Source organism: Uloborus diversus, chromosome 2, assembly GCF_026930045.1.
Source record: "Uloborus diversus isolate 005 chromosome 2, Udiv.v.3.1, whole genome shotgun sequence".
NCBI lineage: Eukaryota > Metazoa > Arthropoda > Arachnida > Araneae > Uloboridae > Uloborus > Uloborus diversus.
The window spans coordinates 58,372,848-58,845,026 of NC_072732.1; the positions used below are offsets into that span (position 1 = coordinate 58,372,848).

Genomic DNA, 472,179 nt, shown 5'->3' on the forward strand with positions numbered 1-472,179 from the left:
TAAATTAGCATAAGGTAATTTTATATTCTTAAAAAAATAAATGAACACCCATGTAACAAATGGCACGTATTACAGAATTTGTCTTTTGCGCAGAAATAAGTTCAATCCTAAAAGCGGGGCTTTTAAACTGCGAAATGAGCATGCAATCGCTGATTTAAAACGAGTCTAATTGATGAGCATAACTAAGTGCCTTGCCTCCATTATTTTTTATATCGATAGATGGCAGCACCATCACCGGATCGAACAGTTATTGCGAATTTAGAACTAGACCAGGAGCTAATAGCTACCTGGTGCTAGCACCCCCAGAGGTATCGTTTCACTTGGAGGACACTGGTGCTAGCCAGTGAGCTGTATAGTAACCCTGGAGTGCGGATGGGATCGAATCGTATTGGGGTAGAGTGTAACCTTCGAATCTCGCCAATGTTCCCCTCGTTAGGCTTAGGAAATGGTCTTAGCATTGGAGTCTACGAGGACGCTCGCAAACTTTAAAAAATATTTAAAAATAACCCATTTGCTTTTTGTTATCAAATGACCGGTTTTTAACTAAATCACTTTGCCGGTCTGCTGAATATATACATCATTAAACAGAACAATTCTTTACTTTTATTTAGTATTAGAATAAAAATTTGGCTCCTTTTCGGCAACCATTATTGCCAAGACACGGGGGGACATGAGATGACGTAGAAGGAGAGGGAGGAAATTTCCATCGCTCGAAGCGCTCGGAGATATGTTTTTCTTTCCCTTCGTTTCTTGTTTGTTTCGTTTAATAAGAGTAAGAATGAACAGATAATTTGTTGATTAAAATTTTAATTGTATAATTAAAAATGTTAGTATTTATTTCAATTTATTAACCATTTACCTACTGTAAAAGCACTTACACGAGTCGTAATTTTTGCGAAAATAAACGTATCGGTGACTTTGCGAGATAAAAAATTTAGTGAAATGTATGTGAATAGAACAGAAAGTTTAAATATTTCGTGTGTCTTAAATTTTCGCGATAATGATGAGCTCCCGAAAATTAAACATTTTATTGTTTTATTGCTATTCTGAGGGCTAATTTACTATTGTGATGGAATAAAGCAGCTCGCTGGTGACGAAAGTTTAAAAATATTTGCGTGAAATTATTTTTAACAGAAACTAACCTAAAAGTTATTACTATTATTATTATTAGAATTATTATTATTCAAATTTGGAAATGGAAAACACAAGAACGTGAACATATTGTTTGTTTGCTTAGATATAATTTCTGATTATTTTTTTTCTAACAGCGCGGTTATCCGCGCTGTTGTGTATCCGTGTGGGAACCACTGTATCCACTGTATCCGTGTGGGAATTTCGATACATTAGAATTGCGTAAAATAGATCAAAAAGTAAACTATTGACATTTTACTTTTGTTAGCCTGCTAAACTCTAGCCTGAAAAGCATTTAAACTTCTAAAAATATGTGTAAATTATGAAACATAACGAGGGCATTTCTGTGAGAATGACCCAAAAATAGGATGTTTATGTGCCCATTGTCAAGGTTATTTAATTAGATTACATTTACATTTTAAATACCTTTACTGTTTAGATTAGACCAATTCTAAAATTTAAAACAATCTGGCAACTAGTATTTTTTGATCCCTGAATATATGTATTGTTGAAACTAGTGGATTAAATTAACTATTTTTTTCAATAGTTATTTACAGCTTGCTTGAATTCATTGTTTTATACTTATTTTGTATTCCTGGTTTTATAATTATTTATACTGTCACCAATAATGCTTTGCAATGTTTATTGGAGTAGTTTACTGTTCCAAAGAAAATATATACATTTTCAAAATCATTGACACTGTTACTAGAGCCGAAACCATTGATAAATTAATTACTAATTTTTTTAAAGTTTCAGCCTTTAATTTTTTGGCTTAATTTTAAATATTTTCTATTTTGGAAGGGGGCAGCTGCCCTCCCTTACCTACTCTATAGATACGCCCATGTATGTATTTATACATCTATCTTGTATTAAATGGCTACATAACCTCACATATTTATGCAATGATCACCGCGAGTCTTGTAGCTCCAAAACAGGGGTGTTCAATTTTTTCCCCTTCTTTTCAAATGTGCACCTTAATAACATTCCTTTTACATCTTTAGAGTGCAAAATTGAACATTTCATACGCAATCAATCGCTTGTCCCCTCCAACTGGAAAAATTTGAAATGCCGGGCCTGATAATCGTTATTTAAAAATTTTTTTAAACGTCCTTTTTTAGAAAGAAAGCATGCTAATATCATTTATGTGAGTCAAAACATTATCTAAAAGTGCCTTTGAAACCATTTTTTTTTAAATGGTAAAAGGTGACTTATTATTGCACGAAAATATACCACATTGATCAATCTAACAGTTTTTGAAAACCATGAAAATGTAGTGCATGGTGTAACATAAGATAAATAGATATCTTTGTGCTGAAAAGTTATGTAAGAAGTAACAACGTCAGAAAGCACAAATTGCAGATTACTGCAGACACGTGTTTCGGCGTTACAAGGAACGCCTTCATCAATGCAAAAGAAATGAGCTTATGGATGAAAAGACATCCGACAAAAGGTTTTGTCGGATGTCTTTTCATCCATAAGCCTTATCATCCATTTCAATCCTAAGCTTTTATTCATGCATGCGATTGGTGACGAGGGAAAGATCACTGATTTAAAAAAAATTTCGGTTGCCAGTTTCTGTTAAATAAACAAAATACTTCTTGTTTATTTCAGCAAAAAAGGCTTTGAAAAAGATTTAAAATTTTTCCTTGATCCTACTTTCGGGGGTAGCAACACTTGGAAGTTTAGTTATGTTTCCTTTTCCGTGCTGTCCTTGTTATTCAGGGGAAAAAAAATCATTTGAATTTTGACATTTTGAGTTTTCCGCAAACACGAATTGCGATAGGACCCTACTCGTTAAAGTTCATATTTCTACGCATGAAATGGAATGGAAATGGCAAAGAAATCTGCACCCGTCCTATTGTGACTTGTGATTTTCCAGAATAGATAATACGAGGCATATCCATGAAAAATAAAATAGTGATAAGGATGCAGTAATCAAGATTATGATTTTATGGCCAATATCCACCAGTGCATTTATCATAAACATTATTTACAACGTATTACGTTGTGTATTTTTATTTCTTATCACTGTTAACTGATGAGAATGAGTAATCGGGAAATTTTGAATTTAGATAAAGTTTTACTGTTTAAATTCATCCATACAGGTGTTTTCGTCTGAAAAAACCTAATTTTACCCAAAAAACCTTCTTTTTTAAATTTAAAGTCTGCTAGGGTTAGGCAATGAAAAAAAAAAGAATAAAACCAATCCGCTTACGATTCATAACTATGATGACGAAAATTTCGCTCTCTAAATAAATACTAAAAACAACCATCGTCGTGGTAATCTGTAAAAGGAGAGTAACATCCTTTTTGGTGAAGTGAGGATAGTATACAATTCGTGATTGCTCAAAAAAAAAAAAAAAAAAAAAAAAAAAGCTCTTAAAAAATATAAATAAAATCAAACCGCACATGATTTGTAACTATGAAGGCGAAAATTTCGCTCCTAAATAAGTATTAAATCCAACCATTGTCATGAAAATCTGAAAAATCGGAGCAACATCAAACTTGAGAAAGTGAGGATAGTACGCAATTCGTGAATGCTCAAAAAAAAAAAAAAAAAAAAAAAAAAAAAAAAAAAAAATAATTATAATGATTTTATTTTATATGTGTTCGGACTGACTCGTTGATAGCAATCGAAAGAACACATTTTTCCTGCTTACGAAAGGATTCGTTTGGGACTTTTGATTCATATTGAACTGAAGTTATAAATAACCTTTCTCAAATAAGTTTCAAGAACAATTCTAAACCTTTATTTGCGCGATTGGTAACGATTTCATTATTGGCATACAATAGTAGAAAGCTTAATCATTTAAAATTCTTATCTACTGTCAATTCCTATGAGTTAACAAACAAAATACTTGTAATTGATTTTAGTAAAGGATTTTCAATTTTCTCTCATGATTCGGCTTTTACGACTGGCAAAACTCAGTAGTTGTGATTATCTTTCTTTTTGCGTGTTTTCTCATTTCTTGTAAAAAATATTTAAATTTAATGCGCACTTTTTCCCGCATTCATCTTAAAATGAGCTGAGACAATCGAGGTCACGATTATTTTAATTTTTTAATTTAATATAAGTGCTTGTACTACTAACTACTGTAACATATTTCACATAAAATATAAGTGTTCAAGTCTACCCTTTATGGTTTTACAACAGGATACGATACACAACACAACAATACTTCATTTCAGTTTCAATTGCATCAGTTATTTCCTTTCAAGAAAAAAACAAAACTGCCAGTCCCCCCAAAAAGCGCAGCTATTGCATCACTGGTTGCATCCAATGAGATCAGCGATCGCATCCTCGTTAACACGCCCCCCAGTGCGACAGCAAAAATCGTAACGCCAGCGAAAGAGCGATAATCTTACAAATCTGCCTGAGCTTCGTTCTTCTTCGTGTGATGTCTTTTTCTTTCCTTTTCCTTTTTATTTGCTTATGTTATATGTGTTTCCATTGAATTTGTCCATCCAGCAAGATAACCTTTTTAATATGTAAAGTATGATATAAGTATCACAATATCTGGACCAAATATACGTATTGGAGAGTAGGGACTCTGTCATCCAGGCTCTCATCTAAGTATTGCGCTTAGGCGTCGAAAGAAAGAAAAATCTAATATCAAATCAAATTTAGAATATCACTAAGTTTAATTATTTGCGGCTGAAAATTTTGGCTAATAAATGTGATGGATAACATAAGCGATGTAAAAATAATTGACTGTGGGCATTCTCTGTACTTTCAACCTCGTCGTATGTTTTATAAGCAGGTCAGTGTGATTATATTTTTTTCATTTTCCTAGAGGTGGTATATGTTAAGAATCCATCTCTTTTCATAGTGCCATTCTTGTATTCAGAATGATTACCTTTATTCAAAATTTAGCCATTATCTTGTTGCATATTTCCATTTTATTATTAATTCTACTTTGATTCAAGTTTCTAATTTTCTTGTAAAGAATTAATTACGAGATACTCGTGATCAATTTTGTGTTGATGTTTGTAATTTTGTGTCCCAGGGATAAAACGTTTTCGGGACTACATCGGAATTGACAGAAAGTAGTAAAAAAACACTTTGTTTGCATGATCTTAAAAAGTAAAAACAAACTCTACAATCTGTCAACGAGGGTTTTAACAGTGCATTATTTTTGTTTGATGTAGTAATTAAAGTGGTTTCAAGTTTTCTGTTGTCACGTTTCTCAGTAATCATAGAACACCGATAAAAGTTGGCGATTGCTCTGACACCTACTCAGAACTTTTGAGTTTTGATTTGCCATTAAAAACTGCTTGCTTGTTCAGAAACAAAACTACCATTGTACTCAATTTTGTGGTTAAAACTATAATTGCTTCATTTGTTGTCAGGGGCGTGCGTAGAGTTTTAACGGCCCTGTGCGAAATTCGTTTTAATAGTCGATAAATAATCATTTTTTAATTTATTCTCTCCTTAAACATAATCCCCTGTAGTGTGTCACCCAGCTGTATAAGTTAGTTTGAGATTTTTATAAGTATTTACAAAATAAATACACATAATATGGTGGCAAAGAACATTTTTTGAATCTACAAGAGACAGGGTTGGCAAAAAAACAGGTTTTTTTTAAAAAAAAAAGCCCATGGACCCAGGGTTTTTTGGGTTTTTTTTTAAAAATAAAACCCAAAACAAGATACTATAAACTAAAGCTGGGTTTTTAAAAAAAGAAATGTGTTTTTTTCTGTTGTCTTTTTTCAGGGAAAATGTGGGGTACTTGTAGCATATTGTAGCGTAAGTATCCTAGACAAAGCACAAAAGTTGTCTTTGGGTAAAAAAAGCTGGAAAATTCAGCGTTTTCTGAAAAAAAGGATAAAAGACTACGAAACCCAAGAATGGTGAAGTTTCAGATTTTTTAGTTTTCATGATTACCAACAGTTAAGACAAAGTTATTTCTCGAGTGATAAAATCTATTGTTCGTTTTTAATTACTACTTTTTCTTTTTTTTTTTTTGCATTTTACTTAATTCTATTTCATTTTGTTATGCAAAATTACTGTAGAACCTCAAACAGTTTAATCCCTTTTTACTGAATTCCTGCTTAATCAAGACATTTCTTTGAGTTTTATGTTGTCTGTTTTTCTATTTCTGTCTACAGAGTAGGAAATATTAAATTTTTTCGTAAGATAATGAAAATACTGTACATCCTATTCTGTTTTCTGTTCAATCGTTTGTAAAACCTGTTAATTTCTAAAAAATATACCTTGTTTATTTGAGATTTGTGACGTGTTGGTTTGCAGAAAATAATTCACATGAAAGCCTTTTAGCTAGAGTAGTTTCCTCTGCAATCTACAAACATTGGGAAATTCAGACGTGACAGGATAATTTCAGTTATTTATTGACCAGCTAAAGATAAAAGTTAAATATGTTTATTTAAAATCTTTGAAGTGGTTTTTTAATGCCGTTAAGAGTTAAGAAATACTATTTAAGTTAAAAATTAATTTTTATGTCCATTGTCTGTGATGAATAACAAATAAAAAACAAGTTTAAATTGTGAATCAAGTATTTAAATTAATTAATTTTTTAAAAAACTTCTCGGAAAATTTAAAGAAAAACCCAAAACTGTGCTAAATAATGTGTTTTTTCAAAAAAACCCATTGGATCCAATCCAGCCAACCCTGGAAAGAGATGTAATTGATGAAATAAAGAACTCCTATCTAAATTCCGTTGTTTTCAGCCCGGGGGGGGGGGGGTGGAGTATGAAATACAAAATTGAAATCTAACTTCAGAACAACATTCGGAAAGAGAATGAAAAATGTTGACCCTTTTCTGCCTTTTCACTTATTTTTACTACTAGCAAATAAAGAAAAGTCATGCCATGTCAAGTCCCCGCTCGACCATCTCCGATTTGGAGGAAATTTTATAGAGGCGTAGAGATGTGCCTTTGAAACTAACCTATGCAAATGTTTAGCTTCCTGGATCCAAATCCTGAGGATGTAGGATCTCCCGAAAAATGTGATCAAAAATGGCGGATCAGTTTTTTTGTGCCAAATTGCCAAGTTTAGACTAAGTTTACGGAAAATTTTATCACACTGAAAGCTTGAAATTTTAGGCGCTTAAATAACAATATAATTGGCTGTTAATACATTCAAGTATTTTTAGAAATTTGAGCTGATTAGATTTTTTATAGCACGCATGCTAACTCGTGAAAAAGTGCGGCGGGGAAATTTTTTTCTGAATTTAAGGTTGTCATAAAATCTGAATTTTTATTCTCTTTTAATATTTTAGCAGACTCTTAACTTCAAAATAATTTAGCCGCCCTGTGCAGCCGTACAATTTGCCAGCCCCTAAGCGAGGCCCTGTTTGTTGTTTTTAAATGTTTTTTTTTTTTAATTGGGAATAAAGCAGGGTTGTTTGGTTTAAACCACGTTGGTTTAAACCATGGTTTAAACCAATTGCTTTTTTAAAAAAACCATGCGGTTTTTTTAAAAAATTAAAAAAAAAAAAAAAAAAAAAAAATCCATTTTACAGGTTTACATTGATTTTCCCACACATATTGAAAACTAAAATGCCATTTATGCTAAGTTCCTAGCTAAGTTTCAGAGATAAGTACTAAAATTGCGAAGTTGCTTCTTCAAAATGTATTACAAGCTTTAATCGAAAAAAAATATTAATATATTTTTTATTTCATATATGTGCCATAAAGCAGATTTCAGTCAACTTCCATCATTATGCTTAATTTGCATGATTAGTTAAGATTTACTAAGGATTGAATCTTTTATTGTAGATGCAATCCATTATATTGCTCACTACTGTTGCAGGGGTGTGACATTTTTGCCCATTTATTTGCACTTTCCTGGAATTTTAACTTTGACTTGTAAGGTAATCAACAGTCTAACTTAATTGTTTGTACCTAAAAATTAAGATTTGTTCTGCAGGTGAACACAAATAATATTTTTTGAATCAAATTTAAAAAAAAAAGTTTATACTTCATGTATATAACGTTTTTGGCAAAAAAAATTTCTTGAAATAGAATTTGCTACACATTTATTTGTTCTAAAGAGTTTGCATTTAATATTTTTTAAACTTCAATGCTGGATGCAACATGTATGCCAGTAAATAAGCTGTAATTTAAGCCATGTTACACCAATTTTTGTATTTTTGATTTGGTTCTTTGTTTTAGCGATAGACGATATCTTTTCCAAGTCTTTCCAAAATAAGAACGGAGTCGAATATAGAGCAGCACTTTTTTTTAAAACTTTGTCAGTACAACAGCAATCAATTTTTTGACTGTTCAATCATGTACTGTTCAGTGGCGGATCACTGCATAGGCGCATGAGGCGTTAGCTTGGGTCTCCAGAAAAGCAGGGGACCTCGGAGCTGCGAACTGGCCTATCCTCAAAACCAAAATTTTTGTTTTGAGAACTTGTCGTGGAAAGCTATAATTTTGAGTGGAAAATGTTCAAATCTCATGAAAATTGATATTTAATCATGAATTTTAGGCGCAGGCTGATTGCTTCCAATAGGGGACCCTGAGTCTTAGGGGGCCCTTGGCTTCAGGTGCCTTTGTTTGGATTTTCCCTACAGTTTGGATTTTCCTTTTTCTTCCCACAATTTCAGCATAAAATTGTCTTTGTAAAATACTCGACAAAATTATTCTGATAAAATGTACAGTTAGTCTTGCCAGCAGGCCCTGCGTACCCACAACCACGCAGTGCGGGGGGGGGGGGGGACACGACCTGAAAGGGCCCAATGTCCCAAGAAATTGAAAAAATAATAATAATAATAATAATAAAAAAAACTAGCACTAAGTTCTTATTAATGGTACGAATGTACACACTGCTGGCCTCTGGGGAGTGGCCCTACAGAGTTTTTGCAGGGGGCCTCAAAATTTATATATCCGCGCCTGCTTGCCAGAAGAACTTTTCCCATTCCATTGAGTTCTTTGACCACTTACAAGTCGCCTTCGTCTGAGTAAGGAGTATGCATCTTAAAGCAAGCATGCTTTGCTTTATTCACGTTGTTTTTTCACTTTAATCATATTGTAGCACAAAGCTTATATGATAATTTTTCATATGAGTATGCATCTTGTTTTAAAAAAGTACTATTGATATACACATGAAGATACTTGCTTTAATTGGAATAGCCATATAGCTAGGAATTGTCGAGAGGGGGTAGAGTGGGGTGAGACCCCCCCCTCTTCTCAAAGAAATGATTACCAGTCGTCATTTTTGTGTCAGTATTATATCAGTCCTCAAAATATACCAATCGTCATTTGTGCGATTATGCCCGAATCGGTGTTTTTCTAAATAAGGGGAGCAGGCAGCAGGATTTACAACATGGGTTGTAAAACTCGACCTCTTGGAATGGTCACTCTTCTTGACTAACAATTATATTCCCTTTCCTTATCTAGAATGCTGAAGGGAGAAGAGACAGATCTGTGGAGGGTCCAGATCAAAGTCGTTTTCACACGCTGGGCACAGGGGGGCACAGCTGTGTTTTCCTGTGTTTTCTTTCTTTACTTTTTGCTAAATTTCCCACTTTCTCATCAGTAACCAACCCGTAACAAGATAGTTTTATGATGTATTTAACTAAATAAGCAGTTTGGAAAAGGCGGGAATTTTTTCTGTTTTTTTTTTTTTTTTTGGAGGAAGAACGAAGAAGTTACGTCATTTGCTGTTTTGATTCACTCGTGATCGTGCTTTTGCTCTGTGTCTTCAATCAACGACAAGACCATCATTCCTTTTGAGATAAGTTAAATATGTTTTAATAACCATTTTATTTTTAGAATTATGCTGCAATCTTGGTGTTAAATGATAAATTTTGAAATATAATAGGCTACAATTAAAGTTGTACAAAGGTATTGCTTTTGAAAAAAAGAATATACTGTTAATTCTTCTTTAAATTATATTTCCATTACAGAGAAAAGAACCATTTGTCAATTCATTACAAATACGCTTTATAAAATTACTATAAAAATTTTAAATGCCTCTGCTGCGAAAGTAGTTGATTTTGAGTGTTCTCCTTCTTTCACTGGTGCCATTTGTTGTAATATATTTTAAAATTTCAACTTCATTAAGATTGATTTACTTATTAAAGACAAACGTTTTATATAAAAACTGTAGTTGCGGCAAACCTAACCTGACAGCGGCGTAATGCTATTATTAAGATCTGCTTAGCTTTCTTAATGCTGCCAGGTTAGTTTCTCCCCAACTATTGAAGTGTTTCAGTTTTATTTTCAGGAGTGTACATCAACATTTGCCATGTACTAAAAAGCATGTTTTACTGCTTCAAAAAAAAAAAAAAAATGATGGTAATGATTATATAAAAAAAACATAGGCTTTAAGATTTGCTTGAAAACTTCTGAAGAATCAGAATTTTTTAATATTAAAGGAAATTAAATTACGAATTTTAAATTTCAGAAGTATATAAATAATTTCAGGAAAAGTAAAATATGAGAGTAAGAATTTCACTTGGATTTGTTCATAGTTGCGCGCGCGCGAACTCATTATACTTTTCTCCTCATCACCCCACTTCTTGGCGTACGCCTTAGGATTACCACCCAGGGACTCCGAAAGCCGATGAACTCTTTGAATTTCGGAAAATACTCGAAATTTTTTAAACTACACTTAGAAAAAATTAAAATGGTATAGCCCCTGAATATAAAATGTTGCTGAAGTTTTTAGGACCATAATTTTGAAAAAAAAATTTCATGGAAGAGCCCCGTAAAAATTGTTTATCATGTAAATTTTGTCTGAAATAGTGTTTTTGGAAGTTCAATTTCGAAATTGGGAAGGGGGAGGGCAGAGAATTGATTTCGATCTATTTTTTAAAAAAAAATATTGGGGGCACTCCCTGGGCTCCATCCCTTACCCTAACGTTAATAAAATGGTCTATAATCGCGTTTTTAAGGTTTCAATTTCTACCACTTTCCGCCAAGACAACTTCACCTTTTTGTCCATAAACATCAGCAAAGAAAGTCTAAAATGGCGTTTTTAAATCTCCCAAGTTTCAAAAATTTCCCGGGGGAGAACTACCGAACCCCCCTTTCTTTATCAGATTACAAGTTTTCTCTCTCTTCTTTTTGCTAAGTGCATCGCCCTCCTTGGACTTTTTTCTGATTGCACAACTGAATTATACTTGCATTGGTAAACTGAGGAAAGCTGTGATTTTGCTAAATGCCCAGGGTTAGGAATTGTCCTAAAATTCCTAAAATTCCTGTAATGTTCACACTATATTCCCTACTTGTGCAGAAAAATGAAACTTTTTTCATGCTGATATGCCTGTATTTTAAGACAAGATAAACTTCGTAGACCTTAAGAAATTTTTTTTAAGAAAGAGAAAAACCTATGCTGCTGCTACTTTTTTTTCTAGAGAAGGGGGGGGGGGGGATGCAGTTAACAAAAACAAATGCTCAATTATAAAACTGTTTCATCTATACTTTCTAAATCTTGCAGTCATTCCTCTTCTACAAAAAAGCTATACAACAAAATAAGAAGCCAAATGTAAGCACTTGGTTCAAAAAGCTTATTTAGGACAAAAATTAAATGGTTTGTCCCCAGGTGGATGTAATATTTATTTTTATAATGCTTATCTTGCTTTGTAGTTTGAGCATTAGCTTGTTCTTCCAATACAAAGACTCAGTTTGCTTTTATTTGTGTTTCTGTTCAGTGAAGTTGGATTATTTCTTGCACATATAATTTTTAAATTTAGTCACTAACTTTTTGTTTTAAAAATGTGAATAACAGTTTGTTTTATTTAAATGCCATGGGAAACGAAATTCTCCTCCCTTTGGTTGAAAAGGCAGAGAGAAATAGATGCAAAATTAGCACATGGTGCCATGCAGACAGGGATGAATTTAAAGCATTTTATTTTCACAGGTATTGTCTCATGCTGATGCGGCGAGACATAAGAGGTTGACAAGTAGCTTGAAAAATCAAGCCGTATTTAAAATTCCATGTTCTTCGTCTTTTACTGAAAACATATTGGTTATAATGAAGCAATCCAAAGCTTTTGTTTCAATTTCACTCCAAGATAAAATTTTGTAAGCGGTGGTTTTCTTATAGTTTTAGTTGCCATAAAAAACAATTATTCATTTGCGTCTTTAAATGATTTATCTGGAATTTACAGGGGTATTTTTGATGATTTTGAGGTACCAAAAAGTATCAGATTATCTGATAAAAAGAAAAATGCAATAAATTTTGGACTTGCACCTTGCACTCTGCTTTTAAACCCTCCTTATTAAGGACATTTTTTCAACAACAAAGCAAGTAAAGAAGCAATTGGACATATGTACATTAATTTTTATTTCATACTGGCCACTGTGTTAAAGAATAAAAGATTAAATGCATTGTATTGTAATTTTCAAGATTGAATTTGAAACGTTTTATCATCCACTGCGAAAATCAAGCTTATACATTACGTTTAAGTTTAAAAAAAAACTTGATATCTGTTGTCCTAAAATTTTATCAAAATTGTATCCTAAAATTTTTGAAATCACCACTCGGACCCCTGTAAATGCCAGAAAGCGGAGCTCGAAGGATCTCTCCCCCTGTACTGACTAAATTACGTACAAATATAGGAGGCAAAATTTTTCACTGTGTTTTTTTTTTGGTGGGGGGGGGGGGGCAGAAATGTCGTTTTTTCCCTTTTTAATAAGAATGTAACTGTCCCCCCCTCCCCCAAAGCTTGTTCGTTTATTCAAAAAATAAAAAAAGTTATGATTTCCAGCATTGTTAATATTAGTAAGACTCTATCGTTTTTGTTGTGAGGGCCTCAGGATCAGGCTGCGCCTGAGGCCTCACAATCACATGATCCGCCACTGGTACTGTTGTACATTTTGCTTTACTTCAATATTTGCGACATTGTGTATATAAAAATCAGCATTACATGTAAGATCAGAAAGAAAAAATATGAAAATTGTTCTTTTGAAAAGATTATGCTTAAAAATATAACTTTTACCTTTATTCAATAATTATTCATATTATGTTGGTTTTATAAAGTTTTTTTTCTTGGATCTTCATTATATTTTATCTTAACCCGCATCACAACCACCTCTTGAAGTATTTCGTATCATAAAGGGTCTATATATACTTGCATACTAATATGTTAATCAAGTCAAACATTTCAATCAATATTTCCCTGCAGAAAGCTATTTTAATTATTTAATTTAGTTACAAGATTTTGTTCTTATCTCTTTAATTAATCAAGAAATTAGGTATAATGTGACTATTGAATGACTCTTAATTACATGGAACCTTAATTACCTTCCAAAAATTGTTTTTCTCGCAAATAGTATTTAAACCAAAAAAACCGGTTTAAACCAAAAAAACCTGGTTTAAACCAAAAAACGGGTTTTTTTACCAACTCTGGAATAAAGTAAAAGTTAATTGTATTTTGTTTGTTAACAGGATGGTAAAGAGAAATCATGGGACTTGATGCGTGTTCATGATAGGTAAGACTTTCAAGTAAAAATAAGAAAACATTTGAACATGTTAAAACAATTGTTTCACTTAAAGTTTTTGTTAGACTAATAATATTCCTTTTCTTTTTCTTCCGTAGAGCTTACTGCAAAAATCAGCATTTTTGTGTAAGATTTTCAGATAGTAACTTGACATCTTCTTGGAAAGAAGTGCAAAGTTTAGATTTTTTAAAATTTCAGTGAAGATATTTTGGTGCACATGTTTCACAACAGGGTGCCTGATAGAGTGCAAGAATCTCACTCTTTTGAAATAAATTTCATTCAAAAACTATTTTAATGTGGATCTTTCTAATGATTTTGTGTGGCATCTGTTAAATTGAAAAAAGAGATTTAAAAAAAAAATCCCTCTCAATTTTTTTTAAATTTCACTCATTTCACTTTTATTTTCAATATAATAAGACTTAAAAAAAAATCCTTTTCAAAACTAAATTTTGAGCTATTTAGATACCAAATGAAAAATGAGTACTTATACGGTTTAAATAATTATTTGTGTCATTTCTCATTGTTTACCAAATTTTGTCTGCCCACTTTTTTAGTTTGTTTGTATCCCCTTACACAAGTGTTGTTGTCTTTGTAAGATGTTAAATTTGATTTTTGATTTAATTACTATTGTTATATGAAAGTGATGAATTTCTGACTCAGCGACAAAAATGAGCATGCATGTTATAATTTTAAACACATCAAATAAAATGTTTCAATATAGAAATAATATTTTCTTGAATGTTTATCTTATATTTTTTGTTACAGTGTTGCCATTCTTATTTTCAATGTTACAAGACAAGCATTGATATTTGTGAAGCAGTTTAGACCAGGTGAGTTATGATGTTACTTCAGCGAGAAAAAAACATTTTTTTTGTTTTACCTAATCATTTATTTCACTGAATCATTTTAAATATGACAAATCAAATGTTTTCTAGTGTACGTTGGCAGATTCAGCATAGTTTGCAAAACATTTTCAATAAAAATCTATGCTTCTTGTGGCTTGGACAAGAGGGAGCTGTGCTCTTCCTGTCCTTTGATTACTGGCCTTTATGGCTCTTTTGTTATTGAAATGGCACCCTTCTTTCCTTTTTGTTTATAAACCAGGGTCCTGTGTTTTTTAAACAAAGACAACCATTCAAACCTTTAGACATTTTTATTTTCAGAAAATGATCATATTGTTTTAAAAATTAAGAAGTGAAAAAAATTGTTCACTAGTTCCACCTTTACCCTACTTGTTTCAATGAAGATTGATTGTTTGTCACAAAAGAATTTTTTCTTATATCTTTAGCATTTTATGGCTCCTTCACGTTTGAAACATATAGTTTTTCCGTTAGTATAATCAGCTTGAATTGTACTATATGGGCAGTTCTCAAAAGGTGGGAGCAAATACAGACCTCAACTTTGAAGCTTCAACACCAAATAACTTTCATTTTAATTAACTCAAAAATTTTTGAGTTAAATTATAATACTGTATAGAGACAAGAATTGACATAAATTATGGAAAAAATGCTCTTGAAATGCCCTTAAAAAATATTTTCTTTGCTAACAGGCACAATTTTGGACATACCAAAACGTTAACTGAGCAAATGTACCATTAAAAAATTTTTTTAACATTATTTTCATACGTTTCAAAAAAAAAAAAAAAATAAAGGTATGAATCTTAAACTGAATAATGTTTTGTTAATATTTTACACAAATAACAAAAGTAAAGACAGATTATTTACTTTGTAAACAATTTAAAAATTAACATTTAAAAAAAAAATTAAAGGTATGAATCTTAAACTGAATAATTTTTTGTTAATATTTTACACAAATAACAAAAGGAAAGACAGATTATTTACTTTGTAAACGATTTTAGAAAAAAGTAAGTTCAAAATTTGATGCATGTCCAAAAGTTACGATCTTTACAATGCTATTATTTGAGAACTAAATATATGATGTTTTCGTTTTAAAGGTATTTATCGATCCTCAGAATCAATTTTTAATTGTTTAAAAGTGTTTTCATAAGCTTTTATGCAGTATCTTAGAAGAAAAATAATTTTTCTTAAACATACATGTGAGATGTCCAAATGGCGTTACGATCTTGAAGCCGATAATTCTGTCCATTTATTCATAATTTTCATTTTTGATGATCCACTGTCTTCTAACCTCAATAAAAAAGGTTATTATAATGTTATCTTCTTTAATCCATTGGTATTTTGCATAATTATTACGTTACACATTGAACAATACATAAATTACAGTAGAAATATGGCTGGTTATGATCGTAATGAAAGCCATTTTGCGCTAAAATCGCCAAGCAAACCTCTGTTGGCGACAACACAGTATACGATAAACTAAAGGTTTTACCAGATAGGAATTTCAGTTTGTCAAATGTAGTTTATCGTTAGCAGCACCAGTTTTGGCGACTTTATCACCTGCGCATTTTTTTCCCCCCGCTTTTATTACTTTAGAATTTTTTTTTCTCTTCTTTCTTTTGGAAACATAATTTATAACGATCTCCAAACAGAAATACGAACTCCTTTTTTCAATAATTTTTTTAGACATTGTTTTAATTCTTATGACATTAGAGAAAATATTCATTATTAAAACTGATGTCATTTTTTACATTTGTATTATTTTTAATTTGAAGCTTTTTTTACCTTTCATCAACTTCTTCAAAATCATTCCAAAAGTTTATTATATGTAAAGAGCACTATGTATGGCCATTCAAGTACTTCATTAATATCCTCTTTATTATTAAATTGCAAAATTCAAAAAGTAGTAAATAAAATTTTCATTACAAAAGTTAAAAATCAGATTAACAATTGCCAAAAATGGTGAAACTTACATTATGATGATGTCCAAAATACGTTACCTACAGGACAACAATGTCCAAAATCTGTTACCTACAGACTGCTGATTTAATTTGCTAACAATTTTTACAAACACCTGCTGTCTTTTCATGTTCATATATTGTGTTCTAGGTATGCATACTATAGAATAAAAGCAAAATTGATGTCAAATTTGAAATTTTTTGAAATTGCTCAAAGTTAACTTTTTTGTTCCCACCTTTTGAGAACTGCCTATATATGAATAAACAAATAAGAAGTAAAAAATTTACCTTTAGCAGAACCGATAAATAAGAAAATCAGTGTATAAGCATACTACTGGCAGTTAAATTGTAGTCAAATTTCAAAATTGATAAGGAACAGTATCAGCAAATCCTAATTCAAAAAGATTTAGTGGTGTAAAAGATATCTTACACTTGAAGTTTGCAATTTGTTATTCATAATGGGGTTTCTTATTAATTTAAAACATGTGTCTGTATTTGTATGCTATTTGTTTGTCAATCATGTTGGTTTTCTTATTTGTAGGGGTGAGTGTAAGAAGCTGGCATTTGTAAAAATTTGGAGAAGGCAGGAATGCCCATGAGAGGGAAGGGGGTAGGGCTGTGGCATGGACTGTAGCATTTAAATCTTTGGCCTCATTTTGGAAGGGAGAGGGTGAGCTCACGGGCGCCAACTTGCCAAAATTATTGGGGGGCTAGATATCTTCAAAGGTCTAAGGGGTTATGTAATCCTATAGCCCCCCCCTCCAAAAAAAATCTTTTTTTCTGTACCTTGAAAAAGCCAGTTTACATCTTTTCTGGTGCATAATTTTTCAAACCAGCAATATGTAACCTGGTGTTTACAAGGTAACTAATTTAAAAAATGACCTTTTGAAAATGGCAATTTAGAGCACTTTTTTACAGCAAGATCTTCAATTAGCAACATGATTGCAGAGGTAAAGTAACATCGCACATGGACAGGGGCACGGAGGTTCTACCTCAAAAAATTATTAAAATTGTAGCTCAAAAAACACACAGGCGATCTTTAGTAATGTTGGTGGAGGGGAGATTCAGATGCTCTTCCTGGTCAATTTTTGGAATTTAAAGTCAGGTCAAGTACAAGGTTGAAGAATATTCAATAAGTCACCGCCCTATTGCCAGGGCTAAGGCAGAAATACATGAAATACATTTCATGTATTTCTGCCTTAGTCCTGGCTATAGGTTGGTGACTTATTGAATATACCTGCCTTGCCTTCAAAATTCGAGTTGAACCGAACCATTGTTTCGGTCACTCCTCTGGTCAGTGCTAATTCTGTATTAGCTACCAGTTTGTTTGGCACTCTAGGCTCCCTTACGAGGTTTTTCACCTCCAGCTCAGTCACTCCTATGCTGGGCTGATGAGTGCTAATAAGCACGAAACTGCAGTCCTCGGCTGGAATTGGAGCTGGCGGTTGTATTTCATGTAAGGTTGAAGAATGTATTTGGTAAGGTTAGAAGAAACATTGGAATTAAAGGAATTCATCCCAGAAGTTTTCGAAATTGAAGGTTCAAACATGCAGTTTAATACCATGTTTGATGCTGTTAAGCTAAGAGAGCTCTCCCCTGACAAATGTTGGAAAGTGATGTTCTTAAAAACGCAACTGTGTTCTATCTGTGTTGATATGAGTGGAAGGGATAAGATTCAGAACTCCCCTTTGGAATTTTCGAAATAGAAGCTCCAAAATACAATTCCAGGTAGTTTTTGATGATGTTATGGAGAGGTAGGTTTTCCTATGGAAACATCTCAAAACATTTGTGTTAAAAATAGCACTTAGAGGCCATCTTTGGTAACAATGGGGTTCAGAGACATTTCCCCAGTAAATTTTTGAAACTGAATTTCCGACAAAGTAATTTTAGACAATCATCAAAGATGTTAGGTAAAAGAGGGTTAGGGTGTTCTCCCCAAGAAAATTTTAAATCTCACTCTTAAGAACTCAGTTGCCCATCTTTGATAACCTTTGGCAAAAAAATGGAATTTGGAGCATTTCCCCGAAATTTTTAGAAATTGAAGTTCTAAAAATGCAACTCACTTTAGACCGCCTTTTAGCAATGTTAGAAAGGCGAAGTTCAAAGGCTTTCCCCTGAAATTTTTTGGAAATTAAAGTCCTAGTATAGGCTATATTTCATAATACTTGAGGAAGAAGTGTACTTTGGAGCACTATCAAAGAAGTTATTTGAAATTGGAAGTCCTAAAAATGCAATTTCGGTACTCTCCTCCCGAAATTTTTAGAGATTGAAGTTCTTAAAACGCATCTTCAGAGTATCTTTGTTGATGTTATAGGAAGGGAGCTTTAAGGACTCCCCTGCACTGGAATTTGAACTTTTTTTAAGTTAAATTTTATAGGTAGAAGAGCATTGGTCACAAAAGGTAGGGCATTGCTCTCTAATGCCGTCCCCAGGCTACTGCCCTGGAGCCCTACAGTGAACATATATTGATTGGGATTGTAAATTCAAAATCATCGTTTGAAATGCACCAAATTCCCCCCTCATATTTGACTTACAGATTCATAAAGGGTTCAAATTTCTCAAAATGTAACAACTCCCATTGCTACTCATTGAAACAAAAAGAAACTTGTCTTCACCTAAAAAACTCTTCTAGCAAAAGCACTCGCCACTCCCTCTAAAAGATGACACACACACAAACCCAAATTATTGGGGGGGGGGGGGGTGACCTTGCGGGAATGGGTAACCCTAGAGGTTGCTCTTTTATAGAAATGTAATATTAAATGTTACACTTCCATAAAATAGCACTATCAGCCTCATCTTTTCGAAATGTAAAACAAATGTCTTATAACCCCATCTTCCAATCACCTCTGCATTTGCAATCAGCAAATAGTTTGAGTGTTCATACCAGGCTTGGAGTTAATTACAAAAGAATGTAATCAATTAGGATTGCGATTACAAGCTTGACAAATAGGAGATTACGATTACGATTACAAGCTTGACAAATAGGAGATTACGATTACGATTATAATCCTCTGCCAAAATGTAATTACGATTACAGCAATGATTAGATTATTTTAAAAATGTAATCGATTACAATTATGATGTGCCGATTATGATTTTGATTAAGATTACAGACTCATGGGAGAAAAATGTATGCACATGTATATATATATATATATATATATATATACAGGGTGTTCCATTTTAACCTGTAAGACCTTTATTTTCGCAACGGTAAGACCTATATGTATACTTCCAATTGCTAATATGTTCGAAATCAGATGCAGAGTTAAGATATTGAAAATTTGAAGTCAAAATAAAAATAGTTCAAAAAATACAAAATGTAACATTTTATACGGGCCCCAGGACTCCTAACTTATATTTAGGGAAATTTTCTCCATTGAAAAATCATTCCAACAGAAAAAGTTTTACATTAGTACGACCAATATTCACCGAATTATGAAATGCAGCTTTTGTGACTTCTACCACTTTACACTCGCCGTCAATAACACCTTTTGGGGGAAAATATAGTAGTTAACAAGAATTTAAAATTATATGTGTGCATATAGTGTGATTTTTCAAATTGCTCGAGGTTTTGTAGTAGTTTTGCTTTTGCGTATCATGGCATAACACATGCATTTATTTTGGAATAGCATTGAAAAATAAATACTTATTTTATTTATTTTGACAACCTGACATTCCTCTGAAACGGCGATAAGTTCTAATTCATCTTTTGTACGGTCCCTTAAAGCTTTAGACTCTAATATCTCCATGAGTTTTTGTCGCACAAATGTCAAGTTTTTTGTGTCAGTAATAGTTTTCAATGGGGATTATTTCTCTGAATATTAGTTAGGGCACCTGGGTCCCGTATAAAAAGTTATATTTGTATTTTCTGACTCATTTTCGTTTTTACTTCTAACTTTCAATAATTAAACTCTGCATCTGATTTTGAACATTTTTGCAATTTTAAGTATATACCTAGGACTAACGGTTGCAAAAATAAAGGTCTTGCAGGTTAAAACGGAACACCCTGTATATATATATATATATATACACACACTAGAGGACTCAACAGACGTTGTTCCGTTCAAACTTTGTAAATTGAAAAGTAAAAAAAATTCAATTAAACTATCAAGTGTTTGAACCGTTTTGTTGAAAAGAATAAGTAAAAAGAAAATGTTTTAAGCTGCTTGGTGTCAGAATGCGTATATTTATTACAACTTGATTTATCTTATAACCACTGAGCAGTTGTTTTATTAACTATTTTTTCTCCCACCCTTGATGGTTTGTTCCTTCAGCCATACTCAAAGGATAAAAGCCTCCTCAGATATTAAGTGTAAAAAACTAACTACCCATCTAGAACGAACGGGAAATCTCGCTACAAATCCCTTATATGAAAAAGAATAAAGCAATCTCAAGGATATCGTTTTAAAAAATGATAAAGGGTAAAAACTGTTCTCTGAATAAGCGAAAATCACTCATCCCCCCCCCACCTCCCGATGTAAAATAAATTCTTCAAATAAAATGACTAAACACTCTTCAAAAACGAAAAACAATTCTTTGCAATTTGAAATATTTTACGAAAAAAACAAAAAATACAATAAATTACAGTAACAGTAGCTTTAAAATGTAAACAAATAATCACGCAACTCTATTTTTTATAGCCAAAGTCGCCAAGCCATCACGTTACTGTAATCCAACCGATCAGTGAGCGAAGCCAACTCCGACCGATTAGAGTTCCAAACTTTTGAACGAAAACTTTTTAAACTTCATGTATTGCCTAATTTGTTCTTTCCACCAAAGATAAAGAACATCCACTGCACTGATCTTTTGTGTACAGATCTACCCTGTTGTAATTTATCTGGACGAAAATAAAATTTGTTTCGTCTCTAAATTCCATCATCTTTTCCTCTAATAATGTACTGATTAGTTAGATAATTCTTAAAGTATTCTTGACATTGGTGCCAAAACTCAGATGGATTTGAGCCGAGAAACATGTTGCTAGGTACAGTACTTTCACGGGGCCTAAAATCTCTGCTTTCAAGAAATGAAGGCTTCACTCTTTCTTTATACGTTTTATCTATTCTCAATTGACATATCACAGTAGGAAATTTCATTACAAAAAGCAGAGCTGGCTTTCTTATCTTCCTTTGGCAACTGGTTAAATATTTAATTCAGTTCTCGCTCAACAATAGGTTAAAATAAATATTAATCATTTGGGAGATATAACCTACCAATGTTTAAATTATTTAGTTTATTAACAAAAACGTTTCGATCCATCGCGCTTCGAAACCATACTTGCCACAACTTAATTACACACAAAAAAATTGATCAAAATCGGTCCAGCCCTTTTAAAAGCCTTATGGTGACAAACGTCCGCACAGAAGATTTTTATATATTAAGATATATATATATATATATATATATATATATATATATATATATAATTCTCATTTGCTGGTTTGCGGTAATGTCATAGTTGAAAAATAATGATTTTTGATTGTGCATTTAAATACTTCCCGACTATTTTGACAATAAGTAAATTAATATTAAGTAAATAAATATCCCATATCCGAATGGCTCGCCCCATCATATTGTACATTATTTAAATATTTATTGTTATTTTGCATACAACCAAAATTTTAGAAGTTACAGTTCCTAAAATTTATGTGCTATATTTCTACATTCTATTCTCTAGAGTTTAATATAATATTATTTAATTCAGCCCAATTATTAAGAAAAAAAGTTTTTTTATGCAGGATTTGTAAAACATGCATAGTACTATTAAAATACTTTCAAAGAGTATGAATAAATTATATGAAAGTAAATGTTGAAAAAAATTTAGGCGCGTTTTGCGGACTAAAAGAAGGACAGGGCGCATTCTGACAGTATGAAAAAGGGCAGGGCGCTGCGCCCTTCAAAAACGGCCTAGCGGGAACACTACTTTAATGCTGAAATAAGAAGTTTCTTCAATTCATAGCTTTTTATTAAAGCATAGTTTATTTCAAATAGCTGTTTATTATGCTGACCTGAAGTTTGAAGATAGTGATGGAAATGTTGATGTCGACAAGTGCCCAGCAAGTTTGGGCATGACAATTGAATTGTGTGCTGGCATTGTGGATAAAGAGCAGAGCCTTGTTGAGACTGCTAGAGATGAAGTTCTAGAAGAGTGTGGTTACACTGTTCCTCTTTCAAATTTTCATAAAGTTACTTCATACAGGTAGGCATTTCAAGTTGGTAAATTAATTATTGCACACTTTTATTAAAATGTAATTAATTTGAAACTTGATTTGCATCTCATGTTTTTGCAATCCATTTTGTTTATCATCGGTTGTTCAGATTTCTGTTGTTCACTGAGTTGACTTTCTGCCGGCAAAAACTGTTTTTTTTTCCCTGCCAGTGGCAGAACCTGGTTATAACCGGGAAAAAACGAGCTGAAACTGGCGAAAACTAAGAAGAGTCTTTAATAATGCAAGTAATTACTAAATGATATTTGTTTTAGTTTACTAAGAATACTTAATTCAAATTTATCATTAAAAGAAGTGGCATACAGATTTTAACAGGTTGTTACTAATTGTCATTTATTAGCTTATCGGCTTCATCTAAAATGCTTGTGATTGAAATTATCATGTGCTCATGAAAAAAATGCTAGAATTTTACTTGCCTATATTAACCTAGATTTTGTACCTAACATCACAGCTTTGCAAAACAAATTGACCCCATTTCTTAAAACTTATTTTTCCAGTCAAGTTTAGATATATATCCCAAATACTACGTGATGGTCCAGTTTAAAAAAAATATACAGTGGATGAAAGTTTAGTGAATCTTGCTTGTTCCTCGATAGATTGCCATTTATTTTCTGTTGCAAGAGTATTCTAAAATGTCTCCTCTATGCATATTAAATTAAGAAAACTTTTATATTTTCTATCCATCTTTGCTTAGACAGCTGCAGAATGCAAACAATGTAGTATTTGATTTTGAATGATGTTATAATATGTAATTAAATTGTTAATAAAATTGTGCTTTGGTTAACATTTTCCCATGCTATTTTTCTGTTGCGTGTCAATGATTACTTTTGTGTTATTTTCCGAGTTTTTGCAGCAAATGTGGCAGAAAGGGGTTTTTGCCATGCCTGTTTTAACCGGTTTCTACCAGTAGTTTTTCCACTTCGGCACAAACTAGCCAACCCTGGTTATTCAGCATTATTTCTGCCAAATAATGTATTTTCCATTTGAAAAAGCTTTTAATAATTTTGTATTTTTAAATTAGAGATGGTTACATTGATGATTACATTATGCTATGTGGATATGCCATATTATATTTATTCATGATTTTTGATTGGTATTATTCTATAAGTAAAGACAAAAAGAGAGTAATATCTATTCTGTGTAAAAATGAAAATCATCTCATCATAATATAGAACCATTTAATAAAAGTTATAGTAACCGATCATGAACAATGACTTAAAAAGCAGTTTGCCTTCTTACAAAAGATTGATAACTCAATTGAATTGTTTGTTTCAAAAACCCATCAACTGGCAGTTTTTTCAAAAGTGACATTATTGTAGATTATGAATGGGCAAATTTAGGCACACTACCTCATACAAAAATATGTAAAATGTCAAGCCTTTTGGAGGTTTTAATGGGATTTATTTCTCCTTGCAATCTCTGTTTATTGCAGAAACCCATCAAGGGAAATCACATGACAGCTTTCTCAGGGTTCGCACGCACACTCCTTCAAAACTCCTCCAATACTCCTTCATTTAAGAAATTTTTTGAAGGGCCCTTCATACTCCTTCATTTTGGTTTTAAGTCCTTCTTTTTTAGTTCAAGACTACATAACCTTCCTCTATGACGGTAACTTTAATCCTCTCAACAGCAAAAGTCAGGTTTTCTAATTATTACTTAAATATTTAAAAACACATAAATAAATGTACTATATTAAGTGATTGTGTCAAGTGATGTCATACCTTGAGGGGGAGATGGGTTCATGAAATTGACAAGGGAAAGATAGAGGGTGACAAAGTAACAGTTATTGTAACAATATTTTTATGAAAAATATGACATGTGACAGGAGGAGTTAGGTGAAGTGTGACACTTTTTGACAAAAGGGTAAGGTGGTCAAATATGTTGAAAAAAAGTGCAACATCATGAAATGACAGCCCATTAGTACTCCTTCAAAATCTCAATTAACTCCTTCAAAACTCCTTCATTTTATTTCTGAAATTAAGTACGAACCCTGTTTCTGCAGCAAATTTTGTGTTTGTCTTACTTCGTTTTTATATCGATCAGGACCGGATTTAAGGGAGGGCAGGTGGGGCTACTGCCCCGCAGGGTTGTTTGGTTTAAACCACGTTGGTGTAAACCATGGTTTAAACAAATTGGTTTAAAAAAAAACCATGCGTTTTTTTTTAAAATGGTTTTTTAAACCCCCCCCCCCCCAAAAAAATCCATTTTACAGGTTTACATTGATTTCCCCACACATATTGAATAAGAAACAAATTAGGATTGGAAAAAGCTTCAAAGCTAGTCTTTTTGTTCAAGGCTTTCAACTAAATGAATTTTTTCTAAAGACTGTTGGAGAAAACAACGGTTTTTTTGGTTTAAAGCAAAATATTTTTAATCTGTTACAAACAAAAACTGTAGATTTATAAATAAATATACAGGGTGTCCGAAAAGTCCTTGACACATTTAACCTAAAATACTATAGTTATGTGTCGAGGACTTTTCGGACACCCTGTATATGTAATGTATTCAACTCATTTCAGAAATATGTGTATAAATCTTTTTACAATTACATAAAATAAACTTTACACCACAATAACATGTGCATAAATACATAGCAACTTTTACGTTATAAATTAATATTATTTTTATGTTATTTAGTACTTTCAACAAAAAGCAAGTTTTGATACTTTTCCAGAGCCTAATCAATTTTTGATTTATGAATGATATCTAAATGACGAAAATATATGCACTGCACTTTTCTAAAGCTGGTTTTAGTAATGTTGAAGACTTCTAAAGACGGTTGCATTGCATTTTTCAAATTCTTTTTCCTGGCTTTTCCACCACTCAGTCACTGTTGCAGAAGATATAACTTTTTTGGCAAAAAAAAATTCTTGAAATAGAATTTGCTACACATTTATTTGTTCTAAAGAGTTTGCATTTAATATTTTTTAAACTTCAATGCTGGGTGCAACATGTATGCCAGTAAATAAGCTGTAATTTAAGCCATGTTACACCAATTTTTGTATTTTTGATTTGGTTCTTTGTTTTAGCGATAGTCGATATCTTTTCCAAGTCTTTCCAAAATAAGAATGGAGTCGAATATAGAGCAGCACTTTTTTTTAAAACTTTGTCAGTACAACAGCAATCAATTTTTTGACTGTTCAATCATGTACTGTTGTACATTTTGCTTTACTTCAATATTTGCGACATAGTGTATATAAAAATCAGCGTTATGTAAGATCAGAAAGAAAAAATATGAAAATTGTTCTTTTGAAAAGATTATGCTTAAAAATATAACTTTTACCTTTATTCGATAATTATTCATATTATGTTGGTTTTATAAAGTTTTTTTCTTGGATCTTCATTATATTTTATCTTAACCCGCATCACAACCACCTCTTGAAGTATTTCGTATCATAAAAGGTCTATATATATATATGCATACTAATATGTTAATCAAGTCAAACATTTCAATCAATATTTCCACGCAGAAAGCTATTTTAATTATTTAATTTAGTTACAAGATTTTGTTCTTATCTCTTTAATTAATCAAGAAATTACACCTAATTTTTATTGTGACTATTGAATAACTGTTAATTACATGGAACCTTAATTACCTTCCGAAAATTAATTGTTTTTCTGGCAAATAGTATTTAAACCAAAAAAAACCCCGGTTTAAACCAAAAAAAACCCGGTTTAAACCAAAAAAAACTGTTTCTTTTTGTTTTTTTTTTGAAAAAAACCGGTTTTTTTACCATCCCTGCTGCCCCGGGGCCTCCACAAAAGGGGCCCCCACAGTAAATTTTTACAAAATATCTTAACTTTCACGGGTCGAAAATATCGCATACATGCAATATATAAAAATATTGGATATTTTCGAAAATATGATCTTTTCGTACCCTGATTAGAATCTTCCACTCCTTCGTTGCCCCGGGGCCTCCACACTTCCAAATCCGGCTCTGATAACGATGAAACTTCTGGGAGGGGAATTCAAAAGGAAAATAGGATTCCTTTTAAAGTATCTGCTTGTAAAGAGTTTTATTACAACAACACTGATCAAGGAATAGTGGTTACTAAGCGATTTATTGATGGTTTAACCTCCTCAACATTCACACTCAAAAAATATTCTACTGCTCTGTAGCTTCCAAAAATGATTGCATGTCGATTTGGAAAAATAGAGATCAACACACAAAGTAAATAAAAAATCAATTATCTGAAGAAGTCGGTAAAATGTACTACAGGATATGAATATATTTTTGATGAAATCCCAAGGCCTGATTAACTACAAGTAAGTCCCTAGGCCCACAATAATTTGGAGACCCCCTGAAACCTTTATAATGGAATGCAGTGGTTGATTTACAGTTTGGGGCTCGTTGGAATGCAGTTTTGGGGATCTTTTGACCATCACAGAATTATATAAATGAATTACATGCATTTATGATAAATATGATGCCCTTTTGGGGTGCTACTGGCAGAATGAATGACAGTTCTCCTTTAAGAAAGTTTTTTTTTTTTGAATTTACAAGTCATTATTTTTATTATTATTTAAAAATTACTACATGTATTTTTCTTATGGTGATAATGCTGTGTGAAGAACTTTAAGTAATATGAGGCCCCAGGCCTCATGTTACTTACTAGTTGTCCTGTGAAATCCTCCAGTGGCTTAGGAACCAAGCTGCTTGCAATATCAACAAAGTGTATGGTTGGTTGGTTTTATATAAGGTATTTTTTGGCTCAAGAGCCTTGATAGGCTGTGCTGCACCAAAGTAGTGTATGAAGATGATATGAATGAAAACTCTAACATTAGGCTTGACCTGTATGCATAGACGATATGTTTTACGATGTCTCGTTTGCCTTTGATTACTTCTTTATTTTGCGTTTCTCATTTAACTGATATCTCAACTTTTTCTTTGATGTTCAATAAAATTAAACATAAAGATAAAATGTTTTTTATTAACAACATACAACACCTTTTCAAAATCAATATTTTAGTCAAAAAAAGTTTTATTTTATTGCAGAAACTTGTCAAGTACAAAAATGAAAAAAAAAAAAAAAAAAAAAATTGTGGAAAAAAAAAAAAAAAGAAAAAAAGTGAGACTTCAAGCATTATGTTTTTGCAATACAGTAAGAAGCACTTCAAATTTTTTGTATGCTAAAACCTGTAGTTATTTTAAAATTAGGAAGTTTTTTATAGTGTTCTGAGAATTTAAAAAAGTGCACTTGACGGGTTTCAGAAATGAACAATCCCATTATGTCCCTAGCGCATTAATAAGAACCTGCACCTGCATGCTATGGATATCCACAAAATGGGTTTTATTTTCACGAGAATTCTAACTCTCAAAATTCGACTCTGCTATAAAAAAAGTTGACTGACATTTTAAAAATTATAACTGAAAATTAGTTTAAAACAGAGCCATATTCACTTGAGTGTTAAACTAAATGCAGCTTGCTTAGGAAGTCACAGTTCTGTTTCTGGGTTACAGAAGGAAGGAAGGCGTTCGTAACGAAGGAGATAGAGGTTGCGTTTGCACACCTCGACCGGTAGCTACCGGTCGGTTGACAGCTAATGACGTCAGCAGTTACTAACCGGTTGTTCACCAACCAATGCTTCATCGAATGCTTTTCGTTGATCTCAAGCATTGAGGATTAGAGCCAGTTGAGTGGATAAACAAATATATTTCATGTTTATGCTAACTCTTTCCACTCAATTTTCTATTACTCTACTAATTCTTTTCTTGAACTCAGCCATTGAACTTTTATTTATCATATTGCTTATGGATAGGTGTTGAAACTTCAATATGAGTAGTATGGCTGGGACGCTTTATTATACTAGTTAAAGTTTGTCTAGCTGTGCTGGACATGCTTGCTTGTTGTGATATTTACATTGTCAGGACTGCCCTGTTGGTTTATTGCTAATGCTTAAGCAGGGGTCGAAGTAGTCCTATATTTCCTATATTTTCAAAAAAAGCATCAAAATCATCCTATATTTCCTATATTTTTCAAAAATGTCGTATATTTCCTATATTCCCGTTTTTTCAGGGTTGGCAAGTTTCTGCCGAGGTGGTTAAAACCACTGGTAGAAACCGGTTAAAACCGGCATGGCAAAAACCCCTTTCTGCCACATTTGTGGCAGAAACTGGCAAAAACTCAAAAAATGACATAAAAGAAATCTTTGATACACAATACGAATTTAGCACAGGAAAATAATGAAATGTTAGCCAAAGCACAATTTAATTACAATATCATTAAAAATCAAACATTATGTTTTTTGCACTTTGCAGCTGTCTCTAAGAAAAGGTGAATTGAAAGTATAAATGATTTCTTAATTTAATATGAATAGAGGAGATAACAGAATACTCTCGCAACAGAAGAACTAAATGGAAATGTCATCAAGGATCAAGCAAAGATTCATGAAACTTTTATCAATTGTTATATTTTTTAAACTGGTTCACTATTTAGTAACTGGGGTGGTTTTAAAACTTGACTGGAAAAATAAGTTTTGGGAAATAGGGTCAATTTGTTTTGTAAAGCTGTGATGTTAGGTATAAAATCGAGGTTACTATCGGCAAGTAAAATTCTGGCATTTTCTTCTTGAGCACATGATAATTTTAATCCTCAGCATTTTAGATGACGCATATAAGCTAGCAAATGACAACCAGTAACTGCCTGTTTAAATCTGTAACTTCTTTTTCTTAAGTGTCCTTAAGATTCTCGTTCTTCAGATTAATCCAAATGTTACGAGCATCTGCAGTTAAACAGTTCTCTTTCTGATCAAACGAAATCAAGGGCAATGAGTTTTATTTTTTACAATGATGAAATGGAATTACATTTTTTAGTTTACTTAAACAAATATCATTTTGTAATTACTTGAATTAATAAAGTAGCTTTTTAATTTTTGCCAGTTTCTGCCGGTTTTTACCGGTTATAACCAGTTTCTGCCACTGGCAGGGCAGAAAGCCAACCCTGCGTTTTTTACCCAATATATCTTTTAAAAGGAACAGTAAATAAACTTTCTGACATCGGATTTTTCGTTGAAAATATGTGCCCAAACGAATTTCAAATTAAAAAACTCAACTGACTAAATCCTATGACAGGCATCTACACTCATTCGCTACAGCAATGTGGACGTCACTCACTCTATAGTGGGTGGAGTTTCGAGAACTAAATCTGAGTTTTAGAATTTTGCGTTTGGGCGGGGGGGGGGGGGGGGCAACAGCCATTTGTTTTGTTTTTCATCATGGTTTTCGTTGATATATTGATATATTTTGTGTTCAGTGCATTTTCTGATCGGAATGTTCTAATCTTCTTTTTGCAATCTTTTTCTTTTTTTTTTGTGCAATTTTGGGATCGTGGAATGTTAGTTCCTTATTATGTTAAAACGTAGTTTGTGGTAATAAGTGGAATTATAATGGCAAAATTGCATCGCTCAACAAAATTTCGTGTGAAGTAGTTGAATCAGGAGGACATTAATTGTACAAATTTTGGTGCATGGTGCACTAAAGAAAAAGATTATTTTACCGCTTTTTGGCATTTTTGCAACTGTTCAGTGCCCATAAGCAATAGTGGAATTTTGCAATTGAGGCTGCATGCTAAAACATTTAAGCATAATGAAAACTGAAAAACATCAGAAGGATCCTTCTCAAGCTCTGTTTGCTCTTAATACAAGTGGTAAAGGGTTCAGTTTAGATATAAAATCAAAGAGCAGTGGAATTAGTACTTGGGTTGGGTCATAAGTGGGATAGAAAAAAATAAAAATTTATCTTTGTTCAAATTTTGTTTAGTTATTTAGTCTGTAAGGTACACTTTTTTTTTTTCAAAAATATTTCTTTCAACTACAAGAAAGTCATTTCAGATGTAAGTTATAATTTTGTTTGAAATTTTTTTAAAACGAAATCATTGATAAGAATAACTAAATAATATATGATATGTATTTCTTTTTTTGTAGCAAAATTATTCATATAATGTGTCCTATATTTGTCCTATATTTTTCAGGGAAAATGTCCTACATGTGACAAGTCGGTCATTTCTACCCCTTCTTAAGTACATTTTCAAGTATAGTGTCACAGTCAGAGTTACTGTAAAATTAAAATCTGACTGATTGGATTGAGTTGTGTCCATAGATTAAACTAATTAATCAAGTTGCTATTAGATACTATCTCGGAATGAAAATATTGATGTGAAGTGAATAAATGCTTTGTTTCTGTGTTTTATATTGGCAGTAGTTCACTTTTTTAAATGTTAATGTGTTGTTTTAAAATGATTCTTAAACTTATGTTGTGATCAAACATTGTAATAGTAATTTCTCTCTTTCTCTCTTTTTTTTAACTATAGATCAGGGGTTGGTATTTCAGGTTCTATTCAAACACTGTATTATGTAGAAGTCACAGATTCAATGAAAGTTTCACAAGGAGGGGGAAATGAACATGAAGGGGAATATATTGAAGTAATTGAAATGGATTTGGCCAAAGCACAGTCCCTTGTGTATGATGAATCAGTACCACGACCAGCATCCATCATTCTAGCTTTGATATGGTTTTTCCAGAACAAAGTACCACCAAATTTACAGCAAAAACTTTAATAGTTTTAGTGAATCTTTTTTTTTTTTTTTTTTTTGTGAATTGAATACTGCAAGTTTTTTACTGCAAACATGTTTTGTCTTAACTCTGATTTGTTGAAGTCATTAAAATGATTTTTTGTTACTCGTTTCATACGTTATTTATTTGCAATGAAAGGAATATTAGCTTAATGATAATCATAGCTTACGTTCGACGAGCTCGACCGGTAGCGCCCGGTTAGTTAATCACTTGACAGCTAATGATCACGTGCTCCAATCCACCAATCAACAGCTTAAAATGGTAACCGATAGATTATAGAATGCTGCGGTTTTTGAAAGTTTTTCATCTTTCCATTTTATTTCAAAGCTTTTAAATTGAAAATTAGTACTCATAGTAAACAGAAAATACCAGATGGCTCTTGAAAATGCAGCTGTTATACAAACCATGAAGCTAGCAGAAGTGCCGAGAGAAGATTTTGATTGTAAAACATATTTATTTGTGAATAACTAATTGTAATATTAGTGCTTTAATACTCATTGCAGGTAAAACTCATTCTGAAGTGCTAATACATATATACTGAGTATTAGTTTCAAAATTTATGAAATGATCTATATAACGCAAAAACCTGTATAACGCAAAAGCTCTGGTCCCAAGGTGTGCATTATTACGATCTTCTGCTGTAGTAAAAGTTATTTAATCCTGCTGAGTCAGTTCTGTATGACGTTAAAATCTAATTATTCATAGAAGTTAATAAAGTCCCTTAAAATGTGTTTGCTTAATGTGCTATAAGTCAGAGTCTCTTGAAATTTTTCCCCACAGTAAAAGCATTTGTGTAGCACTGTTATTCATATTTTCTATTTTGTTTTAAACATTTACAAGATTTAGTTTTTGAAAGAATGGTATCAGGCCCATTAAGTTGAATTTTTTCAGGTGTTGGAGGGTAAAGGGTACCCTTAATGTAAATTGTACCCACAAAGAGCAAAACATACCCACTGGCATGTAAATACATTGATCTCCCAAGCTAGAAGAGAAGTTGGCCCTTGTAACCCCCCCTATATAATGGGCCTGAATAGCTTGTGACTTTATCTGGCTTTTATATAGGGTCTGTATAGGTCTGACACCGGTCATTTAGGAGGGTCAACTGACTCTTCACTAGTTTTGAAAATTTAATGATTTTACAGAAAGTTGTCATAGGTTTAGTTGTTTTCCGATAAAATTTTAATTTAATGTACACTTTTTGCTTCTTCTGTGAAAAATTCAAAACAGCTAGCCTGGGAGGAATTTAACAGGTTTGCTGCCAATAAATTTCCCCTTTGCCAATAATCTCTCACACCAATGCTGATTGAAGAGAAGATGGTGTTTGGCATCATGTGATAGCGCAAAATCGGCAGTGGAAAGTGTTAATGTTAATTCTGAAAGATAGTGCAAAATTTGCACCCAAGTTAGACTTGAAATAAAAATATTAATAAAACAATGCAGCAAAGAAGCTTTAGTTTGTAACTTTGTAATCATAATGCTTCTTTGAAAGGATCCTGTATGATGGGGGGGGGGGGGGGGAGGGAAGAAAAGAAAAAAACAATGTGGTGAGGCAGGCAGTTGGAAATAAAAACCATATTCAACTGCTTGGAGCTTTCTTCTGTACTGTTAGAAGATGCATCTATGAAAAAAATGACAAAACAAATTTATCAAGTACATTAAAAATGACACTTTAATAATGCATCAAAAATGAAGAGGAAGGTGATTAGGCAGTGCTAAGATGAGTACTATTTTTTTTTTGTTCTATGTTTTGTTTATGGGATAAAAACTGCATAGTTGAATATAATGCGGTTCTGGTAAATTGAGCTATGACCTTGACAATAATTACCTATTTTTGGGGAGTTCAGTGAAAAGGAGACGTGTTGTTAGTAGAGTTGAATTGGAATATTTCTGGAAAATTACTTTGGAAGTAACCCTCGGCTGCAATTACTCGTACCTATTACTCGAGAAAAAGGTAAACATTGTCAAGGTCATAGCTCAATTCAGCAGAGCCACACTATACACAGGGTTTTTAACTATGTTTTATGTAGGTTTTTGTTTTTTGTTGTTAAGATTTCTTGAACTAGCTTTTGAGTCACTGAGTCTGTTACCTCAGCTGTATACTTTTTAGATCCTTTTTCCTCTGTTACCTTTCTTTCAAGGTCTGAAGAAATTTCAATACTAGCTTTTTGATTTGATATTTTGTTTTCAGACGAACTGAGTTTAGCAGATTCGTTTTGCTGGTTACTGTTTGATGATTGTTTATGTATGTGTAATGTTCATCTCGTTTGCTTTATTGACTTTGTAAATTTTGTATCGCTTTCTTCAAATCCAAATTCTCCTGATAAACTCTTCAGAAAATTACCCGAGAGGTAATTGCAAGTGCTACAGGAATTTGGAAGAGTTCCTGCAAAAATTAGCACTACACACGGAACATTCTTCAAACGCATTACCCTTTTCTCTACAACCAAAACCCAATTTTTCCAATCAACACTTTAGTTATTTGAAAGTTTTTTTCTTTTTTGGATATGTTATCTGTTATGTTTTGCTGCATATCCTTGTGACAAATATTGGATTCCTTGTAGCTCTGAAACACATGTATGCATTTTTCTTCCTTACTGCATACATGATCTTACAATTGGCCTTACCAACCAAGATTATATTGCTTGTTTATTGTAACTGATGTCATTTTTGGTTTCATGGGCATTCTTTAGTTTGTCTTTCTCGTTTTGACTATGTTTTATGTCGGGTAAGCAAATGATGTGACTTCTGTTCAAGTATAAAAATAATTTTAAATACATTTTAATTTATTATTATTACAAATGAATAAACAAACTTTGAGCTTTCTCACTCAAAACGATTTTTGTTACAAAAGGACTCTTTCAATCTACATACAGTCTTCTCTGAATCTCTATATTTTATTTAAGTTTTCTTCTGTTGTAGCTCTGTTACATGTTCAAGTCAAAAGTAGATAACTGTATTCTTGGAGCGGAAATTTGTATAATTGGCACTGTTGGTGAATTAAGTAGTTGTGGCTGTTGTATCTAATAAAAGTCTAAAAGACGGCAACAGAGCAGGCTTGTGCAGCAGACTTCTTCATCAGATCTGTGTAGAGATCTGTCTCCTCTTCTGCAGGATCTATTATTGGTCAGTGGTTGTTGATTTATGGTAGTTGGAGCGGAAGGACCTAAAGGTGATGGTGGGCTTCTGGCTGGAGCTGATAAGCTTCTTTTGCTGGAACCTATTAGGCAGATTAAAGGTAAAAACAATTAATTTTGTAAAGATGTATCATATACAAATCATTAAGTTCAGGATATTTTATTGCTGTAATTGTTATTACACTTGTAAAAAATAATTACATACAAGCATATAACAAGCTTTAAAAAATATCACCAATGAAAAATAAAGAAATACCCTGGTGCAGAAAAAAGAATAACAATTTTAAAATTATCAAATTTGCAGAGAAATGCATACACATAATTTGAGGTTACAAGGAACCCCCTTTTTCAATGCAAAAAAAGTGATCTTACAAAAACCTATCCGACAAAAGATCGGTTGAAAAGATTTTGTCAGATGTCTTTTCATTCACTAGCTCAATTTGTTCGAATAGAAAAACAGGTTCTTGGTAACCTCAAAATACATATATGCAGTTCTCTGCAAATATGTGAATTTTAAAGTTGTTACATTTACTTTAAATGCTGTCAATGTTTGATGACATGCATAGTAGGGTGGTTCAAAAAACTTTTTTACAGCTAGAGTCCTTGAGAGGCATTAAAGTGATTCTTATCAACACACACGTTCTTCCTTTCTGCACTTTTAATGATCCTGTTGAGAGTACACTACTTTTTGTTGATTATTATTATTTTTTTATTTTTATTGTCTGTGTAGTTCAAAATGAGACAGTAAAAGGAGCAAAGGGATATCAGTGGACTTCTTTAAGGGTTGATTAAAACAAGTTTAAAGTTCAAACTATAGGTAGGCTTTTATTGAAAACTTCAATCTTGAAAACTCCTATCATGGCTACTATACCATCTTTTGCTTTGAAACAAATGCGTTTCTTCTGCATGTTATACTAGTTATCTGTGCATTTAATATTCTACTTATAGGTGCTTGAAATGTAAAATGTTTATGGTTGCATGTTTTGAAATGTGTTTGTAATTTTCTGTGTAACTCGATTGCTTCTTCAAAACTATAACCAGTTTAAAAGAGCAGCAAGTAACAATGAATACGTTATTTATTTATTTCAAATTGTGAAACAAGCTAGAAACGTTTTATTTCCAAAGTATGGAAAACAACAAATCTCAGAATATTGGCACTGTAAAAGATAGGAACAATAAAAAAAAAAAAAATGTAATTTATCAAATATATATTTTTGTTTTAGAAAATAAAACGTTTTTTAAACCTTCAAATATTCAGCATCTTTTTCTTGAATATAGCTTCCTTCCAAAATAAGTCAAAACTTTCTACATCCTAAAATTTTTTTCTTATGAGGGTTTTTATTATTGAGATATCTATCATTATGCTTTTTATTTCATAGAAATTTTATTTCAAAAAAAGGATTCTATTATGAATTTTGAGTGTAATTTTTTAAAGATTTATTTATTTTTTACTACTGTTGATGATTTGTTGAAACATCTGCATGCTTCTTATCCAAACTCAAATAATATAATTTTTGAACCCGTTATTTTAACTGCCAAAATACTGATCCAAAATTTCTTCAAACCAAAGAATAAATTGTCTTAAAAATTAAACATAATATCTAATTGCATGGTTGTTTTTGATGGTGCTTGGTTTAGAGGAATTTATCTTTAGTTCTTACTTTTAACAGGTTTATTGAGAAAAAGTAAGGAAACAGTAGTTGAAAAACAATTTCAAATTAAAAAAAAACTGTAAAAACTCATCATTAAATTTTATATGCAGGTCGAAGATGCCACTTTTGTTGATTGCATTACTTTTAGCACTATTTAATTCTTTTACTGTAGAATAAATGCAATTTTTCGAATGTGTTACAATGTTTGATGTTCACAATGTTTATTTGCAATATCTAATTTATGACTGAATTTCATGCAAAATTACTTTTTTTTTCTTTTTCAAACATCAGCATACCTTGATCTTTCAATGTTGACTTCAAGTGCAAAACATCAAAATTTGTTGTTTGTATTTTGTAATGTAATGTTATTAATTTGTGATTTTTTTAGTAATTTAATCAGTTTTTTTTAATGTTATGTAACTAGATTTTGTCCTCTGCTTTTCTGAAGGGGGAAAAACGAATTTTTTGTTAAAACAAAACTCAAAGTTTTCTTCAATACATTAACTAAAGTTGTATATTTTTTTTCTTTTAGATTTAAAACTAATTATACTATGCAAAAAATATTCACTTTTGTTTTCCCCTTTTAAATGACAAAAAATATGTGTTTAATATAAAGCCTTTTCATGGTATTATTACTTTTAGCACTTTTTAATTATTTTATTGTAGAATAATAAACAATTTTTGGAAAAATGTTGCATTTTCATCGCATTCTTAAAAGTTAGCTTATGCTCATGCTGTTTTTGTAGAAATAGCATTAATTTATTCTCCCCCCTCCCTTTTTTTTCAATTTTAGTTTTGCACTCTAATACAAAACTTTACCAGAACTAATTAGTATATTAAGAGACTTGCATTATGTTCCTGTTTGATTTCTGTAAATTACTTTTTAACATGCAATAAATATTTTCTTAGAAAATATTTTGTCTAGCATTTTTTTATCAGAAGGTGAGCTCCTATAGAAGAATTGTGCAGCAATCTGCATGAGCCCTCTAGTATATTCTGGCCTCAAAGCAAAAGTAAATCTTACTGTTAAGGCTGGGCTAAGACTGTTGCTCTGAGGCTACAATGTAATCATAATATAGAACAGGAAGAATTTAAATTGCTATTTTGAACTTGAAATTTGATTTTTCATTTATAAAACTAACAACTAAAATGTAACCGTGTGCACAAAATTATGCTAATGTGCTTTAGTCAAACTTTTTCCTATAAATTGCTGCAAGTATCCAGGGCCGGATTTGGAAGTGTGGAGGCCCCTAATCAGGGTTCGAAAAGATCATATTTTCGAAAATATCCGATACTTTGATATATATCCGAATATTTTGACATATATATGTATATATCCGATATTTTCGACCCGTGAAAGTTAGGATATTTTGTAAAACTTTTATTGTAGTGGCCCCTTTGTTGTGGAGGCTCCGGGGCAGTAGCCCCACTGCTCTCCCTTAAATTGTACCCTGCAAGTATCCTTCAGATAAAATTATTCACCTCTTATCTTATGAGTATTTAATGCAGCATTATGTCTTTAATTTTATGCTATCGTCAAAAAAATTCAGTTCGATGACTATTTCTGCAGCATAATGCTCTTTATTTCTCTGAATCGATAATGTGTCGTGTATTTGGAAACGTCACTGAAAGAACATAGAGCATTACCTACTGTACTGAGGACAAATGTTTTTGTATGTTGTTTCAAACTTTGTTCGTTTAAAAACGTGGTTTTAAAGAAACCTTTTCATATTCTGTTGATGCATATAATTTACACTTAAAATACTTTTTTTTACATCAGTAACAACTACACGTTTTGTTTGCATATCTTGACTAGTGATGTGCCGGATCGTTAAAAAAGTAGATCCGCGGATACGGACCCGGATCATTAGTGTCAAGATCCACGGATATGGATCTCAAAATTTTTTTACCTAAATTAACTACCCAAGTGTAAAATTTGCTACGGAAAGTATTCCCGTTAGGGTAATGGCACTGTTTCTTCAAAAAATCATCTACGGCGAAAATATAAACAAGACTCAATTATTTACTATTTAAATCTCTGTTAAAATTGAGGTAGAATTGGAAGGAATGGGTCAGCTCTACAGATGCTTTGATAGAATATGAAAAATTATTTCTAGATAGACTGGTAGATGTAGGATACAGGAGCGAGAGTGTAAAGCTGCTTCTGGACAGGCTAGAAATAATTTTTCGTATTTTATTTCAATGTAAATTCAGCGCTGACCCATTCCACCCAACTTACCCAAAACGAGAAAATAACAGAGCTGGGAACACCTTTACAACTAGTAAATAGATAATTTAGTCTCACTTTTTTTGAAGGATGCAGAGAAAAACCAAAATGAAGAATTACACAAACTCCAGGTGAATAACACAGGGCTCCCAAATGGTCCGCTTTTCCCGCCAAAGTCCGTTTTTTAAGGTGAAGTCCGCTTTAGACCGCTTTTTAACATTTTGGTCCGATTAGTCCGCTTTTATATAGTGTTTACTTCAAAATCAGATTTTAAAAATTTTCCATTACGTTAAAAGATACCTACAACCGCTGCAGCATGGAAATCCATAAAAAAGAGGTTTGGGGGAGGAGTTATGACGTCGAATCGCGGAGCAGGGTGCTACCGATATTTCTCAGAATTTCAGCCTCGCCCTTCTAATAACGAATGAACTTTCTGATCTCGATAACTCGAATATTCCTTTATCTCAAAGTTTTCATTGGATCCCAAGCTCTTGAGACTGTTGTGGAAACTTCCCATTCCTCGGAACGTTTTAGCCGGTCTCTTGGGACTTAGAGTTGTCGCGCGTTGACTGTATAACGCTGCTATGAATCACCCCTTTTGCAAATGAATTCGGTAGTAATTTCGTCGCGCATGCGCCATTTTTTTTACAGGCGCATATGTTCGTAAATTTTACGCCCTTGAAAAACCTTGAAAAGTTCCTGAAAAAAAAAAGAGTTTATTTTCCAAGTGCTTGAAAGCCTTAAAAAAGTATGAAAATTTGATTGCTTGAATTCTTTCAAAAATCATGACAAGCAATCTAAAGCATATTTTTGATTGCTTGTAATTCTTTTAAAAATATTTCATTAGTGCGATTTTCTGAACATAGGTTCGATATACAGTATCGCGAAAAATTGCTTTCGTGTTTGAGGTTTCAATCCTTTTGCATCTTGTATATTTTGATGTTTTTTACAATCGGAAGTTATTTTGTGCTACCTTAGATTAGCTTATTTTTCGTTTAATTTCAATAATAAACGAAGGAATTAGTTTGGAAACCATGACATCATTGAACTTAATCGGACTTCGCGGAAAATTGCTTCCCGCGTTTGAAATTTCAATCCTTTTGCATCTTGTAAATCTTTTGATGTTTTTGACAGTAGTTAGTTATTTTGACATATACTACTTTAGATTAGCTTATTTTTCATTTAATTTCAATAATTAACGAAGTAATTATTTTGGAAACTATGGCAACATTGAACTTACTCGGACTTCGCGGAAAACCGCTTCTCGCGTTTGAAATTTCAATCCTTTTGCATCTTGTAAATATTTTGATGTTTTTTACAGTAGGAAGTTATTTTGACATATACTACTTTAGATTAGCTTATTTTTCGTTTAACTTCAATAATTAACGAAGTAATTATTTTGGAAACCATGGCAACATTGAACTTACTCGGACTTCGCGGAAAATAAGTTTTAGTGTTCGAAATTTCAATCTTTTTGCATCATGAAAATATTAAAATATTTTGCCCAATCGAATGTTATTTTCCCAAATGCTACCTCAGATTAGCATGTTTTATGTTTAATTTAGTAGAAAATAAATAAGTTTATTTTATGGGAAATATGCCAAAATTGAACTTGGTTTGTGAAAATTTGCTTATTTGAGCTTTCAACCGTTTTGCATCTAATAAATATTTTTATATTTTTGGCAATTTAAAGTTACTTTGACATGTTACATTAGATCAGTGTTTTTCAACCTGTGGGTCGCGACCCCCCAGGGGGTCGCGAAGCCTTTGTAGGGGGGTCGCGAGAACTCAGTAAAAAATCAATAAATTTTAAAAAGGTAGATATATTAAGAAAAAAGTCGCGAGAACTCAGTAAAAAATCAATAAATTTTAAAAAGGTAGATATATTAAGAAAAAAGTTTACAAAATGATACTCGTTATGTTATTTATACACATTACACATTAACATACTACACATATCACACATTACCAAAAAATAAAATCTTCGAGTACTCGTTCATTTTAATGTGAAGGTTGCGCTTGATTTTGTTCAATCAATTTCTCCCATCGTGGATCCGTTTTTGCAACATTAAGTATTAAATCGTTTTCCAAATTTAAGCGATTCCTTAGTTTACTTTTTATTTGGGCCATTGATGAAAATGTCAACTCGCACAAGTACGAGGTAGCAAATGGAATCAAACACTTCAAAGCCTCGTTTGTTAATTCTGGGTATTCTGTTTTTCTTTTTAACCAAAAGGTATCCAAATTTTCAGACTTGAATTCCAATTGTAACATCCCATCGGCAGATAATTCTAGCAGATTCTCTTTGAGCTTAGTTGCTAAATTCGCCTCATTTATAGCTGCATTTAAAAACGGATTTAAGATCCATCTTTGCCCAGTGCTATCCGATATCTCTTGCACTGAGAAGTAATGACATAATTCTTTCTTCAAATTATCTAACACCATTTTCATACCAGATATATATGAATTGATGTTTATCTCGCTTCCGACTTCTTCAATGAAAGACTGTGTCGACGAAAATGAATCAAAGTTGTTTTGATTTATAGATGATGACCAGAATTCAATTTTTTTGATAAAGGCATGGAGTTTGTCTTTTGCTGTAATGACATTTTCATCCCGCCCTTGAAGACTTTTATTCAAGTTATTTAAATGCTCAAATAAGTCCGAAAGAAAAGCCAGTTTCAAAAGGAATTCCGGGTCAGAAATGAATTCAGAGTAATGTGACTTGGCTTGCTGTAAATATACTAATAGTTCAGCGCGAAGTTCCATAACTCTGGTCAGTACTTTGCCTTTCGATAACCACCAAACCTCTGTATGGTAAAGCAAATTTCGGTGGAGAGCCCCCATATCATCACAAATGAGTCGAAACAATCGAGTCTGCAACGCTTTTCCTTTAATAGAATTTACAATACTAATAATAATATGTAGAACTTGACTGTATTCTTGTGGCAAGGTTTTGGCTGCAAGAGCTTGGCGATGGAGAAAGCAGTGCATCCAACAAGCGTTTGGCATCTGTTCTTTCAGTCTAGCAATAAATCCACTCTTCGCACCAGTCATGGCTTTTGCTCCGTCACTACAAATAGCAATGCATTTTTGTGCCCAATCGATATTCATATCTTGCGTAGCTTCAATGAATATGTCATGCAAGCATTGACCTGTAGTATTTGTGGGAAGTGTCTTGCAAAATAGTATTTCTTCAATTAATTTTTCATTGGATTCAAAACGCACAAAAGCTACAAACTGCGCACAACCCGCAATATCCGTTGATTCATCAAATTGCAAGGACACAAAAGAACTTTTCTTTATTTTTTCTATGACTTGATCACGAACATCAGTCGCCATATTGCTTATCCGGCGTTGAATAGTATTGTCAGAGAGAGGTATACTTTTGAGCTTTTCGATCTCTTGCTTGCCAAACATAATCTCTGCTATATCTAAAGCCGCTGGTAAAATCAAATTTTCGGCGATAGTGTGAGGTTTTCCTGCTTTAGCCACACGAAAAGCTACTCGATAACTAGCAAGCAACGCTTTCTCATTTAGGTTGGACATTTGTCCTATAGCAGTTTTTTGATGTTCAAGAGCTTTTAATTTTCGCTCAAAAAATTCCACGGGTTTATTTTTTTCATTAGGATGTTTTGTGTTTAGGTGGCGTACCAACTTCGATGGCTTCATGCTTTCTCTTGACAAAATTTCAAAGCAAATTACGCACTGCGGTTTATTGTCAATCACAGTAAACCCAAATTTCAAATAATTCTCGTCATAAAGACGTTTTTTCTTTATTCCACTACTCCCGCTAGACGTTGATAGTTCTGATGATCTTTTCAGAAATTTATCCATTTTCAATGAAAACAAACAACACAAATAAATACGTAAAACAAGTGTTTGATATCTTACACACAGTCCGTATAACACCGTAGTTTCACTTCCGAATCGTTTTCACGTATCGCGGTCTTGCTTCCGATTTCACTTGCTTTGCGCTCATGCACTCAACTGCAACTGCCGTAGCCGACCGCCCCTTTTATAGGCCTGCGCATTCTAGCGAGAATCATCTCGAAGCGTAACGAAACGTCTCGAAACCTGTGGACCTTTCGCGCGGGGGACTACCAGTGCCATCTGTCGGTAGCACTCGGAACCTGTACTGTTTTACGTACTTAATTATATATTTATATTCGAATCCTAATAACGCAAACGCCTAAAACTTTTGTATGGATTAAATATTTTTAACATACATAAAATAAAAAAGGTCGGGGGGGGGGGGGGGGTCGCGAAATATTTTTTGATACTAGGGGGGTCGTGTCATGAAAAAGGTTGAAAAACACTGCATTAGATTAACTCGTTTTAATTTTTTATTTAAATAACTATAAAATTAATAATTTTTTTTAAAGTTCAAATTTCTAGTTTTGTAAACTTAATTATCATTAGCTTATTCTCGGTTATTGCTGATTTTACGAGGGGGGGGGGATATTAAATGTAAACAATTGAGTGCATAACATTTTAACTTAGTGTTTGCATTTAAAACAAAGTTGAATTATAAAATTTTATAAAGTTGAATTTACGTACATCATTTCATTGTCATGATGCCTGCTAAAGAGGGGAATTAGTCCCCCCCCCCATAAAAGTTCAAAGCAATCATGGCCTTGCAATCATGGAAGGTTTTTTTTTTTTTTTAATCTAAGTTTTATGATTTTTGAAAATATACTTTCAATATGAAAATTGCAAAACTAAACCTCATGTGATCTGCTTCTCTTTGTGATTAAGCATTTCAGACATTTTTAAGAAAACTTTCAATACAGTAAATCTTTTATCAAAGTGTCTCTTGTAGAAAAAGTAGTTTATTTTCCTATACTTTTTATATTACTTTCTGTTATTTATATGTTAGCATTAAATGAAATGTGCATGTAATATTTATAGTACGAATTTAGGGTAGTACCTTGAAAAATATTTTTTTACTCTTGAAAAGTGCTTAAATTTTTTTCTTCCTAAATGGTATGAACCCTGTGATAAGAGATTAAATTTAGAATTCAAATATAAAATAATTTTATTATAAACTCAGTTGTAGCTTTGTTTAAAATCAAAACAATATTTTTTAGGTTTCAGTGTGAGTCATGAGGAACTGCAAATTTCTCTTCAAATAGTTAGATGGGAATAAAATTAGAGACTGAGGAAAACAACAAGAGAATAACGTTTTTTCGTTTGGTGTATGATAACGCTATTAAGAAGCATTACAAGACAGAAAAACATAAAAGTAATTTTAAGCTAAATAAAGATGAAGCACAGCTTCATCTATCCTTCAGTGAGACTACCAGCATCCCTGGTTCAAGTCAAAACGTATCATTAAGGCTATTTAGTTCTAAAGAGGCTGCCTTAAGTGCTGAACTAAGTGCCCCACCCCTCCCCCAATCCAAATATTTGTATAAATAATATTATTCAATGGATAAGAAGATCAGTTTCACAGGTGATAAAACAATTGTATCTCTCATTATTATAGTTAATTAACGAATTATCTTCACGAATTTAGCAGCTGGCAACTAATTTGCCTTTAGGTGCTTTCCCTTTGTTTAACTATGAGTGGTCCTCCCAAGGTCCTCTTTTTAATTCTAACTGGTCCTCTTTGGTCCACTTTTTGATTGAAAATGGTCCTCTTTTACCCTTTTCTGGAGCTATAATGTGTTGGGAGCCCTGATAACAAAAACCAATATTAAATTAAAAACTAAAAAAAAAAAGTTCCCCAGAGAGCCAACCTCATATTAAGATGAATTTCGCGGGTCAGAATACATATTGTTTGCAAATATTAACCGACAGGAGATAGAAATTTTAAATCGTCGAGCTTTTTCTCTTTATCTTCCGACTATGAAATCGCCACCAAGCCACAAATAGACACTCAGATGTAAACTTTTAAAACTAATTACCCCTTCCTTTTTGCGACGGGGGGTAAATTGGCAATGGAAATTACAACTGATGATTTAGACAGGGAATAAAACCTAATTAAAACGGAAATTAATAGTGTTTAATTCAAATATTTAAGAATTTTTAGAATAGAAAAGATCTGTTTAAGATCCGCCAGAAAATGTTACGGATATGGATTCAGATCCTTATTTTCCCTTGGATATACGGATATCCGGAATATTGCGGATACGGATATCCGGAACATCACTAGTCTTGACTGCCAACTCTCCTGTTTTTCTTCCTGTTCTCCCGGTTTTACGTTACAAGTATCAACATCTCCCGTTTTCATTCAGTCTTTAGTTTAGTTTTTTTACTTCAAAATTTATCAATATTTTCGACTGCAAAAAAATTAAATTTCTTAAGCTATGCCTTTAATAGTCATAGCTTAGCTTTTAGATATTTTTCCAAAACTCACAATATCACAATCCCTTCCCTCTCAAAGCGTGACATGATTTGTGGACGGCCCCAAACGTTAATATTAATTAATTCCATAGCTTTTAAATAAAAAGTAGCATTTGCATTAGGGATGTGTCGTTCATGAACGAACGGGTCAAAAAGAACTAATCCTTAAAATGAACGGATGCGTTCGTTCACTTAAAAAATGAACAACCGTTCTTTTGAACTGTGAGCAGTTTGGAACATTGTATTGATGCACTCGTGATAAAATCTCATTTAAAAAAAAAAAAAATTACATTAATCTTCAAATTTTTCACTCTTAATCAATCTCAAATTTCCTTTTTCTCAGTGCAGTACAATATATTCATTTGAATCTCTTTACTTTCTGTTTTATTCATCATTTTTCTTTAATCGTTGCAGTTCATTTGTAATTTTCCAATTTATCCATTAGTAACACCTTGTGTAACTTGTATGGGCTGCAAACAAAGTGTTAGGACATTCCACGCCCCTGCTAAAATTCATCTCACTCTTTTTGTTGCCAAAATTATTTCTAAAAGTATCTTTTATCACTTTTCTGGCGATCCTTTTGTCATCTATAACATCAACACCCCTATCAACTACTATCTATATTGATTTGGCTTTGTTTTGAACTTGCTTGGTGACTTCTAATTCGCTTATTTTATGTTCAATATTCAGAGATTTTTAATAAGGATTATTACTGTCTTATTTTTTCCCCATTTAAAAAGGATTGCAGTTTTTTCTGTTTTCAGTACTATGGAATAATTTTGAGCTCCTTAATATTTTTAAGTGAGTCTTTTTTTAAATTAAGTTATCCTTTATTTCTGCTGAGCTACCGATATATTTGTTACTTTTTTCATTATACAGCCAGACGTCTCGGTTTGACTGGGACATACAAAATCCCTGTGTCCCGACTGGTTTACTCCATGTCCGGGTAAAAGATAAATTTGATTACAGGTGACCAAAAAAGTAAAAATAATTAATTGTGAAAGATTAATTAGGATAATTACTTTGTCATTTGAAACATTGACTTGAAAAATGGATATCGGGTTAGCTTACGAGGATTTTTACTAAAAGAAAAAAACCAAAACATTGTTAAAATTTTTATTCCTCATTCAAACTACTACTATTTCTTACTAAAGTAGCTCATAAATATTAATATGTAAGAAATAAAATGCTTAAATTTATCTGCTTGTGTCATATTTTTAGGGGTGATTGTGTTCCGGTATTTTACCGAATTTCCGGTATTTTCGGAACTGCTCCCGGTATTTTTATGTCCGAAAATACCGGTATTTCCGGTATTTTTATGTCCGAAAATACCGGAATTATGTTTTTTTTTGTTTTTATGCTTTTATCTTCCTACCTCCGCAATTTTTTTAAGTTATATAATACTCATCAAATATACCTGCAGGAGCCTTAAGATGGACACCTAATCCCTTAAGATGGACAAATGTCAAGATAATTTGAATAACACCAGCTCAAAAGTAACTTTGTAACCCATTAAAAATTGAATCAAATGTACACACAATATTTTGACTCAGAACTATTTAATACTATGGCAAAGGTGCACTTAAATAATAGGGGCCAAGATCCCCCCCCCCCCCAGTTCTCGCTTTGAAACTTTCAGGTATTTTTTGATGAACTCACTATCACCCCTGTATTTTATTTATTACCCCTAATTTAGGCTTATAGTTAGTAACCATTTATTCATAACAATGAGAATGAACTACCCTCTAAAAACCAACTAGAGATATGTACCCTTTTGTTCCTCATGACGCTAGGGTGGGCAGGGGGGGGGGCATTCCGGTATCCCGGTTGAACATTTCAGAAATCTGTCAAGTCTAGTTATACATGGTACATGGTCTATTGGTAATATTGTATACACAGTGCTATAGCCAGAAAAATGTAATAACTTAATTTTTTGACATGCTGAAATGGAACCTGTGATTTTTGGAATGAAAAACATATCTTACCATTCAGCAGCTGAGAAATATCTTACAAAATGAACTATAATTGCTTTCTATATCTAAACCTGAATAAAGTTTTTTCGATCCATTTTTCATTGGCATATTTTTACTTTCAGATCATTTTAGATATTTTCCCTTCAAAGAATATTACTGATCTAATGCAGGAGCGGATCTAGAGGAGGGCCATGACCCCTCCCAAAACTTTGGGATTGTAGGAATTTTTTTTTTAAGAAGTAAAAAAGAAAATATTAGGAGAAGATAACAAAATTTAAAACGTGTTTTACTTTAAAGAAATTTAGGTCTTAATTGGGAGAAATTATATCCCTCTCTTCAAAACAGAGCTATTATTTCGAAAATTTTGCTCCATCGTTTACATCATTTGTCAATTCCAACTTTAGACACTTGGACGATCTCTAAATGCTGCTGTCTTCAGAGTACACCTATTGCTCACGAGACTAAAGAGAGCCTAAATTTGTGTTTTTATGTCTTTAATTACGATGCTCTTCTTGGAGAGAACCGCCTTTTCCCACGTTTATCCACAAATACAGCAAAAGGTAACAAAAAACTGCCTTTTAGGATTTCAATTTGGAAAATTTTTCAACGGAGGTTAGCTTACGCAGCCCTTAACTTGCCTACTAGCGACTAAAACTGCCGTTTTTGGGGCTTCAATTACAAGCGATTTCAAATATTATCCCCCTCCCCCCCCCCGGTTAGTATCATGATGATAGATTTAAAATGAGGTTTTTGGAGGGAAAGCTTACGAATCTTCCATCCCTTTCTCTAAGATGTACAAAAATGGCTAAAAATTGGATTTTTACAACTTTAATGGCGCAATATTTCCAGGAAAGGGAGGTTCCAAGCACCCTTAATCTCTCTTTAATGCCAGCGAACATTGCCTGAAGGTGCATTTTTAGGCTCAACAACAGAAAAGCTAGAAGAGCACCCACCCCATTTTCCCAATTTCTCAACATATAATGGCAATATATTTCGGTTTCTTAGCTGTATTTTCAAAAAGTATTTTTAGGTCAGCACCTGAACCCTGACCTTTTTTCTTACGTCATCAAAAATAGCCTAAAATGCGTTTTTAGGACCCTAATTTTCGGAAATTACTCAGAAACTTCAATTTCGAAGCATTTTCAAGAGAGATTCTTAAATCCATTCCCCTTACGGCCTCTCGTAACGTCTATACTGCCGTGCTAAGCACAGATGTGGTATCTGCACATTTTATCAAAATTGAGTTATTGTCACCAGGTGGTCGTTAGTAATTTAATTTACCTAAATGTCAAGTTTTTTGGCGATTTGTGAACGCGAAATATTAAAAAAAGCTTTAAGAAAAAAGTCGTAATTGCACAGTTAGCGGAGTTTGCTAAGGCAATTTGAACGTAAGTAACAAATACTAAGCCTTTAAAGTGGTATCTGCGCAGTTACCACTTTTTTCCTTAGTATTTTTTGTAGATACGACTTTTATACCTTAGTAAAGCAGCATATTTAATAAAGTAGCAGTTTATTGTAACACAGAATATTAAAATTAGTTTACCGTTGAATAGTTAATACAGGTTGATAATAAAAACTAATACAACTTTGCATAATTGTTAAAGTAAATATTTAGTTTTTTCTATTTAAATATTTATTTAAAATGCAAATTCAAAAAAGGAAATGCATGTAAAATATTCATATCTAATTCTTTCATGCAAAAAAAAAAAAAAAAAAAAAAAAAACGCATTTCATTCTACGGTCAGTAATATTTTTATTTAAGTATCGTCTGCTGTCAAAATTATCTTCATGCTCGGTAAAAATGAATCTAGAAAATAAAACATAAAAAAACACATTCTTTGAATGCAAAAAAACGGAAAATTGTTATGGATTACAGTTTTAACTGTCCGGAGTTTTGAAAATGGCATCTTTCAGAAGGTAGATTCTGTTAGATTTATATTAACAAAATAAAGCGAAACAGCTAAGTCTAAAGAAAGCAGATGTTTTCAGTATTATTTAATGATACTTTGAGCACGTTTTACTGAGCTATTTTTGTCGTATCTGTGCAGATACCCCTAAAAATGCCTAGTAATTGTCACTTACGGTGAAAATAGTTTAGTATATGAAAAGGTTTTGAAAAGAAAATTTGTCGTAACTACATTTATTAATTTTAAATTAAGATTTTTACAAAACTTTCTCTTACGGTTTTTAGATAAGTTATTTACGAAACAACTACCGCAAGTTGAGCATTTAATTATGTCATAAATAAAAAAAAATGAGTTGTAAAACTTTAATCGTCAATTTCTCATTTTGAGCTCTACTGCAGATACCACATCTGTGCTTAGCACGGCAGTATAAACATAGCCTAAAATTGAGTTTAAAAACTTCATTTAAGTAAAATTTCTGTTGTTTTATGAAAAATTTCGACTGGCCCCTCCCAAAATGATCGGCTAGATCCGCCACTGATCCAATGAAACATTTCAAATAAACGTTTTAGTAGGGGAGATAGCGACCGAAATTTTACGACAATATATATAAAGCCAGATTTTTAAAAAATATTACATTAATTTACTTAAAAGAAGAAAACGCGAGTCTACCGAAAAGTTATCGTTGCAATAATTAATAAAAAAAATTAGCTATATGTTGCAAAAAGTTGTAAAATTGTCTTATCTATATATATAAAAATGGAGTTTGGTAAATTTGTTCCCTAAGATCTCAGAAACTACCCGGCAGATTTGGCTGAAACTTTCACCGTTTGTTCAGTTTGGTACTGGGAAGGTTTATAGATCAGTTCGAAAAAAATCCGATTGATAGTTCCCTTTTTATTCCAGTTTTAGTCCCAATTTTCGCATAAATGCCCCAATATGGGGGTGGAAAAAAACGTGCACATATTAACATTATGTGTCCATCGAAAGCGCTAATTTTTCTGCTAAAGATAGCATCTGTTCGAAGTTTCTAAGTTGCATAAAAAACGAGTTATGAGCTTTTCTGTTCCCTGTTCGAAGGCTTTCATCAGACCAAGTCATTATTTAGTGTGTCATCTCAACTCCCAAGAATTGTTGTATTGTTGAATATTTTTGCGTTTCGTCTGACTTTTTGAGGCTTTTCTCAAGTCAAATCTTTAAATAACATTTTCCCACAAGATTGGCTAAAAATAAATGGATTTGGCTGATCATTTTACTTTTAAACGGAACTTTTGTAATTAATGGTTTATTATTATTATTTATGCTGATTGGACACTTGCTCACTATATCCAACCAACCAACTGAAATATCGCTAGATTTTTTTCAGAAAGATTTCAGTAGCTGATGCATTTGGCAGTTTTTTCCACTGTCGCTGTTTTTGAGCACAAAGACTACGTAATAATGTTTCTCAGCTTTCACCATATAAAAAAAATATCGCCAATCAAAGATACTTAAAAAAAAAAATACTGTGTAAAATAATTCAACAACTAAATTAGGCAAATCCATAAACCGCACAAAAATGGAGAAAACAAGGGCAAGTAACGATTGTTTCTCATAATTATTACTGACCCAGGCAACGCCGGGTATTTTTACTAGTAATGTATAAAATATAAAAACAAAAGTCTACCAGTTTTATGTTGCAAAGGCCTGGTAGACGCCACGGAATATCGAGGGCGTAACTCGATGTACTGTTGATCAGGCCGCTAGCGCTCGCTAAAAAAAATTTGCTTATTGTCGCGAAATTTAAATAAATAAAGCTGATTTTTTTTATAAATAGTTTAAATCCTGCTTTTATTAAAATTTTCAGTCTACCGTGGCTAAGAGGTTGCTTAGTCTTTGGTAGACGTTGCTTAAATTATAAGGCAATTGGGAAAAGTATGATTATTTTATCTTTTTTTTTTATAAATGTAAACAATTCAATTATAATAATTTTTTTTATAACTACAATTTTCTATCATATTTAAATTGATAATCATACTTTTGTCATATTATTCATAATTTTTTTTTACTTCAAAAATGTTTTGAACTACTACCTTTTCAAGTATATTGACTTTCAAGTATACTAGTACAGTAAAAATAGGGGTCGGACCCAAACATCCAAAAAAAAAAAAAAAAAAAAGCTAAACCTGGTGCAAATTGTTTATTACCCTCCCAATAAGAACAGGTAAAAAGTCCCACCCCATTGTGCGCCGGGTTTTGGAATGGGGGGCATCTAAAATTTGCTGTTTTGGGTATTTTTCCAGAATTTTTAGAGTAAATTTAAAGTGAGAATATTATGTTTTACTAAATTTAAAAGCATGAAATTAAAGGTGTTTGACCCCCAAGAGGGATGACGTAACCCACCGATGTTACAGAGCCCCCTTATCCCCGTAAAACGAAGCAGTACCCCCGAACCCCTCTCCATACATTTCATATGGAAACATTATTTTATGCTAAGTTCAAGTTAGAAATCGAGTGTGTCCATTTTCCAAGATCGAGGATGCACCTCCTCTCAAAGCTACAGCACCCCCCCTCCACCAAATAAAATAAATCCTCACCCCCCCCTTTCCCTTTTATTTCAAGTAGAAGTATTATTTCATGCAAATCAAAAATGCATTAAATCAGGACTGTCCATCCCATAAGAACAGTAGCTCACCTCCCAAAACGAAATTATATACTAAAATATTATCCTTCCCCCCACCCCCTCTAATGGTGCACATTTGATTAAATGGCCAGAAAAATTACGCTGAACTGTTTTATTGCTTTCAAATGATTTCTCCTAATTTTCTAACAAAAAGGTTTCGTTATCAAGATGTTTTTTGGAATCTAGATCCTCAGCAAACTCGTTATTGTTGCAGCTATGTCTAACACAGTTTGTGCATATAATTGAGCACTTCAGTCCACTTTCAGACTTCTCAAACATTCACTATATCCAATGAACTCCTCAGAGCAAGCACAAGATTTGAGACGCAGAAAGTCTTCTAGAGCAAAAGGCTTGACAGTTGTAACAGGACGCAGATTATATTTCTGTGGTGCTTTCTTTGCACCCATCAAAAATGACACTAGCTTTCCCATACTTACAAATTACCTATACACTGCATTGCTGGCATATTTCCTTGAAGTTTACAGATCATTACCAAAAATATGATCAAGCAGGTATCTTCCATCTATTACATATGAGGCAGTGAGAAGCAAAGGGATGCAAGTGGAAAAATTAAAAATTTGGAGATAACCAGTACAAATGGTTGGTGAACCTCTCCTCTATCTTGAGGCAAGAGATGGTACTAGTAGACCTGGTAGTTGCTTCTATACAGCATAATTTAGAAAAGAAAATCAATGAAAGCCTACCTAGGATCTTCAAACGCGTTTTATTCAAAACTTGAAAGTGTCCACTTACATCCCTTTGCTTCTCACTGCCTCATATATGACACCAGCTGTTCGTTCTCTGATGGTGGATGAACCTTTTGCTTCAGATAATAGCACTTTAACTTTACAAGATTTCTTTCCTTCTGAAACCAGATTCATCGAATACTGATGGAGGATCAGCGCATAACTCGTACCAGAAGTTTTTAACAATTTGTTATTCCATCTTTACTGTTCATATACCATTTGGTGTAAAAGATGGTTTGGGCTTACACATCTTTACCAATAGTAACTCTCCTAACTACCCTATTCTCCTAACAGAAGCTAAGATATAACTGTTTACCTCCTTTGCAAAGAAATGCCACAAAATTGTTTGCCTTTCAATATCCTTTGATGTTACTACCTGAACGTTAAAGGTCTCATCGCAACTCACCTTATCATCAGCGAGCAATACCACTACCAACATGAGAGGGAAGAAACTTCTGGGGGCTTTAGAAACGGATTGTGATTTCCAAACTGGGAGACAAAAAGGTGTAAATATTTAGCATTCTATTGTTGTATTGCTCATTGCTCTCATCAAGACTTGTTCTATCGTTGAATCACTACAGGTTCTAGACCACCTGAATTTGTCACTGAGTTAGATCGTTGTATAGCTGATGTTTGATGTGATCAAATTTTTTTTTAACGCATAATGTACTCAAAAGCTTGAGATAGTGTTGAAAGTATATGTCTGCATATTTAGCATAATTCACATAACCAGCTGCGTAAAAGAGAGGTAGCTCGGCGTCTGCAAATGAGAACCCCCACCGACTTAGAGGGTGCAGAATTTCAGCATTGCCCATCTCACTATTGGCAATTTCGGTTTGTCCCCCCTTACGGTGATGGCAAAAGATTGTAAAATAGTTGAAGTTTGTTAATCAAGAAGAAGTAGGGAAACTTTGGTCAATTTGGACTTTTTTTATGCAGCACAGGAATTTTGTTTTCCAGTGCTCTAAACAGTTTAATAACTCCAGTCACAAATAATTTGGTTACTGAGCTCGCTTAGATCTTTTAGAATTATCATTCTGACATTACTATATCATTGTGTGGCATTTTGTACTTCGGAAAAGTTTAAATCAGGGAAATTTTTTCGTGAACTTCACTGCAATAGTTGATTTTAGAATGTAAATTCAGGGTCCCCCCCCCAAAAAAAAAGCGATGGTGCACCCCTTAAGTGTGACGGAGTATCCATCCAGAATAAAAGCCCTCAAAAAAGAAAGAAATACCCCTTGAAAAAACTGCCTTAAAAATTCCAATGACGCAAAGCTGCTCCATGACCCCCCCCATTCCCCCCCGCCTGTGCACCCCTGTTAATTAGAATTTTTTTCTGTGAGAGTTTATTATTTTACTATTATAGAGTGGTTTCTGCGAGGTTTGAGATTTTTTTTAAGTAATAGAAATTATTTTTATTTAAATAGAGGATTATTTTGTCCCCCCCTTCCCCCCAAAACCCGACGCGCAAAGTGCTGGGACTTTTTACCCCTTCTTGCTGGAAGGGTAAGAAGTAATTTGCAACAGGTTTCACTTTTTTTTTTTTTTGGATGTTTGGGTTTGGCCATTTTTTGGCCTAATTTTACTGTACTATACGGCTGATATTACATTTTTTTAGCATGTGTTAAATTGAGTCAAATGGGTGGTTGTTCGGCTGTTAATTGTGCAAACAGCTCCAAAAAATGGTTTCAGCTCTTCAGATTTCCAGCAGACGTAGAAGAAAAAAGGAAAAGGATAATTAATAGCCCGAAAAGTGACTGGCAGCCTGGAAGCGACGCCAACTGTTTCTAAAATTTCGCCAATATTTACCTTTGCTCTCTGACTCTCTCGTTCCCTGTTTGGCGAATGATTCCCAATAAAGGCTTGCACCCTAAACTTCATAATTCATTGCCAAATTCACCAAGCGACTTTCTAATTAAAAAGAAAATCAATTAACATCCGCACAATGAATTTAAAATAAAGTAATAGCATTAAAACATTCATAAGCAACAAAGGCAACTTCTTCCAAAATACTTAAGAAGAAAGTAATTTGAAAAATTTTCTGGAAAAAGAACCTATTGTAATGACTTTCGGGCCCGGGGTACGTTCGAATTTTTGTGCCAAGTTTCAGGACTTTAGGTACTATGGGGTCTTCTAGCCATCGGGTACAAACAAAGAAACACCGTCACCTTTATATATTTAGATAAGGTAAAAATGTTTTTCTTTTGCCTTTCGAAATGTTTAACACCATTTAAATGTTCTTAAACATTTTGGAAGAAGTTGCCTTTGTTGCTTATGAATGTTTTAATGCTATTACTTTATTTTAAATTCATTGTGCGGATGTTAATTGATTTTCTTTTCAATTAGAAAGTCGCTTGGCGAATTTGGCGATGAGTTATGGAGTTTTTTACATTTGTAAGCTACTACAAATGTAATTTTCATGTAATTTGTTTTTCTTTAGTTCAACGGATTTTCTTTATATTTTTAGCACAGGCATCGCCGTGCGGGTACTGCTAGTAAAACCATAAAAGTTAAACCCCTAAATTTTCCCAAAAAATTTTATCCCCTTAAAAAAATCCCATTCTAAAATTTCCCCCCTAAATTAGAAAATCCCCAAGTTGGTGACCCTGAGACGCAACTGCTCTTAGGGTGCAAGCGTACGACAGGGAAAGCTACCTTTATTGAGAATCATTCGCCAAACAGGGAACGAGAGAGTCAAAGAGCAAAGGTAAACATTGGCGAAATTTTAGAAACAGTTGGCGTCGCTTCCAGGCTGCAGTCACTTTTCGGGCTATTAATTATCCCTTTCCTTTTTCCTTCTGCGTCTGCTGGAAATCTGAAGATCTGAAACCCTTTTTTGGAGCTGTTTGCACAATTAACAGCCGAACAACCACCCATTTGACTCAATTTAACACATGCTAAAGAAATGTAAACATCAGCCGTATACTTGAAAGTCAATATACTTGAAAAGGTAGTAATTCAAAATATTTTTGAAGTTAAAAAAAAAATTATAAATAATCTGACAAAAGTATGATTATCAATTTAAATATGATAGAAAATTGTAGTTATAAAAAAATTATTATAATTAAATCGTTTACATTTATTTAAAAAAAAAAGATAAAATAATCATATTTTTCCCAACTACCTTATAATTTAAGCAACATCTACCAAAGACTAAACAACCTCTTAGCCACGGTAGACTAAAAATTTTAATAAAAGTAGGATTTAAACTATTTATAAAAAAATGAGCTTTATTTATTTAAATTTCGCAACGATAAGCAAATTTTTTTAGCGAGCGCTAACGGCCCGATAAACAGTACATCGAGTTACGCCGTCGATATTCCGTGTCGTCTACCAGGCCTTTGCACCATAAAACAACTGGTAGACTTTTGTTTTTATATTTTATACATTATAAACAATTATTTAAAAAAAATTTAGGCTTATATATTTAAGTTAAAATTGACTGATTTTTTCGCACCTTGCGTGGGTGGTAGATACGGCACGGCAACGCTTCAGACGCAGTAGACATACAGTGGCTCCCAAAAGTGTTCGTACACCTACGATTTTCAATGAAATAGGCCCTTATCCATTGGTTAGAATTAATATTTCGGAATAGGTATTTTATTATAAGATCTATGATCTATATTTAACAAAACTGCATGAAAATTTTTAATAAAACATTAAAACATAATTTTTAAAAAATCAAAAACCAAAAAGTGCCGGAAATTCTATCTCACAAAAGTCTTCGTACATTTCGAAAAAATGTCAAAAAATTAGTAAATAATTTAACTTTTTACAAAGTTATTATTTAGTAGAACATCATGCAGTATCAACAAGAGCTTTTAAACGTCTGGGAATAGATTTCATTGTTTTTTCTTTCTTTTTTTGCGTAATTTCTGAGTAAGTGTTCAACCCCAGTTTGAGTCTTACTGTTTCTAGCTCTATTTTCGTTTCAAAGCTGTATTTTCGTAATATAGCCCCCAGATATCTCTAAATATGTTACATTAAGTTCAAATCTGGAGATTGAGGGGGTATTTCTAAGCTTAAGGACAATTTTTGAGGCACCAAACGCAAACTTGTGCTTCTTATCGTTATCGCGATAAAAAAACAAAGTTGTTTCCGATTACCAAATTTTGGGTTAATAGTTTAAAATTGCTTTTTAAAATATTTAAATGAACAGCATGATTCATTATTTAATCGAAAAATTCCAAATTTCCAAGTCCTGATGCTGTAATGCACCTTCACACTAAAACACTTTCACCGTCCTGATTAACTGATCCAACTAAGTTCTTCAGATTAAATTCCTCATTTTTTCTTTTATTTACAATTATACAACAATTTAACCCAAAATGTTAAATTTATTTTCATCTATAAGTAAGACGTTGTTCCAAAACGTTTTGAGCTTATTTATCATTGATTTTGCGACGGAAAGCGTAAGCTTACTGTTATTCGCACGAACAAGAAAATTTCTGCAGGAAGAGGTCCCATTTAATCCAGTTAATCAGACAACTTGGCGAAAAATTTTAGGTGAAAATTAAACGTAAAATGTTTCATTCAATTCTGCAGAAATTTTTTCAGCACTCAAATGTGTATTTTTCATAATTTTTTTAACTGTAAACCTCCGATCACGCATTGTTAACTTTGCCAGCTGACCTTTTCTTACCGTGTTTTCGACCCTATTCTTGTCTTTAAAGCATTTTATCAAGCACTTCACAATAGAACGGTATAAATTACCTAATTTAGAGACATTTCAAACCAATTTACCGCTACTGTGAGTAAACAATTCAAATTTCGAATGGTGTTTGTGGTGTTTTTCAAATACCAGTCATTTTAAAGTAATAAGCACAATATTAAGGAATAAATAAACAAAAAATTAAAGCCAAATGACTTTTAAGGGTCAACACAATGCAAAAATAATAAAAAAATGACATATGAAAGTTTTAATCATGAATTTATTCGAAAAAATTTCGAGTGTACGACGACTTTTGTGGCGTATTATTTCTCCGTCACTTCATTTTTCGACAAATTTAAAAAATAAAATCTGGCAATATTTTGAAAAAAACTACTGAGTTTTATTCAGAATGGCATAAGAATGGTGTGAAAAAAAATTGGACTTCATATTCAAATTCAGTTTTGCGTTATTTTGGTTTTACTACAAAATTTCAAGGTGTACGAACACTTTTGGGAGCCACTGTATATTTTTCGTTATGTTTATACGTAATCAAAAAAATTACCGAGTTTCAGCCTTATATATATAAGACAATTTTACAACTTTTTGCAACATATTGCTAAATTTTTTATTAATTATTGCAACGATAACTTTTTGGTAGACTCGCGTTTTCTTCTTTAAAGTAAACTAATGTAATATTTAAAAAAAATCTGACTTTATATAAATAATGTATTAAAAACTGTCGCTATCTCCCCTACTATTATGTCGTGCAGAGAGATCATTAGCAGCTTTTTTAAATGAACGAAGTCGTTCAGATGAACGAGCTAAATGAACGGATCAAAAGAATGAACGATCCTCTGATGAACGGATCATTAAAAAGAACGACATTGCCCATCTCTAGTTTGCATGTAAAGCAATTAAATTTTTATATGAAAAAAAGGTTTAACAGTTACTTCAAAGTTTGAATCATACTTCTTTGCCGTTTACACTGTCTCTCTCTCGATACACTCTTCAATTAGTCAGTAGTTGATTTCTCAACTATTGTGTGATTTAAGAATGATAGTGCGAAGAAACAGTAAAAATTATTTATTTTTAAATTAAAAGCTTTAAAAGGACTTAACTATTTTAGTAACTAAAAAAAAACATTTTATCTTAAACTATCAGTTAACTACAAGCTAGCCAATAGTATCCAGTTACTGTAGTTTCATGCTTATTGGCAATCGTCGGTCTGGAATAGCCATAAACGAGCTGGCGGCAGATGTCCTTCGGTTCAAATTCAGATTGCCATCATACTGGTAGCTAAAATTAGTTTAGCGCATTAGCGAGAGTCCACAGACCTGTTCCGGATCTTCTCCTAAATTTCTCGGGGTGCTAACTTTTAGCCTATCATCAGTTAAATGCATTTTCTTTTAAAATTCAAAATAATAATGAATAAAAAATTATGAAACTTCCAAGAAAGAATATCAAATGTAATACCCGTGAATTGATTCGTTTAGAACTAGCAACTTAGAGAAACTTCCGATTTCTTTGTTTTAACTTGAACTGGGCTGCATATGTGTTGCTGAGTCTTAAGAAAAAACACATCGTATTCTACAACAAGCGTTTGGCAGTTTTGTTCTACTCGGTGATTCTTAATTGTTTTTGCAAATTAAGTGTGGGGGTGGGGTGATAGTATTTATTCAGATAACAAATAGTTGCACAGGAACATTAAAGTCGCATTCCACGCTATAAACCGAAAGGGGAAATTACGTGAATTCCAACCTGAACTTACAGGGAAACCGAATGAACGATACCAAAAGTTGTTAATTTATTATTTAGCTCGCAGAAAGTGTCAAAATACCGATCACACGAGTTGTTGCACAGGTGATACCGGTGAAGAACGACTGGTCATCTTCTGGAATAATCCTGGTGTCTTGATAATATACTAAGAACAACTAATGCTGCTTTATCCCTTCTGAGTTTTCTCATTTGACTACAGATTTTCTGAATTCGCATCTTTAATAGCTGGATGGCGTTCCGTCGGCGATTTCTTCCTTTTTTGTGTGATTTTGGCCTTTTTTGTATTTTATCTCCTCCGTTACCGTACAGCTCCATCTTTTGACGCAAAGTAAAACTTTAAAGTATAGAGGCTAGGCGCATAAGTACGTATACGCAGCCCTCTTTCAATGAGCTGAATGGCTCGTCGGATAGAAGATAGGAGATAGAACTAATACTACTTCTTCTCAGTGGAAATTTGCATGCGGCAAATTCTCGACAGTTTTAGGAAACATGCTGCGTGGCAGAGGTGATTTCTTGTATTGATTCATATCGCAGGATTTCTACTTTCCTCTTTTCTGCCTCTCAGAATGGAATGCGACCCTATGTGCCTATGTAATTATTAGCGTTTGAATAGATACTGTCACCCCTCTTAATTTGTAAAAAAACATTTTGGAAGCACGTTGCATACTTAAGCTGCAAGCGTCGATTAAAACAAATTTTGCCTGAACGAAAATTCCTTTAATTTATGACGTAGCTTAAAGCTGACATTTTAAAATCAGTTACTTATCAACTTTCTCCGCCTTTGCCCACTTCTTTTTAGGACGTGGCTTTTGGAATGTTTGGTACTGATTGCATACTGAATAAAGCTCTGAGTCTTTAAAGCTTCGAGATTGAACGATACTAAATAAAAGAACGAGTAATCTGTACAGTGTTAAGTTCTTACCTTGAGATTTTCTTCTCCCTTTGCGACCTCTTTCTCCTTTTCCCATATTATCTTCATTGCCTGATTCTTGGCTAGAAGATAAAGGTGTTCCTTCACTGTCTCTGAGCATGCTTTCATAACCGCTGCTAGTTCCTGAGAACTGTTGTGTTTTTGTCCCTTTCAAAAGTAGTTCCTTCGCTTCTCTAGGTTCTATGCTGTTTACACTGCTCTCGCTACCATGCCCACTGCTCGTCCTTTGGTGGTGGTGATGATGGTGATGGCTCACATGCACTTGTGGTATCTTATGATAGGGTGACGCGAGGGCTCCCGATACACTCGCGTGGCGGGCGACATTATAATGTTCACTGTCAGTGAAATCTGTAAAGACAGTATCCCCACTATCGACGCAAGTACTTGGAGAACTCGTGCTTCTACAGATACTTTTGCTTCGTTGTGATTTTCTACTTTCCTGTGACGATTGTTTTTGCTTTGAATGACTGGACACAGTTTTATTTTTTGAAGATATTTGTTTCTCTTTTTGCTTTACCGTCGAACAGCACATTGTTGTCACTCCAGACGTACTACTGCTAGTTGGACTTGATCTGGCTGGTAGCTTACAAGCACTGTTGCTAATTGTCCTTGAGGTTTTGCCATTTATCCCTGAAACATTTCCATTATTTATGAGACACTTGTTGGATGGGCCTCGACCGTTGCTGTTAGTGTGTGCAACAGTACGATGGCCCATTTTCGAAGCAGAAGAAGATGATGAATCCTTACTCCATAACGAAGATGATGACGATTGCGTTATTGAGTGTTGAGAATGCACTGTTTGAATATCGCCGATTTTTGCTTTATTTCTATGCATTCTGGATTTAGAGGAACTACTTGGTGAATGGCCAACTGTTAATTGACTGACGTCTACATTTTTGTTAAGATTTCTTGAACTAGTTTTTGAGTCACTGCGCTTCACCGAGTCTGTTACCTCAGCTGTATAGTTTTTAGATTCTTTTTTCTCTGATACCTTTCTTTCAAGATCTGAGGAAATTTCAATACTAGCTTTTTGATTTGATATTGTATTTTCGGATGAACTGAATTTAGCAGATTCCATTTGCAAGTTACTGTTTGATGATTGTTTATGTATGTGCGATGTTGAGCTCGTTTGCTTTATTGACCCTGTAAGTTTTACATCGCTTTCTTCAAATCCAAATTCTTCTGATAAATTTTTCTGAAGGTTACCTGAGAACTGTTTGCAATTGCTACGGGAATGTGGAAGAGTTCCTGCTCTTTGAGTTTCCGTTCGGTTTAACAAATATGAATTTTCTTGTTCATAAGATAAAGGAGGCACGACTTGAGTTGGTTTTAAAACCGAGTATTGCTCTAAAAATGGTGGGACCTTTTGTATTTTCTTATAGAAAGCCTCTAGTTTTAAACCATTCATCGGCTTTATATTTAGTTTATAATCATATTTATCGGCATCAAGATCTGCTGGCTCGCTCTGAGTGCTATTTACTTCTGCAGCAGACAAGTCTTCCATACTTGAATCTCGACTCCCGCACAGCATTTCCGACATCGTATATCGTGAACCAGCTGATGGAAGTCGACTTATAGGACAAGTCTTAAATATAGATTCTACCTGGGTTTGATTTCTGTGCCTTGTGAGGGGTTGTATAAGCTCACGTAATTTAGCAATTCGTTCAAGTTTTTCATTTATTTCACTATTAGCCGCAGAATTTATATCTTCTGTCGTTCGCCTTTGCTTTTGCTGTTCTTTAATTCTTTGGAACATATTACCGTACAGAAGGCGCCAAGTAATAGCTCCTTTTCCTCTAGCACTTTCACGACACATATCTGGAACACTAATACTATCGAGATCTACGCTGACAGAACGAGAATCAGTAAATGAAGAAGGAAGATTTAAATCTTCTTCACTTAGTATCCTTAAAGGATGTTCCTTACTGTCACAGCTACTTTGATCGACTTCCGGTAAGGGATTTTCTGACGATCTGCGCCTATTCTGCAACCAGTATTCTGCAATTATGTCTTCCTCTGTTACCTGGAGACACGAGTCGACCATTGGTACTGGTTCATCTGGTTCAGTGACTTCAATTGTTTCAATATAATCATTGCTGTAATTCTGTTTATTTGTTGCGAACGAGGTTTGGAGGCCTTGGCAGTGAAGTTCATTCTGCCTAATTTGAAAAATATGAAAATCGGAATCATATCCACTTGCCTCTGCATTTTCTTCGTTGTCTGTTTCATCGACGTCGGCTGAATTGCTAGCGCTATCAGCTTCATCATCGATTTCTTCAGACTCTTGCAGAAATGTAGGACAGTCGGTTGAAGGAGGATCATGTTTCAAATCTTCATTTTTCGTAGAGCTTCCAAAATTAGTTTGCTTTTTATCTTTAGCTGAAAGTTTTTCCTCTTTGCTCTCTGTGACGTTACATTGCTCTGCTGTTAGAACTTCACTTGAGGAATTGCCTCTTTCGTTACTTCCTTTTGGATAATCTATCCAAATTTCATTATTTTTCTTTTTTCCTGTACCATGCACTTGCTTTGAATGTTCTTCTATCCACCGCTGTATCATATCTTGTTTGTGATGATCCATGAAACCATATATGTTTGGTGGGCCATCGACCCATTGTTCTTTCTGTAACTGATGTAAAGTTTTAGAATCAAATTTAGGCTTAGTGAATCTTGGACCATCAATCCAAGTCTCATCACTCTGTTTCTTTAGCGTTTTTGACGATTTGTCTTTACTTGCTGAAGGCTCAGCATCTGTTCCTTGATCTTGCTTTGCTTGTGATGTCCTGTGTTTAGTCTTTTTCTGAGTATGCATTGGACTGTTTTGAGCAGATTTATTTACATGACCAGTATTGTCTGTGCCCAATGTTTGAGTACTCGCAGGCTGATGTCGCTGCATCAACGGTGAACCTTTGGATCCCAACTGCATTTTATCTGATTTGCTAGTTTTGGCTGGACTTGATTGATGTGTTCCTGCATCTGTTGCTGAGATATGGGAATGGATGGATGATTTTTCTTCAGTCCTGCGTTGGTCGTCATTACAAGACTGCGTTTTGCTGATAGAATTATGTCTTTTTCTTTCTAACGACGGCGTAGTGTCCACACCGTGCGAAGTTTTATTTTGTGACTGGGACTGTTTTGTCTTAGGAACTATAGGCAAAGATGCTGGTGGTCCTTCATTGTCTGTGAAATCCCTCTCGTTGTGTGTAAGATGTCCCACATAAATTACTGTATCACATGACTGTTCACTACTGGATGTATAATCGGGATCACTGCTCCCGGATTTTACATTGTCCTCTGCATGCATGCGGACGTAGGGACGGACACAAACTCCTTTCTCATCGGTACCATCTGCAGACACATTCGGATACTGTAAAAGAAACAAAAAATACTTAAATAAAGTGGTTTGATGTTTTTTAATTACTGCTGGTAAATAAATTTCCATGCAATAACATTTCATCGAAGCTGTTTTGTTCCAGCGATACGTTCAAACTTCCCAAATGATTTCCCATAATTCCACAAAAATGAATGGGCTAAGGGAGGGGGTCCTCAACCTTTTTTTTTTCTTGTGAGGGTCACTATGTAAGATTTTGGAGGCAAACAATTCACTAATGTTTCAGATCAGATGGTTTAGCTAGCGCTTGCCCGCCTCCCCCACATGTTTGCTTTTGAATAAGAACTCAGAGGTGGGTTTTGAGATTTTAAGAACTTCGTTTTATTTAAACATAACTAAAAGGAAATATTCTGTTAAATTCCTTTTACAATAAAGTTCAAGGGATCGCAACTTTTGCTCGTTGTAACGGGAATTTCATTGTAATGGAATTCAAGCAAAAGAGCAATCAAAACGGGACTAAACATTTGTTTCGTTGAAATCGATATTTCAGTGTATTGGGGTTCGCTGTAGTGAGATTTTGCTATATTATCCAATTCAAAAAACATTTTTCTCATTTTGTAAGCTTCCTGCGGGAGGACAATGCCGTATGTTGGAGACCTCTGAGCTAAAGCAATGGCGTTCTTAACAGGGGTCTCAGCCGGAGAAATAATTTGTGGTGTCATCCCCGTCCTGAACCACATTTACCCTAACTGACCCCAATATTTATATTATTGTGTATTACACAGATATTGCAGTTTTTATGTATGTCTAATTCTCCTGTTCGTTAATTGTAGCAAATATTGTGACACCAAATTGTACTGGATCTTTGCGTTACATTTAATTGCACTTAATGAGAATGACGTTACATTTTATTGCACTTTAAATAGATATACGAATTGCTATTTATTCACTCTCGCTGCCAAAATAATTCAGATCAATATTTTGTTTTCGTAATCGGAATAGGTCTAAAACAGCTAATTAGTTATTTTTAGACCTATAGCTATCCTCTAGGTCCCTAGTAAGTTCCTCTAGCTTTGTTGTTCTTTTACGGCGGCAATAAAGATAGAACGGCAGTTTAGGCTTCCTTCTTCATATACAGAAACCGTATCATGCGACAGTAATGGATTTTGATGGGTACTCCAGCTCAAAAACATAAGCAAAAATACTTGGAAAAGTTCATTTATTTATTTCGCAATTCAAAAACTTCTGTTTTCACGAAACATGATTCATTGCTTTTTCTGACTACATTAAGTGTCCTCCTAAACTTTGCCAACGACCCTAATTGTCACCCATTTCTATTTCTCGGTCATTTACTAATCACATAAGTGGAAGTTTTCATAGTTCTTGTATTCGATGCTGGTTTTACTACTAGTATTTTTGTTCATTGGAACGTTCACAAAAATGATATAACCTGGTTTGTGAGCATGGCAGGTTCCAGAAGGTTGCTCGGTTACCATTAAATTTCTGCGTGTTTCGGAAACGATTCCCTTCCGAAATGGGCAAATTCCCCTCTGAAAAATCAGCAACTTAAACAAAATATATTACTGGGAACTTGACTTTAAAATATGATTTTCAGTACAAAAGTGTCATCCCCCTATCTGTGGTCATTACTATTTCCCTAAAGCCGGATCTGCGGCTGCATTAACATTTATTACCTTCGATATCATAACGAATCGTAGGTTCCTAGGTTTACCACTAATGGAAATGATAACGTATTCCCTCACTCCGATTAGGAAGATGGCAGCTTTCCCCTGAATAAATTACGCCACGCAGTCATTTCCTTGAAGCCGCGGCGTTAATTAAATAGAGTCAAATATTGCTTTCTGATGATCTATGGGCGATGAGCGGCGCAGATAAACGAACTATATTTTATGCATGGTATGAAGATACACCGTTTGTTTTAATCAGCGACACAACGTCGTGGTAGGAACAGATTCGGACGCGATGTCTTGATACATCATCATTACGATCAATAGAATTGAAGGGAGAACTCGTGCCATTAAATCGGGAGTAAATATGGAAGATGGATGGATCTGGGGGTGACCCGGGATGAAAATGAATGCGCCACTTTCAAGAAGGAAAGAAGATAGGTTGGACAAGTTATGGAATTTGTAAGTTCGGAAGGCAACGGTTAAGAGGTTCTTCCGACATCGAGTATTCTTCTTTGGAAGGAGCATATTTCAAACCGCGAAGAGTGGTAAAAAGCAACGCCTTCTTTGAGAAGCTTTTAAATTTTTAAATAGCTGATATTAAATTTATAGTAAAATGGGAACATAAAATAAAGGAATACAGGAAAGCAGGATCTAATTCGAATAAAAATAATTCTCAGAAAATAGTTGGAGATATGGAAGCAAAAAACATAGCTCTCTGCCCTCACACCACCAAAAATCTCCTTGCCTTTATAAAATCTAAAAGGCAAAAATTTCAAAGACGGGTGATCGCTTACTCGAATAATCTATTGCGTTTGTTTTGGTCTTGAGCCAGTCCGAAAATTCTTCTATTTTCTCCACAAGAAGGAATGGAACTCTCTCTTAAGATCAAACGTCTTGCTATCAGAGCCATGTGATACATTATTCAGAAGCTGATAAGGTTTTTTGTTGCCTCCTGAGAATGTCAACTTTTTAACGAAATTTCATGACTTCTGATAAATAGCGGGTGTCATAGGATGTTGTTATTATGTTCCTTGTAATTTCGCTTACTTTTAACCAAAAAGTACAAATGATGGAAAACCTTCTCGCAAGACCATGGTTTTATTAATGATTATCATCGGAGCAACTTTATTATCATCTTCTTTATCTTTACTAATAATAAAGCTGAAAGTCTCTCTGTCTGGATATCTGTCCGGATCTCTGTGACGCGCATAGCGCCTAGACCGTTCGGCCGATTTTCATGAAATTTGGCATAGAATTAGTTTTAGCATGGGGGTGTGCTCCTCGAAGCGATATTTCGAAAATTCGATTTTGTTCTTTTTCTACTCCAATTTGAAGAACATTTTCCTGAGCAAAATTATCACAAGATGGACGAGTAAATTACCAAGTTATCATAACGTTGAACCGTAACATGGGCTAGCCAATTGGCAAGAAATTCATCATACATTATTTCTAAATATACAGGCGAACCAAAAGACCTTTTAATTTTTTTACTACGGGCAAAGCCGTGCGGGTGCCACTAGTTGCAGAATAAAATGGAAGAGGTGACTTTGGACGCAATTGTAAAGAAAAGTAAAACTTACAATCAGATCTACCAAATAAAAAGTGAAATTTATCAGTTATAGCCATGGCTTTTCAAATCGGAGTGATTGTATTTTGTATAGATATTACACATCAACAAAATCCAATTTTTTTTTGATGCGAAGGTTCTATGAAAGTTGCGTACACGTTTAGCGCAGTTCGTAAATGTTATTTTTCTCTTATAGCTGTATTGTCTTTCATTAAGAAACGGGGCTCTGTTGCGCCGAAACACTAATTAAGTAATTTTTATTGTAACTAAAAGCTTAACTACGCTATTTTTTTAACGTGCAAAGAGTTTTAATTATTACATAAGCTATAATATTTTTAAAAATACCCACATATTTAAATTATTTAAAATTTTCTATATTATTAATTTCACGCGGTTAAGAAAATATTTAATTTTTAAGGCAGGAGGGGGGGGGGGGAGGAGGACGATGGTGGCTATGTCAAGTTGCTATCGTGGAAAATTTTTAAGTAAAATGTTTATCGGATGCAGGAGGTGACTATCGCACAGACCCTGGGTCTTAGTCTTTAAATTTAAAAGTGCTCTAAAATTGCTACCACTAAAATTAACAAAAAGTTTTAGTTTTTAAATTTATTTTTAAATACCCCCCCCCTAAAAAGTATTGTTAAACGTTTATTCAAGTAGTGAGTACTTCAACATTTCAACTAAAAACGTAAGTAAATAAATAAAAAAATATTGTGAATCAATCAAAAGCCGAAGTGACTAACTCGGTTAAGGGAACCTATAGACATCGGTTAGTTGAACCTGAACGCAGTTTAAGGTTCAAGCCCTAGACCAAAGCTCATTTTAGCCTGGCACTGATCGGAAGGGGTAAAGAGAATGTTGAATACGAATTTTTAACGTTAAGAAACAATTATTTAAACTTAAAAGAAGAAAAAAAAATAAATAAAAAATAACTTAATAAGTTCGTAAATAAATAAGTTAATAAACAAAACAAAAGTAAACAAAATAAATATAATGATCTCTGATATGTTGAAGCCTGACCTTGATAATGTTTGAGCTAATGGTGATTGACTCTGAGTTGAGTTGCGTTACTTCCTTAGTAATTTTGCAAAGGAATTCCAACTCAAATCCGCGTCGATAACGCTTCCGTTTTTCACCAAACTCCTCGAAAAGAAGTTAACATTGGCAAGGTCAAGCTTCAACTTATCAGAATCATACTATAAATAAACGAAAAAAAAATATGATTAATTGTGTAAGAGTTAGACATCGCCCAGTTCGTCAAACATCAAGAACGAGCAGAAATCAGAAATGTCGTGAAAAGATCCTTACTTTTATTTTCTTTCTCCGCATTCTGTGGACCCGTGAAGCGAGCTGGATGGTTCCCAATATCTCGGAGTAGTGGCTGGCCTGGGATGAGATATGAGCTATCATGGCCACTCGACATGTCAGACTGCTCATTGCTTCTTTTAGCAACTGCGTCAGCTTACTTTCTCTGTCAAAACACACATTTGGAAGCGTTTAGTCCCACGTTTCAAGTTCATACTTTGTAAACATGTTCCGGTAATTTATTTAACAACACATTTAATAAAAAGCAGTTGGAAAATTTTAAGCATAATCTTTCTTCTGCATGAAAAAGATGCGCATAGAAGATTGTGCGAGCATTAAGGGATAGCGCATCTTGATTTGTGACATACATCCTAGGGTGGAGCGCAAAACACGAAGCTCAAAGTTGGGTGCTTAATAATTGTGTACACTGTAGAGATGTGTCGTTCATGAACGAACGGGGCCAAAGGAACGAATTCTTACAATGAACGGATCCGTTCGTTCACTTAAAAAATGAACGACCGTTCTTTTGAACGGGGAACAATTTGGAACATTGTATTGATGCACTTGTGATAAAATCGCAGTTTTTAAAAAAAGCAATTACATTTATCTTTAAATTTTTAACTCCAACATTCAATTTTCCAGATATTTTTAATAATGATTATTACTGTCTAATTTTTCCCCATTTAAAAAAAATGTTCCTTTTTTTTCTCTGTTCTCATCAGTACTATGAAATAATTACGAAACTTTCTAATGTTTAAGGTGAATCTTTTTTTAAGTTAATTTATCCGGTACTCCGGCTACCAAGGCCGTAGCCAGGATATATTTTCGGAGAGGTACATGGTTGTTGGCAAAGGTGGTTCCAGACTTGTAATCAAGGGAAAAAATAGCGTTTAAAAATTATGTTTATTATGTTGTGTACAAAAATCTTATAAAATTGCAATTAAAAAAACAAAAAATCAAATAATTGTTTTTACTAATTAATTAGTTCATTAATATTTAATACTTAGTTTATATCACACCAGAATTATTCATTAGGGAGTAATCATACTTTTTTATGCGATCTACATCACTATCTAATGATTACCGGACTCAACATAATAAGACGGCTGCGTACACTTATACGGTCTATAATACATCATACAGTGTTTATTACATGTTTACAACTACAAATGCATGCGACGGGGGCTTTTAGAATAACTTTCGGGCAAATAAGTAAAAAAAGTCGCAATTGAAAAATAATCTAAAATGCCCACCGCAAAAAATAAATTAATGTTCTTAAAGTCTACAAATGCATTAATCTACATTAATTTGTTAAAATCTACCAAAATAAGCATTTAATCAAAAGTATGATCGGATTGAAAATAGTAGTTTTGAACACATGAATTTCTTACAGTCTCTTGTTGAAATGTATATCAAGGAATGTTTTTAAAATATTATTCGTAATAAGAGTCATTAACATTCCGTGATGGACCAAGATGTAAAAAAAATACGACTTTTTGAAATTTTTTTAAAAAATATTTATGTGGGTGTGTAGGGGTGAGGAGGAGAAGGGGTCTGAATCTGTCTGAAGGAAGATTTGTATAACAAGGTCAAGTGAAGCAGTAGTAATGGAAAGAGTTTTAATTAGATAGTCTTCGTTTCTTTATTTTTTGGAGAAAGGTTAAAATTTCGGGGGAGGAATTGTCCCGACGGGCTCCACCCTGTCTACGGCCCTCGGCTGAGCTACCGATACATTTGTTGTTACTTTTTTCGTTGTACATGGTCTATTGGTATCTCTACATCTCTACATAGTATAAAATGAAGTCTCCAAAAAGCGTCTGTGTGTTTGAACTCGCAAAACTGGAGAACTACTCGGCCGATTTCGCTGAATTTTTCACAATTTGTTCCTTTAAGTCCTGAAAAGGTTTGCAGACAGATTCGAAAGAAAATCGATAGATAGTTCTTTTTTTATTCCGATTTAGGCCCAATTTTCACAAAAATTCCCGAATATGGGGTGAAAAATTACTTGCACATATTCATATTATGTATCAATGGAAAGAGTAGAGCTTCCCGCGTTCTACGCAATTTGTTTCAATGCTCTAACTTACTTACGGCGGGGGTTATTTGTTTTCTTAGCCCAAATTTGTTTAGGCTTAGCCGACATTTCGGTACTACTTTCTTCATTGAATCTATCAATAAAAAGTAAAGGAATTGTACCACAGTTTTCTTTTTGACACCATTATAAAAAGCGACATTTTTTACTCCAGATCTATCTCGACCTACGGTCGAAAACTAAGCTTCTATCTCGAAAGGAAAAAAAGTTACAAGCCTTTTTAAATTAATTTCAAAAAATCTCATTTGCATTCAAATTGTTAACCATTTTCTTTCGCATTTTAATTCCTTAAAATCATCTTATTTTGTGTTGTTCCCATGGTTACGCTTTTTAAATCCATCTTTCTCGATTTAATTTCTTTAAAATATTTTAATATCTGTCGTCATTGTTTGAGAGGGAAACTTTGCATGATGTTTTTTATTTATTTATTTAAGCCTGATTGTTGAATATACGTCACTTGATACAATTTTTATTTTCAAGGTAGACCGGGCAAAGCAGCTAGTATATAATATACAGTACTATATGTATGTACTGTGCTGTAGCAGGAAAAATTTAATAATTTAATTGTTTACATGCTGAAATGGAACCTGCGATTTTTGAAATGGAAGACATATCCTACCATTCGGCAACTGAGAAATATCTTACAAAATGAAGTATATAATTGCTTTATTCATCTGAACCTGAATCAAGTTTTTTTGATTTATTTTCAAAGGCATATTTTCTTACTTTTAGATCATTTTAGTTGTTTTACTTCAAAGAATATTACTGGTCTAATGAGACATTTCGAATGTACGTGAGTATGTCGTGCAGAGAGATCACCTGCAACTTTTTTAAAAAGAACGAAGTCGTTCAAATGAACGAGTTAAATGAACAGTCAAAAGAATGAACGATCCTCTGATGAACGGATCATTAAAAAGAACGACATTGCCCACCTCTAGTACACTGTTGTAAAAAAGTTCTGAAATTTTACGGTACAAGTTACTGGCATTCATGTTGCCATTAACTTTTACCGTAAAATAGTATTTTACTGTAAAATTTTACGATAGAATAAACGAGAGTTAAAAAACGCAAAATGCGCGCAGTAAGATCGAACTCGGGATCTTCATATTGGCAGACGGCTGTGCTGACCACCACACAAGTTTGGATACAGTGAGTGTGCTTTGCATTGTAAATCACTTGCTGTATCAATTGGCTCTGTAATCGTTTATTTTTTTCGGTACGAGTTACTGTAATTTTTTATTGATAATATCTTTTGCCTCCGATAATTGGATGAAAGTTCAAGATTGGTGGGGAGGGAGGGGGGGGGGGGGGAAACATTTTTTTTACTATTCCCGAAACACATGAACTCCATGAACCAAAATGGTTGAATGCAGAAAGATTATTCAACTGCCCCCCACCTGAAAAGATGCGCAAGTTCAGACGAATTAGAGAATACCTTTTGTTTCGGACAATTGGTTGAAAATTGAACATTTTTCTGAAAAATTGTATTTTTGTTTATCATATATGTTATTTCTCAAATGCTTTCTTTCTTTTTTTCAAGGGAACGCTATAACTTTCTCAATACTTTATCAAACTTTGTGAGTGGAGCATCATTTTAAAGATTTGTTCCACACCTTTCGTCGAGAAATAAAGACAATTCATATTTTTCGTTGAAAAAAACCCGATTTTATTTTCGTTTTTTATTACGCATTGCCTTAGTGTATAGCATTCGGAATCGGATGCATGTTAGCTCATTTGGTAAGAGTGGGAGGCTAATTATGTGATGGGGTCGGATTTCAATTCACGGATTTCAAGCAGTATTACCTTTCAGCACCCAGCTGTTTTTTGTTAATTAAATTTTTTTTCTCAAGAACAATAAGCAAAAAGTAATCCCCCCCCCCCCAAATTTCGAATTGTGGTCTAGCCGTTGTAGACCAAAGATATTTTCTGATTTTGATAAAATTGCAGTGTTTTCTTAGTAGTATGGGTGCATAACGTTTCCGCACCCAGCTGTTCCTTTTCTTCGAACTTCGTGTTTTTTCGCTCCACCCCAATGCATACGGCAGGCCAAGGTACGGGTTTTAGTAGTGTAGGCCATGTACATACTGGCCAAAAGTATTAAAAGCCTGAGAAACCTAATATTTTATAAAGATTAAAAAATAAAACGATATTTTTCTATTCGACTAAAAATTTTAAAAGTCAATATGTTACTTTAGTTGAAAAATAAGATATGATTTTGTTAATAAACAAAAATAATCATTTAGTTTCATAGAAAATAGTCAACCCCCCTTTTAAGTTTACTTTATCACAAATTGGATGTTATTAGTTAGAATTTAGTTATTGAGAGTGCGCTTCAATTGGTAACTCAATATGAATCCTAAACATTGTTATACAAATTTAATGAAAACTAATGCTATGAATATTTTTTAAACAATTCCTTTAAACATTTCTATAGCAAGCTATTTCTAAAAGCAAGCTCCTACCACTCGATAAGTGAGTTCTCCTATACTAGTTGTAATTTGAGGAGCTTTCTTATCTGGATTATATGAAGCAAAATTTGATTATAACTCATAAAATAAACGAGAAAGCAATGAATAGATTATGAATGAATATATTACATTTATTTTATGAGATTTTAAAATCATAGTATAAAATATGAATGTATTTTATACATACATGTATTTTATACATTTTAGTTGAATGTGCGGAGGAATTAGCAGATGTAATCGTAAATATTTTCAATGCTTCTTATAACTCGGGGACAGTGCCAGAGGACTGGAAGCTGGCTAACATTACACCGCTCTTCAAGAAAGGGTCTAAAGCGAGTGTGGGAAATTATAGACCTGTGAGTCTAACTTCGGTGGTTTGCAAAATTTTTGAAACATTGATAAAAATTAAGATAGTAAATTTTCTAGAGACTAATAATCTATTGACTAGTTTTCAGTACGGTTTCAGGAAAGACAAATCTTGTGCAACTAATTTATTACATTTCTATGACAAAGTTACCATGGCTTTGGACAATAAGAAGCCTGTAGATGTTGTTTACATTGATTTTCAAAAAGCTTTCGATAAGGTACCGCATGTTGCTCTACTTAGCAAATTAGCTGATATAGGAATAGGAGGGAAAACTTTCATTTGGGTAAAAAACTGGCTGACCGGAAGGAAACAAAGGGTAGTTGTAAGGGGAAATTACTCTAATTGGAGTGAGGTTTTAAGCGGGGTTCCTCAAGGATCAGTGTTAGGGCCTGTTTTGTTCATTGTTTTTATGAACGATATTCACAAAAATATTTCTGGGAACATGAATTGTTTTGCTGATGATGTCAAAGTTATGGGGACTATAGATAATGAAGAACAAGCAAAACAGCTGCAAGAGGATCTAGATCATATTACGGAATGGGCTGATAAATGGGGTATGGCTGTTAATGTTGGGAAATGTCAAGTGCTACATTTAGGGCATGGCAATAAGTGTACAAGTTATTATTTGCAAGGTTCAGTCATTAGTCAGTCAGACAAAGTTACTGATCTGGGGGTATTAATAAGTCAGGATTTAAAGTTTAGCCAACAGTGCAGCATTGCTAGTAACAAGGCCAATAAGATGCTTGGGTTTAATAATAGATCTATTTCAAACAAATCTAAAGAAGTTCTTCTGCCCTTATATAGAAGTTTGGTAAGACCTCATTTGGAGTATGCTGTTCAGTTTTGGTCTCCTTATCTTAAGAAAGACATTAATGTATTGGAAAGGGTTCAAAGGCGAGCTACAAGGCTAATAAATGGACTTTCTCACTTAGACTATGATTCCAGGCTTAGAAGGTTAAAAATGTAGTCTTAAGCAAAGAAGAGACCGAGGGGACATGATTCAGTTGTTTAAATTTATTAAAATGAAAGATGTTACGGGGCTGAAGTTAAGCCCTGAAAACAGGACAAAGGGTCATTGTTTTAAGCTATTTAAATCTCAGGCTAACATGGATATTAGGAAAAATTATTATTATAACAGGGTAGTGGAACCTTGGAACAGTTTACCGGAAGAGGTGGTAATGAGCAAGGGAGTAGATAGTTTTAAGAGGGCCATTGATCTTCACTGGGGATTGTGAATTGACTAGGACCAGTCTAGCTGGGCCCAGAGCCTGTTGCTGGTCGTCACTTTTGTATTTGTATTACTAAGGATTTTTTATAAATACAGTAAAACCCCTCCTAACGGACACCCCTCAAATGCGGAAACCCCTCCTATGCGGACAATATTTAATTCCCCGATTCTAAGGCAAATGAAATTATTAAATTCCTGTCTTGCGGACACCCCTCTATTTTCCGTTTCGTACATCTACTTTCCAACAAGTTCAATTCATTAACGAATGCATTTTTATAAGAAAGCTATATCATGCGTGTCATTGTCGCGAGGCAAGGTATATTCAATAAATTACTGAATATACCTTGCCTCGCGTTCAATCTTCGAGTTGAACCGAACCATTGCTTCGGTCACTCGTCTGGTCTGCTAATTCTATATTAGCTACCAGTTTGTTTCGCACTCTTGGCTTCCTTAAGAGGTTCTTCCATCTCCAGCTCTGTCACTTTCCTATGCCGGGCTGATGAGTGCTAATAAGCACGAAACTGCAGTCCTCGGCTGGAAATGACTGAGCTGGCGGTGTATTTCACATAATTAGAAGTTTTCTAGTTTTTACATTCCTCAAAGTGGAGCAAATGTTTGTCAATAAAACTTCTAAACTGGGACTTGTTTAATGACTGCATTTGTATACATCACGATACGATTCTTCCTCTCGGATGTGATTCCTTTTATCTCTGTGGAGGGCTTTTACGTATAATCATATTAAGTACCCCTTAATATACTGCCTCTTAACCAGTCCTGCAATGCGAAACGTCACATTAACAAACTCCTTAATTCTTCCTTGCATTTGCCTCGGCGTCCATTTTTCTTCGCTAACTGGTCCCATTGGTTATTCCTTCTTAATGCTGTTGCCGAGTTTCATTCTTCCTATTTGGGAGAGAATTTCCCGTAAGTGCTCGGAGAATAATGTCGGTGATTCTGGCAAATTGTTTTTTGCATTCGTTTCCAATGCGTAATGGAATTCGGTACTAAGCTAAAGAAGATTGCTTTGGCTAACAAAAGGATGAGAGACGCCATTGTCTATGTGGAATTCTTTTCAAAATTAAAAAAAGAAAGAGTGATGCATTTTCAAATTTTGAATATGCTTTCCTCTTGCGATTTTTTTTTTTTGTTTTGTTCATTTAACTGAATGTCAAAATGTAGTTATTACATTCTAGATTCTTGAAGTTCTTAAAGTCTTTGAATATCTTTTAGATGGAAGTTAATTTTTTTAAAAATAAAATGGTGTAAAAGTCCATCGTTTTGGCCTGATACTCATTACTTTTCTGGAGCAGAGTAGCGGGTTTTAGGGGAGGGGGACTCACAGCATATTAGAATAAAATCACTTTTGTTTCCGATAAGAGTCAAAAGTCATTGGAGTCAAAAGTCAGTGAAAGAATACATTAACTGGCTTAGGATTCAAAGGTACATAAACTTGCGATTCGTCCAATAATTCCTCTTTGATAGAATCAGGAACTAATAGAAAGTGCGGCAAAAAAATACCTTAAAAATGCTTCTGACATAATTCTTTATGATTCTTATGTAAAATGACCCCCTGAATCCAAATATGACCACCCTTTTCCCCTACACGTCCCACTTTTGGCGCCCCCAAATTTTTTCCAGTTTTCGACACTTTAATAGCTATTATTTTTATTTGGAGGGGAAGGGAGCATAAAATTAAAAATTAGCCATTAACAATCTTCTGATGGGCTAGAGAGGTACCCAATGAGAGGTGCAAAGTTCAAAAGCATGAACTTTTGGAGCAAGTTGGGAGGCTCATGTCTTTTTTTCCTAATTGTTTAAACATAGAGCCGGTGCATCCCCAGAAAAAAATATATGCATTAAATGCTACTTTATAAGCTTATTATTATTGTTAATTTTTAACAATAATTTTGTATGGGAATGTTAAGTTGAATAAGACGGGAATGTTTTTTACTGAAGATCTGCGATGCGACTCTGACAATGCATTCATGTTTTTTTAAAAAAAATTTGCAACTTGAAAATTTTTTCGGACGTGGGGGCTCACAGAAGTGAGTTCTATACTCTGGTTTTATGCCGAAAAATAAGTGAACAAATTGTAGTTGCATTTGTTGTTATTTATCAAAATAGTTGAAATTTCCTTTGTTTAAAAGAATATAATTTGTTTCTAGCATTTCTATCAGAAACACATTTTGACACTGTGCATTTAATCCGTAACGTACCATAATGTATCCAAAAAAATAAAAAAAATTTTTTTTCACAGCACTTGAATTAAAATTGGCACTGTTGTCTAAGGTAATCAATCCGTCGCCAACAAATGTGGACAGATTTTTAATAAAAATATTAGCTTCATAGGACATTATAAAAAGCCTTTCAGGATAAAAGAATTTCGCAGAAAAACGTGAGGGGACAAAAAAGAATTATGTGATTAATAAATAATAAATCAATAAAGCAATAAATAATTGACTCCAAAATATTAACTATTTTTTATTGATTAATTTCATAAAAATACGTCTTAATATAAACCTGCAGCACTATGTTTTAGTCCAACCACGGATTGCATGGAATTTTCAAACGTCCAAATAAGACGAATCTATGTGAATAAGGGGGAAAAGTAAAAATTTGATGCGCGTATGCCACTTACTATTTGAATGAGACTCTGCTGCGCAAAAGCTGACATCGGTAAAAAATAATAGATTCGCCCATTTCTGGCTGTAAAACGGATGTTTGTCTTTCCATACAATCCGTGGTCAGACAGTACTGAAACCACTATTAATTAATAGCCTTTAAAAACATTACTTCGACTTGTGGGCTTCGATGTTTATTTAATTGCACACACGTTATTAACTTGAAAATATTTTAATTAAAAACGGATCGAATTTTTTTTCCCCAAGAAAGAATTCTAGTTAATTTACGTTAAAAGTACGGCCGAATCCGATGCATTCTTTCCGAAATATTTGTCAATTTTGAAAGCTAACCACAGCTGAATTTAATTAAAGCTCTTCTTTACTCTGCCGGAGCAACTCATTCCCCTCAGCAGCACGAGTTAATTAATGCTTCATGGACGACTAGCACCGGCTAAAAAGAGCCACAGTGCAAAAATCTCTCCTCTTTTCGACAAGCATAACTGACGAATACTTCCAGATGAGAACACAGGGTAATTAGTTTGTTATAGGTCCTGGGGACTGCAGATAGTGCTGGCAATCAATTTCCAAGTAAAAAGCCCTTTTCTTGAGGACATGAATCATTCACTCTTGGTTTGCGACTGTGTTTCGGGTTGCGGTGGAGATAACGTCAGGAATTCGAAGACTTTCGGGTGTCTTTAACTGCAATTCGGTCTTTGTTTATGTGCAAGGGAAAATAATTGTAAATACTAGACTAAAAGGCAATGAAACACAGGAAGCAGCAAATTAACCTTATGTTTTTTTGAATGTAGTACATTACAGGTAACCCCTGAAGAATATGATAAACTGATTCCATGTTCTTTGCAACCGTGTTCGAGACAGCAAAAAACAGGATTCCTTTTGAACTATGAAAATAAATAAAGAAACGCTACAATTTTGCCTTTGACTGTATCTCTAAATTTTACCAAGCATATTGCATACTTGGAAATAATTTTACATCAAATATGTGTCTTCTTTTATATGTATTTTATTCCTCTTCAATTGAGTTACTCGAGAATCGTATAGTTTGAAATAGTGTAAATTGGGGGAAGGTCTTATTTAGTTTTTCAGCAACAGGATATTACAGTATTAAAACTTACTTATAAGGCACATGTTTCTGTCCATTGAAGAGGGCCAAGATGACATTTCCTAGCGCAGACAACGACAGGCAACCACCATCTCGCGGCTTTGTGGAAATTTTGTCACAGCTTCCCAAGTCGAAAAGGTGCAGTCGACTTCTACCACCAGCGACTGTAATTGAGATTTTTTTAAAATTGAAACTTTGAATGAAAAGGCATTTTAATTTTTAATGGAAAGTAAATCTTGACTCAAATACGTATACTTATCAGGCGTTACGAGCTCAATGAATTTATATTCTGCTGTACGAAGTGTTTTGGGTCTAAGAAATGGTACAAAAGCAGGTGACTACATTCATTTTGGTACCTAGTGCTCAACCGATTTACCTGCTTTCCCAAAATGAATCGTTTCGGCATCCCTTATTTCTGAAAATAGTCCCGAAGATGATGTTCTAGTTCATATATCAAATAATAAATTTTAGTTTTCTAAAAAACATTAAATGCTCTTTAAGGGATTAAGGATTAAGGATTGTTTTAAAACTTCACGAAAGACAAAAAAAACTTTTTTTCAGTTTTTTCTCTCGCAGAAGTCCCAGCTGTATATCTTTTGTTCCATTCCTGTACATTTAGAACATATCCAAAATTCGTATTTGTGACATTGAATCCACTCTTCCCTCTAACATCATAGAAAATCCATGCTTCATTGTCATCATCAGGTTTTTCACCCAGTGGAGTCACCATTTTGTATGGTAACCCGTTTTTAGACACCAAACTACTTCAAGATGCTGATATCGAGAACCATTGCAAAAGGGACAAATTTATAAAAACAGCTAACCTATGCATTAAACTCAAGTCATCGATTTCCGGATGAGAAGGAAGTCATTAATTTTTTGGATTAGATTATGAAGACAAAGTTCACATACCTTGAGAATTGCCTGGGGATATTCTATTGAAATATGGAATTTCCCCTTATTTATAACAAACTTTTCAAAGAAATTTAAACACGAATTTTCGACAAATAATAACAATAATTATAAAATCCCGTTTTAAATTGTTTTAGCAAAAAAATAAATACGTATCATTTTCATCGTACATATTTGTTTCGTTCTTTATTCTAATAATCCTTGGCGTCATCTACATGTAATCACAAACTTTTCGAAGACAGCTTTGCTAGTTCATTTTCATGTTTGTTGTTCAAACACTTAAGAATAATAAAGAGTGGACAATCTTCGCGATTTCATATTCTCAAATGCTATATGGAATAAATGTATTAGGCTTACCTCCGCCTTTTCCACCCCTTTCCACCCTGTACTGGTACAAGTGAAGAGTGAAGAGAAAGTGGGAGTTCCGTCCTTCTTCCTCGCCATCTGAAAAGAATTAGATTTGCAGTTCTTCCAGGGACGCAGGTGTGCTAAGTATTATCAAAACAGACGGTAACAAATGCATTTTTTCAAAACCTCCTTTACTGCTTTTCAAAAGATCTACTTCGTAATTGACCGAATTAGCGCTCATAATATTTTCCCAGCTTGTGATTTTTCTCTCAATAACGAGAAAGTTTATTTAAGAACAGAAGCAAGGGCAAAATAAAAATCAATTTGTAAAAATTAGTGAATCATTAATGATTCAGAACCTATTTCATTACAGTTGCTTGTTGGAGGGAAAAGAACACATGTAACTTTGTTTATAAGATGATCGGGACGCACATTGATTGGAATTTCGTGTACGGGCGTATGAAGTTTGTTTTACTTCTAACGGTTTAAAATACTTTTTTTAACTTCCTTTTACATAGTAAAGGAAGTATTCTATTCGCGAATTTTTTTTTCACTCAAATAAAGGCCAAAATTTCCATTTTGCTCACCCTCGAAGGAATGTTGAATTGTTTTTTCGACCTGACCGAGCGTGCATATGAACCTAAAAACTATGCACGCCCGAAATATTTATTTTGAGGATTCCTGAGTAAATTACCTCGAGTTTTCTCGTGACGTCTGTATGTGCGTATGTATCTCACATAACTCAAAAACAGTATGCCGCAAAAAGTTGAGATTTGGTATGTAGACTCCTAGTTACGGACCTCCTCCCCTCTATGCTTTTGGTTGCATTTGGATGTTCCAAAATGGGCCTTTTACACTTTTTTTTTTGGGGAAAATCTGGTTATTTCAATATTAACTCAAGTGATGTTATAATTTGGCGAACATTGGGTGTTGTATCGCCAAGCTTTTAGTCGCCAAGTTTGAACTGGTTTACAACAAACTATTTAATATTTGAAATGTTTTTAGATTCCTTAATGTGAGTGACGCGCCCGAATCAGGTAAGATTATGATGTTGTTGTTTTTCGGAAAGTGTTGATTAAAAATCCATAAATTGACGTAAAAGAAAGTCATGTGGTGCACACATCAGCTCAAGTTTAAAGAACCTCGGGTGTCACCTATTTCATGATACAAAATAGGGGAAGCTGCTGTACCCACGGACAAAATTTACTTTTCAATTTTTGCTATTATCTGAGAATGGATAATCGATCGGAAAAATTTTCTGACAGAATCTACAACTTATCATCTAATTTGGCAATTTTTGTCAGGTAAAGATCAATCTGCTTTCAACCTCAAAAAAAAATTCTTAAAAGCCATTTTTTTTTTGTCTGTGGGTACAACACCCTGTTCACCCCGCGGACAGGTGCCTTTGTACCCATGGACATACAAAGAAATAATATATAAATAGGTCTGAGTAACTAAATTACACTCAATACATTTTCATAAGCCATTTTATATTGAAATGCTTCAAACATGGATTCTAACAGGAATTAAACTTTGAAAATTAATCGAAGGTTTTTTTTTCCCTTTAAAAAAAAAAAAAAAAAAAAAAAAAAAAAAAAAACCTTAATTTTTAACACCGGTGAACTCTTTAAAAAAGTTATTACTCTTAAGAGAGTTAATGATGTTATGAATAATTAATATGTTTTTAAACAAAAGAATAACTATATTCATGATATTATGGCTCTCTATGTACTTACATAATAACCTCAATTTATATGCAAAATGAAACCTTTAACCAAAATTAACCCATTACAAAAAAACTCAATTTAGATTAAACCAACAAAAATCTAGAAAAGTCAACTTCAAATGAAAACGGTGGGATTGACGGTCTGTAGATCCTACAACAGGTGGGGGCTACTTCATCACTTATATCTTCAAGCCCTACTTCAAATTCATCATCATTGTTTACAGCAAATTTCGGACGTTGATGACAAGGCACCATTTTGAGGTACTTTGCATTGTAAGAACGTGCATTGCATGTGTGACCCAAGGAGACTAAAAATTGCCGTCCGTGGGTACATATGGTTATGTGTCCTTAAGTACAAAGGTACGCCATTTTGGTTTTGCAGGCCAGTCACATCGACAGGACCACAGTTTTACAACATTAAAAATTATAAACAAAGCCTTCAAAGTATAGAGAATCATGATACCTACAACAAAAATGAGTAATACAATCCACGACGGACGAAAAAAAAAGAAAATTGCTCATGTTTTTTTTTTTTTAAATTAGATCCTACTAAAACGGGAAAAATTTGATAGAATCTTAAATGATCGTTTGACGGTGTTGAAACTTCCTGGGGTACTGGAGAGGGCTGTGGCACACACGTTGAACTCCAATTAGGATATCTCTCGACGATACCCAGAATTTACGGACCAACGTCCGTAGGTACAACCGTCCTAGAGTACAGCAGCTTCCCCTACCATGTTGCAGACTCTCGCTGGTGAGATAAATTTACTTTATCTCTAAAATTTACTCTCAAGTGCAATGCGATGAGATTATTCACTATTCCAGACTGATGAGTCCATAAAAAGGTGGAAGCTGTAGTCTCTGGATGTAATAACTTTGCTGTCGGTATATTTTATGCCATCAAGCATGTTGCTTCAACCGAGTGCGAGAAATATACTGAGAAATCGTCACCGAATGCCGTCTTCATCTTTCGAATGGTTTTTAATTCGCTTTCGCCAAGTTTCTTGCAAAATTTGTTGCAGTAGCGCTGCTCCAGTCGTTCCGTCATTTTTCTTGAAAATCCGACGAGAGCCGTACGCACTAACTTGTCAAACTCTGTTGAACAGCGATTGGCGCTATTGACAAACCGGGAAAAAATCACTCACGCTCAGAGAGATTCGCTCTTGATTCATATCCATCAGGTGAAAAAAAAAAAAAGAAAAAAAGGTTGGATACCTTTATAACAACCCTGGTATTAATAATGAATAAATACCTTTGTGCTGAAAATTAGAACAGTTAGTAATCCAACGTTGTGAAGCACAAAAATTGCAAAATTATTGCAGACACGTGTTTCGGTGTTACAAGGAACACCTTTTTCAATGCATAAGAAGTGTGAGCTTCTGGATGAAAAGTCATCCGAGAAAAGCAACATGGTGGAACAGGAGATAGTATAAATATCAAAAAATAGAAATTAAACAAAAACAAAAAAAGATAAAATGACACCTGGAGGCATAATTTATTATATGATTCCATCAGGAAAAAACCGTTAAGTAATAAATTTTCCAAGAAAACCCATAAACAATGCAAAAAGTCCAAAAATGAAACCACTCTGCATAAATTAGCAATAAATTTATCAGCGGGAAGAACTATGTATGGAAGCAATGTATCAAATGGAGAAATGAAGGAAAAAACAAAGTGAAGGATAAACATATTGGAATTAGTTAATCACAAAACGAAATAAAAAAGCAAAAAAAAAAAAAAAAAAGTAAGAAATGTACGACGTATACATAAAAATAATAGAGAAACTAAACCAATTTTAACAAAGGAGTCCACACAGAAGAAAAATAGGGAATTGCAGTAAGATCGTTAACTAAATTAGAACGGTTCTTCAGGATGTGGAAAGATTCTCAAAAATTAAGATCCAACGAATTGGGGCATTTTTGCATAATTTGATAAGAGTTAAAATCAAAAGAGTGATTCGATTCCCAACAGTGTTGAGCAATACTGGATTTATTCAACTGTTGTTTTCTGACATATCTTTGATGTTCTTTTAACCGAAATTTCAAAGAACGGCGGGTCTGTCCGATGTATCCGAGTCCGCAATTGCAAACAATTTTATAGATCCCACAACAATTAAGAGGATGAGTAGAATCTTTAAGAGAAGAGAAAGAAAGTTTATTTATTAATAGGAGAAAATACCACTTGGAATTGGAATCGCTTCAGAATCTTAGCAATCTGGAAACTAATACCAGGGAAGAAAGGCAGAACAACTAAATTCTTAGTGTTAAAAGTTCTATTAAGAACAATATTTTGAGATTTTTTGCAAAGTTTTTTATAAATGGAATCAACTAAGGTGGGCGGATAGTCTCTATCAACAGCCACAGCTCTTAAATAGTTAAGTTCCACATTAAGAAGCTCAGGTGAAGAACAAATATTCATTGCACGATAAACAAATGTGTTGAAAGCTGAATATTTTTGATTAGGAGGGTGAGACGATAATCTATGTGGGGGTAATGAAACAGCAAAAGGTTTGCGATAAACCGTAGTTTCAAAACCAGACTCAGTTCGAGAAACGAGAACATCCAGAAATGGAAGGCAATTATTCTGTTCTTTTTCACAAGAGAATTGAATATGAGGATCAATGGAATTTAAAATAGATAAAGCATCATCAATGCTTAGTTGATCGTGATTCATAAGAACAGACACTTGCTAGATTCTACACTGCTACAGTTACTAGACAAGCTCGAAATATTTTTTTCATATTTTATTTCGGCATTAATGCATCTGTCCCGCACCTCTCGTTGTTAGTCTTCCCTACTCTTCCCAATAGGTTATATTCTCTAAATCAACAACAATTAGTATGGTGTACTAGAGCACTTAGAATTTACCCTCTGAGAGGGGTATGGGAGTGGTTATAACAGTGGGATTATTCCGCTCTCTCTGCCCGTAAAATTTTAGATTTTTCAACGTATTGTTCTTTTACTAGTTTTAGATCAAAAATAGTTTTAACTCAAGTTCGTTTATTTATATAAATATTAAGCCTAAAAAGAATGAGAAGAAATGTTGTCCTAGACCAGCGTTTCTTAAATTGTGTTCCGCGGAACCCCAGGGTTTCACGAAGCTCTCTCAGGGGTTCCATGAGACTTACACGTTTTCATTCCACATCTTTCAAATTTGACACTTAAAAAATCGATAAAAACGCTTTCCCAAAATTAAAAAAAATTTTACTTTTACTTTCGTATACAAATCTGAACTTTATTACCCATCAATGTCAGCCACTATAGGAATAATTTTATTTGTCACCTGAAATTGTGCCTTTCAGACGCAACTTCGAAATTTTTCTAAGATCAGTCATAAAGCACCTTTTTTTCCCTCTTAAACACTTCAATTTCGAAAAAAATCCGGAAAAACTACTGACTAGTTTAAAAGTGACTTCAATGTTGAAAAACTTACGGAAGGACATCCCAAATTCCCTTTTCTGCATCCTTACCAACTATTGGCTAAAATTACGATTTTTGACGTGAATTTCAAATATTCTACTATTAATACTAGCCACTCTCCCAGTATCTATGGCAGCAGTTGAAAGCACAATTTTTACATTTAACGAATGAGGACTAATTTAAATCAACAGCATACAGTAACATCATAGTCTCTGATTTATAAATAACTTTAAAAATTGTGATAAAATAAGAAATATTTTAGTTTTTAAGTTTCAAAAACTTTTTCTTTGCAAATTTTAGTAAATTATTAACACTATTGTAGGTAACACACATTAGTATTTCATTTTCTTACTAAGAAAATATTTTAATTATATAACTCATGCATAACTTCTGAGATTATTATTAGGTGGCTATTGCCCTCTCACTTTCAACGGTAAAGGGACTTGGTCCCTCCACTTTTGTAAGTGCAAAACTAATAAGGGTCGAATGAAAAATGATAGCGATGGTCTATTCACGTGATTAAAGAAAGAACTGAATTAATAATTGCTTGTTTTATGCTTTTTTCTGGTTATCATTACGTAAAAATTAAAATGGAACTTTGATTTTGTAGGAGGGAATCTTCTGTGGCCATCTGGTTCCGCTTTTTGATTCCGTTTCTCCAATTTTTGGAAGAAGGTCAATTCATTAATGATGACATAAAAATTCAGTTGCCCAACTTTTGAAGAAAAAATTTAGCTGTAAGGGTGTGTCGCCCACCAAACCTGCCCCCCTCGCACATCCTTTGACCCCCCACTTTTTTGGGGCACCAGCCGCCTATGCAAATAGGAGTGTTTTGGTGTTTTATAATAACAAATAATGATTAGTAGTTAGAAATAATTACCATGGTTTATAATGAAGTCTATTTAATTATCAATTTAACGACAAATAGTTAATGTGATAGTCTTTTTGAGGTAAGAACCTGGGCTCCCTCTCAAACAGAAACATAGCTACGCCACTACAAACTATTGACAAAAAAACTAATGGTTGCACGAAAAAAGTGAGCATTTAAAAGGGTTTCACGGATCAAAGAAATTAAGAAACGCTGTCCTAGACAACAAACTTATAATTTTTCCTAAATTTTCAGGCATCATTCAAGATTTTCTTCTTCAATTTTCAATATAAGGCTATGCAAAAACTGAACATGTTGCATTTTAAGCGTTTTTTACGCATAATTTATGCAATTGTTCTTCAAAACAGGTTTAAGTTTTAAATCACATTTGAAAAACTTTAATTGCCTGGTGGAGTCTCCGCTCTCTAGCTTTGGTAATTAACAACACTTTTTGTGTCATTCTGTGATTTTATTTGTAAAGTTAACTCCTATGAGTGAAAATTAGAGGTTTGATTTCACTATTAATTATTTTCCAATGCATTTAAAATTTTTTAAAAAGATACAGCGAAATCCCGTTACAACGAACTTTAAGAGACCGTAAATTTTATTCGCTTTAGCGGAGATTTTGTTGTAATGGAATTCAAGCAATGCAATGGAAATTAAAATATGAACTGAACATTCATTTTGCTGAACTGGATATTTCGTTGTACTGGCATTCATTGTAACGGGATTCCACTGTATTTGATTTTAAAGACCTGTTCTTCTCTGAAAAATTAAAATAAAAGTTCTGAACACAGAATTAGGGAAAACGAAGGGGAGACTGGGGATACTTGATCCCCACTTTAATTTTCAATTTGTTTCTCTGCTGCGAACTATCAGTTTAAAAAATAAAAAAAAAGTACGTGAACAAAGGTAATTTTTTCTTCTATCTGACAGTATTTTTTTTAGTTGAAATTAAACAGTTTTGGTAACATAATTTTTTTCAACACTTTCATAAAGGGATCATGTATTCCCACATTAAGGGATACATGATCCCTTCATGCGGGATACTTGATCCCACTTAGAAAATACATAGACTTTTCATTAGATCGGCAATTTATTTATGGATTTTAGTTTTCTACATAATGTTTCTAAAAAATAACACCAATTCTAATTTTCTTCATTAGATTATAATAATGTGAACACAAAATAACATAGTTTCAAAGTTTACTAGACGTTTGTAAAAAAAATGTACACAACTTTCATGAACTTATGATGCTTTTGATCAGTTACTTATTATCCAATACAGTTGTGAACAAAAAAAAATATGTTTTTATAAATAAAATTAACATTTTTTTGTAAAGTAGTAGCGTAATGAAGCTAAAATTACAACAAATAAAAAAAAATAGGATGACAAGCACGAAAATCCTCTTATTTGCAAACATCTTGTCTTGCAATAATAAAATCAAGAGATTTTTCAATTGAATTAATTTTTAAAAAGAGGGTAAAAATGTAACTATCAGTGTACTTATATATATATAAAAAAAAAAGAAAGCTTATCTCATATGTTTTCAAAACCTAAAAAGTCAAATGCAACCAATTCATTTGTTGTAGTTCTTAAAGTTCAGCTCAACCCACTGGAGGCATGCAACTTAACACATTCATTCTCATTTACTACACTGTCAATTTTTCAGGAAAAATAGATTGATTAAGCATGTTACCTCTTCGCTTTAGAAAACTTATTTCAAACTCTAGAAATCCAACTTGGCATTCTAACCGTTAATGGGTCAACATAATAGGCAACTTACTTTTTTTGTTGCAAATCTAACTATAGCAAAATCAATTTTTTTTTCTTTAAAACAAAGATTTGACACCTATTTCAACTTGTTCAAGCTCATTTGGCTGATCAGAACATAATTTATCAGTAGAGTTAATTTGTATTTAGATGTTTGAGGTGTTCTGTATGTTACACAAATGCGAACTAATTATTTAATTGTTTAGCATATTTACTGCAGTGATTGATTAAGTCTATCACTCACTATGATAAATTTTATTATGTTAACATGGTTTTGAATGTTTAAAGTTAATGTCAACTAAGTAAACAAAATTTATATTGTTTTCATTGTGTTTATATTGTCATATGGATACTTGATCCTTGGGATCATGTATCCCTCTAAGCGAAGGTATTAAATATCCCTAATATGTGATTTTTACAAACATACTTGTTCTATTATTAACAATCAGTGGCAATTTACTAAAAATATGTCTCAATTATTTAAGACTGTTTATACTTTAACATTACACTTCAGAATTTTTTTTAAAGTTGTATTTAACGGGTAATGTAAACTTCGGAATGCTTTCCTAAAAAAAAAGGTTTCCCTTGACACATTCAGCCAATCATTTCTTAAGCTAAAACAAAATGGCTGAAAAAAACAAAATGTTGCCAGTTTTTATATACAAGTATAACTTTAATATAATTGTCAAGTTTCAAATCTCTACTTAATGATTTTGGTACATTTTTGTCTTTGGGATCATGTATCCCTAGGGATCAAGTATCCCCAGTCTATCCTATCACTTCAACCGACTTCTTCTCCGAAAACTGGCTAGTTTTTTAGTACAAAGCTGACAGGGTTGCTTCAGCACCAACAACATCGAAAATAGCGTCTAAAACTAAGTAATTAAAACTGTGGGGACTTTAGCCTTTTGCTCGTTTTAATGTTTATGTAGTTTTAGCACCAATAAATGTTATTTTGAAGGATAAGCATCACTGGTCCTTAAAACGTTCAAAACTTTTCAATACAAGTAAGTATTATTTATATACTTCAAAATAATTACGCAAATAAACATAAAATACCACGCTCTAATAAAATAAATGTAAAAAGAAACAATAAATATGTAGTTAACCCCTGACACTCCTTTGTTAACTCCAAATGTAAATATCCAGAATTTTATTTGAAAATGTTTCCCGCTGCATGACACCTGCTCTTGCTTTCGCTAATTAGCTTTACTGCTTTTGCAGAATTGTTTTTCTTCGAGTTATTCGCTGCTCCAATTCCCTAGTGAATGCACTTAAAAAGTTGTGTAAAGGGATCTGATCTCTTTTGTAAATTCAGTGAAATAAATATTCAGGATCTCTCTGAAGAGAAGGAAAACAGATGTTTCTTGAAATTTTGTATATTTAAAAATGTTTACCTTTTTCTTGAATATTCAGAGCATTTTTTTTTCATTGGACAATTGCTGTGAGTTTTGAGAAAGAATTCAAGAAGTTTGTTCCAAGCATGTTGTGACGAGGTGTACAAATGGTCGTTACAGCGGCCGTATACGCTTTTGCAAAGCTCCCATTTCAGTGGGAAAATGTGAAGGAAATGTTAAACCGGTATGTTTGACAAAATTGCAGTCTTAGCTAATTTAGGGAGCATTGATTAGATACAAGAAAATCGGTGTTAGTATAGGAAAGTAGACTCGTTTAGTTCAGGACGAAACTTCTTGTTTAAAACAAAATATGAGCTGTTTTTTCACTGCATTCACCGGTCAGACAACCGAATATAAAAAAAACAAATTAAAAATCAAAATTTTGTATGATTTTTTATTGCATAGAAAACAATATCACACTGCTTAATTCTTTTAAAAAGATATACCTCTTAAATTATACTTCATTTAAAATATTCTTTGACGATTGTTAAATAGTGAGACTTGTTTCAATATTATAGTTTCTTGTCTTTCAGCTTGAATACTGAGACTTGTCTCAATATTATAGTTTCTAAAATGATTGTTCTTTTTTCAAATGGAAAATATTTTTTCTGTTACATTATTATTATTTATTTTAAAGTTAAAAAAATGTTGACATTTATTTTTGAAACTAATATTGATACAGCTATCGCCATTTAACGATCATTGCAGGTGTCCTGCCTTTGATAGTTAAAGCGTCTTATTCATTTCAAAATGTGTAGATGGAACTAAAAGCTAAATATTTAAGCTATTGTTATTTCATGAACAGAAATACTGGTTCAGCGAAATTCATCTTCATAACTTTTCATAAGACATAAAACTTGGAATTCTACTTTAAAAAACCCTATATCGTCTACATTTATACAAATACCTATGAATAATGGTTTCAGCTTGAACTCACACTTAATGTTATTCCGTTGTAGCTTCTTAACTTTAAAGAAACTATTTTCACTAATATTTTTTAAAGTCATAGATGAACAAGCTCACGTGAAAGAAGTTTAAAGCTGCAGTTTCCGTTACAGTTTAAACGTTCATTTAATAAAGGAACAGGAAAAAGTTCTCTGCGGAAGTACTTTGTCACCCTTTTAAATGATGCCATTACTATTCCGGATATTTCCGATTTAAAAAGACTGATGGAGCCGAGTGCTGACCAGACGATCATAAATTGCATCGGACTTAATACCTCATTGAATGGGTCCTCCAACCCCTTCTAAAATACGTAAATAACCATGCAGGAGAATGTGTGCGTGTGTGATGTACACTTAAGCTTGACACTTTTCAGAAGGCGCTTAAAAAGTGAACGAAAACGGTCCTGGAAAAAAAAAAAACTCCCTCTATTTTCTCGCAGATCTTCGCCGAATATTCATGAGTGGCTGGAGGGAAAAAATGAAAAAACGCGGTGATGGGGGGATCAGTACAAAGCCCCTTTCTTTCCAATGCTTCTTCATATATCTTCTTAAGCTGCTGTAATGGAAGTTAAAAGCAGAAGGCTACGTGACTGGAAAGATCACAAGGTTGGAGTCTTTTTTTTTTCTTCTCTCGTGTTTACTCATTTTGCAACATTCCTTAAAATGTTAAAAATTGCACAAAGCAAGATGGAAAATGCTAATGTAAAAGTATAAGAAGTAATAATAGCAATAAAAAAATATCATCATAATGTAATAATTTTTCCCGCGCAGCCTTCTCTCAGGAATATTGAGTTGCATTTTACAAATGTGGTAACTGATACTCGATGGGGATTAGGGCCTCGAGTGTTTACGGTAACAATCTTTTATCGATCTATTGTTTAAACAATTTAAGGAAAGAGTTTTTCTCCAGAATTACACCTGATCATGAGGAGCATTTTATTGGGGCAATAATGGGCTTAGACTTGGTGGAGTTTTTTTTTCAATCTTCCCACGGAATCTTCATTGGTCTCATGAAAACTAATCTTGTTAATTCCGTGTAGAAGGTAGAGATAATGAGATCAACCTTTTTACTATTGTTTCGGAGTAAAAGAATAGTTCTGTATTATTTTAAGGTGGTTCCTATTTTATGGTTCCTTATGGCCGTGATTTTAGAAATATTTATCAAGTCTTTAAATTTAATTTTTTTAAACATTCAGGGCGAAAACAGATGGGAGTCTTTTTTTTTATTAAAAGTGGTAAAAGGGTGTGGTTTAGTAAGAAATTTAAGATGAAAAATTTCTCCTCGACCGATCAATTTTGTGAGTCTAGTTGAGTTGAAAATATAGATAAAGTTTTCTTTTTTCAATGTAGTGTTTTTTTTTTTTTTTTCAAGTTACATATAAATAAATGAGCTGCTTCCTTTGAAAGTGGTAAAAGTAAAATTTTTGCTGTTGAGGGACATTTAAGGGTTTGCGTTTCAGTATTCAGTTGTATAAATCTCCCAAATATTAGGATTCTGATGCTTTTTGACCAAATTGTTTTAAAATAAAAATGCCTTACTAAATTTTATCTATAGTTACCATTATCTTCATTTTTTTTCCCAAAAATGAACTAATCATAGCATTATAATTAGCCCATCCAGAACTGATGGAGCCCCTATCCCCGTATGTCTAAATAGATTTTCTAACAGCAGTTATATCTCTTTCTTGACTGTCTTTTTATACCGTTTCAAGAGTAAAAACTTTTGAAAACAATATATGGATAAAATGTGAAATGGAATCAAGAAAGTTAATAAGGTGAGTTGGGGGAAGTGCAGCCCTTAAACTGTACAGTTCGACTTTATTAAGGCCTAGATAGTATACGACTTGATACAATTTTTTAAATTTTTATTTCGTATGTTACCTGTTTTAGTGTGTTTCCCAAGACATGAGCCTGTTAAAATCATTGCAGGTAAAAAAGTTAAAAAGTTTTTTTTTAAACTATTGTACTCTAGGGCCACACTTTCTCAATAAAAAGTGGGGCAAGAGCATCACCTATCTGAATTTTTTCTTTTAAAAACGTTTGAGAAAATAAGGGGTAAGTGCAATCAATAGAGTATTTTTTTCTGATTAAAAACGATTTTTTTATTTTTATTTTCACCTATTCATTGGGAAGTTATTACATTTTTCCTAGCGAAACCTGTCAATGAGAAATGAAGAACGTTCAAGGAACAATGGATTATCAAACAAAATTATGAAGTTTTTATTTTAAATTAAATAAAGAACATGAAAGGTAACTTTTATTATGCTAATAAGCTTTAAAAAAAAACAAAACTTGCATATCGAGGAATAATCTTTAAAACTTGAATATCAACGAACTTATAAAATATTAATTTAATAATACAAAAGGTAACTATACAACTGACAAAAGGTAACATGTCTTTCACGAACTTGAACACTTTTTGTATAAGTACACTTAGTATAGTAATTAACAATTTAATTTATATTATGGAGCAGTATATATAAGCAGTTATATTGGAGCAATATAGACTAGTGACACTTATTGTTAGTTAGACAAAGATGCAGGGATTAAAAATTAATTACATTGCTTCATTAAATCCTTGCAAGCAAATTATATCTGTCATAAATGAACATTGCCAGATTAATGGGAACGTGCAGCCCCAAGAAATGCGAGACTGCACTTGCCCCTTTTTTTCGGGCCGCACTTTCCCAGTCGTATAATTTTCTGGGGCAAGTGCAGCCCTAAAATTAATTGATTTTAAAGTAAAAAAAAATAAATCTCAGCTTTAAAAATACGAAAAGTAGACATGAAATAGTTGTGCTTACGTTTTGGAAGCACGAAAAAGTGAGAACAACAACAGAAGAAACGATGATTTCTCGAACCTTAACAGCATGGCACTGTAGTGAAAATGAGAAAAGTTAGGAAACAAGGGAGAAAGTAGAGTTACCATTCAATTAGCGCGATCTAACGCACGCAGTGCGAAGTAATAACGTTTACCAAGCTACCCAGATGGCAAGCAGCTTTGCAGATATTCCCAGTTTCTGATTATTAACCTAAGCCGCACTTGCCCCAAGACCGCACTTACCCCAACTGACCTTATAAAAATGTCTATTTCATTCTCTCGAACCGTTAAGAATCATATTTCAATAAATTCCTGCAGAGCGATACTCGATTACTCGATCAGCGATTTCGCTAGCATATACGTATATGTGTGGATAGGAATAATTTTATGTTTAAGATTTTTTCACAGTATCGAAATGGACAGCAATAGGAGAAACATATTAGACAAATGAATCAGACTAAAATTCCTTCAAAGCAAAAACGCCTACTCTGAGTAAGTAAAAAAAAAAAAAAAAAAGGCTTCAATTGCATAAGAATAATTCCTGTAGTACTTTACAAAATACTTTACAAAGGAACTTCATTTCAATTTGATTCTGCCATAAATGTTTTTTTCCCCATGAAGATTTATTTTAATTTTAAATGTTGCCAAAAAAAAAAACCGTAAACATTTTGCATCAAAAGAATTTTTACTTTCATTTTTTTTGTCATTGCCAAAAACAACGATGAATAATTCGCAACTCCAACGAACTATAGGGGGCACTGAAGTCACTGTCTAATGGCGGAATTGAAAACTAAAACAAACGCACATGGTAACGAAGAAAATGCTAAAAGTGTTGTGATTTTTGTTCGTACGTATGATTGTTTCGCTTTATTCTTTTTAAATTAATTTTCAAAGTCTTGTTGATATTCTGACCCACGTAGAAAGAAATGAGAATTCAAGAAGCATTACTAAACGTCAAACATTAATGCAAAGTACGTAGTTCGTAGTTCTAAGCAGCCATTTTCACGATGTTGAATTCGATATTTATCAATTCTTGATAAAACTAAATAATAATTGTGGCCTGACAAGAATAACAATTAATGCTAGAAAATTTAATATGACATTACAAATTGTTACCAAAAGAAGATGATACTTCTTTGCTTTGCTTTGGCTAGCGCTTGTTTTCCATTTGTAGCTGAGTTATTTCTCTTGAATTCCCGAATCGGTTAATTTAAAAATTTTCTGTTTCGATTTTTCTAATTTCTGAGTTACGATTTAATTGTGTCATGTTATGCAAATCATCAACAAAATTCTCACGGATATATGGTGGTAGTTTTCTTTTCAGTTGATTGACAATTATTTCTTTTTACTTATCGAATTCTGTAATCTTACTACCATTTTGTTCCACTCATGATAAAAATTGAAAATGGTTTAACTAAAAACGCGAAATCTCGCCAAGGCTACTTTGCTCGCACAATGCCAAAATTATAACCCTAAACAAATTTGGCGATACCTTTCAGCTGAGAATAAAAGGAATAAAGTAAATTCTTTCTCGGTTATTCATTTTGTTCTACGATAATATATTCAAGAAAATATTTTGCATACTGTCCATTCCAACTAAATGCTGCTGTAAAATATGGTAAGTTTAATTAATTTAAGATTAAAAAAACTCCCATATTCTTACAAATTCATACAAAACAATAAAATTTTTTACCTTGTAGAACGTTATCCAAGTTTGTTAATCCAGAATTTTCGCTTTCACCTATTATTAAGGAAATAATGAAAACTAACATTATTTTGAGGAGCTCGAGAATACTACTAAGGGACGAATTAATTTCTGTAGCTGAAAGCAAACTAAGACACATCGATTGCGTTAATAAATACTCAGAACAAACTGCCTGTGTTTACGTCAACAGACACACATGGAACGCAACGTGGCAAAGTTTTAGTTGCATTCGCAGTTTTATAAATCACCGCAAGGTAGCGTATTCGAGCGCTGGAGTTCCGAATAGCAAGTATAAAGTTTGCAGAGAAGATTTAGATTTTATATATATTATAAATAACTATTCCTATTAAATATAAATTCGCTTGCAATTTTGTTTCTCGCTCTTTGAATTCGCTTCACTTTGATTCAAAATCAACTTCTTCGCAAATGTTGTCTACATTTGCAAACTGCATTTCAATCATTAATATAATTGTTTTTTTCATAAAACAGAAAACTAATATCATATTCGGAATGTCTACTATTTTCTCAAAACTCACTTTGCACTCTTTGGAAGTTAAAAAAAAGTAGTGCTGCTAGTAATTGTTTGGTGAAAAGTTTTGAATTCTCATTGTAGGCGATTATGTTAAAAAAATAATAATGACAATAAGTTTTGGGCCATTTATTAATTACTTTTTTAAAAAAATCAATAAACATATGTTTAAAATTTGACCAATTGTTTCAAAAAAATTAAAACAAATACCGTAGTTTGCAAATTAAAGATGGAGGGGAAAAATAGTGCATGCTGTGGTTCGAGCATATAAAATCTCACGCTGAGAAAACAAAATGCGATGTTCGCACTACATAACTTCCTTGTACGCTTATGAAACAATCATCTCTCTTAAAATCTGTACGTGTAAATTGTAGAAGCGGTACGTCTAAAAAGCATTTTTTAGATACTTTCCTTTACCAATAACGTATATTAAAAGAAAAGAATGCCAAATTCAAAAAAAAAAAAAAAAAAAAAGATGTTTCTGTTGCTCCTGCTGTTTGAAATTGCAACGACAAAAGCTTGAACCATTGCCTTCACTCATTGAATGGAAAATGTACAATTAACGAAAATAGAGTGCCTGGGGGGAGGGGGGAAAACTTATTTCCTGCAAAATAATTGAGAAAAGACTCTTTTACAGAAATTCATATTAATTGATTCATATCATTGATTATTTTAACATGGCGGCTCGGGAATCTCGCTGAACATCGACAAACTGACACCCGATTTGGCACTTTATTTTGGTAGCTAAATTTGTCACCAACTTGGTGATGCAACGCCAAGTTGAGTCCGACGTTAGTTACTCCATTACCACTGGGTCATTGAAATAAGTGAAAAAAAAGTTTAGGGTCAATTAAAAAGATATATGCACTGATTTTTATTTCTTTTTGATGGAAAAAAAGAAAGAAATGTTTGTTAGAAAAATATTCGTTATTTCATCTTTATGTTTGCTTAATGAAAGAGTATTTCTCACACAAACTTTAAAGAAAAATAGGAAAACGATGCACAAAATCGTTACTTGATTGATTGTGATTAGTTTTGAGAAATATTTTCATGATTCCACTGATCTGTTTTGTTAAAAAAAAGAAGAAAGAGAAATAACTAACTAGAAGAAATTTGATTAAAAAAACATATGCGAATGGATTGAAAATAAAAGAAAAAAAATACATAAAATTTTTAATATCATGTTCTGCATATTAATGCTTAAAGAAATACATAAAATGCTGATGAGTGATAAATAATATTTTCTAAAATTAAGCTGAAATGAACAACAATTCCGTGGAATTGATATTTACGGATTTAAAACATTTATTTTTTGAATAGTTTTAACTCCGAGAGGCATTTATTGTTATAATAATGAGTTTTAACAAAATTGCGTGTTCCTAAGTTCAGCAATTTAGCAGACGATCTTTCAAAAATAATCTCGTTAATACTTTATAGGCGGAAGGAAAAAAAAAAAAACTAATTTTACCATCTTCACATCGTTTCACATTTTTTTTGCAGATATAAACAATGTTTATTTTTACTTGTTTTTCCGTGCCATTTTCTATCTTTTTAAAGCTTATTATCTTCATAATGTTTGCACGAGTTTTATAGCTGTTTTGAAATAAGATTAACGAACTAAAGTACGCTTACGTGAAGTGTAGAACGAGACGAAGGAAATCGCGTTACATTCTTTTCCATCAGAAAAAATGGAATGGGAGGGGGGGGGGGAGGTGGTAACCAAGCATTTGCAACAAATTCATCATTTTCTTCCTTTCTTTTCTCGTTTTTTAAGGAGAGAAAGGAAGTTGCATATAATTGATTTTAAAATTGTAGTAAAAGTCTTTGATTTTGAATTGGAATGAAATAAATGTTCTGACATTTGTTATAAATTATTCTTATTACTCTACTATGAATTATACGATTAAGATGGGTAAGAAAAATATTTGAACAGTATACTGCCGTGGTAAGCGCAAAAGCCGTATCTGCAGCAGAGTAAAAAATGAGAAATTTCTGTTTTAAGTTTTGTTTCTCCATGCAACTTTTCCTGAATTTTTTAACAAATATTTCTGTTTGACAAATGACTATAAAATGTTATATTTAGGTGAAATATGTGACAAAGAACCGCCTGGTGACTATAACCCAGTTTTGATAAAAAAAATGCAGATGCGACATTTGTGCTTAGCACGGCATTATAGTTCATCCAAAATGTTCAAATATTTTGAAGAACAAATAATGCATTGTTCTTGGAGCAGAGCAAAATTATTTTTTGCAAATATTTTTCTATATTTTAATTTAACTTACAATTTTCTATGACTCTATTCTTGTGCTATATCTCATTAGCCTTGAATGTTATCGTTGAACACAAAACATAAATAGTAATCAACTTCTATAAGAATGAACACCCCTAGAAGTCAAGTGATAACAAAATACTCTGATATGGAAATAGTGAAAACTAAACGAAGTGATTGCTGAAAAGGGGTAAATAAATTGGAAAATAAATCGTTTTAATTTTATAGCTGTGATTGATACGGGTACCAAGTGATAAGATTGAAATTATCAATAAATCATGACTTAAGTTCGAAAGAAAAGGATAAGCAGTATTATTTAAAATGTATAAACATTGAATAAATTACCACGACTTCTTGCGGCCAATGCTGCATCTAATAAGTAAGCAGCTTTCTCTGCTGTTGGGGCTCTTAATTCACTTTGGTTGATAAGTTGAGCACCGAATATAGGATCGTCTCGAAGGTAAACGCCTGGTGATGTTCCACTACCTTCAGTTCCTGTGTAGAAAACACAAAACATTTAGTTATTAAAATGCAACAATGGGGTCGTTTCCAAAATTTTAAAAGTATTTTTTTCTGAAACAGCATGCTTAAAAATATAGGATCTGACCATTTTTAAAATAATTTGTTCAAGATTAATATTTAAAAAAACATAAAGCGGTGCGCTTTTATTGTTTACGTTTCTGTCGTGTGACATCACAAATGATGAAATGCCATTCACGGAGAAAAATATTTAATTCGCATCTTTACTCACGTGCATTGGCAACGATATGATTGATAGCAAGCGTAGAGAGCAATTTTAATTCGCTACTTGATTATCATAACGTGGAAACGTGGTAGAAAGATGCGCCAAATTGCATCATTTGTGACGTCATCAAGACCACGCCTTGCACTGTCAAAAATGAAACGCTCAATTTTGACGATTCGGCAATCCTCGAGCACTATTTCGTTATTTTCTACGATCCTTTCGTCACCGAATCACGTGATATTTGACGAAACCAGAAATCTCAAATTTTTCACGAAATAATTTCGTCCCGATTTCGTCACATTGCAGTGCATTCTGGGAGTTTTCGTTTCAGTCTTGTACTTGCTCGTTAAATTATTTTACAGCAGTTATTCTAAAGGATTCATAAAGAAGGTTAGTATTTATTAAAATTTGTATGTGCAATGTGCCTTCTTTTATGTATTGTTACATTTTTGTTTAGTGTTGTGTTTATTGTTGTATTTAAAACACATTAAAATTGAAAGCGACCTGTTCGATTTGGTTTGGAATTCTGTATAAACTAACTTTGAGTCACCTCCACGTTAGGCTTAACTAGCGTTATTTTTTATTTGCAAATGAAAATGTGTGCTTGCTGACCTTTGTTTCCGAAAACGTACTTCCTTTATTTCGTCAGACAATTGACAAAGATGACCAAAGCATTTTTACGAATTTAAACTTACATAAAAAATTCCACCGTAGCTACAGCAACGCAGATAATAAATACAGTGCCTTGAAAATAGCATAGAACTTTGAAGCTTTTAATTTCAATGTTGAATATGTTACATGGTTATGTGTTTTCATTCTTCTTCATGAATTTTACTAATATAATTCTGGTGAACGAAGTGTTTTTGCTTAATAATTCAAAATTTCTTTTACTCTGCATTTTTATTTTCTTAAAAAAATATTCCCCCCCCCACCCCCTCTCTAAGTATTGGTATTTTTTTCTTCTTCTACTCTACATGTAATATTTTATTCAATACGATAATAATTTATACAGTAGCTCTCTCCCAAAAGTGTACGTAACACTTATCATTTTCAATGAAATATTGCTCTACCCATTAGGTAAGATTAATATTTTGAAATGGGTAAACAATAGATCTTCTATAGTTAATTCTTAACAAAACTACATGAAATATTTTAATAGCAAAATGAAATATGATTTTGAAGAAATTAATAATCAAAAAGTATTAAGAACTTTATCTCACAAAAGTGTTCATAAAAATATTTTTTAATAATTGCTTAGCAACCTTTTAAACAAGCCCACAAAAATCGAGGAAAAAAAGCGTTTAATGCAATTAAAAATAAATGCAAACTGGCTATCAGCTTATGGTTCGGAAATGATACCCCCCCCCTTTTTTTTGTTAGGCTCGTTGACCGGACTTATTAAAGTCGCACCCCATATTGTTTATGTAATGTCATCCCCTTCTGCAGCTGTCTCTTGTTTATGTTGTATCAATACTTCACTATTTGTTGAGTCTGTTTCTTACTTTTTTCTTTTGAATGGTTTTACTTGCAGAATAAAACATGAAGCAAAGTAAGTATTAATTTAAAACAAAGCATTTTAAGTTGCAAAGAAAATATTAATTTCCATAAAGAACTATATCTTTGTGCTTTGCAGCTAAATATTTTCAATATTTTTTCAATTTTTCCCAAATTTAAAATAAGTTATTGAAGGTAACCTTGATTTAAAAAAAAAAAAGGTAAGTTAGCAGCATGTTTGAAAATAATAACAATTATAAAGCGTTCTTTGTTGTTTATTTTCACATTTAGTACGCTAAATTCTATGTTAATTTGTGTTACCTGATTTATGATAATTATGAATTTTTCCATTATACATAGTTTCTACAGCTGAAATAAATGCAGCATTAATTTTATTGCCATATTTGCTGCCTCATCAAAATAAAGGGAATTCCCTTCAGAAGCATTTCATAGATGAACTACTACAGTGAAACCTCCCTTAACGGACACTCCCGAATAACGGACACCTCTAATTAACGGACATTTTTGCAAGTCCCAGTCCCTCAATATAGGCCACTCCATGTAATTCACTCTGAATAACGGACACTCCGAATAACGGACAGTTATTTCACAAAAAATTTTCCTTGCGATCGTAGCGCTTCCGTTTTTTTTCTTTTCACTGAATATCTTTGTAACTGCTTGCCTTACAAAGCTTTTCATCCTCCACAACTGATATTCCACCCCCACCCCCGTCATTTCCTTATTACTGTTTCTTGGAATTAAAAGGGTGGTAAGGGGCAAAGGCAGCGATTGGGGCTTAAAAGTTGGGGGCAGAAAAAAATAGAACTAAAAGACATGGTACTTTTTGCGGGCAGCAAAAAATGAAAAATAAAAAAAAGTCATAATTTTGTAACGGCTAGTTTTGAGAGTATTGAAGCAGATAAGTGAAAACTGATATCAGCCTAACAATTAACGTACGTTTTTCTTAAGATTTTAATGAATTTTGTACACAATAACTATTCAAAAGTTAAGATAAAAAGAAGAAACTGGGCGCTTTTTCTAAGTGGGGCTCTCGGGAGATGCAATTGAGCAGACCGGCGCCGGTAGTAGTCGGCTTTATGGTGCCGTGGTTTCGTTGGGTTGTTTAATTTTTAGATATGAAAAAGATTTGCCCATATTCAAGGTCATATTGCCAACTGTCAATCATGCAATAGTGATACTCGAGATGAAATAAATAAATTATCCATAAAAAGTGTGTGTGGGGGAGGGGGGTTGCTTCGCCGAATCGCCGCCGTTGGTAATGCAAAAAAGAGATGTCAAACTGTTTTAACCGATTACTTTAATTGATTAAATGCTTTTTAAGACAAGTGTGTGCTGTCAGTATACCTTTATTAAGAAAAAACAGATTAATTACACTTGACGTAAAATGTAGTAAACCTTTCGCAATTATTTCGATTGTGTTCTACAAAGAGAACAACAGCCCATTTTGAAAAAGTAAATTAAGTAGTTCCTCCTAATAGCGGACACCTCCCAATAACGGACAAAACTTCTAGTCCCTTGACTGTCCGCTATTCGGAGGTTTCACTGTAGTAAGTCCAAATTTAAGTTAGAGTAATGGTTTTTGCTGCAGACAAAGTAAAATGTCTAATGTAAAATTTCAATTGAAAAATTGAAAGGAAAATAAAAAGTATATGATAAAAACTAGCAAACTTTTCTCGATACGCTAGTCACTATTTTCATTGCATACCTTTGAATCTCTTACTTGGAATTCTGTCTTAGCGTTGGCCATGGTTGCATTAATGCTTATGGAGCTATCTTAGTAAATCAGTAAAGTTCTAATCAATTATGTTATATAAAGGTACCTAATTTCCCTTGAAGTTCCAGACAGGTAAGTATGAAGTATGTACCAAAGTACTCCAAAGTATAAAGTATGTACTGCATGCAATAATACACTTCTTGTATTAAACATAAATTTTGCCAAACAAGCATTCTACATAGAAGCAAAATTAATAAGACAAATAATCGATTAAAAAAAGGAAAAGGTAAGCTTTTTCTCAAGATTATCTAATTTCATTTTCTATATCTAATTTTCGAACAAAGATATACAAACTTAAAGCTGTACATTTTATTGCACTATTTCTTTAAAATTTATGGTATTAGTTTTTAAAAAATCTTTTTTTTTTTTGTTGGAATTTTTTAATTTTTTATGCGATGCAATGAAGAAGTAAATCCCCAGCAATTTTCTCTTGAGCAAATATTGATGTAACTCTGCATAAAAGTAACCTATGTCTTATTCTTCCAGAACTCAATGTCTGCTGAGGAAGTAGCACTTCTATATTCCCAGTAGGGCTGGACGATGTAGGAATTTTTACATCGTGATGCATCGCCAAACCTACATCGCGAGTAGTTGAAGCAGTTTGAATTATTCTTCCCGCTATAGGCGGCAAACCCCCGATTAGGGGAGTTTTCCTTGCAAAAATCGAAGCTTGTGTCAGAATTTTCCCAAATTTGGCACGAGAACTACCCTATGGGAATTCACAAACATCAAAGGACAAATGTACCAAACTTGTAATAGATCCGACAAAAACCCACGCGGGGGATTCCCCATGCATAGCGAGACTAAAACGAGGGAATTCTCGAGCATCAAAGGAATTCTGTGGAAAATTGTTAAAAAATCTTATAAAAACGGGTTTTTGAAAAAAAAAAAAAATAGACCCCAATAGCTGGACGAAAACTCCCCAATGAGAATTCCTGAGCATCAAAGAAGTACTGCGCCAAGTTCAGAAAAGATCCCACAAAAACTTGCTTTTATAAGGAGAACCTCAATGGGGTTTGCCCCCCCCCCCATAGAGGAAGGAAAACTACCCTGCTTGAATTCCCGAGCATTAAACGACCTCTGTGCCAAATTTAGAAGAAATCCGACAGAAATTGGTTTTTATAAGAATAACCTCAATGAGGGGTTGCCCCCCCCCCTAACATAGAAGAACGAAAATTATCCTGCTTGAATTCCGGAGCATTAAAAGACCTCTGTGTAAAATTTGGAAAAGATTCGACAAAAACGTGGTTTTTATAAGAAGCACCCCCCCAATGGGGTTCCCTCTCCCCCCCCTACGATAGAGGGACGATAACTACTTTTTGAATTCCCGAGCATCAAACGACCTCTGTGCCAAATTTAGAAGAAATCCGACAGAACTTGGTTTTTGTAAGGAGAAACCCCATGGGCATTGCCCCCCCCCCATGGAGGGATTAAAACCATTGTGTGTGCATTTCCGAGCATCAAAGAACCTCTGTGCCAAATTTGGAAAAATCAGACAAAAACTTTGCTTTTATAAGGAGATCCCCCATGAGGGTTGTTCCCCCCCCCCATAGCGGGACGAAAACTGCTCAATGAGTATTCCTGAGCATCAAGAATGAACCTCTGTGCCAAATATGGAAAAGATCCGGCAAAAAATAGATTTTTTTCAGGAAAACCCTCCCCTTATGGGGGTTTAGTTAGATACCATGGGGAGTTTATGGGGCCGGACTAACATGTGAGTTTCCGTTCTTTTTTTTTTTTTTGCTTGGATAAAAAAAAGCTTGGATGTAAGCAAACTTGTGGAGCACACCGATCTATCGGTTTAGAGGTTTTTATTCTAAACAGGTGTAATGATGTAGGGTGTACTCTACATCGGTATTTTACAATGTATCGATGCATCGTAAAGCCCTAATTCCCAGATATCATTTCACATTGTTCTTCAACTTGAATTTGCAATAATTATTTTTACATTTTAAAGAAATTGTCTGCTTGTATTTTTACATTAATAAAATTGTTTTTAACATCTTTTATGTGTCTCTTTTTTCAACAAATACTTGCCTTTTGCTTTAGGTGGAGGGGGGGAGTGCAGGCCAGTCATTTCGATTTTTTTTCCAATTGTGAAAAAAGGTGCACACTCTTCAAAATTTTTATAGAGAACCAACTAAAACCACGGCCTTTCGTACGTAAAGAATAAATGTTCAAAAATCCAGGGGGGGGGGGTGGAATGTCAACCCCCATGAATGACCCTCCCCCCGTAAATGACGGGCCTGTGAGTGTGACTATGCGCATCAAAGTGGGAAATTATGGTGCTAAGATTCTGAAGTAAAGATTTGACTAAATCTTACAAGATACAGTCGAACCTCGTTAAAACGAACTTTAATGGATCATTAAAATCGATTATTCTTAACAGAATTCGTCTTATCCGAAAAACAATAAGCAATGGGACAGGGATTACAAAAAAGTCCGTTTTAGAAGTAATTCTTTTTAAGCGTGTTCGAATTAACGAGGTTCGTCAGTATTGTCAAAAAAAAAAAAAAAAAAAAAAAAAAACTAATTAGCTCAAAAAAGAAAAAAGAAAAATAAAAGAAATAAATAAACTCAAAAAATTACGAAATTAACATGCTCAAATGTGACGAAATTAATTTGACGAAACTAATACTCTCAAAACTACGAAAATGATTGTCGATTTGACGAAACTAGAATGAAGAAATATTTCGTTACATTTGACGAAATTCGCATCTTCAAACCAGAGACGAAAGCAGTTTCCTCAATTTGACGAAATGTTCGCTCGGAGCATATCCCTGGAAGCGATTTCGTCAAAAACGAAGAAAGTTTCGTCGAATTTGAAAGTCCATTTCTGAGAGTGTGTTTGAAAAATCGAACACCTTTAAAAAAATAATTAAGAAATAACTGTTGGGAAAATGAAAGTATTTTCTGGGTCCATGTTATTTTTTTTACTCATTCTATCAATTTCAGTGACTAAAAGTAGTACTTTTGACTGAAGGAAACAACCCCATTGTATTAGGTTGATAAGTTGTTTAGTTGCTCTTCGCAAAAATGTCTTGTAACTAAAACCGAATTTCTTCTTTATGACGAAAATTTCATTGTTCTTCATTTAGAACATATCCACAAGAATCGGAGGTTTATTTCTAAAAATTTTATTCAAATATCGCTTATTGCAATAAACAAACTGACGAATAAAAGCCATTTGAAATGGAAAAAATCAATAAACAAAGTTTTGGTTGAAGAGTGGACAAAGGTTGGAGTTTGTTGAATATTTGCAGTAGTAAATGGTGGCATCTGGAAAAACAATTAAGAGAACACGTTCATCCTATGGTCAAAAATAAATGCATTGAGGTGTCATTACCCAATTTAGATTTGATATTTCAAGCACCTGACAGGGAAAAAACAACTGTTATTTTTTAAATCTTAACTTGTACAGAATTTTAAGTGCAATAAAAATTCTTTTGGGAAAATAATTCAGGAAAACTTATGCAATTATCTTCATTACCAAATTTATATTTAATATTTCGAGCACCTGATTGGGAAAAAACAACTGTTATTTTTTAAATCTTAACTTGTACAGAATTTTAAGTGCAATAAAAATTCTTTTGGAAAAATAATTCAGGAAAACTTAAGCAATTACCTTCATTTCGATGCCTATTAACAAAGGTTTATATGAAGAACTGAGATCTACATCATAATATCATAATTTGTATTTAAACCTTGAGTCATAACACTTATTTAGTACATTTTGGTCTGATTTACTTCCAGACTTAAAGATCTTTCATGTAGAACAACCTTATCTAAGGAAATCTGCAGTACTTACAGCAAAAACCCTTGTAAAAGCAGTCCTTTGGGGAACTGCTTTGTTTCATGACCAGTGGTCAACGAACCGTTAAGAACAAAGGTTTCCTCCGTCTGGGATTCGAGAATGTTCCCCAGACCAAATCTCAAGAGGGTTCTTGGTGAGCTTACATTAGGTCCCGTTGTTTCAGGTAGAGGCTCCTCCATGCATTTCTTTTCTCCTCAGTAATTGGATGTACAAACCAGGAGCAGGCCCTGTAGCGCAAACGCTAACACAGTTTGCAGCGAAGATGGGAAAGTCAGGGTTTCGATTCCCGATCAGGATATTCTAACCTTTCCCCGATATAGAAGGGTGGCCTTGATGAAATTAGAGCCGTGCTAGCATGCCGCATTACTGGAGACGTTGCCTAAGTAGTAGCTGAATCAATTGTTTTCGGCAGTATGCAAACAGGTTAGGGAAGTAAAAGGTGGGCAAAGCAATCTTTACAATATCGAGAAGATGGGGCCACATTTTGATAATGCCGTGATTAGATTGCTGAAAAGAGTTTGAATTTTCCGTGAGAGCAATGTTTGTTTACAAATGAGAAATTTTTTGTCTTCCCTTTCATTCCTGAAACAACTTGTTTTTATAGCAACACTTAATTAGAAAATTTTGAAAAGCACTGAATTAATGATAAAGCTTCACAAAGTTTACGCTTGAATTTGAACAAATACAGTGAAACCCCGATTTTACGTCCCCTGAATCTACGTTTTCCCCGCGTTTAACGTTTTTTCATTGGGTCCCATCATGAATTTTGCTGCTATGTATTTACGTTTATTTTTTTACGTTTTCTTATATTTAATTTTTTTCCCTGTACCTTGAGAAAAGTAAAATTGAGGTTTCACTGTTTTATGCTTCTCTTGCCGTCCTAAATATTTTATTAAAAATAACTTAAAAAGTGAGTGTCCTCATAGCCCACAGTTATTTTCCTTTCGCTTAACAGATATCATATATATGGCACAAGACAACAACAACAATAATATGTCATATATATATACTAATGCACCAATACACAAGTCATCTATATCATTTTTAGTCGATTGAACGCTGAAGTATAAATGAGACCTGCACCAAAAATCACAAATCTATACTTATGATACAAATGCGCAGCTACAATAAAAATTTTTTGAGAAAAAAAAAAGAACTGACTTTAAAATTGCTCTAAGAAGTGAAAAATAATTTTATTCTTTAAACACCATCGATTATTCTTTTAAACATAATTTTTGAAGTTGGCGCAAAAACAAAAAGTAAAATGTAGTGTAACCAAGGGCGCCCATATAGGGGGGCTCGAGCCCCCCCTTTGAAATTAGAACTTCCTTGCTTTTAGTACTTTTTTCTTTGCAAAAATGTAAAAACATTTCTTCTCCAGCCATTAATGAATAAGTTATCAAAAATGTCAAATTTTAATGACTCTAATCTGTCCTGAAATCAGTTTCCACGGGGGAAATATCCAGCTAAACCACGGAGAAAATATTTGAGCCCCCCCTTGCAACATTGCATATGGGCGCCCTTGAGTGTAACCATGCTTCGTTTATATTTTGTTCAGAAAATCATCCAAAGTTAGGAAAGAAACAATTAACTCGTTACTCAAATATGCGGTTATCAATGCATAATGTATGTGGTAGTGAGGAAACTGGGCCTGGTTAAATTTATAGTTGTAGTTGAGTTATGGCTGTGAATGACTTTATCTATCGTTTTTGCGCCAACTTCAAAAATTATGTATAAAAGAATGATCGATGGTGTTTAAAGAATAAAATTATTTTTCACTTTTTAGATCAATTTTAAAGTCGGTTCTATTTTTTTTTCAAAAATTTTTTATTTCATTCTTTTTAGTGTAAATGTATTTCTGAAATAGTAAGAAGTTATCATCACGAAACTTCACTTTAATTTTTTCATAAAAATGCCTCATACTAAAAAAACAAACAAACAAACTATAAATACCCCTTAAACTTTAAGCGATTGGCGCTAAAAATTTATCTTTGTTCATCTCTGGAATTCATTTGTATGTAAGTTTAATTATAACCATTTAAATATTACGTTTTCCCTAACTAATTTACATTTTACAGTATACAAGCTGTGATGAAATCCTGTATCTCCTTACCTAGCCCAGTTAATCTATCATTGCATAGATGATAACGATAAAAATACTACTATAGTTGAGGCAAACCTAACCTGGTAGCATTGTGAAGGCCTAAGCAGATCTTAATTACTGCTGTATCTCGCTTCCAGGTTAAGTTTTCCTCCACTATAGAGTAATGACACTGAAAAAAACTTGATGCTTGCTTCAAAGAAGACTTCATCCAAAATTATCACTGGAATTACCATTAATACAGTATTGTGGCAATTAATTAGGTAATGCATTTTTCTTAAAAAAAAAAAAAAAAAGAAAACAGTTCTATTCAAGTTTTCAATGAATACATTTGAAACTAATAGTTAATATGACCTCCCCGAGACTTAATAACATCACAGACACGTTTTCGCATGGAATGTACTAGACTGGCATATGTAGTTTTAATTTAAACGTCTTAATACAATATGTCAATAACAGACGAAATTAGCTTTTCCATCGTAGTGCTGTCAAATTTATAAACACATTTTTTAACGATAACCCACACATTTTCAATCGGATTTAAGTCCGGTGAGTTTCCGGGTCAATCCAGTACAGTAAGTTTGTTTTTAGAGCCGAAATTGACAATTTGCTTCGATGTGTGACATCGCGCGTCGTCTTCTTGAAAAATTCCATCTTCGTTCGGCCAACGTTTTGACATGGTTGGAAGCACATTTAGGGTCAATATTGATTCGTAGCGGGCACTGTTCATCATTCCTTCAACGGGAACAAGAGATTCTGTTCCTGAAACGCAGAAACAACCCCAAAACGTCTTTTTGGGCGGATATTTGGGTGCTTAATTAATGCGGGTTGGACGAAGAGGTACTCCTTTGCTCCTTCTCACGAACCTGGATCTAAATTCCTGAACCACAAAATGTTCTTCGTCAGAAAATAAATCCTTTTCCCAGTCTTTTTTGGTCCATATTTTATATTTCCGTGCCCATTCTAACCTTCTTTTCTTTATGCGAGGCGTGAGAAGCAGCTTGTGCTGTCAACGTAGTTTTCGCCCACGTTTTAAAAGCTTGTATCTCACTGTTGAAGGTGCGATGTTAACACCCGCTGCCACCTTGGACTTGGACAGACCAAAAGTATTTAATCGAAGATTCATAACACTTATTCGACGTAAACTTTTGTCCTCATGAGCAGAAGTTGATCTTTTTCGGCCTCATTTTCCAATGTGATTGGTTCCAGCATTTCCTGTTGTCTTAAGCCGCTGCCATATCCTCCTGACACTTGATTTACTCGCTCCACCTATTTTGCCGATTTCTTCTAACGTTTTAGAAGTGTGTTCTCTAAGTTTAAAAGTGTGTTCTCACTTTAGCACGTGTTTCAGGACTGACATCCATGACTCTAATTACTCCCACAACAAGCGCGCAACTAACACTGTCAATGATTCACTTGGCGGAAGAATTTTTATAACTGCTTCCTACCTGATGCGTACAAACAGCTACTAGTTTGACAATAACTGCCATTTGAACTCTGAGCTGAATTTGAGTGCTTATTCATTCGCCTACGTGTGTTAAAGTGAAAAAAATAACAATTAATTGCCACAATACTGTTTTACAGTTGTATGGCACCAAATTTTGTAACAATGGGTTTAGGTTTTATATTTGATCATTTAATAGGGAAATTGCATGAAATTTCCTGTTTTTTTGTTCATAACTTTTCTTCTAAAGAACAAATATGGTCAAACAAAGTAATGGGACCTAAGTTGAGCCATCCCTTGTCTATTAAAAAAATAATAATCAAAATCGGTTCTCTAGGTGAGACGTTGTAAGTGAACAAAAAACATACATACAGTATGAACTTATAACCGCCTCCTTTTTGAAGTCGGTTAAAAAGAATGATATGTCTAAAAAATAAAGTGATTTACAATATAAAAACAAAACATATTTTTTTAATTTTTATAATGTTGGCATTTTCCATAGCAATTAACAGTCACTTTTTAAATACGCACATTGAAATCACATACCAAAGAAGTATAAAACCATGTTAGTGTGAAATAAAAGAGAAAAAAATTAAGCGATATTTTGCAATTGAGGAAAAAAATAATGTAAAAATATTTTACGATACATGTGAACATTTTTCTAGACAATGAATAACAAGTAGTTAAAAGCCCTCTAACATTTAAAACAAAATGCATAAAACCGATATCATTGATTCTTCCTAGGTTAAGGGATAGAAATTATTGTAGGCTTCCACTAAGGAAACATAGACAAGGACTAACATTATTTGCCCTTAGAATTTTCATTGCTAGTTTTTTTCTCTAAAGGATGAACGCAGAATGTTGTTAAACATGAGCTGAAACTGGATGAGTTAAGTTTCAGGCATTGCGAAATTTTATTACCTAAAACGCATTTGAAGTTTTGAATGAACGTCAAGGTTTGCCTTTATATTTTTTATTAAACACGAACCTTCTTTTTCTCTATGGAAGATAATCAAGTACGGGTTTTTCAACTTTCTGAAAAACGCTCTTCCATTCTATTTTTTCGAAGCAGCAAAAGTAATTCTGTCTTGCAGAGTAATACGTAAACTTTCCTTAGCAACACCTTGATAATCTTGTAATTCTACAAGGAGGAACGCTCGTAAAAGCATAAAAGACTTATATCCCAAAAACCCAAGCGAAAGAAAAAATAAAGAAAAAGACTCCCTTGAAATTCAAAACTCCTTACTCGGTTGCCTTGAAGGGTTTTTACACGTCCCCAGGAAATTCCCATTCTTTGAATATTCCCCCTGGTGAAGTATACAAAAAGCTAAAAAATGCCAGTCAGCGTTGCATTTCTAGTTTATTAAAGCTACCCTCTTGTTTGCCCCAGATTAAAAAGAGGGACGCCTTTAAAAACATATGTGTAAGAAGATACTAAAAAGGTAAGGATCCAATGGAGTAATTATTTCTCTCGCAGAAAAGTTGTTAATTTTAACAGCTTTGTAAAAGTAATATAATAGGAAAAAGGGAATTACTTAGGGGAAAAAACATAAGTGAATGTTCTTTTTATGGTGCTTTTTCTTGACGATGTCCTTTGTTATCGACACGCTGAGAACAACGAATGTTTAAAAGATAACAATTAGCTTTATTTAATTGAAGTTAAATTCGGTGGAAAGCAAGTTGTTCTTTCTTTTTCATTTTTTCTCCTCCTTTTTAAATGAGCTTTCGGCTCATCAGCATCGCTTTGGATTTCCTAGGAGTATTGTTATAATTGTTTTCGAGATTTCCTAAAAGGAACGTGATCAGTTTACAAATGAGGTGGATGAGATAAAAATCTGCCTCGTGCTATAATTGAAATGCACATGCCGATAAGTTTAAAAAAAGGAAAAATGCCAAAACTATTATTTAATTTTCAAATTTCTTTCCTTACATTGCATAGATATATATAAGTAAATTAGACTTCACATAGTTTTGCAAAATTGCGTTTATTAAGCACTGCTGAAAACTACTGCAATACTTTTTGAGTAATCACAAGCTGCTAATTGTTCTCACTTGACCGCTTTAGGCGTCTGTCCTTTGACTTCATTTTTGCCTGCATTGTTGGATTTTCGGAGGCGGGATCGTCCCCGCCCGATGCTGCTCCACCAGCGAGCACCGTCTCCTGGTTGCGTCCATATCCTACTCACAAACAGATGTCTACACACACATGCCTACATACACACACACGCTCTTGCACACACAACACACACCCGCCGACATACACACACACAACACACCCCGCCTACATACACACACACACGCCTGCACAAACACACACTCGTGATTGCAAAAAGCATAATTTGAATTTAAAATGTAAAAAAAAAAACACATTTTTTTTGTTTGTTTGTATATTTTAGTTAAAATTGTATACATGATGTTAAGTTTTTATTGTAAAAGAAACTATGCATAATGTTTACAGATATCACGTTTAATTTTCTGGGGCTTAATATATTAGGAATTTTTGATTCTAGTACTCAATCTAAGAGACCATATTTTTGAGACAATACTACCATTTTGAACTTTTATTTTTTATGTCTGCAAGCAATAGCTATCATTGATGATAATTGACCAACGGACAATTTCTTGAGAAAAATTAGTTCCAACATGGCTTCCCTCCAATTTCCCAAAGAGCTCCACGCTTCCTTGATGAAGAACTATGGCACTTTTTGTATTTTTTGTTGCTTTATCAATTTTAAAGATTAACAGTATGAAAACATATAATTGAGTTTAAAAATAGGATTTCGATAAAGAAATATACAATACAAATCAAGCTGACGTTTAATTTCCTCATTCATTTGAATGTGTGAGTTTAATTGTTTAGTTGTATTGCATTTTCTCTACGATGAAAGATCAGTGCATTACCTGCAGCGTACTCGGAGAGAAGGTCTCTCAGTACCTCGTTCCTTCCCGAAAGCTCCAGGGCCGAGGCTCTCACCGAAAAACGTGCTCCAGTTTTCTGTCTTTGTTCGTAGATTAAACGGAAGAGCCAAGAAATGGCGCACGGCATGACGCCCAGCTCCTGAACGGAGTCGCTGCTGCCTACCATCGTATGCGTTTTTCCTGAAAATACAAAGATTTTATTTATGAATAAGTTTCTATAGACTGTGTAACGAGAATTAGCGTGTAAAGGCCAAATAACTTCCCCACTTTCTATCCTTTTCCCTTCTGGTTTTATGGTTGCGGCTCTATGAACTTTTTCTGTATATTTCTTCTGCAATAGCTATGTTTTTCAGAAGCAACGAGGGGAAAAAGTTCATAGTGCCATAATTATGTCAACTAAAAGAGGAAAAGGGTGGAGAGTGGGAAGGGTATTTGGTCTTGACATGCTGATTCGTGATACATAGACTAGAATGTAAATTACGACACAGCAAAAATTGAATAAGAAAGAGTTGTATAATTTTTACAGATGTTTCAGATACAGCAAAAATTTAAGCAAAAGAAAAAAAAAATCTCCAATGAAAGTTTCTATAGTTAAAATGTACAGAGTGATTTGGAAGTGGGTGCACGTAAACTTTATTTCCAAAATTATATTAGTTACGGTTGAACGTTTGTTAAATACCGTAACTTTAAACTGTTAAGAGTTATAAAAATCGGTAGAACATCATTCATGTTGTAACACATAAAATCTGAGCCATCTTTTCGCAGATGTTTTGCGGCAAAACCTATCTGAATCCCAGAAACTCCGCAAAACATATGCGTAAACATGGTGCAAAATGGGGCAGTTTCCAAACTTTTAAAAGTATTTTTTTCTGAAAGAGCATGCTTAAAAACGTGGGATCTGACCATTTTTTAAATAATTTGTTTAAGTTTAATATTTTTAAAAAAATATTTAAATCGGTATGCTTTTATTGTTTATACTTCTGCCGATGACATCAAAAATGAAGAAATGCCATTCAGTGTTGCCATTCACAGAACAAAATATTTAATTCGCATCTTTACTCACGTGTATTGCCAACGATATGGTTGATAGCAAGCGTAGAGCGCAATTTTAATTCGCCTCTTGACTATCATAACGTGGAAACGCGATAGAATGCAGCATCATTTGTGACGTCATCAAGACCAAGCCTTGTTTGAAAAATCGGACATTTAAAAAAAATAATTAAAAAATAACTGTTGGGAAAATGAAAGTATTTTCTGGGTCCATGTTATTATTATTTTATTTTTTTTTGCTTATTCTATCAATTTAAGTGACAAAAAGTACTACTTTTGACTGAATGAAACAACCCCATTCAGCTGTGCTACAGCATGGATGGTGTTCTACCGATTTTTATGACTCTTAACACTTCCGTATAACACTTCACTAAGTAACAGTCCATAACAAACATGCAATCATGACTAACGTAACGTTGAAAAGGAAGTGGGAGTGTTCCCATGACCACTTACGGATCACTCTGTATTTTAAATATTCTTTCGCCAAAATAATTCATACACTGCCACTTTTTAGTAAGAACCCTTTTCCAGAAAAAATCGGTAGCATTCTGATTGGGATTGACGTCTTCCAGCAGTTTGTGGAATTTCTATGGGAACGGTTTGAATAAAAATTCATGACGTCAATCCAAAGCGAAATGGTTCTGTGCGACTGTTGAAATAAAGCTTCTAAGACAATAAAATAACATTTTAAATGAGGATCCGGTAAAACTTAGATTTCCACTTCTGTCGATACAAAAAATTTGACAGCAAATCAAAAAAAAAGTAAAATGTTATTTAAAAGAAGCACTCAAAACTAATTAAAATAATTTTGTGTCTTCCGAAAAATCGATCTACGAACGGCATCTCAAACAATGTAAACGTATTGAGAACGGATAAGTTCAGTCATCTTAGACTATGGAAGAAACAAATATTTCATAATAATAAATATTATGTAATGTAAACAATGATATCTTAATGCCGAGAAGAAATATTCAAAGCAAAGTTAATCTTCGAGATTAGTTTTTTTTTCTGAGGCATAAAAACTTAAAAGGGAATAAAAATTGGCACGATAAAATCTCAAGGGATTGATTGCTCTTTGGGTTTAATAGTAATTTTCTCTGGAATTGCATTGAAATTCGAAGGAGCAAATCTTTTTCAGTTTCCAATAAATCCCTTGCTAAACCGTTTACTACAATCATTAGAAAAGTTCCTTGAGATACTGCCTATAGAGAAAAATATAAAAACGCAAAGAATTTTTTCAACCGTACAAAAATCCTAGATAGCACAAAAAATACTTATTTATTGTTGCGTTTGAATAAGTAAAATGTCAATCAACAACGATTAGAGTCTTGTTTTTAACAATTCATATAAAATTCGAAGGAAGGGCTGTGTTCAGGGCTTAATATGCATGGGAGCTCACGGGAGCTCAACTCCTGCGCTTCTTTTGTGAACGAATTTTCAGAAATGTGGCAGTGGGCAGCGGGAGTAATTAATATTGGGCTCCGGAGCCCATTAGGAAATCAATGTTCTGAAACTGATGGACAGTCATTTTCTTTCCACATAGTACTTCCTGTTCTTTCCTTGCTAAAAAGCTCATCATACACGTGACATAACTTGCCACACAACTGTCAGCTACTTTCTGTAGTCACACAATCAATATTCTCTATCAGGTAGAACCAGGGCTAGGAGTCGGAGAGAAAACAACCAACTCCGACTGTGGGAATTTTAAATCCTCCGAGTCCCCCAGCACCGAATTCTTTCCCCCAAAATCAGTCCGACTTCCTCTTCAACTCTGACTTTGCAGCGCTGGCAGAGTTACAGACTCTGAGGGAAAATAACCGGCTCCGACTCTTGGAATTTTAAATCTTCGTCTCCAACACCAACTCCTTTACCGCAAAATCAGTCCGAATTCAACTCCAACTCTGACTTTGCAGCACTGGCAGAGTTGCAGACTCTGAGAGAAAATGACCGATTCCGATTTCAGGAATTTAAAATCTTTGACTACTTTATCCCTAAATCAGTCCGACTCCGCAGCCATGGTTAGAACACAGCGACGACTGCCGCCACTATTAACCATAACTGCCGTTATTTCTTGTACAGTACCAGGATCTATTAAAAAAAAAAAAATTCTCCCGCAAATTGTTTCACATTAACTTTTGACTAATTTTTCATTTTACCGTCAATCATTCATTTGTTTATAATTTCTTTATTTTCCTCTTGTCCAACAAATGTTATTATAATTTAATGACATTTTTCAAAATATATCCACCTTCTTACTGAACTGCAGTCTGTTAAGAAGATCAAAATCAAACGTTATAATATTAAAAAGTTCACGAGAGCTCCCTTGGATACGGAGTTTAGTTGCTATCTGATACAGCTTCTTTCCCCCTACTTTTTTTTGTGTGTGTCTGAATATGTGTTCTGTAGAATATTCATTAAAATTAAAATTAATTTGTATGCCACAAAAATAGTTACAAACATTAAAACTTAAATCCAGTTTTTAAAGTGGTTCTGCTTAAACTTTTTAATAACGAACAATTAGTTACAAGTAATTTTATCTATCTAAAAATCTTTATATGTAATTACTTATGTAATATCCTTTTTCCTTGGAGTAAAAGCAAAACTAAATCGATTAGCAGGCAATTATTAATAATAAGTCAGCGAAATATTTTTAATGATTTTTTTCTTTTGTAAATCTAGAAGTGAAAAAATATTTCTTTTGTTGAAGAAAATGAATGTCTTCCATCAAAAGGTGCGGGTCTTAAGAGAGTTCGTCTCCAGCAAAATTATGTAGATAACTATGCAAAAAAAAAAAAAAAAAAAAAAAAAAAAAAAAAAAAAAAAACTACTCTTAACACAAAACATGGTAGCTTTTTAAGCTGAATCTGCATCATATTCAGGAAATTAGTTTGCAGTTCAGAATGTCTCTACAGCAATAAGGTTAGTAAGGTCTACGAAAACCCAATATTTCTGTCAAATTTGTACAACTCATAGTGCGTTTGCATTCAAGCTCATGTTGTTCAGCATTTGTTGAGATTCTCTAGTTTTGGATTGGTCCATTTTTTTTAAAACTTAGAAACAAGCTTGGTATACAAAAGGCTACAAAACTGGTATTTTTCTACAGCATGCTAAAAAGGGAAAAATACTTTGAATGAGACAAAATAAAATAAGTGAGTGTTAAATAAAGATGTCTATTTTATTAGGTCGGTTAATTAGAAAGTGTACTAGATAAATGAGCAATCTTCTTACAACGCTGGAAAAATAAACGAATTAATAGTCATTAAGTTTAATTTTAGCTATTTATAATTACTCTTCATTCTATAATTATAATACCTCTTTCATTTATTTCTCTTTTTTCCTACAGACGAGCAGCCTGTTGAATCAAAATTATGCTTGAGATTGTTTACTGAACATCATTTTCGAATTCTGAAACTCCAAAAACTTATTCTAGTGTCTAAAATCAAAAACTATAAAACTGAGATGAATTTTTTAATGTATTTTTGTAATCAATATCAAACTTAGGCAGGTTTTGAACAGAAATGAAAGATTTTGACAATTTTGTCAAAAACTATGTCAAAAAGGTGTTTTTGACGTGACGGTAAAAACCGCGGTTAAAACCATATAAAACTTCCTACTGTCAAAAAATTGCCAACCCTGATTTATTTGTCTATTTACCTGTCTCTTATCTATCTATCTATCTATCTATCTATCCATCCATCCATCCATCCATCTATCCATCTATCTATCAATCTATCTGTCTGTCTCTCTACCTGTCTACCATCTGTCTATGTCTCTATCTATCTATCTATCTGTCTCTCTACCTGTCTGCCATATACCTATCTATCTATATCTATCTATCTATCCATCTATCTATCTATCGATCTATCTGTCTCTCTACCTGTCTACCATCTGTCTCTATCTATCTATCTATCTATCCACCTATATGTGTACGTGTGTGTACACACAAACATAGATTTTATGTCTCATTACATCGAAAGTTCAGTTTTTCTTTTAAAAATTATTATTTTTTACCTTCAATGTAAACGTGGGTAGTGTATCGTTACATTCACTCATCTTAAATATTGGAAATTTTTGGGAGCCACAAAAATATTCTCTTTTGAAACGTAAAATGGCATTTCTTGAAAGAAAAGGGTGCTTCTCAGAAAAATGGAACTGTATTTTCTCTCAGAATTTCGTGAGTGTGGATTTACCACAAAGTAACCACATAACTCGATTTTTTTCCTCATCCAGAAGTCCTTTACCGGGACATCATCTACCGGTGACGTCATAATTCCAGGCAGTCAAGATTTCTGCTGAGTCTTCTTTCGGAATATTTTCCGCCTGGAAAACCCCTAATCCGATAGACATTTCAAACGGAATATATTTATACAAAGGGAAGCATAAAAAAGAATTTTTTCTATTTCTTCTGAAACTTTTCCCGCTTTCTCTTCTTTTTTTCTGTCAGATTCGCTAGGGCAGATGACAATAAGAGTTTTATGGGGCAGAATCAAAATCTCAGTTCTTTTCTTCCAAGAAAAAAAATCTATGCAATAAAATATGCACGTTTATCAGGTTATTCATACTATGATATTCATTTTGAAAATATCGTAATTAAATGTTTGTTTGTGAGCAAAGTTGTAAGCGGATTAAAAACGTTGGACATAGTGAAGTGCCATGCTTGATATTAGATGCTAGACACGTTTTTTCATCAATTTGATTCGGACTTAAATCACAAGTAGAAAACAATGCTTGGTTACCATAAAATGATCGCATGGTGAGATTGGCTGTGAATAAAGTAGAGTTTCCGAATATTTAAATGATTTTAAATTCATGTTTGCTCCTGAGAAGCCTTGATTCAAAATTTTCATTATGATTACTATTAATATTGCTGTTGTAATGCAACGAATTTTTGTAACAATGAGTTTTATATTTAATCATTTACTGTTTGACCACGGATTGTATGGAATTGGCAAACATCCAGTTAAGGCGATTCCATCTGAATGAGGGGAAAAATAAAAATATTATGCGCGTATTCCGCGCATTTGAATGAGACTCTGCTTAATTTAGAGGCTAACATACATCTGCAAAATCTGACATCCCTGAAAACAAATAGATGCTTCAATTTCCGCTTGTAAACCGGATGTTTGCCTTTCCATACAATTCGTGGTTAGACAGTAATGGGAAAATTTCATGCAATTTACTGTTTTCCATCATAGCTTTTTTAAACTAAGTTTTTTAGGAATAAATTATAGCCTAAGTTGCTTCCTGATAATGTAGCTATCTATGGTGAAAAATGTTTAAAATTCGTCCAGTGGTTTTGAAGATTACCCCGGACATGCTTACGTACAGAAGTACCAATTTATGTATATAGATGATATGTTTCACATAAACATATGTTATGTGTTTGACATTGTTAATATTTATAGACTTTGTTACTCCGAAAAAAATCCTACTCCACAACTCTCATCTCACATGCCTATTCCAGGAACACAATTGCCTATCGTGAAACATTTGATTAAAGCTATGGGATGTAACAAACCAGCTTTCACGTTTTGCGTGAAAATTTTCTCAGACTGAATGAAGTAAAACTTAACCTTACATCAGGCATGCCAACGTGAAAGGTCGTGCGTATTTCTTAGATTTCTTTACTACTCCATACGTATACATTTTTGGCATATCTCGCAGCTGAACCTCGTGAGTCTAGTGCGCTTGCCATTTTGGATTACGATATTAGTTAATTTTTATGTTCCATTGAGTTTAGTGTTATAACAGAAGCATTGTATCTGAAAGATAAGCGCGATTGTTTAAGTGAGTTTTTGTTATATTTGATTTTCTATGCTTCAGAAAGAAGTTTTTAATGCAGTGGAGCACCGTTTAAACATATATCTAGAGGTTGTTCCCAGAAAAAATCTTTAAGCAGTATATATATATATATATATATATATATATATATATATATATATATATATATATATATATATATATATATATATATATATATATATATATACATATAATAAAATAAGATGTTTGTGTGTGTGTGTGTGTGGCGCGCTTTCCAGGAAAACGGTAAGGCCTAGAAAGATGAAATTTGGCATACAGGTACAGTTTCTGCCGAAGAAGTGCACCTCGGGCTTCGATTTTTGATATTTTAATTAGAAGAAAAGTTATTTAATGTTTTATGTGTTTTTTTGCACTTTTTAGTACTTTTTACCTCACAGACCCCGAACCAATCGCACCACACAAATATTTTTGTACTATAGTGTTGGAAATTTAATTTTAAATATGATGAATGAAAAAATTTTGAAAATAGAGCAATTTTTGTATTTTTTATGAATTTTTGAAAAAACCTTCAATTTGCATTTTTTTCTGGGTTTTACATTTTTCTAATATCATCCTGCGAGAAGTATCAAAGCCTCATTTCTAAAATTTAAGTTGGTAATAGTAAAAACATTTCGCCCTCTTCAAAAGAAAAAAGTTCTTAAAAATACGCAATAGTTTTTTTTTTTTACAATTTTTTTAATGCTGGACGCATATCTTTCTACGCATCAGTCGAAAAAAGCATTCTTCAATCTTCTATGCCTCTGACGTCACTACTTGGATTTCGATTCGATATTTACGACGGAATCTTAATCGCAAACAATATTAATCTTTTTTTTTACTATATAGCTTACTTTTACATTTTATGACGTGATGACCACGTGTTTTTTCGGCAGCGCTTGCTTTTTTTTCTTTCCCTTTTTTTTTGTTTAATTTAGGGAATGCATTTATTTCATTTTCCATCTCCCCTCCCCCCCCTCAAGCTGGACGTTTTCCTGTTTCGATATTACGTCTATGCATATCTTCTTCTATCTTCTATCTTCTATCTTCTATACATATAATAAAATAAGATGTTTGTGTGTGTGTGTGTGTGTGTGTGTGTTTGTGGCGCGCATCCCGGGAAAACGGTAAGGCCTAGAAAGATGAAATTTGGTATACAGGTGTAGTTTTTGCTGAAGTTGTGCACCTCGGGCTTCGATTTTTGATATTTTAATTAGAAAAAAAATTATTTAATGTTTTATGTTATTTTTAGCACTTTTTAGTACTTTTGACCTCACAGATCCCGAACCAATCGCACCAGACGGATATTTTTTACACTATTGAGTAGGAAATTTAATTTTAAATATGATGAATGAAAAAATTTTGAAGATAGAGCAATTTTTGTATTTTTTATAGATTTTTGAAAAAACCTTTATTTTACATTTTTTTCTGGGTTTAGTTTTTTTCGAAACCCATCCTGCGACAAGTATTGAACCCTCAATTCTAAAATTTTAGTTGGTAATAGTAAAAACATTCCGCCCCCTTCAGAAGAAAAAAGTTTTGAAAAATACGCAATAGTTTTTTTTTTTACAATTTTTTTAATGGCAGAACACAACGCGAGCTGTTCGCTTGCCGGCTGAGTTCCGAGTTTACCTCATCACGTGATCCAACTGAAATCGTTTGCCTTCTCTTCACCTTTTTTTTTTTTTTTTTTTGCAAGCGCTACTTTTTGAACACTACGGGGAATATAGAGCCTTTATTTTTGAGGGCTATTTTGATTAAATAAAGCCCGCGATTTTTTGCATGATCTTCGTTTCTGTTGCGAATTGGCGGTTAGGTTAGGTAGATACAAAGACAGATAGAGGTTGAGTGGACAAAAAATGTTTTTGTTTTCGAATTAATACTTATATAAATAAAAAAAGATTGTGCTGTCAGGAGGTAGATATGCACAGATCGTATAGCTTAATAGATAGACAAATGTAGAGGTCGATATAGTAGATGGACAGCAAGAAAGAGGCATGCCCGTCATTTAAGGAATTTCAACGGAGTGTTAGTGCCCCCCCCACACACACCATGACTTTGAAAAAACAATGCTTTCACATAAAAGTGGAAGTGCTTTTTGTTATTTTTCGCCAAAATTTGCATGAAGAGTACGTCGTTTGTGTCCCCCCTCCTTTAAAAATATTCCAAACGACAGAACTGGAGATAGATCTAGAAAAATTTTTATTCAAACTACTAATGATATAGATAGATATAGATTGATTGATACCGCCACGAAATTTGTTTAAGCAGCCGCCGAAGGCGGCAACTTCGGTGTAAAAAGGCAAATGATAATATTGAGAAAAAAGCGAAAAACATTGATTAATACCGTCGCTAAATTTTCTAAGTAGCCGCCGAAGGCGGCAACTCTGGCGGAAAAAGGCGAATGGCGTAAAAAGGCGGACCAGCTGGTCGCCGCAGGCGGCTAGTATATATATTGCCGCGCAAACGTTAATCAGTGTGGCTCAGTTGGCAGCGCGCGGGGCTTCGAGCAGGTAGGAGCCAGGATCTGGTCCCAGCTGTGACAATCCAGTGTTTGGACTTTTAAATTGCTTTTATTTACACTGTGTTCAAAATGTTCTGTAAGTTTCTTTCACCTTCTAACGGAATGTTCTAGAATGTTCTACGTTCATATAAAAGCGGGAACCTCACGAGTTGTGGGCGGTTCTCTAGTTCTTCCATGCTGCGAGTTGCGGCAAGCTAATAAAATATCTACTTTAGTTAAACGTCCTCTGTGATTATTTGAATCATCGTGACAATATATATATATATATATATATATATATAATCTTTTAGTTAACAGTTAAATTTTTTGGTCTTTTGACCATATTTATTGAATCCTCCATGGCTGATGAGCTCTGGATTCATACTTTGTTCTTTCTTATTTCCTGCTGCTTGCAATTTTCCTTTTTTTCATCATTATTCTTTGTATAAATTGTTTAATATTTGGTATTTGGCTTGCATATTGTTATATATATATATATATATATATATAAAGAGAGAGAGAGGAGCGAGAATAGAAGGTGAAAAAAAAAAAAAACTTAAACAATCGTACTTATCTCACAGGTTCAAGCTGCATGTGTGGAGACGCAAAAAAATTTTTGGTGATGACTAAAGGCAACTCATGGGGTGGGGAGAAGATTAACTATGGTCAGACTTTCATAGAGCTATCTGTTGTAAAGTTATAAAACAAAATTACTTGTTTTATAATATCTCTTAAATACGCGCCCGCTGGAAGTTTAAAGAAGAATAATTGCGAGACACTCGCAATGTTTTAGGAAGTTTTGAAATTTAAAACTTGTTGTAAAATAGAAAAAAAGTTCGAGAGGCCGCCGTGGGTTAAAATTGAGTAAACTTCCAAGGTAGCGTCATGTCCGAATATTACAAAGATCATGTTGCTGATTGTATTTCAGAGTTTTGAATGTGGAACATTCTTAAAGTAAGAATTTCTAAAATTCCTTACGAGTTTTCTTCGTTGCTAATTGCAGCAAATTCATTGACGAGAATAATGAAATGTTGAATCCCAAACTGAAGTGAATATTAATTTCGTGTCCATTACACAGCAAACTACTACCTTTTTTCTCGTTAGGCACCAAATTTTCGCATAGATTTGCATCTGTGATGAAACCTATAGGAGAGGGTGGTTCAAAGCGGGTAGGTCTTCGTATGCCCCCTTCCCCATGGTGTGTTAGCGGCGATGAATACGTATGTCGTGTTTATCCGAACACCCTCGAGTTATTATCAGTCCCAGCGAAGCAGCAGTGAAACGACGTGGTGCAACCAGGCTTTAAAAAAAAAAAAAAAATAATGATACATTAAAAAAAATGAAGTTTTTTAACTTGTGATTAGACGAAGACTAGTTTTTTTTTTAAATAAAGTATTTTTAAAAAAAATAAGCTAGTTATTGTTATTATTTTTTAAATTAGCATTGTTATTATTTTTTAAATAATAACAATAAAAGAACGTGCCTTCGGGCAAAGCGGGTCGGGCGAAGCGGGTATAGGATTTAATCATATATTTATTTCAAATTTCTTGACTCGTGTGCTGACTTAAATTTTCTCTTTCAATAGGATAAGCATAACTTTAAAAAGTTATTTTTTAGGATGGCAATTAATTAGTCTATTAATTAACTCAGTTATTTTGTTTTATACACAAACGTACTGACTTTAAATTGGATAAGTACAACTGTTTTATGTTTTTTTATATAATGGCAGGTAGCTAGTCAACTATTTTAATCATTTATAGCTTCATACTTGATTGGCAAATGTGCCAAACCACAATTAGTTAAGCTTACCCGCTTTGAGCTCAGTGGTAGGTATAAGCGGGTTTTTCACATGTTTGTTAAGTTTGATAATAAATAAATATTGGGTTTGAATTAATACAAAATTCACTTTTTATTTTGAAATTCAAGAACCCTGCTAGGAAATAAAACCGAAATTGTTGCGATTAAAATCCAAAAGCTACAATTTTTGAGCGTTCTTCGAAAACCTACCCGCTTTGGGCCACCCTCCCCTATTTAAAGCAATCTGATGTGGACACCCACACCACACTACTTCATTGTAAGCCTATTGAATAATCGATGTTCTTTAGTAAATCGAATAAATGGGTGCGTGGACTCATTGTACGCAAGTTAGAAATAAATTTTTTTAAATATTTTACTTCTTACACTTTCTGATCCAGTAGGGTAAACGTAGAAGATGGTCTTTTGAGATGTTAAGAAATGTGAGGAATTTGTTAGCGTCTGAGATCTGAAATTGCACTGACAAAAACTATATGGAGCGTGTAAAAGCAACAAAACTACGATATAATAGTGCAATAAAGTGAATTAAAAAAAAAAAAAAATACACTCATATTTTGCTGTAAAGTGATACAAAAAAAAAGACTTTTACAAATTCATTTTACAAATAGTCGGCCCCACTTAATCGAATATCGTCGGTTCCAAGAAATATTATTCGATTAAGCGGGGAAATATTCCTTGCCTTTATAAATTGATAACATTTGTCTTAAAACGTAATAATAATAATAAATCTATTCTATATAAAGGAATGAAAACAACTCAGGAGCGTTACGTGTGTGATATCTTTCAAAAAGTCTCGTTAAAAATTTTCTGCCGAAAGTTTGAAGATGAAATTCTACCCCACACAAAGTCTATATAAGAAATTTCAACCTTTTACCGTGTTCTGTTTTTGAGATACATGCGTGCATACTCACGTTTACACAGATATCAGAAGAAAACTCGTGTTAATGAGCTCGAGGATACTCAAAATGCTCAAATGGATTGCGGTAGTCCATACTTTCGTAAGGAGAACATACGCACGGGCGGGCCAAAAAAAGAAAAAAAAAAAAAAAGAATAAATAAACTGCTCAACGTTGAGTTGGGAGTGAGTCAAACGGAAATTTGGCCAAAATTTGATTGAAGTTTTGTTTCGCAAATTTTTACTTTCTGTACTGCGTATAAGGAAGTAAAAAGGAGGAAAAAAAAGATGGCTTTTTAAAGGCTGGATCAAAACTGAATTTCGTTTAAAAGCAGTTCAAAACACATATGAGTTGAACTTAACAGAGAATATATTTATGCATATATTTCTCTTCATATTTCCCTTATTGATAATAAAACTTTTAAAATGTAGCATAAGCTATTTCAGAAGATTACCTCATGAAGTTTTACGATTATGTATCTACTTTTAAACTGTGATAACTTTCTACTTCAAATATATTTTTGAGGTAAGGCTAATATAAATTTTTTTCTGCCTTTTGTTATTTCGATGAGTGGGGCGGAAGAAATGAAATTCCGCAACTTCAGTCGTAAAATTGGCGCCGTAAAATTTTTATGCTCCTTCTTTTCTGCATATACTCTTACTTAATTCTTTTCTTTAGTTTTAGCGGGGAAAAATATTGTGCTGTATCACGTTAGGGTCAGATATACCTTTAAAAAAAGGCAATTTTGTAATTGTTGGTGAAAGTGATAAATTTAAAAATCAGAAGTCAGTTTTAGCAATGGTCAATCGTAAATATTTGTCGAAGCTGTGCTGAAATAAAGTTAGAGAAAAAAGTATTGGTCATAGAATGCAAATTACGCTTGATCATTTGTTACAAAAACATTTAAAAATGCAGCATTTGTGTATCACGTCCAGTGGCATTTTGTACGCCACATCGATTTGAAGTTTCAGCTGTAACGATCTGTACTTAAAGCATTGCCTCATTTATAAGTTATTTCTTAGATTTGAATGAAATGTGAAATTTTGATGTCAAACTTTTTTTTTCGCTTCCAAATTAATTAATTCTTTTGAATGTTTATACCATGAGTTAGAGATTCAATTTTCATATCAGAGGCATGTGTTCTACGTTACTATCCGATATCTCAGCTACATAAGGGCCGTTAGCAAAAGGAGAAGGGGGAATGTTCAGAAAAATTTATTTGCATCTCTTGATGGAAGTGAAGAGATGTTTCTCGCAGTACGTAAAACACCAAATATTGTAAAAATCTACTTTTTTCGCGGAATTTCATTTTATTTACTGAGCGACTCTCCAAAAATTGATGCAATTTAGGGACTAAGTCTGTAGACCTTTGCTGCCATGGGCCGTGTTTTGAATGCGGGTCAAATTGGAAATAAATTTTGACAGTATTATTTCTAATGTGAAATTTGCTCAAAGAAACCTTTTTGTTTCTAAATAGATGTGTAAAATAGCAGTTTTTGTTTTCCCACTCGCTGAAAAACTGATAAAACCTCCAATTGGTGCTACTGGGATTTCTTCAACGCTCACTGTAGAAATTGCGAAAGTGCAAGTAAGATATTAATAGTAATAATAATAAACCCTACGTAAAAAACTGATAATTGTTCTCTTTAGTTTCTGGCGAATTCCAGGAAAAAGGGCACATGACACTTGAATTTTAAAAACTAATATTCTGTCACTAGCCATACACCATTCTCTTCAGAAATAAATGAATTTCTTGACTCTTAACCTGTTTTTCCCAAATAGTTTGATGACTTTCAGAAAATCAAGTTTTCTCTTTATGTTTTTACGGAGCAAAAACTCTATTTTGTCACACACTGTAATTTGAATAAACTTATTATCTGCAAATGGTATTTAGGTTAACTTTTATCTTTTGAATGTCTAGTTAAACTTTTCGGTAAGTAATTTTCAATTTCTTTTATTTCAACCATGAATTAAGTCCATTACTGAGGTGACAATTTGATGTCCTTCCGTTACCAAAATACTATATCTCAATAAGTTCACCAAGAAACTATGGGGTATAGAAACTATTGTTTTTTTATGCAAAGCAGAATTTTGTTCCTTGTCAAGAAGACATAGTTAAGATTTTAACAAATGTTTAATTTATATGATTTGTAATGGTAACGGAAGGACATTTATCTATGAGGTGATACTGGGTAATATTTAAGAAGGCTAGTAGAAAACAAACTATTGTTTAAAGTTAGTAGTCACATTTAAAACCAAAAAATAAGTAATATTTGAACAAAAATTATAATTTTTTTTATTTAAAAAATAAACTTTTATTAAATTAAAAAAAATGTTTTGTGATTCTTTTTCTTCTATTGTATCTAATGAAAATCATGAAAACTAAACTTGAAAATTCCTAAGCATGTGAAAATCATTTTGGTATGACATGGTTGTAGTATGACAAGAGAATTGAAGCAGAAACATATGCTTACAAACTTAAAATTTATATTGGAACAATTCAATATTGAAACTGCTTTCAGATTTGTCGCTACAAGTCACAGGAAAGGACTGTTGAGAGTACTGGTTTAACTGTTAAACGAACTATGAAGAGATCAGTAAATTCAAAGATCAACTTTCACAAAGATGGAGTAATATCCATTCTCATCCTGACACACAAAATATGCACTATTTGAACCCCGTAACAAGTTACATTATTGAATATAAATATATATTCAATAATTGAATATTAATTCTTCAGCAAATCTACTTCAACAAATCGAAGGAGATTTCACTTCAAAGTCAAAGTAAAACTGAAGACAGTTATAAATAATGTTAAAAATGAGGACACAGCTGAACCAAAAACACCAAATCATAAAGAATATGCCAAATGATTCATTAACGTTTGGACAAGTTTTGCTAGTTGGATTGAAGGGAAAAAAATGAACAAAAAGCAATATTGCACTGGTACTTTATATAGAAGATAAAGGAATAGAAATAGCTTGTTTGAGAATGCATAATAATGTGGGAATGATCTTTGTATTTCCTGAGAAAGAAGAAAAATATTCTATGGATTCTGATAAATTATTGAGAATTTAAAGAATTCAGAATTGTAACAGATGGCTCAGGCATTAGATATCATTGTTTCAGACTGCTGTATTAGCTGAATAAATGTGTTTTAGTTGAAATTTACCACGTTTATTTGCTTTGGACTTCTTGTCCTTCCGCTACTGTCGTTCCGTTATCCTTAACAAATGCATAATTTTTGTGCTTAAAATAATTATTTTTTTTAAACTAGAGGTGAAATTGTAATGATTGAACACTCCCGTATGTGCTCTAATTTTTGTACAATTTTTCCTTTTATAGTTTAGCTGAACTTTTGGGGATAACATGATAGCGTGAAAATCATGTTGCAAAAATGTCCTTCCACTACCGTTTTTTAAATTTAATTTTTAAAAAAAGTTACCAACGAAAAAATCTTGGCTTTGGCTTTTTTAGCAACTTACTATGATGTGTATAAAAGTCTTGCATCAGTTTTTGAAAAAATATGCATTTTGATTTGCTCGTAGACAGAAATCCACCGATTTTTTTGGTAAAAACCGTCCTTCCGTTAACGCTGGAATTCACCTTCTCTATTTTATGAATTAATTTTCTTTCTAAGTATATCCGATGAGTAATATATACAAAATCCTAAATATTGTTCAAAATTTTTACCTTCTGCTGTAAGAAAAAAATAAAGTCGTATGAGTAGTGCATAAAAAACAGCAGAATTTCAGTATGACACTTACAAAGTGAGATTCTCTTAAAATGAAATTACATATTATTAATCAAAATGTTCATCAGTTAAATATAAATTTTTTTTCCCAATGTTAGATGTGTAGTTAGTAGAAGTTAAAAAAATTGTACACCTATTAAAGAGGTTGCGTTCTCTCACGACTTTGTGTTGTGTGTTGAGCATTTTTGCTCTGATGAAGAGGCTCCATTGTAGCCTTAAAATAGCTATAAGCTGTATTTTCTTAATAATTCGTGCTTGTTTTACGTTATTTTTTTCATTTCTATCACTTAAAAACATTAGAATTTTCTTATGAATGTTATTGGAAAGCTCATATAAAAACTTACTCTGACTAGTTTGAATTAATTTTTGTTGGGCACTACTTTTTCTTACACTTCTATTTAAAATGCCTAAACTTTATATTTCTCGCAAATGAAAGGGAAATCAAACGTAACATCGAAAATAATAATTGTGGTGCAAAGAACTACTTGTTACCTCAAGTTTTGGTCAGCAACGAATATATTTTTTATTGAAATTTGCAATGCGTTAGAATTTTTAGGTAGTTTTCCTAATTTAGCACATCGATAAAATACAAAGTATTGCGATCTCATAAAACGGTGATTCTTGAATTAGATTAAAAAAAAGTTAATTATTATCCAAAAGATGAAATGATGTAATTATATTTCATCTAAACGAATTTAAATTCATAAATACATTTTAAATGTGGATAGAAAAATTATTTCAAAGATGGCGTACGGAAAAGTTTGGGTTTTTCCATTGCTCTTTGAGGGCAAAAGTCTACAGTTTTCACCTCTGAAGAACATTATACAATAGATAAAAAAAGACTCCACGAAATCGGAAACACATGCAAAGAAGCAATTTCGAAAGATTCGAAAGAATGAAAAAAGGAAATTCATGTTTGCCTTCACATGAAATGTATATACACATAAGTAGCAAGAGAAAAGGAATACCAAAGGTCTAAAAAAGAAAACTTTTTACTTCTTGGTGGTAAAAAGAAAAGAACAGAAGAATCAGACTGAAAGGAAGTGAAATTGGAATCTAAAAGGAGATGCGCCATTTTCAGAAGACGAAAAACCTTCCCTTCTATATATGTCTGTAAAAGGGGGAAAATCGGTTTTACATATACATTTTTTATTTAAATGATTCTTTTGCTTTAACGCATCTCTGACACGCGAACAAATGAAGGGAAAAATAAGGTTGAATCCTATTTCCTTCCGAATAATGTTAGGAAGAATAAGGCATGGAATACGAAGAATCAAGAATTTTAATATGATCGAATCAGAGCTATATAGTTTTAAAAGAATTACATGTCGAGAAAGGGGAACTATGTAGTCAAATCTGTGTTACATTAGGCATTGGATTTCAAAATGCAAGCAGGAGGACGGAAAAGGAATTAAATTCCAAGCTCGGTGCAGTCAAATTTCCGCCTGAATGGTGTTTGCATGATTTGAACGAATATTTTTGAATATTCATTAGCTGTTTTTGAAATATTTGTTATGAGCAGTTGCTACATTATAACTGCGATTGACTGTAGCACAGAAGTGTTTTAAATAATTGCAAAATTTATAAGCAGGTCCTCTGAAGTTTTGCATTAGTTTGCTTTGATGAAACTTAAGTTAATATTTCAACTTTAATTTCTGGTTTTAAGCATTACGGTACTATGTTTTGAAATTCAGTGCAAAAAAGGCAAGCAATATATGCATGGTCGTAAATTTATTGGAAACAAGACCTATATATTTCTTTGGCAATAGTAGGAAACATTTCAATATTTAGAGACTTCGGTGCAGCAATATACTATAAAAAACTATGAATTTTTACATTGTTAATTTCTATTTCTTGTTTTCATGAAATTTAAAATGCATTATTTTTACTTCCTTTTACAAAAAAGGAAGTATAGTATTCGCGAAAAAATTTTCACTCAAAAATCGGACTTAATTTCCATTTTGCTCACCCCCTAATGAATGTTGAATTTATTTTTCAACCCGACCACACTGGATATATGCCTAAGAACGTACAGACACCCGAACTATCCATTTTGACGATCCCCGAGTTAATTATAACGAGTTTTCTCGTGACGTCTGTATGTACGTATGTATGTGCGTATGTATGTCGCATAACTCAAGAACGAAATGTCCTACAAAGTTGAAATTCGGTACTGAGACTCCTAGTGGGGTCTAGTTGTGCACCTCTGTTTTGGTTGCATTCGAATGCCCTGAAGAGGATCTTTTGCCCCTTTTTGGGGGGAAGTCATTGTTAATTTCGATGTAAACTCAAGTGGTGTTATAATTTGGCGGACACTTGGCGATATATCGCCAGTATTTTAGTCGCCAAGTTTTGTCGCCAACTTGGCGACAAATTTGGCGATTTTTTTATTTTTAAATCCGGTTTCAATTTGGCCACTGTTGATGATATTTAGAGAGTAAACTATTGAATCCCATTAAAAATGCCAATAATGAGAAAATGACATTAAATTTGAGTAAAAGGAAGTCATGTGATGCACACATCAGTTCGTTTTAAATCATCGTTTAATGCTCTTAATTTCATTAAGATTACGTTTCAAGTAAGATATTAATCTAAAAATCGACTTTTGGGAAAATTTGTTATATTCCTCGTAAATCGAAGAAAATGAGTTGTAAATTTGGTGAAAGAAATTAGCTGTGTTACGTTAAAAATTTTGGGAGTAAGGAATACAATTTTGTGGTTGAATGTTCGGCGCGTTAGAATTTTTACTTTTTATTTAACAACTATTAGAAAGAAAAAAAATCAGTTGTAATCTTATAGTTTTGTGTAACTCGATTATTAGCAAGATGAAGTTTACTTATAGAATGTTGAACTATGCATTCTTAAGATAAATAAATAACTTTGTGCAGAACAGTAAAGTAAGAAAAAACAACGTCAAAAAAGCACAAATTGCAGATTACTGCTTTGTGATTTGCATGTAGTTTGTGAAACTTCGCTTAGTGATAATACAGTTCAATCTGCTCAGTATTTGTTGTGAAGCACTTTTGTTTTTAAAAATCTAATCCAACCTCACATTAAAAGATCAGAAATGGTGAACAAGTCAAAGTTTTTTGTTGATTTCAAATGAGGCATTGAGAAGCAAAGGGATGCAAGTGGACTAGTTTAAGTTTCGAGTAAAACGCGTTTAATGACCAGATCCTAGGTAGGTTTTCATTGAATTCTTTTTCTAAATCATGCGTTACAGCAACACCTACCAGGGCTACTAGTACCATCTCTTGTCCCAAGACAGAAGAGAGGTTCACTTTCCATTTGTACTGGTTATCAACGAATGTTTAATTTTGCCACTTGCATCCCTTTGCTTCTCGCTACCTCAAATGTTATGTTTAAAAATAGTATTAAACATGTCTTAAGAGTGATTTATTATTTTTCTTTTTGAGCGCAGTTTAAAATTAGCGCAGCTTAGCATTATACCATTTATAAGAATTGAATAAATATATAAGAATTAAATAAATACCTTTGTACATGAAAAGTAAAACAAAAATAAAATAACGTAAAGACACAAGTTTCTGCAAAAAATTGTGCCATTAAGTTGCTTTATTTTTCTTTGATGATACAAATATTAGTAAAATAAGATATAACAACGTTTTATTGCACAAAATTTGCAGATTTTTTCAAAACTTGCAAACTCTTGTATCTTTGTAACTAGCAAACTATATCTTACTTTACTTCCCAAGCAAAAAGTTATTTATTAAAGTCTTGTTCAAATAATCGCGTCATTTTTCCCCTCATTCTTATTTTAAGTGCATATTTCTTTAAAGCATTTTTTACTGTGGTTTATTTTAATATCTTGATTGATTTAACGATGTTTCCTACGAACCTAGTTAACAAACAAACGTTAGACTAACAAAAAAAAAAAAAAAGAGCTGCCCACTTTATTTCAACGATGTAAAAATGCTACGTTGACCAATATTTGAAAATCAATTACGAAAAATCATTCAACATTAATAAAGAAAATAACTTTACTTTTCAAAGTTTGCCCTTGATAGGCATTTAACTTAACATATGTTTCGAAGGAAAACACACTTGCAAAGATACAAATATGTAGGGTTTTACACATTTTATAATGGACGGTAAAAGGTGATTTGAATCCAATACCTGACAGAGCATTTACCAATTATGAGCTAAGCATAATTTTCCTACAACGGAGATGTTTACACACATCAAAACTAGATCGTCGATAATATCTCACAAGCATACGTCACAACATTGTTATGTGTTTGCAAGTTTGTTATTTTTAAGGTCTTAACCAGTAACAAAACAATATGTAATCTTGGAAACAAATGTGACTATCAGCAACAGGCACTGGTCCCAGCTAGGCTTGTCTTAGTCAATTTAGTCTCCAATGAAGATGACCCTCTTATCTACCTCCTTCCTCTTCCAATGATCTCTCCCAAGTGTCCACACCCCAACTAAAGTAGTAATGTTCCTAATTTAAAGGTTGACCTGAGATTTGAATAGCTTAAAACAATGACCCTTGTCTAGTTTTCCGTGCAAAAAATAACCGTGAAATGAGCAAGGTCATAATTATGTTACTTTAAGTTTCATTAAAATAACTTAATTCAAACTTTTTTCTACTTTATTAGGATGGTCCTAGTCAATTAATTATTCCTCAATGAAAAACAATTGCCTTCGTAATGCTATCTACCATACCCCATTCCTAATTGCAGCCTCTTTCGGTAAGCTCTTCCAAGTGCCCACAACCCTACTAAAAAATAGTACTTTTCCCTAACTTCCAGGTTAGCCTGATATTTTAGTTGCTGAAAACAGTGACCCTTCGTCCTTCTTTCAGTGCAAAAATTTAACCGTGAAGTGCCTGAGGTCAATGTTATATTACTTTAAAGTTCATTAAAGAAACTTCATTGAAACCATTTTTGATTTCATTTAAAAAAACTTGTCTTGAACAACTTCAACACTCTATTCCGCAACATCTATACATTTTGAAGAAAAAAATATCATTTCATTTTCTCAAGTTAACTTTTGATTTGTGAGTGGGTCACATTATATAACTCTATTGGGAAACAAAAATGAATTCAATGTTATGATTGGGCGAATATTAACAATAATCTTGTCACTACTCTTTCACATTGACAAGAATTCAGTTGAAATATAAAATGATTTTCCAGTGCTCTCTTGTATTTCATGTGACTTAATAATCAATGTCTATTTCAGAACTTTGGCATACAATTATCAGAAGCTTGGAATCGATGTGATTTATCGCTGCTTAAAATCAACCATCTTTCATCGGAACCATTTATCGTATGATATTTCATAAAGCTTTTAGCTCTTTGGCATCATAAACTATTACTTTCGTAACCATAAATAAATCTCACCGGTAATTTGTTAAATAAAAGGAATAAATTCCATTTACATTTCGTAAAGCTATTCCCTCGAAACCTAGCGAAAAACAATGATCGAATAAAACCGAACGGGGAAAAAAATCTAGAGTTTTCATTTTCACATTCATGGTATACTATTTATGAATGTCTCTTCCGCTTTTCTCTCCCTATGTATTAAGTCACGGAAACAGGAGTGGAAAAGCCCGTTTATAAAAAAATTATATAAATAAAACTCTCGAGTTTTTTTCCTGAATACATCATCGATCTCAGTCCCGCCAGTTTTCAATTTTTTCCTTCGGAATAGATAAAAAAAAAAAAAAAAAGAGGTTGCAAGAAAACTGGAGAACTTCTGTATTCACTTATTTTTTTCTTCAGCATTCTTCGATAATCATTGCTGCTTTGCTAGAGGGGTACATTTTTATCAGCTTTAAGGGAAAATTTAGAAGAAAAAGGGAAAAAAATCAGAAATGTGAGCAAGCGATCATCGAGCGAGAGGAACAGGGGTATGGTTGCAGTTGGCAAACATGTCCTCCTGAAAATCTAGTTTCATGCAAAATGAGGAGATTGAAGTTTAAACACTTGAAAATTACAAACTATTCATTTTATTGAGTAAAATAATTTTTGACAATGACACATTTGCTGCATTTTAACAGAGTGAATAATAGATACAGCTAAACTCTCTTAATACGATCAGGGTTAATTTGAAACCTAGTCTAAAACGAACATTTTGTTTGAAAAGTTTAATTTGATTACACAACAAATTTCACCCAATATATGCATTAAAATGCAAGTTCCGGCTAAGACAAACAAAAATTTCTCAGTTTGTCACAAAAACTCTTCATGATTGTAAAAACTTTTCTTTCTTCCAGAAGTTATTTAGCATTTTAGATGGTTGTAGAAAGCCCAATAGATGCGGCTAGAAAATGTCAATATACGAATGACGCTAGGCGTTTTTCGCCGAGATCATGAGGATGGTAAAATTTCATAGACCTAAAAATAACTAAAGTATCAAGATTTCTTTTTCGCATAAATGTTAAATTTTAAGATGTAAGTAAAATTTTTCTCAAAGTATTTAGGCTTCAAGATGTGTATCAGCAATAATAAAATACTGGGAGTTTTTTAAAAATATAGATACGCATTTCTTCATTTTTTTTCACAACTTCACTTATTCACGGTTGTTACTAATAACGTCTAACACGAACAAAGTAGTGAATTTTCGGTATTTTGTTTCAACCGAATTCAAAGGTATTTTGATTTCGTCATAGGAACATACATTCTAAGTATTTTCCACGGAAGTCAAGGTACGATATGCAAAATATCTAATTGTAATGATATGCCTCCTTGTATGAATTAAGCTACCTGAATAGTACAACATCCAGTGTGGTGTTGAAATTCCAAGAGGGTAGAAATTAGCAGATTACATTTTAAAAATTGATTGCTGGTCATATTAGATAAATTAAATTGCTTCGCCACTGGAAGAATCTCCCTCAATTTTATGGCAACCCTTTCCCCATTGAGACACATTTTTAGGGCAGAATAAATCAATTTTTCATTAGAACTTTTGAAAGAAATCGATTTTTTTGAAGATGACTTATGATGATGATGAGTGTTTTATTTGGTCATGAGAAACTAACAACAACAGCAATCTGATTTTCATTTACGTTCGAAACAATATTATTCTTTCATAGGAGTTAACGAACTGAAGTTAAATATTAAGACACTGATAGGATGACATTCGTTATTCGCAAGGCTGGAAAATTTTTAGAAAACCCTCCAGCCAAAAGTTTTTTTTTTTCGCCAGCAAAAATTATACAATGCATGTATGTATTAAAATTAAACTGATTGACCAAATGAGAAAACCACTTGCCAGTGGAGAATAAATCATACAATTCCGCTCACCCGTTTGTTCACATCTAAGAATAAAAATCGACTTTCTTCTGTTTACATTGTGGTAGTGTCTAATTTCAAAGGGTCATTAGAAGTTAAATTAAAAGCTTTCCTCCTCCAAAAAATATAACTCAATCTTTAAAAAACAAGAACTTTTCTTCTATTATTTAAATTCAGGCACTTCTCAAGTTTTAAGTTAAAAAGAAATAGTATTTCAGATCATTCTATTTTTCCACGCAACTTTTAGTAGTAAATAAAAGCTACTATTTAAAATACTGTTACGGATTTATGGCAATTTGAGAACAGTAACAGTGAATCTTTAAAAAAATGTAAGAGATCATTATTCATGGACTATTTTATCCTATCGATATTAGAGATTGTACTATGTTTGAAGGAGATCAGAGGGTACTATTTAAGGACTTTCTTTTCCCGTTACATTTAGGGTACTTCTAGGTATTAAGAAACTAAGATGAGTTTAAGTAGTAATTCTATCTTTTTGTGTAATTAAAGCAAAATCAAATGTCATTATTTAATTTTCTGTCTCCACCATCATTGACGTAGTGCCTCATATTTAAACGCAACTTTATGTTACTATTTTTGAAATATTGCTCTTAATATCAGGACATTGAGCAGTGTTTTAGAACAATTGGTGGTTACCATTTTAAGAAGTTTTCTTCCTATAGCCATGCAATAAACTATTCATAACTTACGAAAATCTAATGTTGCTACTTAAAGTCTTTAACTCCATAACAAATTGAAGAACGGATGAGTTTTTTGAACTTTCATTAAAAGATTTCTTGATTACGGAGGAGCTTTTTTTTTTTTTTCAAGTTAAGTTAGAGGAATGAGCTATGAAAACATTAGTTTAATATCCGCTCTTTCAGCTAATATGGTCAGAGAGATATTCCGTTTTGCATTAGAGATATAATTTAGGAATTTTCCCCTACAGTTATCAGTTAACAACTTTTAAATTTTTAAGAACTTCGAGTGATCATATTTTTCAACCTGTCATCATCCTCCAAAAATAGAGCTATTTTGCTTAAAAAAAAATTTAATTGTGGAAGGCTATGACTACTGAGTTTGGCAAATGCTTTTTCTGAAAAACGATTTTGAACAGATAGACTTTATTGAACGCATAAAGTTATATAATGTAATTAATTTAGTGAATTAATTCGTGAAAGGGCTATAATTCAAAACATAATTTTTATTACATTTTTAATTGTAGCCCTTTCCCGAACTATACGGCATTACAAATTATTTAATTAGTCCTTTTTAAGTGTTATATCAAGACTAACCTATTCCATTAATAAAAAAGAAATCATTTATTAGGGGAGGTAAGTTAGTTAAAACTTTAATGAAGAACATGTTATTTGTTCAAGATCTTTGCAAAAAAACTTAATTTAATGCCATTTAATCTGATGAAAACAAAATTTAAGAATGAAAAACAGTAAAAAAAAAAAAAAAAAAGGGGGAAAACCGTTATAAAGTTAAAAAAAAAAAAAATGCTGTAAAAGTAAGACAAAATGACTTTTTCTATTTGTGAAAGTTAAGCTTCTTGAGTGATGTTGAAAGAGATGAAACTAACATGGCATAAACAGAAAATAAAGCTAAAATTCAAAAATCTTCTTCACGAAATGGCAAATGACTTTGAACTTTATAGCTTGTATTTCAATATGAGGAAGGAAAACCTGCTGTAAAAAAGCCATTCATGCATAAGAATTGGCATAGCTCCATTGTTTGTATTTCAGATGTCAGACTTAAACCGCTGTCCCTCGGAGGAAAGCATTCTCAGACAAGGAAGAGCATGCAAAAGCGCATCACGTGCTTGCTCGAGGAACAGTTAAGGAACAACGAATAGGGTCTGCTCCTTATTCCGTTCTGCGGGTCTCCTTTTCTACCTCCAGGGCATAAATACTGGATGTCTTGAGTGATAATGTCCGCATGTTGTGCCTATGGGAGGGGGATGTCGTATCTTGTAGCTTTTCGAAATGGTTCTTTTGGGGAGTCGTCACTTTTCAATATAACGGCTTCCTAGAATATTTATTCAGTTATTTCGCTGAAAAAAATCCATTTATTTTGAATTTTACGGGGAAAAATAAACAACTCTCATGTTTTTTTTTGTGAACGCAGCACAATCTTTGTGTACCACAAAAAGTATCGGAAAAGGATTGCAGTTAAAATAGAGGAACTACGTGTATTATGGAACACGAATCTATTTAGGAGCTAGCTGCGTCGCCCAGCTTTGCACGGTCTATCTCGAAAATAAAAGTTATGTCAAGTGACGCGTGTTCAATAATCAAGCTTAAAAAAAAAGAAATAAAAATCAGTAAAATTTCCTGGCAGATTGCGAGAAAATAACCAAGGAAACATTTCAAATCCCCCGATTATAGGAAAAGATTCAACCCAGAATTTTATTTGTTCATATTCGAGAACAAAAATGGCAACACATCTTTCTTCTCAACGATTTTCTTCACGTTACAAATTTTAATAAAAGCATTGTTATGGAAAGTTGAGATGAAGCACTGAATAATTATTTGAATGGAAGAAAATAGGGATAGGGGGCCTTTGAAAAATAGGGATGTTATGTCGAAATCTAAGTATGGTACTTGATAGTTTTTAATTGATATCTCCGCTAATTATTATCGGAGAGTTATGTTAAATAGCCAAACATAAAAACAGGAAAATTACGAATCTATCGACACCTGGTTCGATGGTCAATTCACTGGCGTTCTGGAGAAGTAATTCCGACATAGATAGATAGATTCGCCCAGGTACATTCGCTCAGTTTTTTATTATGTAAGATTTATACTTAACGTATAAGTGATATCGAAATTCAAGTTTGAAATTGAAGCAAACCTTAACCCGCTATGTCTTACCAAGTTTTGTAAAAATAAGTTTCGTTTTAACTAAAAAAGTCATGCTAGCAGTCATGCTCGATGAGGCAAAAGCCCGATTTCACTACCCCCTCGGAGTAATTAGTGTCAAAAAATAATCAGCGCTAGTCCTCATTGGTGCACTTATGAGCACCAATTATTACGCGAATCCTTGCACTTTTTTTTTGAGATATCACATATTATACTTAATGAGGAAAATGTAGTGTCACGCTTTTGGAGTGATTTACCCCGAAAACGAATCAGCACCTGTTCCATTTTACGATTCAGCTTTATACCAGTTTATGAATCTTTGCATTACTTCTTGAGTTTTAGGAGTGACGTTGGAAGAGATAATACGTATTATTCCTTCATTCCTATGTGAGATTTTTTTAAAAACTAATCAGCGCCGTTTACATTTGGCAGCATATGTGTACCAAATATTGCTCGATTCTTTGCATTACTTTTCGAGCTAGAGCGCTCATAAAAAGTGTTCACTACATACCATGTTTTTATACACTGGATATGGAAAAAAGTAAAAATGGCACAATTAGAAGTTCAAATGAACGTGATAGTTCTTTGATAAAGAAAACATAATATGTAGAATAGCGAAGTAAAGAATGCGTCATTTACATGCAATGTACCAGACAGCCCGATTATCACATCCAGAGGCTGCAGTTTCATTCTGTTTAGAACTCATCTGCCTGGAATAGTGGATAACTGCAGTATCTGGATGATAACCGTGATGTCTGGTATGTTGCATATAGTTCTGCCTTAGCCCTGGCTTAGAGGCGGTAACTTACTGCCAAATTTCATCATTTGTTGAATTGCGCAAATCCAATTATTACCAAAGACTTGTGCTACCTTTTGCTCTAAATAAATCCCACTCGCTACCATTCAACTCAACCATAAACTTCAGGAAACTCACTCAAAATTACGACCCACTTTCCATCTTATTTGTAAATTAAATATTGAACTTAAACGAATTACCTTTGCTTAAGAAATTCCTGCTTTTTTTTTCTCTCATCTCCCATGTACCTTGGTGCAATATCCAGACATATGTAACCGTGCCCTTGCATTTTCCGGATGGTTGCCCTTTGCACCACCAAAGAATTTCTCCCCCGTCTTCTTGCTCTTCCATGGTCTATCCTTCACGCATCGAATCTCGCTGCAATTATCCGCTCCACCTGCACCCGCCTTTTGTCTTCCGAAGAAGTATCCAACCCTGGTTTCAAAAACGCCCGCGGTTGGAACATTCAAATACCTCATCTTACACATACATCCTTGCTGGTACGGTGAGTAATACCTTCTTGTAAGTCAAGGGTCGCTTTGGTAAAAGCAGACGTAAATGGAATTCGCTCAAGAAATGGTCTTGAATTTCTTCGAAATGAAATATTTCGACACACGTTTTTCATTCAAATCTAATGTCAAAACGAGCTGATGTGTTGATGTGTGCATCACATGACTTCCTTTTACCCCATTTTAAAGTGATTTCACCATTATTGGCAATTCACCAACAGTATCCAAATTGAAACCAGATATAAAAATTTAAAAAAAAAAAGAAAAAAAAAAATCCGCCAAATTTTTTGCCAATTTGGTGAAAAAACTTGGCGACCAAAAGACTGGCGATACATTGCCAAGTGTCCGCCAAATTATGACACCACTTGAGTTTACATCGAAATTAACAATGCTTTCCCCATAAAAATGGAAAACACCCGAATGCAACCAAAAGGGGAGGTGCACAACTAGACCCCTCTAGGAGTCTACGTACCTAATTTCAACTTTCAAGGACATACCGTTCTTGAGTTATGCGACATACATCCGCACATACATACGTACATACGGACGTCACGAGAAAAGTCATTGTAATTAACTCGGGGAATGTCAAAATGGATATTTCGAGTTTTATACGTTCTTAGGCACTTATCCGCGTGTGGTCGGGTTGAAAAAAACAACTCAACATTCATTCGGGGGTGAGCAAAATGGAAATTAAGGTCGAATTTTGATTCAATTTTTTTTCTCGAATACAATACTTCCTTTTTTGTAAATGGAAGTAAAAATTAAAGAATGCAGCGTCAAAAATTTCAAGGTAAGTTGTACCGCATTGTTTGCCGCCTTGTTAAAGTTTGGAACATTGGCAAACGTTTTTGGGAAATTTAAGATTTCGCAGCAAGCTGTGTGAATGATACATTTGATTACGCGTGAAGTAGTTACGTAGAGTCACAATCCAAACAAAACTTGGGTTTGAAACGGATTCAATACTCAATGCTAACTTTGTCAGTCATGTTTCAGCAACAAATAACAGAAAGATCGACGTGAAATATTTTCATACGACATTTTAAAATGGTTTCTTGGTGCATGGACAAGTTCTTTGAATTGATCTCTCTTTATAGAGGTAAAGGGTTTATAGCAATGTTGACTAGCATTTACCGTGAACACTTATAATTTTTTCATTTCTATAAAAGCTGCCAGATCCTTTCTACCTAACTTGAGTCATTTACTGCGGGCTATTCTGTTTTCCAAAAATTACTCATTCATAAACATAATTTTGTCTCCAAAATAGTTCAATTGAGAATACATTTTGTACTCAATTTAGACTTTCATACAATTATTTCATAGCCGGAATATCTTTTACATTAAAAATAAATAAATAAAATGAAAATAATAAAATAATTAATAATAATAATAAAAAGCGGTTGCAATCAAAAATTTTTTAGTGAAGATTTAAATTTTAGTTGCATATCTTAATTCTACAATTTTAAGCATTTTTGTAAAAAAAAAATAATTTTTGCGTTTGGAAAAAAATTATCTGCTATCCTAAGAAGCGTGCAATTTTCTAAAGAGATTTTCCAAGGCAATTCGTTCAAATTAAAGCATGTGTATGATAGTTTAATTGCAATCTGGTGCTCTAATACAGTAATCATCAGCCTTCAAGCAAAGGAAAAGTTTTACTGTCATTCAAGATGCTAGTTTTTTTTTTTTTTTAACAAGTAGATTTTGAATAACTCTTACATATGTTTTCTCTGTAAGTGCAGTGCTACTGAGGTGAAAACAACTACTCATGATTTCCTCAACGCATTTGCCGTATCCAACCCTGAATTTCCTCACCGTTGCTTCCTCCTTTTTTACGAAAAAATACGTCACTTTCTTTGCTTACTTTTGCCACTTTCCGTGCTGAGGAACAAAGTTCCCTTTAAGCCCAAAACTCAGTATCGAGCTCATTTTCCATTGTTTTTTTGTACAATCTTTCGTTGTTTTCCATCGATCTACAACTACGTAAAGGAAATCGCGTACAATTCAAGGCACCTCAGTTTAAAAATTAAAAGGTATGTTCTTCTGAATATATTTTTTTTGGTTTGTTACATTGGAATTACTGTAAAGAAAATAACCGCACAGGACTATCAAAGTTCTTACGTTTTTATATAAAAGGGGGGAAAGCGGCGAAGATAGGACATTACATACTCCAAGTGACATTATGTTCTAAATATTCAGTCTACTATGAATATTACACAGGTTAAAATTACTTTTAAAACGAACAAACTATTGGAACATCATGTAAAGTTAAAATAGGTAATGAAATTTATCAATTTAAATACTAAATAAAAACTTTTGTAGTGAAATTCCAAATTATTAGCTACATATTTTAAAAATAAGACCTTTAACAAAATTTAAGGCTTTTGAGGTTCATGTTAAAATTTAACCGAGATCTTCTAAATAGGAAAAACATATTTAAGGTCCATTTATGTAAGATGAACTGGGCTCACACATTCATTTGTGGAACAAAGAAACACTTTTTTTTTTCAAAGCGTGTACGTATTTGAAAATAGTTCGATTTCCGTTGCCTATACAAACCAGTTTGAAACTCTTTCTTTCATTTCATAGGAATTAATAAATGAGAAAGCATTATAACCAACTGATGCGTCTCAAGAATTCGGTGAACCTCAAACGACGATTCAAGGATAATCTATAAATTAAAAACATTGATTTGAATTTTTAAAAACAATACTAATAGATCAAAAAGGAAAGCGTAATACTAATAAAGAAATTTAATTTAATTCCTTTTAACTATTTTCAAACTACCTCATTGTCGACGAACATCGAAAATATTCTAAATAAATTTTATTTACAGCAATAAATGGGAAACCTTTAAGTGTCACCCATCGAATCATCATTCATGTATTCCTTGTGCTTTTTGCGCAGGGATGTAGGGCGGATGCAAGCCCTAAAAAGGAAACTTTTAAATTGCAAGACGATCATAAACCTGGGGGATGAAGGAAAAGTTAAAGGAAAACCCACTTTTCACTCTGATATTTTCGAGGAAAAAATTTCTTTCCCGCATGAAATGTTGTAGGTCAAAATCACCAGTCATAAGCATCAGTCATCAAATTATTCACCAAGTTTTATGCTGCTGAATAATTTTCCCACTTAGACTGGAAAAAGCGCTTAGAAGAAAACTGCAGTAAGTCGTTTTTTTCAGCGGATATAATATTTTATGTTCTTTGATGTATTCCAGATAAAGGTGTTATAGACTTTTTTTTTTTTGCTTCCTTGTAGGGAGTAAACGAAGTCTTATTTTGAGAAAAACTTTCTACTCAAGTTTCAACCTTAGTTTCCATTTTAATTATTTTTGAATCAATTTCGGCTAGTTTTTTTTCGCCACATCATATGTAAATATGTACGCACAAGGTAAGAGAAACCTAAATAGCTTTGGACTATTATCAACTCTACTTTTAGGAGTTTTGACATGACATCTATACGTGCATATATGTGTGCAGTTTTGCTTCTTAAGTTCATTTATGTTGATGTTTCTCCTGAAAAAACGCAATTTTACACCCTTATCCCCTTTTTAAAATTAAAATATACTTAAATTAAGCCTTGAATGAACGCAAACGATTTGTATCCATGGCGACAAAAATTTGTCCTCTTAATAAATATTGAAACAATGTGCTTAACCATGGTCTCACTAAATTTTACTTACGCTTATAGGCCGTGACAATCGCTGAAACGCTTGGCAACAAAGAGGGCGCTACAGGGAATCTCTGCTTTCTATTACGTTGCCATTGATTGGTGGATGCACGCAATGGGTTCAGCACCTCTTGCGGTCAAAATGGGTGACGTCCAATCAAAAATTAAAACTTTGAAACGTTGACATTGGTTGGTGGATGCATAGGATTCCGTTCAGCGCCTCTTGCGGTCAAAACGGGAAACATATGAAGTTTCGAATTTTACAGAATTTCAAGAGCAGATCTTACTTGCATCGATTTAATACAGAGAAGTCATAAATTGTCAAGGCCCGAAAGCGTCAGTGCCATCTAGTGGGGAAGACTTAACTTACCTTCGTTGCCATGGTAATCTGAAAAATCAGAGCAATATCAACTTTAGTCAAGTGAGGACAATAAGCAATTCGTGATTGTTCAAACAAAGGTTTTTAAGGTTTTCCTTGATTCACGTCATCAATTTGGAAGACTTTTTTTTGCTATATACCTCTTTAGATTTTCACTGTTTTTAAATGTAGAAAACTTTATCACACAAATTTCCGCAATGGATTGATTTTTAACTTCACACATGTATTCGAGGTTATAAAAGATGTCCTCTTCATCAGTAATGGGGTCGTTCCCGAAATTTTCAAAGCATTTTTTCTGAAAGAGCATGTTTAAAAATATAGGAATTAACCATTTTAAAAATAATTTGATAAAGTTTAATATTTATAAAAATATATTTTTATCGGTGTGCAGAAACAATTTCCTTTTTTACGCTTCTGCACATGACATCACAAATGATGAAATGCCATTCGCTGATGCCATTATCACAGAGCGCAATATATAATTCACTTCTGAATAATCATAACCTAGAAACACTGTAGAGAGCAAGCGTGAACATTCAGCGCCCAGTGGAATGCACGCCAAAGTTCATCACTTGTGACGTCATAAAGACCACGCTTTATTTGAAAAATCTTACATTCTAAAAAAATAATTAAAAATTAAACGTTTTGAAAAGATTTTCTTCGCTCCATGTTTTTTTCCCCTCATTCTCTCAACTTCAGTAACTAAAAGCAGTACGCTTGACTGAAGGAAACAACCCCATTTCTCTGTTGTAACTTTTCTTATTTAAAACTTTTAATTTTTCAGCCGACACATAAGGACGCAAAATACGCTCAAACATACGAGTAACATATGATGCATTTCCTGTTAATCGAAGAATATCATGTCCCTTAAAAACATAAAGCAAACGGATTCTTTTCAAAGAAGCATCTTTAATCTGATGCTCCAGGGCTCTTGTTACAATATAAGTAAAATTACATTATGGGTGAAAAGTAAAGGAACTTTTTCTTAAGCCTTGTGATTGCCAAGGGCGTTGCGTTGAGGCTCACCGAAATCAATTCTTGCCTTTTTATTTATGAGGAAAATATCTTTGCGAGAGTAGTTTATGTTGGGAAGCCGGAAAGGAATAGAAGATATAATAAAAGGAGTTGCCGACGTTCAATTTTTACAAAGTAGAAGAAATATAAAAGCTGTATTTACAGGTTTTGATGTGCGAGTACAATAAGCTCTTATTAAGATACACGCCCTTGATTTGCCATTTCGAGTAATGAATTTCCTACCTATTGGAAGGTACACTAAATAAACATATTAAGGGCTGGATGCAGAATTTTTATGATGCTTTTTATTAACGGATAATTACAAAGTGGTCAGGCTTCTTGTTGATAAGGAGTAACAAAGTGCGGAGATGATCCAAAGGTATTCTACTTGAAGCACTTAAGAACTTTTATATCCCCTCGATTAAGATTTTATTCTATTCTCTGAAAAGTAATAGATACAATAATTTTGATAACATTCAATTACACAACTGTCCAATATATTAAAACGTATTTACTGCAACCAGCATGCAATAAGCACAAAGCAAAATTGTTTTACTTTCTGCATTACTTTCTTTTGAATAATAACCAAGTGAGGGTTGATTTTCAAAACAAGATACTAAATTATATATTTGCGCAGTGTGATAAAAAAAACTGAAATTTTTAGTGATCGAATAAATTAAGTTTGGTAACATGTTTTAAAGCTGATATTTGCTCAAATAGGATCCATTTAATCTTTTAAACTCATCGTATCTTTTTAAATTCGGTTTTAGGAATGTTCTTTAGGCCTGTGTCACGGCTGCTTGAATTGCTCTAAAATCATCATAAGAAGCTCCTTATTGCAGTTTTCAGCTTTGAAAGCAGAAAATAGACACACAGTGATAGATTGGGTGAGTACGAAAGGTGATCGAGGACACAAATCCATTTTCTGTTCTCGATAATGAAAACTGCAATGAAAGGAAACATTTCCAAAACCGAGTTTAAAAATTATATGGATAAATTGGTTGATGGTTCAAACGTTGTATTGAGTTAAATGGATCTCTCTTTGAATAAATACTAGCTTTAAAACATTATTTCCTCACTTATTTCATTCTATCTTTTAAAAGTTCGGTTATTATTAGATCACACTGTGTACAATAAGTTATTCAACCAAAAACTCTGTATTGTGTTTGCTTTTAATTACAAGCAATAATAATGCAACTGTTATCGATTATTAATAAATATTCATAGACATTGCTAAAAAACGATATCTATGGATGTTGATACTTTCGTATTAAATACGGATTCACTCAAATATGCATTTAGCATTTTGCCAATCATCCAATGTTTGGGCTAATAAAAATTTTACAAACCCTGTTTTTAATTTTACAGGTGTTTGTTGCGAGTAAAATTCTTATGAATTTGATAGTGTCGGATTAAAAAACGAATAGCCCTCCACGAAAAATAACAACGCTTTAACTGATGACAGATATAGGAACTTCAGGCACATGTTTCGGGGTTTTGTAGAATGAGTTTGCATTAATAAATTATTATTTTTTTGAATTTTTTTTTTGGTTTCTTGTAACTCCAAAACACGTTTCAGCAATTATTGTTCTTATAAAAATTTTAAAACTGAAAAATAAAAATCAAGTTCTGAAAATAAAATTTAAAAACTTGTTTTAAAAATAATTTTTAAAACTCATGCTTTAAAAATAAATTTAAAAGATCAAGTTCTAAAAATAAAATTTAAAATACAAGTTTTTAAAATAAATTTTAAAAATAAATCTTGCAGATTAAGTTTTTAAAGTTTTTTTTTAAAATCATGTTATGTAAATAAATCGTAAAAATCAAGTTTTGAAAATAAATTTTTGAGTCTATGTTTTGAAAATAAAATATTAAAAAATAATCTTTTAAAAATAAATATAAAAAAACAAAACTTGAAAATAAATTTTAAAAATCTAGTTTTGAAAATAACTTTAAAGTAAATTTAGTATTAAAAATAACAATTAACAAAGAGTCGCTACATTGAAAAAAAATATTACGTTGTACTTGAAGTTCTATTAACTATCATTCACAAATTATACGTTTATATAGCCTAAGGATATAGTAGCGATGAAGTACCCTTTTAAGCTATGTGTCACAATGATGTATTTTAATCGAAAATTATCTAACATGAGTAAAATGTATATCATAACACATTATATTTCTTTAACATTTGACTTAATGGGAACGAATGTTTGAATAAAGATCAGTAAAACGTGAAATATCCGTAACTCATCTAAGGCCTTTTTATCAATCATCGTTAGTTGAACTAGCTATTCATCATCTAAACAATTCACGCTGTCATTCTTTTTTCTTGTTTCTCGAGGCTATCAGAGGTCATAAGTGAGAAGACCTCAGAACCATATTTTTCTACCCTCACATATTTCTAGTTGCTTTAACGCATATGTATGGAGCAAAAGAAAAAAAAAAAGAGAGAGAGAGAGAGAGAGAGAGAGAGAGAGAGAGAGAGAGAGAGAGAGAAACACAAGAGAGCAGAAATTGAGGGGAAAAAGACGCATACCGGGGAGTAGAAAAAAACGAGCTGATGTGCGCATCACTTGACTTCCTTTTACTCCAATTTAATGTCATTTACCCATTACTGGCAATTTTAATGTGATTCAATAGTTTACTCTCTAAATATCACCAACAGTGGCCAAATTGCAACAGATAAAAAAAAAATCATCAACTTTGTCGCCAACTTGGCGACAAAACTTGAAGACCAAAAGACTGGCGATATATCGCCAAGTGCCCGCCAAATAATAACACCACTTGAGTTTACATCGAAATTAACAATGATTTCCCCCCAAAAAGGAGCAAAAGACCGCATTTGAGACACCCGAATGCAACCAAAAAGGGAGGTGTACAACTAGACCCCACTAGGAGTCTACGTACCAAATTTCAACTTTCTAGGACTTACCGTTCTTGAGTTATGCGACATACATACGCACATACGCACATACATACGTGCATACAGACGTCACGAGAAAACTCGTTATAACTAACTCAGGAATCGTCAAAATAGATATTTCGCGTGTCTATACGTTCTTAGGCACTTATCCACGTGTGGTTGAGTCGAAAAAAAACTCATCATTTATTCGGGGGTGAGTAAAATAGAAATTAAAGTCGATTTTTGAGTGAAAATTTTTTTGCGAATACAATACTTCCTTTTTTATAAAAAGGAAGTAAAAAAAAGAGACTAAATGGAACACTTCGCATTTTGATGATTTTTAGTAAAAAATATATTTCTCCACATCAAGAGAAATATCCGCAGATGAAAATCACCAGTCATAAGCGTCCAACATCAAATTATTCAGCAACTTCTTGATCCACTGTATAATTTCCCACTTGGATCTGGTGATATACTGGGCATTAGAGCGAGTACAGCCATAAAGATTTCCAGAAATTGTCTGTTTATGCTTAGCAAATGTGAGAAAGTTTCTCTTGCTTAAATGAAACTGCAACTCGTATTGATTGGACAGAAGAAATCTAATGCTATAGGTATAAAAACTTGGTTTTTGATACCTTAAGCTTTGTTAGAAATTTTTTAACAATATCTAATTATTGTTAATTTATAATTATAAAATTATTATTAGATATAGCTATTAGAATACCTAAGTTTATTTCAAAACATCACTTTTAAAAATTATTTCAAAATTTTATTTTCTAAAAAACTTGATTTAAATTTTTTTAAAATAAAACTCGGTTTTTAAATTGTATTTTCGAAACATGATTTTTAAAATTAATTTTCAAAACGTAATCCTCAAGATTAATTTTTAAAATTTGCTTTTTGAAATTTAATTAAAACTAGAAGATACCCGCACGGCTTTGGCCATAATAGAAAATTAAAAGGTTTTTTTGGTTCGCCTGTATATTTACAAATAATGTATGGTGAATTTTCTCGCCAATTGGCTTGTGCCCATGTTACGGTTCCACGTTATGATAATTCCGTAATTTATTCGTCCATCTTATAATGTTGTTCTTAAAATTGGAATAGAAAAGAACCACATCGAATTTTCAAAAAATCGCTTCGAGGTCACACCCCTATGCTACAAACTAACTTTGTGCCAAATTTCATGAAAATCGGCCGAACGGTCTAGGCGCTATGCGCGTCACAGAGATCCGGACAGAGAGAGATCCTGACAGACAGAGAGACTTTCAGCTTTATTATTAGTAAAGATAAAGAAAACATATGTTTTAAAAGTTTTTTTTAAAAAAACGTGGTTTTTTAATTTTATTTTAGAAACATGTCTGATTTTTAAAACATGAGCTATTATATGTTAAAATGTATTTTCAAAACATGATTCTTCAAAGTATTATTGCTCAAAAAATTTCTAATATGCTAGAGTTGTAAATAATAATAATAAATCAATTTTATCATAATCTATACATATGTAATAATTCTTTATGCAAATAAAACTTATTGTATGTTCTATGACTAACCAGATCGAAGCACAATACAGCATTCTTTAAAATTTTATAATTTTATTTTCATGTAAGGTACTATGGTTCTTGGAGATTTAAATTTTTTTCCTCAAAAAATTATTTATTTTATATGATTTTTTTCCTTTCAAATCTTTTGAAATTACATTGGCGCAAAAGTTTTTTAATTGCACTATTATAGCCAATGATTATGGATGAAAATATATTTCATTATCAAGGGAAAATAGCTATATTGGCAGATACTTTTCACACAGAAATAATCTTTCTCGTCTAGCGATTCTCAGCCGGTGGTCCGGCGGATCAGCCCCGATCCACAGAAAGATTCGACCGGACCTCAGAGAATTTTCTGCGTTCACGTTAAAAACGTTTTTAAACTCAAAAACAGAAAATTCCTCAATAATAAAAATAATATCCTGTACGACACCTTTTACATGAATTTTGTAATTAAAATTCGTACTTTTCTATGCCTTTTCAGCAATGTTTCTTATTTCTGTATAATTATTGCAATAGTTACTTATCTTATTCTTAACGTTTAAATATTTTTTCTAACAGCTCTTCAACATAAAAGAAAGTTTTTTTTGTATATTTATAAATTCATTTATTATTACTATTGTTATTATATTTTTCAAACTTCTGTGTGTTTTTTTTTTTTTGGCAAAAAAAAAAAATAAATAAATAAATAAAAATAAAAATAAAATAAAATAAAATCTTCGGCTCGTAATTTTTTAAAAAGTTTTTGCCCGTCTGCGGGTCAAAAAAGGTTGCGAAAAGCTGGCTCAAGTTTACAATAAGAATTTTCTGATTTGCATCTGAACATAGTTCTTGATGCAGCAATACTCATGCAGCATTTTAGAATGCTAAAAATTAAGCTTTCAGTTTTAAGGAACGATATGTATAAAAACCAAAGCTAGCGATTTTTTTATATTAAAATAATTACATATATGCTATATTATATTAAAGCGAAATTGTACTTGCTAACTGTGCTTAAAATAAATACATTCTTTTCACTTAATAGGAAGTAATAGGTTCCATCAGATTTAGGGATTATGTTTATTTTTTTCTGCAGGCAAACGTAAGCATTCTGAACACTCGAAAAACATTTATTCTATTTTTATACTGTTTAAGTTACTGTTGTTTAATGCTTTTTTCTTTGGACACTAGTAACGCAGAAGGGGGTGCGATTTCCTCTATGTCGTTTAGTTTTCACATATATTTTCCCAACCTAAAATTTGACAAATATCAACAATAAAGTTATTATTTAAACTAAATTATCTGTCACATTTATTTATTATTCTTTATTCTTAAAATAAGATAATGTTATAGTTTAAGAGTTGAAACCAGAGCATAACATATTTTGCCAAATATTTGCTTGAGCGGAAAACGATTTGCGGTACATGCTGTAGTTATCTTTGTCTGCTACAGATTTATTACGTCCAGCTGATCTTTTAGGATATCTTAAGTTGATTTTTTTTTATTTAATACAATTTAAAAACTCCTCGTGTTCCACACAGTATGCCACAAGGCTTAAGTTGATTGTGAAGAATATTTAAACGCGTTTGTTTTCCAAGTCAAAGATCATTCTTCTGTTACGATAACATTATTTCTTTTATTATACTCATTGCCGTATTTGAGAGATGTAGGAAAGGGTATCCCAAAGCGAGTAGACCTTCGTATGCCCCCCCCCCCCATGGTGTGTAAGCGGCGATGCATACGTATATCGGGATTACATGAACACCCCCGAGTTTTTATCAGTCCCAATGAAGCAGCAGTGAAGCGACATGACGCTACCAGGCTTAAAATAAAAAAGTAATACATTTCTAAAAAATAAATGAAGTTTTGTAACTTGTGATTAGTTGAAGACCAGCTTCTTTTTTTGATTGTCAGTATAATTACGTTATTACGACACCATCCACCTACAAACTACGAAAGTCATTTCGTTTGTTTCTTTTTTAAATTTAAGGTTATAGTTATTGAAATAAAAAACGTGCCTTTGGGCAAAGTGGGCATTTCGGTTTTTTAAAGTTTGTTTTGCTCAGCAAAATGTACCAGTAAGCTGTCACTTTGAATATGATGTTTTTTCTTTCAATGAAAAAACAGAAGGAAACTATTAATTACTCTTTTTTGATGCATGTTTCATTTTATACGAGTTGTTCACAGGCAAACAGTTCTATTTCAAACTCCTATGACAATTTCAACTCAAAGTTTCATAGAAACATTTTGAAGTTAGTTTTCAAATGCTACTGATATACTTAGACTACAACTTTTTTTAGCGTGAATAAAGTAAATAGCTCTTCCCCGTAAATACAACCAAAAACTTTTTTGCATACATTTCCTATTTCTTGAGTACTCCTCTGCCATTTTAACTCAAGAATGCTCTTTTCACTTGAACTCTTTCTGTAAAAAAATCGAATGCATATAAAAACGAATCATTTACTAACTCTAAATTCTTCCCATACGATAAATTGAATGGAAAGCGTAGAGGATAAATAGAAGTTTTCGTGGTCATCGACTAGCATTTGTAGATAAAACCGCCCTCAAAGGAGATTTTTATGCAACAGTACTCATATAACAAAAGGAGTTACCTAAGATTTGAGAGGGTTTCGCCGTTTATGTAGATGGCTTTTAAAAGAAAAGGAATTCGAGGAAGTTCGAAGTCGAAATGAAGGTGAAATAAATTTGTAGCTTTTAGCAAGAACCATCAAACGAAGCTCGTAAAGTGAAAGTCGAACATTTCTAACGATTGAACTGAATTGGTTGAGGTATTATAGATCTTTTTATGTCATGGTTAATGAGATGCATGAAACTTATGGAGGTCTTTTTCGGGTCGATTCTATATTTGAATTGATTTAAAAAGGCTGAAATCGTTTTACATATGCGGAATATGTTTTTGTAGAGTTTTTTTTGCAGTAAAGTGTTTCAGTTCGAATAAAATTCCATGTTCTAAAATCATAGTAAGATATTTACGACTCAATTCTTTTTTGCCCAAAGCTTTTTTTAAAAAATGTAGAAATACTTGTTTGCATTGAAAGAAAAATGCAATGATTTTAAAGTGTATAAAATTAAATGCCCAGTTTATTACCTATTCAGAAAGCTTTTAAATTTGACGCGTTCAGGTGCACCACCGGACCAGATTAGAGCTTTTGTAAAATTATGGAAACATTCATCTTCGTCTTAGAGTACCAAGGAAAAAGTAGCGCGTTGTAACGAAATTTAAGGCCAATGCTAATTATCTGTTTTTTATTTTATTTTTATTTTATTTTTTAAACCATAGAATGCGGAACAAACATATCGCACTCAATTTCGCTTTGAGTTAGGTTTTTTTTCTGACATGATAAACCATCTTTACAGTCAGTCACGTATTTTTGAATAGTTTTTATTAGCAAATTTTCCGGGTTTAGAGCGCATTTCACAGATTAGTACGGTGTCCTGATTTTGTGAAGACGTCAAGTGAAAACCACTTGAAAGGAGGAAACTTTAAAACCTTTACCAAAGTTGACAATCATGATAAACACTGTGCTACAATTTATACAGCTAATCTGACGGACAAGATTAAAAATAAATAAATAAATAAATAAACAGTGCGAGGTGCTTAATCAGTGATGAATTGTAGAATGTGCAGAACTGAGAAATGCCGGATTAGAAATTCAACTGCAATAGCTTTTTTTTGAATATTTTTTTACAACAAAACATAAAAGTAAATTAATTTAAGTCGATGACTTGAAACGACAGAAAAAACTAACATTAGACATTTTTACAAACTGGAACAATATGTCCGTTTATGCGCTTGCGTGACATGGATTCCATTATGGATAGATAAAATAAAAGCCAAGAATATTTTATTTCTGAGGTTTAATTATTTGAAACATCTTTTAAGGCAATAGTTGGAAGCCTTTAACTATTGCTCCCAGGGAAGTTTTTCAATGGGAACTTCCCAGAGATTTTTTCGGAAACATAGTCAGATCACATGCGCATACACAAAGCTTTACAAGTCATCATTAAGCATATGTCAAACGCTGTCGTTCTGGATGAACCATGAAATTGAACTTAAAATGGAGAAAAATGTGGCAAAAAGGAAACGTAATAAATTATTGAGTGATATGAAAAGTCCTTAGATAAGTTATGATGACTTTCTACATTGCTAAAAAGTTTATCAAATTCAGACGGAGACTGTGGGGTAGTTTCCATCAGTCAAAAGTACTACTTTTAGCCACTCAATTTGAAAGAATGAGCAAAAAAAACTTGGACCCAGAAAATACTTTTATTTTCCCAACAGTTACTTATCAATTACTTTTTTAAGATGTCCAATTTTTCAAACAAGGCGTGGTGTTTATGCTGTCAGAAATGATGAACTTAGGCGCGTATTCCACTGGCGCGTTGAATACTTACGCTTGCAGTCTACCGCGTTTCCAGTTTATGATCAATCAGAAGCGAAGTAAATACTTCGCTCTACGCCTGCTATCAACCATATCGTTGCGAGTACATGTGAGTAAAGAAGCGGATTCAATATTGCTCTCTGCGCTAAAGGCATTAGTGAATGGCATTTCATCACTTGTGATGTTATGTGCAGAAGCGTAAAAAAAATCGAATCTGTGCACCGATTAAAATAATTGTTAAAACATACTAAACTTTGTCAAATTATTTTCAAAATGGTCAAATCCTATGTTTTTAAGCATGCTCTTTCAGAACAAAATGCTTTTAAAATTTCGGAAACGACCCCATTGAAATACTTTTTTAATGAATTTATTTCTGCGAAAGAAAATTCGCGCATTTCAGTTTCAAAAAAAAAAAAAAAAAGCCTTGTGTTGCCAAGCAGGCAAACCTTAACCACTCAAATTGAAAAATACAAGTCGTCATGATACTACTAACAGTAGGAAATTAAGATCTTCTGAACGAAAAACATCAGCAAAACACTCTTCGCGGAAAAAAAGTCTCGCAAAACACTGTCAATCCAGCGTTTATGTTTGCATAAATTGAACACCGTGAAGACAAATTGAGTCACTGACTGGAAGAAGACTAAATCACTGTGATAGCAAGCTTGACATGTCATCGGTCAACATGGTGTCAAAGGCTGTCACCGGATACAGGTGACAAGCTACGGCTTTTTGTTTTCATCTCCAGCAGGAGGTAGGGTGAAGCGATTAAGGCGATGAAGGCTTGGAAAACTTTTCCATGAGAGGAATAAAAAGAAAGGATGGCGTTGTATGGACGAAATAAACTGTCAATTAAATAATAATGTATGATGTTTTACAATGAATTGCGTGATTTTGGAGCTGATGCAGTTTTTGTAGCCATAATATATTCTCACTTGTTTATAATCGTCACTTAGAGACCTAATGAAATAATTTTTATTTCATAACATTTTTATTATATATATTTACTAGTGGTATCCGAACGGCTTCGCCCGTAGTAGGAAATTAAAAGGTTATTTGGTTCGCTTGTATATTTAAAATAATGGATGATGAATTTCTCGTCAATTGGCTACGTTCATTCGCTCTCCCATTCCACATCATGATAATTTCGTAATTTTCATGATAATTCGTCCATCTTATGATAATTTTGCTCCGGAAAATGTTCTTAAAATTGGAATAGAAGAAACAAAAAACAAAATCGAATTTTCGAAAAATTGCTTCGAGGTGTACTCCCCCATGCTACAAACTAACTTTGTGCGAAATTTCATGAAAATCGGCTGAACGGTCTAGGCACTCTGCGCGTCACAGAGATCCAGAAGATACAAGATTGCCAGAACTTTCCCCGTAAATGATATCTCGCAGTTAAAACGGTCAGCACACAGTCAACAAACATTTGTAAAAACAACAAACATTTGTTGTTTGTTTTTATAAACCTTATTTTTAATCTTTGAAATTACTGGTGAATTTTTTGTCGAATATTTCTTTTGCTGTTTTGTATGCATAATACCACATATAGGACAACTTGTTAACTTTTTTTCTTGAACTTTTCTTGATGTGTATAACACAAACTGCAACTTTTGGCTACGAATCCAACAACAAAAGAAATTTTGTACCTAGCAAAATGAGCAACAAAAAGTAATTTTTAAAATAGGATTTAAGGGGTACATGTCCTAGTTCGAAACATTTAGTAAAGTTCTGATGTTTCCAAAACTTGAGAAACTTATTATAAAAATTTTGCTTGTCATTCTGGTTAAGAATTATTGTTATTAAAGAAATGCCACTTTTGTTTTATATCAAGAGAATTTTTATTTTATATTTTCGATAAAGTTGCAGTTAAAAAGCCCTAAAAACCGCGTTATATTTGAAACCTGGAAAAAAAAAGTTTAAGCTCATGTTTAAGAATTTTCAACTTCCTCTATGAAATACATAAACAGTAACTCATAAGAATTAATGCCGACGTAACAGATGAAGATAAAGTTAAATTTAAGTTGTTATTAACCAATTAACGCGCTTTCCTTGGCGAAAACTACCAGCAATCCCTTTGTTTTTATACCATTTTTTTAAAAACAACTATTACCTCATCCCCCGCTTCCTAGTCGCCCTCCTCCCCGCACAGATGCAAAAACTTACAATGTACCTAGAATATAATAATTTTCTGCCAAAAAAAAAGAAAAAAAAATCAAGTTTTTTCTGAAAAAAAATTAGTGTCTTAAGAAGTTAAATCAATTTCCATTTCTTCCGAGAGTGATTGTATGCATATTAGTCACCTTTACCTTGTAGATTTATCTGCAGTATTGCATTTTAATTATTAAACCTTTCAAAATTTGGAAAAGGTGAAGTCTCTAGATGAAAATCAATCAATTTATCGAATTTTCAAAATTTCCCTTTTTTTAAACTTACCCAATTTGGACTGGCCGTACACAAATAAACATCCATCCGTTCCACCAACAACAGCTTGAATAACATCAGGCAAAGAACTGGAACATACTTCTGCCTACAAAAAGAGATAATAGCTACGTTAGGGTCAGTTTAGTTAGTCTTTAGATATTATTTTAAATATACTCAGCTACGCTGTCTTATCGCAATGTGTTGAAAATAAGTCAGGATATTTTTAATGTTTATCAAAAGCAATTTTAAGTTTCGTATCACATTTTTCTTAATATTAAGAGCATTATTTGAAAATCGTAAAGGAAACAAAATTCATTGCTAAAGGGTAAAGGATTTCTGCTATTTAACAATAAAGGAAATTGTCAATTAATTCAATCAGGAAACTTCTAAATACATTATTAATGTTATCAATTGTCCTTAAAGAAAAAACATGTTTACGTTCAGGTCTTCAAAGTAGAGTGTTTCTTTGAAGAGAATAGTTGGAATGGAAAGAAAAAAGAGGAGTGTGTGTGTGTGGGGGGGGGGGTATATGCTGCTCAATACATTTACTAATTTTCATATAGTGCCTGGAAACACTCTGTAGCGATTTTATCTCCAAATTTGTCAGCATCTAAATGTAAAACATAATAATGAAATAAAAGCATGTAATTTTGAAAGAAAATGTTCTTCGAATTTGTTTAATTTTGGATGCTCTATAAGTTGTTGTTCTATATATAAAACAGACTTTTACTTATGAAAATGATTTATTTTTGAGGAAACTTGAAAAAAGAAAACTTTCGTTGTGATTCTAGTTTTAAAAGTTTTGAGAATGCCGAAGTGTAAGGGTAGGTAAAAAAAAGGCTTTTTTTCATGTTTTTTTTTTTTTTTTTTTGAATTTTAGAAAGTGAATTGAATATTTTCTTCGCAAACGTTTTAGAATGATCAGCAATTAAAAATGATATTTGAATCAGAAAGTGAATGCAAAAAAATAATTTGTTAGAGAAAAGCTCTAAAATGGATAAAAAATGGAAATTTTGAATTTGGTATCTATGTAGAATGATTAAATGTCAAGTATAAAGCAAACAATTAAGATAGTCCGCGGTAATCTTGGAAATTTTCAAGAAAATAAATTGAAAAAAGAAAAAAAAAATGGGTACAATACCTGAGTGTCGTCTGGAGAAAAAATAGCATCAAATGCAAACATTTTAGGAGCAGAGACTCCGGTTCGCCTTTCAGCGGGCGAAGATGTTCCACTACCCGAAGACAAATCGTAGACGGTAATTTGGCGCTTACGTCCGTCCACATTTAGAAAAGAAGAATTCAATTCCGTTGAATCGTTCTTGATCCGAAGCATTACTTTCACCTGCAAGAAAAAAAGAAAGTTGATTTGGTTCCACTGATGGTTTATATGATGACTTGTTTAGAATGGCAACAAACACACACAGTAAATTATATACCAATGCAAAAACGCATTCACGATGCATTTTATTGGTTTATCCCCTGTTTCGCCGACATTTCAAATTTCTCCCCCCCCCTTTAATATATCAAAAGTTATGATTGAAACTGAAAAACAGAAGGGGGTGGGGTGGAGTTTCGTGTCGGTGAAACAGGGAGACGCCATTTTATTGAAACTAAAAATTTTGCAGGGTACTCTTTTAAAGTATTAAATAGATAAAAGATAACTGCCTGATAAAACTTAGATTACGCTGTGTCGAATGACGGAAACAAATTAAGATAACATTTGATTACAATAACAGATTTTACGTTTATTCTTCTTGCTGCCTAAAAAGTGATTGCCTCATTAATAATATGTTTTGCTGAACGAACCTTTTGTCTCTATTGACACATTTTTTTAACACGTCAAATATTTTTACATCTCAATGCTGGTTTTTAAAGCCGAATGGTTTATTTGTTGCTCTTTGCACTTCCAAGCTGCAGACGCAGGTTCGGACACTGTCGGTTCAGCCTGTCATCCCTTCAGTTAATCGATAAAATGAGTACCAAGTGTGCTTGGGAACTAAACCCTTAGGGTTCCACGTTCGGTTGACCACCTAACCAGAACATCTGCCCTGCACTCGAGAGCCCTCGCTCTTGCAAACTGAGATGTAGACATTGGCCCCCATGGACTGTTGTGCCCTTGAGTTTAGCCTTTAGTATTAGAAATTATTGCAATGCCTGTTTTTGGTGATAAAACATGCAGATAGGCAAGAGTTTAAAATTGTTAAATTGTTTAATGACACGCAGGCATAGGTGCTATATCTCATTAGCATGCACATTAAGACAATGATACCGGTACATTTTAAGGACTCCAGTATACAATGTACTACTGTATGTAATATGTCACTACTAATACATACCATTGGTGCAGTCATATATATTTCTTAAGCATCTGCAAGCGTATTTCATGCATTGGAAATTGAAAATGTATCGCGAAATATTTTCAAGCTTTGTATTTTAAACAAATATTTAGGAGAAATGGACGGGAAAAAAGTATTTGGAAGTAAAAAATGTTACATTTGACTAATTTCTAATTGAAAAACATATATTCTACGAATTGAAATGTTGCTCCTCTCTTATTTTCCTACCACCTTCTGTTTCTCCTTTAGAAAGTTATTATTTTATGGGAGAATATTTCACTCCTCTAAAACAAATTTACCTACCCTAAAAATTGTCAAGGATTACTTTTACACCTTTAAAAAAGCTGAAACAATATCTCTGGATGTAATATTTCAATCAAAAATGTGCTATTTTGCGCTGGTAAATGTATACCGTATTTCAGTCCTCTAAAATTAATTTTCCTACCCTAAAAATAACTTAGGAAGTAATTTCAAGCTTTGAAGAAAACAAAAAAATAAAAACTAGAGCAATATCTTTGAATGTAATGTATCAAATTAAAATGTGCTAGTTTACACTGCTTAATGTATACTGCATATATCATTCATTTGAAATGAATTTCCCCACCCTAAAAATTGTCAAGGAGTATTTTCACGCCTTGGAAAAAAAAAAGAGCAATATCTCTGGATGTAGTACAGCAAGTAAAATGTGCTATTTTACGTTAATTAATGTGTACCGCATATTTCACTCCACTACAATGGATTTCCCTTCCCTAAAAATTGTCAAGGATTGTTTTTACGCTTTGAAAAAAGCTGGAACAATATCTCTGGATGTAATATATCAAAAAAAGATGTGCTATTTTGCACTGGTAAATGTGTACCACATATTTCACTTCTCTAAAATGAACTCCCCTACCCTAAAAAATGTCAAGGGGTATTTGAACGCCTTGAAAAAAACTCTCTGGGTGTAGTATATCAAAATAAAATGTGCTAGTTTACCCTGATTAATGTGTACGCTACCATGATTGCGTTTTATTAGTAAATCTTATAATTATTTGTGCCCCAAGTACCAATTGATGCACACCTTACCGTAATTTCGTTTTATAAGTAAATCTCATAAATGTCTGTACCCAAAGCCCCAATTAATGTACAGAAAATCATTATGTGCATTGGTTTCCATTTATTTATATATTTGCACATTATTATTTATGCATTTCTAACGTATTAAAATAACAATGCTGATGCCCAACATAACGGTAACGTAATCTATTAGTGTATACAGTGCAGATTCCTCTCTCTTGCAACCGCATTTTGTTGGGATTTTTTAATAAATAATATAAGTTAAATCAACATCTTACAACTTATGTATACATTTGTTTCACTGTATTGTAAAAATGTAACGTTTTCTATTTAATCTTTCTGGGGAAAGCAATATTTAGTTGAAACGTTTTTCTTTGAAAATGAAATAAAATCAATTATCCAACAAACACGAATAGAAAAGAATAAAAGCTTAAGAATCAGCAATTTTAAAAACAGCTCATAAGTGGATTTTGCTGCATATTATTACATTTACTTTTCTAATAAATATTCTAATCTAAAATACGTTTATTCCTTTTCGAATGATGGATTTAAAAACGAACGCGACGGCTCGGAAAACATCGAGGCCGTTTCCATTAGTTTTAGAATAAAATATGATTCATATTAAGGTTTACAAGAAATTGAAAGCGAGCATTAACAAATATCAGTTTTGTTCGAAATACAGCTCACCGCACAATCTAATTTTAAGAAAATAATCTTACGCCGCGCTTCTAAATCTACAGTGTAAACGACTGGGAATTATTAATGAATGTAAGAAACGGGAAGCACTTTTAAAATTAACTTGCATGGAAATCTACTTATTGGTTTCTGTTTGTTTGGAGTGGAATAACAGAGTGTGTCGGCCATCGATAAAGGGCTTAAGCAGCCAGACTTAACCGAGCAGTATTCCCTGGACATCGACATGAAACGACCACATCCAATTAGCGGAGTGTAAACATTGGGAAAGAAGACGCAATAAATTATTCGCGTGGAATCAAAATTGTTTTTAACCGGGCATTCGGAGCTGCTCGATTGGCAGTGGAGGGCAACTCGGAGATCAGAGAGGGAATAATGTCGGTATCAAAACTTGGAAAGAGGAGTAAGTTTAAAGAATAATTTGACAAAGTTTTCTATTTTTTAACAAATAGTTTAAGCAGCTTCAATTTAATTTTTTACGCTTCTGAACACGACATCACACGTGATAACATGCCATTCACTGATGCCATTAGGACAGAGCGCAATAATTAATTTGCTGCTTAGATATCATTATCTGAAAATGCGGTAGACAGGAAGCGTAAACATTCCAGTGGAACAAACCAGTGGAGGTGCCCTCCAAAGTTCTCATTTGTAACGTCATAACGTGAAAAATCGGACATTTAAAAAAAAAAAAAAATAATTAAAAATTAGATGTTTTGAAAATAAAAGTTTTTCCTCGCTCCATGTTTTTTTTTTGCTCATTCTATTAACTTCAGTGACTAAAAGTAGTACTTTTGATTGATGGAAACAACCCCATTCCGAAAAATTCCTTTTTGCTTACACCACGATAAAATGACAAACTAACAGTTGAACTACGAGTTAGGTTGTAGTCCACGTTAAATAGTGTCTACCCCAACATATGTATAGTTCTGTAGCTCAGAGCAAGACTGACGTAAGTCACATAATCGCTATTTTACAGGAGAGCGGAAAAACGGTCGCTAGGAACATAGAAAGGATTGCACTCATGCTCGTTCAACACTGGTAAATAATCACAAAGGATACGTTTTATGGCTCTATGCAGAATAAGAATCTAGATACAATTCAATAATAAATGGAAAATCGCAATTTTTGGACTTCCATTTGTTTGGTTCTGAGGAACAGAATCTAGAATTTGTATTTCACAGCCAGAAGAATGTCCCTTATTCTGGCCATTATTGCTATACGTGCCCATAGTCGTGTTCTGAAACTCAGAAGTCCAAATTGTAATATTTCGGGCACTATACAATATTTTTTGACTTCATAGTACAGTATTTTTGACAAGATGTTTTTAGTTCAGAGAATAAGTTTAAATATCGAAGCAAAACTTTGAAGATCCAAAAAATATTTCAGCTGTCGGACGACAGTTCTGAATTAATAGAATATTTTCCGATGCTAAGTGGTATTTCTGAACTTTAAATAATATTTTCAGATGCAGGATGATGGTTTTAACTACCACAACTAACCTTAGGTAGTGGATGATGCTTTTCAATTTCATTGAAAAACTTAGGGTTTATTATTTTATTTTAAGAGAAGTAATTTACCATCGAAAAAATAAGTTTTTTTTTTGCTGTAAGGTAATTGAAAATTATGTGAGTTGACAGAATATTCTTTTTTCTTTTGAAGTAAGTATTAATTGCTGATAGAGATCCAAATTTCGATTTTACACCAAAGCTAGTAAAAAAATCAAGTTCGAATAGTCACAAGAATAATGCTGTATCAAACATAAATCCTTTTAAAACTAGCTTTGCATTTAAAAATTATGTCCTCAAAATAGCTGATATTAGAAGACAACACGTTAAATCAGCAGCGTTACGAAAAAAGCCCTAGTTCCGTATTCAAATAATTAAATGTTAAAAATAGCACCATAACAAAAATAGATCCTTATTGAAAATGGCTGAGTTTTGAAAACAAATAACTCTACCTTTTCATTGGACAAACATGCATACAATCTGGTCCTTAACAAAAATTTTTCGTTTAAAAAATAGATACAAATGGAAAAACTAAAGAAAATAGCTTTGTATCAAAAAATAACTGCTTGTAAAAATAACTCCATGTAAGCAATTGCCCTGTACTGAGAATCAAACCATAATGTTTACCTTCTGAAATGCCGTTTTCCTTACAAAAAATATTATTCATTGAAGTACATAGCCCGTTATTACTATAATGCTAAATTTAAAAAAAATAAAACCGAACTTCCCCCCTTAAAAGTGAAAAGTCTTAGCTCATGTATTCGCAGGTACGTCAGTCTCATATTCTTTGTGCTTTACTTCTGTGGAAAATGTTTCTCTTGAAAAATCACCTAATAAATATTTTTAGTGCCATTTAAGTGAAAAAAAGGAAGACAACGATTAAATAATCAATAAGTCTTGGTGGGGGAAAAAAACAGAAAAACTGGCAGATCAAATTTTACGTACATAAAAAAAGAAAAGAAGTTAGAAGTCTTTTAACAGATTAAAAACTTTCCCACTGAAAAAAAAAACCCTGCAGCTTAGAAAGCAAAGTTAAAACTCAAAATTATTAAGAGCTCGATGAACTTAAAAATATTATTTAACTATATTTGAAAGATTTTCTTAAAGTATGTGATTTTTTTTGCGGTACAAATAGATGGAACGTTTGCACATACTGACTTATTTTTCTTTTCTGCAAAAAAAACTTATACTTTAAATTTGTGCATTAGATTCTTTTGTAATCAAAACAACAGTAAATTTTTGCATTTTTAAAATATATTTGTTACTTCTGAAATAAACGAGAACAAACATTTATGGAAGGTGAGGTTTATTTACAGTTTTTAAATTTAGATTTATAAGAATAAATCAACACTTATGAATGTTATATAATCCGTCAGCTGTCTCACATTGCATAGTTTAAAGAGTTTCGAAAATAGATTTTTCTAAATAAGTGTTCATACGTAACAATGCAAAACTTTGGCAGAAATTGAAAACTCGCCTTGGAAAAGGCTTATTTATTTTAGTCTTAAGCAAGAAAATAAATAACAATAATTACTAATGTAAAATAATAACAAAATAAGTTAACTTCAAGATTTCAGGCTAAAAAATCGTAGTAGAGAAACTTGGTTGGTAGCGAAAGTTACAGTGAAGTTACACTCTATCGTATGACATTGTGGAAAAAAAATGAAGAATGATATTGTGTTTTAAGTCTGTTTTTTTTTGTTGTAGATTTTGTATACTCTATAAAATTTGTAGAATAATGTTTCTGTCACAACGATTTGTGAGATATTTGAATTCTAAAAGTTATTTGTTTATTTTAAAAATTGAAACTTTTATCAAACGTTATCGGAAATGCAATTATCTTTTGAGTTTATTTCAAAGTTAAAAAAGAAAGTTTCATTGGTAATGGAAAAGAGCTGAAGATTATTCGCAGTTTAAGAGTTTGAATACGTCACCTGAAGGTGACCTAAGAATTTAACCAAAGAGGTAAACCATTTCAAGTTTGTGCGGAAAAGACAGATACCTGATTGGACAGGTCATAAAGTTGGTCGTAAGTTGGTCGGACTTGGTTTCAGCTCTTTCATTAGCCATTAGCGACAGTTCATTTGAGTTGCGAATTAGAATAGACATTAAATTGATCCTAAGTGATTTTGTTGAAAATGATGAAATACTCAACTTATCTAAAATTTTAAGGAAATTGATAATGGCTCTTTCTTTTACCCAGTAAAGGTAAAAATGAGCAAGAATGCTAGAAAAATGACTTCCCAGTGAAACGTCAAGTTTTCAGTTTTCGGTATCCACTAGTAATGCTTCTATCATTCTTGTTAGCTTTTGCCTTTCTTGATATGAGAAAGAGTATTTCGACAATGTCGCTGAAATGGCGAAATGAAACAGCTGTAGTGAAAAAGAATTGAAAATATTTTTGCCTGAATCATTCAGTATTCAATTCATGATTGGTAATAGCAGTCTTGAAACTGCGGTCATGTTTTAAGAAATTTCAAAGTCAATAAATTTTAACACCTTTTATTTTACAGCACCAATACCTGTAAAAAAAAGTGAAGAAATGAAAAAAAAAAAAAAAAAAGAATCGTTACTGAAAGGAAGGGAGGCAATATTTCGAAATCAAATATTTCTTTCCAACAATTCGCTGTGTCCGCATTTTAAAACAGCCAAATAATAAAAAAATCGCTTCAGCGCCTTTCAACGAACGAAATATTTAAAGGCCAAATACGAAGTATGTGGCCGGAATAAAATATCTCATTGCTCATTCTGTTTTGAAGGTTTGGTCTTTCAGGAAAAGAATTGAAAGCCATAGTTTAGAACTATATCTTTCCATCTACGGCTTAACTTAAGTATATTTTGGATTTCTGGGCATAATCCTTGATCGAGTGCAGGACTAGGGTTCGCAAGTTAAAGGGCACTTTACTATTCCTTCTTAACTTATCGAATAGAAAAACAACGCATATCAGTTGAATTGTGCTGGTTTTGTTATTTAACCTTTTGCACTTAAGACACTTTTTTAACAATTAATTTAATTGTTCTTTGAAAGAATTTTTTAAAATAGAAGTGAACTTTCTGAAATTGTGCCCTTTGTTATGGGTTGTTTTCGAAATTTTAAAAGTATGTTTTTCTGAAAGAGCATACTTGTAAGATTTGACCTTTTAAAAAATAATTTGACCAAGTCCAGTAATTTTTAACAATTATTTAATTCGGTGCCCACCGGTTCAATTTCATTTTTTACGCTTCTACACATGATATCCCAAGTGATGAAATGCCATTCACTAAAGCTATTAGCGCAGAGCGCAATATTTAACTTGCTTTTTCACTCATATATAGTGGCAACGATATGGTTGATAGCAAGTGTAGAGCGCAATATTTAATTCGCTTCTGGATTATCAAAACCTGATAACGCGGAAGAGAGCAAGCGTGCCAGGGGATTGCGCGCCAAAGTACATCACTTGTGACGTCATAAAACCACGCCTTGTTTGAAAAATCAGACTTTAAAAAAAGTAATTTAAAATTAAATGTTGGGTAAATGAAAGTATTTTCTGGCTCCATGTTATTTTTTTTGCTCATTCTATTAACTTCAGAAACTAAAACTAGTTCTTTTGACTGAAGGAAACGACCCTATTTGCACACAAACCTTAAAACTATTATTAATATTATTTATATTGTTAATACTACCATTATTATTTATTGTTGTTATTATTGTTATTATTATTATTACTATTATTATTATTACTATTATTATTATTATTATTGTTATTATTATTATTGTTATTATTATTATTGTTGTTGTTGATGATGATGGGGGGGGTGTTGTTGTTGTCGTTGTTATTATTATTTTTTGTAATTTAGTTTTCTTCTTCATTTTTTTTTTTTGCTACTACATTGCCGAGTTGCACTGTTTCTATCAAAGTTCAGTTAAGCGTTAGACTCAGTGCTGTAACTTTCGACGGAAAAGAATCCATCTAGATATGAACTGATTGAGAGGATGTACTCAGAGAGGAGCAGAGTGCAACCCTAAAACTATGCCAAATGAAGTACAGTACAGTAATTAGAAAACAATATCTACCTTTAAATTAAGAATCGGCGAGGCCCTTATGACTATTTCTCCCTCCGCCTTATTACACTTACGCCCGTGATGTATTTGTAGTAGAAATTTCGTTTTTCTTGAGCTGGTTCTTTTGTAGTGGGGAAACTAATTTGTAGGTAATGTATAACAGAGCACCTAAAATTAATTTATAAGCCCGTCAGTCTCGAAAACACGATTTCTAGCTTACATTGAAGATTCCAATACAGTTAATGCAAATCAACTCCTCAAAATATGTTTATCTAACGGCTGAAAAATTTCGTTAGAATGTTAATTGAACTTCTAAATATGGAGACGTCTGAAGGTTTACAGAGTTGATTGAAATCTATTGGGTTAAATCTATTGAGTTCATTTTGAAAATGAAAATTTTTCATGGATGCGGTTTTGAATGTTCGATTTCATTAAGTTAATTTTTTTTAATTATTTATTCATCTTGGCTTTGTGATGCTTTATTTGTTCATTTTTAGCAAGATCCTGAAGTTAAATTTGTTTGTGCGGTTTTTATGCAATTGAATGAACTACTTAAAACTCGACATCGAAGTCATGCTAGTTTTAAAAGGGATTTCAGAAAAAGAAAATTGACAGAGCATGAAGTTTCGTCACTAAACAGAGGGTTAAAGCATCGTTGGAGGCTTCTTTATAACGCTTGCAGTGAATTAAATTATGGTAAAATGGCCTTAAAGCTCGTTAAAAGTATGTGCAGGATCTACTATCTTACTTGGTTTTGCACGGCGTTGATGTTATCGATTTATATAATGTTAATTACAATTCATGTCATTTGCTTTTATATTTAAGACGGTGAGAAGCAAAGGGATGTAAGTAGATTTTTTACAGTTTTAATCAAAACGCATTTGAAATTTAGATCCTAGTTAAGCCTTCATACAATGTGTCAACTAAGTAATGCTTTATTTCAACCCCTACCAAGGCTACTAGTCGTATCTCTTGTCCCAAAACAGGGGGGAGGTTCCCTTATTATTTGTACTGGTTATCTCTTAATTCCGGCACTTATACTCCTCTGCTTCTTACTGCCTCATTTGACGTTTTGTACATTTTTAAAATCAATCTACTAGGTTTTTTCCTTGTACTATTCAGCTGATTGCTTATATATAACGGGAAAAATTTTAGTTTACCAAAATCAGCTTTAGATATCTAAAGAAATAATTTCACTTTCCCAATATTAGAAGTCATTATCTTGAAGTTCAACTGCAATGCATCAGTTACAGATTCTGTTAATTATTTTTATAATCTAACATAAGAATAATTTTTTGCCCAAACATTTTAAGTTGGGTCTAAACAAACAAAGCAAAGTCATTGTCTTGATAGTATGAGTAATCAATGGCAGTGGATTTTCGGGATTTTCAGCAGGACCTATATTTGGCTACGCCCCCTTCCTAATTCGGAAGAAATTCTCCCGGATTTGGCGTTTTACGGCGGGACGTCGAGTCAGCTCTCTTTTCCACCGTCCAACTACCCTTCAGCATCTTTAGCAGAAGCCACAAATCAATACAAAACCATTTAGGACCCAAGAAGCCCCACGCTGTAAGAAACGGAGAGCCTTTCCTGGGTAACATTCCGTTGGAGATGCATAGCACCACCAGCAGACATGTTTGTCCGACACTGCAAAAAGAAATATGAAATTTGTCTCGGCTCATATGAAGGAGGAAAGTCAGTCAAACTCAACTTTAAATTATAAGCCTCATCTGTGATAGGTGTTTCTCAGTCAAGTGGCCTTTTTGGAGATTTCATATTAGTTTTAAGATAGTAAAATGGCTTATAAAATGTTTTCCGATAAAGGAAAATTTATTGTCGAAGTAGAAAAAATAAAATGAAGAGAAAAACATGTAAATAATATTAACACAGTCACTTATAAAACCAATTCTACAAAAAAAAAAAAAAATATTTTATTAAATGTATCAAACAAATGCTTTTTTGTAATCTAGAAGTTTCTATTAACTTAATTATTTCAATTTGCTTTAAATATACGAGTGAAAATGTTCATTTTAAGATGGGCTGCTGACGATATCTTGGTTACATTTTGATTGGACATTAATCAGGGTATTCCCGATCTGAGGATTGTTTTGGATTGATTGCACTGCTCACGGAAAGAAGATAATCGTGAAAGATAATCGTGAATGTGTGTGTACAACAAAACTCTAAAGCAAAAAAAAAAAAAAAACCTCAAATTAAGAAGAATCGGGGCAAAAAGGCTCTCTCCATCGTTCCACTATTTGGAAAGCATCGCCTCGATTGCGAAGATTTTTGTTAAGGTTAAATTTGGAACAAAACTTAGGCGAAAAGGCGTCTTGCTTACACTTAAGGAAGCAGAGTGGAAGAATGCTTTTTATAATAACTAACACTCAGTCCGACAGGAAAGAACGAAGGGCACTTTTCGGAGCAGGAGACCTCATTTCTTTTCGCAAATGAAGTCACGGGGCCGTAAAAGATAGAGTTCTAAGTACACAACTGTAAAGGTGGCCAATTGTCTAAGTTGACCAATTTTTTTCAGGTGCAAATTCGTCCAATATCAGATATATTAACCTTTATAAATTGATCACCAGTCTAAGTTGACCACTAAAGTACTGCACCGGTCAACTTATACAGGTTTCATCGAATTTGCGTGAACCATTAAGGATTATAATGAGACATACGTGTCCTCAAAGTTCTAAATTTGTTTCATCAATTATTATATACAAATAATTAATAATCTACAGATTTTTCATATTATTGAGGCATCAGAATCTTGTATTGAAAAGTAAAAACGTTTTTGTTTAAAACATATACAGTACATTTTTTTTTTGAAACCACCCTGAACTTTTAAATTTTACCCACAACTTTTATGGACCTCAAAGGCTGAGGGAGTTTCTAAATAATAGCGATTTGGCCACAGCAGCCTGGTTCTTCTGACGTTTCTTGATCGCTTTTATTCCTTGATTCTCAAATGCGTTTTATTTTTGTGGTCGCCCTTTGAAGCACATTTGTACTAGCACAACCCCCATTACCCTGGCGGGAGAGACCCAGCTCTTTAAAACAAGATTTTTAAGTGGAAGTAGCAAATAGATCTTAGGAAGAGTGGAGGAAAATTTCCAAACACGTTCTTAGACCTGTATTAATGATTACGTATATACCATATTACAGGTGTTTTTCTCAATTGATTTTGTATAAATAATGTAATCGCATTACTATTAATAGTTTTAAATGAATATTTACGATTTTGTGATAAAGTTTCAAAATATTTATTATTTACCCAAGTTTCTACTCTTTGTCCCACCTAGTGTCATATAGTTTGCTGCATAGGAAGATACTATCTTAATCTGTCTGAAACTAACTGTTTTTTTTTTTTTTTAGTTAACATTTGCATTAAGAATGTTCATTTAATGGGATGTAAACGGTATAAAAGCTATTTTGTGCTCTCTTTATACTAGAGCACTGTCATAACTCTTACTTTTCGTGAGATATTATGATTTTTCTTTTTTTAATCTGAAAAGCATTTTTGAAGAAATAAAAAATGCTTGAAAAAGATGAAAAATTATTAATTCAGAAAATATAAGGGAAGTTAATTTTTACTTCCTCTTACAAAAAAGGAAGTATTGTATTCGCGAAAAAATTTTCACTCAAAATTCGGCCTTAATTTCCATTTTGCTCACCCCCGAATTAATGTTGAGTTTTTTTTTTTCAACTCGACCACATGCGGATAAGTGCCTAAGAACGTATAAACACGAGAAATATCCATTTTGACATTCCCCGAGTTAATTACAACGACTTTTCTCATGACGTCCGTATGTACGTATGTATGTATGTGCGTATGTATGTCGCATAACTCAAGATCGGTATGTCCTAGAAAGTTTAAATTCGGTACGTAGACTCCTAGTGGAGTCTAGTTGTGCACCTCCCCTTTTGGTTGCATTCGGGTGTTTCTAAAGGGGTCTTTTGCTGCTTTTTGGGGGGAAATCATTGTTAATTTCGATGTACACTCAAGTGGTGTTATAATTTGCGGACACTTGGCGATATATCGCCAGTCTTTTGGTCACCAAGTTTTGTCGGCAACTTGGCGACAAATGACTATTTTTTTAAAAATTTTTGTGCTAATTAGGTTACTGGTGGTGATATTTAGACAGTAAACTATTGAATCACATTAAAATTACCAATAATGGGAAAATGACATTAAAATTGGAGCAAAAGGAAGTCATGTGATGCACACATCAGTTCGTTGTTTTTAAGTTTCAAAACACATTCGTGTGTTAATTATGAAGGTACAATTAATCAAACTTTGACCTGCAATCCATTAAGATTGTTTTTCAGTTAAAAATCATTTTAAGTGAACACACAATGTTTGAAAAGAATTTTTTAAATATTTTCAACCTTTAATTATTTTTTTCTTTATTTTTAAAAGTTTTAAATCATATTTAGGGTGATCAAATAACAATTTACTGAAGCATCACTTGGGAAGAGATTCTTGTGTAATTTCATGTCTAATTTCTGTTGAAAACATTTTAGATCGTCACGAAGTACATACAACTTTCAAAAATAGTGTTGTAGTTCTCAGCATGGAACCAAGTAATTATAGTTACCAAAATTTAATTTGATTAATTTATTTTTGAAATTTAATCTGCTATTCAGTTTTAGTTTACATAGCAACTTAGCAGTTAGTTTGGCATATGTTTTTAAAAGAATGTTAGTCCAATTTTGCATAGACATATATCTCTCCTTTTCGATCTTAATTATGTTTCGTGATATCAAGAACACATGTTTTTATACTTTACACGTAGAAATACGCTATGTGTTGATATTTTTATGATAAATAACTTATAATAATGCAAATAGATTTTTCAAATCTATTTGTCTATTTTTTAGCCCAAAATTAGCTTGTTGAAACATAGCAGCTTCATACAGATAATCTACAAGCTCTGGATAAACTTAAATAATATTGTCTTTAGACATTAGACGGACTTTATAGTAAAAAAATATTGCTTAAAATATATAGAAAATCTTTAAAAGTTTTTTGGAAGGCTTGAGAAACATGTGAATACTATTTCATTCACATTCTCTTGTGAAATCTATAACGAATATTTTTTCATTTATTGTAAAATTCTGCAGGGGGGGGGGAGGAGTAAAGGGCATTATCCACATTAAAAGGGGGAGGGGAGAAATACGATTTGGATTTACACTAACAATAGGGAAATATTGAAATTCATTATGAAATTTGCATTTTTGTGCATTATTTTCTGTCTAAACCGAGCAAGCAAGCTTGTACGGTAAAACAAATAATACAAAACGAAAAAAGAAAACTGTACCTTAACTCAGCCCAGAATAACTTACATTCTTCAAGAGGATTTCTGTAAAATTTAGACTGTACTTTTTATGTAACTAATAAGCATATAATAAACAAACTAGACACTTGAAAAAATTTTACGATTCTCGTGAATCATGAAAAATATCAGTATTCTTCACAGCCTATCATTGATAGTAGGTGTTTTTTTCTTTTTGTTTTTGTTTTACCGCATCAGTACCTTAAAGCCGTGAGGTAATTTAATTTTAATGACACACCGTGTTTTCGGTGCTTAATGCTTCATAGTCTAAGATCCTTTGCAAATTTTTACCTCCCATCTGATTTTCAAACAAACGAAGTTTTCATACATAATTATGATTAAAGGAATATATGCTCGGTTGTCTATCAAAATAGGGGAATTTACTCCGTCATCTTGGATTCAAGCGCTTTTCTTCAGTTTCGTTTCATGTCTCAAAAAACAAATTTACTTGCGAATAAATTGATTCACTTGTAAGTTAAACAGCATACATTTCTCTACAAAAAGTGTTTTAGTTTTATTGTGGCTGTTAAAGTTGCAGAGATACTTCATTTCAAATTTCATGAATTTTGAACCAGAGTTCGAGCTAAAAAGAAAAGGTTTTCTAAGGCCTTTCGTAGAGTCTCAAAAATAAAACAAGAGGCAAATAGTTTTTCAAACATTCAAGAGCTTTGAAATTAAATCTTGCCTTATTTATTACAGCCTAATAAAAATAAAACATCCTTTTAAAGGTAATTTTGTGCTCTTTAATTTATCAAGAATGATTTCACTCACAAGCTAATAGATTTTGAGGTAAGATACGAAAACTGAAAAAAACGCACGTAAAATCGAAGATGGCGGCGCAAGTTACCTTATTTTGAAAAGCAACCAGGCGGAAACATATTAATGTAATGAGAGTAGAAATTAGCAGTTTACTGCAATTAGTAAACACGGGGGGTTCCGCGTTAGGCTGACCACCTAACCGGAACATCTGCCTTGCACTCCAAAGCCCCCTAGTCAGAAAAACTTAGTTGAGCACAATAGGCCTTTGTCCTCACGAACTGTCGTTGCACAGAGTTCGGTTTGGTGGAAATTAGCAGTAGGATCTAGCATTATTAAAGGATAGTTGTCTTCTAACAATCGGCCAAAGACAATTAATTTTCGTGGATAATGTTCAGATTTTTGATAGATGACTGAATTAAAGCTGGCATTATAAATCACTATATTTACAGAAGCATGGTGTCTTCCAAAATAATGAATTCCGTAGCAATCAGCTTTGCAATGTCAGCGTTGTATTGTTGACCCTTCAAAGCATGGTGATGCATAAATGAATCATGTCATTTTTCACTGCATTTAGCATTAAGAAAATGCAAGCAAAATTTGGGGAAAGTATCAGTCGCATATCAACAGGGATTTATTAAGGTAAAAGTAAAAACTAAGGTAAGCCCAGAAAACCATCTATTTTGAGATAACTTTAATGCTAAATTCAATAAAAAATTGTATGATTTATTATGCCTTAATATGCGTTGAAGGGTTACTTCGGGAGCGATTGAAGAGGGAAAAATGACTTGCAAAAAATAGTACTGGAAAAAATAACTGTCGAAACACACACCCATATTATCAGTAGTAAACACAACATTGATAAAGCAAATTAGTAACTTATTGCAGAAAACACAACTTTGATAAAGCACAAATTAGTAACTGATTGCAGAAAACACAACTTTGATAAAGCACAAATTAGTAACTGATTGCAGAAAACACAACTTTGATAAAGCACAAATTAGTAACTAAATGCAGACATGTGACCAAGGCTTCAATGAACCCCCTTTTCAATTCAAATCAGTGTGAGCTCTTATATGTAAAGTCATCCGAGAAAACGCTTTTATTGAATGACTTGATTCCAAAAAGCTTACACTTCGTTTGCAATAAAAAAGTGAAAGGATTACCTTGAAACCCTGAAACACGTGTCTGCAATCAGTTACTGATTTGTATTTTACCAACGTTGTGTTTACTGTTGCAACTTTATCAAACAAAGGTATTCTGCGGTGGGCAGGTAAACGGCAGTATGTGCAGAAATGAGTTTTCCAGACATTAGAAGAAACGCGGCAGTATTTATTCATTTCGCACAAATCAAATTCCCAAAGAGCTTAATATTTAGAAAAATATAAAGGAAATATTTATGTTACGTAAAAAATCCGATAATGCATGCTTAAATGAAAAAGAAAAAGCCTCAAGCAATTCTTTTGAATCCATGGTCAAAGATGGCGTGTTACCGATTCGTTGCAAACAATCTTAGCTTCCCAGACTTTTCTCTCGTCAATCGATATGAACACGAGTTGCATACTGATGGCACACATTTTGGTTTAAGCCCCGGCCCACCCCCATATCGTCGTCGTGCCCCCCACGGGGCACCTCCAGCTGTGACTTAATTGACTGCCAAGACTTAAGTGGCGCGCACAAGACACGAGTCATCCCAAAATTTCCCAAAGAAAAGAGATTTTCTTGAGGATGAGATTGTTATCTTTACTGAGGGTTAAATTATGTAATTACCGCAGACAGGATTCAAGAGAGAGGTTTTGAAGCGTCAGAGCTGTTATCGGAGTTTAGAGACGATTCAATCTGGGGTTCAAACATTTTACTTGGCCACGTGTGGAAAGTCAATACACTGGTTGAAACAGTTTAAATATAATATTTCCACATTTCATTCTAATTTCATTATTTTATAGCGGAAAGACGAAGAGAAACTGTGGAGTAACAACAAAGGTAGACAAAGGTTATCAACATTTACGCGTTCACAAACGCGATTATGGATTTGAAGTTTTTACCTGTCCAAAATGGGAAAATATAACGAATTAGAAATCAAGAAACTACTAAGTTGTCAATAGGTGAACATTGCTGGAGCACAGGTCAAAAATTTAAATTTTCCGAAGCCAATATCATTTGCAGACCTCCCAATGTTGGTTAATTTTTTTTTTTTTTTTTTTTTTTTTTTTTTTTTTTTTTTAGAAGGTTCTTCATGTACGAAAGTATCTAAATAAGATTTGTAACAAGTCTTTTGCAATCCCTCAAATTTCTTAGATTCTACTGATCGGCCATTGGCCATGCTACTAAATCCCCCCCCCCTCCAACATCTCGACGGCCAATCGTGGCGCTGCAAATGCTGAAGCTTGATTTTTTTTGGAATCGTCTGTTAAGTATTTTAAATTTCACACTTAACAATACAGTAAATCCGTATTGATCCGGACCCTATTAAACTGGACTTCGCTTAATCCAGACAACCGTTTTGATGTACATACTGTATGAATATGAGAAGTTAGCACAATATTTTTTTTGAAGGCCGCATTTCATATTTTTGTAATGTATTTTTGTAGTTTTCTCCTGCGCAATTTTATATTTCATTTACTTGAATCCAAACTACAATTTTTACTGTACAGGGTAGTTTGTTCAGGCATCTTGGATCAATTTATAGAATGTTTTGTTTAATTCGTACTTTTATTAATTCGGACCTGGATTCATAACCTGGATCCCCTACTAGTCTGGATTAAAGCAGTTCTACTGTAGTTATTCTTTTCTTTTTACACATTTTTTCGATTTTAAGTTCGGTTTTTCAGTTTTCAACACTAAGCAAAGAATACAGGTTAACGTCCTCTTTAATTTATATCTAAAATAAAAATGTCATCTTTTGTTAATATATCTAAAAAAATAAATAAACTCTTTACTTGAAAAAAAAAAGTAAAAAACCCCCTTCAAGATTGCATTTTGAGACTTACATTTGGTTGCTTAGGTAAAACCACTCACAGTAAAGTATCTTATTCTTAATTGCTAAAAGTGTTGTAACCTTAACCTTCGATTTTATGGTCGACATTACTTTTATAATAACCCTTTCTACGTAATTACACGCTTGTAGTCATTTGTAAGCTTTCATCGATTATTCAAATTATGGCCATGGTTCATCCAGTCCCATTTTTCTCGTTAAAACAAATCTAGAGTTTCCTTAATCCTCTTCCTTGAAACGGACGTCTGTAATCGGTCTGCTTAAACCTTTAACAGCTTGAAAATAATTTCGCGAAGCTTGTGATTGACTCTATACTTCTTTTGTTGTTTGAAAGGGTCTCGAGGAAATAAATACTCGTATTTCGCTCAGTAATTTGGATTATTTTAATGATGTGTGAAAATTCTTCGCTGGAACCTCAAAACAAATCATCATAATCAGTGTACACAAGGAATAAAAGCACAAATAAATTAATCTTAAAGACTGTCAAGTTGCAACTGATAATGAGGGGCGCCCCGAACTTAAATTTTTGAGAGAGCATAAATTCTCAGTTTGTCGAATGAAATTCCGAATTTCTCCGAAGAATGATAATTTTGCTGAACGAAGCTTCAAATTTCGCCGAATGAGGATAATTTTTCCGAATATATTTTCAAAATTCACCAAATGATGATAATTTTGCCGAATATAACTTCAAATTTCGCCGAATGATGATAATTTTGCCGAATATATAACTCCAAATTTCTCCGAAGGATGATAACGTTACTAAATAAAACCTCAGATTTCACCGAATGATGATAATTTCGCCGAATATAACTCCAGATTGTGCGAATGATGATAATTTTGCCGAATAGAACTCCAATTTTTGCCGAATGATGACAATTTCGCCGAATCGTCAGACAAAATTTGCGAAATAAGGAAATTACTAGAAGGTCACAGTGACCGCTAATGACCTCCCCCGCTCTTGCTGATAATGTCAAAATAATCGGAGTAGTTTCATGTTTTTTTTTTTTTTTTTTTTTTTTTTGCAAAAAAGTAATTGATTCCTTAAGACTCTGCTACATCAAGACAGTGTAGTGGATTATATGGATAATATTTTCATCTATCCCAAGTCGTATGCAGGGTCTCTTAGCTAGGTTGTTACAACCTTCAAGGGGAAATAATTTAAACCTAGAGGACTCAGAATTATACAGAATTGGCAAATCGGAAATACATTTCTGACGCAGTAAGAGCACTGAAAAGGCTCGATCACACAAAATTCATCCTTGGCCTATCAGATTGCGAGAGTGGTGATAATGGATAAGTCGAGCTGGAATCTCGGCCCAAAGTTTCTCAAGAGAGTGTTACAGGGACAGTATGCAAATTTATCGGTGGAGAATTGAATTTGTTTCCATAGGGTCTCTGCGATACGATGTATTCGCATTGAGACGAAGCTTCATGTTGTACGCAGGTTGAGCGCTTGTAGAATGGCAGACTACATGAACTCAGAGGAATTAAACCTTCTTCTTTCATATGAGACTGCAGACTAATGGTGGAGCTGTTCATAGGTTATATACCAAAGGATTGAGGCCAACTCTCGCCGATAATGTGTAACGTTCAGAACATATTCAATGCCATCTACCGGGTCAGGAAGAAGTTTGTAACCCAGCATTTCTATGTGATTCCGAGTCATATAGGTGTATTGACCTTCCCTCGAACTTTGTAACATCTTAGATGGTAGATCCCAGCAATAATGGAGTTCGTCTGCAACGCATCATTGTCGAGAAAAATGAAGAAAACGTGGATAAATTTTTTAAACTAGAGTTCATATTTTAGCTTCATTTACACGTTTTAGTGTTTCTCAATCTCACTTAACTATTTATATCAGGTGTCAGTAGGTAATTTTAGTTGGGGTCTAGGCAGTTTGAAGATTTTTAACAAGGTTCAGAAAAATTTCTCACACTCTACATTAATTATTAAAAACTTAAAGCTGTTTAGGGTCATTTCATAGAATTTTAGCAAGAGAAAATTTTTTTGGTCCAGTTTCGATCTTTTTTTCGTATATTGTACACACTTTAGCTACTTTATAACAAATATTGTGCAATGGTATGTTATAAAGTAGCTAAAAGTCGTTTATCTGAAAAACCCAACTTTATTTTTTTTTCAAGTTACGCTTAGCCAAAAACAACAAATGAGGCAGTGAGAAGCAAAAGGGATGTAAGTGGACATTTTCAAGTTTTGAGTAAAACGCGTATAAAGATTACGTCCTAAGTAGGCTTTCATTGAATTTTTTTTTCTAAATTATGCTGTGCAGCAGCACCTACCAGGGCTACTAGTACAATCTCTTGCCCCAAGACAGAGAAGAGGTTCACCTACCATGTGTACTGATTATCTCTAAATTTTTAATTTTACCTCAAATTTGTTGCCCGTTTATGCAAAAGTCTATGATTGACAAAATGCCATACATTTCTTAAACTGAGATATGCAAAATAATCCGGAAACTATTGAAATTTGGAAAGTTTTTCCGGTTACGTAATGTAAATTTGCGGTTTTACCGGTGTAAAAAAATCTGTGTTCTTATTTAACCCAAGGTGAAATAGAAAGTAAAATACGAGTTTTTGAAAATAATTACTACCTCATGATGTTTAATACTACTGTAATGTTTTAATATATGTGCGTGTCAGAGCATCAGAAGACCAATGTTTTCACGTCACGTGGTGTACAAGTTTAGTTTTAGTACATTAATGATGCCACAGCGAAAGAAGAAAACAAAATAAAAAATAATAGTATGTCTGATGGCTTCCAGTAAAAACGATTAATTTAAAGTCAGAAGTTTTCCGTGACAAAGACGAATGGGGAATTTCGCTCGCCCCCTATTATTTTTTTTCTTTATTTCTATTATCATCTTCCCCAGAGGAAGACAATGGAAAAAAATAGGATAGATGAATGGAGGTGTGAAATTGGAAGAATTATCCGGGATCGAAATTGTTCAGTCTTCTGTAAAAAGAACTCCTTCCAGCGGTTTGTTAGGATGTAACTTATAGGAACTGTCATGTATCTGTGAGAAGTAATCCTAAAATATACTTTATTTTGTCACATTCCCTTTTTTGTATTCATAAAAGCAGATAACTTTTAAAAAGTAATATTTTCCTTTGTGATTAGTATTCAGAACAGTTACAATAATAATTCCAAATAATTCCAAAAAGTTCATTATTTTATGAAATTTTGTAAAAAATACATGAGAAGAAAATTAACTTATAATATTATTATAACTGTGATTAACATTTTTATTAGTTTTAAGATGTTTAGAAGCATTAACATGTATTCATTAGTGTTTGCATAAATAATATGACTACAGAAATAATTTAATTGGCTTTTATTCTATTAAGTTTTTAGTATGTCCTATAAGTTCTGCAGTAATGTTTTGATGTAAAAAAAAAAAAAAAAATATGTTTCATATTTTTGGTTTAACATATATTTGATTATACATTCCTGTTTTTCTGTCCTGGTATTATTATTGGTCTTCCTTGTAAGTTCATTTGATTACTTGAAATCAAAATCAAGAAATTCCTCACCATTTTCGGTTACACCTCTAGCAGTGATTTATTTAACTAGAAGGTTTGCGTGATTTCTAAGTAAAAAATACGTCGTAAATGTTATCGAACGTTATTGAATTCTTTTTAAGACACAAACAAATCCTTACTGATCTGTTTTTGAAACCAGAAACAGAGAATATATTTGTGGTTAACAGCTACAAGTTCCATTCAAAATTAGGTAAAGCTGATGTTCAACTAGAGTTCAACAATTACTTCAATTTTTTTTTCGAGTCAGAATTTGAGACCAAATGATAAGAGCTAAGTGATGGAGTACAATGGACGTTTGTAATTAAAAGAGCCGTGTGAAGTAAGATTTTCATTCATTTAGATTTATGTTCCTTCCCATTTTTAAAATTTAATTATTGCATGTTTAAGCGACAAAATTACGTTTATTATGTAGACTGATTGTTGCTGTAATTTAGATCAAAAAAAAAAAGAAGAATATCTGAATATTTGACATTAGAGCATGGTAATCACTTTTCCAATACCAAGCAAAAATACAGAAGAAAAATGTCACAATTCGTATTCAGTAAAAAATTAACAGAACCCTCAAACGCATTTTCATAAACTGCCTATTTTGCAAAGTTTTGGATCTCCAAACAACTTAGTTTTTATCAATGGAAGATCCCATATGCCTGCATTGAAGTATGGCTTTTACTTGTCCATGCGAATCTATCAGAGTTTCACCGCCTGTAAATTTTTGTTTGGCTTTTTTTTTAGGAAACCACAATATTTTTTCTCCTTGACTTTTTGAAAGGCTGATATATATATATTTTTAAAAAAAGTATTGTATTTGTTTGCAAATGCATTCAGCAGAGGTAGTTTAGTACTTTGCATTTCATGCATGTATGTCTTTTTACATAAAGAAGTTCTTTAAAATCCAGAGTGTTGAAATACTTGCAAAGATATTCGTAATGGTCGGGAATAATTATTAAACTAGGTTTCTTATTTGCGGAACAAGTATAGAAAAAATGAATTAATTTCTGTCAAATTGAGCATTTGTAATCAAAGGTTCCAGCCAAGTTTTTACTGTCTTTTATTTTTCTTGACTTTTTTTTTTTGCCTTTTCTTCGAATGGGGTTGTTTCCTTCAGTCAAAAGCACTACTTTTAATCACTGAAATCGATAGAATAAGCAAAAAAAAAAAAAAAAAAAAAACCTTGGAACCGGAAAAAACTTTTATTTTCCCCAACAGTTATTTTTTATTTATTTTTTTTTTAAATATCTGATTTTGGAAATAAGGCATGGTCTTTATGACGTCACAAGTGATGTATTTTTGCGTGCTACTCCATTGCCGCGCTAAATGTTTTCGATTTGCAGTCAACCGCGTTGCTAGGTTGTGATAGTTTGCTCTATGCGCTAATGTAATTAGTGAATGGCATTACATCACTTGTGATGTCATGTGCTGAAGCGTAAAAAATGAATTTCAATCTGCGCACCAGTTAAAATAATTGTTAAAGATATTAAACTTTTTCAAGTTATTTAAAAAACGGTTAAATCCTACGCTTTCAAGCATGCTCTTTCAGAAAAAATACTTTTAAAATTTTGGAAACAATCCCACATTACTATAGTTAATTGCTATGCGTTTCTGAAAATTATAGTTTTGCATAAATATCAGTTTATGTTCTCAAATATTTCATTCATACAAAATTTCAAAATATTATACAAAATAAACATTCATAAATCTTCAGTAAATTACCGCCCATTAGCTAGGGCTAAAGCAGAAATACATCATGAAATACACCGCCAGCTCAGTCATTTCCAGCCGAGGCTGGAAATGATTGAGCTGGCGGTGAATTTCATGTATTCATAAATCTCTCGCTCATCAAAGGCAAAACGATTTTATTGTTGAAAAATGGAAATAATAAAAAATGATTCAATTTTTAATTTGTTTTAAAACTTCAAAACTTAACTATTAGCTCGTTTTTCCAAATAAACTGTTAATCTGTGCAATTCGTTTAAATCAAACAACAACAACAATAAAAAAAATTATGTCATGATGCGTCTTAATATCTTCTTACGTGTACCTCACAGTTAAAGTAATGCATTACTAGAATTTAAAATTTCATACTATTTACATCTGAATAAAAAGAACTACATTTTCTGTAGCCAGCACAACTTCCTAAGTCGATATGTTTACGTTTTACAGAGGTTTTCGAGCGTTCTATTCTGGCTCAGCAATTTGATGGACTCCCGACACTTTTGCTTAGTAAAGTATCGCTCAAGAGAAAATGGCGCGGCGGAAAAAAAGACAAAGAAAGAAAATGCCCCATTTTGCAATTAAGTTCCGATAAAGAGTAATGATCAGAGCTGTCAACCTGCCTGTCATTCCTCACTGTTCCTCCCTCCATATTTTACAGTTTTCGAGGGCCTTTCCCGACAGCCGAGTTTGTGCTGTGGTTGTGGAACATCTTTTTTTGATGAAACAGCTGCACAAGTCGATATCAATCACCAAATAATCGCTATTAAGCACAGGTGACAGTTACAGTGAGGGAATGCGGGGTGGTAAGAATTCGCTGCCAACTGAGAGTTTGGAAGGAAAGTTAAAAGATATATGTGCTTTCTTTATCTCGTGCTTAGACAAAACTTTTAAAATATGGAGCATGAAATTCATGATTTTTTCAACAAATACAAAGTGTGATTCGAATTAATGTTAGCACAAATGCTTTTTTGTTAGGTTTCACTTATTTTTTATTCATTATTTCGAAGAATTACGATTACTCGTGGTGAATGCTATACGGTAATTTTTTAGATTCAGAGAACGGTTCCACACGCGAACAGTATTCGAAAATAATAAATAACTCCAGGAAAACAAAACGATGTATCCCAACTAACGTCCTTGCTGAGTGCCGTCAATATCTAATTAAAAATATTTTCCTACATTTAACAATGCTTGAGTATCTAAATTACATTAGGCAAAACAACCTATTTGAAAAACTCCTAACTCAGTTTTTAAATAAAACAGAAGTATATGTAAGTTCGTTTAAAGTTCAGGAAGTCATAGTTTGAATGTACAACTCTTTTTTTTTTTTATTGATATGTAAAACATAAAAAAGTGCTGATTTATTACTAAACAGAAGCGTTTGCATTTTTTTTTTGGAGAGAAACATCTTGACATTTTTAAATACATACGTATTACTGAAGTTAATGATTCGATTAATTCGTAATCATTAATTGTACTTGCATGGTCAAAAAATGAAATAATCTAATGTTCTCTATGCAAACATCTCCCTTTGGGTGAACAGACATATCCGAACAAGTGTATGTAGCACATTAACAGTGCTGCCTCAATAATAATAATATGCTCAATTTGTGGCGTGTAGTATCATGCATAACGTATGCTTGAAAATTTGATTAAAAAAATATTTTGAATTAACAGCAACTTTTTAAAACAATTTATCACTTTATGATTTAGTTTAACATCTCAGAAAATAAAAATTAATTTAAAAGGGAAAGGCTTATTAAAAATAATTAAAATAGATGAGAAAAAAGATACATATTAAACATTTTACATTCGCATTTAAATGAGCTGGCGAAAAAGCTCTTTACATACTATTTTAATGCAAAAGTCTGACTCTAGAAAAAAGCAAAATATTCTTCAGTTTAATTTATTTAATTTCTTAGTTGAATTGTGCATAACAACTTTAAAACATATACTTTCTTAGTCTCTTGTCTCTTTCGAGGAATTCAATAAAAAGAGAAAACATTTTATTTTCTCCAATGAAAGAAACTTTTTTGTTGTTGAAGCATTTCCTCCACAAAAGCAGTCTGCCGATTAGCAGTTCCTAATTCTTTCTTGATTGGTCATTCAGCACTTTATATGAAGTCAGCAAGTCTTTTGCAATGCTTTCTTTCACTGTAACTGTATCCGTATCGATAGCGGAGCGAAAAGTTTCTGATTGGAACGTCAAGAAAGGAGTTAATGAATGTAACGAAAATATTACTTCTCTCTTGAAACTGACTGCTCAGTTTGCTTTTGATTTTGGTGAATTGTTCGCTATTTTATTTTGTTGCTCAGAAGATTCGACAGAGCTAGATGTCTTTCCAGAAGTTGCACAATTCGCTGACAAATTCTAAAGGCAATAAATCGTTTCATTTGAAACTAAGAGAAACTAGAAGATAACGACTGTGTTAAATACTTTTATTCAACCTCATTATTAGTTCATTTATTTTAAAAATGTGTTTGTTGGATTTCACTATGCGTATTTTAGTATTCGAAGTTGTTTTTGAGAGACTATGTGAAGCAAAGATGTAACACAAAAAAATCTTTCAGGAAATTTCAATACATTTAATCTAAATGTTGTCTAAAAAGTTTTTCGATCATTTCTTACCACATTATAACTCATAGTTTTTTCGAGTAAAACTAATCAAAAAAAAAAAAAAAAAGAAAAAGCTATTTTTGGGAACTTTCGTGAGGAAATTTTCGTATGTAGAAACTGAAGTTTTATTCTTTATTCTCTCTTTTCATATTTGTGTGAGAACAATGAGGCAGTGTGAAGCAAAGGGATGTAAGTGTCAAAATTAAAATTTTGGAGATAGCCAGTAGAAATAGTAGGAGAACCTCTATTCTGTCTTGGTGAAAGAGATGGTACTCGTACTAGTATCTCTCGTAGATACAACTGTAGGGGAGCTAGGGGATTGATGTAACAAGGGTAAGTAGTAACAGTGCTTTTTCACTAAGAATTTGAACTTTATTAACCTATTTTTTTGACTCAATCTTACTGTTATAATGTACCGCGTCACGTCATCACCGCCAGTGTCCCGCCAGGCGACGCAGTGAGTGGGTGTGTGCGAGCCCTACGTTATTGGCAGGTAACGTATTTTTTGACCTTCGTTAATTTTTGGTTAGCTTTATTATTTTTGACTAAATAGAGCTTTCAATATATTATTTCGTGTTAACATTTATCTATGTATGATGTATTTTCATAGTTTTCAAGATTACAAAGTTGTTTGAATAGTTAATACGCTAAATATGAAAAACTATGATTTGGGGTTAATTGTAACAAAATCTCGGGGTATGTTGTAACATGTTACAACTTGCCCCATATTGTTGTATGTTATTTGTAATGTAATAAGGGATTTTAAGCTTCCGGTGCCTTTAAATGTAGATATTTTCCAAGACAGTGACTTTGCGCTCTCTTTTGTCACTGATCGTCCAGATCCCACTGAACAATCAGAAAATTCTCTAAATGTGATTGAAAATTTATCGTTGAATCGGTAAGTTGTAACAGTTCCCTTTTTTAGATTTTTTTTTTCTGAAAGAGATACCTATATATGTGATGTTTTTTCAATTAGACTTCATAGAAGAATAGTTAGAGTACCAATCAAAATTTAGTTTGTGATAATTTAATAAATACATCTCAAGATATGACACCATTTTTAAAAATTGTTACAACAAGCCCCTCGCTCCCCTACAGCATGATTTAGAAAAAAAATTCAATGAATGCCTATCAAGGAAGTTATCTTTTATTCAAAACTTGGAAATGTCCACTTACATCCCTTTGCTTCTATCTACCTCATTTATAAATAACAACAATGAAAGTGCGTTAAAATTTTTTCAAGTAAATTAACGTTTTATGTTCTTGTTTAGATAGTTGAGATATGTTATCCCATATTTTCTTTACACATAGTTTCAAATGCTAGAATATTAATATTAAAAATTAAAAAAAAAATAATAATTTCTAAAAACGGAGCAGTTATGACGGAGCAATGTTGAGGAAGTATTATTTTCACTTTTTCAAAGTGAAAATAATACTTCCTCAACATTTGTATTGGTAAGAAGTTAACGGACTGTGCCCAAGTTTACGAGATCAAACCCGGTCCCAGTTTGTCGATTTTCAAAATGCTGGAAATCGTCAGCGTAATGTTTGATTACGTGGCACGTTCAAAATACTTCTGAATAACTATTTGCCATAGAAACTGCCATATAGAATTCTTAGTGCAATTTTGCAATGTAAGATCCCAGATTCTTCCAATTGCCGGCAAACTGGGCGTCAAAATTTTCAAATGATAATGGCATCCGCCAATAGTGGTTCCACAATGAAGAATGGTTGCAAGTCCTCAGGGAATACTCTAAGTCAGCAAATGACGAGAGCCAATGAGCAGCTTTATTAGAAACAAACAATGCCAACAGTACTCCACAAGCTGATATGCATATTTTCAGCTTGCTTTATACACAAAATTTCTATTACTATGAAGCTAGAGAAAATTGAGCTGATATGTTCAAAAGAGAAGTACAAAATAATGTATCTAACATTTTAAGATTGAAACTAAACAAGAAAAAGAGTTTATAAATAAAACATTAAAGCATCTTGAATTTTTTTCTCCTGCACTTCCGATTTTACATTTTGTTTTCTACGGCGCTCCCCGATGTTATGAAAAAATCTACCCGCCATATCACGCTAGGAAGGGAGATATGGATAAGAAGGTAAATTCTGTGTTTTTTGACGAAAACTAAACGTGAGAAAATCTCGAGTTACGCAACTCGAAATGAATTATGCATGATTAAGAAACTTCTCAAAATACTGCTTTTCTTCGAAGAACAGCGAAAGAAAGAGGTTAATGGTATTCATTGTTTAGAGCAAAGGAACGAATTTTGTGAGAAAATTTTTCATTGAGCCGCTTACTAGGTTTTTACTTGATCAGAGACGGTGCTATGGACTTCAGTAATATAGGATTAAAAGAAAATCACCCGTCAAGATATGATGAGTGAAAATTGCTTCTTCATTTGAACGAAGCAATTGCTTGTTCAGTGATATTTGATAGTTGAAATTTTAGCTCCAGTGGATTAACTCTAAACTCCAGTAGATAGCGTTAGCTGTTGGTTGACCATTTTTTCGTTTCTTCATTTTCCTAAAATGACAGTCTTACCAGTAAAGCAGTTTGAGTAACCGGATCCAGTTTAGCCTTGTTAAAATAAACCTTTTCCCTGCATGATTTTTCATTACCATGCATGTCAAATATTGCCAAAAAATATTATCAAATTGTCATGCTGTGGCTCGAGCTTCATTGTTGGCGACGTCAGAAGCGTTACTCGACCAGTGAATTCGCTATTAGATATATAAGGATGACAAGGAATTGCTTATTTAAGTTGTTGATGCTAAAAATATTTTCAAGGAGTCTTAGTAGAGTGATCAAAGATAAAAATTGCAACACATAATGAGTGTAACTTTGAAGAAAGATCTGGATGGGTAAGCAATAAGCTACAAGTTACCACTGTTACGCCAGAGCTAAAGCGGAATTGCAAGCACATACTGAAAGCCTGGTTACGACATCCAGAGACTGCAGTTTCTTCTTTGTAATGGATTCATCAGTCTGGAATAGTCACAACCAAACCAATCATATCTGCTTCAATAATAGGCATCAACAAAGTAATTCAGACAGCTGTTACGATAATTTGAAAATTAAATAATAGTATTTTTTTTAGCAAAAACTGCTTTCGTAATACACGGAGCTCAACAAGTTGGATAAAAATCTTCATCTTGCTGTTTAACTTCAGAGTGGAAAACTCCATCTTGGAGGACACATTTCAATATAAAAGTGTTATACGGTAATTTCAAAGAAAATAAATTTGCTGAATTAACCCAGCGTCTGGCGCAAGGTTTAAGATGTTCTGCCGAGTAATTACCTTCTTGGATCAAACTTATTTTGAGATTTTTTAAACTTTTATTATAGTTAAATGTTATATTTATTATGAAAAATGAAAATGTTGTTAAGTATTTAATATACATTTAATTAACTGCAATGTAAAGAAAAAAAAAACTCGTTATACAGTGGTTTTCTGACAATGCAATCCGGTTTAAGAGAGAAATACAGAGAAATTAACAAAATATTTTTTTTCATGTTAAAATCAGTTGTAAAGTTCTTTCAAATTTTATTACGCTTTTATCCATAAGCAAATATTTAGAAATACACCTTAAGTCGATAATTAGAAATGAGTAGGGATTGCAATACCGGACCAAAAATGCAATACCGGTGCTCGGTATTTTTAAAACGTGATACCGAAATACCGATATTAATACCAGGATTAGAAATTTCTCAAAAAATTATCCAAAACATTTTGTTTTGTTGGTATATTTCGTAATTTTGTGCGAGAACCGTTTTTTACTTCCTTTTACAAAAAAGGAAGTATTGTATTCGCGAAAAAATTTTCACTCAAAATTAGCCTTAATTTCCATTTTGCTTGCCCCTGAATGAATATAGATTTTTTTTTCAACCCGACCACACGTGGATACATGCCTAAGAACGTATAGACACCTGAAGAATCCATTTTGACGATTCCCGAGTTAATCACAACGTGTTTTCTCGTGACGTCCGTATGTACTTGTGTATGTGTGTATGTAATTCGCATAACTCAACAACGGCATGTCCTAGAAAGTTAAAATTTGGTACATAGACTCCAAGTGAAGTCTAGTTGTGCACCTTTTCTTTTGGTTGCATTCGGATGTTCCAAAGGGGGTCTTTTACACCTTTTTGGGGTAAAATCATTGTTAATTTCAATGAAAACTCAAGCGGTGCTATAATTTGGCAAATACTTGGCAATATATTGCCAAGCTTTTGGTCGCCAAGTTTTGTCGCCAACTTGGAGACGAATTTGGCGGTTTTTTTTAAAAATAAAAGTCTGGTTTTAATTTGACCATATTTAGAGAGTTAACCATTGAATCACATAAAAACTGCCAATATTGGGAAAATTTATCTGTATAAAACGTTTCCAATGCTTCGGTTCGCAACAGACTTGGAATGAAAGCATTTAAAGTGTTTTTTTGCTCACTCCGAGGAACTATTATCTTTAAATTGGAGTAAAAGGAAGTCATGTGATGCACACATCAGCTCGTTTTTTTTTATAAAAACAAATTACGAGCAATTATAAAATGAAGGAACAAATGTAATAAAAAATCAATAATTGTAAAAAACGTAATGCATCTATTGAATTGTCTCTAAGCCTGGAACTCAAATTAGAGCACAAATTTCTTGCCATTGAAAAACTCTGACTTCATGCAGGTTGGTGGTAATGTTAACTAAAGGGACTTAAGGTGTACAATGTACTATACACCTCTTCTAATTGCCTCGAAATCTTTCATCTTCAAGCATTCCGGGGCCTTACGTATTATTTTTGTATAAATCCCTGTGTGTGTATGTGTGTCTGTTTCTTTTTTACTATGCGTATTATTATTATTATTATTATTATTATTATTATTATTATTTTAATTTATAGCTAGTCTAAATTTCCCTTCAAGAGACGATACTTTTCCAATATTAACATCATTTTCAATGAATTCCCCTTGATCAGGATTGGTTTGTGTCTGCTTTTTATTAGTTCGTTTTGAAATTTGCGATGAACTTAACTCAATTTAATTTTTTTAAAATCAATTTTTTTCTTTAAATCGTTTTCGTTTTCTTTTCAAAATTCTTTAAAACTATAATTATGTAAATGTCTGAAAATATGTTCCAGTTGATTTTGCCTTACCTCCATACAATTTTTCATGGCACTATATAATTTTTAAATGTTATCTTGCCAAAATCTCTCTTATAGCTAAATAGCGAGACAGGACCGTACACCAATACCAGGGACATCACACTATCTTTTGTTATACTAGCAAGAACAGTTTTTGTCAAAGTGCAATACAGCTGAGATACACATTAAAAAAACACGAAGTACTACTGCAATGGATGGTTGAAATAAATTGGTTGAAGAATGGAAGTTTTAACAGCAAGATCGTTCCATGCCAGAATAGCGCCCGTTAAAATTCCTTGCCTGTCGCGTTAAATGAATAGCAACCTCCATGATTCGCACGCATTTAACAATTCTAAGACATAGTAATAAACTACTGGGAATCAACCTGGAACTCCTGAACATTATATATTTAACTGTTATTTTACCAGCTCTTTTCACTGCGCATACAATTCCAACACACTTTTCTTTCCCTAAAAATATAACACATATTCCATCTCATCTAGCTAGTCGCAAAAATTTCCATGCAGTAATGACCCTACTCTGCTCTCAAGCTGAAGACTTTAAATATCCGGCCTAGAAACTTTCAAGGAACTTTTATATGGTGGGGGAACATGAGGCAAAGTGAAGTAGTGAAAAATTTACTCTGCTTTTAGCTCCACCTATCTCTTATTATTTTAACTATATAGTACCGTATGTAGTCTATTCCAGTCAGGAAAAAATACCGCCGAAGATTAAAGCATTTGGTAATACAGGCAGTTTAAAAAAAATGATACTCATATAGTAATATTTTGTTGTAAGTCAACACTAATAACAAAAGTGCTGAAAATCACAGCCTGTAACAAAGAATCACGGGAGAGAGATAGCTGCTTTGTGATTGGGTCCTAGTGCTTTCTTGTTTGAATACCGAAAAGGGATAGCTTGATTTCCAGCAAAACTGTGTTCGAAAACAACAAATGAATACATTTATTTAAATTTGACGGAATGCATATTAATGACAAGCAAATAAAATTTTATATTTCTATTTATAGTGTTATCAAACAATTCTCGAAAATGTAAATTGTATCCCTAATTCCTTCACCCAAACAAATCATGGTGCTAATCCAACAAAAAAATAATTAAGAAAAAGTGTCGTTTTCGAGTAAAATTATTCTGCGACTTAAATCCCAAATTCGAAACCAAAAAGGAAAAACGTTCTTACTTTAAAATCAATAATTACGTAAAAGTAGCTGCAGAAAATATTTCGAAATACGAAAAAGAAGAGAGTTTTAAAAACAGAAAACAGGCAGCTTCAGCTAGGTAAAAATGTATCAAGGTTTATGATTTTAAAGGCTTTATTTACGAGTCTTCCTCCGATGGTTCAAGTAATCCTCTGCTCGGCTAATGGCCGAATCGATGTAATTCGCGATGCTCCAAGCAACGAAGCTGCTAAGACACGCTACTATTTTCAATCCATAAAAGTCCCACTTTTCATCGTCATTCTCGGAAGAATTTAGTTGAAGAAGTTCAAAAGAAAGTGGTAAATTTTTGATTATAAATTCAACGCGTTTATTTTTTATGTAACTGATCTTATGAAATGATCAGAAAAACCGAAAAAAACGAGCTGATGTGTGCATGACATGACTTCCTTTTACTCCAATTTAATATCATTTCCCCATTATTGGCAATTTTAATGTGGTTCAATTGTTTACTCTCTAATTATCACCAACAGTGGCCAAATTGAAACCAAATTTAAAATTAAAAAAAAAAAAAAATCCGCCAAATTTGTCACTAAGTTGGCGACAAAACTTGGCAACCAAAAGACTGGCGAATATTGCCAAGTGTCCGACAAATTATAACACCACTTGAGTTTACATTGAAATTAACAATGATTTCCCCCCAAAAAGGGGAAAAAGTTCCCTTTAGAAATACCCGAATGCAACCAAAAGGGGAGGTGCACAACTAGGCCCCACTAGGAGTCTACGTACCAAATCTCAACTTTCTAGGATATACCTTTTTTGAGTTATGCGAGATACATACACACATACGCACATACATACGTACATACGGACGTCACGAGAAAATTCGTTGTAATTAACTCGGGGGGTCGTCAAAATGGATATTTCAGGTGTCTGTAGGTTCCTAGGCATATATCCACGTGTGGTCGGGTCGAAAAAAAAAAAAAAAAAAAAAAAAAAAACTCAACATTCATTCGGGGGTGAGAAAATAGAAATTAAGGCCGATTTTTGACTGAAAATTTTTTCGCGAATACAATACTTCCTTTTGTGTAAAAGGAAGTAAAAAGAATAATTAAGTAATATCTAAAATTTGGAGTTGATTATACTGCTGTGGTAAGCGCAAAAGTTGTATCTGCAGCTGTGTTTAAAATTTTGAAATTGCTATTTAAAGCTTTGCGCCACCATGTATTTGATTCAGATGAAACTTTTTCAGAATGTTTAAAAAAATATTTCTCATTGACAACTGGCCACAAAACATTGTATTTAGGTAAAATATGTGACAAAGAACCACCTGGTGGCCGTAACTCAATTTTGATAAAAAGTGCAGACATGACTTTTGGCACTGTTACAGTCCGACCGATCAACGATGATATGGAAAGGCAAGTATCCGATTTATGGGCGGAAACGAGTGCATTTATTAGTTTACAGGAGTGTAACGAACAAACTAATTTGTTCGTTACAGATGTGCGCTTTTGGCTCTTGATTATATAGACGCAGCTTTCAGAAACTGACAATTTGTTCCCGGAAATATATATTTTTTAAAATTTAAGCTATATTTCATCTATGTTCTCACTTTAAAAAAAAATAATAGTCACATAATTTTTTTACTAGATAATTTTGAACTTACTATTTTACTTTTACATTTCCGGACGAAAAGAAAACATTTATTTATTTATTTTTCTTTTTTGTTTTCAAAAATTCTTTTTGTTTCCTTTCATTTCCGACATAGAGAATGCAATAAGTTAACAGGGCCCTACTGACATTATAAAACGTGTCCATCGAAATCCCATCGCTGTTTTCTCTCCTCCCCTGCTGAATTCACTCAGGTGGAATTGTTCTAACTTGGCAGATTGCCAGATTACAATTTCTGCAGATATACGCTTTATATTGAAGTTAGTCAAATTATGAGTCTGAAGTAGCAAAATATTTACGATTTTAACTGTACGAAATAAAGATTATAACATTTTTAACGATCCTGCACACTTAGTTAAAATTTCATGTCATTTTTGAAAAAAAATCAGATCATCGCTACAATTATAAAACAATATAGCACCAAATGACTACATTTTAAGCAATAAAAAAAACCAATAAAACTAACAGAAAATTTTCAGCTATCGCATAAAAATTAATAATTGATTAAAATCTTTAGGTACTCATTCTTGAGCAACAAGCATCAAGCAAACTCCTTGTTACTACATGAAATATATTACCTTAAAGATAAAAGAGTAGCAATAGGAGATTTTATAATTTAAATTTCTCATCATAGCTACAGGGGCGATCCGACCCGAAACTTTTGGGAAGGGGAAAGTTCTACATTTGTAAAATGATACAATACGACCATGCACACATACCTACGTCTACTGAGAAGATACATCATATGGATGAGGGGGGGGGGGGAGGGGTAATCCTGCAAATCAAATCATGCCAAAGTGTCAATTTTTTTGAATACAAATCATTTTGAGTATTTATTTAAGTACAATATCTGTATCCAGATAGGGAAGCTCCAAGGTTTTAATCCTAGAGTAGTCGCGCTTCGGTCGATTCCCCGCCGTTGTCAGATATTTCGCTCTATCCCACCACCCCTTATTCTAATAATGGGGCCCATCTGTGTAGCTGAAGGTCAAACTCTCCCCAGCCCACACACTTAGTTCTGAGAATTTTCTTCGGTATTTCAAGGTTGCATAGCTTTTGGAAATGCATGTTGGTCATTTAGACCAATAGCGCGCCATCCTAGTCAGGTGTCATTTTCTCCCCGCACTTCTTTTCTTCTGCTTTCGTCTCACGAATCGCTACGGCGGGGAAAAGACCGAAGCGCGAGCACTAGCGTAACAAAAAAAAAAAAAAAAAAAAAAAAAACGCGACTTCTCTAGAGTTAAAAGAAAATTTGAGTCGCAAAAATTAGCATTGTGGAAAAAGTACGACTAAATTTTGTTATTTCATAGGAGTTTTTCTAATCAGTATCAAATATTTTTATACAGGCAATGAAAGATTTGATCAACAAGAAAATGAACTCGGGCCTTTTTCAGCTGAACCAAAAAAATTCAGAAAAAAAAAATGGAATTCATAAATAATGCATTGAAAATTTGCTGTTAAATCCTCTTTAAACTTTTTTTCTTCGTTTAATATCATCGTGGTCCTTTTTTTTCCTTCAGCAAAAAAAAGTAAGAAAAACTATCTACAACGCTGCAGCAAACAGGCAAAGAAAGAAAAGATGATTATACTATATATATTCTTCATAAAACTAAACATTAACAAATCTTTAGTTGCACTGCTCAAAATGAATTATGCATGATTAAGGATGCTCTCAGAAGCACAAAATTATTTGGTGGAATAGCGTAGGAAGAGGCTAATCACATTCCTAGTTCTGTGGTGGGGAAAGGAATCCAAGAACGTATTTTTAATTATGAAATTTATTTAATCATTTTTTTTCCTAGTTTAATCGAAGTCTGAAATAATGCAATTAATATTCTGTTTACTTTCGGCTTTTCTCTTTTCGTATTCTTTAAATAGAACAAATAACTGCTCCATTGCGCCATTTTTTAAGCGTATCAATGTAATCGATATCAATTCGGAGGTCTGGGGAAGTTCATAATGAAATAAAGCTGAGAATGTTATCTTTGAGTTGTCTGTGAATGAAAGAAAGGAAAAAAAAAATCGATGTACTAACTATTCATTTCCGTAGTTATAAAAACGTATTTTTAATACGATTTTCTCAGAAAAGATATGCAGTTTTTGCACACTAGAAGTTTAAATTTATTTTATTTTCACGAAGTCATACAAACCAACAGTTATTTAATTCGATTAAAAGGTGAGAGTTATCTCTTAAGAAAAGTAACTACTAAGGATAACATTTCTAGGTTCGAGAAATTAACATTAAACCCATTGTTTGTATAATTATGTTTTAACTTTTCTCGCTGTTGACGTAAAAGACGTTAAAAATAAACCATTAAGAATCCCTCTTGTATCCAGTGAAATAGTAGGGGAATTGAAGGCAAAGCAAAATAGCGGGGCAAAGTGAAACGGTGAAATATTTACTCTGCTTTTAGTACTACTTATCAAGTAATATTTTAACTATGTAGTAACACATATATCTATTCCATTTAAGAAAAAATTTACCTTTGAAAACAATAGAATCTGATAATACAAGCAATTTTCAAAAATTGATACTCATATTGTAATATTTTGCTGTAAGTCAAAAATTATTTTTGGTACGTTAAATGATAAAGTTTTTGTAATTAACATATGAAATATTAATTGAGACCTTCTAATATTCGGTGCAGTATTTATTTACTTAATATTAAGCTTATTTGTATTTTAAATATTGGTACAGTTATACAAGTACATATGAGGCAAAGTGAAATAGTTAATTTCATTTAATCATTAAATCATTTATTAAATCTCTTACGTATTCTTTATTAATTAATTTATTAACATACCTTAATTTAGTAATTCACGTCACTTATTTTCTTATTCATTCACTCTTTTACTCACTCATTTATTTGCCCTCATACATTAATCAATTAAATTATTCGTTTATTTTTTTCAGTATCTTTTCATTTATTCATTCAACTTTTTATTTACTGACTCAATTGATAAAAAATATTTTTATAAGAGAATGGAAAGTATTTCACTTCAAAAATATTTCAGTTTTCACTTTGCTCCTTAAATTAATGGGAAAATCCTTAACTTAATGGGAAAATTTCCATTTGTTTTAAAGTGAAAATTTACTGCAAAAACTAAAAAATATTATTTCAATGCAAGTTTTAGAATAAAATACAATGTTCTTTCTTTATGTACTGTAATTTTCAAAACAAATTTCCAATTTGTTTACTTTGAAAAAGCTCAGTCATCTTAACTATTTTACTTTGCCCCACATTCCCCAACATTTACGATTTTTGCGACAAAGTAATTCCTAGTTGTGTTAAGGGTTACTTAAGTATCGTTGTGCTAAAAATTTAAAACAATATAGTGTTAAATAAGCATATATTTTCACAAAATTCCTGGCACGTGTTTCGAGGTAACGAAGAACCCTTTTTCGATGCAAAAAGATGTGTTTCCGGATGTAAAGTCATCCGAAGAAAGATGAAAAAGTCTTGTTGGACAGCATTACATCCAGAAGTTCACATTTTTTACATTGAAAAAAGAATTCATTGTAACCTCAAAACACGTGTTAGCAACCTTTTTTGGAAGATGGTGCTTTTTCTGAGTTGTTGCACACATTTTCACGAGTTTATAATCTTGCTCTAAGTAATAATGATAAACCAGAGGTCAAACTTTTAACATAACTAGAGCATTAGCATTTCTTATTTTTGCAACTGTGTCTGCTGTTTTTTTCTCCCCTTAAATTTGGTTTGAATCTTAATTGGATTCCAAAAAAAAAAAAAAAAACGACCTTATGTGAAAGGATTTTTATTTCCTGGAATTTATTAGCTACTATGTATAGCTTAATTACTAATTTTATTACAGCAATTAAGAGGAATAAATTATAAGATTGGGTAAAATAAACAAAAGCTCCTGTATTGGAGAACACATATCCCATGGTACTGGTTTCTTATAGTGTACGTTCAATTTCTTTAAGTGCGCTGGTAATCGATCTGGAGCTAACTATTGCTTACATAAAGCAATGCATACTGACCAATGCTGCGTCTCGTATAGCAATACTGGGGTTTTAGGGATGACGAACAATTAGTTTTCAAGGTGAAATTATTTTTAAAAAATCGAAAATTTATTTGAAGCATAAATTTTTACCTCAATTAATTAATTTTATTTTTGCCAACTGAAAATAAAAAGAAATTTAAAGTGCTATATTTTTAACAGAAAGAAAGAGCAGCATAGGATTTTGTTTTTTAAGGATATTATTTATTTAATAAGGCTTTTTACTTATTTATTATTTTTCTGAAATTAATTTATTTACTATTATTTTTTCAGTTTTGGCAAAGGGGGAAAAAGAAAATACGAGGCATTTCATTTTTATCCAAAAGAAAGAGCACCAAACAATATATTTTTTAAATAAAATGTATTTATGCTTTCAAGCGCTTTTTGCTTTGATTTAAAAAAAAATGATTAAAGAAATTTTTGTTGAAAAACGAACGTATTACTTGTTTTTGCATTGCTTAAAGATGCTGCTACTTTATTTGTTTGCTTAGTTATTTTTACGTAACTATTTTATCAGCCTGTTTTCTAAGTGAGAGGCATATTTTGCTTAAAGAAATCAGCTTTAAATACCTAAAAATTATATCCTAAATTCTAAAATTTGAATACAAACTACCCCAAGCGACTTTTTGAGTGAGATTATTTACATTTCTCCGTGGTAAGCTTAAAACTTTTACTTAAAGTTTAGAAAACGTAGATTTGGAAATTGATTGTGGTTAAACCTAAGGAAATGATACGAACAAGTGTAAGAGTAGAAGAAAAACGGCGAATTCTTACCTTGAAATAATAAATAGTTAAGAATAGTCAAGTGATATTTACTGTTTTTAAAACTATCAGTTATTAGTTGCTGAAGTTAAAAAGGATTGATTAAAATGATTGTATTTTATGCAGTAAAATCATTAATTAGCAAAAAGGTCAAACTTGTATGTCATTCATTTTAGAAAACGGTATGGCATTCAGAATTTTCTAACTTAATATATTGTATCAGCCAACACATTTCAGGACATAATCTTTTTATATTTCTCTAAAACATGAAAAACATTTCTTTTGATGACTATTGTAAAGCGGTTAGGGTAAAGCAAATAATATTTTCTAAACTTCACCATGTTCTGTCATGTTGAAGCTTGAAATAACAACTCAACAGAAAAGCCCTATTTTTGTAGATTGCGTTTACACTGTTAGAAGTGAAAAAATGTTTACTGAAAGACTCTTTGCACAGAAAAAGAAGAAAGAAGAAAAATGTGATTTTTTTTTTCAAGAATACTGTAAAGCACTTAGGGTAAAGCAAATAATGTGTTTTAATTTCACCATGTTCTGTCATGTTGAAGTTTTAAATAAAGACTTAAAACAAAAAAAAAAACCCTATTTTTTGTAGCTTGCGTTAACACTGTTAGAAGTGAAAAAAATGTTTACTGAAAGACTCTTTGCACAGAAAAAAAAGAAAAAAGAAAAATGGAAAAACAATTTCTTCAAGAATACTGTAAAGCAGTTAGGGTAAAGCAAATAATGTGTTTTAAAATTCACCGTGTTCTGTCATGTTGAAGTTTTAAATAAAGACTTAAAAAAAAAACCCTATTTTTGTAGTTTGCATTAACACTGTTTAAAGTGAAGAAATGTTCACTGAAAGATTCATGCAGTTTATCACTTATTCTTGATCTGTTTGCTTTGAATAAGTTCTGCTTAACAGTCACAGCAACGAAATTTAAATGTATGTCCCTCGCATCCGTTCTTAAAAATTCACCCAACTTTCTCATAGAAGAAGAAGAAGAAGAAAAAAAAAGAACGTTCATTTTTGTAACATTAAAATTACTCATTTTCAAAAATTTTCCTCCCTTTCTTACAAAATCTTACCTTAAAACTTGCTCATTTGACACTTAAAATGAAAAATATCTACTTCTAAAACTTTTCATACAAACCCAAAACTGGAAGATCTCATATATCCTAGATGAATTATGCATATCCGAAAAAAAGTTCTCCAAATATAATCTTATTTCGCAACTCCATAGAAAAAATAATTTAATCACATTCGTTGTGTCTCTGCTCGGAAACTAATTTCTTTTACATATTTTTAATTAAGGAAATCCTCGTTAATTTTTTGCAGTTTTTTCATTTAGTTTCTTGCAACAAAAAGCTAACTAAGGCGATTACAGTTGATTCAAGTCTAATTGTTTAGGCAGAGAAAGTTAGAATAATAATGAATTTCAAGCGTTTATTAATAACATCTACACTGTTTTCATTAGGATATGAATTTTTGTTTTTGTTCTCCTTTCACTTATTTTTGATTATAACCTTTAACTTTCATAAATTTTGTCTCCAATAATTGTGTCAAGACAGAACATAATATCATCAATTACTAGATAGTTGTACCTGAAGAAGAAAATGAATTAAAATTTTTTGAAAAAAACATAAAGATAAACTAAAATAAATAAATAAATAAAAATAAATACATAAAGGCGAGCTTATTTTTTAGCGTAATTAATGAAATTGTTTGGCAAATCGGGGATATTTCGATAATTGGGAATCTGGCGATCTTTCTTCATTATCATCAATTTTTGGCTCCAGCGCCTGCGCGAGAGGTATTTTTCTTTGCAAATCAAAACAAAGAGATGGGAAACATCTATTCACATAGGGTACTATAAATCAGCAGGGTTACCAAAATAAAATTATTTACGCCAAAAATGAGACGACCGTGCCAGATTCCCAACTATCAAAGTATCACCGGCAAATAAATTGCAGACACGTTTTTCGGGGTTACAAGGAACCCCTTTTTTCAATGCAAAGAAGTGAGCTTTAGGAGGAGAAATCATCCGAGAAAAGCATCCTACAGCCACGTTTCATTATGAAGCTCATTTCTTCGCCTAGAAAAAGGGGTTCCTTGAAACCCCGATACACATGTCTGTAATCGATTTGCTTTTTTATGTTCCATATATGTTGTTTACAATTGTTGCTTTATTTCACAAAGGTTTTTCAGCGGAATGAATAAAATTATTTTGCAAATCGATTGCAGACACGTGTTTTAAGAAGCCATTTTTTTCAATGCAAAGAATTGAAGTTTGGGATAAAGACTCATCCAAGAAAAACTTTTGTTATTTTATCAGATGACTTTTCATCCTGAAGCTCACTTCTTCGCATAGAAAAAGGGGTTCCTTGAAACCCCGATACACATTTCTGTAATCGATTTGCTGATTTGTGTTCTGCATACGTTGTTTACAATGGTTGCTTTGTTTCACAAAGGTTTTTGTTTTTTAGCGGAATAAATGCAATTGTTTGGCAAATCGATTACAGACACGTGTTTCGGGGTTTCAGAAACCACTCTTTCAATGCAACGAAGTGAGCGCATAAAAGTCATCCAAGAAAAGCATCCGAGAGCTATTTTACCGGATGACTTTTCATCCTGTCGCTTACTTCATAGCATTACCAATGGTACCCGCACGGCTTGGCCCGTAATAGAAAAATTAAAAGGTATTTTGGTTCGCCTGTATATTTACAAATAATGTATGGTGAATTTTCTCGCCAATTGACTTGTACCCATGTTACGGTTCCATGTTATGATAATTTTTTATCTCACCAATTGGCTTGTGCCCATGTTACGGTTCCACGTTATGGTAATTTCGTAATTTACTCGTCTACCTTATAATAATTTTGTTCTTAAAACTGGAATAGAAAAAGGACCGCATCGAGTTTTTGAAAAATTGCTTCATGGTGCACAAATGCCATGCTACAAACTAACTTTGTGCCAAATTTCATGAAAATCGGCCGAACGGTCTAGACGCTATGCGCGTCACAGAGATCCAGACATCCAGACATCCTCCGGACATCCAGACTTTCAGCTTTATTATTAGTAAAGATAAAGAATAAACAGGTTTCTTGAAACCTCAAAACACGTGTATGCAATTGATTTGCTAATCTGTGCTTGATATATACATTGTTTACTATTGTTACTTTTCGCACATAGGTATTATTCATTTTATACGAAGAAAGAGTTCGCCATACAAGGATTATACCGTGCAGTAATGAATTTTTGTTTATACAAGGTTTTAAAAACAACGTATTAACTAGATATTTAAATGAGTTTTTTAATCATAAAACATTTATCGCTCTTGTATAAAGAAAACAAAGAAATAAAAATAAAATGATAATAAGACGGCCCTTGTTCCCCATGGGGTTTATAGCCACCACAGGTCAAGGGAATTTTGTAAAAATCTTTTGAAATGCATAAATTTGAATATCCTTTAGGTTTTGAAGCTATCTTCAATCAAAACTCATCTTTTCATTAAAATGTGTATTCCTTTCACTGATTATTATACAGGAATCTTAAAATAATTTCAGTTTAAAAATTAATACAATTAATGGAATTGCAATTCAAGTTTAATCACTTAATTCCTTTAAGTAATTTCAATTAATTGTTTCCAAGACTTTGTCTGGAACGGCAGCAATGAATTCACCTGCGCATTTTAGTCGCGCTAACCAGGAAAGTCATTACGTTAAATTTCACTTCTAAGTAACAGTTCAATTTACGACCCCTCACAATTTTTGTTTTGAAGCCTTGCTTGACCGTTATTCACAAAGTGCATTAGGATGCGTACAACTACTGAGGAAGAATAACTTTACGGCTCTATATCAGTAACTTAAGCGATAAAAATTTATAGTTTAGTAGTGATGTTTTACACTTTTAATAATAGAAAATCGAACAAAAAGTGCATTGATAAAAATTTTGACAAAATTGGGCTTATTAAATCTTCTAATGGCCTTTAATGTCTATCAACTACTTCAAACATGATGTAAATCCTATCATTTACCCAAAAGCTATTTGTACAGAAGTATTACAAAAGGATAAAGGATGACAATACTGAATAATAAGACAAAAAATTGTATGGCTAATACTTCGTCATTACATTGCGTGAGAAATAAACAGGATATGAGGGAAAAAATAACGCATACAAAATTTATGAACCGCTAAATTTATATACCCTTTGCAAAATTTTTTCAAGCTTTAAGTTAGTTCATTTACTTTAAATACATTATTTATTAATTAATGATTCGTTTTATATTTTCAAACATACAAAACAGAAATCATAAAATTGTATGGTGTTGGAACACTACTAGGCGAGATAGTACGGACCTTCAAATAATCAATACAAAGGGTTTTGAAGACGTTTAAAATGCATATTCATTTCAATAAAACCGAAGGGAAAAAGGTAAAAGTAAGAAAAACCTTAAGCAGTGTTTGTTGCGTTAGTTAATCAGTAAAATTGCTCTTGACACCGGATTAAGAGATGGGTCCTTACACCGAAGGCAGTGAGAAGCAAAGGGGTATGACATTGCCCAACTTAAATGTAACGTTTTAGCACTTGCTAAGATTGAAAATTTGGTGATAGGTAATTAGTGTAAGTGGTTGGAAAAACTCTCATCTGTGTTTGACAAGAGATGGTAATAGTATTATTCCTGGTACTACCTGCTTGAATACAGCACGATTTTGAAAAACTTCAACTAGAGCCTGCCAAAGGATTACGCTAGATAAGTTGACCTTCACCCCTTTGCTCTTCACTGTTTTCATATAAACACCCAAAAACAAAAAAGTGAAGGAAACACTACAAGTCAATTTCTGCTTGCGTCGGCACTAGAAAAGAAATCTCTTTTCACGAAGCTCACAACTAAAATATGCTCAATAGACAAGTTGACGTGTTTTTATTTGAGTCACCAGAACCATTTTCAAGCATTGATAAACTGTCCAAAATCTTGATACATCATGGCTTATTGTGGGATTTGTGCTTCAGGAAAAAACTCGTCTCGTTTTCGTAGATCAAGTGTTAAGATCAATGCAGAAGGTTGCCGAAGAAATAATTAGGAAATTCAATTTCATTTACTGACAAAATATTGATTTTTGGAATGAAACTTGTAATTTCAGAAGCATTCTCTTCCTGCTTACACAGAAAGGAACAAAACTCATTTCTCAGGTATTATTACTGTTAAGGAATAGACCTTTTTTCCCCAGCATACCTCAATATGAAGAACAAATAATATTTCAGAAACCAAAGCCCGTTCAAAGGAACACATAAGTTTCTCCTCATTTAAACAGTTTTACCGCCAGAATGGGGCAAAATATAAAAAGTTGAGTTGCATACCATTGCTGAAAATTTTGTAAAACGTTTATATTTATGCATAAATTCGAAAGAAACAACTTCGAAAATATTTGAATTTCTTTTGTATTTTAGTTCTAGATTATTAGAAATAATTGATATTTTATCTGGTTTTAGTATTGCAGATTATAGAATGTATAATATCTTTGAAAAATTCTACAATTAATTTTTATAGGTAGGATACTGACCTACTGAAACATTCATATCATGTGGCATATCACATTCTTTCCCCGAGCCCTTCATATGAATTTTCCGGTATTTATTTAATTCGCAACTCCAACGAACTATAGGGGGCCCTGTAGCCACTTTCTAATGGCGGACGAAAAAAATAAAACAAACACACGTGGTAACGAAGAAAATGCTAATAAGCCGAGTATATTGTGTTCGTATGCATGATTTTTTCGCTTTATTCTTTTAAAATTAATTTTCAAAGTCTTGTTGATATTCTGGCCAACGTAGAAAGAAATGAGAATTCAAGAAGCATTACTAAACGTCAAACATTAATGCAAACAACGTAGTTCGTAGTTCTAAGCAGCCATTTCCACGATGTTGAATTCGATATTTATCAATTCTTGATAAAACTAAATAATAATTGTGACCTGACAAGAATAACAATTAATGCTAGAAAATTTAATATGACATTACAAATTATTATCAAAAGAAGATTATACTTCTTTGCCTTGCTTGGCTAGCGCTTATTGTTTTGCATTTGTAGCTGAATTATTTCTCTCAAATTCCCGAATCGGTTAATTTAAAATTTTTCTGTTTCGATGTTTCTAATTTCTGAGTTACGATTTAATTATGTCATGTTATGCAAATCATCAACAAAATTCTCGCGGAAATATGGTAGTATTTTTCTTTTCAGTTGAATGACCACTATTTCTTTTAACTTATCGAATTCTGTAATCTTACTACCATTTTATTCCACTCATGATAAAATTAAAAATGGTTTAACTAAAAACGCGAAATCTCGCGAAGGTTACTTTGCTCGCACAATACTAAAACTATAACCCTAAACAAATTTGGCGAAACCTTTCAGCTGAGAATAAAAGGAATAAAGTAAATTCTTTCTCGGATAAACATTTTTCACTTTGCTCTACGATAATATATTCAAGAAAATATTTTGCATACTGTCCATTCCAACTGAATGCTGCTGTAAAATATGGTTAGTTCAATTAATTTAAGATTAAAAAAAACCTATATTTTTACAAATTCATACAAAACAATAAATTTTTTTACCTTGTTATCCAAGTTTATTACATTATCCAAGTTTGTTAATCCAGAGTTTTCGCTTTAACCATTTCTCAATCAACTCACATTTTAGACGGAAATAAGGAAAACTAACATTATTCTGAGAAGCTCGAGAATACTACTAAGGGACGAAACAATTTCTGTAGCTGAAAACTACAGAAATCGAACCAAGACACGTCGATTGCGTTTATAAATACTCAGAACAAACTGCCTGTGTTTACGTCAACAGACACACATGGAACGCAACGTGGCAAAGTTTTAGTTTTTCCGGCAGTTTTGTAAATCACCGCAAGGTAGCGTATTCGAGCGCTGGAGTTGCGAATTATCAATTAAATGACAACCAAAATCAGTTTCTAAACCTGACATTTTTAATGAAACATATTTGAAAAAAATTTCGAATTTCCCAAAATAATTTAGATTGAGTTGTTTTTTCTTCTTAATGAAAAAAAAAAAAAATCTGAATTATTTTAGCAAATTTCAAATGTTTTAAATGTTTACTCATCGAAGTTGCAAAATAGCAACAACACTTGAAAGGTATTATCAAACCATAGACTAATAATAAGAGTAGACCGAGCTTTCCCAGACTTGCTGATGAAAAAAATTGGTTCATGGATACATCATGTGACTGGTGGAAGGCTTGGCGAAAACTTTGGCAGCATGGTTGCTAGATGGCAACATTATCTATAGTTTGGCACTCGACATGTATTTTAAGACGTAATGTGTTTTCATGATAATTTTTTTCCAGGTGCAGATATTAAACTGTTTTTCTTTTAGTTATGCATTATTTTGACATTAATTAGTTAGTTTTTGATCAGAGTTTTCAGTAACTTTTATTTCATTCGGAACTGCTATGTCAGCGTTGGCGTGAACGTAATGGCGTAAACGTTTTGCGTTAACGCAAAAATGTATTAATCGGTATCTTAAATTGAAATTGTAGGTAAAAATCTTACCGTTTGTCGATTCTTTTTTTGGGCGCTTGCATCTTTAATTGCTTAGAGAGTTATTGAAATTGACTAAAAAAAATGCACAGTACTATCTAAACGAAAAACTCACTACATTAACAAAATATTTACAACTTAGAATAACAAATTTACAAATCGGACTCCATAAAAGATCATTCTTCCGTGTTCCATCAATTCTATTTATTTTATTTCTCGCGAGCGTTGATCGTCTGCTATGTTCAATGATCGATGTTGCTAGGATATCCACCAGTCACATGGTTTGGTTTATGAGCAGCAAAAGGGTTGCCATAGCTCGGTCTATTCTTATTATTAGTCTATGTATCAAACGAGTAGTTCATAAGGATTAACAAATCATTTGTTTCCTGTTCCCACTTTATTTTTTCATAATTTTGACTCTTACAATCAAAAGTTCTTTTGCATGTGCAGACGCGGATACAGACTACCCTTTTAGGGGGGAGGGGTGTCATACTGAAGATTGACCTAATTCCACTAATTACGAACCTACGGTTTTCGGATCGAAAAAAAAAATTGAATCTGCTTCGATGCCAATAAAAAGCCCCAAATCGGCCAGGAGAAAGGTACCTAATAAGTTATCTAACAGAGCATGAGCGTTTCTAATTATTTCATAGGCAATGAAAAGAACTAGCATTCTAAGTATTTACTGAAAAAAAAAAACAATAAATTTAAAAGATTACTAAAATTGTTAAAGTTTTGTCCATAAAGTGTTTGCACACAACGGGAACGTATAATATTATCGATGTTTTAGGGGGGAGGGGTCATGAACCCAATAACCCTCCCCTTGTGTCGGCCCCTGTGCATGACTCATTTGGTTCATAAGTTTCAAAGACTAATTTACTAAGCGTAGCATTGCAGTCATCTTTCATAGGAAAACTTTTTTTTTGGCTCTCCACTCTGGTAAAATTACACTAGATAGAAATTCAAACTAAACAAGGAACAATTATATGTTTGAGCATTGAGGTCCACTTCATAGAAATGTAAGCTACAGTGATAAGAAGTTTCTCTGAGAAAAAAGTTTAACAGCCTCATTTCTTTCCGAATTGCTCTTTTTTTTTCGCTCAAATAAATGAAACTTTTTGAAGTTATAAACACAATTTGCAGTTTTAAAAGTACCTAATATATGCACTTTAAGTAAATTGTGAAATTGAGAAAAAATAGACTAAGAATAATACTGAACATACCACAAGGGTGTCGCAACTTATCAAAAGTCGAAGCCCTGTTTTAGACAAATTGATAGATTTCCCCTCAACCCCCCCCCCCCCCAAATTAATAGAACTCAAAAGAAAAAGATTACAAATTTAGAAATAACAGATACTTTAGTTGCTTTTCAAAGAAATTCTGATTTTATTCCTGAAATTTACATTTTTTTCTGTCTAAAATTTTATTGACACAAAAAAGTACTGATGTAGGCAAACTTAAAATAGTTTATCGAAACAAAAAGACTTCATTGAAGCAAATGCCAATTATCCATTGGCTTTGAAAAAAAATGATAGTACAAAGAAAGTCATGTTTATGGATTTAAAGGAAGTAAAAAAAAAAGTTTTTGAATTTTAATTGCGAAACTAATTTGTTCAAAAAATATTTACAACGACAATAAGGTTTTGCATTGGTCCAAAAACAAAAAGAACGCAAAGGTCAAGAATTTTTTTTTATTTGTTTAGACAGCCTAATTGGGTTGATTTGTAAATGAAAAATATCACAACATTTTTTGAAAGACACTTCATTTCTTTGAGTTTAAGGCGTCAAGTGTTTCCCCAACTGAAGGATTAAAAAAATAAATCAAAAGCATTAATAGATAATCACGGTTAAAAAATCTGATCTTCAATGTAATTTTTAAATTCTAAAAAAGATTTTTATTCGTATGAATGCAAAAATGTCTGCTGTGTAGCATATTGCTTTGAATAATTATTTTTCTTGCATTAAAAGTGAATAATGTTGTAACACAAAAATGTCAATAAAAATAAAATGACTACTGAATGATTGTTTACGATACTTAACTAATTTAACGATAAATGACATTAACTGATAGGAATATAATAAATAAAGAAACTTTTCGCCTCTTCGGGAAAACATATTGCATTCTTCAACTAAGAAATATGTAGCCTGCAATGGCAACAAACATGTGAAACATTCTTTTCCAAAAACAGATTTCCCTCTCGTGTGGCAACACGAATAACCATATCTTTTTAAAACCTTTCTTCATTAGTTCTAGAAATGACAAATCGAGCAATCAAAATTTTACAATTTTTTATTTCCGCAGAAGAATGAATTTCACCGAAGAAACGAATTCCTTGAGATTATCTTTCTTAAAAATGTGTCCCATTTTATTTCCGTCTTTCACGCAACATTTGTTATCCGTCAGAATGCATCTGCAGTACTCCTTCATCCATCAACGGAATTATTTAATAAGATAACCTTTTTTTTTTCTTTTTGGTTCTTGGATTTTTCTATCGGTGCACATAAAGGCAGCCGGGCGAAAGCAATTTCACTTTTCAATAGTCGTTTACATAATGCATCACATCGTTTCCTGAGTCCATAATCCACGTTATGATTCCATGCATAATGCATTGCACTGGCCCGAGTCTTTTTAATTTGTTTTTATGCCTTAGCCAGAAAGTGGGATCTTAATCTTCTTTGCGTTTGTCGGTGGTAATACGGATTCAATCCATAGTGCGACATTGTCAGGAAATAGTTCAGAGTAGTTAAAATGAATTTTGGACAAAAGCTCAATTGCACACTATTACTTCACTCTGATAGATGCAAACGAGTAAAACCACTCTCCAGACAATGGGGTCGTTTCCAAAATTTTAAAAGTATTTTTTTCTGAAAGAGCATGCTTGAAAAAATGTAGGATCTGACAATTTTTTAAATAATTTGTTCAAGTTTACAATTTAAAAAAAAATACTTAAATCGGTGAGCTTTCATTGTTTACGTTTCTGTCGTGTGACATCGCAAATGATGAAATGCCATTCAGTGTTGCCATTCACGGAGAAAAATATTGAATTCGCATCGTTACTCACGTGTATTGGCAACAATATGGTTGATAGCAAGCGTAGAGCGCAATATTTAATTCGCTTCTTGATTATCATATGGTGGGAACGTGGTAGAAAGATGCGTCAAATTGCATCATTTGTGTCGTCATAAAGACCACGTATTGTTTTCAAAATCGGACATTTTAAAAATTAGTTAAAAAGTAACTGTTGGGAAAATGAAAGTATTTTCTGGGTCCATGTTATTTTTTTTACTCATTCTACCAATTTCAGTGACTAAAAGTAGTACTTTTGACTGAAGGAAACAACCCTATTGCAAATATTTTTTTTTACATTAACGTTTGGTCTTGTTTTATGAAAAAAAAAAAAAAAAACTCATGCATGGCCACCCCAAGATGCATCATATTCATCATGCTTGAAAGTCAGATTTGAAAAAGTATGCTTATTGCTTACCTACAGGGTGTCCTGAATTAGACTGACTGTTTTTTAAAATTTTATAACAGGAAAACGGTTAGTGATAAAAAACAAATTCTTACAGAAAATGCATATGATGTGCAGTAAGTTTGTTCCCCACGATTACCAAATTTTAGTTCAAAATTTTTTCAGCAGATTGCGCTTTAGATAGTAATTCCGTAAATCAAAAAGGAATAATTGAAATTCACCGAATTTTTCTCCCATTATAACATGTGATACCGACGGTAGACATTTTAAAAATATTGTTATGTAATTTTGTTCATTAAAAACATTTTTTGAAAAACTATGATGCAATTTTTTATCTTTTTTTAAATTTAAAGGCTTACTACTTGAAGCGCTATTGATTGGAAAGTTTTTGAACTAAAATTTGCAACTCTGGGTAGAAAAACTTATAGCCTATCATATGAATTTTCAGCAGGATTTTTTTTAAATCATTAACCGTTTTCCGGTAATAAATTTTTGAACCTTTGAAGAAATTGAAAGAATATTTGAAGAAACCTTTGAGATTTCAGATTGGTTCTGTAGGGAGACCTGGTGTTCCTCGAGCTATGCGATACCTAGATATATTGGTAGATTAAGTGCACCTTGCAATGTTGCATTTCTATCCTGATGGTGATGGATACTTCATGGACGATAGTGCGACTATACATCGTGCCAGAAGTGGTTCGCTGGTTGGTTCGCCGTATTGCTTCGCTGAGTATCAGTATGACTTCCAACATCTTCCATGGCCACCGCAAATCCCGGATCTTAACCCCTTAAAAAATGTGTGGGACATGTTGGAAAGACGCATCGAACATCACTCTCCTCTTCCATCTAATTTACAGGATCTAAAAAGCTGCATTGTCAATGTATGGTATTCTCTGGATGTAAATGCACCCCAGAAGCTTGTAGACTCGATGCCCAAACGAATCAGAGCAGTTATCCGATCAAAAAGTGGTGCGATAAAATATTGATCTTGGGTTTCGAATTCATTGGCCAGTGAGTTTATTTACTTTAAAAAAAATTGGAAAACGCAATTTTTTTGTATGGCAAGAGGATTTTCGCCATTACCATTTGTTCCATCCAGTTGTTTTAATGTGCCAATGTGCTCCAAAAAACATTCCACACTGAAACAACAATTCTTCAAATTTTTTGTTCTTGGTTATAGCTAACTTTTCCTTTCTTGAGCTCACCGTATCCATATATACACAGAAGGGTCGACCCAAAAAAAGGACATTTTCGAGAAGCAACTTCTAATAGCCAAAAAAGTTGTGTATTGCCATCCTAAACACGGGAAAAATTAAAAAAAAAATTAATGTCTTCAGATCGCGCATTAGCAGCGTAAAAAAGGTAAAACATGAACTTTGGGGGAAAAATTCCACCAGTTGTCAAAAGATACAAACACCAAAATGTGCACTCATTTTTTTGGAATACAACTGAGCATACAAACTTCATTTCCATTCAGACAAAGAAATTGCAACAGGCCATAGAGATAGAGAAGGCTCATTGAAAAACATGAAATGTTTCCTCGGAGTTAACAAGTAAGGGAAAGGGGTGGTAAGTCGGACGAAAAAATTCATCCATTTGCGAGATGAAAGATTCAAAATTGTTGCTCATGAATATCACTTAAATGAATGATGGCTTCAAGGATGCATCCCTATTCCAAATTCCTCCATAAACAGAAGTCATTTTTAAGGTAATACTGGACAGATATTTTTGGAGCGATTTCGGGTTTAAATATTTAATTAAAAAAATGTTTTAATGTTTTCCCCTACAATCTCAAATGGGTATATGAAAGTTACATAAATAAAAAAATATTTAGTTAAATTTGCCGCAAATGCGTAGAAAAAGTGGTAGCAATGCAGTATTGATGGATTCAGATAACTATACAATCTCCAGCAAGTATATTTACTTCGTTATTTGATGATAATTGTGGTCTAAAAAGTTGTGGACATCGCCTGAAAATGCCAGGGCTATATATTATTTTTCTCTCCTGATGGCACAATTGACACTAAATGACATTGAAAGTGATTTCATGCAGAACTAGGATGGCATTTAAATCTGCCTCGGCCCGGATGCTGGAAAATAGAATAAGTAGTGAAATCCCGATTCAGCGAATACCAATACAACGAAATATCTGTTTCAAAGAAATAATTTTTCAGTTCCATTTTAATTGCCGTTACAATGCTTGTATTCCATTACAACAAAAGTTTCGTTACAACGAACAAAACTCGCGGTCCTTTGAAGTTTTTTTTAATGAGATTTCACTATATCATGTGAGTTTAGAGGGTTAAATTAATCACTTTTTATTAGAACATTGCAATTGTTCTTCACTGTTGCATTGTTCTAATAATAATTCTTACTCTTAATGTTTATAACATAGCGCATATTGGACGTTGCATCCTCACATTCTAGACTGCATCTATTACATATTCAACATAAAAGTATTACTTTAAAGTTTTAAAACAAAATAATGTCTGTAGTGAGAACTTAGTGAGCAACTTAGGATAGAATGTTATTGATATCATTGGGAAGAGATAAAATGGAAGATCCCAAGTTACATATTATATATTTTAAAGAAAAGCATTGGGGGAAATCAGGTTTCCTTCGCTAGTTTCACTCAAAACGTGTCAACTACTTGTCGCTGTTGAATCACGTGACTCGAGCTCTTTGCCCAAGCTTTTGCTTGGCCAATGATTGGACTAGCTCTTTCTATTTTTATTCCTGCTCTAAGATTGATACCTGTATAGTTAATTTTGAATACATTTTTGGAAGAGAAAATTTAAAGAACTATGCATTAAAGAAGCTATGACTAAGATGTAATAGTTTTTCTATTCAGTTTATTTCTCATAGATTCTCCGACTGCTTCTGCATTTCACATCGTGCTAAGCTGTAATAATTTTATATTGTCGCGTAGATAAGGCTGGCGAAGACAGTGTGAAATCCAAATGAAGGGAATACTCGTTAGTCTCAACTCGAGATCTTTATTCAGAACCACGAATGAACGCTACATCTGCTTATATACAACTTGAGAAAGTGCTGGAACTTTCCAGACTTGGAAAGATACAGAAATTAATAGCACATTCGGTAAAACACGGGAAACAGTAGATGGAAAATTTTAGTAAAACTCACTTTGCCCTAGCTGGGATTTGAACCCGGGTCGCTCGGGTGGCAGGCATAGACTAATAATAAGAATAGACCGAGCTATGGCAACCCTTTTGCTGCTCATAAACCAAACCATGTGACTGGTGGATATCCTAACAACAGCGGACGTTGAGCGTCGCAGACGATCAGAATTGATATAACACGAAAAAATGATCTTTTATGGAGTCCGATTTGTAAATTTGTTATTTTAAGTTATAAATATCTTGTTAATATTGTGAGTTTTTCGTTTAGATAGTACTGTGCATTTTCTTTAGTCAATTTCAATAACTCTCTAAGCAATTAAAGATGCAAGCGCCCAAAAAGAATAGGCAAACGGTAAGATTTTTACCTACAATTTCAATTTAAGATACCGATTAGTACATTTTTGCGTTAACGGAAAACGTTTACGCCATTACGTTCACGCCAAAGCTGACGTAGCAGTTCCAAATGAAATAAAAGTTACTGAAAACTGTGATAAAAATAATTACTAATGTCAAAATAATGCATAACTAAAAGAAAAACAGTTCAATCTCTGGACCTGGAAAAAAATCATAATGAAAACACATTACACTTGTCGAGTGCCAAACTATAGATAATCCTGCCATCTAGCAACTATGCTGCCAAAGTTTTCGCCAAGCCTTCCACCAGTCACATGATGTATCCATGAACCAATTTTTTCATCAGCAAGTCTGAGAAAGATCGGTCTACTTTTATTATTAGTCTATGGTGGCAGGCGAGAACTCTACCACTGAGCCACCGTTATCCACGGATGGAAAGTACGAACTTCGCTACAATATGAAACCTCAAGTATACCTGGCTTCACAGCTTTTCAAATACGATGAAGTCAAGCTGTCAATGGATATTTAGTAAAGAAAGCTAAAACAGAATAACATTTGAGTTGTATAGATTAAAATATAAAATGTTATTAAGAGACCTCGTCGAACTGTAAGGAAACTTGGAGCAAGGCATTAATATACTGTAACAAAGGACCAGTCGAGTTGATTCACATGAATACAATTGCTTTTATGACTCAAGCCATCAAGTGGAAATTTCTCTGAAAATGCTGTAGTCTTTAGAGCTACGGGAAAAAATACAAAGTTGTGTGTTGCAAAATTTGCAACTCAAAAGCCATTTAAAGTCAGCCTTTTTACCATTATATCGTAGCCTCAGAGTAAACAAAGGACATCTAATCCCGGAAAAAAAACAGTAAGATCCTTTTGTTGTTCTGAGGCAACGACATGCACTTGAAAATTCGAGTTTTTTCATTTATGTTTTGAAATAGAGAATGAAGTTCGAACGTTCAGTCCTCACTCCAGGGTTTTCTATAGCTCAGTGAGAGATATAGTAAGCTTTCAAAACAACATAAATCATCATTGATAAATAAAGGTACGTCCAAGAACTTTTAACAGCCCTTTCCCCTAAAATTTCAAAGTGTTCACTGTCTGGGCAAGCTTATTCTATAGAAGAAAATATTTGCGCTACGTTTTGCTTTGTTTTAGATTTTCTACTCAGAAATATGATTAGATGTCACACTTTCACTGTAACTGTCACTATAAATGCGCATCGTTACACTTATTCTTATTTTTTCTCGGCGCAGGAGGGAAGAAAATATCCAGATTCATAACGACTTTCAATGAGCGCTACATGTGTTGAAAGAGTTCCTTGATAACCCTCATTCCAACCCCCTAAAAAAATTAATGGAAACATAAATGGAACTTCATACTTTCTGCTACTTATTACATCATTCCATGTTTGAAAAATCGGACATAAAATATTTTTTCCTTTTTCAAGAATCACATTCCACTAAGTGCAAAAGAATTCTTTATTGCTATACAAAATATATGCCATTTCCAGTCGGACATCTGTAACCATTAAAAAAACGGTTTTATGGATCCGGAAACAGCGTTATTTTCTTTTAATTTAGTCATATGTCTCCCTTGAAAATACATTTACTGTCGGGTAACAAATCTGCTCGTTTGTGAGGCTGCCTTAATACATCGCTTATTTCGGTAATTTATTTATATTCTTTCCTTTTTATCTCCTGCCCCTTGCAAAGAAGTCTTAGTAATGGGTTCAGAAATAAATGGGCGCATAAAGGTGACTTCTTTCCTTTTCTTCTTCTTCTTTTTTTGCATGCTGGGCCCTTTTCTTCCCGATCTCAATTTTTCGTCAGGCAGGACGAAGATAGCCATATAAAAAAGCCATCACTGCGCCGAGCGTATTTTCCTCGTGTAATGAGACGGCGTTTTAGGGACTGGTTTCTTGTTAGCAAGAGGGCCGATGGCCCTCGATAGGCAAATTGACCTGGGATTTCTGAAGGCCCCACATAGAATATTCCATACATATTGAGCATGGGTGGGATTCCTAATATTTCTTCCATTCTGTTATCGTTTTTCAATTACTAGACATGTCAAAGTATTTATAAGGCTATATGCTTGATAATATTAAAATGTTACGCTATCAACAAATTAAGGAAAACTGCTTATTAAATTAGTGGTATTACAGTGAAATCCTTTACAACGATTTTGAAGGGAGCGCAATTTTTTTTTCATTGTGACGGAAATTTTGTTGAAATGTAACGCGTACAAAAACGCGTTGAAATGTAGCAACGTAATGGAAATTAAATCGGGACTGATTTTTTTCCGTTGAAACGGATATTTCGTTGTATTGGCATTCGTTATAACAGGTTTTCACTCTATAATCAAAAGACAAAATTGTTTTTTGCTTCAGGACCAAATATGAGGCAACTAGAAGCTAATTACTTTTTAAGTTTCGAGTAAAACGCTTTGAAAGTTCAAACCGTAGATAGAATTTTATTGAAATGTTTTTTAAAAGCGTGCTGTATAGCAGCACCTAAAAAGGCCACAAGTACCTTCTCTTGCCCTAAAGTAGAGGACGGTCTCTCCTACCACTTGTACTGATTATCTCCAAATTTTAAATTTTGGCACTTACACCCCTTTGCTTATAGGTGCCGAATACTATGAGGATATAATCTCTTTTTTACACAGGAAACGTAGAATTATTAAGCATCTTTTTTTCTTTTGTTGAAAATAGAATTGTATGTCAAAAGGTCACCAGTGATAAAGTGGAACAAATATGTATATTTTATTTCTTTATAAATGTTTAAAACCCTACCGAAATCTTTTTAAGTAAAAAATAAAGACAGTAAATTTACAAAAAAAAAAAAAAAAAAAAAAAAAATATTTTTTTTTCAAAATTAATAATGTAGTTGGCTGAATCACACGCGGAAAGTGATACAAATTCGCAGTGAAACTTTCATGCATGTGTTCGAAATACGTTCCTTTTAGTGCAAAAGGAACTATGATGTTGACTTTTTTCGTTACGCAGCTGCATTTCCTCGTACTAAAAAAAAGTGCTATTTGTAACAGTGAAACAAGTGCTTACCAATTTCTTTCCTACCACTTAGGGTATCTTCAATCGTCAAATCTACACAATTGTTACCTCTCAAGCTTTAGAATGCTATTAAAAGTGACAATGTATGAGTAAAATATATAAAGAAATATTCCTTTTCAATGATAAATATTAATTAAACTAAGTTTCTTCCTGTTCTTTGCAGAAGCATTAGTAGTTTTACCAGGCGGTGCTTCGCCAACAGTAAAAATGTTGCTTATACTAGCTCTATTTCTAAGACGGGATTAAAATCTTTATCTTTACTAGTAATAAAGCTGAAAGTCTCTCTGTCCGGATGTCTGGATGTCTGAATGTCTGTGACGCGCATAGCGCCTAGACCGTTCGGCCGATTTTCATGAAATTTGGCACAAAGTTAGTTTGTAGCATGGGGGTGTGCACCTCGAAGCGATTTTTCGAAAATTCGATGTGATTCTTTTTTTATTCCAATTTTAAGAAAAAAACTATCATAAATTACGAAATTATCATAATGTGGAACCGTAACATGGGCACAAGCCAATTGGCGAGATACGAAATTATCATAACGTTGAACTGTAACGTCGGTACAGGCCAATTGGCGAGAAAATTCACCATACATTATTTGTAAATATACAGGCAAACCAAAAGACCTTTAATTTTTCTATTACGGGCGAAGCCGTGCGGGTGCCACTAGTAAAACATAAAACGAAACATTCTTGTCAGTGCATAACATTTTTAGTGAAATCGATTTCTTTAGACGCAGAAAAATAGTGCGCTTATTAATGATAAGGTAGTTCCAAAACCGATATGTGCAGATCATGTGCAGATATATCAGATAGTGCAGATTACGTCAGATATGTGCAGATTTCAGTTTTTAAAAAACAACATACAGTCATTGCAGGTGTCCGTTTCATGCCTTAACCATGTTCGTTCCCGTAGGCATTGTGTGATATAGCATCTGTGCAACTGGACGATTTTGCTCCCATGTCACAATTCACCTTCTCGCAGCTATGGTTATTGCGAGATTTCCCTGATAAAACATTTGTGTCTCAAAAAGAATCAAAACTGCACGTGAAAATAGTTTTGTTAGATAAAGGGGCCCTCAAAAGGCGTTGCGACGCGTCCCCAGGTGTGAAAATCCACCACTGACATCGAGGTGCACATTTACAATGCTAAAAACAATCTTCTTCCGGCTGCAGCTTGTACCCCATACTGATCATAGATTACAAATAATTTTCTAGTCAGAATTTTCTTTTAAAAAAAAGCGGCTACATCATGAACTCATTGTCATTTGGGGATTTTTTTTTACCCAGAAACCAGTTAATTTTTTTAAAATCATAGCATATTTAAAAAAAAATGTTTTCCGTAAAAAGTTAAGCGCTGATCAAAAAATTCAGTAATTAGGAATATTTTATATGTATAGTACAGATGACATTCCTATAATAATTTGCCAAGAATCCTGCAGCTGCACAGTTGACTGTTTGAAGGAAGTTAACCGCAGAAAAATGACGAATGAAAATATTTCTCATTTTGGAAAATATATGAGATCTTCTGATAAAGTATCGACTTTGTCACGTAAATGCAAAATTTTTCATCCTATTTAACTTAATGGATTCCTTTTCAGAGTCACTTCTGTTGATATAACGCACTTATTACAAACACGAGTTTGTTGCAAGGAGTATTTTTCACTTATTTTCACTGAGCACCATTTGTTCTTTTTTTAGCATGTCGCTCGCAGGTTCTTAAGTCGTTTTTTTGGAAACAGGTGAATAATTTAAAACGCTGTTCCAACGACCAGTAATACAAAAATACTGCACTATATTTTACGTACCGTAAAACCGTTGAAACGTCAGTTATGTTTAATAAAATTCACTTAAATATGCTTATGTAAATAAAAGGTAGTTCGTCTAAAGGCGTTTTGGTAACAATATTTAAGCCATAAGTTTGAGTCGTTTAAGAAAGAAATCATCCTCTAGCGCTTGGAGCATTTAACGTGGTTGGTGGGCACTGGAGTTTTACTTTTTTTTCTGGTATTGTCGTTAAAACAGTTTACTTATGTATGAATCAAGAGTAGTTTAAACATGTTAAAAATTTGAATTTATTACTTGAACTTAATTACTCTTATGTGTTTCACCAATAATTTTTATTTATTATAACTATAAAAATTTTATTACTCTTATTGCGCGTTATTAATTACTAGTGGTACCCGCACGGCTCTGCCCGTAGTAGAAAATTAAAAGGTCATTTGGTTCACCTGTATATTTACAAATAATGGATGATGAATTTATCGCCAATTGGCTATGTTCATTCTCTCTTCCATTCCACGTCATGATAATTTCGTAATTTACTCGTCCATTTTATGATAATTTTGCTCCGGGAAATGTTCTTAAAATTGAAATAGAAAAAGAAAAAAATCGAATTTCCGAAAACTCGCTTCGAGGTGCACACCCCCATGCTACAAACTAACTTTGTGCCAAATTTCATGAAAATCGGTCGAACGGTCTAGGCGCTATGCGCGTCACAGACATCCAGACATCCAGATATCTAAACATCCAGACAGAGAGACTTTGAGCTTTATTATTAGTAAAGATAACCTTTATAATTGTTATTACTTTCTGTCACTTAAAACTTTCTTTATTATTATCATGTTTATAAAATCATGTACTTTTCAGAATGTGCTTTTTTCTTTAATATTCCTCGTTATATTCATGTATGTGCATACTGTTGAAAATAATAGGTGTTCTTGTGAATCTGCTACTGCTTCCAACTTTATTTCACCCACCCCCTCACCTCTCAAAAAAAAAAAAAAAACATTGGTTCATATATTCAGTAACATACCGCCAGCTCAGATTTCATGTATTGGTTCATATGTTCCAGAGGTACAAAGAACCTTTTATCTTTTTAGAGAAATGGTTCTTTCTAGTTTGGATTTTTTTTTCTGAAAGTAACAGCGCATCCATTAACCAAGATTTGTGTATTGATAAAAAGTGAAAAACAACCTCTAAAGCCAAAAAATAAGAAAGAGCAGAAAGCTAACTTCATCAATGGTCATTTTCTTCAAATGTATTTTCATTCATTATAGAAATAGTTTTGGTTTTTTAAATTCTAAAACTTTCAAACAAATGTATGTAAATTTAGGAGCAACTTTTTACTTTAAAGAATTAATATTTCTTAACTAGAAAATCGCCCGTCGTACCTTGAAAAGTTGGTGAAAGTTGCTTATGCATTTAAACTAAGCTATTGCCTGTTTGGTGAAATTTTGATTGTTGAAATTTTACCCTAAAACTGCAGTAAATAGCATTCATTGTTGACCACTTTTTCGTTTCTTCATCCTCCTAAAATAAGTCTTACCAGCAAAACAGCTAAGTTACAAGATCCAGTTCAGCCGTGTCAAAATAAAACCTTTCCCTGCATGTCAAATATTGCCAAAAAATATTATTAAATTATCTTGCTATGGTGTGAGTTTCGTTGTTGGTGACATCAGAGCGTTACTCGATCAGTGAATTGGCTATTATTATATATATATATATATATATATATATATATATATATATATATATATATATATATATATATATATATATATATAACCATCCGAATGTGTCGGATTAATACCATTTCCATGAAAGTTGCAAATGTATAGTTGAATTGTTAGATTGTAGGGATGTGGGAATTCTATGAAAGTTAAATTTGATAATGTCTCTGCAAAGACGAGCTTGGGACAGGTAAAATGCAAATAGTAAGAGATTTCTTCAATGATACAATATGCACACAAGTGAGTAGATAAAAATACGGAAATTTCAGTAAGAATTTAGATTTAAATCGTGTTTTTTCTGACATACTGTCTTGTCCCACGAAGACACCGGAATATGATCGCCTATTATTTTTTTGTTCCTGATTGACTTTTTTATAACAATATTTATCACTAACTATAATTTAAAGTGCATGCAAATTTATCATAGTGTGATACACTCATTTAAAGTAACTTTGAGTCATGTCGGTTAAATTTGTAATTTTAAGTGTTTTCAAATTTATTTGTATGACTTAAAAGAATGAAAGAAAAAAAAAAGACCTTGAAGGCTCATTACTGAACTCTCCTCACAAATTTATGGAATAAGTTTTCTGTTGCTTAATTATAACCTCATTTTTTAACACACACACACACACAAAAAAAAAAAAAAAAAGAGTTGGTCGTATTTCCACAGTGAATTTCACTGATAAATAATTCAGAAGTAACTGTTTGGAAGTTATTTTTGAAATATATTGAAATGGATCCCTCTACAATGTAATATTCTAAGCAATCTCATAAATGATACAACTCTTGTGTTGTTGTGAAGTACATAGGAGAATTTTTAAACATTTAGAAACTTATTTTTTCTGCTTTACTGTTACATTACTTTCAGCAAAATAATTTATTTTGAATCTCATTTCTGACGAGGCTGAAAATGACCCTAAATGGCAGGATAACTTTGAACCAGGGAAATAAATCATTTTGAATATATTTCATAATTATTATTCCTTAGTTTTGAGATAACTACACAACATCTCACAGGAGTTTTTCTTCTGTTTTATTCCAGAAAATACTGTAAAACTATTAAAATATGACTAGTTTGACATAGATATTGACTTAAATTTACCCTTAGGATGACTCTACCGAAAACCGATTTGCAAAAACTTATGAATACGAGATTCAATTTATGTGCAACCCCTTACCTCTTCATCATTTTTTTTACAGCGAAGAATCCACTTTAAAGCACGTGATGAGTAAGTAATCTGAATTTGGCATCTGTTTTTGTCACCGAAAGCACCATTAAAGGACAATCAAAGACCTCCGTACGCGCGACGAAGAATTTCTAAGCAAATATCTCATGTTGTACACAGGAATTTCTCCTTTCTTAAATAGCGTGTAATTTAAAGAAGCCATCATTTTGAATGGGTAAATAAACAGTCACTAAAAAATGTAATTCTCTTTGCGAAGCATTTTCGCTTAAGCCTATTACATTTTACTCCGAGTTCTGGGGACTTTTTAAGAGACAGGTTTAAGTCGAAAAATAAAGAGACTTAGCTGCGATTTTTGGAGATCTACGAATTGCATCTATTCCGAGTTTTTTTAGGAACATGTACTTAGTTGGAAGGAATACGTTTTTTTCCCTCCATAATCTTATGTAGTGTTCTTTGTTCTTAAGAATAAAAGTCACGCGCTACCCAAAAAGTATTTTGCACTTAGCAAAAATGAAAAAGTTTGATGTCATTTTTTTCTTAATTTATATGATTCCTGAAGACAGGCGACAAAGATCATGTGTGCGTTTTTTTCATCATTCTGAGTATTTAGTTGCAAATGTTCTTAGAATTTATTGATTTTTGCCAGTCTCTCTCAAACGTGAAGAATCTAAAATAAAGACAATTCTTTCCTATGAAGTAACTTGTTTTGTTTTGCATAATGTCATGACGTTCTACATTTTTCACTTACTGTCACATCGTTACATATAAATAATGATGAATTCTAACTGGGGGATGACAAGCCAAAAAAATTACATTCTATGCTTTCTTTTCTTTCCACATCTTTTGAGCAGTCATAAACATTGTACACAATTATTAACATAAAGAAAAATTGCATATACGTAATTTGAAATTACGTGGAATATATTTAGGGCTCGGAAATAATATTTCATGTGTCACGAAATTTAACTATCTTGTGTTACTTGAAAACACATGATCATCATCAATACGAAAATTTTGCATTCAACCAATGTTTGAAAATATTTAAGGATTTTTTGAAATAGCTAAGAAATAAATTCACTAAAAACATTTGTCCGAAAATCTGACTGTCATATTTTTATGACATTCTTTCACTCATTTTTATGCGAGCTGCTGTGAAAAAGAAATCACGTGTTTTTGCGACTTAAGGTGAGTTTTAGCAAAATGCATCTTTCCTGTAAACGAACAAACATTTTTCACCACAATATTTATTTAAAAAAATTCTTTCTTATTAATTACCAAAAATTTTAAAATCCTATAAAACAGTTAGAAAGAACTATTGAGGTCATGTGACAATTTTTTTCAGTTTTAAGTCGACTTTATACATTTTAAAATGGATAATTACACTAAATAAACTATCAAATACACACCCATGACTTCATGAAACAAATGAAAAAAGAAAAATGAAATTCTTGTAAATATCCACACACGTTATGAGACTTGTTTGCAGTTATTGATAAGAAATTCATTGAAAAATATACAGGACTAGCTGTACCCGACGCGCGTTGCTACGCCAACAAAAAAATACATCATTATACTGATTTTCATGACAATCGGTTGAACGGGGCAGAAGTTGCTACTCTGCAGTGCCACCTGGTGGCGAGTGGCTTCAATGAGCATATTATGCACCTTCTCCGTGATAAAATACATATATATAGCAATTTTCATAATAATCGATCCAGGGGTCAAGTGAAGCCGTGACTATACTCAAATTTTGTACTCACGCAGTTTGCAAGATCAATCAATCGCTGAAAATTTCAAATAGAAAAAGTTTTAAATCCCCCCGTTGCATGAAAAGCCATAAAACAATAAAGAAAGATTTTATTCGTTCAAACTCAAGAAAAATGGCAACAGCTAACTTCTTATCAATGAGATCTTTCACGCGAATTAATTTCTGCAGAAAAAAGGAACTATCGATCGGATTTTTTTCGAACTGGTCTATAAACATTCCCAGTACCAAAAATAACAAACTGTGAAAGTTTCAGCCAAATCTGCCGGGTAGTTTTTGAGTTCATGGATAACATATAGACGAACATTCATTTTTATATATAAAGAAGATATGATTTTAAAACGTTTTGATGAATATTAAAGCTTATTATAGACGTTTATTCGATGATTTAGTCCTTTAAATTTTTAAAACAGCAATGTTTTCCGCGATGTTTGATTAATAATAGAAATAACAAATAAAATAAGCAAACTTCCAGGACTGTGTTTGCTGGTGAAGGAACAATTGCATGGCATTTACAAGAAATATAAAGTTTAGTTTACAGTTAGGAAAATGAATGCTCTCTTACAGTTGATAACTACTACCAACAAAACATTATAAGTTTGTGAATTCATATTTACAAGTGATTTCTCTGATGCGTTAATTTCATTCAGGGATGTAATTAATTACTTTTACTGTACAAAGATATTGATATTTGCTTATATTCTATGTTACAAGTCGGAAAGAAATTCTTAAAACTGTGTCTCAAATGTATTTCTTCTCTTCATTCAAAAATGCGTTTCATGACTGCTAATTATACTCCTTGTATAGAAAAAATTGTTTCATTTTCTTCAAGATAAGAATATTTACTTAGAATTGATCCTTTGTAAAGTGTATAAAGTGTCAATTTCAATTATTCTAATGGATATTGAATACAATGGACTAAAGAGAGTGATAGACAGACATGGTTGCATTTCCTTTGATGTAAAATGTGTCAATTCAAATCAAAACCCTTATGTTAAAATAGAAAACTCTTTTATTCACAGAAATTACATCAAGCTGTCTTTAGAAGCCGTGTTGTGTATAAAATGAATGGGAATTTGTAGTAAAAAAGCAATAAACTAACGAAAATGCCAAACCCATGGTACTTTGCAAATGAACCAAGCTTCCTTAAAGAATTGCCAGATTTCTAAAAGAAGGGCTTCTAAGACCTTCAGGATCTTTATTGTTGGGCTGTCAAACTACGAATGACAATCGGCTTTATTAAAATGTCACCTTCACCTGATACCCTGGCTGTTATTGCTCTTGTTGAATGCAGGAGGTGCTTTCCCTTTCCCTGCTGTTGCCACTAAGAAGAACTAAATAAGAGATAAAGGCGAAAGGGGGAAAATATGAGGTAAAAGTGGTTCCTCTTCACTTAACTTTTAAATACAAGGTACAAGCAGATGGAAGAAACAGAGGTGAACGGATGAATAGTTTCAGCTTTTCTGTCGAATAATGCTATGAATACCATTTATTTAGAACGGAAAAAGGTGTCCAGTGTAGTAATAACTACTTTCTCTACTAATGTTTCAGGTGTAAATATTACCAGAGAAATTCTAAAAATGTGCTACATGCCGAAATGGCGAACTTATTTCTTACTACTGAAATTGCTGTTGCCATTTTTGTTCCTTCTGATTTAAATTCCTTCTAATGGAGCTTTTCATGTTAGCTTGTGGGGTTTTTTTTTTATTTGTCGAAAATTTTATTGTTAAATTGCTTTATTTAATTGCTTGTCGTCTTACCTTTAACTTTAATGGAATTTTCGAACTCGTTCAATAACTGGTTTTGGGTAAGAAAGAAACCTATAATTTTAAATTTCAGTAGTTTTTGGCAATGCTCAACAAGCAGGTAAGCGGTTTGTTTTAACTTGTACGGTAAAAAATTTTTAATATACAAATTAAAATCGGTTGCATCCCATTTTGATTGATACGCTACTTTCTATTATTCAGTCATAGGAACGTAAATGGTGATATTTTGATAGTTGAAATTTTAACCATTACTCCAGTGGATGAACCCTAAACTCCAGTAGATAGCGTTCATTATCGACAACTTTTTTGGTTCTTCATTCCCCTGAAATGGCACAGTCTTACCAACAAAATAGTTACGTTACCGGATCCTTCACCCTTGTCGCAATGAAGTCATTCCCTGCATGTTAAGTATTACCAAAACATATTATCAAATTATCATTCCAGGCGCGAGTTTCGTTGTTGATGACGTCAGGAGCATTACTCGATCGTTGGCTATTATGTATATGAGGATTAGTAAATGAGTTTTTAAATTTTTTTTCACTTCATCGTTATCCGCGTGGTAATATTTATTACTTTTTAATCTCGTTCAAAAAAATGCTTTTTCTATATCTTAAGTTTGTGGCTTTTTCAATAGTTAAATAAACTTTGTTTCATTCCATTGATCAGTGAAAGCGCAAATGTTTATAGGGCCAGAAATCATTGCCGTGAGGCATAATTCTATGGTTCCACAGCAAAAGTGAGTTTTCTTGTTTTATTTTACGTCACAGAACATTCAACAAACCATAGTCCTCAGGGTTAAACGAATTCTCATTGGTTGGGCTAAATGAGAGGCATTCAAGACCCGTAACTTAAACTATGTAGAACCTATGAATAGTGTAGCAACATGTAGTAAAGACATCAACACTGTCCCAATCTGTGAAATCAAAAGCATAAGTCGTATAACACTTAATCGTCCAAAATATTCTTACATTGTTATAATTTATACTCTTGAACATTGCTAATTTAAAAAAATACTATGCATACGAATCTCATGATTAGGAAGTATTATCTTAATTTATTAGTAAACAAACATTTTTTCCTAAGGTTTAGTCTTCTGCTGGAAATTCTTGAACATTGTACCACATTACTTGTGAGATTGGGCGAAATCCTTTTTTAATGTTTCTAAAAAATGCTAGTTACCAGTATGCATTAAACATTCTCTTGCATTGAAGTGGAAAAACTGTGAAAAAGATTTTTCAAAAAGAACTACGAAGGATTAAAAAGTAATATTAAAAATAGGATTGACTACGCTCTCGTTGAACAAGAAAATATAATTAAATAGAAGCTTAAGTCATGATTATGCATTGAACAGCTTTTTGACGACTTTGCCCAGTTATCTTAAGCAGAAAATTTTTCCATATTGATACATTTTTTCAGCAAGTTTTATTTTGTTATTATATTGTTCCTGCAATTTGCGCGAGATTAATCTTTTGTTATCATTCTGCATAATAAGTAAGATAAAAGAATAATTTGCTTTATTCCTGAAACAAAATTTGCATAATTGTTCTAATTTAAGCGAAAAAAAGGAACCATTTTTGTACATGATAGAACAAAGTAACTATGTTGTTCTCATTTCCACTTTTGAGCTTTAATTACTGTTAGCAGATGAGCTCGCTTTTCTTTGTGCTCTTCTTCTCGACAGAGTTTTCATTCAGTCGTCATCCCAAGAAGAGAAAGATAACGGTCACGTGATTAAGGGAAAGTAAATACAGTTGAGATGTAATCAGAATTCGTAATGAAAAACCGAGAAAAGTTGAATCTTCTCATCATGGGGCGGTAGAAATAAAAAAGAAAAATAATTGTATGGTTTTCTTAAATGAAATTTAACTGAAGTTTCGCAAGTATATGTTTAAAATTACTTTCAGGGTTTCATTTTGCAGAAGTTTAACTAGCAATAAATAATAAACAGAATATCTTTTCCAAAAAAATGCTACCAATTGTCGAATTTTCAATTTTATAACACTCGTTTTACGTTGACATGAAAGCATTTGCTCAAACTTCTAGAAATCTTCCTTTTTAAGTAACGTTTTTGGTTAAATAGCAGTTCAGAAGTTTCTAGACTCTGTTAATTAAGGAAACACAATTAGACTCTGGATAGTCTTAAACGTCATCTAATCGAACACATTACTTAACCAGATAGATGGCTAGTAGTTTTTCAGTTAATCCTTTTTGTATTTATTAATCTATTTTGGGAACAAATCGTAGAAATGTCAAGACGTTTTTCATAAGATATTCCTATGCGGGCAGATAAGTGATTTTTATATAATTCAATTGTGATTATTAAGAAATTATCTAAAATGGTCTTGGAGAAAAAAAATGGTATAAAAGAACATTCCTAACACATGACATTAAGTGTTTTACTTGGAATATTTTAGGCGGCTTAGCGTTCATGTATACATTTGATGTGCAAGAAATCAAATGAGATTGAAATACACATAGCTTGTGATTGACTGAAGCATAATTTGACAGTCATTATAGTTAGTAAGTTACCGCCCTATAGCCAGGGCTAAGGCAGAAATACATGAAATACACCGCAAGAATTTGATTGAGCTGGCGGTGTATTTCATATATTTCTGCCTTAGCCCTGGCTGTAGGGCGGTAACTTACTGAATATACCTGCCTTGCCTTCAATATTCGAGTTGAACCGAACCATTGCTTCGGTCACTCGTCTGGTCAGTGCTAATTCTGTATTAGCGACCAGTTTGTTTGGCACTCTTGGCTTCCTTAAGAGGTTTTCCACCTCCAGCTCAGTCACTTTCCTATGCCGGGCTGATGAGTGCTAACAAGCACAAAACTGTGGCCCTCGGCTGGTTTGACTGAGCTGGCGGTGTATTTCATGAATCGTTTTAGTGTTCCGAAATTATTTTACTCGGGATTATTATCAGTAACATAATAGTGCTCTACATTTGTGAATGATTTAATTATTCATTACTGTAAATAATTCGCTTACTTCTAAAAAGGCAGGGGTCTCCTTTTTCAGAGTTGAATTAGCAGTTGTTTTATTTAATTTTATGAAACGAAAAAAAGAGATTGGAGCAGAAGAGAGATGAGTCTTTGATGTTAAAATTTATTGAGTGGTTGCATTTTCATTAATGCAGAAAGAAAAAGAGCGTTAAGCACGTGCTGATTATTTTTCTCAATGTCTTCGACTTCAAAAGTGAAACTAATGCCACTTAAGGAAAACAAATATTGAAAACAGTTTTAAATTGTTGTTAAACTGTTCACAAGTTTAAATCATTCGCGTTTGGATTCTTTTCATCAGCTTTTTAAGACGCAACAATATTTTTATAATTTCAGACTAATAAGTAGTTAAAAATAATTCATTTATATAATTTCGTCCAATATTGATCTTACAGATTTTAAATTTCGGCTCAAGTTTTTTTTGTAATTACTTTTTTAAAATAAATTTTAAAACAAATTCTTTTTATTAAATTAAGTTTGTTATAACTGGGCGCTTTGTATGAAGCTGAGTGTAGAGTACTAAAGAAAACGATGGGTTTTCTTTTATTCTTCTTCTCCTTTTTATTTTTTTGGTGAAACAGCATATTTTTACTGAAGCAGTGAGCTTAAAATACTTAATTGCTTTAAAAAGCAGTTTTAACACATATATTAATTTTTAGAAGTTGTATTTTTTTGAAGTCCGTGGAGCAAGAAGAGAATAATGTTTTCTAAACTGATGTGGTTATTATGGCGTCATCTATCATCACTTTCCTTCAGTTCAGCAAAATACTTAAAACGACCAGAGCTTTTCGAACAGAGATTTCAAGTTCGTTATACGTAAATCAGACCTATGTTCATTAAATTCATTGAAAGTTGATCATGAGACAGAACTTGCATATTTAGATGACATATTTAACTAGAAAAATTATCTGTACCTCAAAGCTAGAACAGCGTAAGTCATATAATCCCAACTTTAGAGAAGAGAGAAAAAACTTTTGTCTGGCGCATGTAAAAGATGTTACGCGCGCTCTTTTAACACTGGTAAATAATTATATATATATATATATATATATATATATATATATATATATATATATATATATATATATATATATTTAGAATGGGGTCGTTTCCAAAATTTTAAAAGTATTTTTTTCTGTAAGAGCATGTTTAAAAACATAGGATCTGACCATTTTTTAAATAATTTATTTAAGTTTAATATTTTTAAAAAATTACTTAAATCGGTGCGCTTTCATTGTTTACACTTCTGTCGTGTGACATCACAAATGATGAAATGCCATTCAATGTTGATATTCACAGAACAAAATATTTAATTCGCATCTTTACTTGCGAGTATTGGCAACGATATGGTTGATAGCAAGCGTAGAGCACAATTTTAATTCGCTGCTTGATTATCATAACGTGGAAACGTGGTTGAAAGATGCGCCAAATTGCATCATTTGTGACGTCATAAAGACCACGCCTTGTTTCAAAAATCGAACAATTTAAAAAATTAAAAAAAAAAATCTATTGGGAAATTGAAAGTATTTTCTGGGTCCATGTAATTGTTTTTGCTCATTCTACCCATTTCAATGACTAAAACTAGTACTTTTGACTGAAGGAAATCACCCCCTTTGCGCTCACATGGATTGACGAGGAATAGGCTTTGTCATACGATGCACTAATAAACAGAAAATCGCAATTTTTGGACTTGTCCGTCTAACTCTGAGGTACGGAAAAAATCATTTAAAAATAATTGTGTTATTTGAAATAAGGAGAGCATAACATCTTTTTACTCAACCTAAAGCAATACAATGTATGCAATAATGAAACGCGCAGTAAAGCATTTAGTTAAAAATAGACTTTAAAAATCCAGTTACACAATGTCTTTAGTATAAATCTTGTGTTCCAACTTAAAGAATTTTACGTTCAGACTCGTAAAAAATTTTACTAGATATTTTACAGTTGGTTTACACATTTATATCGATTTAATTAAAAAATTTGTACTTCTAACTAATGTTAAGTAAAAATTCTGTTTTTTCTTTAATTATTCTAACGTTATTGAATAAAAATGAATTCAAATGTAAAAAACGTAGTTGATGACAGATTAAATTTTTTATACAAAGGTATATATTTAATTCTCAAAATGAGTTGATAAACGGCACTTCAGACATCATTACGTTTGGTGAAATTCTCAACGAAATCAGTGTTTAAATGAAATGTGACAGTAGATTTAAACCAAATGCGCAAAAATTGAATAGATAAATGAATTTGTAATACCTTGTATTATACTTTATAGTGAGACGTATGCAACAAAAACGGCGAATAAAGCTTGCATTGAATGATAATGAATTTAAAAGTCATTTCAGCGATGATTTAAGTTGATTACAATAATTACCTTTAAAAGCCATTATGATACAAATGGTAATTTAAGATGAAGTTTTAATTGTTCTAACGAAAGAAACATTCGAACAACCTAAGTTATTCGAGAAGAAAAAGAAGAATTAAGATCTCCAATTTAGAGCCTATCGAGTCGTTAAAAGGGTTAAGGAAAGCTGAAGGTAATCTAATTAGAATAAAATGGCTATTGATCAAAAACAATGATTGCTAAATTCAGTTTGACAGCAGCGAAAGTTTTCCTGAAAAGTTTAGCTACCTAAGTAAGAAATAACTTCTAATTCACTATTTAATTTTAAGCAATTATCTTCTGTGAATGCATTTTAAATTTTTATGCTGATTTTGATCAATATCTAGAAATTTTTTGTACATTTTATCTGTACAACTTTTTATTAAATCTGATGATTTCATGAATAATGGTTTGCATATACTCATTACACGCTAGTTTGGTAAAAAATAATCAAAAGTTGAGTTTTATTGCTAAACTAGCGGTACCCGCACGGCTTTGCCCGTAGTAGAAAATTAAAAGGTCATTTGGTTCGCCTGTATATTTACAAATAATGGATGATGTATTTCTCGCCAATATGCTGTGTTCATTTGCATATTGTTTGTGTTACTATTGTCTTTTATTAACTTGCGCCTCCCTTGACATTTTTCTACACTCTCAAGGTTTAGAACCACTGTTATAAACAATGCATTCCTCCTGTACTTTATTTTGTACTGTCGTGACAATTATTTTCTCATTTATTACTTCACCACAAATGTTTTCTTCTTACAAAGTAAGATATCCTTAAGAGTTTTGTTCTTTATAATGCAACCACTCTTCCAAGTTGAAAATTTACTTTTCTGTAGAAAGGCTGAAAATTATTAAAACAGTAGAGAAGATAAGACATGTTCTTTACTTATGCTTCAGAAAATAATATTTCTTCAAAGAATACCTAATGAGAACTAGATAAATAGAAGTAATTATCCTTTCAAATATTCATTACAGCAGTTGGTTATACTAGTTAGCTTCAATTAGTTGTCTTAATTAGTTTTGGCGGAACAGTTATGTTAGTTAGTTACAGTTGATTAATCAAAATAGAAATTCGTTTCTTTGTAAATAATAGTGATAACTGCTTACAGTGTTGGCCAAATTATTAGACTTAGACTGTTTAAAAAGCAAATGTTTTATTGATTACATAACTATAGACACATTAACGAACAGTAAAATAATTATCTAATATTTAGCATGCATTCCCTTGCTCTTGATGAGCATTTTAAGTCTTTTTGACATACTTTTCACAAGATTTACACTATTTCTTAACACTTTTTAAAAAAGGAGGTAAAAAATTGTTTATACTCACTATTATATATACTCACATACACATACTCACTAATTACCTAAAACTAACTTCAAATATAACAGAACACACTAATAAAAAGAACTAGTGAATGTTTAAGCTGATTGAGGTTATGTTCCTGGTAGGTAGATAAACAAAGAACATAAACAAAGCAGACAGTACCGACACCTGCAAACCTTAAATTATGCTAAAATAACGTAATAATCAGTGTACAGTGTGAACTGTACTTTAACTGTAAAATAAATAGCATTTTAGTACAAATAGTGTACAAAAAACAAAAACTCTTTAGTCTAATAATTTGGCCAGCACTGTAATCTAGAAATAAATTATAGTTACTTAAAGATATAAATTCATTCATTGCTGATTTTGGTTTTAGTAAATTTTCTGATAGCTAACTTTTATTTTGTTCGTTTTAGTTAGCAATTTCAATTTTTTTCCTCGCTTTATATCTTGTCTTCACCAGTTCCAAAGTGCAGACCATTCCTATTTGCAGAATTCTAGTGGAAATATCAAGTGCAACAAAAATTGATAATCACTATCAAATCTAAAAAAGTTTGAATTATTCATCTTAAAAACTTTCAGGTGAGTAGTTATAATAGGAACAGTTGATAATTCAAAGTATGTATAGTTATCCCTTTCTTTGCAACTAATATTGAGAATTGTTTAAATTGAAAATAAGATATAGTTCTTTGAAGACATAAATTCATCCATTGCACATTTTGTTTTCAGTAATTTTTTTGAAAACTAAATTTCCTTTGTTTCGTTTCAGTTTACGGATTTCAAACTTCTTTTCTCTCATTTCTTTTTCCCCCGTTCCAAAGTGTGGACCATTCTTATTTGTAGAATTCCATTTAAGTTGAAAATGGAAACATCAAGTGCATCAAAAATCGACGATTACCAGCAAAGCAAAAAAACAACAATAATAAGAAAAATAACCCAAAAGAGCCTTCAGAACCTTTGCATCTTCCACCATTGTTCTTCGAAGTCACGTATCGAGCTTTTTCTCTCGTTCGATATCTCGATCAGATTCAGTTCAGATTCCAAGAAAGTCAGCCAACCCACTCCGTCGTCCCCTGAAGATTCGAAGTCGGGGAAATGTCGGAGGTTTTGAATTACATGAAGGCTCTAGCAGTTGTTGGGCAACTAATACACTCCTTTCGCTCAACATCTAGCCCTTCTCTACCCTCTTTTTTATTATTACTTCAGTACTCTGCTTTGAATTGGGGGTGGAGAATGACCCCTCCCTCAACTCCCTCCTTTTTCCCCCGAAGTTTTTGCTTTTTTTTGCCTTTGTCAAACAAACTGAGACGTGAGAAGATTGGTGAATTCATGGTAGATACATAAGATTAAATAGGAAATAGAGATAAAAATAAACTTAAAAAAAAGTGGAAGGGGGTGTATTTTATTTTTGTTATTGTTACGGTGAATTGAAATTGGTGTAGGTGACGAGAGGAATATTTAAAGATGAAGCAAAATATTAGATTTATTTCTCGGGACTTCTGGGGATTTTTTTCGGGGAGCTATAATTTGATCAGAGCAAAGCCCATTCCTGGAAATAAAGTTAAGCAGGAAGCAAGTTCAATTACTTATCAAGAAAAACATTTTTTATAATATTATGTTTCATTCAATATTATTCTCTCTTTATTACATACCCCTTTAATAAAATAAAAATTAAACCTCGAGAGAGGATAATTAAACGAAAGAAAAAAAAATGAAAAGAAAACCGAGGTCTGCTTGCAAAGATGATTCTCATGTTACATGTTTTCCTATCCACCTTAAAAAACCATTTCATATTAAAAAAAAATTCCACGGTTTTTAAAAATAATATAATTTATTCCCTAAAATTTAGTGCACTTTTGTTTCGAAATATTTATGCAAGTTATAGGGTAGACCGACCAGTGAGGGAACACCACCCAGTGAATGAACAGCGCGTCATTTAAAAAAAAAAGCTTAAAATGTTTTTTTCTAAATAAATTCACTGCAAAAGTGTTCTTTATTGATATTCTAAGCTATCTGACACCTGATTGGTTAAATTGGATACGCATTTCTTTTCTGAAAAAAAATTTGAAATTCTTACTGCCGTGAATCGTTCTTTTTCTCTTTCAAATTAATAAGGCTGGTTTCGTGCTATCAATTATTTTCATAAATATTATTTTTATTAATAAATTTTATTTTTCAACTCTACGAAAGAAAAATTAAGTATGCATATTTATGCTATGGATTTAAACTGTTTCAGTCAATGCAGAATGCGTAGATTTTCACGTAAAAGGGTGTTCAGTCACTGGGTACGAAAAATTGCGAAAACCCAGTGAATGAACACTAGCAAAATTTCTTTTGATTTAAAAATAAATTTGAAGTTTCTTTGAGATATTTTCATTTTCTTACTTTTTTGTAATGCAGATAGTTTTATGTGCTTATTTATTTATGTATTTCATTATATATTTTATAATTTCTTCATTTTTGTCTTCGCAAACAATGCACTTTTTACTGAGTTTTATCTTTTATCTATCTATATCTCAATCTGTATATTACCCTACCTACCTACATATCTATCTATCTATCTGTCTATCTATATATCTACTTATCTATTTTACCGCTCTCACTATCTATCTACCTATATATCTATCTATCTGTATGTCTGTCTCTGTCTGTCTGTTTAGATTTCTACGTATCTGCATGTACCTATCTACTTATGTATCAATCTAACTATATATCTACCTATCTACATCTATCTATCTATATCTTTATCTCCCTTGATAGATAGGCAGGTAGATAGAGAGATAGAGAAATAGAAAGAGAAAGAATAGATAAGTAGATATGTATGTATGCTTGTATATAGATAGATAGATAAATAGATAGAGGAAGATATAGAGATAGATATATTAAAAGTAAGAGGTAAATAGATATATATGTAGATAAATATAGAGATAGATAGGTAGATAGACTGATAAAAAGATAGATAGATAGATAGGTAGATAGGTAGATATACTGATAAAGAGATAGATAGACAGATAAGTTGATAGACAGGTAGATAGACAGGTAAATAGATTGACAGGTAGATAAACAGGTAGATAGATAGATAGATTAGGACAATAGATTGGTAGATATTTAGATGTAGAGACAGATAAATAGTTAGATAATTAGGTAGATAGGCAGATAGATATATAGATAAGTAGATAGATATATAAGTAGATAAATGGATAGATAAGTGGATAGATAGATAAGTATACAGGCAAGTAGATAGATAGATAGATAATTAGATAGATAGGTAGATAATTAAATATATAGATAGACAGATAGATAAGTAGATAGATAGATAGAGAGATGGATAGATGGATAGATAAATAGATAGATAGCTAGATATAAATAAGTAGTGAGATAGATAGAAAAATAGATAATTGCATAGATAAATAGGTAAATAGACAAAGAGATAGACCGATAGATGAGTGGATTGAAAAACATGTTTTTAGATTAACCGATAGATATATAGATAGGCAGGTGGAGACATAGATATATATATCGAAAAATAGGTAAATAGATTAGTAAATAGAAAAATAGAAATATCTATAGATAGATGGATAGAGATATAGGAAGATAGATATAGATAGATAGATAGATAGTTATATAAATAGATAGATAGACAAATAGATATAGATAGTTATAGAGATAGATAGATCTCAAAGAAACTTAGTTTTTTTTTGAATCAAAATTTATCATGTTCATTCACTGGACCAATTTGTGTTCATTTACTGGTTGGAGGTGTTCATTCACTGTGTCATTGTGCCATTTTTTCTTTAAACGCCTAAAAAAGTCGGAAGCTCTACCATTTAGGTTCCCGGGATTTTTTTGAGATATTTACATAGATCAATTAAAATGTTTTAACTATCACGATCTGTATAGTATAGAATTTAAAATTACTAGGATTTTTTAAAAATGAAATTGTGCTTAACTGTTCATTCACTGGTCGGTCTACCCTAGCACATGGCAATGGCGATATGATGCTGCTTTATAATTTGGCTCTTTTTAAGTGATTTTTACTTTAAAAGAGCGCCAAAGTTTAATGTGTTTTTTGAAAAACTAAGCCATGTCTAGATGGACATTTGTTTAATACTTAAAATTTTATTTTTGTGTTACCAGAAAAAATATTTTACAGCAAATATATATTTCTAATTGCTTTCAGTGTTTTCAAGAAAATTCGTAAATCATATAGGATTTAGACATATTTTTGAAATTGATTTATGGCACTCAATGAGCAATTTAGGGTGCTAGAGGTTTCTTTCCTAATAAAGAGCTGCTTATAAAGAGTTACTACTACAAACTAAGTAGAATTTTTTAAAAATATTTTTATGAAAGTATTTCTTATATACATGGAGATATAAGCATTTCTTTCAAAAATGAAAATTTTAATTTAAGGTTTTCGGCTCATAGCACAAAGAGTTTTCCGTCAACCGTTACTAAACTTTCAGAATATTTGATAGCATACAAGAGAAACATGATATTAAAATTTAAAATTATGCAAATTTGATGAAATATGAACGTTGAAAGTAGTTAAATTTACACTGTGCATGAGCGGAAGATTGCAATTTGAAATCTTCATAATACAAAGGCCAGGTTTATTCTGCAACTCATAGTAAAATTCCAGTTCAATATCTTTAAAATTTAAAAAGTTATCAGCGATCTAATGAGCCGAATTTCAATAATACTTGGATAGGCATGCTGAACCGTGAGGGATTGTTTGCAAATAATACTTTTTACTTCCTTTTACAAAAAAGGAAGTATTGTATTTGCAAAAAAATTTTCACTCAAAAATCGACCTTAACCGATTTTTCGAAAATTCGATTTTATTCTTTTTCTATCTCAATTTTGAGAACATTTTCCGGAGCAAAATTATCATAAGATGGATGGGTAAATTACGAAATTATCATGACGTGGAATGGGAGAGCGAATGAACATGGCCAATTGAGGAGAAATTCGTCATCCATCATTTGTAAATATACAGGCGAACCAAATGACCTTTCAATTTTCAACTACGGGCAAAGCCGTGCGGGTACCACTAGTATGCAATAAATTAATTTGAGTCGGTGTTGATGCTGTATTATTCTCTCATATCCTCTATTCGCAACTCCAGAGCTCGAATATGCTACCCTGCGGTGATTAACAATACTAAAAAAAAGGTAAAACATTCCATTCCACGTGTTTTCTTTGGGGTAAATTACAGGCTTCGGACAGTTTATAGCGTAATGTAATTTCAGAAGAATAGAAAAGAAAGCTTCCCCCAAACACGATGAAAAATTACTGTCATTCACTGAGCGTCAAAGCAAGTTACAAGTTACGGCGTGTGTTTGCTTTACCTTTTTCATCCGCCATTAGACAGTGGCTGCAGCGCCCTCTATAGTGTATTGGAGTTGTGAATTGTCTATTATATCGGACCTAGAAACAGAAGTGAAACCGCTCAAAAATTGAAAAAAAAAAAAAAAAAAAAAACCGTACTAATTACTGATTCAAAGTATAAATGTAACGCTATTTTTTGCTATAATATTCTAATGAAGTTAGTTTGCATAACTGGTGTGTGGTGACGCACATCTGATGTATGTAATTATCAATTTAAACTATAAAACCAACCAGTTAACATAATTACCTAAATTGTATTTTGTTCGTATTTCAGTACTTTAGAATAAATCAGCTAAAAGTATAGTAGTTGGTGAAATCTTTATTTTCCCCATTACTTCCCCAATTATATATTTTTCTTTTTTAAGCTATGCCACTTCTTCTACCAGACTGAGAACCGAAAATTTGATTGCACACTTACTTAGAAAAAAAATCTATATTCTTCATTCCATTTCAGTGTTACGACAGTAGAAGAGTGGATAAATTAGCAAAACACTAAAAAAGCATGTACTTTAAAATGATATAGCGTAGATTAAGAAACATACTGAAAGAGTTCTAATGTTTATATAAGGTTATACTTTTTTAGTAGATTCGTAACATGAAATATTGCGTAGATTCTTCATTTTTGTGTACAATTAAAATAATAAAAAATAGTTACAAATAGCGTGTAGCTCGAATATAAAAGTTTGTGAAGAATATTAAATTCAAAGGAATATATTTCATAGAATCCAGCAATTGCTTTTGAATTTGTGATCAGAATTTTCGATAGTGATAATATATCTATAGAAAAAACGTTTCTTCATTTTCTTCAGATTCAAGACGAATAGACATAAAAATTTTTAGCCGAGTAGTTGGATTGAAACTAATACTTTTTCTCTTCGTAGATAACTTTCAGTTTTTCTGCGTTCATAATATTCTTGAATCCCATGGAGAAAAAAAATCTTTCCAGAAATTTCGTTGAAAAATAAAGAAAAGATGTGACAAGATTTTCAAAGATATCATAGACAACGTGATCAAATCAGAAATACGTTTCAAGTTAAGCAAGTATAAATAGCACATTTTATGTTTTCCCTGAAAAAGTTGTATTTATTTGTATGTTTTAATACGTTTTAATATGAGATATGAAATACAATTAGTTCGATAGATTATCATTACGCTTTAATTAAGAGGCTATTTAAGTCTAGAAATTAAAAAAAAAAAAAAATCATTTTTTTTCTCCTTCATATTATCAAGGTTTAGACCTTTATAAATAAGTTTCTAAGAGGATTTATGGCAATTTAAATTATTTTTGGAGTTACATGCAATTTTGTTAAAATAAACTCTTTTGCTGAAATGAGACAGCAAACTTCAAACGTGTTTTTCTCGAAACTAGTTTTTTCGATACGGTTGACAAGGTATCTCAAGTTCTAATACACCGATTTATTTGAAATTTGGTACAGATATTCTTAGCACTATCAAAATTGTCTCCACCTAGGGGTTTTTGTAATTTTTAATTGTTAGTGTTTAAAAAAAAAATTATCGAAGTTCAAAAAAAGGAGCGAAAAAAGTAACCTTTTTTTTTTCTAAAAAAAAAAGACGCCATTTTCTGAAATTTTTTTTATTTTCTAATCAGCTACATCCAGACAATTCTACCTCATTGTTTAATAAGAATTAACCTTAACTTTATGTTTCAGATCACCTGGAGGATTCGAATCACGTCAACCAGGAGACCCCCTCCACTTTTTTTTAGAGTCCCCACTTTGCCAGCCTCCACCAACTACAATTTTGATTTTTTTTCAACTATTATGCATTTTTATACTTTTAAAGTATCAATAAAAAACTGATAAAATTTGATAGTGAAAATAGCTACTGTTTTTTTTTCTATTACTCCCGTAAAATCACCTTAAAATCAAGCCTCTAGACTAGAATACCTCTGTAAGGCAGTTAAATATGCTTGGAGAAGCATATGTTCCCCAGACTTTCCCTGTTAGGCAAAGGTTTTTTGGAAACACAATGAAATCTCGTTATAACGAACTTCAAGAGATCGCAAATTTCGTTCGTTTTAACGACAATTTCGTTGAAAAGGAATTCAAGAAATGTAATTAAATCAAATCGGAACTGAAAATTTATTTTGTTGAAACGAATACATATTCCGTTGCATTGGTATTTGTTTTAACGGGATTTCACTGTATTTTTATGTGATAAAAATCAAATAAATAAATACCTTCGTGCAACAAAGTAAAAATAGTAAACATTGAATATCAAGCACAAATTAGCAAACTGGTTAAAAGTCGTTTCTCGGACGACTCTTCTCCAAAGACCACACTTCGTTGAGTTGAAAAAATGGTTCCTTGAAATTTTGAAACACGTGTCCACAATCAATTTTCTAGTTTGTGATATGAATGTCTATGGAATAACCCAAATATTTGTTCTTATTTTTATCTGACAGCTACTAAAGCTTTTTAAAGTCGCATTGCTCAATGTTTTTTTACTTTCCTAGCGTTTAGCAAATTTCCACTTGCTGTAATTCTTTCTAAAGTGTCCAGTTTTTTTTTTTGGACATGGAGCAATAAACTCAATACCTAGTTCAATTCACTTTAAATTTTCTTGAAAAAAATGTATCTATGTCTGTGACTTTTTTTAGGTTTAATGACTGAATAGGCTTTTTTTTGCAAATTTAATAACTTATGCTCTAATTTCGTATTTTTAATCATCCACTTTAGTTTGTACAGCTCAATGCATATTTCTACCTAGGATGATAGTCTTTGTTTTAAAAATTTCCATTCTCCCTTTTATTTTCTGGATGCTAATCAATTATCTTCTTTTTAAATGGGATAGTATAAAACGGTTTGCCTTCTGATAAAAAAATAAATCGTTTTCTAATAATAATGCCAAATAACAACCTCACATCAGCTTCCAAATTTTTAAGCAAACCATAATAAAATAAAATAATAATAGTTGGGTACTTTTATCTCCCTAATATATGAAAAAGATGTTTTTATTGGGAAATAAAATAACCAGCTATTCCTTTGAAACTTAAAAATTAACCTCACAGTAATGTAAGAAATAAAAATATTTCTTTCTTTATTCGGTATATCACGTAGAGTTCTGTCCCTTTGTGTTTAATACTTAACGATCCAATCAAACTTGGATTCACTGTATCACCTTTCAGGTTGGAAACATTTTCATCTGGGATTTTTGGGCTTAACAGTTTCAGGAAATTGATGCTAAAACCTACATCTACGCGCTGAAGTTTATTTTATTTGGATCCTTTTCGCATCAGGAGTAAAAGTATCAACTTTTGATGTTTTCTTTTTTATTTTTTAAACAAAGAGAAACGTGACGAGATTTATAAAAATCTATTGGATGTATCAGATTAAATAAGAAATATACTTGAAAAAAAGTTGATACAATAGAGTTGTTGGATATTTTACAAATTGAAAATATATAATACCGCACCGTTGCAACAGAAATGATACGATTCGCTTTGAGTTTGTGAGTTCTGGTAATGATTTTGAATGAGTTTCCATAGCTATGTAAAATTGCTCTGAAAAACCTAATGGATTGAAGCTGTTCATCGATGCTAAAGTAGTAAGAAAAAAGCTTATATTATTCGGTTAAATTATGTGATAGATATTTTGCGAGTTTGTCGATTATAGGAACTGCTGATTTTTTTAGTCGTGTCACTCTTCTGTGCACGGGGGCGATTGTATTCTTTTGAACGCATTGGATGAGCGCTTAAAGTTGAATATGCTTTTGAAAACATTCTAGTTAAGATTCAATTTGCAAACTGTTAAAAATCACTTCATAACATCACACTTAATTTACTTCTTTATTTAGGGATTCGAAAGCTCATTTGAACGAAGAAAATGGCTTTAAATCGGATATAAAAATGTCTTAAATTTTATGCCATTTTGATCAAGTGTGCAAGAAACTGCTTTCACTTGAAGCATTCCTTAATTTTTCATCAAAAAGGTAACAGTTTTTACAAGAATATTGAAAAGCTTCGATTCAGGTCGCCCTAAGGAATGGTTTTTATGCTTACTTGCAGACACGTTTTTTTTTTTTTGATGATAGTTCTAGCAATTGAAAAGCAAGGTTTATACTTTAAACGTGAAAGCTATATGTAATGATTTTAATTTTGATTAGGGAAACTATTAGCGATGCGTAGGTTTGGGCATATGTCTTCACTACCAGACCAAAGGCACAAATCCTTTAAGTCATAGCTTAGAGAAATAACCATTTTCGGTTTGTATAAAACTTATCTTCTGCAGCTTAGCGAAAAGAAAACTGCATTTAACTGGCCTTTTATTGACAATTTAGTCTTGGCTGTGGTATTTGGTCAAGTCTTTACTGCTGAAAATTGATTCATACAAACATCTTTTTACGTATCGTTACCATCACGCCGAAGACATAACTTTGGTTTTAGACTGAAATGATTTTTAATGTTAGATCAAGTCTTTTATGTAATTAGCTCTGTTTACTCTAATGGCGACCGGTGCACGTTATGTCTATTGAGACAAAAAGTCTTCCAGGTTTACATTCCAAATCAATAACCTCTGGATTAGGAGTCACTCAACTTCTCATCTGGATAAAAAAAACAGAGCTGTCTTCAGTGCCCAATTCAACCAGTTAAACCACGAATAATAGTAGGTACTGGGGACCCTGGGTTGTAATGTAATATAGAGTAACTAGTCCTATGGCGATTTGAGAAGCTTTGCAGAATAATTTTCAAATAAACTTGAGCAACCTTGCGATTTTTTATTCTGATTCGTATGGGTACAGAAAAAAAATTTGTGATTCCAGTAGACACGTTCGGATTCTCTCTGTGTGTACTTTACACTTCAGTATCGCAATAAAACTAACTTAAAAAAAAAGCGTAAAATTAATCTTTAAATCAACAACGAAGAATCATATCGTTCTAGATATAATAAAGTATTGCCATTATTATTAGTTGATAAAGCTACAAATATTACTACAGCTCACAAAATTAGAATTATTTCAAATACGTGCAGTTGAATAAAAACCTCCATAATAGAGGCATAAAAATAATGAGTAAAAAGGGCTCTTTAATAGGAAGTAGATTTTTTGAAAATCAACAATTATTCTAACGCCATTTAAAATGGCATTATTTAAAGAATTTAATATCCATTTAAAACTGTAAAGCAGCTTTCTCAAAAGAAAGAAAAACGAAACTTTTGAAAGCATGATGGAAAACGGGCTCTTAAGTTCTAAAAACAACGAAGATGATTTCACCAGCGGTCGCGGGTGCCGACTGAACGTGGTGGCAGGGTGTCGACAACGCGTAGATTGATCGTTGTGAGGGGTGTAATTAAATACGCCCTCCCTATTCCAGCAATTAATCATCTCAACCCGTCTGTCTCGAGAAGGTGGCGAGATCAGGAGTCGGAAATCTTCAGAATGTGAACTGCTATGTCTTTCATGCGATACGCAACAACGTTAGTTCGATTATGTTTACGAAGTAGTTATAGTGGCGGAAAACAGAATCGTGCAATTCATATAGAATTTTGATTACCTTTTTTTGAATTTTTTAACAGTTTCTCAAGACATAATTATGTACCATAAAATGGATAGAAGAAGAAGAAAGAAAGAAAAAAAAAGGTTCCGTTGATGCAAATAAATAAATAAATAAATAAATAAATGAATAAATAAATAAAGAAAAACAAAGTATGTGTTTTAACCCTTCTTTAAAGTCCTTATTTAATGTCTCACTCTGAATGTAAAAACTTATAATACTTCTACAAACCATTCAGAACCAAAATTCTTTAAATCATTGTGCTGCCTGAAACAAGTTTTTATGTAACTTGTTCATTTTTAACCAGAAATAAAAAGTTATTATTTTAAATTTAAAACTATGTTCAGTGCTAGACTAGATAAATATTCAAATTTTACATCTTTTACGAATCCGAAAAAAAGGGATTGATATATAAAAAGGTCAAAACATATTTTTTCCTGCAATGGAATTCAAGTTTTGAATTAAGTAACGAAAAAAAAATCATTTTTATTTTTAGCTGAAATTGAACTGATGCAAGCTTATAGCATTATTGAAGCAAAACTTATAGCAATTACCGAATACAATGTGTAAGTTTTATTTGCGCAATATTTTTTAGTTTATGTACCATAGGCTAAATGTACATTTTATTGAAGGGATTAAGTTTCCAACTTCAGCTTTAATCTAACAGTTTCATGGTTTAAAGGGATTCTAGTTTTGTTTCTATTACATTAATGACACCATCTAATATGAGCTTAAAAATGACTCCTATTAATCCTAAAACAAATCCAAAATGAAGCAGTTGTAGTTTTTCCATAAACAAAACGTGTGAAAAATTGTTCTTTCACTCGCGGCCAATTAAATATTCAAATTTAATTGGCCTTTTGCAAAAGTGCTGGAATGGTGCAGCAAATGGAATCGAACGCTTGTCTTCTAAGAGAGGAACACTTCACCATTTTTCCGCTTACGGCCTAAAAGGCAAACTGTATAATTAATTTGTTGGCGGAATTAATCATGAGAAATGTACACTTCGGGGTTTTACGGTGAGGCAGCTTTTACGCAAAAGGATCGACGTAATTATTTTTGCGGGAATGAAATTTGCTAATTAATAATGAACATGCCGACCGTAAATTGAAACAAACCGCCTTTCCGAGGCAAAAGTCTTGAAAATTTTATGCAGTAATTGAGTTAGAAATCGAAGAGGCGTTATTTGCCAATGAATGTATTTTTGGACGGAATTATTTACTTTAAAGAACGAGAATAGAGTTCATCTTTCAACGCATGCGCACAGAGATTTTTTCCCCCAGGCTAGGATCTTGTATTTTAATATCAGTAAGCTAGAAGAGACATCCCATATTTTCTTGACATGGTGATATTGAATAATTAAACCTTCGGGGGATGTGATATTGAAATTCAATATCGCTTACATGCGAAGAAACTGTAACGCTATTTAATATCACTTTGACATAACACTGAAAATTGACATTGACAGTGAAAGAAATCTTGCACTTTGGTTCGTACAAACCTACACTTCCTTATGTAAAGCGAAGCTTAGAATAAAGTTGGGAAAAAAGACATATTTGTTTCTTAATAAGTACCCGACTTACATGAATTTGTAATATCAATGATGTGAGCATAGAAGTGCAAATTTTTAACCTTTAACTAATCCAAATATTTCTTCTTTACATAGCTTGCACTTTTATAATGTAGAACTTTTCACATTTGGGGCAGTGAGAAGCAAAGGGATGTAAGTGGTAAAATTAAAAATTTGGCGATAACCAGCACAAATGGTAGGTGAACTTCTCCTCTGTCTTAGGGCAAGAGATAGTAGAAGTTCTCGTAAACTCGTAAATGTACAGTGCTGGCCGAAATATTAGACTGAGTCTGTTTTAAAAGCAAATTCTTTATTGATTACATAACTATAGACACATAAACGAACAGTGAAATAATTATCTAATATTTAGTATGCATTTCCTTGTTCTTGATGAGCGATTTAAGTCTTTTTGGCATACTTTTCACAAGGTTTACACCATTTCTTAATACTTTTTAAAAAAGGAGGTAAAAAATTGTTTATACTCACTATTATATATACTCACATACACATACTCACTAATTACCTAAACCTAACTTTAAATATAACATAACACACTAATAAAGATAACTAGTGCACTGTTTAAGCTGATTGAGGTTATGTTCCTGGTAGGTAGATAAACAAAGAACATAAACAAAACAGACAGTGCTGCCACCTGCAAACGTTAAATTATGCTAAAATAATGTAATAATCGGTGTACAGTATGTACTGTACTTCACCAGTAAAATAAATAGCATTTTAGTACAAATAGTGTACAAAAAAAAAACTATTTAGTCTAATAATTTGCCCTGCACTGTACAGCATGATGTAGAAAAACTTTTCAATGAAGGCCTACCTAAGACCTTACCTTTAAACGTGTTTTACTCAAAACTTGAAAATGTCCAGTTACATCCCTTTGCTTCTCACTGTCTCATTTGTGCTTAAAATAAATTTTAAATGTAAAAACAGTTCAGTATTGCTTTTAGATAGCGCCTCGCCCCCAAATAATTTTTTCACCACAATGAAAAATGCGCCTTACGAAAGAAGAAAGTGTCCTTGTTAATGTTATTCTTGAAAACATTTACCAAGTTTAGAGTCCTCCTTCAATATGATAACTATTTGGCGAATTCTGTTGTTCAGAATCATGAGTTAAAATACCTTAAAAAATTGTTGTCCGAAAAAATCCATTCTCAACCTAACGTTTCATAAACTTTTTTTATCTGATGTACCTAAAAAAAAATTTCGCTGTTACGGACAATGTTCTAAAAATATCACATTTCTTCGAACATCTTCGAAAGAAAAAAAGAACATTGATCTGTCTCTTGCAGACATTTTAAAGTGATAACAGCCTTCTATCTTCTTACAAATTGTTTTTTTTTTTCAAAATATTCTAAAAACTCTGTTTTTAGAAATGTTTTTAAGAGTTCCACTTGCTTTAAAATATGCTGATAATTTTGGTTATTTTTGAAATCATTCTCAAAAATTTGTTTCTATTATAATAATCCTCAATAACAATTATTTGTAAGATCAGAACTGGAAGAGCTAATTACAATGAATTCAGATATGATTGAAACGAGTGTAACACTTTCAATAATCTGATACTTCTACATTCAACGGTTTTTTAACTGTATTTGAAGGCTCGTTCTTAAAGTACCTTCGTTAAAGTGATGAAGTACAGTCAAGTTGTTTTGAACAGAAGAATTTTTTTTATTTTTAAAATCAAGGTTATAAAAACGTCAACCCAAATTTCTGTACCGAAGAGCCAGAAATGCGTAAGTCACACTATGATAATTTTACAGCAGTAAGGAAAAACTTTTTCCGGCGCATGCAAAGGATGGGACGCGCGCTTTTTTAACCCTGGTAAACGATTGAAAAGGATTTTTTTTGCTTCCTTTTACAAAAAAGGAAGTAATGTATTCAAGAAAAAATTTTTACTCAAAAATCGACATTAATTTCCATTTTACTCACACTCGAATGAATGTTGAGTTTTTTTCCGACTCGACCACACGTGGATAAGTGCCTAAGAACGTATAGACACGCGAAATATCCATTTTGACGATTCCCGAGTTAATTACAACGAGTTTTCTCGTCACGTCTGTATGTGCGTATATATGTCGCATAACTCAAGAACGGTATGTCCTAGAAAGCTGAAATTTGGTATGGAGACTCTTATTGGGGTCTAGTTGTGCACCTCCCCTTTTGGGTGCATTCGGGTGTTTCTATGGGAGTGTTTTGCCCCTTTTTTTGGGGGGGGGGGAATCATTGTTAATTTCGATGTAAACTCAAGTGGTGTTATCATTTGGCGGACACTTGGCGATATATCGCCAGTCTTTCAGTCGCCAAGTTTTGTCGCCAACTTGGTGAAAGATTTAGCGATTTTTTTTTTAAAAATCTGATTTCAATTTGGCCACTATTGGTGATGTTTAGAGAGTAAACTATTGAATCACATTAAAATTGCCAGTAATGGGGAAATGACATTAAATTGGTGTAAAAGGAAGTCATCTGATGCACACATCAGCTCGTTTAAGAATTACGTTCACAAGGTTCGATGCGGAATAGGCTTCTGCGTACAATGCACTAACAAAAAGAAAATCGCTGTGTTTGGACTTACGTCAGTTTGGCTTTGAGGTTCAGATTTGTTTTAGTTTAATTTCATTTAATATGTTATTTGTTTATTTCATTTAAAAATTTAATTCTTTGTAGAAATTGATAAAAATTTGCAAAAAGTTCATCAATTTGAGAAATGTTGTCACTTTTTGAATCTTATTGAATCCTGCACCAGGTTAGAGATATCAATATCGCAAGAACCAAACTTTTTTTTTTTTTTTTGCTCATTTTTATTGTTAAAAAAAAAAAATCAAGAAAAATGTCTCTTGTTTGAATTTTCCCGAAAACTATGTTACAAAACCTCGTTTCAGACAGAAAAACAAATCTTGAAAATCTGCTTTTTACTAACTTCTTTGGTATCCAACTCCCCCTTTTTCTATTTCTTGAAAAAACTCCTTTTCATTGAAAAAAAAAAAAAAAACTTCTACAAAAGATTTCAACAAGTCATTTATAAACGAAAACAACCCCTGTTGTTTTTAAAACAGAGGGAGGGTGGAACGCAAAAGTTAGGAAATTTTGGCCTTGAGTCTACAGTGTGTTCCGTTTTAACCTACAAGACCTTTATTTTCGCAACCGTTAGTCTTAGATGTATACTTCCAGTTGCAAAAATGTTCAAAATCAGATGCAGAGTACTGAAGAAAGGTACTGAAAGTTTGAAGCAGAAATAATAATGAGTCAAAATATACAAAATTTAACTTTTTATAAGGGTTCCTAACTAATATTTAGAGAAATACTCTCCATTGAAAACTATTATTGACAGAAAAAACTTGACATTTGTGAGACCAAAACTTAAGGAGATATTCCAGTTTAAAGTTTTAAGGAACCATACAGAAGATGAGATTGGAACTTATCGTCCTTTCAGAAGAATGACAGTTCGTCAAAGTAAGAAAAACAACTTATCTATATTTTTCATTGCTATTCAAAAATAAATGTAAATGTTATGCCGTGATAGGCAAAAACACACTACAAAACCTCGAGCAATATGAAAAACCACACTCTATGCAAACGTATAATTTTCGACACTTGTTTACCGCTATATTTTCCCCCAAAATGTGTTATTGATGGCGAGTGTAAAGTGGTGTAAGTCACAAAACGCTGCATTTCATATCTCGGTGAACATTGGTCGTACTAATTTCAAACTTTTTGTGTCAGTAATAGTCTTCAATGAAAATTATTTCTTTAAATATAAGTTGGATGATCTAGGGCCCGTATAAAAAGTTAAATTTGGTATTTTTTGACTCCTATTTATTTTTGCTTCAAACATTCAATATATTAACTCTGCATCTGATTTTGAACATTTTTGCAATTGGAAGTATACATCTAGCACTAACGGTTGCGAAAATAAAGGTCTTGCAGGTTAAAACGGAACACCCTGTATATTTGGAATGTTTAGGAAAAAACATAAAGCTAAATACCTGACGCTGTAGAAGTGTCAATGTGCAAATGGGAACATTCAGTAATTAACCACATTTTCAATTGTATCATCATCTAAAAAGAAATTTTTCAAGTTTTAAAAGCAAAAATGACGAGGTCCAAGTTTGCACCATTCGGAGAAATCCTACAGTAAATGTCATTTTCTAATCGGTTTCAACGGAAGGGATTTATTTCGATTAGTTAGATGATGTCTTCAAGATATCCTACGTCCTCATCTACGTCCGCCAAAGACCTGGACACTCGAGACCCAACATAGAAAATGCCCCAAAGCAGTGGTTCTGGTATGACCCTTGCATTAATTACAATCACTCACGGTGGATGCGTGCGCAGGGATCTCAGCTCGCTTTCAGCAAGACAGACAGTGATCATTATAAAGATGTATTCACTCTTACGGGAATAACAGTAGATAAATATCATGAAAATCTTCAGAATGATCAGAATAATACAAAAACTAAAGTTATAAAGAACATTAAAAGGTAACAAAAATAGTACTTACTTTAATAAGAACAAGTTATAAAAATAACATCGTAACTTAAAAACAATAAAGTATGGAAAATAATCTATGCTATAAAAATAAGTTAAGGAATATGAAAATGGTGCGACGAAAAACGCCAGAATTAAACGAGCCCCATTTCTCCTCGTCCCAACATGTCTGACTTTCGTTCAGCTTAGATTCTTAATTTTTTCAAACATACTTTTTTATTGGTTAAAACGTTTGGAAAAAAAAAAAAAAAAAACCGAAAAGAAAAAAAAAACCTATTGTTCAAACTATATCAAATTTCTTCTCCTAAGCTTCTAATCTTGAAATAGTGCATTGCTATCCTTTTATGCTTGGGAAAAATTGTAGGGAAAAAGGGGGCACATGTGAACAAATTTTTTTTTTCATTTCTTTATGTTTCAAAAAAAATGTTATCAATTTCTCAACGCAAAAGTGTCCCCATGATTGAATACACTTTTCTTAGTGTCATGGATTTTTTGGTATTTTTTAAAAAATTATTTCTTTATGGTATTTTTAAAAAACGTTTGCAGTTGTTCACATGTGCCCGTATAGGGGGGCACATGTGAGCAGGCGTGGGGCACAAATGAACACGGGTAAAAAAGAAAAATTCTTCATTATGAAACATGTACCTATATAACAAATATGTCGAAGGGTTTGTAACAGTCAACTGCTGCAACAACTGCGTCAGTTTCAATTGTACAGTTATTGTTTCACTAAGAAAATATTTTTCCCAAATATATAGCTGCACACTGTCAAATTCTGAAGTCTCGTAGCCTGTTCTGATCACTGAATAGACTAGACAAAAACTTATAGGGTTGACCGGGGGAATGCCGCCAAGTTAAGGAACTTAATTTTTATCACCATCAAAAATCGTATTTATGAGCTAGATCAATTTTGGATCATTGTACGCCATCTTAAGAATGTATACAAAATTTGTTATTAATAAATAAACAAAAGAAATAGTCATAAAACATCAATTTCAACCTCTGCACTGTGGCGGTATTACCCAGGGAGCTGGATCAATCCCGCCACGGATATGGGGTAATCCCGCCACTAGCCAATATGACTAAAGGACTAAGAAGGAAAATTTATCGAAAATCCTATATGCAATTAGCAATACAATATAGGAATTGAAAAGCAAAAGAAATGATATTTTTAGTTTATACGAGTGAAAAAACAGTATTTTGAATTCATCTGCTTTTCTCAAAATTTACAAAAATCACAAATGTAGTTTACAGCTGTTTCAGCATCGTTAGACTCTGAATGCAACCACTTGCCACAGCAAGTGCATCTGTATCACAGTTCGTTTGCACAAAGCAATATAGCACTAAGTTGCACAAAGTTTGAATCGCTTGGATCAAAAAGGTCATAATTTTTGTCGTCGTCACGAAACTTTTTGACGTCGATGTCCTTCTCATCTGAAGAGTTTTCCGAACTAAAAAGTCGCTTGCACCTTTTTTTAACAGATTTATTAATTTTCTTTTGCCACGCTGTCACTGCTTTCTCTTTCTTTGCATTTGGATTCAGTTGTGATATACATTCCCAAAATCTTTGCTACAGATTTTCTTTCGGCTTGTTTCTTTTTCAATGTTTTTTCCTTTCTTTTAGCTACTATTTCTTCCAAATCTGCCTTCATTGGGGTTCCCGTTAGAATTGACGAGTGGCCTTTACTTTTAGAACTTTCCTGTACCCTTTCTGCAACCAATTTTGGAATTGGTGCAAACTTTTCTAGCGATTGAAAAAACATTTTTTTGAAGCACATTCTGAACGGGCTTTGATGAGCAAGGTGCTACATCCAGTAACTCACCTTCAGACGTATTGCTCGCATTACAATATTATTTTCTTCATAGTTTCATGTGTTAAGTCTAACTTCTGTTAACTAACTCTTTTTACTAAGCACAGTTCACAAGAGCGCATTTTCGTTCCTTTAAAAAATTGCTTTTGACCCATACAGTGGAAATATGCCGCCACCATGGCGGCATTACCTAACATGATGCTAAAAAATACATTATTTAATGTTCCTTTTAGAGAGGTAAGTTCAGTTTTTATTTATTTAATAGCTGTGGTAAAGTCTTTAGCACTGATTAAGGGGCGGTACTGCTTATATGTTTGCTCACTTAGTTTTAATTTAATTTTCATAAAAGTATTCATTATTAAAAAATATTTTTCTTGTTAAAATAACAAATGACATTGTTAGTAAATATGTTTACAAAATTACACGGTTTATTAATACTAATAAGATATGTACAGAACTTATAGTCATTTTTAAGCTGAACATATATATATTTTTTTATAGTATACATTTTTTTTAACCTCGATTTTTCCGGCATACTGGAAAGGACCAGGCAAGTGTTATTGAAAATCTGTTGATCCCCGAATTTTGCGGCATGCTAGATACTGCGGGGTAATACGGTAAATGTCATTAAAAATATTTAAAGTTATGTGTTGGTATGAAAATCTATTTTTAAGCTCAGTCTTTGATCTACATTTATTTTTGGTCTTGTCCATAAGGCTAGAAATAATACATTTAAGCTTTGGTGCTCATAACTTTTTAAAAATCAGGACGCAAATGGGTTAGAGTTTTTAATAACTTCCAAAATCCACTGACCTTTCCTATGGAGAAGTTCTCCTTCCTGCCGACCGATCTCAGAAGGGATGGCGGCACGGGGGGTGGCGACACTCGGAGGATTTCAGAAAAATTCGTCAGGAAGGGAGGTGGCTCGGAATCCGGATGGTGGTGCTGACGGCGTCGCTTCTTGGAGGACAGGTTCAGCCTCTGGGCCGCCCTGAAAAGAACATGAAGAAGACGAATGAAGACAAATTCTCGTGGATAACTCAGCAAGTTCTGCTCTTCCTGTCACACAATGAGGTGATATTTATCATTATCACCCTTTCCCGGACCTTAATTGGGAGATTAAGGAAGTACTCGCATTTGTGTGAGAGTAACAGCAAAACTCGCGCTATATCATTTACTTGGTAGTTTGAAAGAGGTAGATCAACATTACATCAGAAAGAATGTGTTCAAAATATTTTCTAAATTAAGGCAGTAAGATATAAAAGAAAACAAGTGGACTTTTTTATATTTTGAGTTAAAAGCGTTCGAAGTCCAAACCCTAGGCAGACTCTCATTGAAAAGTTTTGTTAAATTATGTTCGATAGCAGAACCTGCAGTGGCAATTTTTACCATCTCTTGCCACAAAACAGATGAGAGATCCTTCTACTGTTTTTACTAGTTATCTTCAAGTTTTTAAATTTTGGTACTTGCATCCTTCTGCTTCAAGTGGCTCTAATTCTATATCTGTCTTCCGTCTTCAATGCGAAATTAATGTTGTAAATAATTACGTAAGACTCGACTGAATACTTCAATAGAACTAGTACTCAGGGCAACGTGTACCTTAAATTTCCCTAATTTTAACTGCTTACTTCTATGTTTTAACAGTGTTATTGCATTTCAGGATGTTTTAACAAGCAGAAAAGCAATTTATAAAGGCAAGTAGGGTAACTGAAAGCTTCAAAATGACAATAGGGTGTTTTGAAAAAGGGCAACGGGAGCGTTTTAGAAGGATAGCTGCGTATACCAAATAATCCTAGCGTAATTTTTACACCAAAGAGTCAACTAAGAGTGCTCGTTGAAATCCTCTACGCCAGTGGCATTGAAATACATTTGATTTCAAAATATATTTTTTCACCAGATTTCATGAAAAGGCTTCGAATGATTTAGGCGTTGAGTGACTTAGAGATATTTTGACTTATCTATTTATTAATAAGATTTTTTACTTTTAATTATTCCTTTTTTACAAGATTTTTAAGCTAATTCTCAGAATGTTTTCAAATGAATTCATGCTTTAGTTATTATTATCATTGTATCTCGTGGTTATGTATGAGTTAACCTTACGTATAGTGCCACGTAGTTTAAGGTTTTGTTAAAACATTTGGGTTCAGTATAGTTAGCGGAAAATTTTCGCGTTATTTTAGTCGGCAATATATGTATTTTGGTATTTTTTTGCACTACTAGTACAATTCATGGAGGAATTATAAAGAGCGAATCAAATCCATGGTGAACTGAATTTAAAATTTTGTCTTATTCCAGTATCACTCTGACCCGTTCATATAGCATACATAGAATGAAAAGGAAGCTTCTTCAAATAGATTATCATTATAGATGGGCCTTTTTCATTCTACCTGCGCGATATGTAAACTATCATCGTTACATCGTTAAATGTTAGCACTGCTAAGCAGCTGAATGCTATAAAAAAGGTTGCAGTGTACTGCTTATTAATTAAAGAGAAATAAATTGTTGTTATTACAACCTTGTTCTGAATTGATTATTTTAATCAAGTCATGCACATAATTGCTTTTTGATCACAATTAAGGTACAATAAGTATTATAATTATGATTGATGTTTTTACCTTTGTATTATTTAATTATTGCTACTAACCGTCATATTCTATGTAATACTATTTAATGATTTTGGCTTTAAAAATTACTGCTTATGAGTTTTACATTGTTATTTGTTTTTTTTTTTCATTATTGTAAATTTCTCATTTCCGTTTTATTATTACCTTATTTCTTATCCCACCTGTCACTCTTATACGGGATATTTTCTTATACTAAATATATATTTTCTTATTATATTATATGTTTTCTTATACTCCAGAAAACATAACTTTTGAACGCAAATATTTTTCAATTTCGAAACCTTTTGTTTTCTTTTTTTTTTTTTCATTCTTGCATGAAAGTGTTGCCTACTAGAAGTAACCATAAACAATGGCCCAGCTAAGTTCCAATTATTTTACTCATAAATAAAAAAATTAAATAAAAAATGCCTTATTCACGGAAATGAAAAAAAAAAGAATTTTTTTTTTAATGTTTAAAAATTGAGGCCAATTTAATATCAAAGTAGTAATTTTGTTAATTGTGCAAATAATTAGCTATTTTAATGATTAATGGGAATTTAATATTAAGCTCTCTTAATTAAAGTACGGCTTAATTAGTAGTTATCGTTTTAGTTCAAATGTGTGTTAAAAATAGTATTTAGTAAATTTGAGAGGATATACTGGCAATTTATAGTTGTGGTAGAATGCTAAGATTGTTGTATTTAACCTCCATCATATATTTTCACCTCACAAATAATTACATTGATATGGTCTGTCACGGAGGTGAGATTCACGGAGTTGAGGAATTTTCCATTAATATAGGCCTAATGGATACATTTTTCACGGAAATATGTTTTTTCTTCGTTGCTACAATCTGCACATGTCAAGCATATGAAAATCATGTTCACTTCTTTTTTTTACATTAATTTACATCCCTGAAATTTGAGTTCACGGAGGTGAGAAGTCAGAATAACCACACTAAGTTTTATCAGCAAATTCTATCTCCTTGTTTTTCGACAAAAATCTCACAACTTCAACTATGGCTGAAAATAAATAAGGGGGTTCCCTTGTATCATGGAAAATAAAATTTGATGGCATTACTGCCATGTGTTAATGAGGAATGGCATTTTGTGTTTAAGTAACGGAGGTGAAAATTTATTGTGTGCCATGACTCTTTATCGTACTAAAACAAATTAAAACACAATATTAAAAAAATAAATATACTTAAACAATTAGTATTTGAGACACTTGTGAAAGGAGTAATAAATAAGTAGTTATATACTTTTAATTTAACATGTTATTAAGCAACATAAACAGTCACACGTGTGTGACATGCCACGGAGGTGAGAATTCACATGTTGTGAACCAAAAATATACTAAAATAAAAATTATTATTAGAAAATTGTTGGCAGGTTTAGATAGATACATTTTTGATGAAATTAAAAATCATTGTTAAATAAATTGTTCCTTAAAGTTTTTTCTGTAAAAGGCGTGTGACAGAAAAGTTACACTTTTTGAAGGATAACCTATACCTGTTATATTTATGATTTCGGTTTCAAAAGCTCATACTTATGATTTTTATAATTATCATTTTTTTTCTTTCATTTTTGTAAAGTTCTTATTTCCGTTAATATACGTATTTCCCTTTTTTTCCTCTCCACTTGTCACTCCTATACCTGTTACATTTATTACAATTACAGAGATCATGCAATAGTGATAGCATTAACCGTTTCTTTGTTCTTTCCAATAAATAGCTTCTCAAACCGGTTGCCAAACAGATTTACAGCCGGCGTTTTTTCACTAGCTGTCAAATGACGTTTGCGCGTATACACGGGGGAGAAGGGATTTACACGGATTTTCCCTATAGCCTGAGATGAAAAAAAGAGCTAGAAAAAAGGAAATCTGAGAAAGGCTGGCGTTGAATCGGCCGCCTCGAATGCTGTGACAGGTGAAAATAGATAGCTAACTAAACGGCTATTGATTTCTCCTATCGAGCGGGGGTAAAGGGGAAAGAAAAGTAAAAATAAATAAATAGGGAAAGCATCTTTCAGTGAAGTTTTAATCTTCTGTTTTTTCTCAGGATAAAGATGTTTGGAAAGATGAATTATGTTCCCGGCTGAGAAATAAGAAAAGTAATACTTTTAGATGAACGACAAAGGATGTAACGAAGTTCCGGACAGGAAAAATCAATGCTAAGTGACAATTCAATTGAATTGAGATAAACAGGATTTCATTTTCAATTTTACACATCGACACTAGAAGTTATTATTGACATTTTCTGTAAATGTTTGAAGTTTTGGAGTAGTCGGAAAATTATTTAGGAGAACTATCAAAAAGCTATTAAGTTAGGCACAGTCTCACGACTATTCGATTTTTTTAAAGAAAATGCATGTTGAAAATTTCCAAATTTAGTGTTTGGCATGATCAAAAATAAGTATAACTAATGGAGAATCATTTCTACAGTATTTAAACTTTCTTCTGACATCAGTTTTCTTTTTATTTATCCTTGACGCGAATAAAGTAAGAAGTGGTTCTCGAAACCTATTCAAATTTTTAAGCATTTAAATTTCACTTATCGATATTACTCTTTTAGTTTAATTTAGTATGTTACACGAAAATTAATCTTTTGTCATAAATGCTCCATTGATATGCTTCTCACTTTCGTTTCTCATGCATTTTTTTCATGAGAGATTTTTCACTATCAACAAGTAATATTTCCTCTGGATTGCATGAGTTGCGCAATTTTCCTAATTATACCTTAACCCTTTATTTTATGGATTTTAAGGTAATTTATTTTCAAACTTTTTAATTTTTTTTGCAACAAACATCTGACACAGCAATCTATTGTACATTTAGTTTACAGAAACGAAAGAAAATGGACTTCAGCGATTTTGTACTATTGACTTGCATATGTTCCAAGATGCTTTGCAAACCCAAGAAATACTATGGCTGTAAATCTGTTTAAATTTGGATGCAAATTTGTTTATAAACGTACGTTTTGGAAGGAACCAATGTGCTTCAGATTTATTACTTTAAATGTTTCAAGGAGCTCTTGAGAAACTTGGGGGGGGGGGGGGTAAGGGGGGTTTAGATTGAAATCATGCGCAATAACCTGCAGTAGGATAACGCAATGGAAGATCTTTAACATATCTTGAAACAAGATGAATTGAGTCAGCGAGAAGCAAGGACGTGTACGTTGACTTATTAAACTTTTGAGGAAAACGCGTGATACATTCAAATCGTAGGTAGGCTTTTCTTGAAAAGTTTTTCTAAATCACGCTGTATAGCCACACCTACCAGAGCTACTATTGCCATCTCTTGCGATTCAGATGCAGTTTTTGTTGTTATTCATGCTATAGTTGGGGTAAACCTAATCCGGCAGTATTTTTAGTGCTACGCAGATCCTAATCGCAGCATTATGGCGCTTTCTGGTTAGATTTGCTTTACTATAACTATATCCAAAGTTTTAATTTTGACAGTTACACACTTGGCTGCTAGGTGCGTCATTTGATAATGAGTGCTGATGACAGCAAACAGTGGATGAATATTAGTTCTGAATATACTTAAGACAATCACAGAAGCTGGAATTATAAATTTCATAACTATTTCCTTATATTTATATCCTTCCAAGATGTGATAAAGGTCACTTAAAGTTAAAATAACCCAAACTTAGTGCGTAATTGCTTTGAGAAACATTACTGCACATTTCGTTTTTCAATATCAAAAGCATTCACCCAATTAAGTTGTTTTCGTTTCTGAAAGAGCATTTAAGAACATAGGATTTAACTACTTTTTAAACTATTTGACAAAGTTTTATATTTTTAACAATTATTTTAATCGATGCACAGATTTAATTTCATTTTTTACGCTTCTGCACATGCCATCGCAAGTGACGAAATGCCATTCATATGCCATTAGCGCAGATCATACAATATTTAATTCGCTTCTTCACTCACTTGTACTGGCAACAATATGGTTGATAGCAAGCGTAGAGCGCAGTATTTAATTCGCTTTTTAACTATCATAAGCTGGGAACGCATCAGACAGCAAGCTTAACCATTCAGCGTGCCAGTGTAGTAGCTCGCCAAAGTACGTTACTTGTGACGTTATAAAGACCACGATTTATTTCCAAAACCGGGTATTAAAAAAATAATAATTGTTGGGAAAATGAAAGGTTTTTCTCGCTTCGTGTTATTATTATTATTATTATTATTTTTTTGCTTATTCTATCAATTTCAGTGGCAAAAAGAAGTACTTTGACTGAAGGAAACAACACAATTGTTACAAATGTCAAGACGACTTTCAAAAATATTCATATTTTTCTTTCTCAACAGTGTGCTCAGTTTTAAGAAAATTACTGCAATTAGACTCTGGGAGATTGCCTCTCTAAACGTTACTTTCAAGAGCCTACTGGCAAATTACTGCCCCGAGACCGAACGCATAAAAGCGGAGCTTACAAACTGCTGGAGAGCCCAGGCAATTTGAGACGCGTGGAGAAAGTAGCTTTACATATTCGATCGCTTAAGCTAAAGCTTGGGTAATCCCTCAAATTTGGCGCGATTAAATCCTTGTATTCACATAATCTTTGTATGAAAGTCACCGTGTGCAAAGGGAAACTAGTTCGTCGTACGGAGGAGGCAATATTGCCTACATACTGTTATTAAAGTCTATTCATTTCAAAATATTCCCAGTTATTTGAGAGGAAGTCCCACTAGAGTGCAAAGTATGAGTACATTGGTAATGTAATGGATTTATTGCTATTGGAGGCTAAAGATTTCCTAGTTGGCGTCATTCTGCAATTCTGTGGTCACCCCAGTATTTCCCGCAGCGTTTGGTCAAAGCTACAGGGAAACTACTCGTTCGACTATGTCACATTATTTTGTCCTTTTAATGCACTTTTAAACAAAGCAAGTCATTAAACAAGATTTGAAGTTTCATTGAAATGTAAAGTTGTTTGCCAAGTAAATAAACTAAACAGTTCAAATAAGTTTAAATAAAAAATAAACCAACAAGTAAATAAAACAATCATTGAAGAATATTAAAAGTTCCATTAAAATGTGAAATAATTTTAAAACAAAATAAATTAAGCCATTTAAAACCCATTAAAAAGTTAAATTATCTGCCTGATAGAAAAATTTTCACCAAAGTAGAAAGTAAACTAAATTTTTTTTCTAGGAATCAAAATAGCCCAACTCTTCATTCTTACCGAAAGAATAATATAACTAAAACTCTTATTGTACGAAAAAGCTTGCATCGCAAATGGAATGGTGAAGCGGACATTTTTGTGAGTCGCAGTCCCTGTTCCTTAATATAGGTTGTTCCATATAATTCACTCAGAATAGCAGACACTCCAAATAACGGACAGTTATTTAAACATAAAAAAAAAGTTTATTTTTCAATGCTTTGACAAAATTTTCTATTAGCTATCAATGGAAAATGTGGTTTATAAAAACTGATTATCATCTTCACACTCAAATTTTTACTCTGGAATGCCTTACTCTTTCTCCTTTCCCCAATTTCTTTCTGCGCTCAAATCTGTTTTTTCCACTACAGTTGCTTGGTAAAAGTAGCAATGGGAAGCTATTCTAAAAATGAATCTATTCAGTTTAGTGAAAAAATAAAAGTTAAAATGGCATTTAAAAGAATTGATATCAGAAGGAGAAATTGATGTCCTCGAAAAATGATGAAAAAGAAAAGCTCATAAACCGAAAACTTTCAAATTGGAAAATGTTCACAATTTTTTAAAGGTCAGATGAAATTATGAGAAGGTGCACATCTAATTCTATTCTAATTCCTAGAAGCACACAACTGGACAAGGATTAGAGCAGAATACCTGTAAATGGAAATAATGCTTGATAAATTAGTCATTTTATTTTTCTTGAGGAGGATACTCAGAGGCATACAACAGTTTCAATATTTATACTGAGAAATATTTTTTTAATGAAATAAAAGTTGGTAAAATCCGTTTAAATTAATATTTTAGTTTTTTAAATTAGTTCTTACCTAATGTACATTATCTTTATTTTACGCAAGACAAAATCATTAGTTACTCTTTGAAAGTAAAAGAGTGTAAATAATACGCAATTATAATAAGTCTTTAAGAGCAAGTTGATGATAGTGCACTTTAAGTTAATATTTTAGTTTTTTATATTAATTGTTTTAAGCTCAAGTAGCAAAATTCCCAAAGTAATCCTGCCTAATAGCAAAATTATTGGATAATGTCACTTCCCAACAATGAGCAAAACTTGCAGTCCCGTTACTGTCCGCTATTCGAAGATACTGCTAATTAGTTTTTATAATCTTGAATGATATAGATGTAAAATAATACGAGTATATACATACACATAAAAAGAGTTTCAGGCATACATGAAGGCAAAAAGAAAAAAAAAAAAAAAAAAACAGGAAGCCGCTGTTGACTTCGTGTACATTTTTGCCACGGGGAAACGCTGTAGAGTTAATACTTTATGCTCGTATTTCAGTTCGATAAATGAAACGCGCGTTTTTTTTTTTAAAATCTGATTAGATATCCCGATGGAAGGTCGCCACACGTTACTTTTTTTTTTTAAGTTTTACAGCGAGAAATGCTGTGACTGGAAAACTACAGAACAATGATAAATGTTACCAAAAAAAAAAAAAAGAAAAGGAAAAGGGTTGCCTCAAGGGGCTATTAATATCACATTCACGACCATTTTTATTTTATTTTTCTGGTGGATGGAAGGACGCATTCGATGTTCTAATTCACAGGTCCAGCTGGTTGAGATTAGTTCTCGAAAGAAAATGCAGAATTTGTTTTGAAATAATAACAGTCTATTTTCACTTTGTCTGAGAAGAAATATGAAAATTTCTTCTAATTTAATAAAGCTTAACTCTTCGACAACAATGGAACCAAATTGTGGCTATAAAACATCGAGTGAACCAATCACTGTAATGGTATTTCGGAAACATTTCGGGATTCGTTTTGGAAACTTACCAAAATATTTCAAATCGTAATTCATTTCTGAATTTGTTTGACTTTTCACGAAAAAAGCATGGTCTAGGTCTAAGGCAATCAACACTTGAAGTTGTAAATTAAATTTCCAGCCCATATTTGGTGGATCCAAGTGCCCCACGAATTTTCAGTTCTGCACTAAATTGGAGTTTGTTAAGCCAATCCGTACCCTAAAGGAAGGAAGAACAACAAAAGAGAACCACTTTTCCCAAAGTCATCATTCTTTTAACTTTATTTCAGCGTCAACCTTAATGTGCCTCAAGCTTGGATTCTCAGCAACGGATTCTGAAATTGACTTTTCAGTTTTACCAAGTTCAAACGAAAGAAGTAGAAAGAAAAAGAGAAGTACCCCCCCCCCCCTCTTTATGCTTTCTCTTATTCTTATTCTTTACTCGGAAATTGCAATAAAACCTGGTAAAAGAGAAAATAAGTAAAATTTGCTACATTTTTTAATGGTGTAACCTGACGTGAAACGCATTTAATCTAATAATGATGTTACGTTTTTGGGAAATGAGCACAATTAATGCACCGGCCGTAAAGAAGTCATTTTGATTGCAGCTTTAATGGAACTCTTCGTGACTAGGGAAAACAGGCAAATTGCATTTGGTTAAGTGTAGTAAAAATATCTGAATAAGCTTTCTCTCAGCATTTGAATAGTTTCATTCTAACAAGTTTCCTTACTTGCAAAAAAAAGAGCCTTTTATCTCAAAACATTTTACTACGTTTCGAAAAATGAATAGCTTTGATTAATAACACAAAGTTAGGAACTTTTGAAATAGTTAAAATTTTAACGATACAACTCTTATAGCACTGTAAAAAATTTGCGTAACCTTACTCCATGTAAAAGAACTGGCATTTTGCTGCCTCCATAGCATTGGAGTAACTTAACACATAAAACTGGTGTAACGCTTATACCGTTACACCAGTTTTATCAGTTAAGTTACTCCATTGCTAAGGTTACACGAAATGCAGAGTGCTTCCACCGTATTTACAGAGTAAGGTTACATATTCTTTTTTTGCAGTGAGGGAAACAGGAATGTCACATTGACCTAGTATTTGACACATCAGAAGCACATTTGTATAAATTCCTAAAATAGTTTTGAGAATTTTAAACGATGAGAACCTTAATAAAGGCTATAGTTGTATAACTGTTTTCCTCAGATTGCTTAATGCTCTTAAAAAATATCTTACAACTCAATGTACTTTTCACAAATAGTTTTTTTAATACTTTAGAATTTTAAAACATTAGGGGAAGGTCGTTTAGTAACGGACAGCGGATAGTATCGGACAAGGGCTGTTCTTAATTCCTCCGCCAGGGGCAGAATGTACTGGGTCAACATAGTGTGCCGTATTGGGGAAAAAAGCCACAGATGCCATATTGGTTCAAATCAACCGTTCGTTCTGGTGTGTAAAGCTAGTTGTTTGTTTAACTTCTGAGGCATATATTTACACATAGAGTAAGTTATATTGTTTCATTGCTATACCTTTAGACTGATAGTATATACATCTAAGTATTATGAGATATAAAAGTGTCTAGCTTAAGTAATAACCTAGAGATGGTTAAACAACTGTAGCTTTACAGTCGGATTGTATCGGACAAAGTTACTGGCACCGAAATAAAATACAGACGGTGTTTTTATCTGTCCAACTGGTTGAAATGGAAAAATCACGACATAAATCGGATGAGAGAAACAAATATAAAAGAAGCCATTGGAAAAGTTGGACTTGTTGGAAAAAGTTTTAAAATTTAGCAGAAGAGGTTGAGAGAAGAGAAGCGCCAAAAAAAAAAAAAAAAAAAAAAAGAGAGAGAGAGAGAGTGAGAAAGGGGGTAAACCCAAACCAAAGAAACAAAAAATAGTTCAACCAAAATGAAAAACAAAGAAAACACTAAAAGAAAGTTAAAGTATGATGATGAGTCGCAGGAAAACGAAGAGCTGACTCACTGCATAATTTGTAATGAGACATTTGAAGAAGATTGGATCCAATGTCAAACGTGTAAGGGTGTGCACATGAAAAATGTGCTGAGCTACAACTAGACAGTCTTTACTACACATGTGATTTGTGTTCCAAAGTTTAAAATGAATTTGTTTCAGTTAGGGGGGCCTAAACCAACCATAGGCTATATTTTCAACTTTTATTAAAAATATATTACTTATTTTCATTTTTAGACTTAAAGTAAAACAACCTAAGTAATCAACTACTTAGTTTATTTCATTTTTATGCACATTAAAATGTTATTTCTGAACTATTTTTTTTTATTTCAACATTTTAATGTTTTGTCCGATACAACACTCCAAAATTTAAAATTGGTCAAAAATAGAGTTAGACAAAAACTTGTTTAAAAAATACGACTCCATGTTTTTTAAACTAAAGTTTACAATTTATGTTAGGTAACTTAGTACAGCATAATTTAGTGTAAAAACTAATTCTTTACAAATAAAACAAAAAGTGTTATGATTGAAATAGCTTAGGTGTCCGATACTATCCGACCTTTCCCTATATTGTAAAAAATGGACATTGTGAAATGAGAAGATTAAGTTTAATTTTTATGCTTCCAACCAACGAATATCAGAGTCAACAACATGCGAAGAACTTCACATATCTAGTCGCGACACTTGTTGTATGGAAGCGCAATAAACGAAACTTGTTGATGGTTAACGGCTCACAGCCGTAGCTGGCAAAAACTTTATTTTTGTGTCGAGTGTTGATTTTGAGTAGAACACTACAACCAAGGTACATCATTAATCTGTAATATGATTTTTTTCAAGCCCTACTAGGGGTTCTTTGCTCACCAACGTTGTTTGCGGTGGGTGACACTTGATGATTTTAATGCTTTTCGGTGTGTCAGGACATCCTTGAAGGTCTTCAGGACATCCTCGGGACTGGATGTCCGTCACTTTAAGGTTTAGATGAATGAGACAGAGTGGAATTGTTTTCCATGGATGTCCTGTATCCAGTGGCCGCAGTATTAACCTGGTAGACATTGCGAGTTCGAAGGAAATAGAGTTACAGACACGTAGATCCAGACACAGGTACACACACAGACTCATACAGAGACGCACACACACACAGACTGACGCACGTAGGTCTTAATAGCATAGGTAAGAGTTATTGCTTTGTTTATTATATTTTGACTTTTGTATAAAATATAAAAAAACTACAAGCGATTGCGATGAGTCATTTGAATTCTGAAGACATGTTGTTGCCCTTATTTGAAAACCATTTAACTCCAAAAATCAAATTTTCATAGAAATGCAAAAATTGGCCTTAACTTCTTAGGTTGGGTGCCATTAATGGAATATAGTAAGTATACTTGGTTTTTTTCAAATATGAAATCACAAATAATCTAGCTCAAGAATTTAAACGCTAAAAGAATTTGCCACTCCGCAATGTTTTGGGACCTCAGCACATGAAAGACAATAGTGTATCATAAACTAATGCATCCGCTTCATAACAAAATCTTTTGCCCATAAGATATGGGATCGAAACACAGATAAATGAAAAATCCACCACGGAAACTCACTTCACCGGACAAAAGTGTCAATCAGAAACACAAAAAAATGGGGAGTATGGAAGAAATTGCTGGGGACACTAGCCTCGAGGGAATTGTCTTTCTTGTTTTCCATTTTTCGGATGCCTTATTTTTTATGAGAAAAGAAATTCGTTTCTGTTGTGCGGGAGCTCGTTTCGCCAAACATTTTTCTGTTTCTGCTATACACATATATATATTTTTTTGTACTTACTTTCAACGAGATATGGCAGATCTATTTTTGCGCTGTTTCAAGCAAAACCCCAGGGTGAATGAAACGGACTTTGTGTATATTTATAGCTTGTGTTTGCTGCATAGGGTAAAAAGCTTTTTGGAGTATGTCTAGTGCAGTGTCTACCACGCTATATGTATCAGTGCCACGCGACAATGGTTTTCGACGACAAATTGCTGTCATATATTTTGTCCCGTGCAGAGGAAAATGAGGAGGTATACGGAATTTTGGATACTTAAGATATATGTTGAAGGGTTTTGGGATAACTTTTTGAAGGGAAAAAGAAAACATGTATATTTTTCACCATCGAAAAGTCTTTGTAGCGAGATAAATGCTTCAACAGATTTTACAAATTGTATTAAAGTATAAATTCAGAACGAAACTTTCCTACGAGAAGGAAAATAACAAAACTTTTTGCGATTCCTAAATATTATCTTACAAGTGTAACAGTGAAGTCTTTTTCTTTCTTGAAGTTATATTTGCATTGCATTAAATTTGCAAGCTTTCGTTAACGAAGTATTTGCTGAAAGTAATACATAATAATCAAAATACATGTTCCCTTTCTGTTTTTATAGCAAAGTAAAATTACGAGCATATTTTTTACACTGTGTATGATTGTATAAAAAGTGATGATTTATTTTTCATCGTGATTAAATACACAAATTTCTTTAATTCCTACCATCTATATGAGAATTGTAAGGTTCATTCAAAGATAACGTTGCACTATTTACTTATTTACTACTTTGTTTTACCATTATTTGGTTTTAGTCACCAATGTCAGATTTCTACTGATTTATGTGTGATTTATGTATTTCTTAACCCGTTCACTCAGAAAGCTGAAAATATTCAATTAGACTTGGGTTTTTATGGTAAAAGCTTAAAGTTACATAAATGCATTTAAGAAGGCTTCAAAATCTGGTAATAAAGATATCCAAAATAAAAGCAAATAAAAAAATATAAAAAGTTAAGTATTTTTTTGAAAAATGAAAAGGAAGTAAATTTACGAGATGAAGGGTATTGAGGTCAATTTTCGTTTTCGTTACACATGCATCCGCTGTCAAAATTAATTATCGTGCCGAAAAAGGCGGCGCTTCCCACAGGTTAAGAACTGCTGAAATCAAGAATACGCATCATCATATGAAGCAGTGAGAAGCTAAGGGATATAAGTGGACATTTGCAAGTTCCGAGTAAAACGCGTTTTAAGTTCCGGTCCTTAGGTAGACTTTCATTGAAACATTTTTCGAAATCATGCTCACCTACCAGGGTTTCTAGTACGATCTTTTGAACTGAAACAGAGGAGAGGTTCACCTACCAGTTGTGCTAGTTTAATTCAAATTTTTAATTTTAGCACTTACTTCTCTTTACTTCTCACTGCCTCAAATACTCCAGCTAAATAAAATTTTGGTAATCAAGTCAAACGAAACCAGATTAGATCAAGTTTATGCTATTTACTTTTCCGAAATCGTAAACGAGAATGCAAAACAACGTGGCAGGTTTTTTTCGCTATGTCGAGAAAAAAGTAAGGAAAAAAAAAGTACCTGGATAAATAAACAGTTTAGTATGATTTGTCTTTAAAAAATATTTCACAAAGCTAAAAAAAAATCTAAATACGATTACGTGATTAGAAAGAGAACTCAGGAAAAAACTGCACAAAACAATGACACTACAATAGCTTCTGCTGTTCCCTCTCATAAAGATACCATCTTCAATTCTTGTGACTCCTCCTCCTAAACAGACCAATAAAGAACAAAGGGGGGGAGGGGGGAACTATCAACTGCTATCTTTTCCCTCTCCCTGATCTTTTACGTGCGTCTCCAAAAACTCGTATTATATGACCCAAATTTATTTGAAAGGCATCCCAAATGAACGGGAACGTTTTCGAGATAGATCTGCAGTCCCAACTGCTTTAAAGCACAAGACTTCATCAACTCCAGTTATTCCCAGGGAAGAAGCATGTGCATCAAAAAGCTCACTTTTATGCCTCGTTGCAGGTCGTGGACGCCACTCAATAAAGCTCGATAACCCTGATTGGCTTTCAAGAAGTTAGCCGAATCGGAAAACGAGAAAATTCGACCTCCCCCTTCTAACGAACCTTATCTGCCAATCAGAATATCTCATTTTCGGAAAACGACTTTTCTCCGTATCTACCCCATTTGGCTCTTAACTGACCCTCTTTAGCCCGACGCCCTTGGTCCGCAAGGTCCATTGATCCTGAGACGCAAGGAATTACCGGCTTGCCGCACGTGAGATATCAGAGGGAAAAGAGTAAGAAAATTTTGGCGATACACAAACTCCAAATCTTAATGAGTAATCTCAGCCGAAAGTGCAGAAGAGTGTCTGGAGTCGTTCTTGATACTGTCCAGAGATTTAATCAGATTCTTTGCGCTTGGAATGAGCCTTTCTTATTTGAAACTGAGCAGCTGGAGATTTCTGTTTGCATAGGGGCTGTCCATTAATGTTGTCATAGTTTGTATCAAAAATTTTGACTCCCCCTCCCTTTGTCGCAATGTGTCACACTTCATCTTACCCCTCCCCCCCTTTTTCACGTGTCACGCTATTTTTCATAAACATATCCTTATAAAAAACTGCGGAATGTCCCACCTTCTCTTATACCTTCTCTCCCCCTCGTCACAAGTTGTCACAATTTCACGTATCCCCCCTCCACACGTGACATTGGTTGTGGACAGCCCCTTAGTGGTTATAGAGTAAAATTCTAGTTTGAATTCAACACTCACAGATAGATTGTTTTAACGTCTTAGGTCTTTGAAAGTCAAAATACTTTCTTATTAAACGCGCATTCAACTGCTTTATATTGTCAATAAAGTCCATAGTTTTGCTCACGAAAATGTTCAAATATTAAACCTTATTTTGCCGAACGTTCTAAAATCTTAAAACTTGCTCAATATATTTATCATTATCTCATCACGAATACCAATAGAAGGTTATGATAAAATTGCATTCATTTAAGGTAGTCGAGTTCTTTAACTAAACTTCTTGAGCAGAATTTACAAGAATAATTTCTAGCAATCATTGGTGGAAATGCATATAACTTGGCCTCAGCGAAACTGCGGATGAATCGGATGCGGAAACGGACCACTTCATTTCGTAATAGGTATTATCAGCGAGGTCGTGCGAGCAGTAAAAACTTCAATGACTGCACATTCTGCCTGATCCTACCTATTCCGATTTTTTTTTTACTTCCTGTTAATCCGCCATCCCTCCGTGGTCTAGCTATAATATATTGTTACCGAGTCTAAAACGAGAACGGATTCAAAATAATTGAGTATTCAACATGATTTATTTTCATCTTGTGCTAGTAATTTTCTTACCTCCCATTCATAGTCAGCTTATGTATAGAAATATGATTAAAGATAATTTGTCCTGTTGTGGCACGTGTAGCTGAATTTACTTAATATCACCTTTGCGCAACACTAAAGTTTGCTCACGAAATGATGAAAAAAACTAAATTATCTGAAAGTATTTTAGGTTAAATAGCAATCATAGTCAAATAAGTTTTCGCAGTTGCATGATGAGTAGGGTTTTATTTTGGATTTTGTATTTAACAAATTGGTGGAAAATCTTTCGATGAAGAGATACAAGAGATGAAAAAATAACTTTATATTTTATGCAAAAAATGTTAGTAAATAAGTGAGATAAGATAATTTTTTTACCTTTAAATATGCTTTGCCTAGAAAAAAAATCTCACACTCAAACAGGCTCTTTTTGTAACTTATACAATCATAAATTTCTGCTATTCTGAGTCATAAATGAATTAATTCAGCAAGAAAACATTTATTTATGAATACATGAGCACATGGAACGAAAAATTGGTAAGGTTTAAAAATGGTAAGTTGCATTAACTGCTTCGCTTAACCAGGCTTTCTCGAAAAGCGAAATGAAAACGCTCATTAAACTTATACCAAGGAAGAGGGAATTCCAGCATTTTAGTAGTTCCTAGATATCCCTAAAGATAAGTTAAGTAAATCGACCTCGTCATCAGGAAAACAAATTAGCAAGTAACGCATTAGTTACTTTCACTCGATCAGATTAATTAAATTTAGTTCAACACTAGTATTCAGAATATTCCGCCAGTTTTGTAGAACGTCTGTCGTATGTATGCTTAACCGAAGAAACACGTTACAGGGTGGAAGGACACAGGCGTTGAAAACTATTTTTCGTCTTTTACAACACTACAGAAATAAACAGATTACTTCGTTCAATGGATTTTCTACTTGCGCAAGCTAGGTAGGTCAACGGAGAATTGTGAGTGCTCATAGGGGTGATGAGCAAAGAATATAGTATCTTTGGTAGGAATTCGTAACGGCCGAAGAGAGATGTAAGTCCTGGATTGGAGAAAAGCTCTAGAAATGGCTAGCGGTAGTAGAACACTGGCTACCAGCGGCCCAAAAAATGGTAGCCATTTTTTTATGTATTCAGAGTAAAAATAAATATTCCTGTGGGAATTTGCTCCGAGTTATGTTGCCAAGGTAGAGTCGGCTGACGCTCTGAACGTCTCAGGATTGGAACCGTGTCATCGAATAACGATAGACCGTGTGATTTTTAAAATATAAATAAACACATGGTCTTCACTTTGGGCGACTAAGGCATGATTTTTTGGTAGTCACTTTCAATGAAATGGTCGCCCACTGGCGACTAATGACAGCTAATTTAGAGCTTTATATTGGAGTCAGGTACGGCTACATGTTGCACTTTAAAAACGATTCAGAAACGTTCCTGGAAAATAATAGGCAGCTGAGGTGCCCAATTTCTGTCAGTAACACATCTCGCAAAAACCAGGAACGTTTTCCGATAAAATTCAGTAACCATGCTGAAAAATCCAGAAAACTTCCCGATTAAAGACAGTTGAGTCTCTGGAACTTCAGAGTATTCTTAGGTAAGAATTATATAACTGCTTGGCACTTTCCTGATTTATCAAGAGAGTTCCAAAAGCAATATTGCAAACATGGCCAAAGTTAAGCAAGAATTGCAATTGAGTATCAAACAACTCACTTGATTGCAATTCTTGCAAAGCTACGTAGTCCCTAATAATTCGCTCCCTCTGGGAGTTTAAATAGCATGGACTAACTGTAATCGAACTGAAGCCGATACACCTTATAAATGCTCCCAAATAATCTATAAACTGGGAGCTGAAAATATTTTTTACAACAGACAGAATTCTGAATTCGGACAACTTGTAGCAGCTCAGGAAACTTTTAGACAATGATACTTGGTATTTCCAAGAAGTGGATAAAAACCATTGAAGTCCCGAAACGGTACATGGAAATACTCAGTAACTTTTAGGAATTTTTTTACAGTGTGATGACGTGGTACTGATGTTGGTCGACGAGATACATTTATGTTCCAGTGAGAGGTTCGGCTCAATGTAATTAACACTTGAACGCTTGAAAAAGCTCATTTCAGCCTTTCAACTGGGCTTCGTGAAAGACGACTAAAACTTTTATTTAGTTCCATCTTTGAGCAGGAAGTTTTATCTTCTGCGGCACTTTATGTATCAGATTATGGTATTTATCTAGGTAGGGAAAAGTAATTAGGGTTGGTTGGGATAAGTGGGACCCCTTTTGAGAATAGTCCGTTTTTGAAACCTCATACAAAAGTTTTGAAAACAAAAAATTTAAACTTATTTTCTTATTTTATCTTGGTCATTATTAATGAACAAAAGGTCATCATTATTTTCTAAAATAATGCTCTAAATATTCTTAACGATTTTATTTTTTTAAAAACTCGGATTGGTGTCCCACTTACCCCATGGTAAGGGGTAAGTGGGTCCCCCCCCCTTTTATTTAAATTTAAATGAAACATTCTAAAAAAGGGGTAAGAGGTCTTACATGATAAAGTATGTAAATTTTTAGCGTGAATTATTTTTTTGTAAATGCACCTATTTATGAGATATTTACTATCTTTTAAACCTGTATCACGGAACATTTTAAGATGAAAAACAAAATAATTTCATTTGTGAAATTTATTGAGAGCCTATAGGAATATATTTTACTTTTACACATAAAGGTGTGTTTAATGAACGTTGATTGAGATCAATTTTAGTAAATTTGCCAAAACTATAAGTTGAAAAAGGAATAGAAATCACTAAATGACTGCGCCTATGTAAAATTGGCTAAGGAAGAACCATTATCGCTTCATACTCAGTAATTATTCCAACATCATCTCCACTATGCCAATAAAAAGTGTCACTATTTTTATTCGTTATTACAAATTCAAACGTATTTTTTAATTTGTATCTTGAACTCCCAACATTAGACCTCATGTATGTTTCACAAATACATAATAACCAGCTTCAGCAGTTTTTGTAGCTGAACTATCGAATCCTACTAAATCACTATAGTTGTTTTGTATTTTACCAGTGCAAATATTCAATCAGAGTTGTTTTTGATTTTGAAATGCCCATTGTTATAGGAGGACCCACTTACCCCATAGTAAGGGGACCCACTTATCCCGTATTGCAAAAATGTGCGGGGTAAGTGGGACCAATTCTCTAAAACACTTATTAATAATATTTTATACAAAAATTCTTGTTGCTGTATGAATTTTAAGTTAAACTATAAGTGAAAAATAATTGTTATCAGAAAAATAATAAAAACTAACCTAGAAACACTTTTTTGAAAAATGTTGTTCAAAAAATTTTTTTCAGACTATTTTTTTGACTAAGTGCTATGGCATAGGAAAAAATTCCACGAATCCCAAACACGTGCAAAACCAATCACTGTGATTAAATTTAATATGATCAGTGCAAAAAAGTTTTAAAACTTTATTCATATTTCAGTTTTAGGGGGGTGACCCACTTACCCCAGTAACTCACTTCCCCAATCAACCCTTACACAAACTAGCCAACCTTTTTATAGTATTAGAATCTCAGTCATGAGCACCCAAATGCAAAATTTTAAGGGGGGGTGGGAGGCTCAGATTTTTTCTCTATGGTTTTGCTTTATATTTTCCCCGTGAAAACCGATTTCAGAACAGATTCGAGTGTTTAAAATTTGACTTTTTTTTATAACTTATTTATTATTGGATCGAGAAGAAATGTTTTTACATTTTTGCAAAGAAAAAAGTACTGAAAGCAAGAAAGTTCTAATTTCTAAGAGAGGGGGGGGGGCTTGATCCCCTACTTGCCCCCCATATGGGAGCCTATGATTACAGTGGTGTACGTCTACGTACACTAAGAATAAACTGAAAGTGAAATAAATTGTTTTTATAAAAAATATTTAAAGCACTATTCGACACGAAATCTTCAGTAGACAACGTAAAGCCTTACGCAAAATTTAAAGAGAGTGAACTTTAAAAACGGAATTACTCGATTTAATTATTTGTATTCACGCAGAAAAAACTATGATTGTTATTATTTATTTTTCTCAGAATTCAGTATTACAAATATTATGCAAACATTTTATTCAAAAGCACCATCTTTCATTTTAAAAGTCAATGCAATTTTTTTCTCCAATGCTCATTTTAATTTCAAAATAAAGTTCAACATCATTTCGGAAAGAATTTCAAAATAAAGTTAATCATATTTTGAAGGATTAGATTCACAACAAGGTATTTATTCAAACTAGATAAAAACATATCGTTTGAGAAGAAGTAACCAAAAGATTGACTTATTTCACTTTATTGAATCCCTGAATCTTATTTGGCAGCAACAGATCGTCATTTCACTGTTTTGCAATCACAGTAGAGAAAATTGCATTCTCCTCCTCGCTACTTTCACCTTCACTTCTACTTTGACTTTGGAATAGAGTTTAAAGTTACGGTAATAAATGGCAAAGAGGTAATCTAGTAGCTATCTGCTCTAGTCATTAAAGGGATGGTTGGATGGAAAAAAGAACAAAAAGAAGACTTGGACATAAAAAGACACTCGCTTGGAGGAATAGGAAGTAAAGAAAAAGGAATAAAAAATAAAGCGCACCATAGATGTTGCGGTAATGGTACTTAAGAAAAACAATTGAAATAAACGATTTCGCTTTTTTATATTCCAAATCAGCCTGTAGATACTGTAGAATTTATTCATATAGGATTATGCTTTTGTAGCGCTGGAGTTTAAAGGAAAAAAAATATTGAAATAAAGTTTGAAGAATTTGTAACTTCAGTAAAAATGTTGCAACATATGTATAGCTAAAAAGTTATTTTCTTCTCATTGTGTCAAATTTTTATTTTTTAGCTTCTTGTTATTAATGTTTGAGAACTTTTCACTATTGAAAACTGAACATTGAATGAAACTAAAGAAGTAACATTGATGTAATGATAATTTTAAATTAAGTGGTTAGTTTGATAATAAGCAAATATTCTTACATTTTTAAAATCATCGTTGTTTGATTTCATTATTTGCAGCTTTGTTTCACTTTTTTCATAAAAAATTTAAACTTCAATATTTTCATGTTGATCAGTACTGCTGATTATTTTGAGAAAAGAAACTTAATCATAGTTTAATTTTTTTACAATAGAAAAAGAACCACATTTTTTCGGACGAAACTTGTAACTTCCAAACTTAAGATAGCAGCAATTTTAACGTGCAGATCTTGCCTTACCAAGCTTGTATTGTGCAACTGAAGTAGGCAATAACTTCTATTTGAAACCCGTTCAGTTTCTCATTTTTTTTGTCTATGGAGCAATATATCTTATTTGTTTCTTCTAAGAATAAAATATAGTCATACATTCTTTCAAAAATCAAACACAATTAATTTCTCACTAGTTCCAAACCAAAAGTCGTACATATCTTCTACATGCAGGACGTAATTCAAAAACGTAAATAATTTAAAATTAGTAGTAAGAACATATCTTAAATGCGATATAAGAGTCACAATGCAACGTCAAGTTTCATAGTTATAGCATTGATTCATCGTTGACGTTTTAAAACTCATTAAACCACTATTAGAACATGTAACTAACGTTATGTTTTGAAAAAACTCTACAATAGCATCTGCATTAGAGTTTCATTTTATTCTCTACATTGCTGAACTTAAAGGATATTTGGACAAACTCGCTCAGTACTAAACTACTGGTTTTTATTGCAACATATAATATGGAAAGCTAAATGTTAAAAAATATATTAACCCCTTAGTACTAAACCACCAGTTTTTATTGCTATTACATTGAGAAACTAAATGTTAAAAAATATATTAAACGCTTAGTACTAAACCAATAGTTTTTATTGCTATAACATTGATAAACTAAACGTTAAGAAATATATTAAACGCTTAGTACTAGACCACTAGCATTTATTGCTACAACATTTAAAAACTAAATGTTAAAAAAATTATTAAACGTCATAATAGAAATGGCATAATTTTTGTACATTTTGTTTTTCAAAAATATCGTATGTTTCACTTTCCTTGAAGTCAATGCAAAATTTCAAGAACTGACGATCTGAAATGTCTCCAATAAACATTCCAGTATTGCAGTGGCGTCAATAAACACCGAAGTTGTACAACGTATTAAATTAGTAAGACATTCTCCTAATGATTTTCAAAAATTAATTAAAGACCTTAAAATCTGCAGTAAATATTCGTCCAACATTCTTTCGCATGTGCACTAAGTTATAACAACAATCGTGAAATCACCAAGGACTAAACATTCAATTTTAAATAACTGCTAAGAATGAAACATATTCCTGAGCCCGAAGAGACAGAACCTTTATTTCTACTATAAAACTCATTCTTTGTTGGAATAATGAGCAATCGCTGGACATATTTCCTTCTAGAACGCCATGATTCTTAATTGCACGTAAGCGCAATATGAAATTATAGTGCGATAAAAATGCGAAATAATTTCCCTGATACGCAGCAATGCCTTCCTGTTACTTTGCTAAACTAGATACGAGGGAAGAAGATATAATTTTATTCGCCAAAACCAACACGCACACGCAGATCTTATTGAAGCACATGGCCTGAAATGCTGGCAATAATTATGGTCCACGCGTCGTAAAAAAGTTAGTGCTACCAGAGAAGAAGTGATTCCTGCTCTTATCTGATAAAACTTTGTTAAAACGTGTACGATAGAGAAACAAAAGGGAAAAGTAATATTAAAACTTTGATGTTCACTGAATGAAGATTCAGTGCTCGTAAAATATCAGACTTAATTATGTTGATTATTTTTTTTAATATGCGGAATGTGTTTAGCAAAGCAGTCTACCAATGGAGTTGAAATTAAATTTTCCTGATCTGCACTTTATGCTCATATTTAAGAGCATTTAATGCAGGATAAGGATAGTTTTTATTTTTAAGGTTATCTGCTGGTGTGGTGTGCATCCAATAAGGCGGGAAAAAAACTCTGGAAAGTTTTTAAAGCCTTGTTATGGTGTTTTAATTGGACCTCAAGCAATGCTCATAAATTTAAAAATTAATCAGCTAAAACCCTTTACGACTATTTTATAATAACGCAATCGGCTAGTGTTTTTTACGCCCAAAATGTTGCTGTATACACGGAGTTCAATCTGATATATATTAGAGTTATACTTCTTGACGAAATTCATTTTAAATTAGTTCAGATAATCAATTTGTCTGCGGTTTTTATCTGAAAGTATCAAGTATATATTTTACCTCGTAATCAGAACACATAAGTTAAGCGTAATGTTTGATACCAGAGTATAAATGTTTTCCAAGTCTTCGATACACGTTGGAATGATTTTCCATTGGTGTAAACCAATCACGGGCTAGCCCTTGATTGAACGGGTAAACATTTCTTGCTCAGATAAACCACGATTCCAGTTTATGTCTGGGTGAAAGCGAGATACAATTTTAAGAATCCGTGGATCTAAGAAAGTTTGTAACATTGTGGTGGGCGTAGGTGCTGTGTTATAAGACCTGTTGCTTTTAAGTGTCACTTAGTGTGAAACCTGTGCCTATCGAATTAATTGACTGATTGAAAAAGACATCCATAACATGGACTCTAAGTCATTCGCAACTGATTTGGGAATCTTCTTACCTTAATATCTGGCCTTGAAGTTATAACTTCTTCTCTTCTAAAGAGAAATCCCTCTTTAAAGGGGAGACCAATCAAGGAAATCTCTTCACAGTCAGCCATTTGCACTGCAGATGCACGTTGTAAAACCGTTTCGTGATAAAAAGTAAAATTAATCAATTTTTTAGGGGTGTTCTACTATAAGATTACTGTTAATATTGGCTCACCAAACTAACGTCGTTTAATCACTGAAATCTTTAGATTCGAATGTTCAAACTCCGCAGCTAGTTTTTCTATTTTAGGTATTTAAGAAGTTTCTTTTCTTTTAATATGAATAAATGTTAATGTTTCTTTGAAAAAATGTACTTTTAAAAGTATCGTCGTATCTTTTATTGTTCTTGAGGTTAGTAAACAATATTAGCTGTTCATTATTTCCAGAGAAAAACAACCATCATGTCCACTTTTAATTTGAAATATTACTCTATTTTAAATATAAATTCCGTAAAACGTTAGTTTTATAAAACACATTAGAAGGACGGTTTTATTTACGAAGATCATAAATGTGACTCACATTGATGAAAGAAAGCAAATTCTATTTCATCTCCATTTCCTGGTCTTCTTTAAGAGCAATTGCACGCGATTTCTTATTCTCTTTGGAACGGAATATAAAATTTACGAGATTCAAACTCAAATTAGACACGGTTTCAGTTCGATTTCTAATTGAGTAAGAGCAAGCATTGAGTTGTTTTCTACTGCCGCTATTCTTCTTGAACATCAACTGGATATTAACTCCTTTCTTTAGAAGATTAAAATTTAACATCTTCCTCAGTTTTCATGCTGTTGGAAGTAATAGAATAAAACACTTTAAGCTTGCAGGAGTTTAATAACATGAAGTTTAATGACAATGAAAAATGATCAAATAAGCTTTGGGCTAAAATATGATTGAATTAAAAACAAACTTTAAAAAAAGACAAATTGCCAAGAAAGGCAGCATTTAGCTACTTTAAGGCTACAATAAAGCCTTTTCATCATCACAAAAACATAATCACACCCAAGAAGGTCGTTAATGAGAGAAACGGTCTGACGACTGACTTGACGCAACTAGTTTTCTCGAGTTTTTACACTAACGAAAAGTGTTCGCTGTAGCCTTGAAATAGCAGTTTTTTCTAAGCAATTTGCGTTTTATTGTCACTTTAATCACAAAGAAATAGTGAACAAAAGTTGAGTTTTTTTTTAAACGGGACTTGATGCTGATAGTTGATTATAACATCAGTTAGAGTACAACGACAGTGCTTACGTGTACATAGACCGACATGATCAGGCCGGCTTCGTCTGTCATGGTGTTTCTATTAGAAGCTTGCACTTCAAAACAAGCATAAAATAGTTGGGTTTTTAGAGCTCTTGCTGAATTTGCTTTCTGAGTTGCTTTTTTAATCATTACTTTTCAATTAATAGAAAATGGTAACTATGATATGAGGCAGTCAGAAACAAAGGTTTGTAAGTGCCAAAAATAAAAAATTATGAGATAATCCATACAAACCGCAGGAGAACCTATACTCTGTTTTAGGGTAAGAGATGGTACTAGTAGCCATGGTAGGCGCTGCAATACAGCATGATTTAGAAAACAATTTCAATGAAAGTCTACCTAGGATCAGAACTTTAAATGCGTTTTACTTGAAGCTTTAAAAAGTCCACTTACATCCCTTTGCTTCTCACTGCCGCATTATTGTCTTTAAAGAGGACAATCAGGCAACCATACTTAACTCCTGCTCAAAAGGTGTACCTCCTGGAAGAATATTATGTGACTTAAGGGAATGTGAGTCACGTGATTAGTAAAACTTTCACGCGTCCCTATGAGCGCTAAATATTTGTTCCAATAATCCTTTATTTCCCTTTCAATAAAAACCGCGCATAAAACAAATGATTCCAATCTGGCTTTCCAATTACGTGCTAAAAGCGCTATCTATGGCACACAGATCAAGGCACGAAAACATGAATTTGATGCTCACAAAATGGATAATATAAATGACAAGTTACTGAAATTTACGCCTAGTGCATCATGGTTTGTCACAAAACAATTTGGCACGGAGTTCAACTGAAATATTTTCCTACAGGGTTTCAGTAAAACTCGATTTCACGTAACGCATTAATAAGATGAATCGATTAGATGCAAAACATGCCGTCAGATCACGGAAAATAGATTAATGAGCTCAAGAAATTGGTAGCATCATAATTACCCTCCTAACCCGTGGGGTTGGAAATAGACCCGATGAAATTAAAGGAGGAATCCATTTGAATCTCCGACTGCGCAGGAGGGAATTGGGGCTACGATCCCCCCTTTCCACTAAAAGTAGAATTTAATTTCCCCAACTCTCGCATCCGCAATTTTGCGAAAACGTCCATCGTTTTCAGAAAGGTCTTAAGTATAATGAGAAAATAATTTGAAACGCTTTTGAGTGTAAGAAAACATGATGATGTAACGGATGACGGTGCTATGCAATTAGAAAGGGGATCTGCTGTTTCTACTACAAAGAGTGGAATGCGATAATGGTGAGTGTTACTGTTGCTGAAGATCACGGAACTAAAGAAACCCTTTGTTCACAAAAAAGCTTGATTAATTAAGAAATTTTATAGTTCTTATTAGGTTCACTGAAAAGTAAGAAGCCTTGATATTTTGGTACCGTTGCCACAAATATAAAATGTATAGTAGTGAAAACTAAATAGCTTTTTCAGAAGAGACAAGAACTTATTTATTTATTTATTATTTTTTTTTTTTTTTTTATAAAGTTTTTTTTTTTGTTTTTTTTTTTATTTTTGTTTCAAATCGCTTCTTTTTTTTTTGGTAGTCATTTCTTTGGTAGAGCAGAAGTACCTAGAGTTAGAACAAGCTGTTCAGTTCTGTTTACTGGATTGAAAATTGAATTCAGAGATTCTGATTAAATTCTCTTTCAATATAATAGTGAAACAATTCAAAATCGCTTATCAATAAGACATTATTAAATACCTTTACGGTACAAAGTAACAGTAAGAAATACAATGTTATAAACTTTTAAATTTGCAATTAGTTGCAAGCTGGTGTTTCGGGCTTTCAAAGAACCTCTTTTTCAATGTAGAAAACTGTCAGCTTATGAATGTAAAGTCATCCGACTTTTGCAAGTTTACATGTATAACTTTCTTTTTCTTACTGTCATTTATCAGTAGTTTAAAATACAAATGTGGAACACAATGTGAAATAAATACAAAACTTGTCTGTTGTTTTACATTATACTACTGGGATATTTAAAGTACTAACTCAAAAAGATTAAAGTTTTTACAATAATTGTAACGTCGATTTAGCTGGCAGATTAATTTTTGGTAAGAAAACTTGCTATGATAGTAAGAAAATTTTTATGACAATGAAAATGTAATCAAAAACTTTTATTTAGGTTTAGATGTATAATGCAATTATAGTCCGTTTTGTTAGGTATTTCTCGATAAGTGAGTGATAAGATATCTGTTTTCCGTTCTATGCTGTTTCATTCTAGCTTGATAAAAATTTAAAAAAGTAATTTTTTTCTAATAAAAAATATATGAAACTGACGGGGCGTCAGAAAATTTGCAAAATTAATTACAAAGAAAATCACCGAATACCGTCCTCTAAAACATTTTCGAGGCTACGAAAATAATAATAAAAAAGAACAAAATGTGAAAAAACGTGAAAAAAGTGCATTAATTCTAAAAAGAAACATGGTATCTCCAAGATGAGTATGGTCATAGGTGAAAACAAAGCAAAAAAAAATTTTTAATGTGTTAAAAATGCAAGTAATATATACAAAAAAGAAAAAAATAACAATAAAAAATAAATAGAGGGAGTGAACTATAAAGTAAATATTCTTTCATTGTCGTTCATTTTTTTTTAAAGATCGTAATGCACCATCATTGAAAGGAGTCAGTCACTTAGACCCATTCATTCACGAACGACACATCCCAAGTTTTCATAAACGTCAGATGAGCATTATTAATTCGCCAAAGTCTATATATAAATTCCTTTATAAATCTCTAAAGCCTCATAGGCAAGCGAGTTATTCTTGTACTTGTTTTGGGCGTGGTTTCTGTAATGGTCTTTATTTTTTTTTTTTCAATAAACTAGTATTTTTACGAGAAAATTTATTATTGTTAAATGCCGTAAAACTGTTTTAACTGCAGCGAAGAGTCTGTGTCAGAAAAGCTACGCTTACAAAACCATGATTTCACTTTCTTCATTTATTTTGCAATTTTACAACTAAAAAAAAAAGTCATTGGAAAAAAATAATTCTTGAAGAAACGGTCAATTTCAAGATAAAAAATGTTATCTCCCAATTTCGAATTTGTTTTGTACACGGCTTCTATAAATGGTTTAATTTGTTTAACTCGACTTTCATTTCCTCGAGCGAATTATTAAACCTGTTGAATGCTGTAAATATGTTTCTACTGCAGGGATAAGACCCTTTCAGAAAAGCTACAGTTACAGAATGTGCAATTTCGCTTTTCTTTTTCCTTAGATTAATTCGTATAATCAGAACTTAGAAAAATTGATTGCCTCACATACAATTTTAAATGTTGGAAAATATATTTTTTTACCTTGAAAAAATATTTTTTACATTGGAAAAACTTTTAACTATAAAGGCGAAAATGTGATATTTTATTCTTGTACTTTTTTTGCGAGCAACTTAGGTAAAGTGTTGATTGTTATTGACTTGACTTGTGTCCCTATGAGGGAATTATTAACCCTGTTAAATGCCTTTTTTTGTGTTTCTACTGCACAGAAGAGTTTTTCAGAAAATCTACATTTTTAAAATGTACAATTTTGTTTTTTTCTTTCAAGCTTAGTTTGTATTATAACTCAGAAACGTTAATAATCTTGGATAAAATTTTAAATTTAGAAAAACTATTGTTTCACCTTGGAAAACTACTTTTTACAATGGAAAACTCTCAAGTTCAAAGGAAGAATTGTAATACCATTTTATTTTACCTGCTTTGTTTGTAGCTACTATTAATGTTTTAATTTTATTGACTTCAAATTATTCCAATAATCGAACTAATAACGCTGCTTAATAATGTAAATGTGTTTTTACTGCTGAGCTGATACTCTTTCAGAAATGCTTCACATACAAAACACGCTACATATTTGTTTGTAGCTTCTATTATTGGTTTAATTTTATTGACTTTAAATTATTCCCATAATCGAACTAATAACGCTGCTTAATACTGTAAATATGTGTTTACTACAGAGATGAAACTTTTTCAGAAATGATACACATACAAAACGCTTAATTATTAGTATTATAAACTAAAAAGTTGAATATTCTTGGACACATTTATATTTCTTGATTAAGGACAATTAATGCCCATGTCCCAAATGATTTAAACCAATAAAAACACTAAATACGCCAATATTTTACGTAGTGCAGTCAAGCGTATTATTTTTCATAGAACTATTTTCTAAAACTCGTATGTTAGATTTGAAAAATAATACACGTTTTCGTAAGATATGCATTATTTTATTTTTCTTTCACGCGTTAATTAATTTATTTCGGCACTAAATTAACATAGCGCTCTGATTTTTTTTGTGTCTAAAGCTACAAAATTAATTGCCTTATTCACACCCGAACTGCTCATTCACGAACTTCTCGACTTTCAGGAAATTACACAAGAACTTAAGCAAGGCACGAGAATTAAATGACATGTTCTCTTTATATCTTTCCCTTGCTGCCTTCTTCCAACTTCTATCAATCCCACTTGCTAGAAGCCCTGGGGGCGCGCCTGCACAGACGACACACTCCTCCTGGAGTTTCGGAGTAGGAAGAGAAGATATTTCCTGGGAAGTATTTGCTCTTGATGGGAACCTGTGTCCGTACGAGATGTTGCACTCGTTCGAAGAAGAAGAAGATGAAGAAAAAACAAGAGGTAAATAAGAGAACTTCTTTGAGCTCGTTGGATGGAGGCAGATTGTTGTTGAAATCTAATATTGGAAGAATTCTCGCACGGTTTTAATCACTCTGTAAAGATGGAATGGAGTGGAAAAAATTTATTACTTTTAGTTCGGGATCGAAGAGAAAATGGTTTTGAGGTGCATGAATCGAGTTTTCTAAATGCATTTTTGATGGAAAGTTTTCAAAAATCTGTGTTAGATAGTTCAAAAAACAAAATTAAAAAACTTTTTAAACTCGATTTTTAAAGTTTTAGCTTAGTAAATAATCATTAAATATTTTCCAATTTTTCAGCAATTTCAAAACCAAAAGTAGTTTTAAAACAGCATTTTTGATGAAAACATTAAAAATATGTGTGTTAGATGTATCAAAAATCAAAACTTGAGAACGTTTTAGACTCAATTATTAAAATGTTTTGCTTGGTAACATTAAAAACTTTCCAATTTTTCAGTAATCTCAAAACCAAAAGTAGTTTTGAAATAGCATTTTTGATGAAAATATTTCAAAAATATGTGTGTTGTGTTAGATAGATAAAAAAACAAAAACAAAATTTAAGAACTTTTTAGGATCTATTATTAAAATTTTTAGCTTAGTTTATACTTCAAAGTCTTTTCAATTTTTCAGTATTCTCAAAACAGAAAGTAGTTTTGAAGTAGCATTTTTGATGAAAACATTTCAAAAATATGTGCGTTAGAGAGATTAAATTACAAAAGACTCCTTTTTTTGACTCAATTATTAAAACTTTTAGCTGAATAAATTATTATTATAAAATTTTCAATTTGTTCAGTATTCTAAATACCATAGCAAGTTTTGAAAAATGGAAATGTTCGATCGATTTCATTCTGTCTTTGGAAAACTCGAGCTCTGAAAAAGCTTATAGTACGTGACGATACACAGAAAAATGTAAAAATAAACACGTGGAAATGAAGTGATGGACACTCTTGAGAAGCAAGATAAAAATAAAAATCCTATTCACGAAGTGACGAGGTAAGGCTAAATCTTGATGTATTGACGTCATGTAAAATCACATCTTTTTGAAGTTCTCAGATAGTTTATCTTAACTATATCAGAAAGGAAAAAAATAAATTATATAAAGAAAGATTTAAAAAAAAAACATATTTACAAGGTGACTAGCAGGGTTCGCTCTCGGCGTATTGACACCACTTCAACTCTGGTCGTTTTGAAGTTCTTAGATGATTTATCTTATATTTGGATTTTAATAGTTCTTAATGAATGTTAATTTTTGAGTATTTATTCAGAGTGCTGAACTGAAAACTTCGCTTTAAGATTTGAATTAAATGTGTTAGCGCTCTTATCTGAGCACGATAATGTATTTAAATTGAGGATTTTTCTGTAAAATGTTTGTTTCGTCAAAACTTTTCGGAAAAAGCTCTATTAAGATTGAACTCTGAATTTCTTACGCTATTTAATATATTGACGAGGTCGAAGAATAAAACAATGAAAATATTAAAAAGCGAGAAGATTGTTGTAATTTTATTTCTGCGTGAAAAACGGTTATGAGAGTTCTTCACATGCATTTCAATAATGGTTTAATTCCGTTTTGTGTAGGAACTGTCAGGGATGTATGCAATGGATAAATTGAAAAGAGAAAACAATGATTTAAATATTAGTCTAACGTTTTCGTAAAATGAGTTCAAGTTAAAAAAAAAATCAAATTAAGTTTAGAAACTGAATGGCTTTAAGAAAGAGGCAATAATATTTTTTCACGAAGTGAGAAAATTGTAACGCTTTCAGCTCAGGTTATAACAAAAAAAAATCATTAAAGAACTAGTGTTTAATAAATTTATGTTCAAAAAGTCGCAAAAAAGTATGACTTGAAGAACTTTTTGTGTGGAAAGTACTTTTAAAATTTGACTGAAATTAGTTCTTAGAGTCTTTCAGTGTGGAGTTAATTAAGAATTCAGTCGGATTAAAAATAAATTAATTTGCGAATCCATCAAGCACAAAACTGAAAATAATAAACTTTTCACAAAACGAATGAGTTTTCTCAAAAATATATTTTACAATAGTTTAAAACAACACGTTTACAGTAAACTATTTTCAGAAGAAAAAAATGTTCTTTTGAATATTTGACCGAAAAAATCTGGAAAATTTAGCTGAATAAATTATGAAACGTTTTTAAGTTTTAATTATTTTCAAAAAATACCAGATAATTTACAACATGAGGAATAAATAGTTAGTTTTTAATAAGTTGAGCTTTTACTATCTTTTGCAGAGCTGCGAATGTACGCATTGTTACTAAAGCTCTATTATCCTATTAGCTCAATTACAATTTATTTCATTTCTGCATTTTCCGTTAAAAATAACTTCAAATTTCTTTCTATATCTTTGTTTTTGACGTTTAAACGTTGTAAATATTAAACCAGTTTAATGATAACCGCAAAATACGCCTCTTTCAAAATTTAGAGTGTGTAAATCTCATCTCCTTAAAAAAAAAAGAAAAACAGCTGATATTTTTACTACCCAAAACTACTTACTTTCTATTTGAGGTTTGTAAATTAGATGTAAATAATTTTTACTGAATGAAATATTACATTCTTTAAGTGGCTAAAATATAAATATTTCATTAACCAAATCATTTAGATAATGTATATATATATATATTTGTTGCATAATCACATACAAATATTAATTGAGAAAAGAAAAGTTGACTGGTACCTGGACCTTTTACTGACTTATTTTGTTCTCCTACTCCTAGCTTCGCGACATTCTTTAGTATTGGAAGATTTCAGATTAGTTGAAAAATATCAGGCTATAGTTTCTCTATTTCATTTTTTATAATAATTGATGTAATCACGTTAAAAAATCAAAACAAATAAAAAATAAAGGAAGTACAAGCTGCATCAGCAAACTTCTTTCTCCGAATATTTTCGGCCAAGTGAATTCGAAAAACAGTTCTTTCCAAAGACACACACTAATTCTCTTCGAAGATCGCAGTTCTTTCTCCCCCTCGCCACCGACAGGGTAGAGCACTGTGCTCCAATTTTAATTGCCTCGCGCTTTATTCTAATAGGATTAGTCCTCGACTGATGAAATATTCCTCAAGTTGAGCTTCTCTAATTGCTCGGGATAAGAAAACAAGACTCCGTTTCGATTTTTGTTTTGTGAAAGATGGGAAAGGAGGAAAGAGCACCGCGCGGATAGTGTTAAAAGAAAATAAAGTTTGAATATTTTGTGAATGGTGAGCTTAGGCGTTGAATGAGAATGAACTTAATGGGAAAAAATAGCTATCAATTTTTTTTATTCTTTGTTTTGATTTTAAACACTGAAAAAGTAATGAAGTTTTATAGACCATATTTTGATAATGAGTTTCTCAATGAGAAATGTATAAAACAAGGCCTTCTCTTTTATGTTTGAGAAGATGTATTTGGACTTTATAATACAATACAGATTTTATTAGATTTATATTTTTATTTTAGATTTTTTAGGAGGTAAGAGCAGGTAATTATTTTTAAGAAAACGAAATATAAGCGTTTTGTTAGCATTTTGTGAGGTTGGAAGACAAATATTATTAGCTACAAAGTAGCTAAAATTCAGCAATATAATTTTACTTACAGTGGTAAAAAGTTTAAATCATGACAGTTTTAAAAGGAGCAGTACCACTGAAAAATTTCTGCACATAGCCTGTGCTTACAATATTTTTTATCACAACTTAATGAACTAAATATTGTTACAGACATATAAATGTCTTTCGTCATTTATTTTTTTTTATGAAGTTTGCAAAAACGAATTGCACAAAAATCAATTTTTAGATGTTTTTGGCAGGTTGTTTAACAAGAGACGTTTGCAATACGTTTCTCTCGTTATTTTGATCTTTGCGTCAATAAAAGTTTTTTAGAGAATTTTTAATCCTTTCTTTCAATAAGTAATTAGTTTTGCAGAAACTAGTTTAAGTCTTTTCTGACAATATGCCTTAGAAATATAAGACAATCACCTTAGCGTTTAAACTGTTTACATTTTTCTTGTTAAAGGATCATAAGTTTTATATTTCAACACCATAGTGTCATAGCCTGACATATTTTTTGTTAAGGTTTCGAGAAATGGATCTATGCATCTCCGACGAATATTTTTGTAATAAACGGTCAGAATTGCAATATTTTAATATTTTGTAATTGGTGTCGCGGGGCTGCCTCCTTAAGGCTGTGCATTTCCTTACTTTTACCTATGTCACTATGACTTCGGAAGTGCCATATGGGTCCCGTTTAATATTTGATGTGGAAAATGCTATACTAATAACTTAAAAACGAAAAAGGGAAGGAAAAAAAGACCAAATGATGAAATGAATTTGGGAAACTGACTCAAGGGAAATTTTCATGCATCTACGAAACTTTTACAATCATGGCTCACAATCTTTGTTAACAGTTTTTACAGCGTGATTTTTGAAAAGATACTAATGTATCTAAACTACAAACTCAACGTAATTCTTCTATTTTCTGCAGATCATGTTTATAGTATCATAAACACGATCAAAGCTCACACATAATACAGTAAAGCATTCCATCGTAAACAGAACATGATTTCTATTCTTTACTACAGAAAAAATGTTCCATGTTTTTATAGCACATATATTGCACAGTAAATTTACTGCTAAACACCACATGCATTTGTATTCTTCTGTATACAAAAGACAGTTAAAAGGAAGTAGGGGCTTCAAATCATATTTTTATTGTATCTTGCTTCACCTATTTGTTTTATTTTTCTGAAGCATCTGAGCGAAAAATTTCAAAACCTGCAATAGCTGTGAAGCGAATTTTCTTTCTGAAGATAAGAGAAGCACTTTTGGAGGTTATTTGGAAACAAGTTTAGAACTGCTTCCGGTTCGCGAACGATTTTTTTCTTAAGTATTTCAAAAGTTAGATTTCGGAAATAGGAGTATAATATAACCTTCGGCAAAAAACGACTTTAAAGCTGAATGCAGCGTAACAAGAAACTTTTCTTGATCCATTGCGAAGATTTCTAACTTGGTTAATAAAAGAGAATTGAATTTCTGTATTACAAAACACATATTACTCCTAACCCATGACAGCTATGTTGTATGTATGAAATACGTTGTATTGACTTCTTATGACTTTGCGTTTATATATCAAAGGATAAAATTAAAAATAAAACACCTAAATAATTATCACCTTGAAAAGTTTTTTATTGAATTCATTTGAATCTTTTGCAGTTTCCGAGACTCCCACTGTGAAATCACATTCGTTAGTCCCTTGCTAAAGAAAATTGGACATTGAAAAAAAATACACCAAGAAGAAATAGTTTAACTGAGGTCAAAGTTAATGAAGATGAAGGACATATTTATTCAAAATAAATATGTAAATATATAATTAGATGGCCCCCGTCGGCAATCCTTTCCTTTTCAGGCCGAATCAAAATGTCTTTCTCAAACTCTTTTCATTACCAGAAATGCCTTCTTTAATCTCTACCCAACTTTATTAACTTTAGTATTCCTTATAGCTCGAACTTGTGATCGCCACTTTTATAATCATTTCAAGATGCGTCAACGCATATTTAGGTTCTTTTTCTTACTAACAGCGTCAGTGAAGTGTGTATGCTCATACACATATACACTAAACGTACACCATTTGCAGAACCGGCACCGTTCTACTATTTTCTATAATTTCGTTTCCTTCTTGGTGCTTTATTTTTACTAACTCAGAGTGCACTTGAGATTTGTCACAACGGGACAGTTGCAAAAGTTGTTGGTATAAATGACAGTGAGGGCACACAATGCAAGCAGAATTAAGGACAGAATAAAGCGACTTCTGAGAAAGTTAGGCCCCTTAGGGCAGAATGCCGACATTGTTCACAAACAATTGACATCAGCATCATCTAACTCCATTTTCGCAATTTAAGCATGAAGAGGAGGAAAAGTCACTAGAAATCCTACACGCAAGGTAATTGCAAGCAACCAATCATAGATCTTTTGGTTATATTGCCTTAACAAGCATGTACTCAGTGGTTATTTGATGGCGTAGAACTCCGAACGAGGTACACTCCGATCCCGGGTTTGATGTCCGATACAGTAGTCCGCCCACAGCCAAGAGAGTATTGTTATTTTCCCAAAGAATGCTGGGCAATTATCGACTTTTGGGAATGTTCCTAAAATTAGTCTTCCTCATGATCTTTTATTTTGAAATACATGCTTCGCATTATGTCATCAATGTCAACGTAAACTTGATTTAAGCAATGAAGATTTCCATTTTCCTCTGAATTAACGAGCTGACGTGTGCCCCACATGCTTCCTTTTACTCCAATTTAATGTCATTTTCTCATTATTGGCAGTTTTAATGTGATTCAATAGTTTACTCTCTAAAGATCACCAACAGTGACCAAATTGAAACCAGATTAAAAAAAATTTGTCGCCAAGTTGGCGACAAAACTTGGCGCCCAAAAGACTGGCGATATATCGCCAAGGTCCGCCAAATTATATAACCACTTGAGTTTACATCGAAATTAATAATGATTTCCCCCCAAAAGGGGCAAAAGACCCCCTTTGGAGCATCCGAATGGAACCAAAAAGGGAGGTGCACAACTAGACCCCACTAGGAGTCTAAGTACCAAATTTAAACTTTCTAGGACATTCCGTTCTTGAGTTATGCGACATACATACACACATACGGATATACGCACATACATACGTACATACAGACGTCACGAGAAAACTCGTTGTAATTAACTCGGGGATCGTCAAAATGGATATCTCGGGTGTCTGTACGTTCCTAGGCATATATCCACGCGTGGTCGAGTTGAAAAATAAACTTAACATTCATTCGGAGATGAGCAAAATGGAAATTAAGGCCGATTTTTGAGTGAAAATTTTTTCTCGAATACAATACTTCCTTTTTTGTAAAAGGAAGTAAAAATTGATCTTCCAAGTGGCTTGCTGGTACAGTGGATAAAAATTTTCAAAAACATAATAAAATCCAGCTTTATTGAATTAGCCGCTTTATTAAATCAACCGTTTTATGAAATCAAAACTGTTTAGAACAATCGTGCTTCATATAAGCGGCGCCCACTGTAGGAGCATGAAAATTATATTTTCAACGTTCATGTTTTCTTTTAATTGCTCGCTCAGGCGCTTTTGCACACTGTAAGTTGAATACAATAATTCATATAACGGCATGCTACTTACAAAGTTGTACATAAAAGTAAAGTAAGAAAAACAACGTTAAGAAAAACACAAATTTGCCGATTACAGCAGACACGTGTTTCGGCGTTACAGGGAACGCCTTTTTCAATGCGAAAAGTAATGAGCTTATGGATGAAAATACATCTGACAAAGGTATTTATTTTTCTTAAAGTTGTACATAGTTAGAAATTTCAATAACAAGGTGCAATAAATCAGAAATCTGTATAGGTTCAGCGGTAAATGATTTTACTAGACTTAACTCTATTAAACGAGAAAAAATATGAAATATAGAGACAGAAACTTAAAACGAAAGAAAATTACGGAAATGTTTTAAAGTTGGTGTGCAAAAATTTGAAATCTTAGAAGCATCAAAGCGAGGCCATAAAAATAACAAACAACCTCGATGGAATTGATGTGCTACTACGTTTGCACAATCTACAGAGAACAAAAAAAGAATCATATATATTTTTTCTTTTTAGGTTGCACTTCAAATAACTCGGATGAAGATGATAAAAAGTTAAGATTTTTTCCCCTTTCTTTCATTACGAATTTGCTAGAAGAAAATAGTTGAGATATTACGAAAGTCATAGAATTTTCTAGATGCACAGCAATTCTTTTTTCGTAATTACTATTTTTCAACAACAATACCAGTATATGCACGCTTAGAAATTCATAGAGTTAAAAAAGAAATTTAAAAGATTGACGTTAATGAAGAAATTAATTAATTGTAGGCATAATTCTTGCAAAAGCTAAAGACAATTTTTTTTTGCTAAACGTATATTAAACGCTTCCTTTTTCAAAATAAAATCTAATACTTTGATGTTAATTTCTTTAAGTATTTTTTGTGCTTTTTTGCTTTTAAGTATTTTGTGTGAGCCTATATTAAATCAACATTTTAAAATTCAACTACTTTTCGCAACAAATTGTAAGTAATGTAGTAATTGGCTTCCATGCTGTTGCACTTTGTGTGCACACTTTATCAAAAGTATTTCTGACTTTTTGAATTATATTTAAAAAGAAAAAAAAATGAAGAAATTGTAGTGTAAAACAATTTTACTACTTGTGAAATTATTGCAGACACGTTTGCAAGTTCCAAGATGATAATGCTTCACATTATTATTATAATTATCGAGAACTAGGTTTAATTTTATGTTAGATACAACACTACTATAAAGTTGTTTTTTAGTGTTTATAAAGAGGAGCTGACTATGATAGTCTTTCGACTTTAAGTTCAAACTTTGCATCGGTGCTTATACACGAGTTGGATCATGTCAATTACAGATATCAAAAAGTTTCTTTTCCCTCCAATCTAGTTTGATAAATATCTTTTTTTTTTCTCTAAAAACCAGATATTTTTCTATTTTATTTTTTTGTTAGGAGAACATTGCTTACCACCAACTATTTCTACGTCGGCTCCACTCTCGTCAAAACACTGATTTACTTCGAAAGCGACCAGAAGTTTAGGGAGAAGAACACAAACTTTAAGGTTTTGCAAAAGCTTAAAGTTTGCTTTTGTTACGACCAACTATTTCTGTGTCGGCTCTACTATCGTCAAAACATTGATTTACTTCGTAAGCGACCAGAAGTTTAGGGAGAAGAACACCAACTTTGAGGTTTGCCAAAAACCTTAAAGTTGGTTTTTGTTACAACCGACGAATTCTATGTCGGTTTTCCTATCACCAAAACATTGATTCATTTCGCGAGCGACCAGAAGTTTAGGAAAAATAACATCAATTTTAAGATTTTGTAAAAGTATTATGAAATTCTTGGTTTGTGAGGAAAAAAAAAACCGCTATTGTATTTACTCCACTGAGTCCCTTATGGAGGTAGTCTTTTAGCACACAAGTATTACAAAAGTTTTACAAAGTCTAACAAAGTTTTCAATTTTTTATTAAGTATTCTAGGTTTAAAGAATAATTCATCATAAATACTTATTTTTAGGGAGTAACAGGAAACAGCGTATTCTGAAAGCAAATTTTTGTATCAAGTATGAAAATCTGCAGAGGATATGGTTCTAACGTTGTTAGAAAGAAAAGAAAACTATCGTTGACATCCAAAGTGGCATCTTTTCGAGCTAAGTCGAAGTTGGCATCAATTTCCAGATCTGTTCTTTCTTCAGTGTTAGAAAAACGTTCTTTAAGTGGCTGAAGAGAAAACGAGATTTAGTAGTGTCATAAATGGTTCTAGTATCACGTGACGTCTTCCAGTTCTTTTCCCTCGGGAAAAGAAGAAATCAAGCTTAGACTTCTTTGATTAGCGCACTTACATTTACTGAGAGCAGCAGATGTTTCCCCGCGGAGAGATACATTATCGGACATCTTCAGTTCACCGAGTAACCGCCAACGGTCGAGAGGAAGAAATAGAAAGAAAAGGAGGAAGGCGGACGAAAAGAGTGCTGTATGGGTCAGTGGGTCGTGACCGTCCGATTGAAGTGGACAGGTGGGGTTAGGAGCAAAGATTTATTCGCAGACGAGATGAGAAAAAGATGATAGGCTGTTGTGTAGGGGTGGAGGTATCACTTTCAGAAATGATCCTCGGTCCTCTCAGAACAGTCTTGTGAGTTCGTTCTTTTTTCCCATTTGAATCTCTAAAATAGAAACGCGCAGATACATGTTTTAAAAAAGAATGACGGAGGTGGTATGCCTTTAAGTTCAGAAAGAAAGATTTTATTACAAGAATGTGGAAAACAAGCCTTAAGTTATATAGAGATCATATTATCAATATGTTCATAATTTTTGTTGTAAAATCAACATTTAGAGCGAAAATAAATTTTAGTGAAGTGATAAACACGGTGGGTCTGGAAACAAATATCTGTGAGTCGATTACAATACTTACATTTAATGATTTCACCATCAAAACACAAATGAAAGTTTGAAACTAAACTCTTTCAAGTCAATATATCACTTCCATAGAAATTTCAATCCATAAAGGATATTAAGGATAGTCGTTTTTATGAACCTTGTTTTTGTTTCGCTAGAAACTCGATTAAGCAAAAGATTGTCATCATGTTTTGTGTGAAACTCTGCAATTTCTTCCGTTGCAAGAGGTTTTGAAGGACTTAACCGTTTTTGAAGGTCATGAAGAGATTATCAATAAATCCGGCTGAGTAAGGCCAACAGCAACCACCTCAGACGAAATTGTCTAACTGAAATCATGCACTCATAGTTCCTGTTGAATCTTCTCTCCTCTCTTTAATGGCACAGACTTAGGACATTCCAAAATGTATTGCTTATGGGATTTAGATGAACTAAGTGTGAAAAGTGCGCAAAGTTGATGACTAGTCTCTTGGCCGATATGCAAACGTGCCAAAAGGTCTTTTGCCGCCTATCCTGACATGACACTCTCAAACTTATCCTTGTTCCTTTTATGAACATTAACATGAAAGTGTTACATCATTTTGAGGGATTTGACAAAATTAAAGAGACTTGTATCAATGCATGACGGACATTCCGTAAATTCCGTGATTCCGTTATCTCCCGTAAATATCGCGAGAAGCAATATATGAAAAAAGTATGAGTCTATTTTGAAAACTTTTCATTTATTGCAATGACCGGATAAGTAAATGCTTTTGATCGACGCAGTGACAATAGTTTTCGGACAGGCTATACATCCCTTTTTTCATGTGAATGTCGGCATGTCACACAAATGCATGTCAAAGCTCAAAAGCATACTATTAAAAAAATATTTTACATTCATAGGGGCATTTGTTTTCAAAGCTTTAATTCTTTTTTACCATTTATATGAACGAAAATATTTTAAATAAACCTTTAGAGTGTTAAATCTGTTGCTCACTGCAGAAAATCAGTTGAGTTTTTTAAATTTAATTACCTAGTTAGTTAAATGTGTGCGAAGAAAATCTGAATACACAACGGCATCGTAACTAAACTTTTTGGTAAAAACATCTGATCAGAGCATTTAATGTGACACTAAAAGTTGTGATAAATAATATTATTTGTTTTATAACTCATCGTTTCTTTTTCAGACTAATTCTATTTTATTTGAAATTGTTGATGAGGATAAATAGTATCTAGTTAAAAGTAAAAAAACGCTTTTCAATGCAAACCATACTTTTTGTTTCATATACATTATGAGATCCCAATTTCGGAATCCGAAAATCCGGTAAACCCGAAACCTGAAACTTTTCCACTTCAATAATAATATTTAAAAAAAAAAAAAAAAAATACATTTCCGTTTCCTTAAAAAAAAAAAAAATCATACTATTTTCACTCCAGTTTTGGAAGTTTCAAATTGTTAACGAAAAGACAGTCCTAAAGTTTTTTTAAACTTTCTTTTCGATGCCACGTCTTATGCGTAAATATTCGTTTTGCTGTAATTGTGCAGCAATCTTTCAACATCCATCCTTTTTCTTTCTTTTCATAAGTGTGCAACACAAAGCCTACTGAACAAAAATAGAAAATTATTTTTAGTAAAAATATAATTTATTTACTGTATCGATTGGCACATTGCATAATATTAAAAAGCAACATCCGCCGCTGCAAAGTATCTCCAACTTTTGTTTTAGCATAATGAAATTTACTTTCATTCAGATTGATCAAAAAATAAAAGAAATTTAGCCCGAACATTAGCGAAACCAGGAACAGCGTAACAAATACTGTAAAACAGGAGAACTTCACTATTTTCTGAGTCAGAATCCAAAATCCAGAAAGGTAGCGGTCCCGATCATTCGGGATTTGGGGTCCCAAACTGTAGTTTCATAATAAAATTAGAATGGGGTCGTTTCCAAAATTTTAAAAGTATTTTTTTCGGAAAGAGCATGCTTAAAAACATAGAATCTGACCATTTTTTAAATAATTTCTTTAAGTTTAACATTTTTAGAAAAATTACTTAAATCGATGCTCTTTCATCATTTAACGCTTCTGCCGATGACATCACTAATGATGAAATGCCATTCAGTGTTGCCATTCTCGGTCCAAAATATTTAATTCGTATCTTTACTCACGTGTATTGGCAACGATAGGGATGGTAGCAAGCGTAGAGTGCAATTTTAATTCGTTGTTTGATTATCATAACGTGGAAACGTAGTAGAAAGATGCAGCAAAGACCAAGCGTCATCAAGACCACGCCTTGTTTGAAAAATCGGACTTTTAAAAAAATAATTTAAAAAAAAAAAAAACTGTTGGGGAAAATAAAAGTATTTTCTGGGTCCATGTTATTTTTTTTTGCTCATTCTATCCATTTCAATGACTAAAAGTAGCACTTTTGACTGAAGGAAACCACCCCATTGTGCTTATAATTCAACGCTTACGTTCATCCACCATTAACAATTGCATCTAAGCATCAAAGCAAGCAAAAACAACAAGTGTACAAATAACTCTCGCAGATATGAAGATATTTTTGTATCTTTCGACATAATAATGAAACGTAATTACATTTTAATTATGATATTTATCTCGATTTTATTTTCAACATACCATTTTGCCTTTATATTTATCATTGAAATGCTGCACCAGTCCAATTCACCAGTCCAGGTCACCAGTGCAATTTTTAATTTTAAGGCATTATTAATGAGTTGCAATGATTATTTATTTTAGATGTAAGTTTATTAAAGTAAATAAATAAACAAATAAATAAATAAAGAGACGAATTTAAAAAGATTCAATTCCAACAAAAAGATTCGGATTTAAATCTGCCTTTTACTGTTTAAAGATGTAAATTCTTTTTTCTTCCTTCGTTTCGTCTTTTAATTGAGATTTTAAACCTCATAAAATTCCGAAAGGAAAAAAAAACATAAAATGGAATCTATAATATTTATCAAAAACCGAAAAATAGAAGTAGTAAAGCTTAAATCGTGAAAAATTCATATTTTATTCGAAGAAATGATTCATTAGAAGATTAAAACGTCTCTCATTTTTTATTAAAACTGAAGTGGCGAAAATTGTCGATTTTTTTATCAGAAATTTTCTTCAAAGAGTCTATTCTCTTTGCTATATTTTATTTTTTACCAAACTCATAGAAAAGAGCAAACACGAAAGCAAAAAAAATATTGTTTTTGCTGTTAAAAAGAGAATTGTTTTCAAATGATAAAAAGTACCATACGCGTCTTTTACGGCGTTGGAACTCTTTTGAGAAAAATGTATAGATATGCATTTTTTGTTTCCCGAAAAATTTTAATTTGTGCTAAAAATCCAAATGGCCAACATTTATTTTTTTGTCTTTTATACTTTCCACTGCACGGATTTTTTTTATTTTGGCAAACTGGTAGAAAAAAGTTAATAGTAAAAATTAACTTGCCATACGAATAATCAGAATGCAAAATAGTTTTAGTTCAGAAAAAATATATTTTTCTCTAAATATTATTTTGTTCAAAAATATGTAGGCTTAAAACAATTATAGTTAAGTATTTAAACGAACTAAACAGAAAAAGTATTTTAAAGCAGTACTTTACAAAATAAACTCGCCCAGCTTTTTTTTTAATGACAATTAATGTGCTATTTTTACTAGTTTAATGTTTAATGTAACTTGCTGATACGAGCAAAGCATTCACGCTCGGCAGAGGGTTGATTCCTTCAGTCAAAATTCCTACTTTTAGTCACTGAAATTGAAAGAATAAGTAAAAAAAAAAACATGGAGTGAGAAAAAACTTTTATTTTTCCAACGTTTAATTTTCAATTTATTTTTTTGAACTGTCTGATTTCTAAAATAAGGCTTGATCTTTATGACGTCACAAATGATGTACTTGGCGTATCTCCATTGGCGTCTTAATTGCTTACGCTTCCTATCTACCGCGTTTCCACCTTATGATAATTCAGTAGCGAATGAAATATTGCACTCCACGCTTGCTATCAATTATATCGTTGCCAGTACACACGAATAAAGATGCGAATTAAATATTGCGCTCTGTGCTAATGGCATCAGTGAATGACATTTCATAATTTGTGATGTCACATGCCGAAGCGTAAACAATGAAATTGCACCGTTTAAAATAATTGTTAAAAACATTAAACTTTGTCAAATTATTTAAAAAATGGTTAAATCTTACGATTTTAAGCATGTTCTTTCAGAAAAAGAAAAATACTATCGAAAACGACCCTATTGAAAAACCATTTTTTTTTAAGAGTAATTTTTAAACAACAGCAAAAATGTGACTTGAATGTTTCGCTTATAGCGGTGAAAATTATTTAAAATAGGATGTCTAATTCTTATTTGATAAAGTTTCAAGGAAATTGTGGCGTACCCACTAAAAGCAAAGCACCTTTGAGAAATAATGTATGAACTACTGTCAATTTACCCTCATTTTATGGTATAAAATTGCATGCAAACTTCGTTGTCGGCTGTTTTAAAACTTAGTCTAGTTTTATATATTATGAATATATTAAAAAAGTATAATAATATCATGGCAACAAAATTTCACTCTGCATTCCATTATCTTTTCCTTAAAGAAGAAAACAACTCTCGAAACTTCTGTAATCAAAGAAAGGACCATTAGAGAAAAGGAAAGGAAGCATAAGAAAGAGAACTATTTGTCGGGTTCGCATGTTCCAGCACTTTGGAATGCATGCAAAACGAAGTTACTTATATTTCTTCATTAGTTTTCATTCCAAAGAGAAGACTTCCAATAGCACTGTGGATCTACAAGGAATTCTTCAGTAATTTGTGGATAAGTGAGTCAGATGAAGAAAACAAGAGTTTGACTGTTTCAGGAGAATAATTTTCTTCGGACTAATTCTGACTTCGTTTGGAAGATAGCCAAGGAAAGCCTTTTTTGAAGCATAACGCATACTTTGCTTACAATTGGGTCTTGAAAAAGAAATTCTGCTTTTGAATTCTAGATTTAACTATCAAGGGAGCATGGACATCTTTAAATTATAAAAATGGTTATGCTATTAATATTACTTTCATTTTTAATCTTAACGCATTGAAATCTATCAATGCATGCAAATCTATCATATTTGTGGGTATTCTAAAGTTCTCTAACTATTGAAATTTAATTCATCACGAGAACGAAATGAAGATACTTTAAGTTCCAATGAAGTTTAAACTCACAAACCCTCAGACATATAATAGCGACTTCAATGATAGAGTAAAGCTGACGTTATCAACAATGAAACTCGCTCCATAACATGATAATTTGATAATATTTTTTAGCAATGCAGGGAATTGCTTTATTTTGACAAGGCTGATCTGGATCCAGTAACCTTACTGTTTTACTACTAAGACCGCCATTTTAGGAGTTTGAAGAAACGAAAAAGTGATCTACTAGAGTTTAGGGTTAATCAACGGGAGCTATGGTTAAAATTTCAACCATCAAACTATCACCAAACAGGCAATTGCTTCATTCGAATGGAGAAGCAATTTTCAACCGTTATTCCTTGACGGGCGATTTTCTAGTTAATTGTAAAAATTATGTCGGCTAGTCGGTTTTCATTAACAAAATCTTTATTAACATTCAATTCTTAAATTAGTACTAAAAATGGAATTTTTATAAAATGAAATTTTAATTTTAATCAATTTTTGCTATATTAACCTTTTTTTTTAAATCTTACAAAAATTAATATTAATTTGGTTTTGTTGAAAATCCAGTCAGCTTGCATTGCTGAAATTGAAAGGTACTTAGGCGACTGTATTATTACAAGTAACTTTAACTAAGATTGCAGCTTAGCAAAATGCTTTCACTCGTAGGAATCGTTTGTTTGCTTCATTTTTTTTTTTTTTTTGGAAAAACTGAAGGGAGGGGCAGGGGGAGTCATTCCAAAACACTTCGTATAGTTATTGCCACCATACCTATACATAAGTGCAATCAAGCCTAAGAAGTAATCAATATTTTAAGGAGCTTTTCACGGAAAAGTGTCAAACAAAGTAAATCCTACAACATCAAATCCTAGGCTAAAGAACCTATAGCTGTAACAGCCATTTTATCGGCTTTATTGGAGAGCAGCATTATTTTTGAGTCAGCGGAACTTCATTAAGGACAGAACAGGAAGAAAAAAGGACTTTGTTGAAAACTTGAAACAAGAAAGTAGTGCAACAAATCTCCGAACCCCATCCATTGAAAAGAATGATCCAAAGACATTGACTCCCGCTTTTGCGACGCTCCCTTTATTGCCTTTTGAATCCGAACGCAACGACACCTGCAGAGAGCTATTCCAGAGTCTTCAATTTCTCTTCCATTATTTCCAGTGTTGCGTGTCTACTTTGAGAACCTTGATTTCTGTTGAGTTGATTCATAGGAGATAAGCTTTAGAATTTGATTTGTTCTTTTCATTGCACCATTTGTAGATACTTTAAGGGGTTTCGAGCTGCTCAAGAAGCAACCTTTTTTTTAAAAACTCAAATAACTACATAAGGTAGAGGAATTAATGAATATTAAACATAACGTTAAAGTTAAAACAGTAAAACTACAAATAGTCCTACTTCTGTCTAAGGAGAAAAAATATATAATGTAATAGTTACTTTTTAAAACTTTTCTTCGAGTTCGTGCTTAATTTCTAATAATTTTTGAAGGAAAATTTTCATTCTATTTAAGAAGTTGAATTCCGTTACGTTGCTAGTCAACTCCGGCGGCTAGTTGGTTCTCTTTTTTGCGTAATTCACAGTTTATGACCTTTCTCTATTTACGCTAAGAACCCCAACTTTGGCGGCTACTTAAATAAATTTGGCTACGGAAGAAAAGTTTTTTTAATCAACATCTATATATTCCTATGCATCAATCTATCTATTCCTATGCATCAATCTATCTATTTAAACCGATTTAATCTATCTCTGTATTAATCTAATTTATCTATAATTATAAATTTTTAACCTGAACCAACTTCTTAGAGAAGTTCAATTGTTACACTTTTAACAGTTAGAAGGATATTAAATTGAGTTTTAGGTCCGTGTATACATAATGCATACATAAACACACAGTTCTGACTCAACTGAATAAAAAGTACAAAACAAATCACAAAAAAGTAAAAAATAAAAAAAGGAGAAAGAAAAAAATCGATCCAAAATATACCTCCGAAGTGCACATCGTCGTTAAAATTTACATATTTTTCCGAGTTTCAGGTCTGTACGCGTTGCCGTTCTCCCTGTAACCGTGCCACACACACACAAACACTTTATTTTGTTTTATGTAAGAAAGATAATTTAAATTTATTTTTTCGAGCTCCAGCTTTATTTTTATACATTTTAAAGAACAGTTTGTGATACTTAAGAACTTGAATTTTATTCTGTCATATTAGTAGGAATTAGACATTGTCATGTTTAGATGATCGTCACGTGGCTTTCGCATAAGTTTCCATTTCAAACATTGGGTATAAATCTGTGTTGGAACTCAAACCCCCAAATTGACTCTCTTTCAGCCATTGGTGGGCTAAAGTGATCTGCTATGTAAGGCCTTGTACTCGTAGCTGGAGGGTTCCATAACAGTCGGTCAAAGTTCCACCGTGTTCGTAAATGATGACTGGGGCACGTTAAATATGCCGTGGTCACAAAGCTTCCTAGTTTACATTCAAAATCACTACGTCCAGTGGTGCTAGACCAGGGTTTAATCAGCTCTTAATATGGTTAAAAAAATCAGCAGGCTTAAGAGCCGTATTCAGCTTGCTAGAAAACGTGTAGTGGTAGGTACGGGGGACCGTTGAGTGTAACTTAATGTTAACTGGTGATTTTCAATATTTATTTCCTCCAATCTTTTGAAACACTTTTGACATAAATTCTTCAAAATCATTTGGCTTCCTTTTTTAACAATTGTTGAAGAAAATAAACACATTTCGCGTGAGAAAACATAACTAAAAAGAACGAAAACAAAAGACTTGTTACTAAAACTTGGTCTCGACTTTGTAAAGTTAATATATTTTAGAACTTAAAGATAGTTGAAGGAAACGAGTCAAGAAGAAATAACTTTATATTTCAGCTTAATTTTGTGCGGCTCAAAACTAGGAAAAAGAACAAAGAACTACCAGAAAGTTCCAGCTTTTAAAACAACTCCTATAAACACATTGATTTTTTAAAGAAAGAATGGGTTTCATTGTTTCCCACGAGGCTGACACTTCATTTGCTGTCTTTCGAAACGGAACATTTTGACACCTGCCAAAAGTCATTCTAATATTCGGTTTCTGTTTCGGAAGCTGAGGTGTGTTAACAAACTGGGTTTCCTTTGGAATATTTCTGAAAGTCAAGCATTTCCGCTCCGGGAACACGTTATTTTTAGTCAGGTAAATGGAAAAGAGGTGTCTGGTGATTTTAACAATTAATGAACTCTCTTTTAACAAAAGTAAGTAGCGACATGTTTTGAAAGCCCTTTAAAGTTCTGGTTTTGGCTTTATTTTGTTCTTTGATAGTTTGTATAAGAGCAGACTAGGTTCATAAGTATTTCATACATTTTTTAGTTTTATTTTAGGTTAACAAGTTACATTTTAGTCAGTTGTTTTCTAAAACTGAATTTTTGCAAACAAAGTGATAAAACTTTAATTGTCAATGTTTATTTTTTAAACATACACTACATTCAAAGAAATCTAAACTTATTTGACCTTAATCTAGAATAAAAGTTACACTTACGTTTTCTGATATAACAAGGAGCTCTTTTTTAGTGCAAAAAAAAGTTGAGCTAATCGAAAAAAACTATAAAATCGCGTTATTAGAAAGTACATTTGGAATATCTGAGAAAATTTCTCATATGGGAGGGGAATCTTCCCGTAAACGCAATGAAACATATCTTCTTAAATTCTAAAATTTCTTAAACACATGAGGCAGTGAGAAGCAAAAGGATTTAAGTGGCAAAATTAAAAATTTGGAGATAACCAGTACAAATGGTAGGTGAACCTCTCCTCTGTCTTGGAGCATGAGATAGTAGTCCTGGTAGGTGCTGCTGTACAGCACGATTTGGAAAAAAAAATCTACGAAAGCCTAACTAGGAAGTTATCTTTATACCCGTTTTACTCAAAACTTGAAAATCTCCACTTACATCCCTTCGCTTCTAACTGCCTCAATGTGAAAATTCTTAAAATGAAAGAAGGAATATTATAAAATGAATCATAAACCAAATTTGACCGATTATTCAAAACGTGGGAAACATCCCAACAATCAACTCACAATCTTAAACCCAACAATATGTTCAGTTACATTTTACTTTGTAACTTGAATATGAGAAATATTAGGAATTTAATTTATTATGAGCACGATGTCAATTTACAAGTAAAACACAGTTAATACAAGTTTTGCAACAGGCAAATAAAATTCCTAAAAAACGTGATAATGGAGAGTTATAAGCAATTAGAAACTTTGATTACTGTGAAGACAGATCCAGTGTAAAAGTGGAACTTTTAATTCAAATTAAATGTTGATGCTTAAACAAGCAATGTTAAATCAATGCGTTTGGTTGACTTTACGGGATACAAAATTTTCATACTAATCGAAACAGCAAAATATCTAACTGATAATACTGCATTAGAAAAATTAAATGTTGAATAGATGTTTAATAGAAATTTTCATCACTTAAAGTACAACGTCAGATTACTGTTGAAACTCGTAATTCAAAATATTTTTTAACATTGGTAGTTAAATGTGTCACTTTAAATCGCTTTTGTTTTTTTATTTAAATGTTTTAGAACAATGCAAATTGTGTAGTTCAATAAATATAAGTAACTGAATAAGGCTTGAAACTTAGCCTTACTTGCGGAGTTGAATGTAAAAAATGGATAAATTTCTATGCTTAGAAACGTGCTTTGATGTTAATTTAACAGCAAGCATCTCCTACGGTTATTAATTTCAAACAAATCTCTTAAACAATATGACGAAGCATGCCTCATAAAAATAGCTTGCTTTTCGTATATAATGGATAATTCTTTACATTGTAATCGACATCAATTGCTAAATTCTGAAGCAACTCTTGTAGAAAGGTGAAATATGACTGTGTTTAGATATATGTGTTTCATAAATATCCAATTTTAATGGAAAGGTATCAACAGGGGACGGAGAAAAGTGTTTTAAAAGACATTTGAATTATGATTAATGGGGTCGTTTAAAAAATTTTAAAAGTATTTTTTTCTGAAAGAACATACTTAAAGCCATAGGATCTAACCATTTTTTAAATAAGTTGTTTAAGTTTAATATTTTAAAAAAATTACTTAAATCGGCGCGCTTTCAATGTTTATACTTCCATCCGATGACATCACAAATGATGAAACGCCATTCTGTGTTGCCATTCACAGTGCAAAATATTTAATTCGCATCTTTACTCACGTGTATTAGCAACGATATAGTTGGTAGCAAGCGTAGAGCGCAATTTTAATTCGCTGCTTGATTATCATAACGTGGAAACGTAGTAGAAAGATGCGGCAAAGTGCATCATTTGTGACGTCATAAAGATAACCTCTTGTGACGTCATAAAGATCACCCCTTGTTTTAAAAGTCGGACATTTAAAAAAATTAATTAAAAAAAAACTGTTGGGAAAATGAAAGGATTTTCTGGGTCCATGTTATTTGTTTTGCTCATTCTATCCATTTCAATGACTAAAAGTAGTACTTTTGACTGGAGGAAACCATCCCATTGCAAATTGTTTTCCGAAAGACGATAATGTTTTTTTTTTATTTTTTCTTTTATTTTATGGTATTAAAGGTATGCTTTTCAAAAGTGATTAAAAATGAAATTTAAGTCAAGAAAAATATTTTTTAAAAAAATATGTTTAAATGAAAGAAAAAAAAATATTTGCTCGAAATGTTTTTCTACTTCGACATACTTGCAGGAAAAGAGATTTAATTGGGAAAAGCACCGCAAAAGGTTATGGTTGTTGATCTAGTTCGGCATTCTTATAATTTGTAAACTTTCCCCGATACCAGTTCTCTAACTTCTCTGCGTATCCCCAGGAGCGAACAAAAAGACATCTTTACAGGCTATCGAAGAACGAACACGTCACAGGGTTGCTCTTATTTATAGATTTCATGAAGGTTTTCCTTGTGCCATACAGTTTTTGCTTTATGTAATCGAGAAAATTAACGAGCCCCAAGCCACCCGACCCCAAATTTTTACACCCCTCTAGCCTTTCGACTTTATGTCCAAAAAATATGCTTGCAGAACGTAATGGGTAGCACAGGGCTCCTAAAATTTGGAGATTTACATGGCTCTTTTTTATTTTTCGAGTACTTTTTTTTTCTAAACACTTTTTTTATGAAGACAGTTCGGTCATAAAATTAGAAAATGGCTAGAAGTGTTTAAACCAAACGTAATATTTGATGTGAAGCGATGAAAAAATTAAGCTTGAATACTTAAATTATACGACACCTATATTCAGTAGTGATAAGATTTAAGGCTGTAAAAATGGCTCGAATATATTTTTTGAATTATTTTTTGAAATGGAATTTATTGTTAAGGTTTTGCAGTATTGAGTGGTGATAAAGCTTTTTGACAAGTATGATCTTATTTAATCACTTTTTTATATATTGGGAAAAAAAAAAGATTTTTTAAAGAAAAAACTGAGGTTTCTTAGGAAGGAAACTGCCCGCTCTGTTAACAATAGTAAAAGAATCGTCTTTTTTCCGTTCTGATAAGTATTTAAATTAATTTATCTACTTACGAGTTTAACAGTGTATCAGGTTTAGTAAATGCACTTAATAATAATGGTTTTTAGCTGAAGATGGGTAGAAATAGCAGGAAGTAGGATATGTATGTTTTTAAGGTAATAAATGATTGAATAGGAGCAGTTTTAAGAATGACACATTTATGTATGCGTTAAACGTGTCCAAAAATTATTCATACAAATGATACAAATTCAATGTACTACTAAATTCATGCTTAAATTAAATTTTGCATTTCTCAAATATACAAAAATAAGATATATAAGTAAACTGTTCTGACAACAGGAATTTTATAAAACTTGCATATTGTTCTTCGTAATTTTCTTTCAGTAACATTGTATGAAATACTCTTTCACGTAGTAAATTCTATTTATACTGCCAACAAACAAAGAGATTGAAAGAAAATATTTAAATGAAAAAAGTTTTAAAACAGCGTTGCGCTGGCTATAACTGCTTCAGGCAGAATTTGAATGAATCACAAAATTCACTGTTTCCGGACAAAATTACTTCAGGATTAAATATATTTTTACTTTAGACAAATTAAATTTATAATAAATGTAAAATTTTCTAAGAACGATAAACCTAAATCCATACTTATTTTACCCTCCATTTTAAAGTGTAGTCTTCGAGTTTAATTGACGTTTATAAAAAAATCTAAATGAGTTGAGAAATTTAATTTGAAAATGAACTCATAAGAACACTTTCAATTTCAAGAGTTTCAATTACCCAGAAAAATCTTACCTAGAGGTATTCACATTTGAAATACGTGAACTTACACCAGAATTCATTAAAAAATATTTACACATGTTTTTACAAATTTTTATTCATGAATAAAATACTTGTTTACGAAACAAACGATGTTTTCAAATAAATTCTAGAACGAATGCATTTATTTACAGAAAGGCAAATACCTTTCGAAAAAGCATCTATCTTATCAACAACACAAGATGTGTACAATGGATTTACTGTCTTCACAATCTTCACTTTTCCACACTACCAACGAGAAAATTAAAATGCATATTGCTAAGTTTTATTAGTACAACGATTTTTGTTTGAACCAAGTCAACAATACTTTCAAGTTATGTGGGATTTAGCTTCAAAACTATTTTCCTCACAGTAAATTAGAAAAATTAGGAATGGAGATAAGAAATTTCGAAAGAAGTAAGATCATTTATAAAATTAATTTTCATTTTCACTTGATTTTATATTCCTGAAAGGCAAAAAACGGTATTTTCTTCCAATTCACTGTACTTTTTAAAGAAATAATATTGAGGAATTGTGTAACTAGAGCTTTTCATTGCACAAAACAGAGCCACTGACTTTTTAAAAGTGTGAATCTGTTATGCTGGTAATAATCATTCCATTGAGATTAGTTTAAATACAGAAAATAATAGTTTTCGCTTAGGTAATAACTTAATCTTAAACGTAATAGCTTGAACCGAACTAAACGCAATCGTTGTCATTTTTATCACTTGGCGGAAATAGATAAATATTATTCAAATAACCGCCATGTTTGCTTCTCATATTTTAATTTTGCATTTCAATCTAACTTTCATGTTTTTTTAACAACTCAGTTTTTTTAGCCGGCAGATTATTTTACATTTTTTATTAAAATCTTAATGCAACTTTTAATGGCTTAATTTACTTAGTGGATTATTTTACATTAAAACATTCTTTTTAGCTTGATTAATGGCTTGTTGTATTTAAAAGTGTTATTAAATTTCAAAATAATGCATGATAGTTTTAGATAAGTGGCTTTCAAGTAACTTTGACCAAATTTGGCGACATATGCTAAGGTTGTTATACAGTTGTAGCATGTCGCCAACTAGTAAATACTCGGTTTCCAATAGCGATAAATCCATTATGTCTCCAATATGTACCAGATTCTTCACTCTAGTCTTTTAAACTGATTCGAGACATTATTTTACGGCAAAAATAGGAAATTTTACATAAATAGAGAAAATTCAAAGTTTACGTGACTGAAAACAATATATTCATGATAATGCTCAACATAAAGTTTTTTTTTTTTTTTGAATTAAAGCAACAACACTTAATCATACATATATTCCAAAAAAAAAAAACACACAAAAAGAAAAAGACAATTAACGAAAAATGAAGGCGTATAGCTTTTGGAGCTAAACCAAAGTCAACCAAAATAAGAATAAATTAAGCTGATGTCCTTTCATTCTTATCCGATCTCCGGTTTCCCAGTTACTGCTAGTTACATGAGTAACACAAAGTAACAATTAAAGATAGTTAACATCCTGCTTTTATGAAGCGAACTAAAAACTTAACTTTTTTTTTTGAATTCAAAACTATACAATGCTGCTTCATTACATGAAATTCTATCACTTTTGATAATGTTACAAAATTTACATATTTCATCTGCAGTGCAATATAGACAAAAAAAAAAAAAACTTATTATTTTGACCTTATTAAAAAAAATTATAAAATTATAAAAAAAAAACCTCTTCCAGGATGTCAATTCTTCTCCTTTTGAATATCTTTTTTTTTTCATTTTCTAACTTCCTCAGAAAGGCACTGATATTGGATATAGTTAGATTCTGAGAAAAGCTCCAGAAATAAGAAAATACCTTTTCTAGAAATCATTCAAATGTTGTAGAACGTTAAAAACAAATGTTACACCATATTTTCGGAGCCAAAGAAGTACTTTTTCAGTTTTCTCAGTAAGTATCATGTTCTTTTCCACAAAGTCTTCTCGACGCATGCCATCTGTCGATATAACATTCTAAAACACCGGAACAGAGAAAATGGCGGAAGAAAAATAGAAACGGATTATGCCCAACTTCTTATTTCTAGCTTCTCATTTTTCAGCTGTGAGTAGTTCCTGCTCAATATTTGACAAGATTCATAGCGAAAGTCTTCCATGCTTTGTACATGATCATAGGTAGCCATATTGTTGCTGGAATAACTTTCAGAAGAACGAGATATCGAATGGAACATTTTCAAGGCAGTCGAAGATTTTTCTTTTTCTGCGCATGAAACTGAATACGAAAGACTTGAAGGAATTCCGATTTTAAATTTTAATTAAGTCTTTAATCTAAAAATAAAGTCAATCGTTTCCGATGTGAATTCATCATAAGTAATTTCATCGGCAACAGCCTAATTACAAAATGGACTTGTCATAATAAGCTTAAGAGAGTAAACTTTCAAAAAATGTGATGAAATCTTTTTCAATTACTGCCATAAAATTCAAAGCAGAAAAAAAAAAAAAAAAAAAAAAAAAGCGAACAAAAACATATTGCAGCACTCCTTTCCTTCAAATCATGATAAAATTGTTTAAGAATATAAAAAAAACTTTTACTTTTCAAAAAAATTAAAAATAGTTTAAAAAAATTATAGTGTATTTTTTCAGTTTTAAAATTACGAGCTTCACAATTTCGATTACTTGCACCGGTATTTTAATAAAATCCGTTATTATGTTTATCCATAACAGGGAATGTATTTAGTTCAATAACTTTTATTCACTATCTATTGAACGGCGTTTTTTAATGTTAGAATTTTAGATTTATTGCTTTCCATTTTCCTTGAAATGCTTTTCGAGTTCTGTATTTTGTAGAGTTATTCTACAACATAATTCTTTCAGTTGTGCTAAAGTTTTATGTACTTATAGTCTTATTCTTGATATTTTTTCCCACAAAAAAATTAGACAAGCAAATACTGTAACTGCTTTGTGCAAAGTAAAGAAAAAAATAATATCGGTTAGATCATATTTAATTCATTTCTTGGCTCAAATTTACAGTTACAAAAAAAAAAGAAACAAGAGCATAGTGGCCTTATTACATGGTTCAACCATCTGCAACTTTTTACTTCGCTTCCATGCATTTCAACGGGGAAAAATTGCTCGGTGTCGCCGAAAATTGCATGCAGTAGTTGCACCTACTTGTAGATTTTATCTAATTAGGATTCTCCTGATTGCATGACGTCTGCGACCTTAGTTATGTATACTCAAAGCTTCCACCGATACTTGTGGTAAACCTGTGAGTTGGCGGAGAAAGTTGCAAGAAGCAGCCGCAACTAAAGTTTCAACCTGTGATAAGACCATAAAACAACTACACATACAAACACATAAAAAGCGAACAGTTACCAAAATAAGTTTTTCACACTCTGAAAAGGGGTCTATCTTTGATGGAACCCGGAGGTTACGGGATCGTTTTACAAAATGTCTACCAGAGGGCGCTCTCTCTCTCTCTCTCTCTATTAAAATTATATCATGTTACACTAACACAAGTATAAACTTTGCGTGTAAATCACAACAAAAACTAATCAGATTTGGTGGTTGACCATATGCCTCTGAGATAATTGGAAAATTGCAATTTCTGTGTCGTGAAAAGAGTTTTAGTTTCGAGGAACACTTTTTTCAGACACCAGATAACTACACAAAATACTTTCGGTTTGATCAAAAATGGTGACTACAATAACCGCAAACCCTTAGGTTGTAAACAATTCTCAAGTACCTTATTTCATTTTGAAGAAACAAATGTGCCAAAGTCAGATTGTATTTGAAATGCTTCGAAACACCTAATAAAATATGCAAAATAACGGAAGAAATGTTTTTATTGATTTAGAGAAGTTGCAGTGTTCCAGATATTCTTTAATGAAATTTCACCCAGACAAAATCGATTTACAAGCATTAAAAACAACACGATGTTTTGTAGAAAAAATCCCATTTTGCCGAAATTTTCTGTGAAATTCAGTATGTTTTTCATTAGACTACCGTAAAAAATAAGCATCATCTTGTGATAATTATTTTAGAACAGAAGTTTTTTTTTTGAGTCCATCCAAAAATATCCTGATAAGATATAATTCTTACTTAGTGAAAAGCTGTCAGAGGAAGTGTATCAGAAAAAGAAAGTTGCACAGCAAACGCAAATATATTGAAATCTAAATTAAATTTACCTTTTCGTTTGAAACTAAGATTGAAGAAAGTAATATTTTTTTTTCAAAGAACATCACGTATTTTCACAAATAAGAAATAGAACACACAATTGTACTAAAGTGAAAGTAATTTTGCGTAGTAGAACATACTCAAAGATATTGATGCATGAAGATGGTAAATTTAAAATCTTCATACTTACAATTTAGTAAGGTTTAGAACTTATGCTTTTAGAATTTAGCTTGCTGTTATCTCTCTTTTCATACTTTCTCTGTAGAACAGTGTTGATAAACAAAAGTTGTTTTTCGTTCGTATTTCGATTTGGCTTTTTATTTTGAGTCGCATTTAGAAAACTCAACTAACTTGAGGCAACACAGGATATTTTAACAGGAAAAATGTGAATTTTTTTTTATTCTTCTTGAAACAAGATATTGACATATTCGTCCACTGTTTGTCAAGTTGATAATCACGAAATCTCTTCTTGCTTAAAAAAAAAAACTCCTGATCTCTCTCTTTAAAGTAAAAGCATATATTTTAGAAACAAAAGTATTATTTGTGCAAGCGATTAAAATGGTCGTACAGCTTTAATTAAATAAGTTCGATGACAAAGCTAAATAAATTTTGATAATTTAAAACCATAAGTTAACATTGCGTAAAAAATATATGTGCTGAACATGACAGAAAACGTTTTCTTAAGCTTTAATTTGGTTTACCAAACTTCTTCAAAACGGGTGGAATTCTTTTAAAAAGAATATTGTTAAGTACAAAAATAAAACCGTTGGAATGAAGTGTGGCAATCGTTAAAAAAAAGAGTATTTTGTAATTATTTCAATCAAAAATTATTTCAATTAAAATTGGATAAATTTTGTAATTATTTCAATTAAAATTCAATAAAATTTGTAATTATTTCAATTAAATTCAGTAAATTTTGCAATTATTTCAATTAAAATTCAATACATTTTGTAATTATTTCAATTAAATTATTGACATAATTTTGTATTTATTTGAATTATAGGTATTTAATTAATTTCCATAGTAAAAAATGAAATAATTTGAAATTATTTCAATTTTCACTATGGTAAACTAAAATGTAATTCGTACGCTAATCGAAAATGTGCATATTTTCATTCTTGTACAAATGAAATTTTAACCAAGTGCAAGTTAAGAAATAACATATATAAAGCATAAATGTCCAACTGTTCGAGACTGGTAGATGTTTTTGAAGAATAAATTGGAATGGGAAACATTTTCAGGTAATAAGCTGATCTTAATGACTTCTCTTTGTCTCATAATTTGAAAACGAAACGACTTTAATTGTTTCGCTGAAAAGCTGAAAGTTATTCAGCCCCAATAAAAAATTATCGCCAAAAGCTTTGATAAATTCATTCCAATTTTCCAGAGCTTAAAACGCAATAAATAATGGCCAGATTTCAGCGAATTCCCATAGTCGGAATCTTAATGGCACAGTGTTAACATTGAACTTAATTATTCCTCCTTTCTGTTCGCTTGCCCAGCGACAAATTTCAAATAGCCGGGCCCATTTGATGGCGGTACAATTCATTGAACTAATTAAATATCTTAAAAGCTCCGCACACATTCCAGCCATTAGAATAACAATGATGATTAATATTTACAGCACACAGAGATAACCCTTTCGTGGATATTTCCTGCCTCGGCCAGTGTGAATATTCATGGGTGGGACGAAGTATAATGTCTTTGTCGAGATTAGGCCACAATTAATCGGCTTGGTAGTCAGGGGAAAGAGAAGAGGAAATGCTAACGGATTATCTAATTATGAACACAGGAAGTTTAAACAAGTTGCCGTCGAAAAGCCTTTGAATTGCAGTTGAAGGACGTTTCACGCCAGGACACAGTTTCCGGTCTTAATTGTTGATACATTGTAGGTGAGTCCAGGAATTCCATACATTTTACTGGCAGCATCCCTGCAGAATGGGATGGTGCTGCTACATGGCTTCGATGATTGAAAATAGTAGTAACGAATAACTTTATTACGTATTTTACCTAATTTTGTCGCTAAAATATACGTTTTAGTGAATGCTTATTATGGGTCGGACAATATTTTCAATAGTTTCGTCCAAATATTCTGGAATAATGTATTTCACGAGTTGGTTAGCAAGTTGATTGCATTCAGCTGTTCCAAGCACTCAGAAATCTCTTTTTAGACGGCAGTGAAAGCCGTATTTTGTAAACACGCATGCAATCAATGGAATACAGTGTTTTCCAAAAGGTTTATTGGCAATTTATTTTTTTTCATAGAGACTTAATGGTTATTTGTGTTAGTTTCTTACGACGACATTTTGTTGTTTAAAATTAATGATAGTAAACTAGTGTTCTGAAAATAACTGTCTTTACCCCATTTCAGCCATTAAATGCAATGTACTAACCACAATTTTAATGAGTATTTAAAGCTTTTCTGAAGCAGCACAACTCCCTTTCTTTTTTTTCTCCCCCTTTGTGATTGCTGCTCTGTCACTATGGAACTGTCCAATTTTAAATATTACCTTTTTATATTGAAAAAAAAAGCATTTTGTTTTTAATCTTGAAGACAGGAGAAAGAAATTCGCTGGACTAAAAGGTGTATTCGCCATAATCGTTTTTTTTTCCTCTTGCTCTGATAGAACTAATCAACAAATTTCTTTTAATTCTAACAATGTTATGGTAAGGAAATAAGTAGCTTTTCCATTCTATAAAGAACACTACAAATTAATTTATAGTGCATGGAAAATAGTTAAATCCAGTTACAATGACCTTCAAGGGAACTTAAACTTGTTGTTGTTGGCGTGTCCGTTATAAACTACGACGGAAAGATTGGTATTATTCCATCGAAAGGTTGGACTTCTTTAATAACAGATAAGACAACACAAGAAAGATTTACAGCACATAGAGAAGGAAAATAACACTCGGGGCACCGGCGGGAATTGAACCCGCAACCTCCGGCATATGAAGCGAAGCTTCTACCATATAGTCATGGAGACCCACCTTAAATTTTATTCGTTATAATGAGAATTTTGTTGTAATGGAATTAAAACAAAAAAAAAAAAATATTGAATAGAAACTGAATATTTATTTCGTTGAAGTGTATATTCCGTTGTGTTGGTATTCTTTGTAACGGCAATTCACAGTATTGCAAATCATTAAATTGAAAAAAAAAATGTTTGTAATAAAAAATTAATTTGTTATCAAAAATAACTTAACAATCGCAATTTAAGAAAACTAGCACGCATCAAAAAATGCAGACAAAAATGGATTTCTGGAACGAAGCTTCAAGTCAATCTGCACTGAATATAACGTTGCTGGTGTAATGTTACTAGGTACTTAGATGAGCGTGAGACAAGGAACATGTAGTGTGGCAATTCCAGTATGAATATTCATGGTGAAATAGGGTGTAATATCTGTTCGGGATTACGCCGTGATTAGACAGAATAGTGGAACGAGATTGAAGGCAATGACAACATAAATGCTTACGCAGAATATGGATTGATACATTTTCGACTGCTTAATTAAATTGACAGTAGCGTATGCAACTGGAAAATGCACTATAAATTAGTGGATTTTTAAAAGGATAAGTCCGTATTAGAAGTTGCATAACTGGAATTTCGCTTTGATTGTGTAAAAATGGTTTCTTAAAATTACACGTTACGATCAAATGTAGCTAAATTTGTTTTAAAAAAACTTTTTTTGTTAAATATATCATTGAAAAGATAAGACTCTATACAAAAAGCAATGTTACAGCTGTATTATATCAATCATACGTGTAAGGAGGATCGAAAAGTTATGTCCTTTTTTCAAACAAATAAATTTAACGTTAAAAAAAATATATAAATAATGTTACCTAGTTATTAACAAACTTTTGCCTGGTAGTATACGCATTTTAAAACCCAGCTCGATAAAAATCAATTTGGTTTGTAACAAAATAGCTAGTTACGGCATTTTGATTATCAGTTAAATTTAAAAAAAAATTCTCACTAAGTAAGAGTTTTAGCATAAGGTTTAAAGGGAATACAGATGGTGCAATGGCGGGAGAATAAGTTCCCGGCAAAAATAAAACTGAAAAAGCTGCCTTAGCCATAGTTCTCCAGGCATTGCGCCATTTGGTTTGCTTTTATTCCGGTCGCTGTTAAATTAAAAGGTCGCTTAAAATTATGTTAAAATTTAATTGCTATCAAAAATGCCATCTCTAGAAATTTTGCTCTCTTTTTTTTTTCGTCGATCTGGGTTTAAAAATGCTCATACTACATGGCAAAAGGTTGTATATAACGAGGGAAATTACATCAGATCAAAAGGCTTCTAAGTAGAACAAAAATTAAGCTAAAGTAATGCGTTTCGAATATCAATCTGGGCAATTATGCTAGAAACCTCATCAATGCTTCTTACGAAGGTCGTTAGGGTTTCTGTTTGAGTGTCAGCCGGTGACCAGACGACATTTTTCAGCTTTCTACGAGCACTAAACTGATAAAATATATGAAGCCTTACAAAAAACAGCAACAAGGATTATGAACCTCAGTAAATTAGAATTTTGTATATTATCTGATAATCTTTGTTTTCGTTAAAAAAATGAGTTTTTTTAATGCCTCGTTCTTATTTTTCGACGAACACATAAACAGAGATACGACATCAGACGAGATTGAAAATCTTGTTTTACAAGATGGATAGTTGGATATTAAATGACAGGCGTGGCGAAATTTGTGGATTTGAAGATTTACTTTATTTTGCTTGTAGAATAACAGGCTATATCTTAGGCATCTGCATTCAACAGGGGATGTTTTTATCAGAATATTGACCTTTTAATTGTGATATGCATAGTTCATAAGCTGTGGTCTGTTATAAGCAGCATGGAGTGGATGAATTCCTCGATATCACGCATATGATGTTGTAACTCTCTTATGATTGTAATCAAACATGAGGGTTTTTAATTTGCTTAATCACGCGTCATTGCTCTTTGGTTTTTTACAATGCTGCCGAGGAAAAGAAAGAACAGTATCTGGAAAAAAGAGTTTGCGAGGTATTTGAAGAAACGTCTTTTGGATTCCCCACTGACCATAGTGATGTGTTGGAATTTGACGTTTTTTTCGTGCTTAACTTTCAGCTGAAACTAAATTTGCAAGCTTGCACAATAAGGCAAACATACAATAAATGACAAAATGCAAAAAAAAAAAAAAAAAATGAAAAATGAAAAGTTGTAGATACTTCCTTTTACCTTCCCACGGCAAAATAGTGAAGCATTGGTACCAACTTCAGACAGCGAGCATTGAAGCAGGTTCTCACCAGAAAGATCATCGGAGGAATATGTGCAATTTCGGCTGAGTCATTCTCATTTGCTTTTCAACCGAAAAAATATTTTTTTTTTAAATAAAAAACATTGCTATTTTACATCTTTTTTTGCGAATGAAATAAAAATACGCATAAAAAATTAAGAAGCTGTATTATACGTGTTTATACAATTATACAATTATATGTACTGTCAAACTATTTTGAATATTAACTAAAACATTTCTTTTTTACTCTCTAACCGCCTCCTCTAATTGTACCCTACCGTGATTTTCAAAAAACTTCTTTACGCTTGTTTTTACTCAGAAGCTCCGCTGTGGTTCATTTTTAACATTGCATATTCTCTTAATCCAGAGTAATTATAGTTGTAAGATGAGATTAATTCTTTTAGTATTTAACTAGTTTTCACAGGTTTTATTTATTTACTAAAGGTTTTTTTCATCAATTTTTTTCTTTTTTTTCTGTTACTTTCTCTCTTTCCTTCCTTTTCTGCAATTTTTCATTTCAATTAGCAAAGCGGTTCCTTCCAATGAAGGAATTCATGTTTAGCATTTTACTTTAACGGCAGCATACTTTACGTGTGCTGATTTTTACTAAACTGCTATTTGTCAAAAAGCAATCATTTTAAATTTAAATAATGTGCTTCCTGGATGTAGTTTGAAAATATATATATATATATATATATATATATATATATATATATATATATATATATATATATATATATATATATATTTCTGAACTTAGTAAAACTATTTATCATAGTTCATTAACGCTCAAAAAGACCAGTTCTAATCAAAATAGCTTTAATTTCTTGGATATCAACATACAAATTGACTCAAATTGTTCCATTACAATCTATGATAAAAGACGCGAATTCAATTTCACAGTTAACAGCTTACAAGATTTTTCCTCCTGCCTAAGTAAAAAGGTTTTTATTGGCATTATTGTTTCGCAAGCTATCAGAATTAAAAGAATTTGCAATACCATTTCTGCATTTAAGCAAGAAATTTCAGTACTCAAAAACTTACTTTTTAATAATAACTTCCCTAAAAATCTAGTTGAAAACATTTGCTTAAGTATAGCCTTCGATGAGCATTTCGCTTCTTTTGAAACTGTTTAACTGTGTAAATGTATGATACAACCGTGACAAACCATTTTTTATGAATCACCGGGGTGGATGAATTTTTACACGTGCGAAACAGGCGACTCGGTATGTCTATGGACTGATTTCTGGATGTGGTTTTATGTTTTTAATGTTTTGTTGACAAATGGAATGGTTTTTTTATCAGGTTGAACAATGGATTTGGTTTTGTTTACGTGGGTTTCAAGGTAAGACAATTTTGTTATAGGCAGGTACTGTCCCGTGGAAGGCTAATTATCGGAACTTGTTTTCCTAATTAGTCGAGGCGAAACCCCATGCTTTTAGTTTTAGGTTTGAGCTCTAGTTTATTGTTTTTAGCTTAGCAAGTGGTGCTTTTGCCCATTGTTACTCTATATTACATGTACTGGAGCTTAAACATTCTCTTCTAGTTCATAGTTAAAATTTTGGTCTTTTGACCATAATTAATGAATCCTCCACGGCTGATGAGCTCTGGATTCACTCTTTATCTATTCCTACTTAATAGCTGCTTGCATTTTTCCTTTTTATCATCATTTGTTATTTATAATTTGTAATTCTGTTTGCTTAATTTTATATATATATATATATATATATATATATTTAATTATCTTCCTTTATAGCTTGTAAGTTTACCATGTGAATTCATTAAAATTGAAAATAATGAAAGGGTAAAAAGGAATACATTACAGAATCTTGATCATGAATAGTTAAGACAATAATAAACCAAAACGAATGCTCTCAATCCTTTGATAGCCCATTCACTATCAATATTTCCTCAAATGCGAATAAATTTCGGAATAAAAAGCGTTGAATGCCAAAATAAATGAAGTTTTAACCATTGGAATGTTACAAGAGTTATTTAGCGGAACTTTTTTTTACATTCTTGTAAAGGGTAAAAAAATGGAGTCATTTCCTAGCAAACGGGAAATGGCTATATGGGGTTGCAGTGAGCAGTGACAGATAAGTGACAGCCTCTGCGAGAAGATGACTTAAGGGAAAAAGAGATAGAAATAACTAGCGATTGTATCGCCTGGCAGGGAGTTGTTGCCACTTTTCCCGACCGCAAGTCAAATGTCGTTATCATTAGCCGTCACAAGATGGCTTTGCGGTTTACTGATGAATGCGATTTGGTGCCGTGGATGAATTTTGGAAAATGGTTATGACGGCTTGAACGTGTAATAGAAATGTTGGAGAAGAATAGAAATATGTCGTCTGGCGAGGAATTTAAAAAAAAAAAAAAAAAAAAAAGACATACAGTCGAGGCTCCTAATCGCAGTTGCTACTTTGACATGGAAATATTCTAATAAGCGGGATATTCCATTATACGGAATCTCCTTGACAATCCCACCGTATTTCAAATTATAGTTTGATTAAGCATATACAGTGAAACCTGTGTGTAACGATACGGTCTATAACGATAACCTGTCTATAATTTTTTTTTTTTTGGCCCCAGCAAAATGTCAACACGAATAATCAAACTGTCTATAACGATAACCTGTCTATTACGATATTTTTTAAGGTCCCAACAGTATCGTTGTAGACAGATTTTACTGTATTATAAATTACCTAAACCATAGACATCTGCAATTAAAAAAATAATCCATTTTTAAAAGTAAAAAATATTTTTGATGCATTTAAAACTAAAAAAAAAAAAAATACATAATTGGCCAGTTTGGATTTTAGAATACACGTATTTCAGTTCATTTTTGGAAAAAATTAGTGTTACATACTTATTTATTACTAAATAAATCGGATTTTTCAGCCTGTTTACTGTTTATGAATGATGGGTCAATTCGTGATTATACTTCACTACAGATAAATAAGTAAAAAATGTTTTGTGGAAAATGGGAAATGATATCTTCTTAGCAAAAAATTATTCTTTTTAGTGGGATAGATTCAAACCATGGTTACCGGGAAATTCTACGCATAAATAAGGTACTGAGGTTGAAAGTTTATTACTGTCAGCGGGGGTAACATTGATCAAGCAAACGAAAAGAGATTGTTTTATACTGTATTGGACACTGGAGAGGTATTATCACTTATTAGATTCAAGGACCTAGTGAAGGCAGCAGTGGCTTGGCTTAGTCATTACCGGTATTGCTGACTGATTTTTCATTTACGGACCAATGTGCCCTGAGAAAAGGCCTAATTACCCTCAGTTGAAGGTACATAAAACAAAAATATTTTTTTGCTTCAATTTTTCAACAGTTTCATGGAATGAATAACTGTGTGTCTTAGAAACTATTGCCATAAAATTCAAGCTAGGTTACTTTTAGTACAAATATGCCTAAATTTCCTTTTATAATATTATATAAAATATCTTAGAAAGCAATCCCCATCAAAAGTTGATATCTTTTTTAAAAATAATACTACTCAAAATGCACTTTTAGTACGAAATTTATTTAGTACAAAAAGTAGTACAGTAGTTGTACACTTTTAGTACAAAAATGCTCAAACTTCCTTGACGAAAAAAATATCTAAGAAAGCAATCCTGATCAAAAAGTGATATCTTCATTGAAAAAAAAAAAAAAAAAAAAACCCCTCAAGATGCAAAATGAAAGAAACATATCACATTTCATTTTATACCTCACCTATACACATACATAAAACACATCACGGGTTATATTTCGTGTAATATTCTCAAACAGCTAGAAAAACTCAAAGTGAAAGCCCATCTGCATCTTTTCCGGGATAAGTATTCTCTGGGAACTAAAATAACTTTTATCGCCGTAGCCAACGATTTTATCTTCGGGCTCTTGCCTCCCACAGAGAAAGAAGAGCAAGTCACCTTTCGTTACTGGAGTTGATGTGTATGCGCTGGCTAAATTGAGAAAGATCCCCTGTTTAAGGGAATAATAGGGAAATGTAAGTTGATTGGATTCGATGTAATCATCCTGAAACACTTTTATCTGCTTTTAAATGTCTAGATCTTTTGTGAAAAAGTCAGCTTTTCTTAGCATTGAATGCAAATTAACATTTCTTAATGCTGTTTATTCACAAGAGTTCAATTTCGTTTGCGGTGAGTTTCTCTGGAACTAGTCTGTAACAAAAAATCAGCACATCAAAAAGGAGCTGTGAGAATGAAACGAAATTTTACATACGTGAGGACAGCACGGATATAAGAAATTAATTACGAGATGCAAGCTAAATAATCATTTAAAACTGGAAAACTCCCAAACGAATAGAAGTCTTAGTGTCTTGTAGAGTCCCCTCTAGCGTGAATGTACAAAGCGATACAGTCAAACATTGAGGCATAACAGTCGCGTACGATGCCTAAGTACACCCGTACCACATTTACTGTACACGCGCAACTTTTTCTACCAAACTTAAAGGCTGTCCCAATTTACCGTCTCAAGCGATCACAGATATGCTCAAATAAATCAAATAAAGGTATCGCACAGGCAAGAGAAGAGACAATGTGGAAGAGAAAGTGACACCTTTTCTGTGTGTGATCGAGCATTGTCCTATTAAAAAATAGCCCGTGAAAGTTCCGCCATGAGTATCAACACTTGTGATTGAAGCATGGTGCTAACGTACTGTTGTGCTGTCATGGTGCTGTGGACCAATATTCGATCTGGATTCATCGCTAAAGACGATCTGGATCCTCGACACTACTCCAGGTAGAGGCAACAGCGTGAATATTCTACTAAATCCTTTGTTTTTCAGCTGCTCACAGCACCCACACCCACAGCCGGGTACACAATTCGTTGAAATCGGACATAATATACAGTGCTGGCCAAATTTTTAGACTAAAGAGGTTTTTTTGTTTTTTATACACTATTTGTACTAAAATACTATTTATTTTACTGTTGAAGTACAGTACATATTGTACACTGATTATTACGTTATTTTAGCATATTTTAATGTTTGCAGGTTGCAGCACTGTCTGCTTTGTTTATGTTCTTTGTTTATCTACCTACCAGGAACATAACCTCAATCAGCTTAAACAATTCACTAGTTCTTTTTATTAGTGTGTTCTGTTATATTTAAAGTTAGTTTTAGGTAATTAGTGAGTATGTGTATTGTGAGTGCATATAATAGTGAGTATAAACAATTTTTCACCTCTTTTTTTAAAAAGTTAAGAAACGGTGTAAACCTTATGAAAAATATGCCAAAAAGACTTAAAATGCTCATCAAGAACAAGGGAATGAATACTAAATATTACATAATTATTTCATTGTTCGTTAATGTGTCTATAGTTATGTAATTAATAAAGAATTTGCTTTTAAAACAGTCTTAGTGTAATAATTAGGCCAGCTCTGTATGTGCAGCATTTTTACTTTGTTCAAAGTTTTATACAACATTAAGACAATACTCCCTAGCCATTTCAAGGCCACGAAGCTTTCTTAACACAAGACCAAATCCTACCCCATAAGAAACATTGTTCCCATATCCAATTAACGGCTGAACACCTTTTCAACTGTCAAGCCATCCTAGCTACACTTTTTAGACTTGGCTCCCAAATGCTTGGCTTTAGACCATTCTCCAAATTTCTGGAAATATTTAGACCTTACTGCACTTCCATACACAAGACAACAACAGCTATACAGCCGTGGGCAGGTAAAGGGCAGAAACTGCAAATCTTTCATTTTTTGCATTTTTGTTATCTATTGTACTAGCTTTGGACAAACTTGCTTATTCGGTTTCTGCTGAAAAAAAGGTGCAAAAACAACGTAATTCCAACATTTCCCTATTGTTAGTATTGAACCCAACACACATTTCTTCAAATATCTCGAAAACTTCTTTCTGCAGATACTGTCGTTTACCTACCTTCGGCTGTAAAAATGACTATTTTGACAATCAATAATAAAAGTCTTACAAACCACTCACAATTTCGGACACGGATAAAAATGTTCCAGAAGACATATTTAACTAAGAAAGCCTATGCAATTTTATTTCAGTGCTAAATCTGAAGTGCGCATTAAAGATAATTTTCATGCCTATTTAAGATTAAATCTTCTTCACAAGAAATTTCGCCTTCTCGAAATTCACAAAGGCTCCATCAGGAAGTTACAAAAGGCTTACGGCAACTAATTACGCAAGAAAAAGTGCATATCCTATTAATTATCTTACAGCTCATTAGGCAAATTAAATTAGCTGAAATTAGAACCACGATGCTCCGAATCGGAAAAAACATCATCACATTCACATAATAAAGATTTATGAAAAAAAAAAGAACATTATCAATTCAGAGAGATCGCGATCAGCTAAACATTGCGTTTATTATGATTTAATTTTTTCATGAGCATCTCTTTCTATTGTCGAAAGGAGAAAAAGCGTATTTTGTACTTAGCTTCTTGTATAATAACTTGTAGAAAGAAATATTTTGCAAAAATGCGTTTTATTCATGTAAATATTTAAAGTTTATCATTTCGTACAATCTTTATTTTTTCTTTACTAATAATAAAGCTGAAAGTCTCCCTGTCTGGATGTCTGGATCTCTCTCTATCTGGATCTCTGTTACGCGCATAGCGCCTAGAACGCTAGACCGATTTTCATGAAATTTGGCACAAAACTATAGTTTGTAGCATGGGGTGACTGTCCTGTCGCACCTCGAAGCGATGTTCTGAAAATTTGATTTTATTCTTTTTCTATTCCAATTTTAAGAACATTTTACCGAGAAAACTATCACAACGTGGACGAACAAACTACCAAATTATCATAACGTGAAACCGAGCAAATGGACGAGCAAATGAACATAGCAAATTGGCGAGAAAGTCATAATCCATTATTTGTAAAAATACAGGCGAACCAATTTACCTTTTAATTTTCTACTACGGGCAAAGCCGTGCCACTAGTAATTTATAATACTGAAAATAGGTGTTATTAAATGATTTAAACGTGAAATTACGCAAACTTTATGAAACGGTTTGGGACGCGAAAATGTATGCTGTCCATGGAAGAATTTAAATGCAAAAAGAGACCTGTATTTAAATAAGAATTCAAAAGAAAACTACGTTTTATTCTTGTAAGGGTTTCAATACTTTACGGGCCATAAGCTATGAAGTAGAGCGTGGAAATGCTTTGTGCATAAAGCTTTTTACAGGCTGCGTTAATATCACGCATGTCAACTTTTGTGATAATTGGTTCTGCAGATTTTGTGCAAATTGATGGGACATATGTAATTATATGGATCATAAAATAGGAAAAGCTACAACTGTTTTTCAAAATTTGATTCATTTATTTTTCAACACAGAAATATTTGGATAATTAATCACATTACCCACACTTTATCTTCATTTAAAAGCTAATCTTGAATAAAAGAAGAATCATGGAAGTATGAATGCAAACTGTATTTCATTTGCGATGTTCTTAAAAGAAAGTAGGGGAATGTCGAATGTGAGGCAAAGTGAATTAGTTAAGCTAATTTACCTTTTTCAAAACAAACAAATTGAATATTTGCTTTGAAAATTGCAGTACACAAAGAAAAAACAATGTTTTTAAAACAAAACTTGCATTGATATATTTTCTATTAGCTTTCGTCTGTTTATTTCTACTTAGAAAAAAAGAGAAAAGGTGGAAAATTTTAATTTTTTTCTCATGGGGAAAAAGGAAAAATAAAATATTTTTAGTATGAAATATTTTCTATCTGATTGTTAAAGATATTTTGATGAAATGAATAAGTAAATAAAAGAATGAATGAATGAATGGGCAAAGAAATAGATAGTATAACAACAAATTAGAAAATAAAAAGATTAATAACTAATAAATTAATGAATAAAATTTTATATGAATAAGAAAATAGGGAACGAATGAGAAAAAGTGAATCATTAAATGAAGGAATTTAATGAATTAATTGGTAAATGATATATAAGTTATTTAATAAATGATTTAAAAATTAAACAAAATTAACTATTTCACTTTGTCCCATTCACATTGCTCCGTGTACCCTTGAGTAATTAAGCAAAACACTTAAAATAAAAATAAACTTCATGTTAATTAAATACATAGGGGACGCTGCTGTACCCACTAACTGTTGTACCTACGGACTTTGACCGGGAAATTCCGAGTATTGTCGAGAAACATCCTAATTGGGGTTCAATGTGTGTGTCACGGCCCTCTCCAGTACTCCAGGAAGTTTCAACGCCATCAAATGAACATTTAAGATTCTATCACATTTTTTTCGGTTTTGGAAGAATATAAGTAAAAAAAAAAACATGAGCAATTTTTTTTTGTTCGTCCGTCGTGGATTGTATTATTCATTTTCGATGTAGGTATCATGATTCCCAATATTTTGAAGGTTTTGTTTCTCATTTTTAATGTTGTAAAACTGCGGTCCTGTCGATGTGACTGGCTTGCAAAACCAAAATGGTGTACCTTCGTACCCAAGGACACATAACCATGTGTACCCACGGACGGCAATTTTTAGTCTCCTTGGGTCACACCCGAGTCAAAATGGTGCCTTGTCATCAACGTCCGAAATTTGCTTTCAACAAAGATGATGAATTTCAAGTGGGATGGAAGGATATAGTGTTGAAGTTACCCTCACCTGTTGTAGGACCTACAGACCATCAATCACACCTGTTTTCATTTGAAGTTGACTTTTCAAGATTTTTAATGGTTTAATCTAAACTGAAGTTTTTGTAATCGGTTAATTTGGCTAAAGGTTTCAATTTGCATATAAATTGAAATTATTATGTAGGTACATATATAGCCATACTATCATGAATCTAGTTTTTTTTTCTTTAAAAACATATTAATTATTTATAACATCATTAACTCTCTTATCAGTAATAACTTTTTTAAAGAAGTCACTGATGTTAAAAATTGAGGAAAATTAAAAAAAAAAAAGAAAGAAAAACCTTCAATTAATTTTCAAAGTTTCATTTCTGTTGGAAAGTTTATTTAATGTTATTTTCAATGGATGTTTGAAGTGTTTCAATATAAAATGGTTTATAAAAATGTATTGAGTATAACTAAGTTCCGCAGACATATTTATAAATTATTTTTTTATATGTCCATGGATACAAAGGCAACTGTCCGCGGGGTGAACGGGGTGTTGTACCCACGGACAAAAAAGATGGTTTTTAAGAAATTTTTTTTGAAGTTGAAAGTTTTGAGATTTTCACCTGACAAAAATTGCCAAATTAGATGATAAGTTATAGATTCTGCCAGAATTATTTTCTGATCGATTATCCATTTCAGAGTCTAGCAAAAATTGAAAAGTAAATTTTGTCCGTGGATACAGCAGCTTCCCCTACTGCACCGAATGTTAGTATGTCTCATTTAATATTAAAAATGTTAAAAAAAGGCGCTTTATCATTAAAAAATTAGCTTTTTGACTAACACCAAAATATTACAACATGATATACATCAAAATATTTCAATATGATATAACTTTTAATATATTTGAATTTGAAAAGTTATAAAACAAGTTTTGAACTCAAAGGACTCATACTCTTAATAGAAATAAATGCTGAAACATAATAAGTGTTTTTTATCTAAAAGTTCAAAAGAAAATTATGCGCTACTCACGTAAGGATTTAACTGCAAAAGTAAGTTGCTATTGTAATTATTAAGTAAGCATCTGTCAAGGAAATACGTTTCTTACAGAGTGCACTGTCATGCGAATGATAAATAAGCACCGATTTAAAGAGGCTGACAGCTGAAGAAAGACTTTTTCTCGGTGCTAAGAATTAGCAGCTTTGTTGGAAGAAAGCAAACAGGGGTGCTCCGAATCCAACTTTTTAGGAGAAGGAAATTGCTCAATTTACCGAACGAAACTTCGAATTTTGTCGAATGTTTAAAAAAAAAAATAGTTAAAAAAAGTACAATACGCGCATGTACTCGTATTCATACCTACATGCATGAAAAGAGACATTTAGTATCGTTGAAAAAAGTTAGAAGAAAATGACTGCGACATTGCAAAACTGTCTCACTGACGCCAAATGTTCCGAATCAGCAGTCAAAATTTGCAGTATGAGAATTTTTTGGGAGGTCACAGTGATCTCTCATCAGGATGCTTATAAAAGCAGACAAACTAAAAAATGTTATTAATAATACAGGCAATAAAATGCCAAGTGTAGATAAATAATATCTAAAATTAAGGTTTTCCCCAATACCTTTGAAAATTACAACATCGGTTTGACAAATTAAAGTGTTATTAAATAGATAGATTTATGAACTTAAGGTTTTCTTCTATATATTTGACAGTTACAGCATTGGTTACACAAATTAAATACTTTTTAATGAAATACATTTTTAAGGATACATATGTATAAAGCTTTACTTTTTTTTTACAAAAACTATTCAGCAACGTACATTGCTAAAGATGACTCGTATTTTATTTATTTATTTATTTATTTATTATTATTATTATTATTATTTTTTTTTGAAAATAACTGTGAAGGTATTGGAAAAATTATGTGGTGAATCCCTGTTCAGGCAATATTATGCCGAACTTAAATCGCTAAAAAAACGACTTGTCTGATATAACATTCAATTTTCCTAATTGGTTTGGAAAAAGCAACATCAAAGAAATACTGCACTTTTCTCCAATCATCTCTAGGGATGGTACAAATCCATCAGAAGCGAAGACACAAATACTTTACTTCAGCAATGGTAAAATGCACAAAATCCAAGTGAAAAAAGAGCCGAAAAAGGCAATGAAAAATCAAAAGAATCCATCAGAGCTTCTGATCGTTTCCTGATCTCTGGAGAAAAACCAGGAAGATCATGAGATGAGGGCAACACACCTCAAGCGTCGGACCCCCGTCAGCCATCCATCAACGTCAAGAAAAACCCCATCCGTCCCTCTTAGCTTTAAAACAAACCTTCTTCCCCCCTTTCTTGCCAACACATCACCTGAGCCTAGTATTTCTGCTTTGCGATTTTTTTCTCCCTCTATCGTGTGCGTTCTTGGAAAAGTCTTGCGCACACAGATCAATGATAATGTGATTAAGTGACGCGCTATTGAAAACGCAGTCCCCTTGCGCAAATCGAACCGTCGTCCAGGCGTGTTAAGAGCCTCTTTAATAATTTTTTTTAAAAGCTTTTTTCTTTATCTGTTAGTTTCGTTTTTTAAAAAAGGCGAAGTCTTTTTTGTTTTTTGGCATGCTGTTTGATATGTTTGTGAAAAAAAAAATGTAAATTTTTGCCTTATATTATAACTATGCTACGATAAACTCTCACCTGTTGAACAAAATTGGAGGAAAAAAAAAAAAAAAAAAAAAAAAAAACGGCAGTCACACAGAAGTGAGAACAGAAGTGAAACAAATTTGTATGTTTGAGTGTGTGTGTGTGTGTGCAAGCGCGTGTGTGGGTGGGTGTAGTGTGCATTTTATTTTCATTTTAAAATCAATTGTAGTTTTAAAAATTAAAATTTGTAAATTTGTAAATTCAAAATATCAGCTACAGTCTAGGTTTTACCTTTATCAGCAATGCGAGCATCAATTATATACATTTCGGTATGGTCTATTTCAGTTCGTTTATAAAGTAAATATTGATGCAAATATAGGAAATACTTGAAAATAATTTGTTAGTTTGCGTTATTCCGTCTTCTATGCATAAAAATAATAAACAGTACACATACTGAATTTTTCACGTAATCAATTAACTGTATTACTCCTCATTAGCCGACATGCCATGTTATTGACCAGTATGCCGGAAAATTCGAATTTTGAGGTATGCCAGATAATTTGGGGTTCATTTGAAAAAAAAAAAATAAATAAATAAAAAATGAATTAGGTTTAAATTTAAAAAAAAATTAAATTTAAAAAATCCATTTTCTTCTATTTTTCAAATTCATACATATATTTCACATTCAAGATCATAATTTTTTACGTCCTGGTCATTATCATCATTATTGTTATTATATTCCAAAACTGATACTATATGTTTATTGTAACTAAAATAGAGAAAAAAAAATGATTCGAATTTATTTAATCATCTTTTAAAGACTGCATCAGCTGCAGTTTTGTGTCTCGTTGTGCTAAGATTGCAATCATTGCACATCGTTAAATTTAATTCTCTATTTTAAAATTCAATAAATGGTACATTTTTATCATCTGCAAAATTGAAGTTGCAATCCCCTCTCAAAATCATTGGCAAATCGTCGAAGCTCTTACCAATTTTATCTTGAAGCAATGCAGAAACGTCTTTAGAAAAAAAAATACATTTTCATACATTAATTCTTGTATTGTGCTTTAAAACTTATCCGGCGAAATATAAACTGCAACCATCACAATTAGCTGTCCATTTTCAGAGTAGCAACGGCAAACACAACGTCTCACCGATATCAGAAGCATTGTTTTTTCTCATCACAAAAAATACACGGCGCGCCGAAAGAAGATTTCACTTCAAAAATTATATAAGCTTAAGCATATTCACTTCTGAAAACGAAATGTAATGCCCCAGGTGAAGATCGAACTGACGATCGGTAGCTTGATCGGTTCTCGAGACTGCCGATCGTGCCACTGAGCCTCGTAATAATAACGAAAAAAATCGCACGTAAAGGAGCAGAGAGAGAGAGACCGAGCATGCGCTGTACACCAAATGTTGGTGAGGTGATGGTCTGACGGTGTCGAGAAACGGATGGTTTTTCCACACCTCAAAAATGCTCGACGCGCCTAAAGAAGTTTTCACTTCAACAAAGAATGTATTTATTTTCGAACAGTTACTATTGTCAAGCAAGATTATATTTTTTGTAAAAAAATGCAATGGTAAATGCTGACACTATTTACTTATTATCACCAAAAATTAAAAAAATATTTGAAGACGAAATTGCTACGTTGAATTTTGGTTAAAGTTTTCCTGAGCGAAAATTTTTAAAAATTTACAAAAGGTGAGCATACTTATTATTAAAGTTAAATCACAGGAATAAGTTTAACTGAGCATCAAGTAACTTAGATCTCTACAGGAATTCAATTTTCAAAACGATTTAATAACGTCACACCAAAGTGTAATTTACATAATTCACTTTAAGGAATGTGCATCCTAATAAAGTCTCGCACTTCAATAGAATCTTGAAGAATAAAATGATATTTAATTTCCCATTTATTCTCCTTATCCGTTGAAGTGTTTAATATGCTTTTAAGAACCAGTCCCCCAAAAAACCCCATTCGAAGCCTAATGCAGCTGAAGAAATGCATTACTTTTTTGATAAATGCTGGCATCATCCGAAATGGACTGAAATGAAAAAGGGGGAAGTCACATGGGGCGGTGCAATCCTACCATTTAGAGCACAATATGCATTAAATTCCTCCCCCTACAAACAAGTCCTCCAAGCGGAACGTCTATTTGTTCCTTAATTCCAGAAAGCGATCAATATTTACCACCCCGATACCCCCTTTCGGGACTTGGGGAGACGGGGGTGGAGGGGAGACGACAAGCCTCGGACGAAACCACCCTGATGAAGATGTTTTATTTGTGGTATTCCAGGGTTCAGAGAGGGGTTTTCTCAAGGGGCATGGGCCCCAAGCTGATTCGTTTGTAAAAACAATTCGTTTCGCCTTAGTTTCCGTGTTCCCCATCTGTGCCTGATGACTTGAAGAAATGCGTTATAAAATCCATCTTATTTTCCCACTTGGAATTTATTTATATTTCTATGTTTCGATTGTTTCGCTTCTAGTTTTGAATGAAATGCTTTGCACCAGATGCTCTTTTATTGTTTGACTAAATGTTCATTTTTTCTTGAGGCTCAGAGTTAATGCATATCTTCTATTTATTTACTTTCGGTATTGCATCTTTCAGTTTCGATTCAAATTCCAAGTTTTTTTTTTTTTTTAACCAAGAACGAAATTGAACTTCGGCTTAAATGTTTTCTCTTTCAATAGCTTTTTAACTTAGGTTACTAAAATGTAGATTGCAATAAATTAATAAAAAGTTCTCTGAATTCCATGGATTATAAACAAAGTAACCTCTAACATTTTGAAATACGTCTACGCTCTTTTCATTGCAAGGCTTAACATAGTGCTTTCCTTCAATCGTATGTTCACATTAGCTTGATTTCTTTGTTCTTATGTATTTAAAAAATAGATGAGTCTGAGAATCACTTTGAAATAACATTGGAGATCTAGGTTTCATGATAAAACAAAACTTTCCTTTAAAAAAGCATCAATAACTAAAAATACAGGATTATGTGTGGAATATTTCATACTTCATCATTTTTGTTTCGAAAATGTCAATTAGCTGCCTCCAGATGGAAAAGGGATGCATTTTTGATCAAATGATTTCCAGAAATCTTAGCCCACCCCATTCAAGTTCTTTTTTTTTTTCATACACATAAGACATACATAGATAAACATGCATAAAGGAGTGTTCAACAGAACTTTGAGCCTCTACAACAAGCAAAATTCATATATAGTCTGCAAAAATAGGTTAAAATAGGCATTAATGTAGGTAATATATGTAGCAATTAATAAATATTAATTTAGAAAATATAGCTTTTTCGGAAGTACATTTGGTTATTTGCTCCTTTAGTATAAAAACAATGTTAGAGTGTGTTGTTTTATAAAAAGAAAATATAGAAAGAAGCAAAATAAACCCATCATTATTTTTGATATAACATTTATGTATTTAATACTCAGCACCGATAATTTTCTCATTTAAATATGCAAAAAAAAAAAAAAAAAAAAAAAAAGAAACACAGACGTGCACCACAACTTATTGCTATTCAATTATTACTACGTTTTCAAATGCTATTTTTATGTATTATTATTTTTCCCCCATTTCTATCTGCTTTTTCAGCGCTAATCAATAGGATATGATGAAAAATCAATATTTCGCATTTCCCTGTTAAAAATAACGTCAAAGTAGCAAAAAAGTTTAAATTGAGCTGAAAACGACAAGTTATAAAATTTAAAGCGAATTTTATCACGATAATAATTACTTTTTTTCATTTGTCAAGCGAGGTTCTAAAAAAACATCAAAAGACATAAATTATAGGTTGAAAAATCATATTTTCGGAAATCGATTCCGCCTGTTGCCTTTTTCCCCTATTCATTCTAAACGCGCCAGAAACCATTAAATAGCAATGATTTAAATCTGGTTAGTTATGAACCCTGCCTTCTATCGATTGGAAAAATGCCTCTGTTTCTAAAAAATGACTTTGCTTGAGGAAAAATGGACGGAGCAGCCAAATAATGTCAGTAAACGCTATTTGTACAGCAGTTAAAACAATTAAAAAATTGCACAAATGACACATGAACATTATGAAGAGCAAAGAATGGTCAACGTTTTTTGTTAAATAAAATCATCCCACCAGTAGGGTAAACACACCAGTAGTTACCAGAGTTTCAGTAGCGGCTACTTCAAGGTTTATATTTCAAAAAATAGGATTCTAGGTCTCCCAATGGATTTAAAAGTACATCAAACGTGCACGTTTGAATAGATCGGGAAACCTGGAACTCAATTTGTTTTCCAAATGTAGATCTTGAAGTGGTCACTACTAAGGCATTCTGAAGCACTGGCCACTACTGGTGTTTTTACCTTAAATGCTTATTAATTATTTATTAAATTGAAAATATTTATTGATAATCCGTCTGCTAAGTTATTTTGCATCATATTTTCTCTGATGCTTAATATCATTTCTTCATTGGCAAGTGCGTCATACCTGATCAATTTTTTAAGTCAAACCTGTTTTTGACGATCTAAAGTAATTTTTGACGACTGAAATTATTTGTTGGTTTAAGAAAAGGAAATAATTTTTGAGACGAATAGCATGTGTTGAGGTTTTAATATTTTCCTCAAAAAAAAAAAAAAAAAAAAAAAAAAAAAAAAAAAAAAAAAAAATTTGAAGCTTGTGCATTTCTCTTTTTTCTTCAGAATTTTTGTAATTCTGTGCTTACAAAAGTCAGTATATATAACAAATAAAAAATAATAAAAATCTTTAAAAAATATTTTAAAACCTATATTTAACAGTTAGTAGTAACCAATTTCTTCTGAAATGTTAGCATAAATAGTAAACTTTGGAGTGGAAAATGATGGTGACATTTTTTAAAAGAACTTTTTTAAGCGTTAATTATGAAAAAATGATGAAAAAAAAGTACTTTTCAAATTTTAAAATAACTTTTTAAGTTAGGAATTGATTGAACTTGTAATTCAGTTGATGTTCGTTGTTAATTGTGGTTATATATGTAAGCCAAGGTTATTAACTTTTTACTGTAACCCAGCAACTTCTTTCTCATCCTTAAAAAATAACCAAATTTTTCAAATTTGATTTTTAAGTTTTATTCAGTAGCTTTGGGTTAGGTTGAAGAAATCCGATATTATTTCTTGAATTAGTTCTACATTTACTGCAAGGTCCTGAAAACAAAATGTGGATGGCCAATAGAACCAATCGTGTTATAACCACCTAAGATAGTGAATAAGATATTTTTTCTGCAAAAAATATGTTACAGAAAAAAAAATACAATTATATCTGTCAAAATATTAATAAAAATGTTTCATAAAACCCATTAGAAAAATTATATTTTCATAAAAAACAAAATTGGAAAATGAAAATGTATAACTTTCTTCAGAAATTGAAAAATAGCGGATAATTACTTAATTTTTTGAATTATAAAAAAAAGAAAGACAATGTGTTTAGCTCAATGAATATGCTACAAAAGTTTACGTTGCATTTAGCGTGTTGTTGTATATGCCTGTTTTTAACACTCAAAAAGTATTACTGAAATAATTCAGTAGTTACACCGGAAAACAAAACGAAGAAAAAACCATTTGAACTCTCGTTTGCTCCTCTTTTGTAGCTAAAGTATAAAATCATCAATCAAAATTTAAATGCTAATCCCGTTCAACTTCAACAGCATTTCTTGTAGAAGCGCAGCTCAACTTCTCCCCATTTGATTAAGAGCCCTTTTCATAATTACCCCAATCAAGCCGAAACTGGGAGTTAAATTATGCCTTCAGACATTATACGGCATAAAAAAAGAGCCCATAACAATCCCGACATTCAAAATCTAAAGGGTTAAATGAGCTCGATCATCTTCCTTGGCACATGATGTTAAGGAAGTGGATATTTCCTGGATGTTAATGGTGCAGTAAGATATAACAACACCTGAGACCAGAAAAGTCGTTAGTCTGTGACTTTCTGAAGAAATTGAGGTAACACACGCTAATGCTGTGTATGGTTTCATTGCTTTGATTCATCAGGTATTAGCCCGATATAAGCCAACATTAGTTGTCTGTTAATTTAAGGTGTGTTTATGTGGTCTAAGAAGGGTTTTGTGGTATAATGGGTGGAATAATGCGTATGTTTCAAGCTAAAAGGGGGCAGTATTAATACAAGTAATCTGTATTTATCTTCTAAATTGATGTTTAATCTGAGAACGTGTTGCTAAAAGTTTCCGTAATGGTGGGTTAGGACGTTAGTCAAAGTTGTCAAGGATTAAGTTTAACATTCAGCATATTTAAGGAAATTGTTTTACATAATTTTCAAACCTTATATTTTTAGTGTGAAATGAAATAATTAAACGAAAAGTTTGCTCATCATTAATGATTGTTTCGTAATGGGTTTGAAAAAGCCTTTTATCTTTTCTCATTTTGATAAATGTTTATTGTAATTATAGCTCAACTCAAAAATTAAAAATTAAATTATATTGCCAGGGAAATATTATAATATTCACCCTCACTTCACTCACTATTATTTAAGAGAAAATAATAAAGAGTTTGTGTCATTATTTCATGTATGTTTAAACCTTCCAGCAGAAATTCATACTATTAACTAGGAATATATTGTAAAATTTAGTATTAATGAATGTACGAAAAATAAAATTTCAATGTTTCCAGATTTGTAAATATTTTTTGAAATTTCTTGATGCACGAAATTGGTAGTAGGGGAATCTGGAGAAAAGTTGAATAGTTAAGATAACTTAACTTTCTCAAAATGAAAAAAAAAAAATAGAAATTTATTTTGAAAATTACAGCTCATGAAGAAATAGGAATGTATTTTTTACTAAAACTTGCATCGAAATATTATTTTCTATTTTTGGCAATAAATTTACACCTTCAAAAAAAGTGGGAAAATTTTCTTTTTTTTCCTTGGGGCAAAGGGAAAAGTAAAATATTTTTTTAAGTTATAATGAATGAAACATTTTCTATTTGATTCTTAAAAGTATTTTTGATCAAATGAATGAATAACGAATAGATGATAAAACAATAAACTAATAAAAAATAAATGAACTGATTAATGAATGTCAACTAACAAATGAGTGGATAAAATAGTGAATGAATATAAATGAGTGAATTATACTGGCGTGGAAAGGAAAAGTAGTATCTGTAACTTTTTCATTTTTATTTATTTATTCACTTATTTTTGAATTTTTGTCATCTATTGTACTTTAGCTTTATTAGACAATCTTGCTTGTTTGTTTTCCGCTGAAAATAAAGCAGGAAACAAAAACCGTCAAATACCAACATTTCTTAGTTATTAGTACGAATCCAAATCGTGTTTCCTCAAATATCTCAAAAACTCATTTCTGCATATACTGCTCTTTGCCTCCCTAGGACAGTACAATGACAGAATAAATGATTTTATTAACAAATGAATGCATAAGGGATTTAATACATGATCGAATAAGTAGACGAAATGAACTATTTCCCTTTGTCCATCTACTTTGCCTTGTATGCTCATGTTGTTGAACTAATTGCACAAAACATTAAAAATAAAAATAAGCTTAATATTAAATAAATAATTACTTCACTGAATATGAGTAGGTCTCAATTAATATTTAAAATCACAATAACTATAACTTTTATCATTTATAAGAACAAAAATTGTTTTTGACTTAAAAGAAAATATTACAATATGACTATAAATTTTTGAAAATTGCTTGATCTTCAGCAATAACTATTTTCTGACTGGAATGGATTACATGTGTTTCTACATAGTTAACATATTATCCGATAGATGGCGTTAAATACAGAGTAAATATTTCTAAATTCACTTTACCCCACATTTCCCTACGTTATAACTTTATACTAAAACACAATTTTCCCCAACTATAAAAGATCTTCATGAAGCACTTCCTTTGAGTGGCATCTAAACGCCTGTCCGCTACAGCTAATTTGTTTTAAGTATGGAATACAAATGATAAACCACTCAACGATACAAGTCTCTATTAGATTACTTAGGCGTCACACAAGACGTATGTGACAAAATGCGCGCGTTTATGTCTTTAATTCTAATGGAAATTAGTTACTACTAATTTCGGTAATATAGGAATTTTCTAAAAAAAAAAACTTTCAATGCAATTCAAGATAATGCATTTGGTATGTTATGAACCGTTTACCGTTTCCATTTTCCGTAAACCCTTCGTAAATCTTCTCTTATAAAACAGATACATTTACTTTTGGTAATGGTCAAAAGTTCTGTTTAATGCCCCGCTCTTCCAAGTAAAACTTCTCTGTACTTACTCGATCGAGTTTCCTCGATAAAAAGGATATTGATATAATATCGGGGCATCTGTCTCCCACTCTGTACTCCTGTGGCCGGAAATGGCGATCATGTGCGGAGGCCTTGCTCAGGGGTCATTCCGGTTCACTGAATAACGATGCTCATCATTCAGGTCTGGTATAAAGTGGACTTCTCTTCCGTGCCAGATCAAAAGCATTCGTCTTCTTTGCCAAAGCTTATTCCCTCGCAGCATATTTCCTCAGCCACTTAATATCATTTCTTCATTGCCTGTGGATCATGCCTGATCAAGAAAAAGCCTCGTGTATCAAAAGACTCGAAATGTTTTTATTGAAGAAATAATACTAGGCTGATGTATTAGGTCAGATGTAGAGTTTTATTTTCTTTCTTGATGGATTTTTTAAAAAAATGATAGGTCTCATCAAATTGGTTTATTTGGAAGGTTTTACATGGAAACGTTTCATTATTTTTCGGATTATACAACTGTAAATTTATTTTGCTTATTTGTTGTTAAAAGGGGAAAGATTTTATACGTAAAGCGAAGCTGATTGCATATTTTGAATGTCTAAATCGGTAGAAAATAAATTTATGCTGTGTGAGTTTTTTAAAAAAGATTGACATCAGGAAGTTGGTTCACTCGTTTGAAACCTTTTTTTGTTTAGTTTTCTGTTATGCTATTCATTTATTTATTTCATATCTTTGCAATTCATGACTTTCGACTAGTGTTCGGTTCTAATTTTGAGAATAAATACTACAGTGTAGCCCAAATTTTGAAGCTATTCGGATTTCGACATGTCGGAATTTTGGAATTTTCCTGTTTCACGAACACCGCAATTTCATGTTACATTTTCTTTCAATTTCTACTACGTAAAAAAAGTATTGCGACGTATGGGTGTGCGCTTTCGATCGAGGTAGCTTCCAATCAAAAAATAAATGTAATATCTCGTATAAAATGTAGAGGAAAAAATCACATTATCCCACGATCATTAAAAGACGAAAGGATGATTTTATTTAAAGCAAACTTGTTTAAATTTATCTTTCCCAGAATGAGTCGGAAACAGAGAAAGACGAGCGAAACTTCGTCTTCTTCTCCTTGAAACACGAAGTCATTTATAAATTTAAAGAAAATTTCTCAGGTGGAGCAGCGCTTAATTGTGAGTGACTGGTGCTTCAGTGAGGTGTGGTAGTGTGGAAATGAATAAAATGGTTGATTTTCTGTTAATTTGGCAGAATTATAGATCCTATTATACACACTGTAAAATTTTAGTGAATTTTCGATGAGAAAAAAAATGTTATTGAAAATATACCTTTTTTTTAAAGTATATATATATATATATATATATATATATATATATATATATATATATATATATATATATATATATATATATATATATATATATATATATATATATATATATATATATATATATATATATATTCGGAAATGTTTTACAAAACAACAGTAATAAGTTTTTATAATAAAAATAATAACTGCTTGAAAAAGCGTCCGGACTGTTGATGCCAGAATTTGTGACTGTATAATTTTATAAAACTTAAGACAGTTAAAAATAGGAAATGTGTTTATTCTGTAAAAAGTAATTAGCTTTTCATTGTTAAATTTCTATTTCGTGATAATTTTTAAGTAACACTACCGGTTACAGAAAACGAAAGAATTAAAATTGATTACTTTAAATTTGTTTCTTTATGTTTGTTTAGATATTTTATGATACCGATAAAGTTCTTTTTACATAATAATGAAATTTAAACTTAATTCTTGTGTATTATGACATAAAGCGTAGGGAAGCTAAAGAAGAAGCCGCCGAAAATACTTTTTTTCACTAAAAATGCTTTTCTATTATATGTGAAGTAATAAGAAAATCAAAGTACTGATCCAGTTTGAGTGGGAACTCATATAAATTTTTATTGCCCGCTTCAGGGCCGAAAGTAAAATTTCGATCAGTAGTGCTTTACGGCATCTCACATAAACGTGGCGAAATTCGCTTGTAGCTAAATCTCAAAAAAAAGAAAGAAAAAACCTGCATTCATTTTGGTTAGAATATTTTAAAGTTTTCAGCTGATAAATAACTCAAGAATTGGTTCAAGTTTAACCAAAAGCACAGCACATATTTCTTACCCCCCCCCCCTACTCTTTCCATTTCGAAAATAAATTTACACATGCTACTAAGAAAAAATGTGCCTTGGGACGAATGAAAAATTCGAGATAAATGTAAATAACTTTAAAATTACTTTATTTCAATTAGTAATTTCATACTTTACTCTTACTTTCCTAGAAAAACTATTATTACGACGCAGATGATATTTTAATTACTCTAGTAACATTTACTTATTTTTTTTCCGATTTAGTTTTGTTAATTTTGGATTTACAGTAAAACCTCTCAATAAGGGACACTGAGGGGGCCGGACAATTTGTCCTTTAAATAGAGGTGTCCCTTCTTCAGAGGTAGATGAATTCATGCATGGCTGTGTACTTAACTCGCAATAATTTCATAATGAACGCAAACTAATAGCATTTAAGATTAAATACTCAAAATGTATCATATATGTTGAATAAAATTCTGATTTATTCAAACTAGAAAAAAAAATTAAAATTTTATCAAACATTTTGTTGCATCAAAGTTTTGTCACTGATTTTCATTAATTGCAATTTTTAATTAATCCATTACATGATTTTTTTTTTGATGTCATGTATTTCGAAATGCAAGAGACGATGTGATCACATTTCAAGTTTTCTATAGCAAGCTTGTCAAGGCGGCACATTATCTGTCGAGGTGAGCCCATATAAAGAAATTGAGGAAAGAGAAAAGCATGAATGTTAGTCTCAGTAAAAATTTTAGAATACATATTTATTTATTTGCATGTTAATGTAAAGACAAACTTTTAAAGGCTAGTTTTTGGACTAAAAGTAAAATTTGAATCCCAGTAATTTCGATATTTCCAATGCATTTATGCATACTAATTTTTGTAATTTTTCTCTGTGACTGTCCCTTAAATAGAGTGTCCCTTAATGAGAGATAAATACATGGAGGTGCCTATTCAAAAGGACTGGGATCAGGAAAAGTGTCCCTTAAATAGAGGTGTCCCTTATTCAGAGGTGTCCCTTAAAGGAGATACTACTATATAACTTTAGTTTTTTAAGCGTAAATGTCTAAGTTGTTTTTACTAAACATTATTATGACAGCAAAGCAGGTGTTATATTTTAAGGTATGAAACTGAGTTCGGGTTAATGTGATCTCCGAAAAAATCGACCTATTTAGAACCAAGTGATCCTTAGTAAGAAAAAGAAAAAAAAGTGGAAAATTAAATGTTGGAAGGTTTTAATGGCTTTAAAATGGTTCAAAATTAAAAGTTACCACTTCTGTGCCTGTGAATACACGCAAAACAAAAGCTGAAAAATTAAATAAAACGAAGTATGGAATTTTCTCAAAACAAAATTCGAAGTAGTAACCATTACTCACAGTATTTTTTAAACCATTGTTTCATGGAAATACAGAGGATTTTCATATTCGCACGAGAAATACAAACCTTCGACAGGAATTGTATTTCTTGTGAAAATGAGAATTACTAAACAAATAAATGCAAAAACAGTATAGGTTATAAATGTTAGTATATTTTAGAGTTTGTTTTTCTTTAAATAAAGATAATTTTGATTGTCCTTTTATAAAAATTATTTGAAACGTAATATTTTAACATTTCAACCTGATTTCTAGAAATAAAATATGCCTCGCTCATCTGAAGAAATAGATGCGTTAAAAACAAATAAACGAACAAATAAAGTAGTAGCACCTTTTAAACTAAGCAGCTAACGTATTTTTTTCATTAAAAAAATCTTTAATTGCTTCCAAAAAAAAAAAAAAAAGAAAAATAATAAACTCATCAAAATAAACATATGTCCTCCCCCCCCCCCAAAAAAAATCCCCTGGTGCCACAAAATAATTTCAAAAATAAATAAATATACTTTAAAAATAAATAAAAAACAACAAAATGTCAACTTAAAGGACTACTTTTCATCACATTAAAAAAAAGTCTGCACATATCTTTATGTACAAACATAAAAGGCTCCGAATTTCTCCGCCAAGCACTGAATATACATAAAAAAAAACCTTCAACGTGGAAATAAAAACGAATCATATCAGCAATAATCATTTCAGAATAACAACCATGGCCTCAATACTCGACTTTGAAATTTTTAATTTATAATATTTATTTAATTATTTTATTTATTTTTGATATTTTTTTGTTTTGTGCGATATTTTAAAGTTGCATTAAGCATTCTTTCATGCTTTTATCTTCTTTCCCTGACTTTTCCTGGACGGTAGGCTAGAAATGAAGATATTCATAGCTATATGAGATTGTTTACACTTTCGTTTTTGTTTTAAAAATTTTGCCGACATTTTGAGAGCAATTTAAATGTATTCAGTGCAGTAGATAATAAGACATATAAAAAATAAGAATTTTTTTGACACATTCATGCTTTTATAATAAATAATCGTAGATACTTTGTTTCCTTTTTAAAAAAATAATACAGAACTGACCTAAGCTTCATGGTAGAAATAAAATGCAAAATACGAAGTTGAAATGAATATTTGATAACATTTACATAGTTTAACATTGGAAATAATAACTAAAAAGCATGTTACAAAAACTAGTTTTGAGAAAACACTAGTTACTTCATCACTGTTGGTAATAGATGATTTGATTTAGGAATATATCACAGCACAATAGAACAAGATTTCTGAGTTTTTTGACGCATCCAAGTCCCAGAGTTGCTTAGTGTTGTATCTTGAGCAAAGAAACTTTCTTCACTTTTAGCCTTAGGTAGAAATTGTATTTCAGTTTGTTACTTGTCAGCTCTATGTAAGAATATTTGAACATAATATGAAGTTCCACATTTTCAAAGAAAAAGTAACTGTGTTTCCAATACCTTTATTAAGGTTGCTCGAAGAATTCCTCTCATAAAATATTCAGCCAATCTTCAATACGGAAAATCTTTCTAACTTTGTGTTCATCCTCTGTGCTTTGATAGTACAAATATGTTGTTTCGTATGTGATGCTTTAAATTTGTATCGCTTGTTGTTTTAACAAAACTTCTGAATGTAGAAATTAAAATAAATGAGAAAGAGTAACATCATAACGGGTAATATTCATTGCCTCAAAATATGAGCTTGAAATTTTTTAACTAAAAAGAAAGTTCTTTGTAGAGTAAAAGAGTTAACAAAGCATTTACTCTACATTACTGAACATGCATTTGCTCATTTATGTTTTTAGTTCATAAATATACTAAAAGTAATTGCATGTAAGTTACCAGACAGCTCGTTATCACACCCAGAGACTGCAGTTTCGTTATTATCAGAACTCTTCAGTTTGGAATAGAGAATAACATCTCATTGAAGCGCCAACAAACTAGTGGATAAAGTATATCTCACCAGCGAGTTCCTGCAGCATGGTGCGTTTCAACTAGTGAATTGAAGGCCTGCGGACACTCACTGGTGAGATATACTTTATCTACCAGTTTGTTGGCGCTCTCAGCTTCAATGAGATGTCATCTGCCTCCGGTTCGGTTATTCACTAATTCAGACTGAAGACTGACTAAGAACGACACTGGAGTCCCAGGATGTGATAACCGGGTTATCTGGTATATTGAATCATGTTGCAATATTGCATCATGTTGTCAATACAGAGTTGGGTAAAAAATATTCAACAGAGTGTTCGAAAAAACAAGTTAATTTTTTTCAACGGAAGTCCTCTTCTTCAGACTAGTTAACTAAAGAAAACTCTTTCTAATGTTATGGATGTCACGATCATAGAAAAAATGTAGCTTTTATCATAACTGTGTTTTCATAAACATAATCAGAGATTTTTTTTTTTGCTTTTTGAATATTTTTGTTTCAATAATAAGACATAGATAACGAAAAAATATCGGTTTTACAGACGAATGGATCATAAAACATCAGTGGTGAAAACATCGTCATTATTGACATTTTTGACATACAATACATGTATATGCGCTGAAGAGGTATTTTTAAAATATTGTTAAAATGACCATTTCGTATGGAAGTTTGTTCTGTAGGAAAGAAAACTTCTCGAAACAATAAATGAATAAAAACGTTTTGCAAAACACAACCATAAAAAATAGATTGTGTAGCACATTTCCCGTTTTACGCGGAGTACTTTTACAAGATCAAGCGCATTTTGATTAACTAAAAATATTTCAAATATGCAAAAAAAAAAAAAAAAAAAAAAAAAAAAAAAAAAAAAAAAAAAGGCTAAAATCGCAAAACACGATGTAGTTTTGATTTTTTAATATATTATTTGGGTCAGTTAGGGTAGTGTAAATCTAAGTTTGCAGTTTTCAAAAACCTATGCTCGTTGCGTAATTCGCGAACAACTGCGAAATTTTCGGACTTTTTTCAGTTTTTCCTTTATAACTCCTAAACTATCCAATTTTTGATACTAAATGTGAATACCAGTTTTAAAGCACATTACATTTCTAACAATTTAAGCTCAAGTGGGGTTCTGTACGCCTAATAATTTAAGAGATATCATACTTCAAAAACTGGTCATCTTTGGCAAACAAATAAAAAATATATATATGCGATGACCACATTCCACGCCAAATATGGACATGGATTTCCACTTTAATCGAAAAAACCTGGATTTACTGTTAAAGTACATTTAATTGGCTTTCATTCAAGTCAAAAACAAAGATTTTAGATTCCATAGTTCTTTCACAATCGCAAAACAAAAATATGATCGGAAATTTCAATTTTTGAAGAAATGATACAAAACACTTTTCAAGACAATATGGAAGATCCTATTCTAAAAAAAGGGGGGGGGGGAAGAATGATATAATAAGACTGAAATGCCTATCTATATATGTATGTATGCTCGAAAAACACGACTTATAGAAAACTTAAATAGGTCAATAATTGACCACCCTATGCAAATAACGCAAGCATTCGTATTTATGCCTTTAACATTGATGAATTTTCGGCCGTATTTCATTTTTCAACTGGAAAATTAACTACCGGGTTTTATTTTGAATGGAGAATAATTTTGGTATCAGACGAATTTGTAATGAGATTGAAATATCCTAATACGAACGAGCAGAGAAAAAAGAATAAATGAAAATGAAAGTTCACTCATTATTTTTGCAAAAGCAAATGAAACTGTCCAGGTTCATCATATCAAACGTATAGCTTCTGCGGGAAACTTAGAATGAAAAATGTACCATCTATAAACTTCAAGCGCAATATTGTCGAATGTTTATACTTATTTAAAAATCACTTAAGCAGAAAGTATGGAAAATAGAGATGCACCTAGAAACATTAACCGAAATTCTCTTACTTTTTCACTTAGCAGCTCTCAATTTCTAAGCAAAAATTGCTCTTTATTTACAAAAAATGTGAAAAATTGGATGAATTCAAAGGATTTTTATGTCACTGGAAGAAACTTCGCGGTTTTGCAAATCAATAAATTTTCGCCCAGTTTATGAGCATACATGTGTAATAAATCAACTGGTTCTAATGAAATAAAAAGAGAGCCTGAAAAAACTAATCCATAATTGTAACATATTAAACAATTCAGTTGTGTGCTTTTTCTATGAATTTAATGAATTATGTTCATGTTAAATAGTTTTGAAGAACTGGAATGACTCAGGGACGTTTTTACTGCCTTCGGATACATCAGAACGACTGCGCGCTAGCGGATTATGATTATATTTGACTTTTCAACATCAGAGTGCTCCTGAGGAAACGCTTTTCCAAATTGTGTAACAAACGACATCTTAATGATAAGTTTCTCCCTAGATTTTGACTTGAGGGCATAGAAGATAAAAACAACTAGAGAAACTGAACCGCCATCGAATAAAGTATATCTCAATAGATCGTAATCGATGATGAAGAGGATGTGGATCTACCCTTTTTAGCTGTTTTTGTCTCAAACATTCAAAATATTTCCTTCCAAAAGAGTGCCAAAGTCCAGTTAAATTGTATTCAGTTTTATACTTTTCTTTTATTCAACCGAGGAAAAATGGAATAACTCTTATTAGATACGTACTTTTTCTTCACGCAGTTAGTGGATGTGAAACCACATCTTCCCATGTCTGGCTAAGAAAAGAAAAACTGCGCGGTGTTGTTCAAACGAACAGGTATAAGGTTGACGAGGCCACCATAGCTTTCCTTCCTGAAGTGAGTCCCGAAGCTTTAGCCGAAGCTGTAGAGATGGAGCTGGTTGCTCTGTATGGAAATGAGGCATCCCCCGATATCCTGCGACAGAGTATTCAGTCCCAAAGCAGCATGTAATGCAACTGCGAACCGTCTTTGTTAGTCTTCAACCAAAAGAGTAGCTTCATTCCATTCGTAACGCAGGTACCGACAAGTAAGCAAATGGTTTCCAAAGGAGAAGGACGCCTCAGATCAGAGTTGGTCGAAGACAAACATAGATTTTGATACTGGTTCGTCACCAATCCCTACATTAAACGATCCAGCCTCACCCGTCCTTTTCAGATTTTTTTCATTTTAGTGCAAGAAGGGATATATGGGAGTATGCTGTTGTTGTAGAACTGATCTTAGTTGCTCAGCTATGTGCAATCTGCTATTTGAAAAGACTGCACACAACATCTTAGCCCTTCTAACCGACAAAAATGAAAAAAAAAAAAAAAAAACTCGACATATCCTTCTTTTTTCTAGTTCTGGAGTACGATCGTACCCATCAAAGACACCATACAATCACGATATTAAGTGTAGTTGATTTTTAAGATACGTTTTAATGATAAAACTGACATGTAAATAGTTTCACCCTTTTGAAATCATTCTGTTTTTTTTTTTCATTGGTCCATATCTATCTTATTCTAATCGGAAGTGTTTTTTACTGAAAATCTTTTATTCAAAAATATCAACCTGTTTTGCCAACGCACATAACTTAGATAAACACATATTAGAGACTTATTATAACATTCTTTGACCTCCTTTTTTTGAATAGGATCTTCCATATTGTATTAAAAAGTGTTTTGTCTCATTTCTTCAAAAATTGAATTTTCCGATTATTTGTTTGCTTTGCGATTGTAAAAGAACTATTGATTCTAGACTTTGTTTTGGGCTTAAATGAAAACAAATTAAATGTACTATAACAGTATATTCAGATTTTTTCGATTAAAATGGGAATTCATGTCTATATTTGCCGTAGAATGTGATCGGAGCATAGTTTTTTCATTTTTCGCCAAAAATGGTCAGTTTTTGAAGTACGATATCTCCTAAACTATTGGTCATACAGAACCCCACTTGAGCTTAAATTGTTCAAAATGTAATGCGCTTTAAAACTGGTATCTACATTTAGTATCAAAAGTTGGATAGTCTAGGAGTTATAGCTGGACTAAAAAGAAGAAACTTAAAATTATACATGTGAAAAAAAAGTCTTAATTTTGACGTCTTGAATTAAAATTATGTTATTCGCAATCACGGATTGCAATAGGATCCTACGCGTTGAGTTTCTTGTTTCTACAAATGGACTGGAATGGAAATTAAGAAGAAATTCATACCCGTCATCTTATGACTGGTGATTATCTAAATAAGGTAATACGAGGTAGATCCATGAAAAAAGAAATATTTATTTGGAATCGGTAATAAAGATCTGGTTATTATGACAAATTTGCATCCGAATGATCATCTTAAAGATTAAATTTAGAGTGTAAATCTTTATGGTATTTTTATTTCTTATCAATCTTATATGATAGGGATAGTAACCTGGATATTTTCTATTTTGATAAAGTTTTGTTTTTTGAGTTAAGCTATGTTGATAATTTCACTGAAAATACATAATTTTACACCTTCTACCTTTTTAAAAGTAAAATCTGCCTAAGCCTTGGATGAACGCGAGCAATTTGTAACCATGACGACAAAAATGTATCCCCCTAATAAATATTAAAACAACGAGATAGTCTTACTCTAGTCGTCATGGCAATCTTTAAAATCAGAGCAACATCAACTTTGGTCCAGTGAGGAAAATTTGCGATACGTGATTATTAAAAAAATAATAATAATAAAAAAAATTCAAATTTGACATCTTGAATTCAAATTATGTTTTTCGCAATCACGAGTGTGTGTTTATGTAGGTTTGTGTATTTGTGTGTGTATGTAGATGTAGATGTTTGTGTTTGTGTGTGTGTGGGCGTGTATGTGTATGTGTGTAAGAGTGTGTTTTTGTCTGTGTGAAGGCATGAGTGTGGGTATGTGTGTGTGTGACTGAGTGTGTTTTTGTCTGTGTGCAGGCATGAGTGTGTGTGTGTGTATGTATGCGTGCGTGTGTATGTAGGATATGGAGTAACATCGAGACCTAGGTCAGCAGCATCGGGAGGGGCCGGTCGACGGTGGTGCTTCAGAGGAAGGCGGAGGGAAAATAAAATCATAGGACACCAAAAAGTCAAATGAGAACAATAAGCAATATGATTGCTCAAAAAAAAAAAAAAAAAAAAGAAAGAAAGAAAAAGAAAAAGAGAAAAAAAAGAGAGGAAAAAAACAAGGAAAAAGAATGAAGTGGTACAAATGTAAAGTCTTTATATACAACTTTTACTAAAGCATCCTTCTCTCATTGTTCTGAATTCGGAAAAGAAAGTGAAGTAGAGATTCTTTCCATTTTTTTTCTTTTTTTTTTGCTATCGTAAGAAGTTATGATATTTCAATCATATATATCGCAAGAAATTTTATATTAATCTAGTTATATGAAATATGATCTCCGTCTCGCGAATATATAAAAAAAAGAGACCATTCTTTTCTGTTAGGACTTTTTTGAGCTGATAAATTATTCAGAAGCAAGCCCGAGTTCAATCTTATAACATAGTTTTTTCCCCTTCAGCATTCTGTCTGTTCCTTTCCTTCCTTGAATAACCTGCGTTTTTGAAAAATTCATGATTTCTGTTTTTGGGTGGGCCTATGATTTTTGATCCATGTTATAACTTGATACAAATTTATACGTGAATTTCAAAATCAAGTCAAATATTTGCATGAAGTTGCTTAGAGTTAAATGTGTTTTGATAGATATATTTTTTGCAGAAAACAAATTAAAAAATTACGTAATCACTCCGATTGTTCTATTTACAGCAAAAAAAATAAATAAATAAATAAATAAATAAAATAATAAATAAATAAATAAATATTACAAAGGAAAAAAAATCTTTTTTATTCTTAGAATATTGTTCCTTTTTTTTTGATAAAAATATCAGAATTGGTACTTAGATGACTGACTGCTATTTTACGAAAGCTTTCAGAAAAGACTGATAGTTTACTGAAATGAAAGACACGTAAGTTGGATTCAACTATACATTGTAATACGTATTCGTTGCGCATACAATACAGGCTGAGTTTTGTGCTAATTTATAACATCATTAGCTTGGTGACAGTGTAAATACATTTTACAGTAGATTCAACTAAAACTTTAAGAAAGTAATCTTGTAAATTTTCTAAGTTTCAAAGATTGGTTTACTTACTAGAGCTTAGTGAGATCTAACCACTAAATGTAGTTGATTTATAAGCTTTTGAGTTTGAGAATCAATTGAACTTATTTACTAGTTTAAAGGCTTAGGAAATATTTCAACCAGTTTTCGGATTACTTTAAATACAGAGAAATATTTTTGTTACGTCTTAAGGGTAATTTAATAGCTCAAAAGTTTGGATGCATAATCAATTACAGTTTGTGGCTAATTTGCTGCCGCTAAAGCTTGGAGAAAGAAAGATTGTTGCTGTTTTAGATAGGACCTAAAGGTTGTAATTCACTTCAGTGGCCCTTACACCTTAATTAATAGCTCTTATTCTTAGAGAAAGGGTTTGCATTTAAGTTTTGACGTTCGTATTCAAAGCGAGGCCGCTTTTAAAAATCTAGTAGGGCTCTTCCACGGAAAAGTCAACCACTTGTCCTGCACATGACGGTTCATATATTTCATTAAAAAGTAATACTTTAAAAGGGTAATGACGAAACTTTTTGCTTAAATTATCACATATAAGTTTGTAATTTGTTGAGCAGAAAAAAATTGTTCATTAATATTTTAAACTATTATTTTTTATGACACTAGGGGGCTCCGCTCATTTCTTGCTGCCGCTCACCTACCCCCGAAGATTGCTTCGCAATCTTATATGATTCGTGAAGATAAAGGCTAAATGGCTCCTGAGCATTGCAAAATTGCAATTTTGTATGATTTAAAAGTTACTTTCATATTCGTGGTCTCTAATAATATATTTTGCTCCTTAGCTCGGGGCTTGAATTGAGTTGAGCGTAAGATTTACCGTTAAAATCGAAATTCTTAAAATTTGTGAATAAGAAAGAAAAAACAAACGAATCTAAAAGACGTAACTATGGCAACGCCAACTAAAGCATCAATAATTTAAATGGAGATGAGATGTTTCGAACTTGATTAAAATTTCAGCTAAGCGTAAAAAAATTCGAGCTAAAAACGCAAATAACTTTCGCATTATTTAGTTAGAGCATTAAAAAAAAAATTGCGTAGAACGCGGAAAATTTCACCGTTTCCAATGATATATAAATATTAATATGTGAAAGTAATTTTCACCCCTTTAATAGGCAATTTAGGGGAAATTTGAGCTTCAAAAATTAATTACAAAAAAAAAAAAAATATATAATAATAATTCGAAATTTAAAAAACAAAATCCCAAGTGCAAACCACCGGGACTCGAATTAATTTTTTGAATTTCAAGGCACTATGCATTGTAGACGCTATGGGGTTTCCTGGACGAAGGCCCGCCACATACTTCCTTTCAGAATTTCTCTTTGACCTTACTTTTTTTTTTAATATAAAGAGATATATGAGGCTTCACGTGCGGTACAAAATGACCGTTTTCCGTGGAATGGCCCAATAGCTTAAAATAATTTGGGAAAAATTACAAGACCTGGCAATTTCGAAAAGTCATATTATTTCAAAGATAAACATAATATGACGATTTGAAAATTAAGCAAGGAAGACTACCTAATGTAACGATTACCAACAAATACTATAATATGGATAACAACTAATATAAAAATATTCCCTCGGAGTTATTGTTCAAAGAACAATAAAATGGTAAAAATTTTCAAGTAGAGGTTTAAAACCTGATCAAGAGTGGGGAAAAAATACAGACTTTTTTTGTGGTTACAATATGTAATTATAGTTTTATTGTTGCATGTAACATCATAGAGATTAAAAAATCCACCACTCGCTATAAGAAAAAAAAAATCATAGAAAATAAAGAAATGTAGTTTCAATCAATTGACAGAAATGCTTATTTTAAAATATTTTTTTCATTATAAATATTCACTGCCAAGAAATCTCCTGATACATTCTCTGACGAAACTTTATCACAAAAACCACATGACAGCAAAAAATACTTTTGAAAAAAAACTAAAACACAAAATCGAAGAAGAATCCAACATTTTTTTTTCCTTTTTTTTAAAAACAAGTATCCCGGTAAGAATTTGACGTTGGAAAGATCTTAGAATAACTGCTAACGTTTCCCTGTCTTCACTCAGAGCGCGAATTCCTTTTCTTTCAGGTGAAAGGGCCTCTAGCAAGAGGAGAACTTAGAAGTATCACTTGTGTTCTCTTTTTCCTTCTCCTAGATGGATGTCATTGGCCCGGAATAGGGCACACGTTCTACAGCTTGTCATCGCTCGGACATTTTCTAGGGAATTTCGAGTGGATGGGAAAGCCGCTGTTGAGAGATTGGGGGAGACGATCCCGTTATTTAGGATGAATTAGAGCAATGGAATGATGCGAGTTTAGTATTAGGAAAAATGGTGCAAAATATACGAAGTTTTATTTTTGACTAAATATCAATCAGACGATCCTGTTACTTAGGATGAATTAGAGCAATGGAATGATGGGTGCTTTGTACTAAGAAAAATGGTACAAAATATATAAATTCAGTTTTGGTCTTGAATAAACAACGGTATGTAATCAGACGATCCTGTTATTTAGGATGTATTAGAGCAATGGAATGATGCGAGTTTTGTATTAAGAAAAATGGAACAAAATATACGAAGTTTTATTTTTGATTGAATATCAATCAGACGATCCTGTTATTTAGGATGAATTAGAACAATGGAATGATGGGTGCTTAATATTAAGAAAAATGGTACAAAATATATGAAGTCAGTTTTAGTCTTGAATAAACGTATGTAATCAGACGATCCTGTTATTTAGGATGAATTAGAGCAATGGAATGCTGCGAGTTTAGTATTAGGAAAAATGGAGCAAAATATACGAAGTTTTATTTTTGATTAAATATCAATCAGACGACCCTGTTATTTAGGATGAATTAGAGCAATGGAATGATGGGTGCTAAATATTATGAAAAATGGTACAAAATATATAAATTCAGTTTTAGTCTTGAATGAACATCAGTATATAATCAGACGATCCTGTTATTTAGGATGAATTAGAGCAATGGAATGATGCGAGTTTTGTATTAGGAAAAATGGTACAAAATATACGAATTCAGTTTTATTCATGTTTAAATATCAATATATAATAAGACAATCCTGTTATTAATTATGAATAAGAACAGAGGAATGATGCGAGTTTAGTAAAGGGAAAATTGGTACAACATATACGAATTTTGTGTTATTCCTGAATATGCTTTTAGTTTGAATTGTATTCGAATTAAATGATGATCTGAAAAACTATCGTTGTTTGAATTGCACAGAAGTTTAAATTAATTTCATTTTTTGATGTTTTATAATTTCTGTAAATTTTATTGAAATGAATTACATTTATCCCAACAATTAAAACGTTCAAAATAGTATGCAATATGAGCATTATATAATTTATTATAATATCAATAAGCATTTTCAAATATCCTATCTTTAGGGAATACGAAGGTTATGCTCAAAAAATTATTAGGGGTTTAATCTAAATTAGGCCTTAAATTAAGATTGATTTGAGAACTTCTGAAACACAAATTTATGTTTTTCTTACATACTATCGTTCTATGTCCGAGGAGGAAAAATATTGCTGCCTGAGTTGCACAAAAGTTTAAACTAATTTCATTTTTTGATATTTTATGATTTCAGTAAATTTTAGTGAAATGAATTCCTAGGAATTAAAACGATTGAAATAGAATGAAATATGAGCGTTACATAATTTATTATAATATCAATAAACATAAAATTTTCAATATTAACATATCTTAGCCTCTGCGTATCCATAGGATATAAGAAAAAAGAGATTAATATTTAATTTTGCGTTGCCTTAAACTAGGATGAATTTTCGAATTTCTAAAACACAAAGTTATGTTTTGCGTACAAAGGATGTGGATACATAAACATGTTCGAGTATTCCATTAAATAAAGACAGATTTGATAATACATTTGAAAGACTGATCGAGTCGACGATATTAAGAATTATTAAGGTTTCAAAATTTTTCTTCGCTCAATTTTACCGCTTGGTTTCTCTGAGAAATTTCTTTCCAAAACTTAGAATATTAATACAGATTTGCTCTCGGAGTAAGGAGTATTCGGTACACTTTTGAGCAGCTCTGCTCTTCAACTAAATATTTGCATTAAAAGTTTTGTAACTAGTAATAAAAGGGGGGGGGAGGAGCGATACATTCCCCCCTTATGAAGGTTATAAGAGCAACTTTTATTCTGAGCCAATTGTAACACTGGTAAGTAGCTTTCGTTCTAAGCTCCACATAGCTGTTTTTATTATAGGCACTAATACAAGTAACGTTTATATGTAAGGAAGGTAAATCTTTTTCTGTAAACTCTGCATATAGAAATACAAATTGAAAGAAATCTAGTGCAAAGCGATTTATCACCGTTTTGAAAATTAACAAGTTTCAATACAGAAATTGACATAAGTTAAAGAACTTATAAATGAACAAGAATAGTTAGCATCATCGTGTAAATCTCCTTAGATTAATAGTATTAGTGAATACCTGAATGAAATTTTTTTTATATAATTTAATATTATCCGGTTACAATTTTTAACCACGTTCAGAATTTAAATCCTCCGATTCTAAAACAAAATTTTAACCAATAAAAGCAATGAATTTTGGATTAAAAAAATCTATCAAGAATAAACATAAGAACTCAGAGTTTGAAAAGTTGGAGCTGTTTCATTTAGGAAAAGATACTTTCTGTGCTCTAATGTCTCGCCTTATCTTAGGGTGACATTATCTCTGAAGTTTCGAGAGGACGGCTGATGCCTGTTGAAGGATTTGAGGGTTGGATATTATTTCTTCGGTTGAATACTTCTTTGAAGAAGTTTTCAAAGAATAGTGGTACAGTATAAGTTATGTTTTTTCCCTCTGTTTTAATAATGGTGTTTCAATTTTATAGAAAAAATATTTTTTATTGCTATAAAAGATATTTGAAGCGAGCAGTTGATCAGAAATTCTGGAAAATATGTAACGGTTAAGGTACGCATCTATTTGAGACGTTATCATTTCGTCATCCAAAAATGTGCTAAATATATATCTAAAGTTGCTTTCATTTTTTAAATTAATGTCTTATTTTCAGCTACCTAGCTTTGTTTAAAAGAGATAAACATGCAAAACTTTGAATGCATGAAAATCTTTTTCATACTAAATCTACACTATCGTTCTGCCTTGTTAAGCAAGAAAAATGTGTCTGCAGTAGAGTTCAAAATGAGAAATTGTGCCGTTTAAGATTTTGCGTTTCCATGTTTTTGAATCAGATGTAACTTTTTCAGATATTTTTTAAAAAATATTTCTCATAGACAAATGACAATAAAACATTGTATTTTTGTGAAATATGTGACAAAGAGCCACCTGGTGACCATAACGCAATTTCGATAAAAAGTGAAGATACGACTTGTGTGCTTAGCACGGCAGCGTTGAAAGAGCACAAGTCACCATCGTCAAATCAATTGATCTTTACCAGTTTTTTTGCAGAATTTTTGCACGGAAGCCTCAGAAAAATATTCAAACATTTAGGGGAGACTGGGGATACTTGATCCCCACTTTAGTTTTCAATTTTTTTCTCTGCCGCAAATTATCAGGTTTTTTCAAGTAAAAGTCCGTGAAGAAAAAAAGATAATTTTTTCCCTCTATCTGACAGTATTTTTTTAGTTGAAATTAAATAGATAGTTTTGGTAAAATAATTTTTTTCAATAACTTTATAAAGGGATCCAGTATCCCCACATCAAGCGATACATGATCCCTTCATGGGGGAACTTGATCCCACTAAGAAAATTCATAAACATTTCGCTAGATTAGCTTTATTTATGGATTTTAGTTTTCTACATAATGTTTCTAAAAATAACAATAGTTCTATTTTTTATTAGATTATAATAAATTTAACACAAAAAAGCATTGTTTTAAATTCCACTAGGACATTTGTAGAAAAAAAAATGTACACAACTTAAATGAATTTATGACGCTTTTGATCAGTAACTTATTCTCTAATACAGTTGTGTTGTGAACAATATATTTCATAAAATAAACTAACATTTTTTTTAAGTAGCGTAATGAAACTCAAATTACAACAAATGAAAAAAGAAAAAGAAAAAAAAAAAAAAAAAAACGACAAGCACAAAAATCAACTTATTTGTTTCTTGTCTTGCAATAGTAAAATTAAGAGTTTTATCAATTGAATTAATTTTAGCAAAGAGGGAATATAAATGCAAGAAAAGAATATTGTAGAAAAGAATAGAAAGCCTAGCATATATTTTAAAATCCTGAAAAGTCAAATGCGAACAATTCGTTTGTTGTAGTCCTTAAAGTTCAGCTCAACCCATCTGGATGTGTGCAACTTAACACATTCATTCTCATTTACTACCCTTTTGTCAATTTTTCAGGAAAAATAGATATATTAAACATGTTACCTTTTCGCTTTAGAAAAGCTTATTTCAAACTCTAGAAATCCAACTTAGCACTCTATCCGCCAATGGGTCTACAAATGGGCAACTAACTTTTTTGATGTAAATCTAACGATAGCAAAAAATTATTTTTTTTCAGTCAAGCAATAATTTGACATCTATTTCAACTTGTTCAAGCTCATTTGGCTGATCAAAACATAACTCATCAATAGAGTTAATTTATGTTTAGGTGTTTGAGTGTTTGAGGTGTTATGTGGGTTACAAGTGCGAACTGATATTTTTATTGTTTAGCATATTTACTGCAGTGATTATATAAATCTATCACTGATACTATGATAAATTTTATTATGTTAATACGGTTTTGAATGTTTAAAGTTAATGTCAACGAAGCAAGCAACAGTTATATTGTTTTCATTATGTTTATATTATAATATGGATACTTGATTCCTGGGATCATGTATCCCTCTAACTGAAGGGACCAAGCATCCCTAATATGCGATTTTTACAAACATACTTGTTATATTATTAACAATCAGTGGCAATTTATTAAAAATATGCCTCAATTATAAAAGATTGTCTATACTTTAACATTACACTTCAGTATTTTTTTTTTAAATTGTATATATTGGATAATGTAAACTTCAGAATGCTCTCCTAAAAAAAGTTTCCCTTCAAGCATTCAGACAATCATTTCTTGAGCAAAAACAAAGTGTTGCCAGATTTTATGTATAAGTACAACTTTAACATAATTCTCAGGTTTGAAATCTCTATTTAATGATTTTGGTAAATTTTTGGCTATGGGATCATGTATCCCCATGGATCAAGTATCCCCAGTCTCCCCTACGAGTACTTACGTTCATAATAGGTTATATTTTTCCAAAAGTAGTTCTCAAATGTTCTTATTTTAGTCTCTAGGTACGTTTGACTCTCTTTTGCCACATTTTTGTTTTCATAAATATTTGTCTTCTAAAACAAGGTATATTTGAGTCATATATCTTTGTTTTTGCAATTGTTCGAGCACCTACAGACTTGTTTGTGTAGTTATTGTAAACACAGCTAGGTACCCACGGTCGACAGATAAGTTCCTATTCCTTTACGGAGCAAAGGAAAACGAGCCCTCATTGTGCATTTTAATTTTGCGTATATGGGGTTTGTTTCTTAACCACGATTTTTTTTTTTCAATTTGCATTTAGATTTAAACATTAAATGCATTTCTATTTTTCGCTCCTTTTTTGCCTTCAAATTTTTTTTCAAATAAAACACTGAATTCAACGTAAAATAAAAATAAGTTTTTAGTTTATGTAAGCTGATTTTTATTCTTTGCTTTTTTTAGAACTATTTTCATAAATTCTTTCAGAATGCAAAAACTATTCGTAATGGCTAAAATACAGGATGCCTTGCAGTTGTACATTAACCACATTTGTTTTTTTTTCTTGCCAATTCATCTGCTGAACGTAATATTATTGTTGTCAGTCATATTTCAATGACTTAAAAAAAGTGCATTTAGAAACAAAACAGAAATAATAGTTATTATCAGTTAACTATTGTAGTCTAGAAATCAAGATATACAGTCAACTCCCGCTACAATGCGATTCGACTTACGCGAAATGGCTGTAATGCGAATTTTTCGAATTTATAGCTGACGCGAATTCTTCGTCCACAATACGAATTATTTTTGAAGGAAGTATCGGCTTTGTTATTGGCTACTAAATACGTATTTTGTGAATATTATTACATACGTTTAGAATCACTGACAGCTCACTGAAAGAATCACTGAAAGTTCCCACAACAAACTAGGCTACGCATCGCGCTCTTTCATTTATCTTTTTTTCATTCTAAATATTAAAGTTGATGAAGAATAGTGACATCTTAGTGCGCTGTTTCATCTAAAGTTTGAAATGGGAGGAAAAACAAAGTTTCTGACAAAAAAAGTGTTAAGATTCTCGATATGCTCGAGCAACTACCAAACGTCAACGGTATCACGACAGAAATATGAGTGAATCTAACATACATACAATTAAAAAGTCGAAACAAAAATATATCCGTAAAAGTTCAGAACCTAGTTTTAATATTGAAACTTGCAGAGTAATGTTTAAGCAAAGTAAATATTTTGAAAATGGAAGCTGCTCTTGTATTGTGGTTTATAGATATTAGGAAGTAAGATATTGCCATAAATGGAAACGCTTTAAAGAAAAGACAAAGAAGCCGTATTTTAAAATGTATTAGATAACAATCTGATCATGGAGAATAAATCATCATTTTTTCCATTAATATTATTACTAACCCACTGTACAGTACTGTTGTAGTGCAACATTTTATTATTATTACACACTGTGCGTACCGTGTTGTTTTATTTAAGTCTTTGATTATTCATTTTGTGCACCTTAAAGTATTTCATGTTGAATAAAATAGTTTTTTTTCAAATACAGTAAAAGTTTAGTTCTTTAAGTAAGAAACTGTAATTTACCGTTGAGGAATGCTTTAAAGCAGTTTGAGGGGTGAAAATAAGTGTCTAAAGAAATTTGGTGTGCTTCTAAAAAAATGTATACCTACATTTTTCCACAACGCGAAATTTCGACTTACGCGAGGAGTCTTGGAACGCATCCCTCGCGTAAGTCGGAACTCGACTGTAGTCCCACTGGAATGATGAGTTAAAAAAACATTTTACTTTTAGAACTAGCCCCGAAAGTTCCATGAACAAAATCTGCTTTTGCTGTCTACATACATAATGTATATGTAGTAATGTATATGCAGTTAACGAATTATATTGTAGTCTAGAAATAAAGATATAGTCCAACTGAAATGATGAGCTAAAAAAATATTTTAATCGTTGAGTTTTAGAATAAGCCTCGAAAAATCTATGAACAACACTGCCTTTGCTATCTACATACATAATGTGTCTTCCCGTTTGCACTTCGACATTCATACATTTCATTTTTTTCTCCAGGGAAATATTTAGCTCGTTTATCACAGTATTTTTTGCCAATTCGTCTGCTGACCGTTATATTATTGTTGTCAGTCAATATTTCAATGATTTAAAAAAAGTATGCATACAGAAACAGAACAGACATAACATTCAGTCTCAGATGACGAATCATACCGCAGTCTGGAAATCAAGAAATAACCCACTGAAACAGTGCTCCGAAAAAAATATTTTAATCTTAGAAGTGGGCCAAAAAAATCCATGAACAAAAGCTGCCTTCGAAGTCCACATACATAATGTGTCTTCCCTCTCGTACTTCGATATTCATACATTTCATTTTTTCCTCCAGGGAAAAGATTCAACTCCTTCATCATGGCAATGATATATTACATCTCTTTACGGGTGGGAAAAGTGGCTACTTTTTGATAAAGCGTTCTTTGCGTGTCCCGGATAGCAGGTGGATTATGAATGTCATCTATTTCCTTGCAGGTCACCTTCGCGCAATCCTTTCCCCACCCTTTACCAAATCTTGTCATTGGTCACTCTGGATGACAGCGACCCCTTCCACATCTCTCTGGTAATATCTCAGTCGTAGATTAAGGCTCACGAGGATTTCTTATGTTACCGTGCCAGAGTCCAGTTGAATAATAGATATTTTATTTTCTCTGAGGAAAAGATTAAAAAATGACCTATCACTGCGCATCAATCAATCTAACGTTTACAGGATAGCAGATCTTTGTTTCCAGGCTCATAAAGAAAGTGGAAGAGATAGCGTCGTCTAAAAGAGCCTGCAAAAAGGTGCGGCTAGAAGCAAATACGGGACATATTATTAAATAAAAATTGCATTCGTTTTTAGAAGGAGTTAGCATAGGTCAACTTAATGCATTGTATGAAAAGTGTATTTTTCATGATGCGATAAGGCTTTTAGCCTTATACCAAAGAAATACAACTTTTTTGGCAAGAGTACTTTTTAGTCGCATGCCATAAGACAAGCATAATCAGCAGCTCTACGTCATTCACTCTAAGCACTGACAACCAGTTCGTTAAAAACTGGACAGAAGCAGTAAAAATTGACCTAAACACACAATTAAATTAAAAAAAAGTAAAATAAATAAATAATAATATAATAACAATAATCGCAATGTACTTCCAAAAAATGAATGACAAAACAATAGTGTGATTAAATTCTTATGCGACACAACATGCAACAGTTTTAAAGATTACAATCAGAATTTCCCTCAGGTATTGAAATAAAAATCAAAAAATAAAATGAAAAGCATTATTGGGAATGAATTGATTTAAGTGTTTAAAAAAAGAAAAAAGTAAGCATATTTAGTGTTATCTTTAAGAAAATAAATAAATGAATAGAAACAAAGTTTTGACATGAGACGCCACTTATGCGCGCACAGAGAGAAGAGTTTTTAAAGGCCCATTCCCTCATATCCATCATGACAAAACTTTGGACTTCGTCAACTATGGTGAGTGAGTCTAGGAAGAAAACACTAATACTTAGCCATCATGCGCCCCAGAAAAACAAAAATAGTGTCAATCTACATCTAATAAAGTCTTTTTTCAAATTCAAAAACCATCTGAATAAATAAAATGGTAATAAGAATCCTTACTCGTTTTGAAATGAACATTAACTTCAATATTCAAATTGAAAATCCATTTTTGACACCGTAGCTAAATTTTGAATGTTTAAGTTCACCTACGTACCAGTTTTGTATCCAAAGATCTCCGCAAACAGCCATCATCATTTTTAACCCTCCTGGTTCCAACTAGATGCCCAATCAGCGAGACGTTTAAAGTAGAAAGAATTATATTATCAGCTATGATGTACATATACAATTAACTGCTTACGAAATGCTGAGGAACTGCTAAGTTTTCTTACTTTACCAAAGAAGCTGTATTTTAAGCAATCTAATTAAGAGTAATGGTATATTATGGCTCCTTAAATGGCGAAAAAAGTATTTTAGACATGAAAAAATGGTTTTGAATATTTTTATCTAAAATTTTGGATGTTCACATAAAAGCTCCTGTATATTAATTTTCCATCAAAATATTATATTGATTTAAATGAAGAAACAACATAAATGAAATACAAAATGTCGAGAAAACCTGCAATCAATTTTTTCGAAGATACAATAACGTATTTTAATCAGTGCTAAAAGCGCTCAACCCAACACAAGAAAGTTTTGAGATTGAGCGTATTTTTTTTTACAACAAAAATTTAATTAATTTTCGTGTTGCCAAAGCAACACACGGTAAAGTGTTCAAACGTATTTTGATCGTTCATAAATAAATTAGTTACGTGCGGGTTTAAAAAACTTGCGTAAAACGTTTAAGGTATTTCAGGACTTTTGAAATTTTCAAAAAACTCTGACAAGCAATTTGTCGAAGTTAACAAATAAATTTTAAAATAATCTTTTGTGGGAATTATTTTCTTATGGTTTTAATACTAACACGTTTGAATAAATATATAGCACCTTTTTCAGTAAAAATTTAAAATAACTTTTCTTCACAAAAATAATTATACAATTTTGAGATCCTAAGAGATTAAAATCATAATTTTTAGTTTGAGTTAATTTAATAAAAAAAAAGCACCGAGACTGAGAATTTGAAAAAGGGTGTTGATTAAATTTTTCAGATATTGCTGAATTTAATTTAAAATATGAAATTAACACAATCGCCTTTTTTTCGAAGTTCATTCAATTAAAAATTTCCGTTTTGCAAAAGCATTGAGAAATTTCTTTTGAGGATTAATTAAATCTATTTCCGAAAAATGCTTTTGTATTTTTAGCTGTTTAATGAGATCTGGGCAATGGGTAAAAAAACATAACCCTAGGTTATGAAGCTACAATATGACTTCATTTATTTCACGAAGGAAAAGCATTTAATTACAACCTTAGATTTTGATAATTAGGTTTTTTAATACACGCATTTTAATGAGATAGAGCGTCTAGAGCAAGTATAAAAAAGCGTATAACCTATAATTGAGAAATATTTCCTGACTATGGCAATTAAATTTTATAGAACTATGCAGTTTTCCTCACAAGATTAATCTTAAAACTTATTTTACGACTTTTTGAATGATCATTACTTTTATAGGAGTGATTAAAATGTTTCAAGTATGACGTCATTCAATGGCATCAACTTAGTTCAGTACGAATTAAATAGCGCCAGTTCTATTAATAGGAAGTAACTATTTATACAAACGTCATTTTTCAAAACGGTTATCCTTTTGTAAAAATTCTCATTTATTTTAATTACAAATTATAGTATCGAAATTTTTAAAATTTTAAAGTACATGGAAGTAGGAACTTTAAATAACGGAATCTTGTTATTTTTTCTTGTAGAATGAATCTTAAAGCTGACACTGAGTTTTTTGAATGATCATTAATTTATTGGAACCACTAAAAACGTACCAAAACTACAGCACTCTACATTATTCAATTGTACAAGATTAAATTTTAATGACCTTATCAATATCACAAACGAGAAATATTAAGCATCAAATGTATTGTTCAAATGTAGATTTGAGTTAATAAAATTGTCTTATGCATTCTCACTCTTTGCAAATTACAAAATTTAAAGCAAATGCTATGTTTTAGAAACTATGAGTTAGTAAACACAATTTAATCGAAGTTCCAACAAGATGACCAATACACGCAACTTCTTATGAACATGGTATTCTAGTATTACTTGTTTTTTTTTAATCATTTCGCTTTCCTAGTTCATTGATTTCACTTTTGAATGCAGTGCTATATGAAACATGTTTCCTCCTTCGTATATTTTTATTTGTTTATTTATATTTAAATTCATTGTTTTGTTACATTTCTGAAATACTTATGCACAATGGAACTTATAACTTTGATGCACGCAAAAGGAAGATAGTTATATATCTGTACTTCAAGGATATATAACATTAGTCCAAAAATGGCGATTTTCAGGACATTACTTCACTGTATGTATAATAGAATTTCTTCTGAGCGATATCAGCGTAATTACATTGTAAAACATCCTTTATAATTAATTACCTTTGTATTCGCCAGATAAACGTTTTTACGCTTTCCAGCAAAGTAGTGATAATGTGACCTACGTTAGCCTGATTTTGAGGAACATATATTTTGTCTCTAAGAAACGTAATAAAAAAATTAAATGAATAAAAATAAATAAATAAATAAATAAATAAATAAATAAAAAATAATAATAATTTCTGTTCAGCACAATGTTTACGTATTTATATTGGATCTTTAACTTATTTGGTATTTCTCAGGCTTAACGTTCTTGAATAGCAAAAGAAGCGATGAAATTCTTTGAAGGTATTTTCGGTTTGCTCATGCAAAATAATTTTTGCTCACATTAACTTAGCTCACTTAGCTCCCGTAATGGTGGCCCTGATGTGAGTGCTCATTACAGTTAGTAACATGATGAAATGATGAAGAAGTGCTAATAAAGTAGCTGCTTAATGATTCAATTTCGGTTCCAGCTAGAGCTGTAAATGATGTTTCGGAAGTAGAATTAAAATTTTCTCAGATATCATTTCTAGGGAACAAGCAAACGATATTCACATTAGCTTCGAATCTATTGAAGTAGTTATGAGATAAAAAGCTATTAGTTGTTAGAATGGAGCTAGTGTTATGCGTGGACTTTTTGCATGAAGATTCAGAATATTTTATAAGTTGTAACTGATGAAAGAAAAAGACATAATGAAAGTAACTTTTGCGTTACTAGAACTATTGATTACGTACTTGTTGCACGGGACAACAAATTAAGTTATGCTGGAAAATTACAGCAAATATTTTTATTTGACTTTCCGCAATGCACCAAACCTTACTTAAAAACTACGAAAACAGGCTCTTAAAAATCAAAGGAGAAACAGAAAAATTATATTAAGCGATGAGAATAAAAAAAAAAATTGTTTTGAAGGTCAGTTGGATTTCAAACTATGAATCTAAATATTAAAAATGCGGAATGAAAAAACGGCCTTTACTTCCTTCTAGTAATTACCGACAATCTGCTTTAGATGTATTGATCTTAAATTTTTGAAATAAAAAAGTATTGAGGTGTGTTACATCCATTGAAAGAAAATCTCTGTATACAAAACCTTTAAAGCACAGAAAAGAAAAATAGAGTTTACATTGCAAATTCCAAGAACGCAATGGAAACACGTTTGAACACTTTAATTTATGAATATGATTGAAGTTACCTGAATGTGCACTCAAGTGTGTTCCAAATGTTCTCCGTTCAAAACAAAGTGTGCAGAAATGGGTTGAGAATGTGTCCCGCTCAGGAAATTTTTCCCAATTTAAACTTAGAACACATGTTAGAACAGCTCGGGCGCATTAGAACAGAATGGGAACAAATTTAGATACACATGTGAAATCATCAATGTGAATATAATTCCCATAAGCTTTTCTTAACTACCAGTCAATAGAATTTCTCAACATGATACTACTAGATCGTTTATGCATACAAAATATTAAAAAATTTTGGAACTTATTCAAAAATTTTGTAAATCACTTCTTTGCTTTCCGATCTGTTATTTCCATCTTTTCTTTTTCTCCTAAAACTACTACTAGTTCAATGCGAAACGGACTTGAAAGATTCAGATGAGAAGATTTATAAAAAAAAAATCTTCTCCTTCAACACAAAGTCAAACTGTTATTTTTAGAAGTACTAACATTAAACTACTATGTTTTCTTATCATACTACTAGGAAAAAGACAGATCTTGGATCGCAAATGCAAATGGAACCATTTCCATGAAAACAACATTTTCTTCCTTCCCGAAAAAGTACACTCGTGAAAATCATAATAATTTAGAGAAAATTTCTCAAGCTAGTACTTTTCGCCATCTTAGTTCACGCCATTGATAAAAAGAAAAGGACTCGGATAACGAATAAAATGAGAATTAGAAATCTCGTAGCTCGTTATTTCTTATACGTTTATTTATTTACGGGAGACAAATGTTCATAACTTGAAGAAACAATAAATTATAATACTGCAAAACTTCGGAGGTTTTAGGGGCAGTACCAGTATGGAAAAATGTTGATGCGAAAAACAAAATCTTAAAATAATCTCAATTTTTTAAAAATCATATTTTACCTTTTTCTCAATTTTTGTGCCGTAAAAAAATAAAGCTTTCATTTTAAAAGTTTGAGTGACGTTTAAACTCGCATTTTCATGCTAATCAAGAAACTTATGATTAAAATTAAAACAGACAAAACTAGAATATTTGCTTATGCATCAACTAGAGCCTGAGAAAAAGTATAAAGCCAAATAAAGATAGGCTAAAACCGACAAACATTGTAAAATCTTAGTAGCTAGGAAAATATTTTCCCTTTCCCGTCTCTTCCTAATTTCTTAATAAAATTTCAACTATTGGGAACAATCTTAACGATTCTTTAACTATTGTGAAAGTGACAATACAAATGAATATTCAGGTGAGCTGTTTAAAATGAGTTTCAGAACAACAAAATATCATCTAATATACGCTATAAGAAATAGTTTACAAATTTAAATTTAAAAAGATTTTTAATAATTACTAGTTTTGGAGAAAGAAAATTCGAGATTTTTCACAAGTTTCGAGGTTTCGAGGTTATATTTTTGAAAATCAACTTACGTTTTTCATACTTCTTCAAAAGTTAACTTACAATAGAATCCATTTATTGCATAATTAATAATTAAGAGCTGAATAAAATAGAAAATAATAAATTAATTGTCAGCTCGTGCAAATCAGTGTCAATAGGAAAACCCCTTCTGTATACTGCAATTATATTCATATTTATACTTAAATTCACTCAGTAGCTACGAGCTAATTTGTCGGTTCTTATTGGTTTACCAACGACGTTGTAGTTTGTAGTTGATAGTCAGCATATTAAACGATACGCCACATATTTTTAAGTGGATACTGAAGAAAAATACTTCAGTATTATTGCAGCAAACATTCGAGCCCCAAAATGGCGACACCGTGACCAATCTCACCGAATATACTAGTACATGGAACCACTTACCTGTCGTGCTCTAGCACTTCCAGCAAAAGTAGTTCGTCGCGGGAAGTCTCATCGAAGACGAGAGGATTATGATGATCTGGAAACGGGGTGTAAAACCCCCTCGCCCTTCCTCTGGACATGAATGCAACTCTCTTTACTTTTCCTTTCGAGAGGAAGAAATCCCAAAGAAAATCCTTTTAAGGTTCCACCTTGCACCCTCGAACAGTTCCTCGGCAGGGATTACAGTAGGCACATTAACAGGCGACTTTGGGCTCCGGGGATCATATTCGCGCCCCTCTTTTCGCTCAACCTCACTCCGGGATAAAGATGGATACATAAATGGATGGATGCAGCGATGGAGGAGCAGGTTCGGATTTGGAGGCGAGAGAAAAACTATAGAAATGGTAGGTGTTATGCCTGATAAAGTACATCAAAAACATTCTTCGCCTCCCTCGGTTTTGGATATCTGATCGATAACTGTCACCAAACTATAGGTGTCATATATTTTTCTGCCAGGAGCATTATATTGTCATCGAGCTAAATTGAAAGAAAGTCGCTTGTGTTCTCGTGGGATATACAAGTGCCAAAAGCGGTCTTTACGAAAAATGCTGTAAGACAAATAGTGGATGGAAAGGTTTCTTGAAATCTCCATACATAGGTAAAAGAATGATGATGTGCAATTTTCGGTAGTTTTATGGCCTCAGGTGAAAATATAGCTGCGGAAAAAACACAAAAGGAACAATATGCTTCAGTACGTTACATGCCACAAATCTTTTTTAATGAAGCTGTCATTTCAAGATTGATCACATGCCAATTTTTTTTATGTAGATGTGCTTTGTCTTATTTAAAAATAATGCTGATTTCTTTGGCACAAAGTATAGCAGCACAACACATCATTTAAAACTGAAAGCATAATTTGAAATTTACAATAAATTTAGTAGCAATATTTAAGCTATAGAAGTTTACACATCACACATTGTATTCGAGAGATTTACATGCATAATTGATAATAGTAACTCTTTCTGCTGATACTTTTTGTTATCATGTAATTTACAAATCATAGCAGATACTTTTTACTTTATCAATTGCGCTGTCACATAAGTTGCAGTTTATGTGTGACATTTTCGTTCTGTTATCGAATTCGCCATACAGTTTTCAGCTGATAGGCAGTATTTCGGCCCACTGTAAGACTAATGAAATATTCGATTCCCTCTTCGTGCTGTTTCTTTGCTGAATTCATACTTTTCGGGATTCATTATTTCGAAAAAGCTTTCCCAAGAAAAGAAAAAGTAAAATAAATATATTTTAAGAGATACCATTCGAAGTTTCCTTCTGGTGTTACCGTTTAGTAGTAGCAGAAGAGAGGAAAAAGGTTCCAAATAAAATCAAGAAAATGAAATACACCATCTTTTGTCGACGCCATTACTTAACAGCATTCTCCACGCTCTTAAAAGATAAGCTACGATATCACTAAGCAAATACGTTTAGTTCAGATCTCAATCCATAAATGTCAACATGAATACCTTGAACAACCATGTAAATACTTAATCATTTATTTTGACTGATTGGTCACTTAGACAATATCTTATATTACGACCCCAAGACTCAACATAAGTTTTAACTCAACAAGCTCATCTGACTTCCAAGTCACGTCTGAGAATACACCATCTCATGCATTGTCGTTCCACGTGCACGAACCAGAGAAAAAAATAGAGACAGAAATACATCGAGAGCTAATCCATAACCCAAGAAGAATAAAAACTTTCTGCAACTCGGAAGACCCCACGAGCCACACGTCAAAGCGAATGAAGACGACTTGGTGTGAACTTCGAGACAAGGACCCTACGCATACTATAATTGACCTGGAACAAGGGGAACACGCCCCTTCTGTTCTTCTTGTCAAAGAAAAAACGCGTCTTCCAGCTGGGGGAAGAGACCGTCTTTTAACGGTAAACAGTCAGTCGGTGTACGCCCGCGTCTTGTTCTGTGTCTTCTTTTAGGTTCTTTTTTTCCGGAGGAGGGGGTGATTTGAAGAGTGATTGGCGGTAGATGATTCCATGTTCACGGCATCCGTCGAGGATTAATGTCAGTCGCCCTGACGACACGCAGGTGATGAGCTGTTTAGGAGGTGACGAACTGCTGCGAAGGGTTACGAACAAAACTTTTCCATGAAAACCTAATCTTCTCCCCATTTTATAAACATCATAAAACGCGCATACTATTTAAACAGCATTTTCCGCTCAGTTTTTTGACTGTGTGTCCTAAGGACCATTCATGTTTCCAAAGGAAAATAATATTTTCAAACTTATTAGATATAAATATATTTTTAAATTTGTTTATATTTAATGTTGTATGATTTTCAAGATCTAAAAATACGAAAAAAAAAAAGAAAAATTATCGTTTTAAAAAATATTGTAATTTTTTTTAAATTACCGCAAGCTTAAACATTCTGCTTAAACATTGTGGTCCTCACTCTCAGAACAGCATCCCCAAATCTTACAAAACTTTCGCCGTATCTGACGAAATCTCTCAGTGCAAAATGCTCTGATGGAACTTTTTGACATACTGAGTGAGTTTTTTGTCAAAATGACGAAAATTTCACTAAATTTGACCATGATTTTCTTTCACAGCGAGTCATAATCGTTATCCTGCGTGCAGAAGCTCTTTCAGATAACTGCGACGCAGATTAAACACTTAGAAATAGTCAGCAAGATAACCTAATACTATTTTAATTGTAAAATGCACACAACAATAACTAGAAAAGCTGAAATATAAGATCCCCCCCCTTCTGCTTCTTCTTTTTTTTCTTTTTTTTTTTGTTGCTCCAACTAAGTAATCTACTCCCTCAAGAATCTGCAAGGTCGCGCTGTTTCTGCTACCGGGATCGTTTTAAATGATGAAAGTTGTCTAACGATTGAAGAAACCTCGAAAATGAGCGATGCATTTCTGAGAGTATTAAGATTTTTCTTTTATAAGGAACCATTAAAAACTTTTAAATTTCTTTTTCATTAACTGGAAACTACATCCGCACCTTATTCGTTATCCATTTAAATGTCATTATAGGACATATGGATCCCCGTGTTCAACATCTGCTTTAGAAATTATCGAATACGAATACTTTATTAATCATTTTTTTTCTTCATGTTATTCAGACTTTAGAATCGAATATTATCAGAAAAAAGTTATTATTTTTAAAACAAGCAGTTTTTTTTTTTTTGAAAACATCGCAAACTGGTAAAGTTTATGATGCTCAGAAGGTTAAGCGTCTTTATTAGCTGCCGACTCACTAACACTCAAATTTTGAGAAAAAAAAATAAGCAAAATATTTTACATTAGCCTATTATTTTACATACTCCCTCACGGAGGCAGTGGTTGCCTGACAGGTAAGACAATGGGCCGGGTTCGATCCTAGACGGTCGAAGATCTACCGTCTTCATTAATGGTAACTAGAGGACGTTAAATATGCTCGTGTTCACTAAGTCCTCCAATTAAAACGATACCTCTGGGGTGCTGGACCAGGTATTGCTCGGCATCTGGTCTGGAACAAAAAATCAGAGCTATCTTCGGGGTAACATCCAACTGGGTTAAACCACAAATAATGGTAGGTACGGGGAACCTTGGAGCAAAAAGAGAAAAAGAAACGGCCTCACTAGCTGAAAATCAAAAATATGCAACAAAAATTGAGGTTGGTTCTTTTTCATGCTTTGTATTTTAAATAACAATTTGGAATCGTAAAGAAAGAGGGAGAGGAGAAATTTTGTAAATATTACTATTGAATATTTTTTGATTTTTTAAAATTCTAATTGTCAAGCACTCCAAAGTTAAAAAAAATCAAAACAGTACACGTCGATTCTTTGCCAGTCATCTTCCATCTCATCATTCGTAAGGTATTTTTTTTTTATGGAACTGATCTTTTATCTACTTCATTCTTTACTGTTTTCCTACATTTCACTCCACCAAAATAATTTTCATTCATCTAAAAAATATCAAAGAGCATTTTTGAAGCTTGAGAAAAACGCAGTATTTCTGATGCGGAGTGTGTCGAATATAATGTGATAAATAAAGCCCAAAATCTATAAAGGTATCCTGCTGAAGACGGCACGAGTTAACAGCAAATCGAATCTTCCCAAGAAACCAATTACGAAGTGTTTGTGGGCGTAGGTGCCTTAATCACAAAAGTAAGAGTCGCGGAAGCCGGGAGAGTTATAGGGGCCATTAAGCATTTGCATACCTGGCCTCATCTTTTTTGCTGAGTTATACCAGGCCATAACCTATTCATTACTCACTCGATGGAAAACAATCGGCTTTTCTGGGGCTAAAGGAAACGGCCACGAGCCCCACCCTTCTCCATTTCGGGGATGATCCAGCTGAAGCACACGAGGACGAGCTATAAAAGTTGCTCATGAGCAAAAATAGCTCCAATACTTTTACCTTTTTGTGTCTCTTTATACTTTATAGTATGATAACTAGACTGAATTTCAAATGAGAGCAAACCTATTACACGCCGGTAAAAAACGAGATAAAGTAAACAAAATAATAACAAAAAGAAAAAAAAAATTTGAATTTTGACAGCTTGAATTCAAATTGGTTTTTCGCAATCACAAGTGTGTGTATGTAGGCGTGTGTGTTTGTGTGCAGGCATGAGTGTGTGGGTATGTATGTGTGTAGGTATGGTTGTGTGTAGGTGTGTGTGTGTCTGTGTGTAGGATATGGACGCAACCTGGAGACTGTTTTCGCTAGAGGAGCAGCAGCACTCGGGAGGGGGCTGTCGACGGTGGTGCTGCAGAGGAAGCGGGGGGAAAATAAAATAATAGGACATCAAAACAGTCAAATGAGAACAATAAACAATGTGATTGCTCGAAAAAATAAATAAAATAAAACAAAGGGGAAAAAAGTGCCTTCGACGTAAATTGCGTTAATTTACAATGTGTTAAGTGTCAAGTAAATTTCCTCTTAACTTCACTATCCTCATCCAATCAACAGCTTTTACAAGTCATTTTTTAAATAATAATGTCATCATTTACACCACTACTAAAAAAATAAATATAAAAAATTTTCACTGTCGCATACGAACTTAACACAGTTTACCCCAGTAAACATCATAAAATACTAAATAGAGTAAAAAATAAATTTGACAAAATGTATACAAGCGGATCAGTGAAAACAAATACTGTGTTTATAAAAAGCAGACGGTAATACGAATTTTAAGAGACCAAATTTCACTGACTACTTTGCAATGAATTACATGGTCGGTCACTGTCTACCAATCGCAAACAAAACCAAATGAGAAATGTAAAAGTATGTCAAAGCGAATTAATAAAAACTTTTGATTGCTCTAGATTATAATGTTGCTTTCCTTTCCGCAATTTTCCTTCATGCTGTGGTGTGATTAAACACTATTTAAAGAACTCCGTTGAATTAAAAAAATATTGAAATAAAAAATTGATTTATTAAATTAAAAAAAAGAAACAACACTGTATAGCTTAATGTTTAAATCATTTTTAATGTTTAACATTGTTTTCAAAATTCTGCAAAGCTTAACAACAAGCATAATGCTCCCAAACGATTTAGGGCTATTATTAATAGCTTTTTTCTCGGAAATTTAAAATATTAAATCTGATTTGTAGAAAACACATTAATCCATAGTTAGGCCGCCAATAATGTAAATTTGGTTTCCCTCTATTGAACTTTGAGTATACGAAATAGTTCTCAAAACTTTCCCTTATTTGGAAAGTTATGATTAAATTATATTTTTCTTGTTAAAAAAGTAATAAATAAAATAATATGACTGGAAAGGCAATTTTAAAGACTTATATATCAACTGAAATACAAAGTAATATTTAACTATTTTAAATATCGAGATGAATGTAATTAACTTGTGGGTGTTTTTAAAAATTATTAGTGTTTTTAAATTTTAGTAATGTTTATTGAAAAAAAAGGAGCTGTGAGCAGACAAAATGCTTTTTCTTATTTATTGAGAGCTTTAGTTCTGTACGTTAAAGAGAATAGTTAAGATTTGATGTAATAGAGTAAAATTATTCATGCCACAAAAGAGCATTTGTCCCGCCTACTAGAATCTGTTTAACCTCGACAGAAGATGTGTTACTTAATTGAGCTTTGAGTGATATTTACTGTAAGATAAATCTTAAACAAAATGTGATCATTCAGAACTTTTATTTCGCAAAAAAAAAAAAAAAAAAAAAAAAAACCTAACGAATAAATTTAAAGTTAACTATTAATTTATTTTCCGTTATAGGACATGGAAAATGTATCAATTTGTCTGAAAACTTCTATTTGGTACAACAGAGAAATATTTCTCATTCTTGATGATGTAACTAAAAGCGAAACTCACCTTTTATGTTCATAATAAATTCCCAAATTGATTTCAATTCTTCAAAGGGGGAAATTTTAGTATTCAGTACATAATGATCACAGCTAAGTGAAATTATATCAATATTTGACTTATAAAAAAAGCACACTACTTAAAAAAATTAATAAAACTTTTTTGAAATTTATTTGTATAACAATACGTTTCAAAACAGAGATATCATTAGGGGTTTTTTTTCTTTAAGAGGTGAAAATACTCCTTTAGATATTTTAGAGGTGTAAAACTCATTTTGAAGGAGTGAGATAAGTATATCAAAACATTCAAGGACCTAGTCGTGATCAATGCCATACAAATACTAACTTTCTAATGGTGAAATGGAGCAAAGCAGGGCAATAGAAATGTGTAATATTTTGATTTTTAACTTTGAAAAGTTTGCTATTTTGTAATAACTTTGAAGTGTAATAGTTGATAAATTCTGACAGCATTTTATTTTTTGTCTCATTTTTCACGATGCTATTTTCATTTAATACATAAAGTTAAAATGCGGCCATTAATTATTTGAGGCGTATTTTCAAGTCGTTTAAAAGGTAGAGGTGCTTTAAATACATCTGCCGAGGAAACTACAGATGCTTAAACGATTTTACAAAATATAGAACTAAACAACAATCCTACCTTTCCGGATACTTCTCAACGGTTTGTTGAAAGTGAAAACAACGAGATTTATTTAAATTTCAAAACTCATAAGAAAAAAAACGAGTTTTAAAGTCCTAGTATTAATGCCCTAAAAAAATCGACTTTGAAAAAGGAAATTTTAAGTATGAATGAAAATATTACATTTAGCTTTTTTTAGAGCGAGTTTCAAAAAAATGTTTCAATGCATGTAATAAAACTTAAATGCATTTATCGTAAAGATTTATCGTTTTTATACACATAAAATAAGTTAAAACTTATTGGTTAAATCGAGTAATACAAATGAATATTGCATTTCTCTAATCACTTATACATATAGAGATCTTTTTATACATTTCGTTCTTTATTCCCGATGGATGAGTTAAAAATATTATGATTGAAATGAATATTCACAAGGAATATTAAATTTTATGCATAAAAAATTTATTCAAATGTATTACTCAAACAAGATAAAAAGCGTTTCACATTTTTCAAAAAAGAATTGTAGAAAGCATCACAAGAATTTACGGCAGAAAATTTATTTTCCGATGTTGGACTGGAACAGTAATTATTCAGGATGGGTGCAACACGCTAAACAAATGTGACATTTTTTTCACGCCGTTAAACCCGAATTTAAAGATAATTTAGATTTATTTCTACGGGAAAACGATATTACAAGGGCTATATTTTACAGCTATCCTATGCAGATGATGTAATAAATATGTTTTGATTTATTCGTATGCACTTGTTCAAGCGAAACATTACACTTGACACAAATGGTATTAAGAACAAATGTTTCCGAATAAAGTGAAATGGAAAATGTACCGATACATCATAATTCTGAGTGAAATGCCATGCTGATATAGCTTGTTTGAATTTATTTCAATAAAGGGGGATTACTCCACTACCTGCATTGCCTTGTTGAAAGTTCATTCTGGTGCGGATTGTTGGTTTCAAAATTAGTTTTTGAAAGCAGAAATTGTTCAAGTAAAATCATTATTAGCTATTTTTGAAGTTAATGGAGGGAAAGTTTACTTGTTGGCTGAGAATTAAAATTATGTTATATCAGTGGCAAATTCAGTTTAAACAAATTTTCCATTTGAATTTTTAAAAGCTTGTCATTATTTCACTATGTATTAATAAGTATTTTGGAGTTTTTATTGCTGAATTTTAAATCCAGTGTAAAAATTAAAATTTAGCGCATTAATGTGTTAAAAAAGGCATACGAACTTAAATTCAAAAGTGTAATGAATTTTTCACTTCTCTAAAGTTTTTTTCTTTAGTAGCATTTCGACTATGCAATTATTAGACTAAAATTTGGACCTTGTGATGTATGCACACACTATCATACTACTGTAATATTTGTGTAATTATATAATTGAATGCAGTGGATCGATATTCCGTATTTTTATACTGCAATTTTTGTTTTGATCTGCAAAAAAATATCGTCTAACAATTGAAGAGAATTTTCTTGACATCTTATCAATTGACTAGTATCAATATTTCTTTGTGTACAAATGTATGAGTTTCATTGAATTAAAATCCTTAATCGGTAAGAAACGAATAGAAAAAAAAAACAGCAGTCTGATCTCAGTGATCAGAGTTGCAAAACCAAGCTGGTATACGTTATGGCAGACTCGGATAGTGTATGTGTACTCGTATTTCTTATCTTTTCCTTTCCTAAAAACTTAGACGTAACGGTCTCAAATGTTTTAGCATGAAAAAGTGCTGCATGGGAGCTCAAGAGAGCTCAGTTTATGCACTTCTTTTCAAACTTAGGTGAATTTTTAAGTAATTGACAGGAATTCAGGTTATTTGCATGTGAAGATGAGATTGAAGAACATAGGGCTCTCACACTACTTTTGCAAGAAAACGAGCCCAACTATGAAAGGAAACATACACCGATACATCGTTTACCATTTTTGCTGGGAAGAAAACGTAAATATCTCCCATTGGTCGTATATTACAAGAAAAATTCTTTTGTTTTTAAAATTTATTAATTTAGCTCTTTCAAGCTATCTAATGCGATGTATCTTTCGAACAGTGTCTGTATAAAATTAATCATTCATTAGAACGACTTATTCATACTTTGAATAAATAGTCCATGCACAATTGCACATCTATGCACTATTCATCAAAAATACGCCAGAGTTACCTTGAGTTAAAGCATTTTTGAGTGATTTTGAAAGAAGCGCCTGTAAAGCATTATCGTTGAACTTTTACAAACTTAGTAGGTCTTTTGCTAGTTTTTTTTTCAATTTCCAGATTTAAAGCAAATATTGAAAGATGCAAACTTTTTATTTTTTTTTTCAAAAAAAAAAAAAAAACTTTGTAGCAGAGTGCAAAACACGCCTTTTACATTTTTTGATGATGTAATTTTTCCACATAAATTCAAAAAAATAGTTCTTGTCACATGCTTTGCACTTTCTTTATGTGATTAATAAATTCCCCATTATATTTCATCGAGGGGGAAAATGTTTAATGTATCTAACAGAAAAAAGAAAAGCATCCAGTGATGTAAACACATGCTTTTATTACCGGTGCCAAAACGTACAGAAAAATTTATAGCCAATCACCCTCACCAATAAAAATTAAAGTATGAAGAAAAATAAAAGGAAGGAAAAAGTTTAGCAGGAGCGGGAATAAGTGAGGGAAAGTTGGGGATGTAAAAGGAGGACCGAAAGTAGGATAAATAGCTGCAAGTGAAACTGCTATTACACGCCCAATTATTTGCTGAAGGACCAAATAAATAATGGGGACAAAGAATCAGGCCATTAGTCAAGAAGCAAAAGTAGACTGCAAAAGATTTTGTTTTTGTTTTTAGAGCTCTTTTTAGCCAATTTCTGAGAGCAGGAGCTGGTAAATGAATGAAATTTGTGGGAGAAAAAAAAATGTGAAAAATGGTGCAGTAGTTTAATGCTTGATTTTATTAAAATTAGGTCGAAAATCAATTAGATAACTGCATAGGAATTTCGGAATTCATCATATGTATCCGTTAGTGCTGTAAATGAGTCTGCGTGCCCAAGTCAAATTACAAATTTGCAGCTGAACAAATTCTTCGTTAAAATGTAAAAAACATGGAGAAGTGGAAAAGTTATTAATTATACAGCATTATTGACTTTTATTGACTTTTGTGCTGATGGTTTGTTGACAGTTTTATAGTAAACTTCGTTCTCTGGTTCTGAAAGAATGAATTCGAATTAATATTACAGCTCAATTACAAGACATGTATGCTTCTCTTCTTCTTCTTTTTACAAAATAAAACTAAACATCCATTTAGAGAAAATAAATAAAAGTGAAAAGAAACAATTTGAGTAAATTTGTTAAAAAAATAAAAAAATAATAAAAAAACGAAATCGATAAGATATGCAGAAACAAAGAATGCTGATGGTACACTAGATGCTCTAAATAATAGAAATTTTTAATGTAACTAAATGTTTTCATTTACCAAACAAATTTATATGTGAATAGTTTATATCAATGAAATTTAATGCTTTTTATAATACAGGAAAAATCCTAACAATACATTTGTTATTCTACCCAATAGTGTGTCAAAGAATCCGTTTTTCCGCACTTACACTGTTTCCTCTCCTTCAGCTCTTAAGTTCAAAATAAAACAGTTACTTTTTACAATTCAGAAACTTAAGCTATTCAAGAACTACAACAGAAGCGTATTAGGTACATTAAGAAAGATAAGTTGGTGGTAGGAATGGGACAGCTGCTTTTGTGTGAAGAAATTTAACGTTAAAAATCATTAAAAAAAAGAGAGTCCAGTAAAGATAGCACATTTGATTCTAAATTACTACATCTATTAGGCAAGCAAGAAATAATTCTTCAAATTTTATTTTTACATGTAAGTGCAGTTTTCCCATTTCTACGACTCTCCTCTGAATTGGAAGCATTAAAAAAGTAACAAGTAAACAGAATAAATAAATGTAATTTGCTGATAATAAATCTTATTAATTGAATGTATTCCAGTTTGCTAAATTTTGCAATTATTAATTAATATTACTATTATGTCTATGATAAATATGTTAAATATTTTTAGCATTCTACTAATATTTGAATTGCAATTACTATAATCATTATTATATTAAGCTATCATCATGGTATTTAAATTAACATATATTCACTACAGGTCACTTTAACGTAAAAGGTTTCTAACCACAATTTTTATCCGTTTGCTCAAAAGAAAATCGCAGTATTCTATAAAGGTTCACTCTCTTGTTTCTTAAAAATAGATGCATAAAAGTTCATAAGCAATAGAACAAACTACAAAAGGGCAGATAATTTCCTACGTCTATTAGTTCTTATGTCTATTTCATAAAATGTATCAAATTTGAATATCTGTTTATGACTGAATTTCTGTAATTAGTCCACCTGTGCAACAATTAGTAATTTAAAATCTACAATAACAAAAAAAAAACAAAAAAACTTAACAATAAAATATAATCGCAGTTTTTAAAAATTACAACATTTTTCACAATCTAAGCTGCTATATTTTTTACGATCTACAGACAGGGCTGTGGAGTCGGAGTCAAAGATCTGGGGTCGGACTGATTCTGTGGTAAAGGAGTCGTTTGAAAACATGCCGACTTCGACTCCGACTGCGTGTTTTTTTATTATTTTATTTTTTTAATTTTCAGACTTTCATTGCATTTTTTAAACAACTGACTACTTATTAATTTAATTACATGCTACTAATAAGAAAATGCTTGTCATTGTGACAACCAGCTAGCTTGATTGTTTATCGAGCTTTCTGTAACAGCTACCTACGCCGTCCCCTAGTTTGCTTATTTTTTAACTTTATTTAAGTGATAGCAACTGCCAGCAAACAGTTTTTTTCCCTAACATTTCCTAAGTAATCACTTTCAAATAAAAATAATAATATATTTTTTACCTCTATCTCAGCTATAAAATAGCAAAAGGTATGTATGAATCGCTTGAGCAAGTCGGGAAACTTTTGAGGGTGCTTTGTAAATTCAAATAAGTGTTGGCTTGGCTCGAAAGTGAAAATTCAAAAGATCTAATAAAATATAAAACATTTATTTTAATCTAAAGACTTTATCTAAGAAAGCTTGATTATCACTAAAAAGTTCCAAATAAAATGAGTACATGATTTCTTGGTTACAACACTCAATAATTGTAGTTAATCCTAAAATCTTTTTGTTAAGGTTAATTCTAAAGCTGCCAATAAAACTAAAATTAAAAAATTGAGCCAAGAAATGTAGCTATAGTAAAATCTATTCGTATAAAGCTGTATACCGCCGCATTTTGGGTAAAATTTGCTCCAGACGAACATGTACCCGACCTCTCCCCACAATATAGTGCAATATTTTCGTTGAAATTTTTAAGATGATATTTAGGATTTAGGGGGATATTATTGGGGAATTTTTTCAGTATTAAAGTATTTCAATTTTTGTAAACTCTGAGATTAAGTTGAGGTGGTACTCACCAGATTGGTGTCACCCGGGAGGAGGGAGGACCACCCCCTGTCAAGAACAGTTTTTTTTTTTTTTTTTGACTGACCAAAAAAAAAAAAAAAATCCTTTAAGTTACAGCTTTCAAAATATAAAAGCACATTATTTGATCAACATCTGTTTGTTAAACATAAAGGAAAGAAAATTAATCCTATTCATTTTTTTAATGGGATTTGTAAGTAATGTCACTTTAGAAATCGCAGCTACTGGATAATTTCATTTTGAAACTGAATTTCCAACGTTGTATTCATCTTAGGTTTACAATAAAAAACAACGCGAAAATTTCATAAAAATGAATTAATATTCCAATCTCTGTTTAGGGGTTTTCCCCCCTTCCCACGAGGAAGGGGGACTTGTAAAAAAATAATAATAAAGCCGGAGTCGGAGTCGGACGTTTAAAAGACCAGGAGTCAGAGTCGGCAATTTTTCTTCCGACGCCGCAGCCTTGTCTACAGAATAATAACAATTACTTAAAATATAACTACCTATTCTATTCCAATTGATTTAATATATTTATTCATTTGCGCAAATGCTCTATAAAAACAAAAAAGGTACTTAAAAGCCACATTTCCCGAAACATATCTATTTCATTATTTCTCACAAATGACTTCAATTATAGCATCAAGCTTTTGCATCTAGTAAAATATGTCTGAAAAATGACTATTCAGCAAAAAAACTCCTTTCAGTGAAGCAAATGACTTCCTCTTTAACAAAATCTATTACCAAAATACAAAAAGCTTCATAACGACATAATTTACTTTTTTACAACATCAGTATCAATTTGAATAATTAGCAATAAAAAAAATCTCAGTTCAAAAATCGCAATTTCGTGTTTCTCGTTGTATCAACCGCTCAAGTATAAAAGAAACAAATAAAATTTGGTCACCTCTAATAAAATATGTCTTAATGCTAATGGTTTTAAACTTTCTGCTGAGACATTAGTATTAAAAGCAACTTAAGGCAGGCAGCAGTGCTCTAGCCAATTTGAATAAAAATTGACGTCACGCAAAACGCTTTGCGCGACATCTGCCAATAAAAACGAGGAATGTAAAATTTTATGAAAGATCGATAAAATTTTATGGGGAAACGATTCGCTTAAAATCAAATTTTGAATATTTAAGCGCAAAATGATGCCAAAAGTATAAACTTTTATGTTATTTTGGTGTGCGATAGAATAAAAGTGAATGTAAAAATAATTGCATCAATATATTTAAGTTGCAATGCATCAAAGAAATAACATTTGCAAATAGTTTACAAGTTCATTGCATGCATCGTTCAGAAGCTTGTTACAGCTAGGAGAGCCGCTGAGGTGTCACATACGATCTTTTCTTTACTAATTTAAATGACAAATTGTATATATTAGTTTTTCTTTAAAATAAGGTAAAAGAACTAGAATTAAAAAAAAATATATTTAAAAAAAATGATTATTTGTGTGATGTTAATTTGCGTACCGCAAAGTGGGGCTACTTGGACCCGAAATTTCATACTTTTTGCGAGTTTTACCCTGAATGCTTTGTTAAACCCATAATGTGAACTGATAACCTCGGTTTTACCACTTTTCAGACGTTCTGCTACCACCTTAAGCCTTTTTAAGCAACAATTTTAACTCTTTATATATTTTTTTCTATTTTGAAAAATTGGGTTCAAGTAGCCCCGTGCTGGGGCTGCTCCACTCATCAAATACATTAGAAAAAGCTATAAAACAGGTGGAGGTATCAAGAAGGACCACCAATGATTTTGAAAAATAAACCCAAAATGTACATTCTAGTGAGCAAACTATTTACATAAATTAATATAAAATCAACTTATACATAAAAATATATTTTTAGGCAAACATAATTTCTCAAATAGAAACAATCTAACTACAGCTAAAACCAATTGAAATGCTCGTTATTTAAACATTAGAAAGAAAGAAAACCCCTCAATTTAATGGTCTGGGTGGATTTTTTTTCTCTGGTAGGATTATTTAACATCTGCTCTTCCTATACCTACTAAATACTACATGATGCCTAGGCTTGTTTTGTGAACGATCTTTTAATTTCCATTTTAGAATTGACTAGCTGCGCTGCCCGGCTTTGCCTGGTCAATCTTGAAAATAAAAATTGTGTCAAGTGACGTATATTCAACAATCAAGCTTGAATAAATAAATTTAAAAAAATCATGCAAAATTTTCCTCCCAAGCAATGACGACAGATATTAAAATTCTTTTAAGAAATTAAACCGAGAAAGCTGGATTTAAAAAGCGTAATGAAAAAGCCATGAAAACACAAAATAAGGAATTAAAATGCGAAAGAATATGGTTAACAATTTGAATGGAAATGAGTGTTTTTGAACTTGATTTAAAAAGGCTTGTAACTTTTTTTTTCTTTTTGAGATAGAGGTTTAGTTTTTCGACCATAGATCGAGATGGATCTGGAGTAAAAAAGATCGCTTTTCCCAATGGTGTCAACAAGATAACTGTAGGACATTTCCTTCACTTTTTATTGATAGATTTAATGAAGAATGTAGTGCCTAAATTTGAGCTCAGCCTAAAAAAATTCGAGCTAAAAACGCAAATAACTCCCGCTGTTTTTAAGTTAGAGCATTAAAACAAATTGCGTAGAGCGCAGAAAATTCTACCCTTTCTAAAGATATGTAATATTAATATATGTGCAAGCAATTTTGCAACCCCATATTCGAGAATTTATATAAAAATTGGGCCTAAATTGGAATAAAAAAAGAACTACTCATCTGCAAACATTTCCGCGGCTAAAATAAAGGTACTGTGAAAATTTCAGCAAAATCGGCCGGGTAGTTCTCGAGTTTTGCGCGTTCAAACAAACAGACACTTTTTGGAGACTTCATTTTATACTATGTATTTCGATTTCGATTCCGAGTCAAACTGACTACAACTATATTTATGTCGAGGACTGCATACTGAGTGCCTTGCCTCCATTATTTTTTTATACCGATAGATGGCAGCACCATCACCGGATCGAACAGTTGATGAGAATTTACGACTAGAGCAGGAGCTAATAGCTACCTGGTGCTAGCACCCCCAGAGGTATCGTTTCACTTGGAGGACATTGAGACTACGAGCATATTTAACGTCGCCCAGTCCCCTTTAATGACGACGGTGGATCTTCGACCATCGAGGTTCGAACTCAGGACCCTCCGGTCCCGAATCCGACACTCTACCGATCGGGCCACCACGGCTTCTTATACTATGTAAAGATATACTTAAGTCAAAATGAGCTGATGCCACTTCTGTTGAATCTGAACAAAACTGTAATTTTTCCTCTGAACTTACACGCATGATTTCCTACTTCAAGGGGTTCTCTTTTACTTTTGGACTCTTTCTTTCACCAGATTTGCAAAACACAGGTATAAATAGTAACTAACCTCTTTATCTTAAAATGTTACTAACCTTACTTAACATAATTTAATGATGAAATGTGGTTTGGGGCTGTTTGAATGCTGGGTTCAAGTAGCCCCATTTTAAGGCAACCAGTGCACTTTTACTAACTTATATTAGTTACTGTGTTAATTATATAGCTATAACCTTAAAACACTGTTATTTTATTAAGAAATAAAGTGCAAACATAAAACTATTTTGACCTTGATGATATCAGATGCTTCCATGATCTTACATGTGAAAGTTTGTAGACGCAAAAAACAACTGTTTAGACATTTTTAATCATTAACTCAATCAAAAAAAGGTGGGAATAATAAAACTTTGTTTCATGATCCAGCCTCTACCTAGTACTGCTATCTGTCATGGAGGAAGCTTTTTAAGTCTATACAATAAGTTACATAGGACCAGGACAGATTTTAAACACTTTTTTCTCATGGCTTCATGTAGCCCCTGGAGGCTCAAGTAGCCCCATTTCACGGCACCTTGTGAAGAACTTCTGTTCCTGTCCTCTTTTGGTTGTTGAACTATTAGAAAATTCTTCCATTATGTTGTTCTTGATTTTCAAGAAAATTATCAACATTTAGCCGGTTGATGATAAACCTTCAACTGGGACAATTTTTCCAAGTAGGACATCTTAGCCAGTTGTTGAAAACGACGACACTTGGCACTCTACCAGCCAAAATATGGTTTAAACATATAGGGTTTGGTGGGGTAAAGTGGTCATAAAATCGTAGGTTTTCAACTTTGGTGGATAATAAATACAACAAATAATTTAAACACCTCAACTTTTTTTGTTGTTATTTTACATTGCATTATTAAAGAACACAGTACATTGAAGTTTAGAAAAAAATATATTGATTTAATTAGTTTTATAACACTTTCTTTTCCCTTTGTATTTATGACCACTTTACCCCATGGGATGGGGGAAAGTAGTCATAGCATGGGGTAAAGTGGTCACAGTTAAAAATAAATGCAAAACCGTACTAAATATCCCTATTATTTGTATATTTCAGTTATTTTTATGGTTACAAGTATATGCACTAATATATGCGTGCATTCACGAGTATATACGTGTCGTGTAAACATGAGTAATCACGTTCATATATGAGTAGATACCGTGCATACCTGAGTATATACATGTATAGTAGACGTATATACGCATATATGTACAAGTGTACATGTGGGTATATACATAACTGTACATAAATGTATATACGGGTATACACAAGTTAATTCGTGGATGCATCCAGTGCGTGTTTGTACGTGTCTACTCACGTATATACACGTATATATGGAAGCACGAGTATATACGTATGTATACGTGTAAACACAATTATATACCTGAAAAAACGTATATACGTACATTTATGTGTCCGTACATACTCGTCAACCAGTACATATTTGTATTCACGAGTATATATGCTTACATACATGTATGCCTACAGAGTGAAACAAGTTCTTGGGCAAAAATCTAAGGGGTGTGAGCGGTGAGGATAAAAAGCAAAGAATAATAAGGAGTTTATGGTCGTTGACGCGCTACATGCACACAAAGCCAGAAACTGATGGATGCAAAACAGGACACAAATTTTTTACACAAAGATGATTTTACTCAAAATTTAGTTTTTAAGAAATATTTAGAGCACTTTTTAAAAGTTACGGCCCGTAGTAGTTCTAAGACACGCATCGCAACAAAGGCGCAGCGACGGATGACAGTCTCGTTATTAAAACAGAGAGTGCTTTGTGATTGCGACGCATGCATTACAGCTGCAGGCCGCAAATTTCTTCAATCGCTTTAAAATCTTCTTACAACCTAAAATGTTGTGCAAAATTGTCTTAGTGTAACAAATTTGTGACCTGTTTTGCATCCATCAATCTTTGGCTTTGCGTGCATGTAGCGCGTCAGCATTGTGTTTGTGACCATATGTTCCTTGTGATTCTTGCTTCTTATCCTCCCCTCTAACACCTGGTAAAAATTTTCCCAAGAGTTTAAATTAACCCTGTATACTTGTATGTCATATGCTTGTATGTAAGTATCTACTCGAGTACGTACGTGTATATTACGTGTCTACCTGAGTATATAAGTGTTCGTATACATACGAGTAAAAGCAAGTATATACTTGTATAGTCGAATGTATATCTGCATAGATAAAAATACCCCTATCGCAGATACCCATATACGTATTTATTAGTGCATTTATGTGAATACGTTTGTATACGTGCCTACACGAGTATATGCGTATGCATACGTATATACTCGTATATTTAACCCCATTTACGGTAAAAACAATACATATTAAGTGAAATTAATATTTAATCTTATCTGCCTTATACATAACTCTTAAGCGACATTAGAAGAACAATATTCGTTAAGCCTAATATTATGACCACTTTACCCCATCTTACTGAAATTGTTCTAAAAAATGATCTAAAATATATTCAGCTAACTGCTAATGAGTAAGCGATCTCAAGACATGTAGAAAGCTTCCTGTGCCGTCAATCTGTTCATAATTCTAACAAACAAAATTTCCCAAAGAAGTTAAAAGAGTGTTTAGATTTTTAAAATTTTCATATTTATACAAAATATTTTTTTTACCAAATAAAATTTTGCCAGGTTTGGAAATTTTGTATTCAAAATGTAGTTTCTAACTCCCCAAACCTAAAATAAAATTTTCACATTCATTAGAACATTTATTTCCAAGCTATAGTCATTTATTTGACGTATGACCACTTTACCCCATTGACCACTTTCCCCCACCAGACCCTAATCCAGCTAACGCGAAAGGAATGTCAAGCAAATAGCCTTTCTATGAACGGAATTCAAGTTTCCTTCCAAAGCAAGTTGGCAGGTCAGGCAAGCCAGCTTTATAGGAGCTCTAAAGGTTGACTTCTGAAGTAATAAGCATGAGAACGCCAACGGAGAGAACAAAATGGATATGATTATCTAAATTTAAATTAATCCGTGCTGCCACTTAAATAACACTGTGCGGCAAAAAAAAAACCTTCAAAATGCTTCTGACATTTTGTCGAATGATTCTTATGTAAAATGACCCCCTAAATTCGAATATGACCCCCGTTTTTCCCCTGTACCAATTTTGTTTTAAAGCCCCCCCCCCCCCGTTTTTTTCAATTTTCTTTAGTTTCAGAGAAATTATTTCTTTTGGAAATTAAAAAAACTTTATAAATATTAACTGCTAACATATAGTTTTGGCGGGCAAGAGAAGTTCAAAGTTCAAGATCATGGAAACCTATAGCAAAAAGGGGGACTTTGGAGGTGTACCACCTAACATATTAGAAAAAGCACGAAGAATGATCTTTTTATTCTGCTTTTTTTTAAAAGATGTTTTTTTAAAAAAAATTTCGGTGCAGAATGAGAGTATAAATCACGCTTCTATGACCCTTATGTCCAAAATAATTTTCGCGACGTGAAAAAAAAATTATATAAAAAAAACTTATCTTGTTAATGTCGTACTTTGCATACACGTTGAATCGCAGGTCTTCATTCAAAAAGACATTCTTCTGGCTGATTATTACGTAAAATGATCCCTTGTTTCCAAATACGACCACCTTCCCTCCATCACGCCCCCCTTTTTAGAATCTCCTCTCCCCCTTCCTCTGGGGGATTCAGGGGATCATTTTGCAAGAGAATCAGCATGAATATGCAGTTTTTTTTGCTGCACAGTGTGTTTGGGGGGGGGCATGTTTTCCTTTTGGCTACGTATTCTCAAGATTTTGAGCTTTGCACATCTCTAGTCATTCAGAATAATCTTTACGGTTATTGTAATGCTCTTTCCCTCCCCCTCCAAAAAAGATCTGAAACAGAGCAAAGGGGGGGGGGGGGCGGTTCTAAGAAGGGGGGTGATGGCGGGAAGGTGGTCGTATTTGGAAACGAGAGGCCATTTTACATAAGAATCAGCCAGAAGAATGTCTTTTTGAATGAAGACTTGCGGTTCAACTCGTATGCAACGTGCGACATTCACAAGATTTAAAAAAAAAAAAAAATTTACAATGCGAAAAATTTTTTGCACATGGAAATCATAGAAGCGAGTCGTATAGTTTTATTCTGCACCGAAAATTTTTCTTAAAACATCTCTTGAAAAAAAAACAGGAATAAAAAGATCGTTTTTCGTACTTTTTCTAATATTTTTTTTTGGGGGGGGAGGGTACTCCCCAAGTCCCCCTTTTGCTATAGGTGTCCATGATCTTGAACTTTGAACCTCTCTTGCCCACCAAAACTATGTTAGCAGTTACTATAAAGCTCCTTTATCCTCAAAAAAAAAAAAAAATGCTCTGAACTAATCAAAATTGGAAAAAAACTTGGGGGGTTTTTTGAAAAAAAAAATCGTACGTATAGGGAGGAAACGGAGGTCATATTCGGATTCAGGGGCTCGTTTCACATAAGAGTCAGCCGATGAAATGTTAGAAGCATTTTGAAGGTTTTTTTTTTTTTTTTCCCGCACAGTGTAATTCTGTGTTTCAGTGGTAAACTATCGTAACTAGCATATAATGAATTTTTCAATAACGTGATTTTAATATGTTTTAAACATCAGTTAGTAGATGCGGAACGACTAAAAACCAGCTAGTAGATGCGGAAATGTGTTTGTCCTATGAAAACACTGCCGCGTCTGTTAGCTAGTTTTGGACCTAAGTAAAACGCCAAATATTATCGGTTTCAAAAACCGTTGAAGATGTATCACTTGGCAAAGTTGTCCCGATAGACAGTACATTTTTGAGGTTTTGTCTTAATGCTTTATCCTTATTGTGTAACAATAATAATGATGATAAGGATGCACAGAGACTAGCAACGGCAACTTATTTTAACGCAAGTAATTCACAACAATTGTCGGAAATTTATCTCTACTGCGCCGAGCTCAACTGTCGAAAAACATTCTAAAATTTGCAATTCATACTTAGGAAAACGTTTGGCAAAGAATTTTTATATTTTGATGGATTCTAAAAGTTGCGACAAGAAAATCTTAAAAATATTTTATAATATGTTAAATAACTTGGTAACTAATTAAAGTAAACCATTAAATAAGTCTGTTTTCCCTCCGTTACCGACGCTCTGTACAAACTGATAGGGTTAGGAGTTTTGAGGGAACTGTTAACTTTATGTAAGAGCTATTGACCCCATTTAAATGGGAACTTTTAAGAGCTGCCTGTTCTAGCATCTTTTCTACTCCTATGCGTATTCCTGATTTATATTGCTGTTTTTTGTTACAATTTAACGATTAACCTGAATTGATTGATAAAATCTACATCAACGCTAGAGGAGCTGCAGTTAAAAAGCTAGTTTTATTTAAAATTATAAAATTCACATCAAGAGACGGCACGGATTTTTTTAAATTTTCATTTTTACTGTTCACTAACGTGGCATGTTATTTCTAAATTTATTGTCTTGAATAGCATTCCTTGTTAGAGCTGAATTTTCCTCCCCTTTTCACGACAATTGTAGCAAAAATTTAGCATTTCAATCCTAATGAGTGCAATACGAGTACACTTATTTTTAACATATAAAATACATATAAATAGCGATATGCAAATGCTTGTTTAATTAAGATGTTAGTTCAGCGTTATTACTGCATTTAGCTTTAAAATTAATTGCTTTTTTGACAGCTAAATATAAATTCCAGCTAACGCGATAGGAATGTCAAGCAAATAGCCTTTCTATGAACGGAATTCAAAGTTCCTTCCGAAGCAAGTTGACAGATCAGGCAAGCCAGTTTTATAGGAGCTCTAAAGGTTGACTTCTGAAGTAATAGGCATGAGAATGCAAACGGAGAGAAAAAAATGGATATGATTATCTAAATTTAAATTAATCTGTGCTGCCACTTAAATAGTTCTGTGCTTCAGTAGTAAACAATCGTAACTAGCAAATAATGAATTTTTCAATATCGTGATTTTAATATGTTTTAAATACGAAGTTACTTTTGCCTGTCCTAGCGTAATTTCTATGTCAACAATATGTAAGTTAACGAATAAATACCTTTGTGCTGAAAATTAAAATAATCAGTTATCCAACAGTTTGAAACCCGAAAAATGCAAATCATTGCAGTCACGTGTTACGGTGTTACAAGGACCACCCTTTTCAATGCAAAGATTTTCTTCATGACATCTGGATGAATGTCATCCGAGAAAAGTTGGCTTCTCTCGGATAATTTTTCATCTAGACTTCTTTGCATTGAAAAAGGTGTTTCTTGTAACACCAAAACACGTGTCTGCAATAATTTGCATTTTTCGTGCTTCAAAACGTTGGATAACTGATTAATTTAATATGTAAATTACTCGCACATAGCTTTTTTAATTTCTGGCTAGTGACATTAAAATCATTTAAACATCGTTTAAACGTGGGATAGTGATTCTGAGTACTTTTATGTACTCTAATTGCGACACCTTTCCTTTGGGGGTATAAAATTACTAATTTCAATAGGGTGAATTCCATGATAAAGCAAAAATTTCTATGATATAGTCTTCACTTTTTAAAAGTATAAATAAATGCTCTTTAATAGCAAATAATACCAAAAAAAGGGGGAAATAATATTTCACTAAGTGGAGCTTAAAAATTTTATTAAAAGGTCAGAAGCAAAACTGGATTATGTGTCCTGAAATAAAAATGGAGCATGCTTTTAGTTGTTAGGGACATTATATCATTTTTAAAAAATACTGGAGTTTGAAAATGGACAGCGAACTACCCTTTCAATAATTCTCTAACACCAATAAGAAATAAATAAATACCTTCAAGCAGAAAAGTAAAAAGGAAACCAAAAACTTTTTATCGCACAAAAGTAGCAAATTAAAGCCAACACGTGTTTCGGGATTTCATGGGACCCCTTTTGCATTGCTCCATTTTTATTTCAGTACTACGCAAAATCCATTGGATCTTGGATCTTCGTCTTATATATAGTCGGAGTTTTAGAAGTTTTAATTAAAGATAGGAGCCAAGAACAATGGATTTCATACAGTCATGAAATAAAAATAGAATATACTTTTGATTTTAACAGATATTATATCGATTCTAAAAAATCAAAGTACTGTCAAATATCCACTCTTTATATTTAAGTACGAAAAAAAATGCTCTTATTAATGAAGAAAGATTCCGAAATTCTCGCGATGATAATCAACTCAGGAACAACGGAGCAATAAACGGGAAGATTTTCGCCTCGGCCATCATCCTTTCTTTGGACACTGTGTCCACAATACGATCCGTTTTCATCGAATTAACCATTGGGGTCACGCACGCGAGGATGTTGGTCATCCTTCTTAAATATCCCCAGAGCCGGTCATTTACTTTAATGTGGTCACTACTCCCCCATTTATCGCCGGCAGTGCTCAACTTTTATTACGTCACAACGTCCAAACAAAATGAAGTTCACGTTAAGCATCGATCCGGTAATGGTAAATAGTCTACTATTTCATCTGTTTTTTTGTCGTAAATATTTCTATAGATTTTTTCCTGGAACATAATTATCGCAAAGTAAGCGAAACTATTTTTGTAGACTTATTCTGCTGCTTATTGGTCGAACTGTTGATTTTTTTTTATATTTCATCATTCAAAGTTAAATATTGTTTAAATGGAAAATTACGTTTTCTGCCATTTGGGGGAAGAAATAGTTTGTAAATACCACTGTATTAAAGAAATAAATAACTTAGAGCGAAAAAGAAAAAATAAACTAAACAATGCTTTAGTTGCAAAAATCTGAAAAAAAAAAAAAAAAAAAGCTAGAGAATAAATGTCAATGATTGTCATTTTGCTCTTTACAAAAGCTTGCGAACTGTTTCATAATTTCAATGAAGTTTGGCGTAGTAATCGCATAGATTATCTGACACATTTCTGTTAATCAGGAAAAAATAGTTCAAATTATTCAAAATTCAATCTTCGAAAAATTTCAAAATTTCATTTTCAAAAAATACAGAAAAAACACAGAGTTGAAAGCCAGGTGAATAAAAAAATATTGTACGAAGCTTGCCCTCAGAATCAAGTGACACCTTCATAAAAACCTTTAAAAATAATATTTTTAAACGTTAGGTGAAGGTTGCCGTCCATGGACCGCTTCCATGACTAGAGCGCGAAGATCTTTCTCGTATCAGAATTTGTGCAGACGCGTAATCAGTCTTAGTACCTTCCTTTGTCTGAAAACAATCTACTGCAGAGTCTTCAAGTAGCTAAATTTACTTCATCATATTGTCAATTGGTCAGATAAGATTTCTACCATTATCTTACTAATTATTGAGATTTTCATTTAATTATAACATGGTTTTAAGATCACTGATCATCTAAACGTGAGCGTTGACTTAAAAGAGTGTCTTTTCAAGTACAATTCCCCATTCTTCATATTTCATCATGATTCATCACAGCAGTAACGTCGATAAGAGTATTCAAAATGACGCAGTTGCTATCATTGGACCTCTAGGTGTTTTCACGGGTGGACAACCTGACAAAGTGGTTCATTCGTGGAAAATTGCAAATATTGTTGTAACTTCAGCTCAATTACCTTTGAAAATTGCTCAATTGTTTTAAAATAAATATTATAATAATGAAAAAAGTTTCTCAGTATTTCATGAAAACTTTATTATAATTTCAACACAATTTTTTTAATAAAATTGGCTAAAAATTTTAAACATAATAAAAGTTTTAAATATTTTCGATGTCCCAGAAAAAATGCAAAAATTAGTAAAATATGGCCAGTGGACAAGTGAGAGCACGTAAGGTGCTGCAGTAGCTTACAGAAATGGTGTCACGGACCTCAACGAAGTCTGCGGACAATATAGACTCATGAAAAGAGGTTTAAACAGTCACAAGGAAGATAAAAATCGGTTTGTTGTTACCTTAGTCACTTATTAGAAATTTAGGAGATAAATCATCCGAAATAGGGATATGATTAGTGAATCATATCTTGAAACTAGAGCAGATGTTTTTGGAATTATTTCCGAAAAATTGGAGGAATTGGTCCTCCAAGAGACTGAGAAAAAGAACATGCCCCACAGATTTAATTAAGACAAAAAGTATGTTAGTACTATATTCTCTGGTAGTTTGAGACTTAAGCTTCTGGTTAAAATGGTTAATAAGTTGTTTGACATTTTTGAGAGCAAGTACAATCTTGCGTCGTACGAAAATTTTCAAAATGGATTTATCAAAACTTCCAACAGTTCAAAACAGGTTGAAAAGACATTAGCTAAGAGCCGTGTTTCACAGGTTGGAAAAATATCAAGTGGTGAACGAGGTGTGATGACAACAGCTGTGTGTTGTGTGAATGCTGATGTTTTCTTATGTTCCTCTTACCGAAAAATAAAGCGATTTAGAAAATAAATCTCTTTTTTTCTATAACTTATTGTTATTTGTATTGTTTATTGATCGCCTGTTATAAATATTTGTAAGTTGCGCATTGATTTTTTAATTTGAGAATTTGGTCCATCGATGGAAACTCGATGGGCCTCCCATAGCAACCTGTTGCCATGAATGGAATACATGCTAAAATATTTATTTTTAATTTTTATTCTTTATTGTGTATATTTATCATGAACGTGAATAAGAGAAATATACTGAGAAATTGTTCCTATAATTAACGTAAAATTTGAGTTGGATTTCCTGTCTGAAAAAAACGAAACCTGTTATGTGGTTCAGTGACGGCAACCTTCCCCTTGATGTATGGTTAAGTCAAAGTAATTTTCCCGTTTTTGAAAAACCCGCTGAACAAAAATATACAAGAAAAGTTTTCACTTCCCCTGTCAAGTCAGCTTTTCCGTTTTGACTATGCTAGTTCAAGACTTGAATTATAACATACTCTTTTCATCAATAAAAGTAAAATAACTTTTTTGTTTTAGTTTGAAACTTTCAAATACTTTCATCTTTCAGTTTCGCGTTAAAGTTTTCATCTTCTCCGTTTTAGTATTTCTGAAAAGTATGCGAAAGAAAATTCAATAAAAAAATAACTAAATTAATATAAAATATTTAAAAAGAGTCAAAATGATCACCAATACAAAGATTCATGTCAAAAAGTACGTCTTTAAAAAATCTGATGAAATTTTCAAAAACTGCTTTGAGTTTTCATTTTGAAATCAAAAGATCAAATAGCATGAAAAAATATTCATAAAGTGCTATTTTAGATCAATAAGTTAAATATTTTGATGATATTATAATGAATGAAATACGAGTTTTCGAAGACAATAATCATGGAGCTGCTGGGTGAGCAGGAGAATTACTTCCCTCTTTTCAATTTAATCAAAAGTAATGTATTTAACACATGTGTGTGAATTAATGTATGTCTTCTTTTTTCGTCATAGTTTTTTTTTTCAAAAATAATAATATTTTATGAATACATGCCAACTTTAGTCGGATATGCTGGTAGTTTTCGGCATAAATTGCAGCTATGTTTCTGTTTCTGAACTTAAGTTTATTTTCGCAACATGGTCAAATATTATTTTTTTTAACACTTAAAAGCATTCTATGAATCAAAATGCGAAATGGTCTTGAATTCTTTGTAAGAATTCACTTAAAAGGATAGGTTTTTAGAAATGATATATTTTACTTTCGTCAAATAATGAAATCTAATTTACATTTATGAAATTTTACATATGCAGAAAAATGCAGGTATTATAAAGTTTCATCATCCGTAAAAAATGCGGAACAAAAAAAATATATTTTGTGGAGAGCATAAGAGCAATACAAAAAGAAAAAAAATCTTCGAGAACAATATGAAAATTTCAAAGATTCTATGATGTGATCAGGTATTGGATTTAAGTTGAACAGGCCAAAAACTCAAAATTTTAAAGCATCTTTTCGCTGACCGTGAAACCGTTGAAATTCTTTGAAGAATGCGAAGCTAAGATTTTCTTTCCCCCCCATAACTCTCCCTTTTCAACTATTCCTTCAACTGCCCTCACAATCTCCCCAACTTTTAAGGCCACCGAAGAAAGATGGGAAGAAGCACAAGCTTCTCTTCTGCGTCAAGAAAAAAAAAAAAAAAAACTGAAAAGGTAAAAAAAAAAAGAAAGAAACTCTGAGATTTCATGTCACGAAAATCGGATTTAAAAGATTTCTGTACGAATACATTAAAGTGGCGAGCGTTCGTCGCTTCAAAACGGAAGCAGTCAGCCATTCGCTCTGGTCAATATGCTTGGGGTGGCAGGAGAAGTATGAAATTTACGCGTTATTTATGTTTTTATGCAGAGCGAGAAGTGGTTTTATATTTGCAGGCGGATCCCTTTTTCAGCGCTTTGTTTCAGAGCCGGTTGCCGGAAGAAGGATTTGAGGATCGAGGTGCACAGAAAAATGGTCATCCGGTTCCGTGCTTGGGAGTCGATGGCATTAAATCATCCCGATTTGCATCCTTTGTTTCCTTTAACGATGCTTAAAAGGGGATGTCTAAAGGTTGCACTTGTATCTTGGCGAAGAAAGCTGGAATAAGTTACGGATCATGAAGCCAAAGGTTTTGGCAGAATTGGTTTAAAATGCAGATTGTTTTTGACACACCAGATGTTACAATGCGTAAAGAATAAAGTGAGAGGAAATGCATAAAATTATATTGAACCATGGTGAAGATAGTGACACAACTCAAATATTGGGGGAAAACGGACTAGCTATTGATTTAAAATTTAACTTTAATTCTCTTTCTTGAAATAAATCTCGCACAAAGTTAACTTATATTACTGGTGGTGTGGTGGTATAAAAACAATGCAATCAACAGTAACACATCATTAAAATTTCATAATTTAGAAGAAAATTTTTTTAATAATTAATTATGTATTGTTAATTTAGAAAACAAAAGCTAACTAGTAAAAATCACATTTTTTTTTGTATGTATTGTAATATTTAAGATGAAATCGTTCAAAACTACTATTGTGTAAAACCTTGTGTAAAACCTTCTCCAAAGCTGTTTTTTTTTTTTAGTTTTATTTTTAAGTCTGGTCATTTATCTTGCTGGAATGCGTACCTCCCTGTAAATTTGGAGATGAAACTTTGGAAATATTTTATTTACTCGAAAATTCAATGGAAAATAATTAGTATTCTTTCAGGTACAATGTCAAAGATTGAATCAACAATTACGTAATGCCGTCAAAACAACAAATCAACAACTCCTGGGTTCCCAACAAAGATTAAATCAACAACTTTTAAATTCCTGATAAACCTGCCTGCCACATGCATTAAACACCTTGTGAGCTCCTGCAAAAATAATGAATGAAACCATTATAAATTACTTTTTAACCAAAAAAAAAAAAGTAATGAAAATATAAAAAGAATTATGAAAGAAAAAATTAACAGACACCTTCTCAGATATTAACGAAATCTAAAGTCAGCTTTTAAATTAATAACAGAATATTAAGTTAAAAAATGTCCGTATTCCTACCAAAATGAAGGATCAACATCCAATTCCTTGAGAGAGAGAGAGAGAAAAAAAAAGAAAAAAAAATGCATAACAGGAGTCTTTTTTTCATAGCAGAGTGGTCATGCTTTGCCTGTGTGCGGTGCAGGTGCTTGTGGGTTCGATTCCGAACAACACACCTTGTGATTTCATGAAGCGATGCACTTAGCTTAGCATGCAATACTTCTAAAATTGTATGAGCTCACGTATGAAATTAATATCAAATCTAAGTCAGTACAGACGCAATTGTTTGACATTATTTTATTGCAAGTATAAATTGAGTTCGTTAGTTTAGATGATATAGGAACAAAAGAGAATCGGGGCGACTAAAATCCGAAATAAATTAAAAAAAAAAAAAACACCCCCTAAACTTTTTGTTTATGGTGGTGTTATCTTGTATGCTTTTTGGAAACGGTACTTTTCATTATGAGATCACCAGCAAACGTAGTCATTTAGTCGCATTAACCAGTACAAAATTTATACTGCTTTTCAGATTTATGTCCGTTTATATTTTAATAATTAATAATAATTAATTATATATATATATATTTATATATATAGTGAGATTTTGTTGAAGATTTCAGGAAAAAACCGAAATGCACCGGTTATATAGTCGGGAAAAAAATCGATTCTGTGCAAGAAAATATGGTAAAATTAACAAGACACAAATTTTAAGGTAGAGGAATTCAAGAATAAAAATACAAAAAATGTTATTTTCGAAACATGGAAAATGTGCGAAGAATCCGAATATGATAAAAATTTAAACACGTTTTAAGTCGTGAAAATAAAAGGAAGTTATTGAATGCGAAACGTTTTCGACCAACTTTATGGTAAAAAATAAAAATAGTCAAAAATTATTTTCAGGAAATATTCAAGCACAGCTCGTTTAATGCTCACCGATTGAAAATTTAGCAGAGTTTTTAGCCAAATAATCTTTTTCATCACACAAATAAAAGTTTTTAGCTTTTTTTTTAGATATGTTATTAAACTGTTCCACAAAAAACTACCACTGTTGACATCTGAAATATAACTACTAAAAAAGTACATTTCCTGTCGAAAATAGTTCGGCTCAACCGTTAGACGCATTTTATTTCCGGTAAAGGCATTCAACTTCCGCAATTTCTGGGCGTTGAAGACTGACCACCTATGTCTAACTTTACGGAAAAAACATCCGAAAAAAACTTTTCTCGAATGTCGTTTCATTTATAATCTCACATTACTTTGCATTGAAAAAGCAGTTCCTTGTTTCTTCGAAACAGATGGATGTAATTTTGTATTGCTATTCTGAGTCCTTAACTTAGTTTTTTGTTTTTATTTGGTACCAAAGATAAAATTCTTCTCAGTAAATGCTTGTCATTCAAACCAGTTATACCCACTATGGTATTTAAATAAAGAAAGAAATTTAGCGAAACATACGTGACTTAATTTTACTTTCAAATTAGACTAAAATTTTCATAAGCAGTGCTTTTTATTCTTAAAAAGGACTAATATTGATTTTCCTAATCCAATTTTCACACATAAAATTTGTATTTTTGCCTAAAAATCAAGTTTTTCTGTCTCACCAAGACTTGCCAAATTTATGATGAAAATGATCTACTCGACGAAATTTTGATCAATATTTTTAAAGCACCTTCTTTAAACTATTTTAGCTTCATTTAATCTATAAAAATTAAAGATAAATGAAAAATACCACAAGGCAACTAATAATCAAAATAATAATAATAATAATAATAAAGCGAAAAGGATGACCTATTGAAAATTGAATAAACAAATTCGATATTAAGAGTCCTAAAATATTGTTCTTTATTTAAAAACGAGAAAAAGTAAATTGTCTAAAATTGCAAGTTTTTTATTTCTTAAATATTCATTTATCCTCATAATTTGAGAACTAAATCAACAAGTTTGATACGATTTCCTATTTCATATGCCGATGCAAAAAAACTATAAGCCCTTTAAAATTATTTAATCATCATAAAATTGTATGTGTATGGTTTAAAGAAATTCTTAATTTTTGAAGCAAACTTAATATCAATTGAATTGTCAGTTTTAAAATTATCAGTGCTAAAAACCGCTTTGAAAACTTTCTGTGTATTTTTAAGAAAAAAGTAAGTCATAAGTTTACAGACCGCTGAGAATAAAAATTTCAAAGGGACAAAAAAGAAAAAATGTTTTAAGAAAATTTCGCGATATATATATTTAGGCAAGTATTAATTCGAATTCGCGCACTAATTAGTTTTAAATATTGAGGAAAACAAGATAACAATTGCTTTTCTAATTAAAATGGTAATTTCTACATATTCGAAAATCTCTTTGCATTATTTTTCAGCAGTTGAATTCTATGGTTTGATTTAAAAACTTTGCTTTTTAATTTGAACGAAGCAGAGACACGTGAAAAAACTGAAGTAATTAATGTGACATTGTGTAATAACATTTCGGAACATTAATGAAAGAAAAAGATATTCATGTATAAAACAATATAAAATAATTCAGTATTCAAAAAAATAATAATAATAATTTAAATGTCACTAGGAAACATTTTAAAACAGCAGGACGTAAGTAATTACTAAGGACATCGTAAAATAAGGGAACCCAAAATAAAATGTTTAATACAAGTCTTTCAACTCTATTTAATTTATTTATATATATATATATTTTGAAATAGCGCTTACTTTTAATTTTGTGCATTAATTTATATTGTTTTTATTTTAGAAAGCGTTCTTTGAAATTTTTTTTGCTCAGCGTAAATTAGATATACTTCTGAAATGTCAGCCGTTAAGATCAAAAATGGTTTAAGTCTTTTTTTGTTTTAAATAACTTGTACACCATAAAATCTGTTTTTATCTGCATGTACTACAGATGAAAGTGCTTTAGTGCTTTAGATTTTGGTTCAATCCTTTCAGGGGCACCCTGACGGGAGGTCACGGGAGGTCATTATGACCTTCAAAAATTTCCTTATTCGGCGAAATTTGGAGTATCATTCGGCAAAATTATCAATATTTAGCGAAGTTTGGAGTTGATTCTGCAAAATTTGGTGTTCCATTAGGCAATTGAGAATTTCCGCGATTTTCCCGAGATTTTCCCGAAAATTAAAGTACGGGGCGCTCTTAAACTTTTTACCGATGTAGTAAACGTAAAACGGAACAGCGGAAGTGTTTTGTGCAAGGGTAGCTACTAAACCATTCAGTTACGCAAAACCTTGTTTTACTGACTTACGCCACTTTTGCTCTCAATGGATCAAACATCAGGAAATCTAATTGAGATTAAAAATAGAATAAGATATTTTTTTAATTAAAAGGAACACAATATTGTTCGATAGCAAGTTCAGAAATGTTCCTCTTATTTATCAGTCATGCTTCAACAAAGCAACAATTAAACTTTTCTGAAAATGAAACATTATTTTTTTTATTTAAATTAAAAAAATATATATAGCGATTAAAACAATAGCGCAGTAAATCACATTAAACCTCGACTGATAAATGTTCTTTATATCTTTAATAATATTTCGACAAATTTCATCAAAATATTGCAAAAGAAGTATTTTAAATGTATGGCGGAAAAGGGCCTTTATTTATTTTTCACACTGGCAACGATTTATCTTGCCAGTGTAACTGTCTTGTCTTATTATTTCATCATTTACTTCAAAATTTTTAACAATGCCAATTTATATAAAAGCACATAAAATTTTAATTAAATAATATGTAATTGAAATTTAATTGCATATTATGTCACATATTACACATTTTGTACAATAATTACACATTATAAGATTTTAATTAGAGTCGAACCCGCTTAATGGAATAGCCATTTTGCCACGAAAAAATATTCTAATAAGGGGATATTCGATTAATCGGGATTAAAAATAACACATTATTATTAGTTTGGTACATTAAAAATGTATTATATAAAGCGGGATATTCTTTTATCCGATATTCTAATAGGCGGGCTCGACTGTATCTACATTATATATGTGATTAAAATTGTATATACATAAGGACATATTACAGATCTATTACACGGTATGCAAACACTGAGATCATACAAAATGCTTTAAATGCATATTTAGTAATATCACTCGTAAGAAACTTGTTTCTTGTAAGGTTGTAATGCAGGGTAGACCGGGGCAAGTTTAAGCGGAATTTTTTTCAATGAATTTTTCTCATTTTTATGTATTAGTTTAGGAAATTTTAGACATTGCGGTTTTATGAAGCAGTTAATGAAGTCAAGATTGGTATATTCAGTTGTTGCTCAGTTTGTGTTTTTAACCGTTAAAAAAATTTTTTTTGAGCCCAAATCGGTTGCGTCAAAATAAATATCCGTAAACTTGCCCGGACACGGGGCACGTTTACGCATATTTATTTTGACACCTAACGTGGTTCTGTTAATGTTTTGAACATAATGTCTTACCATCGCTAAAATAAAGCAACTTCATTACATACTGAATAGTGTTTTAATTTAAAGCTGAAGAGGCATGAACATAGCACTATATAACTGTAAGGAATAAGATACGAATATGTAACTTAATTAAAAATTAAATGGAAATTTTCAAAAATAAATAACCGGAAAATACTAAAAAGGTTTGAGACAGTTTGGAGCGAAAAAAAGTGTCAGTGGCACGTTTAAGTCAGCCGTTGTAAGAACGTGCGTAAAGGTGCTCCGATGTCAACGCGTAAACTTGCCCAGTCGCCAAGTTTGGATCTATTTTTAACGTGAAACAAAATTTTTAATAGTATTTCAGTTCGTACTAATACAATTATCAAAGAAAGATAAAATTGTGCTGATTTTTATATATTTGTTCTTTTTTAACTGAGTATTATTTATTCACAATAAGCTTAAAAAATTTCAACACAAAATTTACTCAACTTGGTAGAAAACAGATTATTCTTTCTTCATGCTAAACCGAAGCTCGGCTGATGCTCAAAAACTTGTGAGGATAACTGCTAGGAAGCAGCATCAATCTGTTATGACTGTTGGCTCGCCGGTTATAATTCATTTTGAAACAAGAAGTTCTGTCTAGAACTAGACGAGCCTACTTTCCCGTATACCCATACTACTTTCTAGTACCCGACGAACAAATAAAATAGCAGCAACTTTTAAACAAAGCAGCTAATACACTTTTTTCCATTACAAAATATCTTTAACAGCTTTTAAAATGAAAAAAATAATAATTAAAATTAATAAGCTCATTAAAATAAATACATCATATTAAAAAAAATCGTTTCTTTTTCCCCTGTTGCCAAAAACATTTTTTTAAATGAATTAATGCACTTACCAAAACAAAACAAAACAAAAAAAAAAACAATAAAATATCAACTTAAAAAAATAATTTTCATTGTCAAAAAAAAAAAAAAAAAAAATCCTCTGCGCATATTTTTATGTAGAAACATAAATGACTTCGAGTTTATTCGCCAGAACTGAGTACCTAAATTGAAACTTTAGCGTAAAAATAAAAACAAGTCATATCAACAATAATTATCTCACAGTTAAAACCATAGCAGCGGAGTCGCAGTCGAAGTCAATCTCATTTTGAGATAAAGGAGTCGGAGTCGAATATTTAAGAATCGGAGTCAGTCATTTGTCCTCCGTGTATAAATTTTTGCCAAAGCTACGAAGTCAGAGTCGAAGTCGGGGAGTCGGAGTCCGATTAATTGTTGGGCACAGGAGTCGGAGTCAAGTGCCCCTAAATTCTCGGAGTCAAAGTCTGGAGTTTGGCGTCAAGAGTTATTTCCAACAAAATTTGTTTGAAGTAAATCCGCCTTCAAGTACGGAATCTACATTGACTTTCAGTTTCCCCGTAGGCGCTATTGTAAAGGGATTTGAACTGTTCAAAATTGAACGGAAAATTGTTCAAATCGAAAATATATTTTGCATACAAGTTTTTCATCAAAAGCTTTTCCCTACAAAGTTTGTTTGCAGCAAATTCGCCTCACAGAGCGGAATTGCCTTGAATTTCCCCGTAGGCGCTAATGTTAAATTTTTTTGAGCTGTTCAAAATTTAACAAAAAATAGTTCAAATCAAAAAGTAAAATATGGTAATGAGATGTCCTCGCCGAGATCTTTCGAAAAAAAAGAAGTTTTTTCGAATCGGACTATTCATTCAAAAGTTATTGGGGGGGGGGGGGGGGGGAGGACCGACAGACAGACCGACAGACATTTTTCCCCATCTTAATACCCTACTTTCCAATTTTTAATTTTTCGATATTTATTTAATTATTTTATTTGTTTTTGACTTTTTTTTGTTCTTCGCGATATTTTTAAGATGCATTAAGCCTTCTTTCAGGCTTTTTTCTTCTTTTTCTGACTTTTACTGGGAAAGTAGGTTAAAAAGGACACTGCGTAAACGTGCCCCCGTCTACCCTACTGTATTTTCAGCTGAATTTACTTGTTTTCAAAATACCCTTGACACCTACAAATGTTTTTTCAATCTATTTTTTAAACATTTATTTAAAAAAATTCGATAATTTTGCTTAAGATGCGTATTGCCGAGTCCAGGTAATCGACAGTATCTGCAGAAATTTGTTTTCGAGATATTTGAAAAAACATGTTCTGAATTTAATACTCCCAATAGGGAAATGCCTTTTCTTTCGCTCTTTTTACAGCGGAAACCAAATAAGCAAGTTTGTACACTAAAGCTAACGTACAACGATGACAAAAATGAAAAATTTGCTGTTACTACCCTTTACTTACCCACCGAACATAAATTCAAACATTATATAATTATAGTTAAGAGATGCGTACCACCATAAACCATGTTTAATTTAGCCCCCCCCCCCCCACCTCCCGTTGTTTCAAGACCATCGTTATCTTTATAATAAATCAAATTTCACCTTCTGTATGAAGTTCCAGAAAGATTGCGTTAGTTCTCTACATTATCCTTATCCCTTATCGATAATCTCACACACGCGACGCTCTCAGAGCTCCACCAGATCGAAGGGCATTTTACGATTCATTCAATTGTGACTACTTTATTACCGAATCAGAGCGACTCTCAGTCCTTTTATGGGTTTTCGGGGATTCGGAAGTCCAGAAGACCACGTGATAGCGCCTGAGATTCCTGGAGGAATTAGGAATGGAGGCTGAGATGCGCTTCTGGGAATTCCACTGTTATGACCAGTGGCGGATCAGACTCATATTTTGAAACGCAGAAGATTGGAAAGTTTAAGTGAATAATAAATTCCTGATCAGAGAGGGTTAGTGATAGATTTATTTTTCTCTTTGGTATAAACCTAGTGAGTGAAAATTAAGAAATATGTTTAACAATTGGAAACATGACATGAAACTGTGAAGCTAGAAAAGATAAACACTATAAAATGTGAAAATGAGTTTTGAATGTAAATTTTTAGCATTTTTTGCGCAACTCATTGTCATATGATAACGTATTTTTCTGATTAAAAAGTTTAATAACCTTTCCGAAATTCTACTTCAGTTACTCATGTCTTCATTTTCTGTCATTTTTTTTTTCAAAAACAGCACGATACTCGAAATCCAAAATGCTACTAAACCTTCTAGACCAGACATCGTCAAAGTTTTTTTTTTTTTTTTTTGCATATTTATCATCTCATGCTCATGGTATCCAGATATATGCAATTTATTTAACTATACTACTAGTAACAATTAACGAATTTCGAAAATATATTTTTATTTTCAAAGCCATAATTTTTTATGTGGATTAGAAAGTCTTAAATTAATCCCATTTAAAATATTTTTATCTTATAACTTAATGTTAGCGAGCATTTCAGATCAGTTTTCTCTAACGCGCAGATAAAAATAATTAATGTTACTAGACAAATGATAATAGATGTAAAAAAAAAACCTGTATGGAAATAAAAAGAGCTTAACAGCAAATGTATATTTATACATTGGCAACGCCATAAAGATAAATTGAAGAAATAAGTATATAATTAGCGTAAAAAATACTAACCAGCTGCTTTTCAAACAACTAGAAGTAATAATAAAACGGATTGTTTGTGCATTACGTCATTTGTCATTTCTGTTTAAGTTCTATTTAAGTTTGATGCCTAAAAAAAACTACATAGTTTTTTTTTTCATGTACAGAGCGATTTTTCTACTAAAGTTTATTTTTGTGGCATCAAAAAATCTGGGTAAAAATATCCAGGTTCTAAAATTGATGTCATACAAAGTGTTTAAATGCATATTTGATAACAGTTAGGGTTGTGAGACAAAATAAAGCAGCTAAGATAAATTACGTTTAGTGAAATAATTAGAAATTTAGTTTGAAAATAACCATACATAACGAGAGAACAAATGTGCTTTATAACCAAGCTTGTATTGGCATGTTATTTATTTTACTTTTACTCTAAATTAGTAGCTTCAATGAAAGGGATACTTTGAGAGAAAAAAAAATCTATTTTCATTATTAAAACAAATTTTAATTTTAAGGAATAAATGAATGAAAACAATGAAAGGAATAAATAAATAAATAAACGAATGTTTCAACGACTAAGATAATTAATTAGTAAATGATAAATAAATATGTGAATGAATAAACGAATAAACGTGTAAAAGAATTAATGATTGAATAAATCAATTAATTCATTACTAAATGAATAAATAAATCCATGCATTCATTACTAAATGAATGAATAAATCAATGAATTCATTACTAAATGAATAAAAAAATCAAATAAAATATTTCACTTCGGTCCATTCCCTTTTCCCTGCATGCACTAGACAAATTGAAGTCAAAACATGCCTAATAGACAAGAAATAAATGCTGCACTGATCAACTGTAGGTCTCAATTAAAAATCAAAACGTTAATAGTAAGAGCTTTATTACTTTTAAAGGGAAAACAAAATTGGTATTCCGCAAAGTGCAATATCAGCATCAAATTTTAAAAATGACTTGTATTATCATTTTCTGTGATCTTCAGTTGAAAGTTTTCTGACTGTATTACCTTTTAGTGGTATCGTTACAATACTGCTAGAAAGTTTACTCCACACACAGAGTAAATTCTTTTACTATTTCACTTTTCCCACATTCCTCTACTTAAAATACCACTCGATTTCAAATATTAAATTCTTCTATTTAGTTTTTTTTTTCTATAAATCAAACTAATAAAACTGCACAGTGGTGTTTCTATTTTCGAACTTAAAAATAAATAAATTAATTAATTAATTAATACTTAGTTACTTATTTATTTTTGATGCTAAGCTAAATCCTTTTTATAATGTTATTATGGGTATCTATCCCATTTATGTAGATGAATATATCCATTTATAATTTTCAATTTTGGTAATTTTAGATGCGTTATCAAGTGGTGTCACTACGGGGGGGGGGGGAGGGCGGCCAGCCCCTGTTGTCACTCGTCTGAGGGGTGACACTCTAAGTGGAATTGCAAGTTTTTGAAAAATCTGAACATACAGTGCATTTTTGAGACTACAAATTGTAAAATTTTCCGGGGGTAAAACCCAGGACTTCCCATTTTTATTTGTTTTTTGTACATTAGCCCACTTAAAATTTCGTTATAACACAAATGTAGTTGTTTCTGAAAATTGCATGAATATCACGATTTTATGTGTCTATATTTTCTCCGTTCTTTTGCGTCTATGGGGAGGGGGTTGACACCACAAATTACCACCTCGGGTGTCACCCGTGCTAGATACGCTACTGGCGGGCGTTAGCACCTACTTAATTCCATAGTAAATAGAGAACTAATTAAAAAAAAAAAGGGTTTCGCTTTTTTCACGACATCTTTTAAGTATATCTTTCTACAACGAACCCCATTTATAATAATAAAACGAAGCTCCCAGCAAGTTATGCCCAATATTGTGGCAAAGAACTTGCCAAAAAAAAAAAAAAAATGCTGCTTTTACGGCACTTGAACTTAAAATTGCTGACGGCTTGCGGTCGGCTGAGGACAAGTAAAGAATCAATGGCCACCTTAGCAGAAGCAAACAAGAGAAAGAGATGTATGGAGCAATGCAAGCTGTTTCTGGATATTATGGGGGCCATAACCGAAGCCAGTCACCATTCTTTGTGGGGGGTTTCCTAACGGCCGGTCCAAATGGTGCAATGCTAAGAAAACGATAAATTTTTCTGCTTCCTCGGGCTCTGGTAGTTCGATGGATTTGTACATCTCATGATCCCTGGTTCGCAACAGCAATAGCGAAAGAAAAGTGGATCCTTGGGCAAATTGTTGCTGCAACTTCTCCCTACAGCTGTAGAAAATTACTACGGCCGATTGTTGCTATCGTTTTCTTGGTGAGTCAGATTTGAAATATTCTTTTCTGTAGTACTCAGAATCGTTTCTGGCTTGGACCCAAACACCAGTCATAGAAGTTTATGTCTTTTTCTTTTATGCTCCACTATTCGTTTGAAGTTGTAAGATTTATGCTGCCACGTTTACTTTTTACCTTCTATAACACATATTTTAATGATGTCTTCCACTTACTAAAAAGAGCACGATTCAATTTTCTTTGCTGTATTTTATCAACTCATATTTCTTTTCGCACATTTTTGAAAGACGCCGGATCTGTGTATAAAATTTTATCATCAGCAGCAGGCAGATAACCTTAGATTTTTCTATTCAAAACTTGTTTAACATAAAATCTTTGACACTTTAACGAAAACGTATGGTTTGTTTTTTTCTGTCAATGTCTTTTGGATAGACAACGCATTTTGTTCTCTTTTTGAACGGAAAAGACAATCTAAAAATAATTGTGCAGTTAAAAACAACGAATATCTTTGCTTGCATATGCTTATTTTTAAAATATTTATTTTTTGTTTTAATGTATGTTACAGGATTACTGAAAAAGACCGTCACTAAACAAATTATTATTATTATTATTATTATGTTTCTGGAATTCATAAAAATGTAGTTGCATTACATGGAAGTAGAGTTCATGGGCTTCCTTAAATTCATGCATTGAAACAATATACTACCATACGTGAAATACACCGCCAGCTCAGTCATTTCCAGCCGAGGATTGCAGTTTCGTGCTTATTTCGGTCACTCGTCTGGTCTGCTAATTCTATATTAGCTACCAGTTTGTTTTGCACTCTTGGCTTCCTTATGAGGTTTTCCATCTCCAGCTCAGTCACTTTCCTATGCCGGGCTGATGAGTGCTAATAAGCACGAAACTGCAGTCCTCGGCTGGAAATGACTGAGCTGGCGGTGTATTTCACGTATTTTTGCTTTAACCCTGGCTAATGGGCGGTAATTTACTGAATATACTACCATATTTAGACTTTTTGTGCTGTGTTTTGTGCAGCATATGGTGCGCCAGTTAAAACTGAATTATCCTGAACAATTAAAAAGAGTTAAAAGTGTTTGATAGAATTTCAGTTTTTTGGGGGGTTGGGGGGGTTGTTAGTTAATAACTGAAATCTTTACATAAGCATATTTCATATCAAGCATATCAAGTAAATTATTTTTATTTTTTGAAAAGTTATTTAAAAGAAACAAAAAATGTTTCAGTTTAAGATGGTGTTAGATAATTGATAATGGTATAAGGGGAAGTAGGCTAATTATCGAGGAACTTCTTGCTTATTGTTCATTTTAAGTTAAGTAAAAATTATGCAGTTGCGATGCGTGACTTCTGTTAGAGGTTTAACCCTTAACTCAAATATTTCCATTATTTAAGGTCTTATACATCACCGACGTTCTCTTGAAGTCTCTGTGCTTTTCTAAAAGTTCTGGTTTTGCATTAATTTTAAGTCTATGACTCATACTAAATATCATACTATAAGAACCCTGATGAATGGTAATGTTTAACCTCTTATGCCATAATACATTAGGAAATTAACTGAAAATAAATTATTTACGCAGTTAGAAATGATTGAAGAGACACTATTCAAAAATTATAGTTAAAAAATAAAGTAACATGCCTATTAACTTTATTATTACTCACCACCGAAGTAAACAAGGCCAAAAACTCCCTGGTAAGTAAAAAAAAACTTATGCAATAATAATTTTCAATAATTTCAACTAAATGAACACAAACTATGAACTTTTGATTTGTAAAATACTGAGTATCGCGCAAACGTCAAGAAATTTTCAGATTCTAATAAATGTGGCTCACGTACCACACAAATAAATCACCGCATCAAACAATTCTACATCGCAATATGTGAAATCGTGAACATAAACCCAGGTCTCCACATTTGACGCATCATAAAGCCTCAATACCAAAGGCAAGAACTCACCGTCAAAAAAAACTTTTGCATTAATAATTTTGAATAATTCTAACTGATTGAATACAAACTGTAAACATGATTTGTAAGATGTTGAGATATCACACGAACGCCAAGAAACAGCTTGGTTCTTTTCAATGCACCTCACGTATCACACAAACAAGTCACGACAGCAAGCAACTGTGCACTACAATACATCAACTCGTGATCTGAAACCCAGGTTTCCAGATTTGACACAACATACCCAAAGCTAAGAACGGAGACCCGATACCAAAGACAAGAACTAACCGCCCAAATGAACAACGCCAAAAACTCCAGTATAGTTTAAAAAAAAAAGCTTGTGCATTAATAATTCTGAATAACTTTAACTGAATGAGTACAAACTCTAAATTTATGATTTATAAAATGTTGAGATATCACACAAACACCAAGAAGCAGTTTGGTTCTTTTCAAAGCACCTCACGAATCACACAAAGAAATCACCACAGCAAACAATGCTGCACCACAATACGTCAATTCGTGATCTGAAACCCAGGTTTCCAGATTTGACACAACATACCCAAAGCCAAGAACGGAGCCCCAATACCAAAGACAAGAACTAACGGCCAAAATGAACAACGCCAAAACAGATACATTAAGAGGAGATAAAAAGAACAGCCAAAATAAAAATATAAAAAAAAAGGGAAAGACTCTTGGGAAATTAATAGCTGCGTGTCATATAAGATAGACCATATCTTACGCTAAAGAGGATATGCTCGGAGCGCGGGCATATTTTTCTTTTATTCATCCCTTTGTTTGACTTACAGCGCGAAGATGGATCTCCAGATGTCAGAGATGGGAACCAGAGGTCATATTTCAAATTTAAATACGAGCTTAAAAGAATTTTTTTTTTTTTTTTTTGTGAAACGTCGGAGCAAGGTGAGAAGATGTTGTGGTTACACGAGGGTGAAGTGTCTCGGTGCGCCAGGAAAATACATCAAGATGGCAATTTAATTGGTACCGAAAATGTTCTTGATGGGCTTCTGTTCGAGAAGGGGTTAATGAACTCGTTCTGTAAATACAAACAAGAATTTAAATGCCGTAAGTTATTACGTTTAGTTCGAATGAAAATAGTTTCTGCAAGTTGAAGAAGTAAAATAATGGAATGTGGGGCAAAGTGAAAATAACTTGCTTTTTTAAAAATGAAGAACTTGGAAATTGGTTCTGAAAATTACGGTGCATAAGGAAAGAACAATGTCATTTATATTAAAACTTGCATTGAAACATTATTTTTAATTTTTGACAGTAAATTTGTATTTCCAAAAAAAGTTGGAAAATTTTCACTTTTTTTTTTATAGGACAAAGGGAAGAATAAAGTATTTTCTTTATAAAATATTTTCTATTCGATTATTAAAGATAATTTTGATCAAATAAATGAGTAAATAAAAGAGTGAATGAATAAATGAAAAAGAAATGTAAAACAAACGAAAAAATAAATAAATTAATTAATCGATGAATAAGAAAATAAATGAATGAGTTAATAAATAAATGAATTATTAAATGAAGGAATATAAATGAAGTAATTAATAAATGTGATATGATAGCGTATTTGTGATTTGATAAAATATTAAATTATTAAATGAGATGAAATATTTCACTTTTCTCGCATCCACTTTGCCTTGTTAACTGAACAAAGCGTTTAAAATACAAATAGGCATAGTATTAAATAAATAAATACTGCACTGAATATTAGTATGTCTCATATATTTGCAAATCGTTAATAAGAAGAACTTCTTCATTTAATATTAACAGAAATAGTTATTGACTTACAACAAAATACTACAACACATGTAGGTATCAATTTTTGAAAATTTCTTGTTTATCATATTCTTTGATTTTCAGGGATATTTTTTTACTTAACTGGCGTAGACTACATGAGTTACTACATAGTTAAAATATTAATAGATAGGTGGGGAAAAAATCACAGTAATTATTTTTCCATTTCACTTTGCCCCACATTCACCTACAAACATTACATATATTTTTTCATCACAGAAGAGTAGGTCTAAAATACGTATATTAAGAAAGCAACATTAGTTTTAAATTAACTGTTCCAAATGCAGCGCAACGTAAATAAATAAGAAGTGATCAGTGATTTGTATTTAAATACTTATTATATGTTTTAATCCCTCAAATGAGTTTAGAAAAATGTATTAGTTTTCAGTAGTTTAAAAAAAACAAATGTTAGGTGCAAATTAAAAATTGCATTGAAAACATTAGTGTTAAAAAACCAGATTCCTCTCTGCTTTGCTTTTTTTTTTTACATTGAAAATGATTTTTGAGTTACATAGTTCACTTTCGATTTGGCCCATTCGTTAAGTCTGCTGGGAAAATAGTATTGTTGAGATTTTTTTATATGCCTGGAAAAACCAAATCAATCTACTGGGGTGGCGCAAAAGTTCGTAAGCACTTGTGAAAAATTTAAATTTTATTTGCCGAGTAATAATAAAAACAGCATTTTTTTCTAAAAATCAAAATGCTAAAAATTCCATTTTTAGCAAGCGTTTACATATTTTTCGGACAACCTAATATAATTGTTTCCGTTATTTTCAAAATTACGCAAATATTTTATTTTTTATGTTAATAGGTTTACAGGCATATTAAGAACTTACTTTTTATTATGAATACAAATTTTTCCATTGACTTTAATGTTAATAATTTAAAGTTTAAACTGCTTAAAAAGATGATAAAACTTAAAAAAAAAAAAAAAAAAAAACAGTTTTTCTGCCCTGCGACACATGGTCTTAGTGATAAAAATTTAACTAGAGTACTTTCACAATTCTATGAAGAATGATATGGTAGTATATTTTCTATATAGACTATGGTTGATATATTTGTTATTTATCACTCAAAAAAGAGCCACTTTGCAAGAAGCAAAGTGGCAAGAAGGTGAGATATTAGAGCAAAAATTTAAAGTTTTATATGAATGTGAGTATTCAATAAAACCAATATATCCATATCATGAAAATAGAAAAAGGGCGGTACAGTCAATAAAAAAAACATCATAATTTGACGGGCTTATTCTCAAATGTTTTAAGTCTGACTTGATTTATAATATTTTCAAAGAAAAACGAACTCACTTTTATGATTGAATTTTTTTTTTCACCTTTATGTGCATTTATTTCCTCAATTTGTGTTATAGACACAATAGGCTCAAAATCTAATTTATTTTATAGCTTATTTTAGATTGAGGATTTAAGCACGCATGCATACTTTTCCAGAAATCAGTGGCTCATTTTACCAGTTCGGAATGAAAGATTATCGGAAGAAATGGCAAGGTAAAAGTGGCACAGATATGCCCTCTTTGTCAGGAATCAATGTTAGGCGTCCGGTAAACCTCAGGCACGTCACGTACCTTCAGAGATTGGCCTTATGAAGCAGTTCCACTCCCCGTCCATTTCCTGTTCGGCACCAAATCCCACCAGCGCCATCCTAGACCTTCCATTTAATCACCCGGCCACTAATCCCTATTTGTTTGCCCTTCTTCTTCTCCTTTTTTTTTCATTCTCTTTGGCTCCTTTTTTTTTTCTCTCACCAGTATTATCTCGCCACACATTGGTGACGGTAATGCTGTATCAATAATACCGGAAAAGAATACTATCCCTTGCTGCCAGGCTTAGCGCGCGTGTGAAGGATAGACGAGTGGAGAGTTGGGCAGGTGTGCAAGTACAATGCAAACAACTTGAAGAGCTTTTGTTTCCGATAGATGTAATTAATATCTGAAGAAATGTTTTTGGCGGGTTTTTTTCTTTTGAAGAGTGCATAAGTATTTCTATTCTTAAGCAACTAGTTGATTTTGTAATTGGTAATTAAAGTACATTGAATTCTGTTACTGACCAAAGAGTTTTAATTTTGATAAATTACAAAGATCACTTCAAATTTGAAAATTGAAGAAAAAAAATCGCTTACAGTTGGAGCAAACCTACCAGACAGCATTCTGAAGTCTTTGCAGATCCTAATCTGAACATTACGACGCTGCAAAATTAGTTTTGCCCCCAACTATAGTGTACCCAATGTCTTTCTTTTGACTTTTTAAAACGGTTGCCCCCTTTGTCTAAGCCTTTTCTAAATATAATTATATTCTTAATATATTTGTCGAATTGTAAGTTTAAGACCTTATTAGCAATTTAGAGAAAGAAGATTTAGATCAATTAGAAGTTAGCTAAACTAATTGTTAGGTTAGCAAATCGAAAACTGAAGATCTATGTTGGTAAGCAAATTATGTGCTCCGAAGAAAAATATGAAAAAACATAAGAGACACATATATTGGCCTAAATTTGGAAAAATAGACAGACAAGCTTATGATACATTTCTAAAAATTAACATGAATTTTACTAATTACTGAAGATAATTACAAAATATAACGTATTAGCCGTGAACGGAAAAGAGTGAGCTGCACAGGGGTGCAGCTCACTCTTTTCCGTTCCAAAGAAAAACTTAGGAACGGAAGTTATCAACAGAAGGAAAATTCTACCAATGTCGGTATGAAGGAACTTACAATGAGACTAATTTAAATTATTAAATCAGAAACTTGTGCTTCGAACTGATTCTAAGAGCTTACGATTCGGGAGTAATACAAAGTCAAATTGACTAAGAGAATATCTGCGATCTACAAAAATAAAAAAGTAAGTAAAAAAAAGAAATTAATATATATATATATATATATATATATATATATATATATATATATATATATATATATATATATATATACATATATATATATATATGTGTGTGTGTGTGTGTGTGTGTGTGTGTGTATCTAATTTTAATTCTGACACTTAGAATTCGAATTATGTTTTCCGCAATCACGAGTTGCGACAGGACCCTACTCATTGGAGGCGGTTGTTTCTAGAAACGGCTCATGTCCTCCCAAGCCTGCCCCTCCTCCTGGGCGGATACGTGTGTGTATGTGTGTAAGTACTTATTTGTGTGTAGACGTGTGTGCATGTAGGAGTTGTTTATACAGGATATGGACGCCACCGCCTAGGAGGAGGGGATTCCGGTGGACAATGCTGCTAGTGGAGGTTAGAACCAGAGAAGCAGCTCCGTCCTCCGGTGGACGGCGGTGCTGCAGAGGCCCCTGTTCCGTTCTGAAAAGACATCAAGGACGGTCAAATGAAAGCAATAAGCAATCGTGATTGCACAAAAAAGAGCCTTACACTTTATGGTAGTATTTATTAAATTTCAGTGTTTATTGGAATCTCGTTATACAGTTTATACAGTATCAGTAACTGGTGGAGCATTTAATAATTTTCTTTATATAGCTACATAATAAAAAGAGAAGTGTCATATACTAACACACGCGTTTTACAAGAATGCTCTACTCAGGTGAAACCTGCCAATCAACTCTCCAATTCAGATATTACTAACATGCTACAGTCGAATCTCAATAAAACGAATTCAGAGGGACGTTAAAATCAATTCGCCTTAACTGTAACTACTTTTTTCCGGAAAACAAAGCAACAAGCAGTTTGACGGAATTTGGAAATGTAATTTGTCTTGGTAGTAGTTCGTTTTAAGCATGTTCGAATGAACGAAGTTTGAATGTGAATGCAGACAATTTTAGAGGTATGTTTCAAGAAATTAAATATTCTAGCTGATCATCCAGACCGCGCAAAGTGAATTGATATTTCTAAAATTCTAAACGCAAAATACATTTCAGAGATAGTTTTTTTTTTTTTTTTTTGGAAGTGTTATTACTAATCTGCACTTTTTTGTCAACTATCTCTCAACTTCTTTCATTTACAAGATAAAAAATTCTAATGGAGGTAAATTTGAAAAATTAGACTTTTTATTGTATTTTTTTGATCTTGAAACAATAGTTTGAATGACCGGGTTTATTACACAGGGATCGGATTAGATTTGTACTGGTTTTAAATTCCCGTTATTTGCGCACTTTTCAGTTTTCCTACCTTTATTAATTTGTTTTTACATTTGGTAGTAACATAACTTTTTTTTTAATTTTTTGAATACGATGTCATGACTTGATAAATATGAAAACAATGATGCAAGTCTTGTGAATGTAAATTGCACTCAGAAGATCAAGACTCGATACATTGATAAAAGAATTGTAATCTCGGAAAAAAAAGTGCCTGAAATGTTTTTTTTTTTATGAGCGATATTATTTTTTTCTTATTTATTTTGGGTTTTATTTCTTAATAGTGAATTGAGTAAGCATTAGATCAGTTAATCTGAGTTTGTTTAATTGAGGAGTTATAATAAGTAGCAATATCAAATGTTAAAATCATAGACGTTTGCCAGAAAAATTTTAAACATAATGTTGTAATCAAAATGCGTTTCAGTTTCATCTTTTAAGGAATATGAGATACATTCAACTCTTAGGTTCAAAATTTATTTTGTAATGTTTTATGCAAATAAGTTATAAATTATACTTTTTTACGTTATTGTGGCATCAGAATCTTAATATTGGAAAACAATAAATAGATAAGTGAAAAAAAAAATAACTGGTTAAGGAAATTTCTTTCAAAAACTTCGCGCATGATTTACTCACTTCGTCTTTTATTCAAGATTACTTTATACTTTAAGATTGCACGTAGGTAATGTAAGTAAGTATCCAATTATTTCTGAGTTGAATAAGAAATTAATCAAGTTTTGGACAAAACATTTTGCATCAGTTTCGGACCATAGAGACACATATATGTCCCATCCATTAATACAAAATATATCAAACCAATTTTCACAACATTTGTTGTTCATATTGCTTGAGTACTCCATTTAATAGCTTTATGTAAAAAAAAAAGTACGCACTTAGCAGCAAAGCTTATAATTCTTTAAAGGTTAAACAGCTACTATTCAGATTATTCAGACAACCACCAAGAATAGTTTCTAACTTGCACCTCTCACGATTCGGGCCTGTTGCCACATTGTCTTTTAGAAGAAGCTGAAGAGGAAAAAAAAAAAAAAGTTGAATGAATGTGCTATTAGGAGTAAGGTAAGCGAAGGAAGTGACGTATTGCGGCCGTCCGAATAAGCGAGCTTCCTGCTTCCCCAGGTGATGCATTGGGTGCAGGTTCCTACTTCCAAGCAGGAAGCCCGTAGATAGGAAGCAGTTTCTCTTAGCGGCAATTTGCCTACAAAGTGTCAGGACAAATAGCCGACCTAAAATGGTTGTTTGGTTGCCGTTATCTGTGAGAGACCTTTGCTGCAAATAGGGAGACCCAGTGGAGATTGCATTTTCCGCTCCATCCCTTTCTCGTTCCATAGGAAGGAATCCGTTTTGTATGTTTTCGTTCTTCTCCAGCCGATAAGGAGAACATTTAGTTTGGAAACGGTGTTTGAATGCGGGAAGGGCTTGTAAATCTGGTGTGATTTAAGGCGGTAGTGTGTGAACCCATATAAAAAGGAAATGAGAAAACAAAGGCTCATAAATATCTTAGAAAATACAAAGGCATTTCATGAATGTTTTTCCTGCAGAAAAAAAAACAGAAACTTTAACAGTGAAAAAGCACTCCGCCTCTTGAAGTTTATTATGAAAAATTTACAAGGAAACATTTTTATTCATCTATCTTCTTAAATTACGAGAAAGGAGGGATGGAATTGCAGTTTTTTTTTTCCAAAAAAAGATGCTTTTTTACTCGAAACAATAGAATATTGGTTGCAATTTGGAAAAAATGATAACTAGATAAATAAAATAAAAAATGCTAAAACACTACATAACAAGTTATCGTATGCCCATGCATGCATAAATGTGGATGTGAGAAAGAATTCATCAAAGTTTGTACTTTTTGTTGAGGTCATAAGACGAAAGATTGTTCTTTTAGCATTTCAATTCTTCTTTACAGCAAATATATATTTTTTAAAAATGTGATTTTTGTGTGCTTAGTAAGCAATTTTAATACAATCATTACAAAAAAAATCTTTTTAGACTTCCCTCGCCACCAGAAAACATCCAATACAGCATTCAGGCAAAATCCATCCTCCAAACGTTTAAAAATATTTAGACCTTTTGCACTTTCGTACACAAGGCAACAACAAGAAAGAGAGCCTCATTGATAGTTTTTCTTTTCATTTGATTATTTTCATAACAAGTTTGATGAACAAAACAGTTCTTATGTACAGAAAAACTTTTGGTAACATTTTATTAAAAAAGTAAAGAAAAATAATATTATTGTTATGACAAATAATGATAGAAGAAAATATTTAGTTGTAATATTTTGCTTTAACTATTTTTAAGTGACATTAACAAGAAAATCAATGTGAAATTATTCTCTTATGAACAGTCAAATAAAAACAGGTGATTAATTGCAGTCGATTTTTCAAAAAATTCTTCTTGGTGGCGATTTGTTACAATATTTTAACCAATTCAGTAGTTAAAAGGTATTGTGACCTACCAATTACGCTTCTTCATTTCCAATAAAACCCTAATATTCACTTCATTCAGAAGTAAAGTACGATCGGTTGAAATTCTTCGTGGGAAAAATTGCGTCCAATGAATTTCTTTTATTTACGATTCTCCCTCCTTCATTATACATCTCGCAGACGACTAGGGATGAAGAAGCCCCTAAAGAGAAGGTGAGGTGCAAAAGAAATAAATACAAGCCTGAAGACGTCCTAATCCTGGTTCTCTTCTAAATGTGTCCGTCGTGTTTCTTTTCAATCCCCTGGTTCCCAGCACGACCAAATCCCCCTGTGACGCGGGCGGAATTTTGATTCGGATGTACTTTGAGGAAGAACAAGCGACGCGCCCTGTGTCTTTGTTTTTATATGGGATCGACAAAGACTCAGGGTGTAAGTGCGGACGTCGGCTGTAAAGCTCGTCGGCGCTCATTTCTTTAGGTTTTATGGAGTGCCACTGTGAATTTATAACTAGATGTTTTCGGCAGGGATTTAATGAGGTAGTCCTCGAAGAAGGATGAGGATGAATTCGATTCATTTCTTTCGGAGATTCCATTTGTTTCGATGGCGATGCATCTTTCTCTGGTGAAAGAGATGGTAATGTAGCGCAGAAGTGGGAGACCTTTGGGTTTTTGAAATGTAAATGGTTCGAAGCTTAGTGTAATTTAGTGTGGTTCCTTTTATCCATTATGACAATTTCACCAGGCAGTATAAAGGCGGTTCTGAAAGAGATGTACCTTGGAAAATACTTCCTGGTTTGAAGTTAGAGGAATATACGCGTATTTTCAAAAGGGAGCGCCGAAAAAAAAAAACGCAATCTGAGATAGAGAGATAAATATTAAGACTGCTTGCTCCGATATAGTCACAAACGCATGCACAGTAAAGCAATACATTTAAGTAAAAAATACTTAAAGAGTATCACAAGCATGTATTTCACATATGACAAATTGCCGCAATGTAGGTGAATGTAAGGCAAAGTGAAATAGGTAAGATAACTTACTTTTTTTTAAAATGAACAAGTATGACATTTGTTCTGAAAACTACTGTACATAAAGAAAGAGTAATATGTTCTAATAAAACTTGCACTGAAACATTTTTTTTTTTGAAGAAATTTTGTGCCTCCAAAACAAGGTGGAAATTTTTCACTTCTTTTTCTCGTAGGGCAAAGTGAAAAAAAAATTACTTTAAAAATGAAATATTTTCTATTCGACTAATAAAGATATGTTTGATCAGTTGAATGAGTAAACAAAATAATATTAATGAATTAATAAATAAGTAAATAATGTAGTATATGAGAAAAGATGAATGAATGAATAAAATAGTGAAGGAATAAATAAATAATGGAATTAATAAATGACGGCATGTAAATGAAATAATTAATAAATGAGTAGGTAAGTGATTTGATAAAAGATTGAATTAATAAATAAAATTAGCAATTTGACTCCATCCACTTTGCCCTGTAAACACTTATTAAAAATACAAAGCATTTAAAATACAAATAAGCGTAACATTAAACAAATAAATACTGAACTGAATATTAGTAGGCCTCATTTAATATTTAAATGTTCATAAAAAGCACTTTATGATTGAATAATAACAAAAGGAGTTTTTATCTTACATCAAATTCTTTGAACGTGAGTATCCATTTTTGAAAATTGCTTGTGTTATCATATTCTTTGATTTTCAGAGGCAATTTTTTCTTGACTGGAATACACTATAAGTGTTACCACATAGTTAAAATATTACTAGACAGGTGGCACTAAAAGCATAGTTGATATTTCACCATTTCACTATGCCCCAAATTCTCCTGTATGTAACTAGAAAAAAGAGAATATATTTCACTGAATCAAAATGTTTATAAACATTTTAAGTCAGTAAACAGGTGAAAGTAAACTGTTTTGCACTTAGTTAATGTTTTTTGGTTAAAAAACATCAGTTAACTGTTTCATAAATTGCTTTTGTAGGTACCATTTGGAATCTTTCTACATAAAAAAACTTTTTGAAAGCAATTCAGTTTCAATTCTCCTAATATGTTATCAATACGCATCTACGAATTATGGAACTCCTATGCCGCAACAGAGGAAGATGATTATTTGACATTGTGCAAAATTCTCTCTTTTTTTAACAAATCGCTGTCAACATTTCTTAGGTTTGTGCAACTTGGCCGTCAAGTTGCCCAGCGATTACATATTTGGATCGGCATTAGTAAATCTTTAATTTTAATCTTGACGTGTTTTGAAAAGAGAAAAAGTGTTTGTGCTACGTCGCCTAACACTCATAGAATTTCATGTCTGACACGGTTTTTTCTTAAAACGAAATGCAGAGGGCTATTTGTAACGAAATTATGAAATTGCTGAAAAGAAATCGACCAGTTTCAGATTGACCGCTGAAATTCTTTACTCATTAAGCATATAACAAAGTTAAGTACTTTTTCTACAAACATTAAAGTATTTATTACAACTTACTTGTCCACCAAGCTCAACGCGTTCAAAAAAACTCAATGCTTTTGAAATGCTCAAATATTTTCAATACCTTGCCTGATCTAGTAATTTTTGAAAACAGATCAATATGTCTTTCACTTTTATAAGGAGTTTCGTTACCATTATCAGCGAATTAATTCAACAAACCTGCATCAAAGTAATCGAGTAAGAAGCCTCTTAATCGGTGCAGTGTCACAGATGGTGAAATAAAGACGAAAAATAAGATCAAACTTCTAATAGCCAGTCTCTAATGCAGTCCTGGGAGAGCGTAAGCCCAGGAAATGGTTCCTCCCGAAAAAAAAAGTCCTGCAAAACTGCAACGAAAGCAGAATTTTCCGAAGACAGTAATCTTATTATCGGAGCTAGTCTGGACTTCAAGTCACGTGACAGCGGGAAAAGCGAGAGCGGAGGACGGGGCCACGAAGAAAATAGAGGGACAAAGAAAAAACAAGCAAAGGCCCCGAAGTTGAAAGCAAGGGGGCAATCAGGTTGAGTATACCTATAATAATATGGCCAGCCTTGTAGTGGCGAGGGAAGGACCGTAGCATAGAGAGTCCAGTGGGAACCTGTAAAGGAAATGAGGTGCAGAGGAGCAGAAAAATTGTCGATAAGCTGGGAAATATTTTATGTTGGTTAAGCCTGTGGGAGAGAATTTGAGGGTAGTTTGCGTAGGTGTTCCCTCCATAGCAGAGATTTCGACTTTGAAGGAAGTTTTTCTGTTTTTCTTTGGGGGGGGGGGGGGGATAAGACAGGTCGTTTGAATGAATAATCGAAGTAAAAGATTATCTTGAATGGAACGCATTATGACTCAGTCATGAGTATGAGATAGATATGTTGGATAAAGGCATGCTATGCTATATCGAAATCATGGCCTTTTAAGACAAAAGCTTCGAGATCGGAAAAAAATATGCCCTAAAAAAATTAAACAGTTATTTGCTTATTGATAGATTGAGTAAAAGCTCAAATTTTGAAGATGGAGATTACAACAAAATTAATAACCATGGAGTTGTTATTAATACCAGTATGGCTCAACGCGTGAGCAAAATGGTTCGCTCCATTATAACTTTTAAGGTTGATGACATTTTTGTTACTAAAAATAATTTTATGTCATGCCAAGAACAGAGAAATATTAAATACGTATTTGAAGTTTCAATTCAAAATTAATGGTTTGGTAAATTATTTTCATTTTTAGATTTTCATACAGCTTTACTATTTTTATTATATATTTCGATGGACAGCTCTAATGGAAAACAGAATTTTTTTTATCACTCTGACAGTCTTTGCATTGCATCTCAAAAAACCTTATTACAAATGTCAAGTACATGTCATAAATGCCTCTCGCTTTGTCAAGTGGTCAGAGGAGTTTGACTGCGGTGAAGCGGGTCCCGGGTTCGAGACCCGGCTCGAGAATGGATGTACTTTCTCTCTACTGTACTTGTCTTTTCTTTATGTGAATGCGCTGTTATGCTGCTAATGGTTGCCTGCCCTATAAACGGGTCCTTATGGCAAGTATGTACTGTGGAAGAATGATTTCTCGACAAATTACGGTACATTTGGAAAAGTGTAGCAGCGCATCCCGAATTGCCAGCCTATGGCACAAAACAACACCAACAAATGTCATACATCAAGAGTTCAAAAATTAGAGGAGCAGCATATTGGTTGAAAATTAAAAGTAAACAACAGAAAAATCAAAGGAATTAGATAATAATCATGTTCAGAAGAGTTCATGTAAATGTTTTCATAATTGGTGCCTACTGCCTATTTTTAAGAAAAGTAACGAATATAAATGAGATTGGTATAGCGATTTACACAAATAAGTCTTATACAAGTACCCAAATAATAGTCACCTAAGTCCAATGCTAAGAATTATTCCATAACCTAGGATATGTTTTGGTTAAAAAATTACAATTGAAAATAAGGAAGTTTGAAAATATAGGCTAAAAATGATTTTATACGTAGAATACATGAATGCAAATTCATTGACCATTCGATACATATGAATTGTGAAGGGAAAAAAGGCAATCAAGTTCCCAGAAATTTTTTCTTTACTTTAAAAATTTTTTATAATTAGAAAATTTCATGCAATTTTAATGTTGTTTCATAGTTGAACCGTAAACATATAACGAATTACGCTTTATGAACAAATTTATTGCAATCTTAAAGTTGTTAAAGTATTCTGCGATCTATCCCACAAAGGTTTTAAATAACACAATTAAGAATTATGTAAATGTTTCCAACTATTTTAACAATTATATCAGAACAAATTCCCATGATTGAAATACCTGTTTTTCTTCAAAATTTCAACACTTTCATTAAAATGCAAGAAAACCTAATGCTGCAATATATTTTCTTAAAAATATCACTAACAGTCGTTTGGTGTCAAATAGTCCAATAATCTTTACTAATAATAAAACAGAAAGTCTCTCTGTCCGGAGGATGTCTAGATGTCTGGATGTCTGTAGGATGTCTGTAGGATGTCTGTAGGATATCTGTAGGATGTCTGTGACGCGCATAGCGCCTAAACCGTTCGGCCGATTTTCATGAAATTTGGCACAAAGTTAGTATGTAGCATGGGGGTGTGCACCTTGAAGCGATTTTTCGAAAATTCGATGTGGTTCTTTTTTTATTCCAATTTTAAGAAAAAAACTACCATAAATTACGAAATTATCATAACGTGGAACCGTAACATGGGCACAAGCCAATTGGCGAGAAATTTCACCATACATTATTTGTAAATATACAGGCGAACCAAAAGACCCTTAATTTTTCTATTACGGGCGAAGCCGTGCGGGTGCCACTAGTTAAGAAATAAATAAATATCTTTGTGCAGAGAAGTAAATGCAAATCAACAACGTTATAAAGCACAAAATTAGCAGATTACTGCATAGATGTGTTTCGGGGTTTCAGGGAACCCCTTTTTCAGTGGACAACAGTGAGCTTTTGGATGTAAAGATGCTTTTATCGGATGTCTTTGAATTCAAAAACTCACTATTTTGCATTGAAAATGGGTTCCCTAAAACCCCGAAACACGAGTATGTAGTAATCTGCTAACTTTGTGTGTTAAAAGGTTGTTGATTTGTATTTAGTCCAATAATTGTTCACGGAAAATGAGTTCAAAATAAATGTTTGCTGTTTCAATAAAACATAAACAAGTGACGTCAAATCAGAATAAAAGAACATAGACGCGCTATCCGTGGTTGAAAGTATAACGTTTAAACGTTTAATAAACATTTTAGAAACGTTGTTTTAAAGTTGGTAACCATTTTAAAACGCTAATGTAGCAGAGTGGAGATGCTGTTATTAATCATGCCTGCGGCCTTTCGTAAATAAAAGTATTGATTATCCGCATTTTGAAGCAATATATGAATAGTTGAATTTGTTTAATTACTCATAAAATAGATAAAACTTACGAAATTATCTTTTGCCATATGACCAAACAAGAGACACATACCTATAAAAAGAAAGACAAACCATTAGTAAAGACTTATTTTAACATGATTGATGATTTTTATATATAGTTTACTCCGATATCCAAAAAAAGTAGACAATTTCTAGCTTTCTCAAAATGTTACACATTTTCAGAAAGACATACCTACAGAGGTGTAAAATTTTTTGAAATAATGGTGAAATTTATAGTAAAATCTTGTTTTGTCAAAGAAATAATACTTTATTAAAAAAAATATCGATACATTTAATATTGAGGGAGCATCCTCTCATTTTTTTATTAAAGATTCGATCAGTCTTGGCAATCTTTTTTAAAATTTTCGGCAATTAATTAGTATTTCCTCCTCATAGAGCCAAATTTGAATAATTCCTTCTGTTAGACAACTCTTGTTTGCAAAGTTCTATTTCTTTAACTTTTTTACAATGATTCAAATATTCTCTATTGGAGTCATATCTGGACTGTTTCCATGCCATGGAAGTGTTTATATATATTTTCTTCACTCAAAATTTTGATCACAGATTCAGCTTCAAGACACAGCATGTAGACCATCATGCATCAATATGAAATCTCCATTTGGAAACCAAACGTTTCACTAAAACTTTGTACAAGCACTTTTTCGTGCTGATATTGGGTCATCATGCCTTCTACAATGCTTAAACATCCAGCACCCTGAGCGGAAATTACGCTCCAACCCATAACTTGGGTGGGGTGTTTAACAGTTTGTGTAATGCAAATCGGAAAATCTTTTTCTGGTACTTGTTCTGACATACTGAGTGCTTTGGTTTTGGTATTTTTAGCATTGATTTATCGGAAAATTATGCCTAAAAGGTAAAAAGTACCTTAATGCTTGTAATTTATTTATGAAATATTCTCACAGAGAAAATTTTAGCCACATTTATAAACAGTTTTGAATCCGTGGTCAGTATGCAATAAATTTAATTTTAGGAAAAAGACTGAACAACTGGAATTTTTAACTGAATAGTTAAAGGAAAATATGTATTTCTCGCCTTGCTTCAATTACTTACACATAGTTTATGCCCAATTTTCGCTCAAGCAAGTCTCTTTGCCATAGCAAATGGGGTTTTAGCTCTCTGTACGAGAACAACGAGCACCGATTTCAACTGGGATGAGCGGTTCACCTACCATTTGTACTGGTTATCTCCAAATTTTTAATTTTACCACTTACATCCCTTTGCTTCTCACTGCCTCAATTAATTTCCCTTCAGTTTTTGCAAAAAAATTAATTTCTTGCTGCGTTTATCTACTCTGGAATTTTTATTTTTACACTTGAATTTCAAAAATCTTTTTATTTTACACACAGATTCTTTCAAATTTTTAGCTATTTGTTGTAGTGTACAGGAGTTTTCTTGGATGAGACACCTTATAGTAGCTAGTTTTCTAGGAAAAATATCAATTGCTTTACTCATGATCACGCAATAGTTCTTTAACAAAAGAGAAAAAAAGCTACCGATTATAAACTATAACTAAAGCTGCGAAAAAGTTGCTTTAAGAATAAAATAATAGTGACGCCAACTCAAGGAAAGAATATAAAATACTCGCGCAGCAAGCAGACCGCTTTTTAATTTTGTTTTAAATTGAATTGTTAATCAAACACATTCTTTAGGCAATGCGAACAATTTCATAACTTTAAATCAAATGTTTTTCTATTTTATAAAATTTAACGAAGTAATGTGCCTAAAACTACTCCAAAGGAGTAAAAAAATGATTGGAATGACAAAACAAAATTATTCTTCATAAATTATTGCAAGTATATACAAATTATTCAAGACATATTGAAAAAATCACAATTATTCTAATAATTTTTACACCTCTGTAATATAAAACTAAAAACAAAGGTTTAAAATGACTTTTTTGACACAACATTTTAAAGTTAAACATGAAAAAAAGCAGTGAAAAGTCAAAAAAAAAAAAAAAAAAAAAAAAAAAAAAAAACGGCAGGAAATTATTAGTTATGTTTCAGAAAGAGGGACTTTTAAAAAATTCAGTACTATCTAATCAGAGCTAACGAATATTAATGCTGTAAAATAATATTGCTCATAGCATAAAAAGCAATCAGGTAATAACACTGTTTCTCATATGGTGATATATAACGTTAATTACATGAATATAAATGTATGCAAATCAATATAGTCGTTGTCAATATTTATATTCAGTGTGCATTGCATACGAAAATTAAAAAGCATCTTTTTTTATTTCAGCTTTCTATGCAACTCAGTTAACATCGATAAAAACAAGAACTTCTTTTTACGCCTTACTTTTTCTTTTTTATTTGAAGTTCTCTTCACCATTTTAATGCTTTTCTTCTTAGACCTAGCCTGTGGAAAAGCACGCAAGCCTCATCAACAGCGATATTTTTACTGTCGATTTGTGTTTTGTTCGATTCTCACTCATAATTCTTTTTATAATCAATACTTGTAAGAACATGCTTAGTTGTAGACTTTTTTTTTTACTTTACCGAGTTAAATTGATATTTTTTGCAAGTAACAGCAGATATTTTTTTTCGGAGAGCTAGCATGAATTTCAATTCTTTTTTTGAGCAAACTCTACTTAGATTTTTGTTTCAATACTGATTACTTTTACTATCGGTGACTTTCTATTTCCCTAGTTAAGGTCAAGTGACTCGTATGCACAAGTTTACATAGACACAAATTAAAAAAGAAAGAAGATGAAGTACGAGAAATGATATTACACACTAGGGTGGGCCGAAAAAACTTTTTTTGGAAATCTGTTTTTGGATAGTGCGGAAAAGTTGCTATATGGGCCCGTTATTACCCATAAAAAATTTCGCTAAATTTGTTTAATATTTAGTCGACGCTATTTGACCTTGAAAAACTGAAAAAAAAGGGCAAAAATGCACTTTTTTCAAAAAAAAAAAAAAAAAAAAGAAAATGGGGGGGGGGAGGTTAAAAATAAAAGTTTGGAGCTAGTTTCAGCAAACATTAGAAGTATCTGTCAGTGAATTAGTTGAAATCCTCAAAGACTTTGATACATTTCGTAGAATATTTAGCTACGCTCCTTTAAGACTGACACATGGGAAAAATGAAAAAAATTTTTTTTAAGTAGTTTCAAAATAAGTAAATACTGAAATGTTACGCAATACGTTACTTACAAAAAAACAGTGAAAATTCAATCAATTTTATGCGACATTTGTACGCCAATTTTAAAAAATGCACACACTCAAATAAAAAATAGTTACATAAGATGCTAATTTTTTAATCTTCGGTTCCAATTGTTTCTCCTGGATAATAAACGGCGCTCAACTGCTTCTATTATTCCTAAGATTATGTTATAACTATTTTATATATGTTTGGCAAATAGAGCCCTTGAGTATTAAAAAAATGTGAATCCTCTAAAGTATTTTAAACGGTAGCCGGACATTTCGAATGTCATTGCATTATTATCTTTGTTTTGGTATACAACACGACTGTTATGTAGAAACGCGCGAAAAAGAAAGTAACGCGAGCAAGCACAAGTAGTCTTCTATTTGGACCTGGAAGAGATTTGTCTCCTCCCGATGCTTTATTTCTTCCAACATATGAGGACATTGTCAGATGTTATCAAATCACTAAGATGCAAGTAAAGGGAGAAGGAAGTAAGCAACCATCTTCAGCAAGTGTGGCCGCTGTAGTTGTAAAAAAAAGTTATTGATATTTGGGGGCGTGCTTCCCTTCCCCTTGTTTCGATAAGAAGAGTGATCGCCATGATTTTATCTTATTATTCTAAATATAATAGCGCAACAAAAAATGCTAAAAATATAAAGACGCAACTTTTACAGTCAAAGCTAGGCAAATTTAAAGCAGAGGCTACGACTTTGTTTTACATTTGTGTCAGCAAATGCGCAGATTTATATTCGTGTAATTGCAGAAAAAAAGCAAAAGTCCCTGATAGAGAAAAACAATTTCTAATTGATCAAAGGACAGTAAGAAAAATAGCTATTGGAAAAGTGGATAATGTAACAAGTAATGCATATTACGCTCATCCTGAACAGCTACTGTTGACAATGTTGTTTGACTCAAGAAAATACATTCGGGAATTCGCTGTTAGGTGCATTCTGAACTCCAGAAAGAAGAAGACGAAGAGCTCGGATGGTTACGATTTTTTAAGCGTCCTAAACTCAATTTTGAAGCCATTGATTATGTTGATTTAGTTCATTGGGCAAACTGTGTTGCAACAGAGCCACCTCTTACAATGCATCTTAAAGACCAACAATCGAAAGAAATGCGCAAAGAACAGCCTACAGCTGTTTCGAGAAATTTACCTGTCACACGGAAGCTGTGAAACGTTGTGTGAAACTAATAACCGAAGCTGCAATATATAAGTTCGTGGTGAAACTGCACAAGATGGATACATTCGTGCCAAGCTTCTAGCTAGGAAAGAACTTCCATCATTTGATAACAAGGGACAATATTATTCCAAAAAATAATATTCATTATGCATGAAGTATTATAAATCAAATTTGAAGATTTCTTTTTCAAAATTTTACTATCTTTATATGTAATTCTAGAAAATGTATATGATATTATTGCGTGATAATAATTACTATGATTAATAGTGCTATTTAATTAATTAGTCTATGATTTAATTTTGAAAAATAATTTTCACAATGGTTTTTAAAAAAATTCAATATTTTTTCATTTTTCTGCAATTTTTTTATGTTCGAAAGGAGCGGTTAAATGCTCATTAAAATCAATGAAACATTTTATGGGCTTGAACTGGCTCATTATATAACATTTTCGGTGCATTCCAGCAAAATATTTGGAATTTAGTTTTTTAAAAAAAATTTCGACAAAAATTCATTTTTCTCATTTTTTTTTGGTTTTTTAGTGTTAAATAGCGCCGGCTAGATATTTTTTAATGTCCAAGAAATTTTTTGTGAGTGCTAACTAGCTCATCACGCAACTTTTGCGCGCTATCCAAAAATTGATTTCGAAAAAAAAATTTTTTCGGCTTATTTCGGCCCACCCTATTACACACCAAGATGTTTAATCTTTACAATGGGACTTAATGTTGCTGCTCACTCCGAGTAAGAAATACAGATAAAAATTTTTAAAAAATAATTTCGTTCTGCAAAATTAGAATTGTTTCCTTCAGTCAAAAGTACTACTTTTAGTCAATAAAACTGATAGAATAATAAAAAAAAAAAAAAAAAAAAAAAAAAAAAAAAAATATGGATCTAAAAAAAAAAAAAAAAAACTTTTATTTCTCAACAGTTATTTTTTATTAAATTTTTTTGAATGTCCGATTTTGAGAATAAGGCGTGGTCTTTATGACGTCACAAGTGATACGTGTAGTAGTTACTGGGCGCACTATTCTATTGCCACGTTAAATGTTTACGCTTTGCTGTTAACCGCGTTGCCTGCTTATGCTAATTTGCGCTGCATACTAATGGCATCGGTGAATGGCATTTCATCACTTGTGAGTCATGTGCAGATGCGTGAAAAAGCATCTCAATCCTCGCCCCGATTAAAATAATTGTTAGAAAACATAAATTTTGCGATTTTTCTTAAAAAATGGTTAAATCCTATGTTTTCAAGCATGCTCTTTCAGATAAAAATACTTTTAAAATTTCGGAAACGACCCCATTTTTTTAATAAAGGTTTCCAGTCACGTTTTGAAACATAATGTATTTGTTTATTTATTTATTTTTCATTATTTTGTATTTCTTTTCTTTTCCAATTTCTATGTTAATTTACACCCAAATTAAAACCAAAGTTTATTTTTAATCATTTATTTTATTTGATTGCGCTGGCCTAACCAGTGGTTTGATAAAATACAATGTATTAAAGGGCTTGCCTCCAGGCTTAGTTATTACTTTAAATTTTGCTCTTATGTGGAAAATGGTAAAGGGACCTGTTCCTCTACAACCAGAAATTACGTAAAACGAACAACAGCATCATAAAACGTTCTTTAAAGATAAGTACATATAGTAGTATATTTGTTATCGTGTATTATGACGATTTTGATTTTTAAGTACATTCTCTACCTTCCTTCTTCAGCAGATTGTAGTGAAGAATCGACTAGAAGAACTTTTGGTGTAACGTTTAAAACTATTACAACAGTTTTTCCTATCATTGGTGAAAATAATAGGGAAGCATAACTAAGCATGTAGGATCAACCAAATAAACTAAGTTACAGTCAAGTACATACAGCAATTCAGCACCAGTTTTCACAGGAAAGGAACTTCGCCATCATTACTACAATTTCGAACAAAAGACATAAGGTTTATGCATCAATCCAGCTGTTACTGAAAGTTGAAGACTCGCGTAGTTTGATACTTAAAACAGAAGAATTAAAAAGGTCGTGCAAGAGTAATTTCGGGATTAGAGCCAAAAATGAATTTCTCATTAGTATAAAAGTAATTTGTTATTCTTCCTCCAAAAAAAAGGGGGGGGGGAGAAAGATTCCAGAAAAGAAAATGATGTCTTTGACTCCGGTAACGACTTAAAAACATAGAGATTTTGGTGTTTCTTTTTTTAGACAAAGCGTTATTGTTTTACTTTCACATATTCTTCATTACAACACTTACTTCAGGAGATGTTGTTATCAAAAATGCTGTTTAAATTACATTATACCTTGTTTCACTGAAAATCAGTACTTCGAAGTTGTAGTATTATTTTAAGCTGTATAACATGAATGCAACATCTTTGCACACATGAACATGCATCGGCGTGTTCTACGCCCTACATATATATTGCCTCTCATTTTAAAAATCTTGTCCCACTTTAGGTTCGAGCCTGGGCTAACAGGTGTCCATTATCCCTCCTTGTGCACTCTTCTGTGAACATGCATATCTATCGCCTATAATTGTGCTTCCACGAATTACACTTTATTGACAACAGTTGTTTTTTTTTCGCTCAATAATAAAGAAAAAAAAAATAACGATCAAGAAATGCTAGTTTTTGTCTTTGTCTTGGACTTACCTCCAAATTTATGAAATCTACTTTTGAAATTCTCCCTTTGAGCTTTGTGTGTGCGTATCATTAGGGGAGGGGGTACTTTTTTTAATGGGATTTAATTTTCTCCTGGTGCACACCTGTAAGCACGCATACCTCTTGTCTATGGCTGTGCTTGCACGAATTGCACTTTACTGACAACAGAGTTTGTTTTTTCTTCAATAATAAAGAAAGCTCTGCTAAAACGATCAATAAATGCTTGTTATTGCCTTTGTCTGGGACTTACCTTCAACTTTATGAAATCTATTTTTGAAATTCTCTCTGAGCTTTGTGTGTATGTGTGTGTTTGGGGGCAGGGGAGGTATTTATTTTAATAAGATTTCATTTTTTCGCCGCATTTTCGTTTATTCAGGGAGTAGTCAATTTTGTATACATTTTGCCTTTGTTTGTCAAGTGAAACAACATATTAGTCTTTTTCAAAATACGTCAGACATATATACACATGCATATAAATCAAAACAAATACTCCCTTTCGAGCTTGCGTCCGGTATACCGGACATACACTTTAAACAGCAGCTAATCACTTAAATAATCACACTGCGTACCAAATATAAACATTTTTTCAAATATTTCATAATTCCGACTGAGGGGCACTCACACAGAGACACATATAGTTACTGATTCATTTATAAAGGGTACGAAATGTATAACACGTATTTCAAAGCAAAAAATATTTTAAATTCACATCACATAAAGAAGAAAAATTACAAGTGAAAAATTGCCATCACATGTAGCATATTTCATATTACCAGTTGAATCAAGGCTTTCTAGAGACATTTTTCATCTTTAGTGGCGTATAAATAGAATTACGCATAAAAGTGCGTTTTGTATGCAAAAATGGTGGTTTTATAAAGCGTCTCGAAACACATTAATGTGATAGATGACTTCCAAGACATCTGATTCAGCGTTGTAAATGAAATATATTTGTAAAAGAAAGAACGATGTTTTCAAATAATGACAGCTGCTTCTGTTTTGGGAGAATTTTCTAAAAATGAGTATTGCGTTTTAATACATTCTTTCAGTTTGCGTTTCAAAAATTGCACTCTTTAAAGCTTCTTTTTGAAAAGAAAATATAATGTAATGTGTTTTATTATATTTTGAATAGTTGTTGTTTTACATCTTAGAGACATCAAGCTGAGTTAAGGAGGAGTTTAGGGACTTCATATTAGTAGAAAAACCTTGAAATTTTGCAGGCGACATTTAAGTTTTAAGGTAAAAGCATAATGCACAAAATGATACATAAGAAGTTCAAATGATAGACCATTACTCTGGATTAACACATGATAACTATTTTTACGAGAACAATAATTTACTTAATGGATCTGCGAAGAAATAGTTGATTGCAATTCTTAGTAAAAAATATAGTTAACTACGGTAACAAAATGTACGAAGGAAGAGGTGATATGTCTGTACATCTATTTTCAAGTATCATTTTTTTTTTCCAAAAATTATCGCTGTTATTTTTATGGTACATCTTCTCCACACAAAAAAGAAAGAAAAAATGCCAGCTAGTCTGGCTCAGTATTTAAAGATTTTATTCACAATATACTAGAAATATCAGCCGCCTGCCTTGTCTAGTGGTCAGATAAGTCTGCGACAGGAATCCCGGCTCGAGCATGGACGTACTTTCTCTCTTCTGTCCTTGTTCTTTCTTTGTGTGTATGTGGGGTTATGCTGTAATTGGTTGTTTACCATATAAACGTGTCTTTATGGCATGTGTGTACTGTAGACGTCGGACTTCACACCAAATTACGGTAGAGTTGGAAACTGTGTGGGGCTCTCCAGGAGGGATTGGACTGAAGACCCAGGTTCGGTGCTGGATTTCTTGAGGGTAAACAAACTCATGGACCTGGTCTAGCACTGCTGACCATGGGGGCATGCAACAACAACAACACAGTTTGAAAAGTGAAGCAACCACCCCAAATTGCCAGTCATGCTAGCACACGACAACAACAACAACTTAAATAAGCGTGAAAATAAGCACAAAATTTAATTTTCGGAATAAAATCTATCCGTTCCGACTACATATCATTTTTGATACATTTTAAAATATTCTTTAAGTATATATATTTTCCCCGATGTACTTAAGTATTTATTTTACTTACTCATAACGGAACATGAAAAAGTAAATTTAAGTTTCAATTAAGTTTTAACTAAGATAATATTCCAATTAAGAAAATGAAAGGAATATTAATTTCCTGTCAGTGTAATTTACGGAAACAGATTACTATCTATTTAATAAATATTTCAAAAGGAGATTACTAAAGCACTTGATTTGTTTAAGTATCTTAAGCTTTCCTCATAAACCAACTTTATGATTTTAGGAATAATTAATTGTTTCTATCAATGCTTTTAATAATTATTTAACACCACAAAAGATTCAATTTTACGACTTATTCCAAACTCTGTTTTTCTTCTAACATGTCTTTTTCGTAGGGACACTGAAGTATTTTTATTCATGTGTGTAGCTTTCAGAATTCATATGAGTATTTCTAAATTTTATTTTAACATTAAGTGATTCCAATATCTTGCACATTCAAAAACTTAAAGAATTTATTTGTAATAGTTTCAATATCTTTAACTGGTGATAGCATTTCTTGAAAAAAAAAAAAAAAACAGCGGTGGTACTTTCTGTTACTATGTTGACTACAGTAATGGATTCAAAGCAATGGTAAGAGTAAAAACTATTTTACACAGTTTAGAGATCATCCCATTTAGAATTATCATGAATTTTTAGTTTTTATTCATTAAATGGACAATAAATGCCATTCAAGAAATAGTTGGCTATTATTAGTTAGGTATTTATAGCACAAAAGCTTTAATAGGCACCAAGTTTATGTTGTGTCGTGTTATTGTGTTGCACGACACAATCGTGTTTTCGTGTTACATTTTAATGCAATGTTATGGGGAACTAAATCCCTGGAAAATCTACTGATTATTGAAGGTGGTTACGTATTGAATCGTAGAAAAACAGAAAACGCAGCTACGAGAAATATTTGCCGTTATTGATCTTTAATGCCTGTTTTGGCAGATCTGCAATCAGGAACCTACGCGTTTCAATAGTGTTACCAATAGACGATGATTCGATTTCCACTCTAAATTTGTATCAAACAATGTTGAATTAACAATGTATGCAGTCAATGATAAATAAAAAATTTGTTAATGGAGTGGTTTCTTTCAGTCAAAAGTACTACTTTTAGTCATTGAAATGGATAGAATGAGCAAAAAAAAAAAAAAAAAAACATGGACCCAGGAAATACTTTGATTTTCCCAACAGTTTCTTTTTTTCAATAAATTTTTTAAAATGACCGATTTTTCAATCAAGGCGTGGTCTTTATGACGTCACAAATAATGCATTTTGACGCATCATTCTACTACGTTTCCACGTTATAATAATCAAGCAGCGAATTAAAATTGCGCTCTACGCTTGCTATCAACCATATCGTTGCCAATGCACGGGAGTAAAGATGCGAATTAAATATTTTGTTCTGTGAATGGCAACATTGAATGGCATTTCATCATTTCTGATGTCACACGACATAAGTATAAACAATGAAAGCAAAACGATTTAAGTATTTTTTTTAAATATTAAACTTAAATTATTTAAAAAATGGTCAAATCCTATGTTTTTAAACATGCTCTTTCAGAAAAAAATACTTTTAAAATTTTGGAAACGACCCCATTGCGGAACACTTTAATTCAAAAGTAACACCTAATTTTAATAAGGTTAGACATGCGAAACACAAAATCGTGCATGTACACATTTCCATTACACATTTGAAGCAGTGAGAAGCAAAGGGATGTAATTGGACTATTTAAAATTTGGAGTAAATCGCTTTTAAAGTTCAGATTCTAGGTAGGCTTTCACTAAAATTGTTTTCAAAATTGTGCTGCACAGCAGCACCTACCAGGGCTTCTAGTACCATCTCTTGTCCGAGGACAGAGGAGAGGTCCCCTACCATGTGTACTGGTTATCTCCAAATATTTAATTTCGCCACTTACAAACCCTTTTTGCTTCTCCCTGTCTTGTTTGTTCTTCTACTATTATTTATCTTACTTCATTTGTTTTAGTGCATATTTTTTTAACTGACTTTAATGCAGTCTCTGGTGTCAAAATAGTTTTTCTTTTGCTACGTTAATTCATAATTTTATACTCACAAGTGATTTTTTAAAAAAAGAAAGAAAATAAAACACGTTCAAACATTATAATTTAACAAGCATTGTAGTGTTAATTTCAAAAAGAAAAAAAAAAGTTTTATAGAGAAATAAAATCCGATTTATTTTAATAAATGTTTAATGTGCACATTTTGTCAAAATCATTCGAGGCAAAAAAAAACATTGTGCATTTTAGCTTATAAAGCTAATTTGAGTTTAAAAACAAGTCATGAAATATAATGCTATTATCATGTACAATTTTTGTGCCGATGCATAAGCTACGCTAGTGTCAATGGGTATGTATTTTTTATTTGCGAAACCGCTCGAATGGGATACACGGCACATTTTTCTCCCGTTTTACTCTAGCTTTTTGTGTTAAACAGAACTTTTGAATTCTGCGTTATTATATTATTTTTTTATTACTCAATTCATAAGAGACATGCACAGAAATAACACACTATGAACTTATATTTTACTCCATGTTAGTCCAATAAAATCATTTAATCGCCTGTATTTTATTTTAAAAAAAATTGCTAAAATGTTTGAAGAAAAATGCACGATGTTTACGATGTTTTAATATGTTTCATCTGGTTTATTTCACCATCAAAATATGATTAACTTTAGCGGAGCAATAAAGCTTTACTTTGAGGGGTGGTACAAAATTTACTTCAATAAAATTTTAAATGTCGAATTCAAATTATAACCGGATTCTTTTGCAAATAACTTTAAAAAAAAATCATTGATGTACTAGTTGCAAAAGCTGTAAAAAAGAAAGTTTCTTAAAGAAATAATACTTTTGATCATCATCTACTAATAAAAACAAAGAAAATAATTTGTGAACATACATCGTTTTCATATAAAAAAGTTTTTTCGAATATCTGTAAGGTGTTTTTTGAACTACGATTTCAATTTCAGATATTTAACAGTCACAACCAGGAAATCATCACATTTTCCAATTCAAGTTTACATTTTTTACTGTTTTTTTAAAGAAGTTAATTACTAAAAAACAGGTAACATTATAATGATTACGTGTATATGTTGTTAGTTCACGTTGCCTGTACAATAAACATCTGTATTAAAAAAAAGACAAACAAAAATCGAATAGTTGGAGTTTTTTTTTATATTTCAAACCAAAAGTTTTAAAGCTTAACTACTTCCTACTTTTCTTAACTAAATATTAAATAAATAGTTTGAAAATATTAATAGTTAAACAAGTAGTATTAACTCAGAAAATGAAAAAACGTTTTCACAGTACAAACACTTCAAAGATTATCTCCTCCATTTTGAAAAGTGATGTGAAGAAAAGTTAAAAAATATTCTATTTAGTTTATCGAAACTTTACATCTCGTGTAGTTTTTTGCAGAAAAAAGTAATAATATTTTGCAGAGATATTGCTATTGCACATTTTTACAGGAAATTCTTCAGATGAATTAAACCTAAGTTTTTTTACAGAAGATATTGCAGCAGAAAATGAATAACAGTTCCGTTAATTACTAATGATGCTTGTCAGGTTCCCCATTTTATAACTTTAGTTTATCCCAGGTCTCCACAACACATTTACTACTGTCTGACACATAGATAAATCATTTGCCTCTGTCCATCAGTCATTCTATGTCAAATTTCCCACAATCATCGTTAAACTACTTATGTCACGTGACAGGGAACATTACTCAGAATCCCGATTAAACTATTATACTTAAATCGTGTAATTCTGTGAAACTTTGCTTTTGGGAATGCGCGGGAAATTAACTTAGTTTGATAATGTGTTTTTGTGGCACTATAAAAGGTAAAATTGTTATTGTTTTAATGCATAAATGAGTAAACGTTGCTTTTAAAAATTATTTTTCTAATTTTTTTTTCTTTAATCAGACGATAAACTCAGGTGTTTATATTGAGTTGTATAACTCATTGGGTTTTTGAAACAAGGGATTAACAGAATTTTTCAGTTCATAGATTTAAAACAAATTTAACGTGTTTGTGATTTAATCAATCTAAAATTAGAATACTGCTAAACTACTATGGGAAATGCAATGAGTTTTTATGGAAAAAGAGGGAGAAGATATCAAGGATTTCGAGATATTGAGGTTCTAAATATTAAAGATTGCCCGTATGTATAAATAATTTTAACGTTCACTTCCCATAGTTTTTGTATAACAGACTGGAGGTAGCGAACCGTATAATAAAAACCGTTTTAATCTAGGCAATTCAATAGTTGATTTGTTAGAATACTAATCTACCAGGGTAGATTGGCAAATTGAAGTTTTCATTTCTTGTTTACTAATAACAAAAACCTTTGAATGATTTTTCAATTAGAGATTAAAACAATCCATTGAATTATTTTTGAATATTTCCACTTAAATAATTTCTTAGTTTAGTAGTTGAAGTCTATAAAATTATTTTTTTTTTTAACGTCCTTGAAGAAAATATTTTTCACAAATCTGTGATGAAAAAATATTCTACAATGACGGTTGAACAAACTGAAAAAAATACCCCTTATGTACTGATTTAGTGCAATCAAATCAATTCTATCACAATTTACAGCAGATTTTAGCAAGATTTTAGAAGTTTACAGTTAATGAATTAAGTTTAATTTTTATCCTCTCATTCATTTTTTTAAATTTTGCCTTGTATTATTTCAATTCCTTTAAGGGGAGGATAATTTTTTTTTTTTTTTTTAACTAATGCATTTTGCTTTTACACGAATGAATTCAATAAATAATAAATGTCAAAAAACATGAGTGATGAGAAATAGCAATTTTAAAATGGTGATTTAACTTTTAAAGTTCTACCACCACCTTCCAAGAATGTTCCTGGAACTGATTTCGACTCAACTTTTATGAAGTTGTTGCTTTTTGAAGGAGAAAATGACACGTTTGGACTTAAGAATTTTGTATTAAAAAAGTTCAATGCATCCGAAAATCTGTTATAATTTTATTGTGTAGGGTAAAAGTGTATTTTCCTTCGATTAATAGGGAAATCAACTACAAATACTATGACAATAAAGGTACATTTCTTTCACTTTCTACTCATCATGAACGCAGCATCATCATCATTATGCGAAACGCTAAAAGTCATCTAAATTAGCCAAATGACTTTAGAATTTAACGAGCCAAGTGCCTTTAGAATGTAACGACCTAAGATAAATTTAGATTGAACTAAGGGAGTAAATGCGAGCTAACACATGTTGATGTTGTCCGTATGTGTATGGCAGCTAAGTTTTTTCATTTCGCCACAATTCGAATTTAATAACACGTGGCTTAGAGATAATAGAATGTTAAGAAACAATATCTGTTCCTTTACAGTAGCCGCTAGTACAAATGGCAAAAAAATGGTGACGATTGTCAGCCACTGTTTTACACCCGATCTAGAGAACGTTAAGCTATCTCACCTTCATTAATAAATCACTTGATTTCTTTACGTGACATACATTTCAGTTGAACAGAAAATTAATGTTGGCCTATTTTGAGCAACGCTGATGCCACTTCTGTAGTAGTTATCAATGTTTATAAGGAAAAGTTTCGACAAAAATGCTAATAATGTGCGTAAAACTTCGAAAATAGTCATCTTCACACATGCGCATACACAAAGGGAGAAATAGTTTAACCAAAATCCACCTTTCAAAAAACCTCTAAATGCTTGAAATTTTTAACTGATTTTCTTCATGGGAATACTTTACTTAGAGATTTTGTAATTGAAATATTTTAAAGTGGTTATACAATGTGTAGTTGCAAAAGTATACGTATTCAAAAAAAAAAAAAAAAAAAACACACACACACACAATGAAGCATTCAGCTAAACAAGGTTAAATGCAAGGATGTACTATAAGGATGTGTACTTTTAGTACAGCACTCATACATGACATGTTATTCTTTAACTACCTGTTAGAAATCACTGGCGTGTCATACAGCAACGCCATTCACATTTGGAACGATTTAAATTTACCATTTCACAATTTAGAGACGGTCCCTTAACTCACGAAGCAGAAAAGATGATTTTGAAATGAATCAATACTCTCGAAAAATAAGATGTACAACAGAAAAGCAATTCACATTGGAAAAGAGAATGATGATCATAAATTATTTTTGCATCTTGTTCTACAAAACCACAGTTTGAGCGATCGCCATAAAAAGTGATCCTGCTCCTGATGCCAAGCGAGATGAAGAAATTATTTTTCTGAGCCCCGGTTTCGCGGATAGCTTCGCAAATGAGATTTATTCAAAGAATGGACAATAAATATTCCCTCAACTCTTATGAATTTCTAAAGCATTTGCTTTATAATTAATGCTTCGTCGAGTTGAGAAGCAGTTTCTATAATTGCTTCATTGAATCTACGTGTTATTAAATATTTACTATTTTTGCGAAATAAATAAATTTTATATGCCATTAGATATCATTGAATACGATATGTACGGAGAAATTTCAAACGTTGTTTAAAAGTTGAATATTTTTCTGGTTATTTATTTCTGTTATTTATTTGAAAAGCACACGCAAAATGACAAACATTTAAATTATTAAACTTTAGCACAATGTTACAAAACATATTTTAGTAGTTTCAAATCACTAATAGTTAATCACGTTCTTTAAAAATTGCAACAAAGAAAGTATCGTGAAAGTAGTCCCTTTAATTTCGTTTCCAAAGTATTTTTAGGTTCATTCCAATTATTTAACGATATTTTTATTCAATTATATTAGATTTATAGCACATAGATACATATATTAGGTTTAATCTAAATGTACTAATAACAGTAAAACATTACGAATAGTTTTTTTCATTGATAAAGTGTCAATAACACATTGAGTGACTACGCGTCATCTAATTTCTTAGTACAAATAAATAAACGGTGTGTAAAAAAAAGCCTCTAACAGAATTTGAAATCTTGATAATCTAATTTGCATTTTCATATTAAGCATAAAGCAATCTTTATGTAGATGAATTAAAACAATATTAGATCTTTTCATGGCCTTGAGTGAAACATATTTCGAGGCAACTAAACTTAATCTGCAAATGTTTCGCTCTTGGAGAAACTAAGTTAAAAAAATCGGTTCTAACAATTATTACCACACTTTTTTAGTTTCCTAATATAGGGCTTAGAAGGAGAAGATCGGAAATGAATATACAATAACTGGCCAAATTATTATGACCACCCTCTCAGTGAAATGATAGGTCACCTTTTGCTCTTAATCCTACATTATTCTTTAGGCATGAACACTGAGATATGGATAGGTCGCATAAGGAAATTGAGACCATAGTGCAATGAATCACACTTTACAATTCTTTACGGTAAAAAATAATTGAATTCAGCTGCTCTTTGTTTCATTCGATCTCATCCTACATATTCTCAATTAGATTGGGATATGGTGCCTGTGCAGGCCATCTAAGCAACGGAATGTCTCTGTCCTGCTCCTTAAACCATTTGGGGACCTTTCCAGCTTTTAAACAGAGTTGGTTGAACCGCTAGATGTATCCAACTTTGACATGGTGCAACATGAACGTAAGAGGATGAACGCACTTGATCTGCGATAACATATAAACACCTTTGAACATTCGGCCGTAGTTTCACACGAATTAAAGTAGCCATTTAACTACAAAGAAGGAACCTTCTAATTACAGCACGGTCCTACATCAGCTTGAAGCAAGGCTGCGAAGTCTGAAGAAAAATGATCGACTCCGACTCCTGGATTTCGAAACGTCCGACTCCAACTTTTTTATTTATTTATTTATTTATTTTTTCAAATCCCCCCCCCCCCTTATGAGAAGGGGGGAAACCCCTAAACAGAGGTGGAAATATTAATTCCTTTCTATGAAATTTTCGCGTTGTATTTTATTGAAGTCATATTTAGCTTTTCTAAATGACGTTGGGGAGTCAGGAGTACCTCAAGGAAAATTTTCGAAATTGAAATGTTAGAAACGCAATTTTTGCCTATCTTTCGAGACGTTAAAAGGAAATTCCGAAGATTTGGTGGCCCGCTCCGAAATACTTTCGTCTTAACTGAAAAGTGCAATTGGTAGGCAATCTTTGGTGCCGTTAGAGGGGTTCGTTACGTCACCAAAAATATTGGAAAGTCAGGCGGCTCTCCTTTGGAGATTTTTCGAAATTGATATCCTAAAACCTGATTTTAGGCTTTTTTTTTGATAACGTTAGGAGGAAGAGAATTTCCCTCAAATCGTTCTCAAAACTCAACTTAGTTTTAGGATATCTTGGACAAAGAAGGGCTTAATTCTAAAAGTGAAGTTTTAAACTGCCGTGATGACGTTACAAAAATGGGTGGGGCTTATGTTTGCTCTATTTAGAGAAAGGGTCCGAGTTCGTGAGCTCTCCTGGAAATTGCTCTAATTGGTGACATTATAGGAAGAAGGTGGAGATCGTGGGCTAAGCCTAGAAGTTTTCCGAAATTAAAGGACAAAAAACGCTGTTTTTGGCTATTGTCTCATCAAAGAGATTCTCATAAACTCCCTTTTTACTCAGGCTTGGGCGGCGCATCAAAACCCAGGGCTAACCTATTTCCTAGATTCACCACTGCTACATTGTAGAATTCGGATGATTTTTTTTTTTTAACCTTCCAGCACGCGCGGTCTCTGTACGTAAATGAGAGGTAGCGCATGTCTCTGGAGTACACTATTGTCTACGTTTTATAAATTTTTTAGTATATCTCGCATCTAAACTTCTTTTATCAGAGTAATTTTAATATCATAACCCCCCCCCCTCCAATGCTTCGAAGAGATTTCTTTTCTTTTGCCTCTAGTAATAGATTAAAGGCATAATTTCCTCATTAAAAAAATACATGTTTAATTTTTTGTTTCACGTCAACACGGTCAAACCGCTGTCCCTCAGAAAAGTGCCACTTGGAGCGGACCGCCCCCTCCGCCCTACCCTTGCTACGCCACTGGGTACATGTATACGTCTGAAGCAATTTTTACACAAAATGCGGCGGTGTACATCTTTGCACAAATAGCTTTTACTATACCTACATTTCTTGGCTCAATTTTAATTTTAATTTTATTGGCAGTTTTAGAATTATCTTTATAATATAAAGATTTTAGAGTTAACTACAATTATTGAGTGTTATAACCAATAAATCATGTACGGATTTTATTCTGTACTTCTTAGTGACAGCCAAGCTTCCTTCGATAAAGTCTTCAGATTAAGAAAAAAAAACATTTATATTTTATCGGATCTTTTGGATTTGCGCTTTCGTACCAACACTTATTTGAATTTACGAAGACCGTCAGAAGTTTCCCGACTTGCTCAAGCGATACATTCCTTTTACTATTTTATAACTGAGATCGAGGTAAAAATATATTATTATTTTTATATGAAAGTGATTACTTAGAAAATGTTAGGCAGCAAAATTGCTTGCTGACTGGTTGCTATCAGTTAAACAAAGTTAAAAAATAAGCTAACTAGAAGACTGCGGCGTAGATAGCTGTTACAGAAAGTTCGATAAACAATCAATCCAGCTGGTTGCCACAAAGACAGATATTTTCCTATTAGTAGGCCTTTATGTACATGTATCAAATTAATTGGTAGTCAGTTTTTTAAAAATTGCAAGGAGAGTCGGTGAAAATTGAAGAAAAAAAAAGAAAGTGGAAGTCGGCATACTTTTGAACAACTCCGACTCCGATTCCACAGCCTTGAAGTACTGTGGCAATGCAGAATGGAATATTGTTTTCGTGTTGCTTTCTCCCTATTTCTAATTTCCACTTGCGTGGTGCAATAGAAAATGTAATTCAGTGGACTGCATATTCCTTATCAGTCAGCTTTTGTTCAATCCTCGCAATCTTTGGAAAACTGGATATTGCTGTTTTTCTACAAGGCAGATCGACGACTTTCGAACAGGTCATCGGCTCCAGCAACCGTACGGTACGGTGTAATGTTCGGCAAAGTGTTCCTGCAGCGATCTTTGTACACTGCAAAAAATAATTGTTGTTTTTACAGTAATATACTGCTTTTTCCTACAGTTTAATACTGCTGTGCTAAATAACAGAGAAAAACTAAAAATATTTTAGATTGCGCAAAACGATGCGCAAAAGGTGTTTCTTTCATACGGGAACAGAAACTAATGAATTCAAGATATTGGCAGCCATGTTTTTTGATGATTCGGATGTGCTGAGGCAGAACTGTTCAACTGTAATTCAAGTTAAAGGTAAGTGCTGGTTATATTATATTCATTCCCTTTTCCTCAAAATATAGTTTTCTTTATCATCGAAAATGTATGTAAAATAACAGTTTATTTTGAAATCGCAATTCGTATCCTAATATTCGTTGATGCTGACTTTGCAATTTCTTATAGTTGCTAAGTTGTAGCGATTGCTTTCTAGCAAAAATCCGAGTAGTTGTTGTGATTCTGAATATTTTATTGCACGTCTGATAGTTTTTAAACATTTTCTGAAACTCAAATTTTATTTAAAAATAAATCAATTCCTTTCTTGATCGTATTTAAAGTTATTAGAACATTAAACTTTGTGTACGATTACATTTTGTGTTATATACTATGTCAGTGCTTAAAATTTAAATTTTTATTTTCTCTAGTGAATTTTTAACATATCGCGATTGACTTCTTTCTTCTGTTTTTTTTTTCTTATGTTCAGTTTTAAATTCTTTAACATTTTGCATTTAACCATTTTATTGAAAATCTTTACGTTATAGCATCAGTAGCTTTTATACATAATTCGATGAATAAAATGAAAATAAATAAAATAACAACGTAACAGAGAGACATGCAAACAGTATACAATTTACTGATATTTTTTGCTGAAGAATTTGTCACTGTGGAAATACAATACTCTGATGTCTGAACGACTCAAAATTCTCTGAAATCTGGAGCCAGCTTTCATACTTAACGGTTGAAAGTAAAATAATAATAATTGAAAAAATCATCAATAAAGAACTCAAAAAAAAAATAAAAAAAAACTCAAAAAATAAGCATTTTAAAATACAAACACGAAACCCTTGTGTTTTAAAAGTTTTATATTTGCGTCAGCAGGAAATTAAAGTTTTACTTCAGGAAAATTGCACTAGTACCATTGAAACTTGGGAACGTAAAAATAATTTTAGAAACTATATTCAAAGGCACTCGATTGGAGGTCACGGGAAGTCTCTATGACCTCCCCAAAAATGCCATACTGGGAAAATTTTGTCTGGCTATTCGGCAAATTTGGGGACATAATTGTAATGTTGCAATTTTTAAATTCTCGAATGTGCAAATTTCATTAGATATTGTACTTAATTGTGCTTACTTAATGTGTGCATTTACCAGTATTTTATTAATCGGCAAATATTTAAGTTCCATTTGGCAAATTGAGATTATACGCCTTCCCAACATATTTAAGTTCAGGCCATGCCTGGCTATATTTTAAAATTTTCAGCTTTTCATTTCTGATCTGGCAGTGTTTCGTTCTCGTCAAAATTACAGCTTTTAAATTTAAAGTAGAATATTTACATTATTATGCATTGTTTGTCATATTTTATTCGCTTTGAAGGGCATGCTCATTTAGAAAAGTAGATGCTCGAGAAACTACAGTAGAATTTGAAACTCTTACAACCTTGAAACTCATCAGTTTCCTTACATTTTAACTTTTAGAACACTTTGAGTCTTAAATTTTGGCATCAACATGTTCAGGATGAAGACAAAAAGTATATTATAAATAACGAAAAGTGTGATTCTGTACTTCACTGTCTTTCACTGCTTATCAAAAGTAAAAATATGTCAGATTGTTATCCGTGTAAAATGAAAAAATCGGAGAATTTCGTTTAAACCTGTAACGGAGATTCAAGCCAACACCCGGTAAGACCTTTTGCATTTGAATACGATGGGTTCCTTAGCAGTTGAGTTCTTTAAAGCGGGGGGGGGGGGCGATTATTTTCACAATAATAGACGATTTTTCAAGAAACTCTCCAGTTTATTTCTTTAAGAAGAAAAGAGAGGTTTAAGAACATTTTGTCAGGTTTCAAAAGATAAGAGAGATTTGTGGCAAAGCTCCGATAACGGAAAGGAATTTCTGAACTCCTGGTTTGAAATTTACCTTAGCGACCAAAGCATAATAATCGAAAAAACCAACAAATCCTCTAGTTAACAAAGTAGCGTCATAGAACACTATAAGTCAACATTAATTGAATGGAAACTTTGAAATGAATCGGGTTTGCCTCAGCAGTTCTGAGCCGAAGCAGCTATGTACTTCCACTGCTTACGGACTAGAGCGGCTTTAAAAGGAAAAACCAAACCCTTTTTTGAGCTTTTTGGGGGAAGAAAGCCATCTATTAAACAAAACCTATTTTGAGCTATTTGGGGTAAGAAAGCCATCTATTAAACACTCCCGAAGTTTTTTTGGATGCATTTCGTATATTGGACTTCCAAAACAGAAAATAAACAAATTGGATATGAGAACTCAACAAGGAGTCATGGTAGGATATGCGTTTCATACGAAAGGTTACAGAATTTGGGATCTCAAAAATCGCGAAGTGACAGAAACGCTGAATGTTAAATTCGATGAAAATAAATTCTGGACGACCCCCCCCCCCCTCAGGAACGAGAAACAGAGGGACACAGTTTTATTTCACTACTGAGTAAATCTGAAGTAGCAGAAGAATATCCTGAAAATCATAAAATAGCATGTTGAGAATTAAATGGGTTAAAGCAAGTCCAAGGCAAAATAAAGAATACAGGGATAAGTATTATTCTATTGACACGACGGTTCTAAAGTCCGAATCGTGAAGCCGAGGTTTATTGTTCTGAAAATAACATTGAATATGACACAAAATATTTTAATTTCACTTGTGATGATAATTCAAGAAAAGTATAGGATTTTTATGAAGATAGAGGGGGATAATTCAAGTATGCTAGAAGCTAACATTTCCGAGATTTAAATTTGGCAAAACGGAATGGCTCAAGAAATTCAGGTGATATGAGAAAGAAACGTTTACGTATTGGTTCCACTGAATGAAAGTTTTAGAAAGAAAAAAGGGTACAGATGTTTTTTTTTTTATTTAAAAACAAATGAGCAGAATGAAATAATGCGCTTCAAGACCAGACTGGTAATTTTAAATACCCACCAGGTGGGGGGGGGGGGGGTACTTTTCGAAAGTGTTTTCTCCAGTAATTTCCTTTCCTTTGATTGAGGCTTTCTTTTCAATTTTTGTGTATAAGCTACATTGAGTCCATTTCCATGTAGATGTTTGCAATGCGTATCTATATGCGGATGTAAAAGAGGAGATTTGTGAGACAACCTGAAAGGTTTGTTCGTCCCTGAAATCTAAATTTTGTCTGTAAACTGAATAAATAATTTTTATTCTGATACAGATTACGCCTCAAATCAAGACGACTGGAATATAATGCCGGGGGGGGGGGGGGGCGCTTGTAGTGTTTTTGGATAGGGTACGAATAATATGGTGGTACATTCAAACAAAAATGCGTACAACTGTCAACGATGGAAGCGGAGTATATTTCAATTAGTGAATAATCTAAGGATGTGGGTTAAAGGAATTTTAAATCAATTGGCTACGAAAAGAGTTCAGAATTTTAGATTGTCACAGTACAGAGTACTATTAATCAATCTAGTTGCAATCGATTTTTCTAGTTCTGCAATAGAAAATTGCAGAACTAAGCAGATTGATGTGGGGTACTATTTCCTAAGGAATTTGATTGATAAAAATGAATTTGGAATACAATTTGATGAAACTAAAAATAATGTAGCTGATTGTTTTACAAAACCTTTCTCTAGGGAAAACTTACATAAAGCTTGAATTGCAATGACATATTTTTCTAGGGTTTTTTTTTTCTTTTTTTTGAAATGTTTCAATTATTCCATTATGTTTAAGTTATAATTTGTGCATACAAACGGATGGCCTGTAATATATTTCTATTTTTTTTTATTCATGTCTTAAAGTATTTCATTCCAGCCGCCTGAATTTCCTTCATCTAAATTTATTCACTAATGCAATATTATTTCTATGAGTTTAGTGGTACCAGAATTGAATGGGTGGTCTCATTTTATCAAGATGGCAATTCGTGGTTGTGTTCCGCTTGGAATTTCAAAGAAGCCTCTAGTCTGAAGGATGTTGCAATGATTCACTTAGTGACATGAATGCCGGTAATGGAAGTTTATAAGTACCTTTTTCATTTATATTTTTATGTTTTAGGATGTAATTTGTAATCAAAAATGCTTTTGAGCTTTAGAGCGTTCTTAGCCACTAAAGCCTATCCTACGGTCTGTGTGCCATATTGGGCCCCTGAAGCTGATTTTTGTGTGCCCGTTGTCAGGTTTTATGTTACAATCAAGAACTATGTATTGGAACAAGATAAACTAAATTTTGTTTTGATTTAAATGTGATGGATCATACAATTCATTTACGTCTGGGTTTTTTAAACTTGTAATTCAATATTGGTTTTTATGGGTAGTTGAAAAATATCATTTCAAGAATCACCGGAATATAGAAATTTCTGTTAGTGCTAAATTAAACGTAATTTATTTCATTATTTATTTATTTTTTTATTTTTATTTTCCAGTAAATTTTGGAGCACTGATTCTTTGTTTTTACATGTTAGTAAAATTGAAGGAACCAAATCAGAATGTTAAGTTCTTTATTATTTATTGTACGTATGTTTGTAAAAATTTAAAGGAACAAAATTTAAAGTCAACTTTATAATGAGAGCAACAATAAAGATTAGAGTTTAAAGTACGATGTATTACAGCGTATGAAACTTTCTTCGTATATTCAGACTTGTGACACTTATCAAACAAAATTATAGATTTTTTTTATTGTAATGTAAATAAAAAGCAGTTATTTTGCAAATGTGAGCATATTTAAATTTACAGTTAAAAGAGGTGCGGTCTTCTGGCAAGCATTTCCAAGAAGGTAAGCATTGTTTACAGCAAGGACGGCGGGCCAAATGTGGACTTACAATTTCTTAATGATTAGAACTGGCAGTATCAGATTTAATCTATTTCTTGACATGTTTGTCGATTTATTCTTTTGTTTAAAACTTTCAACTTTTCTGATCGATTTTCACTTTTTACTGAATTGACTTTAACTAAGTCATCTTGATTTTGGGAATATAGAATTGTTTCTTCCGAGTTTCAGGTAAATTCTGAAAAACTTAAAGATAAATTGTCTAAATCCTATCAAAAGAAGTAGCACTTAAAAAAAAAAGCCGCCGGCGGATTTAATGGGGATATCGATAGCTGTTCAAAACGGGGGGGGGGGGGCACATTTTAAAAGACATAAAATATAAATGAAACATCTTAAATTATGCTCAAATATTAAGACAGATATAAGATAGAATGCTCTTACGGTATTATTTTATTCCAACTCAAATGATTTTTTTATGCAGTTCCTTAGTACTTAGAAAAAAAGCTCCAAAAAATTAAATTTAAACAATATAATAGCACAATTGTGGAATAAAATATATGAAACAAAAATATTTTAAAAAATTACAAGTAAAATATTTCATATTAAGTACAGAAATCTAAATTATTTTACATCACACATTGTTTCATATTCAGATTTCTAATAATGGGCAGCTGTCGAAGAAAAAGAACATGAAGCTGGTATCAGTTGAACATAGCTCGAGCTGTTAACAAGTGTTGGAATGGAATATGAGTTAAAGAAAAAGAAACAAAAAACATCTACGGTTTTCAGTGCTACTATAGCAACTCGGGGAGGGGGGGGGGGCTAAAAGAGGCTAGATACAGTATTCATTATTTTAAATGAATACCTCAATATTTCCCAATTGGTTGTCCTAAACGTCGACCTTGCTCCATTTTCTAAAAAAATAATTCTCTACCGCATCCTAATTATTGCTTTGAAGTAAACATATTGCAATCCAATAATCTGGAGCCTATTATAAGAAGAAACTAGTTTCAAGTTTTATTATCCTTAAGATATATATTCTCCCGTTCACCAATCACTTCAGTTATCCGATCGAAAAAAATAAATATTACTCTTAATCAACGGTCTCCTATGTACTACAAAATCCTTCAAAACTACCGAAAGTTAGAAGGATTTTTTTAAATTGTATTTCAGAAACCAGTATAAGTCTATTTCTTGACATGGAAGATAAAATGTAAGATTATGTTCTTTCTTTTTTCTTTTTTGAGTTCTTATGTAAAGTATTCAGATTAGGTCTATTTCAATTAGACACTAATAAACCACCGTTTCAATTGCGTAGTTTCCAAATTGCTGCACAGCAGTTTTTTTTTCTCCTTAAAACAACATATTTCGCGCTTACTGGTTCCTGAAATAAACGATTCAATTACAATTTAGGTATATGTTAAGCGGTTTCAAAATAAAAGCAACTCCCAAGGCAATCTTAATTTCAGATCATTCAGAGTCATATTTTAATTATTTTAGGGCGTATTTTTATACCTACGTAATTTGATTTTTCCATGAATGTTTTTTGGCGTCCACAAGTTTTATGAGATTCTAACAATTTTTATTTTGACAGATGCTTTCATGATATAAGGCCTAGTGATGGCACCTAAGTCGGCAAAGATGTCACAAAGAAGAATCAAGTTTGTAATGGAAAAATATTGGCCTTGAAAAAATTAGCATTCGGTTTTAAATGAATTTCTGCAATTTCACTGTAAAAACTACTAATCGATATTTATAGGTGATGTATACGAAATAAAATAATTTGGCAATTTTTAATGGTGTGAATGTTTTATTTTTTCTCATGAAAACAGTATAACATAATATAAAGTTATATAATTTTTGGAGTAGTAAAACCAATTTTTAACTTTAATACTAGTACTCATAAACCTGCAGATTTTATTATACCGAGTGAAAAATTGTTTCTGTTTAGTAGCTCTGGAATTTTAAACCGTCACATATTTATAGTTTTCATCTATGTAAACTTTAAAAGGTTAATAGGATAAAGTATTATTTAATCTATAATAATCAGTTTAGAATAAAAACCATTCTGTGCAGTCTAAATGCTGTATACTGCACATATGGTGTGAAATAAAATTAGTTTGTTACTAGTATTTCTCAAATAAAGTAGATCCAAATGCAACTTATAACATTAAAAAAAGAAGAAAACCATGAAAGTATTCTGTTTTACCATAAAAGAAAAATAAATGCATATAATGGCATCCATCAAGTTAAAAAAACTTAAAGGTTTAATGGATTGCATATTGCAAAACATTTCTCACGTTATGCTGCACATTTTAGCATTACAATAATGCTGGAAGTGAAAAAAGTACTTTTAGTGAAGATATGATGTAGTATTTTCAGTTATATATAAAAAACCTTTCTCATTTTTACTACCTCCATGGATCAAAAAGTTTTGTATTATGAAAAAGCTATAACTGTTCTTAAAATAAAGCTTCAGACCATATTTTGCAATTTCCTTCAATTTGAAAACTTTTAAGTCTGCAATAGAGCTAAAAGTTTTTTGTAGAAATGAAAATGCACCACTTTTTCTTCTTTAACATGTGTTTATAAAATATTGAGATGGGGCATTGATTTATTTTGTGTACAAGGAAATTAATATCAATAAAACATATATTTAGCAGCAGTTAACTATTTCTATGGAAAAGTGTTTTATATTTCTTTATTTGTCGCTTTTCATAGCCTAAAACATTATTTTTGTTGTTGAAAAACTTAAGAAAAGGAACAGATTTCGTATGTAGGCTGATTTATACAACGTACATACTGACTCAATTGCTTTACTTTTCGATATTGTTCTTCAGCTGTAAAAGCAGTGATTTCGGCTATGAAAAGAAACGATACGGTGAAAAAACCCTTTTGCATAAGAATTGATAACTTCATTTTATGGTTTACTGCTGTTAATTTTACTGTACAAATCATTTATAAAACCGTATACTACTGCTGCTTTTATGGCACAATTCAGTTGATTCCGCAGCATAATACTGCGAACTTTACAGTTTGATACTGTTGATTTTGCAGGGCAATTCCGTTACAAAACAGTATATAACTGTTAATTTTACATATTATCTCTGTTAAATTTACAGGTCAAGTCATTCCTAAAACAGTATATTACTGCTGATTTTACAGTTTGATACTGTAAGTTTTACAGGGCAGTTTTATTAAAAAGCAGTATATTACTGCTAATTTTACAGTTTGATACTGTAAGTTTTACAGGGCAGTTTTATTAAAAAGCAGTATATTACTGCTAATTTTACATTTTGATACTGTAAGTTTTACAGGGCAGTTCTATTAAAAAGCAGTATATTACTGCTAATTTTACAGTTTATCGCTGTAAATTTCACAGTAAAAGTCTGCTATAAAACAGTATATTACTGCAAATTTTACAGTTTAGAATTGTAATTTTTGCAGTTTTTCTTTGGAATGCGAGCTGCCAGTATTTTACTGTAAAAACAACAGCTTTTTTTTTGCAGTGTAGTTGCTTATAGAGGAAGGTCCCCGCAATTTGTTAGATATAATAACTCTCGCGACTCCCCTTTCAGCATTTAGTAGCATGAAAACTCCAGCATGTAATCACATTTAGTAGACGCTGGTGGCCGCAAATCTGATTTTAAGACCCAGCTTTGCTTTGCAGTCCATTTCCTGGGACCATCGCAATGCTTTCCAAGTGCAGTCGCTTCGCTGATGATGATTCTGACGCATTGAAAGTCTAAAGTCAAACTAAGTTAAAACACGTTTTTTACTACATATTTTTTTTTTCAATAGCAAAGTGAACTTGATTAATAAAGCGTTCTCCATCCCTCCAACAGTTATTCCACACTCCAAACCGTTACTCATAGCCAATCTACCAGTGTCCAGTGGTCATAATAATTTGGCAACTCATTATATATAGATATATAGATGTATGTATAAACAGTTGGCTCTCTGTTAAACGACTTTCAAAGAACCAAAAAAATCGTCCTTAAGTAGAATGCGTCCCTAAATAGAATGCTTTTAAACAACAGTGGAGCATCCGGGACCGTGAAAAGTCGTCTTGGTATATATATATATATATATATATATATATATATATATATATATATATATATATATATATATATATATATATATATATATATATTAGTTTAATAGTGTCGTAAACTGCCGGACACGTTTTAAAGTAATCACAAATTGAGACAAAGTTAGGTGTCACCGTTGCAAAGCTTACACAACAAACTCGATAGAATAAGTTAATGAATTCAATTCAATCTTATTCCAGTTTGACAAGACCTCCATTTTTCAGATTAGGTTTCCGTAAATACATATTCAGAAGTCACCCGTTAAAGACTATAATCTCTCAAAATATAATGCACGTGATACGGTAATCATCACCTTACACTCTGTAATTAAAACGCTTTCACAACAGCCGCGACAAAAGCCGTCAAAGAGCCATCCCAGTAGCCAAAAGCAAATCCTCAATTCCCGAACATCAAAGACGTTGGATAAACACAGAGGTTAAAACAAAGATTCACCGCCTGGAAGAATTCGAACCTTTTCCATCCTCTTAGCCCCAGCACTGATTGCCTCGGCCGGAATTAAGATTATACCAAGGGAACCCAAACCTTGATGAACTTCACGGACGACTATCAGTGGAGAAAGAATAGATCCATTGTTTAGCGTAAAAGGGGGGAGGATTCTCCTCCCCATCGGGGTCTCCGGGGGCTGAGGAAGATGCTCGTCTGCTCTCGACATACCGCCACATCCGACTGAGAGGTGAGATAAAGGCAGGGTGGAGTGCGCACCAAATAGGTTCTCCCAATCAAATCTTCTTTCAACAAAATGGGCTACGATGTTTTGGCACATACACCGAATAGACGACGCCCAGTCGAGAGTTTAGAGCAGTTTATTCAGTTTTTGGTTACATATATATTTTGCTCAAACACATCAATGAACTTTAAATGCTATTGTATGTTACATTGTTGTAATTACATTGCAACAAAATTAAATTTTATTTAGCGATCTAGAGAAATGAAAATGATTTTAATTGAGTCCACGAATGTCCCTTTTTATTTTAGTAGCAGCATTTGTTGACTTGTTGAGGTTCTTTATTTATAGTCTTTATTAGTTGCTCCATTGTAACAAAATTAAATTTTACTAATCGATACAGAGAAATAAAAACGATTTTCAGTGAGTCCATCAATGTCCCTCTTTATTTTAGTAGTCGCATTCGTTGACTTGCTGAATTTCTTCAATTATAGTCTTTATTAGTTGCTCCATTGTAACAAAACTAAATTTTACTAATCGATACAGAGAAACGAAAACGATTTTCAGTGAGTCCATGAATGTCCGTACTTTCAATAGCAACCGCATTTGTTGACAAGCTGTTACAGTTTTTATTCATGTTTTAATGATACGGATAAACTTATACATGAACGATTATCTATATATTGAAGTTGATGCTTTGAAAACTATTACACTCAATTAGCGGTTTACACGTTTATCTCTCATTTACTTATTCTTACTTATTTACACTTCTAAGGTTATTTCAAATCCGGTTTTTAAATGATAGTGTGTCTATAACCTATGAAAGAAATTTTTATTCTAACAGAAAGAATTTGTCTTCAGTCGTCAATTAACATTATAGAGCAGCTTAAACCATAAAATATGTTCAACGTAATGTATACCCTTTCGTCAGCCAACTATTGATTTAACAATAAATTTCAGATGATTACGTAACTATTTTAGTATATGTTAATGCAATTTTTACAAAATCCTCTCGAGAGCTATTAACTTATAAAAACGTTATTCATAAAAATACTCTGCACTTTGTTGGAGATGATAAAATTGATCACATAGCATTATTCGAACGTGATCATCTGTTCGGCTTTATTGGCTTCAAGCCAAATGACGCAGGAAAGTTTTTTTTTTTTAAACGATTTACATTAACTGCACAGCAGTTTATTCATGTGAAAACACATTTCACGCTATTTTGGAAGAAAAAAACTTATTTTAATTTCCATATTAGTTATTAGCCAATTTTTTTAATATGCTTTGATTTTGAAACACTGAAAGAATGGTTTAGGGTAGTAGGTTAAGGTTCTCTGGTTTAGGGTTAGGGTTTAATTTTCAAGAAATACATAAGTCTCTGACAGCGTTAGCAAATTCTACCGCATCAGATAAATTTAGTAATTATTTAATATAAAAAAATTATAACGCAGTCCATATTGTCTTCTTAAAGTAACAGTATGATACCTTAATGTTATTCCTGTGATTAGATGTCTTACTGTTATTAATGACATTAGATATCTTACTGCAGCTCGGAGGTGCCGATATGTTTACCTCAATGGTAATATATTTTCTCAAGTAATTATCTGCTCATTTTAAACTTTATTAGAAAGTGTATTCTTGAGAAATGAAAAATGAAAAAAAAAAAAAAGTAACTGGTAGGCAAAGGGTTACCATAAAATAAGAACCCAAAATAACTTCAACCGTCATAAATTATTATTTCCACAATAACGTTGAGATTGACAAAAATGAAAGTTCTTTGCTTCTATTCAGATTTAAATTTATAAAAATTTCAGAAATGCTAATTCGCTATCTGTTCTCTTCAGAAAATTAGATTCCATTGAAGTTTAAGCGTTGTTTAAAGAAAAGTTTTTCTGTTAAGTTTTTATAAATATTGAACAAACTGCAGCAATTGGAGTATATTCTACACTATGCTGTGCCATAGAACGTAAATTAAATTATTCGTAGTTCCAGAATTTACAGGTAAAAATCAGCGAACATTTTGATACAATCCTCTTCAACTGCAAAGCTATCATAGATGCTTCGGCCATCATGGAGCTTGCTAAAAGCATTATTTGCTCTTAAAAATGCCATCACAGTAGATGAACGGCGAGAAAAATAGCTGTAATAACACCCCATTGTGGGGTGTTAACACTGGCTTTTAAAAACTTACTGATGTAAGCTGGATGGTGTCAAAATATGTCATAAAGTTGTACATCCCGAAGTTACCTGGTCGTACGAAGTGGAAACCGGAAACAAAACTTATAGTGATGATCAACCAGGTCTCAGGTGACTAAAATCTGCTGCCGAATTTAGATCTTTAAACATTCTGAGATTAAATAGTGTCAAAATGAGCTGTAAAGTTATCAAAACATACACTAAGGTCGTGAGCAGAATTTTGGAGAAGATTTAGAGCTATTTCATTTAATTATGGATGTATTTATAAGTTAAAAATACATTACATACATGAAATATACCACCAGCTCAGTCATTCCAGCCAAGGACTGCAGTTTCGTGCTTATTAGCACTCATCAGCCCGACATAGGAAGTGACTGAGCTGGAGGTGGAAAACCTCTTAAGGAAGCCAAGGGTGCCAAACAAACTGGTAGCTAATATAGAATTAGCACTGACCAGACTAGTGGCCGAAGCAATGATTCGGTTGAACTCGACGATTGCAGGCAAGGCATAGTATTTTCATTAAGTTACCGCCCTATAGCCTGGGCTAAGGCAAAAATACATGAAATACACTGCCAGCTAAGTCATTCCAGCCAGCTGGGGTAATATAGGGCGGTAACTTACTGAAAATACCATGCCTTGTCTGCAATCTTCTAGCTGAACCGAACCATTGCAGTGATCACTCGTCTGGTCAGTGCTAATTCTATATCAGCTACCAGTTTGTTTGGCAATCTTGGCTTCCTTAAGAGGTTTTCCACCTCCAGCTCAGTCACTTCCTATGTCATTCTGATGAGTGCTAATAAGAACGAAACTGTAGTCCTCGGCTGGAATGACTGAGCTGGCGGTGCATTTCATGTATTTCTGCCTTAGCCACCCTGGCTATAGGGCGGTAACTTACTGGAAATGAGTAAGTTATGTTTTATGACTCTAGAGTAGACCGGGACACGTTTACTCATGGGGTACGTTTAAGCAGTGCCCTTTTTTCAAAACGAATTATAACTGGAGAGTCTACAGTCATAACAGATTGATGCTACTCCCTAGCAAATATTCTCACAAGTTTTTGAGCCTTAGTCGAACTTCGGTCAAGCATGCAGAGAAAATAATTTATTTTCTACCAAATCGAGTAAATTTTGTATTGAACGTTTTGAAGCTTATTGTGAATAAATAATACTTAGTTAAGAAAAAACAAATATATAAAAATCAGCAGAACTGTATCCTTTTTTGAGGATTGCGTTTGTATGAACTGAAATGTTATTAAATATTTTGCACGTTAAAAATAAATCCAATCTTGGCGACGGGGCAAGTTTAATTTTGAACGTCGGAGCACCATTACGATCGTTCTTACTGTGTCTTACTTATACGTACCCCTGACAATTTTTTCGCTGCAAACTGTCCCAAACATTTTTAGTATTTTCCGGATATTTCGTCTTGAAAATTACCATTTAAATTTTAATTAAGTTACACATTCGTATCTTATAGCTTGCAATTATATAGTGCTGTCTTCATGCCCCATCAGCTTCAATTTTATACACTATTCAGTCTGTATTAAATTCGCTTTATTTTGGCGATGGTAAGACATTACGTTCAAAACACTAACAGCACCACGTTAGGTGTCAAAATAAATATGCGTAAACGTGCCCCGTGTTCAATCGACTTGAACTCAAAAATATTTTTTTAACGGTTAAAAACATAAGCTGAGCAACAACTGAATATACCAATTTTGACTCCATTAACTGCTCTATAAAACCGCAATGTATAAAATTTCCTAATTTGAAACATAAAAATTAGAAAATTTATTAAAAAAAATCGACATAAACGTGCCCCGGTCTACCCTACTCTAAACGAAGGCACCTTTAATGACAATTGTTCAAAATAAAGCTTTCAATTCAATTCAAAAGTTTAAAACATAACATACGAAAAGCAGCTTTTAAAACTTTCCCTTAATCACATTTTATCGAAAACCAGATCAGTTGATTCATTAAACAATTTCAATGCTCAAGCATAATTGAAATCCGCAGTTACATCTGAAAGGCAAATTTACATATTATGTATGCAGCTAGTCGCGCAGTAAGCGACTGTTATACGAAGCACATTCAAAGGTTCTGAATAATAAAATCCTTCTGAAACTGGGTTAAAATTTATCGGAAAGCACTAGTTTCCCGGTTACGTGCTTTATTTGCATAAATCTGGCAAAGAATAACTTGGAAAACTTCTTTGATAATTTAAAAAAGCAGACCGTTATCTATTGAACGATTGTAAGCCCCAAGGGCACCCATATAGGGGGGCAAGAGGGGGATTAAGCCCCCCCCCCCAAAGAAATTAGAATTTCCTTGCTTTTAGTACTTTTTTCTTTGCAAAAATGTAAAAACATTTCTTCTACAGCCATTAATGAATAATTAATGAAAAATGGCAAACTTTAAGAACTCTAATCTGTACTGAAATCAGTTTCTGTAGGGAAATATCCTGCTAAACCATTGGGAAACTATCTGAGCCCCCCCTTATAATTTTGCAAATGGGCACCCATGGTAAGCCCTCAGTGTAAGAAATGCTAGGATTTTTTACAATGTTTCTGCTGAACTTAAATAATTAAAAGTCTATAGGGTAGAGCTTTTAGTGAATGAATATACCCCAGGGAATCAAAAATTTCTTTTTGCCTTTTATTAATTAATTTATGTGAGTACCTCAAGCATTGAAGATTGAAAAGCACATATTTTTAACTATTTTTAAATGTACGAAACATTTTTCCGAATGATTTTGTTTGACGCAATTTATTTATTTATTTATTTTGAGCAATAAATGTATTTTTTAAACCAAGCAAAACTCCTACTTCTGCGATATATACAACAAATGCTATGTTTCTATGTTGGGAAACGTTCGGTTACTTGAGCTTGTCACGTTTAACGAGTCACTGTAAGTGTCGCTTTACTGTGTATGTACTCATATTTCGCTGAAACAAACTTTACAGATCTGCTCCACATAGTGTTATTAAAAATACATTAGTTATAAATGTCCAGATTTACATTATAAAAAGTAATTTACAGATTTTGGTGCATTTTTCGTCCGTTAGATTGAAGAAATCAAAAAATGCGACAATTTTTTTTCGTCTAAATACTGACGTTTTAAATTTATAAAAAGCCAGTAGCTAAGCTATTAGTGGTCAATAGATTAAAAATGCTGGTAAAGATTTTTCCAGTGCTTTTTTCCTTAACATGTAAGTGCGTTACTAAGTTTTATTTTTATAATTGTGTTTATACAATCCATATGGTGTAACATGTTATTTAAAGCATTAAGGCACCAAAGGTTTACTTTGTTTTCCATTCACGATCAAAATCGATAAGAATAATGTGCTTACACTGAAAATAATATCCTCTTAGTCGCCCAATGTGCCATTTTTTTCCCCGAGTGGACATTACCCAAACGAGGTTCATACCAATCGGAGAGTGCCCAGACCAAATTAAATTACCAATCTTGGACCGGACTGCGGACTGCGTGACACCAATTTGGTAAACATGGCTTCAGGGGGTGGGGGAGAGAGCGAGAGAGACACTTAACTCACCACTTTTTCCATCTAAAAATGCTGTCGACTTCTTGGCGGTGGCAGGAGTGCGAGAGGGGGAGAAGCAATTGAATAACACCCCCGAGTCAAGTTTGCCGGGGGAAGCTACCGAAGGCGTGGATCCCTGCTAACGATATCATAGAGAATTAATTCAATTAAGGAATACTTCTGGGGGTGGGGAGAAGGAAATTTGTATTTGTTTAAAAGGCGGAGGGGGACTGTCTTTATTTCTCCTTTCGCTATTAATTGAAAGGATCGTTAGAAGAAGGTGGCCACTGGGTAAATGACTCATGATCCCGAATCGCGTGGCGCCTTTTTTCTAGTGTCTTCGCAGATAGGGAATGAATAGAAAGGGAAATGAGCCCATAAACGTGAAGTACATTAAGCGAGAGCCGGCCGTAAATGACGTTGTCTTTATTAAGGATATTGGCTCGACTTATATGGGTAGCTATAATTATGAGTGTGTGTAGACTAGCGCAATTACAGAGCGAAGCATCTTCGTCTTTAAAGGCTACATGTTGGATATTTATTTAACCAGATATTCAGTTTTATTAAAAGTGAAAGAAATATTTTAGATAATTATTTATAGCAAATATTATTCCGGATTATTTCACATATTATTCTTTGTGTCCGTAATCGTCGTTTTTTGATATTTTATTTTATTTAATACGTTAGTTAATATATTTATCTGACAACACAATCATTTTTATCATCATTATTTATTCATACATTCATTAAGTATTAAATGTCTGCAGTATTTTATCAACTACTAGTAAAAATACCCGGCGTTGCCTGGGTTAGCAATAATTATGAGAAACAATCGTTACTTGCATTTGTTTTCTGTTTTAAGTGAAAGAACTTAAAACACACCTTTTTGACGTGACTTAAAATCTAGCTTCTTCCTTACTCATAAAACTAAAGTAGCAGTAAGTAAAAAGAGCAAAATAGTATTCATTTAGAAACGAAAACACGAAATTTAAGCGTATACAAATTTGAAGAATTTCCGAATTATGAAACTAAACTTCACATGTTTAAAAAGATTTATCAGTTAATACTTATTTTTTTTTTTACATTGAGTCTTAGCTTCTCTGTATGTTTATTGAAGAACGAACTGTTTAAAAAAATGTAGCCGCGCGCCCGTGATCCCCTTAAACTTGCTTTAGTTATTTTGGAAAATCTCAATTATTGTGGGTTCTAGGTGCGATTTAAAATATTACCGAATTTGCAGGAATCGTTTTGGGATACCTTGGATAATGCTCCCCCTCCTTACTTTGTAAAACGGTATGTTACTAATTTTCGTTAAAGAGATATTGTCGCCAAATGCTAAGATACTTTTGGTCAGCATAAAATGGCGCTAAACAATTTCATCCGTAATGTTTCCAAAATAAGTAGTAAAATTTGGCAATGGTTTGAATTTGTGCACAAAGTCTCATTAATGGAAGTTTTTTTGCTCTTTATGGGTTTGCCTAATTTAGTTGCTGGATTATTTTACAGTACAAAAAGCTTTTAAGGATTCTTGGATTGACGATATTTTGTTTACATGGTGAAAGCTGACAAACATTATTACGTAGTCTTTGACTTTAAAAACCGTGACTATTGAAAAAACTGCCAAATGCATCCGCTACTGAAATCTTTCTGCATAAATTTTGGCGAGGTTTCTGCTGTCAGATTGGATAATGATTAAAAAATCCAATCAGCACAAATAATAAAAAAACCCATTAATTACACTAAAGTTCCGTTTAAATGGAAAAAAAATCAACCAAATCTATAGTTATTATTAGCCAATCTTGGGGAAAGAACGTTACTTTAAGATTTGACTTGAGAAAAGCCTCAAACAGTCAGACGAAACACAAAAACATTCAACAATTCGAACTATGAACTGGGAGTTGAGATGATACACTAAATAATGAATTGGTTTGAGGAAAGCCTTCGAACATGGAACAAAAAAGCCCATAACTCGTTTTTCATACAACATAGAACTGTCTAACATGACAACTTTCAGATGTCATCTTCAGCAGAAAAATAAGCGCTTTCGATGGACACAATTTTAATATGTGCTCGTATTTTTTAACCGTCATATTGGGGCATTTATGCGAAAATTTGGAAAAATTGGAATAATAAAGGAACTATCAATCGGATTTTTATCGAACTTGTCTACAAACCTCCCCAGTACCAAAAAGAACAAACGGTGAAAGTTTCAGCCAAATCTGCCGAGTAGTTTCTGAGATCTTAGGGAACAAATTTACCAAAGTCCATTTTTATATATATAAATTATTTCTACTCGTATATAATGAAATCTTCAATGCGAGTTCATCAGTTTTTATTGTACTTGGATAAAAATTACTGACGTAACGAAGTTTTACTGTAGCCTTTATTAAGTAATATTTTAGTCGCATACCGTGTTTATCAAAAACGTAACGTACTACATACAAAAGTAAGGAAAAAGAAAGATTTTCGAAGAACTTTGGAGCGCATTCGGTACAAGAAAATAACATTTTTATTCCGTGTAGTTCGTTGTATCGGGATACGTAGTGAAAATTTACCTCTGATTGGGTTCTTCTCCGACGAACAAAAATAAAAAATAATTTTTGATTACTTTTGTATTTTTAAAACTATGCATGAATATATATATATATATATATATATATATATATATATATATATATATATATATATATATATATATATATATATATATATATATATTCCTATTCATTGTTCTCATTTGGCTTCTATGCCTTTAAAATTTTGGCGACTTCATAACACCAATTTTAGCTTCTCCGTTCAGTTTTTTTTATCTGATAATTAAATATTATTCATTGCTCAGTTAAAAATTTAAACAAGAGATCTTATGTTTCTTCATCATTAATAATATCTAATGTGACTAAATGATTTGGGTATCACTTATTCTTATTTGAATGAAGCTTAGTGATAATACTTCGGAAGCTCTGTCAGAGTAAGGGAGGAAAACCTCATTTTACCAGGTTTTCTTTCATAAGGGGAGTAACTGCCCCTTGCCACCACCTGAAAACACTTTCAAATCTCAAGTTTCCAAACAATCCATTAAATTCATCAAAGTCATGTCTAAAGATTTGAAAGACTCACGGACGGATCCAGAATTTTTTCAAGGGAGAGGCGATGGGTTTTTATTACTTACTTTTTACTATGTATACTGATTTAAAAATGTTGGTCACAAAGATTTTGGATTTTAATTCCGAAACAGTTCCGCGATACTGTCCCAAATACCCCTTCTCCCAACATCAATGAAACTCGTCTAAATTTGCGTTTTTGAACTACATTTTCGGAAAATTACCGGCACTCCTGACTTACTGATCACCCCCAATCCCCCCTCCCTTGTATTCGTACCTGGAAAGAAGTGTTGAGAGAATTACGTTTGCGCAGAAAGATATTCAGTTGTTAAGTACAACAAAGGATTTTAATTCCTTTATTTAGCTTTCATTTTTTGTCTTTAACACTTTTTCTGGATTGCGTAAAGATGGATTCTAGATTGGCAGTTATCGTCCCTGAAGGGACCCTTAAGACCTACGGCTACCCCGTTAAGAATAGGCCATGCATCGCGGTCAGTTCATAAATTAATTAATCATTGCGAATATGCGTCTTGGCGTAATCTGAAGTTTGCCAAGCAAGCTCGATGAAAGAATTGAAATTTGTAAAAAAGAGAAAAGAAATTGATGAAGATAAAGTATTGTTTCAAGGGCAAAACTTAAATACAATATATTACAATTTGTTCGAAGAAAAATGAATTTTGATCTATTCTAAGAAGAGCAAAAATACTTCTTTTTCTTTTCTTGAACGAAACTTTCAATAGCTTTTCACATCTATACCATTATTTTCATTTATTGTACATACAATTTTATTAAAACTGCGAAGGGTAAAGTTGACTAGTTTTATTTGATTGTAGAAATATTTCAATTTCATAATTTTTTTTAGTGTTTTTCTCTTTTCTACTCTCACAATGAAAAAATCCAGCTAAGCTGTCAAATATGTATGTGTACAAAATAAATAAATAAAAAAAAATATTCCAAATGTTCAAATTGCGCATAGGTTGAAAAAATTGTGATTTTTTTTTTTTTTTACAGGTTTCTCAATGGTACTAGATTTAAATAGATTCGGTGTTCCATTTGCATAGAAAAGATCTATTGCAAAAATTTTTTACGTTTCTAAAGTTACAATTCCAAATGTTTGCATTAAAAAAAATTAAACACTTTCACTACGACCTTCTCTGCGTAAATATACATGAACACAAGCTCTTTGTGTTTTTATACAGGAAGATATACGCCATTATATTGCAGTAGTGAAATGGCCTTTCCATTCAATCCGAGGTCAGACAGTACACGGAGTAGAATTTTAGATGATTACACACACACACACATATATATGTATATATATATATATATATATATATATATATATATATATATATATATACATATACATATATAAAGGTTTTTTTTAGGAACTCAATTAACAATTTTGACAAATTTTTAACTTTTCGCAAAATTTAATTTACAGGATACAAATTCATATTTCAAGCAACCTTCTGTGAAAATAATGTATTGTTTTGCTTCTTGCACATGAAATGATCAGGTGACTAAAGTCCAACACTACTTTATTCCCTGAATAATTTTCAGCATTTAGCAGTGGCATCTGGCAACAACAGCTGTATCTCATCCTTCGAGCTTCATATAATTCGGCAGAGTAAACTAATAACTTTCACTAAGCACTAAAACGGTTTTTTTTTGTATTCCTTATGAACAGTAAATGCGTTGCGGTGGAAGCAGTTCTACGCCATTGACGTTCAAGTGGTGGGATTTAGCGTGAAAACGGGGAATGGACTAAGTCCAAGTTATGGGTGCTGGTGTGATTATTGGCGCTGCCCCGGAACCCACGTACTCGAGGACGGACGGACTTAGCACAGCTGTACCGAAGAGCCGGCTTTACGACGCACTTAGAAGAGAGATACGACTTTGCGCCGTGCTTCTAAACTCCTTGCATAGGGGTCGATCACAAATTGAAATAAGACAATTTAAGAGGTACGTCATTTCTAACGAAGCACTTTTTGAGATTAAGAATGGGTTTGTGTATGAGACAATAATGCAATAATTCACTGGTCATTAATGACAACAAAAAGTAAAAAGTTTGCTTTGTGCGTAACATAAAATTAAAACCAAGTTTAGATATAATATAAATTGCCATTATAGTTAAGAGCATATATCTATCCGAACTAATTGGAACCAAAGGTAGTTCCATTTTTCGAAAATAACATAAAAAATATCGGTTACGAAAATTGCATGCCATTTAATCAAATAAAGTAGTTGTATGTGTTTTATTAAAACTTCGTGGGAGTGCTTTTTGCTTTTTGACATTCTACAGTACATATTATATGCACAAAACATCATCTTTAAAAATACAACTAAGGCAGCAAAATAGATTTAAATCTAACTCGGACGGTTGCAATCACGTTAAGTGTAAGTCGGAAGATTTACGATAAAAAGGCGGCCAGTTTGGAACCAATTAATTTATTGATTGCTAAAGGTCTTCTCATATTATTATTTTTTTGTTCTGTTAATTTATTTATTTTTACTAAAGCTGCATGGCAACTTGCTTGTCCCGTTTTTTTTTTTTTTTTTTTTTGCCGCACCCTGTACATTTGGTTTGCACAGTCAGTAGAAATATAGTTATGTGATGACATTTATGCTTGTTTGTTTTATGAAGAAGGAAAATAAATTCTTGACTGAGGATATTTGCTTACTTTTTTAAAATAAAAAAGTGTTAAATGTTTTTTGACCTAAATGCAAATTATATAATCATACAACTTACATTATCAAAGTTAGACAGCATTTTAACACACAAGAAGAGAATGGGGGAGGAAATGACATCAGAATTTAAGTATGAGAAATTTCTAACCACTTTTTGCTGAAAATTTCAATTAAAACTTCCTGAAAAGTTGAAAAATTTTATTTTTTCAATTTTTCCGGAGTGGAAATAAACTCCTTCGAAAAAAAAGTTTTTTTTTTTCCGTTTTTTTCGGAAATTTTCCGGTTTCTTTCCAATCGTTTTCATCTCTAGTCTACCGACACACATACGTACACACAGAAGCGCACAAACTTTCATTATATAGATTATGTTTACTGGCACGTGAATAGATTTTTTAGAATTAATATTATCTTTTCAGTACATTTCGCGACTTAATTATAATACATGAAAGTGTTTGTCCTATTTGCAAAATATTTACATTTTATTGACTACTATGCTCGGTTTCAGTGTGTTTGTTGAAATTATTCTTAAAAATAGCTACTTTGATACATTTCAAGCGAAGAAGACTGAAGAACCTTAGCGCTGAAACATATGTGTTAGGACAATACTGTCAGATACTGCCGTGCTAAACACAAAAGGCGTATCTGCATTTTTTTAAATCAAAATTGAGTTACGATCACCAGTTGGTTCTTTGTCACATATTTCTCCTAAATTCAAAGTTTTACGCTCATATGTCAATAGGAAGTATTTTTAAAAAAATATATGAAAAAGTTACATCTGAATCAAATACATGGAAGCGAAAAACAAACGGCAATTTCTGATTTTGAACTTGTCTGCAGATACGACTTTTGCACTTAGCACGGCAGAATAAAGATCGTGTTTCATTTTTATTTTCATTGCTTGGGATCTAAAGAAAATAGTTTTGATCCGGGTCAAATCATGGTCTCCTGAACTTCAAACAACTATAAGAAATTAAACAATTTATATTTCGTAAAGATGTCAAGTACTTAAACATCGATTTGCTACGAAAAATTGCTTGAATGATATTTTAACACTAAACATCCAGTAAATTCATTTATGGATTTTTTTGAGTCAATATTACAGAACAAGATAATAAGCATTGCTAAAAACTATAACTTTCTTTTAAATAATTTCTTTTGCTTATTTCTAACTAATTTCTAAATTACTATAAAAATAATCACATATCCTGCTTTTTTATAACCTCAACCGACTTCAGGTGAAGCATGTGATTGAACCTCAAGAGACATCATTGACAAAAACGTCAACTTGTATTTGTAAGTACTTTATCGTTAATACATCGCTTCCTTAATACTAAAAATCCTGCATCAGTGATCTCAAGAAGTTAACTGCCCATATATGGTAATAATACGGTTAACAGCGCCATCCAGTTCAAGTGATGGTGTTTCTATTGCAATGTATCCAAATAATTAAAATTAAATTGATGATTGGTTAATTTATGAATTAAAATTTAAAAATTGGGCATTTGTAAAATTTTTGCCATTAATTCCGAAGAAGTCCGATAAATGGCATATTTAATTTCGTTTTGCTGTATGTTAGAAACGAGAAAACGAGAAGCATTTAATATAAATTCATTAAAAAAATTAGATACAAATATTCGTCAGTGCAAATGGATCATTAATTTAGCATATAAATTAAATTATACGTAAAAATTTCATACTTCCAAAATGTTTTATTTTCATAAAAGTTAGACAATACGAAAATGTATTAAAAAATAAATGGGTGTTAATGAAACCTACAGTAAATGTCTGAAGTACAATCATTTTCTTTTAAATTCTGGTTGACATTTTTTTAATTCACTTATCTTCATAGCGCTTATGTGTTTTTATTTGTACAAAAGAAGCAATCGACTAAAAGTATGAGTTGTTTTACATACGAAATGCAAATATATTGCATCTGCGATTAAATCGACGCCTCTATCTTGCAGATAGCCTTTTGGAATTCTCCACATAGTTTCCGATCTTTCTGGTAATCCCCTCTACCGCCAGCTGTCATGAAGAAAAAGGGTTCTTGGAATGGGCAAACGAATTTCCCATGTCAGAACGAAGATTGGATCTCCGTTCTCTTTAACTGGAAAGGGCTTTTTACTTTTACAGAGATTTCCTTCGCTCCCCACTCAAGAACAATTGTCGACACAGCTGCGCCAAGTGACCAACCACTCTCATCCACCCTGGCTGAACGACCCCCGGGGCCTTTTGTCTTAAAGAGATCATAGCCGCCACCCCTACCAATACACGACATCCCCCGCATCCAGTGGCCCTGAGTCCGATCGTAAAACTTGCATGCGAGAAAACACCGCTTCTGACAGTTACGTCCTGAAGACAGTTGTTGAATGAGTCTGAACTCAAGTGAAACAAGTCTGGCATTTGTAGGAATTTGAAAATTTATTTTCCGTAGGTTTTGTTTATCGAATAAAGTAAATGAGTAGTCACTCTGGCTAAATTGCTTACATTATGCTTTTGAAGGGATATAAACCCTCGCAAGTACAAATCCAAGCCACAATTTCTGTATTTAAAGCTGTCTAACTCGTAGTTTAATAGTTATTTACATTTTTTGGTATAAAACGAAAGAAAAAACTCCTAAATTATTATACTGTTGCCCGAAATTAAGAAGTAATGATTATTAAATCTAATTAAACTTATATATTTTCCTGATTCAAAGTTATCATGACACTTAGGGCAGCTGAGCCACATAAGAAACAGACGCAAAATAAATTGTTTTAATCAAAGTAGTACCTATTTTCTAATACAGGGGCTGTATTTTAAGTGATGGTAATAAACTCACAAATCAAAATATTTTACAGTCATAGCTACAAAACTTGAGTTGTCTACAAAGCATGCTCCTTTAGTATCAACACACTTCTGCAAGTGAGGTTTTCACGCTTCGTACGCTTCCTGAAAGTCAGCAAATGAAATATCCCGCAGACCACGCGTGCAGGTCACTTTGACATTAGCTAGGACTCCATGGTTGCTTGCTTTCTTTGAGGGTGGCTTTACTCTGAGAAAGAGGGATAAATCTGTCGGAAGCTGTAAGGAGGCTGAAGATTGAGGAATCATTCTGATGCTATTTTTGCCCGGTACTCTGTAATCAGAAGCAGGTGTGACACGGTGCATTGTCATTCTGAGGCTTCCCATCAGCAGCAATTCCTGTTTGAGTTCAGTTGACCTATCTGTTCAATCATTTGCACTAAATTCGATTGCCTAACTCTGCACAATGCTTTCAGCTTGCACTGAGCTCTGATGGATGTTCCATTTGCTGATTTTCAAGGAGCGCTTAAAACGAAGAAAACTCGCCTGCAAAAGTGGGTTCAAACTCAAGAAGTATATTTTTAAGACTGCTAATGTTTTGGAGAAATATCAGTGAAACATTTTGATTTGAGGGTATATTCTCGGAACTTAAAATACAGACCCTGTAACGTTTATTTTGTTTAGAAGACAACGAAAAGAAAGAAGTGATAAGTTTTCGATTCCACCTCATCCTCTAAATAGGTGAATTAAGAGTATCGATCTTGAATGGAAAAGTCAAATCGTGTTCTAGAATCCAAAGGGAAAATCAAATTACTAAAGTGGAATTATAGCGGCCTAGGGACAGATAATAAGGGTTCCTTGGGACTCGCACTGCATTTTATTGCTGTGCGTTCGTTAACTAAAGATGTAAGAATTGCTTTTGTCTATTTGGAAAGCGATTTTTACCTTAAAGTGTATGAAAAGGAAAACGGGTGAAGCAAATAAATGGTTCATATTGTGACACTATGCTAAATATTTATTAAGTTTATGAACTAATTTATGTAATAAAGGACATAAAAAGTATTTTAACCAACAAACATGAATTTATACACAAAACGTACAACATTTTTTAAAAAATGGAAAAAGGTATTCTTTGCTGTGTAATAAAGATAACGCTACTCGCTTGGTGAAGATATTTGGTTAAGTAAAATGGTGCTACTGAACCTATCACATACCTATTGAAAATTTACAAGAGCAAGAAATTTCCTAATGTAATTCTTTTTCAAAGGGAGTCTACACCTAATAGTGACATAAATAAGATAAGTGCAAAATAAATTAGAAAATTAGTTACAAATTAAGAAAAAACTTCTTCCTTATATTATGGAGTATATACCTACTTGAACAAGAATAGTAAAGATATCTTTATATAACATCTTCTTTAATCATCTTTGGTTGAGGAAACAAGATCTGTGCTGGAGTCATAGGTTAAAAAATAAGAGTAAATCATTATTTAAAGCTTAGACTTCGGAATCTAGTATTGAAATATACCATCAACATCATTTTTGAAATGTTCTTGTTTCTATTTCAGTTTGAAACACGAAAAAAAAAAAACCCTTTTCACAGCTTTTTTCCTAAGACTTCCGAAACATTCAGAAGATAGGAGGAACATAAATTCAAATAAAACAGCTACCATGAGTTCCAAAAACGCTGCTCTTACATTTTACATACTTTTACGTGACAGAACGTATCACTCAAAATTAATTTTATATCAAGAGTAAACATGATTTTGAGAAAGCATATTTTCGCCCCATCCCTTTTTATTACCACGCCTATAAATCATACATATAAGCGGAACCTTAATAACCTGCGCTGCCATTTGCGACTGAGAAAAAGTGAAAAAAATAATAATAAAATAACAGCATCCAGATTTGTGATTGAATTCGACTGTGTTTATTGTTCAACTCCCTAAGGCTGAGCGCAATGTGTTCTGACGGGACCCTGTTTCGATTCCAAACCGGCCTTACCACTCCAAGCTGCGGAAATTTACGTGCCTCGAATTTCGTCAGAAGGCAAACCTACGCTATCGCAAATAGATTTCGACTTGCCAATTCTTTCTAGTTCTTTTTGATTTCAGATCGAAAACAGTTTTTTTTTCCTTTACTGAGTGTACTCTCTTCTTTCTATGCTGACTCTGTTTGTACATGCCAACCACGGTTTTCTTAAATGCGAGATAGTTTTCTTACGCTTTCGTTTTGGGATTTTATGTCTTGCTATTGGTTATTACAGCTATGATCCTCTGAGATATTGTGCAACGTCAATCTGAACGAAGAAATAACTATTATAAAAGTGGTTATTAATCTTTGTTTCGAAGGTTATGGAAATTAGAGATCATACGCTCCACAGTATCTTTTGAACGGCCCTGAATACTGTTTTACATATATATATATATATATATATATATATATATATATATATATATATATATATATATATATATATATATATATATATATCATACTCATAGTTTTACAAAATTTAGGCATTAAAAAGGATGTACAGTAAAACCTGTAAAGTTGACCACCTTTCTAAGTTTACCGCTTTTGTCAGGCACAGAATTAGTCCTGCATCATAATACCTACCTTAAGAAGTTTACCACCTACCGAAGTTGAGAGCTAAACTGTTGCGCAACTGTGACCAACTTACACAAGTTCATTGTACTCGTTATTAGGTAATAAAATTGATATTTTTGTAACAGTAAATTAAAAAAAAAAAAAAAAAAAAAAAAAAAAAACAAGATTTTAGTTGAAGAACTTTTTGCTTGTTGCGGCGATAACTATCAGAGAAGTGTATATTTACATCTATTGAAATGATGACGAGTCTAACTTGTGTTAACAAAATTAATTTGCAATATGACTCCATAATCATCATATGATAACCACCATAGCTATTCTAAAATAGGAAGCAATACCTTGTATTAATGCTATTTCAACGATGTTCATGCTTGGAACGCTACGAAACCATGCCATTTTCCTTTAAGAAAATGAAGGAATGCCGTTCTGATTCGACAAATTGAGTTGTAAGTAGAAGTATCGCAGAAGATTTTAGAATTGCTGGAACATATTCATGCAATGCATTTACTCTACTTGATAAGCCTTTTTTTTCTTCTTTTGAATACTTAATTTAAGTCTAGGTTAAGCCATAACTGAGCTGGAAAAAAGATTTTTAATGAAAGCAAATAAGAAAATAAATAAAGAAAACACGGTTTTTTCAATATGTAAATAATAAACCTCTTGATTTAAATTAACGTGATATAATATATATGTGCGTGTGATAAAAGCACACACGAAAATATATATGGAGAATAAAATTTTCGCTCAGTACGTAGATCAATAGATGCAAAATCAATTTTAGAAATTCCTCCTCTTCCAGAAAATTCCCGTATTCTTTGAGAAATATTTGCTTGTGTTTGCTTATATTGCAAGATTTTCTCAAAACGTGAAATATATGCAGTTAAAAACTTAATTCTTGCTCGGAATGAAAAATTACTGCTTTTGCAAAAGTCGACTGTCCTTGCATTCCAAGTTTTAGCAATGTGCGCACAGTTTTAACATAAAGCCTCATAAATCAGGGGCTTAAGCCCTCGAAATCGTCGTCTTAATTCAGCTGTGGGACCAATCTGGAATTAATTAAGCAGTTCCGCCCTTCAGCTTCCGATCATAATTTTCTTCCCTCTGAACAGAGGAATTTCTTCCTAGGATCTAGATTGTCTTCTGAACAGAGGAAATTCAGCTTTTATTTTTACCCTGAGGTTCTCTCTTCGTCTGACTTCCAAGATACCTCCTCTGATAGCAATGAGTTCGACGATGTACCGCAGTTTTCAGATAAATTGGTTTTGGACAATATAATTTTGTAGATTGCATTTGCGACCGATTGCGTAATAATTTATGGAAGCAAAATGCATGGTTATGAAAGAACAAAATGCTTTGTAAGCAATGTTGATGTTTGTTGTTCAATGTATGAATACGAATTGCATTCGTTCGAAGTCCATGGATTTTTTTTTTTTTTTTGGTAAAGCAGAAAATTTCTTTGATAGACATGACGTTTTTAAGCAGTTTTTTTAAAAGCATACTCCAGAAGCGAGAATTAGATATAAAAACTCTGTAAAAGTTAGATGATGATATAATTATTGCATAAATAATAGTAACCACCAATTGATCTCATTAGTATTTTAAAAAGTATCCCGCAAACTATGGAAACATTTAGATGCAGTGTTCAACACTAAGTTTTAAACGAAGATAATATTAACTAAATGTTATTGCGGAATACACTAAAATTGATGTAAAGCAGCGTTACTTCCTTTATATGTAGTGCAATAATTTGTTCTATTTTCGAAAGAAATTAGCCAAAGAAAAAAAAACTCTGAAGGTGAAAATCAACGTTAATAATTTTATTAATTAAGAGGAAATTTCAAAAATGAATGTTTTTTAGCCTTGGCGTTGGAGAAAGAATCAAACAAATGGAGCAAACTTAAAAGAGAAATAGAGAACTTCAGTTTTCCATTTTACCTTCCAGGTTCAAGTTTTCTATGTTTTTTTAATTGAAATGTAAGTTTACTGAAATCAAATTTTTAAATTTAGATACAAAACTTGATGCCATCAAAGAAAGAAAACTTAATGTTCTCTACACGTGATTGTCGTACATGTGCTTCTGCATATGATGTCAAAACATAAAATTAAGTTTTACAAAACAAAAATGTATAAGCTCATAACATAACATGCTCAACGGGTTTATTGTTTACAAAATATACAAAATATGCTATCCTTAGATGTAAACTTAACCGCTTCAAACACGAGGGAAAAAATATATTCCTCTAAAATACTCACACCATATCTTTGGCGTATATTGTCGTGTAGTGGCTCTAATGATAAAAATCATCGTGAAAATTTTGTTTGTCTTTCTGACTAGAAAAAGGATGTAGGGGAACATGGGGCAAAGTGAAATAGCGGGGCAAAGTGAAAGGGTGAAATATTTTCTCTGCTTTTAGCTCCACCTATCTCGTATTATTTTAACTATGTAGTACCATATGTAGTTCATTCCAGTCAGGAAAAAAATACTACCGAAAATTAAAGCATTTGGTAATATAGGCAATTTTAAAAAAATGATACTCATATTGTAATATTTTGTTGTAAGCCAAAAATTATTTTTGTTACGATACAATGATAAAGTTATTGTTATTAACATATTAATAGTAGTTGAGATCTCCTAATATTCAATGCAATACTAAATTAGTTAATATTAGTTAACTTATTTGTGTTTTACGTAAATAAATTGTACATTTAGTTAAGTACAAACGGAGCAAAGTGGATGGGGCAAAGTGAAATAGTTTGTTTCATTTACTCACTCAATCAATTAATATAAATTACTTACGTTTTCATTTATTAATTAATACATTTACATTCTTTCATTTAGTTATTCATTTGTTTATTCTTTCATTCACTTATTTTCTTATTCATTCATTCTTTTACTGGCTCATTTGTTCTTCGTACATTAATTCATTTATTCATTTACTTTTTCGTTTATTGTTTCATTATCTTTTCATTTATTCATTAATCTTTTATTTGCTGATTCTTTTGATCAAGAATATGTTTTAAAATCGAATAAAAATATTTCATTTGAAAAATATTTTATTTTTCACTTTGCCACATGAAAAAAGAGGTGAAAATTTTCCACTTTTTCTACAAGACTCAAATTTACTGCCAAAAATTAAAAATACTGTTTCAACGCAAGTTTTATAACAAAATACAATGTTCCTTCTTTATGTACTGTAATTTTCAAAAGAAATTTCCGACTTGTTCATTTTGAAAAAACTCAATCATCTTAACCATTTCACTTTGCCCCACATTCCCCTACTATTATTTTAACTAGAAAATAGAACACATACGAATAAAGTATGCAAATGAGCGTTTTTTTTAAAGCTTATTTTATATACTTAGATTTGCTTGATATAAAAAAATACTTCAAAATAAAAAATTTAAAGTAACTGAGGAAAACAATTTTTTTCACCACAAGAAAACCCAACTCTCAGTATGTAATCATATGCTATTTTCGTCTGAGAATAATCTTTTAAAAATATAATCTATTATGCCATTTACATGAAGACAGTGAAATTAGAATGTTTTCGGTGGAGTTTACCAGTTCAAAAGATTTTTGATTCAAAAAAAATGTAACGATTTTTTTTTATTGATTGTACTAACCAGGAATGTCTGGCATGAGCTAAAGATAACCAAGAATGTGGCCATTCTTCCAATTTTAGATGTTTTTAAAAACAATTTTTTCTTCTACAAAACTTTGAAGGTTTCCCGTCTCTGTCTTAATGGGAAATCTCATCATGTTCGTAGACAATGGAAGTTAATGAACTGTTCTTTGAGATAATTAGGACTTTGCATAATTTCATATTCCATTAACTGAAGCATAGGAACAGATGGGGTCCTTGGAAGGGGAGCGGAAAAGAAGAGAACGATTTGTATAAGAGCAGATGGTTGTTGAGCAATCACAGGTGAATGTTCTAGGTATCAACGTAATAAAGAGTTGCTGGTAATTAAACTATAATATATTCATACGTTATTTTTGACACAGTAAAACCACATTCGCATCAACATTTCGCATCTTCTTAAAGTCAATTCTAAAAGATGAAAACATGCTATTTTAATTCCTGATAACAATCGTAATGTCAAAAGGGAATCGAAATCAGGACAAAAATACTCTGATTTATTTACAATGCATTTCGAGTTTTCTCACAGGGATTGTTGTTTTGAAATGTTTTTATACAGTTCTTAATTATAATATTAATTCACAAATGTAGCTCTTTTTAATGCATTTCGTACGTTAAAATCAAATCCGTACATATACTAAGAGAAATTTAAAGCTCATTTCCTAAGTGAACACTTGGGAATTGCTGAGTCGTCGTGTCGCATCGTTGCCATTCCGTCATCCATAATTAAGTTTCAGTTGTGTTTGTCGGTCCATAATGCTCTCTCGTTGACAGTTCTGGGTATTCGTGGAATTGGGAGGGAGGAGAGCTTTCAATCACATTTAGTGATGTGAAACGTTCCTTTCTGATGCCTCGGCCCCCGTGAAAGTGCTTTATATGTTCGATTTCCGTTGTCAGTGCAGTCATTCCGGGCTTTGTGCTCTGGATATATAACTAAAATTTGATTGAGGGACGTATATTAAATCGGCGTAATTTACAAGATGAATGTCAGTAAGATTACCTTCATTTTAGAATAAATCAGAAGGTGGCCAACTGAGTTGCTAATGTGTATTGAGATCTTCGATTCCCAATTATATTTGTCGATTTCGGATTATTTTAAGGAGCAGGGTTAGCAGGTTATAGGTAGTATTAATATTTTCCTATAGCTGAAAGAAATAAGTCAACTTTAAGCTGTTTCTGCCAATAACATGTCTTGGAAAAGCCAGGAATGTTTTCTGCTAAAATTCAGTAACTTTCCTGAAATTATCCTGGAAGACACTTGAAAAATTCAGAAATAGTTTCGTTTAAAGATAGTCATGTCTCTGGATCTTTAGAGTTAACTTAGGGAGGTATAATATAACAGCTCGGCAATTTCTTGATATATCAAGAATGTTCCAAAATCAGTTTTGGAAACATGGCCAAAACTATGACAGAATTGCAAGAAAGTATCCATAATTTTACTCTCCTGCAATTCTTGCAAAGCTACACATGGACTTATTCACTCCTTTAAGGATTTTAATCAGTCTGGACGAGCCGTAACGGAACTGAAGCCGATACGTTTGATAAATACGCTCAGGTAATCTTTAAACTGGGAGCTAAAAATATTTTTCACAACAGTGAGCAGTCTACGTTCGTACAACTTGTAGTAATTCAGGAAACTTTATGACAGAGATACTTGATTTTTCTAAGAAGTGGATAAAAACCATCGAAATCCCGAAGCGTTGCACGGAAATAATCAGTAACATTTCGAAATTTTTTTAGAGTGAGGAAAAAGAAGATTCAATTACATTCCTTTTTCCATCAAAATACGGATATGACGTGTTTGTGAAGAGGTCAGATATAGAATAAACTTAAATTTCCATATGAAGGAATTGCTTAAAATAAGTAAATTTGTAAAGATAAATAATATTTTCAAACAATATAACTAAGTATAACTTAAATAAGTGACAGTTCATTTCTAATTACTTCTAAAAATAGCTTAATACAAAACACTCAATGGTCTGTAAAGAATTCAAATAACTAACATTTTGCTTAAAGTTTAAAAAATACAAGAAAAAAAATTAACAGAAATATACTTGAACAATATCTCTAAAATCATAAAAGCTTTAGAAATTCTTTCTTCTCTTCTTGGAGCTCAATTTAAGCATATTCTTTGAAATGCTAATAACACAATGGCAGGAAAATTTCTTTCAAATTTAAGAGCACAGATTGAAAATGAAAATAAAAATAAAACGTCGGCGATACAAAAATATCATTTTAACGCCTTGCAGCTGCGTACGACGAGAGTATAATCAACTAATTCTCTGCAATTTACATAACGCTGGGAGGTAGCAGCTTACGCTTCTTGAATGACAATGATCCACTTGGAAGAGAAAAAGAGAAAAATTTCTCTCCTCCTTTTCCGCTGCATAACGCTTACCTGCGTTACTTCACACTTTGTTCACTGAACAGTTCGCAACATTAAATCACTTCGTTGTGGAAACTATACAGCAAAAAATTTCAGCGAAAGGGAAGTGTGTTAAGTTTTGGAAAGACGAAGGAGCAGTTTTTTTTAACTATGCAAATGGTTTTCTTGAAGTAAGACTATTTACCTGGCGGAATGACAATATTAACTAGGCGAGAAAAAACTTGTTTACTCTAAGTAAGGGTTTTTAATGACTATTTTAATCTAATTAGTCTTAGTTAGTCAGTTTAACGATACTATACATCGGCTAGTAGTTGTGATAGAAAAAACGGAAATGGAAAAAAAGCTGAAAATCGTTCCTTAACTGAGTAAGAATTCGGTTAAAAGCCCCTGGAATAAATGTTAGATGCGTTATAGTTTATAAACAACAATTCAATTAGTAGCTATTAAACTTAGTTTTCGAAAATGCTAATGCAGTGAATGTGATATATATAAAAATATTTTCATAACACATACTCTCACTATCAAGAAAAAAAAAGTTGAGATTTTAAACTTGTGTGCTTCGAGTTGTCACTAAGTCTTATATGTCTCTCAATCACTATGAGAGCATAAATTAGTTCACAAATAGTTGAAAATATCAACTGCAACAAAAAGAGTAATTATTTTTTCTTTTATTTCACGCCTAAAATAAAATTATTCAGTTTTATTTAAAACCGTTTCGTTCAATTGCATAGATTGTAAGCTTGTAACTAACTAACTCCCTGTAATATAAAATAATATTCTTCGCTAACAACGCAAGAGAAAAGCCTCACTCACATTCATCATAACATTATCTCTTTTATCTGCATTTTTGGCTATTTAAAAAAATAAATAATTACAGCAGACGATTATTCAACTAAATAATGGAAAAGAAGTATATATCATTGTGGTCGATAATAAATTAATCTTTACTAATAATAAAGCTGAAAATATCTCTGTCCGGATCTCTCTCTGTCTGTCAGGATCTCTGCGACGCGCATAGCACCTAGACCGTTCGGCCGATTTTCATGAAATTTGACACAGAATTAGTTTGTAACATGGTGGTGTGCACCTCAAAGCGCTATTTCAAAAATTCGATTTTGTTCTTTTTCTATTCCAATTTTAAGAACATTTTCCCGAGCAAAATTATCATAAGATGGACGAATAAATTACCAAGTTATCATAACGTGGAACTGTAACATGGGCAACTCAATTGGAGAGAAATTCATCATACATTATTTGTAAATATACAGGCGAACCAAAATACTTTTTAATTTTCTACTACGGGCAAAGCTGTGCGGGAGCCACTAGTAGATAATAAATTAATAAAGCACTGTAAGCTATAAACTTACAGATAGCAGTAACACTGTGTGAAGCAAATAGCAGCATAAAGAAGAAGTATGAAGATGCTTTTAGCTAAAAATAAAATTTTTTAGCTATGCAATTATTGCTTAGAATAGCAGCAGATTTTTTTTTTGTGTAAAGCAGGTACTAAGTAACTCAATGTTTGGCACTTTTTGTGTCATTTAGGCATTGTTTTCAGTAAAAAGAATATGTGGTTTAAGTTTGTATAAGTAACTGTAACATGATTACGGCTTAGTGTTCCGCAAAATTTGTTGTAGCAGATAATAGTCTCCATTTTTATAAATTCACAACTTTTCCCAGCATCACATGCCATGGAAAGCTGTTGAAGGTGTTAAATTTCACTTTAGCGAGGCAGAACCAGAATCCTTGCTTGTAATCCGTACATGAAAAACAAGTAAAAAAAATAATAAAGACACAAGAATATAAGAACAAGAAAAAGAAAGAAGAAGATTGCCACTCAACTGTCATCAATCTTCAAGCACAACACTGTTGTGACAAAAAAAGATTGATGATCAGATTGTCGAATCTCCGTTCCCCAGCAACGATACTTTCAAGTTAGGAAAAAGTAAGATAAAAGAATATCTTTTCAAAACTTCCAAATCTTAAGAACAATGATTGAAAAGGAGAAAATGTGTAAAGAATACGATGACAGATTACGTTTTACTAGTTTACTTAGTATATGACGTTTATCAATGCCTGAAACACAATTTAATAAATAAAGTAATTTAAACTGTATCATAGCTCTTTTTAATTAAAATGATTGTTTTTTTTTTTTAACTGCAGCTGTAACTTAACACTAAAGGATGTAATTGCAATCATATTTCTCAAACGCAACCTTTTTTCCAAATACAATAAAAAAAAAATAAATTTTTATATTTAATGTTTAAATATATGTTTAAAGCATACTTTGTTCACCTATATGTCTTTAGATAGTATAAAATGCGAAGATTTACTTTAATCAGCACATATTGAGGTAAACATGCGAGGATTAAAGTAAATCGTCGCATCCAAGGTAAATTGTTCGTTGAAATTGGGACAAAGATTTTTATTTTTTTATTTTTTACCTTTTAAGAAAAAAGATACATGCTTAGTAAATTCAACAGAAAATGCTAAAATTTTAGAGATAAAGTACGACAAATGGAAAACAGATAACCGATAATATATTCCGAGTATTGCACTTCAAAAGCCGTTTACGGCGAATTAAGAATTTAAACATTTTGTTCAGAATTATTTTTTTAAAAAGAAGCAATAGATACCTAAGAATTATGCGGCACATGCCAAATCATGCGTCTGTAATGTGACTGCACCGTGCTATGATCATTAATATTTAAAGATAATAGACGCTGGTGAAATATCAAGCTATCAACGAGAGCATTTATTCACTGACGTACGTTGATTTCAGCACAGTTTCATCGCAAATCCAACGAAGTAAACCGGAATGTCGCATGAAAACGTAGTGCAATGCTGATGCTGTATTGAAATCAACAAGCGTCAGCATGCGAATGCTGTCGTATATCGCTAGGATTCTTACTAACTCGCATTAGCTCTAAACAATAATGTTTCTCACGCAGCACAACCGTCTCGCAAATGCATCATCCAATACGATGTTTATCACCAATGAACCGTATTTTTTGTTATAAATGCTCTATATATTTGCGCATAATCAAGTATGAATGGCTTCTATATAAGTACTTTTAAGTTGAAAAATATTTTGTCCACTTCGTTAGACAACACAGAGTGTATTAATGACAGAATGGACAACTAAGTCCTGGAAAAAATGTTCTAATCATAAAGAAAAGTTAAAATTAGAAAAGCAGTATAAAATGAGGAATGAATGACCTCTAACGGTAATATTATGTTTTCTATGTTACGAAAAATATTTTGTTAAAAAACATGTAACATATAGTAATCAATAATTCAATTTAGTTATCAGATAAAAAGAGGATAATACATCATATTTATTGATTAGAATTTAAAAAGACTAACTAAGCACAGAAGTTGTACGAATTGTTATTTTTAAAAATGCTACCAGACTCAAAAAAAAAAAAAAAAAAAAAAATTAGAAATAGTTATAGTAGCAATACAGAAAAAAAAGAAGATTTTTTTTTTTAAATCGGTATTTTAAAATTATTCTTATGCGATATATAACAAGATTAATTGATATATAATATTATCGTAACAATTTAGCACGATCTTAAATCACATTTTACTCTCGATGATTTGAAACTGGGACACGTAATAATATCTTTCTTACTTGAAAACAAGATATTTTTAAGCCCTTCATAAATTACTTAAGTACTTGTACAAAATCATAGATACTATAGTTGAAATAAATCTAACCTGCTGAAGGCTGCGTAAATCCTAATCACAGCAGTACGACGCTGCCAGGTAAGACTTGCCCCAACTATTGGTTATGCACAATAATTCCTCACATATATAATAGTAAATGATCGAGTAACGCTCCTAACGTAACCAACAATGAAACTCGCTCCACGGCATGAAAATTTGATGATATATTTTAGTAATGTTTGACAAGCAGGGAAATGCTTTATTTTGATGAGGCTGAACTGGATCCGGTATCTTAACTGTTTTACTGGTAAGACTTATTTCAGGGGAATGAAGATACAAAAAAGTGGTCAAAAGAACGCTATCTACTGGAGTTTAGGGTTCCTCCACTGGAGTTACGTTCAAAATTTCAACTATCAGAATATCACCAAACATACACTTGCTTCGTTCAAATGAAGAAGCAATTTTCACCCGTCATACCTTAACGGGCGATTTTCTAGTTTAAGAATAAATAACAATATCAGTAAGCGTAGAATTTATTAAATTTTGTTTTAAAAAATTGGAAGATTCGGATCTGATGTGAAATATATTTTTTTTCTGTTTTAAAGAATCAGAAGTTTCGGATATGATGTGCACTATTTTGGAGAAAACGAACTGTTCACATCCTCATACGCCCCTTTTCCATTTTCTGAAAAACGGTGAAAAAAAAAAAAACTTTACAGGTAATAAACTTTACACGCAAATTCCATAAATACTTGACTGAAAGAATACATTTATAAACAAGCGCGCTCTATTTCAACCTTGCATGAATGCGTTTTAACTCGGAACATGAAGAATAGAAATACTTTTAAAAGTATCCAGTAGCTGATAATAAGATAACTTGACAACAGCTGATTATTCAAGGGATATAAAAACCACTCTCATGTGAGCAGTCTAAAAAAAAGTTACCGACATAACACTCGGTATTTTCTTCCCTAGAAAGAACAAGGAAAACAAGCCTGTCGTTGTTTTCTTTCGGGCTGCTGTAAGTAGTACAAAGCTCATTCTATGTCTCTAATTTACTTGATAGATTACAGCAATTAAATTTCTTTTAGAAAGTCAAGATTAAAGAATAATTGCACATGTCCGGGGACCCCTTGGGAATAAACTCATTCTAATCGTTATTTAATTTTCCGATTGAGTCTGAAAATTAATAGGAAACAAAAGACCGGCATTATTAGAAAACAAAGTTAAAGGCGAAACTATACACATGTAATGAACGCCGGTTAATTGAACCAGCCGCTTTATGAAATCAAAACTGTTTAGAACAAACGTGATTCATATAAGCGATGGTCATTGTATATACAAAATGATGGTGGCCTGATCGGTAAGGCATTGGACTGGTGACCGGAGGGTCCCTGGTTCGATCCTAACCTGTCGAAGAACCATCTTCTTCATTAAGGTTAACTGGTGGGACGTTAAATATACTCATGGTCGCAAAGTCCATCAAGTGAAAGATATCTGTACAGGTGCTAGGCCAGAAGGTATTCGTCTTCTGGTCTGATTCTAATTATCGAACTGTTCATAGATGGTACTGCCATCTATTGTGCTGTCTGAGCCAAATCGGACTTCCACCTAGAAATAGGTGCTCGATTAAACGGAAGCCGTACCCCTCTGCCAGAAAAACGAGTAGCATTGCTACTCGGGCTCTCGTTCCCAAGTGGCATAAGTAAACACAATAACACAGCAACAACAAAATGTCAAATCTTCTGCCTTTTAAATGGTTGAACAAAAGCATATATAATCTAATTTTGCAATAAAAAGAAAGTTATTCAGTACTCTTATATGTTGGTTATTTTTTTTTCCTTTGACATTTTACAATTTTTTTAAACTCAAATCAAATATTTTTTAATCAGGACATTGTAAAAACAAAAATGATAATCAATATTTAACTTAATTTTTCACTATGCATATTAACGAAGTTCAAGAGCGGAGAGCTTAGACGGATAAGATAAAAGAGGCTAACTGAGGTGTTGACAGGAAATTCTTTTTTTATAAAAACAGAAGATTAATTAAGTAGAACGTCAGATGCGGTTATAGTCAAGCGGAAGGGATGACTTTCTACAAATTTGAAAAATGAAAAAGCAAGTTGTTTATGTGATGGATTATGAAATCATTGTGTGCAGTTTTAAAGCGTCTTAATTCTTTTAATTGTATTCCGGTAAGATTATTTTTTGAGTCGTTCTTTTTTAAAATTTAAAAGCCATTTTTCTTAAAATATACCGTTTATTTTCAAGCTTGAAGTACAATTAAGAGATTTATGGTAGATTATAAGGAGAATAAAGTTAAAATATTTCCTTTTTGGCCAATATTAAGAAAGAAAGAATAGTATAACTCAAAAAACAATTTTAATGCAATGTTTTATCACAAATTCATTAAACATACGTATGGTCATTTAGTTACTACAGTGATTGTTTTTAGAAGAAGTTAGAAGATGCCTCTTCTGTCTAAAAAACTTTCTTTAGTCATGAACACTCATTTAAATGGCACTCTTGTTTACCGTTTATTTTTTCAATCTAGTGAGTCTGAGTTTATTTTAAATGCATGATTTTTAAATGTCGCACCTCTAGTGCAACAGTGCAACGAGGAAAAAACCAAAAAAAAAAAAAAAAAAAGAAGAAAAAGTGAAAACAGCAGCAAATTAAAAATCAAATGATTCAGTGAGAAGCAAAGGCGTGTAAGTGGCAAAATTAAAAAAAATGGAGATAACCAATACACAGGGTAGGTGAACCTCTCCTCTGTTTTGGGGCAAGAGATGGTGCCAGTAGTCCTGGTAGTTGCTGCTATACAGCATGATTTAGAAAAAAAAATCAATGAAAGCCTACCTAGGAGCTAATCTTTAAACGCGTTTTGCTCAACTCATGAAAATGTCCACTTACATCTTTTTGTTTCTCACTGCCTCAAATGTGTTTTACTTAAAGTTCTTCTTCGTTTGCAAAAGTCGCGTCTGTATTTGTGTTATTTACCGATTGTTATAGGTAATACAAAAATAGCTTCAATTGTGTTATCAGAAAATTCCGTAATTGTTGAACAAAAATGTACATGTATTTAAAAACAATAATACCTATACAATAATATGACGTACCCAAAAGTTACTTAGTCTTAGATGAATGTAAATTGAAACAAATGTTTCCTCAGAACTTTGGTTAAAAATGTTCAATGCCTTTTCTAAAAAGTAATCGATTTTGAGTTATCCTCTTTTTACATTGGAGTTGCGACATGTTTTAAACTTCATTAGGTACGCTGCATTTTTGAATACGTATTTTATCGTCATACTTTTCACATGTTTCAGACTTCAATTGATAAAGTACAATTTTTATGTTTTACTTGACTGCATTTCAGCTTTATTTCATTTATGTCAGAGAACTTCATTATTATTTTTACACACATAGATACTTTCAAATTAATAACAAATCAGGATAACAAAAATACCATTCTTCAGTATTTTTATATACACTTGGATCTTTTAAAGAGTGCGATGATAATGGACTTTCATTATCTCTATTTCTGAGGGGAAAAAAACTATGCAAAAATTCAAATAAATTCTGAAGACTTTATTTGTCCATTTGGTGCTTTTGTCTTTCATGAAAAAAAAAGGAAGCCCCACACTCTTTTAATGGATATGTTCGGCATAATTCAATTGACCGAGTTAGGCAGTACTCTTTGTTTTCTAACTGTCAAACCTCATTTCACGTGAGGTGCAAATTGAAGCACATCACGCACCCCCTACTGCACAAACGATAATTTCATTATCAGAAACTCTTCTTGGGTTAGAAAAAAAATAGATAAACATTTCCTTTCCGAAAGTGACAAAGACGGGGTTGACAAATGTAATTGAATATATCTCACATTCCTCTAGCAAAAAAGCCCTACGAGTATTGCTTATGCAACGTCTTCCGAAAATGCGTTTACACATAAATAACATTCGAAACTTTTTTGTGTCCATCCCACGTTTTTCAGAAATGAAGATTGGGTTATTTTGATGAGGAAAGAAAGGATTTTGCTCATAAGAATTCGAATCCGGTATCTTGGGCTTTTTGCACTTCTTTTTTAGTTGGGAGAAATTGGCTTAGCGTGTTTTTAAGATGTAAGAGAAAATATTCGACAATGGAAATAACAGGTCAAATGAGATTACTGTTTTGTAAGTAAAAGCTTTTACTGAGATTCAGTTAGATTTTTGTACAATACGTGAAGAAACAGTGGCAACAAAAAAGCTCTTTCCGCCCGAGTGTTTCGTATTTAATGAAGATCCAATTGAATTTTTTCTTTGAGAGGGTAATAATATTCACGAGGGAAGGTAAACTGCTAAGTAATGTTTTGTTTTGCCCTTAACAGTTTAATTGAGTTAATTGAGAATCATTTAATTTAGTTTTAAACAGGAAAGTAGTGAACACATAACAATGAAACTTTCGTTAATATTTAATGAGATTCATTTAGTTTTTAATTCGGGATCTTTGAAGAATTTTATCATTTTTATTTTTTTATTTTTTAAAGAAACTAAATAACTTTTCCCCGTAAAATACAATAAGCGAAAATTGAAATACAATAAACTAATTGAAATTAACTGAAAGTGATTCAAGTTAATTTTAATTTTTAAAGGAGTAATGTTTAATGTAATTTACTGTCAGTTTTAAACATATTCAGTCATTGCAAATAAAAATATATACATGATTTTGTAGATTAATATAACTAACACAATTTTTAAAAATCATTTTATTAAGGTCACTGTATTTCCGTAGATACCTCTTAACCTTTAAGCGGGTGAGCGTATTTGTGAAATACATTATGACGTAATTTCGTTTTATAGCTTCACTCTGCAGATCGCTACAAGCGTCTGACTGTAGCTATTCTTTCCCCTTACTTAGACCTACTTTTATAACCATTAATATTTTGTAGCGTTGGTAGCTGCATATCTGCTGTTTGTATCTGAGAGATACTAGCGCTTGTTTGTATAAATTTTCGTTGGATTCCAGTTTCAATTTGTTTTATTATTTTAGGTTTAATGCATTTTTTTTTTATATGGATGGCCTCTAGAAATACGTATATATATATATATATATATATATATATATATATATATATATATATATATATATATATATATATATATATATATATATATATATATATATATATATACGTGCGCGCGCGCGAGATCTTTCATGTTAGTATAGAGGCCGCGCTCGGTGGAAGATTAAGTGCAACGGTTACTTGCAGACTATATTGACAAAAGGATCACAAGGTTTGACGACAATAATTCTCATACTTCAACATACATCGAATTAGCTGTCAAACAATAAGTTAGAGTACCTTTAAATTATTTCTCTTACTTCAGGTAAGTCTACAATACATTTCAATATTACGTAAAAACTAAGATACAATCTGGTTTTGAATTCTCTACCGCGAGTCAAGAAAAATTACTATCTGCACGCAATGAGTTTTCAAACATTAAACATGGTGGGCAAGATTAGGATTATCTTCCAAAAGACGTCAATAACTATTATTGCTAAAATTTTAGACGTTGTCATTTTTTGTAACACAATAGTTAAGTTATTGAAGCAAAAATTTCCATTATTAAAACAGAATCACTTGCTACATGTCAACATTGGAATTAGGGATATTTATATTACTAATTTATTGTTGAACCCGATCACGTATGAGTATAAGAAGTAAAACGAATAGTTAGGGAAAAATGAATAGTAGTTTTAATTCCTTCCTTGAAATTTCTTTTTTACGGTAACAAAATCAAAATTATACTTAACGAAATTTTTAAAAACAAGTGCAAAACGACACAAATAAACAAGCGGGTATTTCACGTGATATAAAAATGAAGCCTAAGATTAAAGACACAAGAATATAAGTAGCGGCAAAAAAAAAAAAAAAAAAGACAGAACAAATAAATTGAAAAAATGTACTCGAAAAAGATACATTAGCCAAACCAAAAAGAAGCGCAAAATAAGTGCCATGGGGGGAAAGAAGAAGAAATTTTGTTTTGGGAAATGTCTAGAAGAGAACGGTTTTTCTCGAGATTGATAAAAGAAACTTAAGAAAAAAATGGCTAAATAGACGTAAGGGAAGATAATTTGGTCAAAGATAAAACTTTTTCTTCCAGTTTTCATGCTCGGAAAAATTTCTTTGCGACGTTCTAAAATATACTTAAAATGGGCGCAATGTCATCATCTGAAGACGAATCCTTTATATATATAAAAAATGTTTATGTGTAATATATATCTCGCTGGCGGGGAAGGAGGGGGTAAGAAAACTAAATTTTTTTTGTCCGAACCTGGCGGCGCGTAGCCATACCTTGACATTGATGGATAACAGCTATAAACCAATAAAGTTCCCCCTTGGCTTGACGCCAAGGTCGCCATGAAGACACTGGGATTGCCGCCAAATGGCTTGGAATCGCAACTCGAGCTCAAGAACTGAATTTGCGGAATGGACGACAGAGAAAAGTGAATTTGAATCGATCACGTTCTGGAAGATATTTTTCGAAGTGAATAAACACGCAGAATCGTTCTCCGATTTTCGTTAAATTTCGAAAGTAGACAAAAATGAGTTTTATCCATATGATTTTTATAGGCAAATGCATAAAAAGCACGTTATTCTGGAATGTGGCATGCTTATCTTCAATCTGTGTTATTGTTGGATGCACAAACATAAATTTATATTGTCATTCTTTTATCTTCAAACCCTTTTGGTTTCTTCAGTGACATTTATTTATTGAAAGTTTACAAAAGGGATGTACTTAGATTACAAAAAAGCTATCATGTCTATGATTTTCTTGCACTGTACATCGATTTTTTCCCTCGCACTTGAAAATTCTTAGAATTTTAATATTCCGATTAAAATTGAAAAGTGTTTATGTTACTTATTTTTAATTCTTACAATATCTATAAGCTAGAGCTAGAGAACTTAATGAAAATATCATTCATTGCAAAATATTTCTTGCATAAAAATTATACGAGTTGAATATGTTAGTAAATAAAAATAACATGAAATCTGCTGAAAATGTATTTATCAAATTAGTGATATTTTCCGCAAAGAAAGTAAAGTTAAAAAGTGGAAAATACATACTACCTTAAAAAGATCATCAAATTTCGAAAAGAAAAATAGTAAGTAAAACTATTGGTAAGTTTTTTTAACGCATTTTAGTATGTACACGAAATTAAAACTCTGAGAAAGAAAAAAAATTCTGTTATTACTTTTAGAGAAGGTCCAATCTTTCACCAATTCCTGGGAAGAAACGGGGAGATTTATCGCTGTTGCCACAAACCCATAAAAACTTTTTTAGTTCGTATTTATACTAATTTTTTAAATGTCTCTCAAAAATTCGGAATCTCTTTTATACAAAAACATCATATTGTTTTTACATGTGTGTGCACAATGCAGTATGCATTGTGAAGTATATAAATGATAACAGCACTAAGTGGACATTTCTATAATTCTTTTTCTCCCTAAGTCCATCTGTCAAATTAAATTTTACTACTTTTTGACGAGTGTTTTCAAACTTTAACGAGACTGAACAATGGCCGAGCACGCAGCTTGCTCTCAAAAAGCTTTTTAGATTACCTTCCGTTGCTCGTGCCATTTTTCAAATTGACATGAACTGTAACATGGACATTTTGTATACAGACAAAGCCGAGGACATTGTCGAAGCAGTGATTCATGTCTTTGGTTCTGAATAATACTTACCGTTGTCTATACCTTTGTCATTAACAACAACAACAAGAATGTTGATAAGTTAAATAAATACCTTTGTGCCTAAAAAGTAAAATAAGAAGTAACAACATCGAAAAGCACAAACTGCAGATTACTGCAGGTATGTGTTTTGGCGTTACAAGGAACGCTTTTCTCAATGCAAAGGAATTCAGCTTATGGATGAGAAGACTTCCGACAAAAGGATATCTTCTTATATATAAGCTCATTTCTTTTGCATTGAAAAAGGCCACTCCTTGTAACGCCGAAACACGTGTCTGGAGCAATTTGCAATTTGAGCTATTTGCCCTTGTTATATTTCTTATTTTACTATTTATTTCATCTTGAACACTGCCATCTTGCTTTTTGATGTTGGCTTTCATCAGAAAAAAAAAGAAATTAAGTTAGCAGTTTTATGTAAAACAAATGTCTATAGCTGATAAAACAAAACATTACTTAAGCTGTGCTGGCTTAGCTCTAGACGGATTTTGTAAATTTAAGTTCTAGGTACCATCATTTTAATAATTTAAGTGCAGAAGCGCTACCTGCTATTTTAATTTTCAGCCTTTATTCTTAAAATTGAAGATCCACGATGTGTTAGTAATTTATTTTTTGAACATCCCCTTTAAAATATTTCCAACTTGGAACAACTGGACACACTGAATTTAGCCACGTACTCGGATGTTAACAAGAGAATTAATGAAGGAGAGAAATACAAAACTGTTTTTTTTTCTTTTCCCTATTCACCGTCAAATGAATGTTTTTTGATATTGTGGCTTTTTTTATTTGTTCTCATTCTTTTTAGTATTTTCTCTTTTTAATCAT

The 472,179-nt window shown here is 32.3% G+C and overlaps 2 protein-coding genes across 2 annotated transcripts; one reads left to right on the forward strand and one right to left on the reverse strand.

The window, feature by feature from the left end:
• The first annotated feature begins 4,726 nt into the window (after nucleotides 1–4,726).
• On the forward strand, nucleotides 4,727–31,198 carry LOC129217067 (uridine diphosphate glucose pyrophosphatase NUDT14-like). The gene is made up of 5 exons (XM_054851313.1): nucleotides 4,727–4,892; nucleotides 13,493–13,536; nucleotides 14,311–14,375; nucleotides 22,352–22,559; nucleotides 30,898–31,198. The coding sequence occupies exons 1-5, from the start codon at nucleotides 4,812–4,814 to the stop codon at nucleotides 31,142–31,144; spliced, it is 645 nt and encodes a 214-aa protein (XP_054707288.1). The 5' UTR covers nucleotides 4,727–4,811; the 3' UTR covers nucleotides 31,145–31,198.
• Nucleotides 31,199–33,925: 2,727 nt separating this feature from the next.
• On the reverse strand, nucleotides 33,926–245,462 carry LOC129216333 (kinesin-like protein KIF26B). The gene is made up of 11 exons (XM_054850544.1): nucleotides 245,434–245,462; nucleotides 245,069–245,246; nucleotides 154,686–154,886; nucleotides 153,557–153,650; nucleotides 109,965–110,162; nucleotides 96,016–96,165; nucleotides 78,227–78,313; nucleotides 76,971–77,121; nucleotides 67,062–67,224; nucleotides 59,159–62,531; nucleotides 33,926–34,377 (listed from the first exon to the last, which is right to left on the reverse strand). Exons 1-11 carry the CDS (start codon nucleotides 245,460–245,462, stop codon nucleotides 34,181–34,183), a joined length of 4,821 nt encoding a protein of 1,606 aa, XP_054706519.1. The 3' UTR covers nucleotides 33,926–34,180.
• Between the last annotated feature and the right edge of the window lie 226,717 nt (nucleotides 245,463–472,179).

Excerpts from the sequence above, each read along its gene's own strand:
- LOC129217067 (XM_054851313.1), top strand. The coding sequence starts at position 4,812 with ATGGATAACATAAGCGATGTAAAAATAATTGACTGTGGGCATTCTCTG. Across the intron at positions 4,893-13,492 it reads GTCGTATGTTTTATAAGCAG|GATGGTAAAGAGAAATCATG; the intron begins GTCAGTGTGATT and ends GTTTGTTAACAG. Across the intron at positions 22,560-30,897 it reads CATAAAGTTACTTCATACAG|ATCAGGGGTTGGTATTTCAG; the intron begins GTAGGCATTTCA and ends TTTTAACTATAG.
- LOC129216333 (XM_054850544.1), bottom strand. The coding sequence starts at position 245,462 with ATGTTGATCTACCTCTTTCAAACTACCAA. Across the intron at positions 110,163-153,556 it reads GTACGGCCAGTCCAAATTGG|GAAAAACGCATACGATGGTA; the intron begins GTAAGTTTAAAA and ends TTGTATTTTCAG. Across the intron at positions 77,122-78,226 it reads AAGGGGTGGAAAAGGCGGAG|TCGCTGGTGGTAGAAGTCGA; the intron begins GTAAGCCTAATA and ends TCTCAATTACAG.